Source organism: Mustela putorius, unplaced genomic scaffold (assembly GCF_011764305.1).
Source record: "Mustela putorius furo isolate JIRA1106 unplaced genomic scaffold, ASM1176430v1.1 tig00003834_pilon_pilon_pilon, whole genome shotgun sequence".
Lineage (NCBI taxonomy): Eukaryota > Metazoa > Chordata > Mammalia > Carnivora > Mustelidae > Mustela > Mustela putorius.
Genome location: NW_025421987.1, coordinates 59,723,059 through 60,292,261, shown reverse-complemented (window position 1 = coordinate 60,292,261; position 569,203 = coordinate 59,723,059). Strand labels below are relative to the sequence as shown.

Genomic DNA, 569,203 nt, shown 5'->3' with positions numbered 1-569,203 from the left:
CACCGAGTCGGCAGCCGGTCTGCCGCCGTCGCTAGCGCGACTGTTTCAGGGGGAACGTAGCCTGACAGAAAGGAAACTCGGCTTTGGGGCTTTGACAGTAGAAGCGCGAATCTGTTCTAGAAAGCTTTTAAGTACCGTAATGACTAATTTATTCATTCAACAAATGTTTGTCGAGTGTCTGTTCCGTGCCAGGCATGCAGCTAGGTTTAGGCTACAGCCCTGATCAACTCGGACGCCATGCCTCTTTTCATGGAACTTGCAGAACACCATGTATTCGTGTTTAAAATATACACTGCATGTGAATTTGCTATAGTTTCTGGACTATAAAATGTCTTGGTCTATAAAAGTCTTTGCTATAGTTTCTGGACTATAAAATGCCCTTCCTATATTGAATTTCAGTGATGGAAGTAGAGGCACTACGTTAGATTCATATAATCACTATATATCGGAGAAGAAAGACCCTTTTGCTCTAAGTTAATTATGGCTGGGTGCCTGGGTGGCTCAGTGGGTTAAGCCGCTGCCTTCGGCTCAGGTCATGATCTCAGGGTCCTGGGATCGAGTCCCGCATCCGGCTCTCTGCTCAGCCGGGAGCCTGCTTCCCTATCTCTCTCTGCCTGCCTCTCTGCCTACTTGTGATCTCTCTCTGTCAAATAAATAAATAAAATCTTAAAAAAAAAAGTTAATTATGGCTATATCCCCCAGTAGCTGGCAGAAAAGGAGAAGGGAACACTGCTTGCGAAGAGATGCTCTCTGCCGGTGGCCTGAAATCTAAACCGACTAAATTCCATAATTCGGAGAGTTTCTGGGTTGAAAAAGCCAACTATTCCCTTACAAAACATGAAAGCCTGTAAAAATAATAGCTAAGCAGCAGTAGTAGTAGAGATAATGGTTTTGAGCTTTCTTAAACTCTTCAAAACCAGATTGGGTGAAACACCAGCAAAAAATAGATTAAGGGTAGTACCTCCCCAGCGGCTTATTTCAAATTGCATCTAGTCATGGCCATTCAACTAAGATAGTAATGATATGGACAGAATTCAGACACTAATAGGTAAGATAGAATTTTCAGGCTTAACAGCTGTATTAAGACAGTGTCTTGGTCTGTGCCTACCCCTACATAGAGTTACCTAGAAGCAAGTATCTAAGTTTAAATCTACCATTTTTACTATTTGGTCTTTGTCTCAATCTGTTCCATGGTCCTTAGATTTCATGCCTTCTTTTGGATTAAATATTTTTAATTCTATTCTCTCCCACCAGTAAGTTATACATTATTTTTATTTTCGTAGCAGTTCAGTTATTTATTGCTGTGTACAAACCACCCCAAAACTTAGTGATTTAGAATAACAGTTCTTATTTGCCCATGATTCTGGATTCTCTGGCTTAGAAATTCAGAGAGGGCATAGTGCATGTGGCTCAGTTCTGCTTGGTGATGCCTAGGGTCTCAACTGGGATGGTTCAAATAGCTGGGCCTGGCTCATCTAGGGCTATATGTCTTGGGCCTCTGTTCTGGCTATTAGCTGGATTCCTTAGTTTTTCTCTGTAAGCCTTGTCTTCAGGATTCATTTGGGCTTCCTCACAGCATGATAATCTTAGGGTTCCAAGAGAAAGCAGTCCAAGAGGACAAAGCCTCAATATGCAAGCTTTTGCTTGCATCATGTTGTTAATGTGTCTGTCACCAGAACAAGGCATATGACAAGATCAGCATCTACATGGGAGGGACCCACAGGAGACCATGAATACAAATACAAGAAGGTGTGGTTCATTGGGGGTCACTTGGATTAAGGGTAGACCACCTTATTCCATGGATTAATAGTTAAAAGTTACTAGTTAAAATTACTTCCAGAGTATAGCCCTTTGGAATTCCAGTTTAAAGTCTTTCTTCCTTAGGCCCTGAACACAAATTTTTCACCTTCCATTCCCTACCCATGTCTCTTGAGGCAGTTGAAAACTCTAGCTAGTTCTTAGTTTTTCCACTATGACTTTCAGAATGTCAATTGCCCCAAAGAGAAAAATGGCACTTTCTGGACTCATGACTTTTGGATCTAGGCTGCCCAGACTGTTAATGTTTTACTACTCCAGAGAAGGTATTTTCTACAAGGTCCACTTCAAATGTGACCCCTGGAAAAATGGAATTGGAAGGTCCTCCTATAGAACAGAATCAGGAACTGACAGATTAACTGACCAAGGGCATAGATTTCTAATTATCCAACAGGATTGGAGATGTTTTATGGACCAGTGACCACCATGTGTTTCTCATTTTCCCTTTCCTGAATGGGACTTTTACCAATATCCTGTACTTTGCCTATCTACCATTATTTTAGGGGTGTTGAGGCAAAAAACTCTTCTTTAAAAGTTGGTTGCCAGAGCATGAAGAGCCACACAGTTGTTGGGAGTACTCCATATCTTTGGAACTTCTAGATCCTGGCCTCTGAGCTCATTATCGTAACTGGATGCGAGACTCTGAGATTGTTCCTCTTAGGGAGGAGATGAATGTATTCCTTGTATGAGAAGGGGCAGCCGATACTACTTATTCCCCTTTCTTCTCAGAAAGAGCCTGATACTTTGGGAGTGGGCGGGCAGAGGGCTAGCAATGTGCCTAACCAAAAAAAACTCATTTTCCAAGATCCCATACACTTATGAGTTGCCATAGCATATAGTTCTGGACATATGATGAAGATTTCTAGAAAAGCATTTATTTTCCTTAACATACATAGACACACCTTCCGTTTCTTCTTCTTCTTTCTAGAATACTACCATGGGGTGGAGATGGAGCCTCATGACAAAAACAAAAGTGAACATAATGTGGGAAATATAAAGATGGGATCCACAAGCTAGGGATTCTGGAGCAGAAAGATAGGAGTCTGTGTCATTCATGACATCTTGAAGCTGCTATGGTAGTCCTAGAGTGTCTACCCTGGAACTCATTGTAACCCCAATTTAGTTTTTCTGTTTTCTGTTATGTGTAGCTAGACATGTTCTTAGCTAATAAACTCATAAACTATAATAGTTATCTTCTAACTGGTTTTCTTGCATGCAAACTCCACCAGTTAGATAGCAACATAACCATATGTCAGAAATATGAGCTGTCAAAGTAATGCATCAAGTCCTATAACATTTCCTGCCAATTTCACAGGTATACCAAATGCTATGATTAAGAAATATAGGTCTATTAAAGAAAAAAGAAGTACAGAGAAGACATAAGAGACATAAGACATAAGACAAAAGAATCTTTTGCAGCCATCAAAAGAAATGAAATCTTGCCATTTGCAACTACATGGATGGAACTAGAGGGTATTATGCTGAGTGAAATAAGTCAATCAGAGAAAGACCATTTCCATGTTAGCACAATCTTTTAAACGAATAGTCATCAAATATTCCAAGTAACTATGATGTTTTACCTCACTGGTTCTTTGTCATAGAACTTGTCAATTCACTTTAAAAAAATTTAGGGGCTCCTGGGTGGCTGAGTCCTTAAGCATCTGCCTTTAGCTCAGGTCATAATCCTAGAATCCTGGGATTGAACCCTGCAGAGGGCTCCCCGCTTAGCAGAAAGCTTGCTTCTCCCTTTCCCACTCCCCATACTTATGTTCCCTCTCTTGCTGTGTCTCTTTCTGTGAAATAAATAAAATCTTAAAAATAAATAAATTAATTTTAAATAAGTATTTACTGAGTATATATCACATTCAAGTTCCTGAATTAAATATTGTAAGAAAATGTACATGAATAAGTGGCTCCTCTTTGAATACTCTTTAAAACTACAAAAGGCACAAACTTATACCTGGCAACATAAATGCTGGGGCACCTGGGTGGCTCAGAGGGTTAAGCCTCTGCCTTCAGCTCAGGTCATGATCTCAGGGTCCTGGGATCAAGCCCCATATCAGGCTCTTTGCTCAGCGAAGAGCCTGCTTCCCCCCTCTCTCTCTGCCTGCCTCTCTCCTTACTTGTGATCTCTCTGTGTCAAATTAAAAACAAAAATTTAAGAATACATAAGTAAATAAATAAATGCCATATGTAGGTGTATACTTTTTATATATGGCCCTAAGCCATTTAATTCTTTTTAAATATATTTATAGCATTAAAATATTTTAATTTCCTTTCCATTTATTCCTTTTATCGGTAATTTCTTTTCCTTGTCTGTTGCATTTGCCTTGGCATGGCTGATCAGTTTGGTAGAGTACTTTCAATGAACAGTTTTTTCATATAAAAGCCAGAACTACTCCCTTGAAATTTCAAGTGACCCCAGACTTCCCATTTTCATTAGCATAATACATGCTATGAAGTATAAGTATCAATATGTTATTTTCTATTTTCACAACTATTAGTAATAGTTAATTAGTTAATTTCCCAACATCCTTCTGATAGAAGGATAATCATTTCTGGTTGCCACATCAAGAAGGAAACAGTGACTAATGTGACTCAGCACAACGAAAGACTGAGATTTGAAAACAGACACCTTAGTTCTTAGCAATGCTATAGTGAAATTACATGGAGAATGCAGCTAATGTGCATAAATGGTAGACTAGCAATTCCTTCTCTGTGAGTGGTAAGTCCAGGCTATAATGTTTTCTGACTACGTTTATATAAAGACAACTTAATTCTTTGACTCAAAGGAAGTTCATAACTGCATGTATCTATTATAGTCAAAGTGAAAGAAAAGTGAAACTTATTATCTAGGCAACTGAATTACTACTGTTTTTAAACATAAAATCTATTATTGAAAATTTTGTGTTGATGTTTTTATTAATGGGTTAACCCCTGGAACTTACTTAAGAAAGATTTCCTATTTCCCTTGGAGGGAGTGCTGCACTCTTAGGATTCTAGAACAAGAAAAGATTTTGGCTGGAATTTATCTACCTAAAGTGGGTTTTGAATATGATGTTGATGGGAAAAGATTGGAAAATGCTGCTAGAGAATATGTCAGAGCAACTGAAGGTAAGAAATTTAATTAGCACAAATTAAAGGTGAATTAATTCAAAGCTCAGAGATAGGCCGATTCAGACTCAGACATGAACATGCTTTGATAAATGTGCACTTAAGATTCATATTTTCATAAAATGATAGAATATTCACTTTAAGGACCAATTTCAGGTTTTAAAAATATTTCTTCTTTGTAATGTCCTCTTTCTTGAAACTCATCTTTCTCCACCTCTGATGAAGCAGTAAGGCACCTCTGTCTGGGAAAGATGAGGATATCTGGCCTAGCAGAAAATTAAATAGATGAAATATGAATAGCATAAGTTCTAAAATGTTTATGCCAGATCATAAACTATTCTGTTTATCTAAGATTTGCATTTGTCAACTCCCTAATCATCTGCTGGACTGTTCCTGTCACAGGATGCATGACAATCAAGTATGCTCTTCAATTCCCCTTCAGTTTTGGGCCTGTTGAGTAATTCCTATAGCACACAAAGTGCTGTTTGATTTAACTGGTTTTGGGTCTATACAAAATGATTCCCTCAGAGAAGTCTGCAGATGTTTTCTGGATCATTCATTCAGTTGATTTAGAATACATTTATTGGGTGTATGTGTGCCGGGTACTAGTTATGCAATGATGACTTAGATAGTTCTTACTTTCTGTCTGTTTCTTATAGTAGAGTCTGTGAACTGACCATCCAGATGGCCTGTGAAAATCTGCTGCAGATTCTCCAGCCCCATCCTAGACTTTCTGAATCTGAATCTCAGAGAGCAAGGGATTCTTCACTTTGAAGATATTCCCTAGGTAAGCTTTAAGAGTTCACAGTCTTTTTTAAAAAATTAACATATAATGTATTAATTTTTTCAGGGGTACAAGTCTGTGAATCATCAGTCTTACATAATTCACAGCACTCACGATAGCACATACCCTCCCCAGTGACCATCACCCAGCCACTGTATCCCTATCCCCCTCCTCCAGCAACTCTCAGTTTGTTTCCTGAGATTAAGAGTCTCTTAACAGTTTGTCTCCCTCCCCAGTCCCATTTTGTTTCATTTTTCCCTCCTTTCCCCTCACAACCCCCCCGCCCTGCCTCTCAAATTCTCATATCAGAGAGATCATATAGTAATTTCTTTCTCTGATTCACTTGTTTCGCTTAGCATAATACCCTCTAGTTCTATCTGCATTGTTGCAAATGGCAAGATTTCGTGTTGTTTTTTTTATGCCTACATAGTATTCCATTGTGTGCATGTATGTATGTATGTGTGTGTATGTATATACATGTGTGTATATGTATTTATTTATTTATGTATACACACACACATACACCACATCTTCTTTATTCATTCATCTGTTGATGGACATCTGGGCTCTTTCCATAGTTTGGCTATTGTGGACATTGCTGCTATAAACATTCGGGTGCACGTGGCCCTTCGGACCACTACGTTTGTATCTTTAGGGTAAATACCCAGTAGTGCAATTGCTGGGTCATAAGGTAGCTCTATTTTCAACTTTTTGAGGAACCTCCATGCTGTTTTCCAGAGTGGCTGCACCAGCTTGCATTCCCACCAACAGTGTAGAAGGGTTCCCCTTTCTCCACATCCTTGCCAACACCTGTGGTTTCCTGACTGGTTAATTTCATCCTTTTTGACTTGTGTGAGGTGGTATTTCACTGTGGTTTTGATTTGTATTTCCCTGATGCCGAGTAATGTTGAGTATTTTTTCATGTGTCTGTGAGCTCATAGTCTTTTAAAACACTTGAGATGGGCTGGGAGACAGGGAGGGAAGGAGACTTCCAGGGTGTGGCCAAATAGAAAAATAAACAAACACTATGGTGATAGTGCTAAAATAGAGGTATACAGGCAAAGTGCTAAGAATATATAATGAGGAGTTAAGCCTAACTGCATATTGTCAGAGGAGAGAATTACCAGCAGCAGATTTCTTGAAGTATCTAGAGTTATTATTCTTTAGCATGTTAAGAAACACAGCTGTTTCTATTTGGAGTATATCTACATTTATTTTTAAAGATTTATTTATTTATTTATTTGACAGAGATCACAAGTAGGGAGAGAGGCAGGCAGAGAGAGAGAGGAGGAAGCAGGCCCCACGCTGAGCAGAAAGCCTGATGCAGGGCTTGATCCCAGGACCCTGGAACCATGATCTGAGCTGAAGGTAGAGGCTTTAACCCACTGAGCCACCAAGGCGCCCCATATCTACATTTAATAAGGGGAAAAAGCCATTTACTTTTTGAAAAAGTGAATTCCCAATTAATTAAAGATGATGAAAATTATGTTCAGAGATTCATCTGAGTTAACAGCATTTATACTGGTGTGAGTTTATCTTAAGGATATAATTAGGGTATGTACCCTAATTGGTTTGGTTCCAAAGCCGTTCATTGCAAATAAATTGTGTCCAAGTGCTCATTTCATCAGGTCCCAGAATCAGTTCTCTGTGGGGAAACTTCCCTGTCCTCATTTATATTATCATGAGACATTCTTGCTCATAATAGTTTCTCTTTTTGCCATTCAGGCTCTGCAAAGCCAATACTCAAGACTTTTCTCGGTAACAACAATGGAATTTAGGAATTTAACTCATCAGTAGTCCTGGCCAGCCACACTGTGAAGTATCATGTACATAGTATAAGTTTTCATATTGATGTCCAAACTTTAAGTGGTGATTTGGGTACTGGATTACCCTTGCCATTCACTGAAGAGGAATGGTTTTGATGCATTCCTGCCTTTCATTTGACTCCTCCACTATGCAGATAACTCCTGAGCCATGGGTTTTCAGGTTGACCTATACCTGAAAATTACTTGAGCCACTTTAAAAATAAATATTTCTAGTCTCTACACAAGACCACTCAAACAGAATCTCTCAGGTGGAGCTTATACATTGAATAGGAGCTATGTTTTATTTATCTCTTCCTCCCTACTTCCCAGGAGAACACTTAAGATAATCAGGTAGTTAATGACCCCAACTCATTCATTCATTTGTTCATTCATTCATTTATCACATATTTGAGTATGTGTTCTAGGCATTTCCAAGGGCTAGGGATATAGCAGAGAAGAAAATGGTCAACTCTTATCAACATTCTAATGGGAAGAGATAGAAGTGGTATCAGGTGATGATGAAAGCTGTACAAATAAGACATGCTAAGGGTATACAACCACATAATTCATCAAATAAGAACACTTTGAGAATAATCATCTGTAATTATGTCAAGACAATGCAGATGAAAAAAGGACTGCCCTGGATTAACTGAGATATATAGTCACTCTGGCTAAGGTGTTAAGCTGTGAATAAGGGAATGAGGTGAATTTTTAAAATGATGTGCCATGCAGGAAAGGCATTTCCTAAATGGAAATATTTAAGCAGAAGCCTGAAGAAGATATAGCAGCTAGCCATGAGGATATTTAGAGAAAGAACATTCCAGGTAAACAGAACAGTCTATGCAAATGCTCTGAGGTAGAGGTAAATTTGGCATATTAGAGGAAAATCAGAAAAGCCAGTTTGATTGGAGTGGAATGAACAAAAGAGTTCTGCTGAAGAGGTCAAAGAAGCAGCCAGATTACATACCTTTTAGGCCCATGGTAGGGACTGTGGATTCAACTGTGACATAAAAATCTATATAATTTACATTTTAAAAGATTAATTCTGGCTGCTATGTGTAGCAGAACTTGTAGGATGGCAAGAGCAAAAGCAAGATCAGTTAATAGTCTAGGGAATGAACAAGTGTGGTAACCATGGCAGTGATGTTGTGATTAAATTCTGGACACATGTTGAAGATAGAGCTGAGAGGATTTGCTGCTGAATTGGATTTGGGGTACAGGGGAAACTGAAGAGCTAGGAATGACCTGTCACTTTGTAGCTTGAGCAATTAAAAGAATGTAGTTGTCAATCTTTAAGATGGTGCAGATTGTGGGAAGCAGGCTTTTGGGAGCAAGGGGAAACTGTAATTTTGGACATGTTAAGATTGAGATGTAATAGATATCTAAGTGGAGATGGTTAGTAGATGGTTGGATAATGAAGATTAAAGGTAGGGGAGAAGCTAGCACTGCTTGCTGCTATATCTAAGGATATCCCCACTTCTAAAGCTAAGAGCAAACACATTGATTCCTTCAATTGACATGAAAGTTAGTTAGGAATCTTGAAAGTATATCTTTTTAAAGAGTACTGGACTGAGGCGCCTGGGTGGCTCAGACTTGGGTCTGCCTTCGACTCAAGTCATGATCCTAGTAGAGTCTTGGGATCAAGCCTCGCATTGGGCTCTCTGCTCAGCAGGAAGCCTGCTTCTCCCTCTCCCATTCCCCCTGCTTGTGTTACCTATCTTGCTGTGTCTTGCTCTGTCAAATAATAAATAAAATAAAATAAAATAAAAAAAGTATTGGACTGTATTCTGCATTTGCAGAAGAGGGAATTTTATTTTCACAAAGCTTGGAAGTAAGGTGTTGTCCAATGTTGGTGTGTCTACTCATTTCTTCAGCAGAGGTAAACTGTAATTCCTTTAACCTAAGCTAACTTACAGTTTCCTTTACCTAACTTTGTTAGTGAAGATTCCATTCAAGGAAGTTGACTGAATAAGAAATTACTCCGAGGCTAAAGAAATGAAACAGTTGACATTTGTATGTTCTATGGGTTTAGAGGGAGAAAACATAGCCAACTCCAAGTCAAGCATAGTAAAATATGAAAATAAAAAATCAGTTAAGGCTCTTATAAGTTTCTAGTAATGTAAGCATAAATTTGGTTTTGAAACAAAATCTCATATTATCAATTACAGTTCCCATTATTTATTGACTTCTTGCCTACAGACTCCAAAGAAGCAACTTTTTTTAATCTTCAAATGCAAAACTGATGGTATTTACCAGGAAAATCTATATTAAGCAAAAGAAAATATTTACAATATTATGTGATATGTCATTTTTATTTCATCACCTGCCTGAAATTCTTATTTTTTACTTTCTGATGAGTTAGCTAAATTGAGAATCAAGAATCTGAAGGACTTGTTCTCAATGCTAAGTATGTTTACACTGAAACCAAGGTAATCTCTTGGTTTTAAAGTTTTGGAAGTCACCAAAAAATAATGTTTCTTTGATTAAAAATAATGCTCTTTTGACATGAAATGAATGAGACCATAAGAAAAATGAAAACTGAAACTTTTTAAAAAATCGGACTTCAAAGTTAAAAACCAGGAAATGTCAGCTGCATCATCAAAACCTGAAGCATAGTCCTGGTGGTGGAAATAAATGGGCTAATTGCATAGATAAATGGCTGAGAAAAGGACTTGTTGATTGATGATCATTTTTATTCATTCCACTATTTTATTGAACACTTGCTATGCGTAGTTGCTGGGCATGCACTGGTTAGCAAAATGAACAGGATCCACGCCCGCATTTAGCATATGGAAGAAAATAAATTTTACTCAAATCAACATATAATTACAAACTTCAGTAAATGCTCTGATGAAGAAGAGCAGGGTTCCAGGACAAAGATGAATCTAGGCTGGGGGAGCCAGGAAGGGCTTCTTTAGTGAAGAAACATTTGGCTGAGCTCTGATGATTAAGCATTAACTTGATCAGAGAGAGATGGGTGGGAACAATTAACAATGGTCAGGGGATGGGAACCGTGTGTGCAAAACCAGAATTGTGAAAGTGTGGCATGCAGAAGAGAGCCAGTGGGTCTGGAAAGTAGAAAGCAAGAGGAAGAGTGGCTGGAGATGATTTGAGGATATAGACCTTCAGGCCTAATAAACGATTCTGAAGAAAAGTAGGCAGAGGACACCTGACTGGCTCAGTTGGGGGAGCATGTGACTCTTGAACTTGGGATTGTGAGTCTAAACCAAAAACAGGCAGTCACTGAAATGTTTTAATTAGAAAAATGACATGACAAAATTTTTATTTTTAAAAGTCAACTCTGTGGTAACGGGAACTTTCACTTCCAGTAATTGATTTGGTAATTCAGGCTTACATTCTTACTGAGAAAACCCACAAAAGTTGAACAAAATATTTTTGTTTGTCTTTTGTTTTTGTTTTTCTTTTTTTAACAAAGTATTTTTAAAATCATTCTAGGAGCTAAAATGAAGAATGAAGTTAACAAATCCATGGAGGTGAGCAGAATGTTTAGTGGCACTTTTCCCAAAGAGGTGGTTGAGAAGCTAAGCAGAACTTTCGACAGACTAACAGAGGGAGGGATATAAATTTGAAGTTTGAGTAAGGTCAGAGGGGAGTGACAATAGGCTATAAGGTGGGATCCAAAGGATACACTGGAAATAATGGTAAACCAGTAATAGGCTAACCCTCCTAGCTTCGAATCCTCTCTTGTCCTCCAACTGGATTAAGGTGATCTAGAATTGCTAGTGGCCTTAACCTCTTGCCAGAAGCAAATATAAATCCTCCTTGGAGACAGATAATATAATTCTAGGCCTCAAACTATTTTTACAGTTATCTAAATGCAATATCTGACACTCAATTAAAAATAACCAGATAAGCATTCACAAACCAATGGAAAATGTCAAAGGACACAGAGGCCAGATTAAAGGTTCTTCTGAGGGACCAAATAGGGCAATTTGAATGATAAAAATAAGGAATGCAATTTATTATAACATATCGAATGAAAAAGAATCTGTGAGTTGATAAAATACGCAAAGGGCAAGGGTACAACAAGCGGAGGGAAAACTCATCTTTACAGAGGCATGCCAATTAATAAATGTAGATAGATTGATAACGTTAAAACATCACTTTGTGGGGCACCAGAATTGCTCAGTCAGTTAAGCATCAGGCTGTTGATTTCCACTCCAGTCATGATCTCAGGGTCCTGAGATGGAGCCTTGCATCAGGCTCTGTGCTCAGTGGGGAGACTGCTTGAGGTCCTCTCTCCCTCTGCCCCTTCATCCATGTACTCTTTTTCTTTACAATAAATAAATCTTTAAAAAATCATTTTCTGGGGGCACCTGAGTGGCTTAGTCATTAAGTGTCTGCCTTCAGCTCAGGTCATGAACCCAGAGTCCTGGGATCAAGCCCTGCATTAGGCTCCCTGCTCAGTGGGAAGCCTGCTTCTCCCTCTCCCCCTCCCCCTGCTTGTCGTCCCTCTTTCTCTGTGTCTCTCCCTGTCAAATAAACAAATAAAATCTTTTAAACAAATCAGTTTGTAACCACCAAAATAGTAATTGATAAGGAAATAATTATTAATGGATATTAACACCACTGGGTCAATGATTAGAAAATAGGATATTCACAGTCTCTGAGTATCTCCTTATACATTATTAGTAACAAAAGGAAAGAGGTGATTTGACAATAGAGAAATCTGACACACACCAACTTAACCAAATGATCACGCTTAAAATAACAAATCATCAGCCATGTAGTATTCCTATAAAATATATATACGTATAAATGTTTTTGAGTTTAGCAAGCTTCTACTGAATTCTACTTGCAGATAAGGCATGTTTTAGGAGTTGTGGAGAACAAGACCTTAAGATGTGTAATAATGCCTTCCTTGAGTTCAAGTTTACAGACTAGTTGGTGAGATAAGCCATCTGTGATAATTATATTATGAGAGTTATTTTATTGGCCAAGATTAAAGCAAGAGCATTTCAAAGATTTTTTTCAAATGCCTACCTGGTCATCCAAGACTCTCTTGTATAAACTATTATCAATAGAAACAGTTATAAGTCTGAAATAAGTGCTTTAATTAAGACAGTTTGATTTGGAAATCTTTGGACATTTTGCCCACTGTGCTATATATTCACTTCAACAAAATGTCAGTGTCTGTTATGCCTTGGGAACTGGATAGGCCCTGGGTATACCTCTTCACAGAACTTTGCTAAAAGGCAAAATCATCCTCTGGGAGATGTATCCCTTTAAACTGATGGTAATCATTTCAATTTTAGTTTAAGAATTTTCAGTCTTGATAATAGATTTTGATTGCAGTTGAGATCACATGGACATTTGAGTAACCAAGAGATAAAAAGAGGGACTCTCCTTGAAACAAACAAATGAAGAAATGGATGACGAATTTTGGTCATTCCTAAGCAAGTATGGGAAGGTTGAGGAATTTGGTTGTGAAGTTATTTGGTTTTGTTTTTTGCAAAGAAGAGGATTTGTTGGTTACTTTTTGGTTGGTTAAGGAGATAGAAAAAAGAATAAGATGGAGAGAAGAGCATTACAGAAATTTCACAATAGCTAACTACCTCGTCCCTGTCTGAGGAGTAGGAGCAGGGCAGGTGAAAGAACAAGTTCTAGAACATCAATTTTTAATCTAAGCCTGAGGGAATAATCAGACAAATACAAATAGTGGGACATTTTACAGAACTCTTTAAAAAGTATCAATGTCATGAGAGGAAAAGAAAAAAAAAAGCAGAACTGTTCTAGATTAAAGGAAATTAAAGGCTGTGTCTGATCTTTATATAGATACTGGATATTAAGAAAATCCTATAAAGGATATCAATAAGATAATTGGGGAATTTTAATATGCACTGACTATTAGATATATTATGGTATCAATGTTTAATTTTTTGAGAATAAGAGGTAATGTGATTGTGTAGAAGAATGTCCCTGTTCTTAGGAAAAAGATACATGTTGATCTATTTAAAGGGTGAAGCATCATATTAGAGTCCTTTCATATGGTTCAGGAAGAAAAAATACTTATAATTATATGCAATCTTCACTTTTCTAGTAGTGCAGCATTCAAATGACCGTGTAAAATGAAGTTGTGAAAAATTATTTTCATAACCAGTGGGAAAAATTACCATTGTTCCATGACCTGTATAAATATTTTTGTCAAAACATTATGACATTCAGTTATAAATGTAGGAAAATTTAAAAACTAGTAAAACTAATTTTTATTTGATACACTAGAATTTAAAGCATTAGAAATGTTGAGAATTGAAGTATTATATTTCTTTGTGAAAAACTTAGGATAGTTTGAACAGTTTTTCTGATTATAAAACTCTGGATCAAGCATCTTCTCTGTACCTTTGCAAATTGTCATAATCCTAGTTTGGATCAGCTTGAATCATTTTATCATTTGCATTTAAAATTTGTGAAATCTTCAAAGTTCTTTTAGTGTGAAGGTTTTGCCAATGTCACTTCCTCCAAGACATTTTTAAGCTTTTCATCAAAATCACTTTCTTCCTTAATCTCGATAACTCTGCATTCAGTAAGTTCCTCTGGCTGTATATCTAGAGTGTTTCTAATAGTAGCAGTGTCAGTATTCCCAGTTATCTCTTCTATAACTCCATTTGTGCTTGATTCAAATTTCACTTTCAGTATTATCACTTTTCTTTCCTGCACTTTCATCTTTTCTGGCCAATTACTCTTTCAAATATTATTTCATAAAGTGTCATGTGAGACTCCGTCTGTTAAGTGTCTGACTCTTGATTTTGGCTCAGGCCATGATCTTGTGGTCATGAAATCGAGTCCCCCCATGGGGTTCTGCTCTCAGCATGGAGTCTGCTCGAGATTCTCTCCCTCTCTCTCCCACCCTGCTTGCATTCTCTCTTTCTCTCTCTATGAAATAATAAATAAATCTTTTTTTAAAAAGTGTCATGTGAATTTATCACTGGGAGAAAAAGAAACAACACAATTGCATGCTTTGTTGTCTGTGCTTGAACTGAATAACAGATGTGCAGTGACCAATCACTGACAAATTTTGAAAGAAGTATTGTGATTTGACACTGTCAACGATCATGATGGGCATCTGTTAATTATAAGGTGATTTGAAGATTGAAGCTCCAGCAGTGAAGCTGTACTTTATGCAATTATAGTGAGCTGTGCTTGCTTCGGCAGCACATATACTAAAATTATAGTGAGTATACTATGGTAACAGAAATATGAATCATGCCATATGTAACTACCTGTGTATGTGTTTGTATACTTAGATATGTGTGTGGATCTCCATAAAGGATATAGAGGTACCCATTATACTATTCTTGCAGCTTTTCTGTAAATTTTTAAATTACCATAATAAAAGTTGGAGGGGGAAGGAAATAGTTCCTGAGGAGATAAGACAATGCAATAAAAACCTGGAGAAACAACAGACAATAAAAACAGACCAGCAGGGTATCCAGTGAGTAGAAAAAGCTATGGAACCAAACTGCCTATGTTTGAATCCCACTTTATCCATCAGCTGTGTGACCTTGGGCAAATTATGTAATCTTTCTGAATCTGTGTGGATTCAAATGGAGATTAAAAATGCTACCTATTTCATAGGACAACATGATTAAATAATTTGCATATATGAAATATTTAGAACAATAGTGGTATATAGTTACTTTTCAGTATAAGCTGTTACAGGTTTGTTAAGATGGGGTAGACTTTTAATATGTTTAGATATTGATAAGAATCCAGAAGAGGGATATTGAAGTTGTAAGAAGGGATAATTAATGGTGTATAGTTCCAAAAAAGGTGGAAGGAAATAAGGTCCAAAGGAACAGAATAATTGTTCTTATACTAAAGAGCATCTCTATTTTAATAGCAGGGGAAGAGAATAGGATGGGTACAGGTATGGGTTGGGTAGTAAGTTTGCTAGGGAGAAGGTGTTACAAGATAATGACTTCTGTATTCTCCAGGAAATAAAAGGTGAGATATTTTCTGAGAGTAAGAACTAGAGTAGGGGATTAAAGGTTGAGAACAGTGGGAAACACATGAAGTGACCCTTCCTGAGAGCAAGAAAGCCAATTGGCCAAAGAAATATAATAGAATTGTTGGCAGTGTTGAGTTGAGAGGCCAGAGCTAGTGACCTGAAGATTATAGTCATATCAACGTGTCCTTTTATGTTTCTCAGTTATGGTGTACAGTTGCCTGGATGCAGGCATGGAGGATATGAGCTGTTGAGTTCATCCAAGACTGAAGTTCTTCAAGGCTGATGTTTTGAAATGGTAAAGAGACAAAGGAAACTATGGTATTGGCAAAAGAAGTACTAAAAGTATGGACTATGAAATCTAACCTGGCAGTGAGGGAAGCAGGAGAAGGCTAGTGATTAGAGAAAGTAAAGGGGACCATGAATCAGAGAAGGTTCCCCTTGAGGTCAAGTAATGATCCTAGTGAGAATTGTTTAACAAGCAAACTAGCCATTTTCTAAATTAGGGAGCAGTGTTCTGTGTAAACAGGATGTTTAATTGGAGTTCTTTCTGTTTTAGTTTTGGTTGAGGCCCTAAAGACAGAAGAAAACAAAAGGTGCTATAATGAGGCATTATATCACCTATGTGAGACCTGCAAAGAGATGGTCAAATTAGTCTTGTGACCCTTACTCCATCACCCTCCTGGAGTGTGTGCAAACATTGGAATTGAAAAATAGAAAGACAAGTGTTCTTTGGAGAATTTTTGGAGTACCTGGGCTTTTTCTTTCTCTTTTTTCTAGGTGAAGAGAATTGTGCTCCTCTCTCAAATGACATGAGAAAGATACTTTAAGGAAAACATTTGAAGACCTTCAAATGTGCCTCCTTGAGTTTGAAGAGTGTGAGGGCTGGTAAGAGATGCTCTGACCAAATTAGGTGTATGTGAGGGGAATGAGGTGGGAAGCATGTAAGGCTGTATTGGGAGCAGATTATATATCCACCAGCAGCTAGGCAAGGGTGGGTGAGTATTTCCCCCGGCCCAGATACAGGCCTATGGCAGGAACCAGTCAGTCTAGAGCTGTCCCAGATTCCATGACTAGCTTGAGGGAGTGGGAACTAGATGGTCAGGGACTGAGGAAGAAATTGTAGGAAGCCAGTAGGAGGTGAGAGACATTGCTTCCATCATGGGAGCTTACTGGGGTGTTCCAAGTAGGAAGCATCTCTTCAAAACCCACAAAAATGGCCATTGAAGGAAAGAGTAAGCAATGGAATTTTGCCATCCCATGGTGGATTGTGTCCATGACAACCAAGTGAAACTTTGACAACCTCTCCTCTCTCCTCTTGATCCAGTCCTGGAGTGTACAGAGGCAGCTGAACTGGGAGTAGGGTGAAGAGGAATAAGAACTGACCATAGGTATTCCCTTCTCCCTCCACAGGCTTTCCAGCAAGCAGCAGTAATAAGATGAAGGGAGAGAGGAGCCTTAGCTTTGAATGTGTCTCAAACTCTATTGAACATTTTAATGATTGCACTGAGACTATCTTATGGCTGAGAGTTCTGAGAAGAATTTTTATCACCTGAAAGCCAGAAAAGCTAGTACTCTGCTCTAATAACAAAGAAAACAAAGTAAGAACTAGTTTAGAGAGGTAGTTGAAAGGGCAATTGGAAGCAAAAAGAGAACTTACCTTATAATTCTGCCCTCAAGGATTGCAGCTTATTCCCTATAATACTGATTACTCCAGATTAGTGAGATAATGCTGGCAAGATCCAGAGTGTAGCTGTGGGAGGGGCAAGCTATGATGGAGTGGAATAGAAGGTCATTGAGGGGGAAGAGATCAAGAAATGAGAGTCCTGGTGTTGGATGAGTCACATCCACATTTGTGGATGGCAAATGTTGAGGTAGAAAGACTACAGGCCATGTGCCCAAGGCCAGTGGTTCTCAAACTTCAGAGTATATTAGAATCACCTAGAGAGCCATTAAAAGATACAGAGACAGGCTTGTTGAAGTAGGATAGAGCCTGGGCTTCTATATATTTTTACCAAGTTTCCAGGTGATCTGGAATATACAATGAAGTTTGAGAACCACTGCCCAATATTTAGTGCAGAGAAGTAACTGTCAGTATATAACAGCACCTACCAGAAAAAAGGAAGAGAGGGTAGTTTAGCCAAATAGCAGGGGTCCCTCTTTTTAGTTATAAAAAGGTAAGAAAGTAGTGGTCTAGAAACAGGAATGGGGACAAGTAGCTGCCTAACCATTATCTGTGACTACCACTTTTCCTCTCTCCTTCCTTTCCTTCCCTACCACTCTCTTGAGAAAAGTTGTGAGTGTTAAGTGTTGACTTAATGTCTCTTCAGAAAAAGATATGTTGCAGTCCTAATCTTTAGCACCTTAGGATATAAACTTATTTGGACATAGTGTCACAAAAATTTGGAAATAGATGTAATTAGTTAAGATAAAGTCATGCTAGAGTGGAGTAGGCCCCTAATCCAATATAATTGGTGTCCTTAAAAAAAAAAAAAAAAAAAGGCCATTGCAGACACAGAGAATGCCATCTAAGAAGGAAAGCAGTGATTGGTGTTACACAGCTGTAAACCAAGGAATGCCAAAGGTTTCTGGCCAACCACCAGGAGCTAGAAAGAGGCAAAGAAGGAATCCCTTACAAGTTACAGAGGAAGCAAGGCCATAGTGACACCTTGATTTTGGGTTCCTGGACTCCAGAACTAGAAGACAATACATTTCTGTTGTTTTAAGCTACCCGTTTATGACACTCTGTTATGGCAGCTCTAGGAAGCTAATGTAACAAGATATTCCTTTTTTGGTGAACTACAAATCATCTCTTATATTGTGTCCATGTTGTGTTCCTGTCTCCTTTTCACTGAACTTACAGTGTCAGGACACAGAGAAACCATGTGTGAGTCAATGGATGTCACTAGAACAAGAAAAAGTTCACTGTTTCTCCACATACTTAAGCTGATACACAATATGCTTTATGTTCTTGTTGGAGTAGTGAGCCCACATAGTGGCTTCTGTAATTATTATTGAGAAATGAATCCGTTCATATAAGATGATAACTTAGAGTAGGTGTATGTTAAAGTCATTTTGAAAAAAGGGAAAGAAACCTATGAAATATATCTATGTGCTACTCTCATAAGAAAGCATTCCAATGAGGAATCTTAAATGTCTTCATCAAAGTGCTGAAGAACCCATATGTAATGGGTTCCACATCCAAAATCCCTCCTCCTCCTCTAATTTTCGTAGCTCTTCTCTTTTTTCCATTATTGAAAGAACGGCCCAGATATCACACTAGGTGAACCCAGAAGAGTCTAAATTCCTGATTTATTTAGCAAAGGCTGCAGAAACCAGCAGAAGGAACATGCCACTCAGAAAAGGAACAGAGAGAGGTAGCATATCTCATTAATTTTTCTACAACCCCCCATAGTCCCTAACAGGGGGCAGCTGTCCTCCGACATCTTGGTTCAAGACATACAACACAACCCAGAAATGCTACCTCTAGAAATTTCATTTACAGAAAACCCCTAAAGGGCCAAGTAAAGGACTAAGGTAGCTTATAGAATCTGGAGAGAGGTTAGAGTAATTACTAGCTGAGCTGAGTAGTCCAAGATGAATGTCTGGAAGAGGGATCACATGCTGAATTTTTTCTGTCGGACCTTAAACATGGATAGGGTTCGTTAAAAAGGCATCTGGGCCAGAGATTCTTGTCCCAGCTTTACACATAGATGGTTTCAAAACTCTCTCTCCAGTCATAATCCTGCTTTCTGCAAGACCCTTTCACTTGGATGCTCTGCGGTCACCTGCAGCCCACCATACCAAAAAATTTAGCTCATCTCAGCCCCATCTGCACCCCCCCCAAATCTGTCATTCTTGAATTTCCTTTTTATACAGTTTCCTAAACTCCCCGAGTTATTTGCTTGTACTGTCTCAAACTCATTTGTTCCATTTCACCTGCTCTTCAGTCTGTCTTCAGTATCCTTCATATTCCTGAAACTGTCTACTCAAGGCCTCTAGTAACCCTGGTGGCATCCAGTCTAATAGACACTTTACTCTCCTCCTACTTACTTCTCAATAGCATCAAGCTGCAAACTTCTCAGCTGACCATTTTCCTCTCTTGACCTCTGGTATATTACACATTATGATTTCCTTTCTACTCCCTTTCCCTGTTTCTGTCTCCTTACATTTTCCTCTTCAATCTCTAAAATATGGAGTTCCTCTACTATATCTTTAAAAACCACCAGTATATGCTGATCAACCATATATCTAATAGGCTCCAGACTTGTAAATATAGCTACTAACTTGACATCTCTTTCAACATCTCTCAGGCATTTCAAACACAACATACCCCCAACCAAACTCTTGATTCCCTTTCAAGACCTCCCAGCTCAACCTGTTCTTTCCCAGTCTTCCAACTTAAGAGTCTTCCAAGGCAATGGTGTTTCATTTCATATAATTGCCCAAGCCAGAAACTTCTCCCTTTCCCTCCTCTCCCACATCTGATCCATCTATAAATCCTATTTCCTACCTTCACAATAAATCTCAATGTACTTCTCTTCATATCCCTTCTACAACTTTGGTCTAAGCCAAACCAGGTCTCCAAACTGATTTCTCTGACACACTTCTTACTACCCTTGCCCCAGTCCTAGGCTCTTCACCCAGGACAGTCAGAGAGTAAATTAAGAGTTTCTTACTATGACCTACAAAGCCAGGCATGTTTTGACTTTTACTAGCCCCTCCAAGCTCATCTCATTCTATGCTCTCCTGCATGCACAGAACTTAAACCTACTGTCCTTTCATTTCCCTAGACCAGCCCAGCTCTTTCCTGCCTCATGCCTTTTGCATAAATTATTTCTTCACCTTGAACAGTCTGCCTACTCTTTTGATATGCATTCCCTTCACCTAATTACACTTGACACACAGTAGGCTGTCAGTATGCATTTGCTGAAATAGGGCCACAAATGGATCTGACCCGAAAATTCCTCCAACCACGCTTTGGTCAATGAGTAGGACAAGGTGAAAACACCTACTTTGCCAGAAAATGTCTGTTAGAAAAACAGAATGAAGTTCAGAGAGACATCTAAGACTGGTCTTCCTTTTCCTTCAGGATTCTACCATCTCATTAAGTAAGAAAGTAACCAAAATATGGAAAGAATATTTAGCCAGCATGAGACAAGTTAAATGTTTTCAGAAAATGGTAGGGTATAAATCACAAATAATAAATACCCACTTAGGCAGCAGCAGTATGGAAAGATGACTACTTACCAAATAATTAGTATAAGCTCCTAGTTCCCATCATTTTCATCACCAAGGATTTGTTTTATTATCCTTTTCTTATAAGAACCTCATTTTTTTTTAAAAGATTTTATTTATTCATTTGAGAGAGAGAGCATGGGGGAGGCAGAGGCAGGCAGAGAAGAAGACTCACCACTGAGCTGGGAGCCCAATGTGGGGCTCCATCCTGGGACCTCAGGATCAGGACCTGAGCCAAAGCTGCTTAACTGAGCTACCCAGCTGCTTAACTGAGCCAACCAGGTGCCCCAGGAACTCATATTTTTAAAAACATTTGTCTAATAAAATACATTTATCCTATAATAATTTACTTTTCCATTTCTGATTAAACATATATAACCTTTCATTAGAGCATTTAATAAGCATGCTATGAAAATTGGAAACCAAATGTAGAACCAGGTAGCTTTGTCTTAGTATTGATAGAATTGTTACTTGGCTTTTTGAAATATTTAAAATATCTTGTAAACGCCCATCCCTATTTTATTCAAAGCCTTAGCCTATGTAAAGAAAATAATACACGTGGTTCATTTAGCTCTTTTCTTAAAAAAGGAAAAAAGAAATCTCCCTATGGCTCTTTGCTGTTTAGTAACTGTGAAGTAAATTAGATTCCTTGAGGGAGAGAAACTCTTATCATTGTTGTATTTTGATAATAAGGGAATGGAAGCTTAGATAGTCTATCAGAGCCAAAATACACAACAGGCAGCAGAACACTCTACGTCAGTGTAGGTGCCACTGTGGAATCTAACACACCTCCTCTTTTCTCCAGTGGTTGCCCTGCAGCAGTAGAGAGAGAAGTGGGGAGGAAGGAAATGAATAAAACTTTCCTTTTGAGTGGAACTGTTGAGTATCTTTTTTTTTTTTTCTGGCTTTTGATAGGAAGTATAGCTACATACAAGTCAAAATTAATTTAACCACTAGAAACTCTTTTTCCTCTGTACTTGTTATGTGATTTTAATCATTTTAGACACAATTAGTTCCTAAGTAATTCCCACTAAGGGAAGGAGGAACAGGTAAATATTTTATAGCCGTAAGATGAACACTCATTCAAGTGCTTGAAGTGTCTAAAATAAACTTATGATACTTTTCAGGCTGTCAGTTTGAGAACATTTCCTAAAAACGGACCATATCAACAAAATTAGTATTTTTATAGAAGTGTTCAAGATATGCAAGCAAATTGTGTTACATAAGTTCTAAAGAGGAAGAATGTTAATCATATAGTTATTGAGTAATGTAACACCGGAACTCAAGATATTTCAATTCATAATTTTACAAACAGGTGCTGAATCTTGTATATTTTTATAGCTTTAGTGTAGGAAGAAAGCTGTAGTGTAGCTGGTGGAAATTTTATCTTACTAGGCAGATGTTTGATAGATCAAGCTTTTTTATTTATTAATGCACCCCACGGTAGATCCAAATTTTCACTTTTTCCATTAGGATGTTGATAATATCCCCATCTTAAGACCTTAAAAGTCACTACAAATGAACATCTTCCTCCACATTTAAGCCACAGACAAAAGAACTGTAGTGACTCTTCTGAAGTTATATATAGCCTCTGCAGAACTGAAATCCAAAGCTGCAGTTCTTTTTCAGTAGGTATATATACATGTTTCCTTTTATTGTAGTAAAATAGACATAATATAAAATATGCTATTTTAACCATATATTTCAGTGACATTAACTACATTCACAATGCTGTGCAGCCATCACCAAAACTTTTCTATCACCCCAAACAGAAACTCTCTATCACTATATATTTTATGCAACATGTCCAGTAAGTGTTCATTCATTAAACAGTTCATCCACTGACAAATATTTATCAAATACCCCATGCCTATCATGCTGTGCTTGATACTGGAGATGAACAAGGAACAAGATGTGATGAAGAAAAGTGAACAACATAGAGTGGCCCATTTTAAAATATTTGTGCCTTTCTGTGACTAGCCAGGTGACCAATAAAAATTACAGTAATAATATTAATACTTGCCATTTGATTTAAGAGCTTTATGTGTGTTAATTCATTTAATCCCCACAACAATCCTGTGAACTAGGTACTGTTATTATCCTATTGCCACAGGTGATAAAACTGAGGCAAAGGGAATTTAAGTAATTTGTCCAAGGTCACACAACTAAAAGTGAGAGCTGATCCAACCCAAGAGGATATGTTCAGTGTGTGTGACCTTAAAGCACTACCTGTAACTTTTTAAAAAAATATTTTATTTATTTATTTGACAGAGAGAAAGAGATCACAAGTAGGCAGAGAAGGCAGAGAGAGAGGGGGAGGCAGGCTCCCGGCTGAGCAGAGAGCCCGATGTGGGGCCTGATCCCAGGACCCTGAGATCATGACCTGAGCTGAAGGCAGAGGCTTTAACCCACTGAGCCATCCAGGCACCCCAATCTGTAACTTTTTTAAGGAGATAAATTTTATTGAGGTATAATTTCATAAAATACACCCACTTTAAGTTATGATTTAATGAGTTTTAACAAGTAAGTAATAACCATTCTACAACCACAGTCAAGAAACCACAAATTTTCATCACCCTAAGATGTTCCCCTGTACCCCTTTATAGTCCAGGCTCCCTGACCCACAACTCCTAGTCTTGGGCAAATAATGTGCTTTCTGTAACTACAGATTTTGCCTTTCTAGAATTTCATATAAATAGAATCATATATATGTACTTTTTTATGTCTAGTTTCTTTTGACCATCAATACTGTTGCATGTGTTAGTAGTTCCTTTAAATAGCTGAGTAATATTCTATTGTATGACTATCTCATAATTTATTAGTTCATCTGCTGACAGACACTTAGATTGTTTGCACCTTTGAATTCTAGGAGTAAAGCTGCTGCAGACTTTTGTACAGGCATATAGTGATACAGGTTTTCATTTGTCTTGGGTAAATAACTGTGAATGGGATTCATGGGTTATAGGATAAGTGTATGTTTAACTTTTTAAGAAACTTCCCAATTATTTTTCAAAGGATTTGTGACACTTTGTGTTCCTACCAGCAATGCATAACAGCTCTAGTTGCTCCATGTCCTTCCCAACAGTTGGTATTTCGGTCTTCTTAATTTTAGCCTTTCTAATGGATATGTGATGGTGATCCATTGTGGTATTACTTTACATTTCCCTGAAGACTGATGATATGGAGCATCTTTTCATGTGTTTACTGGCAATTTATATATCTTTATTTGTCAAGTATCTATTCAGATTAGTTGCTCCTTATTTCATTAGATTGCTTCATCTTATACTATTGAGTTGTAGGACTTCTTTATATATTTTGGATACCAGTCTTTTGTGAAATGTACATTTTATAACAATTTCTTCCAATTTTTAGCTTGTCTGTTTATGGCCTTAATATTATCTCAGAATAGAGGTTTTTTAAAATTTCAGTTAAGTTCAGTTTATCACTCTTTATGATTTGCCCTTATTTTTTTTTTAAGATTTTATCTATTTATTTGACAGATCACAAGTAGGCAGAGAGAGAGGAGGACAGGCTCCCCGCTGAGCAGAGAGCCGTTTGTGGGACTCTATCCCAGGACCCTGGGATCATGACCTGAGCCAAAGGCAGAGGCTTTAACCCACTGAGCCACCCAGGTGCCCCTACCCTTATTTTTAAGAAACTTTGCGTATCCCAGGTTTAAAGACTTTCTCCTGTGTTTTTTAATGCAGTCTTTTTATAAATAAGTATGATGTTAATTGCAGGCTTTTGTAGATGTCCTCATCTACAACTTTGGGAAGTTCCCTTCTCCTGAATTGCTGACAGATTTTATTACAAATGAAACATTTATCAAGTGCTTCTTCTTATCTATTGAGATGAATATATTGTATTTTCCTTTATTCTGTTAATAAGGTAAATTACATTGACCAGTTTTTGTGGTTGATTTGAAATTCATATCCCTCAAGATAAACTTACTGGATCATGGTCTAGTATAATTTTTAATACTGTTGAGTTCTATTTGCTAATATTTTGCTAAGGATCTCTGCATGTACATTCCTAAATGATATTGGTAAGTTGTTTTCTTAGATTTTTAACAAGTTTTGATATTAGTAATGCTGGCTTTGTAAAATGAGTTGGGATATATTCCTTCCTCCCCTCTATTTTTTGAATGACTTTATGTAGAACTGATGATATTTTTCCTTAAATTTTCGATGAAATTCACTAGTAGTAGAGGTTTCTGGGTCTAGACTTGGGCTCAGATTCAGACTTCAATTTTTAAAATAGATATTAGGAATTTAATTCCTTTAATAGACATGAAGCTAAGCATTTTTTCTATTTCTTCTTGAATCAATGTTGATTGTGTCTTTTAAGGAATTTGTTCATTTAAGTTGTCAGTTTATTGATAAATTTATTATACTTTTAACATTTAGAGAATCTGTAGTGAAGTCCTTTCTTTGATTTATAATATTGTTGTCTTTCTTCTTCTTATCTCTTGATTTTTTTTTTTTTAAGATTTCATGTATTTATTTGACAGAGAGAAATCACAAGTAGATGGAGAGGCAGGCAGAGAGAGAGAGGGAAGCAGGCTCCCTGCCGAGCAGAGAGACCGATGCGGGACTCAATCCCAGGACCCTGAGATCATGACCTGAGCTGAAGGCAGCGGTTTAACCCACTGAGCCACCCAGGCGCCCCTTCTTATCTCTTGATTTTATTGATCTCTTCAAAAACCAGCTTTTGGTTTCATTCCTTTTCTCTTTTGTCCATGTTTATTTTATTGATTTTTGCTCTAATTATTTTTTCCTTTTGCTTACTTTGGTTTAAAGTCTCTTTAACCTTGGTTTAAAGTTTCTTTTTATAGCTTCTTAAGTTGAAAGCTTGATTCTTGGTTTTGGACATTTTTCTTTTTTAATATAAGATATTAAGGTATAGATCTTCTAAGCATAGCTTTTGCTGTATGCCACAAATTTTGCTGCATTATGCTTTCATTTTCATTACTGTTTGAGATGTTTTCTGGTTTTCCTATTTCTTCATTGGTACACAGGTACAGGATTGTGTAGTGTAATTTCTGAATATTTAGGGATTTCCAGATGTTTTTCTTTTATTGTTTTCTAATTCCTTTGTAGTCAGAGAATGTGCTCTGAGTGATTTCAATGAAGACTTGTTAAAGAGCCCAGAATATAGTTAATCTTGATAATTGCTTTGTATGCACTTGAAAAGAATGTGTATTTTGCTATTGTTGGACAGAATAGTCTATAAGTGTCAAATAGATCAAGTTGGTTGTTGTACAAGTATTCTATGTCCTTATTGATTTTCTATTTGTTTAATCGATTGTTGGGATATAAGTATTGAAATTTCTTTTTTTTTTTTAAGATTTTATTTATTTATTTGAGAGAGAGACAGTGAGAGAGAGCATGAGCAAGGAGAAGGTCAGAGGGAGAAGCAGACTCCGCATGGAGCTGGGAGCCCCATGCGGGACTCGATCCCAGGACTCCAGGATCATGACCTGAGCTGAAGGCAGTCGTCCAATCAACTGAGCCACCCAGGCGTCCCTAAGTATTGAAATTTCTGACTATAATTATGGATTTGCCTATTTTTCCTTGCAGTTCTATTAGTTCTCACTTCATGTATTTTGAAGTTGTAACTGTGTGTGATCAAGGACATTCCATTCTGGCTGGTCAGAACTCAAATGTCTTTTACACCTATCTGAGCACCAGATGTTGACTAACAGCTCACCAATCATTATACAAGTTCTTACAATGTGATACTGTGTTTATCAATCAATATAGCCTAGGTTATGCTGTGATAACAAGCAACCCCCAAAGCTCAGTGGCTTAAAACATGTAACAAATGTTTGCTTGTTGTTTTTGTTTTGTTTTCTGTGTTTTTGTTTTGGTTTGGTTTGGTTTTTTGCTTGTTCCTGCTACAGGCCCACCACATGTTGACTGTGACTATTCTATACCCTCTTCAGTTCGAAACTCAGAATGATAGAACAATTTCTGTCTGGAACATTGTTAGTCATTATGGCAGAGGGAAAAGAAAACATGGCAAACTGTGTACTGGCTCTTAAATTTTCTTCCTCAAAGTGTTGTATGTCACCTCCATTCATATTTCATTGACTAAATCAAGACTCATGGCCACGACTGACATCTATAGGATTGGAGAGTCTAATCCTCTCCAAGGTGGAAGCATCAAATATTTGTGAATAAAGTAATCTAGCACACTGTGTTAAGCATTTAAACACTTTCTTCTTTAATCTTCCTGGCAGCCTTCTAGAAATAGGTACTATTATATTCTCCATTTTACAGATGAGGAAACTGAGACTCAAAAAAAAACCTGGCAAAAGTCAAGTAATAATCAAATGGTAACAAGGGGTCTGGGTGGCTCAGTCAGTTAAGCGTCTGACTCTTGATTTTGGCTCAGGTCATTATCTCAGGATCTTGAGATCAAGCCCCACGTTGGGCTCCACACTCAGCATGGAGCCTGCTTGAGATTCTCTTTCCCTCTGCCCCTCTCCTGCTCTCACTCTCTCTCTCTATCTCAAATAAATAAATCTTAAAAAAAAAAAATCAAATGATAGGGCATGGATTGCTTGTCTGACTCCACTGTCCTGCATAATAAAAAGAAAAAGAAAGAGCGAAGGAGTTTGGGAAGAAAAGAAGAAAGGAAATGAAGGGAGACAATAAAAATATTTGTAAAACTACTTCCTATGTAAATCTGAGCTGGTGATTAGAAAGGGGTTGAAAAAGAATGTAGAAAGGCAGAAAAGAGGGGCGCCTGGGTGGCTCAGTGGGTTAAGCCTCTGCCTTCGGCTCAGGTCATGATCCCAGGGGCCTGGGATCGAGTCCCGCATTGGGCTCTCTGCTCAGCAGGGAGCCTGCTTCTCCTCATCTCTCTCTCTGTCTGTCTCTCTGCCTATTTGTGATCTCTCTCTCTGTCAAATAAATAAATAAAATCTTAAAAAAAAAAGTGTACCATAACGATAATTGTAAGCAAGATATTGTAATACCACAGAAAGACTAGATTAAAGGAATGGAATATATATTATCAATTATATTTAAAAAAAAAAAAAAGAAAGGCAGAAAAGAGAAACTCCTCTTAACTCAGTTCTCCCAGTCCACACGTCATCTGTCCATCCCAAACCCTATGACCTTATCTAATATCATCACAAGAAAGCCCAGGTCCTGTCTCTCTGTATTCCAAATCCCCAACCCCAATATCTACATTGGGGTTCCCTCAAGTTCCAGTCCATATTAACTGAATATTCTGTTTATATGGTACAAAAGAAAAGAGTTATTACCTAAATTTAGCATTGACCAAGGATACTTCCTTCATTTAACCCTGGTTTGTTGTAAAAATCCCAACACTTGACACTTTTGTGTTATTGGTTCTGGAAACATGTATGTTAGTAATTTATACAAATTCAATTACCCTTTGAGCCAAAGTCTATATCCAAAGCTTTCAGAAGCAATACTGTGAGAATTGGAGGTGGACATAGCTTATTAACATAGTTAGAATTATGATAAAAAATAAACTGTAAAATATTAGCACATATTTAAAAGGCTTAAAATCTATATTATATAAAATGCTTATACAAAAATAGTTGATTCTCACAAGTAAATGAGCTGGAGGAAGAGTCACTTAATTCAAGAGGAAATAACTAGTAAACAAATATATGAAAACTAGTTCAATCTCGCTAATATAAAAGAAATGCAAATTAAAACAATGAAAATTTTATATTTACTATTGGAGAATACAACTTTCTAAATCACTCCTTGGTCACTTTTTTTTTCAGCAAAATTGTTATAATTTTAAAGTGCTGGTGTTACTTTTTGTTGAGAAACATTGGTAGTAAAAATAGAGCAAGCTCATTTGGGTTAAAAGTCATAATATTTAAGCCCAAATTTTTCTGAAATGGACTCTGAACTTGTCCCAGAAGTCTACTGGGGGACTGCAGCCACTTGATAAATCTCTGATAGAGAATAGTCTGTCTCTGATGGAAAAGGTGAAGAGGCTATGGGCAGAGCCCTAAGAGTCGGTTGGTCACTGAGTGAACTAAAAACCTCCTCACATCTAGGCTCTTGACCTTTATTTAATCCTACTTCCTAGAATGTTTGGAAGAACATATGGGAAAATGTTAAGTAAATGAAGATTAGCCATGGCGTTAATTATTATGGAAAAGATTACAAAATGAATGGCCAACAACTGGGGAATAATTAAAAATATGATGTAGATATTACAATTCAAATTACAAAGACTACATAGCAACATGGAATATGCTTTTGAGGTAGTGTTAATTGAAGATGGGAGAATGCACCATTGTAATTATTCACCAGAGTTAGAAGGGAGCAGGGTCAAATGATAAGTTAGCTCTGCTGAGGTGACAAGATTCTGAGCACAAGTTCTCTCTCACTTATTTAGATTTATTGTGTAATATAGATAGAATATTTATGTAAAAAGAATTCTATTTTTAGAGAAAAGGAGAAATAGAACACTATGATTTTTCTACTTCTCATTGGAGTCTCTAGGATTTCATTAAAATGCAAAATTTAAAATCATCTTTATTTTTGGTGTATCCTGATAAATATATTATAAGCTTACTCTGAATTTGAATTGATCACCCTCATGAGAGGATTTACATGTAGACAAATAGCTCTTATGTTAATCCATTTAGCTCCAAAGACTATATGGAGAATGTGTACTAATCATATTGTCTACTTGTTAAGTTTTTTTTCAAATCACAGGGAAATAGGCAGGGTGCTTGTGTGTGATACACAACTAATGAATCATTGAACACTACATCAAAATCTAATATGCTGGCTAATTGAACATAATAAAAAAAACACAGGAGGAATTTACATTTCTGTTTTCAATTACAACTACATTTCATGTGAGGAATCATTCTGTTTAAAATAGTGGGCTTAATTGTTAATCTAAACAAGTACAATGAAAACCCAATTTTATCTATGTTTCCAGGTTTTGGATACTCTCAGTATTTTGTTTTGATTTTTGTCACCATCAAATTTATTATTCTAATGGCACTGATACGGCTGAAGGTGCTTACAGTGACAGCGCACAAAGTTTCCTGCCTTTTGGCTTCTGTCCAAAGAAAAAGGTCTATCTGCTTATTCCTTCCCTCTTTCTGGGAGAAAATCCACTATGAGCCATTTACCCAAAATAAACCTCTCAGTGCATTAATATTTCTTTCCTTTTTTTTCCTTTTCTTTTTGGACATTTGAGTTTCTGAAATGGAAAAAAAAAAAAAAAGTGTTGCATGTCTCATCTCGCTTCCCTATCGGCCAAATAAGTCTCTGCTGCCAGGGCATGTCTATTGCTTCTGAATCTTGGAATAAATATCGAAAGAAATGTCATCAAGTGTTCATGTTGAGTGATGGCACTGAGTGTGGCCCAGCACCTGTCAGTTGGAGCATCACTGTCTGGACAGTCTTAAGGTGTCATGGAGAATGTGAGGGCTTGTTGTTATGGTCATTTGTCAGCCAGGTGCAAGGGCTGTGCAGAGTCCCACTCAGGGTGGTGGAGAGGGCTGCCTACAAATTGTCCAGAAAATTATCCAGGGCCGGGATACTTTTCCTTCAGGCCTTTGTACTTGCACGTTCTAGCCACCACCTGGCTAGGGTGGCTGTTGCTGTGGAAGGGATCCCCAGGCAGGATCTACCAGTGGTCAAAAATGTACTGGGGGGGACGCCTGGGTGGCTCAGTTGGTTAAGCAGCTGCCTTCAGCTCAGGTCATGATCCCAGCGTCCTGGGATCGAGTCCCACATCAGGCTCCTTGCTCCGCAGGGAGCCTGCTTCTCCCTCTGACTCTGCCTTCCACTCTGTCTGCCTATGCTCGCTCTCGCTCGCTCTCTCTCTGACAAATAAATAAATAAAATCTTAAAAAAAAAAAAAATGTACTGGGGGAAGGTCTTAGCACCAGTGTTGGACCTCAGGCCAGTGATGAAGCCAAAGGATTCATTCACAAGCAGGTAGACCTTCACGACAAACATGGGGGTGCCAGCCACTGGGGACTTGTTAAAGACATGGCCCTACTTCCTGTTCAGGACTCCATAGATGCCACCAACCACTTGTTCCAGACACTGGATCTCCACAAGGTAGATAGAGTCTATGATCCAGGGCTGGTCAGCCTCCTAGCATAAAGTTAGCACCAGGCAGTAGGGATCGATCTGGCCACCCTCGTAGTGGATAGTGTCCACATGCAGAGTCACACTGTAGACATCGAAGTGCACACCACACATATTTTCTTGCCCTTGTCAATATCCTCAGCCAGGCCATCAGGGTAAGGCTTCACGAACAGCTGCCTTCTTGTACAGCTGGTTGTGCTTGTTGGAGAACTTGGACAGAGTTCACCAGACAGGCAGAGCACATTCAACTCCTGACAGTCTAACAGTATGAGACTATGGGGTCAAGATTTCTTGATGGGAATATATGCATGGTCCTCCTCCAGGTCCTTCAGACAGATCTCCAGGTGCAACTCCCTATCTCCTGCAATGGTATGCTCCCCTGACCCCTCAGTGATGCACTGCACCATAGGGTCTGACTTGGCCAGCTGTTTGAGACCCTCCACTAGCTTGGGAAGGTTGGCCAGATTCTTGGTCTTCACATCAACCTGGACAACAGAGCTCAGGCTGAACTTCCTCACCCGTGTATTGTGGGCATGCTCAAAGGTGGTGATGGTGCCAGTCTTCACCAGGAACTAGTCCATGCCCACCAGACCCACCATGTTACCACAAGACACATCTTCAGTTGGCTCCATGTAACAGCAACATCTTCAGGATTGTTCTCTGGATGGGCTTCAGGGACACGGCCTCCTTCTTCCCAGAGGTATAGTTGGGCCCCATGATCCTGACCTTCAGGCCAGTGGACACCAGCCCTGAGAACACATAGCTCCTCGGGCTCCAGCTGTAGTTTCACAGAGACTGGTCCATCTTGTTCATCATAGCCGCTTGCTACGCTCAACAGTAGCCTGCCACGATAACATCTCTGTCTGCACACACACAGCAGACACACAGTCCACTACCACCAAGGCACTGTTGGTGACATGGAGAGCAACAGTCACCTCTGAGAAGACCACATGTCGGGGAGTCGATGAGGTTGATGAGGAAGCTGTAACCATCCTTGTTCTGCTCGATAAAGTTCAAGTCATTCTCTGAGAGCACATAGAAGAGGGAGATAGCCATTGACCTCTTGGTCAATGTGATACAGCATTCCTGCTCATCCTTCCAGGTGTCGGTGAAGCAGGTCTCCCCATTACCAATGGAGGCAATGATACTGGCCTTACACACCAGAGAGTCCATCAGCATGGACTTGCTGTGGTCCACGTGGGCAGTGATGGACATGTTTAGGATGTTGGCCTTCTTCTCCATGATGGCCCGGATCTGATCTACTGTGAAGTTTGTCATGGTGGCAGATGGCGGTAGACTCTCCCAGGCAGATCTGAGTGAGATGAGTTGTGCCAAGGACGGTGACAGCAATGGAATAAGAGCTCTCATAGTGTTTTTATTGTACTTTTCAGATTAACAATCGGGTCCATTGCATTATATTTAAAGATACTTCACCTGAGGAGGGGTTTGGAGGTTGAGGAAAATCATTTAGCATACTATTTGGAAATTAATTAAAATACTGTTTACAAACAAATGTACACAACTTTTTGAACACCCTGAGGTGTCTTATTCTAAGCTTTGTATATCACCAATTGGGAAAAAATAGAAAAACCAGCACAGTCTCCCAAACTAGGGGGATGGGAGAATGGAGCAAAAGATAGGAAAGAAGCGAGGAGGAAAAGTTTTTTGTGGCTTTCTTGACTGAAGAAAGTTAGGTTTAAAAGAAGCCTTGAAATGAGTGATGGGGTCAGTGATTGATGGGGGGATTGGAGGAGAGTTAATAGGGTTGGGGAAAGAGCAATGTTCCCTCTAACACTTCTGGGAACAGCTTTCTTGGTATTCATACGTCAAGGCTGAGACCAAAGAGAGGTAGATGAAGCTCTAGAAATGCTTCTCTCTTTTCAGTAGTTCTCCTAGCCCTCAGAGATAACAGCAGAAGTGCGTGTGTGTGTGTGTGTGTGTGTGTGTGTGTGTGTGGTGGGGGCGGCAGCAGAGGCAGTGGTATGAGGAAGGAGAGAAAAATCTCAGAGAAGATAATGAGGCTGTAGAGTGTGGGAGCACAGAGCAGAAAATATTCTGGTGCTTGAGAGAACAGGAAGGCATATATATAAATGTGTGTGTATCTCTTTTTAGATTCTTTCATTCAGGAGGCATCTCCCTGGAGACTGAGGAAATGGTAGGAGTCCCCTGGGGTGCTGTCAGCCTCACTTGCTGAGCTTCTGGAGAAAGAGTGAAATACTAGGTAAAGGAAATGCCTCCAGCCTACTCCTGGGGAGAGGCAAGACTGGGAGGAGTGGGGAATTAAGAGAAACCCTTGACCTGAATAAGTTAGAGACATTTCCAGATGTGGTTCCCTTCCCACTTGCAACCTCACTGCACTAGCATCCTTGTCAGAAAAGAAAACTGCCTTGTCCTGTGGCCCCTTTCAGCTCCAGGACAGCTGGAAAGATGTTCCCCCACATTTGTGCTCTTACCTTCTTTCCTTTCAGCCAAACCTGAAAGCCCCCAGTGTCAAAGAGGGCCATTCGAGGGACAATGCTAATGACAAGTCCAGGGTGTGTGGTTAGCGGGACTTCAGAAACCATGCTGTGAAACACTCTTCTCAACCCTTGTGTTCATGCTCCTCCTTGAAGGCCTGCCTACCAGAGGTCTGTATCTGACCAGGGCCACCAGGAAAGAGGAAGTTTCTAGGATTGAACCACCACACCATACACTTGCAACAGCCTTCTTTGCCACCCTTTTCATTGAAATATAAAGTAATCCATTGGTGGTATTGCTTCTGTGGTCCTATGTATATCATTGCTTCTGGGACCATGTTGAAAAAAACCAAAACCCTGATAAACAAATGTTTGGAACACAGACTCTTTGAAGAATGGTATCCTATTGGCCTCTAGAAATGCTACCTATTTACTACAATGAGCATTTCTCATATACCTTACACCAGGTTGGGAAATGCTGTGTCTGTGCTTTCATAAACTGAGTCATTTCGGCTGGTGCTACAGGATGGTTTTAGGTTATACACTGACCGAGCAGCAAATGCCATTGACTCACATCCTGAGAAAATTACCACCATTCTAATTCTCTTTCCTTCTGATTATACCAGACAAGGTCTCAGTTTGGAGCTAGATCTTTAACACTGTTCTAACACTTGCTTATTGCTATTATTACTGTTTTAACAAGTGTGGGTTCAGAGCTTTTGGCTGGTTTGGGAGATATAGAGAGTGAATTCCAAACTGGTGGTTCTGTGGCTAGATCCAGCCTGCAGTATGACTTGTACTGTACCATATTCATTCATATATATATATATTAGGCCAACATTTTAAAACTCCAGAAATTTTGTCTAAAACCTCAAATTTCTAGTTTCTGTAGAATAATCAGAACATCTGGCAATCCTAGGCTCAAATTTCTTTGTGCCAAGAGCTGGCCTTCCTCTTTAAACAGGACACAGGCTCTCCTGTTTGCCACAGTCTCCACCACTCCTTATCATGTTATACAGGACCCATATATTATTCTCTCCTATTGCCTTCCCAGCCCCTTTATGCATTTGTATCTTAGGACCATTTTAGGAATTCTATGGCTAAAAAATGTAGACCACAGTCCAGCTTAAGTTTCAAGCTGAGGAATTTTGTCTCCATTATTTAGGAAATAGAGTGCCACTAATTTCATAGTAGGGTAGACAAGGCTTAAAGCAACTCTTTCAAAAGTGATTCTTTTATCTGAAGCTAGGAATTAGGAGGGGAAAATGGAAGCAGGGGCTGGTGAAGAAGTAACCTTAACCTTCACTGCTCTGAGAAATGGGAGCTGGGGTCTAGGCTGTGAAGTGAGTGGTCTGGCCTACCTGGCCTCTAGACGTCCAGTTAAGAGCAGGGTTGAGAGTCTTGGGCAATACAGGGACAAGCAGAAAGCCTAACCTAGACTGGGAATGCATCGTCATCAGTGAAGTGACGCTTGCCGGTGCAGAATCTAGGGGACTTTTTGAAGCAGAGATGGGGCAGGGGGGTGGCTTAGATAAGGGCCTCCAAGCAGGAAAGGAACCAACAAAGAGGTCAAGCTGGTTCTGGCCAGGCAGGCAATGGGTAGTGGTTATGGGAATGGAAATAGCTGGAGAGAGTTAAGAGCCATTTAGAAGGAAGATCCAGTAATATTGGTGACCACTAGGAAAAGAGGTCTGAAAGAGGAATAAAAAAATGATTCTAAGACTTCTAGCTTGGGAGCCAAGAAGATAGTGGTACTGTTAAAACACATAGAAAGGTAGGGAGAGAAAGAAATTTTTAAGTATATGAAATATGAGGTGCCTTTAGGATACCCAGTAGGTACTGGAAGGACTAAGTTTAGAGAGGTCTAGGTTGAAAGTAATATTGGGTCTCATCTGCACAAAGATAAGAAATAAAGATAGAGAAAAGGAAGAGGGAGGGAAAGGAGAGTAAGGAGTAAATCTTGGGACAAATTTAAATTTAAGGAGTCCATAAAAGTATCACAAATGGTGGGAGATGAAGGAGAGAAACATTTAGCTCCATGCCAGACAAGAGGCAAGGTCATAGTATTAAGTCAAAACCTTCAAAGACCAGACCAAATGAGGACCAAGAAAGAGAAGCAGAGTCAGAGGAAAGTGTTTTCTACAAAGAAGATCTCCACATTCATTCATTATCTATTGAGAACTTGGCTTTTACCCAGGCCCTGAACAAACTGAGGTGAGCACAACTGAGATCCTGTCTTGATCGAGCTTGTATCTACTGGAGGAGACAGATATTACACAAAGATTGTGGTCAAAGCTACCAAAAGAAATGAAGCAGGCTTAGCAGAGAGATAGTGATGAGGTGGTCCAAAAAGGTTTCTCTGAGGAGGTGGCATTAACAGAACACAAAAATGATGGAGTGGGCCATAAAAATGTCTGAGGGAGAACATTTCAGGCAGAGGGGGAGAACAGGGGCCAAGCCTGAGTAGGTACACCGCAAGGAAAAGACGGAGCCAGAGGCTGGGTTACAAAGGACCATATAGGCTGCTGAAGACTTCGGATGTTAGCCTATGGGGGCATGCTTGTTGGAGAGTTGAAATAAGACAGCTGTGTGGTGTTACTTCACTCAGAAAAGGGCCACTCTGGATGCCTATCTGGCTGTGGCTTGAAGGGTAGGTCCAGGAAATGTTTAAGAGCATAAGCAGACAGTGAAGAGGTTCTTAAAATGGTTGAAGTGAGGCGTGGTGGTTTGGAGCAGGAGGAATATTGAAAAGCAGCAAGAGGGATGGAGCCATTTAAGAGGGAGACCTCACAGATGCTGTGAAAATCAGGGAGAAATAGAACTAAGAGTATGGGGGGAGGAAGGAAACTGTTATGTGAAAGGATAAAATCATTTACACTCGGGCTCCTTAGAAGTTCTGAGGCACAAAGAAGGCAGGCTACTCTGGCCTTCAGCTCACTTTTGTTTTTTTTTCTTATTGGGATGGAATAGCTATTGTTATTAGAGGAGGGTGAATTTGTCAATGGTGAAAGAAGATCCGCTTGGGGAGAAAACTTGATTTTGTCTTTCTAGTGTATGACAGGAAAACGTTGACCTCTCCAGATCTCAAGAATATGTCTAAAACAGCGAGCTTTTTATCTCAGAAAAAGTAGAGTCTGGAGGCATTTCCTCCTTAGCTTGATTCCATGGTTTCCTGGACTCTGTGTACCAACATGTGGCGGCCCTCTGTGTCCTCTCCTGAGGGCCACCAGGCTCTTATCCTACCCACACCGGGTAACTTGATCCATCTGGCTCTCCAGTCTGCACACACTAAGTCAGGGTTCTCGAAGTACTCATCTCTGGCCTCTCAAAAGCTTTCAGGGGCCCTTATTGCTTAGAAAGTTGAAGTGCCTCTTCTGAATGGCCCCAGCCTACATCTGTGCCCTCTTGGTCTTCTACTCATTCCAGGACCCAGACAAAATGCCACTGCTTGCTATTCTCCAAATATACACCACCTTTCCCTACCTCTTTGCCTTTGCTCCTGCTCTTCCCCAAGTATTTTTCCCATCCTTCTCTACCTCTAGGAAACTTAGTTACCATTAAAGATCATCTGTAATACACTTTCTCCACCGAATCTTTTGAATATGACCATTGTCCTTAAAATCTTCTCACAACTCATTATTCTTGTGGCACTTGCCAGATTCTTTGTGTGTTGGGGTTACCTGTGTGTTTGTCTTAGTCTCTACTCCCTCCCCACATTAGACGGGGCCTTTAAGGAAAAACTTCCCTTTTCCTCTTGTTTGTCAGTAGCACAAGGCTTTGACCATAATAGGCAGTCAACAAATACTGAATTGGGTTGCTCTTCACAGGAGACAAACAAGAATTCTGAGAGAAATCAGAATGTGGGAAAAAGCAACTTGGAAGCAAGTATGCACAAATGTTGGAATATACTGGGAAGAAAACCAGAGAGGCAGCCAGGGAGATGGGCATGGTGGGAAGCCAAACTCATGGGCCTAGCAGCGAAGAAGGCAAAGGTGTAGGGCCAGAACTCCAATGTCACCCTCCTACATGTACCCCAACCTCCTACCAGCCACCCCAAATGGCCCCTAGACTGCAGAAATGATGGGTTCTGCTCTCACCTGGATAGTGGCTCTCCTGCTTATAAGCTCTCCCAGGTGGCTTAGGAAAGCCTCTTTTACCTGTCATTTTACATAACGGCTGCATGAGCAGAACAGCTGATCCCCTCCACTCTTAATTTGTGTGCCTACCCCTAGCTATAAGGACCTTGTTTCACACCAGACCAGTTCAGATGTCCTCCTCATTTATTCTGGTTCTCTTTAATTATTTATCACCGAGAAATTACCAAACTGTGACCTATACTTAGCCATCCAAATAACTTGGCACAACAGACTCCTAATCCCCCAACCTCCACTTCACTATTAGAGCACAAAAGAACCACTACTGTTATTTAATTCAAGTGTCCCCCAACTAGGCTGCAATGAAGAATCAGCTGCATAAATTTCCTGGGTGTTTCTCCCACAGCCTTGGGAATGCTGTTGTACTTTCCGCCCTCATAACTGAGGACTCTGAGGTCAGAACACTTGGCCATCTGGTCCAAGGTCATGCTGCTGGTGTTGATAACACTTCCTTAACACTTCACAAGGTACCTTATTTCATATGATCCTCCAATAACCCACAAGGTGGGTGTTATTACAGAATCATCTCCAGTTTACAGAGGAAGGAAAGATGCCGCCCAGCAAGCAATTTATCTAAGGTCATTTTTTTTTAAAGATTTTATTTATTTATTTGACAGAGAGAGATCACAAGTAGACAGAGAGGCAGGCAGAGAGAGAGAGAGGGAAGCAGGCTCCCTGCTGAGCAGAGAGCCTGATGCGGGACTCGATCCCAGGACCCTGAGATCACGACCTGAGCCGAAGGCAGCGGCTTAACCCACTGAGCCACCCAGATGCCCTAAGGTCTCATTATTAATGAACAAACCAAACTTGCACCCAGATTTCTTGAGCCCCAGTCTTGCCATCTTTTCACTACAAAATAAGGGTCCTAAGCACAGGCAGGAGGTTGTTGGGGGTGGGTAGGAAGGACAATCCAAATCAGATTCCACATAGTTTGGTTCCCTATTTCTTGCTGTCCTCTCAAAGAAGTGGGTAGTATGCAAAGTTATGCATAGACTTATTGCAAGAGTTACGAGGTTTTTTTTTAAGACACACCCAGTTCTTTTTTACCTTTCCGTTCTTTTTTTAAAGATCTTATTTATTTATTTGACACAGAGAGAGAGAGAGAGAGAGATCACAAGTAGGCAGAGAGGCAAGCAGAGAGAGAGGGGAAGCAGGCTCCCCACTGAGCAGAGAGCCCAATGCAGGGCTCAATCCCAGGACCCTGAGATCATGACCTGAGCCTAAGGCAAAGACTGACCCCACTGAGCCACTCAGGCACCCCAAGATTTATGAGTTTTATAATGTTCAATTTAACTTTTTAAATAGACTTCACTAAGAAAGTGTTCAAATATCCAAAATTAGAAAGAATACCATAATTCCCTATTTATGGAATATCGTGATTCAACAATAATCACAATTTTACCACATTTCATCCAGCTCCTTGTATCATGTCTTTTTTCTTTGAAGTTCTTATATTTAAATACTTGTAAAGCAAATCCCAGACATCATGTCATTTCTTCCTTTTGTACTTCGGGATGCATCTCGTAAACGTACCCAACCTTTGTATTTGAAGGAATGGGACTTTGCAGGCAGAGCCACCTGTGACTTCCCTATAGCAGGAGCACAGATTCTAGTGAGCACCACAGATCTGCCCAAGTACACTGGCAGGTCTCTGTTGAACTCTGGCACCAGGTGTGGTTTCTTAATCATCCTGGCTGGCAAACACATTTTGGACTCCATCCAAACTTTCTGACACATTTGGGTGTTGATTTAATCCAGTCCCGGTTTGCCAGTTGCTGCTGAGTGCCACCTTACCTGCATAAAGACTGTCAGAAAAGGAAGTAGGGAAGCAGCCTTAAGGCAGCAATTACTCAATTCTTGGTTCACAGGTAGGACCATAACCAATCCCCTCCTTGCAGTAAGGTCACAGAGTAAGGAGTCAGTTGCAGTGTCTAGCACACATCAGGCAGGAAAGGGTAGTCATTTTTAGCAACTACTTGTTAAATATTTGCCTAATCGATGCTAGAGTGCCCACAAGCCACACTAAAATGAGAAGTGCTCTAATACCGCCTCTGCAGAAAAGAGGAGGGTGTGACAAAAGGGCCCTTTTATAGATCACTTCGTTGAGGTTATCTATCTTCCTGCTACTAGTCACCAGCTCTTTCCATCAATACTATGCCTATAAAAGCAAAAGTCAGAGTCCTGAAATGTGGAGTGAAACAGGTCCATCTAAAGTTTTAGTCCTAGCCGTTGGCATTGCCTCAATGTGCAGACTTCCTTCGTCTGCCTGGCCAGCACCCCTACTTCCTCCTGCCAGCCCTAACAAGGCGTTCTTAGGAAGCTCCAGAATGTCAGCCCACTGAGATTCTTCACCATTCATTCTGCTGACGCACCATCGAACACAGCCTGGGCACAGGAACCACACTTTGGGTTAAGTTACCCACACTTCTATTTCTGGGAGACCACTGCATATGTGTGTCCTAAAATGCTTTGGGGAAACAGGAATAGCCAAGCTCGACACATTTTTACAAACACCTACTAGTTTCCACTTTTAATTTGAGTAACAGATACTTGACTACTTAGTAGTTACGTGAAGATCTTAGTCCTGGATTCTGCCACCACCACGCTATCTGACACCCATTGACTCACCTAATTAAATTCTTTCCTCACAGGATCACATTCCAGTTTTCATGTGGGTGAACAGGGACTGAGACAATCAGTGCTGTAGTTATTTTTTAACTCAGAGGAATATTGATGTCATCTGATACCAAGATGCATACCCAAAATTGAAATTAAACTGCATGTGGCATCGTTTCTAGGTAAATGTGTTTGTCGTTACACTACGTTAGAACCACACTGAAAAATTAACTATTTCAGTTACCTAACTGATCGTTTTGTATAAAGGAGGATTTGACAGTTACTACCTATTAAATTTTATCTGAATCAGAGTGGAGGCTAGAGTGAGGCTAGATGAGATGCCTAGGGCACAAAATTTAAGGAGGCATTTATGCACTAGGTCATGCAGCTGTTGACCTTACACTTGCACAATGCTAAGAGTAAATACCTCTAAATTTTGCACCTAAGACTCACTTACTTCCCCCTAGTCTTAGCTGTGCTGTAGGCTGGGGCAGCTGGGGGCATAAGTAGTTAACTTATTAAGTTACAGAGTCTGCCAGTCCAAATCTGGGAGATTCCAATTCCGTACATCTAGGGTGAGGTTCACAAATCATTTTAAATATATCTCTCATGTAAACCTTGATTGATAGCCATGTTGGGATCCACAGATATAGTATTTAGAATATCTCAATTAGAAGGGGAATTTCCTTAAATTCTGCATGATTACCTCCAAATATAAATGTTCTATTCCATTCTGAGTTTTCTCCATGTTTAGAAAGTACTTGAAGGTCTGATTCTCTATCAGTTAAGATTGTATTATGCTGCAACCAAGATAAAACCTTACTAGCAATGCCTTAAACAAATAGAGATTTATTTTTCCCATAACTAGGAGTCTGGAGGTAGGTTATTGCTAGTATTGGTCAACATGGTGCTAAATCAGGGTCAGTATCTCCGTGACACTCTTGGGCTTTGCCTTATGCCTCCCAGATGACAGCTGTATGTAGTTCCAGAGATCACCTACCTTCACAATGGCAAAGGAGGAAGAAGTAGAAGCATACTACCAGTCTTGTTGGTTCTCCTGTATCAAGAAAGTAAAAACCTGCTCTCTCCCTCAGCACTGCCTAAAGTGGCTAACATCTCCCACTCAGCATCATCGATGCCCTAAGACCTCTGGTGAAGCCCAAGATTGTTAAAAAGAGGACCAAGAAGTTCATCTGGCCCCAGTCAGACCAATATGTCAAAATTAAGCACAACAGGTGGAAACCTAGGGGCACTGACAATAGGTTGCACAGAAGATTCAAGGGCCAGATCTTGATGACCAACATTGGTTACAGGAACAACAAAAAAACAAAGCTCATAGTGCCCAGTGGCTTTGCAAGTTCCTAGTCCACAATGTCAAGGAGTTTGAAGTGCTCCTGATGTGCAACATATCTTACTGTGTAGACACTGCTCACAGTTTTCCCTCCAAGAACCACAAAGCCATGTGGAAAGCAGCCAGCTGGCGATCAGAGTCGCCAATGCCATGCTGTGCGGCAAAGGAAATGAATAGACAGCTTATATGCATGTCATATTTGTGTCACTAAAACCATAAGACTACCAAAAAAAAAAAAAAAAGGAAGAAAGAAGAAAAGAAAAGAAAACCCTTCTCAGAAATCACCTCTTCCCAGACCTCTCTTAAGTCTCATTGGCCAGTACTGGGTCTCATGGCAAACTGTTGTTGAAAGGGAGGCTGGGAAAGCAGGAACCAAACTCATTAAAATGGGCTCAGACTAGTACGTCTCAAACTTTATTTAGTAGGTATTGGAATCACTTGGAAATCTCGTCATAAAGCAGATTGTTGTGTGCCCTACCCCCCAAAGATTCTGATTCAATGGGCCTAGATTAGGACCTGAGGATTTGTATTCTCTAAGTTCCCAGCTGATGCTGATGCTACTGATTTTAGAAAACACTTCAAAACAGATTCCCACCAATGGCTTCCAACCTGGTGGTGGATTAAAAATATCTGAAGAGCATTCTTTAAAGGCACAGTTTCCCTGGGTCCCACTCCTAGATATCTGATATAATTTGTTGGGGGGGTCTAGGCACTCCTATTGTCAAAGCTCTACGGAAGAATCTAATGAAGCCAGGCTGGGAACCACTGTTTCGGTCAATCATAATCCCTTATCAGGGACCATTATTGAAGTTCCATTAGGAAGGAGGAAGGAGGGGAGGGTAGGAGGGTCGGTTCAGATAGTGGTTCCCAGACTTGTCTGCAATTTTGAATTATTTGGGAATCTTTTAAAAATTCCAAAGTTCAGGACATATTCCAGATAGTTAAATCGCATCTGTGGAAGTGGGACATAGGCATCGGTGGACATCGAAGTTCCTCAGGTGATTCCAAATGCAGATAATTTTGGGAACCTCATGGTTAAGAGAAGATTTCTGTGAAGGTGATTACAATTGAAAACCGTAAGAGGAGGGTATGAAGGAAGGTTATTCAGGTTAGAAAAGAAAAACCTAGAGAATTACTTAATTATAGTTTGCAAGAGTGTAAGAAAATTTCACCAAAAAAATGCCGTTGTCCGTCTGAATGGAACACTAGCAAGGAGGAAATGGGATTAACTTGACCAGACCCCTTGGGTTCAATGCAAAGAAGTATTTCCTAGCTGCAAATTGTTACAATGAAATGTGCTCTGAGAACAGGGTTGTGCAATCCTGTCATTTAAGAGTTATAAAAATAGTATAGATTCTTATCTATTTACAGTGTTTTAATGTCATCCTTTCTGAAGGGAAGAGGTGGATGAAATGACCTGTCTCAATGTCTTCTTTGAAAATTTTCTATTTTATTCCTCTTCTCATTGCACATCTCAACTTAAAAGACAGACTTTGCATTAACAAGTCAAAGAAAACATAACCTTTGCCCACTATCTGCTTGAGTGGTTAAAATATCTGGCAGCTAGTAATAGTTTGAGATGCCACTAGCTCAAACTGTTTGAATCTCTAAAAGGCTATTTTGAGCTTCTAAATGACAAGCATACTGCCAACTAGAGAGGGCCCTCCGAATTTGAATTGAATAGGTTCTTGTGTTTGAAACATAAATGTTGTGCTCAAGGATGATTCACTATCAGGTCTGAGCCTGGCAACACACACACACACAACCAGAATAGCTATTTCCATGCCACACAAATAATGCATGTGTTTAAATATAGCTAAAATTAAAATGTGTTCTCCTTTGTTCATAAAAATGTCACTGGCTACCGTCAGAAGAACATGACCTCTGAACTGTCTTTTGCAGGGCTGGCAATAGATTTACCCTGATCATACCTAACCTTAATACCAGGAATATGTACCAGTCCAACCGCTGGGGTTTCAGTTCAGAGAAAGGCCATTAATGGAATAAATCCACACTCAATGGATCTTGGGTTGAAGATCCTCAAAATTTAGGAGTGTTGTTCCCGAACATTGCTGCACATTAGAATCACTATGGGAGCTTTTAAATACCTGATGCTCAGGTTCCATTCTACACAAATTAAATCATGATTGGGCAAGGAAGTCAGGCATCAGTAGTTTTTAAGAACTCCAGGTGATTCCCATGTGCAGCAAAGATTGAGAGCCACTGCCTTAGTCACCTTCATAATAGGATCTAAAAAAATCTCTTACAGAGAGAATTTCTTATAGGTCTCATGGCAGAAGTAGAAATAGGAAGTAGGTAAATTTTCCTCCTTTCTGGGTATGATGGAAATTAACTGTCCCTAATATTCAGTCCTCCTAATTCCTCCATCATAAGAGAACCTCTAATAGTTCACTGACCACATAGCCACTCAGAAAACATGACTACTTTTCCAGCCTCTTTTGCATCAGGACATGCCTTATGTCTCACTTCTGGGCCAATGGGATTAAGTGGAAGTGGTGTCCGTATATTCCTGGGCAATTCTTAAAGGAAAGGTGTGTAATTTTATCCCCTTCCGCCTGCTTGCTGGTTGGAATGCAGATGTAATAGTTGAATCTCCAGCAGCCAATTCGACAATAAGATGATTCTGGAAAAGCTTGAAGCCATACAAAACAAAGAAACCAGTTAGAAGGAGCCCGTTTCCCAACACCATAGATGTTAATATCAACACTTGAATGGCCAACTATCTGTAGGCTTCTTAGTGGGTAAGATCAATAAATTTCTGTCTTGTTTATGGTACCATTTCTGTTAATTGCAGCTAAATTTAAATGTAGCAGACTTGGTGGTTCTCCAACTTTTGTATATGCCAGACACACCTACAAAGCTAATGAAGCATATTGAAGTAGGTGATTATGATACCTAAATTTGAAAACAACTATACAGATACCCTGGTAACTAGGGATGATGCATCGTGAGGGTAACATTGTGAAACTAATGATTGATTAGATTTGTTTTGGAAAAGCGAATCTACTGAATAAAATATTTAGTAGTACAATGTAGCAGTTAAAGACTTCAGCAGGAGCGAGCCCCATACTTAAATCCCAAATTTGCCATTTACCAACCACTAGTAACTTAACTTCACTAAACTGGTCTCCTCATTTATAAAATGGGCCACTAAGAATATCTGTTGATGGGGGTATGATGAAAGTTAAAGGAGGTAATCTAAGACAATGCTTAGTATAGTAACTGCCACATAGTAAAAGCTCAGTAAGTGTTGGCTTGAAAAAAAAATGGCGGAAGAATTTATGATCTGACCTTGAATTCCATTTTAGTCTCTGACTATTTAGTTCTATTCTGACCATTGTGGAGGCCACTAACCACATATGTCACCACTTCACACTTACTAGGATGGCTATAATTTTAAAAAGATAGTATGTGTTGGCTAGAATGTGGAGAAATTGGAAACTAACATTGCTGGTAAGATTCTAAAATCACGTAACCACTTTGGAAAATGTTTTGGCAGTTCCTCATAATGTTAAACATAGAGCTGTCACATGACCCAACAAATCTCCTAGGTGTATAGCAAGAGAAATGAAAACCTATATCCACACAAAAACTTGTACACAAGTATTCATCACACTATTATTCATAGTAGTCAAAAAAAGGAAAAAACCCAAATGCCCATCCACTGATGAATAGGTAACCAACATTCAATACAATGGGATCTTACTTGGCAATGAAAAGGAAGTATTAATACATGCTACAACATGGATGAACTTTGAAAACAATATTCTAAGTGAAAGAAGCCAGTCACCAAAAAACAGCATAGTGTATAATTCCATTTATATGGAAATGCCCAGAGAGGACAAATCCATAGAGATAGAAAGTAGATTAGTGGCTGCCTAGGGCTGGGGTGGGGGGAATGGGAATGACTGCTAATAGGTACTATACTACTAATAGGTAATGGGGTGATAAAATGTTCTAAAATTATATAGTGATGATGGTTGTGCAACTCTGAATATGCTAAAATATGATGTACCATGGTTGAGTATTATGGAATATGAATGAAAAACAATACATGAGGTACTCCATTCCCCACTCCCCCCCCCCACCTAAAAAAAGTGAACCATGAGAGACTGTGGACTTGGAGAAACAAACTGAGGGTTTTAGAGGGGAGGAGGGTGGGGGCGAATCGGTGAGCCTAGTGGTGGTTATGAAGGAGGGCACATATTGCATGGAGCACTGGGTGTTATACATAAACAATGAATCCTGGAACACTACATCAAAAATTAATAATGTGCTGTATGATGACTAACATAACATAATAAAAAAGAAAAAAGAAACTAGCTTTGCAGGAAAATATAAAAGGCAACATCATATAATGGAAAGAGAACATCGGCTGAGAGTCAACACCTAGATTCTAGTCCTACATGCACTACCTACTACTAACAGCATGGCCTAGGGCAAGTCTCTTTATTTCTGTCTTTGGTCTCATCATTTATTAGAGGACAAGGATTTCATTTCTAGTATTTGGTGGCAATGATGTTCTTCTTGTTGGCCGGATAGAGCAGCTGTTGCATCAGATTCTCAAGGGGCTTATGATCCACACATGTAAGAGCTGCTGCTTTTGGCTTCAGCATGGTACTCTCCTTAAGGGAGAAAATCTGATGAAATACCTATAGGAGATCCCCAGGTTGCCAGGCCAAGGAAACTTCCCTTTCTCAGCAGGAACTGCATAATATATTCCCTAAGGAATCCTGCAAAGAGAGAGGGGATCATGTTCCAACTCAGTTTTGACTGAAGCATTTAGTTCAGTCCATAGCCTTCTCTTGCAGACCAAGAGGAGTGTTAAGGGAGAGAATGAAAGCATTCTTCAAGTTGCCTCTGGTCAAAATAATTTTCCTTACATTATGCCAAGAACAAAACAAACAAAATAAGAAACCTTACCAAGTACAGAATCGCCTCAAAAATGATAACATTAATATGGAAGGGGACTGAATATTTGTTTCAATCTTCTAGTCTCACTGATGTGGGAATCTATGACTGGAGGTTTATATGACTTGTTCACAGTGCCATTATCTATGGAATTGGGACTAGAAGTCTTGCTATAGATTCCAATTCTGATGCCCTTTTCTTTGACTTTGTGTAGCACATCTTCTCAGTTGAATTTCCTGGAGTGAGGGAAGATTAAGCTTTATATACACCTTAGTTTCATTTAATTTAACAAGCATAATGATTAAATTACAAGTGAAGTCTCAAGGAATTAAATCTCATCCTTTACATGAAAGAATTACATCAATGAAATATAAGGCCAGTGTTTCCAAACCCTTGTTGAAAAGTTGTTATGCCTCCTGCCTCAGAACGTGGACCTCTTCCCTTCTCTAGGCTCACTTTGTTGGTGATCCCATGCTGTCTCACTACTTTATGTACTCCTCTCACTTCTTTATAACTCATACCCGATTCATCAGGAAATCCTGTTGATCTTCAAATATATCAAGAATCCAACCCCCTTCTCCATTTTCATTGCTGCCATACTGATTCAAGCTACCTTTCTCTCCTGGATTACTGCCATGTCCTCCCAACCATTCCATTACTTCTGCTTGCTGTCTTAAATCTGAACTCAGTATACTAGGTTAAACAATGCTTTGAAATGTAAGTCATATTGGGCGCCTGGGTGGCTCAGTCGTTAAGCGTCTGCCTTAGGCTCCAGTCATGATCCCAGGGTCCTGGGATAGAGCCCCATGTTGTTGGACTCCCTGCTTCTCCCTCTCCTACTCCCCCTGCTTGTGTTCCCTCTCTCGCTGTGTCTTTGTCTGTCAAATAAATAAATAAAATCTTAGAAAGAAAGAAAGAGAAAAAGAAAGGAAGAAAGAAAGAAACCTAAGTCATATCATGTCAAACCTTTATTCAAAACCCACAATGGCTTCCCATAAAAGATGAAGTCCTTGTAGTGGCCTCTGACACTCTATATGATCTATCTCTCATGCTCATTGTTCCTGCCCTGGTGCTCTACTCTTTATTCCTTAAGTGTGTCAGGTATGCTTACCTTAGAGCCTTTGCTCTAACTAGTTCTTCTGCTGGCAATACTTTTCTGCAGGGGTAAATACTGATGTGTATGCAAGTTTGTGAAACTTCATTAAGAAATCACAAATACAAAATTAGAAGCAAGTTCTTGAAGGGGCCCCTGCAAGTTAGGGATCTTGAAATTTAAGCTACACTAGCTTCATAGTAAATCTTTTCTTCTCTCAGATATCTGCTTGGTTAACTTTCTTTCTTCCTTCAGAGTTTTTTTTCCTAATCTTATCTTCTCAATGGGGCCTGCCATGACTTCTCTGTTTAATACTGAAACTTGTTCCTCCACTCTTCTACTTTTTAACCCCCATAGCACTTATTATCTCTTAACATACTATATAATTAACTTATTTATTTTATTTATTTCTCCTCCCCCACCACCTTGCTAGAATGTAAGCCCTAGGATCCAAGTCCCTAGAACAGTCTTGACACAGACTTGGTATTCAATAAATATTTGTACAAGGAATGAATTTCTATTTCTTTAATGCCATTTTCAAAGTAATTAGAAACTGTCACTATTTGCAGATGACATAATACTATATATAGAAAAGCCTAAAAACACAACCAAAAAACTAGTAAAACCAATAAAGCTGAATTCATAAATGAATTCAGTAAGGTTGCAGAATACAAAATTAATATACAGAAATCTGTTTCATTTCTATACACTAATAATGGAAAAGAAATTAAGAAAACAATCCATTTTACAATTGTATCATCAAGAAAGTACTTAGGAGGGACGCCTGGGTGGCTCAGTGGGTTAAAGCCTCTGCCTTCGGCTCAGGTCATGATCTCAGGGTCCTGGGATCGAGTCCCACATCGGGCTCTCTGCTCAGCGGGGAGCCTGCTTCCCCCTCTCTCTCTTCTGCCTACTTGTGATCTCTGTCTGTCAAATAAATAAATACAATCTTTAAAAAAAAAAAAAAAAAGAAAGTACTTAGGAATAAATTCAGTCAAGGAGGTGAAAGACCTCTGCTCTGAAAACTGTAAGACATTGATGAAAGAAATTGAAGAAATACAAACAAATGGAAAGGCATATCATGGTCATGGTTTGGAAGAATTTATATTGTTAAAATGTCCACACTACCTAAAGCAATTTATAGATTCAATGTAATCTCCATTAAAACACCAATAACAGAGCACCTGGATGGCTCAGTGGGTTAAGCCTCTGCCTCTGGCTCAGGTCATGATCTCAGGGTCCTAGGATCAAGCCCCACATCGGGCTCTCTGCTCAGCAGGGAGCCTGATTCTCGCTCTCTTTCTCTCTCCCTTTCTGCCTGCCTTTCTGCCTACTTGTGATCTCTGTCTGTCAAATAAATAAAACACCAACATTTTTTACAAAATTAGAGCAAATAATCCTAAAATTTGTATGGAACACAAAAAACACTGAATAACCAAAGAAGTCTTGAGAAAGAACAAAAAAAACTGGAAGTATCACCATTCTGGATTTCAAAATATACTACGAAGCTATAATAATCAAAGCAGTGTGGTACTGGCACAAAACTACACATATCATTTAATAGAACAGAATAGAAAGCTCAGAAATAAACCCACATACAAATGGTCAATTAATCTATAAAAAAAGGAGGCCAGAATAGACAATGGGGAAAAGACAATTTCTTCAATAAGTGGTGCTGGGAAAACTGGACAGCTATATGCAAAAAAAAAAAAAAAAAAGAAAAAAGAAAAAAAAAAAGAAAAGAAAAATGGTGCAAAAATGACCACTTTTTACACTACACACAATAAACCTGAAATGTGCTAAATATCTAAATGTGAGACATGAAGCCATTAAACTCTTTTCTTTTTAAAGAATAACTCTTGAACATTGACCTTAGCCATATTTTTCTGGACATGTCTTCTTAGCCAAGGGAAACAAAACTATTAGGACTGCATCAAGTCTTTGCACAGCAAAGGAAACCATCAACAAAACAAAAAGGCAGCCTGTCGAATGGGAGAAGATATATACAAATTATATATCTGATGAAGGGTTAATATCTGAAATATATAAAGAACCTATTTAACTCAACACCAAGAAAACAAATAATCTGATTTTAAAATGGATGGAGGACCTATTTAGACATTTTTCCAAAGAAAACATAGCTGATGACAGATCCATGAAAAGATGTTCAACATCACTAATCATCAGAGAAGTGCAAATCAAAACCACAGTGAGGTATTACCTCACACTAGTCATAATGGCTAGCATCAAAAAGACAAAAAATAAGATATGGAGAAAAGAGAACCTTTCCTTATGCACTCTAAGTGGAAATATAAATTGGTTTATCCACTGTTGAAAACAGTATGGGGTTTCCTCAAAAAATTAAAAATGGAAATTCCATATAATTAAGTAATTCCACTCACCCAAGAAAATAAAAACACTAATTAAAAAAATATATTCCCACCTATGTTTATTGTCACATTATTTGCAATAACCAAGCTATGGAAGCACCCCAGTGTCTATCAATGGATGGATGGATAAAGAAGATATGGGGGGGGGTGTGCATGTGTATGTATAATATTATTCAGCCATAAAAAAGAATGAAATCTTGCTATTTGTGACAACATAGATGGACCTAAAGTGTATTATGCTAAATGAAATAAGCCAGACAAAGAGAAGGACAAATATCATATGATTTCACTTATATGTAGAATCTGAAAAGCAAAACAAATGAACAAAAACAAAAACAGACTCTTAAATGCAGAGAACAAACTGGTATGGAGAAGGGGATGGGTGAAATTGGTCAAGACGATTAAGAGGTACAGACTTCCAGTTGTAATATAAGTAAGTCACAGAGATGAGAAGTACAACATAGGGAATTTAGTCAATAATACTGTAATAACATTGTATGGTGACAGAAGGTCACTACATTTATTGTAAAGGGCATTATGTAATGTATAGAATTATTGAATCAGCATATTGTACACCTGAAACTAATATAACATTATATATCTGCTAAAAATCAATTAAAAAAATAATTAAAAAAATCAAAGCAGTTGGAACTCCTAGACCTGGCATATGCTAAATGCTTAGTCATCATCTTGAAGTTTAAATTAATTTTTTTAAAAAGTTTAAATGAATAAATACTGTTCATCCAGTATCTAGCATATAAGCTCTTTTTTTACATCCTCTTGACAATTCCACTAGGTAGGTACTATTATTATTCCCATTTTTCAGATGAGAGAACCAAGTTTAAATATATTGCCCTTGGTCACATAGCTCAGAAATAACCAAATGGAATTAAACAAAGGTATGTCTGATTTCAAAGACTGTGATCCTTGTATTCTGTTGGTAGTAAGTGACATTGATTAACCCAGTTTCTTTCTGGCATGGCTGAGGGAAACAGTAGAAAAAAAACTGCGTGAATTTGAGATTGATGCACAGTTCCAAAAAGCACTTGCTGTGGAACCCTGAGTTTCCATTTTTCTCATCTGTGAAATGAGTCTCACAGAGCCTACTTTGAAGGATAGATACGAGAAGTAAAAAAGATAATGCTGAAGAAAGAGGCTTTAATAAGCATCTAATAAATATTCCCTTCAAAGGATTTGAAAGGGTTTATAATTAAACACACATTCATAAATAGATTTTGGAGGAGCGTGCAAACCAGTTGCTATGGGGAAGTCAGTGGCAGGGCTTTTGAGGAGCCAAGCGCACAGAGCCTGAGCTCAAGAGAACAATGTAGGAGTAGGGCAGAGAAGACCTGCAAACCACCAGGGAATGAAAGAAACACTTTTCTGAAGTTACATTTTGTCCTTGCCTCCTACAAGTTGGCTTGCTCACATCTTGCAGTAAGACCCTGGAGTGGGTCTTTTTTCAACACTTCACTAAACGAGTGTCACAAGATACCTTAAGTTTCCTGGAATTGAGTCAGCTTATATGATTTCAAATATTTGAAGTGCTAAATGAAAAAGAAAACTCTAACTTCTTGTGATATTTCTGCCAAGCTTCTTTGGGAACAATAGATGAGGAAAGCCAAACTGGCAGCGTTTTATGTGGGAGAGGTTGAGCCAAAGGCAAGGAGGGTCTGTAGGTGAGGAGTGACAGGCTAGTACCCACTAGACTCCAGGGAACTGGGCTGAGGGCCCAGAGCTTGCTTCATGTACCCCTGTGGCCAACCTCTTCTGCCAATCCTGGCATGGGGCAAGCAGCATTGATTCATGTTATTTTATTTTCTTTTTAAGGGAAACTGGGGACATTTTGGATATTCTTTTTTTTTTTTTTTAAGGATTTTATTTATTTATTTATTTATTTATTTATTTTTAATTTATTTGATGGTAAGAGAGAGAGAACATAAGTCGGGGTGGAGGAGGGGGAGCAACAGAAGGAGAGGCAGGATCCCTGCTTTCCTGGTCCTGGGATCATAACCTGAGCCACAGGCAGACATTTAACTGATTGGGCTACCAAGGCACCTCTGCATGTTCTTTAAATAATTTAATCTTATGATTAGAAAATTGGCACCTCTAAAATATTATAAAAGAATATTTTAATACTCACGAACCTACAATCTTGATATGACAACAGCTGAAGAGTGTTTTATAAAGACTGTGTCCATATGTCTAATATATGTGACATTCTTCATTTTCTAGCTCATAATGCACAGTTCTGATATTGAGGAAGATGGGACAGTAAGATATGTAAGACGTGTGTCAGGATTAAGATCAGTTTGACTAATAGACCTTCAAAAATAGCAGCTTAAACAAGGTAGAATGTTATCTTCCTTTCACTGAAAAGAAATCCGTAGGTCAGTACAGAAGTAACATGGTGCTTCATGAACATTAAGAACTAGAACTTCTTACAGCTTTCTCTATTTGCTGTCCTTGGGTTGTGGCACTTGAGGACTGCTGAAAAGAGAAGTTGAAGGCTATACCTCTTTCTTTTTAGGAGACTTTCGGTAATTTTCACAGTTGTATCTTTTTTTTCCCTGCTTGAATCTGATTGGCCAGAACTTATTCACATGGCCATACCCAGCTGCAAAGGACGCAGGGAAATGTGGTCTATTAAGGTTTTGTTGTAAGGAATGACCAATATTCACAATCTGCCTCTGCTTTTGAGTTAAAAACAAAAACAAAAACAAAAACAAAACTGTGATGAACAACTGATTATCTCTGATGTTCTTAATACTAGAGAAGAATTTTTTTTCTATTGGGGCGCCTGGCTGGCTGAGAGGGTTAAGCCTCATGCCTTCAGTTCAGGTCATGATCTCAGGGTCCTGGAATGGAGCCCCGCATCAGCCTGCTTCTCCCTCTCTCTGCCTGCTTCTCTGCGTACTTGTGATCTCTGTCAAACAAATAAAATCTTTAAAAAAAAGAATTTTTTATCATATTTAATTTTCATATAGTCAATAAAATGCCACAGGGTGAGAGTCACTAGATATCTAAAATTATGAAACAAAATGGGATATAATAAGAAGTCAACATATGGGTTTAAAACCTCATTCATTTTTCAACTGAGTTGCCTCAGCTGGCCTATGATGGCAGTTGAGTAAAATCCCAGAAAACTGTTTAAAATTTTTGTACAAAAGCTATATTTGTATTTTTATTTAGTTTTAATTGAAAATTTAACATACACACATAATTTTTAAAGTCCAATAAAAAATTTTAGAAAGTACAAAAGAGTCTGTGAAAAGTAAGTTGTTCTGTTTTCCTTGCTTCAGAACCCAGTAGTTCTCTAGAGGCAACTAGTGTAAATAATTTCTTGTGCATATTTCCAGAAATATTCTAAGCATATGCTAGTAAATTTGCAGCCAGGTGTACATAATTTCTCTCTTTAAACTTTTCACTGCATGCTCTCATCATACTGCTTGCATTTCTTTAACCAAGCATATATTACTTTTTCAAAAACAAGTAAGTAATTTTGCTCAGTTTATTCAGTTGGGTGGGCAGAGTTTATTCAAACTCTGTTCCTTGGATCACAAGATGGTACACTTGTCATGGAGGTTCTCTCAGCACATCTGGAATCACACTACAGCTGATTGAACTGCTCACTGATAATACCAAACCCAGAGCAACAAGTACTGTGATTGAGGAGATTTTGCGTGGATGTGCCTTCGAGACAGTTTATCTGTGATTTTTCATCCTTCTTTCTGGTTCTCCATCCTCGGTACACAGTTGTATTACTGCTGAAGGCTGGGATAGCTTTGATTTGCTGCAGGATTTCAGACTTTTCCAAAATAAGTTCCTCTAAGTTCTGTCAAAATAATAGGTGCGCAGTCACTTTGAAACTATGAAACACTATATCCAGGCTTGATTACCAGGGAGCAGAGAAATTTCTGTTGAAGAACCAGTGGGAGAATGCTTAGATTTATTTAAATCATTTAGGAAAATAGCTAATCATAAGAGAATTTGATGCAGGAATGTACAGTTACCTAGATACTAGCAATAACCAGTAAAGCCAGTGTGTCCCACACTTTAGGCATTAAAATACCACCTTTTACCTTTTTTTTTTTTTTGCTATATCCAAGTATACTTCTGCTATTTACTTCTTTTTCTTTCAATAGGTGCATTTTTATTTAAATTGAATGTGTTAAACAATTCTCTACACAGTAGCCAGAGTGGTATTTCTAAAATGTCAATCAGATCGCATCGCTCCTCTTCTCAGAATCTTCCAATAACTTTCATTTGATTTAGAATATAAAGTGTCTACAAGGATCTGTTTGACCTGTGCCCTCTAAGTGGCCTTCTCACCTCCTGGCTCTGCCTGGAATTCTCCTCTTTTAGATATCTCCTTGTTCCACAAAGTTAATACTACATTTATGTCTCAGACATCTGTTCCTCAGAGAGGTCGATCTGACCAACCTAGTCGAAATAGCACTTACTCATCATTAAATGCCCCTTACCCAGCTTTACTTTCCTTGTTGGCTTTTGGTAATACCCAAAATGTGGGATCGAGTCCCACATCCGGCTCCTTGCTCAGCGGTGAGCCTGCTTCTCTCTCTCTCTCTGCCTCTGCCTGCTTGTGCTCTCTCTCTCCCTCTCTCTGACAAATAAATAAATAAAATCTTTTTAAAAATGTGAATAATTTAGAGCAAATCCTTAAAAAGAAAGCTTGAAAGATATAGCTGATTTTTTTTTCTGATTTCTCATTGGGAAAGAATTATCTACACAGTGAAAAAATAAAAAATGAAAAGATAATACATGTGAATTCACAAACACTCTTAATTTCATTACATATTATTGCATTAGGCATTTTTTGTTTTTGCACTTCTCAGAGAAATGCATATTGAAATCACAACAAATTACCACTACACATCTATTATAGTGGCTAAAAACCAGAAAAAAAATAACAAAAACAAAACTGGCAATACGAAGGGGCAGTAAAGATATGGGACAACTGAAATTTTCATGCAATATTGGTAAAAATACAAAATGGTGGAGCTATTTTGGAAAATAATTTGGCAATTTCTTATGAAGTTAAAATATACTTACTACACAATCCAGAGATTCCACTTTGAGGTATTTACCCAAGAGAGTTTAAAATTTATGTCCAAATACTTGTATGTAAATGTCCATGGTGGCTTTATTCATTATTGAGAAAAACTGGAAATAATCCAAATGTGCTTCACATTGATAAACAAAATGTGGGATTCCATATGTAATAGAATACTACTCAGCCACGAAAAAGGAACAAAGTACTACATACATAAGAACATGGATGGATTTCTCAAATGCTTTATGCTAACTGGAAGAAACCAGACTCAAGAGCCTATATTCTGTATAATTTCATTTATATGACATTCTGGAAAAGCAAAACTATAGGGACAGAGAACAGGATGTTGCCAAGTGCTGGAGGTGGGAGAAGGGTTAACTACCTAAGGACATGGGGAAACTTTTTGGAAGTGATGGAAATATTCTATATTTGATTGTTAATGTTGGTTACCTGATTGCATGTGTTTATGAAAATTCATAGAACTTTACACTAAAAAAGGCAAATTTTACTACATGTAATATGTACCACAGTAAACCTGACATTTTAAAAAAGAAGAAAACTAAAAGATAAGCAACTGGAAAATACTTTTTAAAAAGCATAATAAAGTATTTATATGTTCATACATAAATAGTACATAAAATTGGTAAGAAAAACAGGAGTTGCAAAATAGCAAAGGAAAATTTATTCTAACTAGTAATCAAAATTAAAACATATTGAGATGCCATTTCCCATGTTTATTCTCTTCCTCCACTGCCTTTTTTGAAAAGTTAATGCAGAATCCTGGTAACAGTGTGAAGGGCTATGTATGCTCACACAATTTTGGTGAGAGTATAAATTGTTTCAGATCTTCCTGGGAAGCAATTTGGCTAATCTCTATCAAGAGATTAAGAAGTGTTCATACTTTTTGTCCCAGTAATCTTATCTCTGAGAATTTATCCTCAGGAAATAAACCAAAAGTTGTGAGAATAGTTTTGTGTGTAAAGATGGTTGGTACAAATTATTTTCAGTAGTAAAAATTTGGAACAACCTAAGTGGTTACATTAAGATAATGTTTAAATTCTATTCATCCTTAGGCCCAACTAAAACATTGCTTATCAACACAGCTTTCTTCATTAATTAGGGATCCTATTCAGCTGCCCGCAATAGAAACCACAGATAGATACCTCAGATAGGTGTCTCTCTTTCTCATTTATCCAGAGGTGATCAGTCTAGGACTGGGGCAGCAGTTCCCTGATGACAGCAGCCTCCAGGTTCTTTCTGCCCTTCCTGTTTCACCATCGTTGGTGTGGGGCTTCTCTAGTCATGGTCACTTCATTGTCACAAAGTGGCTAACCCTCTCCAGCCACAAATCTGCATTCTATATAGGGAGGAGAAAAAGAAAGCTATAAGAAGGAAAGGAGACATCTATAATGAGAAAGCAGACTTTTCCAGAAATCCAGCAGACTTTCACCTGAATCTCATTGGCCAGTATTATGTCAAATAGCGCCATTTGCAAGAGACAGAGCAAAACGTAGTTCTTTTTGGTTTTGCTATTGGTGGTCGTGGTGGTGGTGGTTTGGGTTCTGGGCTTTTGTTGTACATAGGACTATAAGGATATATTAATAGTAAGGAAAAAGGAACTAGTAGTGCCTGCCCACATCTTTGATTTTACTAGTCAAATTTATTTCCCTTGATGGTGCCAGATATACTCTGAGAATTTTTATTATTTTTGTTCCCCCCTTCCTAGCTTCCAGAGGGACACTAGTCCCATAAACATAGTTTTTCTTTAGGCAAAAAAACACAAAATTTTGTCAAATTTTGTATTTTCTTTTTCTTTTCTTTTTTTTTAAATTTTAAGATTTATTTATTTGACAGGCAGAAATCACAAGTAGGCAGAGAGGCAGGCAGAGAAAGAGAGAAGCAGGCTCCTGCTGAGGAGAGAGCCCGATGCGGGGCTCAATCCCAAGACCCTGGGATCATGATCTGAGCTGAAGGCAGAGGCTTAACCCACTGAGCCACCCAGGCGCCCCTATATTTTCTTAATTACCAACACATTCCATATTGCTTCTGGGGTCTTTTCATTCGTTGCGCACAATGCCTGGAGTCTAAGAGCATTTTTTCCCCAGGGGCCTGAATATTTGAAACCTGAAAAAATCACATCGGTTTTTACCTGCACACATAAAAATGGTGATATCAAAAATCATTAAATATTTAGTTAAATGTCTATAAAATATATAGCCATGTTAAATACATTGTTATGTTTAGTATTCACAAAAGTGTTATTACATTTGACGTATATTTGCAGATTATGGTCTTATTTTCCTGCATATGCATAATGATTATACAGAAATCATGGCCAACCAGAAACTAAACAATTTTCTCCTAGCTTTAGCGGACATTACAGTTGCCTCCCCATCTCCTTTCCAGCTAGGTTACAGCTCCAGCCCTTTCACAGTACGTGTAATTCCAAGTGAGTGAGTTAGGAATAAGGTCTAAGCCATTTAGACGGATGAAGTATGAGTTTGTGTGTGCTAGGGAAACCCAGTGTTCTTTTCAGTGCCAACCTCATTAGAAATGAATGACCTATTTAAGGTTTAAGAATTGTGCAGATCTCGGGGCGCCTGGGTGGCTCAGTGGGTTAAGCCGCTGCCTTCGGCTCGGGTCGTGATCTCGGAGTCCTGGGATCTCGGAGTCCTGGGATCGAGTCCCGCGTCGGGCTCTCTGCTGAGAGCCCGCTTCCCTCTCTCTCTCTCTGCCTGCCTCTCCATCTACTTGTGATTTCTCTCTGTCAAATAAATAAATAAAATCTTTAAAAAAAAAAAAAAAGAATTGTGCAGATCTCATAATCTAATTCCCTAGTTTATTTGAAGGGCATTGAGGCTCAAGGATTTAAGAAACGTATTCAAAGCCTGCTATATTCGTTTGCCAGGGCTGCTGTAATAAAATACCACAGACTGGACAGTTTAAACAGAAACTCATCTCTTGACAGTTCTGGAAGCCGGAAGTCCAAAGTCAAAGGTGTCCATGAGTTTGGTTTCTTCTGTGGTCTCTCTCCTTGGCTTTCGGATGGCTGCCTTCTTTCTGGGGACTCACAGTCTTATCTTTCAAGCTTATGTGCCTCTGGTGGTGTCTCTCTCTGTATCCAAATTTCCTTTTCTTATAAGGACACCAGTAAGATGGGATTAGGGCCTAATGACTTCATTCTAACCTAATTAGCGCTTTAAAAGGCCCTGTTTCCAAACCCAGTCATTTTTTCAGGTATTGGGATTAGCATTTCAACATACAAACTTGGGGGAGGAAGACATAATTTGTCCATAAGAGTTGCATTGTACTTTCTTGCCACAATGCTAGAGGTCAGAATAAGACACCGCATTTCCTGACTCCTAACTGTGCTTTCTTACCACAATGAAAGGAATATTGAATTTCTGTGCAATATCTGTATGGGTTATGATGAAATTTTTTAGAAGGAATTAAAGGAGCATTTAGAAGGAGGGGGGCGTGAAGGTTCATCAGCAGTAAAGCTGGAAGAAATGTGGAAGCTCCAGAAAGCCTGTTTGAGCTGTTAGTGCTAGAACCCAATTATATAGAAAGGGCACTTTTATTTTATGATGTGGAAATCTGGAACATATGTATACTATCCAATAACAGAGGATCAGTTGGGTAAATTATGGTATATCTACCCACTTGAAATAATATGTAGCCTTAAAAATTATGAAGTAGATATATATTTCTTAACATAAAGAGATAAGCATGACAAAATTTAAAAATTAAAAAAATAGATTACATAACTATATAATCTGGTTTAAAAAATACATATGTGTATATATGCAGTTACTGGCAGTAAACACATAAAACTATTAGTACTGGATACGTGGATTATGAGAAATACTTTTTCCTCTTTGATTACTATTTTACTAAAAATAATTAAATAAATCTGGAAAGTTCGTGTATGTAATACTGAGGAACGTCTCCATATCAAGGGATCGAGTGTAGGGATTTTTTCCTTTGGCTCATCAAGCCAGCAACAATGAACAGCAAAGTAGGCAAACTCAGGACCAAAGCCTGCAAACCAGCTGCTGCCCTGGTGGCTCTCCCTCTATTCAATGCCGAATGAGGAGCATTCAGGAGGAGCATTCAAGAGGTATCCTTCCTGCTTTTCCTTAGGGGCTTGGCATCCTGCCTGCCCTCTCCCTGTGTCGGAAAAAATTACTTCATTTTGTACTTCTTTCCACCATTTCTAGCCACTGTGGGGAGCAAAACCCACCTTCCCTTTGCCCACTTTGAAGGCAAAGACCATATGCTACATGAGCCTGGGGAGCCCCACCTTTGGACCTTCACCATGAGTGGTGCACAGTCAAGACATGTAGACTTGGAGCCCACTAAACCAAAGCACATGCAGGCCTGGCCCACTTGGACTCCCTCCTCATGCCTAGTGAAATGATTAGTCCCAGTAGCAAGCCCTTTGAGCTGTTTGGAGCTATCTCTTTTCCTTGCCCACTCCCAACTCTGAACACATACACTTGCCTCTGTCAGTAGCCTTTTCGTTATCACATGATCAGTACAGAAGACAATACTTAACCAAATGCAACATCTCTACCATCCATTCTGGGAGAACAGGCGTTTAGAGAGGCTCTATGCAGCCTAATTTCAGGTACTGGCCAGGCATTTAGAAAAGGGCCCTGTGGCTGGCTTCAGTCTGAAGCAGAGATGACCATTTTCTGCTCATTTTAACCTCCTGGACTTTCCCACTTAGAGTGCTGAGGCTAGAAAGCGAGTCCTTAGAATCCCCGTGTGATGGGAGAGTGGGCACCAGAGTCAACCTAAGGTTTCACCAGCCATCCAGATCCCCTCTGCCCTCTCAGAGCCTTGGTCTCTAACTCACCAGCACTAAGGAGAAGGGACAAGTGGCAGGGGACTGGCAAGAAGGGGGTCCACATAAAAATAATTGTGATTTGGAAATCGGACAGAATTGCTGGTTCTTGTACAATTTTTCCCTGCTGTTTTAAAATAAAGTAACGAAGTAAAAATGTACCTTTTTTTTTTCTCTGACCTTGGGAAACCAAGTGATAAAATAGCAGAGTAATGCCAATGAAATTCTCTCTGAAGCACCAATAAGCTTAATACTAATCACAGACTCCAGGAAGATTCTATTTGATTTTTAGTGCTTTCAGTGTTGCCGTTTTTCCTTGCAAAGAAATGAGATAAATGGAGGCAATGAAACAGATTAAGTAAATTCTTGTGTGGAAACCGTCTGAGTTCTCATATGCTTCCAGTTAGTTCAGTCTCTGGATTATATTGACTGATAACAGCATCTTGTTTTCATAAGTGGACAGTGCTACAATTTATTTCTATTAGCAATTAGGAATTACAATGTAAATGCCAGATCAGTAGTATAGAAATTAAGTACAGATTTGCCCTGAGGCAACTTTACTTTTATTGCTCAATAGCATGGTGAGTAGTTAAAAAAAAAAATGATTGCCTGAAATATAGCTATGTGAGTGGAAGCCCATTGTTTATGACTCAAATAGATTCTTTGTAGGAAAATAAATCTATTGTCATCCACAGCAAATATTTATTTAATTTTCAGTCTCTTACTGGGGTCTATTACCTTCGCAGAAGGAAGAATATAGAATCAACATAAATGTATCCTTCCATGTAGGATACTGTTCTGATCACTTCCTAATAACCTCATTGTTGAAGGAGGAATTCCCCACCCTAAATAGTCCAAGATGGCCAAACGTACCACACCTGAAGCAGGATAGAGGAGACTGACAGCAGTTATCAGTCATGTATACTCACGGCCTATAGGAGGACATTGTACACTATGCAAGACCACAAGGTGATTATACTTGGGAGTTGAGTGAACCAGCAGATGCTGTGGGAGTCTGGCTTTGTAGTAAGAAGAAGGTGGGGCGCTTCCTGCTTCCCATGAGAGAATGTGATTGGCTTGCTTGAATAATTTTACAGGCTGACAGGAAAGTAAGATACATTATGTTGAGGTCCAGGTAGAGTGTAGCTGGTCCAGCTATTAGGAGAACCCAGCCACGTGGGGAGCCTTTCCTACCTCAAGGGGGACATACCTGGCAAAAGCAGGAGTACTCATGGTTAGGTCTTTGGGGCCCCATGAGGCTCAGAGATGTGCAGGTAGTGCATGGAATTTAGGCCTTACACTATACGTACAAAAGAAGACTAAGGCATGGTTCCTGACTACAACGAGCTTGAATCTTCCAGGCTGAGACAGAAGTGGTGGTCAGAAGTGTGGGAGTGTCAGACTCCCAATGATTCTGACTAAGTGCAAGAGGACATGTGAGCATGTAGAGGTAATTGGGTACAATAACTGGAACAGATAGACTTCATAAAATCATGGTGCTTGGCTAGAACTTCAAAGGTAGGTAGAATGCATGGTTGGGGGGAGTCAAGTCGGGGACATATCAAAAAAAAATGAGGTGGTAAAGTTCTTGGTTATGTTTAAAGAACACCTAATTGCTTTATTCAACTTACACTTTTCAAGGGCCTACTGTGGGCTCAGGCCACACAGGGAGGGTATAGGGTAAAAAAAGAAGCTCTAAGGAGAGCATGGGCCTTGTCTCCTGAGCTGTTTTGTCCAGGTTGAGGGTGAACTATGGGGCAGTGGCATCCCAGGAAGGCATTTGGCTAAGGCCTGCATTCACTGAGGGCCTCAAGTATGGATTTGGACATAATCTCCAGTGAGATAAAATAACCACAAAAATACACCAACGGCAGAAAAAGCTACTCCATTTGTAATTTTAAATGTTGGAAAACCTTAAAATATACTACAATTTTAATACCTTTTCTAGCATTTACGTTCTACTATCTCAGGACCATTAAAAAAAAAAAAATGGAAGTAGCCCTGGGGTCCCCTACCTTCAGGGAGGCCCCGCAAGCCAGATGGCTCTCTGTTGTCCCCATCCCGCCACAATATGCTAGGTCTTCAGGGCTCACCTCTGGACTCCTTCCTCTTCAGTCCATGCTGAGCATTCCCAGCTCAGTGGCCCTGGAGCAATCTGGGCTTGTTCTCTCCTGTGGAGCAGTTGGTACTTAATGCTCCAGCCAACTGAGCTACTCAGCAAGTACAGGCCGTCACAAACAGAGAAAGCAGCCTCTAAATTACTGGAGGGAGCTCTGTGTTCTTTCCAGTACAGGGCAGTCATTTTCGGGTTGTCCAGTACAAGTGTGTACCTCCTAAGATATTTATCGGAGACTGACTTCACCTCTTGTACTTGGCAACCGAAACACATAGATGTATACCAACGTGTCCTCAGGTTTGTTCTAATTTTATATCCCAAACACCTTCAAAGAGAAAAGACAAAGGGGTGTTTTTTGGCTCCAGGAAATTTATTATGACTTAACTTTCTCTTCCTTGATGAATGACTAATGTGCTATGTTTTATTTATTTATGATACACCAAATAGTTTAGCTGGTAAGATATAAAGCAAAAGAAACCTCACCATCTCTTCAGGAATCAACGACAAAAATAAAAAACGGTAAAAAAGAAAACAATTGAGAGAGAGAGAGAGGAGAAAAAACCCTTTTCTGGATCTAATTATCTCCATTGGCAGCAATGAAGTCAAAAAGCTGTAATATAAAAGGCTAAAATTTCTCATAGAAAGAAATGAACTTGTCCCAAAATAAATGGATGTACAGATGAGCCCAGAAAGTTCCAGCACAGCCAAATTAATAGTTTGATTTGGGGGTGGGTGGTGAATGAGCACAAACATCACGTTAGCCATTCTGAGAACTGTTTGCAGATTTTAAAGACAGCTATGACTACCTTCACAGCGACTCCATGGGTGATGATGTTCTTAGATCTGGACATCAGGAAATCTCTAAGTATGTACTAAATCAGTTAGAAGGAAGCCATGCTGACCCTAAATGCAATTATGAGTTCAGTTAACACCTTAGTAGGAAAACAAAATATCCAAAGTCTGTTAAAGACTCACTAAAGCATATAATGTCCTGGAACAGGGAATCATTGTACTGTACATTCTTGCAGGAAGTGTAACATTTCAGATGTGTTCTTTCAGGCTGGAGGTTATTTGGGAAATGAATGTGTAAGAGTCGTAAGACGGAGACAAATCACCACTCACATCCTGAAAAAATTCCGACTTCATCTTCTGACTGTGGTTTTCTCTGGACTCCTGAGTTGTTTTTTGAACTATAATGTATACTTAAAACCAACCAAAGAAGCTCTCACATGAATCTTGGAGAGGTATAAACGTGAGATTACAGGATGCTAGACACTGAAGTAATGAGGACATTGTTAAAACACTAGTTTCAGCTCTGTATCTCTTCGTGTCATTGCTTTGCTCCTGATCGGCTCAGGGAGCTTTCAGTCGGGAAGGTTCGTGCATCTTGGCCCACTCTACCAGGCCTGGGAGGTACTATAATTTCTCTGTTGACTCTCACTCATAAAAATGTACTGACTGGGATCTAAGGTAGCTATATGAAAAAGTAATTACATGAATAACGTCATTTTGTTGTATACTCAAGCTGCCTCATCATCTAGCTAAGTCACTGTACACTGTTGCCAGGTCCACCTCAGGGCCAGGACTAAGGAGAGAGGAGTGAGGTACTTACCTTAGACACAACTTTATGGGGATGGCCAAAATATTAGCAATCAAGGTAGATGATATATATATATATATATTTTAATTTTCCCATTTTTAAAAAATTTTTATTTAAATCAAAATAATTAGCACATAATATATTATTGATTTCAGAGGTACAGGCCTGTGATTCATCAGTCTTATATAATATTCAGTGCTCATGATGTCACATGCCCTCCTTAATGTTCATCACCCAGTTACCCCATTCAGCACCCTCAGTTTGTTTCCTAGGATTAAGAGTCACTTATGCCTGTCTCCCTCTCTAGTTTTATCTTGTTTTAAGGGAAAATCAAATTTTAATACAATGTTTTAAAAACCAAATTGACAAACCATGGCTCACAGGCCAGGGGCCCATTTTTTAAATTTATTGATTTGAGAGAGAGCAGGGGTAGGGGCAGAGGGAGAGGAAGGGAAGCAGAAACCTCACTGAGTGAGGAGCCCCACACTGGGCTCAATCTCACAATGCAGAGATCATGACCTCAGCCAAAATCAAGAGTCAGATGCTTAACCAACTTAGCTACAAAGGCACCCCACCTATTTTTGTAAATGGAGTTTTATTGGAACCAGGGCCAGGATTAGGGGGTGGGGACAAAAATGTGAGATAGGATTATGCAAATGCAACATCAAATCCTGTCTGTATTTCAATTTTTATTGTTTATCATGAATCTTTTTTCCCATTAATCCTGGCTTCTAAAAATTTTGCCATAGATCTAAATTCCAACCTATCTCCCACTCCCATCTATCCTGGCAGTGACCAAGTCATCCTAGATTAACAGCATCAGCTGGTGTCTAGTGCACAAAATTGACCACACCCCACTGGTGTTTCATTTCTTCTTCTCGGAGATGTGAACAATCTCGTACCTCATTTCCCTGTTGTCCTGTCTTTTCCAGCTCACAATTGGGTTAATCCCACCACAGATAAGTCATTTTCTTATTTATATGTATGTCTTTTCTTTCTTTCTTCCTTCCTTCCTTCCTTCCTTCCTTCCTTTCTTTCTTTCTTCCTTTCTTTCTTTCAGATTTATTTATTTGAGAGAGAGAGAGAGCATAGAGGAAGGAGAGGCAGAGGGAGAGAATCTCAAGCAGACTCCTCACTGAGCACAGAGCCCCCACGCTGGGCTCTATCTCATGACCCTGAGATCATGACCTGAGCTACCCAGGGACCCCGGTTATTTTTCAACATCCTTTTCCTCCTCTCTTCAAATTACCAGGGTGAATTTTGACTTAGAATATTTTAAAAAATAACTTGTTTGAAAGTGGAAAAAAAGCAAAGTAACAAACCTTCTGGGGGAAAAGAAAACTCTGTTAACAGGGTGACCTTGGACTAGTTCCTTAGCTCTGGTGGAGCTGCTGTCTCCGTTTGCAAAGTAGGTGGGCTCCATTGACCGATCTTGAGCTTTTCTTCCAGTTGTACAAATTTTGGATCAGCGATTACAGTGCCAGAAAGGCTAAAGGTCTTGAGAGTACCTGGAGTTTTGAGTAATCCATTTGTAAACTAAGTACTTGTATGGCACACACATGCAAACTCATTTTTAAATCAAAATACTACGTTGTTGAAATGCATTTGTTTTCAATCCAAATGTCTTATTTATTTGATGGCCTATAAATGGCGACTTTAGTGTGTGTGATAAAAAACTCAGAACTATGCCTGAGCAAGCTTACATCAGTAAAGAACCCAGACTACAGACAGAACATTATCCTGTGTATATGTATTTAAAGCATACAAACAGATATACTTTAAAGAGTTTTTTAATTAAAAATGTTTATTGAGTAAGTTGAAACAGCTCAAAAGAAATATGAAGACTTAAAGGACTTGCAGTTATGAGATGGACTCACTACAAAACATCTATGTTCAATTCAGTATTTTTAAAATGTTGATCTTTGTTGGCGATATTTAGTTTTAATATGGAAAATTCCTTGAATTTTGACAGCATGCCTGACTGAGAATGTGCAAATTATACACACTCCCCATGGAAATGACCCTGTGACTCCTGCATTTTATTTAGGTCAGTGTGGGCAGCAGTGACCACCTCCTCCTCTTTTATGCAAATGCTGTTAAGAGAAGAAAATTGTGACCCAGACAGGAGCTGGGGATGGGGAAGTAGGAGAGGCTGAGAAAGGGCAGTGAGCCAGGAAGCCCTGCCCTGGGAACCCCACGATGGTGCGGCCGCTACAGAAAAGCCATTTTTAAATTGTCTGCATGCCTGGTGCAGCTGGGTGGATCCCCAGAGCTCCCACCTCCTTCCCCAGCTCTGAGTTGGAGTTGAAGGCTTTGTATTTGCAGACAATGTGCACTCACCAAGTTGATAGAGAATTAGAGTTTTCTCAGATGAGAGCTATTTAAGGTGATCTTATCTCCCTGCTCTCTGTTTTGCCCCACTCCAGCGCTCTCTCTATGCAGAATGATGCTGACTTGGCTTTCAACACTCCAAACGGATCACGTCACTTCTTCAAGAGGCCCGGGGCTTACTGAATAAAGGACAGGCCCTTAGCTTGACGTGCAAGCCCTGCTGTAAGCTGGCCCCTGCCTTCAGCCCCAGCTGCAGATGCCACCATGCATTTGCAGCCCCACAGACTTCTACATAAGTACTTGTCATTTTTTACTAAGGGATAAAATGCATCAAGTGAACTGATCGTAAGCCTACAACCCTGTGATCTGTAGACATGTATATATCTGTTTGTAACCACACCTAGAACAAGAAGTAAAGCATTTTCCTCACCCCAGGTTTGGCCTGTTCTTCAACTTCACATGAACCAGATTCTATATTACCTATTAGTTTATGGCTGTCTTCTTTCAACACAAATGCTTGTGAAATTCATCCATGTTGTACGTACATTTAATTCATTTTTTTCCCTTGCTGAGTGGTATTCCACAGTACGAATGTATCACGATTTATCCACCCTCCTGCTGCTTCTTCGAATTCCTCTCATGGCACTTAGGATAGAAGGTTTGAGGAAGAAGGCCCATGGAGGCCTCGCCATGGCACCCCTGGGGATGCCATTTCCTGAGGCCCCAGGGGGACTCGATCCTGAAGTAGAATCTGGCCGGTGAGCTCTGGAGCCTCAGCCAATGAGCTGTTAGGCCAGACCAGCCACGGCCTCAGGACTTGGTTCGAAAGTCAGCACCCATTCCTTTATAGTAAGAAATTTGACCATCATATATTCAGGTGAATAAATTTCATATATTTTTTAAATCATTCTCTAATATTTATGTAGCCTTTCTTCCAAGTTCCAAGGACTACGAATACATTTAAATAATGAGTTGCCACAATCTACTGGTAAATCTATTGGAATTTATGCACGAGGAATTTGGGACAAATGGAAGAACTAAATCTACCCAAGGCAAACGTATAAGGGAAAAACCATCAACTTTAACCATATCTCTGCTCTGTTTCTTCTCATGCCCAGGAGGCAGGGCAGGCAAGTGGTTAACCCTACAAGCTCCCGGGCTAGAGGGTGTGGGTTCAAGTATGTGCTCTGCTCCTACCTCTGTGACCTTGGGTGAGTTGCACTGCCTCTCCGGGTCTCAGCTCTACCACCTAGAAGACCGGGATGATAATAGGAGTTCACTAAGCTGACTGAGGCAGAGTGATTTGAACGATGCTGGCATGTAGCAAGCAATTAAAAAATATTAAAAATGCCAGCTGTTACTGTCTTGGGTTCTGTAGTCACTTTCCTCATTCTTAGAAAATTAGATCACATTTAGGCCTTACTAACTACTAAGGCCTCAGTTTGAAGTCATGATGATGAAATAATCATTTTTAAATACCTGAGGTACAGGTATTTCCAGAGAAGAATCAGTGTTGGCTATACACGCACATGTTCTTTTGATGCCAACTATTAGGAGATTTAAAAAGAAAAAAAAAAAAAAAGACCAAAGATTAGTCAAAGCATCCCAAGGTAATTAAAATGTTATGAAAAAATATCCCAAGGTGATTAAAATGTTTAAAATAAACATATTGTGTTAGGGACACTGGTTTATGTATCTGTTCTGTTTTTGTTTTTTACGACACAGTTCTAGAAGAACAGGGAATCTGAAGTACGCTTCGAGATGAAGTCTTTTCTGGGATGTTGCTGAGGAAAATCCACAATCCACGTTGCTAATTAAAATTAATTCTACTTATTGTGCATAAATTAAGTCCTACTAAGGTGAGAAACTGCAGTAAAGTAATTAAAGATTGAAAATATCTTCCCTGAATAAAAACAAAGCCAGGGAGGCTTTTACACGCTCAATTCTATCCCGTTTTCTCTTTAACAGCAGTTGGATAAAAGGAAAGCGGCTCAGAGAACAGGGAGATGGAAAATCAAAACAAAATCTTTCATGTAATTAGCTTATACGAAGGAGGCAGGGCAAATAGAACACCTGTGAATGGTAGAGAATGAAGTCTTTGTAGCCATTGAAAGATAAGGCACTCGTGGGCTTTTTAGCTCAAGACCAGTCCAGAAGTAAGGGACGAGGGCCAGGAGAGGATTTTTATTCCAAGTCAGAATGGTGTGAATATGAAAAGTTAAGGCCTATTGTTAGAAGAGCCAAATTATGTTGTTGTGAACATCTTACAAAGATTACTCTTTAAAAAGAACTTGTATTGATCAATAAATGTGTTTGAGAGCCACTCTTTAATGAAAAAAAGTATTATAAATAAAATAGCAGAGAAAGAGAAATTATTGAAAAAGAGAAAGATCCAGGAAGTCTGAATATTTCCCTGCATTGGATTTTTAAAAACATGGGAGGCCCAACAGGACTTCCTGGAAAAGGCAGATTCCAGGGTTCGAGTTTTTGGTTAAGATTCCCTGTTAAATGCAATGAGGGGGTGGAGCATGAAGTCTCCTGGAATCAAAGATCAGTCTGGGGACCTCCTGATGGAAACCTGCCTGGGACTCCATTGTTGATTATTAAAACTGGGATTAAAAATAAATTCAAACCCTAACTCTCAAAAAGATGTTACCCTAAATAAATTCCAGTCTCTGGCTTCTCTCACAAACCCAGACATTCTGGCAACACTGGGGCAAGTGTTTATGGATCCCAACAGTTGGCAGTACCTGAGTAGAGGGTCAATCCTCTGCGGTCCCCTCCCCCTCCCCCTTCCCCCGTGCTTTGCCTTGGCTTTTCCCCTGCCCTGGAGGTTTTTGAGACCTCCCTCTTGCCAAGGTTATCTATGTTGGTTGGAGGTGTCTTAGGGATGAGGGATTGGAAGACCTTTGGAAAATCAAGACAAATATACCTGTGGCTGTTGGGAAGCAAACAAATGGGAATATTGTGGGATCTCTGGGGATCCTGACAGACAGGTTTTTGCTTCACCTGTAAGATAGCCCCAGCCACTTCTCAAGTCACTATCAGGGTATAAATATTTGGATAACTACCTCCAGACTAAGCTTTTCCAGGGCAGAGTACCCAGTCTCATTCACCCTTGTGTCCATGGATGAGCAGTGTGTGGCAGCAAAGTTGGTGCTTAGTATTTACTGAATGAATAAAAAGCCAGATGACTGCAATGTTCTCCATCCTCTAAATCAAGCAAGTTGAAAAGTGAAGAAGTAAATTCAAAAGTACTTACTTTTTTAAAGAGAGTAATTCAATTCTCTGGGTATCATCTCCCCCCACCATACATGAAAATCTCCATCTATGGACTCTTCTAGCCCTCAGTAAGTTCACCCCCTACTAACCAGCGGACTAGATAGAAACATTATTGGGCCCCTTCCAGAGTAATTTCTAGTGCTTAAAATGAGCTTCAGAGAAAATGAGCCAAGAGTATACCAACTGACAACCAGCTGTGCCATGGAGGGGGGTGTTGCGGGGAACATGGGAGATTTGTCACTTGCATAGCTGAGTAATATAGTGTTTGAATCAGGGCACACTGGCTTCCACAAACTCAATGAATAATTCTTGTGTGAACCAGCTGCTTTCACTTTGTTAAAAGGAAACTGTTTTTCAGTGTTCCAACGTACTTGGCCAGATTTTCCCCCAGGATAATGATGAGCAAATGTTGGCTGTTTATAAACCCTGCTTGTGAACCAGGAATTCCAAACTCAAAAGCCTATAGGGCCAGGCAGGTAATGGACATGAGTGAAACTTGCTGAGACCTTCAAAAAGGACAGTCACTCCTCCATTACAAGCAGCTGAATCGAATGCAAAAATCTAGGTCCAGTGCTGGAATTCATCCCATTTCTCAAGAGAAGTCAGGTCTCTGGTTTTACATGGAGATTTCCAAATTAGACAACAACAGAAAGCCAAGCCAGATTGAGCTTTGAAATCTTTATGCCCAATAGATAGATATGTATTTATCTCACGGATTACTTCTCTGGGAATAAATTAGTAATTTTAACTTGGGAGAACATAACCCTTAAAGTCAGTGGAAACCATTGTACACATTAGCATGCATATGTATATGTGTGCCTTTCTTTTACCATAGGTAATTGATATTTTTAAGAATGCTTTTTTATTCCAAATTGTGTTTCTCAGTAGGGTGGGGTTTGTTTGTTTGTTTGTTTTGTTTTTTGTTTTGTTTTTTTGGTCTTCATCAAATAACCAGGGGACGGAAGTGCATCCCTTGCCCAGAGCTGTTTTGTTTTGAATGTGGGGAAGGAAATAGGAAAACGTTTCAGGCTTTGATCCCTGGACCAGATTACTTTCTGACTCACAATGAGGCCATAGAGAGGACATGTGAATAGAACGAGCACTGAGAACCCGCACTGGCCAAAGCAGAGCAATGGTTTATTTAGGTCCCTCTATCTTGATTGATTTTGTTTTATAGCAATGATGAAAATAAGGACAATGATATCACCTCCTTTTGGCCTGTTTGTCTTATTTTGTGGGGGAAAAAATTGTGACTGAAAGTTGAACCAATTCTGATTTTTACATTTTCATTTGGAAAGTGGAGATCCTAGTAGCTACCTTACAGGATTTTTGTGACCATTGATAAATTTAACATCTAAAAAGTACCTACAAGAGTCCTGAATGCATAGAACTGAAAAGGTAGTAGGTAGTATTATCACTACTACTTTATATTTTCATTTATGCTTTATAACCCTGCTGCTCTGAGTGTCATCCGCATTAGCAGCGTCAGTGTCCTCTGGGTGCTGGGTGAAAATGCAGGGTCTCCTGGATGCCTGGGTGACTCAGTGGGCCCTTTGGCTCAGGTCATGACCCTGGGGTCCTGGAATCAAGCCCCACATCAGGCTCCCTGCTCAGCAGGAAGTCTGCTTCTCCCTCTCTTTATTTAAAAAATAATTTTTTTTTTTTAAAATGCAGGCTCTCAGATGCTACTGTACAGCTTCCGGCTTAGTCCAATTAGGAATGCTGTAACAAATTACCATAGACTGCATGGTTTTAAACAACAAATATGTGTTTCTCACAGCTCTGAAGTCTGGAAGTTTGAGATATGGTACCAGCCTGGTCATGCTCTTGGTGAGGGTTTATAGGGCTGTCTTCTTGCTGTGTCCTCACTTGGTAGAAAGAGCACAAGCTTACTCTCTGGCCTCTTCTTATAAGAGCACTAATCCTATTCATGAGGCTCCACCCTCACAACCTAAGCACCTCTCAAAGTCCTCACCTCCAAACACTATCACACTGGGGATTCCATTTCAATATAGGAGTTGGTGGTGGGGGGGGGGGCAGGGAGAAATGACACAAACATTCATATTTATTTGACAGATCACAAGTGATCTGTGTGCACAGTCAAGCTGAAGGAAGCACAACTTCATAAAATGTACTTTGTATTTCAAGCTTTTCCAATTTTATTTTATTTTTTAAGATTTTATTTATTTATTTGACAGAGCAAGCAAGAGAGCACAAGCAGGGGGAGCAGTAGAAGAAGGAGAGGCAGGCTCCCCACCGAGCAGGGAGCTGATGCAGGGCTCAATCCCAGGGCCCTAGGATCATGACCTGAGCAGAAGGCAGATGTTTAGCCATCTAAGCCACCCAGGCACCCCAAAACTTTTCATATTTTAAATGTCCTTAGTGTTCTGAAACCTAAACTCTTTTGTACCATCTATATCATATTTGTTCTATCTGCACCATTATTTACTTAATAGTTTCTTTGACTAGACTTCATTTTAAAAAAGGATTTTAGCCTGCTTCTAAATAATGATATAATGAATTTGATATTCTAGTTATATTTATTTCTAATATATTTTGAAATAATTAACCATTAAGCTAAAAATGCCCCTCGTGTATCACTAAGAGCATCCTGGGTATTTCCGTGGCAGACACACCACCTTTTGAGCATCCGTCTCCCGGGGAACTCACTAATTATAAGAAGGTTGTGTTAAGTGATTTAGTAAAGTGAAGACTCTTCTTCCAATCTGAATAATACTCCCTGGTTTTTCTATTTTGTCAATTCGAAGATTTTATTTATTTATTTGACAGACACAGATCACAAGTAGGCAAAGAGGCAGGCAGAGAGAGAGAGGGGGAAGTAGGCTCCCTGACCTGTACCCCTGACCTGGGGATAAAAATATATGTTTATAAAAAATAAAAAATTTAAAATTAAAAAAAAATTTGTACACACATATTCATAGCATCACGATTCACAATAGCCGAAAAGTGGAAACAGCCCAAATGTCCATCAATTGATGAATGGCTAAATAAAATGCAGCCTATCTCTACAATGCAATATTATTTGTTGATGAAAAGAAATGAAGTATTGATACATGCTGCAACATGTATGAAATCTGAAACCTGCTGAGAGAGGCCAGAAACAAACGGTCATGTATTGTATGATTCCATTTACATGAAATGTCCAGGATGGGCCTTAGAGATTCAATAGATTCTTATAGATCTATAAATCTATAAAGATGGAAAGTAGGCTAGTGGTTGTCTAGGGTTGGAGGTGAGATGGGAATGGCAAGTGATTGCTAGTGGGTCCTGGTGTGTTCTTTTTGGGCTGATGGGATGTTCTCAAATTGAATTATGGTGATGGTTGTACAATTTTCTGAATATACTAAAAACTACTGGATTGTACACTTTAAATGTTTGAATTGTATAGTATGCAAATTGCATCTTAATAAAGCTATTATTTTTTAAAAAGTAATACCTAACCCTCTCACAGCCTAAACCAGGCACAGTTCTAAGTGCTCTATATATGTTAACTATTTAATGCTTACACTAGCCAATGAGGTAGATACCATGATGGTCTCCCATCAGACAAGGGACTTCCTAGTCCACACAGCCAGTAAATGGAAGGGCGGTGATATGAACCCAGGAGGCTGGCTGTGGCATCTGAACACTTAATTTTTTTTATTATTTTTTAAATATTTTATTTATTCACAGATAGAGCCAGAGAGCACAAGCAGAGAGAATGGCAGAGGAGAGAGAGAAGCAGGCTCTGCACTGAGCAGGGAGCCTGACATGGGGCTCAATCTGAGGACCCTGGGATCAGCGCCCCACATCTGCACACTTTAATTTCCATTCTACCCTAGCTTGGGAGTCATTCAAAGCTTCAGTTTTCAACTCATATGAACATGGGTTCTGGTCTTGGCCCCATCGCTTACCAAACCAAATGATCCCAGGCAAGTTGCTGAAGTTACTTTTCTCATGTGTTAAATGGAAATAATAGTGTATACCTCATAGGACTGGTGTTTAGCACAGGGACTATCTATAGTAAGCTATTATCAGCTGTGAGGTCCTTCTTTCATGCAATATTGCCACAGATTTGAGGACTGAAAAGCCCTACACACATCCCAGCAGCAGGCAGACTGACAGCGTGGAGATGGGAAGAGTCAGCTTATTATTTCTGCAAGTACAGAATTTTGTTTCCCACATAGAAAGAGCCTGGTAAACCAGTGGCCTGGCATTCTACCTTTTACATAATAAAACTTAAAATTAAAGGTTTAAATGAGGAGAAAAACAGTCACCACAGGCACTGAACATTTGATATGTTAGGGATTTGCTTTTTATGGCATGAAAATAAGCAGAAGTGTGGGACAGAGAAAGAAATGTGTCACTTCCCCAGCACTGACCTGCAAGGGCAGAGTGACCTTACACAAGAAGAAAAATGCCAGTAATTTCCAAACTAATTTAAATTTCTGGATTTTTTTTTTTTTTAAATTTCATCTGGTAGAGACATACTTTTTCTTGGAAGGAAAAAGAAAACCCCAACAACATTAGTGATAAATGAAGTTATATAAGATTTGCTGGCAAACGCACATGGCACAGAGCTACAGAGCTCATTTGCAAGGCAAGGAAGCAAATCAAAGTCCACCACAGCTCTCTCAGTGCCCAGAATGTTTCTTTGAGCAGTTTGTGACTGGAATTTGTTTGCTTTAGGGCTTTTCTTGTTTGTTTGTTTGTTTTGGTTTTTTTGCAGAGCCAGGGCAGGAGTTGGGGGGGTGGGCTGGGAGGGAGCGGGTCGGTATTTGCCACAGTGTGATTCAGTCTCTCTCCTTTCATCTCCTATAACTTTCCCACACAAACTCCTCACCCAAATTTTGACACTGTAGGAGATGTACCAGCATCCCCTCTGTTGTTCAAATCATCTTTGATTCCTCCTTTTCTCTCCCATATCCAATCCATGTGTACAGTTGGTAGGCTTCCTGCAAGGTTTATCCGGAATCTCTTTGTTTCCTTCTGACTCCTTTGCCACTACTCATTCAATCTACCTCCAGCTCCTGCCTGGACCACTGTGTTAGTCTTCTAAAGTGTTCCCTCACCTCCACTCTGCTCCCCACAGTTGCTCCTCCACAGAGGGACCAAAGAGATCTTTTAAAAATACAGGTCAATCTGCCTAAAAACCTATCAAAAGTCAAAATCTAAATATATCATTGGAATATGAAAAGGTGTTCAACATCATTAATCTTCAGGGAAAGTAAAAGTAAAGCTACAATGAGATATGACTATACACCTGCCAGAATAGCTAACATTTTTGAAAATTAAAAAGTCTGACAATATTCCATATTGCTGAGGATATAAAGGAACTAGAACTCTCGTACACCACTAGTGGGAGGGAATGTATGCTGAGCCTGCGAGGCTGTTTGACAATAACTAATAAAGCTGAACATAGGCTTCCTGTGTGACCTAGCAATTCCGCTCCTAGGCGTGTGTGCAGAATGAGTGTTTGTGTCCACTCAGAGATGTCTGAGGATATTTATAACAGTTTTACTGATAAGAAACAAAAATCGGCAACAGACTAAACAGTCATCAGTAGTACAGTAGATAAACGATGTATTTATATAACAGAATACAATAAAGAAATTAAGGGAGCTACCAGCTCATGCAACAATATAGATGAATGTCTCAGATAAAGCAAATGAAGACCAACCCAAGTTTGGACTGTAGGATTCTATTTAGAAAAAGTTCAAGAGTGGGGCACCTGGGTGGCTCAGTCAGTTAACCAGCTGCCTTCAGCTCAGGTCATGATCCCAGGGTCCTGGGATGAGCCCCGCATCAGGCTCCCTGCTCAGTGGAGAGTCTGTTCTCCCTCTGCTTGCGGCTCCCCCTGCTTGTGCTCACTCTGTCTGTCAAATAGATAAGTAAAATCTTAAAAAAAGAAGAGGAAGGTGTTCAAGAGTAAGAAAAACAACTCTGCAGTGATAGAAGGCCAGCTAGAGATTAGGGGGACTTTGCTAGCAACTGGAGCTGAGAGATGGTTAGACTGAGAAGTGGCCTGGGGAAACTTCAGAGGTTTGGAAATGTTCTGTATCTCAAAGCGGGTGGTTGTTTCACGAGGGGTGTGTGTGCGGCATCATCAAGTTGTACACTTTCTATACATCTTACAATGTTATTTTATTTCAGTTTAAAAAAGTCAGTGGCATGCGAGGACAGTAACAATGGAATCCACATGTGACGTCATGGTCTGGCTCCTGCGCTCCTTCCCTCGCCTCATCCTTCCTTCCCCCTGTTGTTTAGGCTTTTGCCACATCTACTTTCTCATTTTTTCCTCAACATGCTTCTCCTTATCCATGACTCCATTTTATTTTCTTTATAGCCCCTAACCACCATTTGAAATGATTTCATTTGATTACTTACTTATGTCCTGCTTTCCTCCTCCAGGATGTTAGCTGCATGAGGGTGGGGTCCTTGATTGTTTTATTTGCTCTCTATCCCCAGTGCCTATGATAGGGCAATTGTAGGAACTCAGATATTTGTTGTATGAATTCATGATGTGATCTTCAAATATTCGTGGAAAGTTACTCTTCTGAGTGTGTCCAATATCTTGAGCTTCTTAACAATGTCTCAGATGAAAGACAGCTGTTATGGCCATGTTGTAAATACCCTCTTGACCAATTTATTCATTTATGTACTCTATAAATATGTATTAAATGTTCATTAGAAGCAAGGTTGCTTGAGCTAGTACTGTCTGGTGGCACAATGAGGGATTAATGAGGAGGAATTAAAAATGCAGGAGTAGGAATTGAGGGACTACCTCTGAAAGCTGGCCTAGGGGCAGAAGATGATTGTTTCATGTGAGGTTGAGAGGGAAATGTGGGTGGGGATACAGATGAATTTATTGGTGAGGAAGTGAACATTTTTGATGGCTTCTATATTTCCTGAAGTAGGAGGTGGGGTCACAAGCTGAAAAAGAGAAGCATAGACGTAGTCAAGGAAGCTGGAGAAAATGCAGTGGTTTCGTGTTCTTCACACTCAGGGAACGTGTTCTTCGGCGTATGCACACCTGCTTGCCTTTTCCTGTTGGAGGGTTTGCAGAATGGTGGTAGGGGGAGGAGTGAGGGAGCTGTGCAACTTCATAAGCAGTGTGGGGAGGCAGAAAAGGAGGTGAAAGGCTGTGGGGCCGGGAGCAATTTGGAAAAAAGAAGAGATCAAATGGCTGTCATAACCTCTAGATCAAGACGTATGAGTGATCACATGGAGAAACTTCTTTCCAAGAACAGATAAAAACATTCTGAGCTAAAATCTTGACAGTAATACCACGGGCATTCGGGCAGAGTAGTGAGTCAGGAGGGAAGTTATGTTATTCTAAATGTCTTGTCCAGGAGGAGGCTAGACGTGGAGTTTAACTATTGACTTTGTTAGGAAAATATAAACTTAAGTCTGTTAAAGCCCCTCAGTGATTAGAAATAAAATGTGTAACTTCTAAACTTGTTGAAGAAAAAGAAGAGCAATTAGAAAAACCTGAAAATGCAAAAGGAGACAGAAAAGGGAAAAAAAGAAAAACCTCTGTACATTTGAAAATATAAAATGTCAGAGATAAGTTACTAGATTTGTAATCATATTAAATAAACATTTAAACTCACATAGTAAAGAACAGGACTGTTAGATTGTATTTTTTCAATCCAGTTACCCATACTGCTTACAAGTCATGTACCTCAAACAAAATAGCATAGAAAGAGTATAAGGAAGGGGATAGTAAAAAAGTATGTCAGGAAATTAGTACCCAAAAGAAAGCTAGCTTAACAATACCAATATCAAATAAAATGGAGGTTAAGTTAAAAATATTTCTGGAAAAAAAGATTTCATACATATTATGAAACTATATACAAAGACAGTATGAACTCCATAACTTTGTACACTTTAAATAACACAGCTTTTGTGAAATATACCAGCAATTGGCTCATTCAGTACTACTCCAGCCCTCTGTTTACTGTGGTAAAGACTAAATTCCCTGTTTTTCTTGCAGCTAGATTCTCTATATGACCAGGCTTCTCCTATGCAGAGATTTAGAAGGTAAAAGCTAATACTATGATGGTGGCCACAAGGTCCATCTGGTAGGAAGGGGGATGGAGGCTCTTGGCTTTTATGACAGTTGTTGCAGGGTTCTTTAATCCTTGTTCTAATATTGGAGGGGCTAAATGGTGGGCAGTGGCTAGCTGTGAATTTTCTATAGGATATTGGATGTTTCTCCTAACTGTTTTGCTCACAGGCTGAGTAATAACCAAGCTTGGCTCCCTTACCTCTCTGAAATTCTCTAAGTTACCTTATACCTTGTATTAAATAAATAAATTTCTGCTTAAATGAGCTGGATTGTATCCCAATACGATGCGATAAGTGTTCTGCTCGGGGGAAGCCCCTAGCACCACAAGCCCTTTCAGGATTCTAACTCTAATTGGAGGGAAGCATGGGGTCCTTGTAGGCTTCCTAGAGAAGGTGACAACTGCAGCAGATGCTGAAGTACGAATTGGGATTATCTACATGGAGGGGTTAGATGAGGAAGGAGTGGCACAGGCAAAGGGGCAGCCCAGGAGGTGCAGAGCTCAACAGAAGTTCAGTGTTCCTAACAGGATGAGACGCACGGAGTCAAAAGCAAAACGTAGGCTGGAGCTGTGTCGGGGGAAATCACAAATGGCCTTGCATGCCAATTTGCAGATTGCAGCTGTTGCTTTTGTCTACTCAGCACCTTGGTTGCTTTTCTTGCAATCTTCCCCTCCCCTCTTCCCAAGCCAATACACATATTTCCTTTGAGGAATGACTTGTTCTCCATTCAAGTGAAGGAATTAGAAGGACTAACCACACTAGGCCTTCTCCCTGATGACAGGGAGAGCCTTGCTCCAGGTCTGACCATCAAGGTAGACATTCCTATGATCATGGCAATGGGTCTAAGATGAGCCTGTGAGTTAGTCCATACCTGTTAGTCCATACCTTCCATGGACTTTTAAAATTTGGAACTGGCTCAAAGTGGTAGTGCTCATTATCTGGAGTTCTAGTGCTCATTATCTGGCCCCCGAATTTTAATCCTGCAAGCCCCCCGGGGGGAGCTCTATCTGGAGCTCCATCTTATGGGAGAGAATCCATGTCCTTATTTAGTTCCACTGAGCCTAGGTGTTCCATTGCTTGCCACCAAGGACCTTATAACAGTGCAAATGAGTGGAAGAACTGAGACTTAAACCCATATTTACAATTCTAAATGAGAACAGAACCTATTAACACACCCATGGAAAAAAGCTTCAATTTCATTAGTAAGCAAAGAAAGCTAAATTAAAGAAGGCTATGACTCCACTTTTAAAAACCACTACATGATTAAAGATTTTTTTGTGATGGTAAGTACTGTCCTATTTTGTGGGTACATAAGAATGTAAACCGTCATAGCTCTTTATTTTTTTTATTTTGATTTTTTATTAAAGATTTTTATTTATTTGAGAAAGAGAGTGAGGGAGGGAGAGAGCATGAGCAAGGGGGATGGGGAGGGACAGAGGGAGGAGGAGGGGCAGAGGGAGAGAAGCAGACTCCCCACTAAGCAGGGAGCCACATATGGGGTTCCATCCCAGGACCCTGGGATCACAACCCAAACCAAAGCTGAACGCCTAACTGACTGAGCCACCCAGGCTCCCCCATCATAGCTCTTTAAAAATATCAACAGGGGGGGCGCCTGGGTGGCTCAGTGGGTTAAGCCTCTGCCTTCAGTTCAGGTCATGATCTCAGGGTCCTGGGATCAAGCCCCGCATCAGGCTCTCTGCTCAGCAGGGAGCCTGCTTCCACTCTTTCTCTGCCTGCCTCTCTGCCTACTTGTGATCTCTGTCTGTCAAATAAATAAATAAAATCTTTAAAAAAAATTAAAAAAAAAATTAAAATAGCAACAGGGGCACGTGGCTGGTTCGGTTGAGAGAACGTGTGACTCTTGATCTCGGGGGGTCATGAGTTCAAACCCCACAGTGGGCGCAGTGATTATATTAAAACTTTTTTTTTTAAATATCAACAGCAGGTATCATTTATTGAATGCTTACTAACAGGACAGACACTGTGCTAAGCAGCAAACAATTTTAACCCCTAAAACAACCAATAAAATACATATCATTATCTTTGGTTTAAAGATAAGTTTTAGAGACCCATTGAACTTACTGAGTTCTCAAAGGCACAAAGGGTGGTTCTCTGGGACTCCATCATTCTATAAGTGAACCAAGTGTTCACTTATATGTGCCAAAGGGACTAGTAAAATGGGAGCAATAAAAAAGAGGAAAAAAAATTAATGCAGTGTGAAATTTGATGCTCAAAAAATAAATTCATTAAAGTAGTCATCACAGGGAAACATTTATTCATTAGCCTTTTTCACAACCTATTTTCAGCTGGGTGTTTTATTTACTTCAAGGTACCTTTTGCAGGAGACCAGAGGCAGGTGGCACCCTACACTTTTATTATTGGTGAGGACCTCTAAGAGCCTCACTCCAGCCCATGGAGCTGGGATTCTACTTGGAGGTGACTCTAAAGCCTGTGCTTAAACAAAGATTACTGGGACCCAACTTAGGCAGAAATTTAGCAAATTAATTCAATAATGTCAAAAACACTCATAATTCTTAATCTATTAAATTAAACATTGTGACAAATTGCCGAACATTAATAAATGTATTAAAGGCAGAGTTCCTTATGATAATAAAAAATTAGAAATTAATACAAATGTTTAACCATATAGGTCTTGTTAAATAAATTGTGTAATGTAATCATTGAAAATAATCTTTGTGAGGACTTTAAAGTGGGAAACTAATTGTATTTTATCATGTCAAGTGGAGAAAAAGCAACACATAGAACTATAATGAAACTACAATAGTCAGAACTGTAAAAAAGGAAATTTTAAATGTGTAGAAGAAAGCTGGAAAAGAAACACCCTTAGAAATATTAACAGAAGGGTGCCTGGGTGGCTCAGTTGATTAAACGTCTCCTTTCAGCTCGTGTCATGATCCCAGAGTCATGCATCAAGCCCCTCATCGGGTTCCCTGCTCAGAGGGAAGCCTGCTTCTCCATCTCCCACTTATCTTGCTGTGTTCTCTCTCTTGCTGTCTCTCTCTCTTTCAAATAAATAAATAAAATCTTTTAAAAAAATCTTAACAGAGACTGGATTTTGGTAAAATGGGTGATTTTCTTCAATTCTTATATTTTCTGCAATTAGAATTTTCTCTAATGAGCCTTACTCTTAGAATAGAAATAATCTTAATATTTATTTTGGGGGGCACTTGGGCAGCTCTTGATTTCAATTTAGTTCATGATCTCAGGGTTGTGAGATCGACCCCTGCATTGGGCTCCATGCTGGTTTTGGAACCTATTTAAGATTCTCTTTCTCCCAATTCATTTTAGACACAGATTTGAAATTGAGGAGGTGTAGAACCATTTCTCATGCTAATAGACATCAAAAGTAAGCTGGAGTAGCCATCCCTATATCAAACTAGCTTTTAAAACAAAGACTATATAATAAGAGATGCAGAAGGACACTATATCATAATAAAAGTGTCTAAAGAATATGTAACAAGTACAAATATTTATGCCCTTAACTTGGGAGCAGCCAAATGTATAAATCATTTAATGACAAAATTAAGGAAACTCATTGATAATAATACAGTTATAGTACAAGACTTTAACATCTCACTCACAGCAATGGACAGATCATCTAAGCAGAAGATCAACAAGGAAACAAGGGCTTTGAATGGACCAGAGGTAGTTAACAGATATATACCCCGTATTTCATCCTAGAACAGCAGAATACACATTCTTTTCAAGTGCACATGGAACATTCTCCATAATAAACCACATACTGAGTCACAAATCAGGATTCAACTGATACAGAAGATTGAGATCATACCATGCATAATTCCAGACCACAATGCTATGAAACTTGAAGTCAACCACAAGAAGAAATTTGGAAGGACCACAAATACATGAAGGTTAAAAAACATCCTACTAGAATGAATAGGTCAATTGGGAAATTAAAGAAAAATTTAAAAATACATGACAGCAAATGAAAACAGGAGGGCATCTGAGGGGTTCAGGCAGTTAAACGTCTGCCTTCAGCTCAGGTCATGATCCCAGGGTCCTGGGATGGAATCCCACACCAGGCTTCTTACTCAGATTCTCCCTCTCTCTCTTCCCCTCTCCCCACTCATTTTCTCTCTCTCAGATAAACAATAAAATCTTAAAAATAAGAATAATAAAAAAGAGCAGGGAGCACCTGGGTGGCTCAGTTGGTTAAGCATCTGCCTTCAGCTCAAGTCATGATCCCAAGGTCCTGGGATCAAGACCCACACTGGGATCCCTATTTAGTGGGGAGTCTTCTTCTCTTTCTTTTTCCCACTGGCTCTCCCCACTGCTCATTCTCTTTCTTTCTCTCTCTCTCTCAATAAATAAAATCCTTAAAAAAAAAAAAAGACACACAGCAAATATCATCCTCAATAAGGGAAAAACTGAGAGCTTTGAGCTTTTCTCCGAAGGTCAAGAACATGACAGGGATGTCCACTCTCACCACTGTTGTTCAACATAGTACTGGAACTTCCTAGCTTGAGCAGTCACACAACAAAAAGAAATAAAAGACATCCAAATTGGAAAAGAAGTTGTCAAACTTTTACTCTTTTCAGAACATGATATTCTATGTAAAAACCTGAAAGAATCCACCAAAAAAATTGCTAAAACTGATACAGAAATTCAGCAAAGTGGCTGGATAGAAAATCAACACACACAAGTCTGTTGCATTTCTATACACTGACAATGAAGGAGCAGAAAGAGAAATCAAGGAATCAATCCTGTTCAAAATTGTACCCAAAACCATAAGATACCTAGGAATAAACCTAATCAAAGAGGTAAATGATCTGTACTCTGTAAACTATAGAACACTTATGAAAGAAACTGACGAAGACACAAAGAAATGGAAAAACATTCCATGCTCATGGATTGGAAGAACAACATTGTTAAAATGTCTATACTACTTAAAGCAATCTATGCATTCAAAGCTATCCATATCAAAATACCACCAGCATTTTTCGCAGAGCTGGAACAAAGAATTCTGAAATTTTGTATGAAACCAGAAAAGTCTCCAAATAGCCAGTTACGTTGAAAAAGAAAACAAAAGCTGGTGGCATCACAATTCCAGACTTCAAGCTGTATTACAAAGCTGTAGTCATCAAGACAGTATAGCAGTGGTTTAAAAACAGACACATAGGTCAATGGAAGAGAATAGAGAATTGAGAAATGGATCCTCAACTCTATGGTCAACTCATCATCGACAGAGCAGTCAAGAATAACCAATGGAAAAAAGAGTCTCTTCAACAAATAGTGTTGGGAAACCTGGACAGCCACATGCAGAAAAATGAAACTGGACCACTTTCTTATACCATACACAAAAATAGGGTCAAAAATGATTGAAAGATCTAAATGTGAGACAGGAATCCATCAAAATCCTAGGGAACACAGGCAGCAACTTCTTTGACCTCAGTGGAAATAAGTTCTTTGACCTTGGGCACAGCATTGCTAGACAAGTCTCCAAAGGCAAGGGAAGCAAAAGCAAAAATGAACTATTGGGACTTCATCAGGATAAAAAGCTTTTGCACAGCAAAGGAAACAATCTTAACAAAACTAAAGGCTTAGGAGAAGATATTCGCAAGTGTCATGCCAAATAAAGGGCTAGTATCCAAACTTATCAAACCCCAAACCCAAAAGATGAATAATCCAGTCAACAAATGGGCAAAAGATATGAACAGACATTTTTCCGAAGAAGACATCAGATGGCCAGCAGACACATGCAAAGATGCTCAACACCACTCATCATCAGGCAAATACATATCAAAACCACAATGAAATATCACCTCACACTGGTGATATTTGGCTGGTTAGAATGGCTAAAATTAACTCAGGAAACAACAGATGTTAGCAAGGATGCAGAGAAAGGGGAGCCTTCTTACAGTGTTGGTGGGAATGTAACCTGGTGTAGCCACTCTGGAAAGCAGTATGGAGGTTCCTCAAAAAGTTGAAAAAAGAACTACCCTATGACTGAGGAATTGTACTACTAGGTATTTATCCAAAGGGTACAAACAGTGATTCAAAGAGTCACATGCATCCCAATGTTTGTAGCTGCAATGTCCGCAATAGCTGAAATATGGAAAGATCCCAGATGTCCATCAAAGAAGAATGGATAAAGAAGATATGGTGTATACACACACACACACACACACACACACACACACACACACACAGAGGAGTATTACTCAGCCACTAAAAATAAAGAAATCCCATTTACAATGACTTGGATAGAACTAGAGTGTATCATGCCAAGTGACATAAACCAGTCAGAGAAAGACAAATACCATATGATTTCACTCATATGTGGAATTTAAGAAACAAAACAGATGAATGTCGGGGAAGAGAAGAAAAAATAAAATATGATAAAAACAGAGAGGGAGGCAAACCGTAAGAGACCTTTACCTGTAAGAAACAAACTGAGGGTTGCTGGAGGGGAGGTGGTGGGGGGATGGGGTCATTGGGTAATAGGCATTAAGGAGGGCACATGAAGCAATAAGCACTGGTTATTATATGCACTGATGAATCACTAAATTCTACCCCTAAAACTAATAATACACTCTGTATTAACTAAATTGAATTTAAATAAAAGTTTTTAAAAGAGAAATAGCACGGAGCAAATAATAGCCCCTCAATTAAAAAAAAAAAGATTCTCTCTCTTCCTCTCCTTCTTCCCTCCTCCTCTAACAGCTCATGGGCACATGTGTACATGCTGGTGCTCTCTTTAAAAAATAAAAAATAAAAGTTTCATTGGAAACAGTCTTGGAACACTGAAAAACTAACTTCAAAAAAAATAAAATGCCAAAGGAAAACATAAGAAAAAATAAACAAATATTTATTTTTTAAAAAGGTGTAATGGGGCGCCTGGGTTGCTCAGTTGGTTAGGCAGCTGCCTTTGGCTCAGGTCATGCTCCAGGGTCCTACTCAGTGGGGAGCCTGCTTATTTCTCTCCCTCTGCCTGCTGCTCTGCGTACTTGTGCTCTCTCTCTCTCGCTCTGTTAGATAAATAAATAAATAAATAAAAATCTTTAATACATAAATAAAAAAGGTGTAATGGTCTTGGGAAAAGTCTTTATTTAGATATTAAAAAACACTGAGGGATAGAGAGACTTCACAGGAAGATATTATAAATATGATGTCTCAGTGCTTAAGTCAAAAGCTAAGAAGAAACACCCATCGCTTCCTTACTCAAAATTTTCCATTCTAACCTGATGTGAAATTTTTGCCCCACTGTCAACTCATGTGACTCAATAGTGGGTTCAGGAAGCATGGGTCATGGTAGATGTATTCAAAACGTGAATACTTAATGAAGCATCTGGGTAGGTTACATATATTTCTGGATCACTAACCCCAGAAATATCCAGGTAGTTACAGAACTCTATGATGCTTGAAGGAGCTAAATAGACAAAGAAAATCCTCTCATGGAATAACTCTACAAAGCTCATTATTATAATTTATTGAAACTTACTCCTTTGCTTTAGAGACACTTTCTTCTCTTGGTGTCTCTATCACGCAATGACCTCTCCTGGTTTTCCTCTGATCATCCTTAATAGTTCCTTCTGTCTCCTTTGAGGCTCTTCATTTGGCACTTCTCCAAAATGTACATGCTCACGTGTCTGCCCTAGCCCTACTGCTCTCTCTGCACCCTACCTGGACAATCTCATCTGCTCTGTTGGTGCCTGCTGCCCTCAGTAGCAGTCATCCTCCATCAGCCCCTAAAAGCTACCGCGTAAGAACTTAGAAATGGGCTCAATGTAAAGGCTCATTATTAATCATTTCTTAATAAGAAATAATTCTCAGGAACGGTTATCAAAGAACAAATGTCTAAACCAGTATGTTATCCTTTGATTGCCTTCTCCACCAACCTGACCACTGATGTTTCCATGTTGGGATGCACAGATCACCTCTTACTTTTAATGTGCTTTCTCTGAAATCAGTTCACCATAGCCTAAGCCACTGTCAATTTAATGTAATACGTTAATAAATTCATCTGACAAATACACAGGTTGTACCCCCAGGAGGGGGTACAGACACTCCATGGCTTCCTAGCCAGCCATGCCTAGGTAAGGGACCAGAATGACCCCTGCTGAGTAGGATGTCCACCCCTGGAATGAACTCATGTATAAATGGATAACGCAATAACCCCGGAATTGTCCTTCCCAAACAAGCTCCCCCTTTCCTTGTAAATGGTTTAGATCATATTTGTTTCTCACTGCTTTGCATTATCTGAGCACCAAGGCATTTGTGTTTTTAACCCAACAAAAGCTTTGTTCCAAGGCACGTCAGCCATTCGCCCTTCCCTTTCCCTCCCTCAGAGGTCACTCTTGACTATAAAGCAATTCTCTCTCAGCTGCACAAGCTCAGATAAGTGTTGTTCCGTCCCCACCTCCCACCCTTATTGTGCTTGCCCAGGGGGTAGCAGTCCTTTCCGGTCCACAAATGTTTTTGAGTACCAGCTCTGTGCAAGGAGCTGCACTAGGCGCTGTGGAATGCCAGTTAAATGGAACAGGAATCTTCAAAAGTAAATCGCAATTCTGTCCCCTTCCTCTGACCTGAGCTCAGCACTGACCCCAAATTACAATTGCTTTATGGCTAGAGTTCAGAGTCAAAACCAGTTAGGGGCCAGTGCTGTTTATGTTGGTCTTTGTTGCAAACCTTATTGCAGACTTGAACTCATTAGGAAAAATTCAGGTGTAAAAAACCCTGAATTCAAAATGAGACATTCCAAATGCTCCCCAGCTATCCCAATTTAATGTTTTACATACTCTTTGTCAGATCAAATACTCCTTCCATTCTCCCTTCCCATCTAGCAGCCTCCTCAGGCAGTAACATGACCTAAAGGCACACAAAGCATTACTTTCACTAGACAATTGGCTTTCTGTGGCACTAAGTGAAAAAGATCGAGACACCCCCAAGATCATAGCTAGCCTATTATTTGTTTCCTCTTTCACAGCAAATTAGAGAGTTTGATGACCACTATCATTCTTCTTCATTATTATCAAACACTGACCCTGGTTTTAGCCTTTAGAGCAATTTTTTTCCCTCCAAGTTGCAAACAAGGGAGAGCAGGCATTATTTTGCATTCATTAAATACAGCTTTGCATTTATCCTCCATGAATTTCATACTTAGTGTCGTGTGCAAGGCCCTCATAAATAGTAAATGTGCAGAGCCAGTGCCAGGCGTTCAAGAGCCCCGAGGTTCTGAGGAGCAGGGAGGACTGATCTGAGCTGTGAACTAACCCCCTTCCACATCACAGCAGCGCCATCTGCAGCGTGTGGCTGGACCCCCTCCAAGTACTCACCACCTCCTTTAGAACTTTTATGAGCTTGCTTTTTGAAAGCATACTCTTCCATATGCAAAGGCTTGCATACATATGCACACCAACAGCCCATGTGCATGCAAAATGTGCAGATGGGCAAAGGAAAACGAAGCAGGGGTTTGCCACGAAGACAAATTATTAACCCCGGGAATTCCTAACAGCCACATAGGGGTCCTATGGAAAAACAGCCTCCTTTAGAACTGATCATTGGAACTTAATTTTAGATTTTAAAAACTGCAGCTTAATAAAGTGTAAGAACAACGGCTTTTAGAACTTCAGTGTTTTTTGTTTTTGTTTTTTTGTTTTGTTTGGCTTGTTCCCTTAGAAAACAAATCTCTGAAAGGTTGCAGAATTTCAACCAGCAGTGCCATCACCAGATGTGACCTTTTTTTCCAGGGCTCCCCACCACATACAAATGATGCCATTCTGAGCAGATATGGTGCAAGGAAATGATAGAACAGACTCCCTTAAATTAACTAGCAGCTTTTAGGAAAGGAAGTTGGGTAGAATATGGGGGTAAGTACTGTGCAATAAATTATAATGCATGTGTAAATATTTAATATGCCCACGATATTTATAGACTAGATCTTGCAACAGGTTTACTAGGCCTTTTTATTAAGATCATTTACGTCTGACTCGTTTACAGATTTAAAACACTTGAGATTTTCAGACTGTATTTAGTCTAAGGGTTCTGGAATGAGAGTCAGCATTTCTCTTTTTCTCTTCTTCCCTTTTTAAAATTGAGATACAATTAATGTAAAATATTGTGTTAATTTCAGATATACAACATAATGATTTGATAAATGTGAATACTGCGAAATGATCACCTCGGTCAGTTTCATTAACATGCACAACTCACATAGTTATAATAAGAACTTACAAGATCTTCTCTCTCAGCAACTTTCAAATATAACAACACGGTATTGTTAACTATTAGAGTCAGCATTTCTAAATGAAGATATACGCAGTTTATTCTATTCTCCCCCAAAGAATTCACTTGGAATCAACTCAGCAGACCTACTTATTTGCAAGGTGCTGGACTGAAGGCAGGAGAATCCACCTCCTCTACGCTCCGTCAGGTTGTCCCCTCAAGCCATCTATGAATAGTCATAACTCAAGTCATAACTCTGTCCTTTTACAGAATATTGAGAACCTTCCATATACCCGTGCTTTTTTCTGTTTGTATGACAAGGATCAATATTCTTCCTTGGAAGAATCGGAGGCGTCGGAGGGCAGAGAGGGGGTAGAGGGTGCGGTGCCAGATGATACTGCGTGAATGGGGGGGGTCAGGGAAAGGAGGTGGCAAGGCAGATGTGACAGTGAATGAGGACAGGTGGGGGTAGCTGGAGAGATTGTTAAGTTAATCAGTGTTTCTTAATCCTGATTGCACAATGGAATCACCTGGAGAGTTTTAAAAAACATTCTCACACTTGGGTCCCACCCTGGCCACTTCTGACATAATTGTTACGAGGTACAGCCTGGGCACCGCAAAGTTTTTTTGTTTTGTTTTGTTTTTTAAGATTTATTTATTTGACAGACAGCGATCACAAGTAAGCAGAGAGGCAGACAGAGAGAGGGGGAAGCAGACTCCCCACTGAGGGGAGAGACCCCAGTGCGGGCCTCAATCCCAGGATTCTGGGATCATGACCTGAGCCGAAGGCAGAGGCTTAACCCACTGAGCCATCCAGGTGCCCCCACCGTAAAGTTTTTACAGTTCCCCAGGTGATTTGAATGAACAGCCAGCGCTGAGAACAACAGGGATAGGGAAATAATGTCTTTTAGAGATGGCAGCAAGTTAAGCACCTCTAAATGAGGGGGAATGGCGCCATAGAAAAGGAGCAACTGAAGTCTCTTACAGAGGCGAAGGTGATGATAATTGACATCCTGGGAGGGAGCCAGCAAAGTAAAAGATGCACTTAGAAGTAAGAAATACTTCTTTCATTATGGCAGGGGAAAGGAAGAAGCAGAGAGCTGTGGATGGAGTCAGGGTTGAGGTTCCTCCGGCAGGATGGTAACGGGGGCGGGGGCAGGCTTCTTATGAGCCTATGTTTTCTGTGAATCAGGAAAGCAAGTGGGGGTGGCATGAGCTTGGCATTTGGAGGAGCATGGAAAGGACTGGGCAATGTTGGGTGCCTAGTTTATTAGAGGAGCTGAACTTACAGGGTCAGTGATACATCAGGCTGATGGTTCTCAGCAGAACATTAAGAAATGTGAAAAGCGTACTTTCCTGAGTATGAGGTTTACATTCCTCACACCGTGTTATTAGAAAGATTCAAAGTTGAGCAGCTCTGGGAAGCATGGGTGGGAGGGCATAGCTGCAAATTAATCAAAGCAATCCCTTGTAAAAACATCCTCTAAATCCAAAACAAATCAAACGCAAACTTCCATTGCTATAAAAACATTAACACTAAAGAGTCTGCACATTTGATACATAAATTCTCTTTACTTTTACCATTGTTGGCATCCTAAAAATGTTGCAGAATTGCCCTCCCCTCTATTTGCAGTGAGATGTTTACAAATGTATTCCACAGCCTGAGAGTTTCCCCATTTCCCACAGTCGATTAGTCCCGCACTCACTGCCTTTCTGGTTTTATAATTGAGTGACACGGTATTTGTGAAGATGCATCTTCATTCTGAAGTTGCGAAAAAAAGTTGCAAGGAACAGAGGGATTTGCCAGGAGGTAGGACTGTTAGTGCTAACACCCAGAGTCCCAGGCAAACAGTGAGAACTGTTCACTGCACTGCTCTCTCCCTCACAACAATCCCTAACTCCTTTATTGTGACAGGTGCTTGCCCTCACGTGGCCTGAGAAACCAGCAGAGTGCCAGGATTGAGCTGGGAAGCCAGTGTGGTGGAAAGAGACACCAGGACTCCTACGAAGACCACAGGTTGTTCTGTGAGCTTCCTTTTGCTCAGTCTGGCTTCTTTCAGCAGTGGAGTGGAGCACCCTCAAAGGGTTAACTCCTAAGACTCCTGTCCCTTTTTCCTTTGATACTGCTGTCCTTTTGACCTGTAAGTTCTTGGCTTTTTTTTTTTTTTTCTTGTCTTGGGGCTAGTGGCCTGAGAAGACTTCCTCCCTTCTCAAACCACATTTCTTTTCTCCTTTCATCCTCAGATAAGATAAACTAAATCAAATACCTATCTTAAATTATCAGGCCAAAGCCTTTTTTGATTAAAGAATTATAAATAGAGGGGCGCCTGGGTGGCTCAGCGGGTTAAAACCTCGGCCTTCGGCTCGGTCATGATACCAGGGTCCTGGGATCAAGCCCCGCATCGGGCTATCTGCTAGGCAGGAAGCCTGCTTCCTCCTCTCTCCTCTCTCTGCCTGCCTCTCTGCCTACTTGTGATCTCTGTCAAATAAATAAATAAATAAATAAATAAATAAATAAATAAATAAAATTTTAAAAAAAAATTTTTAAATAGGGACACCTGGGTGGCTCAGCTGGTTCATCGTCTGCCCTCGACTCGGGCCATGATCCCAGGGTCCTGGAATCATCTGGCTCCTTGCTCAGCAGGGAGCATGCTTTTCCCTCTTCCTGCTGCTCCCCCTGCTTGTGCTCTCTCTTTCTGACAAATAAATAAATAATATCTTAAAAAAAAAAAAAGAATTTAAAACATCTCAATACAAAAAGAGTGATTTGCTCTTTAGAAATGGAGAACCCCACCTGACCTCTTCTGTCTTTTCACAAGAGAAGCCAGGTCTTTATCAAAGAAACTCTCTTCTTTCTTCTTTATTCTACATTATGCTTTGCTTAGAAGCCAATTTTAAAATGATCTTCAGATGAAAAGTCACAGTCTTGAAGGGGAACAGAAAACACTTTGTACAACAGGCTTTGCCACGTTGCCCTAGGATGCTAGAGAACTCCATTTATTCTCATTTCCCATAGAGCAGACTTTGTAGAGCCTTCTGGGAAGTATCATTCCCCCTCTCTGGCTGATGTGGGAAAGAAGAGTGTGGAACATTTCCGGCACAGATAATTCTCTACTTTGTTCTACTTGCATTCCTTGGTGGAGATAATTCTCTCTGGGACAGCTTGGGTAGCTGGGGGCGGACGGGGCTCAAGCCAGAGTAGTAGTAATATAGAGGTAAGGGGTGAAGGGGGACTTGTTTTTCCATTAGTCAGTCCACTAGTGGCAGCTGTGTAAGTTAAAATGAGAACCTGAAGAAATGAATTTTCTCTATAGTAAATCATCCATGTTTGTTGATTTGATGAACCAATGAAGACAGAGCAGACTTTTTAATGATTGAAAGCTTTCTCCTTGCAACCCCCATTATTTTTTCTGCCTTCACTGAAATTTGGCAAGTATGTATATTGCAACACTAGGTAAAAGCTCCGGGTCAAGGCTATGGAGTGTACTAGGATAAGTAAGGCAAGGCCTTGGCTATGAAATCAGTTATACTGAATGTGGTAAGGTAAGGAAAGAAAATTACAGGGCAGAGAAAAGACCAGAACTTACTCCAGAATACCTTTTCCACAACAACATGGTGAGTCAATCCAATTATAAAATAGAAAAGTATTAAACATTTGTGCGAAGGCTCAGAGAGGAAAAAAATAGTGGAGTGAACAAAGTCTGCAGCTCTTGTAGATGCTCCTGTAGGATCTACAAATTCCTTTCTAGGGAAAATAGGGTGACTCCTATTTTGGTTGCCTTTGGAAGTTTTTCCTAGGCTTCAGGTGGCCCATCCTCTGTGTAGTCACTTGAAAAAGAAACATGAATCTGTCTCTGGGAGATTCATGCATATCTCTGATATTATTTTTAGAGCCAGACCAAATACATGGCATCTTACAGAAAGCATCTCTGAAGCCTCCTTGGCCATAGTTCTATTTTTGAAAGCTCTGTATTCATAACAGCCCCTAAAAATCTCTGCTACTCACTCTGCTCCCCCAATGGTCTCTCTCCAACTCCTCTTTCCCCGCCTTGCTCCTTTCACAGCTGTACAAACCTGTCAGGACTCCTGCTCCTAATAGCCAGCCCTGCCACGTTGCCCTAGGATGCTAGAGAACTCCATTTATTCTCATTTCCCATAGAGCAGACTTTGTAGAGCCTTCTGGGAAGTATCATTCCCCCTCTCTGGCTGATGTGGGAAAGAAGAGTGTGGAACATTTCCGGCACAGATAATTCTCTACTTTGTTCTACTTGCATTCCTTGGTGGAGATAATTCTCTCTGGGACAGCTTGGGTAGCTGGGGGCGGACGGGGCTCAAGCCAGAGTAGTAGTAATATAGAGGTAAGGGGTGAAGGGGGACTTGTTTTTCCATTAGTCAGTCCACTAGTGGCAGCTGTGTAAGTTAAAATGAGAACCTCCACATCATCTATGTTAAGATATGATTTTGTTGAATGCAACCTAAACAAATCCTGTCTTTTCCCCATGAGGTCAGTGTTAGAGCCTTCATGTTTAAATCAGTTCCCACCATCCCCATTCTGACTGTCTTGGGCCTTACAGAATGTTGTCATTTCCCCCTCACCTTAAAACTTGATATAGTTGGCCCCAGTGATATAGTTACTTGATATAGATATATATATATATATATATATATATATATATATATATATATATATCTTGATATACTTACCCCCACTCAGATGGGTAGGATATGTGCTTGCTTTGGCCCAGTATCTCCACTTCCAGGACTCTACGGAAAGAAGTAATCAGAGATGCAGGTAAATATTTATACCTAATAGAGATTTACTTGTAACAGTGAAAAAATAGGTACAACCTAAACGCCTGCAAATCAAGAAATGGATAAAAACGTTTGATAAGTTATATGATGAAATAGGTCTCTATCAGGATGTTAACATCAAAGGCTATTTAACAACATAAGTTGTTTCTATTTAGCTTTGACTAAAAATCATGAATGAAAATTCTACTTGAAGTACAATATCAATTTTGTATGTGCATATAGTATATATGTGCCTGTGTGTTTATATACAACATACAAATACAACAACCACATACACAATTTGGTTGCCCCTGGGTAGTAGAAATACAGGTATTTATTTATTTATCTCTCTGCACTTATTCATGAACTTATATTTATTTTATATCATAAAGGAATAAAGATTATTGTAAAATAAATGAAAAACAAAAGTGGTTCTTAGCATAACTACTGATGAAAAAGGAAGCTGGAAGAATGTAAATGGCTAATCATATGGGAATGGTTAAATAAATGAAGGTACATTCATAGCTCGGCCTGGGAGGCACTGATGGCCACGCCTACATTCAGCTCCTGACTCCTGAATATGTAGGAATGTACCTCAGGCCCAGAATCACTCCCAGACGTCTCCTCTCTGCCCTTTCCTGATCCCGATCCCGCTGCCTGTGATGATGTGACCATTGACCTCTTACCTGCTTGGACGTGACTGGTGACATTTCTTCTCTGTTTGGAGAACCCTACATCTCCTGCCCTGTGGTTCAGCGGAACCCGCCCCCCCCCCCAACTCCATCAGGTGTGGTCCTCGGATACCAGCTTCGCCAGTCAGGGACTCTAGCCCCCTGGCCACGGTTGGCTGGTTCAGCAGAGACAACCAGAATCCCTGCTGATAACGTTCTTCGGAAACCACCAGGAAAACGACTATCTCCTTGTTTGGGATCAAGATCTGTAAAGATAAGCCAGAGAGTCTTATGACCAGCTTTCTTTCGAGAAAATCCCCATATTGTCCATAGTGGAGAGAATGATACCAACACAGATGAATAGGGAGGAGAGATAACTCATAAGAAAGTCCTAAGGACATTGTTTGAGCCTCTGGATGTGGCAGTGACAGAAATTGTTTTGATTTTCCTCAGTTAATATATTTCTCCCTTTTCCTCCCTTCCTTCCTACTTCCCTGCTTATATCTCTTTAAAATCAAGGTTTTTTTGCTTTCAATTTTTATTCTTGAACTTGTTTGAGAAAGGGCTCTGTCACTTGTGAGAGAGTTCTGACTCAAACAGTTACCCTACCTTGGATTTGACTACCTGGTTTTTGGAAGCTAAACCGCTTGCCTTTTCCATGCCAAGCAAGTCTGGACTCTTTCTAGAGAAACTTTTGACTTAGAGGGCCTGGTTTTATATAGAACTTTCCCCTCTATTTCGGGACATTTTTTGTTTTTAGTGGCTTTGAAATTTCTTTCTTCCCTACCAGTAAGAGAGTGAGATCAGACGTCTATCATCTAATATTTTAAAAGCACTAAAACTGTTTTGAAAGCATTATTAATAGCACAGATAGATTCTTGTAATATATGGCCTCAATTATTTTAAGTATGTAATAGCTAGTCACAGAAAAATACTAGAAGGAAATATATCAAAATATTAACTCAGTGGTTATATCTGAGCAGGAAGATTATAGGTGACTTATACATTATATTTTCTAATTTTATAAGTGGATATGCAATTTATTTTGAGATTAGAAAATAATAGTAGTTATTAAAATAAATACATAAATTATAATATATTCATCCATTGGACAATTTTGTAGTCATTAGAAAGAATATTTTGAAGACATTTCAGTGACATTGAAAAATGCTCATAATAGAACAGTTAGAAAGGTGGACAAAACTGTATATAGCACTGATCTCAACTATTTTAATTATATATTAAAAGATTTTTTAATTAAAAAAATTTTTTATATTTTAAAAGATTTTTGTTTTTAAATAATCTCAGCACCTAATGTAGCGCTCGAACTTACAACCCAGAGTTCAAGAGTCAAATGATCTGATTGAGCCAGTCAGGTGCCCCTCAACTATTTTAATCATAGATGTGTAAATAGATGCATAGGAAATGACTGAAGAAATTGCTTCCACATATTAATAGTTGTTATCTCTGAGTTATGAAATCATGATTTTTGGTTACTTCTCCCACTTTCAGGATCAGAATTCTTTTATAATTATAATAAAATAGGGGTGACTGGCTGGCTTAGGAGAACATGCAGCTCTTGATCTCAGGGTCATGAGTGCAAACCCCATGTTTAGTGTTGAGATTATTAAAAAGAAAAAAAACCGTTAAAAATTATAATAACTCAAAAAGTTGAAAATAGAGCTACCCTAAGACCCAGCAATTGCACTAATGGATATTTATGCTAAAGATAGAAATGCACGCATTCCCAAATGTTTATAGCAGCAATGTCCACAATAGCCAAACTATGGAAAGAGCCTAGATGTCCATCAACAGATGAATGGATAAAGAAGATGTGGTATATATATACAATGGAATACTATGCAGCCATCAAAAGAAATGAAATCTTGCCATTTGTGATGACGTGGATGGAACTAGAAGGTATTATGCTAAGCGAAATGCTAAAGATAGAAATGCACGCATTCCCAAATGTTTATAGCAGCAATGTCCACAATAGCCAAACTATGGAAAGAGCCTAGATGTCCATCAACAGATGAATGGATAAAGAAGATGTGGTATATATATACAATGGAATACTATGCAGCCATCAAAAGAAATGAAATCTTGCCATTTGTGATGACGTGGATGGAACTAGAAGGTATTATGCTAAGCGAAATAAGCCAATCAGAGAAAGACAATTATCATATGATCTCCCTGATATGAGGAATTTGAAAGGCAGAGTGGAGGATTTGGGGGTTAGGGAAGGAAAAAATGAAACAAGATGGGATCGGGAGGGAGATAAACCATAAGAGACTCTTAATCTCACAAAACAAACTGAGGATTGCTGGGGGGTGGTGTATGGAGTGGGTGGTGGGGTTATGGACATTGGGGAGGGTTTGTGATATGATTCACAGACCTGTACTCCTGGGGCAAATAATACATTATATGTTAATAAAAATAATTAATAAAAAATTATAATAAAACAGTAGAAAGTTACCCTGGTGGAGAAGAGGTTTGATAAGGCAACTAACTCTTCCTTACTCCTGCCCATCTGATAGTAGAAGCTTTAGACTTTTCCTCCTTTTCCCAGGTCAAGGGCTAAATCCCCCCCCCCCCTGCCCTTCTTTGCTGAAGGAAGTAGAGAATGGGAGTCAATTTCTATTCTGGGCAGAAACTGAGGCCTTGTAAACTTAGGAGATGATTCTGTCTACTTATAGCCAAGATTCCCCTGCTTTATCTCCCAATTTAGCTATAGAACACACACACACACACACACACACACACTCACACACATTTGTTTATTTACCAGCAATTAAAGCAGAATTTCTCAGAAAGGGAGGAGCTAAATCTGGGGATGTAGCAAAAGAAAAATATTTACATAACGTATCTCAAATGCAAACCACTTTTCGCATTGTGCTAAGTACTTTTTGTACATTTTCTCATTTAATCTTTTCAAAATCCCTGTGGAAAAAAATACCACCATTTCCCCTGATTAATAGATTAGCCAAACAGAGTCTTAGAGAACTTTGAAATAACTTTACCAGTTCACACGGTCAAGAAGTGGTGGAAGTAGAATTTGAAGCAAGGCAATCTTATTCTAGGGCCTACACTATTAACCAATATGTATATGGCAAACTGTGATAATATACACCATGATTTTTGTATTAACTCTACTGCTTTCTTAGTTGAAAATTAGTGAAGGCCTTACAAAGGATGGTTAGGGAGAAGTTTCCGTTCTTTTTCTATGTTTGTTATTATCTGATTCTGTACCATTTCCTGATGTTCATCTGTATAAGAGTCATAACTGATACACAACACAGTGAAGATTTCTTTGGATCCAGGATTTTAAAAATAATTGTAGGAAAAGCTCAACTAATCTGTAATTGATTAGCAATCTTTACGTGTTCAGCAGTTACGTATGTAGTTTTAGATGTTTCTGCTCCTACCAGCTACTGTATAGATCTGCATAGGCAAAGACGAGGAGGAAGAACATTCTCTACTGTGCTTTCTGTAGAGCTCTAGACACATTTTCTGGTTTCCCCTCACTTTGTTCTGTGTTGCTGGGGTATGGAGCAGTTTAAAGATCATCTCAGGTTTTGTGTTTGTTTTTGGTTAGGGAGCAACATTTAAGACTTATCTGAATAAGTGATCTCCATTTTGCCAAAACTATTGCTGGGGTGGTGCTACTTTTGAGGGCTCTGATTGGAGTCACCGTAGTTTTACCTTTGACTTTTTCATATCCATGTGACTGGGAAACCTGTTCCAAGGCGCAGGGAGGAGCAGTGGAGTCAGTACAGAGCCAAAGAAGGAGCTGTCAGAGGAGTAGAGGAAGCAGGGATGGGGAGAGGAACAAGGACTTCTCCAGTTGCCTGGAGACTAGCGAAGGGGAACGTTCTAGAGGTTCTAGATGTATCCAGTGGTGCTAAATGTTGGAAGACAGGTTAAGTGGTTAAAAACTAAGCAGGGGTGCCTGGGTGGTTCAGTTGGTTAAGCATCTGATTCTGGGTTTCAGCTCGGGTCATGATCTCAGGGTCATGAGATCAAGCCCCGATTTGGGCACCTTGCTTGGTGTGGAGCCTGCTTAAGATTCTCTCTCTTTCTCTCCCTCTGCCGCTCCTCCTGCTCCCATACATGTTTTCTCTCTCTATCTATCTCTCAAATGAAGAAAATCTAAAACCAAAACAAAACAACTAAGGAGGGGCGCCTGGGTGGCTCAGCCGGTTAAGCATCTGTCTTCAGCTCAGGTCATGATCTCAGGGTCCTGGGATGGAGCCCCGAATTGGGCTCCCTCCTCAGCAGGGGGTCTGTTTCTCCCTCTCCCTTTGACCCTTCCCCCTATCATACTCTCACTCTCCCTCTCTTTCAAAAAAATCTTAAGAAAAAAAGGAAAGAATGTTGGCTTGGGTGATAGAATAGATGTGGAAGTAGAATTCAGGCCGCAATGTGGCTAGGAATGACTGGGAAGTAAGGACCCGAATGGTTCCACGCCGACTCTTCTTTCTTCCACAGTGATGGGCAGGTGGGAAGTTTAAGAATGTAAAAAAGTTGAGGGAAAGTGTGTGGGTGGGTGTGCAGGTGCAGGAAAGGAGACAGCTGGGCAGGTTTATAAGTTGGATGGGAAGCAACACATCAAGAGAGAAGGGAGGGGAGAAGAATAATAAGTATCCTTATTGAGAGCTGACTCTGTTCTAGGCTTAGTGCTAGGTGGTGGGACCTTCCCAAGATCACACAGCTATTATTTTGGCAGATGAAACAGACAAATCTTTCTGACTCAAAAGGCACATAACTTCTATTCATGAAAGAGGGCAAAGAGGAAAGGATATTTAGTGCAAAGAGGTCATTGAAGACGTAGCTGGAGTTGGAATAAAAAAACATGGGTTAGTAGGATAAAGGGTCACATTTACCCCAGAGGCAAAGGAAGATGGAATCAGAAAATACTGTAAAAGGTATGAGAACTTAATTTCATTTTAGAAGTCCAATATGCTATCCATTGCACCACGGAGCCTTAATTTCATTTTATTTTGTGGATAAAAATAGCCTAAGTACCTGGCATATGTATTCAGCTAGGTTCCTAGGAGACCATTGATGATTCTCTCAAGCTAGTAGTGACAGAAGCATATCCTTTTTTCTTTTTTTTTAATCCCTTTATTGTCTCTGGTTTTGATCATCCTCCAAATGATCTCGAATAGTATCCTGGGCCCTTCCATGACTATATACTCATATAGGTCTTCCTTTTACCTAGAATTCTCTTCTTTATCTATTTTTTTTAGTATAGAGATGGACACTACTACTTAATTGGCAAACCATATGAAATAGATACAGAAATTGAATGAATTCCATTCAAGGCCTTCAATTCTTAACTGCTAGATTGTTGTTAGATTACATTGGCTGGGGCATGTGAAATATAAGAATTTTTAAATAAAGACTCCTAAAAGATGAGCAACAACTTACAAGTGAGCTTTTATTTCATCTAAGCCGTTCTAGTTGAAATTCGTGACCTACTTTATCTCATTTTCTGTTGCCATAGTGCTTAGGTTAAATGTGTAACTAAAGAAAATTGATTTCCCGTGCAAATCTTAATTTTTATTGTGCCCTGAAGTGCTGTGTGGATGGTGGATGTGTGGTGAGTCTCACATTTAGAAGATTCCAGGGGGTGTTTTGAGAGTTAAAGTATTATGGCCTCTATTTGTGGATATTAAGATAATATATTTTCTGTAGATGTGTATCATTTAAAAAAATAAGTGGCTTTATGAATATCCTTAGGCGTAAAAGAAACAGGATTTTCTGAATGCTTCAGAAGCAGTCTCCAGTTTACATGGGTCAATCAGCATTTGCTAAAGAGGAAAACAGTATTTGTCTTGGAGATTATATACCTCAAGCTCAAAGAAAAATGCTTGTCCCTCAAATGTTTTAATGCTTTGTTTGATTTAACAATCTATTCTACCATAAAGTAAGCATTTAGAATTCTCAGGACCTTATTTTTATTTTTAAAAATAATAATAAAAACCCAGCTGGGAAACATTTGTCAATGGCAGGGTATAGGTTTGGTGAGTGAGAGAAGAGGCCTGGCCAAGTCTATGGGGCCAACATTCCCCAGGATTCTCTGTAAATGGGCACATTCCTTTCTGAAAGGTGAGGCTTTTCTCATTATGCCTGTTATATGGGAATTTCCTGAGTGCTGAGAGCAATAAAATGTCTTTTGTTATGTTAATGACTTTTGGAAGGGTACTAGGTAAACCAGGAATGGGTGCTGCTTGCCAGGGGAACCAGTCCTGATTTGAGGGCTAGACCTCTCAGCCCCATTCCCCTGACCTCTGGGGAGGAGAGAGGGGCTGGAAGCTGAATCAATCACAAGTGGCCAATGATTTAATCAATCAAACCTCTGTAATGGAGCCTGCATAAAAATCCAAAAGGAGGGGTTAAAGCTTCCAGGTTGGTGAACTGAAAGACCCCCCCCAGTCTTTAAATAATTAACTGCTCTTTTGTTGTGTAAGAGTACCCCTCCTCCCCTTGCAGTGAAAAGACCCTTCCCCCAGGGTTGAATTCAATGTAACTGCTCTTTTGCCTTTCTGTAACAGCTTGGCTACTAAGGCATGACACTTGACTCCTGTTTGAACAAGATACCCTCTCCTAATAGCAGGGGCATGGTCATGTAGGCAGGGGGCCACATAGTCACGTAGACAGGATGTCTTTCTGCTGAGTAGTAAGGTCTAACTTCCCCTTCCCGCCGCTCTCTTCGCATGCGTGGGCTAACTGGCCAGTTCTGCTTCTGTAAGATTGCTTTGTCTGCTTTCACATGTGGGTCCCCTGATCCACTCCACTAACACCAAGTATGCCTTTTTCAAAAGTTCAAACTGTCCACCAATCAGTTGCGCCCCACCCAAAAACTTGTTTGTACCTGTCTATAAAAACCCGGCACCACCCCAGCCGGGTGTGCTCAGCTAGCAGGAGCTGCTGACCACCCGCAGGCGCGCGCTGACCACCCGCAGGCGCCTGCGTAACAATAAAGAACCTCTTGCTGATTGCATCCAGTGGCAGTGTTGGATTCTTGGGTAAGGGGATCCGCGGGTCTTTCATTTGGAGGTCCCACCGAGATCATCGGACTCCTGCCCACGGATCCAACTGACTCCCACCGGGAGGTAAGCTGGCCAGCATTCTTGTCTCCTGTCTCATGTTCTCGTTTGTATCCAGTCTCGTGTTCTTGTTTGTCTCTAGTCTTGAGAGGCCTCTGTTTGACCTATACTGCGGGTAGCGGTATAGTGTTTTGTACAACAGCGTGCGTTGTTGGATTGTATTTGTAGGCAGCTTGAGAAGGAGCTGACGAGCTCGGACTTCTCCCCTGCCAACCCTGGGGGACGCTCCAGGGTGTCGAGGGGCCCAATTTTTTGGAGCCCCTCATTTGTCCGAGGGTTATATCCGTTTGTCCGTTCCAGAGGAACCCCTTGGCCCTGGATGGAATTTGTCCACCGCAGGGAGATCTCGAGGCTCCTCTGGGCCGGTGGAAACCTTGCTTTCGGTAGCATACCGAAACCGCGCAGCGACCTTTTTGTTAATTGTTTTGTGTGTTTCTACTCGTTGTCCTTGGTGTTTTCTTTGAGTCTAAAATGGGGCTTCTCCCTCATTCACTTCCCATGTTAATGGGTATAACTGGAGCCAACTGGGGTTGGTCTCACTCGAGACAGAGACTATAAGGAATATTCCCAAGCAGCTGCCGAAACTCTCTTTGTTTCGGGGAAGTTTCCTTGTGTTCTCTGGCCTGACTTAGACTGCTTAACCCCTTCCCCCTTGCTGGTGGGAAAGCATGGTGTCTGCTCCTCTGTTGGGGCTTAGGAGCTCCAAAACTGGGAATCCTTTCTCTGCCTCCTGGCAGCACTTTGTTTCTTCTGTTTCCCCCTTACGTGTTTCTGTACCAACGTGTGTGCAGCCTGCATGACTGGCCTCTAGATCATGCACCACAGCTCCTTCTCTCTCCACTGTCAAGGAGCAAGAACAACACCCCCTGGACCTAACACCTCCCCACTCCAGATCTTCCCACGCATGTCTCAGGTAAACATTCAAAGTGGAGTGGGTCCAGGTGGAACGTAAATCAGTATTGGAACTAAGTTAAGATTGTTGGTTTAATTAAGATAAGATGTGTCTTTGAAGTTACAGCAGTAATCTATCAAAGTTTACTGAAGATCAAATAAGCTTGTGTTACTTGTTAAAATTTGTTAGCAAAGGAATGACTAAACTGATGGTTAATTGTCTGTCTCAAAGTTCTAATGGGTAATTGCTGAAATAGCTTTCAAAGTCTTTGGTAACCTGAAAGTTTTAAAGTTTTGCTTGGATGACAAATGGAATTAAATTGTAGACATCTAGGTCCTAACCAAACAGGATAAAATGCTAAGTCTTTAATTAGTGGATGTAGGTTTGTGCTTTTGACTTCTTACTGCAAAGAAACTAAGAGTATTTAAATCTGTTGGTAAACTTGTTTGCCACTTAACTGATTCATAAATTGCCACCTGAAGAATTCTGTTGTAAACAGTTCACAATTGGTTAATAACTAAAGGTGTTTCTAAGAATACAAAGTTCTACTTAGTGTAACTAAGACTGATGGAAATAAAAGGAAACTCTAGGAAAGTAGATGACATGTAAGAAAGACTTAAGGAATGGGAATACATTTTGTTGAAGGTAAGGGAAGGTAATTTTGTCCTAAATGAGATGGTTGTTTAGAAGGAAATGGCTTGGGACAAACCTGAATGCAAAGGAAAGTTGTAGAAGGTTTGTGAAGGGAAATCTTCAGAAAAGGAATTTTATCTATGGTCAAGAATAGATTAAGATTGAATGAATGGGTTTTAAAGGTACATTGGTACAAGACTGAAATTGTCTCTGTTCAAAAGGACAATGTTTTCTTAGATCAATTGATCTGCTGTTAAGAAAATGTAAATGGTTTTCTCTTTGCCTGCCCAGAAAAACCAGTTTCTATGTTTTGTTTATCAGGTGTTTAACATCCCTAATTATATTTAGGCATGTGCTTTAAAACTTTCTAAGATTTTAGGAAATGTTGACAGGATTTAAATTGTAAATCTCTTTAACTCAGGCTTTTCCTTGGTATGTGAAGTTGCTCATGAAGTACTACTGAACCAATGATAAACCTTGGATTACATTTGGGAAAATACTATAACTATTTTAGAGATTCTACGCACTTCCTAAAGTTTTAATGTTTTGAGAGATCATCGCTTGATACTGTAATTATGGAAATGTTATGTATCACAGAAATAACCTGATTTCCTTGCAGCTAAATTGTAAACTCCCATGTCTCTTTAGCTTTAACCATATCCATTCTGAGTTTTTGTAATTTATAATTGTTTTAATTCTCTGGTAAAATGAGTTTTATCTTCAAGGGGATTCCTGTAAAGGACTTTCAGGACAAATATAGATATTTGATATACTTGAAAATCCTAAAACTGAAATGGGTAAGAATTTCCAGAACTGACTAAAGCCACATTCACCAGATTTAGTAACATGGGACTAAATGAACTAAAAGATTATAATGTTGTGTCTCTTAATGTTTTGTCTTATTTTAAACATTGCCGGTTCTCTCTAATGTTTGCTCTTCCAGACTAGGGATACTTTTTCTTAAGTTATCTGTAACTTATAGAGATGTATAAGTGCTCATTTGTAAAAGTGCTCAAAGCATTCAAGCTTTTCTCTCTATATGAACCCTCTGAAACCAAAAGGTCTCAGTAAGCATTCTTCTATGGCAATCAGTCATTTGCATAAGTTCAATAAGAATCTGTTCTCCTTGTAACAGGACACCATTGGAAACTGGTTATTTTACCAAGGCTTTGACTGGAATGTCATATTTGAGAAAGATATGCATAAACTCAGATATGACCAGATAATTTAAAGGAACTAAGGTTGACTTTATGAAACCTGGAGCCATAAAGCCCCTTGGGACTGTTGGCCTGATACCTTGCTTACAGAGTTCCCAGCAGCCCCACCAGGTGAGTAAAGAATGTCACTCCTTGGTAGGTGCAGTCTCGGGAAGAGGAATTCGCCCAAAGGTATTGCAGGCATGCCTCATGGCAAGTACAGGGCTTGGCTTCTGGCCCGGAGAGGCTACTAAAAGTTCAACCTAGAGATTCCTTATACAAAGTTCCAGCAAAGCAGATTCTAAAAGATCTATTGATCACAGTCACTGTTCTTGCTGAGCTTATGTAAATAATGGGCCAAGTTTGTTAAAACTGGACTTGTTTCACAAGTGAATTAGTCCTGATTTCACTATCTCTGTAAATGAGGGTTATTTTAGAGAGAAAAAAATGTTTTAGTAACACACCTTTATGGATGTTAAATTCTAGATTTGATTGTCTTTAAATGTTTACCTAAGCTAAACAATTTGAGGTAAACTTCAGAGAAGTTGTACAATAGCTTCTTTAGTTGATCTTACTGTTTTGTGGGGATATTCGCAGACCCCACGGCACATGATTAAACAACTGGAAAATGGGATTGATTCCCCTACAATTGTATAACTTAACTAACCCCTTATGTGTGGCTGGGATAATGAAATTGCCTAAAAGCCAGCCTATTGCACTCCATAGGATCAACTATGGACTTGGAGGCACCGTGGATGACCCCACTTTCTTTATGAATGGATTGAATAATCCATGGGGGACTCCCCTTATCTCTTGACAAGTTTTCTCACTTGCCAGTGATCCTCTGTAATCAGGATATTGTTAAGGCTGGACCACTCAAAGGTCGTCTTCTTGGTTTCATCCCTTTGTCATATTTATCCTAGAGGCCACCTCTGTTGAGGTGCAATTGCAAATAGATGCTTTAGCTAAGCATGGAACAGCCCTCCTATAAAAGTGCCTCAAACCTCACTATGGAACTGTCCCTGACTGTAATAACTTCACATCAGGTCCAGATTTGTCTTAGAAGCCAAAGACCACCAATGGATGATGGAGGCCGACTTATTAAATACTGGGCTACACTAACAGATAAGCCAGAAATAATACTTAAAACTTGTCAAACTTTAAACCTAGTTACCTGTATGCCTGAACCTGACTACTGTACTTCTTTCTCTATAGAGCAAAAATGTTCAAAGGTTATTGATCTTGCTTACTCTATCTGGCCAGATTTAAGATGCCCCTGTTAAAAATATGAATGACAGTTTTGTTTTCTGATGACAGTAGTTTTCATAGAAAAAAATAAAGAAAAGCTAGGTGTGCCAAAGTGCTCACTAGCACTTTGCAATTGCCAAAGCCTAAAAACATTAACACTGACTCCAAATATGCCTTCCTGGTACTACATGCCCATGGAGCTATTTGGAAGGAAAGGGGATTGCTGTCAATCCATAACTCCCCAATCCAATATGGGCCTAAGTTCCAAAACCCTCCTTATCGCTATACTAAGGATGGCCTTAGATGTCCTGACAGCAGCCCAGGGTGGCACATGTGCAATTATCAAGACAGAATGTTGTGTGTACATTCCAGACTATCACAAAAGTATCACAGGACTAATAAAGGATATGAATACCCAGATTAAGGCCCTACAAGATCCTTCTCTCTCAGTGAATGGTTAAGTTCCTGGTTTGAAGGAGGACTATGGCCGAATCTCCTTTTCGGGCTTCTCATTATCGCCTTATTAACCTTAATATGTTGCTTTGTTCAATGTTTCTCTACTTGGTGCCGAGACTCCATTGCTGCAATGACTTCACCATGACAGACGATCCTTGTCGCGTGTGAGAGGACGCCTCTTCGCTGTCAGCGCTGGATTCGGCTGCCTCCGCCTTTCCTAACTCCCCTATACATTCCTCCACTGATCAATATTGACCCCAGTAGGTAGGGACAGCTCTACGCCCCTATTCAGCAGGAAGAAGTTACAGAAGATGAGACCTTCCACCTTCAACCACCTTAAAGATTTCAGGGTCAAGATTGTTCAGGGGGGAATCAAGGAGCAGGAGGCTGGCTGAGGATGGAGAAGGGGCTGATGCCTTGCACCCCCTCTTCACCCTTCTCCACTGCGAAAACTGGTTCAACAGATTGCCTTGGCTTACTACTTTGTTGTCATCTATAACGGGCCCTCTCATCATTCTGTTATTAATTCTAACTTTTGGTCCTTGTGTCTTAAACAGGTTAGTACAGTTCATTAAAGATCACCTGTCTGTTTTTCAGACTATGGTACTGACACACAGCGATACCAACTCCTCAAGCAAACAGAGCCCCGGACTAGCTCAATGCAAGGGCAGGACATGCAAGAACAAGACGAATGGATATAAGATTCTATCCATGATCAAGAAAAAGGGGGGGAATGAAAGACCCCCCCCCCAGTCTTTAAATAATTAACTGCTCTTTTGTTGTGTAAGAGTACCCCTCCTCCCCTTGCAGTGAAAAGACCCTTCCCCCAGGGTTGAATTCAATGTAACTGCTCTTTTGCCTTTCTGTAACAGCTTGGCTACTAAGGCATGACACTTGACTCCTGTTTGAACAAGATACCCTCTCCTAATAGCAGGGGCATGGTCATGTAGGCAGGGGGCCACATAGTCACGTAGACAGGATGTCTTTCTGCTGAGTAGTAAGGTCTAACTTCCCCTTCCCGCCGCTCTCTTCGCATGCGTGGGCTAACTGGCCAGTTCTGCTTCTGTAAGATTGCTTTGTCTGCTTTCACATGTGGGTCCCCTGATCCACTCCACTAACACCAAGTATGCCTTTTTCAAAAGTTCAAACTGTCCACCAATCAGTTGCGCCCCACCCAAAACTTGTTTGTACCTGTCTATAAAAACCCGGCACCACCCCAGCCGGGTGTGCTCAGCTAGCAGGAGCTGCTGACCACCCGCAGGCGCGCGCTGACCACCCGCAGGCGCCTGCGTAACAATAAAGAACCTCTTGCTGATTGCATCCAGTGGCAGTGTTGGATTCTTGGGTAAGGGGATCCGCGGGTCTTTCAGAACCAAAACACTTCCACATGCCAGCCCCAAAGTCCATGGGGACTGAAACTCCTGTGTTCGGGACCTTGCCCTAGGTATCCCTTCACTGCTTTCATTTGTATCCTTTACTATCCTCTGTAATAAACTGGTAATCTAGTGAGTATACTGGTTTCCTGAGTTCTATGAGCTGCTCTGGCAAATTAATCAAACCTGAGGAGGGAGTCATGAAAGCCTCCAATTTATAGCGGGTTTGGCATCTGAAGTGGGATCAGTCTCCTGGGGCTGAGCCCTTACCCTGGGGGATCTGACCTTGTCTCTAGGTAGCTAGTGTCAGAACTGAGTTCAGGCTGTGGAACACCTTGATCAGTGTCAGAGGAGAACTGAGTTAATTGCTTGGTGGTGTAGAAACACACACTGCAACAACCTGAACATTTTTTCCTGTATTGAATACATTCAAGTCTCCATAAATCTGGGAATTTATGGGGCAGATTAAACTCCAAACATGTTGTGTTTGGCTTACATAATTCACTTATTGCAGTTCTAAAAGAAAAAACAAAACAAAAACCCCAAAACCTATTTCCTCCTACTTTCAGTGATTCTGACACCAACGTGTGGGTTTTCCTCCTTAAGCTATTGTCTAATTTTCAGTGGACACTAAATGGGTGTCCCAGAGCTTCACTCAATTCTTGACACTAACTGCCTGGAGTTAGCTTAGACCTCACGGGTTCAGGGCTCAGTCCCACAAGACTAAAGCCCACATCAGATGCTAATCCTGAATCCCAAATTGTCATCGGTGCTTCTGACCAACAGGCTAAAATCAAGGGATCCCACAACCCCCACTCCTCAGGTTTGGTAATTTGTGGGAACAGCTCCCAGAACTCAGGAAAGTGCTTTACTTAAGATTTCCTGTTTTATTATAAAGGATACAATTCTGGAACAGCCAAATGGAAAAGATGTATAAGGACAAAGTATTCAGGAAAAGGCACAGACCCACTGCGCTTTCTCTGCACCCCCTCCCTTCTCAGCAAAGGCTCTCTGAATCCCATTGTTAAGGGTTCTTATGGAGGCTCCCTTATGCAGGGATGATTGATTAAATCATTAGCAGTGGGTGATTCAGTCTCCAGCCCCTCTCTACTCTCTTCTCCCCAGAGCTGGTGGTGGAGTGGAATTAAAGTTCCAACCCTCTGGGGGCGCCTGGGTAGCATAGTGTGTTAAATTAAAGCCTCTGCCTTCGGCTCAGGTCATGACCCCAGGGTCCTGGGATTGAGCCCCACATCCCCACATCGGACTCTCTGCTTAGCATGGAGCCTGCTTCCTCCTCCCTCTCTGCCTGCCTCTCTGCCTACTTGTGATCTCTGTCTGTCAAATAAATAAACAGAATATTAAAAAAAAAAGTTCTAATCCTCTGTAATCTGGAGGCTGGTTCCTAGCCCAACAAGCCCCCACCCTCCAGAGCCAGCTCATTAACACACTCAGGTGTGGTTGACAGGGGCTCATAAAACAAAAACAAAAACAAAAGCAAAAAAACAAGAGATGCTCCTCTCACTCCTATCACTTAAGTAATTCAAAGGATTTTAGGAGTTGTGTGTGAGGAATCTGGGCAGAAACCAAGTACATACTTCCTTATTATGTCACAGTTTACTTGTCTGGATGGTGCATGCATTAGATTTTGTTTCCTTTGCATTAAACGTTTTGGGGAAAAAAGGTGATAGATTGCTAAGTTAGGTTGAACACAATTACTCATTTTTTCATTTGTATGTAAAATATGTTTATATTTATTTCACTGTATTTCTAACTCGTTTTCATTTTTGAAGTGTTTTTGCTTCGCTGCAGGTGTTGTTCAGGCTTACAGAGGGAAATGAGTAAGGCCTGAGGCCCTTTGAGCATCTAATTTCCCCTTTAATTTATGGCTGCGGGTCAGTTATGGTTTATGGTTTCCACCTCTTAGTTAGCTCTGTTTCTGTAAACCTCTAACAACTGTGTTTCTTTCTGACATCTTATTTTCACACTCTTTAAGTCTGACTCCACTCCGAGAGCCCAGGCTTGCTCAGTGAGGTTTGCCTGTGGGTTTGGTACAGGACCCTATCTGTGCAAGGTTGTTCCTGCCAGAGCTGCAATGTGACAGGACTCTGCATGGCAACTGGTCCACAAGAAACTAGGCTCAGCTCTTTGCTCAATATGGGGCTTTGGGGGACAAGCACTTAGATCTTGAGACCCCGCTGGTACAGAGGAGACCAGAACTCATGTGTAATTAAGAGTGCACATCCTAGAGTCGGATTGCCTGGGGTTCATAATTTGACTCCACCAATTACTGGTTATGGGATCTTAGGTGAGCTACTTTTCTAATCTGTGCCTCCATTTCTTCATCTGAGAAATGGGGATAATAACACATATCATAGTGTTGCTATAAGAATTAAATTAGATGATATATCAAGAGCCTAGCATAGAGCTGGATGTATAATACTCAGTAAACATTGATTATTATAATCATAATTATGATTGTTATTTGGGTATTTCTAAGTCTCTAGCATAGTACCTTTTACATAGTAGCTTCTCAATAAATCTCAGCCAAATGAAGAGATGAACCAATGAATAAATCGCATACCAGTGCCTGAAATATGTAGTTTGGCTGAGTAAATCATCTCCCAGGTATGGCACTCTAATATATTAAGCATAGAAACTAACAGAATTGTTTAATCTCTTCTTTCAAAATTCAATTCCACAGTGAGATTTCCATTTCAAATGGACTTTGTATAATGAAGTACTTCTCTCTTCCCCTCCTACCCCAGAGTAGCCCATGATGATTCCTCTGTTTTTGTTTTTGTTTTTTTTAAGACTTTATGTATTTATTTGATAAAGAGATAAGGAGCACAAGCTGGAGAAGGGGGAGAGGAAGAGGGAGAAGCAGGCTCCCCACTGAGCAGGGAGCCCACTCTGGGGACTCCAACTCAGGACCCTGGGATCATGAGCCACCTAGGTGCCCTCATCTATTATTTTTCATAAGGTCCCTGTGAAAAGCTTATTTTTCTTTACTGGCTAAGCAATTTGCAGTGTCTGTCATGGAAAAGGTATACTAATTTTTAACTTGCTGGATTTTCCTCCACAAAGCCATCAGCAGTGGACGAAAGAAATTTGTTATCCTTGTTCCTGCCAGTAATAAATATTATTTCTTTAAATTCCGTCTCCCACCTCTGTTTTTCCCCACTCTAAGTATGAAGTGATGGAAATGTTAAGCCTTAAATTCATAAATCACAATCAAGCTGGGATGGAATCAAGTCCATTTAGTTCCTTCATAGAGTTGAACTATATTGAAATGGCCAAAATATATTGCAGTCTTTGTCTAGAATCCATTGGATACCCTTCCTTCTGTTCTTTCAGCACACATTTTACTCTGCTTTCTGTAATGTGCCATGGCCACATATGCCACATATGCCTAGATTTTGTTGTTTTTCAAAAGGAACTAGATTGCATTTGAGAAAACAGTGTTCTAGTACTTCTAGTGTGCTATCTTCATGTCTTTATTGTTACCATCACCAAAAAACCCTTCTCTGTGTTTAACATCATTGGTTACACATTTCTTCATCTTATTCTTTATCTTACCCTATAAAAAATTTAAATGCCTACATTTTAGATTCTCTTTGTTTCTTTAGTTTTTATACTTGGTTTGCAAAGTGTATTAATTCTTGGCTATCTCCTTTTAATCATTTCAATTTTAATTTTTTAAATATATTTAATATTTCAAACTTTTATATTTCCTACTTTGTTTAAATACTTTTCTCAGGTGTAATTCTTCTTAATTTCAACATTGTTTCTTATTTAACTTTTAAATATCTTGATTTTTGTCCTTTTTAATCTTATAATATTCTGATTTTATCTTTTTATATCCTTGGCTTATAAAGAGTAAATCTAGGTGTAAAGAGAGATCCAAAGGTTTTGCTGATGAATTGGTCACAGATGGAGAGGGATAGAAAGGCATTAGTGTTGACAAATAGCATTTTAGTCTGAACAAATGGGTAAAAAATGGTGTGATCTATGACGGTAGAAAAAACTGAGAGGGGAGTATGTTGAAAGAGAAAGTAAGAGTTTCTTCCCTCTCACCACCATTGGATAATAAAAGAGCACTGTGCCATTTTAAAAGGACATATTGCAGATGTTTTTAAATGAATACTTAAGTTTCTGAAAAAAAAAATCACTGGATGTTCTTTTTTTTTTTTCCCTCATTTTGCTGTTATTGATGAAGACGTCTCGCATTTACATGAAAGACTTATATTTCACGAAAACTTGCACTATGGTACCTATATAGAGACTAGACTGAAAGTTGCAGACAGAAAACTCCATTAGAATGGAAACCGTGGAAGTCAATTGCAATTTGGATGATACTAAGATGAAAGATATACTAATCTGTTGATAGGGAAGCTGAAGGTTGGAGAAGCTTGCCTGTTGCCAGTTATGTAGATGAAAGAAGTTTTTGCTATGAATGAAGCTGAGGGTTTTTTGTTTGTTTGTTTGTTTGTTTGTTTGTTTTTAAAGAAAATGTGATAATGCAATGAGTCAAAACTGGTATCGGGTTGTTTTAATAGGCATATTCAATTTTCTGAGCTTCAGAGAAAGCCTGTCTTCCCAACATGTTCTTTACTTAGTATTATGCTTTATTTAGCACGGCTGTGGAGTCCACATTACTCCAAAGATTGAGTTGAAATAAAATAATTGTGTTTTGTAAATGTATTCGACTCATGTTGAATATTCATCAATGAGACCAAGAGCTCTTCAAAAGCCAAAACGCTTTCTTTTTCGTGAAAAGGTAGACTGTTATTTTGTTGAAAAACCGCCAACACCCGGGAAACTAGCGCTGCTGGGCTCTCGCTCTCAGGGTCTTCACCCGCAAAACGGGAACAACGAGGTGCATGTCAAAGGATTTCGAGGAGATTGAAAGAGATGATGGATACGTAAAGGAGAAAGGACTTTACACGTCTTTGTTTAGCCATGTCTTTCTTCACTTCCTCCTCCAGTGTCCCAGTGCTGGGTACACGCAGAAGGTACGAACCCTACTCCTGTTCAACGACCGACTGAATGACTCAAGGCCAGAACAGTGTCCTGCTTTGGAATTCCAACGAAACGGGAAGCGTGACGGCACCTGTAAAATGGAAGGTCAATGAAGTTTTCTCAAGAATCTACGGAACTACAAATCCCCGACTAGCCACGGGGCTGGCCAAGAACCCGGAAGTCTGGCCGGCTTGCCGAATCACACCGGGAGACGTCCCTGGCGCGGGCCAATCCTGGACAAGCTTGCTCCCGCGCCGCGCCGAGTCCCGCCTCCGCACGTAGCGCTGACGAGCCATTAGTGGATACGGCGGCCGTGGAGGCGGGGCCAGTGGCGTTTACCCAGCACCGCCCTCCAGGCTCAAAGCTCCGGTCTACCATGGCTCCCAAAGGCGGCTCCAAGCAGCAGTCCGAGGAGGATTTGCTTCTGCAGGATTTCAGCCGCAACCTCTCGGCGAAGTCCTCCGCTCTCTTCTTCGGGAATGCCTTTATCGTGTCCGCCATCCCCATCTGTGAGCGCCGGGAGCAGGCGGGCCGCGGAGGCCGCCGGCGGGCGGGGCTGGGCGGGGACGTGGCAGGGCCCGGCCGACTGGCGGGAGTTCGCGCGGGGGCCTGGGGCCTACGGCCGGCGGCTGCCCCTAGCTCGTCCTGCGCACGGGGATAGCACGTAGCTTCTGTGGGCTTTAACTTAGTATACTCGACGGGGAGAGTGGTGGGAGGCATCCCAGGAAAGTCACTTGTGGCCCCGCTCCCAGACATCGTGATTTACTAGATTGGGGATGGCGGCTCCCGTTGCACAAACCGTCTAGGTAAAAGATTTTGTGCTGACATTCATGCATATGTCATCTGTTTTTTACCCACAACTGTTTGCCGTTTTGAGCTTTAAGATTGTATCGTTTACTTATTTTGGAAAAAACTAATGAATTAGGTCAGAGTCAAATTCCCATTAGCCCTCGAATTGAATAGAAGTGTAGCTTTGGGTGAAGCACGGCACACTGCTGAAGTTGTTTTCCTAATTTGGTGAGAGGTTGCACCACTGCCTAGAGTCGGCGCTCTCACTTGTTGAAACTTTTGAATGCTGTTAGGACAATTAGAATTCTCACTTAGATGGAGGTATTTTGCCGACTTGGGCAAAGGTGGTTTTTATAGCTCAGGTTTCCTGAATTTGAATCTCCTGCTTCATACTGCTGCACGTTTTTTGGGCAGTGAAGTCGAGATTCATTTTCCTTTGGCCTTCTAAAGCCTCACTGGCCGCGCAGCACCGAGCGCTGCCTGGATTTCAGAGAGCCACGTCAGCATGTAAACTATGGGCGTGGGACTGCACGTGGCGTTTTGGAGCAGATCGTGGTTGGCTTAATAGTGCCCTGATGAATAAAACCTGAAGTCTGAATTGATTTTTTTTTTTTAAATCCAGATTTTATTTTCATTTTAGAAGAAGCGGAAATCTCATCTGGACTAGTTTTCAAGTTTTCTGAGCTGGGGACGTTTGAGACCTTAACTTTATCAGTTCTGAAGATCTTCTTAGACTGTGTTAGAATTCCTAACCTGGACTGTAGTTTATCAACTTAGCTATAATTAATTGGGCAGGCCTTTGTAACTGTGTGGTAATGTTTTCCTTTTTGTATTCTCCCCCTCTCCCGTTCTATTTTAAATCAGGGTTATATTGGCGAATATGGCATATGGATCTTATTCAGTCTGCTGTTCTCTATAGTGTGATGACCCTAGTAAGCACTTATTTGGTAGCCTTTGCATACAAAAATGTGAAATTTGTTCTCAAACACAAGTAAGTATATTTGTGAAGCAAAAGTATGTATTATGTGTTGCACTTTTATATAGAAGGATGTCTTAAAGACCCTTTGTCTTGTTTTCAGTAAATATCAGTTTGAACTGTATATGTAAATAGGCATAGTAAGGCTATAAAGAATTATTAACTAAGCGAAGCAGACTGCTTTTGACACTTCTAGAAGTAGGTTTTGAGAGGGAAATTAGTAAACAGTTGAGCACTAGCCTTAATCATGGGGTTTGTCAGAAAAACAGCACCAAGTAAATTAACATTGCTGAAGTTAAATGAAATTCTTTCTGAAAATAACAGTTCTGATTCTCCATGTTCTATTTTTGGACATGAAAGAAGTGTTTTTTTGTTTTTTTTAACTGACATTTTTAATGCTTATTACATTTTTTCTTACAAGTATGTAAACATGTAAAAGATTATCATACTTCCGCTAACTTAAGATCACACATTATATAAATCCTTTCTAAGTTTGTTGTTTCTATATTAGGCTCTTTGTGGTGACAAGGAATAGAAACATGTTGAGATGACCAGTACATGATGGGCATAGACTGGTTCTACACACACCCCCCCCGCCCCTCCGCCGCCCTGCTCAGGTCATGATCTCAGGGTCCTGAGCACAAGCACCATGCAGGCTCCACGCTCAGCAAGCATCTGCTTGAATATTCTCTCCCTCACCCCTTCCCCGCCTCTTCGCCCCTGCCCCCAATCTCTTTCCCAAATATATAGATCTTTAAAAAAAGAAAAAAAAGTTGAGATGATCTCAGTTAAAGGGATTTATTGTATGAAAACCAGAAATGGCCTCAATGGCTGAAAGTGGCCTCGGCATCTCTCAGCTGTTGTCTTGGATCTGTAGACTCAGGTTTGTGTGATTGCCTTTCTGTTAGACCAGCAGAGTGCTCACCTTTATCATCTTTCTGCTTGGCGTCCCTCTTTACCAACTGCCATTCCGGTTTCAGCTGTCTTGCACTCTGCTGTTCTGGGCTGTCTTTCTTGTGAGGTGTATAGTGAAGCCCTCAGATAAGGGCACCCTGAATGACCAATTCTTTGTGATATCCTTGGAACTCACTCCTTTTGAGACTTCCCAGTTTTTGACATGTTTTGCATATTATTTTTCATTAACCTTTTTGGAATTAAAATTGTTTTTTTAAATCTCCTCATTTCTGCTCTGGACTTCTTGAGGGCCACTGCCATGTCTTTTGACCCGTAAGACAGTTCTCGCTATATTTAGTTCAGTAAAATTTCAGTTATACTGACTTTATTTAATAGGTTCTGTCAGAGTGGAATTTTTTTTTTTTAATCATAGTTCTGACTTAATATTAAATGCTGCCACTTATATCGAAGCTTCTACAGTTTTACAAGATGTGTTAAAGCTTAAAGCCCCAGGAAGATGCAGGGTATGGGTAGGTGTTCATAGTTAAAGGGAAGATGGCTTATATGCTGACTGTCTGGATTCCATTCCCAGCTCTCCCTTTCTTAAATGTATAGCCTTGGGCACACATTTCATCTTTTTAGATGTCCCATTCCTGAGCTGTGCAATCGGGATACTAATGGTACCTCACAGATGGCGAGGATTAAATAAGATAATGCAGGTGACATGTCAAGCGCAGTGAGCCCATAATGTTTTTGTGCAGTGTCAGAGAGATTGGGGGTGACAGAGCCCGTATTAATTTTTTTCAAGGTTGCATGACTTTAAAAAAATGTTTGCAAAGATGGTTTGGTTTAAGAAATTAAATAGATGGTATTCTTCTTTTTTATTCTGGAACAGTTCTGAAATACGTTAAAAAAATAACAGTAGAAGAAAAACAGTTGATTTTGTGGGTTATCTCATTTGGCTGAGTGCTGGGCCACCAGAATGACCTTTGTCTTATTTTAGAGCATTCAGCATTGAGACTTACTAAGAGCCCTAAGACAGAGGGGGCACTTCTTGAGTTGTAATAAACCTGACAGGTTGTTATGAGTCTGTTAGGTGAAGATAGAATTTTAGAACTAGAAGAGAAATTAACTAGTTAATCTGGTTTGGTCTCTTCAGGAAAATGTGTCCTGTGAACACATGATTGACTGTTTGTCTTAAAGATCCTTGGAGATAGCCAACTCCTTTGAAAATAGTTATTTCTGTGTCCTATCCTGATGGGCTGTGTGTGTGTGTGTGTGTGTGTGTTTCCTTCCCTCTGTTCAGCTCAGAAGTGTTTCTGCTGTAAACCATATTCATTTTGTATCAGCTGGCATTTTTTTTAAGTTTTTTATTATTATTTATTTGACAGACAGAGATCACAGTTAGGCAGAGAGTCAGGCAGAGAGAGAGAGAGAGAGAGAGAGAGAGAGAGAAGCAGGCTCCCTGCTGAGCAGAGAGCCCTGTGCAGGACCATGACCCAAAGGCAGAGGCTTAACCCACTGAGCCACCCAGGTGCCCTGCTCCCCTTTTGTTTTTTAAGTCTACTTATATTTACTGGCATTGATACCCTGTATCATTTGTCAATGCCTTATCAAATTTATTTGTTGAACAAATAAATAGGCTAAAACACAATGGAGTTAAAATGATTTTTAACTAAATTGTGCTAAAAGCATTTGACTTCTTTACATATTAAATACCTAAACTTTGGAAAATTATCCTTTTTACACAGAAGTCAAAACCAGTAACTAATAATCTCCATCTTGGAAGTTCTTGAAACTCTTTTGGCTCTTAGTATAATAAACTTGGAATTTTTCTGTCAAAATTATTCAAATGTAAAGTATCTTCTAGTTGCCAATACAAAATATATAAGTACAGAGTGTTTGATAGGGTGATGTTCATTCCTGGAGCATGTGAAAACTTTTTTTCTTCTTTTTTTTTCCCCCCAGAGTAGCACAGAAGAGGGAGGACGCTGTTTCCAAAGAAGTGACTCGAAAACTTTCCGAAGCTGATAACAGAAAGATGTCTCGAAAGGAAAAAGATGAAAGGTTGGACTTCTGAATTGTTGGAGACAGTCCAAAAAGGGGTTACTTTGTAGAAAATTAAGTTTTTGGTTGTTGCCCAGATAATGTGGATAATGGAATTGCCTGAGGTTAAACATTGAGAAGGTGGATAATAGAATTGCATGAAGTTAAACGTAGAAGACTTAGTAATGGGAATAACAATCACACTGACATTTTGAGTTTTTACCACCACCAGATGCTTTTGTGTTATACACAGTTCATTTATTTGTTTCCTTAAAGAGCTCTTTGAGGTAGGGCTGTTTGCATTTTACATCTGAAGAAGCTGAGGGCATGAATTCCCATGTGGAGGTCAATCCACAGTAAGAATGAGGGCAATATGGCTTGGAGAGCTTGTCCTAACTTCTCTCCTGGAATTTCAGAGCCTGCAGAGCCTTATCCAGTGCTGGCTCTACCACTTGGTAGCTATGTCACCTTCCCACTCTGGGTCTGAAGAGTTTACATTGCATTGTGTTAGCATTTTTAGGTGGTGGTATTTTCATTCCTGAGTTTCCATAGGGACAGCCAGTTCTTGGTTATCTTTGTTGGTTGGGAAAGAGAAAACAGCTTGGTTTCTTTTTGTTGCCCAAATATGTGCCACATTTGTTAGCCCTTCCCCCTCAGTTTTTCCTGCCAACTATTAGAAGGCTTAGTAGTCTAATATCTGAGTAACAGAAGTCTCTGAATAATTGAATAAACTTGTGCTTAAGAGTTGTTGTATAGGTTGAATACAGTCACGGGATGAGGTTTTCATAGATCTTAAGTTTTAGTATCTATAAAGTGCTTTGTGAAATGGAATTTTTAACCCACTTTGCCTCGGAAAGACTTTGTGGAGACTTGCCATATTAAAGTGCATGTGAAATAAAAGAAGTCCAATTTTGAAAGAGCAGAAACCTTTAAAATTAAGAAAAACTGGGTAAACAAGAATCTCCAAGTTAGGTATAGCGTTTGAGCATTGAACTTAGCTCTGAGCTTCCAAGTGTCAGGGGGAGCATCTGAGGTCATACACTTTCATTGTGTGATGAGAAGCAGCTTGTAAGTCCTTCAGGAAAGAAACTTTCCTGGCACCGAATCTTGGAAGGACTTTATCATTTGGATCCTTATTTAAGGGACACTGAGTAACTTAATGGACAGTGTCTTCTAGTGGTTTTGAAAAGCACTATAAAACATTATAGGAATGATCATCTCCTGTGGATCCTTTATAAAAACTGAAGAATACAATATATTTTTAAAGATGTTATTTTTTTTTTTTAGTAAGGTTTACAGCTAATGTGGGGCTCAAACTCATGACCCAGAGACCACAAGTTGTATGCTGTACCGACTCAGTCAGCTAGGTCCTTCCTGAAGGGCATGGTATCAAAATAGTGACAGTGAAGGCGTTTTTGCAGGGATATCTTTCATGAGATCTTGCTGCGCAGCTTCCTGATTATAAATTTTTGCATGGTGATAGAGGTAGGGAATCTAGAACACTTCAAAGAGATCTTTTTACTGAATTATAGTATTTATTAGAAAAGTGGTTCTTGAAGTATGCATTACAGCTACCCAATTTCAAAATGCTTGTTACAGCTCTATAGGTTTTAGGTGATGAATTATAGCAGAGATGGCAAATGGGTCTCCTCTGCCCTCTGCAGACTTGCCTGATTGGTCTGGCACTTGTTCTTGATCCTGGGGTATGTCTCAGAATTTTTCTCAGCATGGTATTCAGGTAGTCACTACTACTAGATCAGAGTTGGAATTAGAAATGAAATATCTTTGCTATTGGCTGAATCAGTATTTCAAAGAGAATGAAGTGTAGGTTCTCTGGCTACATAAAATGCAGAGTGTCAGAAGGTTGTAAAATTTCAATTCTTATAATCCGTAGAAGTTTGTGCTGTTACTATTTCACAAAAACCACACCGGATAAAAAGTTTATCCAGGTGTTTACTCATGATTGACTGATAACTGGGACCAGGACTCCCATTAAGATCTAGTATTTTTCTCCCTCAAAAGTAAGTTGCCTCAAGAGATTTAAGAGAAGGCCTGTCAACACTTCTTTGCCCAGATATGTATGTCTCAAAGCTCTCACTTACAGTCATTTGGATCATGTACCCCCTGCCACTTTGAAACTGTTTTGCCCTCCATTCAAGGTTGGACATTAGCTGAGGAGAATCAGAGATTCATTAATATTTATCCCTGGGTGTGTGTTTTATTTCTTCTTGACTTACCAGTGGTCTCTCATTTAGCGTTAGGTGATTATAACAGTTCTTGGATTTGGTCTCAGTCTTTGTCTTCTAGGAGGTGCTCTTCAGAAAAATGACTCCTTGGGAGTGCTCTCCCAAACTAGATTTTTTACCAGTGAAGCTTTGGCAGAACTATTGCTGATGAGGACATTTGTGTGTTGGGGGTGGTCTTCATTTTTTTTCTAAATGAAACAGGATATGAGTGGGCTAGAGAAAGTTCTGAAACCTGTCCAAGGCAGTCCTGTGTGTGCACTGATGTAACGCCTGTCATATTGGGAGCTGGGGTAACCTAAAGGAGTGAGCCACTTTTTTCATCTGAAGATGGTTCTGAATCAGGGCATGGCAAGGAGTTAGGGAGGAGTGCTCCTGTGGAGGTGGGATAATCTAGGCAGCTGTATGGAGGCATGCTAATAGCCTATTTAAGGAACCTGTCTTCCTTCAGTCTTGTACCAGAGACTTAAAAACAGTGGCACTTGTTGTCCATGTTCTCTAGCATTAAACCACGTTGGGTCTGTGCATCTTTTGGAGATGGTAGTTTCTTCCGTCAGTGTTAAGCTGATAAAATGTATTTCTTTCAATTCCAAGTCCCATATGTTTTCTGAATTTACATTTAAACTTCTCTGAAATCAGAAGCTGTTTTGTAGTTGATGGCTGCATTTAACATAGTATCCTTTACTTCCCAAACCTAACAGTGAACAGAAGTTTTAAGTTGATGGTATCCATAGAGTTAAGGAACTGTGGCATTTATATTAGAGACCACAGACTTGTGATAAAGTCAAGTTCATTTCATTTATCTTCTTTACAGTTGGGCTTGTTGACTTTGGACTAAAACATGTGGTGAATAAAATGCAGCAGTGGGCAATGACATTAGCCATAGTGCTGTCCTTAGGATTGGTGGAGGGAATCATCTAACCCCAGAGTAGTGGATCTTTGGGAGACAAAACATCAGTGGTGATGGCTTTCAACCTTTTTGATAATCACAGTGAAGTACTTCACCTTTTGACCAAATACACTCAAACATGCACACATGCAAATGTTTCACAAAACAATGATTATGGTGGTGATACGCTTGATAATTATGTGGGTGATACACTCGATATTTTTTTTTTAAAGATTTTATTTATTTACTTGAGAGAGAGCACAAACAGGGAGAGAGGAAGAGGGAGATGCAGGTTCCCTGCTGAGCAGGGAGCCCGATGTGGGACTCTATTCCAGGACCCTGGGATCACTGAGCTGAAGGCAGATGTTTAATTGACCGAGCCACCCAGGCATCCTTGATACTTTTCTATTTAAAAAAATTCTGATCTCTTGGGGTGCCTCGGTGGCTCACTTGGTTAAGCATCTGCCTTCAGCTCAGGTCATGATCCCGGAGTCCTGGGATCGAGCCCCAAGTTGGGCTCCCTGCTCCTTGGGGAATCTGCTTCTCTCTGTAACCCTCCCCCTTCTCCTGCATGTGCTCGCTCGCTCTCAAATAAATACATAAAACCTTAGAACAAAACAAAACAAAACAAAAAAACAATTGGTTCTCGTTCCACTCAGTTACTTTTCCTGAGCGTTGAATCCACCCAAATGATTTCATGTCCCACTAATGGGTAACAACCTACTCTTAAACACTGCTTTACAAAGTTAATTAATCAAATGGAATAAAGGCTATCTTACTCACAGGCATCCTGTAGCTTCCTGCTGCCCATGTGAATAGGTAAAAGAAAAGGTTGATAAGGTTTTAGTCAATTAATAAAACATAATGAGTAAAATGGGTTAAATAAAAAGTAAATGGGTTACGGGGCGCCTGGGTGGCTCAGTGGGTTAAGCCGCTGCCTTCGGCTCAGGTCATGATCTCAGGGTCCTGGGATCGAGTCCCGCATCGGGCTCTCTGCTCAGCAGGGAGCCTGCTTCCTCCTCTCTCTCTCTCTCTGCCTACTTGTGACCTCTCTCTGTCAAATAAATAAATAAAATCTTTAAAAAAAAAAAAAAAAAAAAAAAAAAAAAAAAAAAAAAAAAAAAAAAAAAGTAAATGGGTTTTATAAAAGTTAAAAAATCCTCTTTATGTTGAAGCACATTCTTTGTTTGAATCCTGTAAAGGTGGCTAAAGATAGTTGCAAACTAGTCTGCTTCTGTGAGCCACGGCTAGTTTTTGGTCCTTAGGATTTTCTTCAGGTATAATAATTGAAGGCTGAAATCTGGAGGCTTTTAAGAGTCTCAAGCCAGCAGACAGCCAGGAATGCTTCAACTGGTTACTGATCATGGAGTTTGTTTTAGGTGAGGACCTAGAGAACTTCTCATGACTCTTTAGGCTGCTGATGAAACCAAGCTAGTTGGAATTAATCTGTCCCTTCCTCCAAAGCCCCGACTGGGAGCCTGGGAAGTAAAGGTAATAGACTAAGCAGCTATTTTTATCAATTGAGTAAAATGTCTTTTTCAGCAGGAGAAAAGGGTACAATGCTGATTAAATTTAATATTAAAAACACATTCTGTCCAGAATATGTAAGGAAGAACTTACGTTATAGTGAATTAGAGCCATGTCGTATTAATATTTTAATACATATTTATAAACTTGATTGGTTTGTCTGTCTACAGAATCTTGTGGAAGAAGAACGAAGTTGCTGATTATGAAGCTACAACGTTTTCCATCTTCTATAACAACACCCTCTTCCTGGTCTTGGTCATTGTTGCTTCCTTCTTTATACTGAAGAACTTCAACCCTACAGTGTATCCTTTTAAAGGTTCATTAGCATTTTAAAAGTCTAGGAGCAGTAGTTTGTTTTGGTTTTGATTTATCCCAACTATTTTACTATGAAGAAAAACTGCCCAGGCAATCAGTCCACTAAATAGCACTGTGACCTTAGGCAAGTTTCTGGACTTTTAAAATAAGGGCTTTGGGTTTGATTTAAAGTTCTTTGAAGTTTATAAATTATAACTTCATGATAAATAACAAGTATTACAAAGCAGTCATATATCTATGGTCATGTATATCCTCCTATTTTATTTATTCATTTAATTTTTTAAAAGATTTTATTTATTTGACAGATCACAAGTAGGCAGAAAGGCAGGCAGAGAGAGAGAAAGGGAAGCAGGCTCCCTGGTGAGCAGAAAGCCCCATTCAGAGGCTCGATCCCAGGACCCTGGGATCATGACCTGAGCCGAAGGCAGAGGCTTTAAGCCACTGAACCACCCAGGCGCCCATATCCTCCTATTCAAAAATAAGTTCTGAGGATCAAAAGCAACTTGCCTCCTTTGGTAGTTCCTGCCATAAGTCCATGTGTCTCCTGACATTTTGGGGCTTTGGAATTGGGTGGATAGCCAGTGTAGTTAAATAGATACATTTCATAATATCTTAATAGTGTTTCAAGCTGCTCTTAAATTGAGCTTTGGGGCAGGAATCAGTCTTCTCTTTTGTAGGTAATTTATTGAAGATGTTAGTTAAGGATGTGCAGCCAGACTTTTAGCAGGTGGAGATTTTATGTAATAAAATAGACTTCTCTAGCTTGTATCTTCTGGGAATACTAGAATGGTTTGTCCTATACAGTGCCATTCTGAGGCTGAGAGTAGCTGTGAACTTTGAGAGCTTCCTTGCTTTTATAGGCCAACTATAGCCAAAACACTGATGGACAGAGGAGACTTTTTTTTCCTTTGTTCTTGGCCAGAGGCAGAGAAGCTAAATTTCATCTTCCTGTTCATAGTCTTGATTAGCTCTTCTCCTTTAGGTTAAATGGAATTCAGATGTCTTCTTTGTGATCATGTGTTCTAGGTTTCTGTCTCAAGTGTTTTCTTTTTAAAACTGGGACACATTTCCTGTGAATGTTTTTCATTCTTTATTGCCTTCTGTCTTGTAAATTGCATTTGCAGACAATGGGACTGCACATCATTATCGTTTTACAGTGTCAGACGGGAAGCAGCACATTCCAAAGAGTTGGGCACTTTTTATTTTGTTGGAGAACTATGTTTGTGCTTTTAATCTTTCCTTAACGTTGATTTTTTACAGGAATTATATTTTGTCCATAAGTGCTTCATCAGGCCTCATCGCCCTCCTGTCTACTGGCTCCAAGTAGACCGTACTGGCTTTGCCCCCTGGCTGTGTATCTACGGGTGGCCTGTGGTATTTAGCAACGTAGCAGGGTGGTCAGGGTGAGAGACCCAGATGTTTTTATAGTCTGCAGTTGGAGGGTTTGAAAAACCCAACAAAATGTAATTCAGTATTTGTTTATTGGCTCTTTTTTTTGACAGACTGTTGAAATTAAATGAATTGAAAGGGAAACTCAGAGTGCCAGGACATTTATTAAAAGGTTAAAAAAAAAAAAAAAGTGTCTCTCGCAATGTGCTGTAATCACAAGAGGAGAAAATAACTTGTTTCCTTGATCTGTCACAGGTCACAGTAACCTGGACTGAGCTGTTATTATTTATAATAGTAGCAAGAAGTTAATAAGTGGTTCCTTATGTTCTAACCATAATATCACAACTTTTTTTGAAAAATATTTGTAAATATCAGAATGAAGAATCCTTTCCCCCTGGGGAATTGAACAGAAGCCTCATGTTTACAAGTCTCTGAATTTGTGATTTGAAATAACTCAAAAACAAGGGGTCTCCAATTTTGGGCAGAGAAACTTGTGGAAAATTTTTTGTTGTTGTTTTGGGTTTTTTTGTTTCTTTGTTTTTTAACGGAAGAAAGGCAGCCAGGGTCATAACCTAAAAATAGTGGCCAGACATCTGAGAGTTGTCCCGTGGGGTTAAAGCACATACTGTTCAGCTGTATAGTTCTAGCTTGGGTGGCCAGGAAGGTCAGCCCAACCCTACCATGTTGGTTTGACCTGTTTCAGAGACTGGAACTACTGTTTTCCTTGATTAGAGGAATGTCCAGTAGAGAAGCTCCTTCTCGAATACTGATGTGTAAAAGATCAAAGTAATATTTATGATCTTAGTTCCAGAATTCTAAGAACTTTACGAGAAACTTCAGTGGTTTGGGTGCTTGTGCGGTATTTAGTGCAGTCTTTTTCTGTCAGGACTTTAATAAATTTGACCTTTTTTTTAAAAGATTTTATTTGTTTGAGAGAGCGAGCATGACTGGGTGGGGCAGAGGTTGAGAGAATCTGACAAGAGACTTGGCTCAGTGTGGAGCCTGACCTGGGGCTCGATCTCAGGATCCTGAGATCATGACCTGTGCTGGAGGCAGATGCTACAGCTGCTGAGTGACCCAGGCGCCCCAAATTTGACCCACAGGTTCCCATTAATTGTGAACAAAATTTAGTCATATTGACCTCGTTAGCCCCTAGGGTTCAGCCAAGAACATTCTCTTGCATTTCTTAATGTGTGCAGATAAAATTATTTGCTGGTGCATGCCATGATTTGAAAATGTTTGGGAAGCTTTTTAGCTTGTATTATTTAATGGATTATGGAATAATAGGTGATAGAGGCTCATATTCCTATTTTAGCTTTTGACCACATCCAATAATTTCCTACAAACAGTACTTCAAAAGAAATAGCCTATTCCTAATTCCTAATCTTAACTTTAATCTTTAGTTTCCACTTCCAAATTTAAGGTGAATGTTGTAAATAATATTTGCTGTTTTGTTTATAACTTTATAGGAATGTGTTCATCAGGAGTTTATCTTCTGTGTTCTTGAGTGTTTTGGGTAGGAATGTCCAAGAACTTGGAGACGGGGGGCAAGAGCACATTTGCATAGTGGTTTAGTGTCTTCAATTCAGGGATATATTTACTCATTGTTTCTAAGAGTAAATTGTTATTTTTCTTTGGTGCATTATTATCCATGTGCCATCATTGGATAATGAATGAATAAGGAAGTCACGAGTCACTGCAAAATACTGTAATACATGAGACTTTTCTTACTGTGGTAACTTTTTTTGGTAGATAAATAACTGGTCAGTAGTTTGGTGGCATGGAGTTTGTGTACCAAATGCATTTGCTTATTTGACAAACCATCAGGATCTACTGTTTGTTACCAGAGCAGGGCCAAGTGTTGTTTTTGTTTTTTAATTGCTGGTTTTAAAAAAAATTGCCACTAGATGGCAGTGCTTGTGTTGGGGGGGCAGCATTTGCCACCATTCTTAACAATTCATGTAGCTGAGATGGAGTGGTGAAAAAGGGATAAGGGGCATCAGCTTAGTACTTTTATTTTTTTTTTAAAGATTCATTTATTTATTTGACAGATCACAAGTAGGCAGAGAGGCAGGCAGAGAGGAGGAGGAAGCAGGCTCCCAGCTGAGCAGAGAGCCTGATGTAGGGCTTGATCCCAGGACCCTGAGATGAAGGCAGAGGCTTTAACCCACTGAGCCACCCCAGGCACCCCATCAGCTTAGTACTCTTAATAGAATGTCTCTTGAATTCATAAACTAAACAGTTGGTAGAAAGCAAATAAGCAAAATTTGATTTTGGTCTTGAATTTTACCTAGAGCACTCTTTGGTTTTGATAATGGTTCTGACTTTCTATACTGTTGAATTTATGTGCTTAAGTTTATAAGGCATATACTCACATTTACAGTTTTCATTTGGGATTTACTGTACCAGTACTTGGGAATTAAAGAACTTTTCCCCCAGAACTCACCCCATCATCCAAAATGGGTATGTGGCACATAAAATTATGATGTGCTGCATCTGTTGAGTTAGTAAAAACCTGTTGCAGAATTTATATCTTAAAAAGACCCCATATCCAACATGAGTAAAATAAAAAGGGGATTAAAAGTGATTAAATATTCCCCCACACTCTTTGTGGTAAGTAGGGGCTTAAACTGCTACGTCGTTTCACATTTTCCTGTTTTTAGTTTCTCATTTACAACTTCATAAAAATCTTAGACTGAAATTATCCTTAGCCAGTAAAAATCTGTTGGTTTTCCTGTTTGGCAAATTACTCTAACTTGGAGAGAATAACTTACAACAAGGTTTACGGTTCACTGAAATATGGAGGTTGGATTCATACTCAAAAATTCTTGTGAAGGGTCTTGTTTATTAAATATTTACTAAACTTCGCTTTTTAAAATTTATATTTTTCCTGGATGTTTTTGAGAGTCATGTGAATAAGTACGTCATCTTTATTACATTATTTGACATTACCCTTTAAATTTCCCCCGCATGTAAATACACATTTTTGTAGTTACTGATCAGTTGTCTGTGCAGCAGTGATGGAAATAATATGGTTCTATTACAGAGAGCGTGTCAGGCCTCTTTGTCAATATGTACCAGCTGTGCTGTCCTGCCCACCCGATTTCTGGGTTTCTGGTATGTGTGCCAGTCACTTCTGTTTCTAGAGACATAAAGGATATGTAGATGTAGCACTCATCTACAGATCCATCTGTTTGGGCTCTAGGGGATTAGATCCCACCTCTTTGGACTCCCAGGTAGGGAAATGAAGATTAGGAGGGGTTTTTTTAGTGGTTGGTTTAGATTTTCATGGATGTGGTTAGAGATGCCCTTCTCATTGACTTTCATGAGTTTTCATGGCCTGTCTTCTCTGACCTTTGCTTCTTAACTGATTCTGAATTTGGATTCTTACCCAAGAATTTTTTTTTTTTTTTTAATTTATTTGACAGAGATCACAAGTAGGCAGAGAGGCAGGCTCCCTGCTGAGCAGAGAGCCCGATGCGGAACTTGATCCCAGGACCCTGGGATCATGACTTGAATCAAAAGCAGAGGCTTTAACCCATTGAGCCACCCAGGCGCCCCTTACCCAAGAATTTTTAACTTAAAAATTTACCTGCTGAATTCATAAAATTTGTCCTTAAAAAAAGCACCAGACTGGAAAACTGAATACTTGGGTTTTAGACCTGGTTTCTCATTTGCCAAGGAGTGGTGCCTGGCTAAGATGAAGCTGTGACATCTGATGACAGATGGTACACTATTGATGGAGTGAGTTCTTAACGTGGAAAGCCAGCACACAAGCATCTGTCTAGTTTGCATTTTCACTGGCTGAGATTTCAGTATGTGGATGACTGCTAACCCGGGTTACCCTTCAGAATGGTATGCTCTCTGCTACGAAATTCTTTCCAGAAAAGAATATGGGAGTATGTGGAAATATTTCTTAAGAGTATAACTGACATTTCTAATTTAGTGCATTTACTATGGCAGAAGATTCATCTGTTAAAAAAACTAGTTCCCATGGGTAAGTAGTAATGTTTGTTATTTGCTTTTAATTTGCAGGTATTTTAAATGAGTTTGAGAAGCATGAGCCTTAGTGTAGTGTATTTCTAAAATCCAGTGAGAGGTATCTTTAGCAGTTAATCATTTTCTTCTTTAATAAGAGAAGAAAATTTGGATTGTTACTGAAATCTTTTGTTACTGTTGTTTCTGTTGGGTATCATTCAGTGTTGCTTACTTGCCAGCGTGATTTTTATTCAGATTCTTACTGCCTATTTTATGGAGGTGGATATATATATAGTCCCTTATAATGAAAGAGCAGATAAAAACTAATTGAGATTAAATGCACAAAATGCTTTTATTATTCTAAGCAAATAAGTTAAATTGCATTTCCATTTAGACAACTTCATTATGCATACAGTAGTTCACTGTTTTAATACACAATGAAGAACTGAAGGATGATCCATCATTCATCTGGTACTCCTGGGTAAAAATCCCAAACTGTTTCCTTATTAGAATACAGGCAGTAGTAACAAAAAAGAAAATTTATTGGTATTTCACACTAACGCTTTAAGATTTAGAATTTAATCATGAAATACGTATTTGGAAATGGTGGCAGAAAATAGCATTTTAAGCTGATAGTCTTTTACTTTAAATCTCAAAGTGATTTCTATATGGGGCACTTGGCTAGCCAGAAAATCAGAATTTTGTACATGCTCAGGTATCCAAATAGAAAGATAGGAACACCCCCCCCCCCGCCCACGCTCCCATGTTTTCCCTCCTTTTAGATACACACAGTATATTATCACAGTTTTTTTCAGGTGGAATATTCATGAGGGTAGGTAACCAGTTAGTAGTGGCAAGGTTAGCCCTCTGCTTCTGTGTGCAACCCTTTTAATCCATGCAAAGAGCTTTCATGCATTTAGTTTAGTGCATATAATGTGGTTATAGAATCAGGAAATTTTGTAACCTTTGCTTTTTACTAGGCAAGTTAATTGACCTAGTGTATGCTGAACAGTGACAGCATTTTTCACAAAGTCCTTGATTCACTTTCATGTTAATTCCTCAAAAACAGGCATCATATTGTAAAGTCCCAGTGCTAATTAGACAGCAAACATTTGCCTTTGTGGGTATTTTACAGGTTTACTTACAAAACTGAGCATGTGTATATTTATTTTTAAAGCTCAAATATTTAAACTTGCAGAAGCTGTGCCTACAAGCAGGCAAAAGTATAAAGCAGATTTTAATAAAATGTAGTCAAAAATGAACACTTCAGTTGCACATATATTACATTTTATCCAAAGCCTAAGTTTCCATAGCAGTGTAATCCTCCCTTTCATAAATTAGGCATCGTGTCTCAAGTGAAAGATTAGGTGTTCATCCTCTCACCATATCTGTGTGTGAATGGACATTGTTAATAGATTCCTAATAGATATTGCGGGTAAATTACAATACAGGGCATTCTTGGGGCCAAGCAACGGTGAATATTTTTACAAGGTAATGAAAGCACATACCTTGAAGTTTTAGTTTGGTTGAATAACAAGTGAAACAACTCTTGCTAACCTTAATGTGGAAATAGAAAAAAGCAATGTGAAGTTGTTTCTGCTTAATTCTTCCACAACTTCTGAGCGAACGTAGCCTACTCTTTCTGATGTAATCCACATTGCAGCTGTGGATTTTATGCGTTTGAAAAAATACATCTGTACAGCCTTCTTTAAGTTACTAAATGCCTGAAGGTAATCTGTCCTCCCCGCATACACTTCCTGTGGCGTAAGCATGAGGTGCACAGAGCAATGCAAGGAATAGGTGACTCCAGTCCAAGATAAGAAAATAGAATGGATTTCCTTGGTAGTGAGTTTTCAGATGTGCTCGTGATTCAGGTGCACAGTGGGAGCGACAGCAGATACCTCAGAATCCGGGAATACTAGAGGTTGAGCAGCAGGCTGCTAAGTGACTCAAGAGACTGGCTAGTGACACCATTCTATACCAGCAGAGACCACAGTTTGAACCCTGCACGTCCTGCGGCTCACGCACTGCCTTACGATCGGTAGTCTTTTTTGCTGTAGGGCTTGTTTCGTAATATGTTATCAATCTCATTTACCACGTGTGATGTCATCTTTGGGAGAACCTGAGGAGCAGGAGAAGTACAGAGGATATGGTTAGTACTCACTGATCATTTGGTTCTTTGTGCTTAAAATTAAGCAGAGTTGTCAAGACTTGTATACATTTATAAACTACAACTAGTAAGCCCTCCACCAGACTGTAAGCTCCTGAGGTCAGGGACAAGGACCTTGTTTTTTCCAGCACTGCATTTCATGTGATAAGAGTGCTGGGCTCATAGTTGGTGCTTGGAAGTATTGCTGAACTGAATAAAGGCATAATGTATAAATGAAAACTCATGGAAATGTAAGGAGTCACAGAATTTTGGATTTTTTTTGGTCACATAAAAGAGAAAGAAACGTGATATTGTTTTTACTCCATTTTATCTAAAACATTTCAGCATGTCCGCATAGATTAAAATGCTCTGTTTTTTAAGTACTAAGTCTTTCAAATCCAGTACCTTTGACACTTAACAGCACTTCTCCATTCTGACAAGCTGGTTTCATGCACTAAAAGGCCATTTGTGGGGGTGCCTGGGTGGCTCAGTGGGTTGGGCCGCTGCCCTCGGCTCAGGTCATGATCTCGGGGTCCTGGGATCGAGCCCCGCATCGGGCTCTCTGCTCAGCAGGGAGCCTGCTTCCTCCTCTCTCTGCCTGCCTCTCTGCCTACTTGTGATCTCTCTCTGTCAAATAAATAAATCTTTAAAAAAAAAAAAAGGCCATTTGTGGCTAGAGGCTAGGGTTGTGGACAGCACAGGTCTAGAGACTTAAGGAGAGATTCTCTGCCACTGGTGTTCACAACCCTGGTGGAGGATGGCCAGGGGTTAACAGGCCTCCCTCGGAGATGGAATGAATGGCTTTGGAAAGTGAGCAGTCTGAAATGGAGGGAAGAAAGTGTAGGGGATGTGATGGTAGGAGTAGGTGGAAAGGGAAGTTGGGGTAGTCAGCATGGAAGACCTTGAATGCCACTGTTTGGAGTTGGGACTTGCTTCTTGGCAGCGGGGAACCTCTCAGGACTTGAGCTGGGAGTGACCCCATCAGACATGTGGAGGTGGTCTGAAGGAGGTGATAGAAAGGGAGCAGAGATGGTACAGATTGCTTGCTGCTGGAGCCACAGAGATGGTGAAAGCAGTGATTAGTGGCAGTGGAGAAGAAAAGGAGAGTGGATTGGAGAGACACTTTGGAGGCCGGTGAGGATTTCAAGACTGAGTGACTGGAAGGTTAGAGATGTTGATTGTTGAGACTGGGAACCACAGGAGTAGTCTGGAGTACAAGAGGTTTGAAGTAGGATGTGTGGAGATTAAGGTGCCTGTGGGCTATCCGTGTAGGCACGGCTCGTAGGCAGCCAAGTGGGGCTGTGGATTGGTGGCGGCAGGAAGACTGGAGTTGAGGGTTCGTGAGTCATTCACCACGGAGATGCCTGCCCCTTGAAGCCCTGGGAGAGGATGAGCTCACCCAGGGCTTGAATTTATCATGAGAAGGGGACCAAGGGTACACATTACATCAGACAAGGGACAAAGGCAGACTTCTTCACGGGAATAGACTGACCCTGTGTGGGGACTGTGGCAAAAGACAATTAAGCCGGCCACTTTTGAGGTTTCGGCCTCACCCTTCTTCTGCTGCAATCATGTTGGCCAGGGTGACCCTGTCTCCACTCAAGTGCTATTCTCAAAAGCCTTAGGGTTTGGCAGGAGAGTAGAGCTACTCCACATGAGAAACTAGGTCTGGCTAACATTTTCCTACCCAGAGCTAAAGGGGGAGAGTTTTAATTTCCCACCAGCTTTAGCTCAGAGAATTAAAACGAGTATGTTCTTTAAAATGAGACTGCAACAAAGAGACCCAGATCTAGAAAGTAGATTTGTGGGAAGTTTTGTCTAAAATATAGTGGGTTAGCTATGCAAGGAGAAAAAATTCTTCATTCATTACGCCAAAGTAAATTTCAGACCGAGATTTAAACATTAAAAAAAGAAACCGTAAAACTACTTGAATAAAACATGAAAATTGTATATATAGTGTTGTAAGACTTAAATTTTTAAGAAGCCATACATCCAGGATTTTATGTGAAGATGCCCAATTTTTTAATGTTGGCAACTGTTGTAAAACATTTTCACCCGCTGCAGATTACACAAACATCCCACAGGCTACCAGCTTGGCAACCTTGCTGTTCTACTGACTGGATTAATTGGTGGATTGAGGATACTGGGGAAGGAGTGGTAAGGGAGAGGAGCCCTGGTTGTGAGAAGAGCCTATTGCCGAGAAGCCTGGGTTTCTCTGAGCGGGTGATGGGGAGGCTCAGGAGGGGGAGAGAACTGCTTCTCCCCACTTGTTAGGTTTTTAAGGATGGGGACCTGTGCGGGTGATGGCAGGCTGCCTGCCGCTATGGTTTCTCTCCTCGCTCTCCCACTTAGTGAGGCTCTGATTTCTATGTCCCTCCAGCATGCGCATGCCTTGGGCACATTCCATCCCTTGGAGCAGCTGACTCTTTCGGCTCCCATTAAAAATTTCCTTTCTTTAACAATTGTTGGCACTGCGCACTTAATCCTGCAACCAATCCCACCACTGCTGGGTGCCCCCTAGCTGCCCAGTCACAACTTGCCTAGGGTGGAAAATTCCGTGCTGGGCTGTGAGGTAGGAGTGGAAAGGTGGAGAGGGTAATAAGCCTCCAAGGTAGTGGCCTCCCAGCTTGAATGGGGGTCCCTTTTCTCTTTACCTTTGGCATCTCTACCCCCCCACTGCCACCAATCCTGCTATCAGCCTGAGCCTTGCTAGGGAGAAAGTGCTTTGGGAAGGTGGATTTGGAGTTTACTTCTGAAATACATCTTTTGCAACCTGGCATACTCCCCCAGCCCTGGAGTTACTATTTTTTTTAACCATTCCCAGTCAGTATGAACTCCCCCCTGGTATAGCAGTGGTCACTCTGTTAGTGTGATAGGAATCTCCGTTTCTCCCTTTTGGCTAAGCCACCAGCAAATCATGGTGTCTGTGTCCAAAGCCTATGGAATCCATCCACTTCACGTCGACGGCCACCATCCTAGGTACTCCCAGCCAGCATCTCCTGTCACCAGGAAAACTGCCTTTGCCTTTCTTTATTCCACTTTCTACACAGCAGCCAGCACAATTTTTAAAGTTCAAATAACAGCATGTCCCTCTAAAAAGGCTCCCAAGGATTTGTTGCATGTACAACAAAACTCACCTGTTTAATGTCCTGTGAAGTCTTTCTCCTGCCTGCCTCCACTTCAGTGCACCCACTGTCCCTTTTGCTCACTACACGTTGACCACATTAGTATTAGCCTTAGGCTGGCAGTTACTAGAAAAAGCCAAATTCCTTCCCATCTCCAGGCCTTTGCACTGTTCCCCACTGTGTCTGGAATGCTCCTGCTTGGGTGTTGCACATTTCTCCTCTTCTGGGCTTTAGCATACACACATCCCAGAGGGGCCTTAGGCAAAAACAGCACCGGAAGTAGGCCCACCTTCTCAGTTAGTCTCTATCATAGAACCCTCTTCAGTTATTTAATAGTGTGCATATTTTTGAAATTATTTAATGTTTATTACTTGCCTCTCCCATTGGAATGTAAACTTGAAGCTTGGATGGCATCCTTCTTGTTTCTGGGGTCTCCAGTGCCTGTTACATAGTAGGCCCTGAAAGATCTCAATGAACTAAGGGACAGATTCCCGAATTCGCTCTCAGCCAGCCTGTGAGCTCGTGAGGGCAGAGGCCTGTTTTTTCTGTCAGTACTCTTTCTGCCTAGCGTGGTGCCAAACATATGATAAGAACTATGAATTGAATTGAAATCATTGGATTTCAACTGTGTCCAGACTATATATCTAGTATCTTCATTGCCATTCCTCGTCTTTTCCCAGTGCGTAAGTGAATATAAGGTAGGTGTGGTTTTTGTAAGAGGGAGCCATCCCCCAATTCCCCATGCAGGGATGGGAGCCCAGAGAATCCGGGAGGAGCTGGAAGCCTGGGAGGGGTTCTTGGTGGCAGGGGCAGAGGTGATTACCCGGCTGCACAGCCCTGAGAAAGCGACGGGGGGAGGGAGGCAGGCACCGTTCATCTCCCAACACATCCGGGGCTATTTGCCAAGAGGGTTTTAAACCTTCTAAGTGTAATCACGTTTGTTCCCACGTCCATTTGTTTCCTTTTGGGAGGGTTCACGGTTTGCTTGAGGGACAAGTGGGCAGGGGAGAGACCGTTCTGTTCCCCAGGGAGCGAGAGGAAAATACACAGCCATACTTCTTTTGGCAGGTAGTGGCTGTGGCAAGAGTAGTGGGCAGGCTCTTTTGTACCCTCGGGCTGCTAGTGGGACAGGCTCAGGACTGAGGTGTGGCCTTTGGGGGTAGGGGTTGGTCACAGTAGCCCACCCACTCCACAGGTGGAAGTCCCAGGAACGTCTCTCTTCCACTTCCCCTCTCACTGTCCTTACTGGCTTCCCGGAGTACATCAGCGGGGCTCCTATCAGTTCTAGTCCATGCAGGAGGGAAGAGTGGGGTGGTAGTCCTGAACTGGCTGCTAGGGAAGATGTGATCCTGGAAGTCCAAAATAGAATGCTGAACTTATTTTCTCTTTCAAATGTGGGAAACGTTCATTCAGCAGGTATTTGACTGCTGGCTAAGGGATATATAGTAATGCCAGGAACTGGAAAAGCAGCAGAGATGCGGGAAAGACCCAGGTCTCGGACCTCAGGAAGCTTCCTGTCCAGCTGGGGAGACAGGTTCTACTACACGATCATAAATGCTGTGATGGGGAGGAACACATGATGCTCTGGGAGCAGAAGGGCGGGTAGCCGACAGTGTAGGTTGGCAAATAATGGGGGTAAAGAACTAACGAATAAATAATGTACATACATTGTCCAGTGGTTCAAGCATGTTTTTATGGTAAGGCCTGGCAACCCAGTTTGCCTGGTGTCATGTTGTTTGTGTCCGAGAATGCACTGTCCCTCAACCCATCCTGGAGCAAGAGCTTTGAGAATCTTGCCTCTTAATAAGAGGACACCCCTGGATCCATGTACGTGTTGCTGCTGCTTACGCCTTTGCCACCTGCATTCCCATCCTCTCCACACCGCACCCCAACCCCAAACTAGGAACAGGTAGCCTTTGGGAAGCTGTGACACAAGAAGAGAGGTGGAGAGAGATGGGACACTGCCTGGGGACATCTGCAGAGGACCATGCTATCTCCCTGAGCCTGGTGGGAAGGGCCGTGGTACTTGCCTGAATGGCACCGAGATTTTCAATGAGTTGTTCCGGAGTGGAGGATCCCAGGAGCACGGAACTCACACCCTCATTTCTCAGGCACCATGCTGGGAAGAAAACGTGGTCAGGACGTCAGAACACTTGCTTACTGATTAGCTTCGAAACCCCTATAACCCCCACTGCTGCAACTGAAACTTAGTAACCTTTGGGAGGAAGATAGACGGTGCTCCCTAGGATTGAAAACCTCAGCAGCAACCCCTGTCCTGGAGAGGGTTCAGAAGAATCTGTGCGTTCGAATTGAGGGCTTAGGGCACATGCTCTGCATGAGGACTTGCCCAATGGCTAGGGTATCCAGTAGAGCTCTCCACCCCAGGAACACACTGTTGCTCCTGAAAACACCCGACCTTGCTCCCCGGCAGATGTCTGTATTCCTGTTTCCGTCTTGGCCCACAGTCTCCTGTCTTTCCTTCTTACTCATGTTCTTTTTCCTCATGTTACATATGGTCCTGTAGACCCTGGGTGTCTTGTTCTTTGATTCTATACATCTCGCAGACTGAGGATCTCCCTTCCTTTTCCGAGATTCAGCCTCTGTTGATAATCTGCTTGCTTACGCTCACCAGCCTTCAACTCCTCACTCCTCTCCTTCCTCTGCCATTCTGGCAACCTCTACCCTTAAACCCTCTATCCAGCGTCGTCCCTTCCTTGGCAGATGACCTGTCTTCCTACTGTATGTAGAAAATGAAGTCTGTCATGTGCAGTATTCCTCACTAACCCTCAAGCACACACCCACACCCTCCAGTTTCAGAAGATGATATGTCTTGTTTCTGTTCAAGGGCAAAGTCTGCCCTGGATCCAATTCCTGTTACCTTTTCTTGGACTTGATGCATCCATCATTTTTTACTTTCCCTGAATTTTAAATTTCTTACTACCTCCTTCATCACATTTGTCCCATTCTAAAATCAGCCTCCTCTGACCCTTCATACTTGGCTAGTTAAATGTCCAAAAGGGTAGTTTGGATTCCCTGAGAGGACTCCTTAGCCCTCTAGTCTCCTTACCATGTCAGAAGTCAAGTTCCTTAGGAAGCTCCTTGTGGATACGGTAGATGTCCGTAACTAGAGGTCTCTGCAGACGCCTACACATACTGTCTGCCAGACCCCCTGCTGGGGGCCGCACAGGCACTGCCAATCGTATGCTGTGTACAACTAAGTCTGTCTTGGGTTCCCAGTCTCATCTTGGGGCCATCACCAAGCAACCTGGCTTTCTAACCCCCAAACCAGGGTGTTTAGCCTTAGGAACAGTCCTTTTTCTGAACCCACATTCCCTTTTAATTGCCACGTCTAGTTGATTGTTCCTCCTAAATATTTCTGTAATCTGGTAGCTCTCACTTTGCAGCATGCATCAGAATCCCCTGGAGGGCTCATGAAACAAGGACGGGGAGGGAGTGGGGGCCCCAGGGAGCTGGAAGTATATCCCACAAGCTTCCAGAGGTTGCTGATGCTGCTGGTCCAGGGACCATGCTTTCTCTGAAAACAACTTTGTTGAGGTAAAATTTCCCCATTTAAAATTTATCATTCAATCATTTTTCCTAAGTTTATCAAATGTGCAACCGTCACCATTTACAGTTAATCCCCTGTACCCCAGCCCCAGGAAACCGCTCATCTGCTTTGTACCCCTATAAATTTTATGACTTCGGGACATTTAATTTAAATGGAATCCTATAACCTGGGTCCTTTCTGTATGACTTCTTTCACTTACTGTAATGTCTGTAAGGCTCACCCATGTTAATAGCATTAACTAGTAAATATTTCTTTATTGCTGAAGAGCATTCCATCCTGTGGCTGTGGGAACCACACTTTGAGAATGGCTGCTCTGGTTCCACTGGCCACTGTCCTCATACAGGACTTCACTGTCTCTCCTTCACAGCTGGTTTTCCCACCCCTTGACTGGATTTTCCTCTCCCCTTCCCCCAGAATCTGTCACACATCAAGCCGTGCTTTTTCCAGGTATAAATCTGATCATGTCATGCCTGGTTGAAAGTTCTTCAACATGCACCTGACATCATCATTATCTTATAAGACGAAGCTCTCATTTCTCATCCTGGCAAAATTGTTCAAAAGCCTGCCTCTCCAGCTTCATGTCTTCTCACTCCTGGCCTGAAGCTTTTGACTTCAGCAGCACTGAACTGTTGGTAAGTCTTTTCTGTCCCCAAACACCATGCTGTTTTTCTCCTCAAGTCCTTGGTTCATGTGTGCCCTTGGCCTGGAATGTCCCTCTGCTCACTGATACCTACTTGCCATTTGAGACTCCTCATGGGTACTGCCTTCTCCCAGAGCCCTTCCCTGAATCCCAGGCTGGGTTGGGACCCCCTACATTTTACTTAACTTCCATAATCCTCTGTGTCCTTCTCAATTATTTTAATACAACACTGTATTAAAGTTCTCTTTTATTTTCTTGACTTGCCCACCAGGCTGTGAGATACGTGTTATTTGCACTTGGATGCTTAGCGCCCAGCCCAGTACCTGCACATAGTAGGTGTTTATTACATGTTTGTTGAATAAACACAGATGTGGATGATTGATGGGTGTCCCCAAGTGTTCCTTGCCCCGTTTGCTCAGGGCTTGCAACAGATACTCTTTAAGCTGTTACCATGCTCTGGCCTTTTGGGGCAATCACTAAATCTTTCCACATGGGCAAAGTACTCTAATAAAGGCAAAACGCCAAGTGATCCAGGACTTTTTCCACCCCCCGGCTGCACTGTTTCCTGCTTTGGGCTTAGAGAACTCTTTTGACTCTGGTGTTAAAGTTTTGAGGTCAAAGCAGGGCGCTGGGAAACTTATTGCCCCTAAACTACCTAATGTCAGCAACAGCCATTTTCCCATGGGCTGTAGGGCATAGGAGAATCCACTGTGCAGAAGTGGCCAGCATGATAGAGAACACATGCAGATGATTCTAGCAAGTGTTACCACCAGCCCTATCCAGAAAGCCTATAAGCAAAGTGTAAATGCTGGCTCCTGTGAAGGTGTGTGACGTGGGAGCCAGCCCACACTTGGGTTCAAGTGGTTTGTTTCCTGCCAAAGGACTGCCCCCTCCCCCTACACCCTTCTAGCAGATCAAAGTTAATATGGAAATAATTTCTTGGTTTGAGATTTCTGCGTTTAAAAGCAAAACTACTTGTTTATAAAGAAAGAAAAAAATGACAGGCAAGCAAGACATCTGGGGGCACAGAGGGAGGAAAGGGAGAATCAAAGCCTGTTCTAACTAAAACTCCGACTGTAACGAGTCTTTCATGTGTATCTAACATCCAGTGAAAGTTTAAATCCGGTTAAGGTTTCCTCTTGAGAAGGACACTGTCCTCTTTCAGAGCTAAATTCAAAATGCACTGTCACGTTCCCACCCAAAACCATATTTACAACAATTCATGTTTCTCTGTCACTCTGACCGCAGGCCATGGCTAGGAATTGGTGGAGTTGTAGGTCCAAGGCGTCTCTTTGCAAAACCATCATCATCGTCATCATCACCACTTACTGAGCACCCACTCTTTGCTTCATATATATAATTTTTCTTTACGCAACAGATTTATAGGTTCTGTGTTATACACATTTTATAGATGAGAAAATTGATAGCAAGTAAAATAACTTGCTCATGGTCAAATGACCAGTACTTTTTACTGTGCTTGTTAAAGCTATAGGGGTGCTAATAATCACATTAGTCTTCGACCTTTTTGGGGGGGGGGACAAAATCAAGTCCTGTATATATGTATATGTACCCGGGTAAACGATACTCCCTATCCTCTCCTCACTACCTCCCATTTTCGTCTGTCTCCAGCTGCAGCCATTCCCTGCCTTTCAACCACAGAAGGATCTCGAATCTAACAATTACTCTGTTACGTTGTTTTCATAGAACTTACCTTGGGCTTCTTATCTCCTTATCTCTTCTTATATCAGATTAGTCCCAATTCCTGCTGTTTCTTAAACCTTGGGAATCTTTTTCTGAAATCTGCAACCCATTTTACTCTTTTTCTCATAGCCACCCCATGGATTCTTTCTCTCTCTCTCTCTCTCTCTCTCTCTCTTTTTTTTAACCCTCAGTTCCTTCGTTTGTAAGGTGGAGGTAATGATCACCAAAACTCCTTACTCTGTAAGATAGGACAAGTGCTAGCGTACAGCTCGGGATTATTCTGATGATTAAGGAGACCGTGAGCATAAAGCGCTGCTATGGAGGAGGGAGCCGAAAGCCTCACCTCCAAGCCGCCTGTGCCTACTGGAGATGTGAACTGAGATGTACTGTAGGTATAAAATGTGTTCTGGATCTTGAAGACTTAGTAAGAAGAAAAGAATGTAAAGTATCTCAGTAACTTTATAGTCATTGTGTTTTGAAATGATAATGTTTGGGCCATTACTGGGTTAAATAAAATCCATCATTAAAATTAAGTTCACCTATTCCCTTTTGAATTTTTTAGTATGGCCACCAGAATGTGAGCCACATTCTATTTCTATTGGACAGCACTGGCACATGACGGTTTTCAACCATACCAGTGACCGTGAGGGTTCAACTCCACAGTGTTAGAAGGTCACTTTTCATGGCCGCTCAGGAAGTTGTAGAGTGAAGCTGCTCCTCTAGGATAGGCTTCCATGGGGTGGTAGCTTTGGGCCCCCCTTGGGCAACCCCCAGCCCTGCATCTGGCCTCTCACCAGCCGCACCTTAGCTTCCACAGGGAGGGGAAATGAAGCCAGGAGAAATGCATGTCATTCCACCATTGAGGGGCGCTCACCCCAGACACCACGAGGATGTGTGTGTTTTCACTTGTTCGCATTTAAACGGTTTTCTAAGGGATAGAGGAAGGAAGGAAGTGTTTTAGCATGTAGACAATTCCAGGGAGCTTTGAAAACTTTGTTTTAGATAATAGTAACCAGTCTGTCCTGATACTAGATCCTTTATCGTGGCAGGGACGTGAAAACTCTTTGATCCAGCAGAGCCTCCCCTCCCGGGTAGTTTTCTTACCGACAGCTAGCTGAGGTAGTGTGCATCCCAGACGCTCAGCAATTGGGGAAAGGTCTTTGAGCTTGTTCTGCTGCTTTCGGCCTTCTTCACTTACAATTCTTTCCTTCAGCCACTGGTAGCACTAGGGAGAAGAGCATTTAAATTTCTTTTTTTTATTAAAGATTTTATTCATTTATTTGACAGATAGCGCAAGTAGGCAGAGAGGCAGTCAGAGAGAGAGGAGGAAGCAGACTCCCTGCGGAGCAGAGCCCGATGTGGGGCTCAATCCCAGGACCCTGGGATCATGACCTGAGCCGAAGGCAGAGGCTTTATCCTACTGAGCCACCCAGGTTCCTCGGGAGAAGAGCATTTAAAAGTTAGTGTCTGGTAAGGGTTTGAGGCAAAGATTGTTAAATCAAGTAGGAGCACCCTCATGGTGAATTCCTGAATCTTCTTCCCTAAACTTTATGTTTCGTGGTGACCCGAAGCCTGTGCTTTTAGGCAAAGAAATGTTCCCCATGGTCTCACTCCTTGATTATTGGCTCAAGACAGATTGATTTTGACTAATAGTCACCATTCAAATCCATCAACACACAGGAAAGTTATTAAAATCCTGACATACAATCCATTACATATTGCCTGCTTAGTGGAGGAAAGGATGTTTCTTATTGCATAGCCCAATTTGAGAATGTAGCAAAAAAAACCAAAACCAAAAACAAAAAAACCCTGACATTTCACCAAGGTCTACTATGTTTCCTTTTTGTCAAGAAAGTGGGGTGCCAACTTTGGTCAAAGAAAGCCATTATCTTAACATTCTTTTAAAATTATCTTTCTCCCTCTTGCCTTCTATTTACTGCCAGTCTCTCTCTCTCTCTCTCTTTTTTTTTTTTTTAAGATTTTATTTCCTTGAGAGAGAGAGGGAGCACAAGTGGGGTGAGGAGCAGGCGGAGAAGCAGACTCCCCACTGAGCAGGGAACAGTGGGGCTCCATCTGAGATCATGACCTGAGCTAAAGGCAGCCACTTAACCCACTGAGCTACCTAGGTGCCCCCCCACCCGCCCCCAGTTTCCTTTTCTTACAGTGGTGTTTTTTTCTTTCTTCTTCTTTTTTAAGATTTTATTTTTATTTTTTTATTTATTTTTATTTTATTTATTTGACAGAGAGAGGGAAGAAAGAGAACATATGAGCGGGGGCGGGGGGCAGGCAGCAGGCAGAGGGAGAGGCAGAAGCAGGTTCCATGCTGAGCAGAGCCTGACACTGACACGGGCCTCGATTCCAGGATCCTGGGATCATGACCTGAGCCAAAGACAGGTGTTTAACCAACTGAGCCACTCAGGCAGCCCCACAGCAGGGCCTTCCTGTGAGCTTTCAGTTCCTTCCTAGAAGCAGACAGAGGATAGCTAACAGGTACCCAAGCATGTTTTTAAAAAATTTAAAGTGGCGGGCGCCTGGGTGGCTCAGTGGGTTAAGCCGCTGCCTTCGGCTCAGGTCATGATCTCAGGGTCCTGGGATCGAGTCCCGCATCAGGCTCTCTGCTCAGCGGGGAGCCTGCTTCCCTCTCTCTCTCTCTGCCTGCCTCTCTGTCTACTGTGATCTCTCTCTGTCAAATGAATAAATAAAATCTTAAAAAAAAAAAAAATTTAAAGTGGATAAAGACTATCCCTAATGTGTATTATCTTTTATATAGCAATTGAAACTTTAAAAGGTAAGGAAGTTCAGAACAGGAACCTCTTCTGTAAAACCTCTGAGAAGAGACTGACTCTGATCTGTAGCCTATAAAGTGAGCTAATTTCCTTAAGGAGACATATCTTTTAGAACATCTCAGTGCCTTGCTTTTCCAGAAGATTTTGCTCTTAGTAGGAAATGAGGGACAGTAGAACTAACACTAACTAACACTGAGCTGCAACATCCAAAGGTAACGAATAGTTATAAGAATGGGTTTTATTGAAACTAATAGAAACCATCCCCTTCCGTGGCAATGTGGACTTTATCCGTTGTGTTGCGAAATAATTGTCACCACAGACCTTTACCTTCCCAAAGACAGCAATCCTCACAGACACTCCACCCACATGATTTCAATAGGCTGCTTGCTTTTGTTTTTTAAGTCCTTTTTTCTTCATTCTAAGGCCGTATTTCCAAAGAAAAGGGTAACCACATTATGTTGTATTATGATTTTTGGAATGATTTTGCAGATGTGAAAAAGAAAAAGGGCAAGCTGCCCCAGTTCTGTTTGCTTCCTAGATCTCAAAGGCTTATGGTCTGGCTCCTCCCTTGAGAATTTGCTTAGGGACATGGCCAAGAGTTTTCCCAGCCTCAGCTCTGGGAAACCTCAGCTTCCAGGAGGAAGGGTAGCCTGGAACCCCTCTCCAGAGAAGACAGCTGGTGCCAGCGATGATGAGTTGGGCCTCGTGAAAATGACCACTGCCATCAGGGCCCAGGAGCCTTCCCTGACCACATCTGTGTACTGGGTAGACAGTGTGCTGGGTCAGAGCGCCCCTGAACTTACTTCCCCTGTCCTCACTGGGAAAACATTACTGACCCTCACTTTAATTTCATAACACCTTTCAGAGGACCAGTAGCTTGGTGTTCTTCAAAGGAAAAAAGAAAATGGTTGCAAACCAATAGATGAATGACTGCTTTTTGTCCTAACTAGCTGCATTCCTGGTTTCAATATATACCACACATACAAGGAATGGTTGGTTTATCTATCACTTCTAGAACTCCGTTTTCGAAACCTTATCACATGGAGTGCATTTGTACTCTTAGGATCAAGTTACAAGTTTGTTGTGTATGTGAGCTTTTACACACACGTGCAGACGTAACATATTGAGAGACAGACTTCTAAAAGTAACGAATGTCAGGCATTCATTTACTGAGTCACTCCCCCAACCCTCTGCACTATAAATCTCACTGCTTTAATCACTGGGAAACATAAGCAGGCTAGGATTTAGAAAAAGTAGAGGCACAGTATTTATACCGCTTTTCCTCATACCAAAGGAAACAAAAGTGTTTTGGGAAATAAATAGCTTTAACTCCTTTGCAAGTGGCAAACTGTTAGCATAGAGAGAAGAAGAGGCTTAATTAAAATATAAATAGGGAAGCGAACCAGTGTTTCTTTGTAAGAGGACTGGTGGTGGGTGTGGCTGTGTGGACTGGGCAGTCATCCATGGATCAAAAGCTGATTTTTTTTTCTTCCAGCCCTATTCTATGGCTTATACCATTGCTGCAGTGGTTTGGTCAAGAGTTGATCTTTCTAACTAAGTGGAGGAGGGCAGGGATAGGCTTCTCGTTCATCTCAACGTCTCCAGTCCTGCCACAGTGCTTGCCCCAGAGTGGGCCCTGCCAGTATGACTGATCAGGACGGGGCTGGGGGGTGGGGGGGTGGGGGGGTGGCATCTGAGCAACCAGGGCTTCCCAGAGTACAAAATAGAGCTCTGCAACGTTTCAGATGAGCACAGACACCCCTTCCTTATTCCACGACAACCTTGCGGACAGTCCTGTGTGACTCCGCAGTGCTCGTAAATCCCACAGGGTTTCCTAATTCATTTATTCCCCTTGCCTAACAAGTGCCCGAGTTCTTCCTGGAAGGTGGGGACTGTCGCCTTCTTCCCTGTACCCTCAGCACTCAACACAGAGCCCAGTACTGGCCAGATACTCAGTAAATATTTGCCAAACGAAAGATGTGAGCTTTTCTGCACACATTAGGGGGCTATTGCTTTTATATGTAAATCACAAAATTCTCTGAATTTTCCTAAAGCCTATTTTCTTTGCCATCTCTCCATGCTGTGACCATTTTACAGCTAACGCTGGGGGTAGGAGTGGTCTGTGGGTCTGGCCCTGAAGCCTCCACAGTTGGCTGTTCCTTAATAATGGATTGAAACTCAGGCAGCAACTTTATAAAGCCGTGGACAGAATAAGTCACATTTCATCTCTGGACTTTGTCTTCGAATAATTTAGCATCCAAGATCGCTGACTATTATAATTTAAACTTCAAAATCTTTGGCTCAGAAGAGCAGCACAGTCTTTGATGCTGGTGGAAATCTTTAGGTAAACTACTGAAGCTAAAAAATTTCCTTCGGAAATTACGCCGGGCTGTGCAATGCATTTAGTTTCCTAATATGAACACCTGGAGTACTCGAAATGCCCCTCTTTTCTCACCTTGACTTAAGTTTGCATCTTCCTATTTTCATTTGACCAGGAGGCGGGGGTGTTACATATTTTTATGATTTTTCTGTAAGACATTTTGTCAGCAACAGGAAAGAGCTGGCCATAAATTTTATTGCACTTTTCATTTCTATTTAAAACATCTATTTAAAAGCTATACACCTGGTCCGTTGATCAGACTTCGATAATACGTTATGGCTCACTGCACTCATTCAACAAACATTTATGGAGAACCTGTCATGTGCCAGACTCTGAGTTTCAGCGTCTCTCATAGAGGTACTCACAAATCACTGTCTGGTAGCTTGAAGAGTGTTTTGTAGTTGGGGTGCCTCCCTCATTGACTGCCTCAGAAGCCATGTTTGTACCACTTATTTAAGGAAAATGCCCCTAACGATGGTGCATAACAGGAGCTGGTCACAGCCCTTTACCTTTTGGGCCACTGTCATTGGTCTGACAGGTTGGCTTATGACCCAAGGCTTGGCCAGTCTTCTCTGGATCAAAGACCTAAGGAAAGATGGCTGTCTCTGCTCTCACATTACATGTCTGTAAGGATGTAAACCTGCAAACACCAGTTTTCCCACTCCTGGCCTCATGGAGAGGACTCGTTTGCAGTAGAAGACAATGCCCACATGCAGAGAGAAATAGAGGCGATGGAGAGTCCTGAGAATGTTCAAGTCTATGGTTGAGTCAACCCTGAGACCATCCCCATTCCAGCCTTCCCAGTGAGCATATGCTCCCCTTCTTTGATGAAATTAGTTGAATTAAATTTGATTGACTGAAATGAGAGAATTCTGCAAATTCTCTGTAAGAAGAGTTAACAGAATAATAGAGGAAGATGCAAATAATTCAGCTCTGTAAAGTGAGGACAGGCTTCAAAGAGGTGAAGACGACCAAGCTCTATCTTTAGAGATGAGGAGGGGCTCCAGTGCAAGATGAAAAGAAGGGCATTTGTGGGAGGCAAAGGAGAGTACAGTGCTTTTGGATGAATAGTACAATGATATCACATGGGGAGAGACCACAGCGGAAAAGTGGGCACCACTTAGATCCCAAGGTTATTTCCTTGAATACTTTTCTATGGGGTTTGGGTTTTGTCCTATAAGCAATGACTGGGAAGTGTATAACAGATTTTAAGCAGGGTTATGATATGGTCAGATTAGTCTGTCAGAAAGATAATTGGTTACAGTGATAACAAAAGGAAAGATAATTGGACATAATAGTTGACATAAGGAAAAAAAAAACATTAGAGAGTGCAGATGGGGGGTTACTGCAGCAAAATAAGGAAGAAATGTGCAGATAATGGGCTTTGAGAGTCAGGAGGTGGTCTGGAGGAATGGGGGCCCCACTAGACAAGAGTGAAGGAAGAGAGGTCTCAGTCTGACATAACCCTTGGCTTCTGACTGGGATGGCCAGATGGAGGGTGGAGGCACGATTAACCAAGAAGGAAGGGTAGGTTCTGGGGGGTGATGATAGATTCCACTAGGTATGACTAATGCCCACAGGAGATGTCTAACAGACATGTGAAGAAGTAGTAGTGTACAGCTAGGCAGTGAACACAGAGGTGGTGACCAAAGATACAGAAGTCACTGTTAGAGTGGTAGACCAGATGCAGCCCAGAAGACCCCCAGGTTGTGATACTTTCTAAAAAACCCCTAGATAGGTTCGCACTGCGTTAATGTATCTTTCAGATACAAGTTCAGTACTTAACAACAGCATGAAATATCGTGTCTGTCTTATTGGTATAACTTGGAATAGCTGATGTAAAACACCAGCCATTTATTCTCTTTGGGGTAGGGGGAGGTAAAAGCTGCCAGCTTATTTATCTTACTTGCCTAGCTTTCTATCTTTTATTTATTTATTTATTTATTTATTTATTTATATTTTTTGCTTCAGCTATTCTATAGAAATGGTTTTCCTTTTTTTAAAAAGCAATTTTATTTTTTTATTTTAAGTTGGCTCCATGCCCAATGTGGGGCTCGAACTCATGACTTTGTGAACAAGAGCTGCATGCTACACTAGCTGAGCCAGCCAGGCGCCCCGCAAGTGGCATTTTAGGTGCACATATATTAGTATGGAAAACATTCCGCCTAATGATGTAGGAAGGCTTGAGAGTCTGTGGAGCTCTAAAGAAGCCGCTTTGTGATCAGAAAGAGGCTTTTCTCCTGAGAGCCCTTCATGTTTATTGTTAAGGATGTTTCAGTAGATGTTGACTTCATGGAAGTCAACAATAGAATTATTTTTCTGAGTTGCTTTTGGACTTAGCCACCTTCAGTATTTTGTACCTCCTTACTTTTTTTTTTTTTTTTACTTTCTCCTTTGTTAATTCATTTGTAAAAGGTATGAAAGGTTTTTTGTTTTGTTTGTTTGTTTGCCATATGTAAGCTGCTTCCAAACAATGACAGAGGTCAACCAGTCTTACACTCCAAGTACAGTTCAGCTGCTTCTTCCTCCATTAGAAACCTGGGTTGGTAGGGAGACAGAAATGTCTTCAGGGGAGATAAACAGAGCCAGGAAACCTGGGTTCTAGAATAAACTATTAGGAGTTTATGCTCTTGGATTATTATTTGACCTCTTCGTGCTCAGTTTCTATATCTGGAAAGGTTTACCCTCTTATAAGGATAGTCTAAGAACCAGTACTCAGCATATGCAGAAGTACTTTGAGTTCTTAAAAACATCTCTGAAAGGGTGGCTGGGCGGCTTAGTCAGTTCAATGTCTGCTTTCAGCTCAGGTCATTATCCAGGGTCCTAAGATTGAGCCCTGTGCTGGGCTCCCTGCTCAGCAGGGAGTCTGCTTCTCCCACTCCCTCTGTGTGCTCTCTGTCTCTCGCCCATTCTCAAATAAATAAAATCTTTTTAAAAAGTCTCTGAAAAAATGTAAGGCAACATGCTTAGCCACATCTGATTAAGAGTCATCTGTATCTATTTAATTTGTACAGATTAAAGGAGATGAATAAAAATGCTAGGCCCAATGCTTGGCAAATAGGAGGTGCCCAGTAAAACTGCAATTTTCAATGCTTCCTTTTCTTCTTCACTTTCTTTTTTGCCTTTTTCTTTTCATGTATTCTTCCATAGGATGCTTATAGTTTTTCCTCGCTAACTTATTTAAACTTGGTTCAGAATAATGTGCAATTTTCAGAAGCAAGAGCACAATTAATATTCTAGGATAATTATATTTTGTGATAATGCCAAGCTAGAAATAGGCATGTCACCATGCTTTAGGAGATATTATTTTAGAGAACAAACTAGCTAATAGGTCAACTGTAACAAGCAGAAGGAGTGGGAGACCTAGAGCTTTGAAATGGTTCTGATTAGCGAAGGTCACAGTCGTCCCAGCAAGTTGATTACAGGGTTGGTGGTTCAGGCCTAACTTGGGCTGTCCTCCTGCTAACTTTGGAAACAAGAGGCTGTGTCAGATTTCTGCTCCTTAGGGGCCTCTGCCATGTCTGAATTTTTTTTAAATGCCAATATTCTCTTTCTCCCTTGACATTACCATTTGTGATTCTAATGTTATTACACGTCTCAAGTTTTTAAAAACAGACACGTTGTTAATGAGGGATGTTTGGAGTACTCTCCAACAAAATCAGCTAGATGTTCTGAACGGAAATAATTTTATGTCAGTGATGTCAATTATCTTTCTGTTTCAGAGAAGAATTTAAATTGTAAGACTGTGTGGCCTTTTGATCTCTGCAAATACACCAGCCTTGAGCCCCAGAGACAGAGGTTTGCCTGGCTTTGTATCTGCTTCCCAAACCCTCCCTCTTTGCTACCTCCCCCCAAAACAACATCAATCCGCAGCCGCACAATGGGCTTGCCCCAATTGTTTTGTCAAGAAAAGTAAAAATAGATCCTCTTACAAAGAAAAGGGATTTTACATTTCATCAATTTCCAAGGAGGAATGAAATGCTTTTGTGAACATAAGAAATAACCGCGTAGGGATTTAAGCCCTATAAACCCAACCAGGGCAGTGGGCATTTCCCTCAGTCCGCAGAGGAGGAGAATTTTCTGTGCTTACAGATTATGAATGCCTGACTGATACTTGGCCCTGGAGCAGAGGCCTTCTCGGGGCTTGGGGAAGCCCGCCTGATGACACTGGCCTGGCTAAGGCCATGCTCTGCCTGAGCCAGGAAGCCACAGGCTGCTGCAGAGCTGTTCTGTTCAAACTTTTTCCATCCCCTTCTCCCATCCCCAGACTCTTTTCTAGAAGTGGGGGAAAATACCTTCAGTGAAGCCCTAGAACTTTCAGGCACTCCGTTTCCATATTTTCCTGAGATGATTCCACAGGCAAGTGGAGACCATGTCATTGCTCCAACTCCTATAGAAGAAAAAAAACGGAATTAAGTTGCTTGTGCAAACGGAGATTAAAAGGGTGAGAGTGTTTAAAACAGGACTCGGTTAGTCACGGGAAAACAGCAAGTCAGATAAGTAAGTTAATGCCAGCATACATCTTTCCATTAATATTTATCTATTTATAAAATAATTTGTTTCTTTGAGAGAGAGAGAGATCACGAGTGGTGGGGTGGGGCAGAGAGAGAGGGAGAAGCAGACCGCCTGCTGAGCAGGGAGCCCAATGCGGGACTCCATCCCTAGACCCTGGGATCATGACCTGAGCTGAAGACAGACGCTAAACCACCTGAGCCACCCTGGCACCCCTAAAATTTAGTTATTTATAGGTTGTGGTTCATCTGTAAGCCAATTGAACATGTACTCTCAGTTATAGGGAGCGGGCCTTGTTTTCAAGCCAAGCAAGCCTAAAAACGTGGCTCACTCATTCTTTGCTGATGTCTAAGATGGATGCTTCTTTTTATACTCCGAGACCAGCACTGACTTGCACAGGAGAATGTCTCAGTGCTTCACTTGTCCCCTGAGCCTGGTCCGATCCATGGCAGCACAGTGCCTACTGCAGACGAAACACAAAGCAAATGCTAACAATGCCAGTGATCCTTATTGCTGTTGATGGTCTTATTCTTTTTTTTTTTTTTTTAACCCAGCATTTTCCTGCTCTATTTTTTAGGAATCTCTACTTTTTAGAAAGAAAGTTATCTCTGGACCCTGTATTGATTACATCCAGGCTGAAAATGTGGCTTATTCCTGTTTTTCGGATGTCCAAAATTCTTTTTTTTTTTTAAGATTTTATTTATTTATTTGACAGAGAGAGATAGATCACAAGTAGACAGAGAGGCAGGGAGAGAGAGAGGGGGAAGCAGGCTCCCCGCTAAGCAGAGAGCCCGATGTGGGATATGGGGCTGGATCCCAGGACCCTGAGATCATGACCTGAGTCGAAGACAGAGGCTTTACCCATTGAGCCACCCAGGCACCCCTGGATGTCCAAAATGCTTATGTATATATTCTATACATAAGAATATATATATATTCATATATATACTAACTGAGCCACCCAGGCGCCCCATAAGTGGCATTTCTAGGTGCTCATATATTATAATGGAAAACACTCCAGTTAATGATGTAGGAAGGCTTGAGAGTCTGTGGAGCTCTAAAGAAGCCACTTTGTTATCAGAAAGAGGCTTTCACCTGAGAGCCCTTCATGTTTATTGTTAAGGATGTTTCAATAAATGTTGACTTTATGGAAGTCAACAATAGAAATATTTTTCTGAGTTGCTTTTGGATATATATATATCCAAAAATATATTACATTTTCCTACACAGACAGGTGGTGCTAGGCTTGTCAGGCAGTCTTGAACTCCCCAGGTCTAACTTAGTTCCAGACACAGGGGATAAGATAGAGATGTATAGACCCACAGTTGTTTTTGAAAAGGCAGTTATAATCTACTCAAAGATGCATGCTTTGATTAGAGAAGCACCCTATGAAAAAAATGAGTTTATTCATTGTTTCTGCCCTTCTTTCTATATGCATTTTTTGAACACCTCCTGAGTACAGCTTATACACCAGTCACAATTTACTGCCTCTTGGATTTCATCAGTAATACCCTATAGACCGCCCTGTGGGCACATCGGATTCTTCTCCAGGCTCTGAAATGGATAATTGACACAATCTCTATGTTAATTAGGACCATTAAGGAAAGCATTTCGGTAACACTTTTTTCTGGATGACTGATACTCCTATTGTTAAAAATAATCAGCAAATTTGATGGTGAAGATTACCTATTTTATGGTAGAGCTCTGGTAGCTGCACCTCCACTTTCTCTCTCTGAAAAAGATGGTACTCAGCTTGTTCACAGACCGGTGGGATCATATTGAACTGCCTTGCTACGGAATAGGCTTCCTAGAGAGAAATAAGATTGCAACTGGATTTTTACTCATGAGAAATAAGGCTACTCTGTGATTCATAATGCATGAGAAAACTTCATTTTATTTTATTTTTTAATTAACATATAATGTATTATTAGCCCCAGGGGTATAGGTCTATGAATAATCAGGCTTACACATTTCCTAGCACTCACCATAGCACATACCTTCCCAACGGCCATCACCCAGCCACCCTATCCCTCTCTGCCCCACCCCCAGCAACCTTCAGTTTGGAGAAAACTTCATTTTAATGCAATCAATACAAACCAAGAAACGTGTAGGATGCCAAGTAATAAGCAAAGTTGTGACTATCAGGCTCACTACAAACAATATCAAATGTAGGAAATCCTTATTATTTTGGGGGAGGGTCTGGGCTGGGTAAAGTCCAGGACAAATTAGTCTGTATGTGAAGCATCATAGTACGTGACAATACCAATTTTGGTTTCTAAAGAAATATAACGCAGACTAATATATAGAAATGATGTGTCATTAGCAGGTTATAAACAGTACAGTTATTTAATACAGTTTTTTAAAAAGGGAGCCAGACTGTTTTGTTCATGTATCTCATTAGCTGGGAAATTCATGAATTCTTCATACAATGAATTGTATTCATTGTATCTTGCCACCGAAGAGCATGCTAGAATATGATTCCTGCTAGAGACCTGCAACTTCTCTGCTCTACTCTGAGCTGATGAGATCCACCCCCACCCCATATCCATCCCTGAAATGACAGAATCAATCATAGCATTCCAGTGTCATGGTGTTTGTTAGGAAAGTTTGCAAAAGGCCTTGTAATTTACACACATTATCTGAAAAAACATCAATAAAGTATGTATTGGCCGTTTAAAAATAGAAATGAAATTACCATGATCTCCATAGCACTCCACCGAGAGGTCCCCCAATACATCGCCATTCCTTGGTTTATCACATGTGTCATGGCTCGAACAATTTCTACAGAAGGCCAAATAGCATTTCATTAGTTTCTCTACTTTTCGGAGTTATGTGATCTTTGGTGTGTTTTTCACCCCCCACCCATGGCTTAGAAGTTTAATGCAATTACTTGTTTTATTAACAAAATTACTTGGACATTGGTGACAACATAATAGTCTAACAAGAAATGTTGATGATTTGGAGGCTGCTGGTTCTTTGGAGTAAACCAATTTTCCATTTTCAGCTTGCAGTACTACTACTAAATTATATTAAAGACATGATGACCACTTTTAAATTCTTCCTTGACTTCTATTACTTCATGGTTGCTGCCCTATAAAAGAACATAGGATTAACCTTTCTCAAAGACTGGGTACCCTACTGAAGTGAGAAGTAAGAGGAAGCATTTAGTTTGACTTTGCAGAATGTAAGGTCACTGAGGATAGAAGGCCTGTCTTTGTGTGTTGGATTTGCAGAGCTGGGCCTCACACAGGGTGTCTGTGTAATAGAGATGACTCAACAACAATATGTTTAGCAGAAAGATAAACATATTAAATGCTGCACAAACAGCTGAGCCACAGTGGCTCCCAGCCCACAGTGGCACACCCTGTCCTTGACCTTGTCAAACTTAACTTTATTCTGAGACATCCATGTGATGCATTTCACCGGGGCCGGCTTTCTGGCCCCATAGAGTTTGCTCATCGGCTTCTTTCAGGTTGACATCACATTGCCTAAACAGGAGAATGAATCCTTTCCACGGAGTGCTGGAGTTGAGCTAATCCTCTTGGCACCAGCTAGATGTGATACAAAACCAGAGAGCATGGAGAGCCTCAAGTTCAGTGGTGTAAAAAGCCAAAGACATGGCTGGATTTGACCCACAAAGTGCGTCAAACACCCAGAATGCCAGGTCATTTAATATTTTCAAGGGGTCGCAGGCCTCAGACTTCTCTGTGTCCTACTAATAATACCTGTACAGTACAAGTTCTTCAGAAAAATCAAATCCTTGTCTCAGAGTTGAGTTGAGGTGGGTGTATTCTTATTTTATTTCTCAAGAGCAAGCACTGTGTAAGCTGGTAAGGGACAGGATATAGAGTGATACAGCCAGGGTTGGGGACTTGGTTTCCTTGCTTGTTTGGCTCTTAAATTGCCCTTGGTTTCTTTGTTTGGAAGATGGAATGATTTTACTCACCACTGTCTACTCAACAGAGGTAGAATTCGACTTATAAGAAAAATATTTTTCTTTCTGAGAAAGACTCCCAAATACCAGCAACTCAGACTATAAGTTCCTCTTCCCTTTATAAAGCAAATGAGATACAAGAAAGTTCTATGAAATGTTTTCCTTTTATCATACTACTGGAAATGAATGCCTATGGTGAACACTTCTGGAAGCAGAGAGCCATTATTTAAACCTCTTCCCAGAAGCCTTCGCTCTATTTGGACCCCTCCGTGGTTGCCCCGGCCCCCTTCCCTTCACACCCCACTTCCTTCAGAGCTGAGGGGCCCATTTCTTTTCTTCTTTTTTAAAATTTATTTATTTATTTATTTGACAGAGATTACAAGTAGGCAGAGAGGCAGGCTGAGACAGAGAGGGGAAGCAGACTCCCTGCCGAGCAGAGAGCCCGATGTGGGGCTCGTCCTGGGATCATGACCTGAGCCGAAGGCAGAGGCTTTAACCCACTGAGCCACCCAGGTGCCCCTGAGGGGCTCATTTCATCAGCAGTATTCATTAAGGGTCCACAGCGCTGGGGCGGGGGATATTGTGGTGAATCACACATGTTGGCAAACACTGTTGAGGCTGACAGAGGATAAATTGAACCCAAGGTGCCCCGTCTCTATTCTGTAATCAGTGAGCTGAGCGCAGGACAGTTCGGGGGCTGGCTCTGACGAGAGCAGTAAGAGGAAATGGCGCTTGCGGCTCTTTCTGTACCTTCGTTCTCTTATTCAACACGCACATATTAAAAACCTAATATTTGCCAGGGACTCTGCCAGTTGCTGGGTTCATCTGTGAGCAAAACAAATACAGAGCTCTTGGACTCAGGGAGTCAAAAGTTGAGAGGGAGAGAGGATGATGTACACAAGGAAGTAAATACAAGATGTAAAGTGTTGTGAAGAAAACAAACTAGAGATAAGGGAATGAGGTCACGAGGGTTTCCCTGAGGAGTAATGTTAAGGCATCAAGAATAAAAAAGGAGCCCATCCGTGTGAAGAACAAGGAAAGAGCGTTCCTTCTAGGCAGATGGAACAACATGTGCAGGACAGAGCTTAGAGAGCTCCCGCAATCAGAAGGCAGCCATTGTGGTGGGGGCTGAGTAAGGGAGGGGTAGAAGAGACAGTTGGCAGAGGGCAAACCATGTTGTTTGCATGTTATTCAGAGTTTAGTGGGAAGGCTACAGGAGGATGTAGTTTACATTTTAGAACACGATTTCTGACTCTGCCGTAGGGAATCTGTGGTGAGGGGAGGACTGAAGGGATCAGGAAGATCTTGAGGAGGGAATTGCAGTATTCCAGGCAGGAGATGAGGGTGGCTGGTCATAGTAAAGACAGACAGACAGACAGGGATGGATTCAAAATATATTTTGGTAGAATCCGCTGGCCCTTGAGACTGGACTGAATGTAGCAAGTGAGGGAAAGGAAGGAATCAAGACGATCTCCCAGATATCTGGTTCTTCACAGGGATAAGGAAGACTGAGGGAGCAATAGGTTTCGGGAGAAAAATCATGGGTTTCCTCTTTGAATGTGCGATGAATGGGGATGCCTGTGAGATACTAAGGGGGAGGTGTCTAGTAGAAATCAGTGGACAAATGACAGGGACAGCAACCCGGGCTGGACGTCACCTATATATCACTGATCAGTCTATTAGTTGTCTTTAAATTCATAGCCGTGGATAAGACCACATAAGGGGAGTCTGCCGTGGACACAGAGAAGGTTCTACAGGCCAACCAGGAGGGCTGGGTTCCGGTTCATCGCGGCCAGAGGAGTAGGAAGGAAGCCAGGTCATGAGATGTTGCAGAATTAAGAGCAGAGCGTGCTTGGAGAAGGAGCTGTGCCCACAGAGTGGAACACACTGAGCGTTCAGAGAGTACAACGCAGTGTCCGCTGCCTTTGGCACACACCAGGGACGCCCTTGTTGGCCATGAGAAGAGCCATTTCAGTGTCAGTGGTGCCATGGGACCACAGCCAGGTGGAAGCAGATGGAGGAAAGAGGTGGGGAGGGGGAGGACGGGCTTTAGACAGAACCTGAGTAGACTCTTTCCAAGTATGGAAGTGAATGGAGCAGAGAAATGGCTCAGTAGCTGAAGGGGTACTTAGGGCCAAAGGAGAGTTTCATTTTAAAGATGGGAGACCTAAAAATAAGCCTGCGTGCCATTGGGAGTGATTTCAAAAGAGGGACTCAGTGATGACCCCAGCTGGGGGCTGGGGCAGGAGGGAAAGAGAGAGGGAGGCTTGATCAAGTGAGGCGGAGGGCGGGCAGTACCTGTGAGGTGCAAAAGACCCAGCATCCAGAGGGCAGAGCTCCAGAAGGTGTGTAGAACTCATTGTGGGGAGACATGGGAGCCCCCGCGTGATAAATTCTAATCTTAATAAGCTATCAATCAAGTGAAGAAGAGGTGGGTGTGTGAAAAGGACAAGGTGAGAACGAATGGTTCTGAGTATGGCCAAGCCTATGTGAGACCCTCCAGTGCCCCCAGATACTTTAATTGGTGGTAATTTCTTGCTCCCTGATTGGTTGTGCTTCTGGCTCTGCAGAGAAGGGTTTGGTGGAGTGAAGAAGAAAATGCCCGTAGTTCTTATCTTTGGAGGAGGCTGCAGCACTGAATGCGGGGGAAAATGGTGGGAGAAGCAAGGGGCTGCCACAGATTAAAAATTAAGCTTAATGAATGTTAAATTTGTTGTTGTTTTTGAATTTCAAAGACACCCCCTCCCCCCCGAGTTGTTTAGCTTTGTAGCTGGAAATTGCCATTCTGGTGGCTGAAGTGGGCTTTCACATCATTCAGCTATTTAGGAACACAAGAGGGCAGCATTGTTGAAAGAAAAAAAAAAATCCGTGGAGTCTCGCCGGTTTTACTCTTATTCACGGAAATGCATTTCAGAAACATCCTCATTAGAGCGTGGATTCCAGGTGGGAAAAGGATGTGAGGGAGATTATTACAAGCACTGCATGCACCTGCCTTTGGGAAAAGAGACACAGCAACCAGGATTAAATCTGGCAACCCAGGACTGGATGGGACTCCCTCTGCTATTCCAGAAGCCAGAGCACCCATGGTTCTCAACTGCGAAGGTGCATTAAAACACCTGGGAGGTCTCTGTCAAATAAATAAATAAAATCTTTAAAAACAAAACAAAACAAACAAACAAAAAAACCACCTGGGAGGGAGCTTTAAGAACTACGCTGCCCTCCACCAAGGCTCTATTATGTCAGAATCTCTAGGGCTGAGGCCCCATCGTCAGTGCTTTTAAAAACTCACTGCAGAGTTTTCTAGAGTGCAGTCAAGGTTTAGAACTACTGCGCTTGTCTCTACCCACTGTCCGGAAGTCTGGCCTCTGGGCCAGCAGCATCAGCAGCTGGAAACTTGTTGGAAATGCAGATTCTGGGGTCTTGCTCTGCGCCTGCTGAGTTACAAATTCAGAGTGGGTGGTGGGGTGCAGTAGCCTGTGTTTTAAGCAGCCCTCCAAGATTTTCTGGTGTATTTTGAGAACCACTGCTTTATACCATTCCCAAGTAAGCCATTTCAGGCTGTACAAACTTCCTCCTACATTTCCTCTTCTGCTCTTTCGTCTAAGTGCTTCATGCTGTAATTTCACCTTTAATTATTTACTCTACACATATGTAAACAGTCACTGTGGCATGCAGGCGTCCATGCACGCACACCCACATGCATATACACACACTTCAGTATGAATTGAAATCACCTGAGGAATCTGGATGGCAGAAAGGTCCAGATCCTAGCCTACTTCAATGGGCCTAGGCCTTTGTGTTATTTTCATCGGCTCTAAAACCACCAAGTTTGAGAAACACTATCTGAACTCCTGAAAAACTTCGTTAAATCTTCCCCGTGCACTCCTTTCCAGGTTGAAATAATCATTGCTCTGTGACCCACAGGCCACAGGAAGCTCTCTCTTGTTCCCAATGACCCATAGGCCACAGGAAGCTCTCTCTTGTTTCCTGTATCCTTAGCACACAGCTGGCTCTATGAATGTTTTAGGTCAATTTCATTCCTATGAGTATTCCATTTCTCCATTTGTAAAGTGAGGACGATATTGATCCTGTGGAATTCTTCAAAGTCTGAGATAAGATAATGTGTGTAGATCAATTCGTGACTCTAAAATTGTAACACAAACTGAGTAAGAAGCAAGCAGGATATGACCCCGGTGTTTCTTCTCAAATAGGCTCAGTTTCTAACATTTTAGTTACAAAAAAGAAAAGTTGACACTCTTCTTTCAGTAATGTAGGTTATCTTTGTTTTCAAATATGCATTTTATGCTAATGGACTTCATAAAACTGAGTGCAAAAATGTGTTGATAAACATGTTTTTTTTTTAAATTGGCCGTCATCCAAAAAAGATATGGCCATAGTGACACAGAATGACAAAAACAAAAGAAACCTTACAGATAATCCATTGGATTATCTCTTCATTGTTTTAAGGTGTAATTAAAACCTCAGTATTTTTAACAATTCTAAATATTTCAACTATGTTTATAAAATGCTAAGAGTTAAATACACAAAATAATAATTATACTATATGGTGGAACTATATGTAATTTTGTTCTCTTGTTTTCCAAGTCTTCTGAAAATTCCCGTAAATGTGTTATCATGTTTTATAATTAAAAATAAAGAAAAAATCCCTATCAAGCAAAGGTGCCACCTTAAAACATGAACATTTACAGATTAATACACAAATATTTTTAACCAATGAAATTGCCATTTTTAGAGTTCAGAAATGGTTGACTATTGACAATGTCATTCACATGATTCAACCTAACTGCTAACAGATCCTTTTTTTAAAAAAAATTTATTTATTTATTTGACAGATGGAAATCACAAGTAAGGAGAGAAGCGGGTAGAGAGAGGGGGACGCAGGCTCCCTGCTGGGCGGAGAGCTGCTGGGCAGAGAGCTGGATGCTCAATCCCAAGACCCTGGGAACATGACCTGAGCCTACAGCAGAGGTTTTAACCCACTGAGCCGCCCAGGTGCCCCCAGATCCTTTTTTTTTTTTTTCCAGAGGAGAGGACTATGGTGGAGGCTGAGGCACTGGGAAAATGTAGGGACTTGGTTTCCTCCAAGGAGTTACAGACACTTAGAAAACATAGGTCTAAACCTGGGCACAGTTTTCCCTCCAAACTGGCTGTTTGTTTATTTAACTTCCTTCATTCATTTGCTTATTTAACTTCAGAAACTTGTGGTGGTGCATTTATAATGGTACCTCTTTGTGGCTTAGAGTTTCCTCCTCGCTTTATGCATCCTTATCCTGGCTGTGGAGGATCCTCTCTCAGTGCTCAGCTGAGTGTCTAGAGACCGAGAACTATCCTTTTTCGCAGGAATGGAAACTCAGACCTATAAATGGAGTACGTCAGGTTTAGCCTTACTGCGTGTCTGAGGGAAGCTGGACTTCCTTTGCCTCCCAGAAGACACACTGGGATTCAGGAGACCCATCACTTTTATCCCATCACTGTCACTGCTTTGGGAGCCTCCCTCGACCTTGTTGAATCTCAGTTTCTTCAACACAAGAGAAGACTGATGTTAATTGAGCACATAGGTGATCTTTCTAAAAACTGTTTTGGTGGAAAATATCTTAACCCACATTTCATTGGGGAAGCAGTTGAGGCTCAGAGTCACGTGGGCAAGTGCTCAGCAGAGAGCCTTTGAGGCCACTTCTAGCTTTGAAGTTTTAGGTAGCTTTGTATATTGTGTACTGCAGAAGAAGGTGGGTTGGGGACAGAAAAATAACAGGTCATTTCCTTAATCCCCCCATGTATCTATGAACATGAAATGCCTTGTGTGTGGTTATATCCATCCATTTGCTTTTTTTTTTTTTAATTAACATATAATGTATTATTAGCCCCAGGGGTACAGGTCTGTGAATCCATCCGTTTGCTTTTAATGTGTGATGACTATGGTTCATGATGTATACGAATGATCTGGGAAGCGTAAGCTATCTTTTTGCCTCCTTGAAGAAACACTTTAAATTTGATGACTCTCTGAAAAAAAGAGCCAGAAAAAGGATTGTGTCTTCATGGGAGCTGTTGAAGCTCAGAGAAAAAGTGGTCTTCACAAGATTGTTCACAGATAGAAGTTTTCTGGATCAGGACATAGGCCAAAATGATCAGAACAGACTAGATTCAAGAGACTAGGAAGCAATTCATGGACTGAGTCAAATCAGTAAAACCTTTCAATTTAAACTTTGTTCAAAACTAACCCCAGAATGGAGCTGTAAGTATCTAAGGACAGTGCGTTGTCCTCACCCTGCAGCTAACCTGTCCCCAAAGGGCATGTGGTTTTCAACCTCTCTGCTTTGCCAAACGTTGTTATTTTGGACCCTAGACACTTTGAACTGAGCCTCTGAGATTGCCCAGGTGTGATTTCTGAACCTGATTCTGAACTGTGGAATGCGTTTTGACACTTTTAGTCTCTCTTTGACCTGAAGTCCAAAGGCCCTAAACAAAAACAGTAATTGGTAAGTACCTCCAGGTTCCAAAATAAGACCTTGGACCACGTATGTAAGACTGGTGAAATGTTTGGCAATCATTAGCCTAACCCCCAACTTGAAAGAACAGTGGCGGTTGAGAGATAATTGAATTGGATTTGAGTTCTGTGGCATTTCCCTGCCTTCCTCTGTGATGCCTCGCTCCCCCTCTATCCTTCACTTCATCTCAAACCAAATAAAACTCCAGAACCCCATAATCCCATTTGCAGAACATGCAAATAAGAGCAACTCCCTGAAGTAAGAGTCTGAAATTGCTGTGACTTTTCTGAACTAGAGAAGCTACTGCTCTGGGGACTCCACTCATTCATCAGCGCCCCCTACGGAGGGGGAGGCTATGTGATGCTGTATACTTTTATTTCTTCCTCCATCAGACATGGTGCTCTTTAACCCTAGCAAAAGAGCAACTGTTCATTTCACACCTCGCTAAGAATGGCCAAGTGACTTGCCTAAGGCAATGACATCCCTTTCTTATCTTTCAGTACAGCTCTCTCCCTTGTTATTTCTCTGTAACTCTTCTACCACCCCTTCCGATCTTTCTACTCTCGCCTGCTGACACTCTCCAAGAAATAAGTATGTTGACTACAGATCATAAAAATCACACCTCTTCCTTAAATATAATCTAAATGTGGCTCCACTGTTTCCTACTAAAACTAGGTGATTCCAAACTGTTTGTAATGCCTGTATTTGGCTAACACTAAAATGGTAGTAAAGAGATGATTTCTTGTCCTGACAGTGTTAGTAGTCAGTGCTTAGGAAAGGAGTTTTTATAGTTTGAACACGGGTCTTCTCCTGATGTGGGATACCTCTCTGATACAAATGAAGACATTAAAATTAGAAAAAAAGATTTTCTTCCTTCTGCCAAAGCTCTTAATGTTTTGCTCTTGCCAGTTAAGCTCCACCAATTTTATCATAGAACATGGCTGTCTTAGTCTGTTCAGGTTATTGTAACAAAAATACCATAAACATATAACAAACACATCATAGGTGCCTTGAACAGCATTCATTGCTCACAGTCTGAGGCTGAAGGACAGATTAGTTCACTGAGATACCAAAAAGCAAATGGTTAACAAAGTATGGCATCCCTTCCTGATCAAAACTTCAAAGTTTAGGGATAGAGGGCACATACCTCAATATTATCAAAGCCCACCTCAAATATCATTCTCAATGGAGAAAAACTGAGAGCTTTTCCGCTAAGGTCAGGAACACGGCAGGGATGCCCATTATCACCACTGCAATTCAACATAGTACTAGAAGTCCTCGCCTCAGCAATCAGACAACAAAAAAATTAAAGGCATTCAAATCGGCAAAGAAGGAGTCAAACTATCACTTTTCACAGATGATATGATACTATATGTGGAAAACCCAAAAGATTCCACTCCAAAACTGCTAGAACTTGTACAGGAATTCAGTAAAGTGTCAGGATATAAAACCAATGCACAGAAATCAGTTGCATTTCTTTACACCAACAAGACAGAAGAAAGAGAAATTAAGGAGTCAATCCCACTTATAATTACACCCAAAACCATAAGATACCTAGGAATAAGCCTAGGTATTGGCAAAGAATCTATACTTAGAAAACTATAAAGTACTCATGAAAGAAATTGAGGAAGGCACAAAGAAATGGAAAAATGTTCCATGCTCATGGATTGGAAGAACAAATATTGTGAAAACGTCTGTGCTACCTAAAGCAATCTACACATTTAATGCAATCCCTACCAAAATCCCATCCAGTTTTTTTTTTTTTTTCAAAGAAATGGAACAAATAATCCTAAAATTAGTATGGAACCAGAAAAGACCTTGAATAGCCAGGAATATTGAAAAAGAAAGCCAAAGTTGGTGGCATCACAATTCCAGACTTCAAGCTCTATTACAAAGCTGTCATCAAGACAGTATGATACTGGCACAAAAACAGACACATAGATCAATGGAACAGAATAGAGAGCCCAGAAATAGGCCCTCAAATCTACGGTCAACTAATCTTCAACAAAGCAGGAAAGAATGTCCAGTGAAAAAAAGACAGCCTCTTCAACAAATGGTGTTGGGAAAATTGGACAGCCACATGCAGAAAAATGAAATTGGACCATTTCCTTACACCACACACAAAAATAGACTCAAAATGGATGAAGGATCTCAATGTGAGAAAGGAATCCATCAAAATCCTTGAGGAGGGGCGCCTGGGTGGCTCAGTGGGTTAAAGCCTCTGCCTTCAGCTCAGGTCATGATCCCAGGGTCCTGGGATCGAACCCCGCATTGGGCTCTCTGCTCAGCAGGGAGCCTGCTTCCTCCTCTCTATCTGCCTGCCTCTCTGCCTGCTTGTGATCTCTGCCTGTCAAATAAATAAATAAAGTCTTAAAAAAAAATCCTTGAGGAGAACACAGGCAGCAACCTCTTCGACCTCAGGTGCAGCAACTTCTTCTGAGGAACATCACCAAAGGCAAGGGAAGCAAGGGCAAAAATGAACTATTGGGACTTCATCAAGATCAAAAGCTTTTGCACAGCAAAGGAAACAGTTAACAAAACCAAAAGACAACTGACAGAATTGGAGAAGATATTTGCAAACGACATATCAGATAAAGGACTAGTATCCGAAATCTATAAAGAGCTTATCAAACTCAACACCCAAAGAACAAATAATCCAATCAAGAAATGGGCTGAAGACATGAACAGACATTTCTGCAAAGAAGACATCCAGATGGCCACAGACACATGAAAAAGTGCTCCACATCACTTGGCATCAGGGAAATACAAATCAAAACCACAATGAGATACCACCTCACACCAGTCAGAATGGCTAAAATTAACAAGTTAGGAAATGACAGATGCTGGCAAGGATGCAGAGAAAGGGGAACCCTTCTACACTGTTAGTGGGAATGCTAGCTGGTGCAGCCACTCTGGAAAACAGCATGGAGGTTCCTCAAAAAGTTGAAAATAGATAGAGCTAACCTACGACCTCGCAATTGCACTACTGGGTATTTACCCTAAAGATACAAATGTAGTGATCCAAAGGGGCACGTGCACCCAAATGTTTATAGCAGCAATGTCCACAATAGCCAAACTATGGAAAGAACCTAAATGTCCATCAATAGATGAATGGATAAAGAAGATGTGGTATGTATATACAATGGAATACTATGCAGCCATCCAAAGAAATGAAATCTTGCTATTTGGGTATTATGGCTAGTGAAATAGGCCAATCGGAGAAAGACAACTATCATATGATCTCCCTGATATGAGGAAGTGGAGATGCAACGTGGAGGGCTTGGGGGGGTAGGAAACGAATAAATGAAACAAGATGGTATCGGGAGGGAGAAAAACCATAAGAGACTCTTAATCTCACAAAACAAATTGAGGGTTGCGGGGGGAGAGAGGTAGGGAGAGGGTGGTGGGGTTATGGACATTGGGAAGGGTATGTGCTATGGTGAGTGCTGCGAAATGTGTAAACCTGGCGATTCACAGACCAGTACCCCTGGCGCTAACAATACATTATATGTTTATAAAAAATTAAAAAATTATTAAAAAAATAAAAAGTAAAGGGAACAAAACCCCATCCATCATACATAGCACCCAATGTTTCTATATTCATTATTAGTGGAATAGTTAAATTTATACCAGGGAGCATCTGCAATTGCATTGTCAATATCTGACTCAAGCCTTAAACTTCTGATCTTTTCAGTTGTGGAATGTCATCCACCTTGGCCAGACAGAAAGACGTGGCATCCTGACATGTAGCTTCTTCTATTATCCTGTCTGGAGCTCTTTATTTATACAACTGTCTGTGTACCAGCTTCTTGGTACAGGCTTTTAACTCTATTTTAAAAGGTATTCTATCTTGTGGATGTACGAATAAAGCAAGCAACTTGGCAGGGGATTGATGAGAGTAAAAAAAATATTTATCCTAATGAGATCTTCTACTGGCAAATCCAGTTGTTTTTTGTTTTTTGTTTTGTTTTGTTTTGTTTTTGCTGTAACAGGAAGCAATCTTTACTGCTTCTTTAAAAATGTCGAGCTGGCCTTCCTTCCTGGTTCTGCCACGGGAGACGGCTGAAAGAAGATGCTACATCTTCATCTTAGTGATACTAAACCCACTGTTCCAACAGCAGACGTAGCTCGCTGGCAGCCCCAAATCCATGCTGGCTCTGCAGAGCTTGTCTCTCTTTGTCAGGTATCTGGTAACTAACCAACTAACTAAAAGGCAACTTTTAAACTTGATATGGTAGAGTGGAATGATTTTCTCAGCTTTCCAACAGTGAACTACCTGGTAAGGAGGGAATACTACCTCTGTTCCTGTATGAAATGAGGCACCTGCTGCTCTGTATGTTAAACTATAAGGCAGGCCCAGTGGTGGCATTTCAGGGCAGGCCCAGGGGACAGACTAGCCTCCTTCTAGAGGGTTCTGGTAGCAAAAGTGGCCCAGCCACCACTGGGCCTGCCTTAGATTAAGATGCATAAAGAGAAACGTTACTGTTGCTTTAAAGCAAATGCTTTATTGAGGTACAGGGTAGTCATTTGCATACATGTTTATGCTAAAGCCAAATCTGTCTAAATAAGCATGTGCAGAAGATTTTAATAAAGAAAATAAGGGAAAACCTCCATATATGGGTGGGGAATGGGAAGAAGGTGAAAAATGGGAAGGAAAGTCCCAAAGACGGAGATTAAGGGCTCCTGATACAAGCAGAACATGGATCTTGTATCTATTTCACTGTCCCACATGTTATTAGAATCTTCTGCTAAGAAAGGATTTAGCAAGGTTTTTCACGGAAAGACAATGCTTCTTAAATGTTTCTACCACTGAGCCACTTAAGTGGCCACAAAAGCAAATGTTATTTAGACAGATTTGGCTTTAGCATAAAAATTTATGCAAAAGGCTACCTTACACCTCAAAAAAGCATTTGCTTTAAAGCAACAGTAATATTTTTCTTTATGCAGCTTTGAGTAAAACTGACACAGAAGGAAAATGTTTCGTGTTTACTCTGTGGCTTGTCCCGCTTCCCTCACACCCGCCAAGCCCATATCCACCTTTTCCACACAAAGCATACTGTCTTGTGCTTCACGGGAAAGGCATGCCTGGTTGTAAGGCAAAGAGCAGCAAGAATGGGGTTGGTGACTGGAAAGGTATAATGAATTGTCCATCTTGGGTTTGATCTTTAATTAGACACAAAACCCTAGTTTGATCTAATCCTTTCTACCCTGAACTTTTGTATATTTCCATGCCACATTTTGTGAGGCTCCCTCACATAAATATAAGGGCCTTCTGTCATCTGAAGTATTAAGAATAACAGGGGCGCCTGCGTGGCTCAGTGGGTTAAAGCCTCTGCCTTCAACTCAGGTCATGGTCTCAGGGTCCTGGTATCGGGCCCCACATTGGGCTCTCTGCTCAGGGGGGAGTCTGCTTCCCCTTCTTTCTCTGTCTGCCTCTCTGCCTACTTGTGATCTCTCTCTGTCAAAATAAATAAAATTTAAAAAAAAAAAAAGAAAAGAAAAAACAAAGAATAACCATTAATAGTAATTTAGCCCTTTTAATACAGCTGGCCTTGTTCTAAACACTTTATATGAACTCAATCACCAAAACAATCGCAAAGAAAAGGTCTATGATTGTTATTCTTATTTGCACGTGAGAAAATGGGGCCACAGTGAAGGTGAGTAAATTGCTCAAGGACACCCAACTAGTAAGTGAAAACAAGCACTATGCTTCTAGTCTGCTCTTCAACACAGAGAACATTTCAACATTTTAGAAATTGTCAGAGTTGTGTCAGCTGAGTGGACCAGGAAGTCCTGATAGAGCATGACAGGTTACACTAAGGGGATAAGATGCTAACTGCAGAACTCCTTTGGGAACCAACCGGAACCATTTTGTTCCTTGGGATCACTCACTTCCTCTGGGGGCCTGCCCAATGTGTATGTGCGAATGCAGGGTGCTTCTCTGTGTCACAGTAACATGGACCACTTCTCTTTCCTGCTTGGCCTTCATTGCCTGGCAACTTTTACAAGTGAACCTCTTTCAATATAGGAAGTTTGACAGGATAGATAGAGAATGATGGAGAAAGAGACCGTGAGTTCCCGGGTTGTTCTTCACTCATAAACTGCCATCTCCAAAGTAAGGCAGGAAAAGGTAAGTGCAAAATAGAGGAAGTATCATGCTGTACGTACACGTGAAAAAGGCAGGGTGTTTAATTCCAACTAAGGGGATCAAGATGTCTTCCCCAGGAACATTTCAGGCTAAGGAAACAATGAGCAGTGCTTCTTGAAGCTAAAAACAGTGAGTTCAAAAATGTCTTTGCTTCCCAATTAGTAAAAAAAAAAAAAAAAAAAAGTATATTGGGTAAAATAAGTACCTACTGCAAAGCTAATATGTTATAAAAAAAATTAGGTAATGGCATCCAGATCCTGGCCACAAAATACTGCATTCCATTAATAGGGCCAGGACTCCTTGGGAAAACGGCTGATTACAGGGCTGGGGAAAGCACAGGCAAGTTTGGAACATCTTGTGCTGGGTAAGCAAAAGAGTCCTTGGGGAAAAGAAAGAAAAAAGAAAAAAAAAAGATGGAGACATGTCAAAGACAGTCCAAAAGAACATGTTGGGGATAGTTGTGGTAACAAAATAAATAACGACAGTCACAAATTATAAATCATAGAATAAAATCAGAATCTATGAGATCATAATGATATAAATAACTGAATAAATCAATTGAATAAAGAAATACAAGGGGAGGTGGGAAAGCTCTTCCTTACAGTAGAATGCCAACCAAAAAATATAGTAGGTATGCTAGAAGTAGAAAATCACCATTTGGTAAACACCATAGTACTTGTTTCAGGTGAGAATCATTGTGGAATGCTACAATTAAGTTGGCAAAAGTATGATGAAAAATAGGATATTTGCACAGTTTCTAAATATTTCCCTCAAACATACTCCTTGGGTATATACCATATATACTTAGTGTCACATAATACAGGACATACTAAAGGAAAAGTAATAACTTTACACAGGAGAAACCTGGTAGACATCACCACCAAGGGACCAAAGTTAACATCAGCAGTAACAGGAAACAAACATTATGCACCCTTCCTCCCTAGCAGGAAGCACCGAAGAGAACACAGCATCATTTCCGTGGTATTCTTGCCCAAAATGCCCAACATGAATTTAATCATTAGCAAATATCTGAAGAGCATCAATGGAGGGACATTCTAAAAAGAACTGGCTAATGCTTTTCTAAACTGTCACAATGACAAAAGACAGAGAGGCCAAGGAACTGACTGAGCTTAAAGGAGACCAAAGACACATGAAGATGAGCCGCACTGTATGATCTTAAAGTAGATAAGGAGCAGAAGGGAATGTCAGTGAGACAATCGAGAAATACGAATACAATCTGTAGATCATATATTATTATTGTGTCAATGTTAATTTCTAGATTTTAATAATAGTACAATGGTTATGTCAGATGTTAACACTTGTGGGAATCTAGGTGAAGGATATAGAAGAATTTTTGTACTATTTTGTACTACTTTTAAATTTTTTTAAAAAAGATTTTATTTATTTATTTGACAGAGATCACAAGTAGGCAGAGAGGCAGGCAGAGAGAGAGGAAGGGAAGCAGGCTCCCCGCTGAGCAGAGAGCCGGATGCGGTGCTCCATCCCAGGACCTTGAGATCATGACCTGAGCCGAAGGCAGAGGCTTTAACCCACTGAGCCACCCAGATGCCCCCCACTTTTTAATTTTTAAAACTTTTTAAAAAATTTGTGAGAGAGCATGAACTGGGGGAGGGGTAGAGGGACAGAGAGAAGACGATTCCCCACTGAGCAGGGAGCCCTACTGGTGCCTGGATCCTAGGGTTCTGGGATCACAACCTGAGTTGAAGGCAGATGCCTAGCTGACTGAGCCACCCAGGCAACCCTATTTTTACTTCCTTTTAATGTTTGAAACTGTATCAGTGGATAGTTTAAAATAGAAAAATGTCGACCATAAATAGAAATTTAACAATCATAAGATATAAAATAAATGAAAATCATGCTTTCTTCTCATCCCGAAGTGGATTAGATAGCACTCCCTGCTTTAGAGGTCTCCAAGGGAAGGAGTCTGGCTCAGCATGGCTTGTTTGGGAAGCGGCAGATAGGTCTCTGGTGCTGGCCTGTTTCTGAAGAGATGCAGTGAGAAATGGGTTGGCTTCTGATCCTGGAATCTGGGGTAGGAAAACTCGATTGTGTATTTCCAAACCCCAAGGACTGCGCTTGGACTTCGACAGCCAGGAGATCATAGTTAATCCTGACAACTCAATTCCACTGTCATTTTTATCTCATTTGTGTGTGTGTGGTTGTTGACTGAATCCTCTGTTTTCCCAAAGCAACACGTGGGCATCACATAAAGAGTCAATGCCTAAAGGCTTATAACCAAAAGCACCAGACCTTTGATGCTTTGCCTTTACCCCAGAGGTAAGCACTTCCAATATATATTGCTTATTCTAGTGTTAATCTCTACGTTTCTCAATAATATTTCTGCATTATGCTCTTGGTCCAGCTTTGTAAGACATCATCTGTTGACTTCCTTGGAGGTGAGGATTTTTAGCTCCCGCTCATACGCCCTTCTTTCTTCACCATCTTCCCAATATGTTCATGTCTCAGTTTAGGGGTAAGTTCCTATTCCGTGTTTTCATTTTAATGACTCCACATTTAGTGCCCACTGCCAAGCAAAGTAGTTTACAGTGTTATCTTGCCTTCCTTCTGTAACTTCTCATTTCTCCTTCAGTTGACAATTTCTTCATTAACAGTTTTATTTGGAGCTTTACTGAATCTTTCCATACGTTGTGCAACTGTCTCTCAGTACAGCTTTCCACATGGTCAAGCTTGTGAGAAACTCTTCCTTCTCTCCTTTTCCTGGCAGTGTACCACCTGGAGGCTGCCATCTTCCTGCCGCAACCCACACTGGGAGCGCTCTGTGCCGCTGCCCAGCTGTCGTGCTGGCGCGTCCCTTCCTCTCACCCTGGAAATCCCTTTCTTCCTCTAAAGGAGTTGGATCCTGCCGCTTCCTCCTTGTGGCTTTATCCTCTCAGTTTGGTGCAGCATATTTTCCAGTAGCTTTTGAGGGGCTGTGTTGGGAAGTCAAAATGTTCTTATTTCCTCCACCTTGGTTTGGGAGGTTTGCCTACTGTCGTTTTGCCTCGAATTTTGAAGGCTTGCTCCATGGCAAGTGACTAGTGCGAGAGTGACCGTGGGAACAATGAAGGGACTTGCCACTTTTTCCCACTGGGGTTTTCCTTCACAACAACATCCATATCTGTTAGTTTTTTCCTTGAAAAAATATTTTTCATAGAAATATTCTCCTATATTCTACCTAGGGAAAGTGTAACCTGGCTATAGTGACCCAGAAATAAGTGAGAGTAGAGGTCTGGGGTCTCACTTCATAAATTTTAATCCGCCCCCCTGCCCCCAGCCCGGCCCCACCTTCCTTTATGACTGGTCTCTCTTAGAAGACAGCTGCTCAACTGCTCCAATGTATATACCTTTTGCTTCCTTCATTGCCTGCAGACCTGGGGACATCGAACCTCCATAGATCAGCTGTTCTTTTAAACAACCACCTTGTTTCCAAGTTCCTGCCTCACCCCCATCCTCTGTGACGTTGGTGCATCTAATGCTCTAACCATTCTGAGATTGCACAGTGGAGATTAATTTTCTTCTCACCTGTGGGCACTTCAAATAAATCTTCCCTCAGTTCTACTAAGTCATTTACAATTCCTCCATCCTTTTTCCACCTTCGTATATAAGAGTCTGGCTTTCCAGTTGTCTGCTACTTTTATCACAAAGGAAATTTCTATTTCTGTTCCTTGCCCTGTATGTTATTTATTGGGTGATTTTAAAAAAGATTTTATTTATCTATTTGACAGATAGAGATCACAAGTAGGCAGAGAGGCAGGCAGAGAGAGAGAGAGAGAGAGAGAGAGAGGAAGCAGGCTCTCTGCTGAGCAGAGAGCCCAACGTGGGGCTTGATCCCAGGGCCCTGGGATCATGACCTGAGCTGAAGGCAGAGGCTTTAACCCACTGAGCCACCCAGGCACCCCTGGTTTTTTTTTTTTTTTTTTTTTTTTGTTTGTTTGTTTTTAAAGAGATAGGGGCAGAAATATTTTACTCTGGTATCTTAAACCAAGAGGTTTCCCTGTTTTCCAAACAAGGAGACTGAGACTCAGAGATTGGGTGGCTTTCACTCCCTCACCCACTCCCTATTTCACCATAGCTGCTCTTGTCAAGGTTACTGATGGTCTTTGCACCATTAACACTGATGGACAATTCCCAGTCCTCATCTGACTTGACCTATCCATAGCGCTGTTACAATCAATCCCATCTTCCCCTTGACATGTTTCTTGTTTTCTTGTTTTTGTTTGTTTTTTGCTTTTTTGCTTTTTTTTAACCTGCTCTCTTCCTCCTCCCAGCCTCTGAATATTGGAGATCTCCAGGGCTCAGTTCTTGGTCCTTTCTTTCTATATGCTTTTCCTGCCTTTTCTTTCTGTTTTTACTCCCTGTGTGATTTACCAATTGTCAATGCTTTAAATATCTTTAACATGCAGACAACTCCCTCATTTACATCTCCATCTCAGACCTGTCTCCTGAGTTTCAGATTCAGTGCCCAACTGCCCACTCAACATCTCTACTTGGATTTCTACTGAACATCTCAAACTCAAGCCCCCTGGTCTTACCCCACAAACCAGCTCCACCTATAGTATTCCCCATATTAGTTAATGGCAGTTTCTGGCAGCTTCCATCCTTCTGGTAACTCAGGCCTAACACCTTAGAGTCATTCCTCGCTCCTCTCTTTCTGTTACACCCACATCCAACCCTTTGGGAGCTCTTCTGGCTCTACATTCAGTATTTATTCAAACTCTATACTTCCATAGCTAGCATCTTCATCCAAGCCATCGTCTCTCTCACCTAGATTGCTATAATTATATCCTCACATCTCCCTGCTCCTACATGTGCCCCTTTATAGTTCATTCTAATTCCAAGCCAGGAGGATCCTTTTGAATTATAAGTCATGTTATCTTTGTCCAAAATTTAGAAGGCTGCCAAACGTCTCTATAATCTCCCCAATCTCTTCTCCTACACTCTTCCTTCTTCACTCTCTGCAGTCACATTGGTGTCCATGATGGTCCTCAAACACAACAGGCTTCTCCCATCTCAGGATCTTTGCACCAGAAACAATGTCCTTATTGCTTTCCTAGTTACTCACTTTACTCCCTTGGGTCTTTGCTGGCATCTTACCTTCTCAGTGACCACTTTCAACTCCCTAAGCATCCCCTCCCTTACTCTTCTGCTCTACCTTTTCCTTGATTCCATAACACTTGATCATTTTCTAATCAGTCTATGTAACTTAATTTTTTGTTTCACTGTTTATTTCCTGTCTCTCTCATGAAATCAAATGTGTCTCACAAGGGTGGAAATCTTTGTCTATTTTGTTCTCTTGAATATCCCAGGCATCAAGAACAATGCCTAGTGTATAGCCGGCACTCATTAATAACTGAATATAAATAAATGAATGAGCCTAATTTTAGACCTATTTTTAGTATACCATGTTCTTCTCTGGGTCATTGTGAGTGCTGTAAGATGACATTTAAAATGCATCCTGTCAGTTTTTTGAGAAAGGAACTTGAGATATTTGTCTTATGCTTGGGAAGAGAGTAGGGAAATGGATGGGAGAAACAAAATTTCACCATTTTTTCCTTCCCCAGTTTTTCTTTTTGGTCTCCGTATCTCCCCCCCCGCCCCCTTTTTTTTTTGTTTCTGTTAAGCTTTGTGTGGATTTTTATACCATTTGTTGTTTTCTCTTATTAAAAAAACACTCATTTCTAGGTGTCATTAGGTTCATCCCATTACCAAATATATTTCCAGTTTCCATGTTAATGACACAACACTTTCCTTCTTTCTCCAAGTAAAAGAGAGTTCTGCTGGTAGTAAATTTACTTTGTTTCCCTTTCTACTGCTTCCTGTACCCATCCCTTCCATCCATTAGCCATTTAGAAAACAAAAACAAATGTTCTTATATAAGTAAATTCTGGCTTGACTGTATTACAGTTTCAAAAGTTGTTTAAAAGTATCTCTCTAATTACCATTAATTTTTCATGATTGGCTTCACTGAAGCTAGTCACAACACAAACTCACCTTTCAGAATTTAAAATAGAACCAAACCCAATGTAGGGATGCATTTAGAAAGGATGGATAAATTCCAAACTGCAGAGGCTGAGGTTTAGTAGCTTATAATCTTTTTCAGTATTTGAACCTTTAGCAAATAATTACTTGCCAAGGTAGAAATGAACTTTCAAAAGGCTTCAGATTCCTGGGGAGATTTTGTAGGGAAGGGCCCTGGTGGGGTTTGGGAGGCATCTGTGCATAATGGGTACATTTTATACATGTGGCCAGATGATGTATTTTGTAATTTGTGGAGACTTGAATTTTAAGCACACAAGGTTTTCCTAAGCTTCCTATTATATTGAACATCATGGTATTTTCTTATAAAACAAAAAAATTTGTTTTCTGAAACTAATGAAAGTTAATTTTTTTCATCTATAATTTAAGTCAGATTGATTTAAATTAGGTAAACATATGTAAATAGTATGTGGAACAAGCATGACTTATGATAATGTAATCACAACCCAACTTTATTTTTTTAATCTCCCACTAGCCCTTTATATTCAGTGGGAACAAGTATCCCTGATGAGAATTCAGGCTGGTCCCACATCATTTAAAATCATAAATACAGCCTCCATAGCTCTCAATCAAAACTCCAAGCTCTTACTTTTCCTTTTCCCTAGCTGGAACCTGCTTCGAGTAGCAGTCTGCAGGAAGGTGCGGTGAAATGGGACATGGCTGGTCTCTCTATTCCTCTACTTCCTGCTTCTCTTCTGGGCCCCTCTCCTACCAGATCTGGGTGTTCAGCTCCAGCCCTCACCTCCCACACCTCGCCTCCAGGAGGACAGACCCCAAAAGAATCTCCCACATAGGAAACCTTCAGAGATGCCCTTTCTGTCACCTCCACGGAAGGCGCACCCTCCTGCTGTACCACTAAACGAGAGAAGCAGCCCACTTCTCCACATCTAGGTTTGTCAGACATGAGTCAGCTCCCACGTCACTATACTTCCTAACTGTGAGGCTCACATTTTAAACAATCTATGTAGCCTATGGAGTTTGCAACTCCTCACCCCTGGCCAGGGTTGAAGTGAAGGGCAGTCCTCTCCTTCTGCTGAGGTGGGTTGGTACTCAAGGCATAGTTTTCTTTACATTTGCCCTTCTCACGAGATCGACTCTCCTCCTCTCACTTAACCTTTATATTCTTGAAGCACGTGAGGGAGTTCCAGAATTACCGCAATGAGAAGTGGGGAAGAGAAGAGAAAGCTCATCTTTACGGAAGGATATCTATTTACAAATGTAGATGGGTTGCATCCCTGCTGTAATAACTGATGCAGGAAGGGATCCTCAGCAGATGCTAAAGTCAGTTGTGGAGGACCGGGCTATTCATGTGGTCTCAACAAATCAAGCACCCAGCTTACTTATTATGTACCAAGTAAAAGAAGTACTATCACGATGGGGTAAGCTGGCAGGTATCATCTCAACCAAGCAATCAACCTTAACAGGACCCATAATGGGACACAGTGGCACTCAAGGGTCTTCTGAGGGACACACTGAGAAGAACTCAATGTCACCTATGTAAGCTTCTTGCCAAAAATGCTTCATCTAATCCTGAGAAAAATGATCAGACGATACAGACTGAGAGACATTTTCCAAAACAATAGGCTTGGAATTTTTAAAAATGTCAATGTTTTTAAAGAGGAAAACAAGTGGTAGAGGAAGCACTTTAGACTAAAAGAGATTGAAAAGCCATGAAACTAAATACAGTGTGGGGCTCTTAATTAAAACCATGGATCCAGGTAGAGGAGGAGAAGATGGCAGCAGAGTAGGAGGACTGTAGGCTTGCCTCATCCCATGAATACAACTTCCTAAAGATCGTATCATCCTTAATACCCCAGAAATCTATCTGAAGACTGGCAAACAAACTCTACAAATAAAGGTGGAGAAGAGGCCACATTGAAGAAGGTACAAAGTGTGGAAATGCAGCTTGCGAGAGAAATATATTGTGGCTGCTGCAATGAGGAGGGAAGCCGTGGTTGCTGATAAGCTGTGGTCACTGAAAGACAGACCAACACACAGGGGAATGCACAGGGAAAACAAATCCCCATAGCAATTGGCCTGGAAACTGAGAGGGCCAAATTTTGTGAGTTCTTGAAACCAGCAGAGCTTAAATCCTAGAGTTTTAAAGGGTGGAGTGCTTGACTCTGGACAAGCTTAGAGGACACTGGGACTGCTCTTAGAAAAAAGGCAGAGCAAAGAGCCTATATATATATATATATATATATATATATATATAGCATGAAAACAGTGATCTAAAGAGTAACTGAGGCACACAGAGGGGAGGCTATTTGCTCATCTTAGAGCACATCCCAGAGAATTAGTTTTCATAGAGAGAACTCTCCAAGAACAAAGGAACTGGCAGGCACCACTTCCTTCCCCTGCTCCACAGCATAAGCACAGCGCCACCTGTGGAAACCAGGCAGAACTGACAATCACTACCTAAATTGCTTACACCAAACACCACCCCCTGTGCTCTGGAAGAACTGCCCTTCCTGGTCATACTTGCCTCAGTCCCACTAGTGGGCCCCCAACCCAGAAAATACATCTCTCAACCCAGGACTTTTGTGAAATTTAGGTTCTAGTGGCAGCAGCAATAGGTCTTGTTTCGCAAGCAGACCAGAGCACACCTAGCTAAAATGAGCGACATTCAGACCAGGGACCACACGCTGCCCACAATAGGCAAAGAGATCCTCTGCAGACAACTGGCCCAAAAGATAAAGTAGCCAGGACACAATAGCAGAGCATATGCAGCACACATTGGAGAATAGGGAATGCTAAATTGTAGGGCACTACAGGAACTCTTCTTCATAAAGCCATTACCTTCAAAAATAGTAGAGGTAGCTGACTGTCCTAATACAGAGAAACAGGCACAGAGACTTAGACAAAATAAGAAGACAGAGGAATCTGTCCCAAATGAAAGAATAGGGCAAGGCCATGGCTGGAAATCTAACTGAAACATATATAAGTAACATGCCTGATGGAGAATTGTGATGCTGTGATCATAAGGATACTCACCAGACTGGAGAAAAGAGTGGAAGACATCAGTGAGACCCTTAACACAGAGATAAGGAATAACATAGCAGAGACAAAGGGCTCAATAAACAAAATGAAAAACATGCTTGATGGAATGAACAGCAGGGTGGAAGAAGTGGAGGAATGAATTAATGACTGAGAAGACAGAGTAAGGGAAACTAAAAAGCTGAACAAAAAGAATTATGCAAAACAAGAACAGACATAGGGAACTCAGTGACTCCATCAAATGTAATAACATTTGCATTACAGGAGTCCCAGAAGAAGAAGAAAAGAGAAAAGGGGGCAGATTATTTGAAGAAATGATAGCAGAAAACTTCCCTAATCCAGGGAAAGAAACAGATATCCAGATCCAGGGAACACAGAGAACTTCCAACAAAATCAATAATAGCAGATCTGTACCAAGATATCCTGTAACTAAAATGGCAAAACACAGTGATAAAGAAAAAAAATATTAAAATCAGCAGGACAAAAGAAGACAGTTATATACAAAGGAAACCCCATAAGACTATAAGTGTATTTTTCAGCAGAAATTTTCCAAGCCAGAAAAGATAATATTCAAAGTGGCATGATATATTCAAAGTACTGAATGGGGAATACCTGTAGCCCAGAATACTTTATCCAGCAAGGCTGTCATTCATAATAGGAGGAGAGATAAAAAGTTTCCCAGTCAAATAAAAACTAAAAGAGTCCACTAAACCATCCCTGCAAGAAATATTAAAGGGGACTCTTGGAGTCAAAAGGAAAGACCAAAAATGACAGTATGAAGGTAAGAAACACAAAAGCAGTAAAAGTGAGTATTTCTATAAAAAATCAGTAAAGGAATTCATAAAATAAAAGGATATAAAAGATGACACCATATATCTAAAATGTGGGAAGGAGAGAAGAATGGGTTCAAATGTAAACAACCATCAAATTAATATTGCTATGTGAAGAAAATATTATATACAAACCTAATTATATAACCTATTATATAAAACCTATTATATAAAAACCAAATACTAACCACAAATAAAAAACTACTAATAAATATACAAAGGATAAAGAGAAAGAAACTCAAATATATCACTAAAGAAAACAGTAAACTATGAAAGAAAGGATCAGAGAAAATCTTCAGAAACAACCACAAAACAATAAAATGGCAATAAATACATATATAATCAATAATTACTTCAAATGTTAATGGATTAAATGCTCCAATCAAAAGATATAGGTGACAGAATGGGTAGAAAAATAAGACCCATCTATTTGCTGTGCATAAGAGACTCATTTTAGATCTAAAGACACCTGCAGGTTGAAAGTGAGAAGATGAACATTATGCAAATGGGTATCAAAAGAAAGCAAGAATAGCAATACTTATATTGAACAAAACAGACCTTAAAACAAAGACAAAACAGATAATAGCAATTTAAAACAAAAACAAAACAAAAATAGCAATACTTATATTGAACAAAACAGACTTTAAAACAAAGACAAAACAGACTTTAAAACAAGAGACAAAGGACACTACATAATCATAAAGGGGATAGTTCAATAAAAAGATACAATAATCAGAAATATTTATGCAGTCAACAAAGGAGCACCCAAATACACAAAACAGTTAATAACAAACATAAAAGAACTAATCAATATAAATACAGTAATAATAGAGGACTTCAACACCCCAGTTACATCAATAGACACATCATCTAAATAGAAAATCAACAAGGAAACAATGGCTTTGAATGACACACTGGACCAGATGGAACTAACAGATATATTCAGAACATTCCATCCTAAAACAGCAGAATACACATTCTTTTCATGTGCATGCTGAACCTTCTCCAGAATAGATCACATATTAGACCACAAAACAAGCCTCAACAAATTCCAAAAGGTCATAGTCATACCATGCATTTTTTCTGACCACCACCCTATGAAACTAGAAGTCAACACAACATCTGCAAAGACCACAAATACCTGGAGGTTAAATAATCTGCTACTAAACAATGAATGGGTCAACCAGGAAATCAAAGAAGTTAAAAAGTACATGGAAACCAATGAAAATGAAAACAACAATTCAAAATCTCTGGGATACCACAAAAGAAGTTCTAGGAGGGACGTTTACAGCAATACAGGCCCAAGTCAAGAAACAAGAAAAATCTCAAGCTGACAATCTAACCTTTTATGTAAAGGAGCTAGAAAAAGAACAACGAATGAAGCCTAAAGACATCAGGAGAAAGCAAATAATAAAAATTAGAGCAGAAATAAATGTTAAAGAAACTAAAACCAATGGAACAGGTCAATGAAACCAGGATCTGGTTCTTTGGGAAAAAAATCAATAAAATTGATAAACCTCTAGATAGACATATCAAGAAAAAAAGAAGGACCCAAATAAAATTACAAGTGAGAGAGGAGAAATCATCACCAAAAACCACAGAAATACAAAGGACTATAAGAGAATATTATGAAAAACTATATGCCAATAAATTGGACAACCTAGAAGAGAGGGATAAATTCCTAGGAACATAGAACCTTCCAAAACTGAAACAATAAGAAATTGAACATTTGAACAGACTGACCCCCAGCAAAGGAACTGAGTCAGTAATAAAGAAATGCCCAACAAACAAAAGTGCAGGACCAGATTATTTGACAGGTGAATTCTACCAATCACTTAAAGAAGAGTTAATACCTATTCTTGTCAAATTCTTCCAAAAGCAGAAAAGGAAAACCTACGAATCCATTCTCTGAGGCCAACATTATGCTGATACCAAAACCAGGTAAAGATACACAACAAGAGACCTACAGGCCAATAACTCTGATGAACATAGATGAAAAAATCCTCAAGAAAATATTAGCAAACTGAATCCTACATTTAAAAAAAAAAAATCATTCTCCATGATCAAGTGGGATTTATTCCTGGGTTGCAAGAGTGGTTCAATATTTGCAAATCAATCAATATGATACATCACATCAATTAGAAAAAGGATAAGAACCATATGATCATTTCAATAGATGCAGAAAAAACATTTGAGAAAGTACAACAAAGTAAATTTAGAGGAACATACCTCAATGTAATAAAGTAAAAATAAGTAAGAATAATTAAGTAAATAAGTAAAAAATAAATAACTTAAAAAATAAATAAGTAAAAAGAATAAGTAAAAATAAATGTAAAATATGAAATCAATATACAGAAATCTGTTGCATTTCTATATACCAGTAATGAAGCAGAAGAAAGAGAACTTAAGAATACTCTCATTTACATTTGCACCCCAAATAGTAAGATATCTAAGAATAAGCCTAACCAAAAAGGTGAAAGACTTGTACTCTGAGAACTATAAAATACTGATGAAAGAAACTGAAGATGACACAAAGAAATGCAAAGACATTCCATGCTCATGGATTAGAAGAACAAACATTGTTACAGTATCTATGCTACCCAAAGCCATGAACACATTTAATGGAATCTCTATTAAAATACTAACAGCGTTTTTCATATAATTAGAAAAAACAATCCTAAAATTTGTATGGAACCAGAAAAGATCTCGAATAGCCAGAGCAATCTTGAAAAAGAAAAGCAAAGCTGGAGGCATCACAATTTCAGACTTCAAGTTACATTACAAAACTACAGTAATCAAAACAGTAGGGTACTGGCACAAAAATAGTCATATAGATCAATGGAACACAATAGAAAAATCCAGAAATAAACCCACAACTATATGGTCAATTAATCTTCAACAAAGCAGTAAAGAATATCTAATGGGAAAAAGATAGTCTCTTCAACAAATGTGTTGGGAAAACTGGACAACAACATGCAGAAGAATGAAACTGGACCATTTTCTTATACCATACACAAAAATAAATTCAAAATGGACTAAAGACCTACATATGAGACATGAAACCATAAAAAATCCTAGAGGGGAACACAGGCAATAACTTCTTTGACATAAGCCATAGCAACCTTTTTCTAGATATGTCACCTTTGGCAAGGGAAACAAAAGCAAAAATAAATTATTGGGACAATACAAAAATAAAAAGCTTCTGAACTGTGAAGGAAACCATCAACAAAACTAAAAGGCAGAAGGAGAATATATTTGCAAATGACATATCAAGTAAGGGCTTCGTATCCAAAATATATAAAGAACTTGTACAACTCAACATCCAAAACACAAAAAATCCAATTTAAAAATGGGCATAAGACATGAACAGACATTTCCCCCAAAGAAGGCCTCCAAATGGCCAACAGACACATAAAAAGATGCTCATCATAACTTATCAGGGAAAGCAAAGGGAAAGCAAATCAAAACCACAATGAGATATCACCTCACATCTGTCAGAATGGCTAAAGTCAACAAAACAAGTAACAAGTGTTGGTGAGGATGTGGAAAAAAGGGACCTTCGTGCACTTTTGGTGGGGATGCAAACTGGTGCAGCCACTTTGGGAAACAGTATGGAGGTTTCTCAAAAAATTTAGAATAGAACTACCTTATGATCCAGCAATCACATTGCTGGGTATATGCCTAAAGAATAAAAAAACACTAATCCAAAGGGATACACACACCCCTATGTTTATAGCAGCATTATCTACAATAACCAAGATCTGGAAGCAGCCCAAGTGTCCGATGATTGATGAATGGATAAAGAAGATGTGATCTCTCTCTCTCTCTCTATAATAGGATATTATTCAGCCATTAAAAAAGAATGGTATCTTGCCATTTCAATGACATGGATGGCACTAGAGAGTATAATGTAAAGTGAGAAAAGTCAGAGAAAGGCAAATACCATATGATTTCACTCATATGTGGAATTTAAGAAACAAAACAAACCAGCAAAGGGAAAAAAGAGAGAGACAGAGAAACCAAGAACCAGATTCTTAACTCTAGAGAACAAACCAATGGTTACCAGAGAGGTGGGGGCATGGGTAAAATAGGTGATGGGGATTAAATTAAGCAGCATGGCGAGCATGGGGTGACTAAAATAAAGCTTAAAAAAGGAGTAATAACTAAAAGATATTGAGCACTTTATGTACTATCCACTGTGTTTTATAATTATTATACCATGTAATCTGTACTAACACCTGCTGATGCGTTGTCTTTGATACTAGAGATGATGACAAACAGAACCAGAAATTCCTACTTTCTTAAAGCACGGGATTTCTAAAAGTTACTCTCAAGACAGAGAGCTGCCTATCCATTTTCAACGTCCTTGCGTTGTTCACTATATCACAATGACCTACGATTGCTTTCAGTTTGATTTTCAATGTCATATGCGCAAGAGGGCTTTGGTCTTCAAATCTTGACTGTATGAAAAACTGCAATGGGATGTAATAATACTGGAACTGGAAAAATGATTTGGATTTTGCTGATGTAGTAGAAAAAAATTAGTTTTGATTTTAAAATAAGACGTTAATTTGAAAAAAACATCATGAAAAAAACTCACTTCCCTCTCAAAAACAAACACACAACAATAAAAACAATGAAATGCGATAAATGACATTTTAGGGAACAGGAGGAATCTGGCTTGCATGTTAGATCACAATAATGGATTAATGGTAAAGTACTTGAGGGTGCTGCTTGTGTTATGTTTGTATGGAAGAATGCCTTGGTCTCAGGAGACAGAAGTATATATGGGCAAAATGTCATAATGAGAGGAAGGGGGAAATAGAGGCAAAATACAGCACAATTTGGTAAATTGAAGTGAAGAATACTGGGTGTTTATTTTTTCAACTTTTCCATAGGTTTTTAATTTCTCAAAATAAAACATTGCGGAAAACAAAACAAAACAAAACCCAGGAACTAGCTCCTCTGCAAGTAGACAAATAGATATTTGGCACCTCACTTTGAAATTTCTTTTCAATCGTGTCTTAGTGCCTGGTTGAAACTTCAGTTATGATGCCTTGTTATGCATCTGCATTCCTAAAATTATAAATTTATGTAACAACAACAACAACCACCTCAAAATATTCATACACTGCCGTTTATGAAACATTTCCACTTGTATTAACTCCTGTTATCCTCACAACAATCCTGGAGATGGCCTGGAGAGGTCATGTTTTCCTTCTTGCCATTTTCCAAGTGAAAAACGGAGAAGCAGGAAGTCTGAGCACCTCAACCACATTCTTGCCCCTAAGACTAGCATAGCACCCTCTTCCTCTGGTTGCAGACCCCATACTTTTTCACATCACATTTTCAACACCCTGAGGGGGCAGGTGGGTTAACAAAGCCATTTACTCTCACATTACTTCAGGGTTTTTTTTTCCCCAGAAAGGAAGAGGAAGACTTAAGGGTCTTTGTTTACCTACATGGTCTGAGAATGCCAGATTAGCAAGGACATGGGTGCCCCACTCACCCCCTTGAAGCAGCACGCGGCCAAAGCCTGTGTGAGATGCTGCTCAGTGACGGGTGGCTGGAACCCACAGCCCCACCGGCCTGGGCTGGGGCACTGGATAATTCTAGACCCCAAACCCTCCCCATGTCCCTATGGATCAGCTGCCTCACAACAAGGAACTGAGGGAGAGGAACTCCCCCAAGACAGTTGACATCCCCTCGGAATATGGAGGTAATTCTTGTCACAGCTCCAGGAAGATGACAAAGCACACAGAAGGAAGTTCAATGAGTCACAAACCCCCAGCTCCGGAATACTAAGCAGTTCGGTCTCCACCTGACAGCTGGGGTACGCGGAAGCCATGTCTGTTTTCTCTCCAGCTCCCTCTCCCTTCCTTGACTAAAAACAACTTAAGAAAAAAAGAACACCAACAAGTCGCCCTTTCTGAGCTTGGTAAGGGCCACAGATTTGTGGCGAGGAGGTACAATTGGCCCCCAGACACGTGGCCCGCGTTCTCTTTGTGGATCTTCCTAAGGATAGGGGTTGTATCTTCTTTGCCTTCACTTAAGTCGCAAAGAAAGGGCAGAGAAGGGGAGACGACAGAGGAAGCAGCTAAACTGCATAGAATATAAGCATACTCTTCTCCAGTATCTTCCCTTCTAACCAGGGCTTCATGAAATGAGGCTGGGAATCTCTGATATCCCAAGAAAGTACAACAAACCATACAAGATAATCGCAAATAATTGGGGATGTAATTTTCTTTAACACCAGTGCATCGCATATTTTCTGCAGCCTGGGCACTCTTAATTTCTCAGTATGCTCTAGCAAAGGTACTTTTCGTAAAGCTCCTGTTCTGTGGAACACAGGTGACAAAGACAATTTGTGAACTGGGGCTCCGAGGTGGGGTGGGGTGGGCTCTGTTAACTCTGGACAATTTTTCGATGCCGCTAGAAGACTGCACGTCTGAAGCAAAATGTCACCAACTAAGAGTAGTGACCTCCGTAGCATGCCTTTGCTGTGCTGCTTAAGATAATTTACTCCTGCTCAACAAAGTAAGAGAAATAAGGAGGATACATAGAACTGGGTAGAGAAACAAGTAGCTCATGAGACACAGGCAGAATTCACATAATGTATATGGCATGACTCAGTGGATTAGTAACCTCTGAGTCATGGTAGCCATAGATAAAGCAGGAAATGTGTGTGTGCGTGCTGAGTACAGAGGTGGAAGGATGGAAAATGTGATATTCACAATGTATCCAATGTGTGTGACACCAGACATTCAAGGTGTACTAAATATACATGAGATGCATGAAGACTCAAAGTCTTAAATCATCCCCTGATTGGTGATCCCATTCTGGCTTTGAAAATCCTGTGCACAAGAAATGCAAAGAGTCCATGGCTGTGCCTCAGGCTACCTGGTGAGCTACAAGTAATGGCCAGGTGAATTTGGCCTTGAGGCTTTCGAAGAGAGCAAGTGTATGATTGACTCAGGCATTGTGTGTCTACTGAGCGTCCCTGCCCAAAGCTTGAATCTGATCATATAACTGCACCCCCACAGGGAAGGCCAACATGGAAGAGCTCTAGAGAAAACAGGCCGTACAATCACTGTGCCCCAAGATTCAGGTCATTGGATCCCTCCACCGGCTTATACTCTATCCTAATTGTTTTAATCACCCCTAACGCTCTCCTATTGCTTCTCACTATGTTTTTTACATGACTTAATAAGCAATGTGATTCATGTATATTAATTTGTTGTGTGAGTCTTTCTGTCTTAGGACCTCTAGGATTGCCTGGTAGTGGACTTGGAGACTACTAGGACATCAAGTTCATTCCCCACATGACAAATTTGCAGCAGGACCATGCACACAACAGCAATGAAAAAGGATAGCTTTGAATTTAATTGCTGTGTACTAAGCAACATTGCATGCATTTTGTGTATATCATTCTAAAAAAAATCTTTATAATAGCCCTATAAAGTAGAAATTAATACTTAACATTTTATAGATAAGGAAACTTATCTGTAAGGGTAAGAGAGATCAGGGGCACCTGCGTGGCTCAAAGGGTTAAGCCTCTGCCTTTGGCTCAGGTCATGATCCCAGGGTCCTGGGACTGAGCCCTACATTGGGCTCTCTGCTCAGCAGGGAGCCTGCTACCCTTCCTCTCTCTGCCTGCCTCTCTGCCTACTTGTGATTTCTGTCAAATAAATAAATAAAATCTTAAAAAAAAAAAGGATAAGAGAGATCAAATAATGTGTCTAAAATGATGCAACTGGGAAGAAATAGATGATGTGAGTTAGGGTCTGACTCCAAAGTTATACTCTTCCCATTTTGGGAGAGGCCAGGCTATTCCCCGATATCCTTCTCAGACCTCCCTTGGACACCCTATCTAAAATCTACCCCCCATACCTCCATCCTTCTCCTAGGACCCATTTTTTTCTTCATATCATTATTACCATCTAATGTAACTTTCTTACTAACTTATTGCCTGAGTCCTCCACAAGAACATAATATCTGTGAAGCAGGGTGTTTGCCTAATTTATTAACTTCTGCTTCTCCTGGTGCACAGAAAAGTGCTTAGCGCACAGTGGATATTCAATGAATTTCAACTGAGTGAATGAGTGGATCCTATTATTGAATTTTTTCTAGATATACTTTTGAAAATAAAATCACAGTCTCAAGATTGCCTTTCTACTGAACAGATGAACCCTGGAAAATCTACGATTACGCTAATTGTAAAGGACATGGAGGACTTCAGAACAAAATTGCAGGGAGAAACAATAGGCTTTTAGAAAATCCCACTGCCAAGACTGTGCCTTGATTTCCAAGTGATCTCACTGAAGACCCTGGTTGCCTCGGCAGCCTGACCACCTTTATTTTCTTTACATCATATTATAATTTCAGGACTTTGGATTTCTCCCATGGTGGCTTCTAAGAAGAAATGCAGAAAAAAGTGGGGTTTTACATGTACGTGCATTATACAGTGCATTCTAGAACAGGGGCTTGTTTGCCTCCTGAACCTACCTTGTTAACTCATTCAGAAGTCACGTTCCATGTTGCTACCCTGCTCATGTGATGATCATGAGCCTCAGTGGGGTAGTAACTGCCCTGGGTATACAGTCTAATAAGTGATAAAGCCAGGATTTGAAGCTGCGTCTCCCATCTAAGGTCCTCCAGTCTACTTTGCAGAAAGAACTGTCTCAGTGAGGAGGAGGCCCACAGTGAGCAGCAACATGAGATTTTCTAAAAAGCCATATCAGAGACAAAGTGAATCCAACCATCCCCAAGGCTGTTTCTTAAAATGGATGAAAGAAATTCCTCTTTTTGTTAAATGACTTGTTGTTTTGTAATGTATAAGACATCATCTGACTAGGTCTAAAGAAGCAGTCTAATTTTTGGTGAATTTGCAGTTAAAATGCAAATAAAACTGATTTAATAAAATTGGAAGACTGGAAGACTTTTTTTCCCCCCCCACAGGGTTGGTAGGTTTTGGCTCATCTTCTTGGATATGAAAATCATTTTCTCCAAATTAATTTCTTGAAAACTCAGCTGTCCCGGCCTTTCGGACCAGAAGGCTGAATTGATCTGATGGGCACTAGAGACTCTCAGGAGCATCCTGGCCAGGGTCATGAATGAAATGCATTAGATAATTTTAATTTGATATAGGAATCCTCAGGAGCAGCTGAACTGCCAAAGAATCATCCCTCCATTCATTTCTACTCATTTAGGTATCAGTCAGTTTTCTGGAGAAAGACCTGGCATCCTGGAAATGACTGCCAGCCACCTGTCCTCAACATCACCCAGAAATATGTTGAACCAGATCAGGGACCAGAATGTTGGTAGATATTAGGAAACCAAAATAGGTTTTCAAGTACAGAAAAATAAAGGTGGATCTATTTAACTTTAGAGCTTTACTCATGCAGTCGCTCAACTCTTGTTCACTTATTCATCATCTTTCATCCGTCTGTCTACCCACCCACCCACACAACAAGTATTTACTGAGCACCTACTATGTGTCTGGTGCTCTGCTGTACTGGAGATACAGCCTGCAGATCTGCATGTGACCAAATTCAGTTGTCAGTAGCCATATGAGGCTATAAAGCATTTGAAATGTGGATGATTCAAATTCAGATGTGCTATAAGTATGAAAAGCACAACAGATTTTAAAGACTTAGTGTGAAAAAAACCTCATTAATAATTTTTATATTGATTATATGTTGAAATGATATATTTTATATATTGGGTTAAATTGAAAAAATATATATGTATTTTTAAAAGATTTTTTTATTTTTCAGTAATCCCTACACCCAGTGTGGGTCTTGAACTTACAACACTGAGATCAGGAGTTGCATGCTCTGAGGTAGCCCCTAAAATATATTTTTACAGTTATTTTTGTCTGTTTCTTTTTACCTTTTGAATGTAATTAATAGAAAATTCAAAATACACATATGACTTTATAACATTCATTGCTGAGAATGAATGAATGTTGAGAGTGTCTTACAGGGAAGATAACACAAATGCAGAACGATGATCCATTGTGCTTAGGTGATATTTCTAGGTTTTAGGTCATTACATTTTCGTTCTGAAAACTTTGCTTTGGATACTAAATATCCAGGGCCAGTGTTCTGGAACTGAAAAACATGGAGAAAATTGGGGATGCTGCAATGTTTGTTACTTTCTGGTATTTTCTGAGCTGTCATTGGATATCCTAAATTCATGACTCTCCATGGATTCCTGCTTACATGTGGGGACACCGAACAAGATGGCTCAGAAGGAAGTAAATACTTGTGGGATGGGCTATTTGACATGATGATATTGTGGGAACTAAGTAAAGCTAACTTCCATCTTGTCTGTCTTATTTAAACAAGACATCTGGGGGCACCTGGGTAGCTCTGTTGGTTAAGCATCGGTCTTCAGCTCAGGTCATGATCCCGGGGTACTGGGATCAAGCCCCACATTGGCTCCCGGCTTGCTGGGGACCCTCCTTCTCCCTCTGCCTCTGTCCCTGTGTGTGTGCTTTCTCTTTCCCTGTCAAATAAATAAAGTCTTGAAAAATAAAAAATAAAAAGGATATCTGTGTTGTTTATGTCTGCATTGACCTGCTAGCAGGAAAAATAAATAAATAATTTGAATTGTCATTAGGTTGGGAATAACACCTAATGACTAAGGGAGTGTGTGAGATTAACTAGTTTTGGCAAAAAAGCTCTAAATAAAAGTTAGATGGCTGAATTCCAAATGTTTTTTAAATTAAAATTTGATTTTCTTTAAAAATAATCATCTTTTCAGATCAACATATTGGTGGGATTTCTTTTCTCCTTTCCAAAAAGCTATGCAAACAAAAACACCTCCCCTCTTTTTTTCTATTATTCACAAGTAGTATATGGTTTGCAGACTCCTTTCTTGCCCTCTAGACATGGTCATCACTTCCTTTCTGGGACAATGAGAAGATTATATAGAGAGAAATTAGCCTGACACTTGGAAAAGACAGAAAACTAAACCACTAAATGCCTAGTCCAGGTCCTCAGACACATGAATGCTCCATGTCTCTCCCTGTCTAGCATGACTCACACTGGAACGAGGTTTCTTTTGTCTAATGAACTCAAGAGAAGATTCTGAAATACACGTTGGGATTTATGGAAATAAATTTAGAATACGAGTAGCATAGAGCACAAGGAACTGTCAGTGACTCTACTGGTAAGAACACAGCAGCATAAGAAAGAAGAAAGGGGATACCGGGCTGATATTTTTTTTTCTGGGATTGGAACACATGGCATTGATGCCAGAAATTGTAGCAGAGACAGATGGCATGGCAGATGCTAGGAAAGAAAAATGACTTACTACTAGGTGAACCAGAAAAAATAAACAAGGAGGGCAGAGGGGAAAAAGTACAAGAGTTCCCCTCGGTTGTCAGGAACATTGTCCCATGCTGCAAATGTAATTGCATCGCATAGGCTTGTAGATTGCAAATTAAGTGTCTTAACCACTTTCTCCACAGACAGCACATTTGGAATTATAGCTATTCTCTCGGGAGGACTCCTTTTTGTCTATTGTTTTTCCAAGGAAGGAGGGAAGAAAACAACTAATTGCATACATGATGCCTACATAAGATGAAGAAGATGTTACTGCTATCTTTTTCTGGCTCAGTTTGTTGCTACAGGATACGTAGAAACTGAATGAAATTCATCTTGGTTTATTTTAGAAGCATTCCCAATTAACATACTTTCAAGGTGCAAATCAAATGAATGGGGTTGGCATTTTAATAAACTTAAATCAAAGTTGTTTAAAACATGTCCTAGAAAGCTGGGCTGGGCTCTCTCAATAGGTCCCTGGGGTTTAAAACAGGTGCCTCACCAAAATTATAGCTTAGCATGTACTGTGGCTCAACGGAGTTGACAGGAATGGTTGAAACCAATAAAAATGATTTTCAAATGCTAAGGGTCTAATATGAGCTACCCAGACACACACATGCAGTACAGTGCCAACATACGTAGACCAACTCTATGAAAATTCATCACCATTCACTTGGCCGCCACTGTTGGATCACTTACATTAAACAGGAATGGATGTAATCAAGCCTAAAATTGCCAATGTGAGTTGCTGAAATAAAGAAAAGTATATGAATGATATTAAGGATTTTCTGGCCATTGCAGAAAGAAAAAAAGGAGGGTATGGGGAGCTGGGCAAGCTTCCAGTGATGATTTTGGTCACTATATTTGCAGAGGAAATTGAAAACTAATTAAAGACTGTAGAGTGGGGCCCCTGGGTGGCTCAGTGGGTTAAGCCTCTGTCTTTGGCTCAGGTCATGATCCCAGGGTCCTGGGATCCAGGTCCACATTGGGCTCTCTGCTCAGCAGGAAGCCTGTTTCCTCCTCTCTCTCTGCCTGCCTCTCTGCCTACTTGTGCTCTCTCTGTCAAATAAATAAATAAAATCTTAAAAAAAAAAAAGACTATAGAGTAACATTGACTAACAAATAACTACTATATGTTTTGGAAGGGGAATTCTGATATATATAATATTTATTTTCTGTACTGTTTTTAGAAATACTAATAGCCCTCTAAGGTAGACTCCATTGCACATGGACAACCTTCACTCACACGCAACTCATGACTTAGAAGCTCATTGCAAAATGAATCTCAGTAACAACATGGAATCCAGAAATAGCTTAGATACCATATTCTTCCATTTTTAGAGGAGCAAATGCACCAAGGCCTCCTGGCAATCCCTGTCTGGTTTTCATTTTCTTCTTATTTCCTATTTCTTCTTCTCTCTATTGCCCAGATCAGTGTTGCCCTCTGCTACAGTCAAGTGGAAGTCACTAAATGCCGAGACTAAGTTTCCAGAGACTTGGATCACACCAGCATGTCCACCGGTCCCACCTGGGAACAAACAAGTATACTGAGTTTGAGGATACACATTTTCTGAAAGCTGGGGAGAAATGACAGGGAAGGGAGTTCAGTCTGGAACAAATCCGACTTAATGAATTTCTGTGGTGTTTCCACGTTAAATCCCTCCAGAGGAATAAGACTTCGAGCTTGATGGGCCAGCTAGGAGTGGGTCCCTTCTGGTGGAGGGTGGGGAGAACTGAGTACATTCCAGCATGAAGGGGTAGACGGCAGCAGAGCTACAAAAATGCCATGTTCCTTGATCTTATCATCAAGTGCAAACTTCTATTGTTTGGCCTCCTTCCTTAGACTTCTGGACTTGGACAGCACCTCTTGACAACATAGCTTGAGAAAATGTTCTGCTTTGTGGAATTACTATATGAGAAACTCAGAGAAAACCAACATATTCTCCAATTCTAGCAAAGGCTGGACAATGCTGCAGTTACAAATTCTATCAGGTAGCAATCTTATGTTGTTAATGTTGTTTGTTTGTTTGTTTGTTTAGCACTATGAAGCTCCCTTCTACTAAATTTCAACCCATAATCAGCGTTCACACAACAAAAACCATTATTTTGTCAATATCACATAGCTTAGAGCTTAGATCCTAATTGAGAACATCCTACTTCTGTAGGTATATCATGCAGATTACAGTGTTTTCTGTTTGAGAGAGTCCTGCATTATATCTCTAAAATTAGATACTGGGGAGGATGCACAAAATGGATAAAATGAAAAAAAAAAAAAAAGACCCGGGAAAATCCCAAATGTTTTTCTATTCTGTACATGGTATAATCACAAAGGATTCTTTTCCAAAGAGGAAAATAGTGGCACTGAGGCACTTAAAATGGGAAGCAATTTCAGTTTCACAGTCCCCACCAAATGGCATTGTATTTAACACTTTTGTTCATCAGATAGTTTCAGTGTTCTCTTTCAACATGTCATTGAGGAGAATGTGACATCATATTATCCTTGCAATAAGGACTTCATACACTAATAAGATGTTTATGACTGCTTTATGAAATACCTATTCTTTGTCTTGATAAAAATATGCATTTTTATGTAATTTCTATGGATAATTCTTATTATGAATTTCCAACACTGATATTGTACTATGATAAACTCCTGATTTACTCGGAGTCAAGAAAGTAGAAAATTCTAAGAGAAAGTTAGATATGTAAATATATATATATTTTAAATTTCTCTGTAGTTAACAGATAAATGGCAAGGAAAATAACTTCTGTATTTTTGGGGGGGGTCAGGAGTGCAAGCTACAGAAAAGTTCATATATACTTTCATACATACAATCATTTGTAACTTCTATAACCTCTATAACCCTGTAGCAAGAATAAACCTTTATAGAACCTGAATTATTACGAGATCCTAGACTACCTTTTGAATCATCAGGGACAAATTTATCTTCAGTGTAATTTTGAATAGTAAATAGAATTTGTCCTATTCTAATTCTTTGAAAATGTGTAACTGTATGTCGTATTATAAGCCTCAAATGACCAGAACATTGTTTTTTCCTCCTATGCCCCAAATATCTTTGTTCGTTTTCCCCTCAGGTAAGTCTAATCTATAAGGCTGTAAATCTCAATTAACTAGAACATTCTAATATATCCTCCTAAATGATCTTCATCCTCAATCACCTTAGGTAGACTCCATAAATAAATGTAAGTTGAAGAAAATTTCGTTTTAGGAACATTCTCAGTGTTCCCACAGAAGAGACCTGACTATTGTCCTCAAATAGTTGTAACAGAAAGGGAATAAAATGTTGCAGCTTCTTGAGAATCAAAACCCAAATTTCAATGAAGAGTCTCATTTTGAAGTAGTCACTCCTATAAAACCTCCATTAACAGTACCACTTAGAACCTGTTACCACAGATCGGAAGCTAATCAGACTTAGTCATTACAAAAGAGGAAGATTGTCAAGGGACTTCCTCCAAAATAACGATGGCTGGGTTATAAACTCCCCTTCCAATTAATTTTATTGTTTCAGTTGATGAAATTGCAGAAGTGAAATGAACCTGGAAAAAGTGAGCACTGTAGCCAGCAGAAGCCACAGTCCCAATGCCTGGGAATACTTCAGAAATGAATGAAGAAGCCAGATGCAGAACTCTGGCCTTGAGGGTAAATGCTGAGACCAAGAGACATTGATGGGAAAGGTTTCCATTTTCCCCATTCAATCAAATCAGTCTGAATATATTTCATTTCCTACTGTTAGTGAAATAAGTCATCCAGTTAGAATCAATAACTCTAGAGTCTTTTATCCAATTTCTTCACTCACCTTCCATGGGGGTGTTGCTATCTGGTCGATTGGCAAAGACCACATCCACGTACTCGAGCTGTAGCCTCTGGAGGGAGCCCTTCAATCCTGGGAACAGAGGCAGGAAAAATCCAAAAAGTACAAATGTAAACACTATTAGAAACAGTTAAAGTGTAAGAGACTCTTAACTCTAGGAAACAAACTGAGGGTTGCTGGAAGGGAGATGGGTGGGGGGATGGGGTAACTGGAGGATGGGCATTCCGGAGGTCACATGATATGATGAGTACTGGGTGTTATATGCAACTGGCGAATGCCTGAACTCTATCTCTGAAGCTTATAATACATCATATGTTAATTGAATTAAAATAAAATAAGATAAAATAAAAAGAAATAGTAAAAGTTTGGTTTCCTTAAAAAATGTACTTAAAAAAAAAAGCACAGTATTAGTTTCAAAAATACATTGAATACAATGATGTATATTAATTGGCCCCTAGAGCCTTTAAACAATATATCAAAGGCTGACTTGAATCTCAACAAAGAAAAGTCTTATAGGGTGGCGCAGTTCAGTTAAGTGTCTGACTCTTGGTTTCAGCTCAGGTCATGATCTCAGGGTTGTGACCTTAGGGTTATGAGATGGAGCCCTGCATCAGGCTCCACACTCAGCTTGGAGTCAGCTTACGATGCTCTCTCTCCCCCTCTGCCGCTCCTTCTTTCTCTCCCTCAGCCCCGGCCCCCTGCTCTTTCTCTTCCTCTCTTTAAAAATAAATAAATCTTTTTAAAAAAGAAAAGTCTTATAACTTTCTCGATAGTTTTACTACTCCTACCCCACCAGAAAAATATACTCAGCAAAGCTTGTTCACAGTGACTCATCTGTTGCAATATCCAGGAGCCAAGTTTAGAATAAAAAGTGGCCTAAGAGTTTAACTACTTCTTGAAAACTGCGAATTACTTTCATGTTATGAATGACTTACTGGGCTTACAGTGGGATGGGATATATTTATTGCTCATCAAAAACATTAAAATGGAATAAATCAGAAATAAATGACTGCCAAGGCCATCTTCATGTACACACGGGTTGTAACAGGAATAAAAGGGTTGGCAAATGAAGGTCTTGCTTAACCTTTTACTAATTGAAACAAAGTTTGAAGAACCTTAAATATAGCTGAGCTTTAGCATTTTTATTATTCCCTGTTCTTTGGGGGGAAAAAGCGAAAACAGAAGTTATAAAGACTTAGATAATATAAAGGAACTTAAAAAAAAAAAGTCTGGAACCAATAATATAAGTTTTAGTCCTAACCATCTGGTCACATTCCTGTGAGTACTCTGAGAAAAAAAAATTGATTTAATTTCAGTAAAATTAATACTTCCCTGAAATAGAATGTATTGTATATAATATTATGCAACCAAAAGGATGACAGTTCAAGAATCATTTTATCTCATTTCCATGAGGCACAGCATTTCCTTATCAGCCTATTTAATTCCTCAGGAAGACTGGTGGTTTTTCTCTTTTTATTATAGGCATAAAACTAATTGCATGTTAAATGAGGCTCTTATAAATTTAAATTTGGCTCATTTAAATTTGATTTTTCAAACTGGTTTACCAGCCAGCCACAATTACTTTTCTGACAGGAAAATGAAGTGCTTGGATATAGTTCCGGAAATATTTTTCATTCATTGAAAAAGGATTGTCTGGGACGGTGGCTTGTTAAAAGAAGCATTGATGAAGAGATTAGGGCAGACAGGTGTTATAAGGTCCAGTGCCTGCTCTCAAAAAACTGCAGTGGCTTTCAGGCCTGGGCTATCGCCAGCTCTCTGAAGGGGCAGCTTGAAATTAAATTTACCTTATAAAGCCCTATGATATGAGCCACTTTTTGGAAGCAATTATATGTACTGGAGGAAGTGAGGAGAGGACAGAATAGCCAAATGGATAATGAGGTAGCGCAGGTTGGGAAGGTTAGAAATCTATACTCTAGCGTGCTATGGGATTCCACTTGGGTTATTTCAACACCCCCCCCCCAACCGATTTGGTGACTTAGGTCTCTGATCTGCAGTGGAGATAACAACACACACTACCTTCAGGATCATGCTTCAGGAGAGCAAATAAAACCAGCTTTCAAGCACTTTGTAAAGCACAGTAGTCTACAGAAATGCAGTGATTATCACAGCGATGCTCACATCTGGGAAATTCAGAATGAGAGGCGTCAAAGGCTAAATGCTAAAGATTTCTCTTAGACCTCCTGGTTTTGGAACGAGGCATTTAGTGAGAGTCCTGGCCCTGCCTGGCGCTGGAAGCAAGTGTCTCCCTTTCTGATGAGGCCTCTCCCTCCAGGGTCTCTTCCAAACAGCTCAGCATGGGCTGAGAGTAACTACGAGGAAAAGCTGCAGCTGGCTCGGCCCCTTTGTGGTGCTTGTGGTCAGCCAGGACTGGAGTCATTTACCCTCCCATGCCCTAAGCATGCACTAAATCCCATTCTGATCCCCAAACTGTGCTGGGCTCTGGGCGTGTGAAGATGCACGAACACTATATGTATCCCCAAGGAACAAACAGTGCATGGAGAGAGTATATCAGGCACAGGCTCATTGTTGAAGGTAGTACTGTGTGCCCATAAGTGATGGCATGCACTCCATATGAAAGTCATTTTTCAATGTAAGTGGTCATTCCAAGCCACTCAATTCTTTCTCTGGAAGGCATTTTTTCCCCCTTTGATATTTAGACTGAGAGTCAGGTGTATTCGTGTGAAAATATGAGAAATCATGTGTTACATCTCGTCAGCTATTCGTTCTGAAATGAAGTAGCACGAGACTGTGCCTCCAAGACATCCTGTCCCCAGCTTTGAAAATCCCAATCACATCAAGCCTTGAAATCCATGGTACCAATTCTGGGTTGTACGCTCTGTGAGATGGCAAAGCATCGGTGTGGGGCTGGGACGTGAGGAGTTAAACAGGGGAAATGACATCGGATTTCCATTTTGAGCTGGTCACGGGTCTGCTGAAGATGACTTGGAGGAGGCAAGAGTGAAAGTGGGGGAGGGAGGCCAGGGAGAGGTCACCGTGCTGGGGCAAGTGGGCCAAGTGGGGACGAAGTGTTCAAATTCGGAACAAGTTGTGTAAGTAGATATAAGGGGACTGGCCGGTGTGCAGGATACAGAGTGTGGAGGTCAAGGAACCAAGGGTGACTCTCTCAGACTTTTGGCCTGAGAAGTAAAGGGATGGTTACTAAGACAATCAAGTCAGGGTGAAAGCAGACTGGTGGGAGCCCACAGAGGTCGGAGCGGCACGTTCGTCACGCACACGGAGCTCTTGGCAGTTGGACGGACCAGCCTGGCTTTCAGAGGCAAGGTCTATGTGTAGACGAGGCGAAGGGTCTGGGATCTGGTGTGCTAATCTGGGCTGGCCTGAATGACCTTGCTGACATCTCAGGCTCTTCCGGCACTGCTTTCCTCATCCTTCCAAAGACAAGCTAGACTGAAAAGATCTTTCTTCTTCAATCTTTCATGTGACCACAAACCAAATCAGGCACTCCTGCCCTTTTCCATTTGCATGCCTTAATTGCGCAGAGATAGTTAAATTGTAGCAACATGAAGCCACGTTCAACAAATGTCTCCTTGAAAGTCATTTAGTGTTGGTCTCCAATAAACAAATAGTTGTGTTCTAGCTCCACTTAGCAATGTTTGTTGAACACTGGCTTGGGGCCAGGTATTGTTTCAAGTTTAAGTAGATGTGCAAAAATGCATTAACCTTGGCTGCAAAGGGGAATCGGGGCCACTAATCATAACCTAAGGCAGGCCACAGGCTGCAGGGAATGCACTTGCTCACAAAACTTCGGACATGAGCCTGTCCCTCAGCACTAACCCAGGGTCTGTGGGAGCGAACACAGAAGCAAGAGAAAAGCCCTCTGTCCTTGAGGAGATGTCTACAAGGTCACTGGCCATTCCTCACAAGTCCACAGGATACTTAATTGTGTTGTGTAAAGAAAATAGCTTTCAAGTGACTACAGAAAAGAGAAATCAAAGTTTTTCTTTTAGGTTCTGAAGATGAACAGGAACTATTTTGTTCGTAAGGTAAACTTTAATTCAATGTAAACCTACTTCATGGCTTCTAAAGAAATGTGCCCATTCCAGAAGTTAAGCAGGCTGGTGTGGTCAGAGATGGATCAGGGGCTCCGTGTTGCCTCCTGAACTCTATAGGAACATGGAAATCAGTAATCCGGAGATTCTGCGAGGGTTCTCTTCAAACATACTGCGTCCACACTTTTGCTTTCCTTCTGAGCTTGAAAAAAAATGTTGCCTCAAACGATGGGCACTTTTTCCATATATAATTTTCTGCCTTCTTCTCAGCAGACCTCTCCGTCATGACTTGAGATATGTCTGCTTATTATTATTATTTTTTAATTTATTTGACACAGAGAGAAAGAGAAACACACAGAGAGACAGAGACAGAGAGCAAGCACAAGCAGGGAAATAGCAGGCAGTGGAGAAACTGGCTCCCCACTGAGCAAGGAGCCCGATGTGGGGCTCCATTGTAGGACCCTGGGATCATGATCTGAGCCAAAGGCAGCTGCCCAGCTAACTGAGCCACCCAGGTGTCCTGTGTCTGCTTATTTTTTATAAAGACTGCACTGTATTAGAATAAGTCTGTGGCTGCTCTTCCCGTGATGAACCATGGTTACCCTGAGTGGGTGATTTCAGTTTAGTATGAACATGGAACACTGGGAAGGAATTTGTGGTGAAGCCATCTGTTAAGAAATTTCCTTTCTCATTGAAAAAAATCATAAATTATCTTTTTAAAATAAAGGTTCAGAGAAGCTGGTTTGGCATTTGCCATTCATTAAAAAGGTCTAAGCAGTTTCTCAGATTATTTTCCTCTCCTACTCCTCAAATCAAGATAGTGAGTTTGTGGTTTGGATCACATAACAAAACGGTGATTCACCTGAAGGCCAAATATACACTCACACACAGCCTTTGCCTATAAAAGCACACACACAGTACGCTTTTGTCTTACAGTTTGACTTACCAAACTATTTCTATTCTTTCCTATAAGATACTAAGGAAACTTGATCTGCTAATTTTTTAAAAAGATTTTATTTATTTATTTTGATAGAGAAAGAGAGAGCAAGTGCACAATCATAAGTAGGTAAAGGCAGGCAGAGAGAGAGGGAAGCAGGCTCCCTGCTGAGCAGGAAGCCCAATGCAGGCCTCGATCCCAGGACCCTAAGATCATGACCTGAGCCGAAGGCAGAGGCTTAAACCACTGAGCCACCCAGATGCCCCTGATCTGCTAAATTTTAACACTTGCAAAAATTGGGACTTAAAGAATGTTTGTGGAATGGCTGAATGAATAGACTTTCAGAGCTAAAGAGGACCTTGGGATTCTAAATGGATACAATAAACCTCCCATTGTGAAATTTCTACCTCCTCCTTGTGAATCCAAGGAACATGTTGTTCCTGACTGGATCTAAGTAAAGGAACTTGGGTTCACTGAAAAGGTCTTTCATCTGATTTTTTTCAAAAGTGCATTATGTACAAGTCAAGTTCATTTTATACTCCGTAAACCAGCTCAGGTGGCCAAGGTCACCAGCACTTAATTGACCTGAACTCCACATGAATTGGACCTCTGTCTTGTCCTCTAAGAATACTTTCTAAATTTAATGTGCATAAGAATCTCCAATGTTCATTAAGGCTACCTTCATCACAAAACAAGTATCAATGAAACCCAAGGACAATGATTTGTAAACTTCTTCCAACTTTATTTTGGGTCTAGAGCTCTCACGTCCCCCCCGCCCCCACTTTGTTTCCCTGAAAATTCACTCAATTCCCTAATTTCAGCCTGCCTGGAACTATCCTTTCAACTGATGCTCTTGGACTCGTGAATATCTTTGTCTTTGGCTGAAACTATGAGCTACAAAATAAATAGTAACAACATACCTAATAAATGATCCCAATTCTTTAGTCACAGAAATTTGAAATTTTGTGTTAAAGTTTGAATCTGGGTCAGTTTAAATTTCAGCTGAACTGGTTTATCCATCCTGAGAGACCAGCTCCTAAGAGAACTCCTGACTTGTTTAAAGGGACAGAGAATTTAAAGTATTTCTGTTATGTTGTTTGAGGCTTGAAGAAAACTGATTTAGAAGAGAGAATTTTGAAATGGTAAATATTAAAATAATGGAGATTCAGTAAAAAGCACAGCAACTCTGACCATTCTTTTTTTCCTTGATTTTATGTTCTCCGTTGATTGCCATTTTGAACCATTTCCTAAATCTCTTTTTTTAAATTAATTAGATTAAAAAGAAAAGAGGGGCAAGAACTTTCTAGGCAATACACCACTGCCTTGTTTTTCTGCTTGGTACAACAAGCTTACATGGATTATTTCTTTTTTGGGGTTATTTCTCATGGTACATGACTCAAGTCACATAGGCAAGTGCTAGAGGAGGAATGATGACAGTTTTAAGAGACAGGCTGGGTTTTACTTTGCAATATCAAGTTGGACACCAAGGCCTGAGAAGGGATTTTGTTTGGACTGGAATCAGAAAGCTTTTTCTAGTGTTAGAATGCGCTTATTCATTGTGGTGGCCTTAGAATGTTACTTAGTAAAGGGCGCTCTTATCTATGGTATGAAGACTAACAGTTGCACTATTAAGAATGATGATGATAAAGACAAAAATAACATTTATTAAGTGCTTATTACATGACAGATACTGTGCTCAATGTGAATTATCTAATTTCATTCTCTGTATAGTAGCATTGCAAGAGAGGAATATTTATAGTCCATCAAGGAAATGGAGGTTTAGTGAGGTTAAATAACTTGCACAAAGTCCCCTAGCTCATAAATGACACAGTTGGAACTTGAACCACTCTTTGTTTGGTTTCAAACCCCAGTCCTTACAAACATATTAAGAATCAGTTAATGAGAAATACCAAACTCATGCAAAAACTTTGAACAACCAAATGATATAATTATCACTGTTAAACAATTACATATATGTGAAATATAAATATAAACATATTCTCCAAGATCTGGCTTCAAAACTCTCCATTTTATTCTTAATTTTAAAATTAAAAATAATAATAATCTCTATATCCAATGTGGGGCTCAAACTCACAACACCATGATCAAAAGTCACATGCTCTACTGACTGAGCCAGCCAGGTGCCCCCAAATTCTCTATTTTAAATTAAACTAGTGAACACCAAAGTTATTTTTTTTCCAGTGGAAATCTAAAATCTTTCCAAGTTTTCTTTACAGGTTAATAAAGATCTCTAACTTCTAAACTGCAATGACTGGCTTCAAATTCAACATTATCTGTTTTTGTTTGTTTGTTTTTAAAGACTTACTCATTTAATTGAGAGAGAAACAGAGAGTGAGTGAGCAAGTACAGAGGGAGAGGGACAAGCAGACTCTTCCCCTCAGACTCCTGCTGAGCAGGGACAGACTGAGCGTGGGTCCCAAGACCCTGAGATCATGACCTAAGCCAAAGTCAGATGCTTAACTGAGTCACCCAGGTACTCCTCAACATTATCTTTTAGATTAGATTCATGGGGAGGGAAAAAACTTCACAGTGAAATGATAACCTGGAAGAAAATATTTGCAACAAATGTAGCTAACAAAGAGTGAACATTATTAATACACGAAGAACCCCTGAAAAATTAACGAGATCAAGACACAAAAAACTCAAAAGAAAAATAGCTTAAGAACATGAAGAGCTGGTTCCCAGAAAAAGAAGCACAAAATTATAAAGGGTAGCTCAAACCATTACTAAATAAATGTATAACTAAACAAAATCAGCTCATCCATCAGATTGGTATATTCCTTATTTATTTATTTATTTATTTATTTGACAGAGAGAAATCACCAGTAGATGGAGAGGCAGGCAGAGAGAGAGAGGGAAGCAGGCTCCCTGCTGAGCAGAGAGCCCGATGCAGGACTCGATCCCAGGACCCTGAGATCATGACCTGAGCCGAAGGCAGCAGCTAATCCACTGAGCCACCCAGGCACCCCTGGTATATTCCTTTTCAGAAAATAATTTAAAATATGTATTATTCTTTGACCTAATGATGCCGCTTCCAGTATCTATCACATTTATGTAAGCATGGCCATTTGTATAATTCTTTATAATACTAAAACCAAGAAATAACCTACAAATCATGTGTAGAGTGCATATGTATGTGGGGGTGTGTGTGTCTAAAATTATTTTAATTGCAAAAAAAGTAGGTTTTTTAGGTTAATATGTACAGCTTGATTCCCCTGGTTTCATACTTATGTTTTTGTACTTATAAGAAAATGTGGATAGAAATATAGAGAGATAGATAGATAGATAGATAGATAGATAGGAAGGAGATCAATTTAACTGTGGGGACAAGTTGGGAAGGACATGCCCCAGGCTGTCACACTGTGAAATGAGATGAGGTAAGCTAAGGGAATACTTCTTTATTTTTATTTTTAAAGTTTGTGATATAAGATAGAGTACATTTCATGTTTTTATTGACTTTGGTATTTCATAAATGAAACCAGTTTAAAATAAAAAGAAAAATATCATTGGTTTTCATGATTAATTATGAATCTAAAGTTATAAAAATCTTGGATCCATATAGGTCCATTTAACAATTTTCCTTTATTGCAACAGGTACAGGTGGAACATTTTTGTTATATGTAGATAAATAAGAAATACATAAAAATTTCTCCCAATTCTCATAATCCTCCCAACGAGGTAGAGTACTATTCTATTACATAATGGTTCTAGAAGACCATACTATTTCCTGTTAATTTCTAGTCTCTACAAAGTTTTGAGTGCCATCACAAAAGCAATGGCTCCATGAATCAGTAACTGAGCGGTAATTTTTTATAATTTTTTAAAATGTATATAATACTCCTTATAAATTATCATAGTCTTGAAAATTGTATGCCAATAAAATGGACAACCTAGATGGATTAGATAAATTCCTAGAAACATATAACCTCACAAAACTGAATCAAAAGGAAATAGACAATTTGAATATACCCATTACTAGCAGTGAAATTGAACCAGTAACTGACAAACTCTCAAAAAACAAAAGTCCAGGACCAGATAGTTTCACAGATAAATTCTATCAAACCTTTAAAGAAAAGTTACTACCTATTCTTTTCAAACTCTTCCAAAAAAACAGAAGAGGAAGGTAAACTTCCAAATTCGTTCTATGAGGCCAGCATTACTCTGATACCAAAACCAGATAAAGACACCACTGAAAAAGAGAACCAGAGGCCAATATCTCTGATGAACACAGATGCAAAAATCCTCAAGAAAATATTAGTAAACTGAATCCAACAACACATTAAAAAAAAAGTCATTTACCACAATCAAGCAGGATTGATTCCTAGGATGCCAGGGTGGTTCAATATTTGCAAATCACTCAATGTGATGTATCATATCAACAAGAGAAAGGATAGAAAACGTATGATCATTTATAGATGAATAAAAAGCATTTGACAAAGTACAACATCCATTCATGATAAAAACTCTCAAGGAAATAGGTTTATAGGGAACATACCTCAACATAATAAAGGCCATATATGAAAAACCCAGAAGTAACATCTACTCAATGGTAAAAAATGAGAGTTTTTCTCCTAAGTCCAAGGACAAGACAAGGATGTTCATTCTTATCACTTTTATTCAACACAATACTGGAAATCCCGGCTATGTCACTCAGACAAGAAAAAGGAATAAAAGGCATCTGAATTGGTAAGGAAAAAGTAAAACTGTCACTAATGTAGATGACATGATACTATATGTAGAAAACTCTAACGACTTCACCAAAAACAATGACTAGAATTGAAAAACAAATTCAATAAGGTTTCAGGATATAAAATCCATATATAGAAATCAGTTGCATTTCTATTCAACAATGATGAAAGAGAAACAATTCCATTTACAAATGCACTGAAAATAATAAAGTATCTAGGAATCAGTTTAACTAAGGAGGTAAAAGGCCTATACCCTGAAACCATAAAACACTGATGAGAGGATCTGAAGATGACACAAACAAATGAAAAGATATTCCATGCTCACCAACAAAGAGAAAAATTTTGTTAAAACATCCATGCTACCCAAAGCAATCTACAGGTTCTACACAATCCCTATCAAAATACCAATGGCATTTTTCACAGAACTAGAACAAATAATTCTAAAACTTATATGGAACAAAATATCCTTAATAGCCAAAGCAATCTTGAAAAAAAGGACAAAGCTGGAGGTATCACAATCCCAGATTTCAAGATACACTCCAAAGTTGTAGTAATCAAAATAGTATGGTACCAACACAGAAATAGACACATGGATCAATGGAACAAAATAGCCCGGAAATACACCCACAAGTACATGGTCAATTAATCTATGACAAAGAAGGCAAGAGTATGCAACAGAAAAAAAAGACAGTCTCTTCAACAAATGGTTTTGGGAAAACTAGACAGCTACACGTAAAGAACGAAATTGGACTTTCTTAGACCATAAACAAAAATAAACTCAAAGGGATTAAAGACCTTAATGTGAGACCTGAAACTCTAAAATTCTTAGAAGAAAACATAGGCAGTAATCTCTTTGACATCAGCCACAGAAACATTTTTCTAGATTTCTCTCTTTTGGCAAAGGGAAAAAAAGCAAAAGTTAACTACTAGGACTACACCAAAATAAAAAGCTTTTGCACAGTGAAAAAACCATCAACAACAAAAAAGACAACCCATCAAATGGGAGAAGATATGTGCAAATGGTATATCCAATAAAGAGTTAATATTCAAAATATATAAAGAACTTGTACAACTTGGCACCGAAAAATATAAATAATCCGATTTAAAAATGGGAAGAAGACACGGACAGACATTTTTCCAAAGAATATATGCAGATGGCCAACAGACACATGGAAAGATGCTCAACATCATAATTCCTCGTCATTGGGGAAATGCAAACTAAAACCACAATGAGATATCCCCTCACCCCTGTCAGAATGGCAAAAATTAAAAATGCAAGGAACAAGTGTTAGTGTGGATGTGGAGAGAAAGGAACTCTTTTGAATTGTTGGTGGGAACACAAACTGGTGCAGCCACTGTGGGAAACAGTATGGAGGTTCCTCAAAAAATTAAAAATAGAATTACCATAATTCTACTCCTGGATATTCACCCAAAGAATAACAGAAACACTAATTCAAAAAGATAATATACACCCCTATGTGTATTGCAGTTTTATTTACATTAGCCATGATATGGAAGCAACACAATTATTCCTTCATAGATGAATGGGTTAAGGAGGTTTTATATATATATATATATAATATATATATATAATATATATATATATTATATATATGAGTGATGGACTATTACTCAGCTATAAAAAAGAATGAAATCTCACCACTTGCAATGACATGGAGGGATCTAGAGAGTATAATGCTAAGTGAAATCAGTCAGAGAAGGCAAACACCATATGAGTTCACTCACATGTGGAATTTAACAAAACAAATGAAAAAAGAAAAAAAGAGACAAACCAAAGGACAGACTCTTAAATATAGAGAAAAAACTGGTGATTACTAGAAGAGAGGTGGGTGGGGGGAATGGGTGAAACCGGTGAAGGGGATTAAGAGTATACTTACTATGATGGACACAGAGCAATTATGGAAGTGTTGAATCATTGTACTATACATTTGAAACTGTATAGTAATAATACTGTATGTTTACTGTATTAAAATTAAAAATATATAACAATAAAAAAATTTTAAATCAAATAAAAGTATCATAGTCTTAGCATATGTCCATACAAGATATTCGTAGCAGTATTATTTATAAGTAAAAAAATGAAAACATTAACTGATGAATGAATAAACAAGATGTCGTCTATCCACACAATGGAATTTTATTTGGCAGTAAAGAGGAATGAAGTACTGACACCTGTTACAACATGGATGAACATTATGCTAAGTGAAAAAGGCCAGTCACAAAGAAGTACATATTGTACGGTCTCATTCATATGAAATATCCAGAACTGGCCAGTTTACACAGACAAAAGTAGATTAGCGGTGGCTTGGGGCTGTGGAAGAGGGTAGGAAGAAGGTGGGAAGTGACTCCTAGTGGGTACTAGGTTTCTTCGTAGAGTGATGAAAACGTTTTAAAATTCAATTCATGGTGATGATTGTACAACTCCTTTATACTCAGAACCAATGAATTGTGCACTTTAAATGGGTAAACTCTTATGGTATGTAAATTATACTTCAATAAAGCTCTTTTAAAAAGTCTTAGTGAAGTGTTTTATCAATGCTAGCACAGCTGTAAATGAGACGAGTTTTAGAGGATTTGTCCTTTTTCTTTTGTGTTGCCAACTGTCTTCTCTATATCACCACACTCCTACATTAAAACCCAGAAAGACTGTGGTTGATTGTGATTCTCTTTATAAAGAATTTCCACCCCCCCCAAGTGGGTTTTGAACCTATTTGGTTGATACCTTTCCTGAATCAGCAGCCCACAAATGAAGATAAAATGAAATGCTGTACCTACCTTCAATGATATGTTTTCTTGACAACCCTCTTTCCGTTTCAGCTCTAACAAGAAAAAGAAGCAAATGACTTTGAGTGGGGGTGTGCTTTTTTTTAAATTGCTGTTACAAAAGTACAGAAGAATAATCACTCTAAATTGAATTGCTAATTTTATACCCTATTCTTGGCAAATTCTACACCACCGGTTGAGGAGAGAAGCCTGGTGAGCCATGCACTGAGCCCCTTTTCTTTGCAGACCCCAGCTGATAAATTAACTATTACTCTCATCACATGATATCATTAATAACTCAGCCATGCGTGCCCCGTCCATATATACTGTGACATAAGGCTCAATCTTCCCACCTCACCCTCAACTCAACCCAAACCATGCTCACCCCTAAAAAAGCCTTGACATAAGTTTGTGAGCTGCCCATAAGTTTTGCTTTTCTGAGAAAGGAAGCACATTTGGAAGTGCCTTTTGACTTGCAAAAGAAATTTAACAATTACTTTCTGTTAAAATGTGATGTCAGTCTTTCTTACATTAGTATCCGAAGAAGACAAACATTTAACTAGGACTTTTGTCTTTCCCGACCATCCTCACATTCTGGCCAATTAGAAAGAAATATGGTTCCTGAGTTTTAAAGTCTTCATGAAATATTTCTTCAACATCACTCTCTGTGGCCACCTCTTTTTAAAACACAGTATTTCACCATCTGCCTTTGGTGATTTTGAATCTTTTATAAAAGCATTAGATGGTATTGGATGCAGCACTCCACTACGTAATGGGTCTTGGGGATTGTCTTCCTCCCTGTTGATTTCTTAAGTATAGGCACGGCTTTCAGTACCATTGCAAAAACACTGAGTAACAGCACCATGAATCAGAGCAGAGACATAGCAAATCTACCTTTCTCAGAAGCACCATGTTGCCTGAATATTTAGAGGTGTTAAATAAAAATCTACAGTCCATCTTTCTGTCTTCATGGTCATCATAAACAGGCTCAAAAATAGCAAGATGATATGAGTGTGTGTATGGGGGGGTATTTACATACATGTACACTTTGATTAGAAGATTCCTAAGGAACTGTCTTCTGTCTCCAATTTTGTTTTCAACTGCTCCCTCTCCATTATAGGGAGGTAAATAAGGTTTTGCTGGTTTGTGTTTGTTTTTGTTATTTGTTAAGACTCCATGGAAATATTTGTGATTTCCATGAAAAGGTATGTGATAGCCAGACTTTTAAGTTCTGCTGAATTGTGTAAATACCAGTTCAAACACCAGTAGGCTTATCAGAGGCCAATTTGCCCTGTGAAATTTGCTTGCCTCCCACAACAGAGGAGGACCTCTCTTTCATTTGCCTGCCAATGAGTGATATGGTAACTTCCTGTTACTCTCCAAAAGGCAGTCCTCTTGATCAATCAACATTCTCACGCCTTCTGCTGAAATGACCAAGACTCACATATGGGGCCAGACAAGATACTTTTATCTTCACATTCCATGGAAGTCTTTGGGTTTTGGCAGATTCGAATAGCTTTTCTTCTGTGATGCTATGTGCTTGTTTTCTTTTCCGAAAATTTGAACTCTATTTTGGAAATGGTTCTAAGTATGAGGCTGGTATTGGAAGATCTCCAAGAATTACTTAGTAACAAGTGGCCACATGCTTTACACTAAATTTCTTTGGGGCATCTCGCTAAAATTGAATCCTAGGCTAATTGCTACTTTCTTCAAGGCAGAAAAAATAATCTTTCTCTCCAAATCAATTAATTTTAGTACATTAGATGCAAAATGGTTGCCCAGAAGGATAAAAGCATGAACTACTAGTTGTTTCCTGTCAAGCAAAGCAAAGAAAAGGTATTTAACTTACTTTCCACCCCAGTAGAGTTTGGTTGTTATGACCAGGCTGGACCTCCTATATGTTAGACAAACAGAGAGAAATATTAAATAAATTGTTGGGTTTTTGCACTGAGTCGTATTATTATACCACCAGAAAGAATTTATTGTACTTCCCATTAAAAAAAAAAAAACTGGTAAAGAGATAAATTTGTTAATTCATGTCACTGAAATATTGGGACAAAGGGAAGCTGATGAGTGGGTATGTGAAGTCAGATCCTAGATAAGAGGTTGGAGGGGAATGACCTTTACCTGGAAAGGCAGGTGGAGGAAGCTGATGGGGGGGTTGGTGAAGAGGGCTAATGGGAGGTATGGAGGGGCAGGAATGGTTAATGAGAGGATGAGTGAGAGGATTTAAAGGATGAACTGCTTTAGCAGCACCCATTAACGCTTATTTAGCATCTGACATAACACTCATTGAGTGTGAGCTTTCCTGGGGCTCAGTCCATACTCTGCCAAGGACCATGGACCCTAGCGGCTCTGAATTATTCTGCTTTCCAGCTGTGACAGTCACAGGCAGTAACTGACAGCAGGGAGAGAGGAATGATAGAGTAGTCAATCAATAGGAATAAATTTTCTTTGAGTGTTTCATTAAATGGAAACGTTATTTTAGGAAAACAGTCCTAAAGTTCTTAACTCAAGGTCTGAACCACTTTACTCGGAAGGGAATGAGATGTGGAAATCTCATCAGCAAATTTATTGCGTTCTCCAAACCACACCCAAGAGCAGGAAAAGGCCATGGTATCATCAGGATGGTGGAATAGGAAAGGTGTCTTGAGAACTACAGTCACATAATTTACAATCAGGAGCCAGATCTCAGTATGATTTAGCTTCTCCAGGTCTGTAATTCAATTGAACTGGTCGAGGAAAAAAAAATCATTTGAGATTCAAAGGTTACGGCCAAACTTTGGGACTATTTGAGATAAGGCATTTATAATTCCATCAGCCGAGGAGCCGATGCCTTGGGGCCGAGAAATAAGAGCCTCACAAGATGAATGATAACCAATGGGGAACACGGGTGACAATTCTGACAGCTTGGCTGCAACCGGAAAAATTTGTAGAAAATGTCAGCAACCCCATCCCACGGAAGTTAATTCCCTGAAAAGTAATTTGAATCACTGTAACGGAAGCTCTACACATCCCTGTGTCTAGATTACACACTGCGGAAGGCCTGACGCACTTTCCAGGTTAATCCATCAACCTCACGATACCTAGTGTGACAGCAATCTGCCCCAAGGGAGCCAGGTCTCCTTTAGCAAACATTTTCACAGCTTCAAGAAGAGGCCGGATGGAATATCATAAAAAATGAATGCGGTCCTCTCGATGATTCAGAGCGGCTGGGTTGGCCAGAGCTGTACATCCTCGCCAAATACTATCAGAGACTTGGTTCTTTTTTTTTCTTTTTTCCAAAGTTAGGTTTTGTGGAAAATGTCTGGGCTCCATGGGTATGCACACTAACATGCATGTTCCGGTAGGAAGAGCAGCCAGCGATACCAGCCAGTCATCACCGACCGTCATGGCGGCACTTCCGGCAACTCTTCCGAGTGGGTGGAGAATGACAAGATGAGTATGCGATACGGATCAGCACAGCTTTCCAACTGCTTTGGCACACCTCATCTCACTTTATCAGCGTGACACTTCATGAACAGTTATGTGGTCCATTATACAGATGGGGAAACTGAGACTCAGACAAGTGAAGTAACATGCTCTGGAAAACACAGTAGGCAACGGATAGTGCTGGGACTGGAAGCCAAAAATGCTAATTGAAATTGCTTTTAGAGACTCGTGCTACGGTTTGTCTTTTCACCAGCTGTATAGGAGTAGCTGTGTACTGATATCAATACTCTGTAGCATGGTGACAGCTGGGATTTTATCTATGAGACTGAAAGCTGTTTTTAAAAGATGCATGATAACCTGGTTTCTTATAGGTATATAACAGGCTCTGCAAACCACGGAGAGTGAGGGCTAGAGGCCGTCTGGGTGTTAAGGGGAAAGAGCTGCCACACGTATGCTCCCCTCCTTCCTCAGGTGTCCTCTGTCAGCCCGCCCCTCGCTGCACAGTTCATGGGGCTCTTGGTGGAATCATCTCCAGGGTCTCCGTCATGAGCTCAACTGTGCCCCCTAAAATGGCATAGTCAAGTCCTAACTCCCAGTACCTCAGAAGGTGAGTTTATTTGGAAATGGGGTCATTACAGATGTAATCAAATTAAGATGAGGTCATACTGGAGTAGGGGGAGTCCTTAATCCAATATGACCGGTGTCCTTTTAAGAAGACACACAGGCGCACACGAAGGAAGCGGCCATCTGATGGCAGAGGTAGAGGTTGGGTGCAGCCGCAGGCTGAGGAATTGGCCCATGATTGCCAGCAGAAGCCCAAAGCTAGGAAGAGGCAAGGAGGGAGTCTACTCAGAGTTTCAGAAAGAGCATGGCTTGGCCCAGACCTTGATTTTGTACTTCTAGCCTCCAGAGCTGTGAGAGAACATACTTCTGTTGTCTGAAGGCACGGGGTCTGCAGCACTTGGTTCCAGGAGCCCTAAGAGAGTGGGGAGTCCCTTTTTGGGAGCTGATGGATGGACCAGCCTTCTGAGTGGGAACGGAACTCCAGCAAAGCGGAGGACTGGGCGGGGCTGTGAATATTTTTTCATATTTAAGGTTGAATATGGTTTTCTCTAAATACCCTTACAATCCCTGGAGTAGGGGAGGAGGAGCAGGGAGAGGGAGAAAGTGGGTGACCAATCTTTATTTGTTCATCTCTCCATAAATTTCTGGGTTTCCTTTTCCACCAATACTGCAGAGCTCTTGTTTATCTGGCCAAGAGCTGATCTTCTACCAGAGAGGAGGAGGACCCCAGATTGTCCCATGGTCTTCACCTGATTTTCTACTCATGCTGGGGATGAAGTGGCTGTCGTGGTTGATATGCACAGTGCAGTGGAGGGGGACTGCCTCCCCCCATCTTACAGCGGAGGCATTCCTCTTTACCAATGGCGTTGGCTACAGCCCGCTATGAGATAGGATGTGACCCCATCAATGACAGAAGAAGAAGTCCTTTCCTGAATGCCCAGATAAATGGGCTTCCTGGACACAGCAGAGATGCTGGCTAATTGTGTTCAGATAAGGGAGCTTTCGGCCATTTGCCACAAAGACTTCTTTCTTCATTATTTCTTTGCATCCTGACTTGTTAGTAAAATGAAGTGAGCATAGAGACATCTGCATAGATATGCAGCTTCCTATAGCTGCCTTCCTTCACCAAATTACCATAAATGGCAGGGAGAAGCCATGAAAATGCCACTTTCTTTCATGCGTTGACTATCTTGTGAACATCCCTTCCTTCTCGGCTCAACCCAGTGGTAATTCATTGCGATCGATGACTCGTCAATACCCTTTGAAGCACATGGAATGAACTTGTTGGTATTTATTTTCAAACCACTATAAATCATCCCTTTACCAAGAATTGATTTTTTTTTTTTGACAGTCTTTTGTTCAGCTGTCATGCAATTTTATTTTCCCTTCTCTGGTACAAAATAATAACAGTGTGTTTAAAGGCAAGTACATGATTCTGGTGAATGCATTACCTCCAGCCTTTCTTCTTGATGATGCTCCCCAGAATCACTTCAGCCCTGGAAGGGAAACAGAAAATGGCTTAGGATACAGCGTCCTGGAAATGCAAGAGTCAATCCCAAACCACGAGAGCCATTCCTTGTTTGAACTCTCCGTGCCTACATGTCCCGAAAATAGAAGCCGCTCTCGGCTAGTAGCACAGTTTCTGCTGTTTCTGCTTGTGCCTGCAGAATCCGGCTCCTGGAGCATTCCAGAAGCACCTGCCAAATCCTGACATGCTGGCAGGAGACCGCCTGTGGTCCCGATACTAAGAAACAACAGAGTCATTTGGCAGTTGGGTGTTTTTGAACCACTGATCCCGTATATAAATATCCTGTTTGGCAGAGTCCAGTGGGAGTCAAGGTTTCCCTTCTAATTCCCGTGGTCTTCGGTTGTGACCAGGGAGGACAATGAGACCTGGCACGAGGGCACATTCTCCACATGGCCTGGCTGAGCCGTGAGTCCTATCTCAGAGCCCCAGCCTGCTCTGGTGTCCATGCAAAGGTTGGAGCTGGTGTGACTTCACTAGCAAAAGCAGCAAGGCTCAAACACAGTCATCTCTGTCCTCAGAGTGGGGTCTGAAATGCCTTCCTATAAAACAGACTAAATTTCTTGGCATCTCTGAGGACCCCACTTTTAATCTCTGCTCTCCTTGTGCTAGGTGGAGGGATGGGCCCGCCAATGGGAAAAGCAGCCCCAGATTCCCGGCAGAGAGAACGCCCCAGTTTCCCTCCAGTTGGGGGGTGGGCAGTGGTGAGGAACAATGACATGCCGTTATAAAATAACAGGATGAGCTTTGGAACTAGTAGGCTGGAATCTACTCAGGTAGCCAACTCACATTTCTTGATCTCTGTCACCACGCTGGTACCAGCCATCTCTGCCCTTCAGGTGGCCCGTGGCGAGGTTTTCAGTCCACTTGTCATATGGGGCCAGGGGCGGGAAGGTTTGTGTGGGCAGAGAGGACCAGAGGCAGTCAATACCCCCAACTCAAGGGATGGGGATAGAGAAAGGGAGAAAAGCAGTGCCACCAGAGTGTCATGTCAGCCATGGTCTGGGCAGACTCTTGGTACCACAAATGCCACTTGAGGGGCACAGAAAGGCCTTCAAGGCAGTGACTTACTTTCCAGCAGCATAGACTTCAGCGGTATCAAAGAGATTCACTCCACTTTCGTAGGCAATCGTCATCAGCCGTTCAGCAACCTGCAAGACGGTGTGGAGGTCGTTCAGAAAAGCCAAATGGTTTCCCAACCCAGGAAACCACTTTGTAATCCTCTGCTGGTCTTTAAGAACACCGAAATCTCACTATAACCACTCCTTGCTTTTATCAGTTGCATTACAGAAGGAAAAAGAAGAAGATTCAAGATACCAGCATATATAGGGGAAAAGCTTTATAGGGCCTCAGATAGAGACCGGCCCTAAGAGATTTCCTTCAGCATTCGGATAAGTCAGCCCTCAGGAGCAGGGTGAGGTAAGGTGGGGAGATCTGTGTTTTTCACTCGGTTTGGAAGATCTGGTTTGACAACATTCTCTGCAGCATCGTAATCTCTCTGACAAAGAGTGTCAGTTGTACCACTGGCGACTCCATTTCTCTTCTTCTCTTTTCTCCAAGCCAATGGGTTTTGGCAGGGGGGTGACTCCTGACCTAAAAGCCTGTGCTTTTTCCGCTTGAGGCTTAGTGGACCGTGCTGATGAACCAGAGGTCAGACAGAGCCCTAACAGCACCCGTAGCTCAGCAAAACCCCGGCCGCAGCCACGGAGCCACCAGCCAGCTGGATGGCAGAGGGGAGGGAGTGAGGGCATGTGCTGGCTCGGGGGATCCCGCTCCCCACCATTCAGACTGCAAATACATCCCCACGCTCCTTGTTCCTTCCTTTGTGCTGCTGGACACCAAGGGCAAGCATCCAGTAGTACCAAGAGTAAGAGTGCCAAGGTCCCTAGAAACAACACCTGGAGGGGAGGCTATAGTGCGACAGCGATAAACAACAGACCTGCTGACAGACCTACTGGTCCACTGAAAATCACACACCTCACAAGTAATTAAAATGGATTTTTCCATTACGTGTTTGATTGCAGGCTGAGGTGCTTCATCAGCATTTCCAAGATGAAGTCTTTCCCTGTTGTTTTTAAAATCGGCATATCAAGAAAATTATTAGGCTAGAAAAAGGGAGTCCACGCCAATCCTTTAGAATAATAGCTGTGTTAGAATAACTTAGTATGTGATGTGACATAACACAAGGAAAATACACGGTGCAAACCCTGGCCGATGTCATGATGGGGAAAACTATACTTGTCTTAACTTTAATTTCTACCTAGGATAAAGCCAGTTTGACTTGTGTTTATTGTGACGTGCAATTCCAGGAACCCTAATTACCTTATAGGTAAGAAAATATAAATAAAACTCTGAAAATTAAGTGCTAGAAGATAGTGATACATACGTATTTATCGTAGTTATAAATATTCACATGAGTAACCAATATCTTTGTTTTATGATGAAGCCAAATCATCTTAGGAAGACACCTCCCAGAATTATCTATTGTGATATGTGGGTCCTTTTGATAATACCCGTCAAGTGACTGTTTGATATATGGTTGAATTCTCCCAGTAATGGAAATATCACCAGCTCCCGAGGCAGCACCGGTGGTAGTCAGTGAGCACGTCACAGCCCGGTCGTCCCAGGATTGACAATTTGTACCTGCTTTGTGCTGAGCTCACAGGAATCAGAGGTAAGGCAGAAAAACTGGGGAGGGGAATTCATGGCTACTGGCTTGCTTTTTCCCTCATGGAAATGGTTGAGCTCAGGCAATTCGGCTGCAGGCGGGGCTGTGGTCTGGGCTTCCCCTTCTCCTGCTTGCTGGCATTCTCTCAGCAGGGAGCAGGGGGGGGGTTGGTAAGTCACAGCTGTTCACTGGAAGGACAGTGGCTAAATGTCCGGTCTGCATCTGAGGTGAGGCGACTGCAGCCATTCATGACAGCTTTATTGTGCAGTTTTTAGAACTATAATTTTGAAATGATGTATTTCAGAGGCCAGCCTTGCACACTCTGACCTGGGCAAGCTGGGCTCGTTGCAGCAGAGAGCAGATACAGTAAAGAGGAGAGCAGACATGAAAGGGAAGATGGTGCCCTTAACAGTTGGCCCTTCTGCTCCTAAAGCAAAGGTATTTTTGTCTTTTTCTCCTCTGGCTGCCATAACAGGCAGTAGAAGGTCATGCAGTTGCTGGATTCAGTGGATAATTAATTTTAGATCTCCCTCCCGGTCACCTGCTTTGTATCTGACTCAAGTCTGTGGCCACGGTTTTGATATTTGTGGACTCGTCTCTGTGCCTCCTCCACACACTTTACCTGATACTCGTCAGATAGCCCTATAATGAGCCCTGTGATGACCCCCCAGAGCCTCCTTCAGAACTGGACCTATTCTCCTAGCTGCCAGGAAATTGCACTTGGCTAAAACAGTTGTCCCGCAAAAGGTGAGATCCACTTCCTAGGGCAGCCTCTCTCCAATGACTGGTCATACAAAGGCTATAAATACTCAGTCCTCCGGCCCCAACCTGGGACAACTCTGGGGCTGTCTCAGCTTTGGAGCTTCCCATGGGGTCAGCCGTGGTTACTGTTAAGACTGCACTGGGGCCCAACTTTCTAATAACTGTTCTGTATGCTAATCTCCAGCATGGTCTACTTTCCAGGGAATCCCCCATGGGACAAACTCTCTATGGTGACCTATGCCCAATCCTGGGAATGGGCATTTAGACAGGTGAGAATGTGCAGATAAGGCTCCTATTCTCTGGATCTAATAAATAACACTGGTGAACTTGGAAGCAGTGGGAAAGACTGTCTGTTCCCCCAAGGTTCTCCTTAGGAATGACAGTAAGAAGATGGTAAGTTCTGGGCCAGGCATTTGGTTGAACATTTCATAAACATCATTTCATTAATCTTAATTGTAATCCTGCTGAGTAGGGGCGATCCCCTGCATTTTACTGATGTGGCAACTGTTAGTAAATGGTAGTAAATCTAGTGGCAGAGGGGGCTGGATCCCACTGAGTGTATCTGCTCAGACATACTATCCCAGACTCCTCAGTGGTGTTGCAGGTAGACAAAAAGGAATCAGAGGGCTTGATAACGTGGTCCTTGGGGAGTTATTAATGTTTGATGCCCACGTGACTCACTTATGCCATGAAGATATTCCTTAAAGGCCAGGATAAGAATATCACCGCTTTGAATGTGTCGACAAAGATTTAGAGGAATTCTATGATAAATAAACTCTTATAGCTGCCATTATTGGGTGTCTGCTACCCACCAGTCAGAGAGCTGTATAAACACCTCATGGGTAAAATGTGGTTAATCCTTTCAACGGACCTCCAAGGTAAATGTTATCATCCCATTTCACATCAGAGGACCTGGGGTTCAGAGAGGTTGGATCAACTTGCCCAAGGCGCTGTGACCAGCCGGGACTGAAAGGTCCCAGGCTAGGAAGGAAAAGTCCCTGCAATCTAGGATGAGTTGGTCACTCTAGGTGGAGCCAAAATACACACACACACACCCCACAGCAATGAAATCTTTCCATAAAGCAACTGAATACTAAAGCCAAATTGGTTTCTTCTCTAACAACTGTGCTTGCATATCTCATAGACTGACAATCTCAAGGGCTGCTAATAGTCTAAGTGTGAAAAATACAAGAAGTCAAATTATCTTTGACTCAGTCTTAACCATTTCCTTATTAAACACTAGGACCCCCAAGAAAAATACTCCCACTGCACAGCTTTACACTTTCTTTGGTCACCAAAATGGAAGCCAAAGGTAACTTACCTCATCTGAGATTTGACCTCCAAATGTCACCCATGTTCCTAGAAAAGAATAAATATTTGCACTTTATTTATAAGCATTTTTCTAATATTATGCATAATGAGAGGAAACACTTTTTCACTCCTTTGCTAGGTCATTCACAAAGGTTTCCAGGGGGCCACATTGGGTATCTGGAAGAAGTCCAGCCTTCCTCCTGCCCTCAGTGAACACTCCAGTGGGGGTCTGTAACCCTCTTCACTCAAAGGACTCATATGCTAATTGAAGCCCTGCCCTACAGATTGATGTTTCTTCTGATGTAGGACCACAAAAGATCGGGTGCAAGAATGCAGTTCTACCAAGTCTGTTTTGGCTCCATATGAATTGTGGTGAAGCCACCAGTTCTGAAGGTATAAGAGAGAAGGTACATGAAGCCACCATTTCTGAAAAGGAATGGTAGAGCCCTTGTGTTACAGTTCTTCCCTTCTTGACCTCCAAGAAGGGACTCCGCTTTGTATTCCCTCTCAAAAGGAATCCTCTCAGATGTCCCTCCAGTCCCCATGCAAGCCCCAGGAGGTGACACTTCAGCAGGTTCTCTGTTCCAACCTGCTACTTCAGAATGGAAATCTTTATTGGTTTGGAGGTGGAGGCAAGGGCTGGAGTGGGGATTGGGAGGGCAGGGGGAGAGAGGCACAACCAGCAGCCAAAGATTTGTATTTGTACAACAAGAGGGAAGCAGACACTGGCTCTGGCCAGGCCAGTTTATAGTCCTTGCAATCATTCATTCCCTCCTTGATCCGTTTTTTTTGTTTGTTTGTTTGTTTTTTGTTTGTTTTTGTTTTTGTTTTTAGCCTGAATGACATGCCTGGCAAAGACATTACACCCAGGTGCCAGGGACAGTGAGGTGACCGACCTAATTCTTCTCTCCCAGGAGCTCACAGTTTCCAACACTACGAAGCCAGATTGAAGCAAACCCAAGTCAGTAAGGGAGGGAGCGCTCTACCTAAACTAGAGGGCGGTGGCCCTCCAGAAAGACTTCTTGGGAGAGGCGACACTTTGCTTGAGTTGCAAGGGAGATAGCGGAGTGATGAAGGAAGGAACGGGCAATCTAGGTGCAGGTAAGAGCCCAAGGGAGATAAAGGGGTGGGGGCCCTCAGCGGGGGCTGACAAGCTGCGGTGGACCATGGAGCAGAGTGAGAAGACACGATGCAGAGAAGCGGGAGGTGGGGGGCGCTGAAGGGAGGGGAAGGATGGAGAGCCGGGGAACCACCGATACTGGTGGCGCATACTAAGGAATGCGTGGAGTTGTATGTGCTGCATTTCCCAACAGTCAAAGTTAGCATTTATGAACAGCTTACAAATGCTGACAGCATGCTGAGAAACGTGTGTACTTTTATTTCTAACCATCTTAGCAAACTTCCAAGCCAACCATATTATCCCTCCTTCCAGATGAGGAATCTGATGTCAACCAGCCTTTAAAAAGAGAAATACCCAGGATTCCCCAAACAGGCCTGGCTTCAAGAAGGATATCCGTTTCATAGCATCTCACTGCCTCATTAGACTATTTCCAAATTAATTATGGCATTTGGATTCTATAGTCCCTAGAAACAGCCTGGTGGAATTGTACCTTTTCTCTTCTTAGTTTTCAGGAACTATAACAAAAATAGGATACAAATTATTTTACTGTTCTACTCAACATCCCCAGAGATTACAGATGGGCAGCCCATACTTGAAGACCCGTGTTACCTGGCTAGAACAATGCTGACCCTCTTGGCATTTTAATAAATTTTGAATAAGGTACAATTATTTAAATAATTAGGAAATTTTTCCTTCAAGTGTCTCATTTCCAGCTTCTTTAACAACAGAAGGCTGGTGTCCTCCACAAGGCAGACATGCCCTGAATCAGAGGGGTAGTGCCCTCTGGGTAAGGATTATGCACTCCCTAGTTTGTGAAAGTCCACGTACCTTCCTTTGGCTCCGACACTGAAATCAAATAGCAGTTATTAGGTACTGCTGTTTTTCTTACTGTAAAGTTAAGGAAAAGGTAAGCTTATGCATCTCCTGAGAAAGAGAGATGATTACTAAAAAAGAGAGAGAGCGAGAAGAGCACTTTTGAAGAATTTTTGGGGTTGAACAGGAAGACTGTCCCAACAAAGAATGTGTGCCTAGAAAAATGACAACTTAAGGCACCATAAAAAACCAGCCTGCACTGGTATATGAAGATAGACGTTGAAAAACTTAATGGACTGAAAAAACAGTAATGTTTGTTTTTGAATGCGAATAAAACAAGTGATCTCTGTGAAATGTAGTTCTCTATTAAAGAAAAAACTGCCTGGGCATCAAAACCTTTTTACAGACAATGCTTTTTATAAGAATCTCTTTTGAATGCAGCAGAAATTATGTGTCTAGAGCATAAACACGCATTTGCAAACATTAGCGTAACCAGAAACATTGTAGCTCAGCATGTTAAAAAATACGGTTGAGAACTTTCAGGATCAGTTAAATTATTGGTGGCACTTTCTGTTGCAGCCAATGAGAATGTGGATGAAATTATAGCAGACCATTAGTTATATTTATCTGTGATGTGGGGAGAATTTTGGAGGGGTCAATGAACTTTTAGACAAGGTGTCCCTAAAAGGCAAAATATCAGGAAATGGTTTACTTTGTGATGAGAAAGTACGCAGATCATTGGCTGTAGAATGCACTGTTCTAAATTATAAGTGTTACTGGGACTAGGCTTTCACAGAGGGCAGGGTTGATGTTGGCTTTGTCAAGCAACAGACCCAGAGTGGTAGTATTTTGTATGGGCACTGTACCTAAGTCCGTTAATTTCATCACTCATTAAGAATCGCTTTGGGCGGGGCGCCTGGGTGGCTCAGTGGGTTAAGCCGCTGCCTTCAGCTCAGGTCATGATCTCAGGGTCCTGGGATCGAGTCCCACGTCCGGCTCTCTGCTTAGCAGGGAGCCTTCCCCCTCTCTCTGCCTGCCTCTCTGCCTACTGTGTTCTCTCTCTGTCAAATAAATAAATAAAATCTTAAAAAAAAAGAATCGCTTTGGGCTAAAAAGCTGAAGTGGGACAAGTAATTAGTACCACGAATTAACTATTGTTCTGTATCTTGGAGAAAAATCAGGTCAGTGTTTGGTTGATAAATTTCCTGGCTTACTTAGGCTGTGATACTGAAGAGGTTTCTTTTAACAGTTCCTGTCATCAGAGGATATGGTCTTATCTCCTCTTAACAGCAAAGACTGGCTCAAAGTTGAAAGCTTCTTACTGATACTACAATTCATTTACATCTTCTATTTTTCTATGGGTGCATTTGCAAGTATTTGTACAAATGTCTCATTGGCTTCTCTCAGTCCTGACAAAATGAGAATCTTTGGGAAATTCACTTGTTTAGGAATAATGTGATCCCCTTTCTTATGCTGAAATCAGTTTCCAGAAATGAAAATAATTAAAAATAATTTTAAAATAGCTTGAAATTCATTCTGCGAAGCTGGACCATTGAATACTGGATTTCCAACTTTATGAAAAGAAATTAACATTATTTAGCTTACCTCTATTAGTTTATTTTTACCCTGCTTTTTAATTTAAGTAATGGAGCCAAAGGCAGGGAGCCCAATGTGGGGCTTGAATTCACACCTGAGATTAAGACCTGAGCTGAGATCAAGAGTCAGATGCTTAACTAACTGAGCCACCCAGACACCCCAGATAATTTTTGTTGGTACAAGGGAAGGGCTATGATTTAAAGTTATTGGACAGTAGTACAAAATGTTATTGAAGGCTGAATGTGATAATATTGAAAGCTGAGATTACACACACATCTTGGAGGAATCCCCTCAGTGAGCAGGACCATTTACAAAGATGTGATCCACATCGGGAGAGCCTTTGCTTAGGAGAAGATTTATTCCAAAATGAATCTGAGAAAACCACCTCCCACCCCTGAGTTGAAGCATTTAACGCTATATTCCGTATATCACAGTGAAAAAATACAGAGCCTGATTGATTCTATAGATCAGAATCTACAGATTCTGACTGGTTCAGAAGAAATACATGTCAGGCTTCAGATTTCAAATCGAAGCAGTAATGAATTATGAAAAAAAACAGGAATAATTGTTTTTCTTTTCCATTTAGCTAAAAATTTTTAATACAGGTGGAATATGGATATTATATATAAATTATATAAATATATAAATGTATATATTAAGTTGCATACCTTTTGACATAGTTTCTCATTCTTACAACATTGTTTTAGGTCTGCTACCTCCCTGGTCCTTTTGACATTTCCTACTTTTATCTTACAGTTATTTGCTGATAAACTTTTATATCTTTTACTAGGGTGTAAGCTGTCTGAGGGTTAAGATTTTATTCCATTCATCCTAGGTCCACAGCCCTAGAATAGAAGTAAGTCCTTACTGGATAATCAATACGTCTTGGTTAATTTGGACTGAATTGCCTTCTTGACTTCTAATCTAAAAATACTGGGATAGTTTCCCACCATAAACAAACATGTTTATTTTGACTTATGGAAACATGAGTAATGCTCGTCAACCGCTCTGCGAGTCCCCAGGTGATTGATGTGTTTCTCCTTGTCTCCAGGGACCCACCCAGCTGAACCCCCTCCCGGAGAAGGACAAGGGAAAGTCTATCTCTCTGGCCCCCAGACCTCCAATGAGGAGGGGGTAGAACAGCATAAGCAGAGTTCACCAGCTGCCCCCAAAAGAAGAGCTCCCACTTACAAACAGGGCACGTACCCTTCTGCTGGGGAGAGATGGAGCAGCAGCCTTCCAGACAGGAGAACGCTTGAATGATTTTACTCTTTACTGCTCCCCTCCAGAAGATATAAGGTGGTTTGTTAGTTAATAGGATTCTTAAAAATCCTCTGTGACATGTTTCCTCATTTTTCTGCCTCTAATAAGAGAGAACATGCCTTCTTGAGACCTACAACGGCATATGATTATTTCACTGTGAAATCTCAAATTAGTGGGATATTACTTAGAAGATAATTTTACTAAACTGACACTTGTTATTTCCAGCCTTTTAAAAGCAGAGTAGAAAGAGAACTTTGAATTGTGTCTTCTGATAAAACTCCTTTGTATACCAGGGAGCATATGCTTTGGAAATCTGTTTGTATCCAGTGCATATAGCTACTATGACACAGAAAAATGACTGAACCAGAAAAAAAAAACCTGTTTTGCACATGCATGCATGTGTATGTGTGTGTACACACACACACACACACCCTATCTCAGCCAGTTAGTTGCCTTGTTGGTGGTTTATAGGGTAATTGCTTCTTGTCATTCATTCAGGAAACATGTTTATCATTTAAACAACCTCCTTGCTTGAGTATGAAGAGATATTTATTTATTATTAAATCCAATTAGCCAACATAGAGTACATCATTAGTTTTTGGTGCAGCGTTCAATGATTCATCAGTTGCGTCTAAAACCCAGTGCTCATCATATCACGTGCCCTCCTTAATGCCCATCACCTGGTTACCCCATTTTCCCACTGCCCTCCCCTTCCACAGCCCTCCATTTATTTCCCAGAGTCCAGAGTCTCTCATGGTTTGTCTCCCTCTCTGATTTCTGAAGAGCTATTTAGACGTTTCGATGCAATAATGTCTGCTCATGTAGGCTACCTCCTTGGCCCTTGAACATTTATATCATCCTAACACAGTTATCAAAAATCGGGATATTTAAAACAAACAAAAATAAAAGCAGGATTTTAACATCAGTACTGCACTAGTAACTACATTGCAGACCCTTTCTGAATTCCAGTGTCTTTTTCTGTCCCAGCATCCAATGCAGGATCCAACTTTTGCCTTTAGTCATCACATCTCCTTGGGCTCCTCTGCTCTATGACGGTTCCTGAGTTTTCCCTCGTCTTTCCTGACCTTGACACTTCTGAAAAGTAACAGTCAAGCACACTGTAGAATGTCCCTCAATTGAGGTTTGAATCATTTTAAGGTTATAGATTTGGTGACTTCCTTTTCTATAGTCCAATTTGAACTTCTTATGGTTTGGATTTTTTAAAATAGCTATCAAAAAAGGAATGTGTAAACACAATTGTAATATTCATAATGCCACAGGTAATTTTTCTGTACTTTTTCATTCAATTAGCATTTATTGAGTGTACCATGTGCCAGGTTTAAATTATCAGAATATACCAGTGAACAAAACGAAAAATTATTTCTGGAGTCAGTTTAGGAAGAAAGACAAAATAATAAGAAAAATTAAAAATATAGTACTTGTTTTTGAATGTTAATATTTTGTAAGTCAATAAAATATAAAATACATAACGCTTACTGGTGAGCGTTAAAGGGAGTCATTTTTAGAAGGCAGGGGTAGCGTATATGAAATGTCAGGGTGTGAGTGTTGAGATTTTAGATAGGGTGGCCAAATAAAGTTCACAAAGAAAGTGGCTTTTGAAGAAAGACCCAAAACAAGTAGAAGAGCTCACCATGCAGCCATCTGGAGGAAGAGCATTCCAATTTCAGGGTGAACTGTGGGGAGCGGGGGCTTGCTTGCATGCTCAAGGTCAATAAGGAGGACCATGTGGTCAGAGAAGAAAAAGTGAGGTCCAAGGAGTCATAGAGAACAAATCACATGGGGTCCCGTCAGTCATACGAAGGACCCTGGACAGGCCAATAAGGAATTTTGAATAGAGAAGGGACACAGCCACACGCTCTTCGAGATGTAACATCTGTAGTATGGAGGACACACCCCTGTGGCTAGTGTGATACATGAGCCCCAATTAGGAGGCTGATGGGATAACCCAGATGATGCAGGACAATGGTTTGGTCTGAGATAGTAGTAGTGAGGATGGTGAGAAGTACTTGAATTTTGGATAGCTTTTGAAGGAGAACCAACAGGGTTTGCTGATTAAAAGGATGTGGGATATGAGAGAAGTTGAAACTTGAGGGACAATACCAAGGTCAGAGGAAGAGGAGAATGGAGAACCAATTCAACACATTTCATTATGGATTGAACAATTTTTGTTTTGCAAGTAGAGCATATGTCAACTCTAGGTAGTCAGAGCTGACCCAATGTCAAAGGCTATTTAATCTAGAGGTGTGTACAGTTATTAATCTGCTATATCACTGAAAAGTTTAAGGTTTGACATTCAAGGCCCAGATCTCATTAAACTTAGACAACTCATGGGACAAAACTAATGTATTTACTCCCACTAGAATAGAATTATTCCTAGAGAGAAGTGGAACTGAAGGTAGGACCATCCCCCCCCCCCCCAAACTGCATGAGAAAGCAGGAAAGCGTGTTAGTCCAGGATCAGTGCTCATTTGGGGGAGGGGCACCAAGCTGTTGGCCACTACCTGATATCAGTCCAGGTCCTTGCCCTGCGTGTACTTTCCTGTCTGAACTTCACGCTGAGCCTTCTGGGAATGGAACCCTTTCCCATGTCCTTGTGCCCAATAAATCCTACTTATTCCTTAACAACCAGCCTTGGAATCCAGCGCTGTGGAACACAGTTCCATAACACTTCCTCTGGTGAGTCAGAATGAGTATTTTAGGGTTTTAGGTCCTGTTCCAACCTCTTGATTTCTAGTTTCCTCACACACAAAATTCAGAACCTCAAGCTTCCTTCATCTCTATGATTTCATGATTCTGTGTTCAGACTTTGATGGAAGGAGAAGTCACCCCATTCACTCTCATCCTACTAATCTGAACAAACCACTATTCTTGTACTAACCACATTGCTCTGTGGCTACATAATTTATTTTCTCCTTTGACTTCCCCATCAACTGTCCCAAGGGAAAGGCCAAGTTTAATTTAATTTTTCATCTTAGTCCCTGAAGAGGAAGCTACTACACACAGTAGGTACCTAATAATCATTTATTAAATCAGTAAACGTGTTCAAACTACGGACATTCCAGTCCTAGGAAGAAGGGTTGTCTAACCCAGAACATGGGCAGCATGTCAGTTGTTTCCCTCTCTCATGTCCTTGGATGAGAGGTCTTGAGCTCTGGCTGTAAGTGTGCACAGCCTGGGGGACTTTGAATAGTAGCTTTAAATGGTCCCTCACCAGATCAATTAAAGCAGAACTTCTAGGGACAGGATCTTGGAATCGGAACTTTTAAAAGATGCTGAGATAATTCCAATTACAGTCAGGGTTGAAAACCATAGACTCTTCCCATGCTGAGATTTTTGTATCTCCTCTTTATCTTTAAACCTGGGTGGTCGCCACTGATCACCTAAATACGGATCTGTGCCTGTGTGCCTGGGATATAGCTCAAGGTTCTGTCTTTTTCCAACGGCGCAGACAGAACGTTCTTCCTTGTTCTGGTTTTGCATCTGTTGATGTTTTCCACAGAGCCTGGCCCTTATTTTTGGATCCAGGCTGCAGTCTGGTTTTTCATTTTTGGCTTCTAGTGTATTGCTAATGAGCATCTGGCCTGAGTTAACAAATATGATAACAACTTAGCCTTTTCTTTTCTACTTTGATTACCTCTTCTTGCAAGAACCAGTAATACCACCCCGGCTCTGGGGGAGGGGGAGAGGAGGGTGTCACACCTGCACTTTAATAAAAGAGCTTGAACCAGCTATATAAGTAGCTAAGGAAGTGGTGAAGTCCATGTGGAATGAAAGTGGGCTTTCAGACGGGTAAAGTGCAAGCAGTATTCTCATTTATGGGCACGTCTGGAAGATCTGAAGTGTTCCCACATTTTATAGATGAGGAAGTGGAGTAGTAGAGAAGTACCTTTCCACAGCTGGTTAGTTGCAGACTCTCCAAGGCCCCGGTCTCTCCCAGCCCTGTGTTGTTTTCTGTTAATGACGCCTCCCCCAAGCTCCACCACTGCTCCAGACAAGTGATGTGCGTGGTGTTTGCTCTAAATGCTTGTAATAACACCCCGCTTTCGCGAAACTTCCTATGTTCTTCCCTCTGCCATATGCCTCCTCCACTGAACCTTCTTAAGTGTTACACCAGTTTCTGCCCCCAAATTGTCTCATCTGTGAAGAATGGCATACACTTGCTCCCAGTCTTCTGAGCCACCTCCATGCCCCACATTCTCTCAACTCAACCTGAGGACGGGTTTTAAGTTGTTTTCCAGTAAGACCTCACGCACAGAACCATCCTGGGCTTTAAGCTCTTCAACTCTTACGAACTCTGAAGCAAAGGCTAAGGGCAGGGCCATAACGAGGTGTGCCTGCCATTGAAGGAATTCTGGGGCCCAGTGTAGTAGTGGGCCCGGTGTACTAGTGGGCCAGGCAAAAGCAAAGGGGAGTGGTCCTAGATTAGGTCAGGTTGGGGTGGGGCAGGCTGGACACCCAGAAAAACCTGTGCAGAGCTGAACCCTGGACCTTCTTCTAATGACTATGTGTAGCCTTGACATTTTAAGGGTTAAATGGCTGGGACTGACAATAGGTTCTTCATGATCCTTTTGGAGAATGTACAAATATTTGACATTTTCCTTCTTTCTTTGATTTAAAGCTTTACATATTTTGGTGTCAAGGGATACTGCTAGCTCCATTTGTTTTTTTTGTTTTTTTTTTTTAGATTTTATTTATTTATTTGACAGAGAGAGATCACAAGCAGGCAGAGAGGCAGGCAGCGAGAGGGGGAAGCAGGCTCACTGCTGAGCAGAGAGCCTGATGCCGGGCTCGATCCCAGGACCCTGAGATCAGGACCTGAGCCGAAGGCAGAGGCTTAACCCACTGAGCCACCCAGGCGCCCCTCCATTTGGTTTTAAGATTTGTTCCAGGGCAAATCTGTCTGGAACCACGTTGTTTTGTCTCCCCATGAATCGGATCAGTGCAAGTTTAAAGACGAGGACATAGTGATGGAAGTACTGAAGGCAGGGTGGGAACATGAAGTTTAGGAGAGACAGCTTGGCGTTATAAAGCTGAACTGCGGGGGTTGACATTACTCAACAGGGCTTTTGTGAACATAACATAGGAATGAAATTTCACTGCTCTCCATCTTCCACTGCGAAACAATAACCCACTCTCCACATTTAGATGTTACAATTAGTGATACATAGTAAGAAAACAGTATGGAGGTTCCTCAAAAGGTTAAACATAGAGCTGCCCTATGACTAAACAATGGCACTACTAGGTATTTACCCCAAAGATACAAATGTAGTGATCCAAAGGGACATGTGCACCCAAATGTTTATAGCAGCAATGTCCACAATAGCCAAACTATGGAAAGAGCCCAGATGTCCATCAACAGATGAATGGATAAAGAAGATGTGTGGTTCACACACATACAATGGAATATTACATAGCCATTAAAAAAACCTTGCCATTTGCAGTGATGCAGATGAAACTAGAGGGTGTTATGCTAAGCAAAGTCAGTCAGAGAAAGATTAATTTTGTGCCTACACTGTTGAAATATAATTTTTATAACCAGAAGCATTTTTTTAAAAAAAATCATTATTACTTAACTGAGAAATCCACTCACAAACAAGGGTTTCAATCAATTACAGCATTCCCTACTTCCTGAACATGACAAAGAGGTAGTGTCTATATTATGTATTATGTTTCTTGGTTAAAATTCCTCATCCTTCATATTTTTTCATATTGATAATTACATGCTGAAAAGATTTCTTCCAGTGAAGTTTCCAGGGCACTTAAAACCACCATGCATCATTCATATGCCTTATTCATTTTGTTCTTTGGAAGAACTCCTGTGAGATGCACATATTAGTTCCTGTAGGTGAAATAAAATGGGACAACCAGAGCTAAATGGCAATTGCTGTTTTGTTTTTGTTTTAAAGAAATAGAAGTATTTTCAATATCTTCCTTCAAAATGGGATCTGCTGTTAAGATTGAAAGTCCTTTTTTCTTTCTTCCTTTTTTTCTGTGAACTCCTAGCACAGGATCCGGAACATAGTATACACTCAAATAAATATATGTATATATACTTGTGACCACTCTGTGTATGTATTTGTGTGTGTGTGTGTGTGTGTGTATCTTTTTTTAAAATTAATCTTTGCCATTCCATAGAAGTTACTATGAATGAAAACTCTCTAAAAAAACACTGCTGTCAAGAAATCTGAAAGCTGTGACCTCCTTTATAGTTTTCTTTAAGCTCTGAATAGCTCGTATCAAATCTTTATCTTTGTGTAGGGATATGCTTTTTTGATGGTTCAGTGAGTTCTTGTCTCCCCAAACAGTAAAAGTTTTTAATAACTCTGGTGTATCTGTACATAAAAACCACTAGGTATGTTCATAGAACTATCAGGATATGCTAGGAAAGAAATTTTAATTCCATCATCAGGTAAGGCAAAGAAACTTAGTGAAAACAAGATGATGGTAATACACTATAAAAGAAAATGAAAACTATTTTAAGGTAGCCTTCAAATGTTCCCTGTTGGACTCTGAGCTTAATGATCTTACAGTATTAAATATTGCTAATGAAAATAGGAATGCAAAATGATCCACATTTTTTGACTAACAGTTTTTTGACATTTATAGGAATTAAAACTGAGGTAATATATAACGGATAATTTAAGAAAAATCTAAAGATTAAAAAGTTCCCAACCCCAATTTATACTCAAATTGACCTACAGACTATAGATATAGACCTATTGACTATAGACCTACTGCTATTAGCTTATTTTATCTATGCTTGATGGTTACCAACTGTTAATGATTTCAGCTTTTTCTTTCTCCCTTCAACTTGTAACAGCCTTTACTTAATGGAAAATTCTTAGCTATATCAAGTGGATAGGGTATTTTTGTGTCTCCCATAGAACTATGCATGGAAGTTTTTTAATGCACTATTTCTAATTAAGTGATAGAGATCTTCCCTTTGCACAAATTATGCATAGCAGTATATCATGGTAAAGGAGAAAATGAAGCAATACTGAATCAAAAGCATACTGATGTTATTTGTAATCTTAGGAGATACTATATAATCCAAACTCTACATAGATTCTACATACAATCTACATACATTCTCCTTTGAAATGCCATTTTATACTATACTGAAAAAGTAATTAATATATGGGAGAAGCCTGGTCTGGACACTGATGTTCCCAGCCAGGCTTTGGCTTTGGGCTGATGGCAGTATAACCCCATAGTCTCAATTTTACAGAAATGGAAGAAACTTCCTAGAGATACTGTATGAAATGTTACTTAGAAATGTACATAGCCAGCGATATCAAGGAATATAAAAATAATATTTCCGTGTCAACAATATTTTGGATTATTCTCAAACACAGAAGACTGGTCTTCTGGAAACATTTTCAGAACTACTAACATTTTCAAAAACAGAGGATAATCTCTGTCTCTCAAGAGACCATATGAAACCTCGTACACAGGCGGGGCTTCTAAAGTGTTTAATGCCTGAATGCATTCAAGAACAGCAGATAAGAAACGATCGGCAGAGAAGTAATGTTCAATAAGCTTTTTTTTTTTTTAATTGCCTGCTGATCTTCTTTTCATTAATTTGTTGCTTGGAAACAAATTCGTCTACATGACTCCATCTATGGCTTTTGTGAGTTAGTTGTCTGGGTATCCACTAATCACTACTCTGGTATGTATATGAAAGAACATCCAGAAGGGGGCTGGGAGGCTGGCATGGATCTGGGAATCATTATGGTAGAATAATGCCTGCATTTGTCCTCTTAATGTGCTGATAGTCTCTTCTTACTCCTTCTTCTAGCACCAGGGGCCCTGGTTTCAGGAAATATCGAGACTGTTCCCAGAAGAAACTTCCGGGGGCACAAAAGTATCTACCTGATGACTCTCCATCTTTGGTCATTTTGTGATTCGTCTAGAACCTTAGGGACCGCTCACTATGAGGGGCTAGAACTGTCTATTAACTAGGGAAGAATATGCAATCAAGGTGAAGAATGTGCCACCACATTCTTGTGTCTTGTGGCTCTTGAAGTTTTGGTGGAGATCCCTGCCAACTCTCTGCAAGGAAAGGGAACCATCCATCTGATTTATCAGTGTCCCTGCTACATCAAGAATAGACTCCCTTTTACAGGTCAACTCCCTCTTAGGTCCTGAGTTTTTTTCTCTTATTTTTCAACAATCCTAAACGGTAGGTATTCTCATTTCCTCTCATGAGGGTATCCATGGATAAATAGGTTCACCTTTACTATGAATGATGATGCCCGCTCCAGGGTTGCCGTGAGAACTTAGTAACACAATGACAAAGATAGCCAATGCTTTTTGGAGTCTCGTGTTGTGCCAAGCACTGTACTATATACTTTATAGACATTATGTCACTTGAAACATGTGACCACTCTGTAATTTGGATTTATTTGCTGGAATATTTGGGCCAGGATGTGAGCCCAGTCACTCTGGGTCCACAGCCCATGCTCTTGTGATTTCAACAGCTTCTATCAAGTGTCTAGTTCAATACTATAAACACAACAGATGCTTATTACTAAGCATTGCTTTCCTTCTTATCATCCAAAGAGATAATAACTGAAGCACCAGAAGTTCTGTAAGAAGAGGAATAATGTTTCCAGAGACCACAGTGAAAGCCAAGGTCAGCATTAGAATGTATCAGTTCTAACAGTATATCCATCTTAACAAAGCTTGGGAAAGTTTATTATTCCCTTTGGATTTTTCTTAAGTGACCCATGGAGAATGGCGAATGAAACAATAAAAATGCCACAAATTTGTGAATTTTAATTGGGAACCAAAGCTAAATGAAAAACAAACACCACACCTGGCACTTGCTTCTTGCACTGGGCACCAAACATGACCACTTCCCTGCTCTCTGGCTGTGCCTCCTCCACACAGCCTGGGAAGTAAAATTTCTCAGGTTCTAAAAGCTTCTATATTAAAGTCCGCCTCCTGATAAGCAAATAACTTGGACAGTGACCCAGGACTGCCTCCTCAACTGGTCAGAAATAGAGTTTGAAGTGCCTTGTCCAGGCCAGTGTTCCTCAACTCTGGTCCAATGACTAGGACCACTTGGGAGCTGATGCCCTGCTCCTCCCCCAGAGAGTCTGATTTAACTGGTCTGAGGAAGATCCCAGGCACAGATATTTTTTTAAAACTCCTGTGTATCTGTAATGGCCACCAGGGTCAAAAACTAGTCCAGGCAGCAGTTGGGACATCATTGGAATGAACTCGATCCCTCTATGAGATCCCAATATGACCTTAATGCTGGGCCCAGGGAACGCAGAACAACTCAACAAAGAAGGCAGAAAGTGGTCTGGATCCCAAACTCGAGACTGTAATGTCCTGCAGGGATTTTAACCCTGACCAAATAAAGGGTTATAGACTGTTCTTTCAAGATTCTTTCTTTGGTGCTTTGCCCTTCATTTTATTAGTACTATTAACCTTGTACAAAAATCCCAGTCGCAGTAAATGACTGTAGCAAAAATAGCTTAGTGAGAATAAAAAACGGGTGGAATAAAAAAGAGCCTCAGCAGTCTTGTTTTCTGGGACAAGATAACAAGGGCCACCAATCCTGATGGAGCAGGCTACAAGTGAGACACATCAGTCTGATGGGGTCACGATGGAATTTCTCCCACTGGTGCCGTGTAGAATGATTAATTCAATATGGAGGTCTAAAAGCTTACCAGAAGCCTAGGCAGAGATGGGCTGTTGGGTCATTATGCCATTCCTGCATATTTTATTCAGTCTAGACAACACTTGATTTTAATTGAATAGGCTTTCGTGCCTGTGGAGCCCATACTCCAACAGAAGTTAAAAAATTCATTCCAAAGACAAACATAAACACATTTTCAATTTTGTGTCACTGTTCCCAGCAGAGGTAATTGAGAATCCACTGTCTTCTTCATATGGCTCAGTGGGGCAATTAGAGATGGACACGGCAACCACTGATCCATGTGACTAAAATGCCAAGTCTTCTTAAAGTTACACTGGTATAGGAACTATATACATTCAGCACACCTTGGATATTGCAAACTCCCAAGTATAAGCCTCAATTTTAAAAAAAAGTATGCAAGACCAGCCATGACTATTAGATGACACAGTAGAAAACATTGATGGAGTGGCAACAGAAGACCACAAAGTTGCCATGAGGTACAGAACGGAAATTACACATAAGAGAACTTGAGTGGAGGTGTGCCTCATTCATTTTCTAAAGACATACAATAGAAATCGGGGGATTAGCCTTCAGGTGCTAAAATTTCTCACCCTTGCCGATCTTGGGCAGTTACCTTTCCCCACACACTCTGTCCTTAAAGTCTTTACTTTCTTCCGGTCTAATTTGTCTTCTATTCCTTCCTTGATCTGGAAGGTTAGGATGTCTGAATGACGAGATTCAGTATTTAAAAGATTTTTCTTACCCTATTCTCAACTCCATGGCTTCCCTGTTCCTTCCCTGTGGCTGCCTAGCAATGCTCCCCCCCACCCCCCCACCACTGGGATAAATCTGACTGTCTGGCTTCTCATCACCCATAACTAAGACGCTGAGCTGTGCTGGAGAAAGTCACAGAATACAGAGACAGTTGCATTGTAAATTCACAGTCTATAGTAATGATGCCTAGAGCCCACCACGGCTCTGGTTTCTGATAATTTTTCTCCACTGTTTGGATTTCAAAGATGCCCTACTTTTCTCAACCTCAGGCCCCACTTCCTCTTCCTCCAACATCAGCAGATAATCAAGCTTCCTGCTTCACAGAGAACATAAAAGCTGACAAACTATAATCCCCTCTACTTCTTGCTCCCAAACCTAGCAACCTACCCAATACAGATACAGTTGACATTCTGCTCATTTCCTGGTGGTCTGCAACTGCGCACGGACTTCCCCTGGTACGCAGATGCCGCATCTCCTTCCCCCTCAGCTGGTGCGTGCCTGACACTGTCTCCTGAGTTAAGGGACCATAAACTAAAATAACACATGTCCTTTTCCTTCTCTTCCTGTCACTGTGGAAGAGGGTTCCTTCTACCCAAGATTTTTTTTCTCTGCAGATGCCCTTGCTCCTTCTTAGCGACCTCAGTTGACCAATTATCACCTCTCATTACTCTATCTTTTCTTTGCCTAAATTCTACTTTTTTTTTTTTTAAGATTTCATTTATTTATTTGACAGAGAGAAATCACAAGCAGACGGAGAGGCAGGCAGAGAGAGAGAGAGGGAAGCAGGTTCCCTGCTGAGCAGAGAGCCCGATGCGGGACTCAATCCCAGGACCCTGAGATCATGACCTGAGCTGAAGGCAGCGGCTTAACCCACTGAGCCACCCAGGCACCCTGAATTCTACTTTATTGAATATGAATTTCACACCACCACTCCATTTCATTTTCGTTCACATTTGTCTGATTTCATTTGCCCATTTCTTTATTTTCGATTTCTTTGTGTTCTCTAACATCAAGAACATATCTAGAAACTAGCACTTTTTAAAAACCCCATCTTTAAACCTTTGTAATTTGTTATGCTGACACCTATAGTAAGTCATTTTTCTGTTTCTGTGTTTGTTGTTTTTTTGCTCTTAAAAAAATTTCCTTTACCCATCTTTTGCTTACTAATCTGGTCGAGGCTCATTTACTCACAATTTCCATATGTATTCTGTACAGGCGCTCTGTACATGCACACAGTATGATGAACGGAGCTCACAGTTAGTGAGCAATTAACTGATTGTTACATTTAATCTTCTGTAAAAGCGAGAACATTTGAGTCCTGGGCAGTCTCTCTCCTTGCTTCTATTCCTAGCCCTCTCTAATTTGCTGTCTGCTGTGACCACTGTGACCAGAATGAGCTTCCTAAAATGCATCTGGCCAAGTGACTCCCCATCACAAAACAGATCAATTCTAAGCTTTGTGGCATGGCCTCCAGTATTCTTCCTAATCCTCCCAAAGTCCTCTCTCTCATCATTTTTTCTCCCCTAAAGTTCCTTCTCCAGGCCATGCTAGTTTGGATTCCCCGGCTTCTCCTCCTAAGTTTATCACTTCATCTGGGAAGTATTTATTGAGACCCCATCATTTCCCTAGAACCATACCAAGATGGCGGAGGAAAAATGGCAAACGATAATATGGGCTCTGTTTCCTGGAGCCCCCAGGGCTCTGAGGCATCTTTTCTCTCCTTTCCCCAGCACAGCATCAGGCATATCTTTGTGCAATCTCTGAACATGAGAATGAACGAGAAGAGTGCCAGACTCCGTGCTTGACAGGGAGGAGCAAATCCATCATGGTTCCTGGCCCCCTGAGAGCTCACAAACTAAGGCGCTGGTGGTGTCTGAGGCAGCAGACCCACCAGCAGGGTCATGGCAGCCAACCGCCTCTCCCAGGAAGGTGCTGAAAGGGAGAGGGACTGCCTTACTCTTCCAGCTTCAGCCTAATGATGCTGTGAGGGGTGACAAAGTCAGATAGAGAGCCACTTCCAGAACTGTCTCAGAACCCATCCTGTCTCTTCTCCTCAGCAAGCCAGTGGTTACAAGTACCATCTGAGGCCGAGCGGGCCACACTTTCTGCCCAGCCAGGGCTGAGGGAAAGGGCACCGTGGAGCAGTAGGCGGACGCTTAGGGGAAGTGAGTGAGCAACTAAGAAGAAAAATGACAAAGTCCCAGTTACCAGAAGCAGGGCCCCACCAGCCGGGCTCATCCTGCTGTTTCCTTCCTCACAGCCTGAAGAGAGCCCCATAGCTAGACTGTCAGCTCTAATTCAGCTATTTCTCATTACCTCATCACCCATTTTCTATAATTACATGTTGGGTGGCCTCTTCCTCCTATCTTAATTAGTTGTCAGATATAAGATGAGCATTGAAGGTATTTTCTGCTTTGCTCTCATGGAGGTCCTCCTTTGCATATTTTCATTATCCAGGTGTTAGGATGAAGCTTTTATTTGTAAATGAGCCTGGGGCTCACTGATCCTTCAACATTTGGGGGGGGGGAATGTGAAGGAGAGTATATTAAAAAGACAAAGCTACATATATCCTCCCCTCCCCCAGAGGAGAGTTTTGGTGATTAGGCAAAGAGAGGTCACAAGAAGTCAATGTGAGCTGAGCCACCAAACTCTGAGCACACCTCACACTGTAGAAAAGGCTGGGAGAATTTTAATTTTCAACCTTGGCCACCAAAGACATAGAAAAAGCTCAGATAAGCTAAAGTGGGGATGGAGGAAATGTCTTCAGGCTCCAGGGCTATGTTCTCTTCTTAACTCAAAGCAGAGGAACGAGGAGCTTTTTGGGCAAGAGCACTTTACATTTCTTTTGGGAATCTGCATTCTGTGGTTGAGGTAACTTTAAACCCTTCCACAGCTTCAGCGTTGGTTCCTGATTGACTGAATTCCTTCAATAATTAGTTCAGAGATGGATACACAAGCCAGTCAAAGCCAGTAAGACATGAGGCTTGGAGCTGCTGCCACCATATTTTTACTCTGAGGGGTGCCTGAGAATGAAACCTCCCACTTGCTGAGTTCAGAGTATGATCCCTGCATCAAGCCAGAAGTTTCTATTCTGGCATAAGCTGATGTTTTCACTGCTTTGGCTGGGTTTTCCGTTCACTTAGTCAAGATGATTTTGGATTGATTCACACTCAGCATCTGTAAAAAGAAGTAGGATTTTATTCCTGATTTCAACCAACTGAGGCCTCTAAGGCAGAGGTATGAGTCTCCACACATTTCCCCTCCATGTGTTGACCCAGAGCTGGTCACCCCTCAGGCATTCGTGCTGCCCTCCCAGAGGTGGCTCCGGTAGCTCTGCACACTTTTAACCTGAACACTCCATTTCACAGGACAGCGACCCAACGGATTCCCCTGGTTTTTTTAGTCTCATGATTAGAGGAATTCAGCTGTATTGCAGACCGAAACTAGGAAACTTTCTTGAACTTCCATTTGGGTTTTTATGCTGTCTAGGTTTAAGAAACCTTATAAATGTAGTGTGTGGGACAAAGCACAGGCGACACTATGAATAGACCTGCATGTACACAAGGTGTGCTTCAGTCAAGCTTCTTTTCTGAGTCCAGGAGCTATGGACAAGACTTCTGACGTCTTTAGGGCGATACGCACGGAGGGAAAGTCAGGAGTTCACAGCTTCATTCACAACATCCACGCAGAAACAAAATGTCTGCCCTCAGCTGCAGTCCTACTTGGAAATCTCTTCCAGGAAAAGTCCTCTGGATAATGGGCCACAAGACGTGGCCTCTGGTGTCCATTCTGTCTTCTTGCCTACCCTAACTCAAGAGTGAGTCCAGGGAGCTGTTCAGCCTCCCACATTTTCTGGTTCTAAGGCAGAAAGAAGGACTTATCACACAAGTACCACTCTGGGCTCATCCTGAACTTGATCACCCCCATTATGACTTTGAGAGGTGGAAGGAGCCTTCCATGCCTGGTCGGATGGTTCTCTTCTCCAGGAGGAAGCTGAGGCTAGGAAGAGGCTGTGGGCACTTGGAGGCTGGAGGTTGCTGAGGCGGTGGGAATCAGGCAGCTAGTGGAGGGCCAGAGGCAGGAGATGTGGGCTCTGCTCTCTCTACCACTGACATTGGACAATATATTTTCCCTCTTCTTGCCTCTATGTTTCTCATTTGTACAGGGGGTGGTGACTCCAAGGACAAATTCCCCGTCTCATAAGTGTGAGACCATGTGTATATATAAATGATCTGTTCCATCAAACTACCCACACCTGGTCTCTGGAGGACCTTCTCTTCCCTGCTACCTGGTGATCTTACAATTATTGGCTTCATTTTGGAACCACAGGTAGCAAGCGGGGGTTACTCATCTTTTTTACAACTGCCCTGAGGGAGATGGTGGGTGAGTGTGTGCACAGGGGAGTGTGCAGTGGGGTGTTAGAGATCCCTCTGCCCTCTGTCCTCCAGCTCTCCCCTGGCCATGGCTCTGGCAACGTGTGGAACATCAGGCAGCCGTTCTCCCAGGCTGGCTGTATCTTAGCTCCCAATACACTCTAGAAGGGAAGGTAAAGGCACATGGCCAGGACTCGCTGGTAATTCAGAGTGTAGTGAGGGCGTCAGCAACTCTGAAGGATTTAATTCATGAAAGCAGGAAATGTGGAAGCAGTATTCTAGAACAATCTTGTAAAAATACAAACGCCTGTTACAATTTTAATGTGTAGGGCCCATGGCAATTATTCAAGGTAGATGTTCCAGGAAAGGTGACAAGCCCCACATTCTTTCAGTCCACATTTAATATTCATGCAGTATTTAAATTTTGTGGATATTTTGGTCTTAAGATAGTTCACTCTGTATTAAGCAAAAAAATTGGTAAACTCTTTAAAGGAAGACATTGTACTCTTTCAATGGTTTCTCAAGTGTCTTAGAGGCACTTTATAAATTCTTGTTGTCACACTGTTATAATGACAGGTAGGGGCTAGTTTACATTGGCCTTGGCAACAAGAATGAGACTCATGAAGGATGTCACAAAAATAATATCACCTATGTTAAATATTTAATGTCATGTTCTCCTAGTGTCAAGATACTTAGTCCCGTGAGAGCATCTCTAAGGCCGAGGGAGATGAGCCAGGAGAATGTTCTGCACATATACAACACATGAAAAAAAGAAGCCCACACAGCTTAGTCTTACAATTCATTGCTTTTGCTCTGGAAGCTTCCCTCAATTAGGGAAGGGTATAAGGCAAGACAGGCCCAGGTGACAGGTGCTGAATGGAAGGGGAAGTGAGCCCAATCTGCTTGCCCCAGGAGCTTTCCACTCCAGAGAAGCCCCAAGGCCAGGCCTCAGCTAAGCAGATTTTCCTCTGAGCACCTGCCATTCAGGTGGGGATGCCTCGGGCCAGCTCCAGGGGCCAGCAGAAGGGGATCATAGATGCTGGCTCCCCAGCACCCCTTCATACAAGTCTCCATCTCCTTCCTCCTGGTTGGGGTAATGGCTTTTAACCCTGTCCCCACTTCAGAATCATCAGGGCCACCTTTTAAAAACACCTGCATTTGGAATGGGCCTCGGGAGTGCCTTCCTCAAAAGGTCTGGAGGGAGCTGCTTATCGGCATTTTTATTTTTTTAAAGAGATTATTTATTTGAGAGAGAAAGTGGAGTGGGGGAGAGGGAGTGGGAGAGAACCCCAAGCTGACTCCCCAGCCTAGCGCAGAGCCCAACACAGTGCGGGGCTCAATCTCAGACACTGAGGTCATAACCTGAGTTCAAATCAAGAGTCAGACCTTTAACCGTAGGCACCCCCAGTTACTTGCATTTTTTTTAAAGGCACAGGTAATCCTGATATGCAGCCAGAGCTCAGAAGAACCACCTCTTGAGAGACTCAGTGTAGGCTCCCACCGTGTTTAATATTTTACTCTGGGACTTTGTTTCTTCCAGAGTGAGGTGTGAAGGGGTCGCCTCAAAAGGGCAGCATGGGGTGACGGGAGTCTGCCCTGCCCAGGAGTTACAGCCCTGAGGCTTATGGAAACATAAGCCCAGACCAAACCTCATCCGGTTGGTAGCGCGGTATAAAATACCCTTCCTGGTCGGAGCAGAGCCCAGACCTCCTTTGGGATGATGGTATTCTATATCTTTCTAAAAAATGAGCATGTGACCACGCATCCCTTCGTCTGGGCTCCCCACTCCTTAGATATCGTGCGTCACTTCCTATAAATCTCTAGCTGCTCAGCTTGCCACACGCACCTATGAGATGCTTTAAAACATGAGCAAAATGGGGGCACCTGTGTGGCTCTGCTGTTAAGCATCTGCCTTTGGCTCAGGTCATGATCCCACGGTTCTGGGATCGAGCCCCGTGTTGGGCTCCCTGCTCAGTGGGGAGTCCGCTACTCCCTCTCCCACTCCCCCGCCTGTGTTCCCTCTCTCGCTGTATCTTTCTGTCAAATACATAAATTAAATCTTTTAAAAAAAACAAACCTAAACTAGCCAAGTACATTTATCCCTAAGTGTGGGTTCTTGGGGCAAACAGAATCTTATAATTTTTAAATATAATTCCTTATTCCATATCTTTTTATATGTAAGTACTTACATATTTTCTATTTATAATACACATTTTAAAATAGAATATAAAATCTGTATTTATACATAGATTTGTTATATATATAAAAATATAAATGTGTGTACATATATACATAAAGGGATTTATTATAAGGAATCGGCTCACATCATTGTGGAGGCTGAGAAGTCCCAAGGTCTGCCATCTGCAAGCTGGAGACCAAGAGAACATATGTGCAGATTCAGTCCAAGTCAGAAGGCCTGGGAGCCAGAAGAGCCCATGGTTTAAGTTGAAGTCCAAAAGCCAGAAGACTCAAGAGCAGAGGAAAAAAGGGTAAGTCTAAAAGTCAAGTCTAAAAGTAAAAAAAAAAGTCTTTTCAAGTCTAAAAGTCAAAAAAGTCTGATGTTCCAGCTCAAAGCAGTGAGGGAGAAGGATTTCTCTCTTAGTCGGGGAAGGTCAGCCTTTTTGTACTATTGTGGCCTTCAACTGATTGAATGAGGACCACCCACCCACAGCGGTGAGAACACTCCCAGAGTGAACAGTGCAGGGTTAAGTCAGCCTCTTTCGAACACCTGTAGGGGCACCTGCTCACCACTGTGTGTCACCTCCCATGGCATGGATCAGGCAGGCCTCTTGCTGCTAATGTGAGACCTTGTGGGGGTAACTCAGTGTGGGCAGACAGGCCTCCTAACTGCAGGAGGGAGAGCCCTGCAAATATGGCTCTGAGCGCCACCCCAGCCTGGACTGCGTGTCACAGTGTATGCAGTGGACCCTCTGGTCCCTAATGCACTCTGGGGACAATCTGTGATGTTGGACCTCTTTTTGTGTCCTCTTCCCACTCCCCACCTCCCACCTCCACTTGGCCTTCTCTGTGTCTGTGTTGATATGCTGCTGGAAAAAAACAAAGAACTGGGCTGGCTGGACCCCAGCTACTTATGATCCCTAACTTTAGCTAGATCTTCACTAAGATTCCGTGGGCTTTTTGCCATTCCTTAGCCATTGGTCCATTTAGCCTGTCATTCATTCAATAAATAGAGAGTGCCTACAATTTGCTGGATACTCTGTTCTGCTAAGAGTACAATAGGGGTGTAGGGGAAAAAAACTCGGTCTCTGCTCTCAGGGAGCATACAGCCTGGTACACTCTATGAGGCAGGGTGCCCTAAACCCGTCCAAATAACTCAGTCCTCCATATATGCAGGTGACCTCAATGATAAGCCTGGGTTTGCCATTGCTAGAAGTTCCTGGGTCTGTATTTCCAGCACTCCCTATGCCCACTAGATCTCTGAAGCCAGAAGTTGACAGGCTCTCTGGTCATTGCCCCCACAAGGCTCCTGCTTCTTTGAGCCATGCTTCCTCTTACTGTTCCTCTTGCATTTCTTCCTTCTGAGATGATAGCTCTTCCACCATGATGCCCCATCCACAAACCCAGGCCCCCTCCTCTGCTCAGGGAGACGTCTCATCCTGCATCGCCAGGTTGCCAAGTCCCATTTGTTCTTCCTCCCGAATGATCTCCTCCTTCCTGCAGCTCTTTTTTTTTTTTTTTTTTTAAGATTTTATTTATTTACTTGACAAAGATCACAGGTAGGCAGAGAGGCAGAGAGAGAGAGAGGGAAGCAGGCTCGCCGCTGAGCAGAGAGCCCAATGTGGGGCTTGATCCCAGGACCCTGAGGCGATGACCTGAGCCAAAGTCAGAGGCTTTAATCCACTGAGCCACCCAGGCGCCCCTTTCCTGCAGCTCTTTAATGCCTCCTGCACAACCTCCTCGTCCCCTGACTCCGAATTCATCTCCATGTCTCCATTTTCAACTCTTTCCCTCTATCTAGCTATATGCTGCTGTCAGAAACAAGTCTGCTACATTTGCTGATGTCCTGCTGCTGATCCAAGCATTGAAATGGCTTTCACGGGGTGTTTTTAAAAAATTTGTTGTTGTTGTTGTTGTTGTTTCTGGCAGAAAGATGGTTTTATTCCTCCTTTCAAAATGGAATAGAAAGCACTAAAAAGAAATCAGCTATTAAACTGTGAAAAGATAGAGAGGAATCGTAAACACACATTGCTAAGTGAGAGAAGCCAATCTGACAAGGTTACATACTGTGGGGTGTCTATAGGGTATGAAATTCTAGAACTCACAACACTGCGGAGATAGAAAAAGAGTCAGTGGTTGCCAAAGGGTGGGGGAGGGAGAGAAAAATAAGCAGAGCACTTAGGATTTTCAGGGCAGGGAGATTATCTGTGTGATACTACAATGATAACTACATATCATGACCAAACCCACAGAGCATACGACGCCAGGTGACATACAGATACCTAAAGCAGACTTTACCTAGAGTAAACCACAGTTTGGGTTCTAATGACATACCAGTGTAGGACTGTAACAAATGCGGCGCTCGGGTGTGGGATGTCGGTTGTAGGGGGAGCTGTAGGTATGTGGGGTAAGGGAACAATCTATCCTTTCTGCTTAATTTCACAGAGAACCTAAAGCTGCTCTGAAAGATCAAGTCATTTATTACATATGCTGTTACAAGATAGATTAATATTAAAACTATAAATTTACTTTCAAAATTTTATATCAAAATTTACATTAAAAATTTTGATATTTACATTTACGTTTGGAAAAAGTGGAGCTCCTCTGACAGAACGAGGAGGGTGGGGTGAGGGGGGTCAGCCCTGTCTGTGCCTCACCCCTCAGCGTTTCCTTGGGACCTGGGAGCCTCAGGACTTGGAAAACACCAGAGACCTAGAGGGCACACGCTGAATGACTTAGCAAGGCAAACAAGTGTTCTCATGATCAGGCCTGGCTTTCCTTCCAGGCGCATATCCTTGCGCTTTGCAGACACCTTGCGTTCGCGATACTCTACACATACCCCACAGTTTCCCCAAGTACCCACTGCTCCATGCGGTGTCCCAGGCTCACGTTGCTCCGTCTACCCGGAATCCTTCACCCTCTCTCTCCATTTGACGACTTCAAGTCTCAACTCAAGCAGCACATTCCCTGTGAAGTTGTCCCAAATTCTTTAGGAGACTCTCCTCATGCTTGATTCATTTTCTTTTCTCCATTACGGTATGTGCTAAATGTAGTGTCTGTTTCCACATGCCCAGCTCCTATGACTCTGGGAACAGTTGGAAAGCAGCATCCTTGCTGCTTTCATCTTGGTATCCCTGTAACCAGCAAAAGGAATCCGTGCGTGCACGTGCGCGCACACACACACGCTCTGTTTTTTTTGTTTGTTTGTTTTTGTTTTTAAAACACTGTCTCCCCTTTGGAGACTCATTTACATGCGGGACTTCATAGACACCTAAATTTTTTATTTTTAAGGGCTTTTGCTTGAGTTTTCTAGATTCTTCTGACTAAATTTCTTTTGCCATAGATACTATAAGATATTTCTATGATTTTTCACTACATTTCTTAATTTATATTTTCTTAGATGATGCTATTTCTTTAAAAAAATTTTTGTAAAGATTTTTTTATTTTAGAGAGAAAGAGAGAGTACAAGCAGGAGGGGCAGAGGGCGAGAGACCTTCGAGCAGATTCTGTGCTGAGTGCAAAACCCAGTCAGGGCTCCATCTCACGACACTGAGATCATGACCTGAGCCGAAATCAAGAGTCAGATGCTTAACCAACCAAACTATTCAGGGACCCCTAGTCTATTTTTAAACTTACATTTATAGGTGATTTCTTTCAATGATAAATAGTAAATAATTGTTTACCATACAACACATTCTCAAAAAAACTAAGGTCAGACTCTCTCAGATAATGAACCTCCAGAGTCTTTCAAACTCAAGTAAATGGTAACAAGATCAGAGCCATCAATTAAGCAAATGTCACGTTCCCTTAGATTTATGGTGAATGAAGACCAACCACCCTCGCCTCCCAAATCATCATTTAGGGGAGTCAGAAAACCTCAGGCTTCGATAGCCTTCAATATCTTTGAAATACAGTGAAAGGCGGCACAATTTGTCGCTACTACCTTTGATTCGATTACTACTGTCCCTTCCCTGGTTGCCACACTTTCATTCAATAAAAGCCAAGAAAGGCTCCTCCAGCCCTTCCCCAGGGTCTGCCCATGGCTCTGAATCCCACATCACCAGGCTTCCATGTTACAGTTACTTAACCACCCTTAGTCATTCTAGCTCATGCTTTGCACATTTTAGCTCTGGCTTTACTGTCACTCTCTTCAATATTAGTTTTTCTTTTTTTAAAAAAGATTTTATTTATTTATATGAGAAAGAGAGAGAGAGCATGAGGGCATTTACGGGGAGAGGGGCAGAGGCAGAGGGAGAAGCAGACTTTCCACTGAGTGTGGAGCCAGAGGTAGACTCGATCTCAGGACGCTGAGATCGTGACCTGAGCTGAAACCAAGAATCAGCTGCTTAACTGACTGAGCCACCCAGGAGCCCCTTCAATATTAGTTTCGTCACACATTTTAGTGATTTCAGTGACCCCAAAGATAAGCCCTCCCTGCACCTTCATCTCTCAGTTTTTTGACCTCTCCTCTCAACTGATCTTGTCTTCAGCACTACTCCGGTCACCCTCTGCCAACGGACACACCTTAGACTCGTCGCTACTCAACACTGAATATGTATCATCTCAATTTCAAGCATTCCCCTTTCTAACTACCACTTTTTATCCTTCGGTCTGTTTCTACCGCTCTTATTCCAACAATCCTTGTCCCTTTGTTTGCACGATTCATCGGTCCTACCCATTTCCCACTATCCCTCCACCTCCTCATTTCACTCATGGATCATTTTCCTGGCTCTAGTCCTCATCTTCCTCTCTGATCAGTTTAAACTCTGAGGCCCACCATTATAATCACCCTCTTCCCTAAACTCTCAGCTTCTTGGCTTCTCTTTTTCATCACATGCCCTTGAGAAACCCCATCCTGCGGTTGCAGGAAAAACACCCAGCCACGGAGACAGGCTCACTTTAGATTTGGTAGCATGAACCTCAAGCAGACCCATAATGCTCTCAGACCACTGTGACGCATCCCTCGGTCTATGTACTCTTCTGCTTTCCTGGATGTCTTCTTTCTCATCCAACTTTCAACACCACCTTCCCATCCTCACTAATAGCTGGTGACCTTGCTTCTGATTTCTACTGAGAATAGAGCAGCAATAAAAGAGAACTTCCACGAGTTACCACCACAGTCAACCACCCGCCACACTCAAAGCCCATGTACTCGGCCTGCTTTCACGATACTGTCGTCTTGTGTCTTGAGAAATCATTCTAGGTATTTTTCTGTCTTCTCCTACATCATTTTTTTTCCCTCCCAAAGGACGTCCTCATCAGCATAGAGATATGCTGTCATATCTTCCATGTGTAAAAGCACTCTCTCTGACTCTGTCGGCCTAGCCAGCTGCCCCTCCTTTCTGTTTCCTCTTACAGAAATAGTCATCAAATGAGTAGTCATCAGCTATTCTCTGGAACCCATTTGCTCTCTTGAACCCACTCTAATCATGCGTGAGCTCTCTACCCCTAAACAATGATCTTTTCAAAGTCATCAGTGACCTCCCTGCTGCAACACAATCAATTCCTGACCCTCATCTTGCTTACCTATGCGCCGCCTTTAACAGGGTTGGCCACTCCATCCTCCTATTAAAGTTTCTTCACCTGGATTCCAGGACTCCACATTCTCCTGCTTCTCTGCCTGCCACATTGGCTGCATCTTTCCAGTTTTCTTTATTGACTGTTGCTCATTTTCCCGATTCCTTAATGTTGGACTTCCCAGGTCTCAGACCATCTGCTCCCATGTGTTATCCCTACTCACTCCCATAGTGTTCTCGTCCAGTCTTGTGGCTTAAACAGCATCTACATGTTGAGGACTTTCAAGTCATCATGCTCTTAGCCCACATCTCTCTTCTAAAGTCAAGATTCACATATCCATCTACCTACTCGACCTTTTTTGTCTTGGATATCTAACAGGTATCTGAAACTTATTACATCCCAAAAATCAATCTTCTCATCTCCCCCTTTCTAAAGCTCCCCTTCTTCATTCTCCCACACCCCATTTACTGGGAATTCCATCCTTTCTTCTGTTCAAGAAATCCCCTCCCCTGACCCCCAGTCATCTTTGCCTCTTCTTTTTTGTCCTCTGTTCCATGAAGAATCAAAGATCCTGCCAGCCTCTGCCTCCAAAACAGAGCCATAATCTGACCACTTCTCATCATTGCCTCAGCTACCATCATAATCTAGACTCTCTTCGGTTACAGGAATAGTCCTTATGGTGTGGAAAGACTCAAACACCAAGGCTGCTTTTTTCCATATCTGGGAGAAATCTGGAAGCCTTATATCTCCTCAAGTCTCACACACAGACATCACTGTTTCAGATCATCCTCATGTTGTTACCACTGCCATCTCAACTTATTCTTCTTTAAATATTTACATTTTCTTGGAGGAAAATTTATATTTATACACACACACACACATACAATTTGTAATTTGTCCTGAGAGTACTAAAGGTACATTATAAAAGTACATAAAATATACAACAGTATAGAAAAATAAGTAAGTAAATTAGGCAAAGGGAAAATAAGGATAGAAAAAGATTCAGATGAAGCTACAGGTGAGGTGAGCATGCAATGCATACAAAGGTTTTCTTCGCATTTGCTACACATGCTACACATGAAACACATAAATTTCTCCCTCTAAGGTGTGCTTTAGTATCAGATTTATTTCTTCTTGATGGACTCCATGAGGCATCATGGCCACAGCGCCCCTTTGGGTGTAAAGAGGGAGAAGGCTGTGTTGGGCAGGAAAGGCTCAGAGGAAGTGGGTCAGTTCTGGTCAGGAAGCCCCTCCTCACCTGAGACTGGGTCTCAACGTGATCCCAGTCACTCTTTTGGTGTTCTCCCCAGTCTCCTACTTCCCAATCACCCCCGCCCAACACACACACACACACACACACACACATGATATACCCCTGGTACTTACCAAGACCCAAGCAAGAAACTCTGAGTCCTGATTTTCCAAGATTCCTGGAATAAAAATAAAGCAACATATGGTCATGACTTTCTCAGTGAAACACACTGAACTATGAATACTATTTCTCACTTTTGACATTGATCTTGACTAGAGTTGTGATAGAGGCAGAGCTGCAGGTGCAGGTCTATGGTCTTGGGAAGAGTCTTTCATCTCCATTCGGGGGCTAGGAGACTCAAAGTGTGCTCAGGTTCAGCACAAGATGAAAACGGACCCCCCAAAACGCAGCTTTTCAGCTCTGAATGATCTTTATGAATTTGTTTACAAATTTATTTTCTCTCTTTCTAGAACATGAATTCCTTAAGGGCAAAATTTGTATCTCATACATCAACCAGTCATTCCTTATTCATTTATTATTCATCCCCAGAGCCTGACACACAGGGAATCCTTAATAAATATTTGTTGGCCAAGTAACTAATAAACTGACTTCTAAAACAGAGTATTATTACTGATAGTTGGGGATTATTACAAGAACAAATTCAAGATGATCATTTAGGCTGTTTAAACTATATTACAGGGGCGCCTGGGTGGCTCAGTGGGTTAAGCCGCTGCCTTCGGCTCAGGTCATGATCTCAGGGTACTGGGATCGAGTCCCGCATGGGGCTCTCTGCTCGGCAGGGAGCCTGCTTCCTCCTCTCTCTCTGCCTGCCTCTCTGCCTACTTGTGATCTCTCTCTGTCAAATAAATAAATAAAATCTTTAAAAAAATAAATAAATAAATAAAAATAAACTATATTACAGATATCCTTTTACTTGCAGTGGGGCCATGTCCTAAGAAACCCAGCCTAAGTTGAAAATACCATAAGGTGAAAATACATTTAATTCCTCTAACCACCAAACATCATCGATTAACCTAACCTACCTTAAATGTGCTCAGAACACTTATAGTATCCTACCATTGGGCAAAATCATCTAACACAAAGCCTTTTTTTTTTTTTTTTAAGATTTTATTTACTCATTTGACACACAGAGATCACAAGTAGACAGAGCGGCAGGCAGAGAGAGAGAGAGAGAAGCAGGCTCCCTGCTGAGCAGAGAGCCCGACGCAAGGCTCCATCCCAGGACCCTGAGACCATGACCCGAGCCGAAGGCAGAGGCTTTAACCCACTGAGCCACCCAGGTGCCCCCAAAGCCTTTTTTATAATAAGGTGTTGAGTGCCTCATGTAATTTATTGACTACAATACTGAAAAAAAAAAAAAAAAGAGTGGTTGAATGGGTATAGAGCAGTTTTAAGTGTATTGGCTGTTTACCCTCTTGATCGCAGGGCTGCCTGGGAACTGTGACCTCCTGCCCAGCATCATGAGAGAGTAACCTACCATATATTGCTAGCCTGGGAAAAGATTCAAATTCAAAGTTTGAATTCTACTGAATGCACATGGCTTCCCCTCCATCACAAAGTCAAAGACCTTAAGTCAAACCATCAGAAGTAGAGGACCATTATATTATTTTTTTTATCAAAGGCTACATAAAATTGCTACAAGATTTTTGAAATGATAGGTTTCCCCCCCTCATCCATCCTTTTGCTTTTCACCCCTGAAAGCTTGTCAAGAAGAGGAAATACATTTCCACTCTTTAAATAGAGAACGAGGAGCGTTAGTCTACATGGTAAGGTATCCCGTGGAGACCTACCCCCACCCCATCTTCCTGCCATCTGCCTCACAGCTGTCATGGAAGAGATCAAAGTCTCAGAGAGAACACCTCCTAGAATTTTATAGGGGTCTAATGTGAGGAGGTGACAGCTTAAATAATTGAAACATGGTAGCAAAGTGTATCCTTTACCCTCTGGTCAGATGCTCTTCTGAGAACACTCCCCACCCCACCCCCGCCCCCTACTGCCCCCACCTCTTCTACCTCAAGTGAAACAGCACAGACATTTCCAACTGCTGCTGAACTCAGTTCTTCCAGGTGCTCTCTCGATGCTTGCACAGTCTGCTGTCTTTAGAGTAGTAACTACAGCGATCTCACTTTTGCATCTGTTTTTCCCCTCTGTTTATTATTCTTGTCTATAAAATGCCACCTAAGCAACACATTTAGTTTCATAGCCTCGTCCAAAGTGCATCACATTGCAAAGAGGTGAAAGATGCAGGTTTCTGACCTATTGTTGAAATTAGCCAGGGAAGCTTGGAGAAATCACTTCCTTCCTCTGGGGTTCAATTTCTTCACTAGGAAGATGAGCTATTACACATGCCTGGGCCATTCACCTGGCATCAGGTCTGTGGGACTGGAACATGACAATGTATGCTAAGGCGTCATACAGCAGACAAATGCAAAGCACAATTATTTTGGGTGCCTTCTGACTCTGCTCCCCTCTCACAGACCTAGTGCTACATTTTCCCATTTGAAGCGGGTTAAAGACACCTGGAAGAAAACTATTGCATAAAGGAATGTGTGAAAAATATTTTGAACTACTAAAGAGGAGAGAAATTACTGGACTTCTCCCATGAAAATCATTTGCATGAGAAAGTATTCTTTTAGTAGTTTCTCAGAAAGCCACAGAATATAAAATCTGAGGATTTCTCTTTTAGTCTTAAAGTCTACTGATTTTAAAGGACAGGAATCTAGAACAAAAGCTATATAGTAGGGAGAAGAAAAAAAGACTACACCAAAACAAACAAACAAAAAAAGTAACTATATACATAAACACAAAATACTTAAAAATTAAAATATAGAATTTAAAACATCAGTACAGTTCACCCTTGAACAACACAGATTTGAACTGCCTGGGTCCACTACATATGGATTTTTAAAATAAATATAATACTGTAAATGTATTTTCTCTTTCATATGATTTTCTTAACATAATCTTAGTTTGCTTTATTGTAAGGATGCAGTATATAATGCCTATAATATACAAAGTCTGTGTGGACTATGTTATCAGAAAGTTTTCCAACAAACAATAGGTTGTCTGTGTCTCTGACCTTCACGTTGTTCAAGGGTCAACCACATAGTGTGTAGCAGTCTTCCAGGTAGAGATATTCAACACTGATGCACCAGTAAAGACTTACTGGGAGGCTATCATGTTCCATGCATTGGGCAGGTCATGGGAATACAGAGAGGAACCCATTAGGGTTCTCACCTCCAAGGAATTTTTTTATCCTCTACCCTTTCTTTCTTTCTTAAGAATTTACTTTTTTGAAAAAGAGAGAGGGTGTGTACAAGCAGGGGGAGCAATAGGCAGAGGGAGAGGGAGAAGCAGCCTCCCTGCTGAGCAGGGAGCCTGATATGGGGTTTGATCCCAGAACCCTGGGATCATGACCTGAGCCATAGGCACATCTTTAACTGCGCCATCCAGGTGCCCCTATCCTATGCCTTTACTGAAGGGCACAGAAAAGCAACCATGTCATTATAATACAGTGGGGTGTGTCCTCGCCTAGAAGTCTTGGGGGAACATATGAAGGAGCTATCTCAGACCTGTATTTGTGTCACTATGTAGGTGTCATGGGAAGATCCTAGTAAGGATTTTCATGTAATTTTAATCTTTCCACAATTTTGAGAACAACAGGGAGTACAGAAAACTATGCAGAGTGAGAGATTTTCCTAGCAAATGAAATAGGGCAAGGTTATGTTGCTGAGTACTTACCAAGCAATGTCCCAGCACCAAGGTGGGGAAACCTGCCCTATTTTCCTTATGACAGTGACTCAGGAAGATGATGATCACTCTGCTATGGGTTTGGAAACCCAAACTTGAAATACTTGAGAATTGTCAGCAAAAACAAACTGCAAAATAGCAAGTACTAAACGTAGCCCACTTTCTTGCCCCTGATGTTTAAACACTCAGGCCAGCTTTTCTAGAATGAAAGCCTTAGAAGATTTTGTACTATGTGAAAATTTTCCTGACAGACAAATATTTATAGAGAGGTGATAGATCCCTCATTGAGTCTCGATATTTTTATTTTAACTCTCTCTAAATATCTTCACCCTCTAGAGGGAATGGTTACCAAACTCCGTTGGTTGGTTCATTTTTTCTTTTTAAACATTTATGTGGCAGAGAAAGAGAGAGAGCGAGCGAGCACACAAGCAGGGGGAGTGGCAGGCAGAGGGAGAAGGAGACACCCCACTGAGCAGAGAAGACCGATGTGGGACTTGCTCCCAGGACCCTGGGATCATGACCTGAGCCAAATGCAGACACTTAACTTACTGAGCCACCCAGGTGCTTGTTTTTAAAATGAGAGTTTGTTTTTAAAGCGGTTGTTTTAAAAGCGAGAAGCATTTTCTGTCGTGAAGTCCAGACATGGACTTGACCAGATATGGACAAAAGCCTTTACTTTGTCCAGGGTTGAGTCTCTGTGAGACTTCTACCATGCAAGACATTCTCAACACGTGATGATGCTTCTCACTCTGCAGATGTAGGAGATAGGAGGAGCTGGCTCCCTCCAGTTCAGCTCATAGAACTCCAACACAATTTCTGTGATTACCCATGGTGCCTCTGCATCCTTCTGCCTCTGTTCATGTCTATACAACACTAAATGGAGATGTGGCAATAGTCCAGCTATTCTGACCCATTTAAGCTTTGCTGGATAACAGGTGATAGATAGGTAGAGAGAGAGAGAGAGATGATAGATAACAGAAGCCCCAATACTGGACATATTTGATCTAGTGAGTACAAACTATATCATCAAAAGCTTGTTTGCATGGTTATAACACCAAATAATGGCAAAGTTTACATAGCATGCTAGGCTCTAACAGATGCCTTGGAACCTTCTCCATCCCACATATGGAATTTTCATGACTACTTCATGATGTCATGTGACTGTGTGCAACAAAACAACTTTCTAGAATTTCATTTTGTTGTTTAATTCCTCAGCATTCACACAATTGAGGCTACATAAAAATTCTGTAAGTACATCAAATTCCTAATTAGATTGAATCCCTCTCCCTTTTGAGTCAAAATAGTTTCATTGCACCGGTTTACCTATTTTATCTGTGTCAGATATGCCAGAAGGAAGTCTCACTGTGTTCATTTTTAGTATCTGCTCCTGTTCAACTCAAAATAAAAGCTCCTCTTTCCCGGGCAAACCTGGCCTGCTCTGCTGCTAATATTAGAAATGAATGACATCAGTATGGGGGCACAGGACACTTAGCTTTGTCAGTCAGATTCAGGAAACCCTAAATCTTAAATCAAAGCTTCAGTAAAGAGTTATCTGGAAAAGAGATACAGCTTCCTGAGAACACCAAGGTTGCCTCTCCCTGCACCCCCTCCCCCAACCCCTGTGGGCAGGTTCATCCCCTCTGTGAATACAAGGCTGAACTCATCTTAGGCCAATGGTTAATTCTGTGACAGAGGCAGTCAGAATTCCTCGTGTCATTGTGTGACGCATCCATCAGGCTTTTTTAAATTTTTTTTTTTTTTAAGATTTTATTTATTTGACAGAGAGATCACAAGTAGGCCAAGAGGCAGGCAGAGAGAGGGGGGAAAGCAGGCTCCACGCCAAGGAGAGAGCCTGATGTGGGGCTCGATCCCAGGACCCTGAGACCATGAGCTGAGCCGAAGGCAGAAGCTTAACCCACTGAGCCACCCAGGTGCCCCAGGCTTTTTTTTTTTTTTTTAAGGCAATAATGGTAAGAACTGAAATCAAGCATCAGGCCCAGTCTCACAAGCCACTGTGAGGCTTGTAGCTCCTTTACAAATCACAGGTGCTAAAAGCAGAAACCGGCAGCACAAATGTCTTATCTTAAATTGCTTTCTCCTGAACAGGTGTGTCTTAGACATTATTCCCAGTTGTAAGCTGCTCAGAAAAGAGGAGCAGCTCACTGACATAGGTATCTTGCATTTGACCAAGAAAGCAGCATATTACCTGGGACTAGCGACATGACTTAAAAGTATGTGAGTTCAGTTTGACTTGTTTTCATGTGCTCAGGTCATTTTGTCACCTGCTGTCTCATCTGTTGGAACGGTTTTACTAATCCTTCTAAATCACATTGTGCTAATCTGTGGTGCCCCCACCAGGAAGCTACTAGTCAAATCTGGGGTACATGGATTTTTCTTTTTTATTTAAAGAAATGTACATTGAAACTTCTTTGAAAAATTCAGAGCCAAAGGCATGTTCATCTGTTGGTCAGCTGGTTTTGATAGTTGCATAAGAACACAAATTTTGACAGCCATGAAGGTGACTACAAATGGTAATAACATTTAGGAGGGCACCATTCATCTCTGTTGAGAAGCCAATAATGACTCGTTTGGAAACCACCAGGCACAAAAAATGATGTAGCCATGCATTTTGAAAACAGACACTGACAAGCAGCACAATGAAACTTTGTTTCATTCTTACTTTCATTTAAGTAGCAACAAAGTAGAATAGGATTTTATCAGATTCTTTGATTTAAGCAGTTAGGTCATTTGTCAGTTGTAAATTCCAACTAGATTCATATTTTCACTGAATATACAAAATCATGTGCTAACCTGTAGATTCTAGAAAGGTCTAGAGAAGTATGGCAGAAAGAGACCCCCTGTAAGTAATTAATTGGTTCAACAGTGGTATACCAAGGGTCAACCACACACTAAGCCTTGTATTAGGGGTGGGGATGGGCTGAGGATCAGATAGTAGCTTTTCTCACGGAGCTTACATAATAGAGGGGGAAACAGATACTAAATTATTAGTTAATTATTTAATTAAATAATGATTATTATTTAAACATTCAAATAAACATTTAAATAACATTTAATATTTAAATAATTAATATTAATAATATTATCAATTATTATTAGTAATAATTTAATATTTAATAATTAGTTAAATTATTTAGTTAATTATTTGATAAAAGAACACTACCTCAGTATACAGTTGGGATGTTGGAGAAGCTGACCTGATCTGGACAGTTAAGAAAAGTTTTCTAGGGAAGCAGCATTTAACTTGAGATCCAAAGGAGGACTAGAAAATACTTTAATGAAAAGAATAGGGATTTAGCCTTCTAAGCAGAGTGAACACGTGCAAATACTCAGAGGCTGGAAGGTCACTGAAGAACGAAAAGAAGTACAGGCCAGTAGAAGAGTAGAGTGCAGAGTCACTCCGGGCGGCAGCGGGGAGTCACGGGAGGAAGATCAAACATCATCTGACGGGTTAGATTATGTTACCGATTTTGATCTGAGTATGAAGGAGTTATGGAAAACCACTGAAAAACTTAAACAGAGGAAAGGATTAAAAGGAAGACAAAAGGAGGAGTTAGAAGGCTACTTTGTGAATCCTGATGAGAAATGACTGTACCTTGAATTCTGGTTCGGCAAAGATAGGAGAATGGGGAAGATTCCAGGTATTCTTAGGCAAAATCTAGAGGACCTGGGGTTTGACTGAATATGAGGGTGAAAGAGAAAGAGAAGTAATGGGCCATTCTCAGATTTCTGACTCAGGCAGCTAGGTAAAGCCGGGTGCTTTTCACTGAAGTAGGGTTCATTCAAGAAATAGAGGGTTTTGAATCACCTTTGGGCATTTGGGAAAAGAGATATGCATGAGATACCCAAGCTAGTTGCCCAGAGCTCAGAATAGGGAGAAGGTGTTCTGGGTATGGAAGTTAATAGGCGCCAAGGGCTGGGGCCAGCTGCCCAGGGAAAGAGTGGTCAGAGAAGATGGCCAAGGCCCAGCCCTGAGAAGCTCCATCATGCTAGGTGGCAGAAAGTGTGTTGACAAAGGAGACGGAGGAGTGGCGGAGATGGAGAAAGGCAAAGTGTGGGTGTGAAAGGCAAAGGTGGGGACAGTTTCAGAGGGCAGGAGTGGCCCGCAGGGCTGAGGGCTGCAGAGAGATCCAGTCCCCGGAGGACAGAGGAAGGCCCTTTCCTGTTCAGCCCTGAGGGGACTGCTGTGAGCCCGCAGCAGTCATCTCAGCAGCCCTGGGGGTGGGAGTCAGGCTGGCGCCCCCGACGCACAGGCGCAGGTGACCGTGCTAGCTGCCGGTGACCTTGCGCGGGTTCCTTAGGCCCTTTAAACTTCTTTCCTTAGTCATGTGTGCAGTTATTAATAGCCTACTACTTTTTTATTTTTGATGATTAAGTGAGAAAATAAGGATGCAGCGCCAGTCCCAGCATGTTTCAGTGTTCAATAAATGCCAGTTGCTTTCTGCCCTTATTTCTTAGAACTGGTGTTTCAAACATGGACTCTGGTGGGGTTCTGGTTCTGGTACTGAAGCCGGTAGGAGGCCACCTTTGGGACTGGCAAGACCTGCTTCCCCAACCTTTTGAACTTCTTTGTGCTTAGACATGATGCTTAGACATGGCAACCATCCTGAATCTATTATATGCAAATCATGAGTCATTTTGCGAGAATCATTAGAAAACTGGAAAATGGGGGGATAGAGATAGTTATAAGGGAGACAAAAGAGAAGGTGGCATTGTGTTGGCAAAGGCAGTTTGAGAAGTCATGCGAATCTGAGGAATTTCGAATGGTTCTTCTGGGATCCCCAGGAGCGGGGAAATGGAGATGGGACAGAAGGTTATGTGGATAGGGCTACACAAACTTAGGTATTCTGCAGGTGGTGGGGAAGGGGGGAGGGGGGTGGAATTGAGAAATGCTCCTCCATGTCTAGTTACTGCTTATCTAGAAGTTACTCTGCTTTTACTGTGTCAAAGACCCAAGACCTCTAAACACCTGGAAATAAAAAACTCAGAGTTCCAAATCAGAAGAATCTAGAATCTTTATGTCAGGGGCATAGAATTTGGAGGTTCATGAATGTGAAATGGAAACAAGACTTTTCTCTTTTTCACTAATTTCTTACCGAAACTGAGCATCTCTGGCAATTATGAATGTAGGCAGCAAATCACGGAAGTACTCACATCACCTGTGACCCTGCCTCCAGTAGGAATTACAGGCATTTCAATGTCACATCACAGTTGTTTCAGAGAGCTCAAAAAATTATTTGCATTCACCATTTACACTCATCATCCTTGGAAATTGCAGGATTCGACTTGCCCTTAGAGCTTGTTATTTAATATATTAGTAAGGAAATGCATGTTTTACTAAGCTACAATTTAGATTTTAGATATTTTGAACTGTATTTCGTTTCAATTTAATTGGAATTCTGTGTACTTCATGTTATGTACTTAAAAGTTCTTTTTCTGAGGAGTCTAGGCTTCACTGGACTGCTAGAGGGGCCTCTGCACCAAGACTCTTGGATGCAAATAAAAGATAAAAGTTGTTTAAAAATGCCTTTGAGCATTCATCTGCCACAAAGTAATGGAAGTTTGCAAGCATCTCTTTCAAACTGGGAACAGAGACATTCCTGAAAAATATTTGAAAGCAAAATTAAATACGGCAAACCCCACTGCTCCTATTTCAAATGTGTATAATGCTGTTGAAAGTGTTGATGTTTTAGTGTATCTATTTATTTGTTTCATTTTAGTTGAGTCAAAAAATATTCCTTAGGCTCTTACTGGATTTATTTCCAAATTCAGATCCACTGCTTGTGTTATCTCTGCTTGGATATAAATCCTTGACTCTGAGGTCTTGCATTATAGGCCCTACCCACCCACCCACCTGCAGACGTGGGGACTGCGGCGCTTACCCACTGGGGAAGGAGAGAGAGGAGAGGGGAGGATTTGCCAGCCTTGGGGCTCTGAAGCCTTAGCAAGAAGTGGCTTGTCTCGTGCACAATATTTCTTGTATAATAGTTCACTTTCCTGTGATTCATTGCTTCAGCCATTTCATATTCCATTTCATGCATCTGTGCTTGTTTAAATAGAAAATGATGTTTCTTCCTAAATATTTAAGCTGGTCTATTGTCTCAAAGGTGTGCTATGTCGGTCCCAACATGGGCACACTCTGCTGTCCCAGTTTAAAAGGCCCGGCTGTTAACTATTGCCAGTCACTTACACCTTAGTGTGAAAGAGATGCTAACCTTTTCCCCACATCACCTTGGAGAGATTTGAAGGAATGATCAAGAAAGAAGGCACTAAATATCTGGGAGAGATGGAAGGGGAAATGAAGTGGGCATTGGGGGAAAGAAGGAAGCTTGATGAAGGAAGCAGCCCCCCCAAAGGGGGGAACGCACTTTGCCCATTCCACATTTCATCCGGGATCACATCTCTCCTCGTGACAGAATAATCATACTTTCTTATGAAAAATCATACTCATACTTGCCATTTCCAAAGCTAAGAAGAGAAAATAGAAAGGTTTCAAAGTTTTCTTCCCCCAGTGGTGACGAGTTATTTTCAAAGAAATTCCACAAGATGAAGCGAAGGTAAAGCTTTTCCTGGCAGCCAGTCTGTGAGAGAGCTATGATTTGTTTCCACTGTAATGAGCTGCGCAGCTTTCAAAGGCAAAAGGAAACAAAAAAGCATCTGAGGTAGGAGCTACACGCTCCACATCTTTGTGGTTCCCTGTACTGTGGGCTCATCTGTGACTTTCTCAAGAGAAAGCCAAGTCAGCAACATGATGGAGACCGAGGTATGGACCTGACTGAGGGGAATGTTGGTGTTTAGATATGCACTTCATCAAAAGGAAATGCTTTCAGCCACAATGCACGAGTTTGCCTTTCACTTTCCTTGACAGAGGAGTGGAAAGGTAATGTCTGTTTTCTCTGTGTGTTCGCATCTTTTCCATCTGCCGTCGGGGCGGGGCCATACATCACAGTGCATATTCCACTCCTTCTGTACCACGCTGTTTCTCCTTCTAGACTGAGTTCTGTGAGGGCAGGGACTGTGTCTAATGCATCTTTTATTTCCAATGCCCAGCCCTATGCTGGGGGAAGAGCAGGTGTGCAGGGCTGCTCATGGTGGGGGCTCTGAAGCCACTGCTGGCGGTAGTGGAAGAATGCATCATCATGTGTTTGCTTCGCTCCTGTTGACTAGCGAGGCTCTGGAGTTAACTGGCAAACACTGGCCGCCGTCGTGTGGTGGCAGAGTACAAGGCAGAGCAGAGCGCCTCTACCAACCTCCTATCACTGAGACCTCGGGAAAGTTATAGAATCTCTCTGTGCCCCATCTGTTCCTGGTGATAATAACAGCAACTACCTCAGAGGGCTTTTGTGAGGATTAAAGCATTTAAGGCAGTGCTTGGCACACGAGAAATGCTCTCGAAGTGCGAGCTGTTACCACACAGATACCACACGGGTTTGAATTCGAGCTCTGGTCCTCGGCATCTTGTTTCACTGCATACAGCTTCCCTCTCCCATTCGCCCTCCTTGAGTGGAGGGACAACAGTCAATATTGAGGACTTTCACTCTTCTTTCAACCAGTGTAGGGTTAGGACTGCTTCTTCAAATGTCACAGGAGGCTGGTGGTTAGGAAACTGCTTGGCAGGATGCGTTTGATCCCCACTTATACCTTCCGTCTTCCCCTCTTTCCGTCTCCCCCACCAGCTCATCTGCGGTCACTGGGAGGGCCAAGTCCTGTCCTCTGGGATTTGAAGCCACAGAGCCTGGAACTGGGCTAGAAGGGGAGTCAGGACTGAGGTCTACTTCTGTGTTCAGTCTCAATCTTACTCTTTCTTCCCGTCAGCCTGGAATTTAAACTACTTCCATCCTACTAGTCCATAGGCATTATCTGGTCAGATCATTAAGCCTAATGGCCTCCTACCTGCTCTTCCACCCCTAGATTCTCTCCTGCTCTTTGATCATCCTTATCACCTCTTTATGTATGCAGTAACTATTGCTCATGTCTTATTCCCTTTCTCAGTTACCCAGTACTTGATAGGAGCCATGCCTGATTTATGACTTACTACCTCTTTACACTTTGCACCATGAGGTACAAATAAATATTTCACTAAGTGAATGTTCAAGTGACTAAGTCTGAGAAGCCTTTTTTTTTTTTACCTCCCTGATGTGAACTTCCAGAGTTACTTATTATTTTAGTTCTAATTGTTTTGCGTTTAGAGTGACTATTAAGATTTAATCGTCCTATTCAATGTCACAGACAGCATGATTGTCTCTGGAGAAAAATCCCAAGGAATTTACCAAAAACCTCCTAGAGCTATTAATAAGTGAATTTAGCAAGTGTATGCCTAGCAATGGACGATTGGGATTTGACATTTTTAAAAAAGCAACAGTATTTACAATAGCCACCTAAAAATGAAATATGTATTTATGCATCTGTTAAAACAGGGACAGTATCTATATGCTAAAGTGACAGAACACTCTAAAGATCAAAGAGGATCTAACTAAATGGAGAGATATACCCTGTTGATGGATTGCAAAGCAATACCGTTAAGATGTCAATTCTAGTCAGTTTGATGTTTGAAGTAAATATAAGTCTAATTCAAATCCCAGCAATACGTTTCATAGATATCAAGGTAATTCTCAAATATATATGGCAAAGTGATGAAGCTGGAATATGCAAAACAATTTAAAAAGAGCAAAATTGGGGGTACCAGAGTGGCTCAGTCTGTTAAGCGTCTGCCTTCAGCTCAGGTCATGATGCCAGGGTCCTGGGATCGAGTCCCACATTGGGCTCCCTGCTCAGCAAGGAGACTGCTTCTCCCTCTTCCTTTCCCTCTGCCTCTCCCCACTGCTTATACTCTTTCTGTCACAATGAATAAATTAAAAATCTTTAAAAAATAAAATAAATAAAAAGAGCAAAGTTAGAATGATTCACACTACCCAATTTCAAGATTTAACATAAAGCTCTGATGATCAAAGTCATGTGGTCTTGCTAAAAAGAAGGAAGCACATATAAATGGAACAGAATAGACAGTAAGTGGAGTGGAATAAACAGGCCAGAAATAGACCCACATAAGTATAGTCAACTGATTTTTGACAAGGGTGCAAAGACAACTCAATGGAGAAAGGATATTCTTTGCAAGAAATGGTGCTGCAACAACAGTTTATATATAAGAAAATGAACATTGATACAAAATTCATGCCTTATACAAAAACTAAAGTGGATCATACAGCTAAATGTAAAACTTAAAACTACAAAACTTCTAGGAAAAAAAAAATGAGAGAACCTATGAAACTTTGGGTTCGGCAAAGAGTTTTTGGATATAGTACCAAAAGGACAATCCATTAAAAAATTGAAAAACTGGGCTTCATAAGAATTTCAAATGCTTGCTCTGTGAGAGAAACTGTTTGGAGAATCAAAAGACAAACTGCAGATCAAAAGAAAATATCTGGAAAACGCACAAAAAGACGGCCCAAGTCCTGAGCAGACATTTCATCAGAGAAGATACTTGGATGGCAAATAAGCACATGGAAAAGTGCTCGACATCATCAGACACTGGAGAAATACGAATTAAGGCCATAACAAGATACCACTACACACTTATTAGAATGGCTAAGATAAAAACAAAACAAAAACAAAGGCAATGCCAAGTACTGGCAAAGACGCACAGCCAGTGGAAATGCAAGCGAAGTAGCCACTTCGGGAAATGTCTTGAGAGTTTCTTACAAAGTTACACATACCCCTAACAAATGAGGTCTTGGTCCTACTGCGGGGCATTTACCAGGTGAACTGAAAACTTAGATTCACACAAACAGCTATCAGCGAATGTTTTATTTATTTATTTATTTATTTGACAGAGAGAGAGAGATCACAAGTAGAGAGGCAGGCAGACAGAGGGAGAGGGGGAAGCAGGCTCCCCGCTGAGCAGAGAGCCCGATGCGGTACTCGATCCCAGGACCCTGAGATCATGACCTGAGCCGAAGGCAGTGGCTTAACCCACTGAGCTACCCAGGTGCCCTATCAGCGAATGTTTATAGCAAATGTATTCATAATCATCCCAAACTGGGAACCACCCAGATGCCTGTCAAGCGATGAATAGATAAGCAAATTAGGGTACATTCACACAGTGGAATATTACTGAACAAGAAAAAGAAATGAACTCATGATTCACGATTCATACAATACTATGAATGCATTCTATATAATCCTATGAATGCATTCTAAATGCATTTTGCTCTGTGAAAGAAGCTAGGCTTCCAAAGGTAAGTGTTGCCTATTTATGTAACATTCTGGAAAAGACTAGAAGGACAGAAAGCAGATGAATAATTTACCTGGGGCTGGAGGCAGGTGGAGAGGTTGACTGCAGAGAGGCAGTCTGAGGGAATTTGGGGGGTTATGGAATTGTTAGATATGGTACTGTGGTGGCATGATTGCACTTGTCAAAACGTGTACCACAGTAAAAACACAAAAAGTGAATTTTACTCTATGCAAATTTAAAAAAATCTACCAGGATGGCAGAGGAACCTAAGAGGAGATGGCTCACTGTGAAAAATGAATCTAAGTGTATTACGAATGAATGACAAACCATACACCAACATACCTCTGGGAACAAAAAAACCTGACTTCAATAACTTTGGAAAGTCCTTTGACTGGATATCATAAGGCTAAGAATAAAAGGAACTACGCACAATCCTGAACTCTAGTCAGCAAATGTGTTTCTCACGGGGGTAAGAGTAATTTTGAAGCTAGGCTTGACTAATGAGACACGTGGTGTGAGTCAACGGTAGACCCAGAAATGAAACAAAAAAAGGAGGAAGCTGAGGACCCCTGGAAGCCAACGTGCCTGTTTCATTTAATTTCATTTTACCTGTAAACACTCTCACATTGCCAGAACATTGCTCTTGGTGTGTTTGCTTGCTTTTTAAAAATTTTCTAATCCAGCAAATGTTTATTGAGGAGCTGCTAGGTTGCATCACGACCTGGTAACTGGCTTTGAGGTTAACGAACGCTCCTTCTCTTCAGAAGAATTAACAGGTGAGAAACTGGCCTGGTGGCTGTGGAAAGTGAACACAGTTGGTCCACACATGACTTTACTTTGAGTCCTGTTGTAAATGGCTAGTCATTAGACAGGCTTGCATTCTTGTTTCAGTTTATCTTCATTCTTCAACGTCTACGTTTTTCTTTTTAGTCTCCTTGAGTGGGGAAATTGTATCTCATTTGGGGTTGACAGCCGTTAAGTGGCGCTGACAGGAAACTGTGGCATCTCGCAGGGACTCACTCGGAGAACACCCCCTCAGCCATGAGAATTGCTCTCCGATGTTACTTCCTACACAGGAAAAGCTCTTTTCTATAGACCCATGAAGGGGAGGGAGGGAAAAAAAAGCCACCCCCCTCTTGAAACTATAAGGGATGGGAATATGTTCTTTAGGACCGTAAGACAAAAATCTTATTGACATCCTTTTGAAAATGGAATCGAAGCTACCTCTCCTTGGACTTGGCTGAAGTTTTACCAAAGTGAATAATTTTTAAAAATTGACTTCAAATATTTTAAATTAATCATTGGATGGCAGCGATGGAACTCTGGGAAATAACCTGACCTTCTGCTTTTGTGAATTAAGCCATCTTACAAAATTAAAGTAATTAATTTCAGTTGGCTAACTCAATAGCGCTACTTCATTCAAGTCAACTGATTTATCCAATTCTAAGCAAGATTTAGAGAACAGGGATTCAGAGAGTAGTGTTGATAGCGAGGGCAAAGTCGCTGGGGATCTGACAGTTCTTTGATGCAATCCCAAAGACATCAATCTCTAGCTTTAGAATCACCATCGTATGACAAGAAGGGAAATGGTGAAAACTTCAATTAAGCCTAATCGTTTGACAATTCAGTGTTGTCGGACAATGGAGTAAAGCTTTGAATCCACTGTGAATCCTCTTGGCTATTTGATATCTATAAGCCCGTCTTTGACTTTTAAAATGGAAAAGCACAGCTAATTATATTTCATTTTTCACTTCAATTATGTTCCTCGTACCTTAACTCAGCTTCTTAATAATAGCAAATATTTCTAGAGCACCTGTCATGTGCCAGCATCTTTCTAGGTCCTTTTGTTCATAATTCAAGCATATAAAAGGCATGTAATCTCTCCGGGTAGACAGTCTCATGCCGGCTTCACCCACGAAGAAACGGAGGTTGAGCGAGGTTAAACAAAGAGCCGAGGTCCCACACGTGCAGCGCGCAGCAGAGCTGGGCCAGAATTCTGTGGGCTGCTGAGCTGCGTGCTCTTCCAAGGCCCCCTGCAGCCTTTGTGTGGCCTGGCCAACTGAAATGACCCAACCACTCCCTATTCCCTAGAGGACTTAGCAGCCAAAGGGCCCCTGCCTGGCTTTGGTCATTTGTGGAGGCCTAGAGAAGATTGAAAATGAGTCTCTGTGGTTCTTGCTAGGCACCCACACCGGCTCCTAATGTCTGTGCTGGAGCCCCCAGCCCTTGACTGCGGCTTCCCACCGTCTCTTGGAGGGTGAATGCTTTGGCAGCCGTGGGAGCCTGTGAACTGCCCCTCAGCTCACTCTTCTCCTAATCAGCCTTCACACAGAGACAGCAGGGGAAGAAAACAGGCAGAACATAGACAACTCACATGGGTTCAAAATGCAACACAACTGGTTTCTTCCTGGTTTTTGCTCTTTTGTAAACAGCAAAAAAATAAAAAAGTCATTTGCACGCTTCACTGATGGGAGATGGGAGGACTTCTGGAATGTGGAGATAAGGGTTTGGAAAGGGGAATGGAGAGGTCACTTTGGAAGAGATGACATTGCGTTGCTTGAAAGAGAAGATGAGACCAAGAGTGATTTTTACCATCCTTCAATCCCGCAGACACTTTGGAGCTACTGTGGGCAAAGGGGCTCAAGACATAAACTTGAATAAATCAGCTCTCCAGAGTGGGTCCTTCATTTATCCAGCAGATGTTTACTGAGCACCTACTGTTGAAGACAGATGCTGTTCTAGGGTTTCGCGCTGGGCAAAGGGGCTCAAGACATAAACTTGAATAAATCAGCTCTCCAGAGTGGGTCCTTCATTTATCCAGCAGATGTTTACTGAGCACCTACTGTTGAAGACAGATGCTGTTCTAGGGTTTCGCGCTGAGGCAGTGAACACAACAGATCAAGTGACCGACCCTATAAAGCTTACATTCTAGCGGGGTGCTCTGCAGTGAACAAGAGGCACAGAAGTAACTTCAGTGAATAAGAGGCGTACTTTTACAACACGAAGGTAGATAATGGCACGGGTGAGGTGGGTGGGGGCAGCCCCCTGATGAAGTGACCTCAGAGCAGGGACTTGAAGGATGGAAAGGAGTCAGCCTTGAACAGATCTCAGGGAAGAGTTCTAGAGAGAGAAGGAAAGACCCTGAGGTAGGGAGAGGCTTAAGGAGCAGAAGGGAGGTAAGCACGGCAGAGGGGTGTGGGGGGGGGGCGGGGAGACAAAGCAATACAAGATGAGGTTAGAGAGGGACAGAAGCCAGGACTTTACAAGGCTGCTGGCAACCAGCTTAACTGCTCTCTATCCAGGCACAGGAGAGAGAAGTGGTCCAAAAATTGCTCTGGGCCCTACAATAACAGCTATTTTATTGAAAGAGAACTTTAACAGAGAGCAGACAAACCTACCCTGGGGAACTTTTGGAAGAGGAAGTTTCAGCCCCCAAATTCCTTCCCAAGGAGACTTCCCCAGAAAGAGCTAATTACTTCTTGTGGCTCAACTTTGCTCTTCTCGCGTTCCCTGTGTGTTGTCTGAGTGATGGGTCTCCCCATAAGCCATAAAGCGTGGACTTGTTGAGGACAGACTCCATGATTCATGCATCATTCCCAGGCCTTGGAATGATGCCAGGCTCACAGCAACCAAGTGACCAAAGAGCCAGGATGGGTCATAAGAGCTGGTTACTTTGAACATAGTAGCCTATGCTCTTTACAGGGTTAAGTTGAATTAAGACTTTTTTTTTTTTTTTAAGATTTTGTTTATTTATTTATTTGACAGACAGAGATCACAAGTAGGCAGAGAGGCAGGCAGAGAGAGAGGAGGAAGCAGGCTCCCTGCTGAGCAGAGAGCCCGATGCGGGGCTCGATCCCAGGACCCTGGGATCATGACCTGAGCTGAAGACAGAGGCTTTAACCCACTGAGCCACCCAGGTGCCCCAAATTAAGACTTTTTAGAAAACCTTTCTTCCTTGAGAGTCCTGCATACACAATTTTTATTTCTTCAATATTATAAATATTGTTGCCTGGATTTCTACCAATTTAAGACAAATTTGTTGCCCAATTTCCTCTTTTATAAAATGTAAATATTCCAAACAGGATTGAGTCCCTTCATTTATACACATTTATTGTGTCACTGCTTTGTGCTACATCTTGTCCCATCACCCACACCAAAATGCCAAGGCGTTTACCAGGAACTGCTTTTCTTCCATATAATGAAACAAGAGTCACAACTCATGATAATCCTACTTTGTTCTTCTAAGTTTAATTTATTTAAATAATCTCTTTGCCCAACATGGGACTCGAATTTACAATCCTGAGATCAAGAGTCACATGTTCTTCTGACTGAACCAGCCAGGTGCCCCCTTATAATCCTACTTTTAGTAACCATCTGAAAGGAAAATGGAGGAGCACCTGGGTGGCTCAGTCGGTTGAGTGGCTGCCTTCAACTCAGGTCATGATCCCAGGTCCGGTGATGGATCCCCAAGCTGACCTCTCTGCTCAGCAGGGAATCTGCTTCTTCCTCGGCCTACTTGTGCATGCCTTCCCCAACCCTTTCTCTCTCTCTGTCAAGAAAGTGAATAAAATCTTAAAAAAAAAAAAAGAGTTTAAAAAATAAAGAAAAAATACTTATCTGCAATTAGGTTTAAGTATAAAAATATGGATTATAGTCATTATGATCATTAAAAAGATGACAATAGGAGAATCAAATTAAGTTTCATCAGTATGCTGATTATGTAACCATTTAAAATTATATTTCAAAACATTTTATTGACATAAGAAAATGCTTGCATTACTTTGCCAAATGAAAAAAGCAGAATGTACAATTTGTTACAATATGATCTTAAGGAAACACATAGAAGAAAGTCTAGAAGAACATTCACTTAAAGTACAGATAGTAGCAGTTCCTATAGGTGATAATGATTAGTCTTTCATTTCTGTATATTTATATTTTTCCAAAATTTTTGTACTAACACAACCACCTCCCCATAGATGCTGAGATTGCCACAGAAAGGGATGGCGACATCTTCATGGGCAAGATGAGGTCAAGCTTGTATGTAGACAGGCACGGAGGGCCAGGCTGGCAGTCTGGGGGTCCTGGCACAAGTGATTATTGGCAAGAGTCGCTACCAAGAGATGGAGGGCATAGAAGATACATTTTAGGGTAGCTGTATCTGGCCAAGGCCAAGCCTAAGATAGATTAGTGACTTCTCCATATTTGGGCAAGTAGAACAAAGGCTCTGGTCCCAGACCGGCTACACAGAAAGCATGAGCTGCCTCTCTGGGTGTGTTTCCCCTAGGTGGAGTGAGCTCCTAACCTCAGTACGGTTCACTTTGCTTTGGCCATTTTTGCAGCTTAAGATTCATTGGTGTAGTTTGTCACTATCCAACAATGTTCATGAACCATTCATTACCAGGAGCTGAACCTCTGAGTCTTGACTAAGTCTACAGCAGGTCTCTGAAGGCAACAGAAACTCAACCCTGACCCTGACCCTGACCAAGAACAAAGCCCCCACCTGCAGCTTAGGACTCCCATGAGTTCTCTTGAGCTTTTGGTCTTGGATCTCAAGTTCAAATCTTTTGTGGCCGATACCTCCTTTTCTCATTCTCCCCTGACACACTTAATAACAGCAAAACCATTAAACTGTTTTGTGTGGAGTCATTTCTGACCAATCTCCTCCTCCCCTCCATTATCAGAGAAAAAAAAAAAAAAAAGAGAGAAGAAGAAGAAGAAGATTGCAAGTGAAAATGGAGACAGGGACACAGGGTTGCAAGGCTGGACTCAGCAGCCAGGGCCTCTGGCTTTAAGGCTGGGGTCCACCCCACACTAGGTGAGGACAGAGTGCTAGTCACTTAACCTCCCCAAGTTTCAGTATCTTCATCTGTTACACAGTGCCTGCCCTTACCTGCTTACAGGTAGTCACAAGGAGCAAACAAGATAAAGTCTGTGAAAGGGCTTAGAAAACTTTAGCATTCCCTACAGATGTTATTGTGTTACTGCCATGATATTGACCATTGGGATGAATGGTTTTGGGAGTGGCAGCATAAGCCAGAGCAAGTGGGGGAAAAAATCTAGCATTTATGTGCTCTCAAGAGGACTAAGGGCCATGGATTCCATGCACAGAGGGACAGACAGTAGCAAAATCAAATCATTCCCACTGTTAAGAACAGAAGTTCTTAGTCTTTGTTCCTTGAGATCTGTACTCAAATGCAGGTCAAGAAATTCGAAAGTGATTTCACTTAAATGATAAAGGTAATAAATAATGTGTGCTGGCAGTGGGTGGGGGACGGACAGGAAAATAGGATTGAGGAAGAAAATAGGTAGAAAAACAAAATTGCATATTCAGATTGAACTGAAGCTTCTTTGTGCAAATGCAGTTTTATAAATAGTTCTGAGACTCCTTATTCCACTCATTTATGCAATAAATACATGTTCAACCTCTCTCGTGTACAGGGGCCAACAGGGTAGTAGAAAAGAGAGACACAGTCCTTGACCTTATGGTCTTTAAATCTAGTTGGGGAGATAGGTATTACACAAATAATTATATTACTAGACTGTATTATTACAGAGGAAAAGAATAGGGTATACTGAGGACATGTCCTGTATTGTCAAAGGTCTGGTGGATCACAGCCCAAAGAATCCCCATTATAAAATCCCTCAAGAAGTTACTGTGAGACCTTCGAACCAAAAAGGGGTGTATTTATTCTGAGCATTTAAGATGGAGAGCTAGGGCTCCTAAGAGAGTCCTTTGGCCACCTGGTTAGGACTCTTTTACCTATTCTCATTAAGCCTTGGTTTCTACATCTATAATGTGGGCATTTCTTAGTTTTGGTCTCTTAAGATTCCTGGGGGGACTTAAAAAAATTATTCATATAGGAAGCCTAACTCAGTGCCCAACAAATAGTAAGCACTCGGTAAGTGTTATGTTATTATATTTATATTATGTATATAATCATAATTATTATATTAGGTATTATCTGACAGACTTGAACTTGTATAACTTGCAAGAGATTTTTCTGGTTGGTTCCTAGAAAGCTTGGAGTCAAATCCGTGGCCCACACAGGACATCAATTTCTGTCATTACAGTGTGCATATTCCATCTTGTTCTTGGCTCCAATTGTGGTCACACATTTTTTCCTTGACTGAAATAATACACGGCGTGGATGAATGGACAGATGGAGGAATGGAGGATTGGATGGATAAATGAATTAAATCTCTCCCAACTAAGTCAATAAATAGCTCTTTCAGCTAGATAAACAGTGCTCAGCAGTTGGACATTCGCTCTATAATTTCACAGACTAATGAGAACTACGACTCATCCTAGTGCATTCCTTGACTTTTATATACATTCAGACCTGAGTGGATATATTGATTCCAACTTAACAGTGCATGGATCTAAATGCTAGAAACAACATGATTCAAGTAAACAACCAACCCGCTAGGTAGGTTTAGAAAATGCGTTACAGATCAAAATCTGCCTGTGCTCCTGCCCTTTTTTCTGTGTCTTTCTTTCTGTAGATATAGCACAGAAGAAGCTGCCAAGATCATTGCATTATGAGTTCAGCCAACGGCTACTTATGTTACCAGACTATTGGATACACATACCTACAGGGGAACTTTGCCTTTAAGAACTCTAGCTTACCGCTCTTGCTATATTGCTGCGCTTTGTTTTTTAAGAAGAACCATTAGAACCACAGAGCAAAGAATCCTAAATCTGGAAAGGGAACACATGAATTTGGTCTCATTTAACTAGACACCATACATCATGGTTAACCCAGATTGGGTTCTGATTATATCTGTCGCTTGATACACAGTTATTCATGGGGAGCCCTTCCCCTTTTCACCTTCAAAAAAGTGTCCTACTTTGACTGATAAAGGAGGTGGTCACCCTAACCTAATTCAGTTGTTAATATGTGACCTTAAGCCTCAGACTGGAAGGAAAATAGAATCCTCTTCTGCCAGAGAGAAGAAGAGAAGAACATAACCAAGTCAGAAGTACATGGCTAGGCTCACGGCTTGCCACTTTCCCTGACTTGCCCACTATGGTTAAGACTCTCCAGAGGCGGGTGCCTGGGTGGCCCAATGGGTTATGCCTCTGCCTTGGGCTCAGGTCATGGTCTCAGGGTCCTGGGATCAAGCCCCACATTGGGCTCTTTGCTCAGCGGGGAGCCTGCTTCCCCCTCTCTCTCTGCCTGCCTCTCTGCCTACTTGTGATCTCTGTCTGTCAAATAAATAAATGAAATCTTAAAAAAAAAAAAAAAAAAAGACTCTCCAGAGGGTGAGGAAAGATTAGAAATAACCAGAGAGGCTTGTGGGAATTTCAGACCCTGTACTTGCTCCTTGGGCCCCATGATTCCCAGCGGAATTCCAAGTCCTGGTGGGATGCTTCACAATAACCTCATGTAGCCAACAGAGCAGGATGGCATGGTGGCCTGGAAGTTTCCTAAACTCTTTCTCACTCACTGACACTATTTTGGGAAGAAGGAAAAAAAGAAGGGGAGAGGGACCCCTGGTAGAAAGTTTATCTTCTCAACCAGAAGAGACAGAATTAGCTTTGAATGGGAGATCCTAAGTGCCCCCTCCCCTGCCATCAGCAAGAATAGAGACTTTAGAGAAAAATAAGGTCAGTTATAGGAAACAAATAAAGACTTTTAATTTTTCCTCCCCACATCTAAGCAGGAGGGGCAAATATCATCCCATCTATACGTAGATCCTCAGAGCTCGGCACAAGGCCAAGGGCAGGGTAGAACCTCCGCAAATGCAGATTCTAACTTCAAATCACAAAAACTGGACAATAAAACCTGGGACTCTTTGAGTATAATCCTGCAGAAATATGGAAAAGACTTTGTGAAATAGTATTCATTGCTACTGTTACCTTAATAGGAAGGAGAAAGGAAAACAATCAAGGAATTTAGAGAATCTCTGTCAACTACTGAGCCTTACACAGCACTATGTCTCCCTGTGGTATCGTATTCTGAGCTGCTCTCCGATATTAACAGGGTTTAGGCTGCCTTTATGGCACTTTACACAGTCTACTGCCAGAAGCAAGCTAATAGAGTATAGTCTCTATTGATCTTACTCAGATAAGGAAGTCCCAGTGGTCCCATCTTTACCATCGGAACAAAGCACATCCTGAATAATTACATATCATGGCTTTGTCTGTTCAGCAAAGGAAGAAAAAACACTCTAGTTTTATCATTACAATAATTGGTGTTGGAGGAATGTGGATTCAATGATTGTGAACCTATTCTTTTTTTTTTTTTAAACCCCTGGGTATTTTTTATGATAATTACATTCAAATTCCCTATATAAAATATTTTCAATGACTATAGTGGTCCTGTCCAAAAGGATTGGTTTACAAAGAGAGCTTGTGTGGAATGTGGAAATAAACCCATTTCTTTTTTTGTGTGTGAACAGAAAAATATATCCTTTAGATTAACCTGTAAATATATTGTTTCTATAACTAGAACATTAGATTCAGGCGGTACTTAATATCAGTCTCAAGGGATTTATGAAACAGTATGATTATTGCTTTTCATAACATGTTTCCACCCACACTTTTTCTTTTCCTTTTTTTTTTTTTTTTAGTCAAAATGCAATTTGCTTTCCCAACGCTTTTCTAACTAGAGTAAAAAATAAAATTGAAAATCTTTGGGGAGACTTTGCCCTTTTCTTGTAGTAGTGCGCAGCCAAGCAGCCATTCTTTTACAGATGTAGAGAGGAACTGTTCTGGAATTATTTTTAAATTTAATTTGGCTCATTTTGGAGAGAGTACCTTGGAAAATTGGCTACACGCCTTTGTTGCCTTTCTGAAAAAAAAAATTGCTGATTCTGTTCTGTGGCTGGGGCCTTGGTGTAGTGAATCATTAGCCAAAGGGTAAGTGGGCTCCAACTGTTAGATAAAGAGAATGTAAATCTGGACTCAGCCCCTCCTGGTGGCTTTTCTGTGGATTAAGTGAATGAACTTGGACATCAGTGGGTCAAAGAAACCTCGTTTCAACGCCAAGATGCATCTATTAGCTGAGGCACTCTTAACTTAGATTTTACTGCCTCCCTATAAAAATAGAAAAAAGAGACAATCAAAACCCAATTCAGTGACTCATTAAGTACATTTTCAATGTTGAAGGCTGGTCTGATCACGGAACATCAGATGCAGAACCGCTGGTGAAATCCAGCTTGCAGCTGGTCCAGCCAGAATTATGTGGTCTGCACATACACACAGGCCTAAAGCGGGACTAACATCTAAAAGCAGCCCATATCTGGAATGGTGAAGAAAAGTTAACATTGAAGGATACCTTCTGAATATCGTTTCTGTTTCTGTTCTATTTTAGCTTGAGATTTTCTGGTTATTCACAGCAAGTCCTTTTGTTTGATTCAAGTGGTTTCTAGAAAAGTGGTGGTTGAGTCAGAGGTGCTCTGCATCCAGACCCGGGGACTGGGACACCTACAAACAAGAATTATAGAAGCCCTTTGGGAAGAGCTTTTCTTACTAGGAAACCTGAAAGATCCGTAATTTCCTTCTGGGCAGCCATTCCTGGAAGGTTTATCAAGCAGCCCTTGGGTATCACTGTATCAGGTTCTGGGGGTAGAGAGAAGGAGGCCACCAAGTAGACAAGAATCCATCTGTGACAATGGCAGCACACAACAGAGCTAGGGAGGAGGTGGGATAGGAACAGAGAAGTGGGTGGGGACCTCTGCTGGGTGCCATTTGAAAGAAGCTTCCCAGGAAGGAAGGATCTGAGCTAAGACTCCGGGAAGGAGGAGATGCTCAGGAGGTGAAGAAGTGGGAAGGTGTTCTGAGCAGAGGAACGAGTTTGAGCAGAGAGATGCATGCAAATAAGAAGGTGCATGGTGTGGTTAACAGATGAACAGTGGGTCCAAGTAGAACCGGGGACCTTGAAATGCTAGAAAGGTTGACTGGGACTAGGGTGAGAAGGGCTTGAAGGCTATGTTAAATTAATTTGATGTAACCTGTGGGTGACATGGAGCTCTTAGGATTTAAGCAAGGATGAAATATCATCCAATTTGCATTTCAGAAAGATACTGACAGCAGTGTGGAGGATGGATTGGAGGAGGCAGCGTGGAGGGAGGGAGATCAATTAGGAGGTGATTTTAGTAGTCTGAAGAAGAAAGCATCAGAGTCTAACTAGAGCAGCTGGCTTGATTGACAAGAAGTCTTAAGGAACCCGGGGTAGAGCACCTGTTATCTTTTCAGACTGCAGAGCCCTACAGGCTTGATATACCATCGCCTGTGTGGTGAATGAGGGGCGCCAACTCAGGAAACATCCTCTGGAAATGGGAGCGTTCTTCAGTATTAACATCAAACCTTTGGAATCCTTTCTCTTCCTTCCTGTCATTGATAGATAACTGACTTTTCCTCCCTGAGGGTCACTGAAAACTAATGAGAAGCTCACATTTGGGAATCGTGAGAGCAATTACTTAAGGATTCATCATGACTGTCAAGTGCTTAGGACTGTGGCCATCCCAAACCCCCACCCCCTCTTAACCGCAGAAGTGTTGCCTCTGTGGGGTAGAGAGAATAACAACGAATGCTGGTAATTGGGCTGGATGTTGGAGGGCAAAGGCCCGAAGGAAGAGTTATGGATGTGAAGGTGTTGATACGGTATTGCTTCTGAAGTGGGTGACTGCAGGCTGTTTTACAACAGACTGATTTTTATTTTTCTGCTCCTGCCGATGGAAAATATTCCCAGTGATAAGAGCTACCCTTCTCTTAACTTTTATTTTGTGGCCTGCCTTTTCTAGGCAGATTCTTATTGATTAAAAATGGCTTCCAGCACCATCGGAAAGGTTGTGTTCAGTACCCCATGCAGTGTGTGTTTCCATGTCGAGCCACATTGGGCATCTCCTTAGGGGCGGTCATGGTCCCACAGGCTGTGTTGGCAGGACTCAGAACACACAGACCTTCCTCTTCATGACTTTGCCATGTCCTGTCATGACCAGTATCTGTGGTATAATTTCATTTCTGAAGTGAGAATGTCCTGAAGACAGCAACCTTATCTGAGAGTTCCCAGCCGGTAACAGGGCTTCAGCACATGTTTGGTGCGAAAGCTCTTGTGTGGGCTCCCTGAGAACCCACACAATGGCCCAGGTTCCACTGTACACATGCCCCAACCTATCCTACCACTTCCTTAACCACACTCCCATCTGCGTCCCGGCATGAAAGCAGGATTACTTCTGCAAAGAACTTTTCCCACAGTTTCTGTGGGTGGCCATCCCATACGGTGCACCTAATGTGACTGAAACACCAGGCAGACAGTAGGATCCTTGCAAATAAGCAGCTTCCGGGGCCTTCTTATAGTAGCAAGAAGGGACAATGCGGGTGACTGGTGCACCTTTTACATCCAGGAAAATAATGATGGAAAACAAAAGTGTAAGCTAAATAAGAAATCGGTGACCCAAATGTTCCTCTGGATACCGACAGTCAATGTGTAAGGGGGAGCGGAGCATTGAAGAAAGAGAGCATGGCGGGCTGCAGACCCATGGAAAGAAGAAGGAGCCCAGAATATGCGTCCGGGTCCTGGCCAGTGTGACTGTTCAGTGGTTAAAAAAAAAAAAACAGTCTGTGCCCCCCATGCTGTGGGACAGCCGTCTCCAAAATGGATGTATGTGCCCCCACAAGACAGCCCATTGCCATGTGAAGAGAAAAATGAGAAGTACTCCTGTTTGCATTTTTAACCCTTTCTTTTAAAATGTCCTACTTTTTAATATAGTCTACAATTATTGCAATATTAGCATAGTAGCATATGTATATATTTTAAAAATATATGTTTATCAGAAGTGCCTGGTTTTCCTGATTAAGACACACAATAAAAGTAGTTGGACTTATCTGCCATGGATAAAAGAAGCCATCTGTTGAAAGTCTTGTTTTCAAGGGCCTACATTCTAGGGGACTGAACAGACATATATACCAAAACACACACTCAGTGGTTGTTTTTCTGCAGCTAAACACACACACACACACACACACACACACAAGGAGTGTGGCAACGATTCTCAAAGATCAGGACAAACAGGAAAAAGAATTAGAATCAAGATTAAGAATTAAAAGCATCCCTCCTGCAAAGTAATGGGGTGGGTGTCTCTTAGAGTTGAGATTATTATTCCTGTGGGGATGGAATTCCTCACGTATCAAAGGAAAGGCATTGTTAATGTCCCTATGAAAGGAAACTAGAAAGAAATACAAGCATCTCCATACAAACTATCAGGAGTCAAGCCCTCGCACTTTCCCAGGAGGTGGGGGGTGCTCTTATAAAGCAGAAAAGAAAGGCAATGGAAACTCTGATCCTTCCATTTCTAGGCAGCTTGGCTTCCCATGTGAACCATTCTGGAGCTCTTTCTTCAAGCTGGTCCAGACTGCACATGGAGACATTTCAGAAGTTTGCAGAGCAAAGTGTTCCAAATCAGCACAGTAGGTGGTAGCCTAGCCAGGTGCTCATGGTGATGGTCTCTTCATGGAGAGCTTGTACCGACCTCTACATCCACCACCTCATTTACTCCTTATAAGTAGCAACCTTGAAGTGATTTCTCCACCATTTTTCAGAGAACATGTAGTCTCAGAGTTGCAGTGACTGACGTAAGGTCTCTCAGCTAGCAGTGTTAAAGTGAGAATTTCATCAAGCCCGCCCCATTCTGCCATCTCATGCACCTCTCAAATGCTTTGTAAAATGGCGCCTTCTTTCCCGTCACCCAGCGCAGTTCCTGGTAGCCCGAGTCCATCACTTCTCCTGCCTCAAGCCTCAGTGGCAATTCCTACTCTTCAGCACAATATTTTAACATGTTCACATCAATATATTCTAGTAAATACCACGAGATTAGCAGCCAGCAGTCATCCCAAATGTTTTATAAATCTACCATATGTGTTTGATTGTGTCATTACGTCGCCTGTCCTAATTAAGATGAAAGGAATCTGAATTAAAGTGACTGGTTATGAATGCCAGAGCCACTAAAATAGGATCACCATGAACCTCAGTCTCCAGGCCCGAGGCTGCTTGGATCAACTTCCTGAGTGATTACAAGTCTGTTGTCCACCCCCACTTTCAGAATAATTGGCATTGAAAATGTCAAAAAATGAATATTTCTGTCAAATATATTCCTGGGAAGATAAGGCTTACCCAGAGAACTTGGGGGCAGTAGAAATCCTGATTTTATTAAACTGTGTATTTGCCAGGTTTAGACCTTTCTATAATGTTCTTTTGGTCCTATAATTGGTGGGAGGGCCTGAAGTCCTGGAAGGCCCAGAGGAATAAACACAAATATCAGACGTTTTATGTGCTCGATTGATTGTGCTGTGTTGTGACTAGGCTCTTGGGTAATTGAGGCCACATCTACGCAGACCCTGGTGAGAAGCGTTTACCTTGCTCCAGTGGGAAAGACGCATGTTAACAACAGGAGAATGAAAGTGGCTTCCCTTTCGATATCCCTGTTCAATATCCATGTTTTATATTTTAGTTTTATAGTTTGGTGGGGTGGTTTTTCAGCAAAACTAAACAAAAGAGTTTTGAACTGCTTTTTAGAAATTACATAGTCTACATGTTGAAAGGGAATCATCTGAGTTAGCTCTACTTGCCTACAAACATCAAGATTAATGCCGACTATGCGTGAAAAAATCAACTAGAGCCAATAAACATATTAAAATGATTGGAGCTCCCTTCAGAGAAGGAAAACAAAGCAGGCCCTGTCCAAACAGGAATGCTCTTCAGCCTTTCAAAATCACCCAAAACATGGCCAGATGATTTCCTCAGGACCTTCTGGGTTCACTGTATTGTTTAACAATCTCATTAGTAGTCATTAGCACATCGTCCCTAATCTTCAAAGCACTAATAATTTAGTTTGGTTTGACTGTCCTTTATAAGCACCAAGCTTGAGCAGGACCGAGTAGGTGTTTTCCACACATACAGTATAGTAAGGATGACAGTAAGGTATAGAAGGAAGAAGTCTGCTTTTCCTGGATCCTGGTAACATTTGTCTCAACAGTGACACAGTCTGACCTCTCCCGCCTCCCTGCTCTCCCAGCGACCATGCACACCCCTGCTAGTATACACCTGTTAAGTCAGCAAAGAGAGAGCTTCCTAAAGTGAAGCACTCTGCTCTGGGAATGCTGATCTAAAGTCCATAACCTGGGGCACCTGGGTGGCTCAGTCAGTTGAGCAGTTGCCTTCACCTCAGGTCATGATCCCAGGATCCTGGGATCGAGTCCCGCATCAGCCTCCCTGTTCAGCAGGGAGCCTGCTTCTCCCTCTCCCTCTGCCTGCCGCTCTGCCTACTTATACTCTCTGTCAAATAAATAAATAAAATCTTAAAAAAATAAAATAAAGTCCACAACCTATTGTTTCCTTAGGGGGAAAAAAGAAAATAATAAAAAACTGTATGACCAACTTCCTTTTGAAGATGGTTGGAACCGATGGTTCTCACACATTAACACTCCTGGTTTTGAGACTGCAAGTTACAAGGGGCCAAAACTTCGTTAAGCACACAATGAGAAGAACGAAGGATTTGTCCTGATAAATGAAAATTGGACTCTGGCTAGCGAGCATTTGTATCTGGAAAGAATGATCACAACACTCTTAAGATTAAAGACTGCAAGTCCATGACCTTGGTGTTTTGAACAAAGAAGCTGAAGGAAACTAATTTGGGGAAATTCTACTTTATATAGGAATGTTATATGAAGTAGAAGGGCAGAATACTAGCACTAGCTTGCATGTATAACGGCCCACAAAATCACCATCTTTGGTTCTTTAAGACTATTTTGATGTTTGCAATGAGCAGCTTTCAATAACACTGGATGATTGACATATAATTATTATGTTCATTTATATCCTGGGCCATTTCCAAGTTTTATTGAATATTGGAGTGGGAACTCCCACTGCATTCTTTCTTGGACTTGAAGAGAACAGAATAAAACTGGTAAACAAAAATATGCAAAAACTGGAAAATAATTGGTAGTTCCAAGAATACATGCAGCGACCAGGCTCCGGGTCTGCTCTGAGGGGTGGCGTGGTGGGTGAACAGCTTTGCATGAGGCAAGTATGTCCAACTCCTCTACGCAATTGGGTCTCAAATGCTTCCCCCCTGCCCTGCCCTGACAACCTCATAGGGCTGGTCTTCCCTGTGTTCGGTAAAGGTCAGAAGTTGGCAAATGGTTGTGGAGGCAGTTCCCTGCATTGCACAAATCATCCACAGAAGTTTCCCTTCACCTCTCGTCTGCCCAGAATCAACACTGCAATATCCCTGAGGGCCGAAATACCTCCGGAGATGTTATTCCTAGCTTAGCCCAACGGCCCCCGCCACTTCTGGTCTCTACCTTTGAAAATAGACTTCACCCTTGTGGGCTCATTTTTAGAACATGGTAGAATCAACATTTGTCTCATTCGAGCTCCCTCACCATGGCGGAGCTCCACTCTAGGTGATTCTAGGAGAGAGCGTGAGGCTAATAAAAATGGAGTGTGGATTTCCAGTTTTTTTTTCCTCTCCAAATCCTGCCCTCCGGAAAACAGCCAAACTGGGCGTCTGTATAATGCTGTCCCGTCTGAACCCAGTATATTCATTGCTCTCACATAGTGGGCAGGATAGGTATCGTTCTTATCTCATCTATGTCTAATTAACACTCCAGAGGTTAACTGATGTTGCAGAAAAAAAAGGGAGGGATGGAGTCTGGCCTCCAATCGGACTCCTCGAATCCTGGACTTGTGCTCTCTCCCTGTGCTGTGGTGTAGCTCTTGGCTGGTAAAGAAAAGGTATTAAAGATCAGAAAAAGCCTCTTCTCTCGAGCATGTTCTTCCTGGTGCTGCTGTGGTAACCTCTTTCTACTTGGCAACTTAAGACGGGTTCCAATTTGTGCAGATGAAGAAACTAATCGCCAGTCCTTTAACTCAGTCAAGCTATTTCCTTTCGAACACCCGGGCTTTAACCCTCCCTAGAAGGAGGGACTGAAGGAAGAAAGACGACCTCACGGCTTGCTCCATTATCCATGGGCTGTCAGTATTTAATTCAGGGGCATGTACTGAGAACAGAATAGGTAGCCTCTACTGTAACTCGCCAAAAGGGGAAGTTTGAACCTTGCATTGAAGCAGGTTGCCCTAAGGGTACACAGACATGGAGAGTGGCCTAGAATAATTACCGCAGCCAGGCAGAGCAGGAGGGAACTCTGAGGTGTGCAGTATGGTTGCTTCGGGGGGCTGAGGAAGGGAGTAGAGGCTGGATTAGTGACAGCAGGGTCCACAGAGGAGGTGGGACCTGGCAGGAAGGTGGGATTTGAGCAGACATGTAGAGGGAAAAAGAGGGCATCCCCAGAGAGAGGGTGAGGCTGGCAAAGTGCGGAAGAGGAGATGAACAGGGTGTGGGGTTGCTCTGAAGCCCGGGATGCGTCTGAGGGACAAACACACCAGAGAAACCATAAGGTAATGTCTTATCAAAAATAAGTTCAAGTCATTTAGGCAGATGAACTACTCTGAGGTAAGTAAAGAGCCTGTTGAGAGAACCATCACTACAGCTGCCATATCTACACTGGAGGAAGAGTTCAAAATGTGCCCTACACAATGTTCTGTGCAAACTAAATATACACTTTCATCATCATTCTAGCTTAAGAATAAAGCACAGTTTGAAGTAGGTTATTTGGAAAATAAGCCATGAAAAGCCCAAGTATTGCCAAGACACGCATAATCCAATATGATAGTCACTCACCACATGCTTTTAGTGACCAGTAGAAATGCAACTACTCTAAAATGACAAAATCCATATCAAATTTCAAAGACTTAGCATAAAAAATATATAACATCTCCTTGAATATTTTTATATTGTGTACACTTTTAAATCTTTTTTTAAAAGATTTTATTTATTTATCTGTCAGAGAGAGAGGCAGAACCGGAGCTGGGGGGAGGGGCAGAGGCAGATGGAGAAGCAGGCTCCCCGCTGAGCAGAGAGCCCAAAGTGGGACTCGATCCCAGGACCCTGGGATCATGACCTGAGCCAAAGGCAGAGGCTTTAACAAACTGAGCCACTAGGGCATCCCAATATATTTTAACAAACACATAATAAGTTCAGCCTTGTCCATCCAGATTGAGTGTCATCTCCTGCGAAGTGATCTCCTCAGGAATCTTAACTCTCATAATCCCGCCTGGTGCAAGTTGGTCTTGGGACTCCTCTTTAGGGAAGGCCCTTCTATTCCCTTCCATGTACTTCTAACCCTGACATAACTTTCTGATTATTGCCAATAGTTCTTTACTTTTTAAATAGCGAGGTGAAATGAATGAGAACAAAATCTGTTTTTTCCCATTCCTTACTATCCCCTTCCTCTACATCATAGTTCCCATCATTTATCAAGTGCATGCTAGGTACTAAATATTGTTTTATGCACTTTCCAGGTGACATCTCAGAAAACAGTATTATCCCTAATTTACTGAAGTGGTAACAGAAGCTTAGAAGGTTAATTTGCCCAAGTCATCCTCCACCAGTGTTACCTGCTGCCTTTCCACTTGTTCCTCTTTTCTCTTTGCTTTTGCCTTTCCCTCTCCCTGGAGTCACCATTCCTCCTTTTCTTTACTGCAAAATTTCTGCTCCTCTTCTAGAGCCCAGACTAAAATATATATTTTCCATATAACCCACTAACCAGCTCCTCTAGGCAGAATCCATGTGCTGTCTGCCCTCTCTGTGTAGAAAGCTTCTGTTCCTGTCTCTGTCACAGTACCTGCTTTTTGCTGTACTTTTTCAGCCTCGATGCTCATCTCCTCGGTAGACTGACACCTCTCTGTTATTCAGCTCTGTATTCATAGTTCCTTGTGTGGGGTGTCTGGTACCAGTAGAAACTTAAGAATACTTTTTGAATAATTGGGTGTCGATCAAGCCTAACCCCAAAGTTGATGCTAATTTAGAAGTTTCTCAACTGGAATAAGTAGGTGGACCATCTTGAGGGATTATTTTGAAAGACTTCATTTGGGTGCACGGGTTCTAGTTTGCTTTTTTATTTGAGGAAGACAAAAAACAAGTGACCGTGTGGGGAGAGTCGACTAGGTCATTCAGAAAAGCTGGCCAACTGAAGAGGCTAAAAAAGCCAGAGAGAACGAAAGTACATATATTTGAGGCTATCAGAAAGAGAACAAGTCAGTGAGGATGGAATTTCTGAACCAGGCTATGGGAGAAGCTGGAAACCCAGAGCAATAAGCTTGGACTTGGCAGCTGCTGCACCACCACTGCCCCCTGCCCCTGCACCCCCATCCTCCCAGGCTTCTGAGGATTAACATAGGAAGCAAATGATAAGCTGCACCCTGCTTTGGACATCCTTCCCGGCTGCAGGACAAACCAGGAGGCCTAGAGGTGCACAAGTGTTTGGTAAACTCTCTCCACTTTGGTTTGGGACCCTGAAGAGCCAAACCTCCGAAGGGAAAGTGAATTGGAAGTAGACTAGTCCTTAAAGAGAGACAGCAACCCAGCTTTGAGTCTTCCCAAGCCCTGAAACTGGATTAATCCCATTTGGTACTTTCCTAACACCTGGCAAGCATGGGAACACTCCAGGCCTAGATGGCTTCCTTAGTGCAAATATTGCAGGATTTGAGAATACCCATCACGCATAAACTTCCAGAAAGCAGGAAAAGGGAACATTCCTACTTCATCTTCTGAAACCAACACAACCTTGATATCGGTACTGGACAAAGACATTGTAAGAAAGGAAAATTACTGGGCCAGTGTCACTCATGAATATGGACACCATGATCCTAAGCAAAATATTAACAAATTAAGTCCAGCAAAATATGGAAAGGCTAATATATCATGATCTGGTTGAATTTGTATCAGGGATATAAGGATGATTTAACATTTGGTGACAGAAGAGAAATATCCTATGATCATTCCAAATAGGCCCACTGAAAGTATTTGCTTGCATTATCATCCATATAGGATTAAGAAAAAAAAATTAGCTAACTAGTAATACAAGGGAGCTTCCCTATGATATATGACATCTCATAAATTCTATAGCAAGGATTATGCCTATTGTTGAAATATTGAAAACTTTCCCTTGAAGATTGGGAATAAGGAAATGATTCCCAGTATTATGACTATATTCAGTATCATTTTGGTGAAATCATACAGTAAGGTAGAAATAAAAGGTATAAGGATCAGAAATGAGAGAGTGAATAAAACCATGAGCACAGAGATAAAAGAGTATCTTTCTAAAACAAAAGACCACTGAATCAGTTTAGTTTGAAACCACCCTTTTACAATGGGACACAAAATCTAAGAATTTTTGAAAAATTGTTTTGGGGTAGAATTAATTGAATACTTTATCAAATACATGCCTGTTGTATATATGTCAGATACAGCTCTAGGCTCTGAAGATACAACAATGGGTATAGCAAAGAGCTTTTCATTTGATTGATGTGACGGATGATAAACAAGTAATCAGATAAATATATCGTATTATTTCATATAACAATACAGTGCAGGGGGCTATGGCTAGGGCAGTGGCTGGAGAGAGGGATCACTTAAATTTTTTAAGAGTTTATTTGAGAAAGAGAGCAAGAGAGAGCATGAGTGGGGAGGAGTGGCAGGTAGAGGGAGAAGCAGTGCCCCGCACTGAGCAGGGAGATTGATGTGGGGCTCGATCCCAGGACTCTAGGATCATGACCTGAGTGGAAGGCAGATGCTTAACAGACTGAGCCTCCCATGCAGCCCAAGAGAGACACCCCTTTAGTCTGGTGGATGGAAGTTCCTCTCTGAGGGGGTGAATGTGAGCAGAAACCTGAATGCGAATTCCTGGTGAATAGCAAAAACATTTCAGTTCTTTTCTCTAGACAAAATAATTTCTTCCTTGTAAGAATGGTAGGTACAGACTTTCATAACAAAACATCTACTGACAAGGTATTTTTATTTCTGGAGATCATAAATATTCTCCTTTTAATGATCCATAAGTCTTGGGCACCTGCAAACCACAGAGGCTGAGGTATTTCATTAAGAATAATTATTTAAGGACACCTGGATGGCTCAGTGGGTTAAGCAACTGCCTTTGGCTCAGGTCATGATCCCAGAGTCTTGGGATCAAGTCCTGCATTGGGCTCCCTGCTTGGCAGGGAGTCTGCTTTTCCCTCTGGCCCTCTCCCTTCTCATGCTCTCTCTCTCTTCCTCATTCTCTCTCTCTCTCAAATAAATAAATAAAATCTTTAAAAAAAAGAAAATTTATCTTTAAAAAAAGAATAATTATCTTCGGGGGTGCCTGTGGGGCTCAGTCGTTAAGTGTCTGCCTTTGGCTCAGGTCATGATCCCAGGGTCCTTGGATCGAGCCCCTCAGTGGGAAACCTGCTGCTCTCCCTCTCCCACTCCCCCTACTTGTGTTCCCTCTCTCATTATCTCTGTCAAACAAAATCTTAAAAAAAAAAAGAAGAAGAAGAAGAAGAAGAAGAAGAACTATTTTTGTAGTGCTCTTTCTCCTTTTTCTTGTGCCACTGCTCTCCACTGCCCACTACCCACAACCAAGTCACATGCCTCTTTGAAAAAGATAAGTGCTGTGGGGAAGGCGGCTACCATAGTCTCAGGGAGCTTTGGAGTAAAACTGACTTGATTGGTCAGTGTCTAAGGCAGGTCTAGAACCTCTTTCCATCAGGATCATCTTTTCATTTAGGATATTTTTTGCCCCCTAGATGTTAGGTGCCTGAATTTCTTGTTCTCTAGAAGAGAATTCCTCCAGCATTTGCAGAGAGAGGTTTAACCCAGTGCTAAGCCATTTCAAAGACTGCTACTCAGGACAGATGAATAGATGAAGCCCTTCTCTCAAATTAGAGAAGTGCTTTCAGCTTTCTTAAAGCAGCATAATTTGGTTCCAAATTTCCTCTCTTTTCTCAGTTCTAAAATTTCTGAAATTATAAAACAAAGAAATCCTAAAACATAAAGGCAGAATGTCTATCAGCAAGCCAGGGGAGCAAATGAAAGTACCATTGTTTGAGAGCCCCGTACCATGATACAAACTTACAAAGTTTAAGTTAATCTCTGCTCTAGATATGATTATTCTTATTCCATAGCTAAGCAAACAGGTTCAGAGAGGTTAAGTAACTTGTCCAAAGGCACCCCAGTGGAAAATTATAAGATGGATATTCTACTCTGGGCATTCCAGTTCTAGCTTATTTCTAGCAGCTTCTTCTGGTCCTTCTGCCACACTGCTGTCTTGACCTTCAGAGATTGCTGCCTCCAAATGGCTATCCCCATCTTGCCATTGTATTTCTTAAGAAAAGCTAAAACTATCCTCTTTCCAAGGCAGAGGATCTCTTCCTCTGCCCCATGAGTACCAAAGGCTGAACCACACTTCTAAATGGGAGGTCTGACTTAATGGCATACTCCAGCTTTAGACAATTACAGATTGCTCTTGTTCTGGAAAAGCTTGCAACAAGGAAGTGGAGAGAAAGCATTTTCAATCACTGTAGAGAGCATCAACGAGGAAAAATGGACTCCTTCAACCCTAGGGAAAGTGTTCAAATACTCTTTTTTTTCTTCGAGTCCAAACTAATCAAATATCCCTTTAGAATAAAAACTTTTCATTTTATAGACATGTTGCTCTGAAAGAGTCAAGAGCATGCTGCCTTTCAAAATCTGTAATCTTTTTTAAGTCAAGAAAAATGCTTAGATTCCTAAAAATTAGCCTCTTCTCTACACAGCTGGCTGCCCAGCATACCCGACTTTCCATTAGTGTGCACCTGCAAAATCTGCCAGTGGACTAGCCTTCGGTCCACCCATCCAGCAACAGCCTCTACCAGAGATTTCTGATCGTAACTGGAGCTGCTTTCTTGGGTTTGAACAGGGAAAAAAAAAAAAAAAAGATCCAAGTGCCTAGTTCCCCACTGTATCATTATTGTTATTGTCTTTGCCTGTACTTCATTTGGCAAGAGGCTAAATTTGTCCCAAAGAAACTATGTCTGCATAGGGCAGGGCTCAACAAACTTTTTGCTATAAACATTTTCAACTTTGCATGCAGGTCGTATGTCTATGTTGCAACTCTTCAACTCTGCTACTATAGCAGGAAAGCAGCCATAAATAACATGCAAATTATTGGTGTGACTATGTTTCAATATCACCTTATTTACAAAACAGATGGTGGCTGGATTGGGACCCCCCCCCATAGTTTGCCAAACCCTGGTATCGAATCATTACTTTCCTAAGCCCACAAATAGGCAGTTCTCAACGTGTGGCCCGCAGATCAGCGGCATCCATTACCTGGAAAAATGGTAGGAATGCAAATTATCAAACTTTGGCATGTATCAGGCTTGCTAAACGGAGAATGCTGGGCTCCATTCCCAGTATTTCTGATTCGGTAGGTGTGGGGCTGCAAGACATAGATGTCTTCCAAAAAAGAAAAGAAGAAGGTGTCTTCCTACATATAGGATCTGGGGAGGGGGCCTCTGGTTGTCAGAATGCAGGGGTATCAGGAGCTAGAGGGGCAGCAGCAGCTGGGAGAGTCAGATCTGCCAGTTTTTCTAATCAACTTCCTGCTGGGGCCAGAGCAGGACAGTCAAGGAAGCAAAAGTAGCCAAGGTCATGGCAAGGGGAGGAGCTTCTGAAGGCTGTGCTGCCAGGAAGCAGGAAGCGCTGTAGGGAGAAAAGCTGCAGGAGGGTTGAAGTGTCCCCTTTCCCTGCAGCTGTAGTGGCCCCAGTGACTGCATTTGCTCGTGTCCAGGCACAGGAGAGAAGAGGGGACTTCGCAGAGCCAAGTGCTTGCCCAAAGAGAGCTGCCACACAGTCAGGCCCCTGTCATTTTCTATGGTGTTAGGTTGCCTACCTTCACACCAGAACTTACTAGACACACAGTCATGGGACTGCAGGCTATCATGAAACATCTGGGTAGGGGGAAGGGGAGGGAACACCCCATCAGACCAGCCCTAGTGTCTCTTATTTGCAGAGGAGAATGAAGATTCCTTTATCATTAAACGCCCCTGTTGTGAAAGGACAGACTCCTTGAAGCCAGAGGCTCATGTGTCATGAACTTGGATACTGAGTCCTCCACTCTCATGAACGTGTCAAGGGATTTGCAGGCCAGCTGGTGAGCAGATGCTGGAGGTGGTGAGACCTGGCCCACAGGATAGAAGATGTGCAGCATGCCCTTGGCCTTCTGCCAGGAAGAACGTGAATGGGCAGAACTGTTTCCACAGCCATTTGCTCAAATGTGTATGATGTAATTCACCCTTACGCCACTGGGATGCCAGCTAGGTGAAGGCCAGCACTAGAACTTTTCAAAGAACAAACAGCCTGAACAGAATCAGCTCCAAGTCACAAAGCATTGGGGAAAGAGTTCATGGAAAATCATGAAGATGTCTAGAGCTTCATGTCCGAACCAGATATGATCTCTGAACCCACTTCTGCTCCTGGTTCCCATTAAAGTCTTGGCTCAAATCTCATCTCAGAACAAAAACTCCAGATAGAAGGTTGAACCTCCTATGCTTTTTGCTGTCTCACAGAGTTCTAGCACTGATCACCATGCCTATATTTTAGTCAGCAGTTATCAGGTGATGGAGGGGGCGCCTCCTTGGGCTTCATGCCCAAATTGACTAGACTTTTCCCAGACACGGATGGCAGAGAACAACACTTTGACCATAAGTCACTTACGCCTTTTCCACTAAAACAAAACTCAGTATAGATAACACTCAAATGTTTTTAAAATTAACTGGTAGAACTTGAATGTAGAGCAAATTAAAAGAAAGATACAACAAATCTGAGATAAATCTTCTTCAACACTTAACTTTTTCCTGACTTTATTTATTTTTCACTAGGGAAAGTCTCTTTTTTCCACTTATAATTCTTTGGATTAAAAAAAGAAGAAAAATCCATACCTTACAGATATCGCCAAGATCTCACCTACTCATTCACTACCTATTTGAGAGATCAGAGGTACTTGATGTCTAAACACTCATTCACCCTATTGGCTTCCAGATGTCCCCTGCTTCTTAAATATACCTATATTGCTAATAGCAAACATCTAAAATTTTCCTCCTAAACTGGTGAATCCACATCTATCTAGTAATCTCCCTTTTAATTTTTAGAATATGGAAAATGAGAAATAATCTTTAAAAAATCACTGCAGTTTAAAAAAAATTAAATGTAATGTAATGTAATTTTAATGTAACATGAGGAAAATGGTTAAGGATTTCATATTACAACTAAATGATGGAATATATGCAACCATCAGAAATGATTTAAAACACTATGTAGGAGGAGCACACAGTGGATCAAAAGGCAGGAGTCTGCATTTTCAGCTGAGAACATGGAGCCATCTTGAACTTCCTGCATTACTCTTCCTTGCTCCCAGTCTCCATTCCATCCTTGGTTTCCTTGGCTTCTAACCTTCAGGCTTGCCACTCATTCTGACTCTGTGCTCACCTCCTGGGGTTCCATCACAATATTCAACTGCCCCAGATTCATCCCCTGGCGTTTCCTCTCCTGGGCTGCTTCAGGCCCCACCCAGCTCCAAAAGCTTCAGACCCCTGGGACCTCAGGCTTGCACCAGTCACCAAAATGCCCAACACCCTGACCGCATTTGCCCTGGCCTAGTCAACCTCTTAGCACACAAGAACACATAGAACCTTCCACTTTTTTTTTTTTTTAAAAAAGAGAGAATGCATGTGCAGGTGAGCAGAGGGAAGGAGCAGAGGGAGATGGAGAGAGGCAATCTTGATTAAGTTCCACGTTCAGGGGGCACCTGGGTGGGTTAAGTTCCACATTCAGTGTGGTTCAGTGTAGCACTGAACGTGGAGCCTAACTTGGGGCTTGGTCTCACAATCCTGAGATTACGACCTGAGCTGAAATCAAGAGTCAGATGCTTAATGGACTGGGCCACCCAGGTGCCCCGAAACTTTCACTTACAAGAAGAAGAATTTATAGTTTCCTAGAGATTATAGAGCAGCATACTGGCTCTCTTTAAAATAAGCAAATAAATAAATAAATAAATGCCAGGCTCAGATTCTCCAAGGTCAGCAAAGAATAGAGACTTGACATGGAAGAGAAGCTGGGCTTTGCGGCTATGAATCTTGTTCTTCAAGATTCATCTCTCCTTTGGGAAGCCTCTCATTTGCTCTAAGAATGGTAGTGGCCGCCTTTCACTGATAGGAAGCCATAGAAGATCTGGGATCAATTTGGTAAAGGAGTTGAAAGATGTCCTCACAGATGTGAGTTAATTTTAGCTAATGTTCTGGTTCTGATGAATAAATGATGGGTCCAAGGTGAGAGAGTTGATTTTGACGGTGATAGCTGAATCATTTGAACCTGTTACTTGGAAGCCTGGAGGCAGCAAAAAGGGCCCACTCATCTTTTCAGGTCCCTTCTTAGGGGCCTAAAGAGGTGGTCAAATCTTTAATGATTTTACAACTGGGTGGCTCATTGGGTTAGGCCGCTGCCTTCGGCTTGGGTCATGATCTCGGGGTCCTGGGATGGAGTCCCGCATCGGGCTCTCTGCTCAGCAGGGATCCTGCATCCCTCTCTCTCTCTGCCTGCCTCTCTGCCTACTTGTGATCTCTCTCTGTCAAATAAAGAAATAAAATCTTTTAAAAAATAATTTTACAACTGGAAAATTATTTTTTAAAAAGTTCAAATTCAATCTGTAGAATAAAACAAATAATAAAATAGGAAATGTTCATTTTAATTTATAGATATACTTAATTTGCAGGCCATTATAGGGAAATCATTGCTTATGAGAATGAACACACTTCTGAAAGATTCTAAAATTCTCAAAATTTTAAGCATTTACTTTGCTGTCTTTATTTTTAAATTATTATATAAATTAAGCTTTATTTTCTGCTCTTACCTGAAATGATATTCTGTAAATTTCCTTCACTATACTTTATTTTTACCTTCGTTTGCTCTCATGGTAGATAACTGTATCATTTCTGACTTTTTATCTAATTTTGAAACAATTTTTAAGACATGTTCTTTTGAAAACATTCAAATAATCGATTTTTATTTATTTAAAGCAGCATCTGTATCTTCAACTTAGAAGTCTTTCTTTTTCCTCCATTCAGCTAGAGCCTCCTTTTGGTTATAGTAGAAAACAAAGTTCATATTCTTCTGATAAGCTCTTCTTTCTAAAGTAATAAAGATCTTGAAAGCAGTGGTGTTCATTTGGTCCACATGAGTGCTATGGCCTATTGGTCAGACGAGATCCCCACCAGGGAGCTTCTGTCTCATGCTTTGTGTCACTGAGCTTCTTCTGGTCACACATTTCTCAACACCGGCATCTCCCTCAAGCACGACTTGGAAAGCCATGAAGGCAGGCTGACTGGCACCTTGGCATTGCCAAGAAGAGCCAATGTCTCACAGAAATTGAAGATGTTAAGGCACGATCTACTTCCATAAATCTTACCCAAGATGAAATTCATGAGGAGGCAGGGGAGGCGAAAAGCCCAGTCCAGAAAAAATTGTTGGCTTTCTTGTTTCCTTGTCCTTCCCATAGGGTTAGTGATTGTGAAACTGTAGTAGGAAGGCCAAGAATGTTTGTAGCACCTCACACTTATTCTTATACCTTTTAGCCTTCCAGACCCCCCTCCCCTCAGGGGCCATGCTATGTGGTTAGCGGAATAAAGTCTCTGGGACAAATCCTTTCATTTGTACAGGTTGTCCCATTCCAAGGGAGATTTCTATAGATTGGAAGTTTCCTGAGGAGGACTGAATTTATTCTAGAGGAAGAAAGTGTAGAAATTCTTCTCCAGTGTTCCTGTACAGGAGGGAACATACAAAACAAGAATCCTGTTCCAGCATTTCTCAGGCTATATTCCTTGGCACCCAGCGCCCCCGCCTCCTCCGTGGGCCACCCCTGCCTCAGGAAAGGTCCTTACTTACTTCCTGCTTCCCTTTCTCCTCATGGCATGTAGCAACCAGTGTTCTCATTTCTAGGTCTGTCTCCCTGGAAGTAGGTTTTCCGGATTGCCCTCTATTTCTTTTTTATGCATTGTTCCAGGAGCAGGTTTCTTCCATACCAACCTCCGGCCTGGGACCCAGAACCTTTTGAGAAAGGAAGGAAGGTAATAAAGCTGGAGGCCACCTTGCCTTTCTTATCCCTCTCTTTTCTGCTGGGGTGCAGAATAGACAGACGTTTGGGCAAACAGTTGACTTCAGAGGTATTTTCTTAAAGTTAAATATAATCTTCTTAGTCACTTTCTAATACCTTGGATAAACGAGAGGTCAAGCAAATGTTGCATCAGCTGTAACCGCTCAGGATTTCAGCCGTTTTCCAACAGGCCCCTATTTTGTTCTTCAGTACCTAGATTTTCATTACCATTTTCAGCAAAAGGTCGGTGCAGTTATTTAATTGCAGAACAAAAAGTGTCCAACTTGTAATCCTTTAAGCAGACTCTTCAAATAGCCTATAGCCCAGTCTTCAATATTTGATATATTCTGAAGCGAACTGGGTCGAGCGCTCGTCTCTCTTGAAAACCAACCGCCCAAGTCCTAAACACCCTTCAAAAGTCATCTTGTCTCATTGTCGGAATGGGAAAATTCGACGCTGCCCTGATGGTGACAGACTGTGGCATCTCTGCCAGCGTCTGGAAACCTGGATGCTGTCAAGTGGCAGAGCTGTGAGGTTTAAAACCAGCTCAGAAGCGAAAAACTCCGTTGGAAACCACCCATCTCTGCCATTGCCTATTGAGCTGGCAAAAGAATCAAGCTGAGAATATTTTTTCTTCTTGGCTGGCATATTGAAATCTGTAAACCTCTTTCTGTAGAACAGAAGCTGTTGAGGGTTTATTTTTTCCTGACGTGAGCTAGAGCACATGGAAAGAGCTTGCAGTCTAATTTTGCCAACTATCAGAGTCGGGTGGGGTTGGGTGGTGAGAGTTTCTCTTCACAGTGACGTTTCTGGCCACACTGGAAACTGCCTTCTATCGCTGGGTCCACCACTTCAGTGAGAGGAGATGCTCTGTAAATGTCTCCAAGGAGCCTGCTAGGGAACTCCGCCCTCAGCCTCGCCCCGCCTGCGTGTCTCCTAGAAGGGCACCCACGTAAGAATGCCTGCGTGTGAGAGACGTGAGCCCCAGCGTTGGGACTGAGTGAATGCTCTTGTTCTCCCAGACACTGGAGGCTTCACCCTCTTCACTACACGGTCCTGGCCACCTCCTCATCTCCTCAGTATCACCAAGACCCCTCAATGTCAGCCCCTGGGGTATTGTCTGAAACTTCCCCATATTTTGGTAGCTCTCCTGCTGTTCCCTCAGCCTGAAATGCTCTTCCCCCTTTTGCTGAAATCTCTGCTCTTTAACCAACCAGCTCGGGTATCACCACCTCCCTGAGAATTCCTATTCCCCTCACTCAGTATTAAGTAGTTCTTTCTCTCAGCTCTAACGGCTCTTCATTCTTGGCTCTCCTCAAAAATCGTTTTTTGTTTTTTTGTTTTTTTTTTTGTTTTTCTACCCTTTTGTAAGGTACTGAGAAGGTCAACGGCTCGATCAGCAGACTGTGCCTCTCAAGGGTGGGGACCGGGTTTATTTTCTGTGTTTGTATACCTAACACCTTGCATTATTCCTACAATGTTTGACATTGGATACATGTTTCAGGAAGGGAGAAAGGAAGAGGGGAGGGAGAGAGGGAGAGGGGGATGGAGGGAAGGAAAGAGAAGAGGTTACTTCTTTTTTGTCCCTAGATTCCAATCTCTCTAAGGCTGTCTTTTATTTCCCTTTGAATTTACACCTCATCCCTGACCTCACTCTATTTAGCTATGATTTCATATAATCGCTCTAGGATTTCATTTGACCTGAATGAAGACTGAGATCGAATCCTGGTTTTCTATGAACTAGTTGTGTTGTTTAGAAGGCTCATAGGCCCTAGTTTTCTTAAATCTAACTCAAAGGGGATTCAAAATATCATTCAGGGCTTCCCAAATGAATGCTAAGTACCCAAAGGAATGCATATCACTTCCAAAAATAAATATTGGCCATGTATAGAATATATGATTCACAAACCAAATCGAGGCACTCTGAAGGAGAAGGGTGGTATTTCTCTATAACCCAAACCAGCTGAGAAACCGAAGCTGCTACACTGTGCTGCCTTGGTCTTCGGTTCTCCTCGCTGGCTGGCATGGAGGAGACGAGAAGACTCTGGAGAAAGAACTAAATGTGTTTAGAGGCCTCAGCTGATGGGAAGGTGTCAGGAAGCAGAAAGTCATCTTGCTGCAGCGTGACTGTTCAGTGGCTGACGTACTTGCCGTGGCAACCCCCATATCTCGAATCACGAGGCATAAAAAAAGGAACCTGCTGGAAATGTGATTTGGAGCAACCACATTCTTCCACGTACTCGAGCTAAAACCTTGGCCTCTGCTCTGCTGTGTTTCGGCCCCTCCAATTTCACATCTTGAAGTTCTGATGTCAGATATGATGGTGTTTGTGGTGGGGGGGCGGTCTTTGCTCCTGAGGCCCTCATGACCTAATGGGAGTAGTGCCTTTATAAAAGAAACTGCAGAGTTCCTTGCCCCCTTCCACCATGAGAGAACACAGGCTTCGAAGGCTGTGAAGGCTGCGACTTAGGGGAAAGCTCTCACCTGACCATGCTGGTGCCACAATTGTAGACTACCAGCCTCCTCTGAAGAAATAAATGTCCATTGTTTTCAAGTTGTCCTGTCCGTGGTGTTTGGTGATGGCAGCCCGAATGCACCAAGATGGCATCAGCCCTGATTGTTCCCTTCTCCCTCTCCCACAGCCAGTCCGTGGCAAAGTAATTCCTGTCTACTTTACCCAGGACCTAATCATTTCTCATTATCTCCATATTCTGGGCATCTCCGACTCTGGGCACTTGCACAGGCTGCTCCCTCTACCTGGTGCTCTTTCCCAGATGATGGGGGTGGGGAGGGCAACTCCCTCACTTTCTTCAGCTCACGGGTCACCTTCCCAAGGGTGCCTTCCTTCCCTGACCACTATTAAAGAAGTTTCCACATCAACAACCATCCACCTTCCTTCATTTTTATACCCTTACCACAACCTCACAGAGGACACATTGTCTTCATCTTATTTACTTTGTTCTCCCCCAAATAAAATGTGAGCCTTACCAGGGTAGGGATTTTTGTTGGATTTTTCTTTTTCTTTCTTTTCTTTATTATTATTATTATTTTGCCATACCCCAGTTCCTTGAACAGGGCTGCCATGTGTACTAGGGGCCCAGTTAGTACTTGTTGAATGAATGAATGGCTAGAGGGTAGCTATCACAGGCTGATAGGGGACCATTAGAACCCAGGTTAGAAGAGATTGGCAAGCTGGCTCTTCCCAGCAGAAGCATCACCTGACTCCACAGCACTGCCACAGGACACTCACACAGAGTTCTCAGAGGGGTTAAAGCAAATGAGTCCAGCAAGGCCCCCTCCAACCCTTCCTAGTGAGCGGCTGGCTGGAAATCCCCCAGGAAGTGTGATCCCCACAGGGGATTTCCAGCAGAAACTATCAGAGAGAGCCTTTGACCCTGGGATGGCCTCTGCCTCTGTTTGGGTTGTTGGGGATATTCTGTTTTCTCTCCTGGGCCTCGCTCCTTCTGTCCTGGGTCCTCTACTCCTGGCTTTGGTGGAGGCTGGCTTGGCTATTCCTGGATCCTAGCCACTGGAGGCACTAGAAAATCTGCCTCAGAACAATAAACATGTTCTGAGCATCAACTATCAGCCAGGCACGGTGCTGGGTTCTAGGGATTCCAAAATGAACCAGTCAAGGACCACACTCTCTAGGACTCTATGGCTTCCCTTGAGCACATGAGGTGAATGCACACATAAAGGAAATAGCAAAGCAGGACCCCATGGGGCAAGGGAACCCTGGAACATGGATGTTCAAAAAAGAGTTCATGGAAGAAACAGGCTTTAAACTGGCCTGAAGAGCTGAGAGGAGACAGGTCAACTCAAAGGAGCAAGTTTTCTGGAAGACTCAAACATCCATAATTCAACACCCAAATTCAAGGGGCAAAATTCTGGCATGAGGGAGGTCGGGTGCTTCCTTCCAACTGTGGGCTGGAAGCACTTGCCTTCTTCCTGTGCGGACTCCACTCAGAATGGCGGCTCCCACTCCTACTTCCTCCACCTTATGTTCCTGGATCATGGGATGGCCTCTTTGGCAGACCCCAACATATACAGTCTCCACTTCTAAGCTCTGGGACATTCAGATTCTGAAAAGCCTGTAGCCTTTACTTCCCTTCAGAGTCTATTCCTACAGCTTGGTTCCAGAAAACTGATTTTCCTCATAACCTGCTTTGTTTGGTTTTTTAATTTCTGCAGGATGTCCTGAAGATAAAGCCTCTTTGCATGTCCACATGCACATTAATCATCCTTGTTCAGTAAGCCAACCGCACTGCTCACCAGCACGTCCCTAGAGACTATCCCATGAATATTTACACTGACAGTGTCTCTCTGCGTGCAGCACTACTGGGACCAACCACTCCTGCCTGAAGAAAAGTTGAGGTAAGTTATAAAAATAGGGAGACAGACCAAGAATAAATCAGCGTTTCTCAGCCTTTCCATGAGCTTAGCTTGTTCTTCTGGAATCTTTACCGGGCCTTTCTTTTCTGAAGTAATGAACTTGAGCTCTCTTTCCAGGCTGGTGTGGCCTAAGTTTCTTTGCTTCTCTGTCTCCTACACCTTCAGGTGTTTCCACCTCTGCATGGGACCTCTTTTATCTCGTGACAGGCACTTCTTTCATTCGCTGACAATTGGCCTTGTGAACCTTCATTCCCCCTCAGTTCTGAGGAGGCAGGGAAAAGAGAAGTTGGGGGCAGAAGTGCTGAGCTCTGTGGAGGCTGCTGCGTGGTGGGTCAGGTCTCCTACCTCACACACAGAGCAGAGACTGCCCGTCTGGACTTCCTCAGGGCCTCCTCCTTAAAAGTACCCTCACCTCTTGGTTTTGTCTGTGTTTTGCTGACCCAGCATTCTTCCATACTTTTCTGCTAACAGTACCCTGTTTTCCTCAAGAACTGTTTGACTCTCAGTTCACATGGCTTGGGGGGAGGGGGCCTCATCCCATGACTAACTGAGGACAGACATGTGATCAGCCAACGTCAAGCAGTTCTCTGTTCTAACTAGAATCATTGGTCAGGAACAGGCACGTGACCTCATTTGGCTAATAAGAATTCATTCTGAAAATTGTATTCAAATGAAAAGAGAATGCTTTTTTTTTTTTTTAAAGAGAATGCCTCTTGAGAGCCTCCTTGAACTGACGGTGGGGGTGTGGACAGAGAAATAAAGAGCGCAGAAGTGCCAGGAGATTAAATCCTAATCCGGTTGATCCAGCTGCTCCTAAAACTAGATCCATCCTTCCGTTACTGAGCCAATTAACTTTCCTTATTTGTTTAAGCACCTTGTTTCACTCTGCAAGGTCGTCATTAATCTCTGTTGTTTCTGTTATTTGCAATAAAACAACAGTCCTGCCCCTTTCTGGGGAAAATGTGTCCTTCCTTCTAGCCACCAGTGTCTTCCATCACATCTCCTGCTATCTCCTTGGGTCCTTTTTCTATTTTCTCCTTTCTCATCTCCAGGTGTTTTCCTCCAGTCTCTCAGTCTCTTCAAACACACCTGCCTCAATTGTATCCTTAGCCCTCCCATTGCCCTTGGCTACCCCCAGGTCCTCCCTTATCTTCCCAGCCAAGCTTACAGAGAGTCAGCTGATCTCAGAGGCTTTCCTTCTCTGCCTCCCATTACTTTTCAACCAACAGCTGTCTGGACGCTTCCCCTGCGCTTTATTAAAACTGTGCTCAGGAGAAACAGGGGTGACCTGCCAACAATCCTTTCCAATAACTGACTCTTCATTTGTTTCTTTTTTAAAGTTTTAATTCTTTATTTGAAAGAGAGAGAATGAGGGAGAGTCAGCAGGAGAGGCAGAAGCAGGAGACTCCCTGCTGAGCAGAGAGCCCGATGTGCAGCTCCATCCCAGAGCCCTGAAATCATGACCTGAGCCAAAGGCAGATGCTTAACTGACTGAGCCACCCAGGCATCCCTCATCTTTGTCTTCTTTAACTCCCCATAGGATGTTACAGTGCTGGCCTCCCCTGCCTGTTTGTCTTCTTTCCTGATTTCCTCTTTCCTGATCTATTCCAGAGCCTCTACTACTCAGTTCTATTTGGGCATTTCCAGCTGCCTGTGGATCCCCTGCAGACGTTACAGGGACCTCAAGCTTACAGAGCCCTGCACATAGTAAATGCTCAATAAAGAACTATTAAAAGAATAAAGGGAAACATCCTCAAAACGTAAGACACTAAATTCAAGGCCTATGGAATTCTCTGCCTATCCAGCAGCATTATTTCAGTCTTCTGTTTTTTGCACTCGGTTTCCCCACTAGCTGCTTTTCCTTCAAATATCAATTCGAGTATTACTTCTTCTGGGAAACCTTCCCTTGACAATACACACCTATACATGTACCACATAGGCAGACACAATATCTTCTGTTGCTTCTGGGCTCCTACAACATTTCATTTCATTTCATTTTTCATTTCGTTTCATTTCATTTTTAGAGAGAGAGAGAGGGAGAAAGCAGGGTGTGGGAGAGTGGAGAGGGACAGACGGAGAGAGAGAAACCTTAAGCAGTCTCCACATCCAGCATTCAGTCTGACATGGGGCTCAATCTCATGACCCTGAGATCATGACCTGAGCCTAAACCAAGAGTCTGATGCTTAACTGACTGAGCCACCCAGGTGCCCCATCCCACAACACTTTATAGTTCCCTTTAAAAAGAATGTAACATTTATTATATTGTTTTGATTTGATTATTACGTTTCTGTTTGTGTCAGGAGATGATGAGCAGGTTCTGGTCTTGTCTCTGCCCCTCACCAGCCATGTACATGTTGCAGGAAAAGTCATGCAACTTCCAGGGCATCAATTTCCTCATCTGACAAACGGAGCACTCATCCCAGAGTGGCTGGGAATGAGAGGCTTGTATGAATTAGCTTTGTAAACTCTGCCAAAAAAGGGGTGGGGCCTTCTGCAAGGAATGGGGGGTGGTTCAGGGAATTGCATTTTCTTCCCAGCCCTATCCCTCAGCAACCTTGCAAACTAGAGTAAAAATTCAAGTTACAGACTATGGAAGATAATGTACCTGAAATTGCTTTGTAAACTGTGAGGGTCTTAACGCCAGGCATTGCGAGCTTAGTCCTATTTTGCCTTATCTGACCAACTCCGAACAAAAGACTATGTTAAACCGTATCAGCGTCAACAGTCCACAAAGGGAGAAGGGAGGGAGACTTGCCTACTAAATACAGTCCTTGTATATTTATATCACAGGAATGATATTGGTTTGACATTTGTAACTCATGTTGCCTCTTGCAGGAGCTCACTTGTATTGAGCGCTTACTCTGAACATCAAGCTAAGCACTTAGCCTGCGTTTAAAAAAAAAAAATCTAACCTTTCCAAAACTTCCAAGTAGTGAATACTCCCACTTGGCACATAAGGAAAGTGAGGCTTAGCACGGCTGAGTAACTGCCACGAAGGGCAGAGCGGGGCATGAGACCCATATCCGTCTCCCTGGGGCTGAAGTCTGGGCCATCCACCACGCCCTCCACTGCCTGTCTCTAGAAAGAAGGGCTAAGGGCCCCTGGGACCCTGCAATGCTGACAGCTCGCCTCTAACTTTTCTACCCACTGGACCATAAAGGCTGTTATTTCTGCTGCAATTTCTCCCACAGAAGCCTTTCGGGCCGTAACTATCTCGTGCTAGGAATTAAACTTCAATATGGGTGTGCCTTCTAAAAATGACAAATAAACATTGCTATGCACGAACTGTTGTGAACAAATCAAGTTTCCCAAGGCAAGTAAAATGTTCTCAGAGTGTGGCTCTCTCAGGACGCTCAGGAGTTCAGGGCCCAGATTAGTGAGGGGAGGAGGCCGAAGGAGTCTTGGCTCCTAGCCATCCCCTTGTTCCTCCTCCTCCAACCTGAGGGCAGCAAATTCCCAACAGAGTCTCACAGTCAAAGAGTTTAAGAACAGGACATTTCTCAGAGATAAACTCATCCTCCCTCCTCATTTTCTAAGAAGACCGAAGCCCAGAGAGGTTAAGTGAATTTCCTAAGGCCACACAGCTGGCAAGCATTATTAGGTAGGTGACATTTAAGACCGAACCCATCCTATATTTCTCACAACTCTGTAAGATAGGTTCTGTAATCACCCCCATTTTACAGGTAAAGAAACGCAAGTATTGAGAGGTTGGGTGGCTTGCCCAGTGAAGGCAGATCCAAGAGTCTATCCCAAGGCATTTTTCTCTTGACTATTTCCTTCTTCTGCTTCTTCAACAACCCACTCCAAAGTCACAGGGACACAGAGAACCAGGGGGCCCGTCTCTTGTCTGGCCGGTAAAGATCGGACAGAAGCCCTTAAGACCTTTTCCTCTGATCAATACCTGAGCCAAGTTACCTTCTTTTTGATTTTACTCATCAAGGCCTACCACAGTGGGGACGAGAAAAGCCATTTTGGTCCAGGGCCGGTGACCACAAAATGTCATATTTAGACCTCTGACATTCTTCTTACTGTCTCAGACAGAAAAGATGGACAGAAATTATCTTCATCACATAGCCTAACAACATAGCTTTATTTATAAAACTGTTTATTTTTTAATATAAATTCTTCCATTTTTCCAGGACTGACAGTTATTTTATGGTTATATTTTATGTTAACAGGGCAGATGTATAGGATACAAAAGCACCCAGCTTTCTTAACCTTTCTTCTGTACTGCTTCCTTTTTTATGTCTTTACAGTGGGATCCCCTTGACCTCTAAGCGGCTTTGACGCTCACTTCCCTGAAGCCTCTCCAAATTATTCTTTACGGAAAATAAAAATGAGATTAAGCTCTCCATTTAAGGATAGGCTGCAACAAGGGAGATTAAATCTGTCTGGTTATCATCTACCATGGCTCTCAGGAAATTCCCAGGCTCTTTTGTGGTGTTCTCCCTTTCCAGCTGTAATCGTTTTTCAGCCGATAAAATTGCTTTGCGGATTTGCCCTGTTCTGTTGGGATGAAATTATGAGAGGAGACAGTTTCAGCTGCTTGGTTGCCTTGAAATCTTGTGCTTGGCCTAGAAGCTCAGGGCTGCCTGTGTTTTTCAAGTTAGGAAGCTGTTAACTGGTTGGCCACCACCTGTGAAATCCACACAGATTTCACCTTTGTGCTAATGAACACCCAACACAGAGGCACTTAGCAAAGTCTCGCCATGTGCCTGGCAGGTGCTAAGATCTCATGCCTGCCCTCCAGTACCTGACACCTTGGAAGAGAGGTAAAGCAGGAGAGAAAACTGATAGGAAGGGCTCATCAAGTCATGATCTGAGGTCCCTGTGGGCACAAGCAGGCATTCACAAACTGTCCTTGAGTGTTCTCAGCCTTATCCTGGTACACCCCACCCCAAAGGAGCCTGCATTCCAGCCATACCAAATCTCTAATTTCTCCCTGAAACGTGGTGCTATTTCTTTTGCCTCGATTGTCCTTGCAGTAGAGAGTCCCTGTTCTCGGAGGGTCTTCCTCCACCTGGCAAACTCCTACTCATCCTTTTAAACCCAGCTCAAAAGTGCCTACCGACTATAACTCACACTTGTTTACCCCATGCCAGGAGTTGTTCTACCCTCACTCATGTTAATTTGGTGGTTTTCAAAGTGAAGCATCTCGTGTGTCGGCATCAGCATCACCAGGGAGCTTGCTAGAAAGGCAAATTCTTTTTTTTTTTTTTTTTTAAGATTTAATTTATTTTTTTGACAGGCAGAGATCACAAGTGGGCAGAGAGGCAGGCAGAGAGAGAGGAGGAAGCAGGCTCCCTGCTGAGCAGAGAGCCCAATGCAGGGCTTGATCCCAGGACCCTGGGATCATGACCTGAGCTGAAGGCAGAGGCTTTAACCCACTGAGCCACCTAGGCGCCCTGAAAAAGGTTCTTTCTAAAATTGATTCACACTGGAATCAATTTAAGCTCCAATGCCCCTGGTTTCTTTATCACACGGGAAAAATCTATCCAGAGTTCTGCTCCCCTCACTCCTTTTCAAAAATTGTAATTTTTTAGGATTTTATTTATTTATTTGATAGACAGTGAGCATGCAAAAGTAGGGGGAGCAGCAGGCAGGGGGAGGATCAGGCGCCCCACTGAGCAGGGAGCTGGACATGAGGCTGGATCCCAGACCCTGAGATCATAACCTGAGCTGAAGGCAGATGCTTGACTGACTGAGCCACCCAGGTGCCCCTCAAATTGTGATTCTTGAAAGCTGTTGTAGATGCTAGTCTGAGGTATCCTATTTTTCTCGAAATAGATTCACATCTCAGGAAGTGAAGCCACAGTATCAGCATGCAACACAATCTCCAGAGGAAGGAATGATGTTTTGACCTGCTCAGGGCATTTGAACAGAAAAATAGCTGGGGGGTACAGAACCAATGTTTGTTAAACTTCACATCTGACTTGACCCTCACAGTGATCCTGTGGCGGCCACTGTTGATCCCATCTTGTTCAGCTAAGGAAACTCAAGCTCAAGAGGTTACTATTCACCAAGTTGCAGAGCTGGTAAGTGGCAACGTGGAGATTTGAACCTGAGTCTGCTGCCTTCCAGGCCATGTTATTCTCTAACCAAAATTTTTGACCTCTTGATGGGGTTGCTGGTAGAGGCACAATTCATGGAGAGCTTTCTTGCTAAATTCTATAAGTCAGAGACCAACATGTTGGCTTCTTTATCTCATGTCTCCCTCCCTGTCCGAGGATCTGTTCAGTCCGGCACACCTATTTCTACCAGACAGGGTTTGAATGAATTCCATTCCAGAACCCTCATCCCTTCGAGGGTTCTGTAACATCATAAAGATAGTCTCCCAGTGCTTCATCTTATTGCCCTGGCACTGGGCTTTTGGTACTGATTATTTCAGTGCTAAAAAAATATTTTTAGGCAGAAAAATACATTTCACAACAATTTTCAAATGCCTGCCCTTTACAATTAATTCTTAACTTCACGGATTCTTACTTGAAAGACCTCTCATTTTGGTGGCTCTGCTGCTTCTCCCTGACATGCTCCCATAAGTCTCCTCCTCCAAGGAGCTTCTAGAGAAGAAGGCCCAGACCTGTGAGGTTCAGTACTGACCTCAGAAGAGGATGAGTGCAGGTGGTGACTTGGCTTCATGGTCAACTCCTCTCCTTTTCCTAGGGCCCAGTGTGGCAGCACTCACTGCCCTAACACAGGAAGGAGAATCTGAGCCCAATGCTGGGAAATCAGACAGTGGGAGCTGCCGCACTGGGCCCTAGGAAAGGGGGAGGAGTTGACCATGAAGCCAAATAAATTGCAGAAGGGAATTTAAGGTAGCATCACTACCTTGTCCCTGCTCATGAAAACTTTATTTTGCATAAAATTCAATATATTTTATTTCTTTCCCAAATAGAAACAACTTTAATGACATCTAGTATATCTTCGGCCTTTAAACCTGATTTGTCTATGAAATATTTTTATTTTTATAAGGTTAATCTACTACGATGCAATGGAGCAACTTGAGAATTGACAAAAATATTAAGATTGATGTAAGACAAATGAATGTGAAGGTTTGAACATGAATTTTATGTAAGACAAAACTGTCTTTTTTTTCTTAAATCAAATGATAATGGTTAATAGATAAATTCACTATATCACTAATGCATGACTAAGTTGTATAAGGCCCCAGGTTCTCTGTGGATTCTGTTCTCTGAATCGTGTTAGAGAAGCTCTTCCTCTCATTCCAGGGGTGTCGCTACAGTAAAATGTGTACCTATGTATGCTAAGGTTTGGTGAAGGAGTTGGGCTAGCAGTTCCTTCTTTTCCCCCCTTATTTCTGTTCTACCTCCTTTAAAAAATATATATTTGCAAGTTGACAATGCAAGCTATGCATCTTCATTCCACCTGGAATTAGAGAGAGAACATAGATACCCCATGGCCCAGCTATTCTCTCCTGTGCATTTAAGAAAAACAAATACAGGGGCACCTGGGTGGCTCAGTGGGTTAAGCCGCTGCCTTCGGCTCAGGTCATGATCTCGGGGTCCTGGGATCAAGTCCCGCATCGGGCTCTCTGCTCAGCAGGGAGCTTGCTTCCCTCTTTCTCTCTGCCTGCCTCTCTGTCTACTTGTGATCTCTCTCTGTCAAATAAATAAATATTAAAAAAAAAAACAAACAAATACATGCTCGCAAAAAAGATATGAACGAGAATGTTCATGATGGCCTGATTACTGATAACTCCAAACTAGAAATAACCCTAATGTCCATTAACAATAACGTCCACCAACAGATGCATAAACCACATTATACTGATGTAATGAAATGTCACACCGAAATAAAAAGATATTACTGATACACACAGTAACATCGATGAGTCTCGAACATGAAATGTTCAGTTTCACTCATGGGAACTTTCTATGGTCACAGCAGTGGGAAGGCTGGTTACCTCTGGGCAGGTGGCACTCACTGGGGGGGAGGGAGAGGAAAACTGCTGGGGAGATGGAAATGTCTTCAGATCTTGACCTGCCTGTGCTGCACGAGGACCTACATGAGAAACAATTTATCAAGTTGTATACTGAATGTTTGTGCACTTTACCATATAGAAATTATATATCAATATTGAAAGAAGCAAAGAGAGAGTTGCACCAAGAAAACCTACCCACCAAAGCTTTACCAAGAAGGTTGGGGATGGAGTCATTCCAGCATTTGCTTTGCTAAGAGGCAACTTGTAGGCCACACTGACCATTGCTTTATATACTGGGTGTTGTGTTAGTAGTTTTGGTTTTCCTTTCAGTTCTCCCCTCCAGTCTGGGAGGTATGCAGAATAGGTATTTATCAGTCCTGGTAGCAAATGTAGATTAATTAGTCAGAGGTCGCACTGCAAATAGACATCAGAGTTGGAATTACATCCAGGACATGTGGGGGCCAAAGTAGGTGTTCTTTCCACTCTACTGAGCTGCTTTCCAAGGCAAACTTTATTTGCAAGTAAAGGTAAACAAGCAAAAGGTAAATCTCTCTCCAAACACCACCAATAAGAAAGAGTAGTACTGTTTTTCATCTAAAGATATCCTGGCCCACTTTGGATGGTTCATGAGGTCCATTTCATGAATAGATGCCTTCACTGAGATTTCAGGGGCAAGAGAACAGTTCCCTATCCAGAAACCCCCCTCTGATGGTTGCCAGGATGCCCAGTTAAAACTGAATTTCAGACAAACAACAGATAAACTTTTTAATATGTGTATGCCCACAGTTTGCATGGACATGAGAAATTATTTGTGAGTTATCTGAGGTCCAAATCGAACTGGGAAATAATGTTTTTATTTGTGAAATTTGGCAACCTTACCCAGCCCCCATCCCACATTTTTCATGATACCTGCACTTTCTAGAGCCTTTAGTTTCACAACCAGAGTTTGGATATAATTGCACAAACCCAAGCACACACGCAACCTATAAAGCAGCTTAGATGAGAGCGCTGGGGGTTCAGGGTGCAGAAAAGGACCTTGTAGGGAAATTTTGTCACCTAAAATTCTATCTTGTTCCATTTTTGTGTTAAAAGATCTTCAAATCTCAGAGGCCTTGGGGAGAGGAGGTCTCCCACATTTGTAAATGAATTACAACTGAATTCCCTTGCATTTCCAGTTTATCTGTCCATGGCGCTAGAGGCTGGGGTGGGGTGGGGAGGTATACCCTCTCAAGTCCCCTCTCAAGCTTTCATGATGCTGTTACTTCAGTCATTTCCATTTGGCAATTTGTTAAGGGGAATAAAGCCTCTCCTCAATATTTCCAGGTACTAAAATAGCACTAGCTACAGTTTTTGAATTATCAAATTTTTTTTTTTTTTGAGTGGGTAGGATCACTTGTTAATGTTCTCTAGACACAACTTCTTTTATAAACAAATTCTCTGTAATGGTAGTCAAAGAACTCGATCTCACTTACTGGGGAGGGGATTGTTAAAAGTCCTTAATTATTCATGCAAAGGACCTTTATGAACGACAGAAATCTGTTGAAATCTTTCCATTTCAAGAACCGAATCAAACTGTCCAGGTCGTAGATTAGCCACAGTGACACAATTGACTTTCTCTTTCTTTTGAGGTTTCCTGCAACACTTCAGGGAACAGATCTTTTTCCTTCTGCTCGCTATATGTTTATTCTCAATAGCTAAATAATAATAATATTCGTGGGAGTTATGTGGTTTAAATTGAAATGCAATGAGACTTTAAAATGAGACACACACAACCCATATATTGCACGAGAGGTTACCATGAGCGAAACAGTTTCTTCTTTGAATGTTATTAAGACAAAATCAAGATGCAGAGATATTGGATTCCCCTTCCAGTTGGGAAAGGATCCCAAATCATAGCTCTGAATATGGGCTTAGGTGGCAATGCAGCAGTTTTTGTTGTGAGCTCGAGTGTTACTCCTATTAATTTAAGGAAGGAGATGCTGCAACCCTCAGTTCCTGATGTGGACATTTGCCCCAGATGACCTCAGGAGCTCACGGCTGCTGAAAGCTGGGTGCGCCTTCAGTATTCCTGCCATCCCAAGGGAGCCATCATGCCGGACTTCCTCAACCTCGCAACCTCCGGAGTCGAAATTCTCTTTTCTCTTCTCTTATTCTTTAATGCACGTTTACTGACCACCTACTGGGCACCAGCCTCTTGTCACCAGCAGTGACCTTGAAGAGGCCTACAGTGACCTTCCTGTTAAGGGGTATACATTTCGGCAGAGGAGACAACAAATCAGCGACTACATGCACAACTGAAGTTTCTCCCTACATCATCCACTAGGTTATTATCCTCCTGCCCTTTCCCCTTCTGCTCATTCAAACGTCACTCTCTTTCCACCTTGTCATTTGTGCTAAACACAATAGGGGACAAGGAGAGAACACACAGCTTCCAGAGAGAAACCGTAGACTATAAATGTTGGCCACGGTCCATCTCCGGTATTCGGGAGACCGTCCCATTGCATGCGTTGTACGCATACTCTGATGTGTGTCCATCAGTGCTAATGCTTTTTATCACCTCTTGGGAGGGCCAACAATGTCTACTTTCTTTCATTAAGAAAGACTTTTACGTCTTTCTTATATACCTATGACTTTCATATATACATATGACTTTTATGTCAGAGGGTCAAGTATAGAATAACAACAACAACAAAAATTAAGTGTTCACTAGAGAGAAAGGCTGCAGAGAGAAGCCCTTTCCCAGGACTCCCAGAGCTACTAACCAGGGCGCCCACCTGCCAGGCCATCTGTGTGTTCACTCCTGATGCTTTCCTCAACCTGCACAATCTAATTTCTGCAATTTTCCAAAACTTGTTGGCCTGGGTGATGTCTGGTCTGTATCCATTTGGATGAAAGGAGATTGCGAACTCTTGGAGGCGGGGACCCTGTCTATTTCCATTCAATTTAGAAAGGGCAAAGCTGGGGCTAAATGCCTGGCAAGATAATGAGCGATCAGGAGTAGAAATTCAAGATGAAAAGGCTCGGGCCCCTCCTGACAAAATGGTTTGATTGGCCCCAGTCCAAGGCCCTGCCGAATCGCCGAATCGCTGCAGACAGAAGAGCACGGTGCACAGCCCAGCGAGAGCCCAGGCTCAAAGGAAAATGAAGAGAGAATATGTGGATATGAAAGAACACAGTCACTGTGATTACAACGGTGAAAAATGCAGGAGCACGAGAAAGAGAGCATCAGAGGCGTGCAAAGCTCCTAGGAGTGCTGTCCTGGCAAGGGAGAAACTGAGGAGAGGAAAAAGGCTTCTTCACATTCCTAACAGTTTCCAGGGCTGAGGGAAGTCCAGCCCTTCCTTAGGTCAGGAGGAGGAGGAGTCTCTTGCCCTTACTTGTTTCCTCTTCTCCTCTGCATAGAGCAGAGGAACTCGGGCTGTTGACACTCCACGCCGGGCCCCTCACACACGTTCTGTCTTTAAGCATCTCGACCCCTTTATGATACAGGTAGCCCTATTATCACCATCTTCATTTTCCCCAGTTTATAACTGGGAATCCCACAGGCACAGCGAACTGACTGCGGTTACAGTGTCAGTGATGGGTAGAGGCGGGATTTGAACCCAAGCCTTTTCAGTCCAAAGCCCTGCTTTTAACTCGTATTACCTAGCCTGGATTGGGGGTCAGCTTCCTTTCTGTCTTGGAAACAAAAACATTAGGAAAAAACCCAAGCTTCGTCTTCTTTTGCCCAGCTCAGGTCTAGGCCCCTCAAGTAAATACGTGATGCTTCATTTCTGGAGAAGACACCGTGTCTTCGACAGCAACGGACTGTATCAGGTACTTAACTCTGACTGATCCCTTTCCTGCCATCCTACCCTGCTCCCTCGCCTTGAGGTCTTTTCTTCACACCCTTCCCTGACAGTGTGTGTAAAGGTACTTTTAATGAAATAGATCTCTGAATCCTGCCTCTTTCCTCATTTGGATCACTAGGTCTGCCTGTGTCGCAACTCTAACCCACACAGAGGCATTCTGTTTCTGTGATGAGGACACCTGCTCCGGATTAATTCCCAATACTCATTGTCAGGAGCTGAGGATCATTTGATATTCACCAAAGGACCCGGTTTCCTGCTCAGCTGAGGCCTGAGGGGAGAATTCCTGACATGAAAAATGGACTGAGCTTAACGGGCACTAAGCACTCTTCCCCAGTGTTCAAACACACCTCATTTATCACACCTACATCTCAATTGCTCGGAGCGGGTAGAGGACCGGGCTGGTTTGGACTCTTAACTGTACGATTCAGCCTGAAGCCAGAGGAGAGGAGCAGAATGCCTCAGACTGGGGGCGCTGGGCTCACTGAGCCATGCTCCCCTGCCGTCTCTCTCGGAGTCACAAGAAGCCGGCGCGTAGTGACTCAAGGGCTTTGAATGCTAAATACTGCGTGGAATAGAGAGAGAAGGAGAAGTATCCAAGTGTCAAATATGGAAGCAAAGAGCACCTAAGCTACTGCACCATATTTGTAGTCTGTCACTTCCTTTCAGCCGCCGAAGCGGAAACAGAATGGGGGAGTCTTGTCTTTGAGCATTCTGGTCTTCAGTCTTGGAGTGCATGGGTTAACATGGAAATGCTATGCCATTCTCGGTAGTCACCTCGAAAACATCCCTCACTCAAAGAAATACAACTGCTGAAGTGTAGAATTCCCAGCTGTCTTAACATCTATTCCTGCATTAATATACTCTATCAGCTTTAACTGAAATATTTGTAAATGACTGTGATAAAATACTAAAGGCACACATTTACCGTTAATAGTGTCATTGGTTTGGGCTGGACGTATAGGCAGAAAAGGAAAAAAAAATGGACAGATAAGTAACCACCCAAGTACTAAAACCTTCCGGGTTGAATTTGGTAAAGCATAGCCACTTGCCAGATGAGAGCATTTGGATACGATTTTCCAAGAATTATGTACATTTACCTCATGCACAGTTGTGTTATTAATTTTAAATGTGATCTGGGGCTACATTAATTATTTTTTCTGAGACAATGTAATGGTTTCTCTAGTTAATGTAATTAATTTCACATCGGGCACCCAGGCGTTCACACTGGAGTGCCAATTATACAAATTCATTTTCAATGCAGCTCAGGAGGCAAAAGCCTGAGTCTCCGCTCACATGGCCAGAAAATTGGCTTCCACTGACCACACTGGAGACCATCGTGAGAACTGAGCTGGGCTTCTTGGGGTGGACTGCTCCTGTTCCCAGAACTGCTCTTTAATTTCTGGTGAATTGACCAACAGAGGACCCTCCTATAAATAAGCCATTAAACTTTGTGCACGAGAGTAAAATTCCAAGCAGAAGCCAGTAGATGTATCATTCAAAGTAATGATTCAGAGAATAAATCGCTCCCCTTTCATTCAATAATAATAGAATGATGCCAACAGAAACAATAATGGGACTTGTCGCCGACTGAGTATTAGTTCTGTGTCCCGCATTGTTACAAGCACATTACATGTATTAACGCAAAGCTTATACCAATCCATGCAGAAAATACTCTTCCAAAGAAGCTCCAATTTTTCAGATGAAGAAACTGAGCTACGGAGAGAGGTTAATTAAGGTCATATAGCTAGGAAGGCTTAAAACCCAGGCCATTTGTCTCCAGCAACCTAGTTCTTGCAGTCAATGCCTCACTGCTTCAATAAGAAGAGGAATATAAAGGTTTAATATGCGATCATATATATGACTGAGGTCACAAGAACACAGGGTAAATGTCAAGGTTTCCCTTTGCATTTAACTGTTCCTTTGCCCTCTTTCCTATCTGCATAGTTGCTTTTGTTTACGACAGTAATCGTATGTCAATTTAGAAAATTTAGTGTGGAGGAGCACAGCAAATATGGAAAATCACCCATAATCCCATCACAATACACTTTCCCATTTTTGATAACTAAATAGGTAAATGGATAGATATATGTATAAGATATAGACCTAGGTGTACATGTAGATAGGGACAGAGATGTAAGTAAGGTTCTATAAGAACAGTATCTTTGTCTATTTTATGTACTGTGGTATGTCAAATTTCTAGAACTTGGCACAGAGTGGGGGTTCTATAATATTTGTAGAATGAATATACATAATTCACTTCCTTATTCCTAAAATACACACTGAGAACCTCCTCTGTGCTAGCCACTTCTCTGGACAGTGGGGGCTGGAGCAGTGATCAACAGAGATCCCAGCCCCAGGGAGGGTAGTGGGGAGCAGCTAACAATAAATAAAGAAATAAATTACAAAGATGCTTGTGTGTGTGTGTGTTGTGTGTGTGTCTATGTTTCTATGCACATACATACCCACATATGTACATCAAGTTTATCAAAAAATAAACTTAATAAAGAAAAATAAAGGAGGGAGGGGGTGGGGCAGGGTTGAGGTCGCAATATGAAGTAGGAAGTTAGCAAAGACCTCCCAGAGAAGGGGCCATTTGAGAAGAGATGGGACACTGGTCAAGAGGCGGTCATGTAAATGGTGGGCAGGAGACATTAGTGCAAAAGTGCTAAGGCAGGATTGGGCTTGGTCTGTTGGAAGAACAACCAGGAAGGAGGCTGATGTGGCAGAAGCAGAGCCAGCAGAGGTGGGAGGAATGATGAGAGCCAGGAATTACTGGGGAGTTGGGGATGTCATCTCATGGAGGGCTTTGTTGGACCATTGCAAGTGTGACTCTGAATGGTTGGGGAGTCACTGGAGGGTTCTGCACAGAGCAGTGGAGCAGGAGAGAAGAGCAGAGGCAAGAATGATTCTAAAGTTTTGGCTTTTATGACTGGAAGGATGGAGATGGGGAATTAATTGAGACGAGGGGATACTGGAGGACAGGCAGATTGGGTGGGAGTAGGGGGGACATCAGGAGTTCAGTTCAGGGTATATAAAATCTGAGGTCCAAGTAAAAGACATCAGGTGGCTAGTTGCATATACAAATCTAGAGTCTGAGGGAGATTTGGGGGCTGAATACAATGATGTAAATATCTAATTACAAAATTTAGACTATTTTATGAATACTTTGGTAGTCTATTTTCATATAACACTAGATTATGAACATTCTCTGCTGTGGTTAAATAAAGTTATACGTATTTAAAACAAATTCAATCGAATACTTAAGAACAGCCCCAGAAAACCACATTTGTTATCCTGTTTAACCCTTCACACAAACACCACAGTGTAGATACTTTGATGCTTGCTTACAAATGAGTAAAATGAGGCTTGAACAGTGTAAAATGACTTGCTCAAGGTCACCACCAACATGTGGGAGGACAGGATACAAATTTAGATTTTCTAGGGCTTTTTCTACCACACTACATTTCCCTCTAAGGTGACATTCCTATTTTCACTTTTCTCAAACTATGACAAATCTATAGAAAGTTTACTGCAGTTAAATATCCGTTAAGTGTCTCAGGATGTCGGTCAAAAATAGAATCTATAATGACACACTACGTATTGCATAAGATGGTGATGTGCAGCTTCTCTCTAATCTGATCATTTGCAGATGGCATAAATTCACATAATGATGTGCACACACCACGGTGATCATTTCCTCGCTGTTACATAAGCAGATCGCTCATTGCTCTCCTGGTGCCCTTGCTCATTTTCATCCTCTTGGATCCTGGCTGAGGGTCACTGACCTTTCTAATCCAGAGGCAACAAGAGTCCACTGATCTGAGCTGATGATCTAGAAGCAAATCACTGCTTATTCACCGGGCTTCACCTTCTGAAATTTCTTAAAACACCAATGGCAATGTGTTATGGGAGAAGATGGACAAGGTGCAAGGTCATTACAAATTCTCCCAGAGTCTCCCAGTCTCCCAAGCTTGGCTTCTGATGTCCCTTCTGAGCCATAGTTGGAGGCTCATGATACCATAGGATGCTGAGAGGTGAAACTGGGTGAAGTAAAAGGAAGATGCCATGAGTTCATACAGAAAAGGAGATGGGAGACCACTGTCAGAGTTTGAATTTTTCTGCCATGTAGGGGTTTGCATTCATTTTTCAACAGAATGATTCAAATGATCCAATTTTGAGAAAGGAGTTCTGAAGGTAATATACACTCCTCTTTAAAGTGGGCCTGGCATGGTGTTGTTGCCAGGCACATTCACAGGAAACAAGCCCAAGATTCATTTACTTCAAAATAAGTACTCCCCCCTTCCCCCACCAAATCATGTAAGGCATTTTCTCTTTTGAGTACTGTAGGATATTCTGCCTTTAAAATATATTTTATGCATAGTGATTACATAGTTCTTTGTTGATAAGCTTTATGAGTTCATAGTCTAAAACAACAGTGATAAGTTCCACTGTTTCTTGAGGACTTTATCTCCACCAGATGCCCAGAGAAGTGTTTTAGAAACAAACTCCTTTCATCCTCATCCAAACAGTGTTTCAATGAAGGGGAACAGAGCCATCTTTTCTGAGGTCACACAAGTGGCTGGAAGCATAACCCAAAGCCCAATTCAGGCTCTCTCTTAAACAAACAAAAAAACAAAAAGTGGAAAAAGCTGAGGAAAACCAAGTGTCATCATTTCCACAGGTGTATGCAGTGTTTTCTAATTTGCTTGAAAACCTAGGCTTTTTGAAGTTCCTCCCAAAGAAATTCCAGAGATCCAAGTTGTTGCAAGTCAGTGTATAGTGTCTGGGAGGTAACATGAGGGAGAGGAATGGAAGGGCATGGAAGGAAGTGAGAGCACGGTGAATGGATCCTCAGCTTCCTCTGGGCGCCCCCTCTGGTTTCTTCCTCTGGTTTTTCTGTTGTCCTTCTTCTAGAAGAAACCAGAAGACAATTCCCTCTTTTCCTACCTCTTTCCCATAGAAGAAGTGGAAGTTTTATCGCCCTGGACAGCTGTTGATGGAGGGACAGAAATGACCAACCAAAATTACATCACAACCTTAGGGATGTTTTTGTTTTTGTTTTTGTTGGTGGTGGTTTAAGTGAAGGGATGATGTGGAATAATAAAGAAAAAAGTTCATTTGGACCTAATTTTGCCAAAAATTCTAATCCTTTTGAATAAATCTATCCAGAGCTTTTGGGGAAGATGGCAGAGTAGGAGGACCTTATCTCTTCCCACAGATACACTACCTAACACCTACATCAGTGTAAGTAACCCAGAAAATGATCTGAAGACTGGCAGAATAGATTCTCCATGGCTAAATACAGAGACAAGGCCATGTTGAAGAGGGTAAGAAGGGTGGTGATGAGGTCAGGAGCTAAATGGAATTGTGGGACTGTTCATGAGATGGAGGGACACTGTAGGCTCAGAGAAGGGAGAGAAATGGACCTTCACACCAGAAAACCCAGGCAAAGGGAATCTGCATGGGGAATATGAATCCCCACAACATCTGACTTTCAAAACCAAAGGGACAGAATTTTTGAGTTCTTACAATCAGCAAGGCCTCATACCTGCAACTTTAAAAATCAACTGGCTCAGCTCTAGAAAAGCTGAAAGAGTGAGAGGACACTGAGTCCCTGCCCTCAAAGAGACACCAAAACAAACAGCCCCGGAGAGACAGCATAGAAGCAGCAGTTTGAAAACCACCTGAGGTATATGGGAAGGAGATTTATTTACTAATATCACAGTGTGTACTAGAACTGTGGGGTCAATGGGAAATTTTTCCAGAAACAAAGAAGTTGGTGGCCCCTATTGCTCTGCCCCACCCCCGCCCCAGCCTAGACATCTACACAGATACCTGTGGAAACCAGCACAAGGCCAGCACTCACCTTATTTGCTAACAGTGTTCCCTAACCACATGTTCTCCTGTGGACATGCCCCCTCCAGCCTGGCCTCCACTCCCACAGGTAACCTGTGCAAACCTGGCTACCACTGCCACTGCCCTCCCCCATATCTTCCTACAAATCTGCCCTGTCTGATATGCCCCTGGCTGGAGCTCATCCAAAGCTGCACCAGGAGTCTGACAGTGTGCAAGTAGCCCCAACAAGGCCCAGCATCACTCCAAAGTGACTCCTGCCCTGTGGAGAGGGAAAGATAACACACACACTAGTCTGACTACAGCCCAGCAATAGGCTATGGATAGACATCTGGTCTGACTGCAGTCTCAACCCACCAACAAAATCTTCTCAGGGGACAACACAGGGACAGCACCCTGTGGTTCAGTGCTTCCACATCTCTGGAAAACCTGGTCTGATTCAACTCAAGACCAAGGCCGCCCCAGATTAGCCTACTAACAACACAGGAACTAAGCCCTGCCTACAATAGGCAAACAGAGCCAATGCATACAGCTGGACTAAAGGCAAACATGGCTTAGCCACAGCAGTAGGGAGCATGCAGTGCACATAGGAGACACTTGTGAAGCACTGGGTTCTGGTAAACAGAAGAAATTGCACTACAGGGCCCTTTCTTTATAAAGCTTCTACTTTCAAGAGCTGGAGACATAGCTGACTTTCCTAACACATAGAAACAGACACTGAGAGTTAGACAAAATGAGGAGACAGAGGGCTATGTTCCAAATGAAAGAACAGGACAAAATCACAGTCAGAGAGCTAAATGAAACAGAGATAAGCAATATGCCTGAGAAAGAACTTAAAGTAATGATCATAATGATACTCACTAGATTTGAGAAAAGAGTAGAGAACCTCACTGAGAAGCTTAACAGAGATACAGAATACATAAAAAAAAAAGACCAATTACAGATGAAGTGCTCAATAACTGAAATTTAAAAAAATACAAGAGGAAATGAACAGTAGACTAGAGAAAGCAGAAGAATGGATCAGAGACCCGGAGGACAGAGTAATGGAAAGCAATCAAGCTAAACGGGAGAGAGAAAAAAATACATAATGAAAATAGACCTAGGGAACTCAGTGTCAGCATTAGGCATAATAACGGTCACATTATAAGGATCCCAAAAGGAGAAGAGAGAGAAAAGTGGGCCAAATATTTATTTGAAGAAATAATAGCTGGCAAATTCCTGAATCTAGGGAACAGAATCCAGATCCAAGAGGCACAGAGAACCCCTGACAAAATCAACTCATGGACGACCACACCAAAATACATAGTAAGTGATTAAAGTGGTAAAAAGTAGTAATAAAGAGAGAATCTTAAAAGTAACAAGAGAAAATAAAAGTTGTATACAAGGGAAACCCCATAAGGCTATCAGCAGATTTTTCAGCAGAAACTCTGCAGGCTTGAAGAGAGTGGCATGATACATTCAAAGTGCTGAATGGGAAAAATCTGCAGGCAAGGGTACTTTATTCAGAAAGGCTACCTTTCGGAAAAGAGGAAGAGATAAAGAGATTCCCAGACAAGCAGGGTTAAAGGAACTCATTACTGCTAAAGTAGGAAGCATAAGGGCAGCAAAATTAAGTATGTTTATAAAAATCAGTCAAGGGGTTCACAAAATAAAAGGATATACAGTATGATACAAGATACCTAAAACATTGAAGAAGGGGAGAGGAATAAAGAATGAGCTCAAACTTAAGCAACCACTGTTGTATACACTGTTTTATGCAGATGATGTTATAGACAAACCTAGTGGCAACCACAAATCAAAAACCGGTAATAGATATGCAAAATATACAGAGCAAGGAACTCAAATATAACATTAAAGAAAGCCAGCAAACAATGAGAGAAGAGAGCAAGAGAAGAAAGGAACAGAGAAGAGCTACAAAAACAACCATAAAACAAGTAACAAAATGGCAATAAATACATACTTATCAATAATTATTTTGAATGTAAATGGACTAACCGCTTCAATCAAAACACATAGGGTGATGGAATATAGAAAAAAGAAAGACTCATCTATATGCTGCCTATAAGAGACTCATTTCAGAACTAGGGACACAAGCAGACTGAAAGTGGAGGAATGAGAAAGAATTTATCATGGAAGTTAAAACAACAACAACAACAACAAAACCAAGGTAGCAATACTTATATTTGAAAAACTAGACCTTGAGACAAAGACTGTAACAAAAGATGAAGACAGACACTGTAAAATCATAAATGGAACATTCCAACAAAAAGATACAACAATTATAAATATTTACGTACCCAACGTGGAAGCATCCAAATACATAAAGCAGCTATTAACAGACATGAAGGAAATAATAGATAGTAATACAACAATAATAGGATCTTCCACACCCCACTTACATTAAGGGACAGATCATCCAAACAAAAAATTGACAAGGAAAAAGTGGCTTTCAATGATACATCGGTGTATTAAAAACATTCCATCCTAAAAAGCAGAATACATATTTTTTTTCAAGTGCACATGAAACTTTCTCTAGAAGGTATCACACGTTAAGCCACAAAACAAATCTCAAAAATCCAAAAAGATTTAAGTCATCTTTTCCAACCATAACACATGAAACTAGAAATCGAACACAAGAAAAAATCTACAAAGAACACAGATACATGGAGGTGAAATAACATATTATTAAACAATGAATGGGTCAACCAAGAAATTGAAGAGGAAATCAAAAGCTACATGAGATAAATGAAAATGAAAGCACAAGGGTCCAAAATCTTTGGGGAGAGGCAAAAGTGATTCCAAGAGGACAGTTTATGGCAGTACAGGCCTACCTCAAGAAGCAAGAAAAATCTCAAACCACCTAAACTTACACCTAAAGGAGCTAGAAAAAGAAGAACAGAAAACCGAAAACCAGCAGGAGAAAGTAAATAACAAAGATTAAAGCAAAACAAATGGGGTGCCTGGGTGGCTCAGTCATTAAGCGTCTGCCTTCAGCTCAGGTCATGATCCTGGTCCTGGGATCAAGTCCTGTATCAGGATCTCTGCTCAGCAGGGAGTCTGCTTCTTCTTCTCCCACTCCCCTTGCTTGTATTCCCTCTCAGTCTCTCTCTGTCAAATAAATGAATAAATTTTTTTAAAGCAAAACAAATGATATGGAAACCAAAAAACAATAGAACTGACTAATGAAATGAGGAGCTGGTTCTTTGAAACCTTTAGCTGGATTGATTAACTTTTAGCTGGATTCTTTAAAAGAGAGAGAAAGAGAGAAGACACAAATAGACAAAATCAGTAAAAGGAGAAATAACAACTGACACCACAGAAACACAAAGGATTCTAGAAAAATATTATAAAAAATCATAATTGGACAACCTAAAAAAATGGATAAATTCCTAGAAACATAGAACCTTCTAAAATTGAATCAGGAAGAAATAGAAAATTTGAACAGTCAGATCATCAGTGAAAAAAGTTGAATCAATAACCAAAAAATTTCCAATAAACTCAAGTTCAGAACCAGATGGCTTCACAGGTCAATTCTACCAAACATCTAAATAAGAATTAATACCTCATCTTCTCAAACTATTCCAAAAAATTGAAGAAAGGAAATTTCCCAAATTAATTCAATGAAACCAGCATTTCCTTGATACCAAAACCAGATAAAGACAACCAAAAAGGGAGAACTACAGACCAATATATCTGATGAACATAGATGCAAAAATCTGCAAATATTAGCAAACTGAATTCAACAATATGTTAAAAAAAATCATTCACCATGATCAAGGGGCATTTGTTCCTGGGAAGTGAGGGTGGTTCAATATTTGCAAATCAACGGATGTAACACATCACATAAACAAACCATATGATCATTTCAATAGCTGCGAAAAAGAATTTAACAAAATACAATACCCGTTCACAATAAAAAGAAAATAAACCCTCAACAAAGTAAGTTTAGAGGGAGCATACTTCAAAATGTTAAAGGCCATATATAAAAGACCCACAGGTAGCATCATACTCAATGATGAAAAACTGAGAGCTTTTCCCCTAAGATCAGGAACAGATAAGAATTTCTGCTCTACCTGGGTGCCTGGGTGACTCAGTCAGTTGAGCATCCATCTCTTGGTTTCAGATCAGGTCACAATTGTGGGATCAGGCCCCACCCCTGGCTATGTGCTCAGTGTGGAGTCTGCTTCAGATTCTCTCTACATCTTCCTCTCTCATTCACTCACTCACTCACTTTCTCACTCTCTTAAATAAGTAAAATCTTAAAAAAAAAAAAAAAAGAAGAAGGTCTACTCTCACCACTTTTATTGAAGATAGTACTGGAAGTCCTAGCCACAGCAATATGACAAGCAAAAAGGGCATCCACATTGATCAGTAAAAACTGTCACTACTTACAGCTTATATACCATATATAGAAAACCCTAAAGACTCCACCAAAAAACTACCAGAAGTGATAAATACCTTTAGTAAGATCACAGGATATAAAATTAATATATAGAAATCCACTGGATTCCCAACCCCTAATAATGAAGTCGCAGAAAGAGAAATTAAGAAAATAATTCTATTTATAATTGCACCAAAGATAATAAAACACTTTAGCATAAATTTAATCAAGCAGTTGAAATTCCTGTACTCTGAAAACCTCAGAACACTGATGAAAGAAAGATGATATAAACAAATGGAAAGATACTCCAGGGTCATGGATTGGAAGAACAAATATCATTAAAATGTCCATACCACCCAAAGCAATCTACAGGTTTAATGCAATCCCTATCGAAGTACCAACACAATTTTCACAGAACTGGAACAAATAATTTTATTATTTATATGGAACCACAAAAGATCCTGAATAGACAAAGCAGTCTTTGGGTATTACAAACCCAAATTTCAAGATATGCTACAGAATTGTAGTATACACATAGATCAGTGGAACAAAATAGAGCGCTCAGAAATAAACCCATGATAATGTGGTCAATTCATCTTCAGCAAAACAGGAAAGAATATGCAATGGGAAAAAGACAGTTTCTTCAACAAATGATCCTGGGGAAACTGGGCAGCAAAACAATCAAATTGGACCATTTCATCATATCACACATACTAATAAACGCAAACTGGCAAGGACCTAACTATGAGACCTGAAACCATAAAACCGGTAGGAAAGAACACAAACAGTAACTTCCCTGCCATTGGTTGTAGCAACATTTTTCTAAATATGTCTCCTGAGGCAAGGGAAACAAAAACAAAAATAAACTATTGGGACTACATCAAAATAAAAAGCTTCTGCACAGCAAAGGAAACAATAAACAGAACTAAAAGACAACCTACTGAATGGAAGAAAATGTTTACAAATGACAATCTGATAAAAGGTTAGTATCCAAATCAGACAGAGTTTATACAACCAAAAACCAAACAGTGCAATTAACAAATGGGCACAAGATATGAACAGGCATTTCTCCAAAGAGAACATCCAGATGGCCAACAGACACATGAAAAGATGCTCAACATCACTCATCATCAAGGAAATGCAAATCAAAACCACAATGGGTTACAACCACACACCTGGCAGAATGGCTAGAATCAACAATACAAGAAACAGCAAGCGTTGGCAAGAATGTGGAGAAAAAGGAGCTGTTAGTTGGAATGCAAACTGGTGCAGCCACGTAGAAAAGTTTGAAGTTCCTCAAAAAATTACCATATCATCTGGTAATTCCACTACTAGTTATTTACCAAAAGAACATGAAAACACTAATTTGAAAAGATATATGTACCCCTATGTTTATTGAAGCATTATTTACAACAGCCAAAAGACGAAGGCAACCCAAGTGTCCATCAATAGATAGATCAATTAAGAAGAGGTGGTATACAGGGGTATCTGGATGGCTGAGTGGGTTAAGCCTCTGCCTTCAGCTCATGTCATGATCTCAGGGTCCTGGGATTGAGTCCCACATTGGGGCTCTCTGCTCAGCAGGGAGCCTGCTTCCCCATCTCTCTCTGCCTGCCTCTCTGCCTACTTGTGATCTCTGTGTCAAATAACTAAATAAAATCTTTTAAAAAAAGATATTAATTAAGATCTTAATTAATTAATTAATCTTTTAAATTAGCTTAAAATTTAATTAAGATTCTTAATTGAGATCTTAATTAATTATTATTTTAAATTTTATTATTTGTTATTTATTTTTATTATTTTTATTTTATTGATTTAATTAATAAGATCTTAATTAATTAAGTCTTGATTAACTAAGATATTAATATTTCTGTGAAATATTATTCAGTGAATTATTATTCAGCCATAAAAAGGAATGGAATCTTGCCATTTGCAATGTCATGGGTGGATCTAGAGGGTATGAGGCTAAGCCAAATTAGCCAGAAAAACATAAATACCATATGATTTCACTCATATGTGAAATTTAGGAAACAAAAAAAATGAATGAAAGAAAATGGGCAAACTGAAAAACACATTCTTAACTACAGAGAACAAACTGGTGGTTACCAGAAGGGAGTTGGGCTGGGGGATGAGTGAACTAGGTGAAGGGGATTAAGGATATACTTATCATAAAGAGCACTGAATAATGTATATAATTGTTGAATCACTATATTATATACCTGAAACTAATATAAAACTGTATGTTAACTATATTGGGATTAAAAGACTAATTTCACAAATCCTTAGTGTCCTTCATTAAAAAAGATACTATGAGGATAACAAACATCAAACAAGTAGAGATTATGTGGCAAGGTAAGAAAATGATAAAATCCTTCTGTAGTGAGATTTATGGTGGCTCAGAGGATAAAAAGTTTTATTATTCTAAGCCTGTTCCATATCATATGATAGCTACTAGACACATGTGGTTATTGTTCACTTGAAATGTAGCTAGCAACTAAGAAACTGAATTTTTTAAAATTTATTTATTATTTATTTGACAGACAGAGATCACAAGTAGGCAGAGAGGCAGGCAGGGAGAGAGGGGGAAGCAGGCTCCCCGCTGAGCAGAGAGCCCCATGTGGAGCTCAATCCCAGGACCCTGGGATCATGACCCGAGCTGAAAGCAGAGGCTTTAACCCACTGAGCCACCCAGGTGCCCCAGAAACTGAATTTTTAATATCAATTTTAATTAATTTAAATTTAAAAATTCATACTAACTTCAGCTATCTTAAGTATATCTGGAACAACTTGGAAATGTGAACAAACTTTTTCAAATGTAAATTTTATTAAAGTTAAATACAGGCTAAGGATTTCTGATAAAAATTTAACATCCAAATTCAGTGTTTTGTTTTGTTTTTTTAAAGTATTCTCCATGCCCAACATGGGACTTGAAGTCACAACCCAAGATTGAGAGTCATGTGTTCTACTGACGGCACCAACCAGGCGCCCCTAATACCTACCAGATTTTGAAGATTAAGTATGAAAAAATAACATAAAGTACCTTATTAATAATTTTTATATGCATTATATATCAAAAGAGTATTATGGATAGAGTGGATTAAACAAAATATATTATTAAAATGAATATCACCCACATTTTTCATTTTTCTAACATGGTCCTAGAAAAATTTCAATTACACATGTAGTTTCATTATATTTCTATTGAAGAATACTATTCTAAAACTTCCTACAATTTATTAAAACATACTAAATGGCATTGTGAGAATCAAATAGGTATTTATGACTTTTTAAGAAGCCATATGAATGAGAAAATAGTAAAAATCTTGTACTACCCAAATGCAAGTTCACTAGGTTTGTGAAACATTGCATTGGCATGCAGAAAACAAGAAATGGAATTCTTAAGTTTCTCATAAAAACAATATTTCTCACGATAGCTCAAATATTTTGACCTTCTTTTCTATCTGTGTCTGCCGTCAAAGTTCCTACTCTGAGGGATGAGCCTCTTCCCAGACCAGTGAAAGGATTCACTGAGCGGACATGGATCTATTCAAGCCTGGTGACAGAATCCAGAGTCTTCAGAACAAGGACGTGTGTGCACGTGTGTGAGAGAGAGGGAGACATGCAGACGGATAGACAGACAGGGAGGTATGAGTACATGCTCCTGAAACATTCCTCTTTCATGACTTCGGCCATAGAGACTGTTTCTTCCACTTCACCATCTCAAATAAAACACCCACCACATCACAACACACCAGAGGCATTATGCCAACCGAGTGGGCAGTTCAAGGAACTCCCTGGTGCTGTAACTTGGGAAGACAAAGCCAACGAGATAGAGGCATTCTTCCTGGCAGCTACATTTGAAACCACAATCCTTCTCCTCTAACCTCCTGTGTCTACAGGATTTCACCATTGCTGGAAAATCCAGAGAAATGTGGGTCTTTGAACCCTTCTTTTTCAAGTTGGTAAAAGACACCTCTGCAGAAACCTGTGCACCACTGAGGGAAATTTACTTAGCGCCCTAATGTGTACTTTGTGGGGCTGGTGATGATCAATCCCCAAGTTCCTTGCAGATTTGGCTTGTGCTGCATTTTGTTGTATTGTTTTCATAGAAGCTCAGAGAAAGGGAGCTCTGAGAGTTGCTTAATTTCTAAATTTGAAAAACAGGAGCCTCTTGGGTTTATGAAAGGCAGTGAGTAAAAATCAGAAAGCTTGGGTTTAATTAGTACCTAATTGCTAGTATCATCCACCCTCTCTGGGACTCTATTGTCCCATCAGCAATCTGGGCAGATGAATCATATTTGAAAAATGAAGGCAGAGTATATTTTTTGCAGTCACCACCTTAGCCTTACCTGATGCATTATGGGAATGGATTTTGCAGTGTGAAAAGTATTCCTGCTCACTTTCACGCCCTCTGTTAAGTGATGTATTAAGACAGGTTTCTATGTTTTTCTCCAGTGAATTCTAACTTGGAATCACATTTTCTAAAGTATGAAATTCCACACAGTTGCAAATAACAAAATCATAATGTCTGAGGTTCTGAGGGTTCAAAATCAAATCCCCCAGTGTGACCGTAGGTAAATATCAAAGAACTTATGTGTTATATGGAATCCTCCTAAACTATATTTCGATCATGGAGACAAATTTACTCCTTGACCGAATTAGCAATAAAATCCTAAGCTTTGAGTCATAGAGGATTTTTATTTTGTTTTTGTACTAGAGAAAGTGCCACCATCAATTTGCTGGAGTATTTCAATGAACAAGGACTTTTAAGGTAGTCAACATAGGTAGGGCTAACTGTTTTACAAGAAGGCAAGTGGAGCACTGACTGAGCACAAGTGAGGAAGCAGTCTAGGCAATATGAACATCTCCTTTTTTTCAGTCACTGCCTGTGTGCTACCTTTCAGAGGGCTCTTGAGGGCCACTGCATTGTTGTTTATGAGACTGAGTTAGAATCTAAGGATGTGGGTCTCATTTCAATGCTGGCAATGTGTATAAATTAAAATAGCAGATTCCTTGGTGATGTATTGTACATTGTCAAAAATATTTAGATATTTCCAATCTGCCTTCATTTCTTCAAAAATGATGACATGAGTGTGAATGTACTCTCTTAAAAATCTGAAATTGCACTGCAGGATCCATTTGTATGATACATTATTAATCTTTTAGACTGAAGCATGAGTTGCTATAACTCAGGTCTAGCAGACACTGAAGTATTAATCGACTTCATCTCAAATGTGTTATCCCAAGGCAGCCAATTACGGGTACCTTCAGACTTTCTCTCCTCCAACACCTTAAATGAATAATAACAGCTCACAGGCTAGTATCCAAATCAGACAGAGTTTATACAGGGCTAGATTCTCGAATGGAATTCTCTCATTTGGATATTGTGTGTGAGCTATATTCTTAAAGTTGTGGGTTTTGCTGGTTGGAGGAAATCTGATCACAGACACAGCAAGTCAAGTAGGTGCATCCCAAGTTAGAATGCCTTAGTTTCTCTGGAAATAGATAGGGATGCAGATGGAGCTGAATATTGGCTCTTCAGCTGAATATACTCTACTTACCTGACTGGAACTGGTCTTTTGGGGGGATGGGTGGGAGGATATGTTTACGCAGGATTGATTAGGGTATCTCAATTCTCCAGAAAACAGGAATTATGAACTACCTTTATTCCATCTTTGGGGCTTTATTCTAATGTTCCTTAAATTTCCTCACCTCCCTTCCTAATTGCATCTTTAGGAAAGGGTAACTGATGTGTTTGGGCTAGATGATTTGAGGCTGAAGTGTTTTAAAAGACGCAATGATAGACAGCCTCTAGCATCCCCCAGTGATCTGTGCCCCCCAGCGTTCACACTCTGTGTCATCAATCCCCTCCCTTTGAGTGTAAGCCAGACCAGAGACTGGTTCCTGAAAAACAGAATACAGTGAAGCGATAGCTTCTTTCTACCCTTTCTTGCTCCCTTAACTCTGACGGAAGCCAGTCTCCGTGTCATGAAGAGCTCTGCAGACAGGCCCATGTGGCAAGGAAATGAAGGAGGCCTCTGGCCAACAGCCAGCAAGCAGCCATCAAATGTTCAAGGCTGCCAAGAGTAACATGAGTGAGTCTGGAAGTGGAGCTTCCGCCAGCTGAGCCTTGAGCTGGCTAATGGCCAGACCTACACCTTGTCTGTCAGCTCCTAGATGCCCTGAGCCAAAGGACCTCCCTAAGCTTGTGCCTGGATTCCTGATCCCCAGAAACTGTGAGATAATAAGTGTGGTTTTAAGCCACCAAAGTTTAATTTGTTACACAGCAATAGACAACTTAGGCAACCTACACACTTACCATGATAATGTATTAACTTGAATGAGGCTGGGTCTGGGTCTGATTCACCCTTGTCTGATTGGAACGTACCAGGAGCTCATTCAATGTTTGAGAAGAGAAAAAAAAGAAGAAAAGGAAAAAAGGACAGAGAAAGGGAGCGAGGATGGGGATAAAAAGTGGCGTCTGTGAAAGGAAGGAAACTCAGGCTGACAGAAAGCTGAGAATGAACAGCTGACCGCCTGAAGAATAGCTCGTCAGTTAACAGATTTTACCTCCGCTTCTAATTAGTTTTATATTTGGTGAACCACTTAACAATTGCTCATAGCAGAGTTCTCCCCGTGGGTCCGTGCTGGAATCATCTGAGGAGTTTCTGTCAACCATGGGAGTGCAGAATGCCAGATTCACTATCTGTGTGAAGGGGGTAGCCGGGCACGTGTGTTGCTCCCAGCTGAGAGGCCCAGCCTCCCCAGCAGCACCCAGGCAGTCCACAGCCAGGCTGGAGAACACGTAGCCAGGCCCGCTCCCATGGTCTTAGGTGCCTGTGGGGAATCCCTGAGGCAGAAGCTTGCCAGAATGGGGCAGAGGGCAGAAAGAGGCCTGCTGGATTCTGGTGGGGCTACAGACTTGCCCTGCCCACTACTCACCAAAGCCTCTCTCCTGTGGGTGGTGGTTGTTTGCTTTTCAGGTTGCTCCCCTGAGGCCTGGGCAACAAGGAGCAACAAGGCAACGTGGAACAGATCTGCTGAATGTGACCCCAAATGCAGAAGACCGAGGTATGGATATTACTGGGAGACTTGGTAAAAAGGAGACAACTGGCAATGGAGCGGGTCATCCCGGGGTTTAGTGGGGATCCTGCCACTGAAGTATGAGAGACAGTAGAGAGGTCCAAGCCGGGGTGAGGACTTGGGGCGAACTCTGTGTGGATAATGATATTATGACATATTCTCTGTAGCGCCTTTCCCTTCTGTTTCCTGCTAGCTCAACCCCCTGCCTCTCCCATGACCATCCCACTTTAGAAGCTGGAGCTACAGTATTTACTGTGACTGTGATACCACAGAACACAGACATTCATCTCCAGAGGATACGCAGAAAAACTCTGGGCAAGATAAAGCTTTGGAAGAATCTATGATGAGGCATAGCTCATATCCTCCCAGCCTGTGGTCAACAATTGTCTCTGAAGAGGGAAGGAAGAGACCTAGACATTGATGTGGGTTGCCCAGAGGAGCCCTCAGGAAAAGTGTTATTGGCAGATACTGAGACAGGTCGGGATGATGGGGAGTGTGAGGAGAGAAGTGTAGCCCCCTCCCCCACCCCCATTCCCTGGGCCTCTCTGTGGACTTGAGCTGGGGTGGCTGCTACGAAGCCTGGACAGATAAGCCCAAGCCACCTCACAGAGCTCCTCAGCGGCTGGAGACTCTAGTCCCAGCGCATGCTCTCCTTGACACTGTGCCAGTTCCCCAGAACAGGGCACAGTCCCAGAAGAAAAGCAGGAAGAGACCCTAACTTGCCTGAGATTGCTTTGTACACACACACACACACACACTCACACACACACACACAGGGATGAGGGACAAAAATCAACAGAATGAAGCACAGTTACAGAGAAGTCAGGAATGTCACAGACCTCACACAGCTTCATTGACAGGGTAACGCTCTCCCCCTAAGAGCCTTCCATTTATTGGGAGGGCAGATCAGAGAATTTATGGAATGAGGAGAGCTTCTGGCCATGACCTATGTCCCCGGGCCCCTCCACCTTTGAACAGGCTAGAGGAAATTCTCTGTGTGGGCCCAGAAGTTTGTATCGCCCGTGAAACACTGGATGAGGATTAACGAGGAAAAGGAAACCAGGGGGGGCCAGTGAACACCAGGCTAGTAAGTGCTGGATGACAGATAAGGTGGAATTTAATGAATGACGTCAGGTGGATGCCGAGAGATGGTGGACGGAGCCCAGCACCCCACACAGCGTGACAGAAAGCCTGCATCTGTTCAGGCACACCTCGTCCTCAGAATCCCACACACTCCTGTGACGCAGAGCTTTCCTTTGTTATCTCAGAGCTGTCTGCCTCACCCTGACTCTTCTCTGCCGGAGGAGTCTGTTTGCGTTGTCCGCTCACCTTTCCCCACTCACGCAGCACAAGATGGCTCATTCTTGCCAACCAGGAGGGAACGACAATGCTGTTGTGTCTGCTCTGAGATTTCTCGAGAAACCTCAAAGAGGTTTCTTAGGAGAGCTTCCAGATTAGTTCAGGTTTTTCGTTTCCTTTCCATGCTACATGATTTAAAAACTAAGCTGTTCTCCGACCCAACCACTATCCATCCGTGCGATTCCATTCCTTCGCTGAGTGCCTGCTTTGGCACCCCATGCGTGTCGCTCACAGAACCTTTATCACACAGTGTTCCGACTGCGGAGTCCCCTGTCCTGCTCCCCTCTGCTGGGAGAGGGCAGGGGCTGCGTCCGTCAACACCGCCCCCCTCCCCTGACCTAATGCCAAGGACACAGCAGGGAAGAGGATTTCTCTAATTCAGCCAGGTCTTACTGATCACTGCAGTAGAATTTGTGGTTTAGGCTTTCTGGCACTACACACATCACGTTTTCCTGGGGAACCTTTGTGGGCTTATGTCTTCACTTCTGAAATGCTTTGTTTTTTATTCTTTGCTCATCGTCAGGAGGCAACAGCTATGAAGAAATTTAGAATTCCAGGTCTTTTTTTTCCCCCCACTCAATCTCCAAGTAAAATGCTATATAAACAAAAACCTAAATGTATTGAGAACAATCCTTCCCCTGGAAGAATTTTTCCCTGTGAAGAAAGTCACCTTTCTTAACTGATCTGTTTGATGAATTCACCTTTTTATCTCATTTATTTAAAATGAAAAACAAACGAACTTGCATTCCTGTGCACTAAGAAGGAACCAAAGTTCAATTATGCTGACAAGGGCGCTGTCTACTAAGGCCTTTTAGAACAAAGTGATGGCAGACACAGGTAACATTAACATACAAATAACAAGATAAGATCCAAATGTTGGCGTTTTCAAAATAGTTTGAAAAAGATAAACAACATCGCAAGGGATCTCTGCCTTAATGAGCTCAGAAATTGTTTAGCTGACTGCAGTAGGGCTTAGTCTATGTAGGAAATAACAGGAGGCATTGAAATTGTAGAGAAGAGGAAAGAACTCAGTAGGAACTAAAAATTAAGGAAGGAAAGAAGCAGCTGGAGAACGCAGAGCAGTAGTGGGGTAGAGGGTCACCAATTTCCTCAACGCCACTGATTATCTTCTCCTCTTTAGAAATTACCTGTGAAACCAATAGCTGTTTGAACAGGAGAATTCACTCTGACCTTTTGTGTGGTTTCAGTGGGGACCACTCATGGGTTGGTGGTGGTCCATACAGCGCTGGACTAGAGATAGCAAAGGTAGCTTCTGTTGTGGTCCCACCGTGGGCTACAACAAGACATGAGTATACTGCTTCAGAATTTCTCTGCTTTTGTTTTTCTTCCACTTGCCCCCCGATAATCTCACCATGACAGATTTGTACCTCTAGAACGGATTACCATTTCCATTAATCAATGTAGGCTAATGAAATGTTTAAGAGTTCTGGAGCTGTATAACCAAGTACAGGGAACTTGACCTCCCTGTGCCTCAATTTCCTCATCTGTGAATGGGGAAAATAGCAGCTATCTCATAGGGTCATTGGGTCCTTCTGAGTAGACATGGAGAGCTCAGGACAACATCTGACATACAGGGTGCTCAAGACATAGAGACGGTCATCATTGCCACCATCTTCGCCATGCTGTCATCAAAATCACCACCATCATCATCCTTGTCACCTTACCTACCGTGTGCAAAGGCTGGGGCAGCAAACTCAAATGCTGCTTCCCCGGGGCCCGGGAGGAAACAAAACTGAGAAAAGCAGCCAGGTATGTAATAGGGAGTAGAGATGACTGTGGCTATTTACAGAACACATGCTTATCTAGTATAGATAATATAATTAAAATATTTAAAATCCCTCTGCTTGCCAAAATAAAATGGATCTTAAGTCTGGATGCTAGCATATGCCCCTGCTGTGATAGAATCATGGAGACCCTCCACAACATCTTTATGGTAAACCCCGGGATGAATTCCTGGTATGGTTTCTCACAAAGTGCTTCAGTATAGGCTGATAGTATCATCTAGTAAAAGTCATTCTGCTTTAGTCCAGAGGAGAGCTTTGGAGGATAGCTTTGGGGCATAAAAAGACTCTCCATAAATACTAATTTTTAAGCTGAGCTTTGGAAGTGGAGAGACTCATCACAGATGAATACCATAAAAGGAAGCTCCTTTACCTTCACTCAGTGGAGGCCCCAATCTAATTACATGCCTCGTAGGGAATCACATCCATTCCCGTGAATTCCATCATAATATTGAATTTATGTTGATGACTCCCGAAGACATTTCATCAAATCAGAGCCCTCCTCTGAGCTTCAGACACAAGTGTATCGTTTCCCCACAGTTCCACTCGTCAGGCAGATTTCTCCACCTCACATGTCCAAAAGGTAACTTTTAATCTTTTTCCCTTAAAACCTGTTCCTCAGGGGCACCTGGGTGGCTCAGTGGGTTAGAGCCTCTGCCTTTGGCTCAGGTCATGATCCCAGGGTCCTGGGATTGAGCCCCACATAGGCTCTTTGCTCAGCGGGGAGCCTGCTTCCCTTCTCTCTCTCTGCCTGCCTCTCGGCCTACTTGTGATCTCTGTCTCTCAAATAAATAAATAAAATCTTTAACAACAACAACAACAACAAAAAAACCCTGTTCCTCAGTAAGTGACACCATCATCCTCGTAGCTACTCAGACCAGAAAGCAGGGAAGACTATCTCATGGCCAACTGGCCAGCAGGAAATGTCATTCCATCTCTGATCTGAGTCTAGTTCTAACAGCTGCCCTGAACCTCTGCTGTCGCCACCCTCATCTAATCACGCGTATCTCTTGCCTGGACTGCAGCAATAGTCCCTCGTCGGGTCTGCTTTTCCTCCTGTGCCCCTCCAAGCCATTTTCCCAAGCGAACTGCTTCCTCCACTCGTGACCTTTGCATGTACCGTTTCTACTCGCTGGATGTTCTTCCGCCCACTCTTGCCATCTCATTTTTAGACCTCAGTTTAAATATCACAGCTTCAAAAAGCCCACCCTGAGCACCCTCGCTTAAAATAAGTCTCCTCTTGTGACTTTTTCTCTCTGCCCCTTATGTTTTGTTTTCTGTCATAGTTCTTACTACTCTTTACATTCTTTTATTAATGTATTTGTTTTTGCTTCCTTATACCTTGAGAACAGGGGACCCTGTGTACCCTTTTCTGTCTCTCCAGAGCCTAGAAAAATGTCTGTCTCTGGTAAATAGATGGTCCTGATATATTTCCTGAATAGAAAAAGAGAGAGAGAGAGAGGAGGAGGAGGACGAGGAAGAAGAAGAGAATGAGGAGAAGGAAGAGGAAGAAGAGGAGGAAGAGAAGAATGGACCAGAATCCCTCCCAATCCCTCTCTTTCTGGTTTCACTGACACTGCCCTACTGGATCCATACTGTACACATTGAGAATTTCCCCTGGAAATCTCACAGAAGCACCATGTTAGTTTAAAGTATATGAAGATACAGGAATTGTGAAACAATTTAAAGGTCAAAACTTTGGAGAACTAGAAATTAATATTTGAAGGAAAAGTATCACTCAGAAATGATGGACAAGCTCTCTAAATTGGTTGTTACATGAATCTGTGAAGGAACTTGAGGACTTGAAATTTTCAGATTTCTTAAGTGCTGTTTTGACTGATCTTTCCACAGACAATAAAATGCTATAGCAGATACACTTCTGTACATAACACACTGTGGATGAGTTTCTTATATGAAACCAAACTAACCCAGTTCTACTGGTTCTCCAACTCTCCTCAATGAAATCGGGACCTTGGCCTGACAAATCTACGAGATACCAAGGCATCTCTGAGCGTTAGGAGCCTACAGAGACTTGACCTTCTCCTCCAACAGCAAGCAGTGATGTCCTATCCCCATTTGGGAGCTGATTCACAGGGGCTTTAAGCCCCATTCTGGCTGAGATAGATGGTGCTAATGGTCTCATTTGTCCTGGGATTATTTCAGTCCCATTTTTCTTGTCTCCCTTGCTTTCTTTGTCACATTTCAAACACTGGATCACACCTTTTGCCTAGTCCTTGAGGCTAAATGTCTTTTGTCTTCTAGACTTATTAGAATTTGTGTCACCTTTTTTTTTTTAATCTGACCAATAAAACATAATAAATATTTCCTGTCTCAGGATTTTTCCCAGGATCATTACAGATTTATGCCACATAGACTTGGAATACCTTATAAGAAATGTACTCAGAAGAGAAAATAATGTCATCTTGGTCCTTTCATCTCTCTCATATCTCAGTAGGAGAGCTGGCTTTATTCTATCACTCTGATCATTCTACTCTTAAATTTTAAGACTGTGGCAGGCTAACAAAACAGAACCAGGTGGTAAGAAGTCTGAAAATTCATCTGATGAATTAATGTAAAGGCTATCATAGGGGAAAAAATGTCTCCATAACATGAATCAACTTCTGCCTTTTTCTTAGATGCCTCTACATTTGACTTCTTCATTTTTGATGATTGTCAGAGCTAGCATTAGATAATCACAGTATGATTAAAATAATTTACATATGTTATTTCATTTAATTCTCATACCAACCCCAGCGCTTAGCATACCTGTTTTTTTAGGGAAAAAAAAAAATGGTACTGAGATTTCTTCTGATTATAAAGCATTTAAGAGACTATGTCATGACTGGAACTTAAATCTTGGCTGACTACAAATGCCGTGCTTTTTCCACTGGGCACGACTCTCCATAGTGAAGTGTCGCTGTTCCTTACTTGGGAGAGATGATATGATGCTCCCGCTAATTTATTTCTTCACAGACTCTAACGTGACCGTAGCTTTTCATGGAGCACGTATATATCAGCACTTTGTATACTATAAATTACATGATTTCCTCTAAGCTTCTCTCCTACCAGTTCAAAAATAACAAAATGGAGAGGTTAAACTATAGCTGATTTGCTTTATTTCCCTTCAGGTGTTGACTAGAAGAGCTCTTCGCTAACAACTACTCCAGACCATATCATTAACCATATGAACATAGGAAAGGTATGTATCAGACTATAACAGGGGCAAATATATCACTTTTGTTCCAGGGAGGGTGAGTACTTAATGTCCATTTAACTGAAGCATGCACTCCCCCATTTGTTCCTTCAGAACAATGAGATGACTGTAAAAATCCAGCTTAGCAAAACTAGATTTAATTCAGTTAGCCCTGTGGTGAGATGCCGCCCAGCAGTCCAGCACCAGACAGCCTCATTGATTTATTTTCCTCTCCTTTCTTTCTCTGTCATTTCCATTTTCCTTCATTTCTTTCATACACAGGCGAAAGTTGGTAATTACTCTTCTGTTTCTTGTTCAAATGAGGATGGGTAGAGAATATTTTAACACTGACCTTCGCAGTTAGTCAGTAAGGAATCTTTGCCTCAAGCTCCCTCAAGCACTGCCCCAGGTGCCCCAACGGCCACATCCCAGCTATTACCCTGCCCCTCTCCCAGTCCCCACTATCCAGCAACTAAATGGCTACAACCCTGCTCCAGCACAAGGACCAACTTATCAGCCCTGCTTCTCTTAGCATTTGTTGCAGCAAAAGGTAATAACGTAAATGACTTTTCACATTTCTATTACCTTGGGCCCAAAGATCTCAAATGGTATATTCTCAAATTGAATTTTTGTTTGTTTGTTTCGTAGACCATAATGGGTTCCCAAATCCATAAATCTGTTTTAAATTCAAGTTCCATAATCTCAAATTCCAGAGCTCTCGAATCTCTATGAACTTCAATTTTTTTTTTTCATGTTAACACAACATGTGATCAAAGATAGGGTATTTATTTTCAATTATATAATAAACGTTGAGAATTAGGGAATCATCATAAAAACAAGTAACGCAATTAAAACTGAATTTTAAAACTGGTACATTCATTTTTAAAACCTTGATCCACTTCTTTCTCCCCAAAGCAAACATCATTAATGGAGTAATTCATTTTCCCCCTTTGTCACCAGGAAAAGAAGAATCACAGCGCCTTCAGAATCTGATTCCCTGCCTGCTGAGCACAGCGTACAATTAAAGTACAAATAAATAAAACAAATTATGCCATGTATTTGTTCATTCTTTTCACTCTGGAAAGATTTTAGGCGGCCTGTTGTTTATTATAGGGCAGAATGGGTAGGAACAATGTGATTTTAGTTTGTTTGGCCTGTTTAGAATGTGAACTCTGAAAGAAGAAGAGGCCATACTTTTGGGGTGCCATCTATGGGTGCACCAAAATTAAATTTTCCATTTTCACCATGAAGAACAGGAAGTATTTGGGTTGATCAGTAAAATAAGGTGGAAGAAGCAAAAATTCATACCAAAGAAATCTTTTGGTTTACCATTCAGTAGTAGTGTGAACTTGTCAGCTTTTTTTATGACCTTCAATAACCTATGGGCACCCTTATCCCCCATTAATGGACACTGTATGTTTCTGTTTCTTTCTTGAACAGGTATTAGGCATATCATGTTGGATTTGGATGTGACTGTCGCTTTGACTCTATGGGATATGGAACACCCTTCTGGTGAAAGGTGAGGCCTTTGAAGAAACAGAGGATATTATTACCACTTATCAGAAAGAGGCCAAGTTTCAGAACCTGGACAACTAAACTTGCACAGGAGGGAACAAGGAAGACCTTACCATCTGGTTCTAGAATTAGCAGTGAGCAGAGGGCTCGACCTGGGCACAGACATGATGGGTTTTTAGAGCACAAATTTACTACATGATCCTGTTTAGCTGTATGCTATTCTCTCCAATTATTCTTTTTTTAAATCTCTTAGCTAGTGTTTTACAAAGTATAGTCTTTGGTCAGACCAGACTCATCCTGGATATAGTAAAACAGGATCTTTGGGGCTTTGTTATCAGATATTAAATGGGCCTTCCAATTTGAGATTCACTGCCCCAGTCTTTGGTAAAGCCTTATTTTAATATTCCCACCTTTTCAGCCATTCCTCTGAGCAGATCACAAGTACACTCATGTTACACGTGTGACAAGAATTTTAAGAAGAAACACCCAACACCTAAGACCTGTGGGCAAGGGGTGGATGGCCAATGGCAACTAGTGGTAGTTTCCAGAAGGAGAAAGTTGCTCTTGGCAGGGAAGGACAGAGCCAGAGCAAGGAGGAATCTGGGCTGGGAAGTAGAGCAGTCCTTCCCTTTGAGGTAGACTGCCCTCTTTCCAACCTGAGAGGAGTTTGATTTCATTAAGGGAAGTGGTCCTTGTCTTCACAATCCTGTATTTTTGTGTTTCACATAAAGGACTCCTTTAAAAAGTTAACCAGAGAGAAATACACTCAAGAGGAAATGATACAGATTTTTTAAATTTATTTTTTATTTTCATTATAACCGTGTTCATTATTTTTGCACCACACCCAGTGCTCCATGCAATCCGTGCCCTCTATAATACCCAACACCTGGTACCCTGACCTCCCACCCCCCGCCCCTTCAAAACCCTCAGATTGTTTTTCAGAGTCCATAGTCTCTCATGGTTCACCTCCCCCTCCAATTTCCCCCAACTCCCTTCTCCTCTCTATCCCCCCATGTCCTCCATGCTATTTGTTATGCTCCACAAATAAGTGAAACCATATTATAATTGACTCTCTCTGCTTGACTTATTTCACTCAGCATAATCTCTTCCAGTCCCGTCCATGTTGCTACAAAAGTTGGGTATTTGTCCTTTCTGATGGAGGCATAATACTCCAAAAAACTACATTGAGGTATCACCATACACCAGTTAGAATGGCCAAAATTAGCAAGACAGGGAACAACACGTGTTGTTCCCTGTCTTGGAGGGGATGTGGAGAAAGGGGAACGCTCTTACACTGTTGGTGGGAATGCAAGTTGGTGCAGCCTCTTTGGAGAACAGTGTGGAGATTCCTCAAGAAATTAAAAATAGAACTTCCCTATGACCCTGCCATTGCACTACTGGGTATTTACCCCAAAGATACAGATGTAGTGAAAAGAAGGGCCATCTGCACCCCAATGTTTATGGCAGCAATGGCCACGTTCGCCCAACTGTGGAAAGAACCAAGATACAGATTTTTCTAAGAAAAAGAAGCTTTGGGTGTCTCTGGCCAAGACAAGATCCACTGAAAGCAACAAAAAGGGAAAAGGAGCTGTGTGTTCCAAAGAGAGTGTTTCTCCAGGCCATTCTAGAAGAGGACCTGATTGCCTATCAAAGAAGATCACGTGGATCCAAGCCCCTAAAGTGCTAGTGAATTGCTGAATAGGAAAGTGATCGTGTAGTAGCTCAGCCAGGGCATTAACTCTTAGAAACATCTAGAGGAAGCCAAACATGCCGAAGCAGATCTCCACTTTCCAGTAAGAGGAGGCAGGATAAGTTTTTCCACTCACAAGTTCTTAGTTTTCTTTGACTTCGTATAGTTTTCTTTGACTTAGTATTTCTTGACTTACATATTTCAGTAAATTAGCCTTTACGGTGTCACTCTAAATAAGTAGCCTTTTTGTACAGTGATTGGTGTCTGTTCCCTGGGCTTATTAAAGTCTCCAATCCTAACTACGCTGGAGCCCAAACCACAGTGCTTTTGATGTCCTCAGAATCAGCTTCTTAGTCAGCCAAGAAGGCCAAGAAGGAAAGGTCTCAACCGGAGTATGAACCCACCAGAAATTTGCCAAAAAGCTCAGTGCTCTTCTGTCGGCTAAGGACATGGAAAAGGCCCTGACCCAGGAGGTCAATTTGCTGAAAGAATCTTCTCTATAGCTAGAGAGACTTGGCGACACCCTTTCTTCTTCTGATCCCAGGTCTCTAAGGAATCTTCGTGGCATCATCATGAACTCCCACGTGGCTGCTCGCCCACTTACAGGGTCACAAGGGGGATCTCTAACCAGAAGCTGATCTGTTCTAAGGCCTAGGCAGCATCCGCATCATCTGAAAGCTTGTTAGGAATGCAGAATCTGAGGCCCCTCTGCAGGCCAACTGAATTTTACCCAGAATCTTTAAGCTTAAGGATTAAATCTTAATCCTTAAACTTAAGAAAGATGAAGCTGTGGCATCTAGAGAGCTCCCTATTTGGAGCCCATTTTATGCAGAAGATCTAAGTTCATAGCCTGGCAGGTAGACACTGAATGACAGGGTGGGGGAGGGAGGCAGACACCATTCTTCCTAACAGTCAGAGTCTGTGAAGTTTATGCTGCTTTTCTTCCTTCGTGTGTATGTAAGTGGCACTGACTCTAACAATTAATGATGTATCTTTAGGAGAAGTAGCTCCCAGCTATGGTATCAGGAGAAATCCTCCTTGTGCTTCTGACAGTAGGGAGAGCCTCTGGAAGAGAACCAAACCTGGACACCATCCCCCAAACCCACATGACTCCTGAAGTCCCCCAGGAGGGTTGGCCCATCCCAGGGTTACTCAGCCCTGACTGTTCATCCGAAACACCTGGAAGCACTCAAAAACACCAATACCCAGCCCCACCTCAGACCAGTTACATGGGAATTTTTGGGTATGAGGTCCTGTGCAGAGCTATTCTTAAAAATTCTTGGGTATGCAAGGCAGGCTAACGCAGAATTAAGAAATGAATAGTGTGTCAGAGAGTGTGTGAGAAAGTGGCATTTCCATGTGTTCCTCAAGCAACCCCAGGAGATGTAGGTCCACAGTGTAGGGACAGGAGAAGCTAGGGAGACTTAGGGACAGGGGAGGACAGCTAGACACTGGGCTTTATCCTCAAGGAGACCGCATTCAAAGACCTGAATGTCTTTGGGTGCTTTCCCTTCCATTAAGAGGATAAGCAATGCAGTTTCCAGTCATCAACTTTTCCAACTGAACATTTTCATTCTTTTTAGGTCTCTCCAAACCTGGAATGGTCTACCTTAACACCACCTGTGGTTTTGGCAGTATAGAGGGGAAAAGAAAGAAAGAAAGATGCAAAATGAAGTTTGGCTTCCCTCACATTCGCACTTTCTTTGAAATTCATGTGTTTGTTGAAAATAGTGTATCATCGGGGAGCCTTGGCCAGGCATGCCTGGTGGTGTCTCTGGCTCCACTGGGAACAACGGGGTGGGGTGGGAGTTCAAGGAACCGATGTCAGGGATGGCTGTGATGTGGGTGTGGAATAAACCTTTCCCAGCATACACTAGGTAGTGTTCGTCAAGTTGATGGCTGTGACCCATTGGTTTGTCATGAAATCTATTTTAAAGGTCACATCCAGTCTTTTTAAGCTGGGTAAAATGGCATGGAATAGAATAGAAACTATCAGAGCTCACAATCCATCCCATATGTAAGGATAATGATTTTTTTTTTAAAACTTTGACGTATAGTGTGCAATTATCTGTGTATGTGCACTGGTTTACAATGGAAAATGTACCTCTTTCTATGGTTATGGTCAAAGCATTTGAGGACCACTGAATTGCATTTCTTAGCTGCCAAATAAAAAATAAATTTTCCTGGACACAGTCTGTGGGTACAGCGGTCTGTGGTGCTATGGGAAACGCCATAGGGAAGATAAGCCTCAATCTCAGCCTGACAGAGCTCAGACTGTGGAAACAGGCAGAGGAGGGGAAGAAGTTCTAACAAAGGTGTACAGAAGTTCAGGGGCCTGGGGCAGGCCTGAACCATGGACTCAGACAACAGCACTGTCATTAAGATGGTGAGAACTGAGCTTCCATTTTCTTGGTACTCACCCCAAATTTAGACACAATCTGACGGGTTTATGTGTCAAAAGAACTTGACCCACTCTCTAGAACTGGTTTTTAGAAGTTTCCTTTGTTGAAAGTTGACAACTTTCTACCAGTTTTCAGCCCCATGAATTAGCCACAAAAGTAGGTATGCTACTCCAAGGGAAACCAGTATTAGTATCTACTACAGGTGTATATCTGTAAGTTGTCACTTTATATTACAAAAGACATTTTTGTATTTCTGAAAAGTCATTGAGTTTATGAGTGCATTTCCTGTAATTAAGTTTACCGTAAACAGGCTTCAGTGTAGAAATATGCCACCTTTTTCAGACTGGTGTACTGCGTTAAGGGAGGAGTGTCTCTTTTCATTAATGATTATTTGATAAAACCAAGATTTCTCTAGTTATTCACCTTAATTTGGGGGGTGGGGAGTGTGGACTCAGGGGATTCCAATTCTCCCAGTAAGAAACAATAACGGAAGTTGAATATCCAGTTATCATATATGCAAACGATATAACTGCCATCTTGGCAGCAGAGCTAGCCAATGAAGAAACAGCAATAAAGGTCTGAGCAGACACCTAACTGATAAAACCCATTTCCTCTCCTCACCCTCGCTGACTTGGACCAACAGGTGAGATGGTCACAGGCCCGTTGAAGGTGCAGGTGGTGGTTCTGCCTGCAAGGTCTCTGAATTGGCTGCTTATCTCAGAGAGCCTTGTCTGAGGACAGGGAGGACATGCCGGCTGGAAACATGAAGGAGCTGCCTGGAACCCTCGGAAAAGGATCTTCCTGAAAGGGATGGTGCGGGAGGGCTGTGAGCCCCCAAACTCTGAAAGAGGGGTCATGTGGTTAACAGATTTCTCCCCTTTCAGAAGGAATCCTGAATCATTGCTAAGAAAGTCAGGGATTTTAATTTTGTAGCTTATACAGAAGCCAGTTCCCAATGGATTTTTCCTTTCACTTGAACTGGATGCTAGTCAAGATGGACTTTTCCACTGGGCTGTGGTGAAGGATACTGTGGAGCCGCACTTACATCTGGGCAACACGATGTGTAGGTTTCTTAGGTGAACCCCTCAGAAATGCCTCTGCTGCTAATACTGAGAAAGAATGCATTCCTTAATTTCCCTTTGATACAAACAATGATAACATATGTCACTCTACCGTCAGAAATTATGTTTCCATCCATAATCATATTTGATGTTTATGACAACTTGCAGAGAGAAATCGAACAGATAGTGTCATCTACCATTACAGATGAGAGAACGGAGACACAGAACCTTGATAGGAATCTCCCTCATGTCGCCAGGTAGCAAAAAAGACTAAATGAATCCAATTATACTGTCTTCCAGCAATGCCTCTTTCTACGACCCCACACAGAGAGAGGAGAAGCAGTGATGAACCCAGGAGTGGGGCTCATTATCCCTGGTGGGCTATGAGCTCCCCACCCTGCACCAGGGGTGCAAAGGCAGGAGAAGGCACCCACACTGGGGTAAGTCTGCCACTGTCACTGGTACACTCAGTAGCCCATGTCCCACCACTGTCTGGGTAAATGATCAGCCCAGGACAGACACAGGTGTTATTGTAACTAAGAGACAGGCCTTTGGGCTGCCTTGAAGTAAGCAGAATCGTGGGCAGAGACCACAATACCACAAACACCGAGCCACAGATGGGAAGTTCAAATAACAGCTCTGCCACTTATTACCCAGGAGGCTTTGGGCACTCACTCCACCTCTCTGAGCCTCAACTTTTCTTCTGTAAAATGGGACAGTCCACATTCAGGGTCATTGTAAAAATCAGAAATTTGCACATAGCAGGCACTTAAATAATTGGGGGGGGGGAGGAAAGGTTTTATTATTATCTTAGGCCCCCACTGGGGCATACTATACTTGAAATAGACCCTGTTACCCCACACTTTATTATGAAAAGTAAATTAAACAGTCCTTATGTTCCTAATGTCAAAAAAGAATGGTTATGGAATAAAATATTATGAAGTATTTGATCAAATGCAGATGCCATGCCTATACTTGGGCTATAATACTGAGACCCACATTCTTGCTTTCTTGGGCAAAACTTCACAATCATTTATTGTAAACCAGCCCCCTGGATCGTTCATGTCCTCGACCCAGGCCACGTTCCTGCCTGCCCTTACATCCTTCAGCATGTCCTTGTAGGAAATAATTTTCCTCTTCTGGGAATTTCCATATATTCTGACTAAATCTTCTTAAAAGCATGATCAGAAGTGTCAATGGGGTCTTAGGGGTGACCTAGGGGGCCCGATCCTGCCCTGTGGCACATTGCCTGCCCATCCCCATGAATCCGTGAGATGCCAAGGGAGATACAAGCAAAGTACGAGGATGGACTAACATAGCAATGAGCATGCTGCCCACCTACTTCAGGCTGTGGGTCCACTGCAAGTCCCGAAGCACAATCATGGAGACTGGCAGCTGGGACATGGATGAAGAGAAAGATGTAGGTTTGTTTTCTCTACCTTAAGCTTAAACCTGAAATGTATCACACTTTAGGAAGCTTAATAACATGAAAGGAGTAGAGATGCCAACAAAAGTAACATTACTGGCTTCCCAAGTGAAAGTGGGCCATCGTTTTTCAAACTAAAAGGAACTAAAGAGAGTTCCGTGCCCACACGCACAACCTTAGAACACACAGTGATCCTGCCCACTAGCAAACCCACAGAACTGACCCAAATCGTGTGTCCTGGAACTTGACCAATCAGCTTTGTGACTCCCTCCCTGGGCAGCAGGCAGTGAGGGGAGGGGTGCTGAGAGACAGACCTTCCATGCTCTCTGGAGGCCAGCAGCACACCAGGATGTGTCACCCAGTGACGTGCACCATCATTGCTGTTACAAACACTATCCTCCCAACCAGATTATAAACTTCCTGAGGATTGGATCTGCTCTTAGGTCATACCACACAGTGTTTCAGACAGGGAGATAGACTACACTTTGATCCCAGGGCCGTGAGATCATGACTTGAGCTGAAATCAAGACTTCGACACTCAACCAACTGAGCCACCCAGGCACCCCAAGTCGAACTATTATTACAGGCTCTCTGACTCCAGTAAGAAATGCTCTAGTGTCTCCCTGCGAACAGCTCTAAAGCCACCAACCCTTACTTTTCAAAACAGCAGCTCCCTCTCCCCACAGCCCACAATTAGAGTGCCCCCAATTGATGATTTATTCCCAACTTATCTCATGTATATAGAATGAAATTTTATCTCTAGAGGAGGAGTCTTGGCTTCTTATGGCAGAAGTAGACAATTTGAGGGCACCTGGGTGTCTCTGTCAGTTAAGCATCTGCCTTCAGCTCAATTCATGATCCTGGGATCAAGTCCCAAGTCAGTGTCCTTGCTCAGCGGGGAATTGGCTTCTCCCTCTGCCCCTTGCCCTGCTTGTGCTCTCTCTTTCTCTCTTACTCTCTCTTATGTAAATAAATAAAATCATAAAAAAGAAGAAGAAGTAGACAATTTGAATAATTTCTTTACCTCTAAATGCCATGTGACTTAGTTAGATTTAGTAAATTTGGTGGCAAAGACCAAAAAAAAAAAAAAAAAAAAAGAGAGAGAGAGGTCAGACACTGATTTTTACTGCAGTAGCATTCTCGCTGGCTCCTGTGCCCAGCCCTGATAGTACCAGAGGCCATAAACCCATCACTCCATTTTCCTCTGCATGTATCACAAATCTTTTAGTTTTGAAATTATGGTCCTTGAATATCATCACATGAATCTTGCTTATAGGCCTTGGTACACTAGGTGTATGAACTTATTCTTGTTTTTCATCACTATAATCATCAACAACCAAACTTCCTTAATCCTTGCCATCCCGAGCAGGTAAAATCCAAGGATCATCAGAGTTATAAGAGTTAAATTATCTTCAAGTTGCCGATCAAAATTTTAGTCTGTAGATGAGCTTAAAAGAATTTTGGTCCTTTCTCCCCATCAATTATGAAACTAGTTCAGTAACAGCCTTCAGCACTACAGTTAGCAGTATTGTTGATCTTAAATATACTCTTGATAACAAAAATTAGACAAAGAGTCATAGTTCCTTGAATGCCTACAGAATGGTGCAGCCACTGTGAAAGTCAGTATGAAGGTTCCTGAAGGATTTAAAAATAGAACTACCATATGATCCACTAATTCCACTACTGGGTATTTACGCAAAGAAAACAAAAACACTAATTCAAGAAGATATATGCACCCTTATGTTTAGTGGATTATTTACAAGAGCCAAGATATGAAAATACCCTAAGTGTCCATCAGCAGATGAATAAAGAAGAGGTAGTACATATACACACTGGAACATTCCGGAGTCATAAAAAATGAAATCTTGCCATTTGCCAACAACATGGGTAGAGGCACAGGGTGTAATAAGTGAAATAAGTCAAATACCATATGATTTCATTCATACATGGATTTTAAGAAACAAAACAAACAAAAAGATAATGAGACAAAGAACAGACTCTTAACTATAGAAAAATGATGATGAACAGAGGGGAGGTCGGTGGGGGATGGGAGGAAGAGGTGAAGGGGATTTAGAGGACACTTATTGTGATGACTACTGAGTAATATATGGAATTTCTGAATCACTGTATTATACACCTGACACTAATACGATACTGTATGTTAATTATACCGGAACTTTTTAAATGCAAAAAAAAAGGCTTTTATGTCCCAAAGCCTAGAAATCCTACCTCAATTATTCCTTACCCAGAGGCCCAGAAAGTGTCTGGATATTTATGGTCTAATATTTTATTTTTAACACCTAATTTTGAAAATGTACTATGTACTAGGTGACATGCTAGGGGTAAACAGAGCTGTAACCGTCATCTGTAGGGAACTCACAATCTAGGGAAAAGCAGGCGTGGATATGAATAATTCAACACCATGTGAGGATAATGGAGTGTCATGTGATAAGTGTTATAGTCGATGTGTATATAAAGTGATGACTCAAAGCCACTCTCCTCGGGCAAAGGCAGAGGCAAAGTAGTGAGAGAGGTGAGCAGGAGAGGTGAGTAAACTTGCAGAGAGGAGGAGGGGGAGGCAGGAACACAGACCTGAGCTATGGCAAGAGTTTTCTAGGTGAAAGAATAAGGGAAAGAGCATTCTGGGATGACGGGACAGCAAGGGCAAAGTCACAGAAGTATGGAAGAGAACAGTGTGTTTGGGGACTCTCTAAGCATCTCAAGAGAAGGCCCCAGACGCCAGCAGGAATGAGCTCACAGAGACCTTTGTCTGTCATGCAGAGCCGCCGGGGGTTTTACCCTTTAAGCAGGGAAGTAATGTGATTGGATTTGTTTCTAGAAGCAAAATGTAGTAATTGAGCAGCAGGCTTAAGCATGGATTTGGAGAAGGGCAAGGCTGCTGTCAGGGAAATGACCAAGTGTCAGGGGAGTGATCAGGAGGAAACTCTATGATCCTAGACCTGAGGTAAGAAAGTCTGAAAGTTGGGGGAATGCAGATGGCATTCCAGGTTTGGGCTTAGAAGTTCACAGTAAACACATGTGATCAGTGAGTTCTGACAGGTGTCATAGGGAGAGTCCCAGGTAAGAGTTGGTACAGGGAAAAACGTAGGTGGGTTGTGAGGAGGTGACCCAAATGGGAAACTAGAGACCATGATTCTCTACTAGGGTTGACTTCTATTTATATGAGAACAAAAACAAATTTAAATGAAAAAAAAAAAAATCCAGAGGGAAACCAAGGATTCAACTAACACTTATTGGGCAGCTTTTAGGTGCTGGGCACTGGGCCAGGCAACACTGTTCCCCTTTCATGTCAGAACCCTTGCAATATCTACCCTGTGCTGGGACTGTGGTCCGTAGTTTCACAGATGCAGAAGATGAACTCAGATAACTTGTCTAAAATTTCACAATTCACAAGGGCAAAGCAGAGTTTTGTTGCCAGGTTTGTGTAACTCTGAACTCATGCTGCAAGTGAGATACAAAAAAGAAGGCCCTTCCATGGGTCTTGGCATTGAGACACCAATCACATCATTTCATCAAGGTATCACGCATTTGTCAAAAAGCTCAGAGCCAGAGGGGAGAATGTATGGGTCAGCAAAGGAGGCTCATTGATGGTGTAGCCGGTCCACTTGACTTGTCTTTATTTCCCTGAGCCCATGTTGCTACAACTGGGGGTGTTCTTTTTTTTTTCCCCTAAGATAAAGAAGGGGACACACTCACTACACCAAAATCAATTCCAGAAAGATCAAGGATTGAAATGTAAAGAAAATAAAAAGAAAAAAGAAAAAGAAACCTAAAGGTTTAGAAGAAAATTTTGGATTTCAAAAATTGTCTGGGAGTACTTTCAAAGCATGACACAAACTCCAAAGCCTGATCATTTGACAATATAAAAACTAAACATTTCAGGGGAAAAAGACCAATAACTCAACTGCAAAGTGAACACATTCACAGAAAGCTGACTAAAAGAGACACAAGTGAATTTTGAATGTGTGAAAAGATGCAGATTAAAACTTCATGTTAATACCATTTTTTTTTACCTATCAGATTAGCAAAGATAAAAAATTTTGATAGTATTATTCATTATTGGGCATGGGAAATCAGCATTCTCAAACATTATCCCAGATAGGAGAAGCTATCTTTTAACAGACCAGTTTGCTAACATGCATGAGAAGTTTCAGTGGACATTACATTTGATCATGCAATTTCACTTCTAGTCATTTCTATGGATACACTTTACCTGTACCTAAAAATGGACATATCTTGTTTTTTAGTGTAGCTATTGTGTCTATATGTACATGCATGTGTCTGTGGTCAGAAAAGGACTAGGAACAATTCATTCATTGATAGGGACCCTTTTATATGCCACCTATAGTACAGCTACCCAAGGACCACCCATGGAATATTCTACGGAAATGAATGACGCAGGTATACACTGATGTGATTTGATCTCCAAGATCTATTTTCAAGGGAAAAAAGCCAGATGAAGAACAACGAGCATAGTATATCACTATTTTTTAAGGAAAAAAGGTGCATACACACATATATGTACTGTATGATGTATATGCATGTGTGCATGTGTATACCTATGTATTCATAGACTATTATGATGCAAGGAACATACCTGACATGTCCAGGGTAGAGAAACCAAGAGCAGCTAAGGGAGGGAGATTTACTTGTTGCTCTGTACACTTCTCTATTGTATGAACAACTTTTCACCATGTGTATGTATTTCTTTTTCCAGAATAAAAGGAGTAGGGGAAAGAAGGGCAAAGAGAGTAAAATGATGCATATGAGGGAGAGAAGTGCAGGAACATGACCAAAACAGATTTTAGCTCTGTTCCCATTTTGTCTTGGGCCAGCTTCAAGGCTCTGTGAGGTTTTACACTAGGAAAAGATAAGGATTTTGAGAACTGTTTTGCAGGTAGGTTTCTGACCAAACTTAGTTATCTAAACTTAGAAATGAACAATTAATCATAAAATCCAGGGGTGAAACTCGTCTCCCCAGAAGAAGTCACAAATCATACGCATGACTTTTATTTTGCTTAACGTAAGGATAAAACGCTTTTCATAAGAATCAAACACTTCCAAACACTTTCTGTATTATATTACTTCCTTATTACTTTTATGTTTTACCAAATCAGTTTGTGTCACAATGGCCATATTTTCTGAAAGAAAACTCAAGCCTCCTGGTGTGACAGTGGTTTGAGCACAGGGTAGAAATCACTGCATTTCCAGGGAGGGTAGACGTGTACGGCCTATGGAGGCCTCCACACCACCTCTTGGGGGCAGACATTCTTCACTTTGACGCCAACATTCCTCGTGGAAAAGCTGTGCTTGTACCGCAATGAACCAGGACAGATACTGGTTGGAACTAACCCACACACTAGGGGACGCACTAACTCATTCCAGACAGACGGGTCCAAGGGAATGCAATGCACAGGTACATCAGTAAATACAGTATAATTGAGCAGGTTAAAGGGAAAGGGTATAAAGGACCCACTTCAAGAAAAGAAATTGGATGACTAAACTTGGTGAAAAGTGAAGGAGTGAGATCCTTGTGTGAAAGCTAAAAGGTTGGCATCAAATTACTTATGTCTGACCATTTTACTCGTATATAAACTTCCTCTTTTAAAATATACCACTCAAATAAAGAAATGTCCACAATCTCTAATCAAGAATGCAAATATACAAAAAATATACAGAAATAACCTTTAAAAATATTTTAAAAATATACAGAAATAACCTTTAAAAAATATTTAAAAAATATACAGAAATAACCTAAAAAAAAACCAACAAACAAAAAACACCAATTCATTTGAATCTAAAAACTCATATACTACTCAAGGCTTATTTTTCTTTTTAAGATTTTATTTATTTATTTGACAGGCAGAGATCACAAGTAGGCAGAGAGGCATTGAGAGGGGAGAAAGCAGACTCCCCACTGAGCGGAGAGCCCGATGTGGGGCTCGGTCCCAGGACCCTGGGATCATGACCCGAGCTGAAGGCAGAGGCTTAAGCCACTGAGCCACCCAGGCGCCCCAAGGCTTACTTTTTAAATACAATTTGTTAAGAGTTGTGAAGTGTTCAGGACCATGCCAGGCTAGAGGACATATTTACATACAGCAAATTAGAGAAAAGCTATCGGGATGTCCTATTCCATTCCAGCCTTAGAGCCCTGAGCTCAGGCACGTTCTGAGAGGAGCAGAGCAGAGAGAATCTCCAGATCCCTGTGGACATCTCCACTGGTGTAGACACTTCCCTCACCCCCTCTTTTAATGGTTGTTTGGCTTACCCCAGTGGGTCTTAGGACAAAAGACTGTTGGGCAAAATTCAACTCCTTGCCGCCAAAACTTGGTCCACAGGGAATTCATCACACTAGGGGTTTCTAGATGCCCAGATCTCAAGTGCAAGTAAACATTCTAAAACAATTTGGGGATTGGACATAAGGTTGCTAACTTTTATTTTGCCACATTAGGACATTAACAGACATGCAAAAGAAATGCCTACCACCATCTGCTATCACCAGGGTTTCAGAAATTAAAAAATACCTTTCAGTACCACAAAAAAGTGAAAGAAAATAGTTTTAAATTTTGCTTTAAAAATCATGTATACACTCTCCTATATAAATTAAGCAAGTGTCTATACTTAAAAATATATATTTTTTAAATTATCTTAAGAAGGAATTAAAAGGGGTTCTTTTATTTTTTAACGTTTTATTTATTTATTTGAGAGAGCGTCAGAGTGTGTGCAAGGGCGGGGAGGAAGGGGGGCAAAGGGAGCAGGAGTGAATCTCAGGCAGACTCTGTGCTGAGCACGGAGCTGGGGTGGGGGTGGAGGGGCTCAATCCCAGGACTCAGAGATCATGACCTGACCCAAAATCAAGAGTTGGAATCTTAACCGACTGAGCCACCCAAGTACCCCTATAAGCGATTCTTCTAGATGGAATGGTTAGCTTTAAAGAAAACTTGGCTCTGTACTAGTTTTTCCTTCTCCAGCCATGTACCCTGGAAAGCTGTTCCTGGGCCAGCCCCGAACCTCTGTTGTCAGTGGGGAACCCCGCTGATCTACAGGACTCTAGCCCTGGTTCTGCATTTCCTCAGCTTGACCCTGACTCTTTTCCAGCAGCCTCTGAATACCAGGCCCACGCAGGACTGTCTCACCCATGAGGAGACCATCTATGGGACAAAGGAGACAAAGCCTTCAGAAAAGAATCTTGGGAGCATTATAAAGAACAGCTTGAAAAATCTTTGTTTGCAAAGCTACATCAATCGCTTCAGGTCTTCTAGAAGCAGGCTTCCAGGGGCTGAGCATTGACAGTGGACAAGGAGATCCTGTCCTGCAGTGCCCTGGGGCCATAACCACCTCCATACCCACAAGAACCCTTCCTGGGCAGAAGGATCGGCTCTACTCAAGATGAGGAAGGGGTTCAGTCTCCTTACCCCTTTCTTGAAAGCAGAGCTTGAGTAAGAGATAAGAGGCACCATCTAGAGGAGGAGCACCAAAGTAATAACCTAGAAGTGGGGATGCTAGGGGGGGTTCGCTACAAAGTAACGAACCAGTAGCCAGTAAATCCAGCATGCTCTGGGAAGGCCTGTAGTGTAGCCTGGGGGGCCGGAAGTCAGTGAACTGAAGTTTACCAAAAGCACTGAAGGACCACTCAGCATCCTCAGGGATCACAGAAGAAGATGCTGTGAGCACTCATTCACTCAACAGAGATCTTCCTTGGGTCAGGCACAGTCTCAGGGGATCGATGAAAGAACTGCGAGAGCAGGTGAGGTATTGTAGCTGGTGATGACTGGAAGCAAAAGTTAGCTTCGCTTTTGAGCCCATCTTCCTCCAGGAAGGACAACCTTCTCAATTAAAAAAGCAGAAATGTCTCAAAGGAGAACTGAGACCCACCAAGGGTCTAGGAGAAATTATAATGAACAAAAGTACCTGAAGGGCAGAGACAGACAAATGTTGATTTCTTAAAATGAGAAGAAATAAGCCCTGGAAACTTTATACTGCTAAGTCTAATGTGGATTCAGGGCCAGTGATACGCACTTAGCAGCGACAGAGGTGAAAACTCGAATTCAGCTGCTAGCATGGGTAAGCATACAAAGCCAGTCCTATTTTCTCACTTATTGTTTTACTATGAAACTGAGGCAGATGGGACATGGTTTGCAAGAAAACAGGTCTTAAATTTTTCCCATTAACTATCTCAGGGACTCATTTTCAGAAAACTTCATCTAATTATATTTGGGGAAAGTCAATGAAATGTCTAAGATTTCAAAGACATTTTGCAATTAAAACTTGGTCTCATTAAGGCTTCCTTTCCCTTCCCTTCCCTTGGGGTGAATTATAAGCTCTAGGTTTATGCAAATGTCATTGTTGAATGAGGAAAGGTATTTACCTCTCCATCTTAATATAGCCTGGTCTGGGCTCCCTTGAATGTCGAATAGACTTAAGATAATTAAAGGCCTCTATGTCCCCATCTGCTAAGAGTCTATGGTCTGGTCCTTCTACTGTCTTCTGTTGGGTGGTCTTTGCTGTTCTCTTCTATGGTATTCCATTAACAAAAGTAAGATGACTTCACCCTTTGATGCTCTTTCTCAGCTAACTTCCCACTTGACGTGGGACACTGAGAGTGTTCAGCTGCTCTCTCCCTCTCCTTGGGGCTACAAAGGCTCTGTGTGCCCACACTACCCTCCTATCATGCCCCTGATGCATATAGTCTCTCTGAAAAGCAGCTTTCTTCCAGGGCTCCAGCTGGACAGCAGGCCCCTGGTTCCCTCTACTCTTACCATTCAATTATCTCCATCCCCTTCCTGACTTGACCTATGACTGTTAACAAGGGACTTAACTCCCTACCTCCAGTATCCAATTCTCTTTAGAAAGGAGTTTCACTCACCATTTAGATACTACTATTCTAGTTAGACTAGATGTCTAGATTGGGAGACTAGAGAAATGGTATAAATATCAAACACCTCTATCCCAACAAGGCAGAGATGCACCAGATGGGCTGTGGGGTCAAGTGATTTTGTAGCTGACTGAACATCTAGCTGGAAACGTCTCAGATTACAGATATATTTCTCTCTGGAAGGAGATCATTAATGCTGTGCAACACAGTTTTGCACTGTACTGCATTCCATTCAACAACTCCATAAATGATTTTGCTGAGACCAGAAGACATGTTTCCTGAATCTGTAGTTGGCCCACAGTGAGGAAGGACAGATTGGCCACAGCAATGGGCTGAAACTAACTTGATGAAACTCGATACTAACTATATCTTCTAGTTACATTTAATATAATAATGTCACAGCTACAAGACAGAGGTGGCCCAGATAAATGGTATAGGGGCACCAAATTCATATCCTAGAAGACATAACCATAATAGAAATATGTGCCAAGAGTGAGAGATGACAGTTGGGAAGTCTAGTGGATGTGGGCTGTGTTAAGAGAAGATTAGTGTCCACAGAAGTATTAGTCTTATTGTAGTTTGTCCTAGAAAACTGCATCTTCCTTCAATCCAACCTCCAAGTGGTATAGTTTCCAGCAAACCATAGCCCTTCACTGCCCCCACAACAAAGCTCAAACTCTTTCCATGGCGTACCATGCCTTTTGCGACCTGCCACAGATATCTGGCCTCACAGATCATTGTTTTTGTCTCTTGCCTGTTGTCCCGTTCCAAACTTCAGGTGACTCCTTCCACATGCATTTTTGGGCCTTTGTTACTTTGTCCAGGTTACCCTTGTCTAAATTTTCACCTCTTCAAGAAGGTGGGGGAAAGTGTGGATAAGAAGGGATGCTGAGTGTTAGGCCAGAGCTTTGGGGTGGTGGATAGGTGCAGGCAACAGAATTCCATGGAGTCAGCAGCTAGACAGCTTAAGAACCCAGATGAAGTACCAGGCAAAGACAAGAATTATGCAAAACTGGGGAAGCCTGGTGCTCAGTAGGCGCCAAAAGGAAACACCAAAGTTATGGGAAAGAGGCAAGAATTCGAAAAGAGAGTGGGAAGAAAGAGAGCCAACACCTGGATTGCCTGTCACCTTTGCTATTTTTTTTTTTTAAGATTTATTTTTAGTTTTGGAGAGAAATATAGCACAAACAGGAGGGGCAGAGGGAGAGGGAGAGAGAATCCCAAGTAGACTCCATGCTGAGTGTAGAGCCTGATGCCAGGGCTCAGTCCCAGAAGCCTGAGATCATGACCTGTGCCGAAACCCAGAGTCAGATGCTTAACTAACTGTACTGCCACCTCTGCTGTCTTAATCATCTCCCCAAAACTTTTTAGACTTTATCTTCTCCAGCTCTCCTGACTCCAAGACAGAGCTGACCACTCTCTTTGCTGTGGCAACTGTATACTTTGAATGTTTTTCTATTAGATCCATATGACCCAGATTTTTAATTATTTGTTTATATTTCCAATTCTCATATCAGGCTGAGCACTTGCTGGAGGATGGGGCTGTGATTTACCTATGTAATCCCAGGGTCTAGGCCCAGTACTATATCTGTACCACAGTATCTGGCACATAGCCCACAACCACTATATACACATAGACACACATATACACTAACATTTCTATATACACATATTGTATATATAGGCATTTAAGATGGTGTTTTCCATCTTGTTAAATCCTGCCTGAAAACCATATTTCTCAAGCGTGCCAATATTAGCATTGAAGAGTCAGTGTATCCTAATCTGTCTCATTGTCAGAGAAACAACTTAAAAAAAAAAACAAAACATTTTGAGGAACCTCCATGCTGTTTTCCAGAGTGGCTGCCTCAAAATGTTGAAAATAGAACTGCCCTATGACCCAGCAATTGCACTATTGGGTATTTACCCTAAAGATACAAATGTAGTGATCCAAAGGGACACATGCACCCGAATGTTTATAGCAGCAATGTCCACAATAGCCAAACTATGGAAAGAACCTAGATGTCCATCAACAGATGAATGGATCAAGAAGATGTGGTATATATACACAATGGAATACTATGCAGCCATCAAAAGAAATGAAATCTTGCCATTTGCAACAACATGGATGGAACTAGAGCGTATCATGCTTAGCGAAATAAGTCAAGCAGAGAAAGACAACTATCATATGATCTCCCTGATATGAGGAAGAGGTGATGCAACATGGAGGCTTAAGTGGGTAGAAGAATAAATGAAACAAGATGGGATTGGGAGGGAGACAAACCATAAGTGACTCTTAATCTCACAAAACAAACTGAGGGTTGCCGGGGGGAGGGGGTTTGGGAGAAGGGGGTGGGATTATGGACATTGGGGAGGGTATGTGATTTGGTGAGTGCTGTGAAGTGTGTAAACCTGGTGATTCACAGACCTGTACCCCTGGGGATAAAAATATATGTTTATAAAAAATAAAAAATTTAAAAAAAAAAAAAAAACAAAAAAAAAAAACAAAACATTACGGAGTAGAAAATGCTTCTAACTCCATATTCTGAGTTAGCCATATCTCCTAAAAGGCATTTGGATCATACAGTGTCATCATGAACACTCATGACTACTTAACACTTACTTAGGTGAATTGTAAGTCTTCTACTGGGAAGGAAATAAAGTACTCAATTTTAACACAAAACATTTCCACTGTTCTTCAAATGCTGAATATGTGACTGGACTGAATCCCTACTCTAGAAGTGTGCTCTTTTATTATTGCTGTCACATTTGCCTTTAGCATATTTATGTTTAATTTGGTAGGAGAGTAGTCTACCTTACTTATTCACAGAGAGGCTCATGGGCCACCATTCTTGTCAATTATTTCTTATCTGCTTTTCAGAGCATGGAGTCTGAGCTACAATATGATATTCTTTCTACTCTTAATGCTAACAAGATTACACCTTCCTTTATTCTATAAATACCAGTTGATATCAAAACCCAGTATGTATTAGAGACAATTTGAGGTGCTGGGAATACATCAAGTAATAGAGTTGAAAACACCCTGCCCTCAAGGACTTTATGTTCTCATATGAAGAACAAGGAAAAAAAACCCCGACAAATAAATATACAATATCATACCAAATAGTGATACGCTATAAAGTAAAATAAATTGGGTAAGGAGGATAAAGAATGGCAGTGATTATTATTTTAGATAGTCTGTCCAGACAAGGTCTCAAAGGGGACGTAATATTTGAGCAAAGAACTGAATGAAGTGAGGGAGGAGGATGGGAGTTGTGCTAATTTCTGGGATGAGAGCATTCTAGGTGGAGGAAACAGCAAGTGCAAAAGCCCTGAGGCAGGAACATGCTTGGGTGTTTGAGGAAAGGAGAGACCATATCACTGTCAGCCTGGTGAATGGGGAGATAAGAACTGAGGTTGGAGAAAATGCTAGAGGCCAGATCTTACAGAATCAAAAGTAGAATTTCAGATTTTATTCTCAGTGTGATGGGGCTTGAACAGCCTGTGACACAGTGTGATTTGAATTTTTAAAAGGGTCACTCCACCTGCTGAGAAAGGGAGAGTAGTAAAAGCCAGATGTGGGTAGATGGTAAGGAAGATGGCAGGATTGAGGAATCCAGTATGCATCAGCTGCTTTCTTATCTTTGTTGTAGGAAGACTCTCTCCTCTGCAAATCTACCTGCCCAAGTTTCTACCCTCCGGGAGGATTGCCTTTTGAGGAACTCCATGATGATAGCAAGTCCCCATCTGCTGGTGTCAGCAAAGAAGGCAGAACTGTCTGTCTTCTCATTCTTTGCACCCTGGTCTGGGATTTCCTCAAGGGGATGACTCTTCTCTCATATTAGCTCAAGTCGATGGAAGACCCTGGTTATCAGGCTCAGAGCTTTTCTGTTGATACAGTTTATGAGTTCCTGAACAGCCTGACATTTTCCTTCCTGGGAACTCAGTTTATTAAACCAAATCCAAGATGAAAGTGTTTCAGATCCGCTGATTCACTGCTTTGTGGAAGAAAAGGGCCAGAAAGACCATGTCTGTGGACCCAAGGGCCTTGTCCTTTGCCTGATTTTTCACTCGTGACTAACTTTATGATGTCCAAACAAGATCCACCTACTATAAGGCTGGGGAGCTGACTAGTGCTGGGTGGGGCTCTTCCCAAACCACTTGCAAATGTGGTCTACAAAAGCACAGTGGTCTATTCTACTTCCTATAACGGTCAAATAAGCTCCTGTCAGAATAATCCTCCTGAAGATAATAACCATAAACTTTGAAGAAAATATATAAAACAACAACTGAAGGCACTGAAGATCAATCCAAACAAGACATATTCAGTGTCAGGAGAAACAGTCTGCCAGAGACCCTAAATGCCCCAGTGTGTTCTTTGTGGTTATGCCTAGGACGTAAGGCCCCGACCACTTGTAACCTGGGCCATTACTCAGCACTGAATCCATAGTGAGCAAAAGAGGAATTATATAAGGTCTCTTAAGAGACAAAGAGGGAGACAAAGAGACAAAAGAGACAAAGAGACAAAAGAGGGATTATATAAGGTCTCTTAAAACAAAGAATAGGTTTTAACTACTTTAACATAGAAGAATTAGATTCCTCAAACTAGTGCTCCTATCCTGTAAACAACCCACTGTGTGTGCATGCAGCCATCTGGGCCCATGGAGTCATCAGTGTGGGACTTGGGGGCAAGGGGAAATCAACGCCGAGATGTGGATACCGATGATGCTTGGTATGCCAGGAGTAATAAAGCCTTTCTTTCTGACCCATGAAATAGTGACAGGCTTATTTATCAGCTGGTAGGTAGGGTAAAATAACATCTCAGATCTTGACAGAACGAGTTGACACTTGAAAGAAGAGAACAGCACTGGATAGATCTCCCATTTTCAAGACTTCTGGCCTGACAGCAGGTTTTCAGTCTCTGTCATATGGAGTGGCTAAGACTCTGCTAGAAAGCTTGCAGTCTTTCTAGGCTAAAGAATCAGAGGGCAAAGTTTGGGGCAACCACACCCTTCAGAAAGCAAGAGGGCAATCACAGAAATGAAAGCCAGAGGGAGGAACCATAAATTCTGTCTATTAATTCTGCCCACACGTCTGGCTGACCTCCGAACCATGCATTAGCAAGGCAGACTCCAGACGGCCCAGCAGAGACTAAACTTTCAGAAATGAGATTGCATCTTCTGCCCAGGAGACAGAGTTTGTACTCTGAATTTAATCATGCTAAGGGCCTGCTGTAACAACAGCAACAACTCTTTGGAGAAATAGCATAGTATCCAGAATCTCCCACAGCACAACACTTAAAATGTCCAGAATATAATCCAAAGTTACTCGACATACAAAGAAACAAGAAAATATGACCCATTCTCAAGATTTAAAAAGGCAAACAAACAAACAAACAAACAAAAAAGCAGGTTTTTTTGAATGACCCTGAGATGACTCAGACATTGGAATTAGCTGGCAAAGATTTTGTAGCAGCAACTGTATCTCTGCTCAAGGATGGAAAGGAAAATATGCTTATCATGAATAAAATGGAAATTTCAGTTTGCAAATAGCTGTGTGTTTTTTAAAAGATGCTAATTCCAGCATTAAGTAATATAATCTATGAAAAAATAATCACTAGAAGTGTTCAACATAGGAGTGGAGATAGAAGAAAAAATAAAATTGGAACCACATAAGTAGAAATTGCCCAATTAAAATAAAAGAGGAAAACAGATTTTAACCACTAATCAGACCCTCCAGGAGTTATTAAGGGATAATATTCAAAGGTCTAACTTATATGTAATTGAATGTGAAAGAAAAAATAATTTAAAAAGTAATTATTGCGGCACCTGGGTGGCTCAGTGGGTTACAGCCTCTGCCTTCAGCTCAGGTCATGATCCTAGGGTCCTGGGATCGAGTCCCACATCAGGCTCTCTGCTCAGAAGGGAGCCTGCTTCCTCCCCACCCCACCCCCAACCCCTCTGCCTGCCTCTCTGCCTACTTGTGATCTCTATCTGTCAAATAAATAAATAAAATCTTTTAAAAAATAAATAAAAAGTAATTATTGAAAATTTCACACATTTGGTGGAGACATTAATTTATAGATTCAAGAAGGTCAAAAAACCCTAAATACAATAAATATTAAAAAAAACCATCCCTAGGAACATTTTATAGTCAAAGTGCTAAATGGCAAAGGTATAGGGAAAAAACTTGAATGCAGCCAGACACATGACACATTCAAAAGGGTGAAATCTAATTTCTCAATAGAAACTGTAGAGGTCAGAGACCAGTAGAATAAGCTCTTCAAATTACTGGGAGAAGAAATTTGATACAGAATTCTATATGCTGCAAAAACAAAGATGAAATAAAAACATTTTCAAATAAAAGAAAACAAAATGTATTCCCATCAGATCTTTAGTGTAAAAAGTGCTAAAGGAGTAGCATTTTAGGTAGAAAGTAATGACAGAAAATTATTAGGAAAGAATGAAGAGTGCTAGAAATGATAAATATGTGGGTAAATAGAAAAGATTATTTTTTTCTGAATTTCTTTAAAATCATTGGACTCTATGAAGTAAAAGTTGTAACAACATCTTAAGGGCTTAATATATATGTAATATAAATGGTGTGGGGTGGTTTTATATATATATATATATATATATATATTTAACATATATTATATATGTTAAAATTTAATTCTAAATAGACCATAAAAAGTTAAGGAATGTATATTATACTTCCTAGAGAAACCATTATTATAGATAACATAAAGTCATGTAACTAAAAAGACAATAGGTAGGGGCACCTGGGTGGCTCAGTGGGTTAAAGCCTCTGCCTGTAACTCAGGTTGTGATCCCAGGGTGCTGGGATCAAGCCCCATGTTGGGCTCTCTGCTCGCCTGCTTCCCCCTCTTTGCCTGTTTCTCTGCCTGCTTGTGATCTCTCTGTCAAATAATAAATAAAATCTTTTTAAAAAGCATAGAGGCAAATAGAAAATATAATCCAAACATAAATTGAACATTATCAACAATTACATTAAATGTTAATGCACTAAACACTCTGACTAAAAGGCAGAGTTTGTTAGAATGAATGAAGAACAGGATCCAAACGTATGCTGTCTCCAAAAGATGTACTTTATATATGAAAGTAGGTAGATAGTAAATGGATGGCAAAAGCTACACAATGCTAACAGTGAGAAGGAGGTGGCTGGGGAGATGACATTAATATATATTAATACAAGATAAAGTAGACTTTGAGACCAAGAGTATTATCAGAAATAAAGTAACACATTTTATAATGATAAAGAGGTTAATTCATCAGGAAGACATAATAGTGATAAATACATACATCTTACTAATAGACCTTCAAAATGGTCTATTTCAAAATGTGACAACTGAAAATTGAAGAAATAAGCCATACTACTTTCAGCAACTACTAGAACAGTCAGACCAAAAAGTATCAGTTAAAAATACCCTAGTCTAAATTATCATATGATCTCTCTGATATGAGGAATTTGAGAGGCAGGGTGGAGGGTCATGGAGGATAGAGAGGGAAGAAGATGAAACAAGATGGGATCAGGAGGGAGACAAACCATAAGAGACTCTTAATCTCATGAAACAAACTGAGCGTTGCTGGGTGGTGGGAGGGTAGGGATAGGGTGGCTGGGTTATGGACATTGGGGAGGGTATGTGCTGTGGTGAGAGCTGTGAAATATATAAGCCTGATGATTCACAGAACTGTACCCCTGGGGCAAATAAAACATTATATGCTAATAAAAAAAATATCCTAGTCTACACTGAAGGCCCCCAGTTAGAAAGTCCAACCTATACAACTCTCACTGACAGTGTCTGGGCACCTCTTTGAAATTTCACATATGGAAATAAATGTCCAGAATAAATTAGACAAGTCCATCATGTTACCAACCATGCCTCTAGTTCCCTTTCATGATGTCACTGAAGAAACGCTGAGAAAATCAACATCATGAGAACCCTCTTCCCTGCTGTTACCACCCTCATGCACTGAAAGCTTGCTGGCCCTGGAATGGGTTCCTCCCCCCAGGTATCAAGAGATCTATATTCTTGCCAGTGTTCTGTGACATAGAGTACCCATTTCTTCTTGGTGTCAAGGACTCTGCCAGAATGGACCTAATGGCCATAAGTTGGACCTATCTAAAGTTCTCTCATGAACCTTTTAGCTAGGAGATCCTGAGAACACAAGATTGTTAGCAGGCAGTAATGGAGCTGCAAAGATGTATAGAAATGTCATGGCAAAGAGAGTTATGAGTTATATGTTATGAATAGGCAGATCCAGCCTGCTAAGTGGAAACACACACACACACACACACACACAAAAGTAGAAATAAATAAAGTTGGAGATATAGAAGTAGGGAGCAGACACCCAGAAAGTAACTAAGTCTGACTTTTGGAGAAATCCCATCACTGGTGGATGACGCACCAACTCCTGTTTCTGAGGTTTCTAGAGATACCTGACATCCACCTCAGGGGAGAACTGGCTGTTGTATGGTTCTCTTCCTTGGAGTCCTGTGAGACTGGTCATGCATGGTCTATTACATTATGGGTATCTGAACAGTAAACCTCATCTTACTTGAGGCAAAGCAAGGGGGCCTTTGTTTTGTGCAATTAAAAAACCTAATTAGGTCAAAGTTACTAATAAAATTCAGGCCCTGCTCAGTGCTTACCAATTTGAGGAGTTGCTAATTATAATTTTAATTTGGTGAAGATACTAATTTACAGATTCAAGAAGGTCAGCAAACTCCAAACAAAGAAAATCATTTGATAATATGATTATCAAAATCATATAATGAGGTATATTATAGCCAAACTGCTAAAAATCAAAGATAAAGGAGAAACTTGAATGTGGCCAAAGACACATGACACATCTTAGTCTTTCATGTTATACTGAAGACTTTATATTCCTTAATGTAGAAAGAGCACTATTATAAAAAACGAAATTTGCATTTCTTAATATAGAAATTTTTTTAACATGAAACAAGTATTCAAAGGAAACCAAGAACTTATTTTCTTTATTTAATTTCTAAATCCTTCTGAAATGCATTAAATAATAGAATCCATTTCTTCTTGGTCTATGAGTCACATTTACTTTGAAAGAGGCTTGTAAAAGACGTATGTTTCTCAATAAAGTCTAACAATAAAAATAGTGGTATGTATATTGCAGTTTATAAATAAGAATGGACACTAACTAGAGATAGACTCATGACTTGCTCTAGGGTAATTATCGATGCACTGAAACATTTAAAAGCCCAGGCACCAGACTGGGCTTGGGTTAGATTTTCCTCTTAATATACCTCAAAGATGTCAGAATAGCTCCTCTGAGCCTCAGCTTCCTCATCCATAAGACAGCAATGATAGTACCTACCTCATATGGCTTTGTGAGTTTTAAACGAAACAATATGCTTTTAGTGCTTCATAGCACATGTGGCACAGAATGCATCCTCAATGAATGAAAACTGTCATCCCTTGCATGGCTGGGCTCACCCAGCAAAAAGAGTTCAGTGCCATGATGTTAGGATTGCAGCCTCCTTACCCCTTGCTTGGAGGAGAAAGGGGAGGAGAAAAATGCGGAGAAGAAAGAGTTTGAAGAAAGTCTAAGTAGAATTCTAAGTGGGGTCAATAAGAAAACAAACCCCTCTGGATCTCACTCTCAAGGACAGGATTACAGAAGGGTCTGGACTAAGCCTCTTAGGGCAGGGACCACTCTTGCCTTTATATCCCATGTGCGTGGGTAGAAATCTTGGCCAAATAAATGTCAGTGAGGGGTGCCTGGATGGCTCAGTAGGTTAAGCCTCTGCCTTCAGCTCAGTTCATGAGTGCAGGGTCCTGGGATAGAGCCCCGCAACAGGGTCTCTGCTCGGTGGGGAGCCTGCTTCCCCGCCCCCACCCTCTGCCTGCCTCTCTGCCTACTTGTGATCTCTGTCAAATAAACAAAATCTTTTAAATAAATAAATAAGTAAATGTCAGTTGGATGAATGAATGAATAATATTGCGATGAAGAGCCATAAGAAAATGGCTGTGGCTGTGAAGGTCTGGAGCAAAGTCCCCAAACTAGCAAAGTGCCAGGGAACAGGGGTGGCCTTGGACAGCTGACTCCTACTTGGTACCACGGGGAGAGCTGTCAGCCAGGTGACTGTATGGCATCAAATTATCATCCTTGGCACAAAGCAGGTGCTCAATAATGCCTTCTGAACAATGAACGCATGAACAAATACGTCATCCTCTGAAAAACCTGCTCACCAAAATCACTAAAATGTCACTGATTCCTGGGAAACAGATATGGGCAACATTCGTGGATGTTATAGATGGATAGAAATTATAGAACAGTCTTAAATGAAATCGCTTTGTACTTATCTATTTTGCTTCCTAATTAAAGTGCCTTGGATATAGATCAATTTAGAAAATATGGCTTGGCCTACCAAAAGCTTGAGGGAGCCAAATGGTTGCCAAGGACAGGATGAACTTGCATTATTTAAATGAAAATACGTGTCTCTCCATTCAGCTCAAAAAGATGCTGACAGAGCAGCATCTAGATTTTGGCTTTTATTCTCCTACTAATTCTGACTCACATTTCTGACAAGACCCTGAAAGCACATCCAATTCTTCATGTATTTTCATAAAACATATGTGTTACCCTGAGAGCGAATGTTAAAAAATGCAAAATAAATTGTTCCAGCTTTTGACAATTGTTCTCTGGGAGGTTCCCTGGCTTTAAGAAGCAGAGATAATGGGTAAGAGAAGTAATTGAAAAGAAAGTGCTCGACATGTTTGAAAGTCTGTAAAAATCACGAGAACTTTGCTTCTTTGTAACACCGGATACAAAGCCATTTCCATAATGATCCTCTTTCTGGTTGTCCTAAAAGCAGCATGAAGTATGAAAAAGCAGCCTTGGGGTAGAAATGCAAATTCCCGTTATTACAAAAGTATGGAAAGATTGTTTGGGACCAAGAAAGTCAAGGTCTGCCTGGGCTATTATCACAGAAACCAACGTGGAGTTGCTGCACACAATGTTCCTAATGCACTTCTCTGGGTATTTCACAATAAGCCATTACCATGGCAACTTAACCTCCAACCACACAAAAGAAACACCTCAAATTCTTTCTTCAGAATGACACAAATCTCACACGGGATCAAGGGATTGGTTTTAAAAATACTTCCCTAATGCTATTTTGAATGGCTGAGAAAGAGATTTAGGAAGGAAGGTGGTCACTATAGACTGAATAAAGATGAACCAAGTATATGAATGATGGTTGTCCATGTTAGCAGTTTTATCATTTAAAACAATGCCTTGATGTTCTACGGTAATGATGGAAATAAATACATATCTGTGTACATTGGTTAGAGAAGGGATTTGATGAAGGTGAGTGTCATTTCACCCCCAAAGACCAATGAATGAATAATATTGCATTACAGTTTTAGGGGATTCCAACCCACTACAGTCTTTGTCCTTAAGATCTGCCATTTTAGGGCACCTGGGTGGCTCAGTGGGTTAAAGCCTCTGCCTTCGCTCAGGTCGTGATCCCAGGGTCCTGGGATCAAGCCCCACATCTGGCTCTCTGCTCAGCAGGGAGCCTGTTTCCTCCTTTCTCTCTGCCTGCCTCTCTGCCAACTTGTGATCTCTGTCAAATAAATAAATAAATAAATAAATCTCTCTATATATATATCTGCCATTTTACTTAAAGAATCTTCCTGGCAACAAGTCACTTAATACACATATGACAATGTGGGGTCGGAAGAGGTCATGTCCTATGTGATTCCCAAATCTTGAAAAATTAAGGATCTAGGAGTCAAACCATGCAGGGTAAGTCAGCCAGACAGCTCAGAGACCTGCTGACCAGGGTACAAGGGGTGGCCAGTAAGTAGGCACGGCTAATGAATGCTGATTCACCCTCTTGGAAAAACAACAGAAAATATGGGCTTCCTCTGGGCACATCATAGCATCATCTTTTACTAAAAGGAGAGCTGACAGGTCATAATCCAAGCAGTTCCTCTACACTATAATGTCCCCCTCAAATACCTTGGGCCTGACGTGAACTAAGACACCAGGTGCAGGAACTAAGAGACTGGGGACCTCAGAAGCCCTTTGAGTTGTCCAGTAATTCCTGTTCCTGAATATTGTGTATATGGTGGAAATTCCCTCAGAAACCTGTGGTTCTGTTACATATTAAAGTGTTCCTCAGAGGTGAGGGAGAATGCTTACGTGAAGCTTTAAAGATGACCCTGCCTTCCTAAGTACTTCAGCATCCTGCCTTACTATACATGTTTTGAGTTCCGTCACAGCAAATACTCATTTAACATACTCAATTTCAGTAAAAGGCATGGAGTCCGAGAAGTGAAAAGAGAAGTAACTCAAGTGTTCTGCTGGGGATTTCCCTCATCTGAGGGCTGTTCCAGGATGAGATAATGTGGAAGAAGCTGGTGTCCCATCAGTGGGACCCATTCTTTTGTGTCTTAGGCACAGTGAGCACTTCATTGAGCTTATGAGATCCTCAAGTTCAGGCCCTAAACACAGGCTGACATCTTCACCTGAGGGTCTACAGTACTGGAGGAAAAAGGGGGCTGGGGGACGGTATGGTGGCCTCCAACGTGGAACGTTCCTAAAGGATTTTCAAGGGCAACTTCGACTACACCTGGCTTTCTCCTTGCCTGCTAACTTTGGAACATAACTGACATATAAGATGTACCGCCACTATTTCTAATAGTTGGAGGACCTTGTCTTTCTGGAACCAGACTTCCTAGCCCCTTTAAAATTGTTTTCACTACCTGAAATTTAAAACAAAATTCAAAAAATATCCAGCTTATAAATAGAGTGAGGCTCAAAAGTTTATTTGCAACCTAGCTGTTTGGAACTCAGAATGCATTTTGCTATAAAAACAAATGTTATAAATGGTACAAAAGGTATGTGGGCTCCCAGAATAGCTTACATACATCATTGTTCTGAGATTTATACATTTGCAAAGGAAAACTAGAAGGAAAGGGTAAAAAGGATATAGAGAAGTATAGTGACTATACATATAGAGAGACATATAGAGAAGTATAACAACTAAGAGCACATGCACCGGGCTCTCTGTGTCTGAATACAACCACTTGTTAGCTTTTGGCCTTGACCAAGTTAATCTCCCTGGGTCTCAGTTTGCTTATCTATAAAGTGGGACTAATAGAAGGTTTCCCTCAGAGGTAGGTGTGAGCATATAATCAGCCAATATAAGTCATGATGCACAGAAAAGGGGCTCTGTGTTTGCTCACATGTTTTTTCTGCTCACACACTACAGCATTTCCAAGACCCGTGCCTCTCCAGTCACCTGCCATTCCAAAGGGGGGAATTCAGTAATCTTAACCAAACCTTGCCCAGTACAAAAACATTTACTCAAATGAGTATTTGCTTGAACTTGAAAGGAAGACAGGGAGAGAGGTGTGCTGAAGGGAAGGAAGCTTGGGGAATGCTCCTGCACCCACTTTTTTCTTTGGCCAGTCACTGTGCTGACCCTATTCTCTTCCCTTCCAGTCCAGAGTATCTGTAGCAGAAAGCAAGAAGGATGTGTTGTTGAGAGGGAGGAAACTTCTGGAAGACTTCCCAAAGCCCACTGGGCAAACCTCATGGAGCTGTGTTTTCAGAGCAGAACCTGAGCAGAGAGGACAGAGGAACATATGAGAACTCCTCCAGCTACTATCTGGGGCTCGCCCCTCGGCCCTGCCTCCCCACATGCACTCAATCTCCACACACAGTCCTACTGGGTAGTCTCCCACCTTCTAGATCTTCTCTGTGAGCTCTCAAACATTCTCTGTGGGAGAATGTTGAAAGACTGCAGGTTGTACACAGGCAAGAACACCCAGAATCTTGGGTGGCCCCTCACCACTTTCTCAATCTCAAGAAAGGCATCCTCTGATAAAACATATTTCCTGATCTCTTTCCATGCATTAAAGCACATATCAACTGCTTGCACCATCCATCTATCCATCCATCTGTCCATCCATTCACTTATTCAATACATCTTTAGTGTTTAGGCTTATGTTAGATTTTAAGAATACCTTTTGGAATTTCAGACAGTACATATTTATAATAGGATATTTAGATATTTTTAAGGAGTTAATCTTAAGTGCAATGGCCATCCTATGTTTGGATGTAAAGTCAGGCTCATGATGGAATGATTACTATAAAGTTTTTAATATCCAAAAAGAGAGAAAAATAAACCTTCTGTTTCTTTTTTTTTTTTTAAGATTTTATTTATTTATTTGACAGAGAGAGATCACAAGTAAGCGGAGAGGCAAGCAGAGAGAGAGGAAGGGAAACAGGCTCCCTGCTGAGCAGAGAGCCCAGATGCAGGACTCGATTCCAGGTCCCTGAGATCATGACCTGAGCTGAAGGCAGCAGCTTAACCCACTGAGCCACCCAGGTGCCCCTCTTTCTTTGTTTTGTTTTGTTTTGTTTTTTAATATTTTTTATTTATTTATTTGTCAGAGAGAGAGGGAGAGAGAGCGAGCACAGGCGGACAGAATGGCAGACAGAGGCAGAGGGAGAAGCAGGCTCCCTGCCAAGCAAGGAGCCCGATGTGGGACTCGATCCCAGGACGCTGGGATCATGACCTGAGCCGAAGGCAGCGGCTTAACCCACTGAGCCACCCAGGCGTCCCTCTTTGTTTTTGTTTAAGGGAAATTTCCTGCCCTTAAGGAGCTCGCAGTTTAGAGCAAGGGGAGCAAACAGTTAGCCTAGATTAAGGGTAGCCTTACTTGTCCTCAGGTGCCCACAAACCAAAGCGCTGCTTTTTTGTGCAACTGGGACACAGCAAAGAAGCCTGCAGTTTACAAAGTGCGGCTCCCTGGCCCTCTCCATGCACAGTGCCGACAGTCGGCATGGAGACTCCTCGGAGTACCTAGACAGGGCATTTGGGGTCTCCAAACACAATTTTCATTAGGTCTGCTCCTGCCCTGAGTGAGGATGCTGGTCACGTATAGGTATAAGGAAGCTCACAGAGTTGGGAAGAGCCTTTATGATCCACATCCAAACTACTTCATCAAAAGAGAATGTGTACTTATTTAGAAATCTAGAACACACGGTACTAACAGTTAAGCCGTGTTTCAAAGCTTGGTCTCTCCTTCTACTAAAGTAAGCACTTGATTACCAGGGCATTTGGAAAACTTGAAAAAAAGAGAGCCTCTGGGACACCCACCGTGGCTTAGTTGGTGGAGTGACTGACTCTTGATTTCGGCTCAGGTCATGATCTCAGTGTGTTGCCATCACGCCCCACATTGGGCTCCGTGCTCTGCGGGGAGTCTGCCTGATGATTTCTCTCCCTCTGCCCCTCTCTCTGCTTGTTCTCTTTCTGTCTAAAATAAATACACAGATCTAAAAAAAAAAAAAAAAAGTAAAAAAGTAGAAACAGATTATAGGAGAATATGCAATAGGAGACATTGACGGGTAGAACATTTCGTTTTCCTTGCACTAGCCTGTGTGTGAGAAATAAACACGTAAGCATAAGTCAGTTTGAGGGGGTGCCTGTCCTCAGGGCTCTAAGTTGTGCTCAGTGAAGTTGTAGGCTGTTCACCAGAAGTTCTGACCGCTGCATTCCAGGCATTATTAAGATGATCAGTCAGGGGGTGCCTGGGTAGCTCAGTGGGTTAAGCCTCTTCCTTTGGCTCAGGTCATGATCTCAGGGTCCTGGGATCAAGCCCCGCATCGGGCTCTCTGCTCAGCAGGGAGCCTGCATCCTCCTCTCTCTCTGCCTGCCTGTCTGCCTACTTGTGCTCTCTGTCAAGTAAATAAATAAAATCTTAAAAAAAAAAAAAAAAGATGATCAATCAGATTGTTCTTTCTTGCCCTTTTTAAAGTTGGGTGTGGCCATGTGACTTACATGGCCAAGGGCAAGTGAGTAAAGGTGACAGGCATCACTCTGGGCAGTACCTCTCAGAGCCACTTTGCCATTTGCCACACTCTACTAGTTTGCCATAGCTATGGACAGGGTCCCAGAGATGGCAGCTTGTTAGCTTGGGGCCCCAGGGTAAGGATCTTTCCCCGCCCCAAGTGAACCCCCAGCTGACACAGGAAGAAATGTGTAGTGAGCAAATGCAATGTGTGCTAAGACTTGGAGCTGTCTGCACCTGCAGCGAAACCCAGACTCTAGGTTCTGACAGATAAAACGTGGGCCAGGAGACTGTTTCACTGTCAGGTGGAGCTCGGAGGAACTGCGGGAAGGGTTCTCCAAATCACTCTATTGTCCCCTTGTAATTTACATTTTAGTCTCAAAGCTCTTGGGTATCTTTTGGCCTCTTATAAGGAAACATAATTTATTTGTTGTTGCTGTTGTTGATTTTGTATTGGTTTTTGAAGCAGGGGCAAGTTACAAAGGAGGGGGGAAAGCTCTAGAAGGAGAAATCAAAGATGTAGGTTTTTCTACTGGTTTGCTGACTCTGCGGTTAACCAGCTGTAGGTTAACAGAACATTAATGTTTTGGGACCTCAGTTTCCTGCAAGAAGCATAGACAACTTTGATTAGACCTCAGATGGCAAAGTAGCATCCCAGGATGGGTTATACCTAGCTCTGAGATAGGTTTTGATTGGTCTACATAGGGGTGGGTTCCCCTGTCCCCCCTTTCCATTAAACCCCAGAAACATAAAAACCTATTTGCTCCCTGCTTTTTCACATACACTCACTCAACAAATATTTGTTGAGTGCTCATTGTGTGCCATTCACGCTTCTAAGCCCTGGATTTATAGTTACACACAAAATGGACGAAAAATCCATCCCCCACTCCCTCCACCCCTCGTTGACATTCTGGAAGATTCTCAGCTTCTCATCCCTGGAAGATCCAGCAACACCAGGCCTGTTTCAACACAGCATGGACTTTTGTGAAGCTGCAGGGTGGCTGTATCTTCAGACTGGGCACTGGGTCCTGCCTCTGCAGGCTTGGGGAGAGCCCAGCCAGGGGCTCCGCTTCCCCATACATACCTGCAGGCGACTGTGATTGGAGGCCTCTGACCCCGTGACCTCTCAGAACCCTTTGTTCCTAACAGCCATGATTGTAAAGTCTATGCCATAGAATATAAAAACAGTATTTCTAAGTGTATGACAGAAAATCTACATCTTAATACTGTTACAGATTTCTCTAAGCAGGGCTGTGAATATATGTAAAACAGAAAATAGCCTCCGCCCTCTCTTGCTCTCAGCCCCACTATCTCTCACATGGTGGACTCTTGTAGGAAGAAAGAAATACACCCAGCCCACTCCCCATCTCCTTGGTCTCCATCCTGCTCCCTGCCTCCCCTCCCTCAGTCACCGCTCTCCTGGCAGGCTTTTCATTCCGGATGCAAATTAGCTTTGTAAATAACCAGGGGTGCATATACCTGTGGTATCTTAAATATTGAGCTACCTGTCGGAAACTGTAGTTCAGCAGTCAGATGGAAATTAGCGTATCACTTTAACAAGATTCTGGAAAGCCCGCTGTTTGCTGTATAACGTTATTTACTAGCTGCATTGTCGTTCTCCTTGGCAGTGCATCCAAGAAGGGATGTGGGTGCCGAGGAGCGGTTCTGTGTTTCAGCTCCAATGGGAACAGGCTTTGTGAAAAATATGTGGGCTGGTAGGCACTAAAAAATTATTTGCAAGGTTATTATAAGTCATCTGTACCCAAACCATTCTCTTCCCTCCTCCTTTCTTTTCTTGTTCTTTTGCTTTCTTTCTTCCCTCTTCCTTAGGTGGGATTGCAGATGAGTCATCTTTTTGAGTAATCTCCTTATTAAGCAGCAGGGTTAATGGCATCAAGATAGGGAAGAGTAAAAAGACAGAACAGCAAAGCCATTACCACATGCGTTAATGGGTAGCTACGCACACATATATTCCATTACCTGAGTGAAAGACAATTAAAAGGTCATTTTTCTCTGCAAAAATTTTCATCTAAGAGCTAAGCCAAATTTCCACCAGAGCAAAATTTTATAACCAAGTTATAAACGCTTGAAAAATAGCATGACACAATGGAAACCCTGCCACCACCTTCATTACACTGTCACCAGACACAATGTTAAAATGTATGCATAAGTGTTCCTTTTTTAATCCTGGGAATTAGTCCTCTGGCTGTGTCTAGAATTATATTTCCAATATGTGACACTCCTATCCCACCTCAAAGCAGAATTATTATTCCAGGTTCCAGATCAAAGGAGGTTCTTTTCAGGCAAGTTTCTAGAAACAGCTCCCTGCCACTGAAAAATACCACCCAATACTAATGATAACAAAAAATAATGTCAACAACTAGCATTTATTGAGAACTTGTTAGGTTCTAGGCAGTGTGCTAAGCAGGTGAGCTCGTATAATCCCCCTGACTACCCTATGACATGGCCCTTCTTACTTTTCATTTGCACCCCCCGCCCCCCGCCAGGTCCATTCTCCATCTTCCGCTAGTCTGCCCTGCACCGTGGTGCTGACCTTTATGGATGTCATCTTTGGAGTTCCCATGCCTTCTGCCTTCTGTTGAGTTCCCAGAGTGGGATGAGAGGGAAGTCTGGGTATTTATTCTCCCAGCTCTGTTCTTTGGGGTCCAGTGTTATTATTATTTTTCAATAACCCCAGCTCCTATCAGGACCCTCTCCTTAGGCACTACACTCTGATCAGCTTCCAGGAGCCTCCCCCTCCCCCTCAGCCCCTCAGACATGGAGCTGCTTTGCTATCCCCAGGATTCTTTACTGTCCTTTGTTGAGTGCTCTTAATTCTGCCTACACTCTTGTCGTTAGGCCCTTAGTAAATGCTCTTGATTACTTTGAGTGCACCATCTATTTTCTGGACTCTGAATAATGTAGTACTATCATTTCCCTTTTATAGATTGAAAAAAAAAATTGAGGCTTTGACAAGTTATGTGACTCAGCCAAGACAGCATAGCGAGTCAACACTAGAGTCAAGATTTAAACTGAGGTCTCAGCTGAGGCTCTTACCCAATCTGGTACCTGGGGACTGGAACAGAATCCCCTTGTATTGGTTTTCCACACAGATTACCAGACAAGGATCTGGACGTCAAGCCCAAGAAGAGGGGCTGGCTTTACTTTAGCACTATTGAGCTGGGTCATGGTTTTCTAAAGACACTTGGCTTCTCTGTGCCTTGGTCTCCTCTACAACATGGGGGAAAGACTTGATCCACTTACTGCTCAGGCTTTGAGGTAACAGATGGGAGAGCACCGGAAAATGATGCGAGTGCTTGGTAAGGGTAAGTTATTTATTTTGGGGTTACACAATTTGTAACAGTATTAAGATGTAGATCTCTCTAGATATTTGTGTGTGTGTGTGTGTGTGTGTGTACATGCACACGTGTGGAATTTATGTCTCCATTGTGTAGGTTAAAATACCATTGCTCTTCCATGATATGAACTCTTTGTACACTGTTCAAATCTGCACATGTTTTAACTATTAGGATCCCATATTTACATTCAGTCATTTTAAAGAGAAAGAATTATTGGGGCACCTGGGTGGCTCAGTCAGTTAAATGTCTGCCTTGGGCTCAGGTCATGATCCCATGGTCCTGGGATTGAGTCCCGCATTAGGCTCCCTGCTCATGGGGAGTCTGCTTCTCTTGATCTTCTCTGCTTGTGCTTATGCTCTCTGAAATAAATAAATAAAATCTTAAAAAAGAGGCACTTATTCAGCACCACTGACATAAGCCTCTCTGTCCTTTGGCCAACATTCTGCTATTGCGAATATCATCCAATTGTTTGCCGCCTCAATTTTTCTGTCGACATAGTATATACCAGCTTTCTGCCTCTTGCTCACAAGATTGTTGAAGACTTTTTAGAAATCCAAGAAGACATTGCAACAAAAAAATGAAGGGCAATTAATTCTTTGTATTTTGAGCTGGAATTGTCTATGCACTTGTCATATGCTTCTCATCTGTGACCAGCTTTTAATTAGACAATAGGCACTGGCAGTTAGTGTCTTTGATGTTCAAGATTCTGACTCAGGGCTGTGGTGGCTACTCATCACCAAAGATCATGCTCAAGCCACTTTCTAGCTGTGTAAGCACAGTGAGGAAATAATGCAGAATGGTTAAGAGGCTGGCCTCTGGAGTCAGGCAGGTTGGGTAACCTTGGATTGATTTCCCCTCTAAGCCTCGGTTTACTCACCTATAAAATGAAGATCATAGCATCACCTTATAGGGATGTTAAGAGTTTCAAATAGACTAAGTGTAACCACTCAGCAGCATGCCTACACATAATAAGAACCTAATGGATCTAATGGCCCCCCGTACATTATTGACATAGCATTTCATATATTACCAAATTTACTTACGTTTTTGTCTTTTCACCTCTTCCTCCCACTCTGTCCTTCCAGTGCTCTGAACTATGCCTAGTATACAGCAGGTGCTCAATAAATGTTGGGTGAGTCAGTCAAGGAAAAATACAAGATGGTGTGCCTACCTTCCAGAAAATGACTATCGAGTTACCAGATAAGACATTCACCCATCAGATAGCTAGTAATTATGCTGGGCAGAAGGTAAGTGGCATGTAAACTGTACACACAGAGGCAAGAAAATGAGAACCCTTCTGAACAGATGGGAAACAAAGGCTTTTTGAAGAAGGGGGCTTGGAGCTTAAATCGTTACCCCTTTAGTCAGGCAATGCTCACAGAGAACACTGTTTGCATACTCTGGTCACTGAAACGGATGATTCCTCTCCATTTTCCTGGTTTTAGCTTAGTAGGAAGTGGTATTAATTTCCTATGGCTGCTGTCATAAATTACCACAATCTTACTGTCCAGAAATGACATAAACTTATTCTCATGTACTGCTGGAAGTCAGAAGTGCCAAATCAGTTTCACTGAGCAAAAGTCAAGGTTCAGACAGAGCTGGTCCCTTCTGGAAGCTCTAGGACAGAATCTAACTCCTTGCCTTTTCTGGCTTCCGTGGTTTCTTTCATTCATTGGCTCTCTGCCCTGTCCTCCAGTTCCAAGGTCGGCAACATAACATTTCCACTCTCCTATCTTCTCTGTCACGGACTGCTTTCTGCCTGACCCTTCTGTGCCACTCCCTGGTAAGGATACTTGTGATTACATGTAAGACCCACTCAGATAATCCCAGATAATCTACCCACCTCAAGATCCTTAATTTACTCACATCTGTAGTCCTTTTTGCCACATAAGGTAACATTCATAGGTTCCAGCGATTAGGATCGGGTATTTTGGGGGCCCATATTCAGCTTACTGCCATAGCCAATAAAATAGGGGAGAGAGAAAGTGCCTTAGCAAACACATGGATTTTTCCCAGTACATCTTAATGTTGAATCCAGCAAATGGAGTCCATAAATCAGTAAGACACATACCCTTGTCACACTTGTGGACCATTAATCAGAATTTGCTTAACATCTTCTATTGAATTACATTTGAACACATGGATTTGAGCTAATGTTGTTTGCAACTGATGCTGTGGAAGTGGAAAAGAGTCAATATTTCCTAAGAAATAGAAACATGAAGCAAAAGAGGCTAGTCAGAGGTATTGGGTAGGGCGAATGCTTAAGGAGACCTGGGGGCAGGGAGAGGAATGGTCACAATGTGAGTGAAGCCTTCAGGGCTCATTCTGGCTGGAGCCAAGCTGGTGGCCATTTCTGTCAGAAAAGGCAGCTGCTGACATTCCCCTTCCCTGAGAGAAATTTCCACAAACCGTGAGGAGACAGACAAGTGAGCCGTCATCCTCACCCCCTGAGCTCGCAATAATCATCCTATTTCCTTCAAGTCTGCGTCAGATAAACATAGACCTCTGCTCCCTTTTAGGAGATACGGGATATTTCCGCAACACACACGCTTTGGGGGCATTTTATCTGTTTTAGCATAGTAAAAGTTTCCTTCTTTCTGTTCCTCTCAATAGTGCCCTTTCCATGGTATTTGAGACCTCTGGGAACTGGTCTTCAAAGGGACAAGGAAGGCCTATCTTCTGTTTAAGTGTAATATGCACACAGGCTAGCAGAGGTGGTGTTCTACATGTATGGGGTCACAATATCTGTCACCTACCCTCCTCAACAAACAAATCCACACTGCCAGCTGTCACATAAAACCACTTGAATGCTCCAATTGTGCATGTCACTAAGCTCTGCCCATTCTAATAGCATCATGTTGCCATAGTTACTAATGTATTTCAAGGCGGGGGGGCGGAGCATAGAGCCCTTTAAAATTACAGATTAACAGGAGAAAAGCAGGTAGCATAAATAAAACGCGTGACGGGCGGGGTGCTCCAAGGCGGATTACTGTGCATGTGAGGACACGGAGCCTCAGCTTCTGAATGGGTCACTATAAACAGGCTGCAGAGCTTCAGGTCCTCAGCTCTTTACCCAGCGAGCCCTTAAATGCTTACGAGGAAGGGACTCAGGGCACAACTGCATAATTTATAGTCAATAAAAGGAACTGAATGACAGCATGGGTATAACAAGGGAGGGTCGTGCTTCTGAGTCCCTCTGCCTCACCCACAGGGTTGGAATAACTTCCCAAGGAGCATCTTTTCATCTTCTCTCTTGCACCGACCAGTCTTCTTCCCAGCGCACCCTTCCGGTGACATTACTTAGTGCAAAAGGAAATGCAATGACCACTGGCTGTCTTTCCGGCCATACGCCAGCTCCTCATCCGGAAGCTAGGGACGCCGCTGCACCAGGTCCCCTGCGCATGTGCTGGCTAGTCACCGTCTCCAGGGCTGGACGCCCTCCAGGCTGGGCCCCTCAGCTCCTGCAAGGCTCACCTGCTCTCCCCGTGTACTCATCTGCGGCTCAGCTTTCAACAGCAGGATTTAAACTCCACCTTCGACGCCATGTTGCTAACTCTCTGGTCGAACTGACCTTTCCCTTCCCTTCCTGCCTACATTTTAGACCCTTACCTCACCTCACTGGATTATAAACACTGGTCAGTTTGATTTTTTCCCACTCACTGCTGTCAACGCTACTACTTGAACCTCCCTTTCCCACCAGACGAAGTCTTCCACTACGGCGATGTTGCCTCCATTTCACTCCTTTTCATTTGCTTTTCTTAAAACACCTTCTCAGACCGAGCCCTCTTCCTTTTTAAATGTCAACCTCATACCTAATTCACATCTCTCTTCTCTTCCCATCCCTGACTACCCTAATCGAGATACTACTTGCACATGAGAATGAAGGAAGACAGGGCCTCCTGCCCCTCAGACACCTCTCCCTCTATTCATTACATGTTTCCTCTGGTGTTGGTCCGGGAAAATGAGGGAAAAAGAGAGAGAGATATCTCCTTGCTCTTCTTCTTTATGGAGAGTTCTGGTCCATTCCAAATCTGGGGCCTAACTGCTGTCCTCGCTTGTGTTCTTGGTGCTCAGAATGTGTGGTCCATTATGAAATTAGTGTGTCAACTCTCATCTGATAGCATCTTACCACGTCCCCTGGTATTTATCCCTGACACCACCCAGAACTCTAAAGCCTGCAGTCTCCTCTATTTGGCCTCAATTTCCAGGGCCTGTAGAACGAACTAGATTTTTGCCTTCTACCTCTTCATACTTCCTTATGCCCTTGCCCCATGTGGCACCAGCCATCTTCTCACCAGACTCTTCCTCCACGCACTGGCAGTTGCCAGTGGCTTAAGAACTATCAGGATGGCATCCCTCACCTTGGCTTTGGGGATGGTGGACAGTTATGACAGAATTATGAGCGATTTTCCTGGAGTCTCACTCTTGTTTTTGGGCTGGGAGGAGACGTACCTCATTTCCAGGTAGAGGATTGGTGAAAGGAGGAAGAACACTGCTCTACTCCACAAGGAGACCTTTCATTGTCTCCCTACTGAGCCTCCCCCTATTCATTTGGGGGGAGTGGGTAATAGAGACAGTGTCAGGGCTGGTTCTGCTGAAATCCAGCTCTTAGCATGCCCTGTGGGAAGTGGTACTGGGCAGTTATCTGTATAGGACTAGTCTCATTCCCTAAGCAATGGGAAACTTTGCATTAGACACCTGGCTTTCTTGCTAGCTCCTGGAATTGGAAGGCCCTAGACTTCTGCCCCTGCTTTCCCTGGCTTGTGACCTTGATAATCAGGTTAACCACAAAAACAGGAGGAAGACTCAGGGGCTGCCAGGCTTCTCCTTGCTCTCTTCTTGTGAGCACAAGTCAGCTACATCTTCCTTCTCTGATGCTGACCATAAGGATTGGGTGAGTTGGGATCCACAGTTAATAGCATTCAACCTGATATAGTTCTATAATTCTACTGAGCAATCTATTTTATATTACTTCCATTATTCTCAATTCACTGTATAGTATTCAATATTTCTTCTGCTTTATGCACAGACTCTACCAGAGGGCTCTGCACATAATAGACAGGGACTAAATAAAGGTTTGTTGACTTGATGGAGGACAACATAAGTGACAGACCCCAGGAGCCTGTACTATGGCAATCTGAGGCAGCTGCCACTGCTACATTGAACCAGAGAGGCCAGTTCCTCGGTGGTGAATAGTACTGTGGCCTCATTCTGGCCTAAAATGTGTGTCCACATGACACTCAAAATAGTTTCCATCCATCAAAACCCCAAGCAATCCAGAATGATAATCCAGATTTCTAGTATCAAGAAAACAAAACATTCATAATGATTGAATTCTTTTTTTTTTTTTAATTTTGTTTTTATTTATTTGACAGACAGAGATCACAAGTAGGCAGAGAGGCAGGCAGAGAGAGAGGAGGGGAAGCAGGCTCCCTGACAAGCAGAGAGCCTGATGCGGGGCTCAATCCCAGGACCCTGGGATCATGACCTGAGCCGAAGGCAGAGGCTTTAACCCACTGAGCCACCCAGGCGCCCCCATAATGATTGAATTCTTGCTTTTTATTTTAAAAAAGACTTATTATTTCTGACTCAGTATTGGGCCAGAGAGAATTAGTAATGTAAGGAGAAAGTAAGTTGTCAGCATTCCGGAAGAAATGTTTGAAATGATAGAAATTTCGCGTCTGAAATTTGAACGAAGGGGGGTTTGGTGGGCATTTTTTTTTTCTCTTTGAAAGGGAAAAAAAGGAAAAATAAGAAATGGATCTCTAAGAGGGAGAAACATCTTTTAATAAAAAATCTGAAAGCTACTACCAATAAATCCTCAGGATATACGCCCGTTCTCATTTTTCACATTGATATACAGTATATCCTAAATTATCAATTGAAAACGTACCATCTGTTTAGTAATAGCTATACAGAACAAAGAAACAAGACTCGAGTAACTCTTGATGTTGATCTTAAGACGTTTCCTAACATGAACATGATGGAATTAAGATGTTGAGCTGTTAAGATCAGTGTTCTGGGCCCTTTATTTAATCTTCTTGACAACCTAGAAGACAGATTCCATCACCAGCTACATTTTACTGATGAAAATTTAACCCAGCATCAAGGACAAGGTTAAGTGGCAGCACTGGATTCAAACAAGGCTAGCTACAAGAGCAAACAGCCCCAGCTGTCTCCACCGGCAAGAACTTCGTCATTAACACCACAGACCTGTCTACACGAGATCTGACCATTTCTCACCACTTCTATCACTGTCTCCCCAGTTCAAGTCACCTTCTCCTGACTATACCATCTCGTTGGCCCTTTGACTTTCATGTGTATGCCTGTGGTGAGGTATCTGAGCAATCCCTACAAAGCCTGCAACAGATTTTGTCACTCCTCAGCTCAAGATCCTACAGTGGCTCCATCCCACTCAGAATTAAACCAACACCCTCACCAGAGCCTACAAGATCCTCAAGATCTGGTTCCTGGCTGTTGTTCTCCCTCCTTGGTCCCATCCCAACCTCACTGGACTCGTAACTGTTTTCAGATGCAAAGTACACCCAGGGCCTTTGAACTTGCTGTTTCCTCTGTCTGGATTGATCTTCCCCCAAATACTCAGAAGGCTTGCTCTCTCACCCTCTTCCAGTCCACAATCAAAAGTTTTCAAAAAACATCCCTGTCCCTCTCTTTCAATAGCACTCTCCAGGACTTTCTGTCCCTTGCCCTGCTTATCTTCACAGCAGGTATCTTCTCCGGATCTGCTAAACATTTTTGTTTGTTTCACTCTTTCCCTATTCTAAAATATAAGCTTTTTAAAGGCAAAGACTGTTTTATTCACCCCTTGATGCTCAACACTCAGAATGGTGCCCGGCCCAGAGTGGGTGCTCAGGAAGTGTTTGTTGAATGAATCCATTCCTTAGAAATCCTATCAACCTTGATAGTTAAGAAGCCATATAAATGAGCATTATGCTCTGCTAGGATTTATTCTGTACAACCCCTACTCCATTCTGAATAACCGTAATTAAATGTGAAAAAGCTTTAAAGGCAATAGTTTAATAATGAGACAGATATGCCCATGAACTCCTGCTACATTGTGGTTAGAATACTGCATGAGGGTTTAATAATGTGGTCAGTCAACAGGCTCCCCAAGATGGCGTTGCTGTGGTCAGTCAACAGGCTCCCTAAGATGGGGTTGCCCTGTCTTACTTATAAGTCTGCACTTTCCTTGGCCTCAGTTCAGGATGACTTCAGAGCCTTTAATTTCCTCTTTATACTCAGCTATGCACTACAAAACTCAGCTTCAATTTTAATCACATTCTCTCTTGTTCTAAATCAAAGTAGAGACCATTTAATCACCCTTTTGAGGAATAAGTGTGCTGGTAAGAGGAAGTTTTAACCAAATAAATAATTTCTATTGTTGTGAAGGTAGAACAAAAAGAAATGATGAGAAAATTCAAATAAAGTCTCCCATTTCTGTAAAAATAACTTCTCTTGTTCTTAAGACAAATATATGTAGTCTCTGCATGGCTAAGCCTGGGGACTCCTGTCTCTTTAGCATGAAGCATTTATCCTCTTCTTCATCCCTCTTTGGTTGGCTGGTTTCCCATTTTGAAATGATGCCTAGAGCACCCTTCCTCCCCAACTTGTAAACCTTCCAAAATGCACAGGAAGCAGGTAAGAAGTCCAGGCCATAAACTCAAGTATTCAAGAAATAAAGCATATCAAAATTTTTCTATAAATTAATTTCAACTCAGGGAGCCGTCCCGCCTGCTGACAAAAAATTAACTTTCAGACAATACTGGCTCTCTTTGTCTCCTCCATGCTGCTGGGGTTGCCATCAGTCCTATGGTCTTATGCCCCCAGGGCACCAAGGAATCACCCCGCTATTGCTTATCTGTCCACTTTACCCCAGAGACAGCCTTTGTCCCAGACTACATGACAGTTGGCTAAGCTACCTTCAAGCAACACAGGGAGTTTCAGAGATCCCCTGGCTGGGCATCCAGGCTCTCTGATACCATTCCCTGTGAAATCCTATCATATTCTTTGGATGCTATCAGGGCCAAGGCTCATGGGGCCACAGACCTTCCACTAACTCTCCCATCCAGCAGAATCTCAGCTTAATCTGGGAAAAGCCTTTTCTCTCAGACCTGCCTCTCCTCAACCAGCCTGAGCTTTTGAAAACAAAAAACATACTTTCTGCAAATAAGAAAGCATAAGCTACTTGCTTGAACAAAGAAAACACTGCAGAGGTGCAGGGAGAAACCACATATATTGATATTTTTAAATGGTCTCTCCTCAGCTGCCCCCATGGCCACCACACCAGAAGATCCCTTCTCTATGTAGCTCAGTGTGGGCTGGAGGGACCAGGTCTGGACTTGGGGTATCAAGTTGCCCTGCTGCCTGGGTCCTTGGGGAATTCAGACCCCCGGCTCCCTGCAGCCATTGAGAAAAGGCCAGAGTGACCAGATGTTCCTCAAGGAGGAAACTCCACCATTTGCACATCATGTTCTGTTCAAAACCCAAGTCACAGAAGGAGTTTGGGAATCGTTATATCACCAACTTTAATTGAGCAATATGAACCTGTATTATTTATGAATAAAATAATTTGCTTCCAAAGTACAGTTTGCATGCAGGTATTCTCTTTTTATGACTTCAACTGTTTCCTACCATAAGGAATAGAGTTTTATAAACCATCTCATTTTCAATTCCCCCTTCTTTGGAAAGGATCAAGTGATAACTCAAGAATGACCATCTTACACAGACCCACATTCTAAGCAGAAAAGCAACAAAAACAAAAACTCGGGCAGTCCTGGCACCATCCTCCCCAGGACCCTGCACGCAGCCACACTTTTGTCTTTTAGAACAACACAGTGAATGGGCAACAGATGCTTCTCAAGGCTGTGTGTACGCTTTAAGGTCTGGATGAAACAAATGTCATTTCCTGTCTTAACCCTGTCTTTTTAGTTTTCTTTCCTGTAATCCATGCAGTTTGGGGAATCACCTCACTTTCTTTTCTGGATGAGGCTGGGTGTAAGTAGATATAACAGAAACCAGCAAACATAGGTCAGTCTTTTCAGCAGCCAAGGTCGAAAGCAAACAGGAAGAATTCTTGCCACTAAAGGAAAGAAAACTCATCAGGACTGTGAAGAGGAGAAGTCTGGTAAAGAATGAATCCTGCACTGGAAGCCAAGAGGGTTATATTATCATACAATTCCACGGATACCTTTGAAGCTTATGAAAACTGAATTATTCATGCACCCAATCACCCATCCAACAAGTTCTCATTGCTCACCTACAACAAGCCAGACATTGTGCTAGCACTGGGGAGGGTTAAAATATGAACGTTCTAAAGCAAAAACAAATGAACTTTTAAAAAAGACCTATTGCGGGGCGCCTGGGTGGCTCAGTGTGTTAAGCCGCTGTCTTCGGCTCAGGTCATGATCTCAGGGTCCTGGGATCGAGTCCAGCATTGGGCTCTCTGCTCAACAGGGAGACTGCTTCCCTTCCTCTCTCTCTGCCTGCCTCTGCCTACTTGTGATCTCTCTCTGTCAAATAAATAAATAAAATCTTAAAAAAAAAAAAAAAAACCTATTGCAATGATATCATCATGTGCTTTAGGGCTTCATCTATTGTGTTAGTGATATTGACAATTTATGATGGATAATAATGGGTATCCATCTTAGTCCTTCAAAGAACCCCATAAAGTATTACCAGGTCCATCTTACAGATACTGGGGCACAGAGAATTTAAGTAATTTGCTAGTGAAGACAAGGCTGCATAAACGAGTGTTATAGAAGCCTTCACTACAATACCATGAAGCCATTCACTTCTACTATCCATGTTTTGTGTTTGTGCACACCCCTTGCTGGGCTAAATATGTATGACAAATATCTATCAAAGAAATCAACTAGAAAATATCTGTTTCCTTCTTGAGCCACATATAACTTTACCTACTAATACCTGAAGATGTACTCATTACCACTCAAGACAGATTTCTAATAGCATGATATGCCAAAATAAAAAAACTCCATATAATCTCTGAACTTCCCATCAACCTATGGATTCTGGGATCATCCCTGACCTTGAGTAGACACTCTTAGTACCACTGTACTACTCTAGCTCTGTCTCTGCCCTGGTTTTCTGGGCAGAGTAACAATGGAGGCTACCCAGAACCTGGACCCTTCCACAGCCTCTTGCCAACAAGGGAAAACAGGGCCTTGTCCAGAAATGTCACTTGCCAATGTTAGGTTTCTTTTTGTTCTGAGTCAACATTGGCATAAATATATGCGGGTCAGTAAAAGGAAAAATTGGCCAGAAGCTGTCTGAACTTAACATTGAAACCAAAAGTCTGATATTTCAGATGACACAATGCATCATTAGGTTTTGTTTTTGTGCCTCAGTTGCTGTAATTGAAAAAGAGCATAACACCACCTCTCACCCACTTCAAACTTTTCCTCGAAGATAATAAATAATGTCAACCTAACCCCTTGGTTAAAATGTTTACATGAGACAATCAACAAAGATTTTAGTGATATAGAGTGTTATTCGGGCATTCTGATAATGATCAGTATTTGTCTCTGTCAAACCCTGTCCCCAAAACATTTCCATCTCAAACTATCAAGTGATTACGTTCTGCTAATATCCTTAGCAGAAATAAACAACAAGAAAAGCTATAAACTTTTTATGAATATTTCTATAGCTAAAACTAATCATCATTAAAGGTCAAATACTTTGATCCATGGTCTTATCAGGCGACAGTCTTGCCTCCCCGCCAAGAAGAAATGAAGCTGAAGCAATACACTTGTTAAACTCATATTTGCTTCCTTAGGGGCCATCGATGACCTGGAACCAGGCAGAATTCATTAGTGGAATAAATATACAGACTTCAACTTGTTTTTGTTTTCATTTCTTCAGTCAACATTCACCAATGTTGTCATTATTCTATTTGTATTAGTAAAAGTTTTTTCTTCAGGTTAGAATAAGGGTTTGTGATAATCTGGGGGACAGCTAAGATAGGTCAGCCTCTTCCCCCTCCTGCTCTCGTGTACTACTAGTGGGGCTGGGTGTTCACTGGGGGCTCTAAGTACACGCTCACATCTACAGAAAGGTGATAGCATGAGGTTGAACGTGCACGTGGAGTTGTCCAGCCCCAGGAGGGATTCTACAGCAGTTCCTTCCCATTCCTCCTCCAGTACAGCATTCTAATGCATGCCTTGTAGCCAGCTCTAGAGTTCAGGGCTGTGGCGCAGTCCCCGACCAGCAAGGTCCCCAAGGGGTCACTTCCTCACTTCCCACTTACTTGAGCATGGCTTCCCTTGCAGCCTCTGGGAAACACACTGTCTGACCATGAAGGACTCAATTAAAATGACTGGCCAACCTAATGGCTTCGAGAGAATAGTATTTCATAGAAGGGTTCAGAAGAAGAATTTCACATCCCTGCAAGAAAGCTCTCCTACCCTCCCCCACAACACGGCTGCAACAACATTCAAGAGGCAGAATCAGCCTGAGTTTTATGAAAGAGTTAAGTTAAAGCTCAAATACTGTTAAAGGGCACACACAAAGCGTCAGAGGTACACTGGCCCATCAAGAAGAAAGGCTCAAGGCTATAGCTCCCGCCACCCCAGGTACTAGGATGGATTAAGATTCACAGCTCATGGCTTAGTTAAGAAATCTGGATGCAGATAATATATATTTTTTTTGAGCCACAGTGATTTTAATTACAGCTTCATCTTTATGGCCATCCATTGATTTTTTCTATCAGTGTCTGCCACCAAATCTTCTAACTTATACTTAGATCTCAGAAGGAAAAAAAAAAAAAGTAAAGGCAAAAAGGTTTATTTCCAGTAGGTGCTTCCTTGAGGGGCCCAACAGGCAGGGCAGACTTGAGCAATAATGGCCAAGATAGTAAATGCTTAGGCTGAGATAAGAGGGTTTAAACTTTTTTTTTCACACTGGATCTCTACTCTGTGAATAGGAATTTTTATTCTGATTAAAAACCTAAGCTGTAGCCTTATACAGAGAAAATCCCCAGTGCTCTGCATTTTCAATGACCTCATTATTCCTGTCACTGTCTTGCTTCAGTCTAAGATGCTAGAGAAAGTGGAGAGGATGTAATGCCTGATGCTTTGGGCTCCTTTAACTCTCCCCTCTCTGACATAACTTAGGAGCATCACAGGTATGGCAGGCCATGCAACAGCCCCTGAAAGGGGTTCAAGGCCCTAATTTCTGAAACCCACAAATAGGCTACTCTAGGTCATAAAAGGGACCTCGCAGAGGTGATTAAGTTCAAGATTTTGAGATGGAGAGATTATCCTGGATTTGCTGGGTGGACCCAGCATTATCAAAGTCGTCCTTACAGGAAGAAGGCAAGAGGATCAAAGTGAGAAAAAGGGAGATGTGGGAACAGAACCGGAAGTGGAAAGATGTGCTTTGAACACAAAGGAAGGAGCGGCAAAGTACGAAATACAAGGTTTTTCAAAAAGCCAGAGAAGGCAAAGGAATGAATTTCTACCTTGAAGCCTCCAGAAGGAACATGGCCCTCCTGACACCTTGATCTTGGTCTTGGACTTCTGATTCCCAGAACTGTGAGGGAATAAATCTGTGTGGGCAAATACCAACTCTGTGGTCATTTGTTGCAGTGGCAATAGGAAATGAATGTATGAGGAAGTGTCCAGCTTTGCTTCCTAAGTATACATATTGTTTCCCTTCAAGGTTACCACTCTTTTGGAAACAGGACCACAGAGGTCTTGTTAAGCCTGTGGGGAAAAGCTGCTGGAATCTGAAGCCTCAGGCAAGCATACACTTTCTTCTCTGGGTAAGGAGAAGCCTGTGCTTTTGGAAACTAAGATCCGAGCTTCCTGATTTCAGGAGATGGCTTTTGAAGAAACCATATTTGAGGGAAACTGAAATCTGAAACTGCTCTGCAAATGAAAAAGAAGCCATTGCTGAGAGAGAAGTTGTATATCAGACCACAAATTTCCCCACTCCCACTATTTAAGTAGTTCCTAGATCTTCTTTTAAAACTGACAAATATGTTCTGCAGCAAGAAGAAAACCCTCCGAAATCAGACAGACTTTTTCTAAGCATTTCCAGTCTTTTCGGTAAATGCAAAGACTCCATAATGGTGCTTGGGCATGTGGAGTTAGGAAATGGAGTAATGGTGAGTCAAAAGGCCTATTTCCATCAAAATGCCTCAGAGGAATTCTTTGCTGGTTTCTGAGTTGAGAGAAGAGTGGCATTCGGTAAAGCCATGTTATTTACACACTTGATTTTTATAAACCAGCTTGTTGTTGTGGTCTCAGGCCAAAGATTCTAGCAACAAAAACCCAGTAACAAAAAAAACAAGTTTAAAGTGGAATTAATTTCAAAGAAATGAAAAAGAGTGTGTTTTATTAGCATATGTTCTTCAGGAAAAAGCTTGCTTTTCTTATATAAGAGCTCTGTTCAACCAGATGGGCCTTCTAGTAGATACGAAATCATCATGGAGAACACTGTGCTTGGAATTTCCTGTGGCTGAATCCCTTCAGGGACACTCTCTTGGAAAGACGTTAATTACCAGTAAAAAAATTTTTCTGCTTAATAATAATAGTCCTGTACACTTGCCTTGATCTTTAAACCTGCAAGATTAAAAAACAAAACAAAACCCCAAAACCTTCTCCATAAGAGTATATATCAAAAGGCACATTAGTCCTACTTATAAGCTGTTTTCCTATTTGGATACCCAACTACCACTGAAACCTGTATAGCAAATTGGCCCTTTTCATACTTAAGTTAGCATTGTTACCTTTAGAGCTGATGTTCTTGTAAGAGTTGCTACCTATCAGCCCCGGCATCCTCCATGATTCTAATGAGTTAGAATTTTAAAAATCTGTTTCACAGCAGTTTTTTCAAAGATGAGTTCAAAATGCTAAAAATGATTTTTTTTTTCCTACCTAAAAACAGTAAGCATGGCCGTCAAATGCAAAGAAGGGGACAGAGCAGGTTTTTCTTATTAGGTGACGTTGCTATTCTGCCCTGAAAAGTCTAAGCCTCTACTTGGAATTGCCTCCAGCTCTGGATGACTTCAAGGAGAGGTAGTCATTGTACAGAGGCTATAGCAGTAAGAGTCATTATCACGGTAAAGATTCAGAAAATGAAATCTTGGAGGAAAAAACTAGAACCATCCTGAAAATTAGATGGCTAAGTGTTAATAATGGTTTCTCTTTTCTTTTTCTATATTTTTTTTTTGCGATTTCATTTATTTATTTGAGGAAGTGGGAGCATGAGCAAAAGCAGTGGGGAAGGGCAAAGGAAGAGGGAGAAGAAGGCTCCCTGCTCACAGGACTGGATCCCAGGGCCCCGGGATCATGACCTGAGCTGAAGACAGACGCTTAGCTGACTGAGCCACCCAGGCACCCCAGGAATGGCTTTGAAGAACAGGGAGGACTTATGAAACAGGAAATTATAGCTAGCTCATTTTCTGTTCAATAGAGGACAGGCCAAGAAGCTTCCAGTGTATCAGGAATGGAGCCGGATCGAATGCAAGAAGGAGTTTTGTCAGGTCAAATGTTTTTTTGACTCTTGGATGATCGAGCAGTAGAACAGTCAAGCCAGGCAAGCAGGTGCTGGCCCGGAATGGGGGGAATCCCTGCCCTCTCCTGGTGTCAGTAGGAGCCTGGGATCATCCAGCAGGCCCCTGGGCACCTCTGCTTGCCTCACCACTCCACCTTGCTACCCTGCTCCTCATTCAGTCTTCATTTCCCAGCCGGACTGGATGGTTAGGGTCCAGACAACAGACAAGAGTTCTCAAAACCCTCACTCTATTGCTTCCTTGGAAGATTTCAGACCTCAATGAATGATTCTAATTCTTAGAAAGAAGAGCCAAATTTTTTTCATGACTGCCGTGAAAAGAGATTACACAATATTTCTTTAGGGGCCCTTACAAGTAGCTGCTGCACAGCACAAATTGGAAAAACAGGACAGATTTCTCATGGGGGCTGGACCAGATGGCCTGTGCGCGTGCTCTCAGAGTCCTCCCTGGTTGCCGATTCCAAGAAAAAGAATTGCTGCTGGGCTTCTGTTTTGGTTTCCAATCTGAGTAACTGAAAATCATCCTGCAATGAGGATTTTTAAATGTATTTTGATACTGACTCTCAGGAACAGGCTTCCAAAGCAATCTCAAAAAGCATGGCGGGGAGTCAAGTGTATTCAGCACTGAATGTCCAAATGAGCATTTCACGTCCAGGGTTGACATGGAGCACGGTCCTATCATCTGTACCCATGCTTTGTAGATCGTTTTCAGAGATGTCAGTTCTTTAAAAACTCTGACACTAAGCACACTACCACCTGCAACTGAATTTCTGTCCAGCTTCAGAACACATACCACAGGGCCCCTCTGGGGTCCTCACAACTCTGTAAGATGAAAAGAGCTGGTCTGGCAGGGCTTTGCTTCTTCTAGAGGAAAGTTTCAACTGCAAAGTATGCATATGTATAGGAGAGAATTGTCCTTTCTGGAAGCATTTTATGTACTGTGCTTCTTTCCAAGTTGAAAAATGGGGCATATCCGGCAGCTGCTGGGTAGACGCTGAAGGAGTGTAAGGAATCTTGCTCCTAAAGTCAGAAGACCTGCATTTGGCCTTGGCCCTCCCATCAGCTCCTTGAGTAACTCTGACCAAGGAACTGGCCATTCTGTATAAAATAACAGGACTGGGGGCGCCTGGGTGGCTCAGTTGGCTAAGCGGCTGCCTTGGGCTCGGGTCATGATCCCAGGGTCCTGGGATCAAAGCCAGTATCGGGCTCCCTGCTCAGCGGGGAGTTGGCTTCTCCCTCTCTCTCTGCCTGCTGCTCTGTCTGCTTGTGCTTTCTCTCTGGCAAATAATAAAAATCTTTAATAAAATAAAATAATAGGACTAAATAGATGGCATCTCAAGTTCTTGCAGTTATAAATAATAGGACTGAACTAGATGGCATCTCAAGTTCTTGCACTGCTAACTCCCTTATTTCCAGTGATCACATGGAATTAAAAATTCTCAATACTGAAATGGAAATTTGTAAGACTTTTGCCTTAAGTTCTTTAATCTCTATCACTCTTTACTTTTCAGTTCTGAAAACAGTGGAAAACTGGTGACCAAATATTTTTTAAACATGAAATGACCAATTTCCAGCACAGAATCCTTTTTTTTTTTTTTTAAATCATGTCTGAGGACTATCAGAATGGCTTTGATATTCCTATAAAGAAAGGTAGGAGGCTTAAGTGGGTAGGAGAAGAATAAATGAAACAAGACGGGATTGGGAGGGAGACAAACCATAAGTGACTCTTAATTTCACAAAACAAACTGAGGGTTGCTGGGGGGAGGGGGTTTGGGAGAAGGGGGTGGGATTATGGACATTGGGGAGGGTATGTGCTTTGGTGAGTGCTGTGAAGTGTGTAAACCTGGTGATTCACAGACCTGTGCCCCTGGGGATAAAAATATATGATTATAAAAAATAAAAAAAATTAAAAAAAAAAAAAAAGAAAGGTAGGAGGCAATGCTTACGATTTCAATTCTTCTCATGCAAGGGTTTCTCTCCTAAGGGAAATTTTGAATTTAAAAAAACAAACAAACAAAAAACAAGAGTTCTATATTTTGATTTGATTCACTGAACCTAAATCCCATTCTGTTTGTGAATATACTGACAAATTATAAGTTTGAAGAAATGAATTTGAAAATTCAAAGTCAAATTTATGAATCTGATCTCTCTTTTGCATGTAATGGGAGTTTTTCCCCTTCTCAGACATTTCTCCAATTACTACAAGTTCAAGTATTTGCAGAACTTTTTTTTATAGAGAAAGGATTTCTAGAAAATGAACGTACTTCCAAAGAGGGGCAGTGAGTGGACTGAGGTTAGACACTTCATCTGCAACAACCCAACTGAAGATTACAGATGGAAGGTAAAACTGTTTCTGGAAACACTTTGGAAAGATTGCTTCCCTTGCATGGGCTGCATATGCATGCACACGCAAAACACACACACATGCACACACACACACAGAGCTATGGAACTGGAACAGCATTTGCCTAACAACTTCCGGGAGGCTGCCTCCCCTCCTACCATTTTCTCACCATCCCATGGATGCCAGACTTCTGACTGCTGCCTTGCAGAGGTGGAATAAACTCTATGAGACTGAATCAGCAACTAATTTTCAGGAAGGTTTCTCCACCTCCCCATTCTCACCATTTTGCTTTGGGGAAGAGAGGAAAGCCCACATCCATGTGTATCCGTGGAAATGACAATGGTATTCTTCATATATATATAAAATCATTCTTCATATATATGTATAAATATATACTGGCTTTCTAAATAACAAGCTGCTCTCTTTTCTGGACTGAAATCAAATTATTTCTATTTGAAACACAGCCACAGAGCTGGCTCTTCTCTTCCACCCTCTTCAGCCCACCTATTTCCTCCCACTTTTCCCTATATGTGTGCGCGTGCGCGTGCACGCACGCGCACACACACGCTCACTGCCTTTTACGTAATGGGCTGACAAGATTGATCTTTCCCTTCAATTGCTTTGATTCAGAATCTGCCCACCATTCGTGGGAGGTAAAGAACGGTAGAGGACACGTGTGCTTTAATGAAGGGGCTGTGAAAGGAATGGCATGGGAAAGACGTCTGGTCTGAGTCTTCACTATAGTCTTGATCCTCGGCAGGAAAACAGAGAATGCTATAGAATTAAGCAAATTCTTTACCTCACATTTATAACCCCTCCATTCCCCCCCCCTTTGGAAATGCCAGGTTAATCCTTTCTTAATAGAGCTTTAACTAGACAAGCTGTTCGAAAATCAGCAACCTCCAATGCTAAAGTTCACCTGATGTCTAAATGAGTTGCCCTAGCCTCCCAAGTGCCACAACCTGACTCTCTTCACCTCTACAAGATGCTCTCTCCCCCGCTTCCCTGCACGAACCCTCTGCCCAATACTTCTCACCAGTACATGCACTGTCTTTGGGACATGCTGCCCGCCCCTACGGCGACCTGCACTTCTCCTCCTCTCTGCTCATCTTGATGCTTCTCCTTCCTCAATACCAAGCTTCGCTGGCTTTTCTCATGGGACCGTTCCCTGACTCCTAGTGCCCCTGCTGAATGAAGTCTCCTCAAACTACAGCAACAATTATTCTTTGTATCACTAACATATGCAAGCCTTCTTGGGTAGATCTCTAGTCACACCAAACTGTAAATACTCAAGAGACAACCCTCCCACTTCATATGACCAGCATTTAACATAGTGTCCCACAGGTGTCACCGTTCATTTTCTAAGCATTTCTTGACTTGTTATCACATACCAAGGGCCAGGTTAGACTCTGGGGTTATAGTGATGAATAAACTCCAAAACTCAAGCCGCTCAGAGACTAATGGGGAAGATTAAATAGATACTGATAAAATAGATAATAGCAACACTATGCAATCAATACTTTCCATAAAAGAAATAATTCGTTGCAGCAGAGACAGTAAAGAGCACTTACATAATGCTACATGGAGTGGAGACAGGAAAGGTTTCACTGAGAAGGTGATGCTAGGGTCTTAGAGGATGCATAGGAGTTCGCCTGACCAAGTGAGGTAGGAGAATTCTAGAGTAGAAGGATGAGAATAGAAAAGGATACAGAAGCATAAGAAAACAAGAAGGTTCAGGGTACTATGAGGAGTCCTCCTTCTGATGAAGCATGTGGTCATCAGAGGAAAGATGAGAACAGAGTGGCAACTGGGAAAAACTGATGGAAGCCACACCATGAACAAGCTCAGGCACCATGTTAGGTAGTTTGGATTGTATTCCCTGAGCTACTGAAAGGCATGGAAGGAATTTGAGGATAATGCTGTAAACTGAAGTTATCTAATGCATGCTAAAAATAAGAATGACAATGACCTGATTTTTTTAAACAAATCATCCACCAAAGGAAAACCAAAATATCCATACCATGGACTACTACTCAGCAAAAAAAAAAAAAAAAAGGAATGAACCATTGAGACATGCAACAATTTGGACGGGTCCAAAGAGAAGTACACGGAGTGAAAAAAAAAATCCCAAAAGATTATAAACTATAGGATTCCATTTATATAAATGCTCTTGAAACAAGAAAATTATGGAGCTAGATCAGAGAGTGGTGGTTGCCTAAGACTAGGGATTAGAGGGTTATATGGATGTGGTTATAAAGGGGTAGCTGAGGGAGCCTCATGGTGATACAATAGTTTGGACTCTTCACTGTACTGGTTACACAAACTTCCACATGTGATAAAAAAACACGTAGACATATAAGCATACACACATATGAATACATGTGTAACTGGTAAAATCTGAATAAATTCTGTGGATAGTACCAATGTCAATTTACTAGTTTTGATATTGTGCTAGAGTTACAGAAGATGTTACCCCTAGAGAAAAGTGGATTAAGGGTGCACAGAAATTTTCTACATTTTTCAAATTCCTGTGAATCTGTAAATATTTCAAAAAAAATTTTAAGTGACAAAAAATGGCTTAATATGATTAACCTAAAAAAACTGGAAAAAATAACTTTCTAAAGTGGGGTTTAAAGATTATTGCTCAACAAAATTGATTCTTGTAAGAATTTCAAAGCCTGTTATATGTGACATTATAGCACAATGTTTTACTGACATGGGTATATAGGTTACAGGTAAGATTTTTCTAGATGAAATTGGGTCCATCAATATTCAAATTGTTCTAGGACTAAAGTAACAATTTTAGAATGGGGGTGGGTAGCTTATCAGTACAAATGTGCTCAATTCTGAATGACAAAAGCTCTGAGACCATGTGAATGCCAGTAGGATCCTTTTAAAATGTTATTTTAAAAAAGACACCAGGGGTGACGGGGTGGCTCAGTCAGTTAAGCATCTTCCTTCAGCTCAGGTCATGATCCCACGGTGCTGGGATTGAGCCCTGGGTCAGTCTCCCTGCTCAGCAGGGAATCTGCTTCTCCCTCACCCTCTGCCTGTTGCTCCCCGGGCTTGTGGCTGTCAAATAAATAAATAAAATCTTAAAAAAAAAAAAAGACACCCAACCAACCAAATAAGCAACAACAACAAAACAAATCTGATTTAATTTCTATTCTCAATGATTTAGCTTTCACAGGATGAAAAGTGTGTATGTGTCTACATATATCAGAGTATACAGCAAACTCTAACACAGTGTGATGAACTCTGAAATTAAAAACACACAAAACTAAAATAAACTCTCATGTATTAACAAAGCACAAATGTAAAAACTATAAGAAATGAAATAGTCTTATTTACAAACAGAATAGTCCCCAGGATAAATGTTAGGTGGAATCTTGTTCTCTCAGGCTGAAAGTAGCATTTAAATAGCAGATCTCTCTAGTGGACTTTTTTTTCATCCTTAGCCTTGAAACAAAAGCTAACTTTATGTGAGATTTTTGCACAATGGCAATGTGAAGGTAACAGTGGCTTTGAGTATTTTATTCTTGCAAAATTCAGATGCTTCACATAAGTGTACATTAATTCCTTCTAAAATCCCAAGTTCATGAGCTCTTAATTGATGGATGGTAATCGCAGGCTAGAATAGGAGTGGGGCTTTAAAAATTATAAGGCATTAAATGAGTGAAAAGCATTCTACTCATTTGCCAGGGTTGTAGCACCTTACGCAGCAGGGTTGGAGCCTTAAAAAAAAAAAGTCCTTGGGTTGGCAAATAGGTGGCCAATCTGGGCACCATTCCTCATGCTCCAAGAGGCAACCATAATTCTGAAACTGAAGCAGAGATGGTAGCCTCAAAATAGAGAAGCTGAGGTAGCCCAGGCATGACCATGACCCTCTCCAAATATAGCCTTCCAAAGAATCTCTCCTAATAGAGCATTACTTTTTATTTTCTTATCTGTGGTCTGCTTCCCCAACCTGAATATAAGCCCCAAATCTAGTCTGCTTTCTGCACCTTTGTGAAACCAGTTCTAGTAGAGTTCCTTGTACAGAATAGATGCTCAATAAATATTTATTGACTAAAATTCTACACTCTAACACTGTTTTTTGTCAAAAAGGAAAAGTGAGTGGTAGACATTTTCAGATTCTGATGAAAGCTAGGAGCCCTCCCCTTGGGAAAAAGATGTATGAAAAGACCCTGTTGTTGTTTTAAATCTTCTATAGACTTCATGGATCCCAGATTAAGCTATGCTTAGAGAAACTATTTAAAGATGAGAAAGGTATTGTAAACACGATTAGCCACTTTTTAATTTTTGCTATTTGTTATCAATCACACATGATATTTTAGTGACATTAAGGTCAACGAAAAGGACAATTCAGCTAACAAAAATATTTCTATCATATTTTATGAACTATAGAGCTAATCCTTCTCTCCCTCCTCCGTTTCTCACCAACCCTAAGAAAGTCTTAGTGTACATTTGACGCAATCTTATAATCTCTTACCTAAAGGCACTCTGAGTGGCATTTGAAGGAGAGAGGGGTTAAGTCCTACTCACACACAACAAAACCATAGGTAAAATGGTTCTGGATAAGAGAGGAGTGGAGAAACTTGTCCAGTCACCATAAACAACAAATGACTCAAAGAAAACTGAAAAACCACAGATGGCTAACTTTTTTTGTCAGAAAAGAGCTGTCCTTAGTTGCCAGTAATGGAAGATGCCCAAGTGAATCTTACTCGCACACTGAGCTTTTGTAAAGCCAGGCAATTATCCTCCAGCCTGAGCTCAGCTGTGAATATTACCAGAAAAACCTTAATGGAAATGTCCTGCCTTCGTAAAAGCAAACTCTTCCAACACAATGCTGCATGAACATCTATGAAACTCTGCCACAAGAGACGAAGGGTGTTACTTTTTATTTCTTCTCAAGGTGCCCAAGCTCAAAGCTCAAGGTGCTGCTAAAATGCTGGCGGCCACACTTCAGGTCACCTCTGGAATCTGCCTTATCTCCGGGTGGCGCCTTCCTCTGGGCCCTGCTGATGAAGGCGGCAGCTTGTTCCCCTCGCAGCACCCCAGCTGCGTGCAGAGCAGCTCAGTGTCTGTGGGGCAGGGCTGGGCACGGACCACACAAGCAGCCATCCAAAATGCCAGTGCACCGGAGACTGCAGCCTCGGTTAGCAAACTGTCCTTGTAGGGCCCCACTCACCACCATGGCAATACTGGGGAAAGCAGAGTTGCCTGAAGTCAGGCTGCTAACATCCTACTGCAGTTGGGGCAAAAAGCTTTAGGTACCCCCGCCCCCCCCAATCCACACCCATGGCTTGCTTTCTTAATGGCTCAGAAATATATCAAAACGAGAGTGTTCTGTGCCTTTGCAATGAGAAGCCCTCCTGTAACTCCACAAAGAATCACAAGAGTAACTTTTATAGAAATTGATTTAAATGCCTCTTTCAGAAGCCCCACATGGGAGGTCTCAGGTGTGCATTATTTTAATCACATTGAGTTCTTTCCATCCTAAAACTGGGTTCCTAACAAAAATTACATTAATAACAATAATTACATTATTTCCAATGTAAATAATTGACAAAAATCCTATCTGCACGCTAGAATAACCAAAGCCTTTTGGAAGATGCACAACTTGCTTCTCTCCTCTACATCTGTAAAGACTTTGAGACAAAAGTGCAGTAGGTTTAAAGAAATAAAGCCAGGAAGGCTGAGTGCAAAGCAGATAGAATGAGATGGCAGAAGTCACCTAATTGAATAATGAAATTTTCTACTTATCAAATTTAAGTCATTCTTTATTAAGGAGAACATTAACTATTACCAGGAAGGTTGCCAACTACGGAAAACAACCTAGAGGAAGAGGGAGCTCAAAATGTATGAGGAAACTCACATTACAACAATTAACTTTTTCTTCCTAGTTCACAAGAAGTTCTCCATTTTATTTCAAGTAGTAATTTGGATTCAAAGACATCAGTGTTCAATGTAATTTACCTTAATGGGCGTTTCTTCCTGCAACAAAACTTCCTTAAGGGCTTGCATAGCATTTATTGTCTTGGTCTTTTGAAAGATAAATCAGTATGCAGTACTAGATGGGAAACTAATTTGAGTAGTAAAATCACAGAAACTACAGTCTACGCCATAAAATAGGACCATCACACTGGCAGTTGAAAAACTACCCTGATCTCAATACAGCTTCCAGCAGTTGTGTTCCTCTGTGCAGACAGGAATTCATACAGCCCCTAAGGTGTTCCCAGCACCTGAGAATGTACAAAATAGGCTGCCTTAAAAAAAAAAAATATACTATACACTCACAGTACAGCCACTTCGGGCTTCCCCTCTCCTAAGGAGCTTTTTTCAAGACACGGGAGAATTCTAAATTAGGCAACCGGCCCGTGGCTAAGTCACACTTTTCAAAACGCATGAACTGCCCCCCACTGCCCCTGTATAGCACACAAAAAGCCCGGGGAGAGGGAATCTGACATCCATACCTATATTTCATGCCAGTCTGCTTTGCGGTGGACTCTTTGAGAGAAATGTGATGCTGAGGGGTGAAGGTCCCCAGGCTGCGCGCGATGATAGCAACCGTGCGGAATTTGGCCCGGGCTGCGTTCACCACATTGGGGGCGGTGGAGCTCTGCTTGCTCAGAAGTCGGTCCTCACCATTCCGGCTCTTCAAATTGTGCTCTGTGCAGGCTATGGAGACTTGCATTGCTTCCCCGGGCAGCGCGCGATCCCTCTCAGAACCCCAGAACACAGGCAGTCACGGGAGGCTGAGCAGCTGGGGGGGTTTCTGCTGTCTTTTAACCCCTCCTCGCTCCCCTCCTCCCCTTTCCTGGGGATGCCGTCAGAGGAGTCCTCGCGGCCGACTTCAGAGCCCGGCCAGTGGCAGGAGCGACTGCGGTGCCCAACAGAGTCCCGGGCCCCCAGAGAAGTAAACAGCCAGCCCCGAAGTTGTCACAGCAGCTGGAGTGTGGATCAGGCTCGCCAGTCTTCCTGGGCAGTCACCTCGGCGAATCAGCCAGCCAAATCCATGCAGTCGGGAGGCTTCTGCAGACGCCGAAAGCGGAGCGCTCGCACTGACTGCACGCAGCCCTGCCCCAGCCGGTGCACCGTGTCTGAATGCGGGCTCGCCTCTGGGCGATGGCTCAAATCCACGCAGGCATACCGCAAGATGCGCCGCCAGAACCCTCTGGACCACAGGCAGGATAGGATGCTCGACTGGTACGCGGAGCCTCCAAGAAGCAGCTAATGGCAAGCTGATCCCTGGGGACCAGCGGTCTCCAGCCCCTCCGGCTGTCAGCTCCCTCCCCGTCCCACTCCCGGAGGTGTCCGGGACTCGTCAAGACCCCTCCCCACTCATTTTCAGGTGAAAAGCCCGGCGCGCACAGCCCGCACTGGCACCGGTTTGCAGCTGCACGGAGGAGCAGGCTGGTAGAGCTCCTCGCCTTTGTGCGACTGGTAGGCAAGGATCACTTTCACCAGACTCTGCCTGTAACAGAATCGGGAGGGCAGCTCGTAAAAGGGGGGCTGGGGGGGCTCTGCCCAGACTCACACCAAATCCCGCTGCAGCACAACAGTTGGAACTGGGGGAGGGCAGAGTGGGGGTGCTCCTGCCACAGAACACGCCAGTGAATTAACACGTGAATACTCTGCGACTGGCTTCCTAAAACGCTACTTGAAATCCCTGTTATTAGCCTTGTCAGAGTTCATTTCCCCTTTGCCGTTATTCCTTGAGACGCTAAGTTTGAAGTTTCCAGAGAAAACACGGTGCAGAGTTTTTCGAGTCAAGACAGCTAACTTGCTGGAAAATCTATTCTGGGTCTCAGAGGAGGACCAAGGATAGGGGAAGAGACAGCTATTGGGCACCAGCCAGAGCGCGGGCTACGCTAGGTAAGCGCAGGGGCACGTCACAACCCAGAAGGTCCAGGCCAGGTGTCTGGAACCATGTACAGTGCCCGCCAGTCATCTGGGGCCAGCTGGTGCTGACAAACACTAATCCCTGGTCAGGGCTGGACAGCAAAACACCCCTCTTGACTTTGAACCCCCATGAGGCAGAAACACTGTGTGGTTCAGTGTCAGGTGCCAAGCAACTGCTCAAGAAATGTGATTGAACACAGCAAAGCACCAATGGGCCGGTAACGCTTGGTCTCTCCATTTGAAATACACAGAAGCCAGACCCCTTTTGTAGATGTACTTACAATAAAAGCGTGGCTTCTGCAAAATCAGTTTTCTAACTGTGGTTTCCAACAGACATTGCTGCCAGGCAAAAAGGAACAGTGCTTCAATCAACAATATCTGTGAGCACCGTCTCCGTACTAGGCAATAGAAATACAGGAGGAAATGATGCACTGTCCCTCTCCTCAAGGAACTGGCAATGTGTGGGAAGGACAAGGCACTCAGTCTTAAAGGGGCTAATTAACAAGTCAGAGGTGCATCGGTGCTCCAATGAGGGGTTCAGACACTAAATGTGCTAGTGTTAAGCAGGAGAGGAATTGCAAAAGGCTAGAGAAGGTTCTTGGATTCATTCCCCACATTTCTATGGAGTCCCTAACAGATACTGGCTCCATTTGTTGCTGGGCTACAAAGTTGGCTTAGGCAAAGGCTGGACCTCAAGGAGCTCAAAGTATGCCCAGGCAGCCCTCATCAAGGAGTAGGACTTCACCTGAAGCGTGTATCTGATGAACAGGAGAGGGGAGAGGTCGTCTTCCCAGGGGTTGGCAAGTGTGGGGAGAACACACTTTCTGGCTGTAGCTCTGTGTTTAAAAAAAAAAAGCAGATCTGACCACTTCTTTCCAGCTAAATTAGGTCATAGGAATGAAAAATTTTCAGTAGAATATGAGCTTATTTTGGATTCTACTCCAGAGATGAATCTCAACATTTTCTAACCTGCATTCCACATTGTGGAAGCTCATCCTTGACCCTTCATGACCTTCCCACTCTTGATTTTAGAAAATAAGTCTACTACCTACTGTTCAGTGGTTGAGAAATAACTTTCAGAGGGCGGTGAGGGTTGCGGAAAGGGACAAATGAGGCCTTCTTCTTACCCTGGGCTCCCAGGAGGGAGTTCTTGAAGATGTCTGAGTTCCCTGGAATAAACAGCAGTGGGCAGAGAGGAAGCAGATCATTAGAACCTTCATGTTTTCACACGAAGCTGGCTCATCGGAGATGATCAATGTGTATCAAGAAAAGAGTCAAAATAAGAAGAGGAAGAAGTGGGAGGAATCCAAAGGAACAGCTCAGAGAAAGGGAAATAAAGCAGCCTGGTAGGCAAGACAGAGCGTGGTGATCACCACAGGCCCAGGGGGTCCGGAGCTTCCCTGGGCACTGGCTGAGGGGAAAGGCGACTAGGGGCTGACCTAAGAGTCCTGCCAATTTCACAGGGGTGGGGAAGCAGAGGGGGGCGTGGAAATCAGCACACTGTTAGCCAATATGGCTTTCAGGCTTCTCTGAAAGCATAACCCGAACCAGACTGGGGATGCAGTTAACAGAACAAAACATGCGAGGCAGAGCACCTCTGAGTCACCGTTCTATCCCCCACAGGACCAAGCAGAGTGCCTTATACAGAGCAGGCCCTCACTGTATGAATAATTGAGAGAAGGAGACAGGAAGCAAAGGAAAGGAGGAGGGAGGGAGGAAGGGAGATGTATGGGAAGATGCCAGATTCTTGGATAAACTGGATTCCTTAAAACGAAGAAAAAAGACAAGAAAAGAAAATCCTGCACAGTCTAGTTTTCACCCAGGCTGCTGCTTTCAAAGGAGCAAGTCATTGTCCCACATTCACATCTGCACTTCTCGTGTACTGACAAGGGTCTGCCTTCAGCCCGGCTCTAAAAGAACGGAAGAATGGACCAGAGGCAGGCTTGACAGAGCAAGCCCCTTTCGTGCGGCCTGCCGTGGGCCTTTTCTGATCGGACGCCGCACAGGCTCTGACAGCCTGCTGGAAGCTCGGGGACTCGCTCAGCTGCGCTCACCCTTCCCAGCATCAATGGAGCGACAGTCCTCAGGTGTCCGGGAATCGATTCATGGTTGGCTCATGCCCAATAAATTTGTGCTAACAGGCTACATGCTAATTAAGGTGGGAAATTAGATAGGAATCCTGTTATTGTCATACAGTAAGACTTGGAAGAGTTATTATTATTTCAGATTCAAGTGAGACCCACAGATGATGTATCAGTGAAGATGGAGATATAAATGTAGACAGAGATGTAGTAATGGGTGGAATTTTGTCCCCCACCCCCACCCCGATTCACATGTTGAGGTCCTTAGTCTCAGTAAGTACCTCAGAATGTGACTGGATTACGTGTATTACAGAAATACAGGGAGACGGGGGTTAAAGAGGTAATTGAGGTAAAAGGAGGTCATTAAAGCAGGCCCTAATCAATAGGACTGGGGTCTTTATAAGAAGAGGAGAGGAGGATGCTGGTACACATGGAAGGAAGATCCTGTGAAGACATAGGGGGAGGACAGCCATCTGCAAGCCAAGGAGAGAGGCTGCAAGAAAAATGGACCCTATGATTCCCCTCCCCGACCTTCGACTTCCAGTCCCCAGAGTCATGAGAATATAAATGCCTATTGTTTCAGCCCCTCAATCTATAGTATTTCATCATGGCAGCAGTCCTCACACACCAGCACAGGTACAGATACTGTTCTTTATTTTAATACGTATCTTCTGGAACACTCTAAAGAAGGTGCTCCTGGAAGTCTTCATGAGACCACGGTGGTATCATTATTGTGCCCCTTCTACATCCTGAGCTGGTGTTAGAAATGTGCAGCAAAGAAGACCTCCAAATAGAACTCCTTTGTTCCTTTCCACAGTCGTAGAAGCCTCTATGTGCTAAGGGTGGCGGTTTTCAAGGTGTTTCTAGTACTTTCCCTTATTCGTTTTTGTTTGTTTTTAATTTATTTGAGAGAGAGTGTGTGTGTGCACACACAGGGGGAGAGGAAGAGAGAGAATCCCAAGCAGACTCCCTGCTGAGCACAGAGCCCAACACCGGGCTGGACCCCGCGACCTGGAGATCATGACCTGAGCCAAAATCAGGAGGCAGACACCTAAATGACTCAGCCACTTGGGCACCCCTCCCTCGTTCTTAGTGATCTCATTCTGCCAGTTTTTCCTTGCAAGGGCTTGCTCTATCCTGGGCCTTGTATAACCAGCAACCTCAGACCCATCAGGAGGTGGTGGCCAGAGGCCTGCTGTAGCCAGCAAAGGCCTGGGTTCCAAACCCAGTTCTGTCCCCTTCCTGTGACCTCGGGTGTCATTATAAATCTCCATGCTGCTGTTCTCAGCTGACCGACAAGAGGGATGCCTGTAGATTCAGCAGGGTGCATTCACAGAGAGCTGTGGAGGTTACGAGATGAGATCGCAGAGTGCTGAACTGTCACTTACTCTGCAGTTTCACCTGGGTCTCAACTGGTCTCAATTCATTACCTGATATTTGGAATTCCTTGGCATTAACGTCAAAGGATCATTGAGTCGCAGTGACAGAACTGGTTAGAAACAGAGCACAGGCTACTGAACCCGCACCCTATCTTCTCATGCTCATTGTAGAATCTTCATGGCAATGCAGAAGGACTGTGGAGTGCCTTGTTAGCGGGAGCTGGGGATAAACCCCGCCTCTGCCATGCCCCTTCCTTCCTGCGCACCACAGAGCAGGACTCTCACCCTCCCTGTGCCTCGGCAGCCTCCCCAAAATGGCGCAAGAAGGTGCCTCTCTGGATGGTTGTAGGAATTGCAGAGTAGGCACTTTGTAACTGCTAAATCTCCATCTCAGTTTATTAAAAGCAGGGCAGTTAGGAAGTCAGTTTTTCCAACAGGCTCTACCAGGGGACCTCAGCTAACAGTGCTAAGACTTACACTGCATTTCCTGTATCCTAGGAACTCTCAGCAACACTCTCTATATATTATTAACTCATTTAATCTGCACACAATCCCATGGGGAGGTAGTATGTTTTGACACCTACAGAGATGATGAAACATGAGACACAGAGAAGTGAAATAACTTGCCCAAGGTAACACAGAACTGGGGTTTACTTGAGGTGAGCCCGCCTCCAAGACCTGTTCACAATCCCTTTGCACACCGCTCCTCACTACAAGAACCTTGTAGGAGAAGGGCATTCAACAGTGCCATTTCATGAATATCATTTTTAAAAGCCTTATTTTTATTATGAGGGAGAGGGGAAATTCAACATTAAAAGTCTCGATATTTCAGACAATTAAATCATCCGTGCTAGGTAGCTTTGAGGGATTCTTTCCATCAACCTTTTAAAATATTTCATAATACTTTATTCTTCTTGCTCAAGAAAACATGTTTTTCCAAATTACCTGGCACATGTCTGACTAACTCAATTTCCTACAAGTCAAGTCAAAACCAATGCTTTGTGCTGAGTCCACTTGGTATTTATGGCTTCTTTGCCATTGGAAATCAGAGCCAGCGGGGGCCAGGAAACATTCAATTATGCAGCCAGGCAAAACCAGATTCATTCAAAACAGAAAAGAATCTGCTACTATCTGAAGAATTTTAAACATGCAAGTGTACAGATGGCAATCCACTTTATGTGCTTATTATTATTTGCAGTTAAAAGAGAAATTGTTAAGATGAGAGTTTGCTATTTATCAGAAATTCTTAACATCTGGGTTTGGAGAAAAATTTATTATATTCTGACAAATTGAACCAGCCATCAAAGTAACAATGGGCCTACATTTGCATGGGCACAGGTCTTGGAATAACAGAGAAAGTAAAATTGAGAGGCCAAATTGGAAATATTTGAGCTCTGCTGAATAGAAGAAAATTCCAGATAGAGACGCTTCTGCTTCCCTGGAGGGAGTTTCACCAGAGAACCCCTACTAGGAAACTCTGAGGACAAACTCAAGACAAATTTTTTCACACCACTGGCCACATGTCCGAAATGAAAACATAATTAGGACAGTTAAGCTTTTCAATTAACACTTGAACTATACCCATAGCCACTGATAAGATATTTCCTTAATTAGAAACTTGTGACAAATCAGATATATCAACAAGATATCCCTAATTATCCTTCACTCTATATGTTCAACACAAGGTGTCATAACTATAGGAAGCAGATATAGAAAAACGGGAAATTCACAATTCAGATTATTTTGCTCAGGCCTCTTCATGGTACATAAATTCTCAGAAACTCACCTAGAACCCGGACATAAAACTGGGGGGAAATGGGGACATGTGGTCAGTTTATTTATTTATCCTTACAAATGTCATTAATTCCTCTTCACTTAGTAACCACTGGTATGATTTCTGCCATTGCCTTATAATAGAACAGGTTGGTCAGAAATATTTGTCAGTCTAAGATATCGTTAAGCTTAAGATGCATTATTACTTTGTATACCACTAAAATAAAAACTATGGTCAATTGTTAGGACACAATGATTTTTTTTATCCCTTAAACTTTTTTATTTTAAAAGAGTCGTTTGACTTAGTTGGACTTCTGTGCCCAAAATTTCACTCTTGTATATGCATGAAACGAAAAATATAAGAGAAATCAGTTAAGGTATTCCCCAAATGTATTCACATTCAGAATTTGATGCTTCTGGATATTTTACTCAGGCATCAACATCCACATCTTTCCACACAGTCATTCTGTGTGTTGGTAACATGGTAATTTTTCAGACACATACTCCTCAGAACCTGAATAGCCAAAACAATCTTAAGAAAGAAAAAATTTGTTAGTATCACAATTTCAGATTTTAAGATATACTACAAAGCTATAATAATCCAAACAGTGTGGTACTGGCATAAAAAAATAGACATAGAGGTCAATGGAATAGAATGAAGTCCAGGAGTAAACCCATGCTTATATGGTCAACCAATCTGTGAAAAACAAGGCAAAAATATGCAATGGGAAAAAGGTTTCTTTGACAAGCGGTGCTGGGAAAACTAGATAGCTACATGCAAAAGAAGGAAACTAAGCCATTTTCTTTCACCATATTCAAAAAATACTCAAAATGGGTTAAAAACCTAAGCTTGAGACCTGAAGTCATAAGGTTCCCAAGGGAAAGCATGGACAATCTCTTGGACATTGGCTTTGGTTATATCTTTATGGATAGGTCTCCTGAGGCAAGGGAAATAAGAGCAAAATTAAACTGTTGGGACTATACCAAAATAAAAAGCTTCTATACAGCAAAGGAAACCACCAACAGAACAAAAGACAACCTACTGAATGAGAGAAGATATTTACAAATAACATATCCAATAAAGGGTTAGTACCCAGAATATATAATGAACTTATACAACTCAACACACACACACACACACACACACACACACACACCACCCTAAATAATCCAATTAAAAATGGGCAGAGGACTTTAATAGACATTTTCCAGAGAAGACATGAAGATGACCAAGAGACATACGAAAAGATGCTCAACATCACTCATCATCAGGGAAATGCAAATTAAAGCCACAATGAAATCACTTTACACCTGTGAGAACTGCAAAAATAAAAAACACAAGAAATAACAAGTGTTGGTGAGGATGTGGAGAAAAACAAAACACTCGTGCACTTACAAATTGGTGTAGCTACTGTGGACAATGTCTAGAGATTCCTCAGAAAACTTACAAATTGAATTACCATATGATCCAGTAATTCCACTACTAGGTATTTATCCAAAAAAATGAAAACAAGAATTTCCAAAGATATGTGCACCCCAATGTTTATTGCAGCACTATTTACAATAGTGAAGATATGGAACCAACCCAAATGTCCACTGACTGATAAATGGATAAAGAGGTGGTATACATAAAAACTGGAATATTATTTAGCCATTAAAAGGAATTAAACCTTGCCATTTGCAACAATATGGATGGACCTAGAGAGTATAATACTAAGTGAAATAAGTCAGAGAAAGACAAATATTACTTCATGTCACTTAAATGTGGAATTTTAAAAAAATGAACAAATGAAAAAGAGGGGGGAAAAGCAGACTCTTAAATACAGAGAGCTAGTAGTTGTCAGAGGGGAGATGGGTGAAATAAAGGGGATTTAGAGTACACTTATCTTGAAGAGCACTAAGAAGGGAATAGAACTGTGGAATCATGAAACTAATAACACTGTATATTAATTATACCTAAATCAATGCACACACACACACACACACACACACTCACTCAACTACTGTCTCTGGGATTTTTTTCTCCCAAGTTGTTGACCCCCACTCTGAAAGTTGTGATGCACACTCACAGGCACTGACGGCCACATCATGACAGTCACCTAGCCAGTGCAATGGGAGATCATGTCACAATTTCACCAAAGAAATCCCATGTGCTGCAGAGAATTGGTGAACTATAATTATTTCTAAGATAGTATATTTCAAACTCTTATTTCACGGCCATTTAAACTGAAAATATTATAGGAAGGAAGGGGAAATTTTTCAGCACCAGGCATTGTGTCAAAAGCTTCTCTAGTCACTATCTTATTCCAGAGGAAAGGGAGAAAAGAATCTGCCCTCATTAAACTTCTAAATTAATTGGACTTACAGAACCATTCATCTTCACCCTTGCAAAATTAAATCTAAATCACACTTCAGAAGGGCTTTCCACATAAGGTCACCCTTACCCAATGGGGCTGAGAAAAATAAGCAACCTGAAGGTCTTTCTAAACATACATTAATGGGTTAAAACTTCCTTGTTTCAGTTCAAATGTGCTGGTCTTCTTAGGGTAAGAAAGCTATTGTCATTCTACCTCATATCTAATGTATCTTTATAAAAGATGTGTGCTCTCACTTCTTTGTTCCATTCATTTTCAAAACGGAGGTGTTGTAAAGAGCAGATCTTAGATCCTATGAGATTCCTTCTCATTTAAGTGCTTCCTTTTGACAGATTGCTGAAAATTACTGTAGGCTTTCATCACATTTAAAAATAAAACTCATCTGGGGGTTATAAGGATCAAGCTCTCACTCTGTACTCTCTCAAGTACTATATTGTCTGAAGTTTTTACGATGCACATGATGCACACGTGTTACTCTTGCAAATAAAATACATTTAAAATTTTTTTCTACCATAACAGTATCACCACATCATTTAAAAATAAAGATGGATACATGAAAGCATGAAGGAAAAAGTCACATTAATTCAGACTTCCAATTTTTAACATTTTTGTCAATATCTGCTTGGTTTGCACATTTTTATTTTCCATGCATAGTTGCATGGTTGTTGTTATTAATGTTGCTGCTATTGTTTCAATTATGTGAAATTACCTCATGCTGTCATTTTGGATTTGTTCCATGGTCTTTTCATTTTCTTACATTATCTGCCCATAGGTCAATTCTCTGTCATCATTATGCATTGATCACCTGTCAATAGGTGTCTTTCATTGTCCAGTTGGTAACTTCTATATCCTGATGAAGCAAAGAGATGAAGGACTCAGCTCCCCACCTTACTCCACCCACCCCCCCAGTAGAGCTCCCTTCCTGGCTGGGGAGTGTGCAGAAATTCATGGACTGCTAGCCACGTATCCTCTACAACAGAATGAGTGATCTAGCGGATACACACTCTAGAAGAAGAGATCCTGGAGGCCAGGGCCTTTAAAGAGACTATGGTAGTGTCGGAAAAGATTTGGGCATTAAGGACAGAGAAGAACCCAGGCAAGGAACGAAAGTAGGTGAGGGACGCTACGTGGGCAGAGGAAATATTTCTTAGCAAAGATGGGGAGATTGAGGGGCCTCTTAGGGAACAATGAGCAAAGCACTCTGGACGGAACCTTATTTGAAAAAAGGATTTATGTGAGAAATGATGCAAATCAAATATGTATAAATTAACCAGAGTCTGCTGAGGACAGCCTGGAACAAAAGTCTCGTGAAGGCTCCTGGCTTAGGGCATTGCAGGGATGCTGAAGGTAGAACGCTTATCAAGGACTCAGCTCTGGGGTTAGGAGTATAAGCAGTGTTTTTGGAAGATCCCTCTGCAAGTCAACAGCATGGTCCAGTAGGAGACTGCTAGAATCAGCCGGCTGTTAAGGTAAACAAATCTTGCTGTCAAAAGAATGGTACATCTTCTTGCCAGTTCTAACAGACTATGGAAAAATGTTCAACAATGCACCATGCACTCAAAAAACAGTTCACAAAATAATACGTACAGTATGAGCCTATTTTGACAGAAGCAAAAATTATCCACCTCTGCAGAGAAATCAAAGAATATACCCAATTTGGCATATTTAAGATACCCAAATATGATCAGTAGTTACTTACACATGCTGGAAGTATGGGTGATGTTTTATTTCCCTAATTTTGATAGCATATTATTTTTTGCTGTAGTATATATTACTTTTTTATTATGGAGCAAAAAAGAAAAGTGAAATCCAGAGAAAAAGAAATGATGCTTGAAGCCATCAGGAACGTATACTTATCATGGGCAGAAGACAAGAACCTTTTCTTTTTTATTTCACAGCACCCAGTACTGTGAGATAAATGGTACTAAGCTGACTCAGTTTATGGGTTTTTTTTTTGTTGGTTGTTGTTTTTAAGAGAGAGCACCAGTAGGCAGAGAGGCAGGTAGAGAGAGGGGGGAAAGCAGGCTCTCCATTAAGCAGAGAGCCCAATGCGGGGCTCGATCTCAGGACCCTGAGATCACGACCTGAGCTGAAGGCAGAGGCTTAACCCACTGAGCCACCCAGGCGCCCTTCAGTTTATGTTTTAACAAGTATCCAGGACATGATCATTAAGCTATGTTAACTGATATGGAAAGAAATTTATTAAATCACTGTAATGCTATAGATCTGATATGGATTCCTGTTAGGGAGACAGGTGAGGAGTGGTCTGATCCCCTAAGGACATCATAACGGAAATTTTGGGGGGCACCTGGGTGGTTCAGTGGGTTAAGTGTCTGCCTTTGGCTCAGGTCATGACCTCAGGGTCCTAGGATCGAGCCCCTCATCAGGCTCTCTGCTCAGCAGGGAGCCTGTGTCAAGTAAATAAATAAAATCTTAAAAAAGGGGGGGTAATTTTTGGCAATAACTACAAATTCTACCAACCTAATCCTGATTGATCCTCCTTAGAGTTGACCTCTAGGGAAGGGAAGAGAACCTATGTAGGTTCATAGTTAATCAAATTAAGTGAGCTGAGCCTCTTAGAGGACAAGGGCAGGTCTCAATCTCTCAGACAGCCATGTAGGCAGGTGCTTTATTAATTCCCATTGGCCGTGTAAGTGAATTTATACCAAGCTCTGGGATAATGCCAGAACTGAGTGGAAATATACCTATACAGAAATCAAACCACTCTGCTGAAATTTTGGAGATCTCTCTAATAATTGGGACTGGTCCCCAGTATATAGTATGAGTCCTTTGCCCCCCCTCCTACTTGTTTTTTACATAGTTCTATGGCGATAAAATAGAGAAGGAAGGAATAGCGCAATATGGTACTTGTATAGATGTTAGGAAGTATTGACAAAGGAATAGGAATGAGGAGGGGACTAAGAAAGAAAAGAATTTTAGCCAAAAGCAAACGTAGGGCAAGATTTGAAGAGACACAAAGCTTGAGCTTAATCTGCTTGCTAACTGAATTCCCTGGGGAGGTGTTTAGTCAGTTTTGGGAAAAGATCAGTGTCTTAGTTTCCTTGGGCTGCTGTCAAAGACTATCACAAATGTGGTGACTTAAGACAACAGAAATGTATTCTCACAATTCTGGAGGCCAGAACTCTGAAATCAAGGTGTGAGAAGGGCTGTGCTCCCTACAAAGGCTCTAGGAGGCAATTTAGTTCTTGTTTCTTTCAGCTTCTGGTGGCTCATCAGTGTACTTTGTGACTTTAGCCCTCCAATCTCTGACTCCACCTTCAAATGGCCTTCTCCTCCGTATGTGTTTGTCTTCTCTTCTGTCTCCTATAAGGACACTTATCACTGGACTTTGGGCCCATCTAGGTTGATCTCATCTCAAGATTTTTATTACAACTGCAAAGATCCTTTTTCCAAATAAGGTCACATTCACGGGTTTTAGGGATTAGGACATGAACATATTGGTGGGGGTAGGGTTTACTATTCAGCCAACCAGTGTCAGTTTAGGGAAGGTATGTGTTAAATGGGAGGGGGATGGGGAAAAAATGGAGAGAAGCAGCAGCAGAATCAGACTTGTTTCTGTCCTGAAAAGAGAGTAAAATGGAAGATACAACAAAACAGTCCAAGACTAAATGGAGATGAAAACTCATTCAGAGTACAAAACTCCCATCTGAAGGAGGTTTCTGTGATAGGGTGAAAACAAAGAGAAACAAGAAGAATCCTCATAGGCCAAATAAGGGCAGGTGGGCCTTCCCATGCCCTAGAGATAACAGTACTGGATCAGGTATACAGAGACCACACGTGAAAGGATCCACATTAAAGGATCATCAGTGACCAAACCACAGAGCTGCTCTGGGAGAAGCATTGGCCCAGAGGTGGAAAGAGAATGGTACATGGACTACTTGGGAGGTAGAAATACCAAAGACACAGCACAATAGAAGCTAGGCGGCATGCAAGCTATGGAGGAGACAGCAAAGCATTGATAAAACCATCATTGGTTGGTTATTAATTTTATCATTTTTCTGATCAAGAGTACCCCCAGGTTTTTTTAATGAATGCCTTTCTGTTTGGTAAAAGCTTGAGCTGTCACGTCAGCAGAGGTAGATATTAGAATCTGGCAGTCATAGCATCACGTAGTGCAGGACTATAGCAGCTCAAGAATCAGCTGGATCTCGAGTTCCAGACTCAGTGTGAGAACAGAAGATTCGAATCATGGGACTTATGATGATGACAAGGAACAGGGAAGAACACTAAATCTAAAAGGACTAGGCACTTCTTATTTAAAAAGAAGCTTGGAATCCAGATGATAGAAGACAGTAGTCAAGGATCAGTTCAGCAGAGTGGCCACTGAGGTCAAAGTGGCCAGTGTCTAAAATGGAAGCATAATTCTGAAAAGTATTAAACCAAAATACTTTTTATACTCCATAAATCAAGATTGTAAGAACTTATTACTAATGAAGATTTATGAGAAATGAAAGTACTTTGGTTTAATATTAAAAGACATTAATACTATATAAATCAATTTTAAACACTGTCGAGTTTATAAAATGTAAAGATGTATATGTATATAATAATACTTATAGTACTAGTATATAGTATATAATAATACATAATGTATGTACATATGTGTATATATATGTATGTATGTATATATGGTATAGCACAAGGGGGGATGAATGGAGCATAGAACTATAGTGGAGCAAAATTTCTACATTTTAAGAGAATTAATTTTATTCTGAAGTAGATTGTGATAAGTATATAATATAATCATTAGAGAAAACAACTCAAATAGTTTCTCAAATCAACAAAGGAATAAAAATATTTAACAGACAAGAAGGTAATCAGCCAAAAAGTAAAAGTTGACTAAAACTACTAAATAAATTCAGCACAGTCACAGAATATAAGATCAATATGCAAAAATCAATTTTATTTTTATACTAGCAACGAACAATCCAAAATTAGTAAAACAATTTTTTTTTTTTTGCAAAATTGAAGAAAAGAAAATACTTAGAAATAAACTGAAGAAATCCAGGTCTTCCAAACTAAATTATCACAAAATATTACTGGGAAATTAAAGAAGATCTAAATAATGTGAATGGTCACAGATTGGAATAGTTAGAATTGTTGAGATGGCATTTCTCCCCAAATGGATTTAGAAATTCAATATACGCTATCAAAATTCAGCAGGATTTTGTAAAACTTGACAAGCTGATTCCAAAATTTATATGGAAATGCAATAAACTTAAATAGCCAAAATAATTTTGAAAAGAGCTATATTAGGTGACTTAAACTATGTGATTTCAAAACTTTCTACAAAGCTATATTAACCAAGAGAGTGTGGTATTAGCAAAGGGTAGGTATACAGATTAATGAAGAGAATGGAGACTTCAGAAGTAAGCCCTTACATTTGTGGACAATCAACTTTCAGCAATGGCACCCGACACAATTCAATTGGAAATGATGTTGTTTTCAAAAAATGTTGCTAGTATAATAATAGACTATCTCCACGCAGAAAAACAAGAAAGACCATACACCCTATCCCACATCCTACACAAATATCAACTAAAAATGGATCATAGACTTACATTTAAGAGTTAAGACTCTAGGGGCGCTTGGGTGGCTCAGTCGTCAGGCATCTGCCTTCGGCTCTGGTCGTGATCCCAGGGTCCTGGGATTGAGCCCCACATCGGGCTCTCTGCTCAGTGTGAAGCCTGCTTCTTCCTCTCCCACTCCCCCTGCTTGTGTTCCCTTTCTGGCTGTCTCTCTCTGTCAAATAAATAAATAAAATCTTAAAAAAAAAAAAAAAAAGGAGTTAAGACTCTAAACCGCCTAGGAGAAAAGAGGAGAAATCCTCATGAACTTAGGTTTGGAAAAGATAGATAGGACACCAAAAGTACAAGCCATAAAAGAAAAACAATGATAAATTGGACTTCCCAAAAATAAAAAACCATTCCACTTAAGAACAGATCATATGACAAGACATGGACTAGTTTAAAAATTCTGCAAATCATATCCATGGTAAAGAACTTGTATCCAGAATATATAAAGATGACGAATGTAAATAAATACAAAGATATATAACCAGCTAAAAAATGGATGAAAGATTTTAATAGATATTTCACCAATGAAATATGAGAGATACATGAATGGCTAACAAGCACATAAAAAGAAGTTCAACCTCATTAGTCATTAAGGGAATACACAAAACACCACGATAAGACCTGCACACCCACTAAAAATGCTGTAATTTTTAAAAAATTTAACCAACAGTTAGTGATGATGTGGAGAAATGCAAACTGAAACACTCATGCACTGCTGGTGAGTGTGTCAGATTTTCCACTATGGAAAATAGTTTGATAGTTTCTTTAAAAGTTAAGCACAGGGGCACCTGGGTGGCTCAGTGGGTTAAAGCCTCTGCCTTTGGCTCAGGTCATGATCCCAGGGTCCTGAGATCGAGCCCCTCTCTCTCTGCCTGCCTGTCTGCCTACTTGTGATCTCTGTCTGTCAAATAAATAAATAAAATCTTTAAAAAAAAAAAAGTTAAGCACAAATTTGCCATATGACCAAGGAATTCCACTTTTAGGTATGAAAACATATGACTACATAAAGACATGTACATGAATGTTCATAACATTATTGATAACAACCAAACCCAGAAACTTATCCAAATGTCCATCAAATGGTAAGTGGATAAACACACTGTTTTATTTATAGAATCCTATTCAGCAATTAAGCAGATGAACGTGAATCAGCCTCAAAAACATCACATGGAGTAAAAGAAGCTAGACAAAAATGCTGTAAATTACATAATTCTGTGATGAGGACAGGTCTAGAAAGGCACATTTATGGAGAGAAAACAGATCAGAGGTTACCTGGGTTTAGGAGTGAGAATAGGGATTAATTGCAAATAGGCACAAAAGCGGTTTTTTGTGTGTGTGTGTTATAGGAATGCTCTATAGATTTACTAAAATCATTGAATTCCATATTATTTTGGGTGAATATTATGGTGTATAAATTATACCTGATAAATTTGTTCAGACAAAAAAAAAAACAAAGTGTCATGCTATGATGTAGAATAAACACAATACTGGTGGTTAAAAACAAGCAAAAACATTACTTTGTTATTTTTAAGCACCCGATTTCCCTTTCCAATCAGAAGCAAAGAGTGGAGGTCAGAACATAGAATTTATGACAAGCCTTAGCAGAAAGAGGTCAGAGGTCTGGGAAGTCTGAGAGGAGTTGCAAGACAGGCTCAGAAAGAATAGTGGGTTTAGTTGCTGTGGGATTCTCCAGAAACGTCTGCTCCATCTGTCACAGGGCTGATGTGCTAGAATCCCTAACCAGGTTGAGGGAGAGTCCAAGGGCATCCCAAACAAGTTCCACATTGAGCACACTGTGGATCTGGGATAACATGGAGGCATGACAGAGCAGCAATGGCCAGGGGTGGTACCAGAGGCAGCCTTGTGGAGTCACATCATGGAGTGAGACAACAGTGCAGCCAAGGATCATCGGGGTCTCCACAGCACATGGGAGGTCACAGGGCACAGACTGGATACTGAGGCAGTGCAAGGTTTGCAAGCAGAGATAGTGTCCCCAAAGCCCAGGCAGGAAAGCTTTGAGACACAGCTGGTAGGCAAGGGACAACTTGGAGGAGAGTAGTAAGAACCTGGTGAATGGCACAAAGACCACCTCTAATAAGAAGCTGTAATTTTGAAATTACTAAATAGTGATCCAAACTCCTCTTCGGGAAATGGATAAGTTACCTTGAAATGGCAAGTTATAGGCTCTCTCCTTCTTTTCGTGGGACTAGGGACCTTAGAACCAGATGAGAACAGCCAATAAAAATTCCTTTTTCTGTCCACTGATGGACATTTGCAAGATGTAAAAGGCTCCCATTAGCTGAAGGTCTAAGGCTGTGACCTTTGACTTTAAGCTTCCCAGGATGACCTGCTGGAAAGCACAACCTTTGTCGCCCAGCAGCCAGCCTTCCAGGTTTAAAGAGGCCTCACCATATCGGATTAGGAAGTCTCTTTGCCTCTCTTGGGGCAGGTAGCTCAGGTCTTGTGGGGGCCTGAGCTGATGGACCAGCTGCCTAGAGATAAAAGCTGGAGCGCTATCTTCTTGTCACTGGAATCTTCTCACTTTGAGCCTCAGTCAGAACCCCTAGCTACAGGAGGCCCTGCCAGGGTACTGAAAGGATCTGATTCTCCAACAAGCACAATGAGTCACTAGATCCCAAGAGCGCCCTTGGGTGTATATCCCAGGTGCTTCTAGGCTCATTTGCAGATCAATTAACCATTTGTAACTCTTTAAGTGGCATTTAAAAGTGAGATATCATTAAACAAAACCAATTGGAAGCAACCTCATTCTATTTCCCTGCTAGTCAGATTTGGCCTGTCCATATAAACCAGGGTCTTGTCCACATCCAGAAGCGGACCTGCTGTTCTACACAGCTAACATCATTATGTAGGCCCGGGGCTCACTCATTCAACAGCACGGCATATTATTTATAGCAATACGGCTGTTATAAAAGCTTTCATGTGGGGGAAGGGGAGAAGGGATATTTGGATTCCTATTGTTTTTGGTTTGGGGCTTGTTTCTTTTAATGGAGTAGGAGTGAGTTATTTAATGTTACAGGTAGGTTCAATGAGAAAATACATCCCTTTCAGGAAATGATTTTAATTTCCCTGTAATCATTCTTAATTGTTCACTATCTTCTGAAATTCAAAAGACTGTCATGTGGAGAAGAGAAGCCATTTGGAAATGTTGTTACATTAGGACGGAAACAGGACCAAAAAGAACTGGCAACAGGCAGGTTGGGGACATTGTAAAGAAGAACCCGCTGACAGTGTGGGCTGCTCAGCTGTACCTTAGGTTGCCACCTAGAGATCTGATAAGTTTGTTGTCACCAGGGCTATGCAAATTATGGCTGCGGAACCAGACGTCAGTACAAGATAGAGAAAACAGGGTATTGACTTCTCTGAATGGTACTTGCATTCCATGGACTTTTTCAGATGGTAAGAAACTAAGTTTTGCTTAGATGACATGGACTTCTTCTTCTGGCATGCTTGGTATCTCTTCTCCCTTCTGATGATAGCATGCTATGCTTCAGGTGGGATAGACCCCATTCCCTGGGCTCCTGGCGAGGGCACATGACCCAGTCAATGAGAGTTCCACTGCCCAGGGCACAGTAATGGACTCAGGATGGTCATGTGACCCCATCAGTTCAATCATACTCAATCCTAGGACTTTTATTGGAAGAGAAACTCTTCTGGACTTGTAGCTAGTTAAGCCTAAAGCTATCTAGGGCTATTTCAAGGAAAGGACCTGCTGGAGAATGAACTGGACAGTCATTAAGGAGACCATCTTCTCTAGTGGCCTCCCTCAGCAGATGGTATCTGCTCTTTCCTATTCTGGTGCTTTATCCACTATGTGGTCATGACTCAGCTACATGATTTGGTAGCTCCTATTGCTTCTAGGACTACAGACTAATTGTAAACCTCCTATTCAAATGCCCCAAGAGAAAGCACCTGACCACACCAACCAATCACCATCCATGTGCTATATCCAAGTAAACTATGGCTCTTAAACTCAACTGCAATGGAAGGCAGTCTTTATGTCAGGGACTGTTATAAACTGAATATTTGTGCCCCCCTCCACCACATTCCATATGTAATGATAGTGTAGATATGGACGCTGTCCTCAGAATGTGGGTTCAATTCCTTTCCCAAACAAGTGTCAATGTTCTTTCCAATTTTAGTTTTCTAGAATCTCATTTTCTTTTTTTTTTTAAACTTTATTTATTTGACAGAGAGATCACAAGCAGGCAGAGAGAGAGAGGGGGAAGCAGGCTCCCCGCTGAGCAGAGAGCCCAATGTGGGGCTCGATCCCAAGACCCTGAGATCATGACCTGAGCCGAAGGCAGAGGCTTTAACTCACTGAGCCACCCAGGCACCCCTCCCTTTTTCTTTTTGATTCTCTTTCAATTATTTTGAATTTTTATTAGTGTTGTGATCTTTCCAATAGGATTGATGAAGGAAGTAGCCAAGCAGAGAGTCTCGGGCATTCTGCTCTTTCTCTCACCTATTACCCAGCACTTGTCCAGCCAAGGACTTAGTCATGAGGTTTTTTACAAGGGGAAGCTGATTTTAGGTCACAGGCTTGAATAATGGAAACTTGAACAACGCAACAGGGCCCATAGTGACTACTGCACTGACACAAACAGGCTCATTGAGGGACCCACCTTGAAATATACATTAGGCCCTCTCCGACCAATTACAACCAGGCACATCACCTAAGATTACCAAATGGGGGAAAACTCCATATATCTCCACACTTCCTCACTCCACCCTATAATGACAGCCCCTTACCATCGCCTCATGGCAGCCTGTCTCTCCTTCACTGTCATGCCCTCTGCTCCCTTGCGGTGTATTCAATAAACATTTCTCTTTTGTTCTACCTTTCATTCTTTCACTGCCAGTGCCACCAGCCCACCTTGCCACGATGCCCCACAAAACCCAAATCTGGGACATCTCAGACTTGCCAATAGAACATGGTGGCTCAGTTGGGTCATGGGTGATCTGAACAGAGCATAATAGAGATTACTGATAAGGCATAACAGGAAAATCCCTTAAGGGAAGGATACCCTATATCCCTAGGCCTGAAGGGATGACTGGAAGAAATGACCACGGGAACCCAGACAGAGTGGGCTGAGTGACGCCACCCGACAGAACCTGTGACCCTTGAGGAAGGGATACAGCCAGCCCGTGGGGAAGGAGTTTAGGGAATAAATACAGCCCCATTCCCAATCTCCTGCCATTTGGCTGAACCCAACCGGAAGCCAGAGGCCACAGGAACACAGCAAGCTCCCAAAAGACAAAGCACAACAGAAAAGGATAGAGGTGGGTATGGAGGAGTAAAAGGAAACTATTCAACACAAGTTGGCGGGGGGTGGGGGGGGAGTACTTAAGTTACATTTTCCTTTAAGCAGACAAAAACATTTCAACACATCATAGCCTGCTGCAAAGTCTTACGGATATTGGCCAATCCAGGGCTGCTTTTGGCATGAAAGAGGATGTCCAACCAGACCGTGAGCGTTCACCACTCACACGGGCGGGCTAGCTGGCCCAGCCTGAGGGTACGGTGAAACAAGAGACTATCCCCTCTGTTAAGAAACACAGGGACGCTGGAGACAGCGACAGTCTAGAGTGGTCTGCATAAAATGGTCATAAAGGTCGGCCACATCATTCTTCAGACATTTTGTAAGAGATAGGGGAATAGAATACTTCCATTCTTTCAATCAAATACCTAGTTTTAATTAAAATGTGGAGAAATACCAGATTTAAAATGTAGGAAGTGAAAAATATTATAGAAAAGGTCAGGTTTCCAGGAGCATTATCTTGCACATAAGATTAAAACAGGAAGACAATATGTACTGAAAACATAATGCTTTTCCTTTTTAATTTAAAATTAATCCACTAAACCCTAAAGACACAAGTAAATTCACTAAAATGTATTCACTCAGCCATCCAACTAAGACTGCTTTTTCCTATTTTTTTCTAGGGAGACCCTAATATGAAGAGAAATCACATTAACTCTCCCATTTATGAAGCAAATATTTCCTGAACACCTACCACATGCTGGGCACTGATCTAGATGCTAAGAACAGAAAGAATAGTCTAAGATGAACAAGACCCGTCCTTCCCTTAATCAGCTTAAGTTCTAATAAGATGGGCAGACCTAAACAGCTAACCACAACACGGGGCAGGATGAAGGGCGTGTCAAAGGAAGCTCAGGTGACCTTGGTGGGAGGAAGTGTTAAGCAGAGATTCATTGTGATGGCAGGGAAATCACAGAAGGCTGAGGAAGGAGGCAAATGGTAGCTCTGGGCTTTAAAAAAAAAAAAAATGAGCAGGATAATGTTAGAGGGCACACAGGAGCCCACTGTTAGATACTTCCAGTCAAGGTCAAGCTTACACAGAGACACTGACACATCAGGTATTGGGCAAACGTAGACATATGGCTGCATGGGGGATGACCCTGGAAGTCAGGGGGAGCAAGACGGAGGGGTGGGGTCAAACCACCAAGAGGCTCAGATACCAGTTTACTGAACTCTATCCGGGCGGTAATAGGAACTCTAGTGGGTGCCATATCTGGTTGGGAGGAGTGTTACACATGTGTATATGTACACATGTGTACATATACATGTATGTATGTACACATATATTATGGGATATATATTGCATGCAAATACATATATATATTGTGTGTTACATATATATTTTTTATTTTGAGCATCCTGGTCTACAGCAGTGCTTACTGCCTCCTGTCTGTGCCCAATTTATTTCCCTAACCATAAAATCTGAGGTGCATTCACCCCTTCTGTGCCACATTAAATCACTGCAACCAAAATTATATTAATGGCCTCCAACTGTAAATAAGATCTGGTGCACAACAACCCCCATGGCTAATGGAAATAGTTCAATACCAACCAGATGAAGAAGCTAGAATGAAAGTGGTTTGTTGGAACAAAGTATCCTATAAATAGTCCTACTGGAGCAGATAGGCCGCGTTGCTAAAAGGCCCTCCAACTAATCGGTTGAATGTTCCATAAATCAGTGTGAATGCAGAGAGAAGGGGGCCTGCATGTCACCCACACAGTCAGGTCGGCAGGGGAAAGAGAGGGAGACTGCTAATTAATCTTCACATTCTGCCATTGTAACTCACTGCAGTTTCCTTTCCTACCACGGCAATTGGTATTAAAAAGAACAAAGGAAAAATCCAGTCTGCTTCCTTTACAGGGCTCTAGGACCTAACCCCGGAGGCCAGACAGGGAAACACCTTGGATTTTGATGTTCAAAACCACTAGAGAAGGGAGAGGAGGCGGTGTGAAATCCTAGCACCCGTGGCAAAGTTACCTGTGATCTGGAAAGGAAGTCAAAACCCCCAGCCAGCCAGGCTCTTAGCAACTAATACTTCACCAGCTTTAGGGCTCAGTTCACAAAAACAGAGCCCCACGAAAGGTCATGTTTTCAGTGGTGCGCTTCTGTGACTGAACAGCCACTGGGTCGCCCGGTGCAGGGTTCTCACGGAGACTTCACCTGAGCCCAGGGAAGAAGTGCAAACAGTCCTTGAGAAGTGGTTCTTCTCTGAAAACACTGCTCTCCGCGAAACACCCCGCCCCGCCCGGGAGCAGCGGCCACTGAGCAGCGGCCACTGAGCAGCGGCCACTGAGCAGCGACCAAGGCAGCTATGTGCACCCTCTTTGCCTTCCTGTGGGTGAGCCCAGTGATGTCCCGACGTAGGCAGCCTCGTGCCCCAGGAACATGCTTTCCTGGAAAGTCAGACTGTCTGGTAAGGGATCTGCACAGTGTTAACGACCCATGGCTGGCGCGGATGCCTGTCCCCTGAGGAGACCTCAGTGTGCCCAGCTCCAGGCCAATCGACAGGGGGCCCTGCTGCAGGCGTGTGGTGGAGTAAGGTCTTACTTGGCCAGAATATTCCAAAAACATTCTTACATCAACTACATTCAGCACTACCTTGCTTTTTATTTTTAATATTTGGGGTTTTTCTGTCAAACCTCTTTATAATAAGTGCCTCATTACACAAACATCACAAGTTTACCAGATACAAATGCTACTGTATCCTTACATATCCCTGTTCAGAGGCAGGGAAATAGGGGAATGTGTCTGCCTTTTGTCTCTTTAAGAAGCCTCATTTGCCCCTTCCATCTTATGGATAGAACCCATCACATGCCCACACCTAAACCCACCACAGGACCAGGGGCACAAGCCTCCATGTTTGACTTAGACCAGCGGCTCAAACCGGGGAGCGTGTTAGAATCATCAAGAAGTCTTGTTCGAACAGATTGCTGGCCCTCTTTCCCAGAATTTCTAATTCAGGAGGCCTGGAATGGGGTCAAGAATTTATTTATTTTTTTAAGATTTTATTTATTTGAGAGGGAGAGAGAAAGAACTCACATGCACACACATGAGCAGGAGAAGGGAGGGGGAAGGGCAGAGTGAGAAGCAGATTCCCCGTGGAGGGCAGAGCCTGACCCAGGGGCTCATCCCAGGACCCTGAGATCATGACCTGAACTGAAGCCAGATGCTTATCCAACTGAGCCACCCAGGCGACTCCTAAGAATGTGTATTTCCAGCAAGTTCCCAGGTTGAGGCTGGTGTTGCCAGCCTACATGAGGACACCACTTAGACAAAGGAAGTTTCACCCTGCGCCTCCCCTTAAACACATGGCTCTATGGAGGAAAAGCAACCATGTCACGTTCTCTCCACAAGGAGAAGGGCATGTTGCTATTGAATGGTGACCCTCCGAGTCTTTGGAATTAGAAGCCAGCTGCTAACACCTGAACTTCTTCACAGAGAGGCATGTTTTATGATGTAGGTTGATTCTGGCTCCTTGCTCCCCCAGTTAATAGCCCTTGACCGCTGCTCCCAACAAGCCCAGCAAGAACTGAGGCAGAGCTGATACCAGCAATGGCCAATGGCCCACCGCACAGGACAGAGCCTAGAGCAGTCCGTGGGGAGCACACAGTCACAAACGCACCCCACAAACAGCATCAGCTATGCATCTGGTTCTAGTTCAGTGTCTTTGGGAAAGTACCTGCACTCTTGGAGATAACATGATAAAAAAAATAAAGCAATCATGATCTTAAAGTGCTCTTTTAAACTGAAATAAGCCAGACTTCATAAACAAGCTTCTGAGTATGTGCAGTAACACCCGAGTATTTAATTAGAGCGATGTTATGAGCTAGGCCCGACAATCACGGCGCCAATAGTGCTCTGTGAGTGCACAGACCACTCAATAATCTGTTGATTTGACCGTTTCTTGGCTGCTGCTCCTAAGATAAGCCTTGCTCCCTGAACAATTTTGGTTCTCGTTAGCTGAGGTTTTAGGCTGTGTTAGGAAGGGATACCTAGGGTCATTTAGCAGAATTCAGATGTGAGAGGACGGATGTGTGAGCCTATTCAGATAACTCAATAGGCAGGACATGACAGCTTATAAAGCGAGGTGTATTTGGAAACTATTACTTCTCTTCTACCCCAAATCCCCATCTAAGCTCCCGCACAAAGATAGGAATCTTCCCTGAGTCCTTTGGGGATTAGGATGGGAAGCATTAGAAGTAATGCATCTTGGGCCTTTGGCTTTCCACAACCACTTTATCTCCAGGACCCTGGGTATTTTTTCCCATACATTTGAAGTGAGCCAAGAGGCACTTCTAATCTATTACCAATTCTGGAGAAGAGTTTCTTTAAAGATAGCATCAGGAACTCCGTATATTGAAGGAAGAGAAAATATTTGGTATACCAGACTAATACTGTCTTTCAGCCAAAGGATATCAGCTGCTTGAAATAGAGTGCTGTCAAAGACAAATCCATTAGCTGTGCCTTTCTCCTGCAGATTTAGGCAGAATTTGAAACACCACAAGAATGAACAACAAAAGAATCAATCAAAGCATTGACTTGTTGATTTATTTACTGTCCAAAACTTGGCTCTGCTTTCTACCCAGTGGGAAAACAAAGGGGGAAATACACTGATAAGAGGTAAAAGAAAAGACACCACTTTCAGTCCAGTGATCTAAGCTCTGATATGAATAATACTAAGCTTTGTTCCCTTGCCAGGGAACAGATCCACGTGTGTATTATTCTTTGCCTGGGCACACGTTTCCCTCATAGAAGATGTTGAGGTGATGTCTCAATGCTTCTCTCCTGCCATGCCAAATGTGTAAGACCCTTCCACTTCTTGGGAGTCATCACAGCCCAGGAAAAAGGTCCCACTCGTCAGCAGTGAAGAGTCCAGAATTGTCACCAGAGTGGACCAGGGTAGACATACTTGGAGTAGTCAAGACCAGGAGTCAAGCTTTCTTCTAAAGAAGACTGCATGAGAAATACAAGCTCTTGGTCTCCAGCACAGCTTTGACTGAGAAAGACTGTGATACTCAGTGTGGTTTTTACCTCCAATAGGTCAGGCAGACTTTATAAATTTTTACAGACAGTTTTTAATAGTTTTTTTTAAGAGATTTTATTTATTTACTTGAGAGAGAGACAGTGAGAGAGAGCATGAACGAGGAGAAGGTCAGAGAGAGAAGCAGACTCCCCATGGAGCTGGGAGTCCGATGCGGGACTCAATCCCGGGACTCCAGGATCATGACCTGAGCCAAAGGCAGTCGTCCGACCAACTGAGCCACCCAGGCGTCCCCAGACAGTTTTAAAAGTACAGATAGCAACCTCAATTTCAATTTCATAGAATACTGCCTCTCCATGAGCACATCTATGGAAATTTGGGGCTCCCTCTTGCTGTTCCACTGTACATTTATATTTTAGAACATAGGAGTAGATTTTCTTTTTCTGTCAATATAAACCCACCCACTGACTAGGTGGGAATCCCCTATTATACCATCCTCTGAGGTCACCTATTCAGGGAGAGGACACTCCTCCCAGGCCCAGGCCCAGGAATCTGGCCAGATGGACAAAAACTCTCCACTCTCCTAGGAATGCTGACAGCAACTCTATCCAGAGGCAAACATGTTTCCATCTCTCTGCCAGCATTGTGAGTTATACCCAGAATTTTTAAAATATAATTACTGTATTCTTAGAACATCCTTGCTCCTTCCCTTTCATCTTCCCTACCTCTTCCAAATCATGTAAGACTACAGCAGAACGGACCATCTCAACTTAGATATGGCAAATCAAATGCAAATTAGAGGGCTTGCCATCAACCTGACCTAGCCTGAACTTTAAATAAAAATTTTTGTACTGTAAAATGATAATCACTTACAAGTTGGAAGGAAGAAATGATGAAGGTAACATCTGCACAAGATTTCATTAAAAATGATTTATTCAAATGCATCCATAAGGCAAAGTTTGAATACTATTTATTTCCAATAACTGCATTTTAGAGCAGAAAACTCTTTCCTTGTGCATCCCTGTTCAAACTGGAGGTCTGAGCAAGGGAAGGAGCCTGGGCTTGAAGGGGGAAACCAGCTTCAGCTCAGAGCAGGCCAGGGTGTGATGTCCTGGAAGTCAGAACAAGGCAGCAAACATGGGTAGGGGGCTGACGAAAGAGCCAAACCACGCAGACTGAAGCCAAGAGGCAGCCACTGGGCCACTAAAAAGAGAGTAGAGAACAGAGCACTAGGAAACCAGCCGGGTCAAACCAAGAAAGAACAGAAACGTGAGCCAAGAAGCAGAGAGGCCCAGGCAGTGTCCAGGACAGGCCACAGGCCTGTACGGATGGTCCTGGGCCTCCCGCTGTGGCTGCTGTGATCGGTTTCAGAAACAGTCCTTCCCTTAATGGGGTTTAAAGCCTCTAGTTTGCAAAGGGGTTGCATTTTATGGGCACTAGGAGTCTTAGAATTGATCATGTTTCCCACTTTTCTCTGGCCAGCAAGTAGCTCAAAGTTTAACTTGTTTTCTCACACAAGTACAGAGAACTTTTGGTTGTACCTTTCTCCATATTAAGGCTAGCCCTAGTGTTAATCCCAGTCCTGTTCTTATTAGCCTTATTCTCCACCCAGAATGCTTAATGTATTTCTGCTACTTGTTGTAAATATTAGTAATAAGGACAACCAGACAACTGAGCGTTGTCTCAATTGTTCTAGCAATGCACAGCTCTGGTTTAAGTCCATCGCTTAGAACTCGGAACATCTTCTACTACAGAAATTTACTTAACGACTGTCTCCCACAAGTCTGTTTCACAGCAAGCACACTAGAGTTCTCTCTACTGATTGCATCCCCTAGCATCCAGCTTTTAACTAGGGCCTGGTAAGTCCCTCTTCAAGGGGACTAAATTTGAGTTTCTCTTTTTCATAAAGATCCTGCTATGCGCACCTTACAACTTCTGAGTTATGTGTCAAAGAACGACGTGAAACAAGGTGGTCTTGAGAACAAGGTGTGCAGATCTAGGACAATATTAAAATAAACAGCCTTCACACAGTCACAAAACCACTTCTCCATTTCTAACCCGAGAACTCATTCTTCAAGGACTATTCCAGCTAAATGACATGAGGCACATAACCTGGAGATGGCTTGGGTGTCGAGCAAGGTCCGACTGTGACAGTTGTCACCCACTCATCCACAGTGTTTTGGCTCATCTAGCTGAGAGGGCAGACAGGTGCTCATGAGGCCACCCATTCATGAAGCAGGACACTCCTCCCAGGTCCGGACCCAGGAATGTGGCCAGATGGTGAAAACCACCAAAGGCTCTCCTGGGAGCACTGGCAGCTAATCTATCCCAGGGCGGGAGGAAGAAAAAAAAAAAAAAAAAAAGGCTTCCCACTGATGCTAAGTGTTTTTATCCAGATGCCATCCCATGCCATCGGGAAGGCCACACTTTGCACAGGGGTGCCCAAAAAGCTTATTGAATAAATGGTATTAGCTGGAACCGTGGTATCTGGGAGCAAAGGACCATATGGCACACAATAGAAGGAAGAGGAAAAGATGAGGAAAAAATGAAATCCCTTTTGCCTGAGCAAAATCTGGCTTCGGGCAACTTTATAAAGTAGGTTTTGAGACAGGCCTGACTTGGATCCTGACTCCACCACTAGCAAGCTCTTTGAACATGCTTTTTCCTCTGTTAAAAGAGCCGTCCCAGTTGCATTCTAGGACCAACCACCCTGGTGCATTGGATTCCTTCCTCTCCTCCCTTCTCAAAATGTTTGATCTTGCTTCCCTTCTGCATTGTCTGTTTCTCCCTCCAGACTGGATCATTCTTGACAGCATTCAAAGATGCTACAGAACCTGCGATCAAAAAAAAAAAAGGATCTCCCAGACCCCACATTCATCCAGTCACCATGTTATTCAGTCACAGAGAATAGAAATCCTCAAAAAGTTACCAGCCCAACCAAAGTCTCCCCTGGCTTCACTCAAACAGCTTTTGTCAAGGTCATTAACCATCTTCATTTTGCTGAATCTAGTGGTCCACTTTCAGCTCATCCTACTGCGATCTTCCTAAAGCTGATCCTCCCCAAATGTGTGTTCCCCATTCCATAGGGTAGGGCAAGCACAGAGAGATGCCTGAACTAGAGATCGTGTTCTCCAAGGACTCTTACCAGCCCCACAGCCCTGTGTGGCTATGGGACTAGTTCTTGCCAACAGACAGGGACCTGATCATATTAGGTCTTACAGGGACTTGCAAAGAGTTTAGATTTTAGTCTAAGATCAATAGGAAGTCATTGGACAGTTTTTAGCAAGGTCTCTTTTCTCCTTGAACCTGTGAAGCTCGTTCCTGGGCAGGTCCTCTGCACTTACTCTTCCTCAGTCCCTCTTGTCCTAGATCTTTGCCTGGCCAGCTACTTCTCATCATCCCGGATCTCTGTCCGAGACTTCCCCACTAACTTCCCCTTTCAAAGGACACACCTTCCATCATCTCTCACTCCATTTTTCCCCATAGCACTTACCACTGCCTGACACTATCATGTTCCCTTATTTTCGGACTCCAGAGTACATCAGAATCACCTGGGCACTTGCTAAAAATACCGATTTCTGCCTCCAAAGCCCAGGAACTCAGGAGGTCTGGGAAGGTGCTCAGTAATCTGCATTCAACCAGATGACTGCTCCACAGCTAGGTCTTCCAGACACGCACATGAACTTCTGGTCCAATCAAAAAGTGCTGCCCTCCACGTTCAGCCCCCAGGATACAAGTGATGCATTTTCAAGGAGGAGGGATCTCTGTTAAGGGAGGACCTTTAGCATGTGGAACTTCACCTGGCTTAATTAGAGAGAAAGAACCATCTGGCTGGGCAGCTGGTTTCTCTGGGACATTTCTGAATTATTCCAACTGCACAAATCCTGTTTGTAGAGCCCTGAAGTCATGGCATAACTTTGAGTGTGTCACTTTAGGTCTGTGGGTCTCTGTTGTTACTTAGATAAAATAAGAGTTTCTTGAACTACAGGTTATCTTTGATCGCTCTCAACCAAAGGGAGTCTTAACTACAGGCTCTCCTTGTATAGTGCTTATACCTTTATGCAAGGCAAATGCTGTGAAACAGAGGGGTTTGTTACAAAAGAGAAATGTCATTCTAAGCCCCCAGAACTACATAACAACTCCCCCCTGGTACCACAATTGCAAGTAAATAAAAGTACTTTCAAAAAGTACTTTCAAAAACCCTGCCCAACTGCCCGGGAGTTCTGAACATTTGACCATAAACATTTCTGTGCTTGCAAATCCTAAGAACCTGGGTGCTTGTAACTGTATTGTAAAAAGGATATAGAACAGAACAACCTCAAACAGAAAAATTCGAGCAGAAATCCTACATTACAATTAGTGTTAGGGCCTATTTGGCCAGAGCGGCCCCACCCCGGTTGAACTGCCATTTTGTTGTTTATGCAGTAAAAATTAAATTGACCCTGCCCCCCCAGAAGAACTTACTTAAAAACAAGTCCCAGAAACCAGTCCCAGGTAACAAAGCCCAAATACAAGAGTGGATCAGGCCAGGTGGAGACATCCAATCAGTGGTGGGGCACATACTGTCTCCCTAGTTACCAAGGAGTATGGACCCCACCCTCTGGTCGCCTTTTGGGTACCAATTCTGACCAAGGTGATAGACTAGTTCAAATATCTATTACAGGGTAAATTGTAATTCAATTGGTTACTTATGTGTGACCTAGCATGACTGTGCAGCTTTCTCTGTGTGTTACAATTTCATTGACCACCTGTGCACAGCCAGGCCCAACCACACGGCCTTTGCCCTTAAAAGCTAGTCTGTGAAGCAGAGAGAGGTCGCCCTCTCTGTAAGAGGCATGGCCCTGAGCATTCAGTTTGATTCTTGATGCTTGGCGCGAAATAAAGCTTTGCTTGACCTTCGCTTTGTATCAGTCTTGCTCCTTTAATCACAGACCCATTATTGGGGGACCCAACATTGGGAACCCAAGATTAGTACACTTGACAATACTAACTGCAAAACAGAGAGGAATAGGGGATCATTGTCCTATTGATTACAACCTATCAAATAGCGCAATTTTTTGTTAAGGGAAAGAAATTATGGGAGAGAGATTAAGAGGGGAAACAACGTCTCCTTGGGAAGACAGCATCATAACAACATAGGCGCGGGGACTCGACTGAGAAATGGCCACGACCTCTTTTAATCAGAAAGTATTTGTTGGGCCAAGTACTATGCTGGGAACTAGAGGTATGAAGGTTAGAAAAAGTCCCTGTCCTCACCGCACTGAGAATCATAAGCAGACAATAGCAATACAGTTAGTGGGGACACAAACTAGGCTTGTCCATGCTGCTGGGAGAAAAGCCCAAGCGGTTCTCCTTCTCACCCAGCAGCTTTCCTGAACTGAGAATTGAATGAGGAGAAAGAGTTTTCCAGGAGGCACCTGGGTGGTTCAGTCGGATGACTGTCTGCCTTCAGCCCAGGTCATGATCCTGGGGTCCTGGGATCGATCGTTGCATCTGATTCCCTGGGGAGTCTGCTTCTCCCTCTCACTCTGCCTGCCTTTCCCCATGATTGTGCTCATACTGTCTCTGTCAAACAAATAAAATCTTTAAAAAAAAAAAAAAAAAAAAAAAAGAGGGGGTCTGCCAGGAGTTTAAGGGAAAAAATTCCCATCAAGTACAAAAATAACAATGGAAGACGTTAATTGGGTTATTAGTTTAGTATTTTTCTCTAAACCATTGAGATCAGCCCTAGATGCTGATTGGCTTGATGAGTTACTCTGGAGAATAGAATTCAACAAAAGTGGTGGTGTGTCAGTTATATTCCTAGGCCCCTGAGGCTTTGCACATTTTCAGTGCTCGCTCAGACTCCGGCAACCACGTAAGCAAGCCCAGGTTAGCTTTCTGTAGGACGAGCAACCATGCAAGAGAGTCATCCCAAATCAGCCAGCCCAGCCAATCTGCCAACTGACCACAGCGGTCTGAGTGCAGCCAGGATAAGCCTGACCTGGTCGAGATCAATAGTTTTTCTCCCGGTCAGCTACCAACTGAGGAGCCACAGTAAGTGGTCGTTGTTTGAAGCTTCTAGATTTTGGAATGCTCTCTTAAGCTTATATACCTAAGTTGGAAGGAACTCCTTCCAACCTGAGTTTACAGTCTTATTAAGCAGGGTTAAGAGAAATAAATAAATAGAGTCCTAACTTAATGTAGTCCTTAGCCAGCCACAGAATTTCCCTCAGTTCTTTGAAACCATCACGACTTCACTGAGAGTCCTTCCACAGTACAGTTCTCATAACATAATCAGATCACAGATCTAAAAGATCGTGTCTTAATTAGATCACAGATCTAAAAGAAAGACTTCAGAGTAAAAAATTTCTTGTTATCCCTTCTGTTCAGCAGCAATGCCCACCACGTTCCTTACCTCTGCTGCCTGTTCCTGATGAAACACAACCAATGAAACCACAGTTCTCTTCCAAACATAACCTTTGGAAAGCCCAAGAAGATTCAGAAAAAGTAGTATTCCTTTTTCTCACCTATATACATTTTCAGCATATATCAATGATTAAATATAAAATATTGGGCTTCTTTTACTGCTTAGTTTGAATTAATTTAGGTGTTGCCTGGTTTTGATGGTCACAGACTCCATTCCTATTTCCAACTCATAGTGTAAATACACACTGAAAATTTTCCAGGACTACTTGAATGGAGTCTGAGTGGCCCATTGAGACAATTGAATCATCTGAATCCCCAACCACTGAGAGTGACTTTATGGGATTCATATACAGCCACATGTCCAAACAAGGACTCCCATGGTCTCTGTGTCCTATAAGATATGTTTTATCCCTGCAGAAATCAGAAATACAATTTTCTTCTTCTAGAGAAGAATGCAAAAATTTAAATGCTATAAATCTTTTCTTGTCCAAGCTTGAGTACTATAACTCATTATTATTAGCTCATCAGTTATAATTCAGTATGCACAAGGATCTTGTCTCTCTCTACAGAGAGAATACAACAGAGACTAAAATTCTGTTCATTCAAGTTTTGTGTTGCAAATTGCTTCTCTAGGCAGATATTAAAAATATATATTTTTTTACAACCTAATGAGCTAAACAAAGAGCCTTGTTAGCTCACCTGTCAGTGGGCAGTTTTGCCGGTGTGATTAAGATAAGAACCTTGGTATGAGGAGAGCATCCTGGATTATCCAGATTACCCAGATTATCCAGATGACAGGCCTACTGTCATCATAGCAGTCCTTATAAGATGGAGGCAGGAGGATCAAAGTGAGAAAGAGGAGATTTGAAGACAAAACCAAAGGTTTTAATGAAGCTTGAAGACAAGGAAAGAGCCAGAGCCAACAAGTGTAGCTGGTCTCTAGAAGCTGGGGAAGGCAAGGAAATGGATTTCTCCCTGAAGCCAGAAGACACCTTAATTTTAAACTTCTGACCTCTAGAACTGTAAGTGTTCTTTTAAAACCACAACATTTATTGTAGTTTGTTACAGCAGTGATAGGGAATAAATACATTCAAGACAGCTTAAAGTTTGGGCATGGGTGGAACATAGGGGAAATTTTCAGAATGACTCCATGTTTGGCCAAGTGAAATCATAATGAGGGAGCCCATGGCAGGCAGGTCTGGGAAGGCTACAGCCTCTATGGAAACTGCAGCCAAGTACTTGGTGCCTTGGGGCCACTTATCAGTGTGGTCAGAAGTTGGGAGGAAAGCCTGGAGCCCACCTTGGCTGTATGTCTATATGTCACATCTCTGATCACCAAGACTCCTGAGCATAATGGCTCCTACCTTACCTTTGCTTTTCATATTTTATGCAAGTTTCCCTCTTAGCCCAAGCTAAGGGAAAGGTGAATCTGGAAAAGGTAATTCCCAGTCTTAAATAGGAACGGTAAGGCCAACATGACAAAACACACCCAAGCTTTGGAGGTCTCCCTACAAAGGGTCCAGATAGCTCCCCGCTCAATAAAGCTCAAAGTCAACAAACCCACACATAGGCTTGGAACATCCACTCAAAAGTTTCAATTTACACTCTTCAAAATAAGCAGATATTCAAGGATTATCAAACACCTTGGAAAACCTTAAATGTGAAAAAAAAGCCATCAAAACAGGACAATCAATATCAAAGCTGAAAAAAGCAACTAGAAAAGAAAAAGTAACTAGAAGAAGAAGAAAAGACTAGTCACAGAGAAGAAAATATAACACAACAATGACAACTGGAATCAGTGGTTTATTTAAAAGGCTAGGGGAACCTGGGTGGCTCATCTGGTTAAGGATCTGAATTTTGATTTTGATCTCAGGGTCATGAGTTTGAGAGTCCTGTGTCAGACCCCATACTGGACATGGAACCTGCTTAAGATTCTCTCCCTCCCTTTCCCTCTGCTCCTCCCCACCCCATTCACACACTTGTACACTAGCTCTTTAAAAAAAAAAAAGTATAAGAGAAAAATATTGCATCCATGAAATACTATTAAACAGGATGTTTTAAAAAGTGAACATTCAGGATACTAAGAAGAGTTCTCAAAAACTTAAAACATACTATCTGAAATGAAAAAAAAAAATCTAATGGAATGATTGAAAATAAAGTTTAGGAAGTTTTTCAGAAAGAAGAATATAAAAAGAGATGGAAAGTAAGAGAGAAAATAGAAAATGATCAATGAACCAGAACGGACATTCCATCATCGGAACAATAGGAGCACCAAAAAGAGAACAGAGAAAATGGGGGGCGGGGATAAAATCAACAAAGTAATTCAAGAACCTTTCCCAGAACTGAGGACATGAGTTTCCAGATTAAAAAGACCTGGCCCACAGAGCACACAGCACAGTAAATACAAATCAGCCCACACCAGATGACTTCATCATAAAGTTTCAGAATATGGGTACTAACAAAGGGATTCTATAAGCTTCTAGAGGTTTAGAATTAACATCCACAATAGTCCAGATACAAGGGTTTATGTGTCAGAATTGATTTGTATTTCTTCATGGCACCATTAGAAGGTAGAAGACTACAGAGAAATGTCTTCCAAACCTTGAAAGTAAATTATTTCCAACAGAGGACTCTTTATCCAGGCAATCCCTCAATCAAAAGCAAAATAGAGATATTTTGAGACATGCAAGGTTCAAAGCATTCACCTCCCAGGCATCTTTTCTAAGACATTGGAAGGAATAAACCTGAGGGAATGATCCAGGAGAAATAGAACATAGAATACAAAAAAAAAAAAAAAAAAAAAAAAAAAGAGAGGAGATCCAACACAGGATCTTGTTGAAGGAATGGTCCCCGACAGTAGAAGTTAGATGCTAGAAGTCAGCAATGTGGAGACCAGAGAGGCAAACAGCCCGATGGGAGCACATGACGCAGGAGATAGACACTCTCCCCCAAATGGCTGCCTAACCCAACTATGCTCTGAACAACATGCTCCACCAAGAAGTAAACCAAGAAGAAGAAATACACTTATACCAGGAAGCAAGGGCCCAACTCAGGGGACACAGCATATTCCTGGCAGAACAGCACTGGAAGTCCCCCAATGTCATCTATGTCAAAGATCTTTAGAATGTGCAGTCCACAGGGGATAATAGAGACCTCCAGGAAAGTCTCCAGTAAAAAGAAACTGGAACTGATTACCTGATATAATTAACTGTGTACTACTGTGTTGAGAAACTATTGGAAGCTGTGGGAAGAATTTATAATAGGTATGAAGAAAACATAGCAGATTTTATTTATTTATTTATTTTAAAATTTTATTTATTTATTTAACAGACAGAGATCACAAGTAGGCAGAGAGGCAGGCAGAGAGAGAGAGAGAGGAGGAAGCAGGCTCCCTGCTGAGCAGAGAGCCCGACGCCGGGTTAGATCCCAGGACCCTGAGATCATGACCTGAGCTGAAGGCAGAGGCTTTAACCCACTGAGCCACCCAGGCGCCCAGAAAATTTAGCAGATTTTAAAAGGCAATTATTAGTTTCAGGAAAAAAAACAAAAGATGAAAACAATAATGAACTATATAGTTGGCGTTCTTGGCCAACTTTCAAGGGCCAGCATTTGCACACAGCAGGCTAATAGTGCTGAAGAATTAATAATCCTTGGATGCAACCATCCACAAAGGACTGATAGGAGCTGGTATGTAAATACCCCAGCTCCCTCACCCTCCAGGTGGGAAGACACTGAATGGTGTGATTTTTTGTTGTTGTTGTTTTGTTTTTGTTTTTGTTTTAAGAAATGTTATTTATTTTGAGAGAGAGAGAGAGCACAAGCGGGGGTGGGAGGGAGCAGGAGAAGCAGGGAGCCTGATGCAGGACTTGATACCAGGACCCTGGGATCATGATCTGAGCCAAAGGCAGCCACTTAACTGACTGAGCCACCCAGATGTCCCTGAGTGGTGTATTCTACACCATTTCTCAGAGTGCCCCTCACTGGATTAAGCTCCAAATACCCATAGTGGTAAGCACTTAACAACACACCCTTTATTACTTCCTTCCCTTTCTTGTTCACTTCCTTATTCCCTATTGGTGTTCCCTGTGCCTCCCTAGTAAACTTCCTGTACCAAATCCTTGAGTCAGAGTGAGATAATACAAATTTCAGGAAACAAAATTCTCATGGACATAATAATGTTAACAAGGGACATAGGTTTAATCAAAATTGGAGTTGAATTATATTAGGAGAATAGGGGAGGGGAAGCAGAGGGGATGGTGATATAAGGGAGTTAAGTCTTCCTCTACCATATTAGACACTCAGTAGGTTAGGTCTCAGATTGATAAACCAAAAGAGAACAGTTTTCACATATTATTTAAAAGCATGAAGATTTAGAACTTCAGGAAAGAACAGTTTAAAAAGTCAAAAGTGGTTGTTCCAGGGACCTAGGAGTTAGGGGAATAAAAAGCATTTGGGACAAGAAATTGTCTTCTATTGAGACTTAAATCCTTTAATACCATTTGACTTTCTAATTGTACTGTACTTTTTTTAAGTTTTATTTATTAGAGAGAGAGAGAGCATGAGAGGGGGAAGGGCAGAGGGAGGAAGATGGAGAGAAGCAGTCCCCTGCTGAGTATGGATCCCCCATGACCCCAAGATCATGACCTGAGCCAAAATCAAGAGTTGGATGCTTCACCGACAGAACCATCTAGGTACCCCTAATTTACTATTGTTTTTAATAGCATTATTATCTGCATGTACTTTTTGATATAACTTAATCCATATAAGAAAGGAATGAAGAAAGGATAAAAGGGGGAAATGAAGAAGGAAGTTTTAAAAAGACAAGGATAAAGGACTCCAGCTCTCTGAGATATGTCAACATGTTTTATGACAGAACCTGCCTTTCCTCAGCTGAACTGGAACTCCTTAACCCCAAGGCTTGTGTTAAATCCAAAGCTAGGCACATATATTTTGGAGAACCATGAAGCCATAAAATAGGTCTATTGTAGGAGATATTTTTAAGACAATGAAATATGCCTGCTATTACTCACTTAAGTTATAAATAAACTCATTAGCTTGCATGTGTGTGTGTTTCTTATTCACTTTCCTTGTTTCCCTCAGGATAATTTTTAAACTCCTATGACTATAGGAAAAACATCTCTGGCTCATGAAGCTTGGTTTTCTCCCTATCCCTTCAAAGGCATTTTTATCCCCTTTCTGAAGAAATACCCAACAAGAGGGGACACACTTGCCTCCTCCTCTTTGGTTTGGAGCACAGAGGATGTGAAAGATGCACAAGACAGAGTACTTGCTTTTATGAGACCTACATCTTTTGGAGGAGATGGACTGTGAGCAAATAAAAAAACAAGGCACTTGGGCGCCTGGGTGGCTCAGTGGGTTAAGCTGCTGCCTTCAGCTCAGGTCATGATCTCAGGATCCTGGGATCGAGTCCCACATCGGGCTCTCTGCTCAGCAGGGAGCCTGCTTCCTCCTCTCTCTCTCTCTGCCTGCCTCTCTGCCTACTTGTGATCTCTGTCAAATAAATAAATAAAATCTTAAAAAAAAAAAACAAGGCACTTGCCGATTATGATGAATGCAATGAAAGAAAGAGCGGGCTGAGAATGAGAGCAAGCACAAAGGACTCAGACAAGGCTCGGGTGTGGCCTCTCTGAGGACTGGCAAAAGCCTGGGGAAGAGCATTCAAGAGGCCCTGGCCCAGAGCCAGGGACAAACCTGTGTTTAGAGAGGTGGCGACCACCACAGAGGAATAGTGGTGGGAGAAGGAAATCAGCTTGGCAGGAAAGAGGAACGGCCAAGGTTAACTACTAGAGCATTTCACTCAGCACTGACTCTGCTAGTTCGGCACCCAGAAACTCTGATCACAGTAACAAAATGGACTTCCTTATTGTTCATTTGTTAGTACCAACTACTGCCTTTAAAGTTATCATTTTAGTGCTCGCTTTGGCAGCACATATACTAAAGTTATCATTTTAGCTTTACATTAAGCTTGAAAGAAAAGACAATAAAAAGTATTTCTCCAATGATTACAAAATACCCAGGAAAGTAGAATGGGTCCTTTTGTGTGTAAATTCATTATATATTTCCCATGCAGTCCAGTATATTTCTTTGAGCTTTAGAGAGAATTGAATGGTAGCTAAATTCCTCCAAGTTTATAATAATTCCCACACCAATATTTGATTAAAAAAAACACTCATTTTTCAATTTTCTAATCTTTGAAATGAGAGTAATAACATGCTCTCCCCAACCCCACCACAAAAGGGTTAAAAATTAAGAAACCTTTAATTTTCTGCCTGCCTCAAGCCAAGGTCTTATGTGAGAGGAAAGTAAAGCATCATTGTAGACATTTTTCACAGTAGCCTCATTGTCAGCTAGTTTATAGTCTGAGCATTCATGCATAATTTCATATCTCAACATATTGTTCATTTTTCATAATTTTAGATCACAAGCAAGAATGTTCCAGTGAGCCAAATCAGTGACACAAAAGGCAATGCCACTTGGAAAAATTACCCCTGTTTTTCTAGAGTCAACTACTGGAAGTTGATGACTAACCACAAATTTTCAGTCTAGACAATTAATCTGGAAAAGGCAAAACTGTAACCAAAAATGAGGTTATGAAACTAAAAGGTGATGAATCTAAGGTAACTGTAGAATTGTTTGAATCTTACCAAACCTTCAATCAGGATTGAGACTTAACACTTTTTTGACTTTCCACTACTTGTCATTTGTTAGTGGTCAAGCAATGCCCATAAGATCCCACTGGGCCATTGGGAAGGATGGTATGGTCCTCAGAACCATCTCCTGGACTCCATGACTATTTGCTTGACCAGGATCCGCAGCTTACCTGGGCAGCTGTGCCTGCATCCTGCCAGGCTAATGGTCTCTTTCACCCGTCCCCCCTCTCAGTCACCGCCTAATCTGGTCTACAAAGATCTGCCTACCCCCTCTTCTGGGCTAGGCATGGATCTAGGAGATAGGAATAGAGTGAATAGGACAGAAAGGGCCCTGGCTGACAGCCACACCCAGGAGAGAAGAGAGCCAGGAAATTAGTAACCTAACTCTGAAGGAGGGGAGAGAGGAAGTGACTTGGCAGAGAATGACTGGGGAATGTGTACAGCTTTAGACGGAGTAGTTAGGGAAGGCCCCTCTGAGGGGGTGACATTTGATCAGAGACATTAAATGGGGAGAAGAAAAGAGCCACTTCGCAGGAGGAGGTAAAGCATTGCAGGCAGAGCTGGATGCAAAAATTGTCCTGAGTCCAAAATCATTGTTTTTACAAGTTACATAACAGTTAGAGAGAGAGAGAGAGAGAGTAGATATTTTAAGGCTTTAAGGCTGTTCAGGGCACTGGGTGGCTTAGTCAGTTAAATATCAGTCTCTTTGTTTCAGCTCAGGTCATGACCTCAGGATCATGAGATAGAGTCCAGAATCAGGCTCCAGGCTGGGCATGGAATCTGCTTGAGATTCTCCCTCTCTCCCTATGCTATGCCCCGCCCCAGCCCTACCAGTACACACGTGCTTACACACACTCTCTCTCAAATTAAAAATAAATAAGTGTAAGGCTGCTCCCCAAAACATCAGTGGTCATTTTCTGCATGGTAAAAATACAGGCACCTTTTACTCTCCCCTTTACATTTCCTGTGATTTTAAATTATCCTACAATTAACATTAATTGCTTAGCTAATAAAAAAAAAGCAACTGCTCGTTAAAGTTCCATTTTAAGATCAATAAATATAATAAATTCAAAGAGGAAAGTGACCGTTTTTAATCCATTTAGTAAGCCTTAGACTTTCAAATTCAAAATCTGAGCTAATTCCACACACATTGGACTGAAGTTGCTCTTGCTAACATCTATGAAAATAAATTATTTAGAAGTAATTCAAAGAAAGTGGCTAGTCCACCAAAGGGCTTAAAACCAAGAAACCATTCAAGCCAGTCTCGTTCAAGCTGGCCCAGGCTTCGTCTCCAAACAGCATTTTATCGATGGCAAATGGCCGCCTACCTGCCAACCTCCCAAAGAGCTCTGGCCCCTCTCTGCCCCCGCTCATCACCTACCCTCGAGAACAATGGCACCGAATGCCATAAAAATGGTCTTCTAACTCGGTCTTTTACCAGGTCCTGCTTCGGTTTTTGCCCCAGTTCGGGAACTGGTGAGCCCTTTGGTGAGCCCCTCACAAGTCCTACATGCCGAAGGATAAAGGCTGGACTCCTAAGCTCATGGAGTACCTAGGTCATTCTGCAGAATAAGCCATTCCTGTTCTCAGGCAGGTCTGTACAGTGACCAGACGTAGCAATTACAGAGCGCAGGAGTGGCTACACGACAGTGAGGACTGTGGCAGTGGTGGCGGGGGGTGGGGTGGGGGGGCAGTGTTCCAGGAGTGGAGGTGAGAAAGGGGCGAGTCTGAAACTGTTTTCCTGAAGAGAATCTTGGATAAGTACAAACTATCAGGTGTGGGACAAGCAGGGAAAGGGGTCATCTGAGGGCAAATCTGTGTTTTCATCTACCTGACAATGCCTGGAACACCTCTAAAGGGCTGTGAGGGACACCTGCATGTGGGACGTTCCCAACACAGTCACAGACTCGTGGTCCCCAAACATGAATCATGCTTACAGTCATCTGTGGACTTTCTAGGGATAAAAAAGATTTAAAAAATTTAAAAAATAATTAAAAAAAAAAGATTTCTGCATTTTACTCCCAGAAACAACAGTTCAGCCAGGCTGGCTTAGAGCTCCAGAATCTGGGTTCCTCCAAATCTTGCACAGGTGGCCCCGCTGGATTTGGGAGCCTGAGCTTTGGAGAAGCAAAGTTGGTGGGCCTTCGTTCAGCAACGTGCCTGGAAGTGGGGCTCTGGGGGAGCTGAATGGCAGCCAGCACCCAGAGCTGCTGCTCTCCTACTGAATGACAGAGTTTTCCAGCACAAAGAACTTTCTTTTCCTCTTTAGCACCTACCACGGTGCACAGATATGATCTGTTTGAATATTACTATTTTCCATATTCTTTGTCACACACATAAGCCCCACAAAAGCAAAGATACTTAGCTGTTTCGCTCACTCCTACACCCAAAATGGTTCCTAAAACAGTTCCTGATAGATTTTGGCACCAAATCATTATTTTTTTGTATGACTGTAAGAGTTGAACTGTGAGACTTCCGGCTTCTGCTGAGGGTAGAAAAGATGACCTCCCAAGGCTTCATAACCCACTGGGCCTCTTAGATCAAGGGAGGGAAGTCAGAAAGCAAGCAAGCCAGGAAAAAAGAGGAGAGGAGGGGAGAGGAGGGGAGGGGAGAAAAGGAATTGCAAACTTTTTCTCAATAGCTTTTGTGTTTTTCTGAAAATCTAATATAATGATTTTATTTTTAGAATGATGACTTCGGTACCTCAGCATTTCCGTTGTACTACCCACCCTTTGTTCTCCCCAAATGGTTTCTAAAACTTTGGTAATGGTTAAATTTTTATTTTAAAAATTCATAGTTCCAAATTAAAATTCCTATACACTTGGGAAAAATCATACAGCCTCACTCTGAAAACTCAACCTTGCATTTCTGCCTCCTGGGGTCATGCACAGACAGGAAAAAAGAATCCTGTGCCTTCTTCCTGTGTGGTCTTCTGTCTGTTGGTCAGTTATAAAATTTCTTGGCCGTGTCTCTGCCCTCTTAGCCGAGGCTGAAGTGTAGGAAGACTGCAGGCCCTGTTGGGAAGTTGAGTTTATTCTTATAGGGAAAGAAAGAAACTTTTTACACAAAAGCATCAGAAATAGAGGCGAGTAATCGCCATTCTGAAAAAGTCTAGCTTCCCTGGACACAGAGACCCAAAATGGAAGTCCTACAAAGAATTTCTTTGTTGAAAGGGAAATTTACATTTGCCAGAATTCAGAATACTTTTATCTATTTTTAACTTTCCATGCATAGGTTCACCACCTGTGTAAATCAAATCTACATTTGCACCTAATAGACGGGGGTGACAGCTTTGATGAGCGGAGGACCTAGGAGGCAAATGAGCTATCTAATCTCACAGTTGTAGAGCACTCTTGTTTACTATTAACGTCTAAGGAAATCCATGGACAGATTTCTACATGCTTTAACATCGCATTTGTTACTGGATTATGAGCTAGAAATCATTTCATTTCTTATATGACAGTATAAGTAAACAGCTATGATCTAATATTTGGAAATCTGGCACTTCCTTCTCCTTCCCACACTCAACACCTTCTCCAGCAATTGATTTTACATTCCCATATTCATATTCTACCTTAGGGACAAACGCTCCTCTGTTAATTGTAAAAAAAAATAATAATTCCTCAGTAAGGAATATATCTTTTAGAACCTACAAATGAGTATTGTGGCCATAAGCTTTCCAGACTTCAGTAAGAGAGGTGCTCCAGATGACTTTAAAACAGAGCTCTCCATAGGTCATTTCTTTACAAGTATGTAACCCTCTACAACAGTGAAAACATGATAATGTTTAGACATCTGAACTTTGAATTCAAGAGTTCACTAGGTCGGTCACTATAATAAGGCAGATTGGTAAGGAAAATTTTGAGTGATGCAGAGAAGTATTTTTAGTGTGTTCATCCATATAACTATTTATATATCACTACCTCTGTCCATGAAATAACTCTGCTCATAGATGACAGAATTATTACCAAATTACCTACTTTGAATAGCAAATAAATACAGCAACTTTAATTTCTTCACAATATTAGTTATTTGTTGGATCAACAAGTTCATTTGCTCTTAAGGAAGTAAACTAAAAAACCCAAGTCAAATGATACTAAAAATTACAAAGAAAAGGAGAAAACCATACTTAGGAATTTTAAGATTCATAAGGGTACTTCCTGAAGTCAGAGAGCATGTCTTTAGATTCTGTTATATCTTGGATTAGCTCATCATTAAAACCCATATATTATTGTAATAAAGAGCATCACATGGGGAGAAACAGTAAACAAGAACATTCACTTATAGTAACAATTGGCAACGTGCCAACACTACGGTCTTTTTACTCTTTCACTATTTACACGCCTGTAAGCTATCATCATGAAAACAAAGAGCCAGGAAACAAAATCATATAAACATGGTTTTCTCAATTATACAATAGTCTTTGGAGTCCAGGTCTACAGAGGCCTCTGAATAGCCATGAAATGATAGAATATTTGTGTCCAATGTGAAATGTTTTTTCTCCCAACTTTTCCCCTTGTTTGTGGGTAGCACCATCGTGCGTGGGTTGCTTTAACAAAATCCGCAGTCCTCACCCTTGTCCTGCTCCTCCTCATGCCCCCACCCACTCCAGTAAGCACTTTGTACATACAAACTGCGTCATGGAGCCATGCATTTCTTTCTAGCTCTTCTGCCCCTACCTGGCCCATCCTTGTCATTTCTAGTACAGACTGCAGTGAGGGACCCCACCTTGCTCTTCACCAATCCATTCTCCACCCAGCAGAGAAGTGACCATTTTTGTTTTTATTTCTTTATTTATTTTAGAGCAAGCGAACAAGAGTGAGAGAGAAGGAGTTCCTCCAGAGGGAGAGGGAGAGGGTCTCCAGCAGACTCCAAGCTGAGCTCAGAGCCTGATGCCAGGGTTCGATCTCACCACCCCAAGATCATAACCTAAGCCAAAACCAAAAGTCAGCTGCTTAACCAACTAAGTCACACAGGTGTCCCAAGAAGTGATTTTTTTTTTTTAAAGTATTTATTTAGGGATGCCTGGGTGGCTCAGTTGGTTGGACGACTGCCTTCGGCTCAGGTCATGATCCCGGAGTCCCAGGATCAAGTCCCCGCATCGGGGGCCCAGCTCCATGGGGTGTCTGCTTCTCCATCTGACCTTCTTCTCATTCATGCTCTCTCTCACTGTCTCTCTCTCAAATAAATAAATAAAAATCTTTAAAAAAAAAAGTATTTATTTATTTATTTGGCAGACAGAGATCACAGGCAGGCAGGGTGTGGGGGGGAGCAGGCTCCCTGCTGAGCGGAGAGCCTGATGCGGGGTTCAATCCCAGTACCCTGAGATCATGACCTGAGTTGAAGGCAGAGGCTTAACGCACTGAGCCACCCAGGCACCCCAAGAAGTGATTGTTTTAAAACAGAAGTCAACTCATGTCACATTCATGCCTTGAAACCTTCACTTGGGGACATTCAGGTAAAGAAGGCAGCTTAAAACCTATGTTCTCCCAACCTATAGGAAAGTGATTTCAAAAAAACATAAAGCCAAATTGGTAAGTCAAGAAAGAAAGGAAGCCAAAACACTAAAATGCTAGATACTCGGAAGCTCAGAAAGTGTGAGAAAGGTCAGCAGTTTTGAGGATGAGGTCTCCTAAACTGGTAGAGGAAGGCCAAGAAACATCCTCATTTACACCACAGAATCCCAAAAATGGTTCATAAAATGGTGGCACTAGGTATTGTAGGGAGTGGGATGAACACTATAAAATAAGCAGCACTGTACAAAGCTGTTTAAAAAATCCCTCCCCTACTCTCGGAGTGGGCGGCTGCTCTCTCTCCCTCCCAGTCCCAGTGGGAGGCTTATCTCTAAGAGGGATGAAATGTGGGGTCCCTGGATGAGGGAGCACTACACACAGTTGAGGGCAAGGGTACAACACAGAAGAGGAGGGGAAATGAAATCACACTTAATGCACGGTTAGACCTCCCAGCACTCTTTCTCAGGCCTTCACTCTCCAGAAAGAAACTGGAAAAACTTATGAGGGAATGTAACCAATCAAGGGGAAAGGCCTAAAATCATGAACATTGGGATTCTCCCCCAAAAAACAAACAAACAAAAAAGTCCCAACCAAATCACCTTTGTTGTGATCTGCTTAGAGTTAACAAGCCTCATCCACATGCTCCAAGTTTCCAGTCAGCTTTTAGTTCATCTACTCTTAAATGTGAGCGGAGGACAAAACTAACCACCTACCTAATGAAAGACTAATAAGAAAGAGTCAAACTTTGAAAGGGGGCCCAGGGCGGGGAGGGGGAGGGGCACTATTTAAAGAAACAGAACGATGCAGAGAAGAAACCAGAACAATCTCACTAGCAGCTTTATAGGTAGAAGAGAAAATGAAGAGAAGGAAGAATGGGATTCCTTTTAAGGAGCCTCTAGAGAACAAAAATGAGCTCTGTAAATTGAAAACAGCATAGGAGAAAAAAAATTTAATAAATCTTTAAAGATCTTATTTATTTGACAGAGAGAGAGAGAGAGCACACGCAGAGGGAGTGGGAGAAACAGACCCCCCCACCCAGAGCAGGGAGCCCGATTTGGGGCTCCCTCCCAGAACCATGAGATCATGACCTGAGCCAAAGGCAGACACTTAACAGGCACTGAACGGATTCAACCACCCAGGTGCTCCTCCATAAAAATTTTGGATGATAAAATTGAGGGCATCTCCCAGAAAGCTAAAATGACAAATAGATGCTAAAAAGGGGAGAGGAGGACAGAAGGTTCCACAGACAGGAGGCCTCAGATTTCAATTACAGGACTTTCAGAAAGAGAGAAGAGGAAACAAAACAGGACAGAAATCAACAGTAGAATAATTTAAGAAAACTTTCTGGAAAAAAGGACAGAACTCAGGCTAAAAGGGCTCATATCATGCCCAATACAATGGGCGAAAATTGATTCACACCATGCTACACGCAGTAGGAAACCTGTTTATTAGGACCAAAGAGTAGATCTTAAAAGCCTCCAGAGAGAAAATAAAAATAAAAAGGACAAAGAATCAAAATAGCTCTGGACAGATCAACAGCTACTCAAGAAGGTAGAGACAACAGGGCAATGCCTTCCAAATTCTGAAGGCAAAGGATTTGGGACCCAGAATTCTATACTGCCAAATTATCAAGCAAGTGGGAAGAAAGAATAAAGATCCACCTGACAAGTGAAATCTCAGTAACTTGATTTTCCATGAACTCTTTTCCAGGAAACCATTAGAAGATCTGCCTCAACAAAAGGAGGGATCAAACCAACAAAGGGAAACACATGGGCTGGAGGAAACCCGTCCAACAAAGGCAGGAGCGGAGGAATGAGAGTCGGGCTACAGGCACAGAGGCTAACCTCACAGGGAACAGCTCGGAAGAATCCAGGTGAGCCTTCTTCAGGAAGGGGAATGGATATTTTGATATTTCAACAGATGGAGGAGTATCTGAGGTTGAGTAAAGGAGACATACATGGGAAATAATGCTTCATTTAAAAAGATAAGGAGCACCTGGTATCCTTGGCTCAGTTGGTTAAGCATTTGACTCTTAATTTCAGCTCAGGTCATGATCTCAGGGTCATGGGATCAAGCCCCAAGTCCAGCCTCCACGCTCAGGAGGAGTCTGCTTGAGATTTTCTCTCTCCCCCTCTCTCTACCCTGCCCCCCCCCACAAAGATAATAAATCTTTGAAAAATTAAAAAAAAATAAAAAGCAGGGTAATTATTAAATTCAGGAAAAGCAAGAGACTATGCAGGAAAAGAAAAGGTGATTACAAGTGATCACAGCTCAGCCATGAATGATGTTTATGCTGGGGCACCTGGGGGGCTCAGTCGATTAAGCCTCTGCCTTCAGCTCAGGTCATGATCCCAGGGTCCTGGGATTGAGCCCTGCATTGGTCTCCCTGCTCAGTGGGGATCTCCTTCTCCTTCTACCCCTCCATGCCACCCCCACTCATGCTCTCTCACTCACTTTCTCTCTCCCAAGTAAAGAAAGAAACAAAAAAAATGTATTACAAAAACACAAGTGTTGAGTATTGCTCCAATCAAACTGGATATAAATCTGTATCAGGAGGATGGGAAAGGTGCACTGTGTTTGGGGCAGGGGAAAAAAGAAAGCTATAATACCCCCACCAAATACCCCAAACCATAAACACAAGGAAATACAACACACCTGTCAAGGAGTAGAACGCAATAATGCCTCATGGAGATGGGGAAGTGAGAGGCAGAGACAAGACAGCTAGTTTCTCCCAGCAGACCTACAGAACTAAAGTACGTGCACACAATTTTAACCCAGCCTTTTGTGTTAAAGCAAATTTTGTGATAGATTACATAAAGACTGCACAATCATAGAAGTCTTACAGCCCAGAGAACACGTTCTGAATTATTCTTGATCTGGTCGTGCCACATGTTTGTTTCGAAGCACAAGGTGTGCTTCTCTATGTTGAGGCTGACTCTATTCGTTCATGAGTTCTCACTCTCCTTTATAAACAAGTCAGCTCCTTGTCTTTATCACTACATGCCCAATGCTACTGTGGATTACGCATGGGGACCTCTCAATAAATCCTGAGAAATTCAGGAATAAATGAACTCATGGTCCTAAATAGGTTGGAATGGCAGAGCCACAGAGAACCTTAAAACCTCACGGAAGGGAACCTCTGAAGCTTGTGCCTCATCTCAAATTTTGCAAGGATCCAGACACAGGCCCCTGTCTTCCAGGCCAATGCTTTCCTGGGACACAAGCTTGCCTCCAGAGTCTGCTCTCAGACAGATGAACATGAAATTATCACAGCATTCCACCAGGTCTGACATTACAAAACAAAGTATGCATAATCAAACTTTGATAAATTGCAAAAAAACAAAACAAAACAAAACAAAAACCCTTCTTCCCCTTTCCCTCACCCCAAGTTCCCTTCTCTAGGCCTGGGGTGAGGGTACAAATTCTGTTATGAGTTCTGAGTTATCGTCCAAATCATGCTGCTGCTTTCTAGGAATTGTTTTGATTTATGCTCTCTGGGTGTCAGGCTTACATAATAAGAAACAGACCCGGGATTTTCTATTTACAAGGTGAATGAATGTTCAGTACAATGCCTAAAACAGAATTAAGTCCTTAATAAATATGTGTTAACTGTTGGATGGAAGGTTTTCCTAGGTTACACCAACTATCCCATTTTTGGACATCAGATTCCTCCTACATAAGCAGCTTATGTGTGTGTGTGTGTGTGTGTGTGTGTGTGTCTGTGTGTGTGTGTATTTAAACTCACTGTTTAAGTTCTAGAGTGCAGGGTTGGCAATATTCTCCCATCCAAATGAAACCCTCTGGGCACAGACCAGCTGTCAGGGAAACCAGGGACAGCACTGTCCAATGGGATGGTCTCTGCTGCATGTCTGCTTTCCTCCGTGGTTTCTCCTGTGTCACCCACATGTCCCTTTATTTCAGGCCTCCAATGCCTTCCTGCTTTCTTCACCCCATCTTTCTGGCAAATGAGGGAATGATCTGACATCATTTTGCTCCTCCACAGAGGACATTTCAGGATGAGTAAATTCTGTCCTTTCCATTAATCCAGCCAACATAATCCTACCAGGTCTTTTATATCTGACCATTGAAAGAAAACTAATCTTGTTCTGTATTTAACAGGAGTTCAACCCTCTCCTTCACAGAGGCTGTGTCCAGGACTCGGTCCCCTGGGTGCCCCATGGAAGGGGAAGAGTGGCTGTTGGATCCAGCCCTGGCGCCTCTCCCTGAGCTCCGGGCAGGTGCAGCACCTGCTTGGCATGGCCCTGACTGCCTGCTACAGGCTGTGGAACGCACTGGTTTAAGTTTCACAAAAGACCCCAACAGACAGCTATGTGAAGAGGAGAGAGGCCCTCTCCCCACTACCCACCTTCTGACTTAGCACATCTACGCTGGTTTCTGGTGGGACAGGACAGAACCCAGAAAAGGCCATGGAGAAGAGGGTAGGAACAGCAGATGCTACATGAAGGCCATCAGGTTTGTTTACAACCATACATGAGACACTTATGGAATCTTCCAGAAATGCCAGAGAACAATGACAGTGAGGAGGGGGCAACACCATCAGATGCTGTGGTCATGTTCAAAGCGCATCCTAGAGCAAGGGGCAAGAGATGTATGGATTTCTGTGAATCACAAGGTTGTAATCACCTACCACCTCCCAACCAGCACTGGCGTCTTTCTCCTATCCCTGCCCTGGAGGACCATGCAGCCCCCAGGGCAGGCATCCGCCTTCTCACCAGCTCAGGGAATGCCCAGCGGCTGGTGCTCAATAAAGATGGGAGGAATGGGCTAATGAATGAACAGAGGGACCAAATCAAACTGTTGTGGTATGGAAATTTTTGCTCAAACCTTAAGGGAGAGGATTTTTCTGATATTTAACTTCAGTTTACTCAACAAGGAGGGAAGTGTAACACTGTGTGCTCCAGTTGTCTGCCCCCTCTTCCAGGTCTCCAGGATGCCGCTGCTCGGTGGGCGGTTGATTCCCATGTTGTTGCTAACTTGGTGTGTCTTTCAGACCTCGAACCATTGACATGACAGAAGGGCTGGAAGGCAAAGCCATGTGTGAGAAGAAACGCTCTGTTCAAGGAGGTGCCTCCTCACATGCGGCTTGCTGAAAGACCAAGGCATCTGGGAAGGGTGCTGCTGGGTAGGGGGTAAGAACAGCCCCCTGGGCTTGCTAATGGGAGCTCTGCTCACAGTGCATAAAGAGAAGAATCCTTTGCTGTCAGAGTGACCGGGATTCATGACGAGCATCTCTATTTACCAATAGCATGTCCAGAAGCAAGTCTCTTAGCTTCTCTGGGTCCCATTTTCATCCCTTCTGGAAGCTGGATAATACCCACCCTCCCTCCCTCACATAACATTAAATCAAACTAGAATCATATACTAAGTTGAATGTGATAGATACAAAAATATATATATAATTCCCATTCTAGGCCAACAGTATTATAAAAAAAGACTCCTTACTGAAATCAGAGAGACCGTCCTTTTCCAGTCTCTCAGAATTGTCACACTTAACTGCATCCTTGATATGGATATATTCCAAGCACTTTTTATGCCCCCTCTAAGTCAAACTTTTAGGGCCTATTAAATGCCTTGGAGAACAATGTTCTTTGCCATTTTCCTTGAAATTAGTTATATTCTTACAAATGGCCAACCGGTTCAGCACTAAATCAAAACAGGTTCACGCTGGAAAAGAATAAAAGAGACATCTTTCTTGCATTAAGCGGATTAATGGCCTACACTTGTTCGCACAAAAACCAAATGGATAATTTCTTTGTAACAACACTGTAGCCAAGCACTACTCTGAGTTTGGAAACCATTAAGAAATAATACAATAGGATAACCCCAAAGTACTTGATGATCCCTGTAGCTTTTTTAAAATCTAGAGCTGGAACTCCTTGTTTATGTGCTTTTATTTCCATTAAATCCCCACAGCCCCAGGCTCTGCGTTTTTCTCTTTTAAGAAAAGTTGAGCCCTTCTGTCAGTGCCCACCATGGCTTCATTTGCCCCCCAGTCAAAATACCTTCTTGATGGCTGTGCACAGAATTAATCAAAACTGACAAGAGAGACTATGAATGGTGCTTATTGCTTGTACAAGAGAAAGGAAGAGAGCCTGACAGTCAGGCTTGGCTACAGGGTATGTCGTGAATCTGGGATGAAAAGATCACCCCCAAACATGGAAGGTTGTTCACAGGCTTTTGGAGATAAGACTTTCCCACAGCTGGTCCTGGAGTCCCAGTCCTAGGCAGCTGGAGGCCCATACTCCCTGCCAAATGCGTATCTAATGAGACCTTATGACCAGCCTGTTTCAGAGCTACATTCCAGGGACAGATCCCCTGGAGGAAGGAGTGCACATATTAGGGATGAGCTCCCATTTTATGTCAATAATAAATACCAAAGCCTCCCCAGGCCTCCTGCATTTTTTTGAAAATTTTATTTATTTATTTGACAGAGATCACAAGTAGGCAGAGAGGCAGGCAGAGAGGCAGGCAAAGAGAGTAAGGCAAGCAGGGTCCCGGCTGAGCAGAGAGCCTGATGTGGGGCTCGATCCCAGAACTCTGGGATCATGACCTGAGCCGAAGGCGGAAGCTTTAACCCACTGAGCCACCCAGGCACCCCCAGGCCTCCTACATTTTTTTTAAATTTATTTTTTATTTTCAGCATAACAGTATTCATTATTTTTGCACCACACCCTGTTCTCCATGCAATCCATGCCCTCTATGATACCCACCATCTGGTACCCCAACCTCCTACCCCCGCCCCTTCAAAACCCTCAGATTGTTTTTCAGAGTCCATAGTCTCTCATGGTTCACCTCCCCTTCAATTTCCCCCAACTCTCTTCTCCTCTCTATCTCCCCATGTCCTCCATGCTATTTGTTATGCTCCACAAATAAGTGAAACCATATGATAATTGACTCTCTCTGCTTGACTGATTTCACTCAGCATAATCTCTTCCAGTCCCGTCCATGTTGCTACAAAAGTTGGGTATTTGTCCTTTCTGATGGAGGCATAATACTCCATAGTGTATATGGACCACATCTTCCTTATCCATTTGTCTGTTGAAGGGCATCTTGGTTCTTTCCACAGTTTGGCAACCGTGGCCATTGCTGCTATAAACATTGGGGTACAGATGGCCCTTCTTTTCACTACATCTGTATCTCTGTGGTAAATACCCAGTAGTGCAATGGCAGGGTCATAGGGAAGTTCTATTTTTAATTTCTTGAGGAATCTCCACACTGTTCTCCAAAGAGGCTGCACCAACTTGCATTCCCACCAACAGTGTAAGAGGGTTCCCCTTTCTCCACATACTCTCCAACACATTTTGTTTCCTGTCTTGCTAATTTTGGCCATTCTAACTGGTGTAAGGTGATATCTCAATGTGGTTTTAATTTGAATCTCCCTGATGGCTAGGGATGATGAACATTTTTTCATGTGTCTGATAGCCATTTGTATGTCTTTATTGGAAAAGTGTCTGTTCATATCTTCTGCCCATTTTTTTGATATGATTATCTGTTTTGTGTGTGTTGAGTTTGAGGAGTTCATTATAGATCCTGGATATCAACCTTTTGTCTGTACTGTCATTTGCAAATATCTTCTCCAATTCCGTGGGTTGCCTCTTTGTTTTCTTGACTGTTTCCTTTGCTGTGCAGAAGCTTTTGATTTTGATGAAGTCCCAAAAGTTCATCTTTGCTTTTGTTTCCTTTGCCTTTGGAGACATATCTTGAAAGAAGTTGCTGTGGCTGATATCGAAGAGATTACTGCCTATCTTCTCCTCTAGGATTCTGATGGATTCCTGTCTCATGTTGAGGTCTTTTATCCATTTTGAGTTTATCTTTGTGTACGGTGTAAGAGAATGGTCAAGTTTCATTCTTCTACATATAGCTGCCCAGTCTTCCCAGCACCATTTATTGAAGAGACTGTCTTTTTTCCACTGTATATTTTTTTCTATTTTGTCGAAGATTATTTGACCATAGAGTTGAAGGTCCTTATCTGGGCTCTCTACTCTGTTCCTCTAGTCTATGTGTCTGTTTTTATGCCAGTACCATGCTGTCTTGGTGATCACAGCTTTGTAGTAAAGCTTGAAATCAGGTAACGTGATGCCCCCAGTTTTAATCGATTCCATTTACTATAGCACCAAGAACCATAAGATACCTGGGAATAAACCTAACCAAAGAGGTAAAGGATCTATACTCGAGGAACTACAGAACACTCATGAAAGAAATTGAAGAAGACACAAAAAGATGGAAGACCATTCCATGCTCTTGGATCGGAAGAATAAACATTGTTAAAATGTCTATACTGCCTAGAGCAATCTATACTTTTAATGCTATTCCGATCAAAATTCCACCAATATTCTTCAAAGAGCTGGAGCAAATAATCCTAAAATTTGTATGGAATCAGAAGAGACCCCGAATCGTTAAGGAAATGTTGAAAAACAAAAATAAAACTGGGGGGCATCATGTTACCTCCTACATTTTTAAAATGAGAAGCAGAGTCTCCATCCTGTAGGCTCTATATCCCAGCACCCAACTAAGGAAGGAGTTGCTAGTTTTTCTTGTTCCCACCAAACTATGGTGAAGATTCAATGACTTAAAAAGAACAAAAACCTTTTCAGGATGGAGACACTCCTTGGGATAAGTTCTTTCTACTCAACTCTGCAGAAAGTCATTTTGAAAACGGAAGCTTTTGCCAATTTTACTCCCGTTTCCTGATGGTCCCTCTCAAAACCAAATGTGACACAAGCTTTAAACTGTATACATTTTTCTGTTGCTGTTTTCACATATTTGGGATCGAGAAGCCAAGGTAATAGTAACCATGTCACCCAAATTAATACCGCAAACTCTGGGATGCAACTTTTACAAATCCATTGAAACTGGGACCGGTTCTCTTTACACTTATTGTTTCTAAGTGACGTCTTTATATTTTCTTGTAACACAGCAATCCTTGCGGGATCTGACTCATAGGAAGGCCGCTGCATCATTACCCGGGGTTGAAAATGTTTTCATGCCTTCCGCAGATGTCAGCTCGCTTGGTCCCGACACTCTAATTCTGTCTCCACAGCCTGCATTGCCATTGTCGACAAATGGTTATGATTACACTATTCTGGTTGTCATGCAAAACCCCAGCTCACTGCTTGTTCGGGATGCTGATGGGAAGCACTCAGGCCTCAGAGGCAAACAGATGTGAGTTTAAACCCTCGCTCTGACCACCTTCCAGCTGGGTGCAACCCCCAGCAATTTTCTCAATTTCTCTGAGAGTCAATCTTCCCCTCTGTTGAAAGGGGATAATAGTACCTAATTTGCCCAGAGGTGAGAAGAATTAAAAGGAGATAATCAGCCAAAAGCCCAGTGTCTGGTGCTACATAGGCCTTGAGCAAAAGTTACACTCTCCCTGCTCCCACCTTCTCTCTACACAGAGAGAATACTACTCTGCCCCATTCAACAATGGGCTTGACACAAGATAATCTTCTGAACAAAAGCTTTAATCATCTGTTTTTCATTCCACTTCTGCTCCCAAATCTAAGAACCAGATACACAAATATATCTGTTTTCAATCTAACTGTATCCCCAGTGCCTGGAACTGCTCATGAAACATTTAGACGCTCCGAAAATATTTGATGAAGAAATAAATGTACACACGAGTCCCAGGACACCTATGGTTGCTTGGAAACATGGGGGATCCACAGTCCCACTAGCTCTCAGTGGCAGTGCACACCAACCTGTAGTTCTTACCATCAAGGACCTTCTTTAATCTCCATTCCCCAACTACCCCCTTTCCCAGAGATACTAGAAATTTCTGATTTCATCAATACCCAATCAGTGCCTCTGATCTCCATGAAGTAGCTGCCGTTACTATCCTGAGTTAATAAATTCCAGCCCATACTGCATTAATTTCATCACTTTATTGGCTAAACTAAGATATTGAAAATATTCATTCAACCCCGCTAGTGCTTCTAAGGACCTCCAAAAGCCAGGAAACCCCAAATTTATAGCCACACACTATAAGCAAAGGCTTTTCCAGAACTAGAAGAAAAATCCTGAAATTAGGTTGTACTATAGGAAATTACCATTTTTGTAGGTCAAAATGGTCAAATATCAGCCATTTTACATAGTTTCTGTACCTCACAGAGCACCAGCCAACAAACCATGAGTGCTTTGCTTTCCCACAGAAACGTGACCATATCACCTCTTTCCTTGAAAAAACTTCTGTGGCTGCCCATTCCACATAAACTCCCCTGGCCAGCACCATAGGTCACTCTCATCCCTCTCTCGGCCTCCCCCCAGATTCTCCTCTTCCCTCCTCCCTGAGTCTGTGTGGACTCCATGGCTTGTCTCTGAGCACCAATATGGCCACATAGCACTCTCTCACCTCACGGCCTTTGATCAAGATGGTCCATCCAAGTGCAATGTCCTTTCTGTCTCTGTTGGTTCATAGACTGTTTCCCATACATAGAGGGCAAGGAGAGAAGCTGAAGGAAGTGGCAGACAACTCCAGATTGGTAGGTGGTAATTTGAAAAAACAGGGTGTTTATCAGATTTGCCTTGGGCAGACACAAGATGAGTAAATGTCCACATCTGCCCCCACGGAATCCTAGATTATATCAGGATTTAACTGGATACAGATGGTCTCAACAACGCATTACTCTCTCAAGGCCATGTTCTTGAAATGGTTCCCACTTGCAAATAATTAGCAGAACGTACATTCCAATAACAGGGGAGTGGGGAGGAGCCTCCAGTTGCCCTCCTCAGCTCCAGGGTCAGCCAGAGGTCATGTCCTCTAGATGACCTCCCCCAGCAGTCTCCACTTCTTGTCAAAGGCTTGGTGGCCTTTCAAGTTGCACTTGAAAAGATAGCACCTCTTCTAAACTTTTCCTAGGCCTCCCTACCCTGTCAGAGTTTGCCTGTCACCTCGGTGTTCCCATAACCTTTGCCTGACCTTGGCTTTAGTGTTTACTATAACATGTCTTGCGTTATATGGACATCTAGGGCATATAGATGTTGGCATCAACTTCCCAATAGACTTTGAGCCCTGTGAAAAGAAAAACTCAATTTATCCATCTTGTGTGCCTCATACAGCACACAGCAGGTGGTCATTAAAGAACGATTGACTTGAGTCCTCATTGGGGCCACTGACCAACTTTACACTACTTATGCCTGGTAAGTGTGTGAGGCAAGGGCATGGGTTCTGCTTATCCCCACCTTTGCCATTCAATATCTGACCTGCATTCTACAGGGTCACCTAACTTCCATAGCCTCCCTCTTCTCATCTTAAAAGCAGGCTGATAGCCTCGGCTTCGCAGAGCATGTAACGGCTGAATGAAATCGTGTAAGCGGCATGTTCAGTGCCATGACTGTCATAGAGTGAGTGCTCAGAAAAAAGCACGAGTACAGTTTGATCACTCTTACCATAATTATGATTGTCTCTTAAACAATTAACTGACAGGTCATGGGTTTAAAGAGTAGTTCCAGAGGCAGATTTTAAAGGAACAGATATTTTCAAAGACTTTCCACCCCGAAAGACTAGGTTGTAAGATCCTGCTAATGGCGGGCAACAGCCTGATGTGTTTGGTGCAAACACAGCAATCCCACTATCCCCGGGTGACAAGAATGAGTTTTTCCACCTTTATTTCTCACATCCACTAGGAAGCTACGGCTACATGTGAGCTTTTAAGAAATTAGAGTCTAGCTTCAATGGAGCTGTGAATGCTTCTTAATCATCCCATTCTCCTACTACTTGACAACACGGCAGGGCTGTTTCCTGAGTCTGGCCAACCTGTGGCTGGGCTCAGAATTGTCTAGATGGACACCCTGCTCAGAGGTCATGGTGGCCGGTAGCCACCTGCTTTGAGCCAACAAAATTTCTCCATCTTCCAAAACCAGGAGCAAGGACAGGAAGCTGGGGGACTTCCGTGTTTAATGCAGTTTCCATGTTTTATCTCAGGTGAGGAAACATTAGGAGTGCTGCTTACTACATATTATCAGAGTTCCCTAAACAAAGGCGAACCCGTGTGGCAAGATTGTCCCCACAAGCCCCAGCCTGCAAGGGGGAAAATGCACCATGTACCACCTCCCCAGAGGCTATGCTGAGATGTGGGCGTGTGGTCTCCCTCGAAGGGTCTTCTGGTGATCACACAGGAGGCTATGCCACAGCAAGAAGAGTGATAGGATTCTAAGCTATTTTATTTGAGTAACTATGAGAATACGGGCCTGGGATTGTGAAAGAGCTCATGCCCCTCTACCCAACACTCAGCCAGTCCATCACCACATCAGACTTATTTTAGATGCTAAGTAGCTTTGAAATCCACTCTGATCTCCCTGCTTCCCCACTTACCCCACTAAATCCCATCTATATAAACAGCAGGCAGAGTGTTTTTATTGTCAAACACCACTTACTGCTTCTTAAAAGCCTCCCTCAGCTCCCCCACTGCCCTGCTGATACAGTCACAAGTCTATACTGCCCACCAGTCTCCCATGGCCTAGCCCTTTTTCATCTCTCACCGGAGTGGGTGACACCTCTCACTGCCCGGGCACCTCTCACTGCCTTCCCTCTTGGCCTCTCTGGATGACACACTTGCAGAAACCTGCCCTCCCAGACCCTCCCGTTCCAGGCCTGCACCCCTGCTGTCCCCTGCCTGGAATGCTCACCTCTTCTCTGTGCCTAGCCCTCAGATCTCAGCCCATTATGGCCCTTCCTGACTTGATCAAACTTCTTTGCAATAAACTCTCTGGGTAACAAGTATCATCTTTTGCCACCTGGTGGTGGGTGTGAATTTCCAGTCATCTGTCTTCTCTGGATCCCATTGCATTCCCCCCACACCCCACCAGCAACTGGACAGTCACCTCCTCAAATACCCCCATTTCTGCTCAGCTGGAGCTATCCCTAACACTTGGCCTTTGTCTAAGTCCAGTAGGGGCTTCCCAACTAGCGGTTGACTGCTGGATACAGGGGAAACAACATTTTCTCTTCTATTCATAAAAAAAATCCCTACACCATCTTCCATCGTGCCTGAAACCATCACTAAAACTCTATCCCATTATATGTGGAAGATTTTCAAGGCTTCCAGGGAGATCACCAAAATGAAAGGATCCCTGGGAAAGATTTGAACTGTTTTCTTGGCTCACAGCAGCCCTCCTCTCCCCGAGCCCTGCAGGAGCCTGTGGCCTTTACATCACTCCCTCTCCTCGATCTGCCTTTCCGGGATACATTGCCACCAGATCTGGAACTGGGAAGGTCCTCGTTTCTCTGCAAGAACATGTTTGAGGGGGCATGGAGTTTCCCTACAGGGTGTCCTCTACCAAAATGCCTGCGTGTCTGCAATCGGGAGGGCAAAGCTCTCTGTGCAGCTGTACTCAGCCACACCACCCTCTGGCCTGATTTCCTTTCCCATTTTCATCGGAGAGCTCAGCCTCTTCCTCTGAGTCCAGCCTGCGCCCCTCCCCGCCACCCTACCCCGCTCCGCGCCCCCCCCGCCCCCCCCCCCCGCTCCCAAGCAGCTTCCTGGGAACGACTGTTGCGAGCCTGCTACATCTCTGATGAGAAACTCCACTGGGAAGCTTGCCACATGCTTGGACACCATCTGGGACTGTCACATAGACCCATACGTATCCCTGCGTTTCCTGGAGTCGTTCATTTCCTTTAAGTAATTACCACAGAATGATGAGAAGCATCAAGGTAAGCAAGTCTTTTGGCCATGAGTAAGTAAACAAACTTATTTTTCCATTACTGCATCATCTCTTTTGACCTTCATGGGGACATAACATGATAACAAATAGTGAAGCGCCCTTTGGCTGCCTTTCTCACAATAGCGCTTAATTGATCCCCCGGTATGTGTGCACTGGCATAGCACCTGGGGCTATGAAGTAGGGGGAGGTGGGGGTGATTTCAGAATTAAGTCAATGACTTTAGGCCTGAAAGGCATCTAGCTGTACCCTCTGATGATACTTAGAAGAAGTGACTGCTGATTACCCAGAAATCACTGTATTGACCATATGTCTAAAAATAATGCATGTTTGCATATTCCAAATATTAATTATGGCAGATAATTACTCAACCAATCAGAAAGTAATAATTTGCTGGAAAGCATCAGGCAGTAAGCAAGTCGTGAAGACAATTTCTAATCAGTAGTTCATTTTGTGACTCTTTTCCTCATTTTCTCCCTTTGATCTGTAGTCTCAGAATAAGGTGATAAAAAGTGCCACTTCAATGCCATCATTTGATTCCTGTCCCTGTCTAATCTAGACTATTGTCCTCAGCATGAACAAGAGATGTACCCCACTCCACCCCCTTTTCTTGGTGCCTACGCTCACACTGAGGACCATCTCAGATCTCCCCTTGTTGGACATCAAATACTTACCGACTGCTCATATTTCATTATCATTTACAAAGGAATTTTTTATTCCTTTTTTAATAACCTTTGAAATCTCCACTCTGCATTTGTTAAATCCTGCTTCCTGGACCAAACATTGTAGAAAATCATACTTGGAGGTACCCGCCCACGCATTTCTCCACCCCATGTCCTCTCTGAGCAGATGAAAAATAAAGGGAACTTGAAAATGGAAGGGAAATTTCCAGAAGGGCATGGTGTAGTTGAGCAAGACTGAACATGAGCTCCAGATGTGGGACCTGCCCAGGGCTGGTCCACAGCCACTCACAGAGGCACTGTGGGGAGTAGAAAAAGCACAGAGTCTGGGATCAGAGGGCATGGCTTTCAGTCCCCATGCTGCAGAATTTAAACACCTGTTACTTCAGGAAAGTGTCCAGATTCAGTGTGGTGATGGGTGGGGTCCAACTGTCGTTAGTATGGTGGCTCCTAGCAGCCTGGCACAAAATGTGATCAGTAACTGCCTTTCAGATGAGTGGGTGAATTCGTGATGTGAATATTTTATAAATACTACAGCACAATAGCCTCCTGCTTTCTTTAGTGCAATCTGGGTAAACAACTTGCATTTCCTCTAGCCCTAAGACCTCAAAAAAGCACAGACAGAACCTAGGAGGAATTACCCCAACGTTTTGTAGCACAAAGGCAATTCCACTCACTGCATGAGAGAGCGAGGGGTGAGGGGGCCAAATGTAATCCAGGACAGCATGAAAATGAAGGATGAAATCTACACACATCCAAATCTAGCCAGAATTCTGCTCTTGATCCCAAACTCCAGAAAAAGTGAAATGAACACAAAGTATGGTGGAGGGACAACTGTCTGCCTGGAGCAGGACCAAGTTCTAAAGCAAAGTAAGAGCAAGCAGAGGCACTCCTGGTCAGCGTGCCACCCTTCTGAATGGTCACGCTCCACCTGCCAACAGGGGCTCAGCCCAAGCTTCATTGCCTTCCAAGTCAATAATCCGATATGACTTGACAGTTGCTTAGTGAGCGTTCGTGATGAGCCCAGACCATATTAGATGTCCTGCGGGGGAAAGGGGAAAATCGGCACAATCTACCAACGATTCCTGGTTTTTTGGTTTTGTTTTGTTTTTTAAAGATTTTATTTATTTATTTGACAGACAGAGATCACAAGCAGGCAGAGAGGCAGGCAGAGAGAGAGGAAGGGAAGCAGGTTCCCGGCTGAGCAGAGAGCCTGACGCGGGGCTCAATCCCACAGCGCTGGGATCACGACCTGAGCCAAAGGCAGAGGCTTTAACCCACTGAGCCACCCAGGCGCCTATAATGATTCCTAGTTTTAAAGAAATAACAGCAAGGTGACATTTTTAAGACCCTTTTTAAAGAAATGTTCCGTAATGTGGAATATAGAATCTGTTAGTGTGAAATTAGCTCATTCTGATTGCCATCACTTGCTCTAAGCTACAATTTTTCTTTTAACTGTTCTTAAATAAGATTTACTATGTGATGAATGATATGAACAAGATGCTGGAGTTGTTTAACCTTAACAAGAGAATTAACTCTTTGAAATTAATTTAGCGGGCTTGCTGACACACCTATAATGAACATGTTTGTAAGCCTCCCACACAATGTGCTTCCTTATGCCTCTGTGCTGTGATGGAATTTTCCAGGTATTTTGTGTTCTGTTCACATACGTGGCCTGCTATGGAGTGTTTATATACCCAGATTCTAGAAGGAATCTGTGTCAGTATGAACTGAAATGCACAGAATCTATGTTTTTTCTAAAATATCAAAACTAGGGCACCTGGGTGGATCAGTTGGTTGAGCAACTGCCTTCGGCTCAGGTTATGATCCTGGAGTGCCGGGATCAGGCTCCCGCATCGGGCTCCCAGCTCCACAGGGAGTCTGCTTCTCCCTCTGAACTTCTCTCATGCTACTCTCACCATCTCTCTCTCAAATAAATAAATAAAATCTTAAAAAAAAAAAAAGATGTGTGGTGTGTACACACACACACATATGCATGTGAATAAAATATCAAAACTATAGCATCTATCATTGATATTTCGGAAATATTTACACAATTGTATTTATTCTCAAAGACTATGGTTTTATAGTAAGGTTTATTGATATGGATATTGGCGTGTATAAGCATTGACATATGCAGTAGCCCCTCAGGATCCTCTCCCCAAAAGATATCCCACTCTGGATAAACCCCAAACAAACATCAATTAACATAAATGCAGTCTATTTTCCGGCCACAGTACCTTTGCACATGCTATTTGCTCTGCTTAGAATGCCCATTCCAATCCAACTCCAACTCAATTTCCACTTTTCTTCCACAATCCTTCCCTGGCTTTTGTCCCTCTTCCCACCAAGCTAAACTATGTTTTCTTCAGATAACACTAGTTCCATACACACACTGATTATGATATTTGTGACCTCTAAATGTTATTGTAAGCAAATGTACTTCTCTACTTGACTGCTTCTTTTTTTTAAAAAAAAAAAAAAAGAAGAAGAAGAAGCTTAAAAAACATAGAATCTATTCCTCTTTTAGCTGAATACATGAATACTGAATATCTGAACAACAATGGATAGTTATCCATGAAGATAGAGCTGAAGAATACTGGCCTATTGGACGTTTTTGTTATAATGTCATCTTGAAAACTATATGCCTGAAATAAATATTCCAGAACTGATGTTTCTAGTTAAGTCTCTTTAGTTATCACTTCCAATTGGAATGAATAGTTAGGTTTTAGTATGGAGCTTTTGGCTTGCCTTATGTATACCGCATGCCCCTAACTAGTGAGAGTGCTGGCTAATTAGTATCCATTGTGGTAAAAGGGCAGGTGGTCAGGACACGAGCTCCTCAGATAGCTGACAGAGGAACAGAATTAACATTTTGTTCTGTTTGCTCACAGCATGGAGTTCAGTTCATCGCCAGCATGGGCAAGCGTTTTTCTCCCCTCCTTAACATAAACTCTCATAACACACACAGAGTACAACACAAGAACACCTCTCTCCCTCTGAGTTGTCAGATGACTCAGAAAGGGCATTCAGAAATTCAAAAGCTCTTAATGAACGTGCTTTCCACTTCCCCGTCCATAGCCCTTCTAGTCTCTCAAGACGTTATTTTTAACTCCACATTGCTACAGCTGCACTTCAGAGAAAGCCAAGCAGAGACAAGGTGCAGCGCTGTTTACAGGATGGAAAGCAAGTCCTCAGAAAGAAGCATGGCATGAAAAAGAGAGAAGACATGGACAAGGGCAGGCATCAGAGAGGAGTTCAGAACACTTCTCGGAAAATGGAACTCTTACAAAAGTCAAGCAGGACAAGAGGCACCCCTAAGGAATGGGAAGTCATGATGATCAACCCCCTTCCCCAACTTAGGGTGCAGGTGGGGACACTCCCAAACCTGACCAAAGAAATGGACAGGATTCAGCATGGCTGTTCTAAGGAAACTAGGAGTTTTGCCAGCTGGTATTAGATGAAAATCTCAGAAGCCACTATATATTTTAACCTAAACCAAAACCTCCAAGGCAAAGCTGACTATTCCTCTTTGATCTGATATACAACTCTGAGTCTGTGTTATTTTAGACCTTTGGAATCAAAGGAGTAAATTCCAAAGCCAAAAGAAGCTGACTAGTTTGGGAATTTCTTTTTTTATCTTCTGTGGCTTTCCTTGATACCAATTTTAGCCTAATTCCACCCAAGTAAAATTGCTTGATTTGCTCTCATTCCCTTCTTACTAAGCAGAAATGGTTCTGGTTGTCAAACATTCCTACATTTAGCCTCAATTATCCTGTGAATGGCACCTTTGGGGTTATGCGATGGGAAGATTTGCTTGAATTAATCCAAGAAAGCCTTCTCTAAGCATTTCCCTTCCTGGGTTGACTTTTTAGTCATTTTCTCTTGAGCACAGCTTACATGGACTCTATTCTTCCACCAGTCTGAAAAGATAGTGTTTCCTGCAGCAGCATCAATGTGCTATTGTTGATGTTTAATATTTTTAGTTTTGAAACAAATATGTATCACTTGAGGTCCCAACAGAAAAGAGATGGCACACTCAAATTAGTCAAGTCAAACCAGGTTTATTTACACAGGTGTAGAAGAATGACAGGAGAAACCGCAGTACCCAAGGTGAACAGCCGAAAGGAAGAAGTAGTGGCCAGAGTCAGGTTGCAGAGAGTCATGTAAGAAAGGCTTCATGAATTCCTTGTCCAAAACTTAAAACCTCTGGCAGAGACATACAGTCAGCCTAAGGTCACAGAGTCAATTCCCAACTTCACTTTCCTTTCCCACTGCGGGGCCAAACCAGATGGTAGGGCTTCCCACGTAAGCCATGCAGATTGGCTTCCTGGGGCAGAAAGTAGAGTGGAGAAGTGGAAAAGTAGGTCCGGAGAAGCACACAGAAGATAACTGGCACAAAACGGAAGCTTTATTCTTTAAAATGCCAATTTAATACTTTCTTTCACCTAAGTCATGGTTTGAACTTCTTAATTTCCAGCCCTTTCCAGGGACAGGTAGTATGAGGTCCTGCAAACTTCTTTTAATATGGTCTTTGAGGCACGTCTCGGTGGCTCAGCCAGTAAAGTGTCTGACTTTGGCTCAGGTCATGATCCCAGGGTCCTGAAATCCAGCCCTATGTCAGTCAGTCTGCTTCGCCCTCTCCCCCTACTCTTGCTCTCTCTTCTGCTCCCTCTGTGAAATAAATAAATAAAATCTTTAAAAAAAAAAAAAAAGTATGGTCTTTGAAAAAAATTAGTGAAAAAATAGGAATTCCTGAGGATTTTCCTTATGTGAGTCTTCTTTTATTGACATGGTTTTTTCCATCTTTTGGCCAAGAAATAAAATGTAAAAGTATTGAAATCTAAAAATATCACAGCAAAGCTTCGCTATTCACATAGCTAAGCATGAAATACTCTAATAAAACTACAATTCTCCTTCCTTCCCATCTTTTCACATTTATTGAGCACTACTATGCCCTTAAGTGCCCTGTAATACATTAAAATGAAAAGGTAAACAGAAACAAACCAACCTTACCTATGTTGGCTCAATTTAAAAAGATGGCCGATGGGTAGGTAATCCAGTTCTGTTTGTTTTTAGATGACCAAAAAGGGGTAGTTCAAAAGTTGGCACTGGCTCCACCCTTAGGTCTGATTTGGGCCTTGTTGATGGCTCCAAGCTCCTTCTCTCAGATGTTCCTCCTCATACTGCTTGTTTGTCTACTCAAAAAGTTTTTCTTTGTGGTAGGGGAATGGTGATAGGACTCCAAGCTTTCTACCCTACACCCACAAACTCAGAAGAGAAGTGATGTCTCTGTGTCACTGTAAAGCTCTGGGTTCACTCTGATTGGATGGGTTTAAATTACTCTTGAATCAATTACTGGAACCAGAAAAATGTTTTACTTTGGTTAATTTAAGTCAATGAGAGTCCATTATTTGGTTTGAGTATAGAGACAATCCAATCCCAACATCCTGATAATGCAGGAGGGACAGATCCTCAAGGAACTATCTGATGGCTCTTGGTGAAATGAGTGTCAGGGAGGTAACCACCACAAAGTAAAGACATATGCAGGAGTAAGAACTCTTCTTTATGGGGTACCTGGGTGGCTCGGTGGGTTAGGCCTCTGCCTTCATCTCAGGTCATGATCTCAGGGTCCTGGGATCAAGCCCCACATCGGGCTCTCTGCTCAGTGGGGAGCCTACTTCTCTCTTTTTCTGCCTGCCTCTCTGCCTACTTGTGATCTCTCACTCTGTCAAATAGATAAATAAAATCTTTAAAAAAAAAATCTTCTTTATGATTATCTTCTCAAATGATTTACAAAAATCACATAAATATGTAGTTATCAATTGCCTGAATATTTAAGAGACATCAACTTTGGTGTTATACATATTAGTTATTTTATTGAAAATTTTCTCTTTTACCTAAATACAATTTTAAAAACTAAGAAAATCAATTGACATCTGATTCAAAGTTATCAACTTAGCTGCCCAATTAGCAAGCCCTATTTCTACTCAAATGGATAGAAGTGGAGAATTTATGACAGTTCTGGACAGAAGGACATGTCATCTACATAGATTCCAATAACTTTGAAAATATTTTTAAGATATTTTATATGCAAAAACAAATTTTAAAAAGAGTTTATCAGACCCTGAATTATAACCTAAAAAGGAATTGCTGACCTGGAAAGTAGGTGGATGGGACCCTGAGCCAAACTTGAACAGGAGGCAAAAGCTAGAGAAAAAGAAAGGCCATGTAGCAATTAGTAGGAGAGCAAATGTCAGCCCTACACTACCTGGGGGTTGAGGACTCCAAATCATGCAGTAAATTAGATGGCTGGAGAAAAGATAGTGCTTGGCTAACTTATGAATCCAATAATAATCATAGAAAATAAACTTGTTTGGACAGATGCAGCTTCAGGCTTCATAGCTGAACTCAACAATAGTGAATGTCACACTGAACTTGGTTTTTGCTCTAAATTCTTTCTTTTACCCTTTGTCCACACCTGAAATATTAAAGAAAAACCCAAATAAACTTTTTTGGACCTTTGCAAAATTCCAGCAATGAGAGAAAAGAGATCCCCCTGAGAGCATGAATAGAAAACAGTCACTGAATATATGCAAAATCACAGAAGTTTAAAGGAAGAAGATCTAAAAGTTCAAAACAAATGTTTTCCTATGAAAGAGGCTTGCTGAAAAGAAAGAGAGTAAACTTTAGAAATCTTCATAATTTCAGTAAGATTTTAAAAGGCATTGTATTTAATTAAGGAATCTGGATTAGAAAAAATACTTCAAGATAAAAACTAGAATTACTGAGTTTAAGGATACCTCACTGGCACCAATGAAGCTGTTGGGTACCATAGAAGACAAACCATGATTTGAAAACATTGTCAAGAAACTATCCCAACTTTCTGCCAAGTACTTTAAACATGTATTAACATATTTCATCTTCAGATTATTAATTTAAACAAGTATTATTATTGCAATTCACAATTTATAGTTGAGGAAAATGCTCCATAGGAAGGTTAAGTATGTTATCTGAATACACAAGTAGTAATATGGGCAGATATGGGTCTTAAGCCCAGCACTCTTTTACTCAAAAGCCCATGCTCTGGTTTCACAAGTAAGTTCCTTAGCAATTCGGGGTCTCTTCTGATTCCATACAAATTTTAGGATTATTTGCTCCAGCTCTTTGAAGAATACTGGTGGAATTTTGATCGGAATAGCATTAAAAGTATAGATTGTTCTAGGCAGTATAGACATTTTAACAATGTTTATTCTTCCGATCCAAGAGCATGGAATGGTCTTCCATCTTTTTGTGTCTTCTTCAATTTCTTTCATGAGTGTTCTGTAGTTCCTTGAGTACAGATCCTTTACCTCTTTGGTTAGGTTTATTCCCAGGTATCTTATGGTTCTTGGTGCTATAGTAAATCAAATCGATTCTCTAATTTCCCCTTCTGTATTTTCATTGTTAGTGTATAAGAAAGCCACTGATTTCTGTGCATTGACTTTGTATCCTGCCACATTGCTGAATTGCTCTATGAGTTCTAGTAGTTTGGGGGTGGAGTCTTTTGAGCTTTCCATATAAAGAATCATGTCATCTGCAAAGAGAGAGAATTTGACTTCTTCATTACCAATTTGGATACCTTTTATTTCCTTTTGTTGTCTGATTGCTGTTGCTAGGACTTCTAATACTATGTTGAACAAGAGTGGTGAGAGTGGGCATCCTTGTCGTGTTCCTGATCTCAACGGGAAGGACGCAAGCTTGTTCCCATTGAGGATGATATTTGCGGTGGGTCTTTCATAGATAGATTTGATGAAGTTCAGGAATGTTCCCTCTATCCCTATACTTTGAAATGTTTTAATCAGGAACGGATGCTGGATTTTGTCAAATGCTTTTTCTGCATCAATTGAGAGGACCATGTGATTCTTCTCTCCTCTCTTATTAATTTGTTCTATCACATTGATTGATTTGCGAATGTTGAACCATCCTTGTAGCCCAGGGATGAATCCCACCTGGTCATGGTGGATAAACTTTTTAATGTGCTGTTGGATCCTGTTTGCAAGGATCTTGTTGAGAATCTTAGCATCCATATTCATCAGTGATATTGGTCTGAAATTCTCCTTTTTGATAGGGTCTTTGCCTGGTTTGGGGATCAGGGTAATGCTGGCTTCATAGAAAGAGTCAGGAAGTTTTCCTTCTGCTTCAATTTTTTGAAACAGCTTCAGGAGAATACTGCCTAGAGAAATCTATACTTTTAATGCTATTCCAATCAAAATTCCACCAGCATTATTCAAAGAGCTGGAGCAAATAATCCTAAAATTTGTATGGAATCAGAAGAGACCCCGAATCGCTAAGGAAATGTTGAAAAACAAAAATAAAACTGGGAGCATCACGTTACCTGATTTCAAGCTTTACTACAAAGCTGTGATCACCAAGACAGCATGGTACTGGCATAAAAACAGACACATAGACCAGGGGAACAGAATAGAGAGCCCAGATATGGACCCTCAACTCTATGGGCAAATAATCTTTGACAAAACAGGAAAAAATATACAGTGGAAAAAAGACAGTCTCTTCAATAAATGGTGCTGGGAAGACTGGGCAGCTATATGTAAAAGAATGAAACTCGACCATTCTCTTACACCGTACACAAAGATAAACTCAAAATGGATAAAAGACCTCAACGTGAGACAGGAATCCATCAGAATCCTAGAGGAGAACATAGGCAGTAATCTCTTCGATATCAGCCACAACAACTTCTTTCAAGATATGTCTCCAAAGGCAAAGGAAACAAAAGCGAAGATGAACTTTTGGGACTTCACAAGTAAGTTCCTTTAGGTTATCAAGAAATGGATAGTATTTCTATACTACCTAAATTATTCTAGACCAGGGGCAGCAAACTTTTTCTATAAAGGGCCAGAGAGTAAATACTTTCAGCTTTGTGGAAAACACTGTCTCTGTTACAACCACTCAGCTCGGCCATTTAGTGAGAAAGCAGCCAAAGACACACATCAATAGTCATGAGTGCCTCCCAATAAAATTTTATTTACAAATACAAGTGGGGGTCAGATTTAGCCTGTGGGCCATAGTTTGCCAACTTATATGTTAGAGCATATAAAAAATGAAAAGATAATCATTTTTAATGAAGCCATCACAGCACTAATATCAAAATGTTTCAAAGATCATGTACAAAAATTTTAAATTAGGGACGCCTGGGTGGCTCAGTTGGTTGGACGACTGTCTTCGGCTCAGGTCGTGATCCTGGAGTCCCAGGATCATGTCCTGCATCGGGCTCCCAGCTCCATGGGGAGTCTGCTTCTCTCTCTGACCTTCTCCTTGCTCATGCTCTCTCTCACTGTCTCTCTCTCAAATAAATAAATAAAATCTTTTTAAAAAATTTAAATTATCTCACTTACAGAAATGCAAAGTACAAATACAACTTTTGCAAATGAAACTGGCAGCAAAACCATTACACGGTGACCAAATAGAGGTTATTCTAGAAGTATAAGAAGGTCTAACTTTTAAAAATCTATTATTATAATAATATAAATAAATAAAATAAATGACACATATTACTGGTTCTTCAGACAGGATTTTCAGAATTCAACATCAATTTCTAACTTTAAAAAAAAAAAAACCTGGTCGGGCGCCTGGGTGGCTCAGTGGGTTAAGCCGCTGCCTTCGGCTCAGGTCATGATCTCAGGGTCCTGGGATCGAGGCCCGCATTGGGCTCTCTGCTCAGCAGGGAGCCTGCTTCCCTCTCTCTCTCTCTGCTTGCCTCTCCATCTACTTGTGATTTCTCTCTGTCAAATAAATAAATAAAATCTTTAAAAAAAAAAACCTGGTTAAAAAAATGATTAACAATATTATCTTAATATGATAAATAATATCTCTGCCCAAAAGTGTGGGCATTATAAAAATGACATAAATATTAAAGACATTCCTATGAAAATAAAATATGAGATAAAAGATGGCCTTTACCAACACTGTTATTTAATATTATTTTGAAAGTTCTAGCTGTGGTAATATGATCAGGAAAAAGATTAGAAAGTAGGAGCCAAAATTAAAATAATTTCCAGGTGATATAATACATAGTATCACAGCTTGCTGCAGCACAAGCCCAGAAGGAGAAACTTCCTTGGGAACAAGCACCAGGGTAGGAAAACCCAAATTGTAATTAATGAAATCCTGGAAGCTCAGTGTGCACAACTCTGAGAATTAAAGACTCAAGGTAGGACTACTCTTGTGGGGGTAATCTACTTTAGTTAGGTTTTACCTCCAGGAGATTTACCAAATGCTCACAGTGAAGATCAGAGAAAAAGAGAAAAATAACCTCATGCTTCTACCAGCAGAAGAGGAAGTAACCATTTTGAAATACAGCAGAGCATTTTGTTCAACAAGCTCTGCCCTCAAAAGAAACTATTTTACCAGAGATTAACCTATTTGATGTTTTATTAAAGTATAACTGACTTAGAGGAAGAACTACATCCAACTCCAGCTCCTTCTAGTCACTAAAATGGTAGAGAAAGTCTTTCAGTAGTTGAAAAGAAGAAGGAGGAGAAGGAGGAGGAGGAGGAGAAAAGAAAGAAAGAAAGAAAGAAAAAAGAAAGAAAGAAAGAAAGAAAAGAATCTAGTTCCACACAAAAAATAATAAGCATCAGAAATAAAAACTACATACATATTTTATAGGTGAATATAAAAATTTTTTTCTTAGTATTTAAATCTTTTAAAAATATAATTGTTTAAAATAAAAATGATAATACCATAGTATGGGTTGTATAATACATGGAGAAGTAAAGAGCATGAGAACAATTGTACAAAAGCTGGGAGGTAAGAAACAGAAGTATACTTTGTAAGGTTCCTGTACTATATGTAAAGTCCTGTATTATCACTTGAAGGTTGAGTATAATAAATTAAAGATATATACTAAAACCCTAAAGCAACTATTAAAATAACAAAACAAAGAGTTATGGCTAAAAACCAAAAAAGGAGGAAAAATGGAATCATAAAAAATTTTCAATCCAAAAAGCAAAAGGGAACATAGAACAGATACGATAAATAGAAAGTAAACAGTCATGATAGATTTAAATTCAAACATATCAATAATCATATTAAATGCAAATAGTCTAAGTAACCCAATTAAAAAGTACAAAGATATCAAGTTGAATAAAAATAAACCAGGCCCCAATCATATGCTGCCTAAGAGATTTACTTTAAAATTTAAAGACACAAGTCAAAACAAAAAGGATTGAAAAAGATATACCAAAAGATATAATACTAATCTGAAGAAAGGTGGACTAGCTATATTAATATCAGACAAAATAGATTTCAAGGCAAAGAGTATTACTAGGGTCACATGCACTCATGTCATATTGCTAAAAGCATCAATTTATCCTAAGACATAACAAATCTAAATATTTATATGTTTCATAACAGAGCTTCAAAATGCATGAAGCAAAAACTGGTAGAATTATAAGGAAAAATCCATAATTATATTTGGAGAATTTAATACATCTCTTTTATTATCAATAAAATAAAGATATAGAGAATCTGTAATGATATAGAGGACTAGAATAGTATTAACAACTAACTTGCTAAAATTGACATTTATAAATATTTCTACCTAAGGACTTCTGGGAAAGATGGTAGAGTAGCAGGACCCTAAACTTACCTCATCCCATGGATAGAACTATAGATAACAGTCACATCAATGTAAATAACACAGAAAGTGACCTGAAGAGTGGCAACAACTAAATGTAGAAAAGAAGCCCCATCAAAGAGGGTAGGAAGGGCAGAGAGGACGTCAGGGGCTAAACCCCAGGGTCTGTCTACCATAGGGAGGGAGCCACAGGTGTGGAAAAGGGAGAGAAACAGACTATTATGCTGGGAAGCCCACATGAAGAAGACAAATCCTCATAACATTTGGCTTTGAAAATCAGAGAGGCTGGATTTCATGAGTTCTTACAACAAGCAGGCATAAAACCTGAAACTTTACAAATCATCAGGCTCAGCTCTGGAAGAGCTCACAGGAAGATAGGAAACTGAGTCCCTGCCCTTAAAGAGACAGCACAAAAACCAGCCCATCGAAATACAGCATAGAAACAGGAGTTTGAAAAACACTTGCTTCAGTTCTGGTGCTGCTAGTCCTCTCCCAGAAGACTAGCACAAACCTTGCCAACACCATGTCTCAACTACACATTTTTTAGGGCCTCATTACTGGTGGCAACATCAGCTGGTTGACCCTGGCAGAGGATGCACACACCTTGTTAGAGTTGCATGCCCCACTCATGAGCACTCTGTGGAGTGGCCCTAACCTGCCCCCATCTTGGGAGTGGCTGTGCATTCCCTGTTGAAAATAACCTGTGCCACCTTATTAAAAGTGCATGCCCTGCCCACTACTTTTAACAGCAAGAAATGTAGCTGACTTTTCCTTTCTAACACAGAGAAGCAGACAGAGAGAGTTAGACAAAATGAGAAGAGAGAGGAATATGTCCCAAATGAAAGAACAGAACAAAATCATAGCAAAAGACATAAGCAAAATGGAGATAAATAATATGCCTGATAGAGAATTTAAAGTAGTAAGCATAAAGATACACACTGCTCTTAAGAAAAGAGTGCAGACATCAGTAAGACCCCTACCAAAGAGATAAAAAAAAAGAACTAATCAGAGATAAAGAACACAATGATTGACATTAAAAATACACTCATGTAATAAATAGCAAGCTAAAGAAGCAGAAGAATGAATTATTGACCCAGAGTACAGAGTAATGCAAAGTAATCAAGCTGAGCAAAGGAGAAAAAATTTAAGCAAAATGAGAATAGATTTAGAGAACTCCATGACTCTATCAAGCCTAATAAGATTTCCATTATAGGGATCCCATAAGAAGAAAAAAGGGTGGCAGAAATTTATTTGAAGAAATAATAGCTGAAAAACTTCCGGAATTGGGGGAAGGAAACAGAAATTCAGATCCAGAGGCACAGAGATTCCCCCAATAAAATCAATCTAAGGAAGTCCACCAAGACAAATAGTAGTAATTAAAATGGCAAAAAGTAGGATAAAGAAAAAAAAATTTAAGTTTTCAGGAGAAAAGAAGATAGTTACATAAAAAGAAAACCCCTAAGGCTATCAGCAGGTGTTTCAGAAGAAAGTTTGCAGGCCAGGAGGGAATAGTATATTCTACTCAAAATGCTGAATGGTAAAAATCTGCAGCCAAGAATGCCTGGGTGGCTCAGTGGTTAAGCCCCTACCTTCAACTCAGGTCATGATCCCAGAATCCTGGGATTGAGTCCTGCATTGGGTTCCTTGCTCAGCAGGAAGCCTGCTTCTCTCTCTGCCTCTGCCTGCCACTCTGCCTGCTTGTACTCTCTCTCTCTCTCTTTCTCTCTCTCTCTCTGACAAATAAATAAATAAATAAAATCTTTTTTAAAAAATCTTCAGCCAAGAGTATTTTATTCAGCAGGGATATCATTCACAATAGAGGAAGAGATAAAGAGTTTCCCAGACAAACAAAAGTTAAGGGAATTCATGACTAAACCAGCCCCAAATGTCAAGGAGGACTCTCAGTGGAAAACAAAAACCACAATTAAGAGTAAGAAAAATAGGAAGCACAAAAGCAGTAAAAATAAGTATACATACAAAGCTCAGTCAAGGGATTCACAAAGTAAAAGGATGTAAAGTATGACAACATATACATAAAAAATGTGAGGAGAAGAAGAGTAAAGAATGGGCTCAAAACTTAAGTGACTAACAACTTAATATAGACTACTATATGTAAAAGCTGTTATATACAACCTAATCATAACCACAAATAAAAAACCAGGAATATATATGCAAAAATTAAAGAGAAAAGAATCTACAGTTTGGCGATTGTGGACATTGCTGCTATGAACAGTGGGATACAGGTGGCCTTCCTTTTCCTTACATCTGTATCTTTGGGGTAAATATCCAGTAGTGAAATTACAGGGTCATAGTGTAGCTCTATTTTTAATTTTTTTGAGGAATCCCCACACTCTTTTCCAAAGTGGCTGCGCCAACTTACATTCCCACAAACAGTGTGGGAATCCACATCCACTCCAACACTTTTTGTTTCCTGTCCTGTTGATTTTGGTGATTCTAACTGGTGTAAGGTGGTACCTCAAAGTGGTTTTGATTTGAATTTCCTTGAAGGCTAGTGATGATGAACATTTTTTTCATGTGTCTGTTAGCTATTTGTGTGTCTTCTTTGGAGAAGTGTTTGTTCATGTCTTCTGCCCATTTTTTGACATGATTATCTGTTTTTGGGGGGTATTGAGTTTCCACAATCACCAAACTGTGGAAAGAGTCAAGATACCCTTCAACAGATGAATGGATAAAGAAGATGTGATCCATATATACGATGGAATATTACACAGCCATCAGAAAGGATGAATACCCAACTTTTGTATCAACATTGATGTGACTGGAGGAGATTATACTGAGTGAAATAAGTTAAGCAGAGAAAGTCAATTATTGTATGGTTTCACTTACTTGTGGAGCATAAGGAATAACACGGAGGACATTATGAGAAAGAAAGGAAAAGCCAATTGGGGGAAATTGGAGGGGAGATGAAGCATGAGAGACTGTGGACTCTGAGAAACAGAGCCTGGTGGTGGGTATTAAGGAGGGCACATATTGCATGGAACACTGGGGGTGGTACATAAACAATGAATCTTGGAACACTGAAAAAAAATAAAATTAAATTAAGATGTTTAAAAAAAGAGAGAGAGAGAAGGAAAGGCATCCAAGCATATCACTAAAGAAAGCCAACTTATGGTGAGAGAAGAAAGCAAAAGAAAGGAACAGAGATCCACAAAACCAAACAAAACAAATAACAAAATGGCAATAAATACAATAAATACATACCTACCAATAATTACTTTAAATGTAAAGGACTAAATGACTCAATCAAAAGACAGAGGGTAACAAAATGGATTAAAAAATAAGACCTATCTCCTAGCCTCCAACAACAAAAAGAAATTAAAGGCATCCAAATCGGCAAAGAAGTCGTCAAACTCTCACTCTTTGCTGATGATATGATACTATATGTGGAAAACCCAAAAGGCTCTACTCCAAAACTGCTAGAACTTGTACAGGAATTCAGTAAAGTGTCAGGATATAAAGCCAATGCACAGAAATTAGTTGCATTTCTTTACACTAACAACAAGACAGAAGAAAGAGAAATTAAGGAGTCAATCCCATTTACAATTGCACGCAAAACCATAAGATACCTATGAATAAACCTAACCAAAGAGGCAAAGAATCTATACTCAGAAAACTCTGAAGTACTCATGAAAGAAATTGAGGAAGACACAAAGAAATGGAAAAATGTTCCATGCTCATGGATTGGAAGAGCAAATATTGTGGAAATGTCTATTCCACCTAAAGCAATCTACACATTTAATGCAATCCCTATCAAAATCCCATCCACTTTTTTCCCAAGAAATAGAAAAATAATCCTAAAATTTAGCGGAAAAGCTTTCAGTTTTTCTCCATTGAGAATGATATTTGCGGTGGGTTTTTCATAGATGGCTTTGATGATATTGAGGTATGTGCTCTCTATCCCTATGCTTTGAAGAGTTTTGATCAGGAAGGGATGCTGTACTTTGTCAAATGCTTTTTCAGCATCTATTGAGAGTATCATATGGTTCTTGTTCTTTCTTTTATTGATGTGTTGTATCACATTGACTGTACCCCCGGGGATAAAAATATATGTTTATAAAAAATAAAAAATTAATCTTAAAATTTATATGGAACCAGAAAAGACCTTGAATAGCCAAAGGAATATTGAAAAAGAAAACCAATGTTGGTGGCATCACAATTCCAGACTTCAAGCTCTATTACAAAGCTGTGATCATCAAGACAGTATGGTACTGGCACAAAAACAGACACATAGATCAATGGAACAGAATAGAGAGCCCAGAAATAGACCCTCAACTCTACGGTCAACTAATCTTTGACAAAGCAGCAAGGAATGTCCAATGGAAAAAAGACAGCCTCTTCAACAAATGGTGCTGGGAAAATTGGACAGCCACATGCAGAAAAATGAAATTGGACTATTTCCTTACACCACACACAAAAATAGACTCAAAATGGATGAAGGACCTCAATGTGAGAAAGGAATTCATTAAAATCCTTGAGGAGAACACAGGCAGCAACCTCTTCAACCTCAACCACAGCAACTTCTTCCTAGGAACATCGCCAAAGGCAACAGAAGCAAGGGCAAAAATGAACTATTGGGACTTCATCAAGATCAAAAGCTTTTGCACAGCAAAGGAAACAGTTAACAAAACCAATAGACAACTGACAGAATGGGAGAAGATATTTGCAAATGACCTATCAAATAAAGGGCTAGTATCCAAAATCTATAAAGAGCTTAGCAAACTCAACACCCAAAGAACAAATAATCCAATCAAGAAATGGGCAGAGGACATGAACAGACACTTCTGCAAAGAAGACATCCAGATGGCCAACAGAGACATGAAAAAATGCTCCACATCACTCGGCATCAGGGAAATACAAATCAAAACTACAATGAGATGCCACCTCACACCAGTCAGAATGGCTAAAAATAACAAGTCAGGAAATGACAGATGCTGGCGAGGATGCAGAGAGGGGAACCCTCCTACACTGTTGGTGGGAATGCAAGCTGGTGCAACCACTCTGGAAAACAGTGTGGAGGATCCTCAAAAAAACTGAAAATAGAGCTACCATATGACCCAGCGATTACACTACTGGGTATATATCCTAAAGATACAAACATGGTGCTCTGAAGGGGCACATGCACCCGAATGTTTATAGCAGCAATGTCCACAATAGCCAAACTATGGAAAGAACCTAGATGTCCATTAACAGATGAATAGATAAAGAAGATGTGGTGTATATATATACAATGGAACACTATGTAGCCATCAAAAGAAATGAAGTCTTGCCATTTGTGACAACATGGATGGAACTAGAAAGTCTTATGCTTAGCAAAATAAGTCAATTGGAGAAAGACAACTATCATATGATCTCCCTGATATGAGGAAGTGGAGATGCAATGTGGGGGGTTTGGGGGGTAGGAAAAGAAATAATGAAAGAAAATGAGATCGGGAGGGTGACAAACCATAAAAGACTAAATCTCAAAAAATAGACTGAAGGTTGCGGGGGGAGGGGGGACGGGAGAAGGTGGTGGGGATATGGACATTGGGGAGGATGTGTGCTATGATGAGTGCTGTGAAATGTGTAAACCTGGTGATTCACAGACCTGTACCCCTGGGGATAAAAATACACTACATGTTTATTTAAAATTTTAAAATTAAAAAAAAAATAAGACCCATCTATATGCTGCCTACAAGAGACTCACTTTAGACCTAAAGACACCTGCAGATTGAAAGTGAGGGGATGGAGAAATATTCATCATGCAAATGGATGTGAAAATAAAACTAGGGTAGCAATGACTTTAAAAAATTGACTTTAAAACAAAGACTGTAAAAAGAGACATAAAAGGACACTATATAATCATAAAGGAAACCATCCAATGAGAAGACATAACAATTGTAAAGATTTATACAGCCAACATGGAAGCACCCAAATACATAAAACAGATAATAACAAATATAAAGGAACTAATCGATAGTAATACAATAATAATAGAGGACTTTAACATCCCACTTATATCAATGAATAGATCAATGAAACAGAAAATAAATAAGGAAACACTGGCTAACACATTGGATCAGATGGATTTAACAAATATATTCAGAACATTCCATCCTAAACCAGCAGAGTACACATTCTTTTCAAGTACACACAGAACATTCTCCAGAACAGATCACATATTAGGTCACAAAACAAGTCTCAACAATTTCAAAAAATCAAAGCTATACCATGCATCTTTTCTGATCACAATGCAGTGATACTAAAAATCAACCACAAGAAAAAATCTGGAAAGAGCAAACATACACAGAGGTTAAAGAGCAAGCTGCTAAATAATGAATGGGCCAACAAGAAATCAAAGGGGAAATCAAAAAATACATGGTGACAAATAAAAATCAATAAACAGTTCAAAGCTTTGGGATAGAGCAAAGAGAGTCTAAGAGGGACGTTTATATCAATATAGACCTACCTCAAGAAGTAAGAAACATCTCAAACAATGTAACTTACACAAAGAGAAGCTAGAAAAAGAACAAACAAAACCCAAATCCAGGAGAAGGAAGGAAACAGTAAAAATCAGAGCAGAAATAAATGATATGGAAACTAAGAGAACAATAAAACAGATCAATGAAACCACAAGCTGCTTCTTTGAAAAGATCAACAAAATGTATAAACCTCTACCTGGACTCATCAAAAAGAGAGAGAGAGAGAGAGAGGGAGGGAGAAAGAGAACTCAAATAAACAAAATCAGAAATGAAGAGGAGGAATTACAACCAATACCACAGAAATACAAGGATTATAAGAGAATATTATGAAGAATTACATGCCAACAAACTGGACAACCTAGAAGAAACGGATAAATTCCCAGAAATATATCACCTACCCTCCTGAAGCAGGAAGAAATAGAAAATTTGAACAAACTTATTACCAGTAATGAAATTGAATCAATAATCAAAAAACTCCCAAAAAACAAAAGTCCAGGACCACGAACCTTCACAGGTGAATTTTGCCAAACATTTAAAGAAAAGTTAATACCTATTCTTCTCAAACTTTTCCAAAAAATGGAAGAGGAAGGAAAACTTCTAAATTCATTCTATGAGGTCAGTATTACCCTGATACCAAAATCAGACAAAGTTGTCCCTGGAAAAGAGAACTACAGGCCAATATCTCTGATAGACATGGAAGAAAAAATCCTCAAAAAAATAGTACCAAACTGAACCCAACAATACATTTAAAAAATCATTCACCATGATACAGTGGGATTTCTTCCTAGGTTACAAACAAGTGTTGCTCAATATTCACAAATCAATCAACATGAAATATCACATTAACCAAAGAAAGGACAAAAACCATATGACCATTTAAGTACATGAAAAAAAAAAAAAGCACTTGACAAAGTACAATATCCATTCATGATTTTAAAAACCTTCAACAGGGCGCCTGGGTGGCTCAGTGGGTTAAGCCGCTGCCTTCGGCTCAGGTCATGATCTCAGAGTCCTGGGATCGAGTCCCGCGTCAGGCTCTCTGCTCGGCAGAGAGCCTGCTTCCCTCTCTCTCTCTGCCTGCCTCTCCATCTACTTGTGATTTCTCTCTGTCAAATAAATAAATAAAATCTTTAAAAAAAAAAAAAAAAAACCTTCAACAAAATAGGTTTAGAGGGAATACACCTCAACATAATAAGGGCCTTACATGAAAAACCTAAAGCGAACATCATACTCCTTAGTGAAGAGCTGAAAAGCTCTGATTTTCCCCTAATGTCAGGAATAAAACAAGGATGTCCACTCTCACCACTTCTTTTAAACACAGTACTAGAAGTCCTACCCACAGCAATCAGACATCAAAAATAAATAAAAGACACCCAAATCAGTAAGGAAGAAATAAAACTTTCACAATTTGTAGATAACATTATACTACATAAAGCAAAATTCAAAGGAACACACATGCCTCTGTGTTTATGGCAACATTATTTACAATAGCTAAGATATGGAAAGAGCCCAAGTGTCCATTAATAGAAGAATGGATAAAGATGTGGTGTATGTGTGTGTATACACACACAATGGAATATTAAGCAGCCATAGAAATGAAATTTTGCCATTTACTACAGTATGGATAGAGCTAGAGAGTATGATGCTAAGCAAAATAAACCAGAGAAAGATAAATACCATATGATTTCACTCATATGTGGAATTTAGGAAACAAAACAAATGAGCGGAGGTGGGAGGAGGGAAGAGAGACAAATCAAAAACAGATTCTTTTTTTTTTTTAATAATTTTATTAGTTATTTGACACAGTGAGAGAGGGAACACAAACAGAGGGAGAGGGAGAAGCAGGCTTCCCCCCGAGCAGGGAGCCCAATGCGGGGCTTGATCCCTGGACCCTGGGATCATGACCTGAGGCAAAGGCATATGCTTAATGACTGAGCCACCCAGGCACCCCCCAAAAACAGACTCTTAACTATAGAGAACAAACTGATGGTTAACAGAGGTGTGAAATAGGTGTTGGGATTAGGGGGTTGAGAGTACACTTATCTTGATGAGCACTAAGTAATACATGGAAGTGTTGAGTCACTATATTGTACACCTGAAATGAATACAACACTGTAAGTTAACCACGCTGAAATTAAAAATTTTTAAATTAAAAACCTTAAAAAATTATGGGGCACCTGGGTGGCTCTGTGGGTTAAGGCCTCTGTCTTCAGCTCAGGTCATGATCCCAGGGTCCTGGGATCAAGCCCCGAGTCAGGCTCTCTGCTCAGCAGGGAGCCTGCTTTCTCCTCTCTCTGCCTGCCTCTCTGCCTACTTGTGCTCTCTGTCTGTCAAATAAATAAATAAAATCTTTTAAAAATAAAATAAAATTCTACCTAAGAATAGCAGAACACCTACCCATTCTTTTCAAGCACCGAAGGAACAAAGGAATATGTATCAAGATGATCATATTCAAGACTATTAAAAAAAAATCCCAATAACTTTTTAAAAATCCAAATCATATTAAAATATGTTCTTTAGTCCCATTGGTATAAAATTAGAAATTAATAACAGTGAGATTTCTAGAATATCCTCAAAGATTTGTGCGAGATTGCTAATGGCAACTTGAAATTCCCAAATACCTACCAAAAGGTAAATAAGCACCCCTTCTGCCCATGGACACCGCTGAGTAAACATTGTTAAGTCTCCCCTCCCATCGCTGTCATGTCTAAGTCAGAGTCTCCCAAACAGCCTAGCTGTGGAAGCTCTTCATTGGAGGTCTGAGCTTTGAAACAACCGATGAGAGTCTGAGGAGCCATTCTGAGCAATGGGGAATACTTACGGGCCATGTGGTAATGAGAGATCCAAACACCAAGTGCTCCAAAGGCTTTGGGTTTGTCACATATGCCACTGTGGAGGAGGTGGATGCAGCCATGAATGCAAGGCCACAAAAGGTGATGGAAGAGTTGTGGAACCAAAGAGGTCTGTCTCAAGAGAACATTCTCAAAGACCTGGTAAAAGATTTTTGTTGGTGGCATGAAAGAAGACTGAAGAACATCATCTAAGAGATTCTTTCAAACAGTGTGGGACCATCAAAGTGATTGAGATCGTGACTGACCGAGGTAGTGGCAAAAAGAGGGGGTTTACTTTTGTAACATTTGATGACCATGACTCTGTAGACAAGATTGCCATTCAAAAATACAATACTGTGAATGGCCACAACTGTGAGGTAAGGAAAGCACCATCTCAGCAAGAGATGGCTAGTGCTTCATCCAGCCAGAGAGGTCAAAGTGGTTCTGGAAACTTCAGTGGTGGTTGTGGAGGAAACTTCAGTGGTCAAGATGGCTTTGGTGGCAGTCGAGGTGGTGGTGGATATGATGGCACTGGGGATGGCTATAATGGATTTGGTAATGATGGAAGCCACTTTGGAGGTGGCGGAAGCTATAACGATTTTGGCAATTACAACAATCAATCATCAAGTTTTGGACCCATGAAAGGAGGAAATTTTGGAGGCAGAAGCTCTGGCCCTTATGGTGGTGAGAGCCAATACTTTCCCAAGCCACAAAACCAAGGTGACTATGGTGGTTCCAGCAGCAGCAGCAGCTACAGCAGTGGCAGAAGGTTTTAATTACTGCCAGGAAACAGCTTACCAGGAGAGGAGAGCCAGAGAAGTGACAGGGAAGCTACAAGTTACAAGAGATTTGTGGACTCAGCCAAGCATAGTGGTGGCAGGGACTAGCTTCTACAAAGAAGACATGTTTTAGACAATACTTATATGTATGGGCAAAAAACTCGAGAACTATATTTTTGACTAATTGTATAACAGGTTATTTTAGTCTCTGTTCTGTGCAAAGTGTAAAGCATTCCAACAAAGGGTTTAAATGTAGATTTATTTTTTTGCATCCATGCTGTTGATTGCTAAATGTAACAGTCTGATCATGATGCTGAATAAATGTGTCTTTTTAAAAAAAACTGAATAAGCAGATTGCAATATATCTATACACTGGAGTACTATTCAACAATAAAAAGAATGAAGATGAAACCATATGATAATTGACTGTCTCTGCTTGACTTATTTCACTCAGCATAATCTCTTCCAGTCCCATCCATGTTGATACAAAAGTTGGGTATGCATCCTTTCTGATGCAGGTGTAATACTCCATTATATATATGGACCATATCTTCTTTATCCATTCCTCTGTTGAAGGGCATCTTGGTCCTTACCACAGTCGCCAGACTGTGGTCATTGCTGCTATGAACGTTGGGGGTACAGGTGGCCCTTCTTTTCACCACATCTGTATCTTTGGGGTAAATACCCAGTAATGTAATTGCAGGGTCATAGAGTAACCTTATTTTTAATTTCTTAAGGAATCTCCACATTGTTTTCCAAAGTGGCTGCACAAACTTGTATTCCCACCAACTTGTGGAGCATAAGGAGACAGTGGGAGATGGAGAGGAGAAGTGAGTTGAGGAAATCAGAGGGGGAGATAAACTATGAGAGACTGTGGACTCTGAGAAACAAACTGAGGGTTTTGGAGGTGAGCGTGGTAGGGAGTTGGGTGAGCCTGGTGGTGGGTATTAAGGAGGGCACGTATTGCATGGAGCACTGGGTGTGGTGCATAAACAATGAATTTTGGAACACTAAAAAAATTTTTCATTAAATTTTTAAAAAAATCATGACACACAGTTTTTATACTCTTACCCAATGAAGGACTTTGTAATCTGAGATTGTATTTAGATTTTTCACTAGAGCCAAAGATGGACTAGCTAAATAATCAAATCAATATGTCTTACAGAAATTAAATGAATACACATAAAACTACAATTAAAATGTCAACTGACAAATATTTGTAATCTACATTTTTATAATTAACAGATGTTTTCATTAACTTTTTATGTAGTTGAGATATTTGTCAAGTTATTGAAATTTTTAGTTTGACAGTAAAGACTTTTCTGATAAATTTAAAAGATATAATTGTTTTTTCAAATGTAATTACATCATTTTATTTTCAAAGATTTTAAGTAGTAAATAAAGAAGCTTATGTCACTGGTTTCTAAGGTGAATAAAATAAATTTGGACACTAAAAGAAAAAAAAAGAATGAAGTTGAGCTATATACATAGATGAATCTCAAAATAATTTTGCTGAGTCAAAAAAGCCAGACCAAAAAAAGAATATACACTCTATGATTCCATTTATATGAAGTTTTAGGAAATTCAAACTAATCTAAAGTTATAGAAAGCAGATCAGTGATTACTTGAGGATGGAGAAGAGGGTTATGGAGGAAGAACCTTCTAAAGGAATGAAGCTCTAACTGTAAAACTTCAGACATTAGCCATCTGGAAGGGAAAACATTTGAGGATTCAGGGTTCTTTTCCTTCTCTTCAAATTCAGTCCCTTGTCTGGGAGGCTTTCCTCAGCTAACACTTAGAATTGTGTCTCTGGCTCTCTCTGTTTCTGAAGATGCCATTAAATGAGAGAGGAAACGCACAGAAAATTAGGGAAAATAAAAATGCAGCAAAAGCAAATGTCATGAACAGCTGTAGTTCTTCATTTAGGTTTATTTCTGTGGCACAAGGAAGATATTAGCAAAGATGTAGAGAAGGGGGAACACTGTTGGTGGAAATACAAGCTGGTACTGCCACTCTGGAAAACAATATAGAGGTTCCTCAAGATGTTAAAATAGAGCTACCCTATGGCCCAAAACTTGCATTTCTAGGTATTTATCAAAAAGATACAGATATAATGAAAAGAAGGGGCACATGCACCCTGATGTTCATAGCAGCAATGTTCACAATAGCCAAACTGTGGAAGGAGCCCAGATGTCCTTCAACAGATGAATGGGTAAAGAAGATGTGATTCATATATACAATGGAATAGTACTCAGCCATCAGAAAGGATGAATAGCAACCATTTGCATCGACATGGATGGAACTGGAGGGGATTATGCTAAATGAAAAAATCAAGTAGAGAAAGACAATTATCATATGGTTTCACTCATATGTGGAACATAAGGAATCGGACAGAGGGACCATAGGAAAAGGGAGGGAAAACTGAATGCGAAGAAATCAGAGAAGGGAGAGAAACCATGGAAGACTCTGGACTTGGGGAAACAAACTGAGGATTACAGAAAGGAGAAGGGTGGGGGGATGGGGTGACTGGATGATGGAGATTGAGGGCATGTGTTGTGAATGAGCGCTGGGTGTTATACACAACTAATGAATCGTTGAACACTACATCAAAAACTAATGATGTACTATATGTTGGCTAACTGAACATAATAATTTTAAAAATTATTTTTAAATTTTTTAAAATTTAAAATTTAGTTACTTATAAAATTTAAAAATTTTTAAAATTGGTTTTTAATTCATTTTCCTTATACCACAGTAACTGTAAGAGTCCGGACACATTTTGTCAACCCTTGATTATGAATTGCCCAACTTACAATAATTGCATTATGTGTCTCTAAATTGGAGTCATAAAAATGTGGGGGTTACATACAGGTTTTACTAAGAGCAGCCAGTTTGAAGAACAAAAGATGAGGAGCATTTAATAATACCTCATGCAAGGAAGATGGACTCATCTTCAAATGAAACTCAAGCCCCAGTGCAGGAATGGTGCTGCTAAGAAAGCATTGGCCCTGAGCTGGGAACTCAGTTTCTTTGCAAAGATTGAATCACTAGGTTCCCTGGTGACTGATCACAAAATCATAAGGTGCTGACATCTGAAATCCATGAAACTCATAATGGTGCTGAGGGATGGGGCAAACACTCACTCGACCAGCTGTTCCCATGGGGTCCTTCTCAACGTTCCTGATCTAATGCTTGGAGGTGCCTCCTCTGGGATCTAACCAGTACGTATTCATTTCTACAAGTCAATTACAAGCAAATCCATCTTTTATGCAAATCTTTAGCAAGCACAGAAGTTCTCAAGGTATGAACCTCTCTGTGTCTGAGTTCCAGAGGAGGCATGACTCTGTATCACTTCTCTACTGTGTGTTTTAATTATTAAAAACCATTTTCAAAGTGCTTTCCTCTTTCCTAGCCATCCCCTTATGTGGTCCTTACACAGCCCTGTAATGACAGCAATGCCAGTGTAACTGTTCCCATTTTACAGAGAAAGAATCAGGCTCAGGGAGGTTGAGTGCTTTGCCTTTCATCTCACAACAAGCTGGCAGACACCTAACTGTTCAGCAAATGACAGCAATTTACTCTCTTTAATTCATCTTTGTTCCTTATAAATGATGCCAGTATTGAGAAATAGGCTAAACTGATTCTTTCTTCTACTTTTTGAAGTTGCTTATGTTATTATGTTGTGTGAGGAACATGTCAACGTCTATAAATGAAGAATAAAATTATAAATAAAGCTAAGCTTTTTGTGTCTAACAAAGAATTTAAAAAAATCACAATCTATAGCTCCTAGTAGAAGAAAGAGACAGGAAGGCATTTAGAAATAGTTTGCAACCGTACTGAGGATGGACAGGCAGTGGGAGAGGAGGCAAAAGGAAGAGGGACTTTCAAACACCCTAGGAAGTTGCTAGAGAAAACCAGCTAACACAAAGCAGGGAAAGTGAGGTGGCAAACTTTGCAGAACTCCCCAGGATTGAAGCTTTTGATGAATGAGTCAACACAGCTCATATACTAATTATAGTTGGACTTCTTTAGTATGCTTGTACGTATTTTCCTGAAATAAAAAGCATTTTTTTCCTAAAGATTTTATTTATTTATTTGACAGAGAGAAATCACAAGTAGATGGAGAGGCAGGCAGAGAGAGAGAGGGAAGCAGGCTTCCTGCTGAGCAGAGAGCCCGATGCGGGACTCGATCCCAGGACCCTGAGATCATGACCTGAGCCGAAGGCAGTGGCTTAACCCACTGAGCCACCCAGGCGCCCCTAAAAAAGCATTTTAAAATTGTTGTTTTTATAGTTCTTTTGGCTTTTATTATTTACTTAAACCCGTTGTCTGTCCAAAGACTTCTTGATTTCAACATTATTATTAAACCTGGGAGAGATTTGATTGGTGATTTATTTTGTAAAGGAACAAGACTGTGCTCCCCTCTGCCCCAAAAAGAGATCTTCTGGGTCCACAACGGGTCCCCTATTGCCCCTCTGTCTGGGAGACTGATGCTTCCTAACCTGTCCCTGCACAGTATAAAGCAGGTGCCATTGTGAATTTTTAACTAACAACTACTAGAAACAAGAAGCTTTCCTTTTCCTGAATTTCATGACTGTATCCATTTAACCATACCTTCATTTTTTTTAAACTAGCGATTTAAATAGTAGAAAGATAGAGAAAGGGGAACCTAAAAGATTAAAAGGGAAAGAAGCTTTTCATAACTTATCAATACATGAGCACCAGCCCCAGGATCCTTTTAATAAAACACTGGGTTTAGCAATGTTGTGGCAAAGCACATACCAACCATAACAACAATGTTCTGTCCTTGTGGGAGAACATGGAGCTCCTGACCCACCATCTGCTGTTTCTTCCAGCACCACCGATGGATCACTGCTTACTCACACACATTCTTGCAGAGATGGAGGAAAAACTACTCTGAGATGGCTGCCTGGATTTAGGATTTAGATTTAGGGTTGGCCCGCTTCATGGGACAAGTTGACTGGACTGCACAGGGACTGTGATAGGTCCTGACTCCTCAGTCTCATGATCCCATCAGCTGAGCTTCAACAAGTCTACCTTACCCAAAGTGTATTATAAGTTCCTGATCAGAAACAGAGCCTGAGAATGTGTCTAATAAAGGGACCAGATGATCATTCAACATGTACAGAAGAAAAGTGTATCCTGGGATTTCTCTTGGGACAGGGCAAGTTTCAGAGCCAAGGGGCTTTCTCAGCTAACTCTAGCCACAGCTGCCAGAGGCCTCCACCTGCCAAGGCTTGGCCAGTCTCGGATGCTCCTGAGAACTTATCCACCCCTAGAGGGCAGGGAGGCCTCTGGAGAGAAGTGGTCATAACTGTCTGTCTGATATTTTCCCAAATCACTCAGAAAATAATAAATTATGTCCACCTGCAGGGAAACAGCTTGGCCTCCAGGGCCTCAGGGTGCAGCACAAGAGAAAAATGCAAAATGGTACTTATAGTTGAAACATCATTAAAGTCTGTTTACACATTTTCAAACATACGTTGTTAAATATTTTTTTAAAAAGAAAGCTTCAGAACAGCATGAAGCATATTATCCCATGAATGCAAATTTTAAAATGTTTATTTAAATTAGTAGAAGCACAGGGAAAAAATATGAAAGAATATGCCATAAACTATTTTAAAATTATGACCAAATTATGAAAGACTTTCTTTTTCTAAATTGTACACTTCTGAATAATTTTGTCTACTACGAGCATACATTTTTTTTGAAAACAGAAGACAAGAATGAGTCTTTTAAATCAAGTCAAGCCTTGGAAGAATATTTAATAACATGGAAATTTTTCATGAAAAAAAAATCAGATAATATAACAGTATATCGAGTATGGTATTGATTTCTTAATATGTGTAAATATTGATAGTAAAGAACACTAAAAGCAAATCCTTTAAAATGCAAAAGTAAGTAACTTCTGGGTGAATGAATTGAAGGTGATTTTTATTATTTATTTTTCTAGATTTCCCTATTTTCTAGAATTAAGACATTCATAATCGGGAGGGAGCAGTGGAAACACAATAAGATAAACCATAAAAGTAGAGTAAATAACTCTGAAAACAAACATATCTAGGGAAATTGGGAAAAGACTTATCTAAGTCTTATCTAAGTAGGTGATGCCCATGAGATGCCTGAAGTATTAATAGAAATAATTAATAGAGTAATTAATAGAGTAAATAACTCTGACAACAAACATATCTAGGGAAATTGGGAAAAGACTTATCTAAGTCTTATCTAAGTAGGTGATGCCCATGAGATGCCTGAAGTATTAATAGAAATTCACAAAGGGAATGGCAGAAATTCTTTCTCAGAGGGAACTATGTACAAACTAGGTACAAACTATGACATTGTTGCAAAAAAGAGAGTGAGTGATGTAGTCAGGAAATGTCATGTGAGCTTATGAAGGGGGTAGGAGTGAAACTGATAAGAAATTAAACTATAAGGTGGGGCCCAATGAAGGAGCACTTTGGATGCTGTGCTAAAGAATCTGGAATTGAATCTGTAAGCCAAGGAAGCCACTGATGGATTTAATGTAGGGAAGTGACGTGATTTGATTGGCTTTGAATTCACTGGCTTCACTATGAATGATGTCAAACACAGGAAGACTGAAGCAAGATGGATAAGGCTTTGCAGTGGTAAGGCATGAAATAATGAGGATGAAGCTAGATTCAAGAGATCATTAGAAAGTCAAATAGATAGGCCTTACTGACTTATCAGATGCACGTGGGACAGTGTGGGGGAAGGATGAGTCCAGCAGGATGCCCAGGTTGCTGATCTGAGCGATTTTGTACTTCATGGTATTCTCTTCCAAGAAATAGAATGGAGGGAGTTCAAGATGGAGAGTGGGGGGTCAGTAGGTAAAGGAATAATACACTTCATTACGGAATGCTGAGCTGAAGTGACAGTGGGCCATCCTGGTGGAAATATCCAATTGGCAGCTACCAAGAACAGTATGAGTCTGGAAGTCAGAAGAGACAGTAGACAAGAGACAAAGATGTCACAGCTCTGAGTTGTAAGTGGTAGATAACTTACCAAGGGTGGGGATGAGATAACTCATGGGGGAACGTATTTTAGGGAAAAGGAAAGTAGCCAAGTGGGGGAGCTCTGAGCAGAACCACTGTGACTTTCATTAGAACCCAGTCAGACAGAATTAAGAGAGGGAGTCAAAATACTGAAATGAGCCAGGAGAGCAATGTCCTAAAATCAAGAGATGTGTAGGAAAGAAAGAGTTCAAGGAGCGACCAAGGCTGGAAACCTCCTGTTGGCTGTAAGGAAAGGCGAACTCCACTTTGTCAAGGGCCATGTTCCTAGAGTGATGGAGGGTGGAGGCTGTAATTTGTGGAATGCGAAGATGGACACAGCTCGGACAGGTGATGAGGCTGGGCGGTGGCTGGAGTAGAGTGCAGAGGAGAGGGTTTCGTTTTGTTTTTCAAAAGGGAGATGCTTGAACAGATTTGTGCTCCAAGGGGTCAGAGACAGAAGAGAAGAACCTGGAAGAAAGGAGATCATTGGTGGCTCTAGGGCCTGGAGACACGCACTCAAAAGCATGGCCTGGGAGAGGGGGTTGGCTTTGAACAGGAAGGGAATCCACTGACAATATGGGGGAATGAGGACAAGAACTGAAGCAGATAATGTGGTAGATCAAAAGGCTCCATTTCAAGGGGGACACTGAAGAATGGTCTCAAATTTCTTCACAGAGATAAAGACAAGGTCATCAGATAGGAGTCAGGGAGTCAGGCCTAAGAAGGAAGTTTGAAAGAGGAATGAAACATTGAAGTAGCAAGTAAAACTGAACTGGCAGGGTCGAGGGATAGAACTATGAGGTAGTCATGGGGCTCCCACTGAGGCAAGTTATTGGAAACTTGCTCGTGAGGCCTGCCAACTGGCAAGATGACATGACTCATTCCTCTGTGATGCTCAGCTGCTGCCCACATAGGGGTGCAGAAAAGAGAATATTTGAACATTTCCAAGGCTGAGAATTTCGAACTTGGGATTTGCAAGGCCAGAATCAAAGCATTGAGCAATCGAGAAGGCATCAGCCCAGAGGTCGTGAGGTGGATCTTGTGTGCTTGGCTGGCTGGGGAAAAGGAGAAGCCCGGGACATTGGGGTAACTGGAGGTAGTGAGGAGGGAAGATATTCATGGAGGCATAGGGGCATGGGCCGCTGGTGGGAAAGGAGGCTGGGAGGGGGAAAGGAATCTCAGAGCCTAGAACTTCATAAGGCACTCAGCTCTGAGGACTGAGAAAGTCTCTTGAGTCATGGAAGAGGTGACAAAAGTGGGCGGAGTGTCCCAATGACCCCTAAAGAGAACCAGTGGGGACTCACTGAGGAGTGGCAGTAAGACCTAGGGACCTAGAGTCAGGAGTCCTGGGTTTCAATTTCACCCCTGCCACTTTCAGTCTGCATGACCTTGAGCTTTACCCCCATACTCCCTAGGTTTTTGTTTCCTCCTGAGAACAGAGCTATGAGGTACTGTAAATATTACATAATGTGCATGAGAGCTCCTGCCACGTGGCTGGCCTCCATCAATCCTGACTGTGGAGAATGTATGTCAGGCAGGAAAACAGGGGGTCATCAGGGCCCAGTTACTTGAAGGAAGATAGCCCAAAGAATTTGGAAAAGGGGAGAGGAGAAGTGGGCTGGGGAGAGCAGATACATTTTGACAGTTTCCCAGTTTTGCGCTCTGAGCTAACCTTACTCCCATCAAGTAGTAGAGGCAAAGAGAAGCTGCCCCTGAGCGATATTTTGGTCATGAAAGTCTGCAAAAGCTGGCAGCTTTATTTCACTTGATTTATGAAGACTCTTTAAAAAACCCAGCCAACTTTGTGCTGAGAGACCTGTGCTCTTGAACCCACTTCCTCCTCCCCGTTCCAGGCACTCACTCCATCAATTACCCCCTCCTGCCAGCATCCCCCCATCTCTCCTCCACCAGCAAGTGCTCTTTGGCCTCCAAACACCCTGCAGCTCTACCCAGTCTGTCTCTACTTCCTCCTGAACCACACTGGGGACCAGAGCATTGATGAATAGAATCTAAGACTCCCTCTGGGTAGAAGAGGGACCTGGAGCTGCAACAAATGGTCCCAGCCAGGTCCAGCAGGGGCAGGATCACACTGGCAGGAAAGAAGGTCAGAATGGGAGGCAGGCACACAAAGAAGACAGGAGCATGAAAACAGAAGAAATAACCCTCTTTATCCCTTATTTCTAATTCCAGTCTTCTCTCTGTACTGGGCAAACTTCGGCTGACTTGATTTCTTTGCAGAGCAAGACATGGACTATATGAATATACATATTGCCCTTATATAATAACGACAGCTGATACATCCATAGCATTTACTAAGTACCAAGATTTACTCTGTTTGTTACATATACTAACTTCTTTAAAGCATATAACAGTCCCATAAGGTAGGTATCATTACCATCCCTATTGTACAGATGAGGGAAGTGAGAGGCACAAAAGTTAAGATACGCGTTCTAAGTAACATACTTAATAAGGAGTAGAAATGGTGGCCCAAACCAGGAAGTCTGGACCATTAGCATTTGGTAGAGCATTCACACCTACACTTTTTCTCATTTCAACCTCCTAAGAATGTTGAGAGGTCCGGATGGCATGGCTGCTGATGTCCATCACCATTGAACAGAGAAGGAAATGGAGTCTGGGAAATAAAGTGGTTGCTTGAGGTCCCAGTTAGGAGATGGCAGAGTTAGAAACCCTGGTTCCCTACTCCAAATCCCTGCAGAGACAGAGATGAGGTGAGAGAAGCCGGGGTCTCAGATGCAGATGGGCAAGCAGCAGGGATCTAGAAAGGGCACAAAGCCAGCCTGGCTAATAGGTGAGTCCTTCCGGGGGCAGCTGGGCACAAGCTCCGCTGAGCCGAGTTCAGTGCTAAGGGCTTCTCTGGTCATGCACATTTACGCACTGCCACTTGCTTTAAATGGTTAGTTTGGGATTTCTGAAGTGCCCCTATTCTCAAAGATAGTAGACCCACCAGTGTGCGGGGCAGTCCCAACAGGGTTCTGGTCTGGGCCCTGACAGCACCATTGCCCTCAATCCTGGGACCCCCATGACTTTGTCTCTATCTTCAACCTCATCCTCCTTCGCTCTGTCCTATACATCCTATCCCTTCTTAAGGGGTCCTTCTTAAGGCCATCTCCTCTGAGTCTCCCTGGGCTCTCCATCCCACTCCACTCCTCCCTGCAGGCATTGTTCAAGGTCTCATTTACTTTTAGCTCTGCATACTTCCCAGATGGCCTCATCTCACGTCATGACTTCCAATATTGTTTTTAAAGTGTTCTTTAAATCAATTACTGCAGGGCTAAAAAGAAAATCATATTAAAGGCTGAAACTGAAATTCTTTTTTGAATGAAATTCTATTCATTTAGGAAGACATTCTATTGGACTTCTTGGTAGAAAAAGGTAAGATCCAGGGCAAAATCTGGAAGGAGAAGCAGAGCATAAGGAGGACCAAACTGATTTTCTTAAGAAAAAGAAGGGTTTTAGAAATGAGTGCAAAGAGTGGAGGGTTCCCAAGGGGAGAAGTAAGATAAGGGGCATGAACTCGTGCTTCACTGTGTTGGCAGAAATGGCTGAGGAACTCTTCAAAAAGAGGAATGTCCCTGAGTCAATGCTAAGTTATTTGTATATCTGCAATGTAAAGCCCCTCAGTTTCCCCTGATGTTCAATAAATTCTACAGTAAAGGACTTGTGTGAGCCTGTTTTTATGAACTCTCTTCCCCAAGATAAAGACAACGTCGATTCATGAGTGCCTGTGTGGCTCAGCTGGTCATGATCCCAGGGTCTTGGGATGGAACCCCACATTGGGCTCCTTGCTCAGTGGAAAGCCTGCTTCCCCCTCTCCCTCTGTTGCTCCCCCTGCTTGTGTACTCTTTCTCTCTCCCTCTGTCAACTAAACAAATAAAATCTTTAAACAAACAAACAAAAGACAATCTTAATTTAACATCTAGATAAATGAGATACAGTCTGGAACTATGCCCATGAGATTTTAGACAATCTACACACTAATGAGGGGCTTCTAAATTCTCAGATATCTAGTAAAGAGTATTGGACTTGCCATGAGTGAGGAAATAAGGAGCTTAAATTCACCTTGCATGAGCCTTAAGAAACATGGAAAGCTTACTTCACAATAATACAATAATAAAGTTAATAATTTGCTCATGGTAAACATTTGGAATAATGGCCAAAAGTAAAAAGAAGGAATACAAATAAATTATAATGTCAACCCTCAATACATTCATTGTTAACACTTTAGTATACAACTCTCCAATCTCTTTCCTAATAGAACTTGGCACGTAATTTAATATACTTACATTGTTTTCATATACTCCATACACTTTCATATATTCCAATTTCTCCCAAATTCTAGACCCACCTTTTCAGATCTCTGTCTATTGAACATCTAACATGATGTGTCCTAAATTGCATTCAATATGTTCACTTCCAAATAAAATCCCCTCCCTCTACCACTCTTTGCCTTTCTTCTTTTATTTAGTTAATGACAAGACCATTCTCTGATTCAACTGTTCAGAGAACCACCACCTTATGTACCACCACTTTGACTAGCTTCCTCATTCATATCCTCATTTCTTCATGACCGGAATTCTGAATAAGCCTCCTAGATGGTCTCCTTGCCTCCTCCCTCCATTCCTCCTAACAAAGCCAGCATATTACTGCTTGGCTGATAGTCCACAAGTAGAGCATTGTCAAGTCACTCTGCTTCTAAGGACTTTCAGCAGCTCCCCATTGGCCAACCACGTAAGCACCGACTTCCCCACTCCCGGCATTCAGGATTCCCCTAAATGTGATTTTTCCCCATCAAGTTAGATTACTAAATTATTCCTCCAAATATATTTCATATGTTCCATTCTAAATTTTGTCCCTTAAACTTTCCTTTTTTCAATAGTTGGCCCATCCATTATAGGCTGAATTGTGTCTTCCTAAAAAATTCATGTGTTGAAGTCATAACACCCAGGACATCAGAATGTGACGGTATAGAGGAGGAGCGATGGCTCCTCTAAAGAGGGGATTAAGGCAAAATGAAGTCCTATGGGTAGGTCCTGACCTAGTATTACTGATATCCTTATAGGAAGGGTGATTAAGATTATGATGCTTACTATGTGTGCAAGAAAGTAGTCATCTAAGTCAAGGAGAAGGACCTCAGAAGAAACGAAGCCACTGACAACTTGATCTTAAGCTTCTAGCGTCCAGAACTGTGAAAAAATGATTTCTGTACTTATTTTCTGCTGTTGGTACTTGGCGGTAGCTGCCCTAAGCAAACTCGTGCACAACGCTTCAAGGTCTGTCTGTGATTCCAACTTCTCCATTTTCTGTTTTCTCTCCTTGGGACCTATGACACCCTATGACACTCTGTTATTGCTCATTTGCTTGCTTGGTCTCCTGTGTGGTACCCAGAACTCCATCCTGTCCCCCATAATAGGCCATATTTTATTAATCTCTATAATCGTCACTGGGCCTAACGCAGAGCCTTACAAAGGGCAGATACTCAAAAAGCCCTCATTGGGTTGTATTAAAAGGAATTTTATTGCAGAGTCATCTGATTAAGTATCACTGTATCAGAAAAAAAAGGAATAAAATGAATTATTGTAAGCAGTAGCAAAATGTCATACATTTTCTACAAACCCTCCAAGTACCAAGCATTTTTCTCTGACATTGACTATCCAAGGAAAGAAAGTTCTGAGACAAAGTAAATGGTCATTATGCTTAAAATTTAGACAGGTAAGGCTCTCCCTTTTGACATTATAATATGCATTGTGTCCATGGGTAGCCAGCATGGCCTAGTGAAACAAGCCTTAGTTTTTGAGTCCGACTAATCTGGCCCCACACGTGGCTCTGCCATTTACTAGTGTTATGAGCATTATCAGAGTAGTTCACCTCCAGCTGGTTCCTTATCTGTTAAGTGAAATGTCCATAATGACTTTATAGGACTGCCATGAGGACTGGATTAGAAACAGGGTTAGAGAGTGTGGGTTGGAGTCTGAGCGTTCCCCATTTATCAGCTAATGACCTCTGCCAAGTAACTTAATCCCACGAAGCCTCAGCTTTCTCAGTTATAAAAGGATGGTGGCAAATCAGCATTCTGAACTAATAAGGCTGGTTCTATGCCTACCTGAAACAGTAAATACTTAATATATGTCAATATAAAAAGTCAATATTCAAGTGCCTAATGCAGAGACTATTACATAGAGAATATCCATATTATTATTACTTGCACCAGGAGGATACAACTACTATCATAAGGGAAAAGTAGTCTTTTTTATATGCTGTCAATTACACAGTTTCTAAGAGTGGATTCCAGGATTTGAAGCAACTTAATTTTCTCCTGAATGAAAATAGTTTTGAGCTAGAACATTGACAAAGCAATATATAATCTCATCACTTTTAATCCATTTTATTGATGGCTTTGGTGTCTATAGTTATTCCCTCAAGCAGCCAGAACTCTACATCACAATTATTTCATGCAAAGATGGAGAGATGAAGCTCTTGGTGAAACTGATTCAGCTATATACCACGTACTTTCTGAGGGAGCCCAAAATGGGCTGCTCCCCTTTTAAATCACCACTATTTTGAAAACTCTACTGAATCAAGCACATAATAAGAGCTTAGTAAGTATTCCTTGAATTTCAACCAATCAATAATTTAATATCTATTTCAATGACTTCAGTATAGTAAAACCTTAGACAATATTGGTGATACTCAACCAGAGTGGGCCAGCAGAAGTTCATCATATAATCTGGTTAAAAAATTAATGAGAAATAAAGGCATTTAAAAAAAAAAGAAATAAATTTATTTCATCAAAAACATTTAGTCTAGATCTAAAATATGCCAAGTACACAGGCTTTCAAAAAAAAAAAAAACTAGATTCTCTATCCTCTCAAGATTGAATAGACAAATCCTTTTCCAATTCAAGAAAAGAAAGAGAATTCTAGAAGTATTTTGCTCCCTTCCTACCACTTTGGTCCATTAAACAATGGGACAGAAGTAAGAAGGGGAAAGCTAAGCTTCTGGCCTTTTCCATTGTGCTATACCCCCTCATCTCCTCACTAGTATTTGGAAGAATAGCCTCTCAACTTTGTGGAATAGACTCTCTAGAGCAAAACCTCAGAATCATGAATACTGGAGCCAGAGGTCCTTTGGTTGATTAGGTGGGTACTTCATCATTCTCAACCCCATTAGGGGCGTATCAGCTCAGTCGGGCATAGTTTTCAAAATAGCATTCTCTTGTCCCCCAGATTAGATACGTTCTTGGGTGGATATCAGGGGTGAAATATGCCTGCAGCACTTTTCCTAGTTAAGAACTATTGGCATGGCCCAAGACTTTGTTATCTTCTACAGAAATGCAAGGAACTTGTCTAAGATCATAGTGGAACCCCTCATCCAGCTCTCCTTACTCCAAATACCAAGCTTTCTCTAATCCCAGAATCCCAAAATGAGCTCTAGGGAGTGTGATGACCCATCTAACATTATATGTAAAACTTAGATATGTGTGCATATGTACCATTAGCAGGGGAGGAGACCCATGCCTTTCAGATTCTCTAAAAGATCCACCATCCAAAATATTTAAGAATCATAGGTTTAAAATTGCATTGCCCATTTCCCAGGCAATTCTACAAAACTCCTAGGTAGAGTGAGGTAGGACCAGCTACATGTGACTGGGAGTTAGAAAGACTACATAGAATCATTTTAAGAAGTCATGTAAGCCCTACTCTGTAAGAGCCACTTACGTGTAAGCCCTACTCTGTAAGAGCCCCTCGGCATACTCAGAGTCTTTCATCTGAAATCTTACACATTAATGGATTTTTATCCTCTTCAAATCAAATGTCCATTAAGAAACAACATAAATTGTGATCACATGCAATGGAGATGAAGCCATCATGTTGCTTCCAAAGGGCTGCAGAGGAGCTGTAAGCAGATTTGAAGGCTGGGGAGGAGGCAGAAGAACCAAAAGAGCCCCATACACAGAGAAAGGGGGGACAGCTCCAAAGAGGAAAGTGTGTGAAAACAGGAGGCAGGTGGGCCTCAAAAACCCACAGCACTCTTGTTTTCCTTTAATGACAGTCCAGAAAGGTATAAATCCAAAGCCACTGCAACAGATCAGAAGTCGTATAGGCTCACCATTTGGCAGAGACCACTGGGGCATCCATTGGGGCATCCAGCCCTGGGGCATCCTCCATCAAAAGAACAATTTAAGAAAGTAAGTAAATAAATAAGTCACATGACAGCCAAAGTTGCCTTGAAGGATTCCACTAGCATTTTGAAGGGGAGTTGGATCTCTAGTATCTGGCAGAGTTAGCTGCAAGCTGGCATGTGTTCTAGAGAGGAGAGCCCATTGACAAGATGCCACCCTCACAGGCTGCCCAAGCCACGGGACCTCCCAGTACCTCTCTGCACTCGTACCCAGTGCACCCAGTACACTCACTGCATTGGTGGCTCTGCGCCTTCTGCTCTCCCTGGGCTGCTGTGGAAGGGCCAGAAGAAGTGACCACACTTGTTAAATACCAGCTCCTCCAGCCCTTCTGGACCCCACCCACCACTGACATTTAGGGGCGTCCAGTCGCTTTAAGGAAGCATGCCTGAAGAAAGATTTGGCAGATATTTTGGGTTTCTGATCTCCTTTGACTGTATGAGGATACTCTCCTTTGATTTTGTGCTTATTCTATATGTTGATGCTCTGACTAAATGTGAAATAATCAAGGTGGCAGAGAAGGGCTCATCCCATTTCTTAATGGGTAAAGGAACAGGCCATTCTCTAGTGGGAGAAGAGTATCTTGTTTTGTTGAGTGCCATGGATCCTGCTGATGAGTTACCCTCTGCCAGCTGTCCGCACAGCCAAAGAGCCCCTCCTGCTGAATTCTCATCAAGGGACTAGCTGTGAAAAGCAGCTCCTCCTCCTAAACCCTGCATGTAGTACCATCAGCCACAGAATGTTTCTAATTCCTGCCTGGAAACAAACCATTAAAAATGAAGATTCCTTGAAGGGAGCAAGGATAGAAAATACCAAGAACTGGGTTCCTAAAATTATGTTCAGTGAAATGACAAGACAAGAAGGTTAGACTTGAGCAAAATCTTTGTTCCCAAACGGACAATGTAAGAGTTAAGGTCTCTGGAGAAGGAGAGATTTATGATAAGGAAATGTTTTGTACTATTATGGAGGCTGAGTTCCACCGTCTGTCATCCACTAGCCTGGAGACCCAGGAAAGGCAATGGTGCAGTTCTAGTCCAAATCCGCAAGCCCAAAGACCAGGGGAGCTGATGGTGTAAATCCCAGCCTGAGAACAGAAGACTAATACCTCCTCTCAGCACTCAGGCAGGCAGCAAATTTTCCTTCCTCTGCCTTTTCTACTCAGGCCCTCAAATGCTTGCATACTATCCTCTCACCCTGGGAAGGGCAAACTGCTTTACTCAGTCTACTGGCTCAAATGCTAATCTCTGCCAGAAACACACTCCTAGACACACCCAGAATACTGTTTGTTTAAAATGGCTGGGCATCCCCTGACCCTGTGAAGATGACACATTAAAATTAACCACCACATACGATTTGCTGCACTTCTGTCAGCTATGTAGAGTGCTAATACTAAATAAGACTTTGGAGTTAAGTCTCTCATTTAAAGATGGAGAAAACCAAGGTCACTAGAGAGGTAAGAGACTTGACTCAGGAACTTGACTCAGAGCTAGAAGTAAACCCAGACAGGTTATGCCATTTTTTTCTTACTGATCACTGGGTAATAATTGTTCTTATTACCCATTTCTGGTGTTTTTAACATTTTTAATTGGCTAAAACAAGGAAGGAAGAGTCCCCCTTCCAGAAGATGAATTTTTTTCTTCCCTTTTTTCCTCCTCTTCTTCCTGTTGCTCTGCGATGTCCCCCACCATTCTCATTTCAGAAATACTTTGGCCAACTCATCAGCCATGCTGGTAACAGTTCCGTTGCCCCCACAGTGAAATCAGGGCTGTGCTCTTAACACACAGCAGACTCACTTTAAGAAAAGTGCTGAGTCCATTTATACTCAACAGATGGATTTTACCGCAGTTCATAGAAACAGGTCCTCTCCCCTCTTACAAGTTAACAATAGCAGATTGAAGCATCTGACATTCAGATCTTCTTCCAGGCTTTTCTTTCCTTCCAGAGAAGGAAACATTTGCTAGACAACATTTGTCAGGTGTTCTTGATGAGCCCTAATGTGTCTTTTTCCAGCAACAAAATATTCAAGGAACATCAGTGAATAAAACATCCAAATCATTTTCTGAAAGAATCTGCCCATGACATCAAGGATTTTTACATCCAAAGTCACCAGTAAAGTAGTATGGAGCTAACTAAGCTTAGAACCACCTTATCTTGAAAGGCATCTGATGCCCAGAGCTCCTTCCATGGCTAGTAGAATGCAAACTCAAAGAGTATTCCCAGCCTCTGATATCAGCCTGAGGACTCTCCAGCTCCTACTTCAGTCCTTTGGCCTGGGGTTCTTATCTCCTTGTTTTGTCTTCCTATAGGACCTCACAATGACCGCATCGGTTTACCTGGAAAGGATCCCATCTTCCCTCGGTGACCACTGGCTACTGACCACTGACCTAGATAACAGTGATCAACCACATTACCATCTTTAATTCCCTTGTCAAGAATTCAGCTTGAATTACGTAACAGGAGAATGCTTGAAACTTGTTATGAAACTCTCCCTGCCTGTCACACCCCACCAGAGGGAATTAGAGGGTGTTTGCTCACAGTATCTGTTTTAATAACAGCTTCTGATGAATACAGATACTAAGAAAAATGCCAGGTTTATGTGTGAATCTACTGGGCGTCAAATGCTCATCTTGGTCCTAGTTCAAGGATCATTTTCTAATTTTCTTTGAATCCTGTATATACATATTTTTAAAATTCTATGTACTTAATATATTATCAAGAAATACAAAACCCAGACTATTGTGTCCAGGTTGAGCTGAAGTGCACTTTAAAAATGTTTGTGAAAAGATTTCTACTTAAAGAACCTCCTTGCCTGGCACATACATTCTCAAATACATTCTATTCCCAGGATTCTCTTAACACTTATTCAAATTGAACAATACGAAGACCTCAGAGCAGTCTGTGATTTTTAAGGGAAGCTTTCAAAATGGAATCCACCAATTGGGCATTTCTGTCATTGATTTCAAAAGGAGTTTTCAGAAACTGTTCCAGAGGGGATAATTGTTTATGTACCTAATGACTGCGGGCTCTGCGGTGTTTCAGCTCTTTGGAGGGTATAGGCAACATGTAGAGCCCTTGAAATAAACTCTTAGAGCATGAGTACATACACATTGGACTCTTGCCTGAGATTAGTTTATTCAAAGCAGAAAATGTTAGGCAAAGATAAAGAACTGTCTTCAGGGAGGACATATTTCACATTCTTGTCCTTTAGAGGGCCTAATGAGATAAAATTGCATAGAATGAGTATTGCCACTAAATGAAAAGTATAAATCTCTTCCCCTCTTGCTAGCCCATTTCCCTCAAGGCGATCCTTTCAAGCATTCTGCTTTATAGTCTGTGCTAATTTTTCTGTAGACAAAGGACCAGTGGGGAGAAATTTATATTTAAAATGTACTCCTACGGATTAGAATTCTTCAAATAAGCTACCGTTCAACATTTATAGGGAAGAGAAACCAGTACAGACCATTCTTGCTCTTACAATAAATGTGCCTGGAAAGGGAGTCATAGGTCAAAGTGATAGAAGTGGAAACTAATTTGTGTATGTGTTGCTGTGTTAAATTTCTGATGCCCAGACTCAATAGAAATGGCCCTAAGCAACATATTTAACCAACCATAGAATTTTGTCATTGTGTAGATCTCGCAAAGGGAAAGAAAGCATAATCGGGTGAGCACAGAAACTCTGAGCAGATGGACTGCAGTCCTCTCTGAACCATGACTCAGGAAGTATCCTAGCAGCCATGCTTTCCCCAGATCATCCCCAGAGAACGTCGTGTGCAATTCCTCTCTTCACCCCAGTTTGGAGAAGAGATATAGCTGATCAGAACACACAACATGCTCAAACCCAAGAGAAATAGGAGGCTGGGGCCTCGCAAAACCAGACAGAAGCCATTCTTGGGATGAGTACCTTTGGCAGTAGAAGGAAAAAGGGCCTCTTTGGAAATGTGATTGGTAAGGACACTGCTTAAAATGAACTTCAAAATAAAAATTAAAAATACTCAAATATCCCATGTGGCAAGAACAACTCAAGAAGGAAATTCCAAACAGAATAAGAACAGAAACTATTCTTAATCTGCCCAGACTAAGGGTTTTGCCAGTTCCTTCTTGAAAAAGGACAGAACATCATGTGTTTATTGTATATAGCTAGGCTTAAAATCACTGCCTATGGTTTTCGTTATATAGAGTGAGTTCAAGCATTTTCAATTAATTCTTTTGCCATCTTCCTTGGGTCCTAGTCCAACCCTTACAGATGACGATATTGAGGTTGAATGAACTTTATTTGTCACTCCTCTGGTGCACTCAAGATTCTGATGCAGAGCGAATGCACTAAGGAAATATCGCTCCTTCCAAAATGTTGCTGTAGGGGCTTATTGATGTCTGGGGTACTATTAGATACAAATGGAGAACGTAATGATTTAAGTGTATATAAATCAACTTAATATGGCACAATAATATCATGTAAAATTGTTTCATATTATGTAGTATAAAAATGTTTCCTAGAACACTCATTGCTTGCCCTATTTCTACTGGAAAAGAAATGACAAATGAAGGAGGATATTCATCTGAGTCATGGAATTAAGAAGTGTTGTGCAGGCCCTTTGGGTAGGGAATGCTAGAATTCCAGGTCTGCGGAGAGGATGGACCAGAAAGGGCTGTGCTGGATGGATCCATCCCTTGGATCCTAAGGACTCTTTGCCCTTTTGGGGCCAAAGTAGGGTCCCCAGACTGCCTGGGGCATGCCAGTCACACCATCCTGCAGGGACAGTCCATCACAAAGAGGAAGTGCCTACGTCCAGGATGACTCCCAAATATCCTGCCATGCGGAAGCACTGCAAATATAAACAGGTTCCTAAAAATCCCAGTAAGTCTTTATAAGAAGTTACACAAAAAGCCCAATCTTCTGGGAGAACTTTAATAGGAAGAAAGGAGCTTAAATGGAATAAAGATCTTGTCATAAAATTATTGACCAAATTATTCCACTCTACACATTCACTCTATCTCCACTACACATTTAGCTAGAAAGGATATCTGTGCAATAATGCAGTTACCACAAGAGCTAGGAAATTATTTGCAAACAGCTAGTACACGAGATCTGAAAACCTGTTAGCAGATTTAAAACCACAGAAGAGGTATGAGAATCTCACTGATTATCATTAATTAGGGTTGTTTTTACATACACGATATTATTGCCTACTTATAGCCATATAGTTTTACATTTTTCTAGTACAGTGATAAAACAATCTGTTGACATTATTTATTTGGGGGTTACCTGATACTTTTTAATCTCACTCTGTTATTGACCCTCTAGTTCCATCACACAGTTTCTTTAAAGGTCCTTACTCTGGGGTGTGTGGGTAACTCAGACAGTTGAGCATCTGCCTTCAGCTCAGGTCATGATCCTAGGGTCCTGGGATGGAGCCACATGTCTGGCTCCCTGCTCAGCAGGGAGTCTGCTTCTCCCTCTTCTGCTGCCTCTCCCCGCACCTCCTGCTCTCTCTCCCTTTCTCTCTCAAATAAATAAAATAATATTAAAAAATAAAATAAAGATCCCCACATTACTATTTTTTTCACATGTGTCCTCTGCTCAACTTGTCCCCCAACGTCTAACCCACCCTCCCCACCTATCAAAGGCTAAGACCTCCAATGCCTCTGAATGTACAAAAAACTGAGTGTGGGCTTCCATAGACCGTAGGACTTCAAGGCAGGAAATGTGTGCCACCTCCTCTCTACCTTCATCCACACCAACAACACTGAGAATTATTCTAATACTGCGCTTTAAAAGTAAAGACCAGCATATTATCTGTAATAACTTTTCTCATTTCTTCTGCAGTTTATCTTGGCGTATTATCTCCACTTCAAGCAAGGACACTTCTGTCTTTCTCTTACAATACATGCATGTTCACCAAACATCTGCATGTGGGAGAAAAAGGAGGGACATAAACTTCAGCCAGAAGCTGGCTGATTCCCACATCTCAGTTCCCAAAACCACAACAGGCTTCCTTCTGTACATGAGCACACCTGAAGAACCTTCACACACCTTCTGGAAGCCATTGTGCCATCTGTGTGAACACAGTGAACAAGTCCTGGTTCCTCACGATTCAAAATGGTATCCAAAATGAGAACTAACCATTTACATTTGAAAACGAGGAGAACTCAGAAGTACAAAATGAAAATAAACCATAAATACACAAGTAATATTAGAGGTAAATCTAAATAAAAACATAAATTATAACAAAACATCACTTGCTCAGAAGAGGAAAGGTGGATATAACCTAAAAACTCTTTGAAGAAGACACGAGGTTTGTCACTAGAGGAAACTTCACAATGGATTTGATTAGCAAGGAGAGTTGATTCCAAATATAAAACGTGAAATCCTTCAGATTGTGAGGACTGCTGCTTCTTCAATCTCTCTATTCTGCCCACCTAAGCTCTGCCTCTCCCTTCTCCTGAATCTCTAGGTTGAGCACAGACCAAGACCTGCACCCACCACTGACCACACCCAATACCACATGCCTGCGTCCCCAGGGACCAGCAAACTTGTCTGTCTGCCTGTGCTGACAATCCAGCTTATGGTGGAATGCCGTGGTCCCATATCTGTTCTCATGAGGGTCTCCTTTCACATTAAAAGTCTGTTAGACATCATCCCCCCCAGGAACAGGGGTATAGCTTTTCAATTCTTCCTACATAAGCCTATACAATCTCTTTCTATTCAGTATGCAGGTAAAATTCATTCTCCCTTTTCTGGGCTAGCTCCAAAGAAGGATGGAATATCTCAAAGTCAGTGGAAAAGGTACTGCAAATGGAGACTCCAGTCCGAGATCCAACTCCATCCATCCCTGGGGACTGTGTGACCCAGATTGGCAACAACATCTTCTTGAACCCAGACAGAGCAAACGCCCTGAACAACAGACCCAGCATAATATTTTGTCCCTCAGAAAACCCCATAACCCCTTTGCAGATTTTTTGGTCACATTCACCTTTCTTTTCCCAGGCAAATAAACCGAGACACCAGGCATCATGCTAGATGCCAGGAAAACAAGATGAATGAGAACATCGAGATCCCCCCTCCAGGTACCTTCAGGTCTAATGAGAGAGATGATCATGTATACAAATGATTACAAGCAGAGGCATATGGGGAGGAACAGAGCCAATGTGACACAGGTGGAAAAATGATCAGTTCTTCTGAAGAGAGCCATCTCCTTTGTGACACCTAAACCTTGCCTCCTTCTGCACAGAATGATGTGAGGATCAAGTGAGAAATAACACATGATGACACTGTGAAAAACACAGCGCTCTCTTCTCTTCTAGGGCACTCCTCTTGCTTCCTGCCTCTCTCACCCAGGCACATCTGAGCCGTGGTGTTGGGCACAGTGTCAACAGCCAATGGAGCTGTGGGCAAGCCATACTTCATACTTCGCCACTTTCCAAAATTAATTCACTGTATTTATGTAATTGATTTTGAAAGGAAGTCCTCCCTGTAGCCAAGAGTTGAGAATCAGTTAGATGGGAGGAGGATAATATGCAAGAGTCGGCGTGCTCGACGCCTGGCATTGACTTCTGCACATTAGTATGCACCAGCACCCAACTCTCCACTGGAGGACAGGATAACAAGTGATGAATCACCCTGTAAATCATAAGCTTGTGTGCACACTAAATGAATCTTTGTACCATGGCATCCATGCAACATTTGGCCTTGATTCATAGTTCTGTACAAAGCTTGTCACTGCTGCAAAAAGGGTAATGAAATACCAAGATAGAGTTGAATTAAAAGTCCTTCATTTAAGTGTCTACACCCAGCAAAAAGTTATGGCTGCATTGGAACTGACACAAATACAGACAAAATTCCTGTTTCTCTTTCCCTAAGCAGAGGGAGTAGCTGGTGCCAGGAAATCTGCTCATTGTGGTAATTTAATCACCCGGACCAAATAATGGTTCTCACCACCTTGAAAAATAACTGGACATGCAGAATAGCATATGGAAAAATGCTCTTTGTCCCATGAGGTACACTCGGACATCTTCTCCCTAGCAGAGTTTTATTTACAAGTTACTAAGTCAGTTCCACTGCCGGGTAGTCATTTCATACTTGGTACTCACTATAGCTACACTTTCACCATGAGGTTGACACAGTGGTTGACCAGAGCCTCCACTATTTGACTTGTTCCAGGTAAAGCAACTATGCAGAATATTCTTTATGCCATAGTTCATCTGAAAACCTGAAAAGTCAATCTGTAAAAGTAAAGATTCTTGTCTTGGGCTGATCTTTGATTACAGGGTTATTCGACTGGATGATGGAGACGTTCTGTCTTCACTGTACAGTACAGTAGTGACTAGTGACTCGTGTGGATATTGAGCACTTGGAATGTGGTTAATGCTACTGAGAAACTAAATTCTAATTTAATTTAATGTTAATTACCTTTCATTTAAATAGCTACACACAACTAGTGGCGACCATATAGGATAGCCTAGTATGAGTCTTGTTTTCAAAAACTATTGAATAAACCATATCTAAACTTAAGTATTAGAAGATTTTGAAACTAAGTGTATTTCTTCTGCAATTTGTTGCCAACTTTAGAATATCTTAGTTTTGTGAATTACCTAATTGACTTTGTAGAACGGTTTTCCTTGTTTTTCTGATGATATTTCTTTTTTCTTTTTTTTTTTCTTCTGATGATATTTCTATCTTAAACAAATGCCAATGGAGGTCTTCCCTTTCTTTGGTTTAGTTTCAAGCAGCTAATCAAAGGAAGGAGATGGAGAGTTGTTTTTACTCATTTAGAGCCAAAGGAGCAGGCAGACTCCCAGACTCTTCCCAGACTCTTCCAAGGTCAAGCTCTTTAGGGAGCTTTTGTTTAATCCAAGGCTAATAGTTACTAATGATGTCATGGTGCTGGCTGGCAAATGGCCTCACTTGGAGACACCAGCACAAATGATCTGAAGGAACTTTACAGATACCGTATGTCTGTGAGGGATATTAGCGACTACCTTTTCTTTTTCAAGTAAGATACTCCATGTCTTAATAACGTCTGTGATTCTCTTCAACTTGACTCTAACATGCCAAAGACTCAGGTAAATGCACAATGAAAAGAAGACACTGATTCTCTCTATAGACAGTCAGAAGGAAAGAGATTAAAGGCAGCTGATGGGAAGTTTTGAGAGCTAGTTAGCCTTATTAGTGTCTAGCACAATAATTTACATGTAGCAGGTGGTCAAAATTATCAGTTGATTGGGTGCATAATTAATAGGCCTGGAATTTTTAAAATGGCCAATTTATGTAATACACAAAAATAAAGAGGTATAGCACTATTTCTGCTATTTGTACTGTCTTCCTTGCTTAAAAACATCTGGTATAAATATATCCTAAATACTCAGCAGATTCAGTTTGGCCTCAGCGATGTTTGGAGAGCCACTTTATTATTTCAAGTGATGAAAGTACTTTAGACATGAGTTTTTCAAAGGCTTCTTTCATGTGCCCAACAGTGCAAATCAGCTATCTCACACACAGCATTCTAAATATTTGTTCTGAGGTTTTGTGAATTCTTGGAATGCTTTCATTATCTGAATCAAAAGCATGTCATATCTAAAAAAAATTAGGTGAGTAATTTGTTTTTTTATTTAACATAGGCAGCCAAAACACACAATTATTTTAACAGATGAAAGTTGAAATACCTTACTGATAATTCACTCATTTTCATCTGGGCTCACATATATAGATATTTTGTGGATATTTAAATCAAGGACCAATCGTCTTAGGAAAAGTGAGAAGCGCTAATGTTTTGCTCATGAGGACCAGCTTTCACAGATTATGCAGAAATCCATATGTGGGTAGAATTCAAACATTTTCAAAATGTATAGATAATTATTTATATTCAAAAGGAAAATATTAACAAAAATGCAATACTAGCTTGGATCTAAAATCAGCATGAAATGAGAGTTGGGGGTGGCGGGTAGGGGAGAACCGCTCTCTGACCAGAGCCCAGCACACCCAAGTTAGGAGGTCAGAAGTCAGATGAACTCCTTCTCTTGATACCAGCCCTTGGGGCACAGCGGGGAGGGGTTGAGGTATGTGTATGAACAAACTACTCCATCTTTCAGTTTGGTCAATCAGTACAAGTACATCAGTAAAAGGGCCATTAAAATTACTGTGAAGCAATAAAGAAAAACATGGAGTAAAGCTCACGGGGCTTTAAAAGAAAAGTAGAAGGTAAGTGATGGAGGTAATGCAGTTGTTCTGAGGGGTTGGGTGAAGGCTCGCTCACTGGGGACAGCCCTGCATGCCCTGGGACCCGCTGCTGTCCGTCAAAAAGCCCTGGCCAACCTTACAGGACAGTCTGGAACTGCTTGAACGTGACACATTTGAGGTTATTGTGCGCTGACGAATTACAGTAAAGACATAGTTGCCTCAGGAGTGTCGTGGCTTTAGGAGCTGATTTCAAGTCAGGAAGGAGAAAAAAGATCTGCTAGTGCAGTGGCTCTTTCTGAGCCTTTTCACGTGAATGAGAACGTGGATGATTTAAGTGATTCTGCGGAAGCACTTCTGAGACAAGAGCTGAAGGCAACAGCAGCTGCGGCAGCTGTGTCCTTCTGCCTCCTTCCTGAAGCCGGAGGGCCAGACCCCAGGACCTTACCACATCAGTGAGCATTCTTCCTACCGCATGAACTCTGATGTACAGGCGGAAAAGACCAGAATGCAGCAAGCGAAGGTATCCTGCATACAACCTGCTCTCGAGGAAGCTTCCCAAATCACTCCATCTGCGCTTCCTTCTCCTTTCAGTTTCACTACCCTCATTGCGGGGCGCAGGCCTCTCCCCTGCATTAGCCAACTAGCTCTCTAGCTTCCTGTGCACTGCTTCTCCACAAATATCTTCTTAGAATACAAATTGAATCTCATCGCTTTTTTTTTTTTTTTTTAAGATTTCATCTATTTATTTGACAGACAGAGATCACAAGCAGGCAGAGAGAGGAGAAAGCAAGCTTCCTGCGGACCAGAGAGCCCGATGTGGGGCTCGATCCCAGGACTCTGGGATCATGACCTGAGCTGAAGGCAGAGGCTTTAACCCACTGAGCCACCCAGGTGCCCCAATATCATCGCTTCTTACCCATGAATCCTTCAACGGTTTTCATGACCAGTTCCTCCAATGATCTTCCATTCCTGCCTCTTAGACGCTTCTTCTCCTCACCAAGAAGGTTTGCAGGGAGCAAAGAGGGAAGAGAAAGAGGAGGAGGACAATAGAGACGAGGAGTCACCTGCTCCTGGGTTCCTACTATGTTAGGTGCCTTGTAGTTATAATGTTATTTAATCTTCTCCATAATCCTATGGGATTTTACTAATGAAAAAATAGATGTGTCGAATGCATAAAGAAACTGTGTAAGCTTTCTGAAAATAAATAAATTAATTTAAAAATATAAAATAAAAAAAGAAACTGTGTAAGCCATCTATTCAGTTTACTGAATTTATTTTTTAAATAAAAATTTTATTTATTTATTTTATTTTTTCATTAGTAAAATCCCATAGGATTTTAGAACCAGCATTCAATTCCTATCTGTCTCCAAAACTTGTTTTTATAACCATCATCTCTAGATCTTCAGATATCCATTCCCTTTACACTAAATGCTCTAACAGTCTCAGACTGATCATCAAGCTCCTATTCATCCTAAAAAACCCTGCACATCAATCACCAACCCTTCAAAGTCATCCCTGACTCTCAAAGTAGCACTTGCTCTACTACATTAGGGCTATGTCTTAAGTAGCAGTATTGCATGCATCCTGCCAAACTCTATCTGATTGACCTTGTTCTTCCCACTACTGGACTGCTCTTGGGGTTACTTAAAGCCAGGAACCATGTCTCTCCTGCTGTGAGCTCAGTGATTGACATACTTCCCAGAGCACAGCTGGTATTCAGTCAATCTTTGTTAATTTGAACAATTCTGTTGTGTAAAGAGTAAGCTGATAAATCAAAAGCCTCTGGTTAAATTCTTAACTAAAGGGGCACCTGGGTGGCTCAGTTAGTTAAGTGTCTGCCTTCAGCTCGGGTCATGATCTTGGGGTCCTGGGATCGAGTTCCCACATCAGGCTCCCTGCTCATGGAGAGATTGCCTCTCCCTCTTCTCCCCACTCATGCTCTCTCTCGCATAATAAAATCTTTTTTTAAAAATCCTCTTTAAAAAATTCTTAACCCGAACTTGGCAAAACATCTATGTGACAGTTAGCAGATTGTTTAAGTTGCTAGGCTTCAGAAAACTTACTTGTAAAATTACTCAAGGGAAAAGGGGGAGGTATTAAATGATCTCTAATATCTCCTCAGGTTCCAGAATCCTACGCACTTAGTCTTGGCATACAGAGTGTGTGTGGAGGGAGAACTACTACAATCAGACACAGAACAAAACAGGGCGTTTGTGTAATTGCACTTACTGCCCAGTTGATGGAACTTAACTATATTTACTAGGGCAATGGAGGGGGAGGCTAACCACCTTATAAATAAAACACTTTATGAGTTTTTAATGTGTTCCTTATTAAAAATACATTACTTTCCATGCCAAATTAAATAGCATTTAAAGCCAGTGTTTTCCTTCTTACCTTTAGTTAAGTGAGACTTCTGCTTATTTTAGTCATGTGATTAAGTAGCATAAGCTACTCGGGATGTATACTAATAGAGGAAAATATCCTCTACATGTGAAAAGTCAGAGGATTTCAGATCAAGAGAAGAACTAAGAATCAAACCCAAAGCCCAAGGAATGGAGACAGCACACCGGCTGGTTAATAGTGGAGTAGCCTCATTCTCAATTTTCAGATGACTGACCAACTGTAATTTTACTACTATGAGTTCTTTGCCATGATACATCCATTCCCTCCAGATGTGATCATTAGAGAGTACAGTCAACATATGTAGGTTGCTTCCCGGTAACTTACTCCCCTTATCTCACATCAAGAGTATTCTGCTTCTTCCTTCTCAGCCAGGAGGGGTTGAGCCCCACGCTATAGAAGTCAGTAAGTATCTCCCATTACCTAGATGCGGTCAGTGGTCCAGAAGCGGCCAGTCAAATAAGGGGCTCAATAAGAAGATGGAAATTCTCAGAGAAGAAATCTCCTTCTTTCTTTCTTCCTTCTGGAACTGAATGAGAATTTTGTCAGCCATCTTGAAGCTGAGAAAAGAGCTTGAAGCTGCCTCAGACCCATCATATGGAGCTGACAGTGGCGCTGTTGCCAGAAAGAGACACAGATGCAGACAGAGAGACCAGATCCTGGCTCAATGGTTGAACCTTAAATCTACCCTTTCCTGAAGTTTTCCCTACCTCTGGACTTTTTAGTTACGTGTACCAGCCAGGTTATTACCTAAGCTGCTTGTTTTTCTGTTGTTTGCAATATACATACATGTATATATGTATATGTATATATATTAATATATATACATCTGGTAGAGATGGTCTATGCTATTCAAGGTTATCCTTAAGATAGAAGCATTTTAATAGAATGCATTTCAATTTCTTACCTACATAAAAGCCCCAACTTTTCTTCAGGTTAAATTCAGAACAAGAGTCTTTTTCTGTAAACTTCACTAGAAATCAGACTGATGAATTCCACTGCTTGTTTTGGATCTGAGGTATCTCAACAAAAAACAAGAACTTCAAAAGCATATATCTTAAATATTTTAAACCTAATTTTAATTTCAATTTTCTTCCCTTTTATTATAGTAACTCACACACATTTGGAAATTGGGAATAGAGGAAGGAGAAAAAAACTGTCCACATTCCTTTCACTTAAAAATAACAACTGCTACTATTTAGTTGTTTTTCCTTCTATTCTTTATGCAATGCTTTTAAAAACTGCAATTGGGCCTATATGATTGTAAGTATAATATCTATTTGTCCTGATTTAAAAAATGAACTTGAAGTCAATATGAAAGATTTAAAAGATGTGGAACATTCCACATACACATATACGCTCCAACCAAGTAGAATTGTTGAATAAAATGTAACAAAATAAATGTATATCCAAGTTTAAAACCAAGAAAGGGAAGTCTCCAGATGTCAAAATGAAGGGAGAACCAAAGTCAGAGGGTAAAGGCATGGTGTCTCCTTACCTTCTCCCTCTGGAAGCGAGAAGCTCTGGTTCATGAGGCAAGCATGGATAACTCTCTGAGCATTGTTTTGAATAATCTGGCTTTATAAATATCATCGGTAGAAAATCCTTCTATAGTCTGGCCCCAAGTTGGGCTAATTTAAGTTTTCAGCTACAGTTTTTTATATTTTTCTCTATGTTCCCGGTAGGAGGAAATCCAGAGATGCTGCTCAGTGGTTGGTAGTTAACTAAGAGTTCAGAATTAACTTTCAAATTTTTCCTACATATGCACATGGATCTTTGCTTTCTTCTATTAAGTAGATCTCTGTGTACAAAAGAAAGTCAGTATCTCTCTGCTCTTACCAAGATTAATAGTGACCTACATGTTCCCAACTCCAATGGTCTACTCTTCATCCTCATCCTGTTTGACCCATCAGCAATATTTAACAGTCAATCCCCCCACCTCTCAGTTAGCTCCTGACATCACACTCTCCTGTGGCTCTCCTACCTGTCTGAGTGCTCACCCTTAGTCTCTTTTGCTGTCTCCTCTTCATCTCCCCCACCTCCTAGTGTTGGAGAGCCTGCTGTGCTAGTCTCATGGCTTTATACTCTCAAGCTAGATGGATGATTCCAAGATTTATATCTTCATATCCTGAATATAAATCTCCAGCCCAGAACTCCCTGTGAACTCCAGACTCTTGTCTACTTGACGTTTTCCCTTTGTGGTTTAATAGGCGTTTTGATGTCTCATGTCTGCAAGCCACGCTCCTATTCTTCTTCCCATAAGATCTCCTCTGAAATCCTACTCATTTCATTTAACTGTCCCAATTTCCTACACCAAGAAACTTGAAGTTATCTTTGGATTATATCCTTTTATCACGCATTACACCCAATTTGTAATGCTCTTAACTCTGCTCTTAAAATCAATCCATTTCTACTCTGGGTCCAGCTATTGTTACCTCTTGTCTGGACTATTACAATAACTTGCTAATCAGTAATCCTACTTCTCACTTTAAGTCTATTCTCCAACTTAGCTGTAGGAGTGATACTGTTATTCATTCCATGATGACCCTGTTAAGATATAAATCATGTAATTCTCCTGCTTAATACTCTCCAAAATCTTTTATGTCACTGGAACTAGAAGCCAACATTTTTTTTTTAATCCAATATAGTTAACATGCTGTGTTACATTAGTTTCAGGTGTGCAATATAGTGATCCAGTGACTACATGTACCACCATGCTCATCACAACTGCTCTCCTTAATCCCCATCACCTATATCATACATCTCCCCAGCTTCCTCCCCTCTGATAACCATCACTTTGTTCTGTATAAATAAGAGTCTGTTTCTTGGTTTGTCTTTCCCTCTTTCTGATCCTTTGCTCATGTGTTTTGTTTCTTAATATTTCACATATGAGCGAAATCACATGGTGTTTGTCTTTCTCTGACTTATTTCATTTAACATTATATTCTCTAGTTCCAGCCATGTCATTGCAAATGGCAAAATTTCATTCCTTTTTATGGCTGAATAATATAACAAATTACACACACACACACACACACACACACACACACAAACACACACACCTTCTTTATCCATTCATCTATTGATGGACAACTGGTTTGCTTCCATAATTTGGCTATGGTAAATAATGCTGCAATAATCATAGGAGTGAGTGTGTTGCTTTGAATTTGTGCTTTTGTGTTTGGGGGATGACTACCCAGTAGTTCAATTACTCGATTAAAGGGTAGTTCTATTTTTAACATTTTTGAGGAATCTCTGCACCATTTTCAACAGTGGCTGCACCAGTTTTAGAAGCCCACATCTTTTAAATGACCTACAAAGACCAGCATGACTTGGCTTCTGTGCAGAAAAGTATTAAGCATGATCAAAGGAAGCATTGGCCCTTTGCCCCTGGCTCCTGGGAGGTAACCGCTATGCCCTTGGAATGTTCTACCCAACAGGAGTGTCTTTGTTTGACTGGAAGCCTTGGGCAATGCCTGATGGTCTATGATAAATATGTGGTTTATAGTGGGGACCTTGGGCCACTGGGAATCAGCTCATCCTCCACTCGGGCTGAACACCAAGGTCAATCATGCAGGTGGTCAGTCTGTCTATTTGGCCAATCTCCAGTGAAAAGTCTGGATGTCAAGTCTTGGATAAGTTGCCCTAGCTGAGTATATTCTGTACATATTGTCACACATTGTTGCTGGAGGATGGGGGGAGTGCTTTCCATACAACTCCACTGGGAGAAGCTCTGCCTGGTTCTCCTGGACTCCACTCTAGGCCCCTTTCCTCACTGCTGATTTTAATCTGTTATCTTTTTGCAGCCATAAACTATAGCTGTAAATATCATCTTTTGCTGAGTTCTGTGAGTCTTTCTAGTGAAGCATATATATACTTTCACTCTAGGCCTTTCTTTACACATGCTGTGCCCTCTGTCTGGAGCACTCTTCCTCCCAGAAACCCAGGTTATTGTCCTTTTCACCTCCTTCAAATACCATCTTTTCAGTGAGGCCTTCCCTGGCTACACCGTTTAAATTTGTATCTGTCTGCTGACACATACACTCATCCTCCTTCCTGATTTGGGTTTCTACAGAGGACTTATCTTTCCTGAAATATTACAGTTTATTGGCTACCTCATCCCAACTAGAATGTTCTGTTTTGTTCATTGCTGTGTCTCCTGGAATGGGGTGTAAAACAGATGAGAACTCACGAATAGCTCTTAAATGAATCTGTGTATGTTGGGGAGGAAATAAGGTGAATAGTTCAACCAAAATTACGCACAGCTCCCAAAACAATGAAGACCAATTAGTGGTCATAGAAAATAACTTCATAAAAAGAGGGCCACCGATGAGTTACAAAAAGGATGAGTTGATTTGGCTGCATGAATCTGATGTTCCATCTTCTAAGACACCGTTTTGGATCACCCAACATTCTGAAGAGGTCACGAGACATAAGAGGGAAAAATATTTACCCACACAGGACATTCAGAGACCAAGAACTGGTGAATATGGAGTAAAAAATGTTAGGTACTTAGACAGAAAACTGTTGTGAAGAAGGAACTGAAAGAAGATAGCTGGACTCTGTCTGTTCTTACTGCGTCTCACCCAGTCTCCCGCAGGCAATTAAACCCCTTGAATGGGAAAGTGTGAGCCTACTGTTGCTATGGCCCAGTCCCAGTAACGGGTCAGGCTATTTCCCAAGATGTAAGGTGTGGCCAGAATCAAGTGAGAAACCTCACAATGACTCAATGACACAATGAGATAAGGATACCACAAGGTACCATCCTAGAACTGCTAATTGTCAGGTGCAGAGTTCTTTGGCTAAATTGTTCCTGGGAAAGTCTGATCTACACCAAAAACAAGAAGGTCTAATCAGAACTCACAATCATTCGTAATCACTGAGAAGAGAGAGAGACTCCTTTCGTGTATTTAGGATGACAAGTCATCTAGGAATCCCAGTAGGATGGCTGACACTGCAGACTTGTCTCCCATCTTTTGGGAGATGACACCTGGGTGTTATAATGAGATGATGTGCCTCTTGCAAGGAGATGGAAACCAAAAACAATCAGGAAAAGAGTAAGCCAAAAAGGGCTAGCTGATGGACTTGACGGATAAGGAGTAGGAAGGGGAGGGACTCGCGGTGGGAAGCAGTGAAAAAGGAGAAACCCATCGTTCCATAATGTTGGCACATAAGCACCCCATCTTGTAGAAATAAGGAATATGCCCAGAGTGAAGGCCATGAGTGTCTTGTCTGGTCTCTGTAACTCAGGACGCCACTGTGGATAGGGCTGGACAGTGACATCACAGAGAACTTTCTGGAAGAAAGTACAGTGAAGGCTTCATGAATGCAGTGATGTAAATAAATGAATGAAAAGTGATGGATGTCTGAGGAGAAATAAAAATAAAGTTGGCTTACGGCATATGATAGGCAACTTCAAAGCGTCTTAAAATCTAACCTATTTCTTAGGAGAACAACACTGTCCCTAAGTACCACTATCTCCAATGAGGACATCTGTGACGATTTTAGTAAAGAGAGAAAGGTAGGAAGTAAGTGGCAAGGAGACTATGGGTGGAAAATCTGGTGAAGCAATTCCTGGTGTCTGATCATCCAGTCAATTGCCTGCCAGTGAAGAAGGAATGCTTACTTGTGATTATTCTGCTTAATGATTCATGTACTCAACAAATGTTTACCAAGTTCTACACTAGGGACTAGATTCTGGGGATACAGCAATTAACCATACAGATAAGATCGCTGTCCTGGAGTTCACACTTCAGGAGAAGAGACAGACAATACAGAAATAAACAAATCGGAGCGCTAAGAGGGAAACCAGACACAGAGGAAGGAGGTACTGATTTGATGAGTCTTATAAAGAAGTCACAATGAGGATTAAGCTTTCGGGAAATTGTGCACAGAGGTGCCAGTCATACACAATGGTCATCTCAGGAGCAGCGACAGCTCCTTTGGAAAGCCTCACCAACTAAATCATGTGTTGTCACCGCGTGCTGAATTATATAGAGTGCTGTAAAATTTCAAAAGCAGTGACCTGTTACAAACCCTTCCAATGCTAACGCGGAGCTGAGCTCCCTAATGAGCTATACATTCTACACCCACACTCCTCAACTGTCAGAACTTTTAAAACATCCTGTCTTTACCAATTAAAAGAATATCACGAGGGGAAAAATAGACTAAAGACAACTGAGTCAAAACTCCTTGTCTGAAGATATTCCACCTACCCCATGGGGCACCTGTGTTTCCCTGGCTGCTGGGCGGCTCAGCAGCCTCTGCCTCTCCCACACTGGGACCTGCGATCAGAATCCACACCACTGCCCAGGAGCATCAATACCTATTCAGGGCCGGTTGTTCTGAGGCAACCGCGCAGGCTCCATCCTGCCAGCGCTCTCACTCTGCCCGTGCGTGCTCGGAGGGCCTTACTCCCCTACTTTCAGGTAGCTCAATAGCCCCACTACCAGTACGCGCCCCCTAGCGGATGTGTCGAGCGGAAGAACACTGATGGCTGAACTTCTGTAGGTCCATGATGTCAGTCTTTGGGATCCCTTTCAGCTTTGAACCTCAAGTTCAAGATGAAAATGTTGTGGCCCTTACAGGGCGGCTGCGGAGGACACAGTCTTTGACACAGAATCCTTAGGAAGAACCTGGAGACTGAGGGACAAGCACAGCAATCGCGTGACGCCACAGCACCACCTCCCAACCCCAAGCGGACACTGCACATGGTCAAGGCCCAACTCCCACGGACCTCCTCCCTGCGCTAAATTTAATTCCAGCCTGAACTGGATCTAGTACTAGTGGAGAAAAAAGAAAAAAAGAAAAAGAAAGAGCCATAAAGGGCATCACTGTGTCAGCTGTTGAAATTGAAACACAGATGGAGTATCAGGTAAAAGTATCATGTAAGTTTGGTATTTGCATGGGGAGGTATATAAGGCGTAAATCGCATGTGTAACTTACCCTCAAATTCACTGTTTTTCTCTTGGAAAATAGGACGTGGGGGAGGAGGAGTGCAGGGGTCAAGCACATAAGAACATGAGCACAGGTTAAGGCAAATGGGGCAAAACTTTAACAATATGTTAAAAAATAAAGTGCCTAAAAAGTTGTTTGTATTATTCTTACAAGTTTTCTATAAGATTGAAATTGTTTTCAAATTAAAATTTTTTGTTTTGTTTTGTTAATAATCTGGTTTTAAGAAGTAGGTAGATTGTCTAAAAATAGCTCCTGGACTCCCATGATTAGAGGTTCATTTCTTTGGCTGTGACATATTTACAGACCACTCCAAGTTCTCCATATAAACTGGGACAACTCTGCTTTATCTTGCCTGGAAGAAGAAAAAAAAAAAAAGTTTGTTCGTTTCATAATTGTTTAAAACACACAGACCTAGAACATATCTTCACCTGGACATTGGCATATATCACAAAATATGTAATTGAAATCTTAGGGTGCATCAGTTGATAACTAGCTAGGGACAGGCAGGGGAATCACTATAAAGAAGCTAAAGCAATTGGTATGCAAAGGTGCCCCCATATAAGTGAAAATGAGCCCTGAATACAATGGGAAGGAGGTCGAGGGCATCGTTCCCCCACTTCTTAATATGGCCCCAAGCCAGACCTGTGGGGTCATGTTTCTAAGAACTACCATGGCTTCTAAGCTAGCCTTCTCCTCAACAACCCTGACAACACTCTCTTTCCAGATTCCCTACATCTGCTCTATCTCAACTGTACAACAAGGTGCCTGCAAAAGACGTCAACAGAACATTCTCTAAAGCAAGGCCAATGGGTTAAGTCATCTGCCTTTCTTTTCTCCACCAGCCACCCCCTGCTCCCGGGGTTCTGTCGTGTGGTTCAGAATCTCGTGTTTGGAAACTCCCAGACACAGAAATTTTCCCTATGTAATATCTAGCTTATATAGGTTATAATAACACATGCCTGCTGTAGATCAGGTCTTCTCAAAATTCTGAGAATACGCTGGCTATAAATTATTTTTTCTCACTATAGGAAATTGCCCATGTGGTATCAAAAGAGATGCTTCTTAATTTTCACAGTCAAGGAAAATATACAGATTAGAATTTAAGTTCTGGTCTAGCACTGTCTGGACAAAGTTTAAATGGACAAAGTTTAAAGATTTCTGCTAGCTGCCATTCAGGAGCCCAAGGGCTTCAATTTTCTTTATGAAATAGCGCATCCTAGTGGCATTCTCAGGCACGTCAGGGAAATTCAGAATTTTTTTTTTCCCTTGCATGAAAACATTTGACCTACAGTAAGTAGTTCTTTGGTTAGGAAAACCAGGTCTCAGTGCTTATTTTTTCTCATACAAAACCATCGTCAACAATTTCCATATGAGAAAACATGGGTTCATAGAACCCAGTGTTGTTCGCGAGCTCCGAATTTCAAATGTTTTCATTCAGCTACATAAACAAAGCAAATTTCCCCCTGAAAAAACACAAGTGGAAATTTCAAAAACAGAATGAAAATAATATTTCAAATCCAAGGGGCACTGATCTCTCACTTTTGCTTAAATTTTCAGCGTTTTCTATCTAAACTGACATTTATAAAACGTACTTATTTTAGAACTTCTGTTACATTCAAAAGGAAACAAACATGCCACTCCATTCTGAATAGGCCCCTTTCACTAAGACTTCAAGGCCCTTCACCAGCAGCCTGTTCCGACTTCAAGTAATCACACGGGTTCTGAGTCTGAACCATCTCAATGATACTGATGTTCCTCCAGAAATGTTGATGCCAGGAGATCCAGTCAGAGGGCTCGAAGCAAATTAGCACAGCCTCGCGACTGACCCAAATTAGGCCAGTCTAAAATAAATCATGAAGGCTTTTTTTTTTATGTAGAAAATACAAATCCTGCATATGCAGCTTTTTTTTTTTTTTTTTTTTTTTTTAGGCTTTTGATTTTCACGGTCATGGCCATAGCCACTTTTCAAGCAGGTTTAAGTGTGCCAAGCACTCCATGAAAAAAGTAGGTCATGGGAATGCATTGCAAAGGGATTTTTTTTGGGGGGGTGGGGGTAGCTAGAAAGATGAGAGTGAGTTCAATCTGGGAATAAAAATAATATTCAATTTCCACACTGTATTCTGGAAATTATGAAAAGGAGAAAGGGCAAGAAGGGGATAATCCTTACTGAGTGCCTACTATTTGTGCCTTTGCACGAACAGTATTACCCCGTGAAGAAGGGTTTATTTTCATTTTATAGGTAAGGCAGCCAGGGAAGAAAGAAGGGGCTTTTCAAATCCTGCAGCTAGAATACCACCTTCTCACTCTGATAGAACCTAGGGAAAGGTCTTCAGAGTGAAAATAGCTCCTACTTATCCTTAGGATCTCCATTTAGAGACCAGACCAGTGAAAACTCTATCAGTTAATGAATGCTCCCAGACGCTTTGTCCAACATCTTGGAGAAAGCAGTCAGGTGAGTGTGGTTTCTCTCTGGCTTTCCTGGCCTCTTTCTCCATTCCTTCCCTCCTGTGTCCCTGTGCATCAACCGGTAGCTCCATGCCTGGGCCCTGATACCCAAGCTTTCCTCTTGATTTGGTCTATAAACTTCTTTTCTATGCTGTTTTCAGGTCAGACCTTCCTGACATCCTGTTTTCTCCTTGGTGGGCTGCCTCCTAGAGTAGGTTATATACTTCCATTTTTAACAGAACTGAGGTCTCTAACTAGAGAAAATCTCAGACAATGTGGTAAGCTGATGTGAGCTGGTAGGAGTTTTTGCTAAATTAATTGTATTCTGCTTCAGATATTTCTGTTCTGGACACAATACTAGGCATGGAAATACATGGATTGATAAAAGATTATTTTTATCTTCATAAACACTATATGGAGAGTATTTTATTACAATCCTTCATGAGGTTATTCTGATTCACTAGGAGGCCATGTGTAAGGTGAAAAAAAGGGGGTTTTTTCTTCTCAATAGATCCTAAGGACAGATTCCAGATTTGTAAAAGCAAAGGATGAAAGGAGAGTGGTATATTCAGAACTGTGCAAATTTCAATTTGTAGGTGTTTATTTTCTGCCCCTCTTTCTTAGATACATTGTGACACATATTTCTTTTCAAACTCTGCAAGATAACTAAATGATGGGCTCCTAGGACTAGCTGAGAAGGAGGCTAGAGCAAGAGAATGTAGTCTCCCCCTCTGGCAGGCAGGGAGCTAAGCACATTTGCAACTTCATTTAATTCTTACAACAGTGTTATGAGGGTACTGGGCCCATTTTACTGAGGAAACTGAGGATTAGCAAGGTTAGGTAACATATTGTGTCTAAGACACAAAAGTAAATATGGAGTTAGAGCACAACTAGTGGGGGAAAGGGAAGTCCCTACTTTCTTGCTCTTTAGTGTCTTTCTTTCTGCATCCCAACATCTTAATGGTTGTGCCCCAATCAAGCAATACACAGTACTGAGCACTGTCTAAATGCAAAGCATAGGAGGATTGCAAAATATCATAAGCCCTAGTCCTGATCCTCAGGGTAACAAAGGCATAATTTTGAGAATAAGACACACACCACAAACACACAATGAACAATCCACACCTATGTGGAGCAAAGATAGGTCATGTTGTAAGAGAGAAGACTGGGAGTTGGATTTGCCGAGGCAAGGCAATTCTATTCTAGTTAAGGAAAGTTACGTTGAGCGGAGACCCAGTGGTCCAGGACAGGGGTGGAGGGTCAGTGCAGAACAAAAGACCGAAGCAGGTTGCGGAGCAGAGCAACCAGACAAGTGCCCAGAAAAGCAGACCAAACTAGGGTGCTGAATGTGGCTGGAGCCGCGGCATGCCCAGGAGGCAGTGTGCGTGCACACATGGGCACGTGTGTGCATATGCGCATGTGTGAGTGGGCATGCAGTGGGGTGGGAACTGGGGGACTGAGAATAAATATGGAGAGTGTAGAGAAAGCACAGGACTGGGTCCCAAGGGACAGGGTTTCTCGTCCCGGCTTTGTTGCTGGCTGAATTTGCAACTTTGGGCTAGTCACTCGATACTGCAACCTCAATTCCCTTCAGCTGGAACATCAGAAATTGGAGATTATCTCCAAGGTCCGCCCCGTGTCAGTAATTCTGAGACTTTCCACTGCCTCTCTTTTTCTTCTTCGCTGCTCCCTCTCCACCTTCAGCTCTAGAACATTGGAAATGTTCTTTTTGGTTTGCAAATAGTGTAACTTTTTTTTTTTTTTTAATTTGAGAAACAGTTGCCTCAGTCCATGAATCTGGACAAGCTCTGTTACTGTGAAAGATAATGAAATCTGTACCATCATTATTGGCGAATTTTTAAAATGCGAGTAATCCCAAACTGATGTTTCTATTAAACCAATGGCCTTTCTTCTGCTAGGCACCTACTTGCTTTAACTGTATTTGACTCAATGCTACCCATTCATATCAGGGACTCCATAGTAAAGAGCCCTAGGAACATCACTGTTGTGTTTACTGTAAGGATATTTTTGAGGATGTTATTAATTATGTAATGAAGAACCATGAGAGGAACTTCTCTCTGGTCCCCAGATTACAAAGAGATGTGCCAAAACTGATCAACTGGTCTTCCCCTACCTACCTCAAGGACTCCATGACTGCTGTAAAGAGCTCCATTTCCCTCTTCACGATTTGATGTTGTGAAAACACAGCACCAAATCCAGTCCAAGCACATGGCTTTCACATGACAGGCTCACTCCTCCCAGGGCAACATGTTCCCTTCCTGCTCTTAATCCTCCTTGAACTCATTTCTTCTTCTCTTTTATTTTTATCTTTCTGAATTACATGCATTTGGGTACCTTAAGGACCTCTTGAACTAAAGAGCTTCAAAAAGAAACACGAACAAATAACTATGCAACTGACAACTTTGTGTTCTAAACCAGGGATCAGCAAACTATGGCCTGTGGGCCAGATCCAGCCTGCCTCTTATCTTTGTATGGTTCTCAAGTTATGATTGGCTTGTATATTTTTAATGGTTTGGGAGGAGAAAAAGGAAGAGGATTTATGATATGTGAAACTTACATAAAACTCAGTGTCATAACTCAGTGTCCATAAATAAAGTTTTATTGGAATACAATTGCACCTGCTCATTCGTTTTCACCCTCCAACAGCACAGTTCAGTAGTTATGACAAAGGTGGATGTAGCCAATGAGCCTAAACATTTACTATCTGGCCTTTTACAGGAAAAGTTTGTTGACCCCTGGATCAGACCTTCATTTTACATCTGATTTAGTTCCTCCTGGCTAAATATAAAATTGCTTCAAAACTGGGTGTTTGCTGCATCCTTACTCAGTATAGATATTTTTTTATGCTTTGTCCATAAAACTACCTCTCCGTGGACTTTAACCTCGACCTAAGCTCAGGTTTACTTTTTGGCTCCGATTTCAATGCCATCTAATAGAGACAATTAACTTGCAGCCTCTTAGAAATGACTAAAGAACCCCACTGGGTAACTATTTTATAGATACTAATAAAACGATTCTACAAAAACCTCCTATTTTTGCAGAAAATTCTAAGCCAACAGAAGGATCTACACAGCAACTTGGCACTTTTTGCACCACGTTCAAACAATTTCCTCCAGTTTCTTTTCAGTTGATACATGTGTTTGCATATTTACTGATTTTTTTTTCCCTCTTCTGGTCACCCTCAGTTAGAAATAAAACCAAGTCTCCATGGAAACACAACAGAATGCTCTCTCACAGATGATCGAGGGACCCAAGCAGCTGGTATTGGGCTGAAGGCTGCAATGGCATCTGACCAAATTAGGAAGAGAAAACAGCTTACCGGCTCTTCCAGACCTCTCAGAATTCTAAAGCTCAGCATGAAAACCTACACAGATTGTGAATTACTGTGGATTTTTTTTATTCCTTTTTTCCTTCTAAGAGATATTCTGTTCTATCATAAGATATTCTTCTAAGATATTCTATCTTATCCTTTTGTATGTTTCAGCCATAGGGGCTTTCATTCCTTGCCCCTAGGATGAATGACAAGAGTCTATAGATTAAGCAGGAAGGGAACTTACATTTAGTGAGCACCTACTCTGTGCTAGGCACTTACATGTCGCAGCCAGATTAACATCACACAGTTTGTAGACCAAAAGGGCTGGGATTTGAACTCTGTTCTGATTCACTCCAAAGACCATTCTCTTTCTACCACATATGAAATAATACCTTTCCAAAAAAAGAAAATAGAGAAGACAGGTTGAACAAAGTATTTTGACATAGCCATGCTTGAGGGGTGTGGAGGATGGAAGTGAAGGTAAGGAAGTAAGAATATGAAATTCACCTTCTCACCTAATACCAGTTATAAGAAGTCAGAGTCAACCTAGGAATAAACCTAACCAAAGAGATAAAATATCTGTACTCTAAAAACTACAGAACACTTGTGAAAGAAATTAAGGAAGACACAGAGAAATGGAAAAACATTCCATGTTCATGGACTGGAAGAATATATATTGTGAAAATGTCTACGGTACCCAGAGCAATCTACACATTCAGTGCAATCCCTATAAAAATACCATCAACATTTTTCACAGAGCTGAAACAAATAATCCTAAAATATTTGTATGGAACTAGAAAAGACCCCAAGTAGCTAGAGGAATGTTAAAAAGGAAAACCAAAGCTGGGGGCATCACAATGCTGGACTTCAAGCTATTTTACAAAGCTGTAATCATCAAGACAGTATGGTACTGGCACAAAAACAGGCACATAGATCAATGGAACAGAATAGAAAACCCAGAAATGGACCCTCAACTCTATGGTCAACTAATCTTTGACAAAGCAAGAAAGGATGTCCAATGGAAAACAGTCTCCTCAACAAATGGTATTGGGAAATTGGACAACCACATGCAGAAGAATGAAACTGGACCATTTTCTTATATCATACACAAAGATAAACTCAAAATGGATGAAGGACCTAAATGTGAGATAGGAATCCATCAAAATCCAAAAGGAGAACATGGGCAGCAACCCCTTTGCTTCTGCAACAGCAACTTCTTGCTTGACACGTCTCTAAAGGTAAGGGAAGCAAAGACAAAAATGAACTATTGGGACTTCATGAAGATAAAAAGCTTCTGTACAGCAAAGGAAACAGTCAACAAAACTAAAAGGCAATCTATGGAATGGGAGAAGATATTTGCAAATGACATATCAGATACAGGGTTAGTATCCAAGATCTGTAAAGAACTTATCAAACTCAACATCCCAAAATCATAAAATCCAGTCAAGAAATGGGCAGCAGACATGAACAGTCATTTCTCCAAAGAAGATTTACAAATGGCCAACAGACACATGAGAAAACACTCTACATCATTTAGCATCAGGGAAATACAAATCAAAACCACAATGAGACACCTCATACCAGTCAGAATGGCTAAAATTAACAAGTCAGGAAACAACAAATGTTGGCAAGGATGCAGAGAAAGGGGAACCTTCTTACACTGTTGGTGGGAATGCAAACTGGTACAGCCACTCTGGAAAACAATATGGAGGTTCCTCAAGATGTCAAAAATAGAGTCACCCTAAGACTTAGCAATTACACTAATGTTTTTTAGCTATTTATCTCAAAGATACAAATGTAATGATCTGAAGGGCCACCTATATCCCAATGTTTATAGCAGCAATGTCCACAATAACTAAACTGTGGAAAGAACTGAGATGTCCATCAACAGATGAATGGATAAAGAAGTTGTGGACATACAATGGAATACTACTCAGCCATCAGAAAAGATTAATACCATTTACACTGATGTGGATGGAGCTGGAGGGTATTATACCATAATAAGCAAAATAAGTCAATCAGAGAAAGACAGTTACCATATCATTTCACTCATATGTGGAAGGGAGGGAAATCTGAATGGGAAGTCATCAGAGAGGGAGACAAACCATGAAAGACTCTTGACTCCAAGAAACAGAGGGCTGCTATAGAGGAGGTGGTTGCAGGGATGGGAAAACTGGGTGAAGGGCATTAAGGAGGGCACATGATGTGATGAGCACTGGGTGTTATATGCAACTGATGAATTATTGAAATCTACATCTGAAATTAATGATGTACTACATGTTGAATTTAATTTAAAAAAAAGAAAGATGCACGTGTGCGCGCGTGCGTGCGCGCACACACACACACACACACCAAAGAAGAAGAAGGGAGGTGAGGAGGAGGAGGAAGAGGAGGAGGCGGAGGAGTCACGGTCAATATGATTACACTCATATGTGGGATTTAAGAAACAAAACAAATGAAAAAAAAAGAGAAAAAAAAGTAAGAGACAAACCAAGAAACATTCTCTTAATTATAGAGAACAAACTCATGGTTATTAGAGGGGAGGGCAGGTGGTGTTGGGTGAAATAGGTGAGGGGCTTAAGGAGTGCACTTGTGATGGGCACTGGGTAATGTATGGAATTGCTCAATTATTATACTGTACATATGAAACTGATATTACATTGCATGTTCACTACACTGAAATTAAAGCAAAAAACTTAGAAAAAAAGAAGTCATGGTCAAAATCCAAGTTGGGGGGAACAAGAGAACCTGTATTTTCTTCCCTAAAAATCCCTCCCTAATGTTGAAAGGATGATGTTTTAAGAAGGATGATGACCCCCTTATTAGGGTCTTGGAAGAATAGACAAATTACTATGGGAATCTGGACAAAGGAGACATGCTTCAAGTTGGAGGGAGGGGTAAGGGAGAAAAGTAATGGAGGAAGTGAGGACAGAGCCAAACAAGCTCCTCACAAGTCAAAGCTTTGGCAATTTCCTGGGGCCAATTCTCCATTTAACTGCACTTATCTCTCCTCAAAGTCTGATCTGGAAACAGCAATCTTCTAAGTCTCACCTCTTACTAGTATGATCCAATGGCACCTACCCTTGCTAAGAGCCTGCCCCTGTGACAGGACCTAGCATCCTCAAGAGCACAGAGCTTTTTTCTCCAAGGCATAATGAAGAGTCACCTTGGAGCCATACTCTCAAACCATAGTAACATGGGATTGGCAGGGCTGCTTTGGGAGCCAGGCTGGGGAATGACTGCTTCCCTCATGCAGTTGGCCTCCAGGTCTCCAACTCCAACAAGAACAACTTTGCTTTTACCTATCTGAGGAGAGATAGATCCTCTGCTTCAAAACTATTTGAAAAACACTGTCCTACAATATATCTTCATCTGAAACTTGGCAGACATCAGCAGAGGTCTAATTGATATTCAAAACCAGGACTTTTGAGAGAAAGAGGCATCCCCTCTGAAGGTCCATCCAAGGGTTTGCAATCATACCACCCATCTTGTGACAAAGAGGCAAAGACAGATTTTTTTAAATGAAACAGTTCAAACCTATGTTTTTAAATGAAATAGCATCTAGCCTATATTCAGACATCACCACCCTGTCACCACTCGGGATCAGGGAGAGCATAGAGAAGAAAATGAGAGAATGTGAAGAGACAGAGGGAGAAGGTGACTCCTTCTTATGGAAGACAGATTCAGGTGGATGAGGAGCCATGAGTTCTCTTGAAAAGGTGGTGAGATTCTTCTCAGGCTATACTTCCAAAGAATGATGGGGTGGCCTGTCCCGTGTTCCTAGTCCGTGTAAACCCAGAAGAGTTCATTCCTCTTCTGCCCGAACCCTGCATAGAGAGTGCATAGAGAGTGCACAGAGAGTCTATGTGAACTATGTGGCTCTCCACAGAAAGGAGTCATTTCCTTGAAAATTGCTTTATTAATCAAATTAGCTGATAAACTAGGACAGTAACTACTACATGGACACAGACCTTTGGATTATAGAAAAATGAAATCACAGGGACATCATGTCCATGCAAAAACACTCTCACTCTGTGAAGTATGAGTTTGGGCTGGAGCAGGGACAACGGTTCTTTACCAATGATAAGGATATTTTTTTTCCCATTTTTAGCACCCTTGTCCTTCTGAATGCCTTTTGCTCCCTTTCCTGGATATTTAAAACTCTAAGCATTTGTCAAGGAAACGCACAGGTGCCACCAGCTGATTTAGCTAAGCACCAGCATCTCTTACAAAGGTTTGAATGATAATTGCTCTGACCAAGAATGATACTTCCCATCACAGAGCAGGTTGTAAAAGTTACAGATCCAACCCCATACGCAGGGAAAACTTCTCCCTTTTGTTAATCTTTCACAGAATAAATGATGGTATTGGAAGGTTAGAGAACAACCGGTAATTTATCTTGGACCACAATGATTAAAAAACAGCCGTCACTTCAAGAACTTGCTTGGTTTCATGAACTGCTTTATTAACCATTTGCAGAGACCACATGATTCAGATTTAGAATCATGGAAAACAAGAATCAAGGAATCAAGGAAAACAAGAGCTTTGAAGCCCAGGCAGCTCTTAAAAAAAAAAAACCTACTCTTAATTTATCAATTCCCTTAAGTAGAGCCCCCTTTCTTCATTAGGAGCTGCTAAGTCACCTACCTATTCCAAGCCAAAGATATTTCTACTGAGAGCACATGGCTAGGCGCTTCCACAGGTGAGCTGGACTATCTTCTAGGCAACCTTTCGAGCAAAGAGAACATAGACAATATAAAGCTCAAAAAATGAAGGCAGTCCAAGAAGACAGCTCCCTGCATTTTTCTGTTCCTTTTTCTAGATAGCATGGGCTTTGTCCTTTCGATCCTTCTTTCTCTAAGAACAACAACCCTGGACTTCCGCACAGTGCCCTGGTTGAATGACATTGCGACCAGCAAGTACCTGTAAGCCATGCCCGTCTCTGCTCTGGTGGTTTCCTGCAAGGAGATTCCATGGACACGTAAGAACTTCTCCAGAAACTTCCGTTCTGCTGCTCCGCTAGGCCTTGCCGGCCAGCAGGCTGCCTGGGGTGGAGGCTTGGTCACTGCTAGATGCCGTCTACATTTCAGAGCCGATTCACTGGATTTGGGGAGACCCAGCTTGGGGCTGGGGATGTCTGCACAGGCAGGTTTATACAGATGCATGTTTCAGAAACCCAAGGAAGCAGAGCTCATTTCACAGTCTTTAGCTCTGAGACTGGCTGTATCTTGCTATGATTAACTTGGGTTATCTGGCTTTGGTACGTCCCTAAAAGGGATCAGCTCATTTTCCTTAGATGCCCCTTCTTATTTGTGTGTGTGTGTGTGTGTGAGCGCAGACTCGTGAGTTCCTGGCAGAGCTGCTGGTTACATGTCTCTGTTGAGGCCTTTGTTTAAAAAAAAGAGAGAGAGAGAGAGAAAGAAAAAGGGGGAAAAAGAAAAAGAAAAAGTCCCTGACAAAGTCCAATCACTTTTCTTGTCCCTGCGAAGTTCCCAGAGTCAAACTTCAGCAACTATGGATTGGCCCTGGGGAAAAAAATATGGGCACTCTTTCCCATGTCTTTCTATTTAGGTAAAAGGAAATATTTTGGTGGGATGTAAGCCAAATATTCTGTTCTCATAAGGATCATAAGGCCTTGCAGATGATTCATGAGTATGTAATGAGACCTTTCTAAATTATCAAGTATTTCATAATCAAATCATTTATTATACTAGCAACATGATTCATTTGGGTAGGAGGTCCATTAACCTTGTTCTTTTCAATATGTCACTAACAAGTGATAGGAAATATCAATAAGATGGTTGTATAAAGCGAAGAGCCTACACAAATATGCCCAACTGATTTTTGACAAAGATGTAAGAGCAATTCAATAGAAGGATAAGCTTTTCAACAAATGATACTAGAGGAATTGGACATTTACAAGCAAAAAAAAAAAATAAAAACAAATGAACCCTTCACTTAACTTCATATTTATACAAAAAAAATCAAAATGTATTTTTTATTATTTGTGTGTGTGTGTGTGTGTGTGTGTGTGTGAGCAGACTCATGAGTTCCTGGCAGAGCTGCTGGTTACATGTCTCTGTTGAGGCCTTTGTTTAAAAAAAAAAAAAAAAAAGAGAGAGAAAGAGAGAAAGAAAAAGGGAAAAAAGAAAAAGAAAAAGTCCCTGACAAAGTCCAATCACTTTTCTTGTCCCTGCAAGGTTCCCAGAGTCAAACTTCAGCAACTATGGATTGGACTAAAATATAAAATTATAAAACTTCCAGGACAAATCACAGGAGAAAGTCTTCAGGACCTAGGGATAAGTGAAGAGTTCTTAGACCAGACACCAAAACCACAATCCATAACAGGAAAAATTCATAAATTGGTATCATCAACATCCAAACTTTTTCTCCATGAAAGACCCTATAAAGAGGATTTTTTAAAAATCTAATTAGGCACTAGGAAGAAATATTTGCAAACCACATATCCAACAAAGGGCTTCTATCTAGAATATATAAAGAACTCCAAAAACTCAATAATAAAGACATCAATACTCCAATTAGTTGGTGGACAAAAACAGTAACAGACATTTCACTGAAGAAAATATGCAAATGGCAAACAAACACATGTGAATATGTTCAGCATCATTAACCATTAGGGAGATGCAAATTAAACCCATGACATATTCCTACACACCTATCAGATTAGCTAAATAAAAATGCCAATAACACCACATGCTGGCAAGGATCCAGAGAAACTGGATTGCTCACACATCACTTGTAGAAACATACATTGGAAAAGAGCACGGCAGTTCCTTTTAAAAACCAAACAGACCAAACCTACCATATGACACAGCAATTGTACTCTTGGATATTTCCCCCAGAAAAATGAAATCTATGTTCACACCAAAAAACCATACACAGATGCTTGTAACAGGTTTATTCATAACTGCCAAAAACTGGAGACAACCCACATTTTCTACAATAGCTGAAGAGTTAAACTGTGCTATAGCCACCCTATGGACCACTATTCAGCAATAAAAAGGAATGAACTATTGATGCAACAACTGGAATGGATCTCAAGGGAATTGTGCTGAGTGGAAAAAAGCCAAATTACACATGTCAGATAGGACTTGCTTTCTCTCTCTTCCCCCCCATCGCACCACAGACACTCCTTCCCAGCTTCCCAATTTTTCTGTCAAGCCATCATTCTTTATCTTGTTTTCTAATTGCTGAATGTAGGTCTTATCTTGCCAACTTTTTAATAAAGCCCTTGAGAGCAAAAAAAAGTCATCAATTATATGATTGCATTTATATCATGTCTTGACTTGACAGAGTTATAGAGATGGATCACCAATTAATGGTTGCCAGGGGCTAGAGAAGAGGAGAGATGAAGGTAGCTCTGTCTATAAAAGGACAGAAGGGGGCACCTGGGTGGCTCAGTGGATTAAGCCTCTGCCTTCAACTCGGGTCATGATCTCAGGGTCCTGGAATTGAGCCCCACATGGGGCTCTCTGCTCAGCAGGGAGCCTGTTTCCCCCTCTCTCTCTGCCTACTTGTAATCTCTGTCTGTCAAATAAATAAATAAAATCTTAAAAAAAAAAAAAAGGGCAGATGGGGGACCGTGGTGCTGGAATTGTTACATATCTTGACTATGGTGATGGCCACACCTACATGTGTGATAACTAACACACACACACACACACTAGTATGCAAGTGGACGCGTGCAAAATCAGTGAAATCTGCATAAGGTCAGTGGCTCGCGTCATCAATTTCCTAATTGTGACATTGAACTATAGTTATAGTTAGATATGAACTGCAGTTATAGTTACAATGAACTATAATTATAGTAATGAACTACAGTTATAGTTATAAGATATCATTACTGGGAGTCACTGGGTAAAGGTGTTTATCTGTACTGTTCCTTATAACTGCGTGTGAATTAATAATTATCTCAAAATAAAAAGTCAAAAAAAAAAAAAAGCAGAGTCTCCTCATATAAGGGTCCCTCCACTTTGTGATTCCAGCTGCAATTCTCCTCCAACTGTGACTCCTGGACATGAATGGTTCATCCAATCCAATAGGCTCCCTACTCCCACCTCACCCATCACCATAGCTTTGCTCATATGACCTCCTCCCTCCCATGTCCTGTGAAAGCTCACCCCCTCCAGGAATTCTTTCCGGACTTCCTAGTCCCATGCATATGATCATTCCTTGAAATTCCTCTTGCAATTCATGTCTGAAGTATTCACTTGACGCTTCTAAACTGTTTACAAATATTTGCACAAACTTGATGATCTCTGCCATATTTTTCTGCCAAACTTTACCATTATTATTTTCTATTTGGAATTAACCTGCCTTTTATTTTTTAACTTAAATGAATGTATTTAGTGTTATGAGTTGGATGTTTGTGTCCCCCCGCCCACCAAAAAAATTCATATGTTGACATCTAATCTCCAATGTGATGGTATTTGGAGGTGAGGCCTTTGGAAAATAATTAGATCATGAGAGTAGAGCCTTGATGAATGAGATTAGTACCCTTTTAAAAAAAATTTATTTATTTGGAATGGCAGGCAAGGGAGAAGCAGGCTCCGAACTCCCCGCTGAGCAAGGAGACTGACACGGGGTTTGATCCCAGGATGCTGGGATCATGACCTGAGCTGAAGGCAGCTGCTTAACTGACTGAGCCACCCAGGCACCCAGTCTTTCCATTTTCAACACAACATCCAAAGCTGAGTCTCAAGGGAGAAAGAAGAACTTATAGAGAAAGGGCCAGAAAAGCGAGGAAGGACCCAGCAACAGCGGAGAGTCACAAAGAAACAGGCATTCCCAAGTCAAGTTTTACCTAATGTTCTATCACATACACGAGCCACTAGTTACATCTGATTTTGTGAGCCTTGGAAGTCTCCACCAAGGAAGAAGCAGAGGTGAACTGGAAAAGCAGTCATGGAAAATGAGACATGAGACCTCTTCTAGACATCACTCTCTTTTTCTACTCTCTGAATATGGAGCCAGGTCCAGTAGAGGAGAGAGGGATGAGCAACCTAGGGTTGGTCTTAAACTGAAGTCTCTTCATTAAGTTCCAAAAGTGGATCACTGTCATTAAAGGTCCCACTTTGAAGGTGGGGAGTAGAAACTACATATATATATTTTTCACGTTTATTTTTTTTAAGTACTCTCTATACCCGACATGGGGCTTGAACTTAGACCCCCAAGATCAAGAGTTGCATGCTCTAACTGAAAGAGTTAGCCAGGTGCCCCAAGTAGAAACTATATTTATAAGCAAACTATTGGCTCCCTTGGCCATCGATGCAAATCAAGATCAGTTTTCAACTACATGTACAAGACTAAGAAATGCCTCTGAGCAACAGAGAGCAGCGGTAATGTCTGCTTTGCTCTCTTTCGGTGTCTCAGGAAAAACTGCTGTACACCGTTCGGAATCATTAAGTATTATGCCATCCCAGTGTGGGAAAAGTGACAAGGCCATCTGAGGAAAGAGGTGTTTCTGGTCACATTCTGCTGATGGGGTGCTGAGAGAAGTTACAAATAGAAACCCGCATAGCTCTGGGTGGTGAGCGGGCTTTACCCACACCTGCTCAGCATTCATACATAATGTGTGACCTTGGGCAGGCCTTGACCTCTCTGTCCCCTTAGTTTTCTGTTGGCTCAGATGTAAGTTATCTCTAAGAGTCTTCTAGGTCTGGTGTTCTGTGAGTTTTAAAAATGGCTTGGACTAAACATTCTCAGTGGTGAGGACCTGTCCTGTGTTGACTGGAGAGCCTTGGATTCAATGAATTATTAGCCAGTTCTCTGAGATGTCAGGCCCAAGAATTGCTGCTATTATTTTTGGAACAGACCAACATTTATAGCCAACTTTCCAAATTTTTCTTGGCGGAAAAGATCACCTCTTAAACACTCCATCTTGGATTTGTGGGCACATCACAGTCATCTAAAAATTGTCTTGGCTTGCAATTGAAAACGGAGGCCAGAGCTGGTGGGCGTGGGAGAAGAAGGCTGTGTTTCCGCGGCTGGGATGAAGGAGTGCTGGCTCCGTCCACATGAGTTTGGACAGGGCATGCCAGACCACAGATCAGAGCCTGTCTTTCTATTCCAATTATTTATGGGAACTTGGGCTCTTTCTCCGGATCTGGTGTCTGCTCCCTAGGGCTCTGCCAGTGAAGCTGTGACACGTGTCATCACCATCTTCCCTCCACCTTTGCAGAAGGACCTGGGAGTCTAGGCACATGTAGTTGAGGCGACCACAGTTAAGTATGTGTGTCATATCAACACAATACAATGAAGAAAACATCACCCTGCCCTTGAGGAGCTCCCAGGAGCAGGAGGAGAGAAACTGGCAAAGCTTACAAAGCAGTGCACTATGAGCTACAATGGAGGGAGGCAGGGAGGAGACACCGAAACCCAGTCTTGGGTGGAGTGTTGGAAGCAAGACCAGCAGTGAGGGAGAGGTGGGATGGTGGAGGGAGTCTTTCCAGAAGTTTTCAATCAAGCAAGAAGCTTAATCTTCAATGTCTCTCTGTTCATCATTCATTCGGCCTTTCCTAGGAGCAATCCCCCTCAACTCCTTTTATGCTAAAGTTTTCCTAGGAATAGAAAACAACAGCTTCAGTGGGATGGGGGAGAGAGCACTTGTGACAATGTGTAGGATTATAGAGGGGGACAAATGGAAGTCCCATCAAATCAGCCTCAACACTGAAGGCACCACCTCCCCTCAGTCCCAGCCTCTTTTACCTCTTTTCCTTAGCCCTACTCCTTGCACATTATATACTTTTGCATTATAACTTCAAAAACCCCTCCTCAATGTACAATCATATTTCTAATATATACAGAGACATGCACATTATAGACTTGCTCAAGAAATCTGAAGTATACTTATTGGTGACCAGATTGACAGGTCTCTTCCTTGGCCTATAAAGGGCTTGTGGGTAGGACTGGTCGTTGGGATTTCTCTGGCATCCTGTGTTTATCCCACACTGACCACACACCCACACAAAGAAAACATCCTTGAGTTTTGGCATTTGCAGCAAAAGTTCCCCTCATCACTTTGGGTGTGACTATATTGTTCCTTCCACAAAAGATCCCTAAAGATGCCCAAATGAGACATTTGGTCCGAGACTAATGCAAAGGAAATGACCAATGGGACTCCAAAGTACAGAAGTGCACTCTGTGGCCAGAAATATCTTGAAAGATGGCTATTGGGGGCACAGAGTACCTTGGAAAAGAGGTAGGTGAGGAAGAAGGAAGGTGCATGATGGGGTCTTGCCCCCATCACATGGCTTTGTACTCTCTTTTTAAGTAATGTCAGCCATGAAAGGCTTGAAATCAAGATAGTATTGTGGTCACCAGCTGTTGAGTCATTCCTGAAGTAGTATTTCCAGGATGCTAAGAACATGTTCCTCCCTTATCCCCATCTACATTGGCCTGGCTTTGAAGAATTTCCATGGGGTAAGGGTGGAATATAGAGGGAAAGAACATGAGTTATAAAATCAGAAAGACTTGGGTTTGAATCCTACCCCTAACACACACTAGTGGATTGACCATGAGTACTTTCTGAGTCCCAATTAATTCCTCTGGAAAATATGCCTCACCATATTACCTCATGAGATTGTTGTGAAGATCAAAGGAAATAGGGCATTTGGTGTACCTGGCACAGAAGACACAGCCCAAGACATGGTGGTTATTACTTGTCTGCCACATTACACAATCCCATGGTCAGCCATGGACATTGTCATCTATGTGGATAGTGCCCCCCTAGTGTTGCACGGTGGCAGAGCTCTGCAAGGCAGACGGACAGAGAGACAAAGTGAGCAACCCTTTTCAGGGGACTTAGTCCTATGGGTTACAGGACTGCAAAATGATGAGATGGCTTTAAACACGACTTCCTCTTTTCCAAAGAGAAGTGAAGGATTATTTAATGAAGTTGATTTGTTCTTCATTCAGTAAGAAATCCCTCCATCACTTCTTAAGTGTTGACTCAGAAAGCAGACTGGCAGGTTGCAATGACTCCCACACCTCCGCGGTCACTGCTCCATGTGGTCTGCCATGGGGCTCCCCCACCGTCTTCCACACATTATCCCTTTGGGGTCTGGAACTTGTCAGAGACAAGCCTGGGAGGCTGGGACTTAAAATCTCAGCTATAAAAGCCAGGCCTGAAAGTGTATAGGTTCAGTTTGTGATACAATGCACCTGCTTTGAGGTCTTACTGGGATCCTTCTGTCTGAACAAATCTACCTTTTCATCAACCTCTTTGAGGCACCTAACAAAAAAAATCTAAAAAAAATTCAGGATTCTAACTAGAACTCTAAGAAGTCTTAGAAATCAACTGGTTCAATTCTCTTGTTTTACGAGTAAGGAAAGAAACATCCACATAAATTAGGTAACATTTGGAGTCAGTTACCATAAGAACTGGACTGAAGTGCAAGTTTCCAGAAGCCTGGGCTCAGAGGTCAGACAGACAGGTTTAAATCTTTGCACAACAACTTGCTACTGTATGACGTGAGCATCTCTGAGTTTTTAGTTTCTTCTTCAGAGAAAATGGGAGAAACAGTACCACTTCCACAGAGGTAAGTAAGCTAAACCAGTTTATATATTTTAAATCCCTAAATACACCACACTGCCTCATGAAATGTCATTTCACCGTGTAATAACTGTAAATGTTCAATCATTGACCAAAGTTCCAAGGAAGTATGGTTGAAAAAATGATCCACTGGAAAGCCCTCAGTGTGTTCCTGCCATGGAAGACAAATGAATAGCTTCACTTTGCTTACTTTATTTGTGATAGAATGTTCTGTCTGCTGGGAAATTTATAAAATCTCGAGTACCAGAGCCCCATCAACATTTTGAAAAATTGTGCTCTACGTGGTTTGCTTTTCTAAAATCCCTAAGGATTATTCCAAGATAAACTCCAACGTGAAGCAATTTCAGCATTTGGCATTTTCCCAAACAGATTCAAATGCTAGCTCAAATAAAGTAACAACTGCATCTTTCGGAGGTCACCTTTTTAGCAATCTTGCTAAATAGAACAGAAGCAAGAGTAAACAAATAAGACATCACAAAGCCCATGTCCCCAACCTCAATTCATAAACCATTTACTCTTTCTTGGTCATAATTCAAGCAAGACAGAGCCTCTTATTTATTGCTCCTCGGTAGAGTTAAGGTAGCAAATTAGATGAAAAAGCCATTAGAGGCAGGCTTACTGACAGCAATAAGAAAAATTTACAGCAAGGTGGGGATACAGGAGAAGCAATGGAAGGGGGAAATACGGAAGGCAAAATTTAAAAATAAGAGCAAAATGAAGCCTCTAATTTTCAAGGCAAATACTTCTAGATTCCTTAATAGTCCCCAAGGACATTTTAACATAGCACAAGAGCTGACATTTATTAAGATAAACTGGAGTTGTCAAGTTGTTTCTTCAGGTTTAAAAAGTTAAAATAAATCCTTGACACCTAAATTAGGAAGTTTCAGGTACCGGGAAAATCACTTGAGTGAAAATTTCCATTCTCTGACAATGTCAGGTGAACAAGGCCTAATTGTGACTAACTTCTGCATTTAGAAATACTATCTTGCCCATTCTCACAAGGTTTTTTCCATTGGTAAAATACTTTAGATTTAGATGGTTCAGCTGATGACTAGCCTAAGAAAAGATCAACTTTGTTCTTGAGCCACAGACCACACATCCCTTTCCTCCTGCCTCTTTGATGGCTAGTGGCCCCAACCTCCCCCACATCCTTGTAAAAGTCCTGGTGCATTTCGTGTTTATTTTGTCTTGACATTTCTCTCCCTTGTCTCTCCACCTTCTGGCAGAACTAATCACTCCTTTATTTCCATAGCGCTTCATTCCCCCTTCTCAGATCACACCAATAAAACTGTATTGTGCTCTTGTCACCCCGAAAGGACTCCAAGGTTATTCAGGGTAAGGACCCTATCTTATGTACCACCCTGCATTCCCAGAATTGAACATAATAGATAATCAAGCCTCTTGAATGAATTTGTTTCATTTTCCAGTTTGACTGTTAGAATCTCTTTCAATATTATATATATAGTTATAAAAGAGTATCCTTGAATTCTGAATATTGACTTCATTGGCTATTCATGTAATTTAAAATACTATAAAAACACTTGTCAACTTGATACTTCTTTGCCATTTCCTTTGGATAAATGACCGTCTGGAATCTAAAGTATTATAAACAGATTTAAGTATTTAATATTTTGTTCAACAAGCAACTGGTGTTTGGATAGTCACATTGTTCAAATTACGAAGCTTGGAGACAGAAGGAGCTGATCTTTCAAATGCATCCCATTTACAGAATTGTTTACCCTGACTATCAACTCCTTAGTCCTGGAGGTAATTAAATAATTCAACAGCCCTTTTGGACAGTTTGTTTCCTACTAATGCTCACTGCTATAATAAAATTTAATATGAAGATTAATTTACAAAATATGCTTTGGGTTTTGATTTTTTTTTACATGAACTTAAACGGGAGATATATATAATAAAGAAAAATGTCTTGAATACAAACCCAAATTCTCTTAACCAATTTTTCCTCCAATTTCTCACCATTCCAGGCCAAAAAAAAAGACATGTATCTTGTTTGAGGCTCTTGTTGAGCTAGGGAAGGAATGCCAGCACACCATAAATGATAGGCCATTTTATTTAATCATGTTACATTCAAAACCATATCATATCCTGCTGCTGGGGAACAGGGTGACTGGCTTGTCTGTCATCAAGAATCCCGTAAGTGCCTTCTTGAAAAACATGAGTGATAATGACATTGTTTGAATGAACAGACTGTCATGGAAGTTCCTCTTAAGAACACACACCTGACCAGTTCGGCAATAACAGACTACATTAATGAGCTCTCTTGGCTCTCAACAAGTGCTCTCTGACTTTTGTTTCCATGGGTCTGATCCCGCCTCATGAGATAGCTGTGCGTGTCTGTGGCGCCCTGGCCGGTGGCTGTTACCATGGGAAGGGATGACCTGTTGACTCGGGCAACTTCGTCTCACAACCGACTGGGGGAGGCACAAAACACGAGCTGCAGGGATCGCTCCTGGCTCACCCATCCATAGGTGATTCTTCTTAGGGCAATAAGAAAATGTCCGAGAGGTTCAAAATGAGAGCAGAGCCCTCATGGATGAACGTCAGCAAGGCTGTGTTCCAAGTCCCTGCCAAGCTAATATCAGATCACCATCTACAGGCTTCTGAGGGACATTACCCTTCTCAGTAAAACAGGAAAGTTAAGTTCCAAGTAGAAAAGCCAAAGGAGATGGACCCACTGTGTGGCTCTCACCAGCTGCAAAAGGCTTGGTGCATCAGGCATGGAATAAAGAGAATGACATTGAGAATGAAGAAATGCCTTCATCTCTCCCTGTTTTAGGAAACAGACTCTGCCTTCGCACTCCTCTGCGCTGACTGCGGCTCTGTGGCCTAGTCTCTCTTCCTAGGCATGCATTTGGACTACATTTCCCAGCCTTTCTTGTAGCTCGGAATGGTCATATGACTGAGTGCCAGTCAATATCACTGCTGCCTATGGGTGCCACTTACAGACCTGGCCCATAAAGTACCCTTCACACGAGCCTCCATACCCTCTCCTCTCTATTGGATCAGTGTCCATTCTCAGCCACTGGCCAGCTTAGAAAACAAAAGTGAAGATAACAGAACTTTCATTATCCTGGATATCACCTAATTGGACATTCCTATTCTTGACTGGATTCTCATGAGTAAGAAATAAACTTTCTTGGGACAAGTCCCTGAAGTTTCAGGATTTAGCAGCAAGAGTGACCCTTATTTAATAAAATCAATGGACTTCATTTAGTGAAGGGCATTCACTTACAGCCTAACCGTATAAACATTCAAGAACTCTTCCTGGATTGGGAACCAGAATCGGATATCTGGTCTGGAGCCCAGTTTAATTTCCTGGGGACTAAAGAAATATTTGGCAAGTTTCTGTTTGCAATCAGATTGCAATGTGTGTACCAATGCACACAAAAAACTCCCAGTTTCTTTTGCCTTGGAATGGAGATTTTTTTCTGCCCAACTGGAAGACTTGACACTTGATGACATTTCGTGTAGCTTGAGAGGCTGTCAGGGGAAGGCAGCATTGCTTCAGTTGTCAACTCCAGACATCTGCGAGCGAATGCTTCTCAGAACCATGCTGGGTCCTCCTCCCACAGAGCAAAAGCACCTAACGCAACAGCGAAAATCTCTGGCAACACATTAGCACATGCCATTTAGTGACAACCACAAGCTAAAATTGGAAAGGCCAAGGCAGCTGTGACTGTGAAACGTCTGCTCCCTCTCAGGGCTCGCGTGAGAGGGAGAGGGCCAAAGACTCTGAAATGTAGTTAGAGCCATTGAAGAGAGGATGCCTTGGGCGGGGGGGGGGGGGGGGGGGGGCAACTTCCAGAGCTTCAGCTCTTTTGATGGAAATAATTTCCAGGGAGAGAAGCCTGCATAAATATTGAAATTCACAGTCCACTCTATGACACAGCCCTTTGCTCTCCATGTGAGTGACTTTCCCCCATCCAAGCTGCTCCTGACCTCCCCCTGCCCTTTAGGACCTCAAATAGGGAGGGGAAACTGTGACTCCCACACCCTGCATCTGGGAACCTTATACTGTGATGGAAAGTAAAAGGTAAAATTATGCAAGTGACATCTTGGTGATGATCTATAATCAATCCAAACCAGGGAAAGGGAGTGTTCTGTGGGGTTAAGAGATGACATCTGTGGCCCGACCACCCATGTTCAAGTACTGGCTCTATAACTTCTTTACATCTGACCTAGGGCAGGATCTTTTGTTAGCCTGGGCTTTCTCCCATGAAGTGGAGCTAGCAAAAAGAGCCCAGATTATTGGTAAGGATTAAAATGAATAGTCTAAGGAAAGTGCCCAGTAGATAATAAGGACTCAGTAAGCACTTGCTGATATTAGGTAAACAAGGCAGGTGTCCTGGTCTTTGTCCATGTTCTCAAGAAACCCCCATCCAGGGTCTGGGAAAGACGTATGGCTGTATTCATCCTTATGTTTGCTAGAAAAGCAGATGAGAGGAAATCATTTTCTCAAGCCATGTTCTAGACTGAATTACAGCCAATGTGTCAGAAAGAAGATAATAAAAAAATGCAATAGCAAACAGCTAGGTAGTGGTTTTAACATACCATTTTCACATATATACTTTCCTCTTTAACATCCTGGGAGATAATGTAGATGCTTTTATTTTCACCATACAGATGGAGAAATTAAAGCCCAGAGAGGAGGCATGATCTGCTGAAATTCACACAACTGGCCCCTAACACAGCCAGCCACAATTTAAATCCAGGTGTCTCTATTCTAGAGACAAGGGACCGATCCACTGTGCATGAAGAGAGGACATGTCAGACAGACATTTCTCCTTGGTTAATCAGAAAGGATTTTAAGCGAGGGTGTAAAAGAAAATCTTAGAAGAGCGGAGTTCTAAGCAAAACAAGGAAGAAAGCAGCATGTCACGATCATTCTCTTAGGGTTGGCGAATTTTTCCAGGCTCAGGAGCTCATGGAAGGAATCCACCAAAAAAGGATTGTGGGGGGCAAAATAACAGAGGAAGGCTAATGGCCTCCAAAGGGGGGATGGGAATGGTAACATTTGCTGCAGGGCCCTCTCTGCCCTCACTCCTGTGTCGAAACGTTTATAGATATTCTCCCACTTAATTCCCCCAACTCTGAATGTGCAGTATTGTCATTCCCATTTACAAGGGAGGACCCTGAGGTCAAGGTCACATAGACAGTGTGTGGTGGAATCAGGATTTAGAGCTTATATTTGCCCACCCCAGGTTATGTAGGCCCTGAGGCTCACAGAGGAGGCAAGATCCACAATGTCTTTCAAAAGTGCATAATAAGCTGGAACTCTCTCAGAAGTGCATAATAAGCTGCAGGACAAATGTAAGAAAAAATAACAAGCTGTATATTATAAAATTAAGCTGTATAAAATGAAATTAAGCTGTAAAGAATGAAATTAAGCTTTAGGTTGGCTGTAGGAAGGCTAAATTTTAAAATCATCACATGGCATTACCCCAACCCATGAGAAGCAGAATCTTCAGTACATAGAGAAAGAACGGGGAAGGCTGACCTTAGACAGGGAGTAGACTAGCAACAGCTCCAACAGCTGACCTGGAATATATGTAAGCATAGCCAGCAAAGAGACAGGGAATGCTTTACCTCCTAATGAGAAAGGAAGAAAAATAATCAACAACAGACAGCAAGGGAATAGTCTTCATCACTGAGGGATGTGGGTTATAGCAAGTCCACGGGGCTGTTGTGTGAATTCAGTGGGATGAATATATAAAGGCCTGGGCAGAAGAAGTGATGTGTTCGAGATATCCGATGCATGTGAAGGAGATGAAATAAACTGTCCTCTGTGTCACAACCAACTGAGCCACCCACGTGCCCCCCAAAAAAGGAAACTTTTTAAAAGTCAAACATATCTAACAATGGTCAACCAACTACTAAAGTAATTCACTTTAAAAATTGGAGGATTTTTTCCTGCTCCTACAACTTCAGAACAAACCACCAACATGTTTCCTTTTCCTTGCAGAGATAACCCAACTGCACAATCTCTATGAAGGTCAGCGAGCGGGAAATCAAACTCTATCCCCGTATTCTGGAGTATGAGATCATTAAACCACGTAAGCTCAGAACTAAAAAGAGCCTAAGAGACCAACTTGTCTACCCTTCTCATATTACAGAGAAGACTTTGAGTCCTGGAGAATTTAATTTTTTTTTTAAGATTTTTTTTATTTATTTATTTGACAGGCAGAGATCACAAGTAGGCAGAGAGGCAGGCAGACAGAAGGGGGAGCAGGCTCCCTGCTGAGCAGAGAGTCCGATGTGGGGCTCGATCCCAGGACCCTGGATCATGACCTGAGCCGAAGGCAGAAGCTTTAACCCACTGAGCCACCCAGGCGCCCCAGAGTCCTGGAGAATTTTAAAACTTCCTATGATCACAAGGCAAAATGGGATTTGAATCATAGATGCAAGCCCATCAGCCAATGCCCCTGCCATTACATGAGGCCACCCCCAGGAATAGCAGAGGAACCAGAGCTGCTGAGCTCTTTCAAATCCACTGACATCCAGTTAGGAAAGAACCATGTGGGCAAATTAGAAGACCAAGACATAGACACTGCCTTCGGTGTGTCCACAGTCCTTCAGAATGAACTGGACACATGTGAACATGACCCAGTTAACAGGAATATCAAACTGAGAAACTGCCTGCATTTTCCTAAGGTGACCTAAAAAGTAGTCACAGGGTTGCAGACTGAAGCAAGCTCCTAGGTATTTGGTTACTCCTCTGGAGGTTGGTGTGCCTGCCCAACTCACCAAACTCATGTTTAGTTCCAACTCACCTCTTCGCCTCACCCCCTCACCCAGGGGTACAGCTGCACAGAGCACTGACGGCCTCCTGGCCCTTAAGTCAAAGGACATCAATGTCACCTTTAGAAACCGTGGCAATGCCTTCTTTCCCCTAGGGCTGCTGCTGGGATACCAAGAACTTCCTCTAATTAATCTAATGCCTGTCCTATGGAGGTTCACCCTCTCACTCATCCAGTCATTCAATAGTCTAAGATTGCCTCCAACATACAAAACAACAGAACAAAGAGTGAGGAGGCAATCTTCCTCACTCATTATCTAAAATTATAGTGAAACTATACAAAAACATCTTCATGTTCTGACATTTCTGGAAAAATACTTTCAGGTGACTTCTCATGTAGACGTTCTAAGATTTATAATCTTAAAAAAAAAATGCTTGCTCAAAGAAATATGTATCACCTTTTAGAAAAGAGCTTTTTCTTTAACAATGAAAGAATCTAATCGATAGTTTTTCTAAGAAAACAAAATATTGGTTTAAAAATTTAGTTATTCCTGGGGTTATTCCATAGTTGGTTAAGGATCTGACTCTTGGTTTCAGCTCAGGTCATGATCAGGGTTGTGAGATCGAGCCCCACATCGGGTTCCACGCTCAACACAGAGTCTGCTTGAGATTCTTTTTCTCTCTTTGCACCTTCCCCTGTGCTCTCTCTTTAAAAAAAAAAAAAAATCTTTTTAAAAAATTTAGTTATTGCATTGTAACTCAATTCCATCTCACTACATTCTGTTCCTGATACCATTTCCCTGATGCTGTCTTATGTGTTCTATATCAGTAGAGGAGGGGGGTGAGGAGAAGGAGACCAAAAGCGACTGAGTGTTCATGGAATCCTCACAACAGTCTTCTCATCTAGGTATACCTGTACCCATTTACAGAATCACAGTAGAGTTAGTACACTCCAGAAAGGGGAGGCATCTCTAATAATAGGTCCAACAATCGTCTCATGATAAAAACAAGGACATGGAGCATGTGTCAGCAACTCTGTTAAGAACTTTCGTATCACAGTGTGCTTTCTATGTGCCAGACCCCATGTGCTTTCCTTATTTAAGTCATTTTATCTCCTCTATAGTATTGGTACTCTCATTATCCACCTTTAACAGCCAAAGAAACTAGTCACATAGTTGGTCAGTGGCAGAGCCAGTGTTCGAACCCAGCAGCCTTGTTCCCCAACTATGGCCTTAACCCCCAAGCCAAGTGCCTTTGCCAGACAAGGGGCCCTGCCCAGAGCCCCCAGTCGGTAGGTGACACTGCTGGAATGCAGCCTGCAGACCACAAGACTCCAGAGACATGTCCTTCATCACTGAGCTGCATCAACACCTCCCTTTGCCAAAGCTTACACCTGCATTTAGTGTCCTTGACTCTGTCTTCTTCCTCTTTGGGGACCTGGCTTCATTACTTGCTTTATACACTTCCTCTCCCTACTAGACTCTTCCATTTTGCCAAAAAAAGTCTACAGATCGCAGCAAACTCCTCCCTGGACCCTGCTTCAGACTTAACTGTCACCCTCTCTTTTCTCCATAGCCCCTTCTTTGGAATAGCCTGCACGCACTACCACTCCTCCAGGCCTAGTCTCTGTCTGACTCTCAAGTCTCTGAAAACGGTCTCCTACCCCTCCATTCTCCTGGCCCCTCTCCCAGCTCCAGCCAGCAAGAACCTTTCTGGGGCATTTGTGGGCGTCTCCTGAATAGAAGCAGCTCTCCATTTCCATTTCACACTCTTGTTCACACTCTTCCCTCCACCTGGATCGCCTTCCCAGCCATGACCTTGTCTCACTCAAGTCCTGCTCATCTTCCAGGTCCAGATCCAAGCACATTAGCTGGAGGCACTGACTCCTTCCTCTGAGCTTTATGACCTCCTTTTTCAGTACTTCTTATTTAAGTACAGGTCTTATGTCCCCGAGGCTGTACCTGATTTCCTGTGGCAACTTCCATCTCAGGCTCGATTCTCAACTCCAGATCTTCCTGCATAAACTTCCACCAGAGCTTGCTGAGCTCGTGGGTCACCTGCTGCCCTGTGGGCAAGAACTGCATCTACCAATACTCACCTTGGAGAACTGCCTGTCCTCACAGAGAACCACATCTGATCCTCTGGAAGTAGGCAGAAGTAAATGATTTTTAGGAAATCAAGGGATTTTGATAGCAGAAAGAGGTGATTAGAAATGTGGCTCAGTGTAACTTCCTGCTTAAGAAGAAACATTTCTTAAGCTGGTAGAAATCACTACTGAAATGCTATAGCTAAATGTTCATTCGTGTGTTGACTTGCTCCACTAAATGTTCCCAGTCATTTCAATTTAATAGGTTCAGTCAGCTATGGTTTGGAATGTTAATACTGTATTAAACAGTATTTAAGAGCTCTGTGTATTCTATCACCAAATCATTTTTCTCCAGGAGGATGGTGACTGTATGAATCCCCAAAAAGCCTCCATTAAGAACACACAGTGAGGGGCACCTAGGTGGCTCAATGGGTTAAACCCTCTGCCTTCAGCTCAGGTCATGATCTCAGGGTCCTGGGATAGAGCCCCACATCAGGCTCTCTGGCTCTCTGTTCCGTGGGGAGCCTGCTTGTGATCTCTGTCTGTCAAATAAATAAATAAAATCTTAAAAAAAAAAAAAAAAGAACACACAGTGAGGTGCCTGGGTGGCTCACTGGGTTAAAGCCTCTGCCTTCGTTCGGCTCGGGTCATGATCCCAGCGTCCTGGGATCCAGCTCCGCATCAGGCTCTCTGCTCAGCAGGGAGCCTGCTTCTCCCTCTCTCTCTCTGCCTGTCTCTCTGTATACTTGTGATCTCTGTCTGTCAAATAAATAAATAAATAAAATCTTAAAAAAAAAAAAAAAAAGAGCACACAGAGGTATCTCATAAATATCAGTTAAGCACAATAGGACCCTCAATTGTCAGGTCCTAGGTGAAGTGCACATGCTTGCCAGATATTTTAAGAGTCACCCCATCCTTAATTACCTTCATAAGATTTCAACACACCATGCACAATAATTTTTACCCACAGTGCTTTGTAATGCTATTAGTCCTCTTCTGCAGCCAAAGAAATTGAGACTCAAAAAAGTTAAGTAAATTAGCCAACCATTTGTTTGACTATAAAAACCAGTGCTATAAGATGAGGATTAAAGAGTGTAATTGTCATGATGAGAACTTAGTATAGAATTGTTGAATCACTATATCGCACACTTGAAACTAACATAACATTATATGCTAACTATACTGGAATTTTAAAAACTTAATGAAAAAAACCTCAATGCTCTGAATTCCATATAAACACTATGTATCTAGAGAAAGCAATGAGATAGGTATCCTCAAATATTACCAATGGGAGGGCACACAGAGAAAATATTTCCAGAAAGCAATGGCAAGACATACATTAAGAATAAATATGTATATGTGTGTATATGTGTCTGTAATATTATATATATAGTATTCACCCACTAATTACACTTCTAGGAATAGATCCTATGAAAATAACCAGAGGTGTGATTTTTTAAAGTATAAAGATATTTATTATTATATTATTTGCAATAATGATAAATAGTAAGCAAAATAAGAAAAGCTAAGCAATAATATAGTAAGATGCAGTCCTTTGAAAGAAATTTTTAAGTTGTCTTTAAGATAATAAAGTGCAGAGCACCTAGATGGCTCAGTTGGTTCTTAACTGCCTTCAGCTCAGGTCATGATCCTGGAGTCCCAGGATCGAGTCCCGCACTGGGCTCCCAGCTCTATGGGGAGTCTGTTTCTCCCTCTGACCTCCTCCCCTCTCATGTTCTCTCTCACTCTCTCTCAAATAAATAAATATTTTTTAAAAGGATAATAAAGTGCACTGGCATACTAGTAAGTGGAAAAAAAAGGTCTGAAACAGAATATATAGTATGATTCTAACTCAAAAGGCTGGAGAAACACAAATCAATCACCAGCAATAGTTGCCTTTCTTATTTACATGTTTTCGTTTTCAAAATTTTCCATCAAATTTAGATACTACTTTTGTAATTTGGGGGAAAAAAAAAAAACCTGTTATTTAAAGACAACAAATAGGGGCACCTGGGTGACTCTGTTAAACGTCTGCCTTTGGCTTAGGTCATGATTTTGGGGTCCTGCGATGGAGTCTTGCATCCAGCTCCGTACTTGGCAGGGAGTCTGCTTCTCCCTCTGCCTCTGCCCACCATTTGTGCTCTCTCTCAAATAATAAACAGACAAACAAACAAATAAGACAACAAATTAATTATTTAAAAATCATATCCACAGTTACCCAGGGACTTAAAGCTAACTTTTGCCTTCAGCCTCAGGACGCTGGTTCCTGCACCACTCTCTCACCGTGCAGAGGAGTGAGCCATCATATAAAATGCACCAGCTTCACAGTGTGATCAGTCAGCTCTGTAAAATGGACAGTTAGTAAGAAGCAAATGATATTTGATTGCTTCATGTGTAGTCGTATGTAGACGCAGCCCCAGAAAGGGGGGCCAGAACCATTTCCCACAGATAATGCACATTCTCTGCCCTGCTTCCTGCAATTTTATTTCTTAAATATACCAGGACTGCTGGACTCCTCTCAATTTCTAATGCTTTCTTCTAGTCATTTAATAATACCCTTTTTCAAATATAGGTTATCACTGAATCTGAGGACAGGACAACCCTCAAATCCCTCACAAACCAAAATTAAACTGCTGTAAAACATTTTCACTCCATCCTCTCAGAAAGGGAATGGGAGTTAGAACCCTCTAGACCTTCCAAAGCAATGGCCATTAACCAACAACCTGTAAAATTCTTACCCATAGTAAATGTGTAATATCTTAAAGGACTCCTCAATGCATTTAACATTCTGTCCTATAAGTAAGGTTTCCCAAATGAATACATTTGTTCTTATGTGAATCATATCTGTATTCTACATACAGGTCTCTAACAGACTTGTCACTCTTGGGCTATGTTTTCATTTATAAATGAAAGAAAAAAAAATGGGTGACCTGGGGGAGTTCACGTTCTACTACCTACATTACACTTTGAGAGGATTACATCATCGGTCATTGTCATTGTCCTGGTGATCTTAGGGACTTAACTGTGGTAGGTAGTTCCAACATTGGGGTATAACAAGGAAAGGAGCTGACAATGAGCAAAAGTGTCTTTTTCTAAAATACGCACATATAGAGCTCCAAAGTAAATCTAATTTCTAAATGGACTCAGTTCCAACTGCACACACTAGTTTCTTCCTAGAGACAATCATGATGCAAAAATAAAGGGGGAGGAGACATTTGTAGTTTTTGATGATGTAGGACAGACACGATTTTCACTGTTCTTTAACACCTCACTAAGCAAAGGACACCCAAAGTTACTTCAAATCAATGATTAATAACACTGCCCCACAGATTACCATGGAAACCAATACATTAATTCTGGGTCATTTCTTCTGACTATAGGACAAATTGTTAGTTTGACTAAAGCAAAAAAGAGGAGATATTTGTATTTCCCAAAAGTTGCTAGCTAAACCTGGTTAACTTCATTAATATTCCCTTCAGACCTGATAAATGTTACTCTACCACCTGATAATAAAGTAGGAATTTCATGATCATAAAACAGAACATAAAACAGGATCGTAAAATTCCTGAGTATGACTCCTTTAAGAAAAGCTTTCGGTCAAGACAAAGTAAAAGGATGTGTTACAGAAGGAAATCATTATCAGTGCTTTCTATTGTCACTTAACTCTCTTTCCAGAAGCTCTTTAATGATAGCTTTAAGATTTATAGATATGAAGCACATTCCCAACACTGATAGATCATTCAAGCTTTCTTTGACTTGAGACCATTCCCCTTGGGTCCTTCCTCCGTGTACCCTAAATGTAGGCACAACAGCTTACAAGAGCTTCAGATAAATCACTCTGGCCATAAATAGTAAATGTATTTCACAGAACATGTCTAGAAACCTTAACTTGTTCTACTTTTTAAATGCTGATTTTTTTTTTAAATAGTGGCTTAGATTTGGAAATATCTATTTTATCCCTGCCTCGAAAAGGGAATGGAGCAAGGGAAGTTTGGGCATTTTGAAGTTTGTAGTCCAACAAGTTTTTATTTTACAGGCATCAAAGTCTAAATAAATTGATTCAATTATTAAATTAATTTTTCTATGGTGTCCTTTTGGAATTAGAGGTATAAAAACGGGGGCAGCTCAGAGCACACTGGTATGCTCTGATAAATAGAATGCTTTCAGGAATCGCTATGCTACCACGCAGTCTCTACAAAAGAAATGTTCTATCCTTGGACCATTTCATCACAACCTTTTTCTTATTTCTAGTTAACTTTATTACTGTTTAATGAAAATAGTTATTTTAAGCTTTATTTTCACAATTTTTTTCCTTGCAAAGTTATCTTTCATTCTTAAGAGATTTTTTTCAGTAGCAATTATAGAGAATAAGTACTCTTAAAGTTCAGGACTCAGAACTCTGCTACTCAGTACCTTTTGCCTTATAACATTGAGATTTATGAGCTCTTTCTGCTCTGCACTATTTGAAGCTGAAGCTGAGAAAAGAACAGAAATTAAATCTATAGAGATTTGTCTTACACTTACCTATTTTCTTCTAAATGTGCCATTTTCTCTTGATACTGTCTTCCTTACTCAGACAAGAGGCTCGCACAAGAGGCTCACACTCCCATTGCCAGACTAAGCTCGCATTTAACAAATTCACACCACTCATCCGTCCACTCTTCAAACAGGCAAAGCGCATTTCCCTCCTTCACCCCAGAGTGCTCAAAGTAAAGAAAGTGGTGGGGTGGGGGTGGGGGGGTGGCTAAGCGTTTTCTTGTTGCTGTTTTGGAAAGGGGCGTTTTCCTGCAATTTTCCAACTCCTCTGATTTTCACTTAAGACAAATCTCAATACCACACTCTTTGTGCCTGTCAGTTCTTGAGGGCCTACAGCCTCCTTGAGGTAGAAGGGCGCGGGGGGGGGGGGGTGGAGCGCGGTGCTTGGGGGCTGTTTTCTGAATCACCATCCCGGGAGCATTATTTGCTGTTTTCTCCAGTTCCTGCTCTTTGGGGTTACATCTTCTGAAGTGTCAATCATCCTTAAAGCAAGGAGAGCTGCTGAGCTCTCCAGCAGCACCCGCAAGTGAGCACCGTGAGCACTGGCTCTGATGCGCGGCGGCCGCGCTGCGGGGGCGGAGGCTTACCTGTGGGGCATGCCGGTGGTGTAGGCGCTGGTGTGCTCGCCTGACAGCTCGTAGAGTTTGAGGTACCAGTTCATCTCTGCTTCGCGCACCAGAGCCAGTTGCCGTGCCCTGAGCTGGCTCTGCCCGGAGGGGCTGAGGCTGCTGTCTTTCCCATCGTCAGGGGCTTTCTTGGGAGATTTGTCTTTGCCCCCTGTGGAAAGCCCAGATTGTTTCCTTAACTTGGAATGCTCTTCTGCTATCTGACTCCCGGCGGCCCCGGTCCGGGCGGCCAGCATCCTGGAGGCTCGTGTCTGTCTATCAGAGGAGACTCTAAGTCACTGTCATCAAAGTAATTTGAATTGATTTTCCTGCTTCTGTCTCCCTCGTCTTCCCTGTCCTCCCCCTATCCCCTTAACCTTATCCTGCCAGAGAGCTGTAATTGAGCCAGGTCTATGGCTGGGGACGAAAGACTATCTCTAACTTTCCTGAGGAAGAGCTAAGGCGGCCACTACCTGTGATATCTTCCAACGTGGGAGTTTAAAAAACAAACAAACAAACAAACAAAAACAAACAAAAAAAAAAACCTCTAATAATATTGGAATGCTGAAGTGTGCAGTGTTATTTCTTCTTGGAAGCTAGGATTGAATTCATGGGGAAAAAAAAAAGAACAAAACAAAAAAAAACAAAAAAAAAAACCCTCTGAACTTCAGAACATTCATGTAAAAAAAAAAAAAGAAAAGAAAACTCTGAATCTTAGAACCTTATATTTGGTCATCAAGTTATTTAAGAATAAAAAAGACATCTAGAGGTTCATTAGCCATTCTTAGAGTCCCTTTAGTTTTTAGAGTTAAATGTGAATTTTCTCAAATAAGTTTAACAATGTCAATGGGGGAGATCATTTCTTTTGTGTAAGCCTTAAAATGATGTTGAATTTATTTCATAATCCCCTGGGGGGGGGGGCTTTTTGAATGTCAGTGAGCCACGTAACATACATCAAACATTCTTTCATTCCCAAAGAAGAATGTTAAACCCACCATGACTGATTCAGTAGCTAACCCTCTCAGCACTTCTAAAGGATGGAAGGCCTGAGAAGCCCTTTACAACTGAGGAGACCAGGTTGAAGTTAGAATGACAAAACTATTAGATGGAAAGAAAGTGGGAAGAGCCTGTGTGTGCAGATGTGTATTGGGGGTGGAAGGGTATGTGTTCAGCGCCCCTGAAAACTAGCCCTGAAGATGGGAAGTTCAGTTAATGGCCCTTGTGCTTAAGTCCCATGGGGCTGACCCACATGTTTACCGATCTGTCCTAACTCAAGGAATGATGATATTAGTGCCCACCTAGTTGTCTACCACAAAGTTGTTTGATGACCCACTAAACCCAGGTATCCCCCAACCAGTATCATTCCCTATTCTGTCAGCTGCCTCATTGTCAGCTACATGTGAAGAACCAGAGAAAGTTGATTAATTTCTCTACCCATACAAGACCATAAATTAAAAATCAGAGAGGAATAGTGAAGTTTTATAGCCTCTGAGAATGACAAGAGAGAAAGTAGGAAAGACAAGCTTCTTCTTAAAAAGCTAACTCTTCCAAGACTCTTAATCTCACAAAACAAACAGGGTTGCCAGGGGGAGGGGGGTAGGGAGAGGGTGGCTGGGTTATGGACATTGGGGAAGGTATGTGCTATGGTGAGTGCTGTTAGGTATGTAAATCTGGAGATTCCCAGAACTGTACCCCTGGGGCTAATAATACATTACATGTTTATTAAAAATTTTTAAGAAATTAAATTTTTTTTTTAAAGTTAACTCTTCCAAAAATCATAGAGATGACTTTGGGGATCCCTACGGCTCTAATTAATCAAAGCCAAGAATGAGGGAACAGCAAATCACACCATGAGGGCTCTCCCATATTTAGGCAGAGTTGTTTAATGTTACCATCTAGAGTAGTTAGGATTAGAACTATGACCACAAAGCAAAGTGTCACCTAATACACTGAGCAAAGGGCAAGGAGGCAGCTGCTAGCAAGTACCATAGTTGGCTCCCGCCGACATGGGGGAGGCCGAGGAACACGGAGCACCAGCAGCTGCAGCCTCCCCAGTTTCTCTCCCTGCCCCTCATCACTTGAGTCATCAAAGAGCTCTAACAATAAAGGTATCCACAGCAACAGAATTCTCAAAGTGTGGACTCTGAGGACTGTCTCCCTAGTTTGATATTTTTGGTCACATATCAATAGGGGAATCTGAAGTGGAATTGGGGAGGGGAACTACGTTCATTCAGCCCAAGTGGTCTTACAGTTCCCCGCATTGCCTTTCTTAGGAGGCAGTGCTGTTGTGTTCAGGAGCTCTGCTCTAAAGTCAGACCACTTGGGTTTGAATTCTAACTCCATCACTTAATCAGCTCTATGATCTTAGGCAAATTACTTAACCCCACTATGTTTTACTTTCCTAATCTATACAGAAAGGATTAATTGTAGCAGTAGCTACAATAGCCCTCATTCTTTCTTTGTGGCTGAATAATATTGCATTGTCTGTACATACCACAATTTATCAATTTATCCATCAGTGGACACTTAGGTTGTTTCCATATCTGGGCTATGGAAATAATGCTGCAATGAACACAGGGGTGCTTATATCTTTTTGAGTTCATGTTTTTGTTTTCTTTGAATTAATTCCCAGAAGTGGATTACTAGGTCATATGACAGTTCTACTTTTAATATTTTTTAGGAAATAAACTAGGTGTCCACCAGTGGATGAATGGATAAAGAAATTGTGCTTATATACATACACAGACACATCTACAACAGAATGCTATTCAGCTATAAAAAAAAAAAAGAAAGAAAGCTTGTAATTTGTGACAACATGGATGGACCCTGAGAGCGTAATGCTTAGTGAAGTAAGTTGGATGGAGAAAGACATACACCATATGATCTCGTTTACATGTGGAACCTTGAAAAAAAGAAGAGAAAAGAAAGCTCACATATACAGACATCAGATTGGTGGTTGCCAAGGGTAGGATGTTGGGGTGGGAGAAATAATTTTTTTAATGTAATCTCACTATTTTTTTTTAGCCAATGTATGTGTCTATATCTATATAAATCTTGGATTTATTCTTTTATTTATTCATTATAATTTTTGAATTTCTACCTAGGAAATCCCCAAGAATAAGGTAAGCATGAAAGCATGACACAATACTGAAGAAGAATGAACAAGGCTGAACCTTATGGTACTGAACTGGGGAAGATTCACAGGCTAATTAAAAAAAAAAAAAAAAGGAAGAAGCCAGGTACCTTAAGGAAAAGACACAGCAGTAGAATAGCAACTATATACCATAGTGATTTCCCCAGTCCTTTCCCCCAAAAGGCCTTTCTTAAGTAAAATAGTAGAAGCAGGATAATACATAGAAGTTTTTGAGGGAATGGAAAGAAGGAAGGAAGGAAGGAAGGAGAGAGACAGGGAAGGGGGAGGGAAGAGGAGGGAGGGGGATGGGGAATCAGAAGGGGGTAGTAGGGAACAGAAAGTAGAGCAGAGTCAGAAAGGGAAAAATCACACCCAGCCTAGGCACAAGCTAAAGTAGATTGTCCATAAACACTCAGGAAAGGAAGAAGATGGAACTCCAGGGGCACAAAAGGAAATAAATAAAATAAAATAAAAAGACAAAAAGACAAACCTCAGCTAGAATGAATAAAAAGTTTTGATTGAGAGAAAAAAAGGCACATGAGATAATATTAGAAACAAAAATGCTACAGAAACAGCAGTATTTAAAATTAATAAGGGGCGCCTGGGTGGCTCAGTTGGTTGAGCGACTGCCTTCGGCTCAGGTCATGATCCCAGACTTTCAGGATCGAGTCCCACATCGGGCTCCCAGCTCCTTGGGGAGTCTGCTTCTCCCTTTGACTTTCTCCTCTCTCATGCTCTCTCTCACTCACTCTCTCTAAAATAAATAGATAAAATCTTTTAAAGTTTTTTTCTAAAATTAAAAAAACCACATGGCCCTCAAATTCTTTAATACCCCTTCCATTAATAGGAGGGAACTATTTTCTTTCTCCTGACTCTGCATGGGCTTGTGACCACCCAGTGGAAACGATGCTATGTCAGAAAGGCCATATGGCTTTCATCCACCACCGTTGGGATGTTCATCCCAGGGAAAGCAGCTACCATGTAAAGAATCTGACTACCTTGAGATTGTCATGGTGGAGAGTCACACGCAGGTGCTCTGATCAGTAGTTCCCCCTTAGCTCCTAGACAAAAGCCAACATTAGCTGCCAACTCTGTGAACAAGCCAGCTGGGCGTCCATACACAGTCAATCCTTCAGGTAACTACAGTCCCAGTCAACACCTGACTGTAACTCCATGGGACACCCCAAGTGAAAATGATCCACCCAGGCCCTTCCCAAATTCCTAACCCACAAAATTGTGAGATAAAGAAAATGATTGCTTTCTTACCAACACTAAATGCGGGGTTATTTATTGTGTAGTAATATTAACCAGGACATTACTCATATTCTTACGATAAATATTTCACAAAATATGTATGAAGTATTTAGAACTGTGTCTAGCATATATTAACATTTAATAAATATTAATACTTATTCTCCAGGTTAGATACTATTACAGCACTAGGATTCAAACTTTCTGCTTATGTTTGTTTCCCTTTTTAAAAATGTGAATAACTATCATCTTAAACATTGTTCAATGTATAACATTTGTCATCATAAATAGTAGCCAAGGATGCCATGTCCAGCATATTGTAAGTATGGCTGCTTTAAAAATAAGGTTGTTATTATCTCAAATGTATCCAGTGGAATTTAAATCCCATAGCTATTTGATATCTATCATCATCCTTTTAAAAAATTCATGAACTCACTCTTCTTTAGCAGTTGGAAATTCCACGTTCTTTTTTCTCCCTGAACTTGTTTTTCCAGTCCATTTTCTCACCCAGAATTTTATTCTAATATAAAATATTTGTATGTTTGAAAATATTTTACAGATGAGCCTATCAAATAACTCCTTGCAAGAAAAATTTGAATATAAATGTTAAAATTTTTATTTTCTATATCCATAAGACTCTAAGTTTTATAAAGTATCCTAGGGATTGAGTTATCATGATGATTGTTATTGGACATAACTGATCAAAATTAGATGTTCTAAATTTTGAAAAACTATTGCTTAACATGAGAAGTAAAATTTTATTGAAAACATATCTTTTAATGACGCGGATGGGGTTGAATTTTTTTTTTTTTCTGAATTAGGTCATGTATCCATAGAGTAATACTCTTCATTGGTAGAACGAAATAAGATTCAATATCAATTCTATTCTCTCTCTTTTGTTTTTCTTTTTTGAAGATACATGTTCTGAAAACTTCATTCATATAAATAAGTTCATGGAAATAGAAAGGGTTTTTTATTATAATAAAAATTATTCAAGTCTTTAAATGTCTTCTTGGTTATATACAAAAATGACAATGACGTATCTTTTAAAAATGATGGGTTAATGATCTATCCAGCAACATCTCTGAGATCAAGAGCTTACCAAAGGAGATGACCGGAAGGAGATTCGAACAGATTTATGTAATAAGAGGATCACTCTGGCTGCTTTGCTGGAACAGACCGTAAGAGGATAGGGAAGCAGAGAGAGGCTCTTGCAATGACCTACAAGAAAGAGAACAGTAGGGCGCCTGGGTGGCTCAGTGGGTTAAAGCCTCTGCCTTTGGCTCAGGTCATTATCTCAGGGTCCTGGGATCGAGCCCCACATCGGGCTCTCTGCTCAGCGGGGAACCTGCCTCCCCCCTCTCTCTGCCTGACTCTCTGCCTACTTGTGATTTCTCTCTCTGTGTTAAATAAATAAATAAAATCTTTTAAAAAAAAAAAAAAAAGAAGAACAATGACAGCAGTGTAGATGGGTTAAATACACTGGGTAAATAGTGGTGGTATTAAAAGGTCATAAGACTCTGTGTACACATTTTGAAGATGAGAAGGACAGAATTTCGGCATGGGTTGGTGCCAGGAAAACAGTATAAAAGATGGGAGGGGAGCCTGAGTGGTTCAATCCAATCGGTTAAGCCTCTGACTCTATTTCAGCTCAGGTCATGATCTCAGGGTCATGAGAATGAGCCCCAGGTGGGGTTCCCTGCTCTGCAGGAAGTCTGCTTGAGATTCTCTCTCTCTCTGTGTCCCTCTGTCCCTCCCCCACCTCCAATAAATAAACAAATTTAAAAAAAAAAAAAAAGGAATGATGAGAAGAATTTTGGCCTGAACCCCTTGCTAAGACTGGGCAGAGGCAGGAGGATCGAGTTTGCTGTGTGTAAGTGGGGATCATTTTTGTATGTACTCACATGTTCACCTTTTTTTATGCCCTTGTTTTTTTTCCCCTGAAGATCCAGGTTTCCATTTACTTCCATTTCCTAGTCAGAACTTCCCTGAATAGTTCTAGGTCGCTAAAAAAGAAATTCTCTTTTATCTGAAAATACCTTATTTCACCTTCCCTCTTAAAAGGTATTCACCCTGAGTTTTTTTATCTTCTATCACTTTTTTTTGGGGGGGGGGGCTGGCTGATTTAATCATCTTTATTTGTATAAAAAGTTTTATATATTTCCAATAGTCTTTCCATGTTTATCAGTATCAACAAAGATCTAGAAAGTAGCAAGAATAACTTTTTAAAAACTATATATATTTTATAAGCGATACTGTAAATTTTATTTTAAAATTTACTGTGTTACATGTTTTTCCTAGACCCATCAAGAGTTCTTTCAGAAAACTGATTTGAAACTTCACTAAAATGATCACTTTTTGTTTTAGATAATTTTTTATTATTACATTCAATTACGTCAAAAACTAATGATGTACTATATGCTGGCTAATTGGACATAATATCTTCCATCACTTTAAAGATGTTCTTGCCTTTTTTTCTGGCCTCCATATTTCCTGATGAGAAGTCAGTGGCCAAGTCCTTTTTTCCCTTATCTGCAGGGTATGAGGTTTTGCTGGCTGTTTTCCATATTTCCTTTTCCTCTTTCTCTTTGGTTCTGGTCAGTGTGACTAGGGTGTTCTCCAGTTTCCTTTGTCCTTATACTTCGTGGGTTCACTGAATCCATGAGTTTCTGTCTTTCACCAAATTTAAGAATGTTTTGACCGTTGTTTCTACAGACCCTCTCTCCCCTTCTCTGGGACAGCAATAACACATATATTAGATCTTTTGAAGTCATTCATCATGTCCCTGAGGCTCTGTGTGATTTTTCACCCTTTTTCCCCTCTTCTCTAGATTGGGTGGTTTAATCGATAACTCTTCAAGCTCATTTTTTCATTTCTATGTTAAGTGCATCCTGTAACTCTTTAATTTCAACCAATATATTATCCAGTTCAAGAACATTCATCTGGTTATTTTCTATATGATTCTGATGAGATTTATTTTTCTTTTAAGATTTTATTTATTTATTTGACAGAGAGAGATCACAAGTAGGCAGAGAGAGAGAGGAGGAGGAAGCAGGCTCCCTGCCAAGCAGAGAGCCTGATGTGGGACTCGATTCCAGGACCCTGAGATCATGACCTGAGCTGAAGGCAGAGTCTTAACCCAGGCACTCTCTAATGGGATTTCTCAACTTGTCCTTCACGGCCAGCATATTGTCCCTGACCTTACTGAGCACAGTTCTAAGAGCTGACTTAAAATACGTATCTGGTCTTTCTTTCTCTAATCGTCCCAAAGTTTTAGCCAGTCTACACACATACATGACAGTTCAGTTTCCCCCAAACAGCGAAATAAACAAATGGAGGGAGGGGTAAGAGAAAAGTGCTCCAGTTATATCTCTCCCTTGTTCAAAGCCCTTCAGTATTTTCCTTATGCCATAAAATAAAGTTGAAACTCATCAGTTGATTTTAAAGGCCAATTACCATCTGTCTCGGGTCTGCCTTTTCAATGTCATGTGTAGCTGCTTCTCTGCACAAAGGACATGTTGCTTCCCTTCTGGTTCCCCTAAGGTTTCTGTTACTTCACACCACCAAATTTCATTGTTCCCTTCCTTTTCTCCCTATCAGTAAAGCTTTCTGCCCACCCATTTCCTAGTTTCCATATTGAAATTCCAGGCAGTCATAAAGCCTCCTCTGACCCCTACAGCCTACAGGGAGCACCTCCTTTCCTGCTCTTGTCATCCCTCTTAGCTGAGCTCATGAGTGTACACTGTTATGACACCTTTCCTACTGAGTTGGACTATCTGCTCCCTTTACTATAATACTTACTCCCTTTCACCTGCTTTTAGTCCCTCTCCTTTGTACCTTTGAGGTCCCACCTTTCACACACACACACACACACACCCCTTCAGCAGCCTCCCTATCATCTTTCCCCTCCACCACTGACATGGGTTCTTGAAGGGCCATGACTGGGCCAGGAATCTAAAAATGGTTTTGTTTTGCTTTATTTCTAGAAAACTCCATGTAATACTATTTCTAGAAAATTCCATTTAAACAATAAGAGAGAAAGCTTAGAATGTAGTCCTGAAGAGGGTAGCATAATTGATGGCATAATTATCCTTTTTTCCTCCTCTTTCCTCCTCTCCCTTCCCTCAGGCCAAAAACAAACATGAGGCCCGATGATGGATGAGAGTATTAGAGTCGACCTGATAAGGGTTGAGGTTCCTGTCCTACTTGCTCTGTGTGCAAGAAGGCACCTGAGCAGGAGGGAAGCAATGGTGGAGGGAGGCATTTGGCCATGGGGGCCTGGAGGGGAGCCTTCCTAAGTCCCGTGAAACTGGGACACTTTGGGCAGTGAAGAGAGTATTGTTAATAATAATCACACAGAAGCAATAAGCAAACATGGCAATGTTCCTCCAAAGAGGACCTACAACCATCGCACACATACCCCCCACATGATGGAGAACAACAATCTCAGGGTTTCCAGAGCAGTGGTCCATCCCACAGAAGCACACAGACATGACTGACAGAAGGCAGCTGCTGGGAGAGCTGAGGTCAAGACAAGGGAACTCCCAAGTGCTGTACCGTGGGCCCCGATGTGAGGGAAGGCATCTCACTGCAGGGGACCAATGAGCAGCCTGAAGAGCAGGCCTGTCAGGACGAGGATGAGGACCACATAGACACCAGACACTCCTCCCATGATCAAGATAGGATGGAAGGGCCCTAGAAATTTAGGTTACCCCAAGAAGAGAGGTAAGGAGACAATCTGAGCCCAACTGAGCTGCCATCTGAGAGTGACTGTTTTTCTTGACTTGGCAGCATTTTTGTTCTGCTCTCGATGGAAATGAAGATTTTGTGAGTTAGACACTGAGAAATGAGTGATGTTTCTGCATTCTTGCCATGGATTTTAACATTTTAATTTACTCTCAATTTTCATGCTAAGAAGATCCATCCTCTAATTCATTTCAACATCCCCTTTATCCTCTGAACTTGGGAGAACTGAATAGAACCCACCAGACCATTCCCAGAGAAGGGAAATGCATGCATCAGCACACAGACGGGGCTGCACACAGAGGCCGTGATGGGCCAGGCCCAGAGGGACACACAGGAGGGCACCAACCACCAAGTCTAAGCAAGGAGAACTCTGAACCAGATTCTTTTCCAAATGAACACCATTGCTTCCAGTCAGAATAACAATGATATGTATTTCTATGACCAATACCCATGTAGCAACAGAGCTGAATCATAGCCCCATGTATTTTCATCACATTCTCCACCCTTAGAGGGGGAGATGCAGGCCCAGAAAGGTTGCGTGACTGTGTGACTTGCTCTACCTTCAGCACCTTCAAAAACTCTAAGCCAGAGGCTGTGTGTCACCAGGAACGCAGATTTGATCCAGGACCAGACTCTCTGAGCATTGAACTTCTTATGGTATGCATTTCTGTCCCTCTTGCTTTATGAGGGACAAGTGACTTCTGGTCATAGGTCATAATAAGTGCACACTGGCTGTTTGCTCACTGAAGTTTTGGGGTTTTTCTTTACCTGCCTGTTACAGGGTTGGTTTGTTCCTTTCTGGTAAATTGCTAACCGTGAATTAGGGTTGGTCATCTTCATTACCTTTCAAATACTTCACTCCGGATAGGGAGTCACTTTATATTCCTACAGTGTTTCTGCTGCTTCAATATGCTACACATTTCTCTTAGAACATCATCATTGAAAGAGAATGCAGTTCCTGTTTATAGATTTGAGAACATTGCTATTTATAAAGCATGGAGCAACCCTCTCTCTGAAAATAAAGTTTATTTGGCAAACAAAGAAAACACATCGAAGCCCTCAGTGAAATGTGTGCTAATGGCTATATACCAGCTCTGCAATCACTGCTTTAAGGAAACCTCCAGGGAAAAAGGCTTTTCTGTATGAGCCTTTACCAGCCTCTTCAGAGTCTAGAGATGTAGAAATCACCTCCATTTTCTCCGTCTCCCTCCCGTTAAAGGAGAAGAAGGACTGAGCATAATCCCAAAAAGGAAAAGTAGAAAGCAAAACAGGAGGTGATTATTTTCTTGTTTTTAAAAGCAGGCAAGATCTGACGAAGGTCGGGCAACAGAACCAATGACATTCTGTGATCTTACAAGACACATTTGAGTGTCAGACCAAAGCCACCTGTCTCAGCCATTGCCCAGTACTGCTGTAATTTACTCAAACTTGTGTCTTTAAAACTTGAAAGATGACTCCACACACACACAAAGGGGCTTCCAGCCCAGTATTTAAGTCATTCCTCCCTAGTTGGAGTATTGCTGCTGTGATTTTTTTTCTTTTTCTTTTCTTTTCTTTCTTTCTTTTTTTTTTTTAGTTTCTGGGATAGAATTTAGAGAATCATCAGTTCCATACAACACCCAGTGCTCATTCCATCAAGTGCCCTCCTTAATGCCCATCACCCAGCTACCCCATCCCCCCACCCACCTCCCCTCCAAGAGTCTCTTATGGTTTATCTCCCTCTCTGTTTTCATCTTAGCCTATTTTTCCTTCCCTTCCCCTATCTTCATTTGTTCTGTTCGAGTGCCTGTTTAGGTCTCCTTGCCTTGATTCCCTCCTGAGATCTGACCCCAATTCAGTCACTCACTATAAAAACAACACACTAGGATTCTTAGTGTGTGGTTTGGTATGAACTCAAGTATTCCTTCACCTCTACCTTGGAATCGCAATTAATTCATACTCTTCGTGGTTGGATACTGTCTCACTACCTGATAGAAAAAGTGACTCCATTTCCCACCACTCCAGACCCTCCAGAAGACCATTTGTATAAGATTAAACTCAACAAAATATTTTGAAGAAGCCCCTCACAGATATTTCCCATCTGTGATGATCACATTGCTTCAAGTCAAGAGGAGCCTCATTAATAAAATCCACAAATATTACAAATGAGAAAGTAAGTGGGAAAATGTAAAACAAAACATGTATGTAAGGATGTGGTTGTCAAATGAAAAGAGAGCATGAGAGATCACGTAAGTCTGGAAAAGCAGTAGTATAAGGAGCTTTGAGCCTAAGACTGAGGAAGCAGATTCCAAGTTGGGAATTTGTTCAACCTCTCTGAGTCCCAAAATACTCATTGGCACAAGAAGGAAACACAGATTACAACGTTTATAAGAAGATTATAGGTAGTATATATATTATAGGTAGTACAACACCCCAGGGCATAATAAGTGCTCAATAAAACTGTAGACATTATTATGATAATAGCTTATCATTTATATTATTTACATTTTAACACCTAGAGTGTTTTTAAAATGTTTCATTTCATTTCATTTCATTTAAATGAAACATACTTTATTTGACTGTACTAAATACACATGGAAGAGTTGGCCCCAATACTTTTTGGGGCCCAATTTTTCTCAGTGTCCAAAAGCTCATTTGTACTATTATTGCCCAGTACACAGGAAGTCTAAGGCATGTCATCAGGGAGCTCTTTCCCTCACAAGGTCTGGACTTAATTTAGGAACTGGTATACACAGGCTAGTTCATGAAGGGAAGATTGGAAACAGAGAAATTTTCTTACGAATATCCGAGGTGCCTGAAGAATGGTAAGGAGCTCTGGCTAGCTAAGATATGAGTTGGGAGAATGTAGAGGACAAGACCAGTAGCCTAGCAGGCTTGACCACACCAACACTGACATGAGAAGAGGAATTCTGACCATTTGCAGGGATGAAGACTGCCCAGAGCTACCCAAAGCATTCCATCATCCCTATAATGTATCTTTAAAAAGGCTAAGAGACACTGTGAAACTTTCCACTGTTATAAGAGATGGTGACTCATTTTCATTTTTCATACTCATGTGATCAATGCTCAGAGAGGCTTTTGCTATTCAAAGGATGGCCCAAGGATCAGTATTACAGGCAGCACCTGAGAACTCCTTAGAAATACAGAATTACTCCAGACCTCCTAACTCAGGACCTGAATTTTAATAAGCCCCCCCAAGTGATTCAAATGCGTAATGAGTTTGAGAAAGTACTAGCCTGCATGTATTGGGTGACTGTGTGTATGAAGAGGTCAAATGAGGTGGAGAATGCATATATTTTGAGCAGTACAAAAGAAACTGAGACCTAGACAGGTTTAGTAAATTTCCTACAATAACCTATGCCTGTTTGATTCTAAAATCCATGCTCTTTGATAATTGAGCATTAAATTGATAATTTAAACATAAGTTCGATGTCTGTAAAAGAATATGCTTTCTGTACAATGTCATTCTGATAAATGGGAGGATTGAGGCAGATGTTCCCAGGTGGAGGTAGATGGAAGAAAAAGATTAAAATCAAGACAGGGCAAGTAATCTTTCATAAAGCACCACTGACTGCTGTGTATAGGTCTATAGGTGAGAACCATGTCTGAATGAATTTTGCTTCAAACTGTCAGATCCACTCCTGGCTTTGAGTTCCTCTTTTGACCATAGTTCTTGCTTCTTTCCTCACAGAACCTGATACATGCCTCCCCTTGTCCTGATGCCTAGTGCTGACCATAGTTCTGAAGTACATACACATTTTCTCAAGAATTTCACTTGCAAGTTATAGTGGAAAAGTAAGTGTGGAATGCTGGCATTAACAATGTTTGACCAACTTTTCAGACTCATAACCTGTTTTCTTTCTTAAAAACAATTTTTTAGGGGAAAAGAGAAACAACTAAATTCCTACTAAAGATAAAATGTCAGATTCAGCAAAAGATGGTATGATCCTTTAAACAGATCGGATACCCATTACGGACTAGAGGCCATCCTCAGAAAATGTGAGCTGAGGTTGTAGAAATAAAAGACAATCTTTTTCAGATTTCTGTGATGTGGAAGAGAGAAATATGGTGGCTAAAGAGAAGAAGGTGTTGATAATTTTAAAGATGGGAAACCCTTGGGGCACCTGGGTGGTTCTGTCAGTTAAGGGTCAGACTGTTGTTGCTTTCAGGTCAAGTCGTGATCTCTGTGTCATGAGATTGAGCCCTGCATTGGGCTCTACACCCAGCATGGAGTCTGCTTGAGATTCTCTCTCTCCTTCTCTCAGCACTCCACCCCTTCTGTCTCCCAAACTAAAAAAACAAGATGGGAAAAACTTGAGCAACTTTGACTGCTGCCAGAAAGGAGAATCCAGTGTGAGGGACAGGTTGAAGATTACAGAGAGAAACAACAACATTCAGAACAAGGACGCCAGGAAAATGAGGTCATGGAATCCAAAGCACAAGTGGACAAATTGGTCTCAAGCAGGTGCTGGGTAATCTGTTAGTTAGTATAACAGGAGAAATGGTGGGAAGAGGATGGAAGCAGATACCAGAAGGTTTTAGGCTCAGTGGAAGAAGGTGAGGAGGTTCCCTTCTGGTGGCCTCTGTTCTCTCTGTGAAGTAAGAGTGAAGGGGTCACGTCACTGCTGGGGATGAAGGAATCATTGGAGAGCCCATGTGTTTGAGGAGACTGAATGGACGTAGTCCCTCTTCAGCAGGAAACAGCACACTTAAAGAGTTTAACTAAAGAGAATTAATTATGGCGCACTTCAGGTAGATGTGGGCTGGGTCAGCGGAACAAATAGGGAGGCTAAGGACCCAGGATAGAGCAGCAATGGCCAAGAAAAGGGAACGGAGCTCTTGAGAGTGGGAGCCATGAAAGGGGAATTAATTGCCCAACAGAGATGTTCATCAGATCTGTGGTGAGGCTGAGAGGAAACAGGGAAACAGAGAACCCAACTTTCTCTTTCCCTCTGGTGCCTATGCTGATGTCTCTTTTGACAAAACCCAGCGGAAAGCCAGAAGGCAAGGAGCCAGATGATGTCGTCTGTTAAGGCACAGAAAAGAGAGGTTGAAAATCTATCCACAGGAGAAACAGCAAATAACCAGCAAGCAAAGAATGTTTCAAATAGCCACTGTTCCAGAAAGATGGAATTGCTGCCTAGGAAAAGGAAGTGCCTCAAATTGGGACTGCCCTTATCCGTGCAGGCCTCTGATTAGCTCCTGGAGGGCTCAGCAGTCCAGGCACAAACACAGAGAAATGGGATGGCTTGGTTAACCCAGAGTTGGGGTTTTTCAAGCAGGTAGGGAACACAATGGGAGTGAGGGAATCGGCTCTGGAAAGACATGTGATGGCTAATGATATGTAAGATGAATGAAAATGCTGAGGAGATCAAGTTCTCAGAGGCCAACCCAGGCTCTACTGCTGTGTTTCTCGGCGGTCTCTGAAGGGTCAATGTGTCTCTGGACAGACAAGAGGCTGAAACCCATACTGGGACCTCCATTCAGGTTGCTGGGGATCTCATGGGGATCTCTCTGGGTAGTGTTTGTTTGTTTTTGCCTGGCACACATCATTTTTTTGTTAGTAAACACCAACTCCTCTGTTCCACACAGATACCACTGGACTATAAATCACAAGGCCCACCTGGCCCTTGCTTGTACTGGTGGCCACATCACCTACGCCTATGTGTTCTGGGGACTGTGGTATGCCATTGACATGCTACCCTGTGCTCGTCCAAGGAATGAACAGATACCCTAACAAAATCCAATCAGAACTCTTCCATAGGATTTGAAATATGGACATGGCGAGGAGCACGGGTCTCTTTCTATTGGACTGTAAACCTAAGTTTACCAGGGTCCAACTTGGCAAGTAGAGAGAGTCTATCAGAAGCAGGAGGAAAACTGAAAGGCCAATATTCAAAACGACAGACAAGAAGAGCTGAAAGATATAGAGGAAAAGCCCCGACAGCCCCACCTGAGCCCCTTGCCCAGCCATGTGTGGCTCTATCTTTCGGACTTCCTGCTTTCATGAGATAATAAATTCTCTTAGCTGGCCTTTCCTGGATTTCACCTGGTTTTTACTGGGTTTCTGCCGCTTTTCACCAAAAAAGTGCTGAGTAGTAAAGGAGTCTAGACGTGGCAGAAACGCCAAGCTTGACCCTGGAATTGGTGGATCATTCAGAAATCCAAGCAGGTTTGGGCTAAACCTCCCTGGACTCTTCTAATCGCCTGAAGGATTCAGGCTGTTTCCCATCCTGAGGTTCCTCGCCTTTTCTACTTTCCTCAGTATTAGCTCAAGGCTCATTGTGATGCACAGGCCAGTGGTCACCTATGGTCACACCCCTTTTCTCCTTGAAGCTGGTTCGGGCCAGTGTTGGAGCAGATTGTCAGTGAATGGTAACAACATACAGAATCACCGACTCATAGACTCTTCAGGACCCATACAACAGTAGTTTGAGGTGAGCTGGCGAAGCCCCTTAATTTTACAGATCGTAAACTGACACCAAGAGGGCCTAAGAGACTTGCCCATAGCTGCCTAATTATAAAACAGTGCAGGAGGCAAAGGAAAGGACATAATGTTGCTGAACTGTACTGAGTGCTTACCACAGGCCACACTCTGTGAGCTTTATGGAAGTTCCTTTGTCCTCCAAAACCCTTCTGCAACGTGGGTTTATGACTACCATTTTCCAGATGAGGACACTGAGGGTTATAGGTTTTCAGTAACTTGCCAGGGACAAGTTAATGGCTGGTCTGATCTCTCCGACCCAAGACTTCCCAGTCTCTTTTAAAAACTCCACAGGGTCAGCTCCCCATTGCAAAGATAGAACAAAAAACTGAAGAAGAGTTATAATACAGCCTTACGTTGAAAATATCTCACCTCCTCTGGAATATATAGGAAGTTGGCCTTTCCCATGGTCTTTCCACCTCAAAATATTTCTAGTTGTGACCTTTGGGGAAAACCTTAGCACACAACGTGGCCTTAAAGAACAAAGTGTGTGACAAAAACTCCAGGCTTCCAAATAGCTTTTTCCAGAATCACAACAGAATGGGAAGAAAGGAAAATAGAAGACTCTTTCACTGTCAAAAGAAAATGTCGCTGACTTCGGCCAAAGCTGTTATTCCTGGAATGTCTAATTATTAAGTCAGAGGCTATTAGCGAGAAGTCAAGCACTTCATTCTCTTCATCCCTACAAGAAGCCCTTAGGAAGCTCAATTCAACAACAGAGGAAAAGCTTCTGAGGACTGTGCAAAATTCAGTTTTATTTGAAAGAAAATCCTGCCATCTCCTTGGCAAGAGCTGCATAGCATGCATAGTGTATAAAACAGTGTGAGTCAAAGGGCCCCTGTTTCCTCCTGGGCCCCCCAGGCCTCCTCCTAGACCCGGGCCTTGCGGTGACAGGGATCACCATTCCTCTGACTCCAACAACCCTAGATTCTTAAATGTTGCCATTTCTAGGATTATTATTGATAGTTAGCGTTTATTGAGCACTGACCTCATGCTGTGTGTTATGCTAAGCACTGACATGCATTTTCCCCTTTAAATACCACAACAACTTTATAATCTCTATTTTGCAAATGAGGAAATGGAAGCTTGAAAAGGCAGAGTACCTTGCTTGGAAGTAAACCTCTGTTTTGTGCCTTCTGGTGAATCAGAAGGAAGCCGTTAGATTTAGGAGAAGAGAAGGGAAGGAAAAAAGCGGACCTTTTTAGCGCCTATTACATACCCAATACCATGCTAGGCACTTAGTTCTTGTCTCTCTCTTCCTCACAATAAGCATGGGTTATATAAGAGTTCGGGAAGAGAGAGATTAAGTTACCAGAGTGAAGCTCGTAGGTTGGTGAGTATTATTTAATCTGATACCTATTCAGATACCTAATTCTGATACTTATGCCAGATCCCTTCTGGCATACACAGGAAGCGTGCAATTGACTTAAATCCTGGCTCTGTGACGCAAGTGGTAGGATCTTGGGCAGGACCCTGAGCCCTGATAATCTCATTAAGTAAACTAAGTCCACGAAGATAACATGTGGGGATCCTTTCTACATCTAGTTTTACACATACACAATTCTCTCCTCTAGTTTCTGCAGCAGCTGGCTGGTACCTCTGAGTACCCTCAGCAATGCTCCTTAGTGGCTTCTATGGCACCTTGGGGGACTGGGGAGGGGTGATAAGACCACATTACTAGCTCCAGGGGACTACATATTTTGTAGGACACACATCTTGGAGTGGACTTGACACTACTGCTATTTAGTATATGTTGACTGCCGTTTTCAATCACAGGGACCAGAGATGTCTCTGCAAACTCCTGAATCCCTTGAGGTCATTTGACCTGCTGGTCACTTTTGGGTGACTTTAGCCTCTGGCCACAGGGTGCCTGAGTGACTCAGTTGGGTAAGCATCTGACTTTGGGTCTGGTCATGATCTCAGGGTCCTGGGATGGAGTCCCAGGTCATTTGGGGAGTCTGTTTCTTCCTCTCCCTCTTCCTCTACCCCTACCCCTGCTAATGCTCTCTCTCTAATAAATAAACAATATTTTTTTAAAAAATAAAAAAAGAAACCCTGCCCACAAACATACCCCCCTCTTTAAAATCCAAGCTACCAAAGCAAAGACCCCACTCAAATATCTGTTACAATTTTCCTTTGAAAAGATACCTCCTCCAGCAAACATTGATTAGAGTTTAGTTTTTGACATCTCATCTTCATCAAAAACTTGGGAAAATACATAAAGGAAGGCACACTCATACCCACTCCTGTGGCATTGAGGTGGTCCCAGAACCACAGATTTGCCTTTTCGACCCTCAAGCCAAGTAAACGTGGCCTATCACATATGACGTTCCTGTGATCGACACAAATGAGAGACCCACAGCACTGACTGAGGTAATCAACAGGGCACGTCGTCGTGTAGGGCATTTGCAGAAGGCCATTTCTCAGGGTGATGCTTGAGTCAATATCACCGTGTATGCCTACTGTTTGGAGAATTCAGACCCACATTACTCTTGAGCTAGGCATTTTAGCAATACCATAGAATGGAAGAATAAACATTCTCGAAAGATGGAAAAGAATATAACACAGTTCACTCACAAGACATACAGTTTCGCACTAGTTCTCAAAGGGTGGTTCTCTGACCAGAAGTATTAACATCACCTGGAAACTTGCCAGAAATATAAATTCTCAGGCCTCGGAATTTGCATGTCAGCACCATTCCAGCAGCCCAATTTCATGTCTTCCTACAAGAGGAATACCATGCTAACCAACAGAATCTATGTACTCACCAGGATGCACGTCTAGAAGCAGGGCCCTGCCACAGAGCCCTGAAACAACCCTGGTGTCACAAGGCCAGAAGCTCCTGAACATCTGGTCAACCTCATACACGGGGAGGTGGGGCTGCAGAGAATCAGAGAACATCCTGAAGGGGATGTGCAGGTCAGACCTGGTGCAGGCTCAGAGCACCCTCCTCAGATGGCACTACAGGCCTTGACTAGAACTAAGCTCACTGGAGAGTCACTTAGGAGATTTTGAGGAAGAAATTTCAAAGCACAGAAGCCCTTGAGACTGTGCGAGCAGAGGAGAGAGGAGCAGTGGACGGCACAGGGAGCCCCGCTCGCCCAGGTCTTAGGACAGTAATGCTGTGGGCTCCTACCTCCACAGACTGCCTCCACTTCCTGATTAGAACCAGCCTCTACTGCTGCTAGGCCAGTCTCTAACCTCCACAGAGCCCAGCCTCGTACTTTTCATGTAAGAAGAGCTTAGTAAAGTTTGTTGCTTGCTCCACACATAAATCTTACTGTTGTTTTTAACTAAAGGAAAAAGAATGCTATTCATGGTCTAAACTAACCACCTCCACAAAGTGTGGGAAGCTTGTCTGAGTCACAAAGCAATCACAGCAAGTCAGTAGCTCACCTGAGACCAGGGGATTACTAATCAGGTCTTTCTGACTCCAAACACTTGCTTCTCTCCACTCTGTCATGTTGCTTTGGGACTATCAGAAGATACAGAGAACAGATCCTGGTAACATTGGATTAGGAACCCAAATCGGGTATAGGAGGAGTCAAAAAGTTCTCTGGTGAGAGTTTCTGAAACAAAAAGGTCAACAACCAAACTACAGCCACAGTGTTAGGTCTCCTCATTTAGACTGCAGTGGTTTCAGAACAAATTATTTGACATTTCTCCTACAGAAGATGGAGTCCAATTCCCCACCCCTGAATACAGGCTGGCTTTAGCAGATCATTTCTAATAGCTCAAATGTAGCAAAAGAGAGACTTGCTATCTTCTGAGGGCAGATTAGAGAGGGCAATACAGCTCCTTCCTGGTTCTATCTCTTTCTCATTCTCTCTCTTCATGTCTTGCAAGCCCTCTACCAACATCTGGCTACTCTGAAGAGATCACATAGAAATAGTGAGACATGGCCATGGCTCTGGTTGTCCCAGACCCCACCTGATTGAGTCTCTGCAGCATCCCAGACATGTGAGCCAGCAGCATTCAGATAATTCCACCCCTCTGCCTTCCATCCACCAAGGCCGACATCAAATGGATTAAGGACAGACTACTCCAGCCCAGCTCTGGCTAAATTACAGATTTAGAAGCAAAATGCTGTCATTGTGTTAAACCAAAATGCTGTTGTTGTTTTAAACCACTAAGTTTTTAATGGTTTGTTTATACAAGATTACATAACTAGAACACAGTGCAAACCACAGTGCAAACCAAAGGGGGTAAATGGTACCTGTGGAAAAGCAGAGGAAAAGTGGCAAGTGTTAGCACTTCGAGGGGGCTGTTTTCAACATCTATAAGTGACTTACTGTTTTTTTACCCAAGTAAAGGATATGGACAATTGTGCAAAAATCCTCCCTGCTAGAGATACAAAGAAGCCAATAAAGTAAGCAAGGCAAATGTTTAGTACTTATTGGACTTGTCTATGAAATTTGAATATTTTAGTCTAAATAAGATTTTCATATTCAGATCAAAATTACTGTGAAATCCGTTCAGGTTAGGTTTCCCGCAAAGACGTCTCTTTGGCTGGTATTTTGCAGATTTGGGGGTTGGAGGAAAACTTTACTTTGTGGTCTATTTAAGGATATCCGGGTTGATGTTCACTTGTTCTACTCAGAGAATTCCTTGATTTTACAGTCTGGGGTATTTTCTGGTGTACCCAGGGCCCAAACTGTTGACTCTCACATGGCTTCTACTCTTCACCCAAATTTGTCCTGCTGATGCCCCTTTTAGAGGAGTGGCTCCCAATCTGGGTTTCCACCCTGAACTCTCCTGAATCATTCAACCGCTCTGCCCAGTTTTTTAAAAACCTCTCTCAGTGCTATGCCCATGCAAACCTCCTCGTCCCTGGCTGATGCAGAGCTCTGGGCCTCTGTCCTTGTTTACCAGGATCACGTTCCCGTCCCCACCCCCCTCATTTCTTTCGTGGGTCATGATAATCATCTTCTACCTGGTCTTCTTATTCCCAGGACTTCTTGTGTAAAATCCAGGCACCATACTAGTGTCCAATACATCTTTCTAACTTTAGTATATGTGCTGCCGAAGCGAGCACGCAATACATCTTTCTAAAACAACGATTTCATCAAGCCACAAGGCCTCCGGAGTCAAGACCAAGCACTCAAGAGCACCAGGCTGTTTGTGCTCTAGCCATTGTCCTCTCAAACCCCATCACACACCCTTTCCTCTTTTCATAGCATTTTTTCCCAATAATACCACCCTACATATCGTTTCCTAAACACACCATATTGTTTTGGGCTCTTTCGTGTTTAGAAATACTGCTCTCTCTTTTCCCTATCCTTTTCCTGACACAACCACATGGGGAACTCCTGTTTATCCTCCAAATGCTTGCACCTGTCTCCTCTTACAAGACGTCTTCCCTGACCCCTCCCTGAAGGGTTGCTCTCTCCTCGGCCTTGCACATGCTTCTATTGTTGTACAAGCCCCAGGGAACAGGTCCAGGTTTTTACACATCAGCCCTCCTACTAGAACGTGAGCTCCTTGGGAGAGACTGTCCTGCTCATCATTGTGCCTCAGAGCCTAGCATAGAGCTAGCTATCTGCACCAAAAGGACTCAATAAATGTGGTGATTTTTTTTTTCAATTAAGTAGGACAGAATAAAATGTACAACCATTTAGGGGTGGATTCCCAAACAATAGACCAAGTACCCTTGAAAAAAGAGCCTCTGGCAGCTAGCCAAGCACACCTAAACTTACGGAGTTTATATCACAGTACTAAAACTTCAACTTGATCAACAGCACTGTGGTGAGTAACTGAGCTGATTCGATCAGAGATGAGGGGCCTGGAGAACTGCATGAACATGAACCATTTCAAGAGTAAGTTTTGTTAGGGTAACAGCTCGTGTAATTCTGGTCGGAGTTAACAAGTCTTACGGACAGGATGAGCCAGAGAGTCATCGCTAACTTATCCTGAGCTCCAGTCTGATCTTTCCTTAGATTAATAGTTCTGAGATTAATCTGCACACTTTAATAAAAACATAAACACTTTGAATTGGATCCAAAGAACAGAAACTAATATTATTAAGATTTAGAAAATAGGAATGACAGGAAAACATTAAAGATGCTCAAGAATCAATTTCATTGGTAGGAATTAACCCTAAGAAATTAAGGATTTGCACAAAATATTTGCTATAATAGGGTTTGTCAGAACATTTTTTTAAATCATGAGAAAAAAAACTGGAAACAACCTAAGTGACCAAACTAGGAGATCAGATAACTAAATATCCATGCATTTGATAGCCAAAATATGGAAATATAAACGTGGGGTTATAGTCAATGATATAGTTATTGAAACAATTTGTTATAATATTTATAGTAAAATTTCATTTTACGAACTTACATACGAACAGAAAAATGTCCGAAAGAAAATGCAACAAAACAATGACAGTCATTATCTCTGCAAGTTTGAATTTAGATTTTTTTCATTTTGCTTATCTGTGTATTCTGTTTTCCAAAATCACTATGTGCTACTATATATTATTTTTTAAATTAAAGTAAAATGGTGGGATAAATTAGCTTGATTTCACACCAGATGTAACCAGACAACCTCTATAGACTTGGCTTCCCAGAAACATAAAAGAAACATATGGGTAAATTAAACATAAGGCCAAAGGTAGGCTGATAAAGACATGGAAATTCTACAATGCCAGGTTGAGTTTAATCCTTATTCTGTAAACAATATAAGACATTGAATTATTGTCTTCAGAGAATGACCTGAACAAAACTGTGATTTAGAAAATTATTTCATAGGTGGCATTGGACTTGGTGGCTAATTGGATTGGGTGGGCGGAGGGGAAAGCAGACACCAAGGCTTCCAACTATGAAAAGTCTGAAGCTTAAGACATGAGACAGACAATGATGGCTCGGACAAGTCTAAAGAAAGAGAAGGAAGAATTTGGAAATGCAAAAGGAAGGTGACACAATCAGGCAACGGCTACAATCCATTCCTGGAAAGCTGAAGTGGATCCTTCTCAGAAGAAAGAATTTTAAGGAAGGCGGGAGGAAAGAGAAGGAGTGAGGGAAGGAAGGAAGGTTTTTACCTACGGAGTTGACACAATTCTTACAAGTTTCAGGTTTCCTAGACCAGGATTAAATTTTAGAGGCCAGACTTAATAGAAGGTTAAGTTTGGAGAAAGATTAAACTGCGTCTCTGAAGAAAGACCTATTAAAGAATCAGAAAAAACTACACAAAAAGTAATTCTTTTAATCCTGAGCATCTAAAGCTGAAAAGACATTAAAGGATCACAAAACCTGAAAACAGAGCAAAGGAAATGAGAAGCATAATATTTTTTAAATCTCTTCACTGATATTTTAACATAATTCTTTTTTCTTTTTTTTCTTTTTTTTTTAATTTGACAGAGAGAGATCACAAGTAGATGGAGAGGCAGGCAGAGAGAGAGATAGAGGGAAGCAAGCTCCCTGCTGAGCAGAGAATTCTTGACTAATTTATCCTTTGCCTTTCCCAAAAAGCCAGCATGCTTTATCCCTTTAATGTATTCATAGCCATTTTTAATTTCATATAATAAACCAAGATAAGCAAGCTGTCTTAGCTCATTCCAAACTAGGTTTTAGTGAAAAATAACTGAATGGAATGCTGATGTGACTTCTCATTGACTTCATGATCTCCGCTTCAAGCTGGAAACTTGGTACAATGAAGCATCTTTCTGTATAATCACTAACCTCAAAGGGCATGTTATTAATTAAAGGATGTAAGACTAGCTTACATCCGGAGTATTTAGAAGACAGACAGGTGTTCAAGTAGAAGAGCCTGCCTGCTCATAAGAACACGGAGAGTGGACTCAATTGAGAAGTAGCTCCTTGGTGTTCTGTTGGAAAGCCATTTTACACTGATACCCTGTGAGCAAGTGACTTACCCACTACCCAACAAGCTAATGAGGACAGACTGATTTAAAACTTAATATAAGTCTGAATTCATTTCCTCTTTAATTTTTCCGGGAAGAGAGAAGCCTGCAGACCAATGCAGGTTTCTAAGCATGATTGTGAATACCACCCAGCTCCCTTTACACAAGCCAGACAGGTGTTTGGGGAAAATGGATCTAGACATCTGGATTTGAATAGAGGCATCTTCTTAAATGACAGCAATGGACCCACCCAAAATATGTCATCAAAGTGTTGGTCTCCAACTGAGATGTCAGAGAGAGGTATTACCCCCAAAGTACAGGGAGAAGAATTTTGAGAAACATTATTAAATACATTCTAGAAAGTCTGCGATGCTGGTCAGATTGGAGAACTTGTGGTGGTTCATATGATTCAGAAGCTACTTCTTACAGACAGAACCCCAGGGAGGACAGCAGGGTGGCTCTCAGCTTGGTAGAGTGAGGGGCACCATTACATAGACTCCAATGTTTTGTGCAAAGTTTTTTTAAGTATTTTTTAAAATTTTATTTCCAGCTTTATTGAGCTGTAATAGACAAGGAAAAGTTGTATCTATTTAAGCTGTGATGTTTTGATATACGACTACACTATAAAATAATTACCACAATCAAGCTAATTTACACACCTATCACTTCGCGTACTTACATTTATGTGTTGAGAACACTTAAGATCAATTCTCATCACACATTTCAATTACACAATACAGTATTGTTAACTAAAGTCACCATGCTGTACATTACATGCCCGGAACTTATTCATCCTGTATAACTGAACCTCGGTACCCTTCGAGCAACATTCTTCCCATGTCCCCCACCCCCACCCCCTGCCAACTTACATTTTAATCTCTGCTTCTATGAGTTCAGCATTTGTAGATTCCACACATAAGTAATATTATGCAGTATCTGTCTTTTCATGAGCAAAAGCTTTTTAGCTGAGCTAGATCTAAGTTTCTGAACAAAACATCTCCCCTCATCCCTATAGCATATTTATAACTTTTGTATATTTTTATAAATTAAAAAGACTTTATATCATGTTTGTGGACAATAATGCCATAAAATGATAATATCAACACATGCAAATGCTTATCATTCACAAAACACTTTCACAAAAACTCTGTGGTTGAGTATACAGATTAAATTATCACTATTTTACAAATGAGAAAACCGAGTCTCAGAGCCCACTAAGCCTAAGATCCCATTCAGCCAGGGCTGCAATCCAATTCCTTTGACTTCAAATTCCCCGCTCTTTGCAATACACCAGACTGCCTGCCTTGCTGGGTGGGGATCCTATCATAACACTGAACCTCTCAGTTGTGGCCGGTACAGGCCTCCACTTGGAGGTTCACATAGGCAGATGGCAACAGGCTCTTAGAGCACTTATGTGACAGCAGGGAAGATCATGTTTGAAATATCTTTCCCTAAACATAGCTGCTGCAGTGTCAGGATTTATAATTTTCATCTTTGTAGGTCACGTACAGACTGACACACCAAGACAGTGTCATCCTTTGCTATTCCCTGGACATCAGGAAGGACTTGACTGCCACTTTTATCTCCTAAAGGAATCCAGTAGCCTTTTTTTTTTTAAAAGATTCATTTATTTATTTGAGGGAGAGAGAGAGAGCATGAGTGGGTAGAGGGGCAGAAGGAGAGAATCTCAAGCAGACTTCCTGCTGAGCAGGGAGCCAGGTGGGGGGCTCCATCTCACCGGCCACACACAAACTCAAGAGTTGGACGCTTAACCAACTGAGCTACCCAGGGACCCCTCTGGGAGCCTCCTCAAGGAGAAGACTAGAGTGGATCATTCTAGGAGTCCCACTCTAGTTATGGGCTAACATGCAATAATACAATAATAATTATTGTATATTGTTATAAATAATACAATTATTGCTTGGCAAGCAATGAGCCCTCAATAAAACCTAATAATGTTATTGAGTGCTTACAATATGCCAAACATAGAGACATCATTTCAATGTTATAATTGTCCCCATTTTATGGATGGTAGACTGAGTCTCCTGGAAGCTAGAGAACTACATTGAGGACACAGAGCCAGTAAATGACAGAGTCAGAATTCAAACCACAACTGTTTCACCCCAGGTCCTGGAATGCCATGATCAGGTTCAAAACAGGCTCTTTGTGTCATGATTTCTGATGGGCGGTCCTCCTTTAAGACCTGTTGAAAGGCACAGAATTCTGTACCTTCCCTGTGCTGCATCCTTTATAAACTTTATATCCTTTCTACAAACTGCAAATCTTTTCCACAATCTGCATCCCCACTCCTGCCTAGAAGCGTCCAATTTTGGTTTTCCTTCCATTCTTCAGGCCTAGAGAAATTGTGGAAGTCAGTTCATTTCTCAGGCCCATCCTCCTGAGCATCTGTTGGCTGGAGCTTCTCAGCAGCTCCTGTCTGAGGCCCCTAGCTCCCATGTGATGCCCACTCTCATTCATAGGTCCAGTAGACATAGCAGAGATGTGGCATTGATGCCTTTGAGGACACATCCTTAGGCTGGACCACCTACTTCTGAGCTCACCATCTGGGCTGGGTCTAAGCTTCCACCCACCTCCTTTAGGCCTGCAAGGTCCAGGGGCACTCAGAATACAGAGGCTAATCCTATAAGGTCTTATAAGTGTCTATGCATAGACTAACTAAAACAAGTACACCATCTTAGAATTTATGCCCAGAGTCCTCCCTTGGCTTGTGCTATGTGCTGATCAGTTCTCCATTTGATTTCACTTTCATTCCCCAGCCTTCTTCAATTCTGCTCTGTATTGCAGAGCAAGGGAGGCTGACCCTTGTGAACATTTCTCAGACTCCCTTCCTACTGATTCCTCTCCAGGTTCAGCCAACAAGAGCCTGGGATGGGGGGAAATGTTGGGACAAAAGAAAAGGAGAACCCAGGATGCCTCTCCCTCTCTGTTTTAGGCAACATCTCCAGCATTCTCATCTCCAGGACTCCAGCCTCTACCAGACAGTCCTTAACTCTTTATTTTCAGGCCCCATAAAGCAGGCCCCTAGCTTGGCTCCAGCCCCCACCAAGTAGCCCTGCTTCCTGGACTTCTGGACTTTCTCCATTTGCCATTTGAGCCTAAGGGCAGTATTGTTAACCTGTGGAGTGCCTCACTGTCTACTATTTGGTCATACCCCTTTTCCAAAACCTTCATAACCACTTCCCCACACTAAATTCCCTCTACTGAAGTATCCAATGAGGACATTGTTTTCCTGGCTGGATGCTGACTGATCAATGAACTATCCCACTGGGCTGGGGGCAGAGTGGGAGAGGGGAGAGAGTATGAAGAGTAGAAATGCTGAGCAGCCCTTGTGAGTGAAGCAACTGGAGTGGCCTCAGGAGGGAAGCCTGGTGCCATAGGGAGCCATTGGCTCCAGGGTGGGACTCCAAGCTCATTTTGTGACCACCTCTGGCATCTATACATCTCTTCCACTTTGAGGAACTCAGCGAAGATACTTAGAGGTTCCAGATTCTCAACTGCCCCAGGTGAATGGGCAACATTTGGTCTGTCTGCCTCTTCAGGGTTATGTCATTCCTGGTCTCCAAATCTGAGAGCAGGTTGAAAATGCATCCTGTGGTTTCCTCTTGCAGAATAGGAAAAATAGTTCCCTCTGTTAGGTTCAGTGACTGGGGAGCCTACTAATTCAACTGACAAAAGACAGATTAACAAGAGAAAAACAGTATTTTAACAAATACAGCACATATACATGCAGGGGAAACTCAGTGATGAGTAACTCAGAAAGATGGTTGGAACTTGGGCTTATATAGCATCTTAACAAAGAACAAGAAATTTGTAGAGAAGTAATGGGGCAAAGGAAAGGGGGTTCAGGCTTCTAGAAGAATACACTGTGAGAAGAGAAATATATGGAGAAGAGAGAAGGGTTAAGTCTGGAAGATTCGTTAGGTAGATTCCTCTCAGTGCCATCTCTGGACTGTTATGAGGCCAGAGTTATCTCTAGTGACTAAGAGTCTATTTATGATTTTAGGCAAATGGTAGACAGGGCATAGAACTTTTGGGATTTTTTTTTTTTAGCATCTTCTCTTTCTCAATTGTCTTCAGCTCAAAAGAATCCTTCTGCCAAAGTGGCATATTTGGGGTGGCATATTCTGATGCCCACATTCCTCCTATGGTCACCTGTTGCCTCAACTTCCTCTACTCCCCCCACTCCATTAACTGCAATGAAAGGTAGAATTGTCAGGATCCTTAAACTAGTACTGCATCTGGAAAACAATTAAGAGTCCCCACTGGTGTCTGTCACCTGTTCATTACATGTTCCACAGCCCCTTCTCCACTACCTTACAAAGAATTTCCCTAATGTCATCATTAATCAGACAACTTCATCTTGTCTCATCTAGGTGACAAGAATGCTAATGCACTTTCTACCACCCCAGTAATTTGCTTTAAATCAGCCCAAGAGAGACATTACAAAGAATGGATTTGGGTCTTAAATATGTAACCTCTTACAGATGGAGTTTGTTGTTTGTTTGTTTGTTTGTTTGTTTCAAAAAGAAAAAAAAAGATTTTATTGGGGCCCCTGGGTGGCTTAGTCATTGAGCATCTGCCTTTGGCTCAGCTCATGGTCTCGGGGTCCTGGGATCGAGCCCCAGATCAGGCTTCCTGTATGGTGGGAAGTCTGCTTCTCCCTCTTCCACTCTCCCTGCTTGAGTTCCCTCTCTTGCTGTGTCTTTCTCTGTCAACTAAATAAATAAAATCTTTTAAAAAAAATAAAATTTAAAAAGATTTTATTCATTTATTTTTTTATTTGTAAGAGAGACAAAGAAAACATGAGCAGGGGAAGGGCAGAAGGAGAGGGAGAAGCAGATATCCTGAGCAGGGTGCCCAATGGAGGGGCTCCATCCCAGAACCCTGAGATCATGACGTGAGCCAAAGGCAGATGCTTAACTGACTGAGCCACCTGGTGCCCTGCAGATGGAGTCTTAAAAGTTCCCCATAACTCTTAACCCATGTGTAGTCTGTCTCTGAGACATTTCATTCTTGCAGTATTTTCTTATTATGTTCTACCCTCTGTGGACACCATCTCTGAGCACCCCACACCCAAGGAATCTTTGTTTTTTATTACCTGGTAGCATCCAGCACAAGCCACGCTTCTTGCCCAACTGTCAGTTCAAGGCTATCTGGCCAGGCTCCTAGTCCAGTCCACCAGATCCAGTGCTGCTTAAGCCAGCTGGCCAACTTTGCCATATCCCACGGGGGACTGACAGAATTCAGGGCACACATCTCCCCAAATGCTGGTCTCCTGACATCTCCCCCTGGAATTCTCTGAAGAAACCAGTCCCAGTCTGGCCCCTTACCCAGACAGGTGAAGTCCTCCACTTGCTGGCTGAAACACTGCCACAATCTTGCTGAAACTCTTGTCCTGAAACTACAGCTGTTTTCCTTTCCTCCCTCTCCTTTTGAAGGGTCTTCAGAACCCCTTTGTCACTCATGATGCATCCAGTGGTGTATTCAACACCCCCTCCTAAGAGTCTGGATACTGTCATGACCATTGCTTTTAATTCAGATGCAGCTGGACACCACAGCACAGTTCAACATTACTAACACTGGCCCAATCAAAAGTGATCAGGTCTTTTCTCCTTAAGGGGGTGACTATCTGCCAAGCCCCCTGAAAAGGGGCAATAAAGGAAAATTCCACATGGCAAAGTGACAGGGTAAAAATGCACGTTCATGAAGTTTCAATTTTATTCAAAGACTTGAAGACTTGACTTGTAGAAACAAGGTGAGGCATCTGATAATTTAAAGTAATTGTATCAAAATTCATGTGGCTATTAAGAGTAGAAAAACACTCACATGTATTTTTTAGACAAAATGAGAGAATGCAAAAATATGTCAATGGCCTGCTTCAGGCTGGGTCCATCATTCCCTCAGCGGTGTGCATTCTTTCTTCTCCGCCCATAGGGGTTCAGGGATGGAGGTAATAGGAACTCTCAGGGGGCCCCTGCCCTCTCTCACCCTGGAGGATTTTCTAGCCATGGACTTTCTCACACCTTAAGAAATATTACTGCACCAAAATTTATGGGGAAAAAAAGGCCTTGGATAAATGACTCAGAAAACCTCTCCCCCCAAAAGAACTTTTGCTTCTTTCTCTCTAAGAGGAAACAAAGAATTCCCAAGAGAAAACCACACAATGTGGATTTAGGGGAAAGGAGCCTCCTAGTTTTCTTCTAAAAAAGCCAAAAAAAAAAAGTTTAAGGTTCACAAATGGACCCAGCTGATCAAGAGGAGAGTACAGTTGGGGGTCTGCACTGCTGCCATTTTGAGCCAGTCCATTTTTTGCTGTGAGGGAGTGTTCTATGCTCTTTTGGATATTTTAATAGAGTCCCTGGACTCTCTACCCATCAGATCCCAGTAGCACTGGATATTCAGTTGTCATAATCAAAAATGTCTCCAGATACTGTGAATGTGCCCAGGGTTAAGAACCACTGAGTGAGACTAGGGAAAGTGCAACATTTTCTTTCTTAGTGTGTCCTCTGTGCTACATAAGTCACCACAGTTTCAGGGAGGCCATAGTAGATAGGGCAAAATCCAAGACGCAAGCATTTGGGCCCCTTGTTGGCCACCACCCTCAGGACTAACACTCCTGAACAGAGTACCAAAATGAAAAGTAAGGATTTAACCTAGGGTCACGAGGGCCAGGTATGGCCGGACAGGCTGGGCACTGCACAATTCCAGAAAGCGCCATTCACATAGACCATGATATGAATGGTGCTCCCTGCAGTTGTGCAGTGCAACAGCCCTGGATGTCACCATGCTTCAGCCATCTGTCTCCTGTAGATTCTTCTCTGGTAGAGAGAATCTGAGGAAAAAAAAGAATATGGGACGCCTGGGTGGCTCAGTTGGTTGGACGACTGCTTTCGGCTCAGGTCATGATCCTGGAGTCCCCGGATCGAGTCCCGCATCGGGCTCCCAGCTCCATGGGGAGTCTGCTTCTCTCTCTGACCTTCTCCTTGTTAATGCTCTCTCTCTCTAGTAAATAAATAAAATCTTTAAAAAAAAAAAAAAAAGAATAAAACTAGTACATCATATATATGGGTCAGGAAATCATGACTCACTATCTCGGCTTTAAAATGGGATACCACTTCCAGATGGCATCACATCCTCAAAAATTAACAGAGAGCTTCAGGTCTAAAATATCTTGCAACAAAAATTTATTTTACATTTCTTTTTTGTTGTCGGGACTCAACTGGATTACTTGAAAACAGCAGAGAAAGAGTGCAGTCCAATGGAGTAAGCCTGGGATTTCTCCTGGGACGATCTGGATTTGAATCGTGCTTCTACAATCTAACAACCCTGCACTGGCTTCCTTATGGTAATTTGGAAATGATGGTAATAATTCCTGCCCCATAGTGTTGTGAGGATTAACAAAGTAGTGAGACAATGAGTGTGTGTGAACCTTCTAAAGGGTAAAGCACAACACACAATACGAACGCTGATGTCACTTGATAGCTTGCCAGAGATTTGAGACTTTTTTTCAAAATGTCAGAGACACCTGTCTTCTAAAAGGTGTCCGTTTTTAACATGTTTGGGAATCCTCTCCTCTGCATAACTTTAATTATTGCTGTTCATATTTTATATCGCTGTATGCTTACAGGTCCTAAAGTTTCTCTCACTGATGGGGACTAAACAACAGACTGGTGGCTGGGGTATTTAGAGAAAAAGGCATTTCATAGAAGCTTTTTCAATGTTTGCCCAGAACAAAGTATAATTGCTTACACTTATCCTAAGAATACTTTGTTTTTCTAATTATAAAAGCAATCTTTCATTTTGAAAGATTTTTAAAAATGAGGAAGACAATAACAAACCACCCTCCTAAAATTACCACCATTGGCACATTTCACCCATTCTTTTCTTTGTTATAAATGATACTATGTATTGTAGAGATTATACCAGAGACCCAACTCTTGGTTATTTTTTCCTATATTATACAACAAAGTCTTTAAAAACCCTAGAAATGGGGCGCCTGGGTGGCTCAGTCGGTTGAGCGTCTGCCTTCGGCTCCGGTCATGATCCCAGAGTATGGGATCGAGCCCCATCAGGCTCTCTGCTCAGCGGGGAGCCTGCTTCCCTTCCTCTCTCTGCCTCTCTGCTACTTGTGATCTCTGTCTCTCTCTGTCAAAAAAAAAAAAAAAAACCCTAGAAATATTTTAATGGTTATATAATATTCCTATGGAGGAATGTTTCATAATTTGTGAACCATTATCCCATGATTTTGCTTTTCCTTTGTATCCATCCATTTTGTTAATTTCTAAATTCCTAGGAGACTCAAAGGGTCTAAATTTGAATTTGCTACCAGAAAGGTCCTGGTCTCAATTTGCTACCAGAAAAAAAAAAACTATATTAATTTTCACACCTTTTAGCAATATGAGGATAGGCACTGTCTAGACTACCCCAGCCAGCACATGTCACCCTTTTAATTTTCATATATTTCATATCTGGTCTTATTAGTCACTAAATATCTCCTCTTACTTCTATGCTCTGTTTGTTTACTTTTATGGTGTCTCAGAGTTCTTAATTGATATGTAGGAATTCTTTATATAGAAAGGTTATTAATCACTTATCTCTCATATTCAGGGAAAGAGCTTCCCACACTATTATTTTTTTTCTTCTGGTATTATATGCCTTTCTTAACATTAAAAAGTTTTAATTTTGATGTGATCAAAACCTTTGGCATTGTTCTTGTCATTTATTCCATAACTTTTTTAAGTTTAGGAAAATATTTATGTTCATCTAAATGATCTTCGGTTTCTTTCTTTCTATAACCACCCAAAGTTCACATTGATTTATTGCACCAAATGGGAGGGGGAGAGAGTCCCAAAACAAAGAAGCAAATGGATAAATATATATATTTATATAAAATATTTTTAATATATTTGAATATATTCAACATATATGTATATATATGTTGTATATGTAAATATATATAATATATAATGTATGTGTGTGTGCTTATTTATTTATTTATTCAAGTACTTGGCTTTCAGTATAAAAATGGGCATTTCAAATCCAAAATAGAAACAGCATTCTTGAAGACAAAGTGGTTTTGATTTTTCAAGAGCTTTTCATTTCAAGAGGTAAAAAAGCCTGGAAGACCTAGAGCACAGATTTTAAACGAGGAACCAGAGAGCACAGAAGAAAGAAAGATACTGTTATGCTGAAAATAAATAAATGAAAAAAAAAAGAGTGAATGAACGCAAAAAAAAAAAAAGAAAAGAAAAAAGACGGAAGATTGGATATTCATCATGATGGTGTAATCACACAGTGCATAGTTCTAAAATAAAATAATCCTTTGTACAGGAAAAAAAAAAAAAGAAAGAAAGAAAGGGGGGGGGGAGAAAAGAAAGAGAGAAAAAGAAAGAAAGACATAAGAATCTCGTCCTGACCCTGACCGGGAGGAGCCCGAGCCAAACAAGAGCACCAGGACCAAATCCCAGCTGACTCTGTGAAGGGCTTTAACTTTCAAGTTCAGCGGTTAAGTGAGCAGTGGCTTAAGTGAGCACTGAGCGCCCAGACCACCTGCAGCAGCCACGTCAATGGCAGCATCTTCGGTTTAAGAACAGAGTCCTCCACGAGGGCCTGGGGGAGCGGTAGAGAGATCCGGGGTGCTTTCTGGAGCCACCCACCCCACCCCCACCCCCACCCCGGGGAGACTTGGGAAAAGTAAGGGAGAAGGGAAGGTGAGTGCAGCTGGGGCAGCAGGCAGCAGAGGGAGGGGGGCGGTGAGCAGGGTCTTCGAGACCTGGGAGCGGAGCCGGGAGCCAGGGGCAGCGAGGCCGCCCCAAGTCAGGAGGCAGCAGGAGGGAGCGAACTCCTCAGCCAAGGACGCCTGAGCAGACGCAGGGGACAGTTGACAAACTTCACCTTGGTAGGGCCAGCAGAAAGGCTTCACTGAGATGGCGTAAGGCGGTGCCTGACAGCGCGCGGTGTAGACAAAGGCAGAGGAAAGAGAATTCCGAAGAGATGGAGTTCACAGGGAAGTGACTGCTTACCTACACTTAGCCAGGTTAAGTTGAACATTCTTGGAGGAAAATAGGGGCTTCGTGGGCCATATTAATATTATAATGTCAATATTATGGTGTAATTCTATAAGCATATAGATAAATATTCATGTAAGATATAAAATATGTAATTAATATACATTGCACCTTTCCCACTGATTGGGCCACCGCCTTCGTCCTAGGTTAAAGACATCCACATATCTTACGAGGACTGACGTCTGTTTCTGGACAGTTTGGTTCCAGTTATCTGCCCGCTCATGGCCTACGTAATCCGGCAGCTTTCATTTGGATTGTACGAAGATCCCGTGTGTTCCTGCAGTCCTCTCCTAGAAGCTGCTTCTCCTTAAATCTACCCGTCCCTTAGATACTCTTCACTAACGAATCACATCATCTGCGGGTTCCTCGGCGTATCTATGAATTGAGAATGCTCAGATGTGCTAAGATCAGCTCTTACCGATCACCAGAGTCAACTCTGTGCATGTCCTCCTCGCGCCAAATTCAGTGACCTCATATTACTGCCTTCAAAGTGGCCACAGAAATCAGCAAATGCTAGGATTATGGACCTTCGTTTTCAGAGAGCCGGCTGACCAGCACAACACAGACAAAAGAGTCTCCCTCTAGGCCCGAGACTCTTCAACATGATGAACTATAATACAACAAATACATCAAAAGTCTAGAATGGGTGAAACCATGATGTGGACACTAGTTTTACTGCATCGACACCCAAATAAACCTGTAATTTGAAAATGTGCAACCTAAGAATTCCTTCTATCGGCCTTTTTTCTCTTTCTCTCCTCGTTAGATAGGATTCTTGGACATGACTAAAATAGAAATGATCTGCATTAAAATCAGGTAGGAAAGAAAGACACAACTTTGACCTAGAAGAATGTGACACTTTGGACTGTGAAAGGAGAATAAATAACATTTTCTGGGAGCAGCCTCCGTCCCAGGAGGTCTTAGGTGATTAAATATAACTGCTCGAACAAATAGTCCCTCTCCTCTGGGGAGAACTGGTTCTTGTTCTGCTACTCCCAGGACAAACCGCGTAAATCCAATTAGTCAAATAGCCTGCACCAGATTAAAACCTTCTTCAGCCTCCTCTGGAAAAGCCTAGTCTCGCCTGTGCTAAAATCACCCAGGACAGCCTTACCTATTTGGAGCACAACGGCAACCAAAGGAAGCCCCAAGCCACAGCTCTTCTGCTGGAAGGGCTCCACTGGGCCCGGCTCTCTGTCTGTTCAGTTTCCAGTACTCCTTACTCATAACAGCCCTCTGTTGAGGCACTTCCTTCAACTAGCCCCCCTTCAGCCGGTCTCTTTTGGACTCTGGATGTTCCTCAGATGAGCTCTAAAGTCATGGATTAGTAGGCCCAGAAAGGGTCTCGGGTATATATATATATATATTTTTTTTTTCTTTAAGGATTTAATTTATTAATCTGACAGAGAGAGCACAGCAGGGGGAGCAGCAGGTAGAGGAAGAGGGAGAAGCAGACTCCCTGCTGAGCAGGGAGACCAGATGCAGAGCTCGAATCCAGGACCCTGGGCTCATGACCTGAGCTGAAGGCAGGTGCCTAACCGACTGAACCACTCAGGCATATTTTCCTCCAATCTTTCTTTTATAGGTGAGGCCCTGAGAAAGACAGTCACTTGCCCAAAGTGACAACAGAGCCTGGACCAGGGCAGAACTAGAACTCAGGCCTGCCAAGTCTCAGCCTCCTCTCTGCTTTCCTCTCTTCCGCTGTCTCCCCTGGAGAGGGGAGGAAAAGGGGCACCCTTGGGGAGAAAGGAGACAGCAGCTTCATTACCTATCCACTAGAACAGCCACAGTTTCAGGAATCCCTATATCCACGAGAAATCAAGTTCCCCTCCAGGTGTTCAACTAACGGATGGAGATTTCACCGAATTTAATTTGTGATGCAACTCTTTTTTTAATTAATTGGGTCATTTTAAAAAACTTTTCTTGTTTGTGTTTGTTTTTGTTTTTGTTTTGTTAGAGAGAGAGAATACGCCCACAGAGGTAGAGGGGGAGGTGCAGAAGGAAAGAAAGAATCTTAAGCAAGCTCCCTGCCCAGCCCTGAGCCCAACTCAGGGCTCTATCTCACCACCAAGAGATCATGACCCAAGTCAAAATCAAGTTGGATGCTTAATCGACTGAGACACCCTGGTGCCCCTAAAATCTTTCTGAGGCATCCCCTAAATAATAACTGAGTTACAAAGCCACAAAGAAGACAAAATTTTTTCAAAAAGTCCTGGTGTCCTCCTTTTAGACATAATTCAAGGACAAGTAAATAAAAAACCTTACTTCATTCACCTAATTGGATAAATCTCCCAATAGATCTTTCCATGACGCCAGTAACAGAAAACAGAATCTTCCATTTAATATTTCAATGTGAAAATATTTTCTAAACAATACAGACCTTAAGAAATCATTTTAGCTTCAATCTAGCTTTAAAAAGAAAAAAAATGTTACATTACTTCATGGTTTTGCAATTCCTTTAGAACACGGTCATAAATTAGAATAGATTTTCATGGGTAGCAATACAAACCTTTTAAAGGAAGAATAGTGGGCCTATGTGTTCATTCCCTTACTACCTCACTTGCATGGGGATGATTCCCATTGTCTGCCTGTCATAAGCTACTTCATTTTTATATCACATATAGAATTGCCAAATTATAAGGCTAAACAACATGTGCATCGAAAGTCCTAGAGCCTGGCTCCCTCACCTTGCAGATGAGAGAATTGAGACACAGGGAGGTCCTCAGGCACACCCAAGGTCAAAGAGCTAATTAGCCTTAAAGCCAGAAATAGAACCCACATCTCCTAACTCCCCAGAATGTATGCTGTTAATCAGTTTCGCAGTTTATAAAGCCTCTTCTATTATCAGTTTCCATTAGACATATGAAAATTATAATGGCATTATTTTTTTAATAGATTTTAATTATTTGTCAGAGAGAGAGAGCACAACCAGGGGGAGCAGCAGGCAGAGGGAGAAGCAGGCTCTCTATTGAGCAAGGAGTCCCGATGTGGGGCTCCATCCCAGGCCTCTGGGACAGACTCTGTAACAGACTCAGCTACCCAGGCATCCCTAATGGTATTATTTCTAACAAATGTTTTCTCCTTATACTTACACATTCAATGTATGTATGTGTAACATCATCATATATATAGTTTGTCAATTACTGCCCTCATGGGATCCTTAAAATATCACAATTATTATAGGGGAGGGGGGAAAGAGTACAGGTGTAAGACTCAGATGGGATGCAGTATTCAAGCCCCAATTCTGTTATGTATAAGATAGTAAAGTTGGTTAAGTTGTTTGATCTACTTAAGTCTTTGAGCCTCAATGTCCTCATCTAAAAATGGAACCATTAATGCCTACTTTAGTAACATGAATGCAAAGCCCCTAAGGTAGTGTCTAGATTTGGAGGCACTGAGGAGAGAATTTCTTTTGACGTTAGAAATCTACCATATTTCTGGGCTGTCTAAATTTATTAACTCATTCATTCATAAAATATTTATTAGGCTCCTTCTATAACCGAACATTGTTCTAGATGCTGGAGATACAGCAGTGAACCAAATGGACAATACCCTAGGGGCATCACGGGGACGCACAATGAAGCTGATTTCACATGTGTTAGAAAAAGTACAAAATGGACTCAGCTCCTACTAAGGGAATCACTGCGGTTGCTGGGACTATGCTCTCCGAATCAGCAAGCAGGAAGCAAGTCCTTCTTCCAACTCTGGCCTCCAGGCTCCCTCTAGTGCCCCCTACCGACAGAGTCTTGACGAGCGCGGCTAGCAAAGCAAAAACGGAGTTTGCAGTCCCAGTCCCAGCATCACAAACCAAAGCATCAGGGGTAGGTTTGGATCTCAAAGACAGTATTTTAATGGCTAACACAGATACATCCTAAGGAAGCTGATCATTTGTCTTCCTTTAATCACAGGGTAAAGTGCCTGGGCCTCGGTCTTTCTTCACATATTTGAAAAGAACACTTGGTGTCTACCACTTAGAATTCTGAAACTTTGCTTATGAAACCAGTTACTCAAAACAGTGCACACTTGTGTAATTTCTTTTATTTCTTCCAAGAAAACATCTCAGTAGGAGTTCATTTATTTCTAAGTATTTTAATATTGCAATAAGTCTAATCAAATGACATGTGGAAAAGAGGGGAGGAAAATGAAGGATTCAGAAGGTAAGAGAGACCTACAGAGAAAGAACTGGAAAAGCAGTTTGGTTAAAACGACAGCCAAGAAAAACTTTGGCAGGAGACTGAAATCCTTATGGAGAATTATGGAAAATTTTTCTTAAGTTTTACCAAGTGGTGCAAACACTAGTCTAATCCATCCCCCTACAAAATCTACAGTAAAATTTGTATCCCTCACAAGTGTTTGTGAACTTGGGCTTTTGTAGTAGTAGTAGTAATATATACATTGGCACAAAAGTCAAAAAGGACACAAGAATACATTGTAATAATTATGTCTTCCTTACATTCCTATCTCCCAATTGATAAAGAATAAATATAATGGCAGACATATTGTGATGGGGCACATTTTCAGACAACAAAATCCATCTAATTAACACAAGGAGAATCATTCTAGATATTTTGTGCTGTACCAGATCCACTAGGAGGGCGAACAAAAATGGATCCTAGTCTGAGTGTCCAGGAACACCTCCCAAAGCTTCAGTATAGAATCCGGCCCACCAATGGAGCAGCTGCCTCACAGAGTCAGAAAGTCACAAACTGCTTAATGATCTGCATTGGTCACAACCTACACCAGATTGTGGTGGCCTGACCCTGCCCCCTCTGCTATAATTGCTGGAGAAAAACCAGATGTGCCCTCCTCTGGGCTCATGAGCAGAGGTGGTGAAGAGTAGCCTCCAAGAAATGTACTCCCCTTTCACTTCTAAATAGTACATTTCAAGTAGACCTGCAACTGCAAGGGAATCTGTGCAATGTAGCCTTTGACCCACTTTTGGAAAAGACTGGAATGGAAGTTGAGTCGAGCCTCTCCACAGGACTGCCACAGTAGAATTCCTGTACATGATAGCAAAACATATGGAAGTCTCTAGAAATAAAAATCATATGGTACTAGCAAAATTTTAGAAAAGTGGGGCAAAAGACAAAAACCAGAATCCAAAAGAACCATTGACTGATTCATTGAATCATTGAATCATTGAGCCAGAATCATTGATATGTGAACATTTGCTGAAATGAACATATTTAAAGATAAATACAGCATTTCAAAGTGGTGGAGAAAATGTAAGCTACTCAGTTAACTGGGTGTTAGAACAGCTGGTTAGCCATTTACACAACTATAAAGCTACATCCTTCAGACACCACACAGAAAGAAAAAATTCAGATGCCTTGAGGAGCTAAATGTTAAAGAGTATAACTATAAAAGTGTAAGAATCAATTATAAAATAATATCTGTATTGTCTTGGAATGGAAAAGTCTTCTTAAGTGCACTACAAACTCAGAAATCATAAAAGGGAAAAAAGCTTGACACATTTTGACTCCCTTACATTTAAAACTTCTATATCCCAAAGCCCACTATATTAAATTAAGACAAGCAACATCCTGGGAGAAAATAATTGCAGTGTACCAGAATGTGTCAGAAGTACGTACGAATCAGAGAAGCTAAACAACTGAAGGAAAAATTTACCAAAGATATATGCAGGCACTCCTCAAAAAAACACAAATAGTCAAATATATTAAAAGACATTCAACTTCACTAGTAAGCAGGGAATGCAAATTTTAAAAGTGATACACTATGTCTTTCTATACAGTGACACTAATTCAAAGGATTAAAAATATTCATACCAAGAATGTTTATTCTTACTACTCTATTGAACATTATTCTGGAGGGTCAAGCCTGTGTGAAACAGCAAAAATGATAAAACAAAAGAAGATTGGAAATGAGTAAATAAAACTGTCTACAAGGCAAGTCCCAAATCCTAATAGAATTGTAAGTGGGTTTAGCAAAGCTGCAAAATACAAGGTCAGTATGCAAAAGTAAACTGCATCTCTGTAAGTTAGCAAAGAAAAATTAAAAATTGAAATCTTAAATAAAAGGTTGCAATTTAAAATAACATCCAAAATCATAAAATACTCAAGGATAAGTCTACCGATACATGTCTGCAATTTGTATGCTAAAGCTACAAAACGATGATGAGAGAGATTTAAAAGAAACCTAAATAAATAATTAGATGTACTGTTTTCATAGATGGGAAGACTTGATATTGTCTAGCTATTAATTCTTCCCAATATGATCTATCAATTCAATGCAATCCCAGTAAAAATTTCAGTCTACCTTTTGTGGAAATTGACTAGTTGACTCTTTATATTTATATAGAAAAACAAAGGACTCAGAATAGTCAAAATAATTTTAGAGAAACAAAGTTGGAGGATTCACACGACCTGATTACAAGACATTCTACAAAACTATGAGAATCAAGAGAGTATGGTATTGGCATAACAAAGGACATACAGATTAAGAGAACAGAATGAATTCCTGAAATAAACTTACACATAATGGCCAATTTTTTTTTGACAAAGGTACCAGAGTAATACAATGGAGAAAAGATAGTCTTTTCAATAAATGGTGCTGGAACAAGTGGTTCTCCATGTGCAAAAATATAAACCTTAACCATATACAAAAAAATTAACTCAAAAGGAATCATGCATCTAAATACAAAACCTAAAACCATAAAATTTCTATAAGAAAACATAGAGGGGTGCCTAAGTGGCTCAGCGGGTTAAGCCTCTGTCTTCGGCTCAGGTCATGATCTCAGGTCCTAGGATTAAGCCCCACATCGGGCTCTCTGCTCAGCGGAGTCTGCTTGCCCCCTCTCTCTCTCTACCTGCCTGTCTGCCTACTTGTGATCTCTGTCTATCAAATAAATAAATATTTTTTAAAAAGAAAAGAAAACACAGAAAAAATTATTTGTAATCTTGGGTTAGACAAAGATTTTCTAGGTATTACACAAAAATCACAAGCTGTGTAAGGAAAAAAATCAATAAACTGGACTTCAACAAATTAAGAACTGGTGCTCTTTGTAAAACATTAATAAAGTAAATGAAAAGACAAACTACAGACTGAAAATAAATATTTTAAAAACATCTGTGATAAAAGCCTTGTATTCAAAATATATAAAGAGCTCTTTCAATTCAATAATTTTTAAAAAGCCAATTTTTAACATCATTAAACTAACCATCATTAAAACATCTAGGGGCACCTGAATGGCTCCAGCAGGTTAAGTGTCTGCCTTCATCTCAGGTCATGATCCCGGGGTCCTGGGATGGAATCCCACATCAGGCTTCCTGCTCAGCCGGAGGCCTGCTTCTTCCTCTTCCACTTCCCCTGCTTGTGTTCCCTCTCTCACTGTCTTTTTGTCAAATAAACAAATAAAGTTTTTTTAAAAATAAAAACAACAACAAAAAGACGTTAAAAATTAGATAATCACAAATTAAGGCCATAATGAAATCCACTACACTTCTATTAGAAAAGCTAAGATTTAAAAAAAAAAAAAAAGAGGGGCACCTGCGTGTCTCCGTCGGTTAAGTGTCTGACTTTTGATTTTGGCTCAGCCCATGATCTATGGCTGTGAAATCAAGCCCCATTTCAAGTTCTGTGCTCAGCATGAAGTCTGCTTGAGATTCTCTTTCTCCCTTTCTCCCTCTCCCTGTGCCCCTCCCCCTGCTCACACACTCTTTATCTCTCTCTCAAATAAATAAATTAAAATATAATCAGGGTATCTGAGTGGCTCAGAGGGTTGAGCCTCTGCCTTGAGCTCAGGTCATGATCTCAGGGTCCTGGGATCAAGCCCCGCATCAGGTTCTCTGCTCAGCAGGGAGCCTCCTTCCTCCTCTCTTTCTGCCTGCCTCTCTGCCTACTTGTGAT

General features: G+C 41.5%; 2 protein-coding genes, 2 long non-coding RNA genes and 2 pseudogenes across 6 annotated transcripts; 4 read left to right on the top strand and 2 right to left on the bottom strand.

Moving 5' to 3' along the window:
* Positions 1-30,243: 30,243 nt before the first annotated feature.
* On the bottom strand, positions 30,244-32,115 carry LOC101677200 (annotated as a pseudogene).
* Positions 32,116-111,064: 78,949 nt separating this feature from the next.
* On the top strand, positions 111,065-121,960 carry SSR3 (signal sequence receptor subunit 3). The gene is made up of 5 exons (XM_004755618.3): positions 111,065-111,257; positions 112,402-112,528; positions 115,376-115,474; positions 120,283-120,414; positions 121,688-121,960. Exons 1-5 carry the CDS (start codon positions 111,125-111,127, stop codon positions 121,752-121,754), a joined length of 558 nt encoding a protein of 185 aa, XP_004755675.1. The 5' UTR covers positions 111,065-111,124; the 3' UTR covers positions 121,755-121,960.
* Positions 121,961-126,121: 4,161 nt separating this feature from the next.
* On the bottom strand, positions 126,122-506,587 carry KCNAB1 (potassium voltage-gated channel subfamily A regulatory beta subunit 1). Of its 2 annotated transcripts, none has more exons than XM_004755616.3 (14): positions 506,137-506,587; positions 239,704-239,747; positions 211,024-211,061; positions 207,344-207,423; positions 206,199-206,243; positions 202,601-202,645; positions 200,764-200,807; positions 188,276-188,362; positions 149,351-149,436; positions 148,342-148,462; positions 146,439-146,533; positions 138,082-138,202; positions 133,099-133,187; positions 126,122-127,916 (listed from the first exon to the last, which is right to left on the bottom strand). In XM_004755616.3, exons 1-14 carry the CDS (start codon positions 506,376-506,378, stop codon positions 127,827-127,829), a joined length of 1,227 nt encoding a protein of 408 aa, XP_004755673.1. In that variant the 5' UTR covers positions 506,379-506,587; the 3' UTR covers positions 126,122-127,826. The 2 variants fall into 2 exon arrangements, with proteins under 2 accessions (XP_004755673.1, XP_004755674.1); XM_004755617.3 differs by lacking the exon at positions 506,137-506,587 and adding an exon at positions 381,039-382,084.
* On the top strand, positions 314,716-326,854 carry LOC106006103. 2 transcript variants are annotated; one of them, XR_001179985.2, is made up of 5 exons: positions 314,716-314,850; positions 315,001-315,088; positions 321,390-321,460; positions 322,895-322,973; positions 326,243-326,854. It is a non-coding gene; the product is annotated as an uncharacterized LOC106006103 (long non-coding RNA). The 2 variants fall into 2 exon arrangements; XR_001179986.2 differs by lacking the exons at positions 322,895-322,973; positions 326,243-326,854 and adding an exon at positions 322,415-322,502.
* LOC101678673 lies at positions 459,766-460,669 on the top strand (annotated as a pseudogene).
* Positions 506,588-543,255: 36,668 nt separating the features above from the next.
* LOC101677586 lies at positions 543,256-562,043 on the top strand. Its single transcript, XR_199674.2, has 3 exons — positions 543,256-543,341; positions 558,509-558,615; positions 561,484-562,043. It is a non-coding gene; the product is annotated as an uncharacterized LOC101677586 (long non-coding RNA).
* Positions 562,044-569,203: the final 7,160 nt, after the last annotated feature.

Bases quoted from the DNA above. Each gene is read 5' to 3' on its own strand.
- KCNAB1 (XM_004755616.3), bottom strand. From the start codon at position 506,378: ATGCATCTGTATAAACCTGCCTGTGCAGACATCCCCAGCCCCAAGCTG. The intron at 146,534-148,341 runs GTAATCTTCACC...TTTCTTCTATAG, and splicing joins AGAGCTCTACCATAAAATAG to GAGTTGGAGCAATGACATGG. The intron at 138,203-146,438 runs GTATTTTCCCCC...TCTTCTCCCTAG, and splicing joins GTTCTAGGGCTTCACTGAAG to TGCTACCAGTGGCTGAAGGA.
- SSR3 (XM_004755618.3), top strand. From the start codon at position 111,125: ATGGCTCCCAAAGGCGGCTCCAAGCAGCAGTCCGAGGAGGATTTGCTT. The intron at 115,475-120,282 runs GTTGGACTTCTG...GTCTGTCTACAG, and splicing joins CGAAAGGAAAAAGATGAAAG to AATCTTGTGGAAGAAGAACG. The intron at 120,415-121,687 runs GTATCCTTTTAA...GATTTTTTACAG, and splicing joins AAGAACTTCAACCCTACAGT to GAATTATATTTTGTCCATAA.